The 576,716-nt window shown below is 37.7% G+C and overlaps 1 protein-coding gene and 1 long non-coding RNA gene across 2 annotated transcripts; one reads left to right on the top strand and one right to left on the bottom strand.

Annotated features, from left to right (window-relative positions):
• The first annotated feature begins 102,311 nt into the window (after nt 1–102,311).
• Nucleotides 102,312–378,010, top strand: MYO16 (myosin XVI). Its single transcript, XM_041472384.1, has 35 exons — nt 102,312–102,575; nt 122,164–122,427; nt 146,139–146,209; nt 149,859–150,002; nt 173,674–173,782; nt 187,547–187,671; nt 191,480–191,605; nt 205,236–205,311; nt 206,630–206,783; nt 212,433–212,583; nt 217,931–218,041; nt 221,052–221,117; nt 223,809–223,936; nt 228,705–228,810; nt 230,645–230,762; nt 236,907–237,054; nt 261,824–261,935; nt 265,261–265,378; nt 266,159–266,230; nt 266,844–266,985; nt 275,974–276,046; nt 285,594–285,746; nt 286,176–286,376; nt 294,782–294,857; nt 297,508–297,683; nt 301,905–301,985; nt 302,235–302,440; nt 319,458–319,560; nt 331,924–332,020; nt 337,402–337,648; nt 338,813–339,120; nt 340,965–342,167; nt 359,202–359,360; nt 362,595–362,686; nt 377,652–378,010. Exons 1-35 carry the CDS (start codon nt 102,548–102,550, stop codon nt 377,883–377,885), a joined length of 5,778 nt encoding a protein of 1,925 aa, XP_041328318.1. The 5' UTR covers nt 102,312–102,547; the 3' UTR covers nt 377,886–378,010.
• Nucleotides 378,011–555,328: 177,318 nt separating this feature from the next.
• LOC121356196 lies at nt 555,329–565,687 on the bottom strand. The gene is made up of 3 exons (XR_005955524.1): nt 565,256–565,687; nt 564,629–564,713; nt 555,329–557,806 (listed from the first exon to the last, which is right to left on the bottom strand). It is a non-coding gene; the product is annotated as an uncharacterized LOC121356196 (long non-coding RNA).
• Between the last annotated feature and the right edge of the window lie 11,029 nt (nt 565,688–576,716).

Below are 576,716 nucleotides of genomic sequence, written 5' to 3'. Positions count from 1 at the left end.
GCCTGGTGGCTACATTTTACTGTTTTCTGCTGGTAAGATTATGGAACACTGAACAGTCTGAATTATTTCAGGGGAATTTCATCTACTTTGTTAAATCCAGAATCAATTTCTATATGGTATTGTGATCGCATGTATGTGAAAGGTACTTTTAGTGTTTTTTTACTGCTGAGCTTTCCTTCTTTTTTGAAATGTAAAGTTCAATCCATGTAACTGACAGATCATTTTTTAATTAAGTCAAGTGGCTTACAATATTTTTTGTTTCACATCAGTCCTAATTCAGTGATTCTAGTCAGGCTTCTAGTCAGGCTTGATGACAGCCACCTGGCCTGTTCCTGAACACCAGTGACACTACATCTCTGCAAAGAGTAGGAATTTATAACACAAGGGAAAACAGTATAAGGAGGACTATGGATGTCTCCTATTACAATGGCAGACTTTCCAGGGTGACCTCAGACCTGTCTTGTCATTGTGACCTTGCCAGATACCTAGGGCTGGGGTGCTGGGGCTGCTCAGCACCTTCCAGACAGAATCCATGGTGATCCCATGCAGCTCCAGGTCCCACAGGAACCCCTACCCCTGACAGCACCCTGGCACTGTCCTTTCTGAAAGATCCTGCTGCATCTGTGTCTGGCAGCACTGCTGTGATGTTCCCTGTCCCAGCACAGCTCCACCAACCCCCAGATCATGGCCCTGTGTCTTGTGTAACCCCAGCCAGCAGCTCAGCTCACCCAGCTGCTCATTCCCTCCCACCTGCTGGGGTGGATGAGAGAATCAGAAGGGATGAAGTGAGGAAACCCAAGGGTTGAAATAAAGAGAGTTTAGTAGATACAGCAAAAGCCATGCAGGCAGCCAAAGAACAAGGAATTCATTCCAGGGTATTGCAGAAGTGCTTAGACATTGCCATTGCTAGTTTTATGTGGTAAAATTTTCTTATCGTGACCTGCATGACACTTTAGTTGTTCTGGCCTGCCCTGCCAAAAACTAAAAAAATTTATTAATTTCTTGTTTATATATAATCTAAAATCAAAGTTAGGGAGATTCAAAAACATTCAAAGAGCCTCTTACTCTCAGTGTTCCCTGTACAGAAGCACCCAGTAACAATGTTAGGAACTCAGAAAATTAGTTCATTGAAGTGAATTGAAATATCTTTCTTTTAAGAAACACATATTAACGAGTTCAATCTGTTGGAAATCTTACTTCCTCTTGGAAAGAAGACACAAACCCACTTTGGAAATTGATTTCCAAATTAGATGTGGTAGTTGCTATGACTTTTCCCAGCTACAAAACAGCAGCAAGATGAAAAGTACTTGTGGGCACGAAGCTGACATGCTGATTTTGCATTGTACAGATTGATTCAAAGGTTGAGGAGGAAGAAGAGACATTTGTCATCCTGGGGGCAGAACATAACATCTCATATTCGTGTGGTGATACTTTAATGAAACTTATCAAAGGGTCTTTTCACAGGCAAAACACCTGCCAAGACCACAAACAGATGAGTAACAAAATCCAGTGTCTCAAACAGAAAAATGCAAGCTTTAGTGTGCTCCTGTGTTACTGATTTGTCTTTGTTACACCAGTTATGTTCTTTCACTCCTTTCATGCCATGCTAAACCCTCCCTTTCTCTTCTTCATCCTGAGCTTTTCTTTATGAGCACAATATCACTTGGAATGGCATATGGTCAGTTTGGGTCTGCCGTCCTGGCAGGGTCCTCTATCAGCCTCTTGCCACTCCCACTTTTGGGGTAGAGGAGAGATGAAACTTTGATTCTCAGGGTGGGAAATGAAACCTGCTGGATTCTTTCCATTTCCCGCACCACCCACCCCCATCTAGAAGGCCTCAAGCTGGAGGTGCCAGAGGCTGGCAAGGAACACCACCTGTCTATGGACCCAACCTGACAAAAGGGGTGCTCCACACAGAGTGGTGTGCTTCAGCTAGAACAGCTCCAGTCAAGCAGGAGAAAGGGGGGATGTTTACTGTGATAGTGTTTGTGCAAGCAAGTGTTATTCATGCTGAGGGTCTGCTGGCCAAGAAGTGGCTGAACATCTCTCTGCCAAGGGGTAGTAATGAATGAATTCCTTATTTTGCCTGCCTTATGCATGCAGCTTTTGCTTTTCCTGTAAAAATGTCACAACAATGATCCACAAGTCTTTTTTTTTTTTTTTTTCCTTTCTTGTGTCTTCTTCCCATCTGCAAAAAAGGGAAAAAGTACAAGGCTGAGTGGGTGTCAGCTAGGGTGAACCCACCACAGATATAGATGACAATTCATCCCTGGTACACAATATTTATATGGTTTACTTTACTTTTAAGACATACAAAACTATGCTAAAAAATACTGGCATTTATTTAGTGATTTACCCATTTTCAACCAGAACTTAATGTTTCTAATCACACTGACAGATTTTGGCATTAGATCATATAAATCGTGATTCTTCACTGTGTCTATCCCTCTCACTAACATTTTGCACAGCTTTCAAGACAGTGCAGAGAGCACTGCTGGAGAAAGAAAAATGTGCAGTGCTTGAAGGTATGGGAGCAGAACACCTCAGGCAGTTTGCTGAGGGCAGTTCTCAAGGATTAGTGTGAACCCGTGATCACACTCACAAAAGATGTGAAATTTGCTGCCACACTTGAAAGACAAAAGTCACTCAAAATGAGACTCTTTTAGTGAACTCATTTACTGGAATATTATTTGTACTCCTTTTCTGATTAAGGAGAGAAGCTGGATTACAGGGGGAGGGATAATAACAGCTGTCTGACCAGAGAGTGGTAAAGCTATAGGGAAAAAAATACAATAAAGTTATAGTAAAAATCGTTCCTGCTGAAGTTCTATCACTCACAGGTCTATCACTCTTTTATATTAATAGCATATATTATTCTAAAGCACCTGTGTACTGATCATTTGTACACACTACTTCTAATATACACTTTTTTAGAGAGAAAAACACATAAATTCATGTTATCAAAAATATGTTGCCTTTTTGATTGCCAGCTAATGCCTGACTGCCAGTCCTCTTTTCCTTATTATCTCATCTGTTTTTTACAAGGGCAAAGGTGTTGAATAATTGCTTTAAACATTTCTCCCTCAATTTTTCTGTATTCTGTATTTTTTGAGTTTGGCAAAAAAAGGAGTAAGTGATAAAAAATAGTTTTTCCAGTATCCCAGTTGACATATTTCAGATTTATTTAATCTCTTAAAAAATATAAATGGGGGGAGGCAATTTTACCTGATTAATAATGTACAGTCTAAAATTAAAGACAGAAGAAGGAAGGTGAGGGAGAGAGGATGGAGCTGCTGCCCTGAGCAATAATTTGGCTTTATAAGTTGTAAACCAGTAAATGTAGGATTTGAAAAGCACCTTATCTTTATGTATTTTTGATACTTGAAAGATCTGTTGCGGATCAGGAGACACGCACTCTGTTTGCAAGCTGACAAAGTCTGCTCTACAGTCTGCTCCCAACTACGTGATCAGGTAACGTAAGAGAATTCTGAGGCACTTGGCAGCTGCACTATGTTTACAAATAAGGGCTTTGGTGGAGCTTATCTGCCTTACACAGGATCTTTTTCTTTGACAGCCAAAGGCTTGACGCTAGTGAGATTGTCTGAATGCTATAAATGCTCTTAATATAGAACCTAATATGCACAAAATGTATATTAATACAGCTTCTGGTGAGTTTTTCTCTACAGACAGTCTATAACTTATGTTTGAACTCTTGTAGGAATTTGAATTTAAGAATAAAGAGCTATAAACAGTGTACTTACTGGAAAGAGGTGAATTGTGCTCTGCAAAATAAATAAATTCAGATGATATTCGTTCTTGTAGTAGCTATGGGTAGCTCACTGTCAGGATGAACAGATTAGTGTGTAGAATATAGCAATCAAGGATAGAGTTTTCAGCAAAGTAAATTAATGTTCAGTTCATTAATTTGCCTTAATATTTAATAGGAAACCGATGCCGATAAACTTTTTTTTTTTTTAATATACTTTTCACAAGGTTTTATTAACTTAATAAAAAGAAAATGTGAAGGTGTGAAGGGGATGTGCTCTGAGCAACCTGGTCTAGTGAAAGGTGTCCATGGTGTCCCTGCCCCTGGCAGGGGTGTTGGAACTAGACGATATTTGAAATCCCTTCCAACCCAAACCATTCTGTGATTCTAAGATTTAATGTGGTATCTGTGCCATTCTGACTCTCTAGATTTTGAGGCTTAACTTCACCTTTTTCATCACCTCATTCTTTTTAGTGTCATGGATTAATGTATGTCATTTGCTGTTTTTTCCAGTAATTCGATCTCACTGAGGATTGTGCTGCATTTATGGTCTAAGAATGGTCAAACGTCCTATAATTTCCTCACTATATAAAATGTCTGTTTTTATTTTTACAGTCCATGAGAAATCTGTGTATTTGGAAAAAAAAAAAAAAAAGATTCAGCAGCAGTGTAAACCCTGTGCTCATGGAGTTCATATAAAACCTAAAATGTTAATCTTGCTCTTTCTCTATCCCAGCAGCTTCATGCTAAGAATATTTCATGGTGATTCTAGGACTCCTGTTTTAAAACACAGCAGGTTGAAACACAGATTATAGCACAACAGTACTGTGACTATTTTTAGGAAATGATAATTTAGAAAAGCCCTGAGGGATCTCCTGGAGCTATTTTGTGCTGGTCCTTAAAATAAACCAAAATACACATGCCATTTACTTTATATAGACTTTATCTTGTCCTCGGTTGGATCTTCTTTTCAGATGACAGTCTATGTGCTAATTGAAGCAATTAACTGAGATCAGACTTGTCCAAATATCTAGAAATAAAACAAAAGCTTTTAAAAAAAGTTAAAAACATCTGCAATTTGTTGTTTCTTTTTGTTGTTGTTGTTGTTCTTTCTCAGCTTATGCTGAGGATTAGTAGGTGTTTTCTCATTTTCTGAAACTGATGCTCAGGAACAAGGAAATTGTGGGTCTGTATTTGGGTTTGGTTTATTTTTTTAAAAAAATTGTAAAGTAATCTTATTCTTTGCCTTAGGTAGGATGTTGCTCATACATTCAGAGATAATTCAATTCCATTGTAAATAAAGTTTCTTGCCCCAGGGTGTCCAAGTTTGTTAGTAGGTGTCAATATGGTTTGAGCATCTGCTCTACTGAAATGATATTTTACAATGTTTATCTAGCTCCTTATTGAGACATGACTATGTGTGCTCTGCCTCCTTAGAAATATGGGGATGTTTTTGTTCCCATAGACAGGACTTGGCTTAGCAAACTTTTTTTGCTAAAAAAAAAAAACTTTGTTTGTGCTTGATGAATGATAGGATCCCTTAATGGATGCCAGTTGCTACAGGAAAATGTTGTTTTCTTCTATCATAGCAGGACAAGATAAAGGTCCTCATATTAGTATGAAGGGAAGCTTATTTATAATAGTACTTAGTCCAAATGAATCTTTCCTGACCTTACCAAAGGCTGTAGTGAGAAACACAAGTAATTGAAGACACACCAAGCATAAATTCCAAGGGAAAAAATATTGTTAAATATCTTCTGAACAAAATTCCACTTCAAAGAACTATTTACTGTCTTCAGCCTTGCCTTGAAGGAATAGACTTTTTTATATAACATGGCCTGCCCAAAGCAAAGTCAGTCATTGCATAAAATGAGTAGTGTCAGCAAAATCAAAGTAACCATCATTTGTGCATCATGTGCAACATTTAATTACATCTTCAAGCATTATAATATCTTTTAAAAATACTAAACTATATGCCAAGTGCCCTTTTCTTTATAAAGGATCCCAGTGACTTTTTTCTGGATTGTCCTCTGGGTTTTACTTCCCTTCCCATTTAGGTCTTCAGGCACACGTTGTCCTGCAGTTGTCCTGCAACCAGAGTTGCAACACCAGGATGCTGTTTTTCATGAACACTGTGAGAAATCTTCATTTTCTACACAGGAAATTATATAGAAGGACTAAGTCAAAAGCCTCTAGCTATGCAGGGACTTTCATGCAGGAGATTTAGAGCACCGTGCCTGGAAGAAGTTCATCAGCAGATTACTATGTGAAAAAGTGTTGCTCCTCTCCAGAAGTAGTAATTCAGTAAGAAGTTGCTTTTTACCAGCAGTGAGAAAGCAGGGGATGGGGCTGTCATACTGCTGGACAGATATCTGTTACCATACCATTTGATTCTCCTTCGTTAAGGGGAGCATCAGGCACAACATGGCCAGCTGGGCAAGGAAGGGGATTGTCCTGCTCTGCTCTGAGCTGGCATGGTCTCACCTCGAGTTTTGGGTGCCAAAATATAAAAAAGATATTGAACTATTAAAGAACGTCCAAAGAAGGGCCACGAGGATGGTGAAGGGTCTGAAGGGGAAGCCATGTGGACTGAGGTCACTTGGTCTGCTCAGCCTGGAGGAGGCTGCGGCGAGGTCTCATTACAGCTTCCTCATGAGGGGAAGAGGAGGGGCAGGCACTGATCTCTTCTCTGTGGTGACCAGTGACAGGGCACAAGAGAATGGCCTGAATTGTGTCAGGGAAGGTTTAGGTTGGATATCAGGAGAAAGGTTCTTCATCCAGAATGTAGGTGGACACTGGAAAGGGCTCCCCAGGGAAGTGGTCACAGAGCCAAGCCTGACAGAGTTCAAAAAGCATTTAAACAATGCTCTCAGGAACATTATGTGATTCTTGAGGCTGTCCTGTGCAGGGCCAGGAGTTGGACTTGATGATCCTTGTGGGTCCTTTCCAATTTAGGATAGTCTATGATTCTACATTCTTGCTACCTTTCAGTTCCATTTGCCCTGATTACTGTGCTCCCTCCATCCCTTGTACTACCTGGGTTGCTATGCAAATGCCTTTCTGCTCTCCTGCTACAGTTAAAACTCATTGCAGCCAAAACTGACTATTAGGCATCCTTGTAAGCCTGATTTTCTAAAGGTTGCATGATGACAGGACTCTGCTGCTGCCCCTTTTCATTGTAGATTAGAAAAATTATAACAGCAACTGAATGAAATTACCTGAATGTCTTCTTTTTTACTACTCTTCATTCTCACTGTTTTCTTTTGGATATAGTTTCTAAGTTAACCCAGTAGGGACAGGGGTAGGTTGATTTTCCTAGTATAAGCTGGGCTAGAAACATTCCTCAGAACTCCATGGAATTTTCCTCAGGAAGTCTTTTGTCTGCTATGGGAGAATGGATTACTTCATTTCTTCAAGGTCATTACTGTCCCAGGTAGCTAAAGTTTTCAAAGTGATTATAAAGTATAATTTTCTTTAAAAGAATAAAATTAGAAAAATAGGTTGATTTAAACATAGGTGATAATGAAGTCTTCTTTTCCACATAACTTTCTTCAGCTGGAAATCATAACTCACCAATAAATTGCTATTATTAATAAGACTTTTCCATTCCAAACTGTTGTTAGATCCTTAATTTGTGAATATAGCATTTTACACCATTTAAAAGTGCAAAATGCTTCCCTCTTTGGTTAATTAACACTAGCTAGATACCCACAAGAGCATAACATTGTAATGCATACAAATAACAAGATTTAATTGATTCTTCTATGGCCTATTAAAAATGCATTGAGGGCCTAAAGGATTTAAATGGGTAAAATAGAAGAACTCCCAGACTGGCCTCCATTTGACACTGAGACTGGCCTCCATTTGACACTGAGACTGCAATTCTAATAAATGGAAAACCATCCCATACGCAATTTTCTAACCAATGTCTAACTGCACAGAAAAAACTATATGGAAGTTAAAACAAGAAATTGTTACTTAATGCTAAGTGTAGTCCTTTATTTTATGGGGGTTTTAGACTGAATGCAAGATGAGGCAAATAAGTTGAATTCAGCCTCATACATTATTCACAGGGACTGAGCTAACATGATCATTCTTTTTCGTTAAAGCCCCTGCAAATAGCACAGCTATTCATTCTAGCACTGTTAATACAATGAAGACTTGCTAATATGGAATGTCAGTGTCTTAAATCTCTGTTACTATTCTATCAATTCTATGTATCTTTAAACTATTTTTTCTCTGTATTCTTATATTTTCCAATTTTGGTGCTTTCTGCTTAATTTTTATTGATTCAAAATACATGAAAATGCAGCACAAATTGAAATAGTTTACATTTATGCAATAAACTCATTAAACCATGTTAGCTGCTCTTTATTTCTTGCACCAGTCTTGTATTGAGAGGAAATAATTAATGGTGAAATCCCTGTTAATGGGTGGCCTGATGACGGGTCTTCTTAGTTCATGTTGACCTCTGTTTGCTTGCAGGCCAAAAACCTCCCATTTTTAATGTCTGTAGCCTTCCTGACCAATTTGGATACTATGGATCTGATTAATTGTTTGGAATGCAGTAGTCCCAGAGGATCTAATCAGACACTAATTTTCTCTAGGACAAGTGTATCCCTTTTTTACATGTGAACAGTCATGCCTGTATACATAGCAGGTACTGAGCAGTGTTACAATCAAATAAGCTCACTAATGGATATTCCATTTCCTAATTTTTACATGTCTCATGAAGACAAGAGGCAGAGTGGGGAAATGACAACATGACACAACACCTGTAGGAGACCTTAATACGTAGCCCAGACTTTGAGATTTATTCCATTGCCCTGCTTGCAAAGCCAGCATACAACACAAGCATGCAATTTTTTTCTGCTTTATTAAATTTTTTAAATTCTTTGTACAACTATGAAGCACAGTGTTTTACAACATCCTTGAAAACACAGCCATGTTGTTAGTTCTTCATATGCAGACTTCCATAATGTGGTTGAAATATTTCACACCTTCCTCTGTGAATGCCTATACCTCAAGAAGTGTGTGAAACCTGTGCAGAGTTTGGATTTTTGTAGCTAAACATGGAAACCTGTCTGTATGGTTTTGTGTAAATCTAGATCTTAGAATAACCCTATGCCAAATCTAAGAAATGGATTATCAGAATAAAAATATTGCACTACCCTTTTAAGATTCTTGCAAGCAATATCCCAGGGTATTCTGAAAGTAAAAGAATCTATTGAAATATCACCACAACAAACATTCTGTCTTAGTCACTTTTTTCCCCTCTCTGGGAGATGTTTCCCACCTTTCTTTCAATTGTGTTGTACGGCAGTTGTAACCGCTAGGAAATGCTTAATTCAGTTTTTTCAATTCACCTTTGATTTTAGCCCAGTGTTATTGCTGAGGTTCATCTGAATGAGGTGTAAATGTGCAAGGAATCGTTCCAGATGGGAACACATGGATGCCCTCTTGACATGAATGTAGGCAATCCTAACTGGCATGGACTTGGCAGCAGTTAGTTATGTGGCTGATTAACTTGTGGGGTTAGGTTGTATGATCTCGTGAGCCAGACTGTCAAGCTTAATCATCTTATAAAAAGGAAGGCCTCATTAACCCTTCCATATCTAACAAGAGCCACCATTCCTGGGGCAATCTTCAGTAGCCAGAGGTGATCAGCAGAACAACAGGATTTTGTGAGTTTGAAGCACCACTCTGAGGAAAAAAAAAAAAAAAAAAAAAACCAAACCAAAACTAAGAAGAGAAGTTTCAACCTATGAAGAATGGAAATTAGTCTAATGTCTTGGATCCTTAATAGCAGATATAAATTTAAATTCCCTCAGTCAAAAGAAGCATTGAAGCTGCATCTCCCAGAACATAGATGAAGCCACAAACCATAGAATTCTTGTTTTCATTTGAATGAGAGACATCACAGAAAATGAAATTTAAAAATCTCTTTAAGTCTAGAAAACCAAGGTGGTGGAAGGTCATGTCAATTTTTTTTTTTTCTCTCTAGTAATTTGCTTTATCTATTTAAGTAAAACTTTTTTTTTTTTTTTTTTTTAATTCCCATTGACAAGGTCAGGCAGCTAATGGGGATGGGGGGGGGGCTGTTATCTAGAGAAAGACAATAGCAGGGACATGCCCAGGTTGTCCTTCTGGACATTTTTACCATTTTTTGTCAATCCTTCTTCTTTTTCTTTGTCTCGCATACCTGCAGAGGAAGAATCACAGACTAGGCTTTCCTGTTACTGCTTGAGCTTAGATTCCAAATATTATACATAGCTTGAGACTGCTTTCCTACTTGTTTCATTATAACTGAAAGCTGGCAGATAATTCCTATTTAAAACTCAAACTAGGACATAGATGCAGTACAGTGTAGCAGCAAGCTCTTTGCCAGAGTTTTGAAGTCTGGCACTCAGTCAGCCATGTGAAATGTGGCTTCCAAGTCCTCTGTTACTTGCTTACTAAACCTACTTTTTATTCGTCACTGAAACATCTGACATTTTGCTACATCCCTAGTAAAAGCCATGCTTAAAAAAAATTCAGCGCCACACTATTCCTACTTTGTAGGTGATATTTGGCAGCCAAAGGCAATTCTACAAATAAAAGAGAAGGGTGCTCAAGAGTATCTCAAAATTCAGGTAGAGAGGAAAAAGACAAAAAAGACACAGCTCTCCTGAACATTTTGACTGGGAATAGCTACCTCCAGAAATGGTAAAAGGATAACAATATTAAAATTAATGAACCAGACTAAAGTCAGAATAGAAACACGGGGGCTTGCCTTCTGATTGTTCCAGAGAAGGGCAGGTCCACTTTTCCTTCCTAGCCATCTTTCTTTTCCAGCTCTTGTCTCACCACCAGTTTTTCACCAGTCAGTACTCTAGTACTCTATTTCTCTCTCTTGCCCAGCTTCTGCCTTTTCTTTAAATTCTACCCTGTTGAAACCCTGAGTGCCAGCTTTTCAGGATTAGTCTCTTCCTTCTCTGGACTCCATTCAAAGCTCTGCTCTCTGCCTAGCAGTTGCACAGCGGATCCACTTCATCCACTGCACACTGCTTATAAGATAAGTATCAGTCTCAAGACACATTCAGAGGCTGAATCCCACATTCATCTTTGCTTTCCTCTCTGACACTAATGCACGATGATTTGTCTTCTGCTGAAGGCACAAACTGTTTGAAATACTGTGGGATTTCACAGCCAGCCTCTGTTGCCTCTCTTTCTCCCCAGCTATTCACTTACATGACACCTTGTTCATCTAATGTCAAGTCATCTAATGTCATCTCATTTGCACGCTGCTTCAAAGAAGTGGATTCAGAAGACAACAATACCTGAGGTCGATATGCATTTCCGTGTATTGCTCAAATGTGCCATGCATTTGGGTTACGGTGGAAAGAGGAGACTGGGCAGAGCAAGGGAGATTTGAAGATAACACAACAGGAATGAGTGAAATTGTACATGAATGTGTTGAGATTTTGAGGCCTTTAATGCAATATCAGGGTTGCAAGCATGCAAACAGCAGATTTAAATCAGATGATTGCAGAAGGAAGAATAATGGCTAGAGCAGGTTAAGGGAACTTAAAATTACTCAAAAATTATCTCTGAAATTACCATTGAAATATAATCACTTCTTTAGTTAGCTTAGAGCACTGTCCAAGCTACAAAACTCTGTAGTCATCAAGAGACTGTTATAGTACACATGAGAGAGAGTTGAGGGATGAGAAAATTGTACTGTTCTCAACTCCATGAATTCAAAACTGTCCCAGGATTCCAAGCACTCAAAAAAATCTAGCAAGTCACCTTTCCAGATATTTTATGCTATGTAAATGAAACAACAGAAGAGTCAAAAATGCAGGTTCATAACCATAAGTAGTAGAAAAATAACTGAGGGCAATAGAAGATTACCATCATTATCACTGTTACATTTTGTCACCTGTGTGTAGCTGTGAATGAGACTGATTCTAGTTGCTCAGTCAGTATAAATAATTCATGCTGGTAAAGCTGATGAGGGAACAAGAAATAATGATGTGATATTTGATACTGTACCTTCCTCTGCACATTAATTTATATTCTGTCAGAGTAGAGGTAGAGTCACGCTGGTTTGAACTTGTCTTTTTAAATGCTATAAATTGTTTTGGTAGATCTTGGTGGTGTAATTACAACTGTCTATATATCAGACAGTATTTAATTATTTTTTTTTAATTTACAACTATCTATGTGTTTTTGTTTTGTTGTGGTTTTTATTTTTTAAAGTGTAACAGGCCTAAGCAAAGGGATGTAGAAAATCTGAAACATTTAAATTTTTTTGCCATAGAGGTGTACCTTTGATTTCAAATAAAGAAGAAAAAAATTGTTTTTGGACTTTAAGCCAGAAAAACAGTTATTGCAAACAGTGCCAATGATAAATAACCATCATGGCAGGGGAGAATGATGGAGTGTGAGGAGATCTTTTTTGTATTCATCATTAGAACTCTCTTTCAGCTTGAGTTATTGTTTTGGTCATTTTTGTTTCTTTCTATATAAATACAACACAGAAAACAAATTGCTGTCACATGAAACAAAAATTATTATCAGCATCCTTTGAAAAATAGGAAAAGGAAAAAATAACTTATTGTTCATAAAACTGTTTGGAAAGTGTGGGTGAGTAGCTATTTTCAGTGCCAGGTACTCTATTCATCATTATCTTGAATTTGTGCTTAACCTTCTGAAATTTGTGAAGAAGAGCATAAAGTTGTGTGGCATGATTCTGTTGAATATATAAAATGCCTATAAATGTAGCAGCTCAGCTGAGATCCCACTGAGATGGAAATCTGTGTGAAGAATTTGCAGATGCAAAATTGTAGTCAGCTTTCCTGCTCCAGCTTCCTAACATGATAACCAGGAGAACATGGGTGATGCAGAATGGGTGTCCAACACCTTGTCCCCAGGGCTGTGGGAGAGAATGGAAGAATTGCTGGCTCCAAACGTTTCTTTGGGTGCTTGTGTGGGGGAGGAAGCAGACCTGGCCTTGCCCACCCTCCATCCTCCCAACCCAGGCCTGTATTCCAGCCCTGTAGTAGCTTCCAATCCCTGTCACAGCAGAGGCAATGCTTCCCATCCCAACTCTGGAGCCCCTAACACAGTTCCTGAGTGCCCAAATTACTGGAGTCCAACCTTAGGGAAAGAGCCCAGGATGACCAAGCGATATTTAAGGCTGAACATGCAGCAAGCACACAACTTGACCCTGCCTCCTCTTGGACATTCCATCAGCTAAACACTGCTGGTACCCAGGAATGGTAGTTGTGAAATGTAGGTAGTTATGTAAGGTAGTTTGTGGTGATTGGCAGTGGGGCTGCAGGTGAGCCTCATCCCCAGTGGGCACAGCTGTGAGCAGCACTGACAGCAATGAGCCATGGAGTGCCCAGGGGCACTGACCAACCACCAAAGGGAACAGAGGGCACACAGGTACAGTGCATGAGCATGGGGGGTATAAAAGGTTGGGCTAAAGAACAAGGAGGGCACATGCTTGGAGCCTTCTGAAGTGGTGTTGTGTTACTCTGTAGGGGTTGAAGCTTTCTGCTATTGTATGATGGTACTCTGTGTATTGTGGCTGTCTCAACTGTGACAATGTAAGTACTTTCCTATATGTTTTCTCTCTTTTTCTATGTTCTTTGAAGTCCTTCTTCTTGAAATTTTTGAGTGAAGGAAGATCAAACAGGATTAGAGTTTGCTAAATTGAATGGACTGTGTTAAGTTTATGTTGATTGACTGCTGCTTGTAATTTTTGCCAAAATTTTTTGGTTTTCTAAAGTTGCTAGTAAAATTTCTTTTTGTTGTTTTGAGCACTTGGGAATATCTTGTCAGTATTTTTCCCATATGTGTAACTCAAAGAGTGTAAACAATTGTAAGGCCTCTCAGAACTCTTACTGACTGAGTTTTTTGTGGACTAATAGGCTGTCAGGTGCTGCTTTCCTATATGCCCAAGGGTAGGAAATACCCTCAGTGATGAATGCAGGTGGTGAGTAATTCAAAAGGTGTCTGAGTCTTCATAGTTAGTACAGTGCCTGTGGGGAGACAACTGAATATCAGTACTAAGGCCAATGTTCGTGTAAAAGATGGATATCTAACTGTCTTTAAGAGTACAGCTCTAACAAGCTTTGTTTCATAAAACAGCAGATCAGATCCTCTCAGGATTATGTGGTGGCAGTACTTGAAATAGTACTGGAGTTTGATTTTTTTTTTTCTTTAATGGAAGTTAGTGCTACCTCTGAGATGGTGTTGGAACATTAAATAATATGCTGCAAAGAAGAAACTCAGTTATGTTCCTCCTTGAGATGCAAAAACTATGACCAGAGAGGAAAAAACCAAGATTTTCAAAATACAGGTAAAGTTGTGTGAGCTGTATGGTAGAATACTGCCAAATACAGGTATTTCTGTACAGTGTACTATTGAGCTGTATGGAAGAGTTCTACCCAAAGGATCATCTCTGGTCTTTATTGCAGTACCTAAAAATACCAAGAAAAGGGAGAGCACTCCTGCAGTGGGAAGTGGGCTGTGTTCTGCCCCTAATGTCATGCTTGCCCAATAAGACTGGTCAGGCTGCAGGTCTCAGGCCAACATGCACAGTATGTGCTGCTGTCTCCTCTATTTCCAAAAACTGGGAATCTCTTCTTGGAACTGCTATATCTTTCAATTACAGAATCACAATTAAACATGAAATGTCTTAGAAATGATAAAGCAAAGCTGTGAAAAATATAGGAATGAATTTCACACAAAACACAGAAGTTTTTCCTATTTTTTTTGCATTTCTTGTTTACCGTTTTACTAGCATGTGAAACAAACAAAAAGCATTATCAACATATCAACTGGCATAGTAATACTTGAGACAACAGAGAAGAAGCTAAATTGTTGAGACACTATGAAGAAAAGATTTAAAATATTTAGTTCAAATGTCAAGAATGGAAAGTCGTTTAAATGCCATAGCTGAAAATATAGAGCCAGCAGGACAAAAATTTTAGAATACGGAACATTTTTCTGATTCTGATATTAGGAATACATTAATTTATACAATAAGTCATCCAGTGAAAGGTGTTTTAAATATAAAATCCATTTTAAAACCTCACTTGAAAGGTTGATAAGTGCAGAGGAGTGATTGGAAAAACCTCTAATGTCCGTGAAAAAAATGGCAGGTTGAATGACTGGATCATGATACACAGAAAGACTTGGAAAGTGAAGTTTAATTTTGGCAGCATTTTAAATGTACGTATTTGGCAGCATCCTCAGCCAAAATGTATTACACAGGTGGCAGAAGACAGAATCCAAGATCAGTTACTGCTTTTTGCTGGAATTGCATGAAAGTTCATTCACTATAACTCATTCCTTTGCTTTTTACTCCCTTCCTCATCCTTGGCAAGGGGAATGCAATGGAGAAGCAGAGAAAAAGTACTGTGAGGAAGGTATTGTCAGATGATACCTCAGTCTATTGGGATAAGGTTTACAATAATTTACATCAGTAGAAAATCCCAGACTTATCTGCCAGCAGACTCCTGTAATCAGTGATCTGTAACTGCTTTCAGATTTCTTCTTTTCTTCATCTCTCAATGTCCTGCAAGAAAGAATGGATTTGCTAGGACCCCATCCAAAATAAGTTACTGGGTTGGTTTTTTTTTTTTTTTTTTTTTTGGAAAGTGAAAGGAGTAAGGAAATAATATCTTGCCTCTGTTTAGAATTAGGGGATGCTTATGTGGTTTGATATGGTCTTGATCCATTACTGAAATAACCATCTATATATATGCATGGCTATGATTTGAAGGTTTCAGTATTTTTTGACTTTTGCATATTAGCAAATACATTGTATTGTTTTGTGGATTAAACTCTTACGGAAAAGGTGGTGAGCAAACAAAGAAAGCGCCACCTAACAAAGAAGCCATCTGTTCTTCTACCACAAATAAAAAAAATCTATTTTGAGTCACTTGCATGGTTTGTACATCTTGCTTTCTCAGTGTGCGTATACAGTACACTTAAGCTCAGATCAGAGACCTTCCTGGTTGGCATTGCCTAAAGACTCTGTGAATATGCTGAAGATATGGGCTCTGAGAAAGGAAAAAAAAAAAAAAAACAAGCTGCTGAAAACAAAATGTTAGCACTTTTGTAAATCTGCCAAGTTTTTCAATATAACTGCCAACAGTTTGATGTTCAGAGGAACTCAGCAGAATTGCTAACATGCATGCTGCATAAATGGCTATTCATTAGAAAAATGCTGTAGTTTATATGTGACTGCTTTCTTTGGCTGGCTAATATATCAAGTATGGTACTTGTTTTGTACTGTGAAAAACTTTCTCCATTACCATAGTAACCTCTTGCATGTTGGCGGAAGCTGATGTCATTCACGGTATTATTCCTTCTTAGTGAATTGGTCCTCCAAGTGCTAACAAGTTCCAGGGAGATAAAGAACACTAAGTATACATTCTGGTTAAACACAATTTAACCCTTTTACCTCACTGGTTTCCTGGAGACAAATAGGTACATATATTTGATATATATATTACTTCTTTGGTTCTGCTGAGGAAAAGGGTTAAAATGGCACATTTGCCTACCATAATACTGGACTAAAGTAAAAAGGCAGTAGTCCTATTTATTCTCAAACATCTCAGCATTGAAGGTCAATTTATTGAAGGAAAAATAATTTAGCAATCTTTTCTATTTAACTATTTGTCTCAAGTTACTTCATTCTTTATCATTACCAGCAGTAGGTGTTGTAAAATAGAAGCTGTTCTCTAAGTATCTTTAACACTGTTATTAAACAAATCTAAAATTTGAATAGGGTTTTCTTTGAGCATAGTCTTCAGATATTCTGTTATTGAAGTTCTAGCACAAAACTGGGTATTTAATTTTGATTGGAGTGGGAATAGGATCAAACTGTAGAAGAAGACAACCCATATCTGTACTTTTATATAACATATTACCTAGAAATCTTGATGTCTTCTATAAATCCTTCGTCTTTGAACTTCATGTCTCAGGTACAGTAGTGTGGGGAGGGGGGTGTGGTAGCAAAGGGCTCTTAATCACTTCCAGGCCAAGGACAGGGAGGCAGAAAGACTTATCCTCAAACTTTTTCATCTCTCTTTCTACAGTATCTACACACAAACATAGAGAGAAGGAGACTGTGTCAAAGCCTGAAGGGGCAGAAAAGAAGAAACAAGCCTCCCTTGCTGTGCTGAGTGCAGCTGTGTGACTGTAAGAAGGGGAGACAAGAGTGGCAAGGAAATAAACCTGTTATAGATTGGCTCCACTGGATTTATTGAAATCCCCTCCAGTAAGCCTTACTGAAAGAAGCATAAATTTTGCTGTACTTTTCTCTTTAGTTCTATAGAACATTTGCTGGTTCTTTACCAAGGTTCTTCTTAGATAAGGGAAATCTGATCTTCTGTGGGCAAAACTCATCAAAAACTTGAGCAAGGCACCACAACAAATTTCATAAAGGTCTAGAAATGAAGCAATGGCTCAGCACTTCTTCACTGAAATACTAATGATGGCATTGTGTGTTTGAAATGCTGACTGAGCTGAACAGAAGAGTTAATTATTTTTGGTATTCATGTGTACACACTGTCTAATCTCAGGTGGACACCCTCCACTCTACTGGTCCAAGGTGGAGTGCAACAGATCTCTGGGTGATTTTGTCAAGGCTGTCATAATAAGCTGAGGATAAGGAGCACAGTGCCAGAAGTGTTTGCCTTTTATTTCAAGGAAATTGAGATAATGGTGGACAAGACATGTAGACTCAGTCTAAACTCTGTATTTGTTGCCTACAAGTGAAGGAGTCTGTAGTTGAAGGGAGCATGAATACCTGAGTTGTAATATTCATATAACAATACCACTAGTAAAATGAGTTTTTCCTTGGTCCCTGTATGTAGTAGAGGTATCAATTTGTTGAGCTGAAATGGCAATGACCCTTCTTATTTTTTCAGTAATGTTTTCTTTGCTGTTTCAAATTTCTTTTAAATTTGTAAATTAAGGTCACCTGCTTTGAATCATACAATTTAAGTGAATATTGGTTTGCTGATTTTAAACTTCAGCACTATGTCACCGAAGTATCATATCCATCTTGATCTCTCTTAACTTAAAAATAAGTATTGAACTTTGTACATGTATAAAAGTTTAACTAAATCAGGGTCTGAATTTCCCAGCCTTGCCACTACTGTTTCAATTCCATTAGTAAGACATTTGAACAGGGTTTATTTTGGTTTGTGTGAGGTCAGAGATCTAGTAAAACCAATAGAAAGATATATATTTTTTTTATTATGGCTAATTGATTGATTAAGTGATCTGAGGAATTTGTCTGCTCCTTGCGTAAAAAATTTTCAGCACTGAAATGTTAAATCAAATACAAATGTGTTCTATTTGTATTATTAATGTAAAAAAATGAAATGAAAAGCATTCCCTTATCCAGGACAACAGATAAAATTCCATTTGTGCTAGTGATAACCAGAATTTCAGAAACCTGCCAGAAAAATGTGGAATTCACCTTCTTTTTCATTTTTTCTAATGAATGTAAAAGTGACTAGCAAATACTTTATTTTCTAAAGAGGCTTTAAATTCATATTAAAAAGTAATATTTAGCAGAAATTTAGGAAAATTGCTTTCATATCAGGATGACTCTGTTAAACAATATATATTTTTCTTTTCCCAAACAAAATGGACAGTGCTGGTGCAATTCATTTGACTAAATGATTACTGGCACTACTGAGAATCACTCAGTTTATTCAGATTGCCTAAGGTTATGACATTGGGTAGATTAAGAAGTTCAGACAAGAAACACTTTCACTCCCAGTTCTTCAGCCCAATTCAAAAGAAATTGGATGCAGATGGTCAAATTTTAGTTTTTTTCCTGGCTATATTAATTTCATCCATTACATTTGGGTAGCTTCACAAAACCTGTAAAGCCAGTTTCAGCCTATTACTAAAGTGTGAACACCCAGCAGATATTGAGCTATTGCTCGAACCATGGGAAAAGTTCAGGCAGTCTCTTGAGAGATGTTCATCAACAGCCAGTGGAGACTGGCAGGCTGATTTTCCTGTGGAGTGGAGGAATACCACTGCTGGCTGAAGGCACTGCCCTCAGCTGTGACCCTATACAATGTGGGTTACTGGCGGAAGAATAAGAATTTGTCAGGGTTTGTGCTGTGGCCCTGAACAATGAGATCCTTATCAGTTCATCTGAGATCATGAGGGTAGGCGTAAGGTTATGTAGAGATATTTGAGAGTTAAGCATTGTCATCTTCTCTGGAAAGGATAGGGACAGAAATGGAGACGTCTTCAAGGATGAAACTCTTTCTGTTGTCCAACTTCTCCCTTTTCTCCTCTTGCTCTCCTCTGCTCTCCTCTGGCTTCCTTTGTGATCATGCCCAAGCTGTCAAGCTCCTTTCAAATATCTCAGAGCAGCAACTCATACATTTCTTGCCAAGACTATCACAATTTTTTCCCACTACCACTAGAAAAACTCCCTTTTATCACCAGGATGTAAATAAAACCTTTGGAAATTGTGGAAACAGTGAAGTAAAAGATTAGCTGGCTGATCCACAGAAAACCCAAGAAGCATATAGGACATTGCTTGGTGTGTGAGAAACTCATTTTTTAGTTTGTGAGTCTGCCTTATTCAGGGTAGTGGCTAATCCTCATTGAAGTTATGAGAAACACAACCATTTTAACCAGCTACTCGGTCCATTTAGTAACTCTGATAGGCTATGGGCATACATATTATTATTTACTACATTTCACTGATTGCACTTTTGCATGCCCTTCTCTTGAGAAAGCTTTTCCTGGAAAAAATGTGGTTTTGAACCAGCAATATGAAGGAACTGATCCTGTGAATAAAAAGTTCCTCTCAAAATACCAGTTTCTAAAAATGATTCACAAAGGACTTAAAGTAACTGGAGCCACACTGTTACTGAACTAAAGCTAAATGCAGATATTCACTGCCTTGAATTCCTGTAATGGATGTGAAGTTCATGTGTTTTAACCTTGAACAACAAGGTTGAAGAAACAGTGTTTTAACCTTAGAAACAAAAAAATTTCTGCGCCTAACCCCAGCATGTAAATCACTCACACAATCATGAAAATGGTAAGAATCTGCAAAACAGTTATCTCAGATTAATATTTCAGCATGAGTCTGTAAAATGCCTAAATATAAGTTTTCTGAACAATTACTTCTGCCAATGTAACATATCTCCCTCTGTAAAAGCTAATGACACCTAATTCAATATTTTAAATGCAGCGATAACCAAGCAGCTGAAGCTCTTGGTAATCCAATTCTTCATTAACACATCAATGATTAGTAGTTTTATGGTTGTGATAGACCCGTATGGAGTCATAAATTCAGATCAGCAGTGGTGCTATTCAGAGGTTAGTGGCTGCTCCAGTATTTCAAATCTTGTACTTCCCCAAACTAATTGTCAAGAAGATATGTGCCATATTCAAATACTATGTACCTTGATTAATGCAAACCCATGAATAGAAATCAATGTCTATGTCAAGCTTAGCGTCTGATCCACTCTGCAGAATAGATCAAGATACAGGGAAAATCCACAACAAAAGTGTTGTGGTTTTGTGCTGTGCTTTGCACTACTATTCATTCAAAGTGAACCTTTCAATATGGAATGTGAGACAAACTTTGGCCCTTTCTTTTTAATTTTTCTTACCAACTTTAAAATGCTGTTCCCTCTACTGTAATTATCTCACTGGTAGAATAGAAAATGAGATATGACTCTCCAGGTTAAGATATAGAAATCTAAACTGAAAAACAAGTCCTTACTGATGAATTTAGATAGCAGAGCTGGAGCCAGAAAGCAATCTGATCAGGCTATTGTCTTATCTGAAAAAACAAACCCAGATGAGTATAATTTGAAATGACAGACACAAAAAATACTGTGAAATTCATACACACTTCAATGAGTACAAAATTTTTCTCCTTGACTAACTTTCATAATGTTTCATTAACCTTGGTAGAAGACTGCAGCAAAGAATTCAATAGAAGCAAGTCTGGCTTCTGTGTGTTGGTTATGTATAAATAAAGATCTCGGTTCTGAAAGGTTGACTCCTCATTTCCCTTGTTCCTTTTTCTGTTCCCTTTTCACTTTTCCTGATGTTTCTGTTACATTGCATGACCTCTTCTTTAAAAATAATGGTCTTTAGTGTGGATGTTCTGCAACAAGCAATAGATTTATCCTTTGATGTGTGTATTCTAGGTCACTTTCTTCTCTTCACTTCAAATTTTTGCATCACCTGCCATGTCTGTAGCCATAGTAGATTATTTACTTATCTGTCCATTTATTTTCTTTGACATAACCTGTCCATTTGTGTTCATGCAGCAAAACTGAAATGCATTCAAAGTTAGAAAATTAGGTATGTTTGACTTGATTAAAAATATGCCTTTTCTCTTTCCCTCACTCAAGTCTTCTTACTCACTTTTTCTTTGTGAGACCACTTTGGTTCTGGCTGCCTAGAAACCTTTTACTGTCCTCACTTCACCTCATGCAATTTGCATGAACAAGTGTCTCCCAGCTTTCAGGCAATGATTCACACCTCCTACCTAAGCTTTTAGCTGTCAAACTAGAGCTGTTTTTGTTCTACAACTGACTACTCCACTGAAATGCAACTAACACAGCTACAGAGCATGTGTTGTACCTTCATGGGACAAGCAGAGACAGTGTCCTGCCTCTGTTCTCTCCAAGGTACATAGTAGAAATTATATTTCTGGTGAAAATCATTAAGCCTAATAAAATCATAGAATGGCTTGTGTTGGAAGAGTCCTTAAAGATCTTCCAGTTCCAAGCCTCCTGCCATGGAATCCATTAAGGATACCTTCCATTAGAGCAGGTTGCTCAGAGCTCCACCCAGTGTGGCCTTGAATACTTGCAGGGGTGAGACATTCACAAGTTGAACGTATCCTGAGGAAAGTGAAGAGTTAGCATGAAAATATTATTTACTCAAAAAAACCCGTGGACATTGAAAGACAATCCACTTGAACATAAGAAGGCAGCTTTAGCATAACGACAGAGGGTCAGTTCCATTTCCTATTAAACAGGAATTTCTGAGCTGCAGAAGGAATGCTGCTCTTCATGCTGTTCCAATGGCATGCTTGGCATTTTGGTGAGGCTTATGCTGTGGGAATGACCATGTTTTCTTACGGAGTCTCTCTAGGCTTTTACTTGAATAAATACTGTGTGGACCCACGCTAGAATTTCCCACCAACAGTAGCTTACAGAAATGAACTGATTATTTCAAACTACTTCAAATTCCTTCTGATTCAGAATTTCATCCCTTGATGATATATAATGACAGTGCTCTGGGGGAGAAGCAAGGAGTGATGATTTGTTTGAAGATTAGTGTCAAATGTGACAGCAATTTAGATTCATAAGTATCAATACAAGAAGGAATGAATGAACTGCAATATCATTCTTTGTAGAATACACAAAGATTGGAAATTATACTTAAGTAACTTTCTGCTCATATTGAAGTTTGAATCAATGCAGTTAACATCAGTGGGTGGTTAGCTCACCATTACAAAGATTCTATGCAGATTTTGTTTTTTTTTTTTAATCTGCCAAATTATTTTTACAATGAACATCACTAACTACAGATATCTATGTGGGGAAATTTTTGTCGCCTTCCTTCAAATTTGTGGCTTTACAAAAAAAAAAGAATTGTGCATGTTTCTATGTCAGAAAACTAATGAAATCTAAAAAAGTGGGAAGTTTTATATGCATCAGATGATAAACTGACCTTTGAGGTCTTTTAATAGAAGAATCAGCTTTGGAAACAGAATCAGTATTGGTATTTTAATGAAATTTTGCCAGTTTAGTGGAATAATCCAATTTTTATTAACTGTTAGAATTATATTTTCCTGTTGTTTGCCTGCTGGAAAACAGTACATTTACCCAGCAGAATTCTGTGTCCTGCAGAGCCAGCAGTGGTAGCTTGGGTACAGGAACCCAGCAGAGCAACACTGCTGCTGGGGTTGTGTTGTGATGCTGATGCTATCAGTGCCAACAAGTGGAGAGCTGGGCATGCATTTCTGTGTGGCATGGAATTTGGAGCTGGATGATTTGATGCAGGAGGAATGACTAAGGACACTGGGGAAATAGGGAGACCTTGGTTTGATGCCTTATACGAGAATCTAGAATCCTTCAAGGAAGCACCAGAAGTGAGGTCTTCCCTCAGCCTGACAGTGTGCCCTAACCACAAAGGAACAGAATCTTTCTTTCTCTTTAGCAGCTCATTAAGCCAGAATTATGTAAAATAATAGCATAGGAAGAACAAATTTAATGTACAGTCTTTTCTGAGCTCTTCCTATGAAGGCGAATTTCACAAGACAGCTCAGTCAAACTGGGGGCTGCCGGCTGCAGTCCCAGGGCAATTCCCACCTCCTTTTGCTGGCACTACAGCTGCTTGCTCTCTGCTTCCTTCTCATCTACCCAGCAGTGACTCTCAGAGAACATCTTTAATCATCTAAACTAGCTATGAAGAAATGTTTAGCTTTCTTCAAATTTTGCTCCAACAGAGGAAGCATTAAGAGCAGGACTGCCACCTTTAGGACAACAAATAGCTCCCAAACCAGCTTAGCTTCATTGTAAATGTACACCTTCAGGGGAAATAGAAAACTAATTTAGTGATGGAGTCTCCTTCTGCGACATCTAAACATTTCTTCCTTTTAAGTGAAGTAGGCACCAGCAAACACTAAGATATAAACATTTTTTTCACACCAGTGCTCTCCTTTCTCTTCTTCCAAGAACAAAAAATGAATTGCTTGTTCATTTTTAGATAGATAGTTGTGATTATTTTGTCACTTCTTCAGCTGTCACTTTTTTTTTGAGAAAGTCTTTCAGCTTGCAGGGATTTTCCTCTATGTTTTGTCTCACATGACGCACCTCAATGAATTGAAACACAATTGGCCTCGTAAATAAACTTCTGGATGTCGGTGTTTGCAATAATGGGGCTTACCTCAGTACTACAGGCAACAATTTCACTTTGATGTGAAATACTGACTTCAAAGTACTTTGCTGAGGTACTTTACACAACTATTGTTTCATTTCCATTTTACATCTTTAGCCCCTAGTCCCTCAAACAGAGAAGGTGGCTCTAGAATAAATCTGCATTGCAGAAAAAGTCAAAGGAAAAAAATAGGCATCACAAATCTAGGAGATCCTTTCTACCTGAGACATCGGTCTTTCTGTACTGAGTTAAAATCAACAGGAAATGGCAGATCTTATACATGAAAGTTGCTTATGGAGCACAAGGAAGAAATTGCCTTCCTTTTGCATAACTGTTGATTATTTAGAGGGCTTGGTAATAAACAAAGAGCCATTGAAGGCTTTTCCTTAGCTCCAGAGGGTTTCAGTCCACTTTTGAAGAAAATGCTTCAGACAGAGGGCAGCCAGAATTCCAAGTCAAGGAACTAGAAGACAGCATTCAAGGATTTAACCTTGAAGAAGTCTGAATGGAGGTCTAAATTCACCTATATTGTGCCATACCAGAAAAAAATTTATTCTGGGAGGATATTTCCTAGTTGATTACACAATAACAAAGTTAAAGAATAGGCTCTCCTTTCTTTCAGTCCTCATAGCTTGTGTGCTGGTTCAGCTTCCAGAGGTAGGGAAGTGTGTGCTCTGCCCCCAGCACTGCACTCCACAGCCCCTGCTGCCTGTATCTAATCTGGCTGCACAGACACTGGCTGTTCAGTTGCATACCAGGTCCCTATAATGTCATATGAACAATTCTGTGATCAGATCCACGATTCATAGCTTGAGCTTCTCTGGGAAACTTTGAGTGTGGTTCAGATGTGGACCAGTTACATGTGGATTACAACTGAGCTTTAAATGAGTGACAGCTGCTTATACCCCATACAACTGAACTTGAATCAGCAGTGCAGGTGCCTTCATCAGGTGAGCAGGGACCATTCAAGACCAAGTGAAGAGTAAACTAATATTACTTATATTCTATAGCATTTCATAGTGTGTAGGTATCTGGATATTCTGTGTATCATTGGCATGCCCGCTAGGTCTAGAAAGGGTTGTGGGAGCAGGTAGTGCTTTCTTCTGTAAATACAACCCTGAAGTGAGTTTTGGCCCATGTGGGGTGCAGGCTATACCCTGCAAAGAGAGGAAATCAGTGGGTGAATCCTGCTAGCATAGCAATGATGGCTCCTATTGAGAGGATGTAGTGGAAGACTACATAGTGTGTGTTGTGTAGGGCAGTGTCTAGTGAGGACTTTGCTAGGATGCTTCCTGTTAAGCCTCCACTGAAAAACAATGCTCTGATGTGCACTTTAGCTAGAAGTTAGGCAGGGTTCTCATCTGTGGGCAAGTGATCTTAACAGCCAGTCTCCTTACTCTATAAGGTGGCAAAAGACCGTCACTGCGACTTGTAACTTCCCTGCCTTTATGAGTTTGCAAGATTCCTACCTACAGTGCCAGGAAACACAGTTCTAAAGCAGCAGGGCGTGAACAAGCTGCTTATAGTACCGGGACAGAAACAGATGAATCCAAGCTGCCATTTGTTTTGTGAGTACAACCTCGTAAGAAGTGTTGATTTTGCATCCATCTCACAGGATGATAATTATGACATTCCCAGCGATTCTCTTTTGTTGGGCATTAGGTGCCAGTAGGGAATCAAGTGGGTCTTTGTTGTGTTGAAGTACATGTAGACTGCTCCTACACACACAGCCTTCCCGGACCTTTTCCTTCGAGCAGTTTACCGAAGGAGAGGGGCGGACAAAGCATGTCAAGCCCCGAAGAAGCAGCAGCCCTTTGCGGCGGGGCCCAGTGAGCCCCGAGCACGGCAGGTGAGTACTGCAAAGGGAGGCAGAGGGATGTAAGAGGGGTTCGGCGGGGTGGCTGCTGGGCTGCGGGGTGTCTGCTCTGAACCGCCCCGTCGCCCCCGGGCCGCCCCGGCAGGTAGCGAGGCGGGGCGGTGCCGGGAGAGCCGCCCCCGGCCGGCCCGGCAGCTGGGCACCGCTTCGCATCCCTTCCTTCCTTCCTTCGCTTCGCGGGGAGGCGGCGGCGAGGGGCGGGCGGGGAGGAGTGCCGGGGGAGGCAGAGGCGGCGCGGCTCGGCACGGCACGGCAAAGAAAGACCCCCAGAGAAAGTGGAAGTGTGCCTCGCCCCGCCGCGCCGCCGCTGCCCGGCACCGGCAGAGAGGCGGCCCCTCAGCCTGGCCTCGTCCCCCCGAGGTGAGTGCCGCCCTGGGGAGGGAGGAGGAGGGCGGCGGGGCCCCGGCAGGCGCGCCCCGCAGCGGGGGGATGCCCCGCAGGTCTCCCGCGCCGGGAGCGGGCTGATGAGGAGGCGCCTTTTGCGGACGGATTTGGTTGGTGTTCGCTTGTGAGTACTGGGGGAGCGAGGAGGGTGGTGGTGTGTGCGCTTTTTCATCTGTTCTGTGTTCCTTTTTGTCCGTGTGTCCGCCCTGCCCGTGGCCGGCTGGCCCAGCCCCGGTGGGCTCTGCCAGGGGCGGTGGGACCCGCCCGCGCTGCCGGGGGCAGCGAGCCAGGGCAGCTCGGGGGTCAGTGCGGTGCGGGGCTCGGCCCGCCCTCATTGTGTGCTGGGGGCAGAAAACTAGCCCAGGCTCCGTCAGATGGGCACTTTTCTTTAAACCAGCCCCTTTGTGGGCACGCCGCTGCGTTTCCCGAGCCCCCGGTTGGGGCGGTGAGGCTGTCGCGATCCTGCCACCCCGCTGGTGGAAATCTGTGCTGACAGGCAGCTGGATGGCGATTTTCTGATAAACATTTTCTTTCATCGCTAGTGTCAGTCTGTTAAATCCCAATCTTCTGTGGGAGTGTGCCTCCCGAATGGGTGACAGAAGGACTTCAGATCATGTTAGCGCCAGGCTGGTTTCCAGCACCATTTCGCCTCAGGTGGCTCCTCACCCCCTGTGCCCAGCGCCGCCGTGCCGGGCTGCATCTCTTCCTGCTCCCGGGTTTCGCCATTGGAAACTTGCCGGTACGAGGCTGGATACCGGCAGCCCTGGCTTTACCCCAGGGCTGGGGTTGCTGGCAGTGAGATCCTGATCTGGAGGATCGCTCTGGGGAAAAATGACTTTTCCTTCTCTCTGTCAAGATAGCGAATAGTGCGTCAGGATAATCCCGTATGTTTCAGGAGGAGAGGTATGATGCAATTTAGGTGTTTACACAGTGAGTTTAGGAACTTTTGTCTCCTGCTGTGGGTTGTTCCTGGGCAGAATCTCAGGTAGATCCTGTTTTTTCTCGACTCCTGTTCCCACAACTTTATAAGACAGTATTCGCCTGTTGAGCTTTCTGTTCTCCTATGTATTCCACTTACAGTCCTGTTATCACTTGTATCAGTACTTTACACCAAAAATGAGGGGGCAGTGCTGAAGTAGTAGCCCTTTTAGGTGGTGTTTTGCTTTGGGAATGATTTTGAGTGTAAAAACATTCTAGATTCCATTGCCAGCATCTGAGATGTGCCTGAGGGTTAAAAAAAAAGGAATAAAAAAGCGTGTTATGTAAGTAGTACATGTATATATGTGTGTGTTTACAGTAGATTCAAAGCGATGGGACAAGTTCTCTTGAGTGGGCTATTGTTCTCTAACAGCAGGGGTGCCATTAAAAGTACCAATAAAGACTGGGATTAGGGTGATTGGTAGAGCAGAGCTCTGAACCGTTGCAGTAATTTTGTGTTGTAGCAGCATTCGGAAATCCCAGCTGCAAATCACATTACACAAAGAGAAAGCCAGTCCTTGGCCTGAAAAGATGACACAGGTACAGCAAGCAATTTGTAAGAGGAAGGAACAGAGGAAGCCAATTGTCTAATATTACATAGGTTAGCCAGAGCTCAGTTTCCAGACAGCAACTGGCTTTATATATTTTGTCTCTATTATAATAAATTTTCATTGTGAATTGAATATTTCCTGATTATGGAATAATCTTCTAAGTACTAGCAATAATGTTTGATATATAGTATGCAGAACCTGTATTTAATGTGTAACAAGAATAAACATCAAAATATTTTGAAGTGGGAGATCTAATTTCAGCTGGAAGTGTACAGAGTTATTTGAATATGTCTACACAGGGTATCATATATTCTGTAATTGTACAGTAGGAATTAAATGGAGCTTGATTTGCTTGGAATTTGTAGTGCTGGTTGAGGCAACTGACCATGGTTTATTGCACTGCTTTGAAAGAGCTCTTGCATTTTATGTTGTCATTATGTTACTTTTAAGTAGTACTGTTATTTCAAACTAGCATAATGAGATGAAAAGCATTTGGCATTCACCCCTGTAAAACAAGATCTTAGTGCTAAATTCAGATCCCTGCTTGAAGGTATCTATAAAATACCATGCTTATGCAAGGTGTCATATCAAGGAAAGTGGACATCTAGGTTAAAGCTGCCTTAAAATATTTTTGTCATGAAATGACAGAACAGCAGCTTCAACCACATTTTTACTCTTTTGGAAGGGAATGGTTTCTTACCTTAGACATGGGAGCTCTGACAAGGTAAACATAAGGTAAGTGGCCATTATAAATTTGACACTTCAATGAGATTAATTACAGATTTGAACATCAGCCTCTTCTGTTTTGCGCTATTTTCCTAACTAACAAGTTACTTCAGGCTGATTTCTTTAAGTATGGAGTTGCAATATACATCTACACAGGAAAGGGGTTTTTGTTCAGTTGTGAGATGCAACAGAAAAATATTCTTCCCATTTGAATACTGCTTTTATTCATATTTTCATGAACATGATTTCTTTGTCCATTTCTATAAAAAAGTGACAAAATAGCAAGTTTCTCATCTGACTTCACCCCAACAAAACATAACAAAAACTAAACAATACCAACAGTGAAAAAACTCAACCTCAAAAAAGCAGCCTAGTCTACTTTGTACAGTCTGTCAGTAACATCTCAATGCTCTGTGTTGACTTGTTAATGTCTTTCTGATCATAGTCTAGCAAACCTCACTTGCACATTCTTTGTGTTTCTTCCACCTCACCTTCTTTCTGCTACTGACTGTTATTAAAATAATTGTAGCTAGTGAATGTGGAAAAGTGTTATAATCCTGCACAAAATTAGGAATAGCTGGGGATGCAGCTGATGGTACCTGGCTATATTGTGTTGCCGCATGTTGGCAACAACAGCAGCTACTGGAGATACTTGCCATTTTTTGGGACAGACCTGCTGGTTTAAAACTCTGCCAGTTTCATGTGAATTACAATTTTTTTGCATCTTTCTGAAAAAGATGACAAATATTTCTTTGGCTCAATAAGATGAAAAAAACCATCCTGGTAGGCATCTAACTCTAACCTTTGCACTGAGATTTGTTAATCTTCCTTAAGGTGTGTGTTTCATGTGGTGCCAAGCATAGGTGTTAATTAATTTAGCTTTTTTGAGACATTTCACAACAATCAAATAAACATTAATATTTGTGTATATATAGAACTATTCACACAGCCTTTTTGTGGAGCAATTATTAATAAATCGTGTTCTGATTCATGGCTATAAGTGTGTGTATTCCTGGCATATCTTATTACACATGCAGAAGAGAAGGGTTGGATAATGCATAATTGTTCATTCTAAATGTTTCACTTTAAAATATTAGTCTCTAGTTCCTGGAAGTATTAATGCAAACAGTATATCAGTTTGGTCAGGGAAAGATTTTTCTCTTCCCTAAAATATTTGGGATCATAAAAGCAAGGCGTGTAACCTGAAGTGTTGGACCTGCCTTCACATCTTGATGGTGACATTGTAAAGACTCAGCTACTGAGTAATGTAGCTGAAATCTGTGATCATTACATTTTCCCCCAAAATTACCTATTAGATTTGCAACACCATTTGCAGAAAGGCTTTTGTTTCAGCAAAACTTTTTCTTTCTGAAAAAACACCCAACCTGCTTTCAGTCAGAACATCACTTAGTCTGAATGAATATCTTAATACAAAGGGTTGAATGTATCCACTGAAAAACAATTGATTTTATTGTAAGTTGAAATAGCAGAAAAATATTAAAAAAATAGTTTGCTGCCTTGTGCTGTAGGAAGAGATGACTGAGGTTTTTTTCTAAGGGATATAGCAAATATGTATCTTTTTAATGGCCTAGTTACTGCGGTGTTACATAAAAAGGGACACTTAAAGTTGGAGTAAAAATTGATTAAACAGTCCCAACAATAAAGGCTCACAGGCACTATGGTAGGCATGCTAATTTTTTGTGGTGCTTGTAGGCTTAAGTCCCTCTCGACTGAGTTGCTGAGAGAAAAAGTTCTGCAGCTGCACCACTTACAAACAGTAAAATCCAGGTAACTGAAAGATACTGCTTGTAGTTCAGAAAACATATTAGTTTTTATGATGGTCAGTGTCAAACTGGGGGTGAACTGTTTCTTGCAAATAGAAATTCTGTGTTCATGTGAAATGATATTCAGCAGACTTGAAATAAACTGGTGTAAACCTTTAAAAATAAATGTTCTGATACCTAAAAATCTGTGCATCTACTTTTCTGAGAAAATGGATTATTTTGTTTTGAAATTAGAACAAGGTACAAAATGTTTGGAAAGACTGCCTGCAAGATGTGTGGAATGTCAGTGTAATTGTGGGGTTTGTTTTGAAGCATTTAAGTAGCTTTGGTGTAAAGGGGCTGTAAAAAACTTGTAACTGTTGCTGTAGTTTATTGTGGATCAATTCTCAGTTGAGATGTGTTTGTGTCAGGTGGTGTTTTATTAGGTGTAATAAAACAAAAGCATCTCTCCAACTGCATTTATCTTAGAGTCTGAGAAATACCTTGTAGAAGGAAGGATTGTGTTGATTAGATTTACATTTTTATGCTATTAGCAGCTAAATTCCATCAGAGAAGCTTAATCTGAGCAGGTGCCCAGACTTCCTGTGTCATCAGAAGAGAGAGATGGATATCTTTCTGGTGGTAGGTGTCTGGATTTACAGCCATGACTCTCTCTACTAAGCCAGTCTGCTTTGGTATCAAAGTTGAGGAACAAGGGCATCCTTGCCTGTAATTGTGCAAGTCAAATGAGCCTTCCTGAAGGGAGTTCTGTGAATGCCTGGTATTTCCCTGGCAGTGTCCTGGATATCAGCTAGAAAAGGAAAGTTTTTGCTGTTTGTCAGATCTAGATTGTAGATAAATATGCAGTGTGTCCTAATTAGAGGTTTTATTTAAGGAACATTCATGATTGAACACCCCAATCTAATTACTTGTAAGCTTCTTGCTAATTTTGCAATTAGTGCTGGAGCAAGACTTTTTATGGAAAATTCACCCTTAAGGGTATCAGAACCACTAACTTCTAGTCTTTATAGAAAACTTTATTTCTATGACAGTGTTGTGTAGACAATGTCTATAAGGAAATAGTAGTACTTTTACGTGATGGCAAAAACAGAATGTGTCAAGTGCTTTCCAAAAAAAATTATAGTCAGGTTTTGAAACCCAAATGACTCTGGCTTTAGAATGTGCATCTGTAGGATCAACTTCTGCTCAGATGTTACCTAGTGGAGAAGGCATTCTTGGATCTTGTTATACCACAGTCATCTTTGGCCTTCAGAGGATGAAAAGGAGGACTCAGGGTGTAGCCAGGGTTTACTGGCTGTATGCTCTTGCAGTTTATAGTCAAGGCAGCTTTTTATAAACGTAGATGATAAGGTGCAACTTGGAGCAGCCACAAGGCTGCTCTGAAATGTAGCGTGGCCTTACAAGGATAAAGATGTTCTTGGTATCTTGTTTTCCAGGTAATCCATGTAGTGTTTCAATTGGGCAGAAAACCTGGTGAAGAATATCCTGGTCCATCAACCAGGTGTCCATAACAGTTTTCTCCTCAGAGAAAGTCTCTCAAGTGTTGTTTCAGTTTCGATGAGCAAACTTGTTCTTCCCAGAGATTGATAAATTTGTCTAATTCTTACTACTGGAAGGCAGTTCATGTTTTGCAGAATTAAAGCTTAATAATCTTCTCTCTTTAAATGATAGATTTTTAATGTTTTGAAAGACGGGGAGCTTTGTATCCACACTGGAATAATATAATATAAATAAGGTCTGGAGAGAGATCTGTTTATTAGTTAAATAGATGTAACTGGAAAAGAAACAGACAAGCTCTCAGGCTCAGAATACCTTATTCCCTGACTGAACTGATGAAGCAATTAAGCCTAAAAGCTTGTCACTTGTTTTTATTGTGCCACAGTTGTAGCAGGCTTTTAAACTAATCTTTTGCTTATTTGTCTTTGTAAAAGAAAATGGCTCATCCATAGGCAGAGCTGCTGTGTGTTTGGTAGTGTGGACATGTGCGTTTAATGCAAAACAGCCAGAGCGGCTTCAGCATGCAAGATCGTGCCCTGGGCTCACGATTCCTCAGTCCTGTCACATCCCTTCCTTTCCCAGCAGGACATACTCGTCTACATCCCTGTGTGCCAACACAGCCATATAAAGGAAAGGATATAAAAACACTGCAAGCTACTCTGCTCTGCTTCTACTTCCTACCACAGATACTGTTTTTGATGTCAAGTGGCCTGGTACTTCCTCGAGCCCTTTCACTATTCCTCACCGAGTGTGTTTTAGCATCAAACAATTTGGCTCTCACTTTAGTCCCAGGTTCAAGTCTCCTGATTGTTCACACCACATATATGCTAATGAATTCAGTATCCCTACCAGCGCTGGAGAAGTAGTTCCTTGTGAAGAGGGACAGGGAGGTAAATAAGGCATTGCTGGCTGGATAATTTGCTTCAGGCTCTGCCCTGGACCAACGGCATGGGCACAGACCCTGCCAAGTTTGGCTTCCTCTGCCTGGAACATTTATTCCTCTAGCACTCTCACAGGAGGTCATCTACCTCTGTCCCTGCCTTTGTCCCTGCCCTGCCCCTAACCCCTCCTTCCTGACAGAAATGGCTTGCAACCACTCCTGAATATCAGATCTAGCTGGGCTTTAATATAAGCACTACCAGTAAAGAGACCCTAGCTCTGAGGGTGACTATACCTTAATATGCAGAGGGGTAAGTGGATGGTGACAGCCATCAGTAGTTTAACTCCAGATCTGTATGAACTGAGATTTTGGTATCTAATCATCTTTTCTATGTTTCCAGACATGTACTTTCTCCCCCTGAGAGAGGAAATGTATGTACAAACAGCACACAGGACCTGCAGGGCAGTGTAATAGACAGCTGGTGCCTTGAGACCAAAATTGTTCATCAGGGTGGGGAAATCCTATCTCAAGGGTGGCTCATGGTAACTTTCACCCACAGGGTAAAATGTTTGTGTGTTTCATCTTTTGGTGTAACTACTAATCAGGCTTGCTGAATTTATGTGTGCATTAATACTCAGTTGCTGCAGCTATTTCCTTCCAGAATCCTGAGGGATTTTTTTTTTGTTTGTTTCCTCCAAAAAAAGTGATTTTTTTTTTCTGTGTTACAGGACTGGTACCTTTTGTATTGGTGATGCTCTCCATGTCCCACCATCATATTTCCTCAACTTCTAATCAAACAGAGAATGTCTGAGGTTGATGTTATATTTCCCTTACAAAGCTTTAAAGGCACTGGATTAGTGGATCTGTGCAGTTGTTGCAGAAAGAGGAATCCTGGGCACGCAAAGGGAGAGTCCACAGCAGCTGGGCATCGTCCTGCCGGCTGCAGCATTTGCTGCTGCTGCTTCTGAAGCTCTCCATGGGCCAGAGGGAAGTTGTGTTCCAGTGGACCTGAGTACCTGATCAGTAATTAATCTAGTTCCCAACAGTGCAAGAGGGCAGAGTGAGATGGTCTATGTTCTTTATGTACTTTTCCAAGAAAGAAAAACACTACTTTCAAACAGTCTTCTCATTATTAGTTTTAAATACAGCTACTGCAAATTGTGTCTGCTAGAGAGAGCAGTCAAAGATCCTCATTATTTGATGGGGACATTGAAATTCGGTAGCACTCCAAAACCTTTGGACTTTGGTGGCCTAGGTGCTTTACAGACATGCAATAAATGGCAGTCCCTGCTTCCCAAAAGCTTTCAGTCTATCAGAAGGTAAGACTGAGGGGAAACTAGATAGTGTCCACATGGACAAATAAGATAGAAAACAAAATTTAAGTCAGAGGAGTTTCATTAGCTAAGAATGCACTCAATTTCTGGTTTATATAGTAAGCCATCATTATACTGGCTAGATCTTATTATTTTAAATATTGTAATTCAAGAAAAATCCATAGGATTCAAAAAATTCAGTTCAGTTTCAGTGAGTAGGACTGAATTTGTCAGCAATTTAAGAGCATGTACCACAGAACAAACTGTGCTCTGGAAACAGGGTGAAAGGAAAATATTGGTCTATTTTGAAGGGACAAAGCCAGTTATTCAGTAGTTCAGGTTGTCTGCAGGTGTGTCAAGCCATGCATGGCCATACCCATTCATGTCATGTAGTGACTGCATGGCAGGTAAATTCTTCTGGCCTGGTTTGTGATGCACAATGAGGGTGATGGATTACAGCAGTGTGCTGTAGCTGTTTGCACCAGTTGTCTGGTCTAGAAATCCAAAAACTGTACACACAAAAACAAGCATAGGCACTTATGTCATCTCCCCTTGGCTCTTGACTCAGTGTGAGCATCCTCTTCCACACTGGAATGAGAATGTTTGAGAGGCCAGTGCCAGGTGGTGGAGTGTGGTGGCACTGGTAGGCTGGCTGTGTGCATTCCAAAAGATTTCAGTCAGTGCTGATTAAAGAGCTGGCACTTAGGAATGCCTAAGGGTGGGCCTGGGTGTCTTCCATGCTTAAATGTTAGCTCATCTTCTCAGAAAGGACAGCAGTGTATTCTCTTCTTTTTTAGGTCCTACTAGTGGGCAGGGTGTGCATATGTGAATTCCTTCTCATTTCAGGCACACACAGTTCTCACAGGAAGCCTGCTGCTGGGAAAGACACATCCATTTTACAAAAGTTACAATTTTGTATGTAAAGCATGAGATTGGACCCAAAGCCAGAAAATATTTGTGTAGTTTTGCTACACAATCAGCTACTTGGTGACTCCTCCATCTTTCCAGTATTGTTTCCACATGTTTGTCTTCTTTCATTGCTGGTAAGACATTGACAAGTCATGGATACCATTGAATGAATAAATACATTATTTAGTCTCCTCTTATTGATGATGTCTACTTTCACAAGACTTTGTAGCCATAAAGGAAAGGCATTCAGAGCATTTTAAGGGGGAGTGGATCAAGTGTGATTCAGAATGCTGTTTTGCTTTGGTGCTTAAGTACAGAACATGGGTGGGAGTTCTGCTAACCTAGGAACCAGTGAGACTGAACAACTTGCAATACTTTATGTATAACTATAATAATATAACAGCCTTCAAATTTCTCTCTGAAAAGCCTTCATTTTTTTCTTGCTAATTTTAAAAAAGCTACAGATTTTTAGATCATTTCATATTGGCACTTATTACATTTTAGCTAAAATTTGACAGATGAAAACTACAAGCCATTTCTAGCTCCCAGCTGGTGCTGCCACTGGCTAGTGTTGACCTTTCCTTTTCTCTTCCACAGACATAATGGTTCACAAGTGAGATAATAAGATATATTAAAGGAAAACAGGAAAAAGAAACCCCAAACACTCTCATCCCTTACCATCCAGTTTTTATTTTGTGGCTCCACTGGCTATTTTGTGTAAATTTGGGAAGCCATAAGTTGTGGTCCTTCTCTTTCATATGGTATTTAAATTCCTTTTCAATACTGTTCTTTTAAAGTACTATCATGACTACTGAAAATGAAGACCTGAATGAAGGTTAAAGTGCCTGTCAATAATTAGAAAAGACATGATTATTACTGAAACAAATGGTTAAAATGATTCCCTGTTAAATGTTATTTCTAGTATCATTTTTACTCTTATCACAGTAGCTAGCCTGGGATCAAGGACTTTCACAGAAGTGCTGCCTTTCTTCTTCCCCCACCCCCTTAAATAGTGTGACTTCTTCCTGCAGGGACTTGATGACAAATCATCTAAAGTCAATTTGTTAGCATCCTAAACAGTGCTGAGCAGAATATAGCTGTTCTCATTAGCTCTCTTATTGCCTAAGTGTCAGCACAAAACTCTTGAGGACCTGTTTGTAACATGAGTGTGTCTTGATTTGTTTAATACACATTTTTATCCAATCATGGAGATGGTATTTAGCTGTGCTGTGACTTCAGAATCCTTTGTGAATTAGTTTTAAGTGACCAAAATCAATTGAAAACGTCTAAAGACTTAGTGTGATTGATGGACAAACGGTTTGCAGAGTGGTTAGGTTTTAAAATAGTTGAAGGTTTGCTTAAACATCAGGCCTACAGAGTTATTTACTTTTAAGGGAAGAATTTCTGGTAGCTGTGTACTATCAGTACTACCTTCTTGTGAAGTGTACTTCTTTTTTTGTTTGTGGGGTTATTATGATGTGATGCTGTCATAGCAGTGCAAAATATTTTATGTGATCCAAGATTAATATTGTAGCTTTCTCTGATGCTGCTTTGGTTGCTGATTTCCTCTGGATTTTGTTTCAAAAGTGTTCTCATGCTGCCAGCTGATACTGAGATCTTACTTGCATGGACTGGTCATGCTGGAGGATATTAAAAAATGATTTGGTGTTTGGTGTAGATATGTAATCATAGGCATTGAAATTTGCAAGATATTGCTCATGACTCTCAACGAATCAGGAATTAGGCACACTAATATGCTGGAAAAAGGAGCATAATCCAAGGAATGAGAATCTCTGAAAAGGACTGACAGTCTTTGCTCAGAATACTATTTTATCTGTTTATTGTCCCTACCAAGAGGAATTATTTTTCTTTGCTTAAGTTTTAAGGTGTTAAAAAAAAAAAAACAAAAAACAAAAACCAAACAATTTAAGAGTTGAAAAATTGGATTAATATCCCAAGGTTATCTGGAAAATGTTTGCTCATGCAATGGTCAAAGATTGCTTTAAATATTTTATCAAGGTAGCACTGGTAGTTTCACTGTGAGTTGTGAGTGTCCTGGGAAGTTGAGAGGGCTGTGTTTTGAAATATTCACTGAATACTGCTTCATTAATGCACCGATAATGTGAAGATGTTATATTTTACTTTAAAATAAAGGCATTTATAATATTAATATGACTAATGTATTCTGGGATGCAGTTTGCCACCTTCTCTCAATTTTGGCATGGGAAGACAGCCTGTGAAAAATTGGTATCTGTGGCTTTTTTTTTTTTTTTTTTTTTTTTTAAATCACAAGATAGAACATGGCTCTTTGAGCCTTTGTGCTGCAGAAAATGAGAGCATAAGCAGTCTATATCTGTGACATGACAAATGGGGCCACCAAGTTTTCAATAGCATGTTAATAACTCAGTTAATGCTGGAATGCTCATACCCCATCACAAAATTTACAGTATTTTACAGTTGGATATGACTTCCTCCAATGCTGCCTGGCCTCTCTCCAGTTTGTGACTGTGGCAACATATTTACATTTTCTTCATTCTCAAACAATGAGAGGCCACAAAAGCCTGAGTATAATTCTCAAATGTGGCAATATATTCCTATTTTGTGTGTATCTGTGTGTGCACATACATATGCATGTTTGGTCATATGTATTTCTGATTAATATTTCCCAAGAAGCTGGAAGTCATCCTGTAATACAAATTAATTTTAAGGAAGGGGTGATTTCTGAAACTTAGTAAAAGTACTTTCAGCAATCAAACTTTATTAAGTTGATTCTTTTCTGACAAATTCAAAACTCGTGGCAGAAGGTGCTTGCTCATGAAGGATAGAAGATAGTGACCACCTTGCATAAATGTTACCAAGCCTGTATCCAGAGCTTCAGCATTCAGTTAGACATGCTGCTTTATTTAAAAATAAAATCCTGTGCATGCACTTTTGCAATTTGTCATTGCTTTTCAAGCTTGTTAAGTCATTAAGCAGCATTTAATGAGGATAAGCACAAAGCAATTAATTTATGCATTATGTTTATTGCTTCCCTAATGAATTTATGTATTAGAGTTCCTCAATGAATATGTTAATCTATTTCTATATTTTGTATACATTCTGTTCTCTAAATAAACAAAAACATTTCTTCATAATCTTTTATTCCAGTCTAAAAATCGTCTGTATAATATTATCTGGTTTAAGTAAGATGTAGTTTTCTTAGAATGGACCTTGCCAACATCAATGCTTGTGAACATTTTTGTCCTGCTTGATATGTTCAGTAGTGGCTTGTATCAGGGAAAAGCTGTCCTCAGTAACACTGGGAACTTAATTTATTGTTTTTCCTAGTAAATGTCGCTGTTGTACATTAACTTCTCGCTTTGGTAGAGTGAGGAATGGAGTAGACTGATGTGATATATGGAAATAACCTATTTGTCAGTACATAAGGGCACTGGGCAGTGGTGTTTGGTATTTGGGAAGGGAACAGGAGCTGCCCTGTGATAAACATTGCTCCAGCTCACTCCACAGACCCTCTGTAAACACATCTGAGCCCCTCAGCTGGGCACTGGTGGTGCCTTATGAAAATATATTTCAGAAAGGGGAATACAGAAAACAGCAGTGAGGGGGAAAAGGTGTGAAAAACAACCTTGCGAGCACCTGGGTCAGAGGAAAAAGGGCAGGAAGTGCACAGTGGCAGAGAAGGTATTTCCCTGCATCCTGTGGCAGGAGTGATGGTGGAGCAGGTGTTTCCCTGCAGCCCATGGAGAACCATGCCAGAGCAGCTAGCTGTCCATGGAGCCATGGAGCAACCCATACTGGAGTGGGCAGATAAGGCCTTAAGGAGCTTCAGCAGCCAGTGGAGCTTGGGCTTTCAGCCTCTGAGAAGGGCCCATGTTGGAGCGTTAATGAGAACTCAGGCTGGATCAGTGGAAAAGTTTCAGGAGGAAGGACTGACACAGAGAAACTGATTGTGGTCCATAGACTAATCACAAACCCCATTCCCCCATCTTCCTGCAGAGGTGGGGGAAGGAACCAGAAGAATCATAATGAAGGAGGGAAATGGAAGGCCTGGTAGGAAGCGTTAGGTTCATTTATGTCTTTGTTTCTCACCATTCTACTCTAATTTGCAAATATTTAAAATGTTCCCTAACTCAAGTCTGGTTTGTCCATTTTGATAATTGGTAAGTGATCTCCCTGTCTTTATCAGAATCCATGACCTTTTCCATCTTATTGTCTGTTTGTTGAGGAGGAAAGATGAGAGAGAGCTGGGTGGGTGCCTGAAATCTGGCCAACATCAACCTTCAGTAGCAACCTCTACAATTATTTGCATATGGACTACCAAACCATAAATATGAAATCCTGTAATCTGCAAAACTTTCAGATTATGAATCTCTAATAAATTTTATGGGTTGTGATCTACAATATTTATGAAAATAATGGACTTAAGCATATGCAGGTTTTTTCTTTTTCTCAGTTTTGGAGACTAAGTACTGAATCCATGCCATCATGCAACACTTGGGCTTACCTTTTAAAGCATTAATTGTAATAATTTGTGGGTATAAGTGACATAGTTAACCACAAGGCTCCTTCTGGCTTCCAGGTAACTCATCATACTTTTACATAATGCACATTTAGAACATTGAATGTGGAAATTACGGATTGATGTGTGGGCATCTGTCTTTTTTTATGATGCTGTGTTTGGGCAGTAAAAGAGAATAGCAATTTATTAAAGTACTTTTGGGGGAGGGGTGGCAAATTTATTTGAAAAAGGAATAAAAATATTATAAGAACATATAGCAAAACTAAATGCAATATGCATATTGTCATGTGGCAAAAATAACCATGCTAGAGTTTAAGGAGAAAAATGTATCAATTGGCAACACAAACTAATTAAGGGCTTGTTTTGAAATTGAAACAGTCCTCCAAATTGCAACCTCTGTAGGCAAAGTAGGAACTATAATCTCTGGCACTGAATGTAGTGCAGCTGAAATGCTCTTGCATCTTCATGGACATATATGTTTAATGCATCTTTTTCCCTTGAAATAATGAGTTACTCCATGTATAAATTGTGTGAGAGATTGGTGTGCAGCACTAAAACTGTTCTGGAAAAAAAGAATACTTTTTTTCTTGCTATAGTCTGAGATTTAAGGCTGCATGTGTAATGGTTTCAGAATAAATGGAAGCCCCAACTATGTGGTTAAGAAAAATTTTCTGTAAGCCTGTGTTTTTGTATATTGCAGCTAAAAATTACTCATTCTTTAATGGACATCACACTGATCTTGATTTAGTCTATTATATTGTCTGTGAATACAGGATATTAATTGAGTTTAGATTAATTTAATCTAAAAAAGCACATCGCTGGTATAATTTATTCAGTGTCTTTAACCCAGAAAATTGCATTTTTTAAAGTAATTCAAAAGAAGCAGACTTCTCCCTCATTAGATAAGATCTTGCTTCTTCTCTAAGTACAAAGAAGACTGCAGGTTATTGTTTAATACTTTATTTTGTAGCAGTGTGGAAATACTGCCTTGTTAATTGCAACAACTGTAACACAACAAATGCAGTTAATTTCTGCCAAAGGACTTTATGAACTGTTTCATGAACTATTATATGATAGAATGTAGCAAGCCAAATCCATTAAAATAAGATGAACTGCAGAGTTCTGTGACAAAACCTCTTAATTTCAGGGGAAAGCATCCCATTTATGTAAGTATTAATATTCTATAATGCCCATATTATTATTCTTATTGCATAATTTCCCCTTTTGCTGTCTTTCTTTCATGCACACATTCCCCTGTACTGCATCATGTCTACTAAAACCAGCGGAGTTGACAAAAATGCATGTGAACAATTGCAAACACCATGGAGTGAACTGGCTTTCACAGCCTTATGGCCTTGGCTTCTAGTGGCAGCTCTCTCTGTTTTGACCAGATTTTGAGCTGTAGAGGTTTACATTCTTGATTTTCTTGTGCTAGTGATGAGATTAAGGATTTCATTCTCTGTTTGGATGCAAGGTAAATGCTATTTATCTCTGCCCAGAGAAGGGCAGCAAAGGTTGTGAAGGGTCTGGAGTGCATATCCTATGAGGAGCAGCTGAGGGACCTGGGAGTGTTAAGCCTGGAGAAAAGGGGGCTCAGGGCTGGCCTTGTCATCCCTAGAAGAAGTACGTGAATGGAGGCTGTAGGCACATGGGGTCAGCCTCTTCTCCCAGGCAGCCAGTGACAGGACAAGAGGACACAGTCTCAAGCTGCACTAGGGGAGGTGTAGGTTGGACAGCAGAAGGAATTTCTTCACAGAAAGTGTGATTAGAGATTGGAATGGGCTGCCCAAGGAGGTGGTGAAGTCACATTCCCTGGAGGTGTTCCAGGAAAGACTTGGGTGTGGCACTGAGTACCATGGTCTAAGTGAGGTGGTGATGTTCAGTCACAGGTTGGAGTTCATGACCTCAGAGGTGTTTTCCAACCTACCTCAGAGGTGTTTTCCAACCTACCTGATGGTGTGATTCTGTGTATCAGCTCTGCAAATCTAGAGTGAATTACACTGTTCCTGGTGTAAGTCGGTTTAGCTCCAGGGTAAATCAGTGCTGTCCTACCAATTTGTAGACGCAAATTTGTAGATGCAAAGACAGCATCTTAAAAATGCATTTACTGTAATACTAATGTAATAAATAGTAATGTTTATTAGCAATAAATATAGTAGAAATATAATGCTCTATATCAGAAATCCTATAGGAGTGCACTGAAATTGAGTACATATTTTTTGTTAGAGACTCCCAAATTGTCTGTTTGGTTTAAACATGTAAGGAACCATTTGTAAGAAAAAGACCCTGTATCTTGTACCAAATAAACATGGGCTCCTTGCTTCTGCCTTCCACGTAGGTCACCATACCTTTACATAATTCTCATTTAGAGCATTAAATGTAGAAATTATGGATTGCTGGTTGGATTTTTTTTTTGGTGATGTGTTTTGGTAGTAAAAGAGAATAGACAACTTATTAAATAGGTTTGGGGGAGGGGTGGCAAAATAATCTTATTACTGAAGGAGCAGAAGTTGGGTTCATATGTACAATATCTAATCCTTCCATAGCTGTCATACCACAGGTATGACATACCAGGTCCTCAAAGACAGAATTTTGGTCAGACTCATTTTGTGGGTGAGAAATTTTGTCCTCAGAAGAGGAGGCAAAGTAAATCTTTTAGAATACCACAGGTTTGCTGTAAAATAAAGGTTTTGTTTATGTATAAACATGCACTAGAAAAGCACCACTGATCAATTACACTCCTTAGAAACAGTATGTACAAAAGAACTGTGTCTATTCTTTATTTGGTTTCTGCTTTGTTTCATAAGCTGCTATTTTCTAAAATTTCCTTTTCTGTATACTTAAAACACAAAATAGCGAAGTTCTCGTTAAGGATTTGTGAGAATGAATAAATGCACTTATTAAATGTGTATAAGATATTTCCTGTCTCTAGAACAGACCTCTTAGCAGCCATTCATCAGACTTCTATATGCATGTAAGAACCAGTCTTTGAATTAATTTACTATTCACAGTTATTAGCAATACATACTTGAAGTCTGATTAAGCATTAGCCAAAAAGACAATCTTGCACTTCCACAATGATGACTTTATCTGCTTAATGAAGCCAGAGTTGAATCTCGGCAGGTATTTTAGCAGTATTGCTACCTCAGCATTTCAAAGTGCTAGCCATTTAATCATCATGTGTTCAGTCTGGCAGTCCCTAAATTAATATTTTTAGATTTCAAAGGATGCTTCTGTTTGTGCATGTATATATAAAAGATGTACATGTATATCTAGAAAATAAGTGTTAGTGAATTTGATTACATGAGAGATTTTGCAGAAACTTTTTTAAAATAATCCCTTTTAGCTATCATTTTTCCGAGGGTTTCTCAAGTAGTTTTACCAGGAGTGCATGCCAGCTGTCTTTTGAAAGAACAAGGGTTGGCCATGGATGCCATACTTGAGGGAAAACAGGGATAGATTGTATCAGTGTTACTGATAAATCAAGAGTAAGACACTCACAGATTTTGCACTATATTGTACAATGCACATGTTCATATTGTAATATGCAATGTAAAAGGATTAAGGACAGATTAATTTGTTTGGGTTTCTTTTTGAATATATGAGGAAAAGTGATTTTTCCATTTCACATACACTGCAAGTGGCTAAAGAATGGAAAATGGGAAGAAGAAAGTCCTTCAACCAGTCATTTTGTGTGGTGCCCAATAATAAATGAGAAAACCTATTGCAGTAGGGTTTGAAAATCTGTTTGAAGGGTTTTTCTGTGTGCCCACTGGTTTATGGAAATTCTGATGTGAGATTTCTGGGAGACGTGCATCTGAGGCTTCTCTGTGGACACAGAGATAACATTTTCAAGCTGATGAAATTTATTCTTGTGGATAGCCTAAACGATGCGACCTGTCAAGGTAATGAATGAAATATTATAGTTAGGCAGGAATAATACAATGGCTGTTCTGTGACAAGATGATGTTACCTAAATTGAAAAACAGATTTATTAATGGTGCTCTTATAAAGGCAGGACTAATCTAGAATTCTGCTACCGTATTTAATTAACAAGTCAGCTACTAATGATTCATGCAGTTCAGATTGCAAAGTGAGTGATGATCAATTTTTTGCAGTGCTGTGTTCACAGCTGTGAAAAGGTGGTTGCACACCTCAGAAAGCTAATCCAGAAATATAGATCAATATTTGATTCTGTCTTTTGCTGATGTTAATCTGGTAGAAAGAAGTGTTCACATATTCTTAACTTTCTTTATGATTTAAGCTTTCTGCTTATTTATTTCTTTGAAAATACCATTTTTTTGTGTGAAAAAAGTTTAATCTGTTAATGTTGTATCAGGGGAATTTCTTGGGAGTAAACAGGCCATTCAAAATACAACATGCTGCTTCTCACGTCTTGAAATCTGTGTATTGCAAATAACTTGGTACAAACCACGGGATGAGTCTCCAGTTCTCCTGAGAAGAAGGGCGTGTGAACTTCTAGTGCTGGAAGACTAGAAGTTCACATGCCCCAGTTTTGGTGACTGGGAGCTGTCCCTGCAGAGGAACACGTGAAGACAAACAGCAGAAGTGCTGGACTGTGACAATCACAGCAGCAGACACGAGTGGCTGGAGTGGGGACTGTGACCCTGTGGTATTGTCTGCAAGCATATGTAGTGCTGTGGCAGCCAGCACAGATGGCAGGAGGGTGGAAGGGAAACCCGATGGGAAGTTGGGCTGATTTATCTGCAATTGCCTCCTCTCCTTTTGTTGTGTTATTAGTGGTACGCTGAGGAAATGGGGCAATAAAGACATGCTCTGGGAGGGTATAATGGTTCAGCAGTGAAAAATGTTAATGAAGTGTTGGAAAAAAAGCTTTTGGGAGTGGAGTGTTCACATGTCAATATATATTGCCTTTTTAATGGGAAAGGTTCCCTAATGTTAATGGCCTGGTCATGATTTAATGCAAAAGGTGCCGTCTTTCAGCTCTAAACAAGGAGAAAGCAGGCAGGGAAATGAGAAGAAAAACATGTGATTCTTCTGTATTTAAAGGATACATTAGTGGACTTTATGAGCTGTGAGTGGTGAACAAAAGGATGTATGAAGTGATACAAAATAGATCTCAAGAGAACAACTTAATGTTTGAATGCGAGGCAAAAAAAAAAAAAAAACCAACCTCAAATGCTTTAAAATTGCATAGATTGCAAATTTTCCAGTGAAGTGACACAAAGGATAAGCAGGGAGAAAACTTTGGAGTACAGTGTGAAGCTCTGTTTGTGCTGGAGCTCTTGTTCAAGGCTGGTGCCTGGCCAGTTTTAGTCAGAGCAAACTAAAAGCTCTGACATTTTGCCAGAGCTCATTGCTGGATGTAGCTGAGATTATCTGAACTACTTTATCACTAGGTTGCTGATCCAATGAGCTGCTTTAGGGTTCTAAATATTGGAGTAGCCTCTAAAAGGTCATCCTTTCCTCCAGACTGGCTACCCATAGCTTAATATGGCAGACACAGTTTCATTTGTGAGAGGTAAGAGGGAGACATTAAACCCATTCAGTTAGCTGATACTTTCTTATTCTGTGCCAGTCTGCACTGACTACCTCTGAAGAGGTAAAATTATAGACAGCATTGTTATTTCACTTTGCTGGGCCATAGATGCAAGAACAAATGCATGATAGTGCTGAAGAAATTAGTTACTTCATGTCCTGAAGTTACATATCTTACTTCAGTCTCCTTGTAAATTTGTCATGGTATATAAGGACAAATTATTTAAAAGGATTTTCCATAATAAAGGGCTCTTTCCCTTCAGTAGGCATTGAATTATTCTGTAGATCAGGTACTTTTTTATTTAATTCCTTCAAATACTAGTACAAATTTTCTTTTTTTAAGTGCATCATCATCATGTGGCTATAACTGTAACTAAAAGCAAGACCACACATTTTGCTTGGGGAAAGGATCTATAGCTGCTTTTCTTCTTTCCCTTCACATTATACAACATACCAAAGAACTTGTACCCTTCAGGCTGTATTCTCTTTTGCAGATATCTGTGAATGGACATGAGACTGTATCCTGGAGTAGATGTTTGAACCACCCTTAGGCTGCACAGAGGTGTCTAATAATGCAGAACTCAGCTGATGGCTGGAGCAGGCTGTCTGTTGTTTATTTTAGGAGATAATGGGCTGTAGCATCTAAAAGGTAGAATACTTGCTACATGGTGCATTCAAATGTAATCTTCTCCTTATTGTCATTCTGGGCATTGAATAGTTCAGCTAAGCATATGGAATTTGCAATGAAATGCTGCTCAGAATAGTCTGTAAATGTTTTATGGTGCCTAGGCTGGTAAGGGGTAAGAAGTCTTTAAAGCACAACATGTTGTTTTGTCTGTGCCTCCTGGCCAATTGGCAGGCAAATAGAAATGGGTACAGCTGCAGCAGCATGTATTCTTTATGGCTGTGAAGTTGTTGGATACAGATTCTGTCCAAAATAAAGCTGTCCTGGAGCAAGGTGCCACATAGAGTAACACAAGGTATGTGTAGTAGGCTTCAGTCAAACCTACCAGCTCATCATGCTGGAAAATCAATTGATTACTAGTTTTAAAACTAATTTTTCACTTTTGCTCTTCCCTGTGATGCTCTGGTGAGGGAGTGAGCAGCACTGTGTAGTGCTTAGCTTCTGGCTGGGGTTAAATCCTGACAGTGATTTGGTGCCTGAACTTGAACAGTTGGAGATGGTAAGAGACTGACCAGAGCATATTTGAAGGGATCTATATCTGTTAACATTTGCAAGTCATGGTATTTATTGATCTGCTATTGATATTAATTTTTGTGATCTGTGCCATGCTCTTTTTTATTGGCTGTATATGTTAAAGCTTGGTGTTGGCTTTTTCTGTTTGTTGTGTTCTGTAGCAATTAGCAATGTTTTACCTGGGAGATTTGTTACTAAGACACTGCCCTTACACTTAATCTGGCATTTGGGCTCTGTATAGAGCCATTACTGTTCATTGAGTACCATCTCATGGAGACAATTAACAAATATATTTCTTCCTTGGAGAGGTATTTTTTGGGGAGGAAATAGAGAATAGCAGTCTGAGAAAACTACAAAGGATGTAAATCTGAAGCTGTTAACACTTGTTAGCAGCAAGAAGGATGTAAGGTTAGCATCAGGCCTAATGCGGAAATGTGATAGGAGATGCTGTGGATTAGTTTCCAAATGGACATTCTGACTCAGAACTAGCCCTTTTTAGCACTTTTTCTTTAGGGGTTTCCTGCATCAAGTTGTTCAGGTGTCCCCAGCTTAGAGTCAGCATTGGCAGCAGGTGCCATCAGCTCGGCATCAGACTGGTGTGCTCTGGGACTGTCTCCATCCCAAGGGAAAACTCTCCCATGGGATTGGCAGTCCTGTCCTCTCTTGCTGCTCCTCTCATCCCCTCTTATCTCCTTCACAGAGGGAACCTGAGCCCATATAGATGCACTGCCTTACCTGCTTTTGACCCCATGCCAGAAGTGTGAACTTTGCCTAGGTTAGGTTCATGGGCCAGGTTCTGTGTGTGGGATAAACTTGGAGAATCTGGACCTATGATTTCTGGGAATCCACTGCAAAATCAGCCCATCAGCTCATCATCAGCATTTCTGAAGAAGATTATTTTTGCTGCTTAGTTAAGTATCTCCATATGTTCAGAGGGAAGTGTTGCTGCAGGTGCATGATGTTTTTGCGGAAATTAATTCCTGCATATTCTGTGAATGCTATGTCTTAGATATGAAAAATTATATTAATTTTGGGAGTTTCTTTTATTTTTCCAATCTCTTATGGTAGACCATGGAACCCTGTGCCATTTGCATTTTTAAATTTTTGCTCTCTTGGTTTAACAGAGATTTTCTTAGTTGTTGTTTGAATATGTAATCCTCTTTCTTGTTTCCCCAATATGTTCACATAACTGAACGTGTACATATTAGAGCTGGAGTAGATGTCACTAATGTAATGGTTATGTTTGTCTTGTTTTCCATTTTAAAATGCTTGTTTTTAACACTCAAAATTTTATCTCCTGGATTTGTAATGTGCTGCTCTTGCCTTAAAGTTTTTGGATGAGGAGGAAATGAGGAGAAATTAGTTTACAGTATGACTTCCATAAAGAAATTTTGAAAAGCAAAGGAGTAAAAAGAGGTCTTGAATATATTTTGGTCACTCCAGTGATACACAAAGCCAGAAATGCAGGCAGCAGTAGGCAGGACAAAACCTCACAAGAACTGTAATATATAGTCCTGTATCAGAGAACTGCAGTGTCTTCATAATAAAGGTTTTCTCATGGGACTCTGAATCCAATGGAGTGATGAACTGCCCTCAGTGCTAAGTAGCCTTCTTAGAAAATAATGGTGATATACAACTCATTTCATCATTGTTCTTCAGAACACCTTTTATAAGGTGTATACAGCAATATAGGAGAGCTCATAATTCCTGACATAATACTTCCCTAATCTACCTATTACCATATTTTCCACATGGGAAACCCTCCCACCTCCAACCTCAAAACCAACTGACTTTTCCATTAATCTTTGCTTAATGACTGCTCTATGTTTTACATTTGAACTTACTTCTTAGTATCTGACTGGTCTCTTACTGAATCTTGATCTAGTATTTTAGTATAATATTGCTTTCTTCCATTACCCTCAGATCTCAAAGCACCATGCCAGCTTCTTTTTCTTGGGGCATTGTAATTATACTTTTTTGCCAGAAACAAAGCAGCATTGCACTTTCATCTAACCGTGTTTAAAAAGATCTTTCAGTGAAGGTGTTGCTGTATTTTAAGAGTTACACAGAACCTCACACCAGGCCTAAGTTCATATGCTCTTAGCCTGAGGTAATCCTATAAAAGTCAACGTTAAACCTCTTACTGATTTCAGCACAACCAGGATAAGCTGATGTGCTGAAGAGTAATGAATGAAAATGCACAAAAATATCACAGTATTTTTGTTTGATCAGCTTAATAACCTACTAATGAAGGGTTTGCATACATGTCTTATTCCAAAAGGTCATATAACATACTTAATTTATGCCCAAGGGGATAAATGTTTATTAAGAAAACTCACCATTGTCCGTATTTTTCTTGAAAGCTATTTTGTTCAATTCTTGCAAGTATTTTCAATTAAATGTGCAGCTTAAAACTGGTTATAATCCTAGATGAATTTGGAATTGGCCTTTTCTCCACAGCCTTTAAAGTAATGTAATCATATTGAGTTCCACAGCAGCTTTTTTTCAAACAGATTTGCCACTTCCATGCCAAATCTATTAACAGTACTTGCTTATGCTGCTGTAATTTATAACCAAGCATAATGTGTTTACTCATAATTAAAGTTTCTCTATGCAATAAAGTCCATTTCTCATGACACCCTTGTTAGCAACTGTGTTGCTCTTGGTTCTCATACATTCAGAAAGGATAGGTGAGTGGAGATTAGGAAGGCTTACCGGGCCAGTATAGTGCTGGGCTGAGAGTGACTTGTTTCCTTGCTCAGTTCTGGTGCCCCATCACTGGGAAACAGCAAAGTCTACAAGAACCAGTGTTGCTCCATTCTTGAGGTCCTTTTGCTGGTGTGGATTTCTTCTGTGAGCTTCCTTTCTTCAAAGGAAGCAAACAGTCCTTGCTATTGATGTGTGGGCGCAGCTCTTCCACGCACTGTACCTTGCAGCTGAGCACACAGTAGAGCACATTGCTTATCCTGCTTCAAGTAAACATGTCATTCATATTCTTCTTTCTGTTTTCAGCCCTTTTAGCATTCTTGAACAGCTGTTTCAGGTCCCTTAGTGTGAAGCACTAACATGTGGCTGTAGTACAATACAAAGCTATACACGTTGCTAATGGGAGTCTGCTGTGCAGTGCCTGCCCACAGGATCTCTGCCTGAGCTTTGTGCTGTAGTGCTATGTAGTGCTGTTATGGCTAGACTGAGCAAACTTCAGAAGTTTTTTGAGTGACCTGAGGATATTCAGGCTCTTGCCTGGCCAGGCTATTTTTCTGAGTACTGGATGGATGCTCTGGCAAGAGAAAGGTTCAGATATGTAATGCATAAAGAAAAGGTGCAAAAACTGGAATGAAAGACTCTGCTTCAGCTAAGTTAATGAAAACCATGAAGATAAGTGGTACTAATAATGCATGAAGCAACTGAAAGTAAAGCCTGGAACCACAGCAGAATGTTCATTAACTGTCTAATATGGGTAAGTTTTTTTTAAATAGCATGAATTTATATTCTAGATAATTGAATGAAATTTGATCTGTCAGGATAAGGTTTTGTGAGCATGGTGATTTGTGATACATAGCCAGTTTGCTGTTCATTCAGTGTTTGGGCTGCAAAACCAGGAATTGCCTTGTTGTGGTCTCCAGAGATCTGAGTTTAACCTTGGCTGTACCCAGGGGTTCTGTTGCCACTGTCTGTAAGTTCTTGATTTTTCCCTTTCTTTTTTGAGTCAGAGAAATTATTATCTTGAGGGAGGTAGGATCTATGTAACAGAAACCCATGTACAGCTACAATGTGGGCAAGGGAAGCTGAAATGACATTTATGGAGCCATTTCCTCAACTCATTAAGCCCAGAATAGAATCATATGTTTAGGCTTCCCTGGTTTTTAGCAACTTAAAAGAAAGTGATCCATCAGCACACCCTGTTACATGATTACTATTTGTCCAAAATCAATCTTTTAGTAATGAGATCTAGATAATGATAAGCTGCATGAGTTGCCTTGGTAACCTACTGCCTCAAAAGTCTTATGTATAGCTTTAGGACTTGCAGGGGTGTGGGGTGGGAATGGAAAAAAAATCAGTATGCAGAGAAATTTCCATATTTGTCTGAGGGACAGATCTTACAGTTAACTTTTCTGTCTCATCAAATTCCAGGAGAATTTTTTTCATTAAAGTCGGCTGTATCAACTATGGTGATGCTGATCCAGCTCATGTGAAATTAGATGGTTTTTTTCCTTTCAGACAAACCCAGAATCTGTCCCTAATTAAAACAAAAAATGCAGCACAAGTGTGGTCTCTTTCAGTTACCATATAAAGGCCAGATCCAGAACCAAGATCTAGTCTTTCTTTTGTGTAAGCGAGGTGAAGAAGGGAAAATCATTAACTATATTTTTGAGAAGAGGAGCACTATATCTTTAAAACACAAGAACAAATGGTTTTATCAATAGCAAAAAATGCTAACTTTTTAGACAGTTAAATCGCTTAGTTTGTGATGACCAACCGTGTGCTGTGATTTAACAGCATTTCAGGGACTCTAGCACTTCATGGGACTTTGCCTGGAGGGCCTTGTGTGCATGGTTTCACAAAAAGTTTCTTTTTCATTGGTGATGAGTTTATAGGAAGAGAGAAATACAACACTTTTGTAGAGATTTCTCTGTCTCCTAAAGAAACTCAGCAGTTCATTAAGAGGCTGACTCCAAAACAGGTATTTCTCCACAATCTTTCCTGTAAATAATGATGTATTAAGGATCTACTTTTGCCTTGTGTAGCATTTGAAGCTTTTTTAAAGATTTACTCCTGTTGTAAGGTTAGGATATAAGGAGTTGGCTGGAGCTAACAGAGAGGGTAGAGTATCTAAATAAATGAAACTGTACACAAGAACAAAAGAAGGTAATTAAATCCAGGTTGTGCTTTAAATGAGACTTGTGCAATTATGGCAATGTGAATTCTGTTTCTTTTCTCACCATTCCCTTCTCAAGTTTAGAAGAAAAAACTAAAACTCTTCACTTAAATAGAAAATAGAAATGAGACAATGGAGCAAAACATCTTCCTTAATCAGTGTAATGGAAATACAATACACCAGCTGACAACAACATTTTAGTGACTGCACAAGTCACAACCAAGTCCCTGTGTTGTGAATTTTATATAGTTTCATGGTTTTATTCAGTACCTGACATTTCAGTCAAAATACTCTGATTTTTTGCTGCTCTTCATAAAGAACTTGAATCAATCTACCTAATGAATTTCAGGTATTTATAGGTTTATGTATAATATTTATATTATATAAATATATAGGTATCACTTAAGGAAGGCTGAAATCAGTAAAATGACAAAAGCTTCATTGATGCAAGGAATCAGACCTGGCAAGTCTTTCTGATTCTAGGGCTTTGTTCTGTGTAGACACCAAACAAATACAAAACCCCTGCATATGTTTAGTAAAGAATTGTGTAAGATTTAAACTACTCCTGTATGTGGTAAAGCAGTCACAAAGTTACCATCAAAATCAAACTGACAAAAACAGTGCATATGAAAAAGTGTCCTATTGCTTTTATTATTCTCTGTTAGAAAAAAAAAATCATAATTATAATGGTCTCTTATTTATTGACATCTTGCTCAAACAGCTAGAAAAACAGAGAATTGGCATAATTTCATATTTTACAGTGCCTCTCTTTTTATTAACAGATTTGTAGCTTCACTTCTGGAGAGAGTATAATAACTTTTGAGTCAGGAATTTATCGGATATCATTACTCTTATCAGTCCCTCCAATTGCTCAGCTGCTAGTGTGTATTTAATAATTTCTTCCTTGCCTGTTATTCACCTTATGTGTTTTCTGCCCAGCTTTGGTTGCCCTGTCTTTCCGCTGTCTGCCACTACAAGGGCATAATGTGTCTGTCTATTATGAAATGCAAATAATGATATACTCCTGTTCTCAAAGCAACTCCAATGAATATCTACTTTCAGTCTGGTATAACTATTTCCAAACAATGTTTATGTATTACTAGAATCTTCTTTTTGGGCTAAATTTATTTGTGGACTAAAGTTAAATTCAAGTCTTGCCACTATTGGATGTGTTCTCCAGAAGTAAATTCCTTGTTTTTCTGTAGTCATGCTTAGAGCAGATTCATTACTTGAAATAAGACAGGATATGAGGTGTGGTGATTTTTGCAAGTTGATTTCAGCATATTTAATCTGTAAATATTGATGAAGTCCTGGGTGGGTTTAAGAGATGCTGGGCACACTCAGTATGTTATGAGGGGCAGTCAAAATCTTGCAGTTTTAGCATGGTGAATGAAATTATATTAATTGTGCCAGAGCAAAGCTGGATAAGTTTGTATCATTTTATTGGAATCAAGGTAGCAATGTTGCTACATCAAAGCGCAAATAAAAATATATATTTGATAACACTAATAAATAGAGTCACTGAGAGAAACACAAATAATAAAGCTGTGGAAGACCCAGTAACAATATAAACCAGGGGTGTTGTTACATTATCTGTTTCATTTTCTTTTTGAATGCCTGAAGAAAATTGGGCTTTGTTTTAATGGCTCTTGCTTTTCATAGATGTTTTCATAATTGTAACAGCAACTAGTATCTCTTCTAATGTTTAGCCAGCACTAGATGACAAACATAATAATCTAATTATTCCTTTCAAGTTTGACTATGAGGAGGTATATTTTTTCAGACTCATTTTGCTTTAATTTAGCATATAAACAAATTATACAGTACTAAGTGATTTTTGGGGAAAAGTATTCTTATTTTAAAGGCCTATGTAATGTTGTGAATTGACAAACAAATGTGAAGCAGTACGACCTTTTGTTCATTTGTTTTCTTTATAACACTGTTCTACATGTTAGCATGTTAGCATGCATAGATAAGGGAATAAAGATATGAAAATAAAAATTTTGAAAGAACTGATATGGCAAGGAAGGATGAGTAGGATTTTAGTAATATCTAAAATTAATATGATTGCAATTTGAGACATGAAAGTAAGCAGTGGGCACTCCAATTCTGACTAATTAACTTGCTGATACAATGACTGTCCCAAACAGGCAATTATTATTTTATACTTACTGGTAGTAGTAGTAATATTAAACCACCTAAATGTGTTAATCTAATCATTAAAACTAACAACATGATGGGTATAGGACTTTCCCTATCTGAATAAAATGAAGTTGCTAAAACCCTTGTAAGAGTAGACAATATTTGTTTTGATTGAGCCTTTTAAAAAGTTCTCATTAAAAGTCTCTGTAAGGCTTTACCTAATCCTTGTGATGCAACAGGCTTCATTATAGGAGATGCATTTTTATTTCTTTCTTCCCTCTGAAATCAGTTTCCCCTAAGAGACTATATTAAAAAAAAAACCAAAACCCAAACTATGAGATATTAAACAAGACCACATTATGAAGTGATGGTAATTTTTGATGATACCATAAATACTTGTTTGCCATTAAAGACAGTCCATTGCATGTCAGTGTTGGTTCATCTTAATGAAAAGAGAAGGGTGCAATCAGTCAAAACCAATATAATGTCATAACGATACATGTCAGACCTAAAATAGCAACACTAATAAAAAACTCGAAATACAAATAAAGATATCACCAGTTTTTTTACTGTGTAGGGACTAACTTGCAGTCTCTTTGTTTTCTGCTTGCATCAGCTTATGTGACCTGATGATTGCTTATGTTGGAATCAGTTTGTTTGCTGACAACCGCTTTTGTCTCTTTGAATCACCCATTTTATCAAGATGATTTTCTGTTGTTGTGATACTGTCCACTGATTTAATAAAAAAATAAATCAGAAGAAAAGGCTGCTCAGTTTGTGAATGCTTTTCACCTAGGGCATTTTACAAGTCTCAAGGGTATATTTGCTGGTTTTTACAGACTGAATTCCTGAGAGTCTCAGCAAGTTAAAATTCCACTTGTATAGAGCTGCATCTCTTCTAGAAGAATATAGAGGTACCCATGGGTGCATTTTAAAGAAATTATATATAGGGATTGGAGATGTTATGTAAAATCAGAGTTGCCATTCCTTTCATTTGATCTAAATTAAGAAATAAGTGAAATTGAAGCCAAAATCATGTTGTATGACCTTTTGTTTTACTTCAAAACAGTCTGATTGGCAGCCCATGGGGGAGATGTGACTGGATATAAAATGGGTTTTGAGATGTGGCCTTGCTCAAAATCAACAAATAAGTGAAATTGAAGCCAAAATCATGTTGTATGACCTTTTGTTTTACTTCAGAACAGTCTGAGTGGCAACCCATGGGGCAGATGTGACTGGATAGAAAATGTTTTGTTTTGAGATGTGGCCTTGCTCAGAGGGTGGAGACAAAAAAAAAAAAAAATAGTATTCCTGGCATTTTATGAAGCCCAAAGGTGTCAAACCATTCTAGTGTGACCATGTAGCCCTTGACACTAAGGTCTGTGAAGCACCTACTACGTCTGTGGGTTTGTGGCCCTGGGAAATGCCAAGTCTGGAGAGGATCCCATGATAGCCCCCCCAAGGTGACATCTGCCCTTAGCAAAAGCAGGACTATGTTGTTGCAATTTAGTGACTGTGTGTGATGGTTCTTTGACTTGAAATAAGTGTTACAGTTTGGTAAGTAAAATGTTGCTTTTATTCTAGGAGCTGGATTCCGTTTGCATAGCAGGGAGACCACAGAGGCAGCTTCTGTGAGAACCTTCTCCAGAAGGCCGCCCCTTGTCCGACAGAGCTAATCCCAGCTGGCTCCGTGGTGGGCCTCTGCTGGCCCAGGCTGAGCCCGTCAGTGACGGCGGCAGCACTTCTGAGGTAACTTAGTTAAGAAGGGGAAAGGAAAAAAACAAGCTGCTGTGGAATGACAGCCAAAAGAGTGAGAATGCACAGCCCTTCAGACAACAAGGCCAGAGTAAAAGGGGGAGCAGGAGGTGCTTGAGGTGCTGTGCAGATTCCCCCGCAGCCCATGGTGCAGGCAGATTGTGGTGAGGCAGCTGTGCCCCTGCAGCACGTGCAGGTCCATGCTGAAGCAAATATCCACCTGTAGACCATGGAAGACCCCATGCTGGAGCAGGTGGATTCCCAAAGGAGGCTGTGAGCCCATGTGAAGCCTGGGGTGGGGCAGGCTCCTGGTGAGACCTGTTGCCCCATGAAGAGAGGATTCCACACTGGAGCAGGTTTGCTGGTAGGACCTGTGACCCTGTGGGAGACCCATGCTGGAGCAGTCCTCCTAAGGACTGCATGTACCCTGTGGAAGGGACCCCCGCTGGAGCAGTTCATGAAGAACTGCAGTCCATGGGAAGGACCCACCTTGAAGAAGATTGTGCTGTTGTTGAGACCTGGGAAGTGAAAGGGAAGTGAGGGTGGTGTTTATCAGTGTTCTTTCTGAACCTTCATACAGATTTAGAGTAGCTGCTAGTGATTTTTAGATTTGGTATTAATGAGTAGGATTTGGTTTTCTTTGCAGATTCCTAATTTCAGGATCATGTAAAGGCTGAGTATTCATATGGAAGCTGTACTACTGCTACTGTACTATTCCTTGTTTTCAAAAATGGGACACATGCCTGTGGGAATGATGCTGACAATCTCCATATATTCATGCCCTGTTTTTGGCCATGAGTTTGTAGTCCATGTGTGTAAAGATAGATCCCATCTGTCCCCTCCTTGAAGTCCTTCAGATGGAAGAAGATAACAGCTCTGAGGTCAAAGATTCAAACACGTAATAGAAAGGACAAAGGGGACAGCAGACACCAGACCAATTACTAATGTTTTATTTTACTTAGGTGCCTTTGCAGTGTAATACCTGTAAGAGTTCCAGCAAAGGTCATTATAAACTGAATGTGTACTTAGATGAAATAACATCTCATATTAAGCAGAATGAAATATTTCTTTAGAACACTTTTTCAGACCTCCTTATTTGTCAAAGAGAAAACTAAATATATTAAGATAATTAATATTCCAAATTGCCTAGAAATGTAGAGCATCACAAATTTTGTTAGGAGAGCAGAGCAATCACCTACCTTTTTGCACTAGTGTAAGGGTAGTCACTATGGTGAAAGGTGTTATTTCCTAGCACTGTGTTGATATGAATTAATATATTGACATATGAATTCAAGATATGAATTTTGATATATTGTTTTCCTGTTTGGTACCCCCCTGTCTCCCTATTTAACTTGATTCCCTCTCCACCTCACTTTCCCTCCCGCAAAGCTGGCCTCCTAGTGCTCTCAGTAGAAACACCAATTTTAGGATCATTACTGAGTGTATAGCACTTACCTCTCCTTGAACCTGCAATAACTTTTTTGGTTGAGAAAAAAAATCAAATCCAGGTAATAGAAAATAGTAATACTTTCCCATTCTGAACACATAATTCTTCTTTTTCTGTGCTGAGGCACAATGGAATTCATCTCACAGCAGTTTTGTAACTCTTGCTTGTTTGCTGGAAAGCATAGTCAGAAACTGAAGCAACTTTTACTCAAAAATACCTTCCTTCACCTTCCCTTTGTTCCACACCTTTTTCTTGAGCAAGCCTGCTTAAATCCCAGACTGAAATGCTGGTTTCAGTTCTGCTGGGGGAAGAAATTAATGTCCTTGGTTTCTAGTCCATACAGATTGCACAGTGTTGTGGTATGTCTCAGATCACAAACGTGGTGTGTTACAACAATGTGGCAGTAACTTGAATTTCAACTGTGAACCCCATACTGTCTCACAAACGTGTTTTACACTTAGTCTAAGGCCTCCCAATAATTTTAACTTTTGACTTAACCCAGTGAGATCTGAAACAGTCGTGATGTATTAAGTAGGCAGAAAGAAGTGTTCTGGTACGTAAGTGTGTTCAGAGATGTGTTGAGTCCTAAGATATTGCTGGTCTCCATGCAGCCTTTCTGTGCTAAGAGTGGTCAGAATCTCAGTATTTTATGCAGCTTATTAAGAGTGTCTGAGAGCAGATAAATCACTTTTCTTAAAAACCATTTGGGTCAAGTTGTGGTGCAACCTAGTTCAAACAGAAGTATGCTTCCTCTGTGAGTAAGCACAGTTGTGAAGCAGTTGCCAGCTTGTGAAGATGAAGACTCAGTCAATGAGACAGTTTCAGCTCCCACTCATACTATTGCCCTGGATGATTGCCTAGTCTCCTCACTATGAACCAAATCTGCGTTTAGGGATGCCCTGATTTACATAGTATTGATGCGTTAGACTTTGGAGCTTTAAAGGCTCTGTTGCTTGCTGCACCAGAGATCCTGCTTTTGTTCTCACATGTTGTTTTGTTTGGAGTTTCATTTTATATGAATGCAGAAGACATTTAGTCTTTACTCCATTTAGTGATGCAGAGCATGCTGCAAGCCCCCACTGATTGTGAGGAGGTTGTGGAAGCAGAAGCTGCTGGAGCATCCCTGCCTGCCTTTCTGAGGGGCTCGCCCAGTGCTGTATCTGTTCTCAAGACAAAGCACCATCCCTCTCACTAGCCACCATCCAGTTTGTTGGTGTGTTCCTGGGGAGGCATGGTGGGGGTGAGAGAGTCCCCACTCCCTCCAGGCCATATGCACCGAACAGAAAGCTTCTTAAATGGAGCATGTGTGCACAGCCATGCTAACACAGTCTTCTCTGTGATTTGCATACACTTGCTTACACAGGGCAAATATGCAAGAATGTTGGGGAAGCCCTGAATTTAGGGGTTGTGAACAGTGCTGTTTGTTTTTCTGGTTAAGTGTGTTCCAATGCAGTAGTTCAACTTGTAGTCAAAATATGTCCTGCTTTTAAATTTGAGGAAACAGATAATTTTTGTAATTAAAACCACTACAAGTCAAATACTGTGAAGGTCATGACCAAAGATTGCTAAATGCAGAGTTAAAATGGTGATGTTAAATAAGTAGCCTAATAATAAGAAGCAGAGATCAATATACATCAAAATACGCTGCATGTACCAGGCAGCAATTCACCATATAGTGTGAGGTGAGCAGCATTGCTTGGCTAACATGTTTCCATGTTGCCGAGTTGCTATGGCAATATCAAACCAATGAATAAACCACATCACAGAGACAGGGAGGTGAGTAAGTGTGAAATTGATTCAGTGGAACACAGGAATATATGGGAGCAAAACTGGTCAAGATAAAATTTCTGGTAGGAATATCTATTTCTTTTCACATTTTCAATAACATATTATAATTACTTTTTAAAACATTGAAATCTTGTAGATATTTTTTCTACCATAAACCCTTGTGTGTTTTTTATCTGATGTTGTGTGTGTGTTTCAACATATATAAGGCATTTAATCCATTAATAATGAATATAACTAAATATTAAAAGTACATATTTTTTAATAGAAATTAATTTAGTTGATAGTTGTATAAAGTTACTACAAGTTTTGTTACCAGCTGTAACCTAATATTGTAGTAGTCATATTTGAAAACATGCTTTTACATACACCAGGCTTAAACTTGTTCTTTATTTGTCAGTGTGCATTATAGTGATAGAGTCCACAGAAATGTCCTAGAAACACTGCATTTTACTGTTGATAGCACGTTGATATAACAAAAGACAATTATCTGTGCTTATAAATAGATTGGACAAATATTGATCATGCTTCATTGCCCCAATTTGTGATTTATGTGACCGGTGTTTGGAATGTCTTAGGAAGAAAATATTTTGGATTTCTTTTTCCATTTGGTTTAAAACATTCTGTGTAAAAAAAGAATTACACCAAAATGTGCTATCAGCAGTATTTTTTTGTTATCTATGGATAATAAAGTATGTATCACGCACGTTCTTAATTAGGATTTCAGTTTTACTAATTTGTCTCAGTTCAGTTGGATGATCAAATAATGATAAAGGCTTTATTCCTGGAAAAGATCCTGCTATAGAGGAATAGAAGGTTATTTTTTTGGATGTGAGTTATTAATATTAGAAATTTATATTTCTCTGAGACATAAATCTATTTTTAGAACATTTTTAGGCTTTCTGGCAGGAAGCATACATCCATGACTTTCAGTGCTTGTAGTTCATACGCTATTTATTTGATCTCAACTTGCTGCTTATTTGTAGCTTAAAGAAAAATCTTACATGTGCTTTTGTTTCATTCTGTCTCCCCCTGTGAGTGTATCTCTGTGTTGAAACCCTCTTTATTTTATTTGTTCCTGAAGAAAAATATGTACAATAACAATAGTAAGTTGAACAGCATTAAATCAGATTTTTTTCATTTTCTAAAAGGCCAAAATGGTCTTATCAGTTACAGTCAATAAAATGAAGACTGTAGTTTGTCTGAAGTCTTACTCTGTCACATAAAAGCCACTGTGATCCTACTTTGGTTCAAAGCAGAACTTTAGTTTATTTACAGAACAGAAACCAGTATTTGTTTGCATTTAACCTTTTGACTTAGTTTTTGGAAAACAGGATTTGCCAAATTATTGGCAAAGAAGTTGCTGACTGATACTTTTTATATTGGGATGGAATGATAAGACAAAGACAAACACAGAGGGGATGTCAGCTGAACACTGAAGCTTTTGTGATTTGAAGTTTTGAAGATAGGAATAAAACTCTTTTGTCATACAGCAACATCTTGATAAAGTCCTTCAGTTACATTTTCCTCCATTTCCCTGCAAGTGTTAAGTTCTGACTACATAATATTCCTAAACTCAGTTCATGTGCTGATAAGCAGCTGGATCTCAAGAGTGTTCATTTGTGTTGTTTTCATATGTGAACAAAATCCCTAAATTAATTGACTGAACCTAGATAGATCAAGGTTAAACAGATGCAAAAGGAAATAGTATAGACCAGGATCAAGATTTGTTGTGCACCGTTTGCATACGAAGTGTCTTTCTTCATTTGTCACTGACCATTTTAGCAGTGCACCTATACGAGACAGGTCCAGCCTGGTGATATCCAGCAGGGACCCGGCAAAGGCAGAGCTGATGCTGTTGAAGCTTCTGCCCCAGCCTACTGGTGAACTCTCCTTCAACTATGCTGATTATCAGGCTGGCCTGCATGAGGACAAGCACCCAACTGAAATAGGGCAAATGTTCTCTTTGAGGAGAGGTGCTTTCAGAAGGCATTCAGTTTTCCACTTGCTGCTTTGACTTCCTCACTTTTGGTGCATATAGTGCCAAAATTGCAGAGACTTGTTGCTCCTTTGAAAGCAAAGCAACAACTCTTTCAAGGGGTGTCTGAAAGTTTCCTTATCAGCAGAGATTGGTGAGGAGCCCCGTGTGTGCATAACCCCTGAACCATTGCTTGCAGAATCCTTGAAATCTTTTTTTGATGCCCAAGATCTTTGCCAGACAGATATGGCTAAGAAGCAAGACTTTGGGGTAGGGAAGGAAGAAGTGTGTCTTCAGCGACCCAGAAGAATCCTCCAGATCAAGGGCTTCTTTTTCCAGCAATGCATACTGCTACACCTTCAGCATTTTTTTCTCCTATAAAATGAAATCACTTAAGTTATCTTCCCTGAGTAGGTAAGCCAAGATAGCTTTCTGTCCCCCTCTGTGAGTGGACAAAACTCTGTCAAACTACTAGTTTGCCTCCTGTTCCTGCCCTCTGAAGCAGATGGTGACAAGGGTTCATTTTAACAGAAGCCAGTGTCCATTCTTGGGTCATCTGAAGTGCTCCTGATGGGATGAGTGCCCTATGGTCCCTCAGCAGCATCAGTGTGCCCTTGCTGGCAGCTCTCGTGGCTGCTGTGCACTGCCCAGAGGGACACCTGTAACAGCACCTGCAGAAATAAAAGGATGCATATTAGGAGAAATGTATCCAGCATTCACTTAAAGTAAGCAGTGGAGCTGGACACTATATGGCCCTGGAAATGTTCTCCTCTCTGAGCTGTTTTTGGGTGTGTGATGCTCTGCACTGTCAATTACCTTTGTGTCAGTCCATCCAATTAAAGTCATGGAAATGAGAATAATAAATGCATGGAAAAAAGTGCTGTCTTTACCCCAGTAGCTAACTACATATACAGTCCAGAAAATCCTGATCTGTACACTTTGCAAGACTCAATAGGATGGAAGTGGCATTTTGAGTAAATTTAGTTTCTTATACATTTTCTGTGTTTGGGGTTGGTTTCAGCTTTCTTCACATAATCCAATGTGTCAGCAGTAGCAGTGGGGCACTGGAAGCAGCAGCAGGAAGAGTCTCTGCCTCCACAGCACTCACAGTTTACCTCAGCCCAGGGGTGAAAAGGATGGAGGCATGTTCAGCACAAGCAGAATGTTATCAGGTGCTACTTCCTCTGAGTAATATGGTTGTATAAAGTCAAATTCTTTCATAGGATTTTAATGTCACTTGATATGTAGTTTTGTATAATAGCAAAACCACTTTATTCTGTGACATAATTCAACATCACACCTGCTAAAAGCCCTTCCTTATGTACAAGTCATTGTTATACAGTTAGTCTGTGTATTTTCAGTGGGTTTTATTTTTTGGTATACAGAGAAGGGAGGAAAAACCAGAGTATTTTTTTTTTTAATAGAGGGTATCCTTTGGATTAGTTTCTACTGACACATCAGCTTGCTGCTTCATAAGTTACTGAGGTAAATTTTCTGTGTTCTTTGATTTCTTTCTTTTTTTTTTTTTTTTTTTAAATGGGGATTAATTTATTTAGAAATATTTTAAAACAAATTATCTTATTTGAGCACCTCAGCAAACTTTTTTGTGTTAGAAAGATTCAAGAGCAGCTTTTCAGGATTAAAGAAAATACTCAAGTGAAGGCAATTTTCAGTTCACTTCAGTGCAGGATGACACCCAGCTGTGACCATGAATAAGGACTGTACCTGTGACCCAGACTCCACCTTTCTTTTTCTTGGAGCCATCTGATCACATCTGGTCAGAGCTGTCTGATGTGGGCAGGAGGCACAGGGCAGAAGTTAGAAGGCTTCTGAGGAAGGCTGAGAAGCTTTTTTCTTCTTCACTGGGGAATGCAGTATCTGGTATCTACTGGGCAATGCTGGTGGAGTCCTTAGTCACTAATCCCCTTTGTCAGCTTTGGGGCTGGTGACAGTCTCTTTCCAGCTCTTTTGGAATATATGGCTCCTCCTTGAGCAGAACAATTGCCTTGGGAATTTCTCAGTACATTTCTGGTTTTTCTGAAATGTGTTCATTTGGTAAATCATTTATTGTAGCCCTAGGTGCCATCCACCACTCCTTTGTGCATCATTGCCAGTGGTTTCTATGGTTTACCTTCAGTCCCGTGTGAGATGTCTGTTTTCCTCTGTCATTTTTCCATGCATCTCTTTGGTGGAGGCTGTAATTTTTGTAAATCTCAGACAATCTGCTTTGCCTTACTGTCTGTTCCTTGAGGGACCACATTAGCTGTAGATTTAATTAATTGATATAACTCTATTCTAAAATCCTTTGTGCCAATATGTATCACTTGAATCTATTAGTTGGATGTTCAGGCTAAATAGTTGTCTTTTTGCACTGCACTACTATAGAATGAATAAAGCAGAAGAGTTGCTCATGTGATAGGTTAGGTAGTGAAAATGGGAGCACAGAAACAGCAACAAGTTTGCCTCCTTCCCTGGCAGTTAAAAGATAATCAAAGCACACAGTCACTGACCTTGTGACTGAATCACTATTGTGAAACTACTTGGTTGTCTCCAAAGTCCATGATACAGCATGGTGAATCCTGCAGTCCTAGTTCTCTGCTTGTTGAGACAAAAGTATCCACAGGAGGTTTTTTTCTCCTGCTTTCTGCCCTTGTCTTTGAAGAACTGGATGACATGAAGACTATCAGCTCACCTGCTGATACTTCATTAATTGAGCTGCATTAATAATGGTTTCGTCATATGTTCCTAAAGAGACATGGGTTTACTGACCTTTCAGTACCTGTATTTTTGGTATTTAATCCTTAAATTTAAATGCACATGTTTGGGGTTTTGTTTTTTTTTTTTGTTTTTTTTTTTTTTTTTTTTTTTTTTTTTTTTTTTGTTGTTGTTTTTTTTTTTTTGTTTGTTTGTTTTTATATTATTCCTGTGGCAGAGAACTTCATGTATTGCAAACATACTGGAACACCTCTCCTATGAGGAAAGGCTGAGGGAGTTGGTGATGCTCAACCTGGTGAAGGCAAGACTCCAGGGCGACCTTATAGCAGCCTTTCAGCACTTAAAGGGGGCTTATAAGAAAGATGGGGACAATTTTAAACTTAAAGGAGTTGATTTGGATTAGGAAAATGTAAGGAAGAGGTTTTTACAGTGAGGATGATAAAACACTGAACCAGGTTGCTCAGAAGAGGTGGTGGATGCCCCATCTCTGGAAGCATTGGAGGTCAGGTTTCATGAAGCTCTAAGCAACCTGAAGCAGGTGAGAAATATCCCTGCTCATTGCAGGGGGTGTTGGACTAGTTGACTTTTGAAGGCCCCTTCTAACCTAGCATAGTCCGTGCTTCTGTGTAGGAGAATGGGTTCCAATGGATCAAAACCCAGAAGATAAATAAATGGGTCCCCATGTTCTGCAATAGACAAAACCACTGAATCAAATGTTGTGTCCTTTGGGGTATCTTCTTATGCATTTGCTATGCCTGTAGCTAGCAGTGAAGTTGAGGTTTTCATTTTCTTCCACTTGCATGTAAAAATTTAATGCCTGGTTATCTGGGGGAAAGTCAATTTTCTGTCAGGGCTGGTAAGAATAGATGCTACACTATCTTTTCCAATAGTGCGTAAGGGTCTAGGTGGAAAGGTCCCAGAGACAGTTTCAGCAGGGCAGAGTAATTGACCTGGTTTCCCAGTGTTCTTGACTCTTCACTGAACTCTGCATTAGGGTATTCTGTGTTATTGGTCAATGGTGTGGCAGGTGTGACCTGGATTACTTGGCATTAAAATATTGCAGGACATGATTTTGCCAACTCAGGACTCTTGACTGTAACCCTGTGTCTGCTCTAATTACATCCTGATTATATTCTTGCTTTACTATTTCTATTGGCTCTTGCAGACTTATGGTTATTAAAGCACTGTGAGCAACTGCCGTTGCTCATAAAACCCTGTCATGTTCCACGTTATTGCTTGGCTGATTCTCTCTCTCTAGTAAAAATCATACAGGACTTGGAGATTTCCATGTAAATTAGGTGTTTGCATGTGAATAAAGTTTCTCCTAGGAGATTGAGGTTGTCATGTATAGACCCTAATATTTACAAATATTAACACTCCAGTGTGTGAACATAGCTGTGTCAGCTGAAATGTATTATATTCAATAGGTCATTGTTTTTAATGTAGATTGTTGGTGAGAAGTTACTGTCACCACAGAATATGTATATATTTCTTAGAGGCATGTACTAATAACTAAGATGGTACTTATTTTCATTTGGATTAAATAGTTTATTTGTGAGATTTAGCAGAACTGATAGGGTTATTTCACTCTCACAGAGAAACTTTTGACTGCTTCTTCTCTACAGAAACTTCTGAACTTACAACTTCAGCATGGACTCATCCAAATAAAGTTTGTAAATGTCTGGAAGATAAAGCTTTACAATAAATTTATTCAGCTGAATGTTTCCCTGTAGTATCTAGCACTGTAGTTAAACCTTAGGCTAACTGAGATGTCCATGGGTGTTCATTGGCATACACACTTGACTGCTGGGACAGAAGTTATGGTTGCTTTGAGCATTCTGAATACATTGTAGTCCTTTCAGTTGCAGCTGGGTGATATAGTCCCATCCTTGTGTACCTAAATAGGATTTGGAAACCCAGAATAACTCCATACTAGAGTATTTATGGCAAGCATTGTTGCTGCTGTTTTTCAAATGGCACAAACATTTCCAAATTCTATTCATTCTTCACAGAATGAGCTGGCAATGAGCTGGTAGCCTAAAAAACCAATTGTATCCTGGACTGGATGAAAAAATGTGTCCAGCAGGTTGAGTGAAGTGATTCTCACCCTCTGCTAAGCTCTCATGAGATTTCATCTGGAGTACTGCATCCAGTTTGTGTGTTCCCAGTACAAGACAATCATGAGCTTGTTTTAATGGGTCTAGAGGGAGGCTACAGATATGATCAGAGGGATGGAAAACCTCTTTTGTGAGAATAGTTATTCAGCATGGAAAAGAGAACTCTCCAGGGAAACCTTCTAGCAGCTTTCCAGGACCTAAAGGGGACTAGAAAGAAAAGACTTTCCACCAGGGTTTGGAGGACAAGGGGGAATGTTTTTACACTGAAAGAGGGTTGATTTAGATTGGAGAGAAAGAGGACACTTTACAATGAGGTTGGTGAGGCTCTGGAACAGGGTGGTCACAGAAGTTGCAGAAACCTCATTCCTGTTTGAAGTCAGGTTGGATGGTGCTTTGAGCAGTCTGACTTAAAAATACCCCTGCCCATGGAAGTCCAGTTGCACTGGGTGATCTCTTGAGTTCCCTTCCAACCTAAACCCTTCCATGATTATGTGATCCCTGGTCCTGATTATTTTAGCTATGGATAAAGCAGAAAAGGTAATTCTAATTATTGTGAAAGATATTCAGAGTGTAGTTCAGAAACTGGGACAGCTGAATCATCCACTACATAAGTTGCTCAGTGTATCTGGAACGAAATGCTTCTCCAAAGAAGTGGCAATACCACAACAGGGCAGTTGCAGAGATCAAGTACCCACTGAGGCTATTTATCAATTCTTTATATTGCTCTGGAGGTATGAGAAGGATAAAATTCCTTTTCAAGATACATTGTTGTTGATATATTTTGTTGTTGTTGATAGTGAAGAACAACATTGTTTATTCTGTAAAAATTTATGTGTGCATTTTTAATTCTAATTCTCCCTCTTCCTTCTGTTTTCTTAGGGCATTGACTTTTTCTGCATAAACTGTTGATATTGTGAAAAATCAAACAATAAGTACTTATAGATGAAGAAGGTGGGCATTTTAGTTTTGAAGCTGAAATAATGTAGTAGAATACAACAATTATTTCTTTTTCCCCAAGGAGACAAATCAAAATTGATGCCAATTTTTCTCTCTGAAGATTTAATGAAAAAACACTCAGGAGATTTCTTCCTCCATCTTCCCTTTCTTCCACCAAAACCAGGCTCCCTATGAACCCCCCTCCCCCAGTCTTACATCCTGGGAGACCTAGTTTAAATAGGAAATTTTATTCAGAACTGAATAAAATATAAGATCCTAATCATATTTCCCTACAGCTTTTCCTTTTACCCAGAGGAGAGTAAGATTGTGCCTTCTTAAAATGAGAGAATTAATAATACTCCTCTTTCACAGACATGCTGTCAGGAGAGATCTGTTGTGACTTAGGAGTATAGGCTGGCAGGCTGCCCTCTGAGCTCAGGAAGGCATGGCACCATGCCCAGACTCTTTTTCTCTGGGCTTCAGATTTTTCACATGGCTGTGCAAAAACCAGACAAGACTTTCTCCTAACCTTGCCTCTCCTGCTGAAGACCCATCTGTACTACCCAGAGGTCTCTGTTCTGTTCACTTTGACTTGCAATTCACTTCTGCTCCTCGTTGTCAGCTTTCTGCCTGTAGCTGATGCATCTTAACTTTCTTACACAGACTGCCTTCATTCAGCTCAGCTGTTGGATGGCTTTTCCAACCTCATAATACTTTTTGATGAGCCTCAGGTAAGGGACAGCTAATCCTCTGGATATTGCTGTAATGATGATCTGACTTGCTTTGCTATGAGTTCAACCATTCTGGAGAAAGCTAAATTATTGGATGCTTTGTTAATGCATACTATATAAATACCTTGAATCAGATTTTTTTAAAAATGGATTCAATTTCCTGTTAAGTGATTGGACTGTCAGAAGTTGTAATAAGATTATAAACAATGACCTTTTAAAAACATGATTTTTCTTTTCACTCTAGTAAAAGGAATTAATTTTTCTTAGTGTTCTGTTCCTAATGAAGAAAAAGGAATAACTGCAAGCAAGGAGGTGACACTAAGGAGGGAGAACACCATCCCATTGACATTTTAGAGTGATCCAAAGTTAATACTCAGTCAACCTGAGTGAGAAAGCAGAAATTTTAAATGTAACTTCAGTTTTATTTATTTAATATTCAAAACAAAACACTGAAAATATTTTACAGTATTGAAATTTCAAATAGCATTATATCCTCAATCTCTACAGATGGTAACTTTAAAACTGTTATGATATATGCTGTGTGATATATTAATATATGAGTTGTGCTCAGTAATACGAAGAGGAAAATGCAGAAAGCTAATGAAAGGGCTATCACAGACTGTTAAGCCTGCATCATCTAGACCTGCATCATCAAGACCTTCCTGCCTGATGCTGCCAGTCCTGAAGAACTTTGTTTCAGCTTCCTGCACCTGTATGGTGTATCTTGCTAGCTCTAGGCAGGATACAAAGGCAGGTGACACTGCAGCTACCTCTCCTGACAACATCACTGTGTTAGGAATCACATTTTCATTTGAATTTATTTGTCTGGCAAGGAAAACCGGAGCCAAAGAGATACAGGCTACTGTTCCACTTACAGACTACTACAAACATGAACTATCTCATGCATGTCACCCTAGGAGAGTTCTACTAGGATTTTGACAGCTGCACTTTTAAAGGTCCTGGAGTCATCATCAACAATTCCCTAATATCATCAGCTTTGTTTGTAGCACCACCAGTCAAAAAAGTTGTTAAAATATTTGACGTCATTACAAAGGGTGTTGAGAACAAGGCAGAGAGTGTCTGCTCTGTGTTTTGCTGTACTATACAACATTAATGTGCCCAAATCTTGGCAGTTGTGTGCAGGTCCAGTTTCGGCTCCCCAGGAAGGGTAGTAGAGGATCAGAGAGAGGCCACTGAATTGATGAAGGGGAAGCAGCTGTCCTTAGGGACTAGAGTCACAGGGAGGAGATGAGTGAAGTTTAAGATCATAGGGCTATTAATGGAGCTGTATGGCATTTGAACTTTGGAGGAGATAGGCTTAAAACAGATGAAAAACTTTTATTTATTTCCCTACTTTAAGAGCTTGTGAATGCAGATAATGTAACATTATTAAAGAAGGAAACCAAAAGAAATGGAAAATCAACAAATTAATGGGCAGTAGGCCCACAGATACTAAAAGGAATAGAGAGAAGTACACTCTAGTAATCTGAGATATGTGATGGCCAGTGCAGGGGATTTTTTAGGGAATAAGCTAAAGTAGATGGGAGAAAAGAAGGCAGGAAGCCTAAACAACTCCTCAGTTGTCAGTGGCAGAGACAAAGTGGTGTGCTAAGTTGTCTGAACTGTTTTGATTTTTTTTTTTTTTTCATGTTTCCTCACAGTGTTCACAAGGGTTTTATGATAAATTTGTTTGGATGAAAAAAAGGGTTTGAAACTAAATACTGCTGAGAGAATATGGTAAGTGATCTTCCTCTTGACTGCCTAGGAAGATGCCAAGACCTGTTCTAGATGGCTCCTGTGGTGCTAACCTTTTACAATAGTTGAGGAGACAGGTTTTGAAAAATTCAGAACTTCCCAATTGCCACAGGAGACTGATATTCATTACAGGCATTTGGGGGGCTTTCACAGGAGTCATTATTAGTCTGTAAGGGAATCTCAGCCTAAAACCTTTCAGCTTAATTCACACTCTTTATGGATTCACAAAACCAAATAATGAACAATTAATATAACTTTTGACCAAAACAGCTATTGCCTTTTGTAGTGAAACACTAAGATTTGTAAACATCCTGTTTTCCAGACACTAAAGGAAATCACCTTAGATTCACAGGTTGCAGTCTACATACCTACCTCAAAATATCAAATCCTTCTGTTCCTGAGCAAGCTAGACAAAGAAATATGTTTTTATGTTAACTTATCAGCAGTTGTGAGCATGCAGTTTCAAGTGATTCAATTGCAGTAGTATAGAAAGCACCATCAGCCAAAATCAGTGTATGTGCTTGCAGGCTTTCTAAATGCAAAGTGAAATGCACTGGAAGTCAGTGTGAAGGGCTAAAACTGTGCACATACAGCTAACTAGGTGACAAGCATCAGGTTGGAGTAACTTAATAATTTTGACCACATGTTCATGTCAGAATAAGATACTAATTTATTATTTTGGGGCTTTTGATGGTTTTTTGCTTGTTTGTGAGGGGGTGAGATTTTGTTTTGCTTTGTTTCTGCTGTGTACCAGAGGCAGCTACCTCTGTCCTATAATGAATTGTGATGACAACTCACACTGCTGACCATGAAATGTCTACTTTTGTGTGTACTCTCATACACACTCTACTAAATGTGTGTGTGAGAGTATCGGGATCTAAACAAAATTCTGGTTAATGATGAACATCCTTCCCTGGAAGGGAATATAGAACAAAGAGCTGTGAATTCCTTCAGCTGTGGAACTGCTTAAGAATAGGTTTTCCCCTGGATACTTTTTAGCATCATTTGACAACACAGACTTCAGCAACACAAAATTCTAAACAAGGGTTCTTTGCTCTATGTGATATTGGTTAAACCAGTGTTGTTGGTGTCTCATTATTGATTAAAATAATTTCATAAGTGGAAGACAGTTGTTTGAAACTAAATTCACAGGTGTTTTTTCAGGGAGAAAAAAAAAAAAAAAGTGGTTTGCAGCATTTGAATTCATGGCCTATTCTTTCATGTGGAAGAAATATCCGAGAAATGTGACCAAGCATGGGTGGCTGAAGTGTATGCCTTTGTTAAAATAGGCTGTTACAAATGTCTCAGACCAGCACACACTCTCTTGGTATGCAGAGACTTCTTCAGTCATCCTAGGATATTTATGTTTAGGGTGCTTCTTTGTTTGGACTCAGTCCATCCAAGAGACTATTGAGTCTTTAGGATGAAGATGATAGCTGTGTGTACCCACTGTTTAACATAACTTTGTTCAATAAATTTGAAAATTATTGTCATCAAAGTATATGTATATGGGAAATCGAAGTCCCAGTGTGATGTGAAGTACCCAGAGATCTGAAAGCCATCACGAACTAGGGATCATCTTTCTTGATCCATGTTTGGGAGCTCCTCTACAGTAGAAAACACAGAGTACAGTCAAGAGCCAACCTCACCTCCCTTTCACTGACTTAAAAAGGCTCCGGAGGCTGCTGATGTTTTCTTTGTATCACTAAGGCAATTTTCTTATTACGCCTCCTATCTATATTCTTCTTCCCCACACAGCCTAAGTTTTGTTGTGAGATTACTGTTGAATGCAATATCTGCATATTCTCCCATTGTGATCATTTGAGTCTATTGAGGTCTGTGTTTTACTTCCAAGTTTTTATGAAAGACAATAAATACATTTTGAAAAAAACTAACCAAATAGAATTTTACTTATGAGACACAGAACTGCAATTCTATCCCTCATGATTTTGCTCTCTCCTTTGGGATATGTTTTGAGACATTAACCATCTACCTGGGTTCCACATATAGTAAAAGAATACAATCTATAGTGTCCACTGAACAGTGAGATTATAACTTTATCTACCTGCTTTAAACCAAGTGCAAAAAGAGCTAGTTTTGGTGATGACACTATTCACTGAGTGCACTGCTATCTCATTACAGAAAGACTAATGATGCATAAGGGTCTTCTTGCTAGTTTTGATGGAGGTTTGTATAATACTTTTGTTTTCTAACTTCCCCATGTCTTTTATTCACCAGTAGTTATTGGTGAAAAATAACAGTAGTAAGCAAGTTATTACTAGGTTGCTGTCTACAAAAAAAAAAAAAAAAAAAAAAAAAAAAAAAAAAAAAAAAAAAAAAAAATCCTCATTTCTGGTTTGGAAAGAGCAGTTTTGAGATTCTGCTTCTCTTCATGTCTGTGTTGTTTTAGGCTTAACTTGCTTGAAATAGAAGGAAGTGCATGACAAAAGGCTTGGGTTATGTAGGAACAAACCTGAAAGCTTATTGAGAGATGCAAAGAAAGAGCAGACAACTAAACCAGATTGTCACTTAAGAAAAGGGTACTTTTGAACTTTGAAGTCTCCATGCCAAGCCATAGGGTGTAGTTAGTACATTGCAGTGGTCTGTGACTGCCATTCTTGTAGGGAACTGGGAAAAGGAGAGATGTGTAAAAGTAACAAGATGCTGTTTTTAGTAGGGACTAAATAACTGATATAACTGAGGGGAAAATAAAGTTCATTTCAGTATTAGCATGAGCATTTTTCATCACAATCTTCATAGAGTTATGTTCAGGTACCATTACTTTTCATGTGTCTCTGCTGGGAGATGAAGGAGAGCCTACAGTGTCCTGTGTGGGAGCTTGAAACAAGATCAATAATGTTTATGAGGTTGTGGGGAAAAGGAGTTGGCCAAGACTGATGTAATACAGTTTGCAGAGGCATTTTGCTCCTGACTTTGCCCCTTCATGGGGGTAAATGAACTTTATCACAAAACCAGCTTTTCAAGGCTGGGGTCAAGCTGGTGGCCAAAGGAAGTGCTGGAAGCAGGACAGCCCCTAACTCCAGGTATTGTTCTCCCCTGCCCTGGTTTGCACAGGCTGCACACAGATGGCAGCATCCCCACTGGTGCTCCCACCAGTGAAAGCAGATGGCAGTGGGCAGCTCTGCCTGCTCCCAGCCTGATGGACCTGCTGTCCACTTCACTGAAGCTCTCTGCCATCATTCCTCTTTTTCCTTTCACCTGCATAAAATCTGTTTGCTCATTTATCATGGATGTGTATTTTATCCTGCAGAACAGGAAAATGACTGCGTGCACTCCTGCAGTTCATATAATTTGGGCTTTGCCAGTTACACCAGCCACTGCTCACTGCCAAAATGCCAGCTGACAGACATGTAGCCAGTTGTTTGCTGAATTTTGTCAAGGTGGTCTAGACCACTTTTGTAACTTTTTTTCAAAATCTTTATAAAATAGCCTGTCTGACTGCCTTGTATGACAGGCAGCAACCCCTGCAGTTATGTTGGTTAAGGGTATAATGGTGAAGATCTGGGAAAGAAGCCACCCCTTAAATCTGGGAATGCAGCAGTGGAAGCTGGGGATGATGCATGCACAGTCCACTTTTCCATATTCACAGCTTCTTTTTTAAAAATAACCATCTTACCCTGTTTTATTCTATCTCAGTATTGGATTTGCATTGTGTTTGGACTATACGTAACATTTTTTTTTAATATTGTATAGCTATGCTATGTTTGTGTGCTTGTAGCAATCCAGTTTCATGGAGTATACAAGATGTGCACAAAAATAATAAAAAACCCACAATTTGAACAGAGTGACTTAGGTGTAAGCCCAGAATACTAAGTTGAAATAATAGCATAAAACTTAAGTGCAAAAGCCTAAACAGGTGTGAATAAAGCTTCAGTCCTGTGATTATGCCCACATGGTCCTCAAGGTCTTTTAGCGTCTCAGTCAGTGGATGCCTGCAGCTGTAGCCAGCTGCCCTATGCACCAAAATGAGTTATGGCTCCTGAACCTGTTTGCATATCTGAACTTGGCCAGTTGCAAGACTAGACTTAGGGAAACATTTAGTAGTCTTGGATTTGCTATTCTCATGGGGGTCTGTTTCACAATGAATGAATATTGCATTGGGTGTATAATTCATGTTAGGTACATCATGCGTTAGTTTTTTTTTTTTAATGTATGCTTTAGAAACTGGGTTTGCTACGCAACTGTGGCCACCTTGTGGATTCTTCAAAAGAAAATTATATTATAAAAAAGCTAGGACAATTTTGATAATTAAAAACTGCTCTGTTGTGTTGTTAGTCCTTGTTAATAGCTTTCAGTCATCACTTTTTACTTGTTAGAAATTAATTGTTCTTAATAAATGTTAGTAGTTAATTATTGTTAGTAAATGTAAGCAGCAGTACTACTTCTACTAGGACTGTTAAATATATGCTTTCCACTATAAAGTTACCATTTTTCATAAAAACATTATTGAAATTGGTAAAGTTTAGCTGTGAAGGAGAAGAAAATAATAATTTCAGTCATGCTGTATGTCTCCCTTAGAACTGAAGTTCTTTAACATCTCCCTCACTTCTTAAAAATGGATTTCTGGGAAAGAACAGACTGAAGATGGGGTGAGTTGACCTTGTTTACCTGCTGGATGCCCACCCAGCTGCTCTCTCCCTTGCCTTTTTCAACAGGAAATGAAGAAAATAAGACAAATCTGGTGGGTCCAGATAAGGACAGGGTTATCAGTTACCATCATGGGTTAAAACAGAGCAGTAGCATGCCCAACTGATATCATCTTGCCATGCAAATCCAGTAAAGAAGGCAGATGAAGAAAAACAGGATATTGCCTTTCCAGTATTAGCCTGCTTTCCAGGCCTGCTCTGTTGCAACTTTTATTTCTATATGAAGAACATCACCAGCATGTGTGAAACTACTTGACCTGCCTAATGGAGCCTCAAGTGGCTCAGGCTGTGCAGCCAGAACAGGTTTCTCACGGTGTGAGAGACTCCCTGAGCTGTCAGAGCTCTGGGCACCTGCAGTCAAGATAATTAGAAGCTTCAGGATCTCTGGCACTGGTACAGGTTAAGCAAAGTGCCTCCTCATGGCCAGCTACTCCAACTTTGGACATGTTGGTTCAGAATTCCAGCCACCTACTGGGAAGTCAGGCAAGATTTCGTTTCAGTTCTTTGAAAGGTGGTTCATTAAATCAGGTTAGAATCAGCTGATGACTCGTTCTGGTGTGACTCTTGTTTTGCCAGAGAGCTTCTCAGTGGCTCCATTTCTGACCATAAAAGTGAGTATTCCTCAAGCTACTCTGAAGTGGCTGCCAAAATAAGAGTAGTGGAGGCAAAAAAGTTGGAAGTGACTTGAAGTGATAATAAAGCCTGTTCCAAAAGATATTGGACAAGGTGATACCTTGAATGTTATTCCCTTGTGTCATTACTTTTCTCAAGGTTGCACAACAGCAATGGGCTGTTATCATATGACACTGTAGGAATGTCTTGGCAAGGCCAGACAGATACAAAGCAACTCATCAGTAATTTAAATAGAGTGCTACAGTAGGGATACACCAGGAAAAGGCATTTAGGCTTTAAAAAATAGAAAAAAATGAAGTGTATTTCAACACTTCATTTCAACACCAACTCCAACATTTTTTTCTTCATTCACTCCTTTTATGATTATCTTGCAATATGGTGTTGTAAACTGTGTTTATTTTTTCTGTTTCTTCATTTTGCTTCTGTATGTTCTGCTCTAATTAATTTAGATTCTTATTAATTTTAGAAACACTTATGTTCCAGAGGCATTTCTGTAACTGCAAAACTCCTTTTTTCATTTTTAAATCAAAAGAACTTTTTTCCTACCTTTCACACATGAGCCCATCAGCCATAACTGCTACACACTGTATACAACTCCCCTAGAGGATCATTTTACATATTTTTGGATGCCCAAGATTCTTCATGTTTGCTGACATGTTAAAAAGTTCTTAATTGATTAGCTTTAATAAATTTTTTTAATGCATTATTATATTTCCTATAGCCTTTTATTGGTTTTGGTTCCTGAATTCTCTTTGAGTGAATAAAATTATTTCTTTTTCCTTCTATTGACATTTAGTTAACTCATGAAATATAAATCAAGCTTAAACATTTTCCTTGAGTCTTGGTTACAAGGAAGAGCTCAAGATGCAATGTGATGGCGTAGAGAGCATATCTGTAAGTTGCTTTCATAGAAAGAGAACTTATGTATCAGACTGACAATATACAAATGACAGTATTCCATGGAAATGCCCCTTTCTTGAGACTTGTTGACTTTCAATAAGAATATAAGTTCAATAAGAACTTTAATTAAGAAAAGAAAAAAGCTTTTATTGTTTTTTGATGCATTTGTGCTCTATACCCATTGATTTTTTAAAAAGGTTGAAAAGTTAACCTTACAATCATGCCTATACCCAGATCCTGCTGAATCAAGCAGATACCATTAACATTAGATTAACTGAATTTGAACATATATCATTGTAAGTAGAAAAATTATGAAGAGGATTCTTCTTAATCAGTACTTTCTTGTGGTAGATCAGTAGTGTGAGATGTGGGGTGCTTAACAAATATGCAAACATCCACTAATACCAAGAAAGTTTTCTGCTACAATTTGACCTTCGAGAAAATTTGTTATAAGCATAGTGCCAAGCAACCAGCAATGTTAGGAAGAACATTTGCAGAACGGTGTGAGATTGTAATTGTAAACAATATTGCAATCTGCTTCGTGAACAATCCATCATTGTCTGTGTGTTTTTGTTCCCACTCTTTAATACTGTGGGAGTGTTTTCTGTTGCTTTGTTCATTGTACTTTAACACTATGCCAACTTTTCTGTCGTAGCAGTAGTGAAGTGTTTCTAATGACTTACCATGGTCTTAACTATGGCATTATTATCTTTTGTTTAGGAGGTTTTTGAGTTTTGGGTCCAGCACTGAATACTTGGGGCTTTATTCTTCTCTCTAGAGCACTATGGTCAGCAGCATAAAGATATTGGCAATTAAGTGGAAAACCTCAGAACAGCCTGCTAGGCAGGACATGTGCTAGCACAATGTGTTTGAAATAACTTTTTTTTTTTTTTTTTTTTTTTTTTTTTTGAGGGGAGGAGGCAAGAGGAGTATATCCCTCCCACCTTTGAATTGCATGACTTTAAAGGGAGGCAGATCAAGTGCTCTGTGGAGGAATATCTAGAGGTTACTCAGTAGTAGTATGATAGATCATATAAGGTTCAGGAAATGCTTTGAAAACAGCAGGAGATGAGGTGAGTATCAGGTGAAGAATGAGTGCCTGCAATGTTTTTGTTTGCTTCTTAGACTAACAGCCCCAGCTGGAGCTAAATGGGCTAAATAGATCAATACAGTGACAGTGTTTTGGGGAAACCTGTGTTTCCCTAAAAGAAATAAGGACAATTATGAGAGGGTGGGGGGTAATGATTCTTCTCATATGTTAGAGCATACTTTGTCTTGTGTGGGTTGTTCAGAATACAAATTTTTGATTGAAATTACCCACTGAAGTTGTTCTTTGATAGAATTTTCTCAGAAGCATTATTAAAATTATCCCTGAAACTTCCTTAGAGCACTTAACTCTGAGCTTCTGCTGCATGTGTAACTCCTATGTAGAAGGCTTGTGTAAGTATTTCAATTTTGTGGAAGATGACTAAGGTACAGTGAAATGACTTGCCTGAAGTCATTCAAGGGGTTTGCAGCACTTTGAAGGAATTAGGGTATTTGAGGTGTAGAGAGTCCAAGACGAGTTGGAGCTCTGTTACACTTGTGCTGCACGTTGCTGGTAGTCTGTAATTCAGATGCTGGCTAAAGCAGGCTTCTGGGAATGAGTCCTGATTAATCAAACGAGGATGGCCAGTTTAGTCTCAGGCAAAATAGGAATTGCAATCAATAGCGCTAGATCTTTAGATGATGTTTCCTAGAAAACCAAGCACTGTGGAAAATACACTCCCAGTCCTGAAGTTAAAGGGGAGCTTTCAAACAAATAGGATCTCCTTTAGAAATTCCGAGGTGGCAATTTCTAAGATATTATCCAAAAGAACTGATCTTAGAGGGTGCATTTAAATGTACAGGAGTGTAAAAATGTCAAAACTTACTTTTTATGCTGGTCTTGAGAGAAGTCTTTTGCTCAGAATTTTAGGTGTATAATCTTTCCTCCAGAAGTACATGCTTTTTGGGTGTAAGGAAAATACCAGCCTAGGAGCAAAGTAGTTTTCTATGAAATTGTCAGTGGAGAATAAAATGTATGTAATTTATATAAACTGCTTAAATTCTTGTCCACTGAAATATGACTGAAAATAGGACATGAATCAGTTTGGACCTCAGGTGTACTTGTGCCACTTTGGATTCTTACTTTTATAGTAGAATTGATCAGTGGAAAACAGCATGACGAATAATGAGGGTATCAGTCAGACTGCAGAGTCAAATGTTGATTCTTATTTATCATTGTTAAATAACAGAACGGAAGCAGTGAAGCACAAATTCTCAGCAGAATACTTTTTTTTTGACAACTGAAAAGAAAGATGCCTATGCCATTAGAAATTGATGGTGCAGTCCCTAGAAACTTGATGGGTTTCTTTGTGAAAAAGGGAAGAGAAAAGGGAAAAAAATAAAAGATGACTCTGGCTTGGAATCCCAGGAGTTGTGACCATATGATCAAAATGATGCTCTCTGTAATTGCAAAACTGAGATTGAAAGAGCAGTGAGATGGCTTTAAGTCATTTTTTTGTCTCAGTACTCTCTACCTTTGTCTCACCTGGGTGATCCTACATACCTGTGGATATAGCTGTCTTCACAAACACTTCGGCTGTGAGGAAAGATTGGGTGGAAAGGAACAAAGGTGCAATGAGGCATGGCTTGTCCAGCTGTTGATGCCATGCTTAAGTGAATACTCTTGTGCTGTAATATGTCTACAGTCCTGCTCTCTTAATTTTTTTGTTTAGCGACTTGGTCACAATACGCTGTCATTCCCACGCAGGCAGTGGCCTTGAGTTTATTCCTGAGGGCAAGGATTATTGTACACTCAGGTTTTATCCCATTGCATAGTAATGATGTGGCTGAGGTGCTTGCCCAGACTTAAGTGCCATGACATGCTTCTATATTCTGCAGTTCTGACATAATCTATTTGCTTTGATAACTTAATAATTCCTTAATACTTGAATCCTCTGTTGCCTATGGTTAAGAAAGGAAGGGGCAATGGTAACTGTGGAAGAGAAGCACAGACAGTAAGACCCTTGTTCATTTGTTGGATTCTTTCTCTGGAGCTGTTGTGAGAAAGTTTTTCTTGGGAGTTTTGGATGATTGAACAATAGAAGCTAACGGGGGAGGGAGGAAGAGAGGGAGGGAGGAGAGCGAGGAGTGAGTTACACTGTGTACTGTTAAATTACAGTGGAAACTCTCAGGAAGGAAGATTTTTGAGTTGCTCCCTCCAGATTTCTTTTTATTATTTTCCCTGTAAAAGTGATACGCTGTTTCCTTACTAATCGGGCTAGGTCATATCCCAGGTCATCAACTTTACATAAGCTTTCTTTTGTCACCAACATTCATGTGCCCCAAGTTCTTCTGGCTAGTTAAATGCTTAATCAACTGTGTTTCATGAGTTTAATGATATTTAGGTTTCACTATTACAGTTTTGCAATCATCTTATCGAGATGTCCTGGACTAAGTAAACTTGAGACCCAGACCTCATCATGTCAGCATCCAAAAAGCAGTCAGTCTTTATTTTATATTCCATTTTCCTACTATGCAAGGTCAGTTTCTGTTTTCCCTATTTAAGACTAAACTGGTATATACTATTTGGATAGAAAGTAAGCAATTCTTCACATAATTTGTTTCCATTATCCATATTCTCCTCTGTTTGCTTGGAGCTAGGCATTGCATGAAGTTCAATTCTATCAGGTCTGCTGTCTTAGAGTAACTATTGGCACCTAAAAAAATTATAGTAAATACTCTTTTCTGTTGCATATAGTTTTCTTTTAAGCACCCATAGTAGACATTATAAAATGCAGGCTAAACTGTCCATGTGTATTTTCCTGCCCTTTTCCTTTCATTTTCCCTTTGTGTGTGACAATGAATGCTACTTCCATGATTTTTTCTTCCAAAGGTACAGTAGGATTCTTTCAGTCTTTGTTAGAAACCAACAGGGAGTGTTTCACTCCTAAGCAAAGCACTTGGGCTCATAGTTTTGAAAGAGGAAAAACAGATTTAAAGATGCTTCCCGTAAGCTTGCCTGCTGCCATTTTCCATGGCAATTCATTAGCTGCTAGGAAAATGTAAATGGGCCCTTTGGAGCTATTATTCTGACAGCCTTATGCTGGAATTTTGTCTTAAAAGTGCTACACAATGCAAAGTTATCTTACATGGATGTTGTTTGGCATATTTTAAGGCTTTGTGTTCGTATGTTAATAATACTTGTAGAAAAATAGCAGAGAAAAAGGACATTTGTCACATTTTTGGCAATCACTTTCCTCCATTTTCTTTGTTTTAGAGAGCAAGCTGAAAAGCTTGTGTTGTTACATTGGCTTATGATGTTCACTCAGTCGTTGTTATTTAATAAATTCACATCTAGATGAGTAATTTTGTATGTAACTAGATTTTTCAGTTCATAAAAGAATATTTTTTGGTAGTTATAAAATTGTAGACCAGTAATATAGTACATGAAAGTTTTACTACTGTGTAAACAGAAAGAGCTTTGAAGTAAGATGGTTTCTGCATGACTGTTTTTTAATGAGGGAAAAGATTTAGGTTTTCAGGTTATTTTATTTCCAAATCAAGAATCTCTTACCTTTTCTATTACTTCATCTTTCTGTGATGGCACTTCTCAAAGGAAATGTGATTACATGTGTATTTCAGTCACCTTAAAGAGTTAGTCCATCTCCTGGTCCTTTATATATATATATATATATATATATAATATATATATATATTTTTTTAGTAGACTTGTAATGCAGGTATAATTGTGTTAGCAGTGCTCATCATGCTATAGTTCAGTTTGGGACTCACAGCCATGTTTTCAAAGCCAAAACTTCTTTCTTTTCTTCTTTTGGCACAATTGAACAAAAAAAAATAGTATTTTCTCATTAATGAAAAGTGTTAGAACTGTGTGTCACAGTGTCACAGTGTGACTGTAGAATGCTGTGAAACTGAGCTGTCACTGGGGCAGTCTATGGGTCATGCTGGGTGTCTTTGTTTTGTTTTATTTTTAAGTTCTCTTTTCTTTTAAGTACTCTTGAATTTTGTCTTTTTTTTTTTTTTTTTTTCCTTTAACAACATTCAGACACTGGACTCTTTCAAGCTAAGCCAGGAAAGTGGTTCCCAATGGGAATATTTGTGTTCTGTTTTAGTCTACTCACCCAGAACACAGTAAGCAGGTCACTTCTAATCCAATATTTTTTTTTCAGAGTGCTGTGATGTTCATAGTAGGCTCATACCAGTGCTCCAACATTGTCTCAAACAGAAACAAACAAACTCAAAATAATAAAACACCCACAAACACATACAAGTGCATAATATATTTTTAAATGCATTAATATTTGTTATAGAAGGGAGAATTATTGAAGTGTGCCATTCTCAAACAACTCCATTCTGATTAGTGTCATACCTTATTGCTGAAGCTGTATTTAAGGAGAAATCACTCCCCTTGGTTGCTTAGCTGATGTGTTTCCTTCCTGCCAAGTACTTCTGCAACACCTAAATCATAAGCTGTTAATTCAGTATGGCCTTCCTGTTAATATTGGATCTTACCTGGAGAAAATTTTCTTAATTTGGAGGGTATCCCAAAGTGAGAGAAGAAAAAAGCACTGATTTTTATTTTTTGTTCCTCACCTTTTCTACTTTTCTACTCTTACTCTTCACTGTTGCTGTTTGCTGTGTGTGACACAGGAAGAGCTAGTAGGGTTAAATGATATTGCTGTACTTTGAAGTGCTGTAGGGATTTTTCTTCTTCGTTTCCAGAATAACCTTTCAGACCCTTAGGAGCGGCAGTCAGTCATCAGGAGTGCAGGAGACTGTGCTGTGTCGGGCAAGGGAAGGGAGGTGAGCACCAGGCTGCCCAGTGGGTGCAGGATGTCCCATGGGTGCTGGGCACTACCTTATGAGTGAGGTCTGGAAGGGTGAGTGGGGCAAGGTTGGCTTCTGGGCAAGTGGAGGGCAGTGATGCTGGAGCAGGTGCCAAAGCAGCTGCTAATGTTGCAGGGAGCTAAAGGCCCTGGCCTCCATATGTAGTCAGATACAAAGCATTTCAATGAGAGTCTTAAAAAATATGAGCCCTGAGAGGCCTGAATTTACTTTTACATGCATCTGGGTATTTCTTCTGCGGAATTCAGAACTGGTTAGGTATGGGTATGATCCCAAGTCTTCCTTCCACTGATTTGTACCACTGTCATGGTTTCTGCTTGGTCCAGCTGAACAGAAGGCCAAGTCTGGACATTTACACCCTACCTGTTTCTTTGTACAAATCTAGAGTAGATGAAGTTAGAAGTATACAGGGAAGTGAATTGAGGCATACAGTTACATTATACCATAGTCCCCTAGGGATTGAGATAATTGCACAACTTTTCCCCAAGAACTGAGGATTTTAGTGTTTATTTCTGTGCTGCTCTAAGGAGTGTTGCCTGGGGGTCCTTGAGGGCAGTCATCTGGATATGTAACCTGCCTCCTAGGAATTGCACTTAAGAATAATATTTAGCGCTTCTCACGGAAAATTTTCAGTGCACTTCTAGTTAACAACACCTTGCAGAGGACACATAGCAGAAGAAAGGACAGATTTTGTGTCCTGCAGCATCCAGTTACTCAGTGTGTCAGGATAGAGTTGGTGGTGATGGTGGTGAAAAGAAACAATTCACAGTCTTTTTTTGGGGGTTGTTGCAGTACAGGCTATAATGTCTTTTGCACTGGGGAATTGGGGATTTGTAAGAATGGCAGTGTAAGAGTGATATGATTACTGGGTACCAAGTGATCATATTATTACTGGGCACTGATGTGAAATAGGAAGCAATCTCAAGAGCACTCTAGAAGTAAATATAAAGCAGGTGATTCTAGGAATATTTTAATGTGGTAATACCATTGGGTTTTCTCCTGCTGGTCCCTTTTGGAGAGGAGGGATCAAGGAGACTGTTTCTCAGCATCCTAGATGTTTTGAACAGAATTTACCTGCTGTGAAGCCAAATATTCAATATATGCGATAATGATCCTTTAATTTGAGTGTGATGACTGTGTAATGCTGACAGTAGCTTAAGTAGGTAACCCAAAGGAACCTCTGTAAAGATTTCATCATGATTAACTCATTTGTCATTAACTGTGGTGTAGAATTAATGTGGATTGAGAATTACATTGCAATTTACCAAACACAAGATGGAAAATAGCTAGTAAACCATCTGACAAGGAATATCTATCACTGCATGAGAATTAAAATCAGCAAACGACATGACTTGTTATAGCTGCTGACCTAACGTTCCTTCGAGTGCCTCTGAAGCATGATAATTCCAGTGCAAACATAAGTGTGTGTGGTTCTGCATTATGTATAGTTTTAAATCATCCCTCCCACATTTTAAAAATACTTTAATAGTTAACTCACTAGCAGTAGAGTTTCGAATGCTGTTTGCCATGGCAGCTGTTTGGCAACTGGTTCTATAGCAGGGATGAAACAGCCTGCTTCTGGCAGGTTGGCAGTGGGTCCTGGCAAAGAAAATGAGCTAAAAAGGGTCGATGACCATGTCAGCTCAGAGGATCCCACATGCTAAACCCTCATAGCTGTGCAGTAGTTAACACTTGGTGTCTGCCAGCTGAAGGACTGAAAAATGCAGGTTAATTTTTTAGAAACGGGCAGAGGCCCAAAGTTGATTTGATTTTGGGCACGTAGCAGTTGGAAGCAGCTGCTCTGCTGTGGTTCAAGATTTTTATATTCAGTTTCACTGTTTTGCCCTTTGGACTTGGCTATATCTAGCACACTGTCATGTCTTTGGGCACCCAACACATCAGGATAAAAGAATGCTCTCCCATGTGTGCTTGCAGTCTTCCATACACTGTGGTTTTGATCACTTCTTGAGGCCCCATTTGAAATGGATATGATTACCAGTGTTTAATAATGATCAATTTTTGTGGTGCTGGAGTGTATTTTTCTCATTCTTCTGCTGCTTTTTGTTTGCTCTTTCTGAATATTCTTTCACTGAAAGCAGGAGGATCTTTTTATAACCTTGAACATACTTCTGGAGGACCATGTATGTGGGGACATCATTACCAGCCAAAAATAAAATTTTAATGAGTGTGCAAACAGACTGCAAACTTAAGCATCTGATGGGATACAGTGTGAAAAAAAGGCCTCAGGCAGCTTGCAGAAGGGATATGTACATGCTCCCAAGCTTCAGTTAAACCCTGTCTCTGATTTTGCAGTGATTTTCATTTGAATGTGTGAATTCACTTGAGTCTGAAAGTGATACAAATCTGAAAATAGGCTTGTCATCTTCTAGTTTGAAGAGACTTGAATGTTTTGTGTAAGAAAATGCTGTAAGGTTTCACATACTTATCCTGTTCAGGTAATGAGAAACAGCAGGAAAAATCAGCAGGCCAGAAATAATTTCTAAGAGCACAAAGTGGCTACCAAAGTTTTTTATTTCCTTGACAGGCATGAACGCTAAAAAGCTGGGCTTGGGATACTTTAACAAAAATGATCACTAAATTTTGAAAAGAAGAGAAACCCAAGCCATGTTACTGTGAAGATATGTCCATTTTGCAGCCATCCTACAGAAAAGGATCTTTTTCCTTTGACTGTGATGCTTGTATCCTAAATGGGAGAGGGGTGGTAGTGGTAGGCTGTAGTGAATTGTAGTGAAAAGGAAGAATCTGATTGTCAGACAGTTTTCTAAATCGTATTTGTGTATTGGTCTTGGCATAATTTCCTCTCGTTCCATTGAGCAAAGAATAAAAGTTTTATTCACACAAATAGAATTTCTTTGCTACTCTGTCGTGATCTTCCGTCCTTTTCACAATGGAAATTTTTCACTGGTGGAAAGCAGTGCCACAGAAAAGGACCTGAGGGTCCTGGTCCATGGCATGTTGAACATGAGCCAGCAGTGCCCTGGCAGCCAGGAGGGCCAACCCTGTCCTGGGGGCATCAGGCACAGCATGGCCAGCTGGGCAAGGGAGGGGATTGTCCTGCTCTGCTCTGAGCTGGGGCAGCCTCACCTCGAGTGCTGGGGGCAGTTTTGGGTGCCACAGTATAAAAAAGAGATTAAACTATTAGAGAGCATCCAGAGGAGGGCAAGAAAGTTGGTGAAAGGCCTTGAGGGGAAGCCATATGGGCTGAGGTCACTTGGTCTTTTCAGCCTGGAGGAGGCTGAGGGGAGATCTCATTGCAGCTACAGCTTCCTTGCGAGGGAAAGTGCAGGGGCAGGCACTGATCTCTTCTCTCTGGTGACCCGTGACATGACCCAAGGGAATGGCTTGGACTTGTGTCAAGGGGGATTTAGGTTGGATATTAGAAAAAGGTTCTTCACCCAGAGGGTATTTGGGCACTGGAACAATTTCCCCAGTGAAGTGGTCACAGCACCAAGCCTGACAGAGTTCAAAAAGCATTTAAACAATGCTCTTAGGCACAGGGTCTGATTCTTGGGGATGTGGCTGTACAGTCAGGAGTTGGACTTGATGATTCTTGAGGTTCCCCTCAAACTCAGCATATTCTGTGATTCAGTGATGCTGTTAGGGACACAGTATGGATGCTTAATAAAATATTTAGCTTGGACTAGATTTAATTAGAATAATTAATCCATTTGAACTTTTATTTTCCACAAAATTCTTCTAAAAAAGGGCACCTTTCAGAAGCAAGCCTTCCACAGAAGGGATAAAATTACTTAGGAATAAGATCATTTTTTCAGTTTATGTAGGAAGCTTCAAGTCCAAGACTAAGTTTTTTGGCTCAGCCCTTGTCTTCTTATTCTCCCAGGCCACTTGCTCATTGTCATCTCTAGTGGGAGTCAAACAGTCTTGGGAGCCAGGACGTCCAGCACAGGGAATTCTTGAAACAGTGACCTGCAAGATGCCTCTGTGGGAGGGCTTTCCTGGAACTGCAATCACTAGAGCCCTCAGGATTCATGATGTGGAGGCAGTCCAGATGGCAGGACTGCCTGGAGACACTGCAGGCTTTGTTCCCTTTCAGGTCACCAGCCAAGCTGGCAGGAAACCTGGCAGGCTTTTGATAGGACTTGCCCCTCTTGCAGCCAAGTCATATATTGATCATTGCCCTGTTGTCTGTTCTGGTGTTTTGTTGTGTTTTGACCAGGAAATCTATTTTGGGACCTGAAATCCTTTCCAAAAGAGAGGATCCTTTATATATGGAAGTTTCCACAAATTTTCCGGTTTTTGTGAATTGGCATTGTACCCAAAACCGTACCAGACTCCTTTTTATTCTCTTCCTAAAATGGATATCTAAATGACCATCAGCTACAGTTCTCAATAGGGAAAGGCCAGTTTTAAAGTTCTCTTTTGATCTATCTGGAAATTAGGCAGAAAGTAATCTCTGGGTCTGGATCTGTCTGTACAGATTTGTCTGTTTGACATCAAAATACTGACCTTTCCTGGTGAGGCTTCTTTCTTATGCTGCCTTAAATTTTCATACAAAAACTAGCCCTCAATTTTCTTAATTTAACTTTCACATATACTTTTCCCCCCACTTCTATGTATTTATGGTGTTACACATGGGCACACATTTTTTTTCTAAGACTTAACACTACTTCTGCTTGAAGTCAGAGGTCAGACATCTAGTTGTATAAACAGTCTCCAAGACATGAATTTCAGGAAAGCCATAGTCTTGGGGTTTTTAATTTGTTTGTTTTCACGAGTGCTAATGAAGTTTTAAAGGTGATATAGACGTCCAGTAACTTTGGGGTTTGCCCAAATATAAGAGTGCCATGGACTGATGTTTTCTTTTTGTGAAATTGTCTTTTTAGAGGTGGCTTCTAGCCCAAAAGCAAATCATACCTGATGCTTAGCAGTACTGTGATGGGTTGCCAGAATGGATGTTGGAAATGGATTTTGTTGATTGCCAGGAAAAAAACCCACCAAACTGACACTTAACTAAAACTTGTGCTGATGCAAAAAATCGTGATTGGCATTATGTTTTAAACAAACTCCAGAAAGATGGCATCAGTGATCAATATTTGACAATGAAAATTTATTTCTGTGAGCAAGTCCTTGCTATGCCAGAGAGATTAACATTAAGACATTATAATTATAATTTGTTTTGGCAGCTGTATTTAAATCCATTCTTACTTCTTAATCTTTACCTTATGTATACTTTGTGTTGAGGAATCAGGATTCTGGATTTTTTTTTTGTTACTGTATTTATAGAGAATGTCTATTTATATAGACATTGTTTCTGTCTTGATTTTTATATTCCCTTGAAATAATTTCTTGCTGTCTTTTAGACCACATACAAGTATTACCAAGATCAAGAGTCACTTTCTTGCCAACATAGCCAGCAAAGATTTGAATGTACAGTTTCATAAATTAGTTTATAAACTTCTTTCTACTTGGGCAGATGAACATTACTGTTTTACTTTGTTATACATATTTTTAGGTTTCTTCAGTGGTTTGCTTGTGTGCATCTTGAAATCTTTGCAGTACTTCTTTAACTGTAACTGAGCATATTCCTCTTGGATTTATTTTTTAATTACAATTTTCTGAGCAGCATAGTGGCATGAAAGAGCTTGTGCTGCAGATTTTCCTGTCAGACTTAAAGAAAGCATGTGACATATGCCTTGGAAAACTGACCAAATCCTGCAAATTCCCTCTATGCTGTTTCTATTCATATCTTTATTGCCCTTGAGCTCAGGAGAACATCCTTGTATGAGCCCACCTGCCAACAGCTTTAGTCTGCTAAAACAGTTTTGGGTGGTCTTGGGAATGCTAAAGTAATCTTCAGAGCACCCTGCCACAAATACTTAAGCCTAGTGCAGCAACTCTTACTGATTTGGCAAGTCGCAGGCTTTGAAGAGCAAAAGCACGCTCCTAGTCCCTGTTCCATTTTCCTTCTTGTGGTACCTGTATTTCAGATTTTAGTAGCATCAGTTTCCCTCTGTCCCAGGAATAGATTTCCTCTACCAGACTTTGCTGGTGCAATTTCATTTGCCAGATTTGCCTGGTGCACAGAATTCCAGAACTGAAGAAAGGCTATAGCTTTGGGCAGGTACCAGAAGGCAAAATACATTAAGTATGTCACAGCTACCATCACCCCCCTGATCACCACAGTGTCCAGGGCACACATTTTCATTTTCTTGATAAAATGAAGACTTTGGTCTTCCTTTTAAGATTATAACACCTTTAGGAACACATTTTCTATCATTTAGCACAATCATTTCTATCTCCCTCACTGAGACAATGTTACTGGTCAGGAAAGGTGATGGTAAAGGACTCAAGGAAAAAAGTACTAAATGCCAGTAAGATGACATCCAATAACCAAACCAGTAACCAACCTCATCATCCTGTCTTGCATCCTGGGTGTAAAACAATTTTAGGTGTCATTTGCAGAGACTCACATGGTCTGGAAAGGTTATTTCACAATGTGTTTCAGGTGGCTGTCATCTGTACCAAGCATACCAAGTGGAAGAATGTGACTGCTGTGAATACACATCATTTGTTCCATGAAGCATCAGGGTTGTGCCCTGTATGGATCTGGAGACCAAATTCTTCATCTAACCCCATAGATCTCTATGTTCTCAGACCAAGAGTAGGTTCTCCATCTCAGAAACTTTTCATCTACCTACTTAGGTACCAGTTTCCCAAGCCGAGTTTTGTCTCTCCCCAAACCCTTTAGTCCCTCTGTACTGTGTCAGATCTCAGCACCCTGCTCTTAACATAACTTTTAATTTTACATATCTCTAATGACAGTATCTGTGCTTGCTAAGCTTGCATAACATATTAGGAGTGGAACTTTCTTCAGTAAGACGTTTGAGAAACCTTGCAGTGGATCTAACACCCACTAGTCAGTGGAAACATTTTCATGACGCTTTACTTGACACTGATTCAGGCTTTTAGTAATTATGTTTTAAAATTAAATGTCTGTTTAAAAAATCAATAAGCCACAAGGTTATGTTGTAGGAGTTGCTGTTTGTTTAACCAAAAAGTTAAATGTTTTCATTTTAAGACCAATTATCTAATATAATTTGTACACTGCACAGCTGGTGTTCTGGTGATATCTCTGTCCTTTTGATTACACACCCTGACCTTGCTCCCTTCACAACCCCAGATCTCTCATTATTTCTGTGGGAATTTCACACTAGAGACTGAACACAATAAGGCCATTATTGAATATACATTCCATTGTAATTCTTTGGCTGTAAAAAGATTTTGATTTAAAAAACAAAGAAATAAATAAACTGTTTTTGTAAGAGCAAATAGTGAGGATTAATTTGATCTGTAAAACAACTTCTCAAGATTTTATATGTAATACAGGCTGTACCTAATCCCCTCAGCAGTACATGTTAGCATTCTTGCCTTATGTTTGCTGTTATGACTTATTTGACTTAATATTATCCTGACTCCAGTCTACTGTACATAACAATTCTAGGCATGCTTTCCAAGGTTATATACTCCAAATGAAATAACTGCCCATGTATTTTCAGTATATGATCTTTTCTTCACATTTTTTGCTGTTATTGCATATTCTAATAATAAGATAGTCCTACACAGAACAAGCTAAAAATAACTCCTTCACTTTTAAGAAAATGGCATCCTAGACAGTCTGAGTTTAATGATCTGAGGTAGAGAATCTTTTCCCGGTACATGGACCCACTATAGACAGGATTACTCAAAAGGCTTTTCTTTCCTGAAGGTCTCTTTCTAGTCCTTGCAGACACATCTCTTTCTCTTTAATGACCCGATCCCTGTTCTGATGAAATGTTTTGAAAACAAGTTTTCACTCCTGTGCTTTTTTCACCTTTATTCTCAGAATTTTGTACATCTTTCTTTCCTTCTTAAATCTCTTCTTATGCTCTCTGCGCACCGTTCATGATTCTTATCAAGGGTTGTTAATAATCTCCTAGTCAGGTAGAAAATTCTCTCTCTGACATCATTGCCTTGTCCTTTAGGTTATGAACATTTTCTTTGTTCATTTGGTGATGACTTCTATCCCATCAGATAAAACATTCTTTGTCAACACTGTAAACAACAATAATTCATTAAAGCAAATTAATTTATGCAGGTTTAAAGATATTGGCTATGTCAGATATGAGGTGAAAATAAATGAAATGCAAATGTACTGGTTTTTGTGGTGGTTTGTGGTTTTCTCCCAGTCTTTGTGAATTGAAGGAGCTAAGCACGTGTGGAATAAGCAGGGGATGCTGCATGAAAGAGTGTTGTTTCCAGAAGGAGGTGGCTTCAGCTCTTACGTTTAAGAACATACAAAGCAGGCCGAGGACAATTGAAGGGCAGAGCTGAAAGTGTCAAATAAGCTGAAGCAGTGCTGCTGCTGTTTCCAGTGGGACTGATGCCTGGTGCTTTCTGTATAAAATAGAATATAGCAAATAATATGAACTCTATGTTTTAAAATATTTTAATTTTTACAGCAATGAATAAAACATACATAATGTTGTAGATTTGTAGTAAATAAGTGATGATGGCAATCCACTGTTAGAGTTGTTTGTATATTTTATAGGAACAGATCATATGTTGGACTCATAAAATGACTTTTGAAATAGAAAATGATTTTTTTATTCATTTTAAAATAACAAAAATTAAAGGTAGAAAATCAAGTTACACAATTTACAGGTGTTTTCTTTGATTTCATACATAAGGGATTTTGCTTAAGAACACTTGAGTGTTTAACAAACCTGTGTGTTTTAAGAAAATTACAGCTTCTCCAAAGCTCTTCAAGTTGTTCAGATATTCAAAGATACTATTGAAACTCCATTTTTTCTGTAAATGTACGGGTAGTGTCCTTGTGTTATGATTTTCCTGTTTTGTGCCAAGGTTATTGTGGAATGAGATATTCTCAATGACAACATTACTGCAAGTGTTCATACCTGCACCAGGAGAAGCTGTACTAAATTCACAGCCATCATCACTATGCAGAAGTAAATAACTTTTTATTGGTCTGTGTTCTTCCTTCATGATCAAACAGATTAAAGGACTTGAAGATTAATTCATCTGGTGCCTCATCCTTATGTATGGTTGTTCATATGTCTCAGGTGATTTTTTATACAGCCTTTTCCATCTGAAACATGAAGGACAGGATGGGCTGGCCGCGGGGGTGGCTGCTCCCTTGGCCGGGTGCAGCCAGAGCACCTGCGTGCACAGTCAGAGGGGAGGCTGTGGTGCGGTACTGAAGGGCAGAGCTGTCCTGCTCTCTGATGGGGCTCGGAATTCAGCAGGCGCTCGGGACATCGGGATGGGGTGGGTTGCAACACTATGTTGTACTTTGAAGTCCATCAGTTTGGGAGTTCAGCTGAAGCTCTGGCAGCATGACAACAAAAACAATCCTCCCTTGCTCTTTGGAGGCTGTAGATACTCGAGTGCATGTGCCAGTGGTGTTGACAGGCAGGGGAGAAGGACTGTAGGGGAACAACATCCAGTATCATCCCCACATCAGTAAAATTTCTCTAAACATCTGCATTGTTCCTTAAGGATAGAAGCAAAAAATTTCATCATAAATTCTGTGGAAGACACATGAAGAGACACATAAGTTTCAGAGAAGAGGTGAGAAAGATTATACACCAAAAGTTTCAAGCTCAGTATGCTTTTCCTGTGGGTCAGATCATATCCATGAAATGAAAAATACCAATCATGGTAAGGGAGACAGAAAATAATTAAAATAATAATTTAAAATTCCACTTAAATTCAGGGTAACTATTTTTTTTTCTTCAGTCACGTGGCTAAAACAGTAAAGAGATTTTCAGTGGATTAGCAGCATCACAATATTTTTTGGTATACCTTTCTATTGCTTATGATTTATTTATTAATTTCTGTGACTACCAGTATGTCTTCTATATGTAGGTCTCTATTAATTATTTTGCTTTCAGCTTCCTGAAAATAATGTCCTGTTGATAATATTTGATCCCTGTAAAACGTGATTTAGTTCTTCAGTACTCCTCTTGAAATCTCCATATATTTTAACACAATTTTCATGTAAAACTTTGGTATCAGTTGTGTGTATAAGCCAACCCTTGATATGTACCATCTGTCCTTCATCTCTCAGTTATAGTTAAATCACAGATCATCTGAAAAAAACTAAGCTTTCCTTACCTAGTTTATCAACAGAGAAGCTGCAATGCCATAGAGAGTCTTTGTGCTGCCTTTCAAAACTTCAGTATTGTCATAGTTAAATTGTCTTCCTTGATGGGTTATTATTCCTTTCAGATGTAGATCTAAACAAAAACTGAAAGGAATATAGTCTAGCTCCCACACTGATTTTCTTTTTGAATACTTCATACTCTATAAAAATGAACACTGATGTTCTTTGTGGTGCTCCTACAGGGAAATAAGTACAATTGGGTCATCCAAGAGCAGTAGATGGACCATGACATTACCTATTCAAACAGTAGCCTGTGTGTATTTGCCAGCAAATCCTCTCTACACAACAAACCTACTGTCTGAGCAAGTTACACAAGAGATTTTGTCCTCAGGTTTTGTTTAAGATTTTCCTTGTAATTTATGTGTATGAATATTTGTAAAAAGGCCTAAAGAGATACAGGAAATGTGCTGTAGAGATGCTTATTTTTAGAAGAGCATGTTATTAACTTAACATTGTAATCTGCAGGAATAGTCCATGAATGACCTTGGTACGTAGCCACGCAGTGAGCAGCCAAAGCAGCTAAGCAGAAGGGTTGTGTTCCTTACCAGGGAGGAGCTGCCTCCTTCTTTGGCTAAGAGGGATACTAGGATGAAAATAAAACTAAAAACTCAGTGACACTAAACCACTGAAAGATCAGAGTGCAGGCATCAAGGTCAGGGATTCTGGAAGACTTTTTAAGAAACATTTTGGAAAATTAATGTTGGACAAGAAAATGCTATTAATGCGTAAGGCAATATCATGGAATGGCAAAGACTTTGTCTCAGGCTAATGCATGTCAAAACAGCAGTTTCTTCATCTCACTGCTGTCAAACCTCTGGTCTTTTCTCCCCCAGATTTTCACTGGAGAGAAAAAAAAAATCAATCAGGATAGAAACTGCTGCTGCAGCTCCCCAGCTGTGGCACTGCTGTGCTGTCCAGCTCTGATCTCATTTCAGTCAGGAACAGATCTGCCCCTCCTTATCCACCAAAGCATTTTTGTAATCACTCAGTCCTGCCTATTCCTAGGTTCAACCTCCCCCTGCCCTAGGAGGTGTCTGGTAGGGACAGGTGTCTGCTCCTCTGTCTTTCAGCAAGATTCCCATCAAAAGCATCGTCAAGGACTGAGCTACCGCCTGTCTGCAATACACAGAGCTGCCCCATGAGCCATGAGCCTGCAGATCTCTGTTGTACCTCTCTGCCCTCCCTGTGCTGCTGCTGTGTTGGGAGACCCTGTGTGTGGGCTGAGCCAGCACCTGAGGGCTGCTGTGTCTGACACTGCCGTCCTGGGGCAGCCCTCCCAGGTTGTGTCACAGGGACGGCCAGCTGGAGCTGGACTGATGGATGTGCATGTGAGAGCCCTACAGCTGACAGCAGCTGCTCACCCTTCTCTCTGGTTTCTCTACCCTTGATGTGTTTGGAGCAGCTGGTGGGAGGGCAGAGCGAGCAGCTGCAGATTTGCCTTTCTCTTCCATTGTGACTGACTGAGGGCATACTCACCAGGAGGACTGGAAGTAGTGCACCTTGAGTGCCCTCTCATTTTCTTGCCTTCAGTTCTCTGATAGTCATGCTCACTGCTGCAAGCATTCTCCTGTATCACCATTTTGTGGTATCCTGCTGATAAAAGAGAAAAAAAGAATTGTCAACTCTCCAGGACATGATCATATCAAAAAAAAGCCAGAGGAGTACAATACAAACTGCCTCAAAGCAGAGAAGAGCTAGAGCCCCCAGCACTGGTTGTTTAAAAGGTGGACTTTAAAAAGCCATAACTGGGGAGGAAAGCATTTATTTTTCCACTGTGCAGTGTGAGGAAAATCAAGAGAAAAAAAAGATCTGTGAAAAAGGTGGTAGCTTCCACCAGTTTATCATTGGCTTATTTGCTGGAGAGCAGTAGTAAGATCTCTGTGTTTAACAGCTGAGACAACCTGGGTGCACCTTGCCCCTTTCATGTGTCTATTTCAAGGAAAGCATTTTTGGATTCCTTGGTCTTTTCCCACTCATTGTTAAGGTTTGCAACATGTCAGACAGCATCTTGGGGAGCTGCAGGGCTCTCAGTGTACAGGTGGAGGATCACTGAGGAGCCAGGGGCTGCAGCTCCTCTGAGGAGCAGTGTGAGGTAGCCATCGTGGCTTGTAGTGGTGTGCTTGCCTGTGCTGGCAACTTAGGTGCTCTCAACAGAGACCTTTTACCTCCTGCATTAAAGTCATAATCGTGCTGATTAATGTGAAGTTCTTTGACGTTGGCTAACTACCATGAACTTGCTTTTAGTTTCAGATAATTGTAATCAGAAATATAACATGCAAAATAGCTTATAGTTTCAAATATTTATACCTCAAAAAAGTTTCAAATATTTATTCCTCAAAAAAGAGGAAACAACAAGCAATAAAAATTAGCTATTAATTCTTTTCTCAAAAAAATCTGAAAACCCTCCTTACTTCTATTCAGTTCATTTGCTGCAGGTTTCCTGAGCTGCATTGTTAACGGCACTACATTTTTAACCTAATGTCTCCGATTGCATTCATGAGATTGCACCAACTTTTAGCTTTTTGGTTGTTTTTTTTTTGTCTCTACAGGGGTCACAGTCAGATTTATAATTCTTTGGGGTATATTAATGTCACTTATCCAGGTTGTAGTTCCTCAATCCTCCTGAGATATGGTGTCCCTTTGGCATATCAGGAGCTGTTTTTCATATGTCCATCATCAGCACCTTAATGCAGTGAAGAAAATCTTCTCACCTGCCTTGTCACCCCGAGGCTCACTGTGAAATAATCTGTATCTACTGAATCATATTTTTCTATCATCCTTTATATGGATTATATGATCTCATTAGCTAGTCTCCGAAGGACCCTGTTAACTCGCTCTTTAGCTATGCCAGTTTTAAAGTATTCTAAATGTGGTTGTGCATTTTAGATTGAACCTCAAAAAATTGTCTATAACTCATCTTCGGTATTTTGTATAGTATTCAAATAAAAAGGAGAAAAAAAGTCAGAAACACACAATACAAAAAACTTGTTGATATCACAAAGTATTTGAACTTTCTGTCTTATTGTTGGTATGCATGTGTGCTAAACCTTTATAACTGTTTTCATATGTTCAAAGTCCATTTTTGAAATTTGCTTCTGATGATTTGAATGCATTCTAATTCAAAACTGTCCTTAGCAAATACTCTGAATGTATGTTACATTCAGACACTATAATTATATTTAGAAAATGTTGATTTTTTTAGCAGATGTAATTATTTTCTCCTTAAGACATACAGAACTTAATAAAATTATGCCAACTAAATATTTGATTTACGTAGAATATCCGTAAGGATTGGTAGTGAAAGGTGATGATCCTCTCTTGACATTGGCCAAGGCAATGAAAGGTTGAAACTAAATTTGGTGAAAAAAATCCCACTGATTTCTCTAAATCAGCATTACCTACTGCTATCTTGTCCTCAAATATGACAGAAGTATGTTGGTAATGATAAGGAAAAGTGGTTTTGAAGTGACAAAGACACTGAGAAATGGATAAATGCATGGTCTCCAGTTAACACCAGCTGTAACAGGAGCATTTGCGAGATGTTAAGCAAATTAGTCTTGGTGTGCTATGCATAACTGCTAATTATTTTTTCCAAGATAGCTCATTTATGTCATTTTCCAATAATCTTAGGTCATTCACTTTTAAGTGTTTCACTTTGCATCTTTTGAAGGCAGTGACAGAACCCCTGCTGATTTTGAGGTCAAAGTCTAAGAATCAAAGAATGGTTTATAGTCAACACCAACTTGTGTGGCTTTCTCTTCTAAGAATTTACTGCCCAGAAGTAGCAATCCATGGAGATTTTAGCATAAGGTATTTTGGCTAACGGGTGAAGGAAATGATTTCTTGTGCAGTTTTGCCCTCTGCCAGGATGGCAAGATGCTGAATACTTCTTTTTTTTCTGAAGGAAAACTCTGCTATAAATTAAAGAAAAAACCCAATCAAACAAAAAAGCCTTATAAATTGGTTGGGATGACATGATTTACCCTACTGGATAATTCTTTTTTATAGAAGTGTTTTACCCTATTATACTTGTACATTTCTTTTTCTTACTTTCTCATGTGCCTTTTGCTGTTTGAAATTAAAGGTAATTACTACTGTATTTTCAAGAAAACAAAATTAAAATAATAACTACTTTTGTAATACAGTGTTTGATTAAAAGAGTAAGTTCATTACCGAGCAAAGAAATAATTCTTCTGTTTGTTATGAACAGCCAGCCATTGGAGAAAAAAGTGAATGTACTCTAAGAATAAGTTCCACAGGTTTTCAGATCATAGGGAATGAAATATACAAAGAGTGTGTTATTATAAAATAAGAAAACTATATTTCAGCTATCTGAATTTTAACAAAATTCAGCTCATGTGCTGATGGTTGTTGATGCTCTAGGGATATGTGCAGTAACTGTAGAAAGGTGCCTTTCTCTTTACTGGGTCATGTGTAAAGCAGCTGTTTGATGACTTGTTGGCTTTTGCCTTTATTATTATGCTTGTACAAAACACAGAGATTTGAACTGAATATTTCATTTATTTCTGTTTGAAGGAACTGATTATCAAGCATCTTGTGTTTATTGATTAATCCTCAGTTCTCTTCACATCATTCTTAGTCTGTGTTTGGGGAATCCTCCTTTTATTGTTCTTGATCACTGGCATCTCAGCTGTCACATGTCCACTGCTCACATGGAAGAAGTTCTTTTCCACTATCTTTCTGACTGCCTTTGTTTGTGACTTGCCTCACTGAATGCCCTTTTTTTGACCTCAGATAATGTAATTAAAATTATATAGATTGACTTCTTTCTCACTGTTGCTTGGACGTCTCTATAAATCAGTGCCTTTAGTAATCATCTTACTACACTTTTGTTTCCTTGCTTCTTCATATATTTTTCTCATTACCCCTTTCTTTCCAAAGCAGCTGCCTAGTTCTTGTTAACTTCTTGTCCATTCTTTGCTAGTTTGAGAATGAGATGTAGTTCTATTATGTTCAAGCAGAGTGCAGTAGATTCTTCATCTCTCACTTGTGCAGAGTGCAGTAAATCCTGCATGCCTCTCTTGCTCAGTGAGCTCATGGACCTGTCCATATCATCTTTAAGCAATATCATGTTATCTTATGTCATGTCAAAAGTTCTTATCATCATACCCTTTGATTTGATTATTGTTCTTATCAAGTTGGACTCTCACCTGGTCTTTGTGGTCAGGATGATGAATTCTTTACATGTTGAGGCAGACAAAGAAAATAGAGGAAATAAGTAAATATGTGCATTAGAAACTGAAGAAGGTGGAGAAGCAGAGACCATCCCAGCTGCATGTTGCTACACTGTGCACATACAGCAGCACAGTCAAGTTAATAAAAGTTATGTGTAGTTTTCCATACCTTGCACCCCTTCTCTTCCATTTTCTTTGTGCTACATAAGAAAAAACTGTAAGACAAATATGCATTAACAACCTGTGCTGAGTTACATGAAGAATGAAGTGCAGAAAGGCTGGGGAAAAGAAGTGGTATTGTATTTAGTGAGATAAAATGTACAGTAGAAAAAAATCAGAAAATAAAATAAGCCTTGGGTAGCTTTTCTTGCCTAAGTTTAGTCTTTGTCTTTCAGATTTTTCTAATACAATTTAATAATGTTGCATTTTGTTTACAGTGTCTATATTGAAACTGTTACGTACATCATAATTTTCAGCACAATAATTGTCAGTTGTTCAATGTTCATGTTGTATCTACAGAACTCCCCTTAGTATCTTGTAATTTTGGTTTAAACTTAAATTCATTCTGGTCTTGGTCTACAGCACTTGGTACAGCATATGGCACATGTGGTTTTGTTTAGGTAGGTTTTTTGAATGACATGATTGACATATTTAAAATACTATCACTTCACCACCCCTTACAAATCTTCAATGTCAATTCTTTTTTTTTTTTTTTCCCTTTGGGACACCAAGTATTAGAGTAATTTCTAATTTTTTTGAAATTACCTGCCTGTCCTCTGTGCTGTCCTACAGTCCCAGAAGTGTCTTATTCTATCAGTTCTTTGGCTTTTGCCCAAGTTATTTTTTTTCCTAAATTAGGAATACCTTCTATCTCAAGGACTCCTTCTGCAGTCCTTTCAGGTTTTCCCTAATCAAACTTCAAGATTTATGTTGTAGTAATATTTGCTCTGATGAAGGATACACAATTCCTCTAGTCTACTCTTGACTTTTTATGCATCTAATAGTATTGTAATTATTTGTCTCCTGGTTTTAAAATTATCAAATTAGTTAGAAAAGAAAAAAATTAGGCATACAATACAGGGTCATCATATTTGGTAATTATCAAGAGGATAGCAGTACATTTCTCATGTTGAATTGTGTTTCCTGCCTATTTCTTTCCCAAAAATTCTAAACTTTAAAAAAATCTATCTGGCCACATAATAACTTTTTACATGGAAATTAATGGATTTTTTTTTCATTTTTTTCTTACTGGGCATTGTGATGGCTGTCTTATTTTTCTGCTTATCATTTTAACGTGTCTTAGTGGTTTCTTTTCAGTCTTGTAAGGGGCTTTGCATATAAAATGTCAGCAGCTTCTCTCTGTAGCAGTCTTTCATCAAATCTATTACAAATCTAATTTAAAAAAGCATATTCACACATTGTAATGAAGAAGTTAATTATTGAGTCAGTACCAGTGCCAAACATAAGCCTAGCCATATATGAGACTATTGGGATTTCTTCTTGTGTTTGGCCTTGTTATTACCTCTGTTCTAGGCTCTCCCACAACAAGAGAGAGCTACTTCATCTCGTCCAGTTAAGGAACTGCTAGACAGACACAGCCTGAAAAACTGTCATTTTGGGTGTGGCAGGAAGCAAGGAATACTTTCAAATGGCTTCTACTGGTAATTTTGCAAACTTCATCAGTAGTGGGTAATAATATCCTGTGATTTTAACCTCCTGTTTTCAATACATTAAAGAATAATTACAGATTAGTCCACCCATATAAATTCAGTTACAACAGTACACAGGGAAGAAGAAAAAGGATTTTTCTTTTTTCACTTTTCTCAATCTCTAAGTAGAAGAATGGGAGAAAGATTGCCAGCTTCCTGAAAAATCAATGCATTTCCAGTGAAATAGGTGAACAAGGAAAGGGTGCAAAAGCTGGAAGAGAAGAGGGTAAAGAAAACAAAAAGTGATCTGGTCCTCTAGAGGTCAACTGTGCTGAGTGATTGATTGAGTGATTAGATTTGATTTGTTGCTGCAATCTCTGTAGCAAACCTCACATCCATCTGAGATGCAAGTTCATAGAAAAAATTATTTGGAGAAGATGCTGTGTTTTGTTCTGCTGTGACTAATGTAGAGAAAATTAGTACAGAGTCCTTCTTGCTAAGTATTTACATCTGCTACGGCTCATCCCAGCTTCCTGATAAAGCATAGAGCTACCAGATGTTATCTGAAGAGTGGCTTGTTGGCAGCTGGATAGAATGGCCAAGGTTTGATTGCTAAGCAGTATCACTTGTCAAAACATATGAGCCGTGTCAATGTTACTCTGCATTCCACTTTTTTTTGTCTGCAGTCTTAAACCCATAAGTAGTGCAATGAAGTTGTAACATCTGAAGGAATATAACAAGCTTTGCTGCACTGAGCAAAAATGCCATAAATGGGGAGCATCTGTCATGTATTTAAAACCAATAGTCACGGTGCTTTTCTCATTATTCAAATTGCTTTTGGATAGTTCTGCATACCTCTATCAAATCTTTCAGTTATATGTGAATTGCGAAATACTAAGAAGATAAAATTATCAAATGTTCAATTGTTTGCGACACCAGGAGACACTGGAAGAGTAACAAGATATTTACATGGCCTGAGTACAATACAGTGTGTCAGTTCTTGACAGAAAAACCTTATTTTAAAGTGTTCTTGTTTGTTCAGTTGTTTTAGGAAGTGCTTCATAGGTGCATTTCTAAGTAAATGTCTGAGCATTGGAAACTGAGATATGAAAGCAGTGTCTGCTCTGAGATGGTGATCCCTAGATTGTTGTTTATCCTAAGAAATAGAACTATCCTAGTGATGGTTGATTTGTTCCAAGATTGTCTATAACTCTGTGATTTCATGGAATGCTAAATTTCTACAAAGAATGAAATTGTCTGTTTTCTCTCTATAGGGAGAGGTGGAATTTCTCTAGAAGAGCTAAATATATCTTGTTTTCTGACCTTGATTCTATCTTATCTATATTTTTTGCTGAGCTGGACAAAATCAAATACATTAGTGTTATCACTAGATTTAGTTTCAGCTCAGTCTTTGTCCCCAGCTCAAGAGCATTTGTGCCTTTATGTAGACTTAAACACTGGTGTAGTCTTCAGAGAACCACTGCAGCTGTGATTGAAAACCTGCCAGTGTTACCTTTACTTTAGAGAAAGTAGGTTTACAGTGCCCTCAGAGCCTACGTATAATTACATAGTTTATATGGTCGGATTGTAAGTGTTGTTCATGTCCTTTCTTTCTTTTTAATTTTTGCTGGAGGTCAGTCAGGAGATAATACCTAACATGGCTAATATCCCTTTCTTGTGAATGAACAAATTGTATGATCTCTTTTGTAAAATCACTGACAATGAAGTATTCTCTCCTTTGGAGTCATTCCAAAAAACAGTCTTTCTTTTTTTTCCTTACACTTGAAATCTTTGTTCGTGTAATGGACAATCCACCACCATTGTGGTTTCTTTTCTGTTCTTCCTCTCCTCTCGATGTAGCAAAAGATTGCACTGAAAATAATGTCTTTCCAGCAGGTGAAACAGATTTTGGCTTCTTAGGTATTCCTATTGTGGCTTCCTTTTACCTTAAGTTTAGCTGTCCCTTCTGTTGAAGGTTCATCCTGTCTCTGCACTTGCATTTATCTATTGTTCTTAATTCTCTTTGATGCTGCCCTTCAATATGTCAGAACTTCCTGGTGATAGTAATATACATTGCTTTCCATGTTTTCTTTCATTTATGCTTTCACTTCTTTTTCAAAACCCATTAATGATAATTACCCACATAATAAAACTAGATATGTTACAAAATTAAAAAAAAAAAAAAGAATTACAGTATTCTAAAATAAAAGGTCTGTTCAGGTTGTCGTCTGCCAGGTGCCACCTCTTGAAGAGTTTGTGCCTTTTTTCCATTTGTCTGGGGGCTGTTATTCATACTTGAGCAACTGGCCACGTACTTCTGGCATGTAGACTCCTGGAGAATAGGACAGTGCACAGTGCCCTGCTTCGGCTGGGTACATGCTGCTCATGGAATTGATTAGTCCAACAGTCCAGCTGAAGGGCACAGGGCCAAGCTATGGTGTAGCAGTGCAACCCTCCTTTGCCAAACAGTTCCACATCCTTCCCTGATAACATGGACCAGCACACATTAGGAGAGAAGAAATCAGAGCATATAGAGAACAGCACTGCTCCCAGTTTGTCTGATGCAAATATCAAGTCAACAGCTTGCTGCATTCAAGAGTCTGTCCTGTACTTAAATGCTCTCTGTAAAGGATGCAGAATCATAGAATATTTTGGATTGAAAGAGATCTTTAAATTCATCTAGCCCAACTTTCTTCTGCAACGAGCAGTGTCATCAACTTGATCAGGCTGCTCAGAGCCTTGTCCATCCTGACCTTGAATGTTTCCAGGGTTGGGGGACTAATAAGGGCAGAGGAGAGGGGCAGGATCACCTCCCTTGACCTGCCATACTTCTTTTGAAGCAGCCCGGGACACGGTTGGCTTTCTGGGTTGCAAGCGCACGTTGCTGGCTCATGTCCAGCTTTTCATGAATAACGCCCAGTCCTCCTCAGCAGGGCTGCTCCCAGTCCCTTCATCCCTCAGACTGTACTGATACTAGGGGCTGCCTCAACCCAGGTGCAGGATCTTGCACTTAGCGTTGTTGAATTCTCTCTCTCATTCCTTGCAGGGTGGAGGATGGAGTCTAGTCTGTCACATAAATAAAAATCACCATCCTAAATTTTTACTATGGCAATTCAATACATAATCACATATACTAAAATCTAAAATGAGACAGATCCAAATACTTTTTCTTCACATTCTGTTCAAGCCAAATCAGGTACTTTTTCTTCCTTTCATGTCTGTCTGCTGAAAAGTATAATTTGTACATTTCTCTCACTCACCATTGTTTACCAAGGTGCTCCTGGTTTTAACCAGTGTGGGATGGTGAAGCGTGATGTTATTAGACACAGCAGCCTGTTTGCCTGACAGTGCCACCAGAGACGAATCTGTCAGGAATGTCTTCACCAAAAAGTATTGCTCAAAGGCCTTTTTGTCAGATTGCTTGACACTTGCTCATGAACTATGACTAACATTGCCTCTTAAAGCACTCTGTATGTTTATTTTATAAGCCATATGGCCCAAACTGGCCTAGTGTTGTATAGGTGTGAAAGACAGTCTGGATAGATTTCATTACTTTGGACTTCTGAGCTTTACAGTAAAAAATATTCCCACAGTAATGTAATTACTGTATTGTGTTTTATATAGTTTATCCCTATGTCCCCCTGGTTATTTCTTGATATTTTTTTTCACTTTCTTCTGGAAAACTATGTTTTCCGGAAGAAAACCAAAACACCTACATAATTAGTTCTGCAAAAGAATTGCTGTGCATATTTGACTTTAAACCAGATGTGAAATATGTGGCTATCAGGAGCTGAGAGATTTCACCTAAGGGTTTTGCTAATGGATCACTGGAAGCCTGTGAATATATATCTTTCTGCTCTTTTGGGAACTTTGCAGATTAGTTAATAGAATCTGAATCAGTGATCCTCACTAATTAGTTAGACCCTATTTCCTTTGTAGTCCTTTTAACACTTTGTAGCTGTTAAAATGTTATGTATACAAAATAGTAGGTGAGAACCCTTTCAGACGAATAAAAGATTTAAATATGGTTGGGCTATCAGTTTTCCTTCACAAGAGCCCTCACTCAGTGAAGTGTTGGCTGTGGCAAGCGTGATGCATGGTAAGCAAATGGAGGTCTTCACTGAGTACAGTTTTCTTAAATTATTTTTTGATAGTATAAAAATATTTTACTGCAATTCAGTGGTAGGTTTCTTACAGAAGTAGCAGCCAAATTCATGGGCAACTGTTCCTGGCAAAGTAATGCAGAAATTGTTCTCAGAGGATGCTGCAGCCTGGGTGTTTAAAATACAATGCAGGTCTGCCTTTTGTGTGCCCTTAATCTGAAACCGGGTAATGCGTCAGTGTACATTGACTTGTTATTCTACAGTGTGATAAATAATTGTGTGGACTTGTTCCTAGTCATACATTTTCTTAGGCTTTTTGTCTTACAATCAGTGATTTAAATATGTCATTAGATAACATGCGCATAATCATGATATAAACCATGCAGAGCCTGCAGTTTTTGTTTCCTGACATAAATACTCCCTCTGTGAAAAAGATGCATTGCAATACAAAGAAAGGATAGAACAGGAACATATCAAGAAATGTACACACAAGCATATTTTTAGGTCAATGTAAATTAATACATGCATAAACCATGAGAGTCTGAAGATGGCTGTAAGCTCTATCCCAATTTTTACCTTATAATATACTGAAAAATTATCTGTGATGCTAAAAGATGGTTATTCTTGGAAACCTATATCAATTTCCTATTCACACAGCAACTGGTGGCAACTAAAAATAATCCTGGTTTCGTACTAGCTAAAAATCTGGTCGCATTTGGCACACGAACAACATGCACAAATAAAATTGAAGATCCCCTGTTCTGCTATTTCATTCGAGCCCACTCATCAAGCTTAGTTTGCTGCCATTTGAAAGCTATTGAAAAGCCATTAACTGGCAGGACTGTGAAAGCCGCAGTGCAGCAGCACACCTCAGTGCTGGAAGAATGTGGCTGCAAGTGCACACCAATTAAATCTTTCTATTCCTGGGGATGTGGGATTAGGAGCGGTGTCAATCAATTGTGCTACAATAGCACGTGCAGTAGTCATGGTTCAAGACGCACAGAGGCTAATCGTAACTCCAGCAGCCGGGTGAGGGTGACTTGGAAGCCTCTGCAAGATCCTGGAACAGCAACTACGCTAAATAATGTATTCTGAGGTGTACTGGATACCTGAGGAAGGGCTTTAAATAATGCATTTTCTGGGCATGACAGTTGTAGCAGAAGAGAATGCTGAAACCTGTAGCGAGACTACAGCCTGAGATGAAAGAATGTCTCATTACCATTTTATCAAATGCTGTAAGTAACAAAATGGTTATTTTGCTTTTAAAACTGTCTTTATTTTCTGAGGTGTGTCTTTTCATTACATATGCAAAAAGTCGAATGCAGATGCTGCATGATGTCAACATAGTAGTGGGGAAGGGGAGTTGTTACTTTGCATGTGAATATATAGGCAGAGCCCAGTGTTTCTTTCTCTTCTCTCTTCAGAGATAACTTCATTGTGTGTGTAATAATGCTCTCATTCTGAACTTCATAATGATCAGCTTTTAAAACTTTTGTTTAAATTAATCACCAAAGAATGTAATGTCCGAAAAGAAACGTCATTGACAGCATTATGTTAAGGACGCTTTTAAGGACAGCCTTGGAATATGGCTCTCACACTTTGCAAGGATATACAAATGAGAATAGCTTTATAATTGCAAGCCCAGCTCATCATCTACTGTAGATCAAATGCTTGTATCCCCTCTTTGTCAGAATATTTAGCTATTTGGTGTGACAGACTTAAAAAAATAACAATGAACTTTTAACCTTGAATCATGCAAGCTTGCCTCCTTAAGGACATCCTGAAAGTGGGTTCTATGCTAAATGTATTTGATTCATTGCAGGGGAAATTCCTAACAGTTTTTTTTTTTTTTTTTTTTTTTTTTTCAAGATTGCTTGTCTTCCTAGCTGCACATTTTTCTGTCTTATAGGATTTGCCTTTGAAAGCATCCAGGGTCTGAGTGGAAATTGCTGGGTTTACACCAGAGAAATGAATTATTCTTTAAATACTTGTTTTGGACAGCCAGCAGTAGTTCAATAGGTGTAGATATATTTTACTGAAGGACTTAGAAAACTTCAGACTTCAGTGATTATAGCACAGTTTTTACATGTCAAATAGCAGACTGCTGTAAAAGGTTTTTCTCTCTAGATCATGATCTTTGATGACTTAAGTGTACCAAGGACACTTTGAAACTATTTTTAAAACATTGTGTTATAGTTAATAAACAAGTAATGTGGTTCTTTGCTGTCTTAATATGAAATTAAGGTGCTCTGGAAGTATTTTAGTAATTCAAGTAAAAATTATTTATATAGGTTTCCTCTTGTCTGCATTCAGTGGGACTGGTGTATGGACTGCTTTTAATACTAGTGAGAGTTACAATTCCCTGTTCATGCGGAGAAGCAGAGATTGGTTTTACTGCACAGTTTTAGAGGTGCATTCTAGGAATAAATCTTTGAGCTTGTATTGAGATTTGATAAATGCAAATGAGGAATTTGCAATGTAACTGTCTTGAAGATGTCAAAAAAGTATTGTTTGGTTTTTATTCACTTTTAAATTACTCTTACAGAGAAATTGTAGCAAATCTAGACAGGCATGTGCAAGTCAATAGCATATTAAATAAGTAACTCTTCAGTGAAACTATAGGAAAGATATGAGGATGACCCTGAGGTTCTTCTGTTAAAAGGAAGCAAATGATGACTAATTGGGATGTTCATTGCATTGATTGCAGAGATGAAGGATTAAAACACAGTAGAGGGAAAGGTGAATGTACAGCATCAATTTTGTCAATAATATTTGTTTCCTGTTTTTCAGATTTGGAGTTTTGATTAGTGATTTTTCAGTAAATTGGGGTGGTTTACCACACAGCTTTCTTTCCAAATAGTGTCCTTTAGAAGACAACGGATGCTGGCTGGAGCCTGACAGGAGTTTTTTCACTGCCCGTGCTTCTCAGAATTGGCAGAAGTGCTTCCATTTCCACCTGTAATTAGTGAAGGAGAAGCACTTCCTCTGCGATGCTCCCCTGAGCATTATTATCTGACTTAACGTGCCAATGTGTTGCAGATATTTGTGTTTGGCAGACAGCTGGGACCAAAGATGGGCCAGGGCTGCATGCGCAGTTGCAGCACCAGCAGTGTTCTGAGATGTGCTGAGAACAGCTGAATCTCACAGCGCTTGGAACGTGACTCTTCACACCTCACTTTGCTTTTAACTCATTTCACTGATGATTTCTGGGTCAGAAATCAAAGACACTGATCCACAGGAAGCAATGGTGGCAGAGCACTGTATCTTGGACTACTTTGTGTAGAGAGGAAACACCTAAAAGGCACAAATTAATGGCACTTAAAAACTAGTGGTTTATGAACTACAGTGCTATGTACCTGGCTTTTGCATATGTTTGCATCTTGTTTTTTTTAATCTTTGCAGAAGTTGGATGTGGGAATCTGAGCTGAGAAGGGCTATAGCTATTCTTCGATGATGTTAGTACAATTTTAATAATATTCTTTTTTTCATGGCATTGCTCCCATGAAAAGGCTGTGAAAATCAGATATACGTCACCATGTAAGTCACCATCTAGTCACAAGCATTTTCTGTCTGGAAAGATTCAACTTTGAAAGCTCTTCAGTCCACCACAGACTCATAAAATCATTAATGTTGGAAAAGACCTCTAAGATCATGGAGTCCAGCCATTATACTAACACTGCCATATCCACCACTAAACCACAGCCCCAAGCACCATATCTACATGTTTTTTGAACACTTCCAGGGATTGCAATTTAACCAATTCCCTGGGTAGACTGTTCCAGTGTTGGCCACGCTTTCAGGGAAATAATTTTTCCTAATATCCAAGCTAAACCTCCTCTGGCACAACTTGAGGTCATCTCTTCTTGTCCTATCTCTTGTTACCTGGGAGAAGAGACTCATTACAGCCTCCCTTAAGACAATTGCAGAGTGTGATAAGGTGTGTCCTGAGCATCTTTTTCTCCAAGTTAGACAACCCCAGCTCCCTCAGCTGATCCTCGTTAGTCTTGTGCTCCTGACCCTTCTCCAGCTCTGTTGCCATTCTCTGGATTCTCCCTCCTACTTTGAGCAGGGGTAGCTGCATGGTCAAACCAGATTTTCTGGGACCATGCCCAGTGAGGTCTTTCATCCCAGTATTACCCTGGAACTGCGCCTGCTGCAGCCATCATGTTGTCTTTAGCTGGCACCTGCAGCATTTAACACTAAGCCAAATGTGTGTCTGCCTGCTGGAGCAGCTCTTGTTGTCACTACTCATGCCCATCTCCTTTTTGCAGCCAAGTATTGCTGCTGCTCAGAGCTGTCCCTGTCTGTGCTGGTAGCTTATCCTTGGCAATCTGTGAGTGTGAGTATTTGGAAGAGAGAACAGTGGTTTGTAGGAGAGTATCACATATTATCTGCCAGCTGCAGGGTACCATTTTATCTTGCTTATTTGTGTGACAGATTGTACAAATGAATGTAATTTTGCAAATTAACCAGCACCTTGCTGCTGTCTTCTGTCCCTTCTATATCTAGTTATTATATATATAAAATAATTTATACGTTATGGCAGTGGTTTTCTAATACCACTTTTCTACCTTTCCTCTGAGGGACCTGCAAAGGTAACTATGAAAAACAGTACTTTTGCAAGGAGGATTAAGTTTGTTACTCCAGAGTCTGATTTCCACTGTAAATGCTCTGGAGGTGCATAAGTGCAAACAAAATAAAAACCTTGCTAGAAGGAGTTATAATCATGCCCGGTGGAAGTCGAAGCCAGCTGAATTTATCCAAATATTAGGATCATAAAATCTGAACATCAGCTTCTACTTCTTTCTGGTTTATCTGTTTCAAATTCCTTTAAATGCTTTGTATGAATTAAAACCCACTGAATTGTGCATATGACAGACCAATACCTACACTGATCTGGGATGGAAATACTAATTAGATGTTTATTGATAAATTTAATTCAGGATTTGAAACAAGATAGAAAATAAACATAATAATTTTATTCAATATCTATCCCTTATTACCTTCAGGATCTGATTACATGGCAAGGATTGTCCATGAAGTGTCTACCTGAATCCTATGGAGTTTGGAAAGGGTGGGGGAAAGAGGTGATATGATACATTAGTTTCAGTTTTCAGAGGATGGAGACTTGAACCTGATTCTCCCATGGATGAAGTAATACTGGGGGTGAAACATGTGATACCTTCATATCAGCTTTCTTACTGTGAGACAGCCTGTGAAACTTTGATCTGTGCCTCAGTAGAGTGAGTTACTGTTTAGAACAAACAAGAGAAGAGGAGCCTGAAAAGAAAAATTGGAAACCCTTAGTTGGTCTGTGACACAGGAACCATTCACCTCCGTGGCAGCATGTGCAGGGTGTGTGGTGACCAAGTAACAGTGACACATGGGTGTTCTGTCACGCTGGACGGTTGGTGACATAAGAGAACTAGCAAATTTTTTGAAGTGTTTTCTCCTTCCCATGAACAGGATTTCTTCTATTCCACGATTAGGCAGGAGGTGGTAATAATATATTTATTGTATATTCTGGTGTCCCAGAGAATTCTCATATCTTCTTGGACATGTCTTCTGCCTCCAATTAGGAGCTTAAGGGACAAAATAGTAAAAATATGCAGGTGGTGGAAATGAGAGCTGTAAACGGAAGCAGGATGTCTGTGACAGTCCTTATTAACACCTAGCCCATTTATCTAAGTTGATAGTTCATGGTAGTGTCTGCTAACTCTTGTATCCTGGTTTATTTCTGCAATGACAGAGCTAGGTACACCATGGCTGCAGGGAAAAATTCCTTTTCCTTGTACGTGGTTATAACACTGTGACCTGTGGCATGAGGTTAAGATTGTTACTGAAATGAGATGCTTAGCATGGCTGAGTGATCCTGCCTGCTGGAAATGAAACTGGGAGGCAGAGTCAGGAGTCATTGGCCCTGGGAATCCTGAAAGAGCAGGAGGAGTGGCTCTGTGAAATGAACCACTGCTTGGGAGTTTTAAGGTCCTGTGAAGGCACATAAAGCAAGTCTGGGGGAGTAAAGAGATTCTGATGAAAGGTATTTGTTTGAGAAGCTTATACTGTAAAAATGTATAAGAGAATGCTAATGCAATACATGATATTTTGTATTCCGTTTTGACAGACTGAATGTGTCTGACGTATCAGTGATATGCAGTGCAAACTTTTAAGAAGTTATATGATAATTCGGGTGTCATGAAAGATATCTAAAAAACTAGGTTTTTAATTATTCCATTAAAAACAAATGGATTTTATCTTACTAACCTTAATAAAAATAGAGCCACAGCTAGAATATTTTTACTTCTATTACACTTTTTAGTTCCATGTCTCTCCCTGTCATCACAGGGTAAGTGCAAAACAACAGGAAAATAGGATATTATTTACCAGCTATGAATGACAGTATGTCTGTACCAGTTAGATGTGGTTCTCTACTTTTATTCTCCAGTTCCTGAGTTCATGACAGAAATGCAACCAGAATTTTTTAATTTGAACTAATTTTTTTACCTAATCTAAATATTAACAAGTCTGAGATTCATGACACTTGTGCAAGAAAAGAGATAAAAAATAAATTTTTATATCAGTATGTAGACATAGGAAGTTACACTTAGAGATATGTATTTTGAGCTGTCAGTAAGCCAATTAGCTTGGCATATTTGTGATAGTAGTCGAATAATTTGCTAAGTGTTTCCAGTAAATAAAACTTACCTCACACTAACAACTTTCCTAACAACATAGAATAGAAATTAATAATTTTATTAAGATGCATTTTTACATTAAATTTATATTCAATTTGGAAAAATACACTTTGAAATAATAGCAAAAGGGGCAGTATTAACTTGGACAACTGAAGACTATAATATTTCCAGCTTTGCATTCAGCTAAGAATAGGTTCTATTTATAGTAGTTTAGTGGAAATCACAGTCATCCACCAATTATTTTTTGTCATTATTTTGTTTGCTACTCTAAAAAATCTGTCAGTAAAGAGAAGAATCAGCACTTTCTGTGGAAAACTTTACTGAGGGCTTATAAGAAATTCATTATAATTTTGGTATTTGGAGAGCTTTTTTCTTCTAGTTATTCTGCAAAGAGTAAAGAAATCTATCCACCCAAAAATCAGATGAAAGAAGATTATAAAGGTCAAAGTACCATATTTTCTCACCATATTGGCACAGCATGTGTGAAGCTTCAGATTCCAATATTACATTTTTTGAGATGATTGCTGCAGGAGCAGAGCAGAAAAATACCCCACACCAACAACACAACCCTCCCAACCTCTTTATTTCCATTTATGAAATTGTAGCAATATAGCCATTTTTAATCCTGATGTAGCTAGCTTCTTGCTACAAATAATCACATTTATTTATTTTTCTTGTTTTATACAAATTAATGTACTGCAACATACTGAATTTTGCACAGTTTCTAAGTTATAAAACTAAACAGAAAATATTTTTAGATAATTCAATTAACACCTGAATCAAAATTGCAACAGTATAAACATGATTATTTTAAAGCAAGTGAAATCTGAGATGGAACTAATTCTAATTTGTTCTTAAACAAATGAAAAGAATTAATTCAGCAAAAGCTTAGTTTGATTTGGAGCAAATAGAGAGTTGTCCTAACGCAAGTTTTTTAATATATTATAAAAGAACACCAGCAATTAAAGAAAAAATGCTGTTTGTTTATTACAAGAGGTACTTTCCATTTGTTTGCTTTTGAGCGAATGCCTTCAGTGAAAACAACAGCAATATAAGACCTGCTAAGAGAAATCTGCAAGTTTTGACTACTGCACATCCCTTCAGCCCACAGATGGGTCAGTGTGGTATCACTTGCAGAAACACAAATGCAAGTAGCATGGCCAGAAGTGGTTTTCTTGCCAGTGCCATTCTTGTACACTGAAAGAAACAGGCCCTGACAACTTCCCCCCATCTATGAGATGATTCAGAGAGCCCTGACTTAGTCCACTTTAAACCTCTTTTTGATGTAAGGGTGGGACCTGGCAAGGAGTGTGGACAGGAAGGCACTACACACAGTGGAAGAGCACTTGGTTATTTATTACTAGCTTTTCATCCAGCTAGAATATGGACGTTCCTGTTGGAAGTGTACTTTACTCTCTTTCGTTTCATAGTGGATTTTAAAACAAAAAATCTTATTCTCAGAAAAAAAAAAGAAAGAGATAAAACCTGACATCTTTTCTTGTAAATCCTACTGTGAATGTCTCTCGTGCAGTATGACATTTCAGAGGAGATGGAAGCAGTATTCAGAGCACACAGACAGGCAGTAGATCTGGGCCATACCACCTCAGGTTGGTGGACTCCTGCTGTGGTCCCATTCGGTGCAAATCCTGTTATGAAGTGCAACACATAAAATATATATGGGACCTTGTAAAGGCATCTACAGAAAGTAGAGCAATGTATTAAGGTCATATTTTAAGGGTTAATTGATAGCTTCCAACTGTGATCCCTTTCCCATTAAAGGAATCAAAGCTTTCTTTTTTGAAAAGTTTTGTAAATGTTGACATCTAAACTGAGAAACAAGGGAAACAGGCATGTAGAAATTTCCTCTTTTTTTCTGTCTTTGTGGGAAGAATAGTATTTTTGTCTGTAGGTAGCTTATTGCAGGCAGCTCTAAAAAAATGTTAGAACAATATATTCCTTACTCAACAATCATTTTATGTGAAAGGAGAGACATTTTATATTCAGACTGCACATGAATTGAACAGCTTGTTTTTCAGTTGCTTTCCTTTCAGCACAATTATTTGATTCTGTTAGCTGCAGTACTAATGTTAGTTGCAGAAGTGGCGTGTGTAAATCATATAGACATAGCTGTGAAGAGTAAAGCTTTTAAGGCAAACTAAATTACTTAATTCCTCTTAATCAGCAATGAATATTTAGATTTATTATGTCTTGGAGTGACTTTTTTCTTTCTTGTGAGCAGTAATGTCTGAGTTGCAATAATAATTTCTGTTTGATTTCTACTTCAGTTTCTTCAACAGGTGTAAAACCCATTTATATTCATCCATTTTTTTTTTTTTTTTCAGTAAAGGTGCCTGAAGATTTGTGTAGACTAGGAGCCCATCCTTTGGTACTGCTTTTTTCAGTTGGTCAAGTGAGATCAAGCTGTTCACTTTCTTCTTCTTTCTCTTCCTCCTCTTCTTCTTCTTCCTCCTCTTTTTCGAATTATCAATCATATTTCCCTATTTTAATTTAACCCATAAAGGACATTGCTGCAGGTGTTAACAATCAGATGTTATAATGCTTATCTTCACTTCTGTTTCCAAGCCCCTACAGCTGTCCTATAGTAGTACATGGCCACAAGTGTAATGCTTGATGGTAGATGTGGAAGGTGACCTTAGAGACTGCAGTAAACACTGGTGTCAGGAAAGCCACTAAACCTGCTTTCATTTTTGCTTACCCATGAAGATCCAGCTCTCACTAGCAATCACCATTGCTCTTCTAGCCTCAGCCAGACTCACCTAGGACAGACCAAATAATTACCTTGCCAGTGCAAGGGAGAGAAGCTTTTCAGATGCCAGTGGTGTGGCTTTACATGTTAGAAATTCTCAGGGATTGGTTCTTCACTTTACTCAGGGGTTCTCTTTACAGAACTTTACAGGGTCATTTGGAAATTTCAGAACTGAGTGAAGAAGCTGACCTGAGTGTCAGAAACACAGAGCTGCTGTGCCCATGTTGTTGCTTTTGTGTGGCTGTCCACTCAGTACACCAAACAAGCAATTTTGTGATTTTATCTGTTAATCTCATACATATATGCTATTTTTGTCTTTGTACTCTGCCTAAATTTGCACTATATTCAATTCATTTTTTTTGTTCCATATTCTCTTCATTTTTATGGTATATAACCTTTCTTTTTCCCTTTCACTCTTTAAATTTCTGCTAACTTTTCTCTCCGTAGTCACTGCTTAGCTAAGCTATGCATATTTAATTCTTTTCATCTTTCCTCATAAATCAGTCCCTCGGGCCTCAAAACCATTTGTGGTAGTTTCTTTTGAACTGCACCAATTTGACTGTCTAGAATTGAATGCAATATTCCAGATAAGTTGCCTTTCTGCAGAATGGAGGAGGGCCAGTTTCCAATCCTCTTGCTATTTGAAAACTGAGATGGCAATCCCTTGATGTGCACAGAACAGTGACCAAAGGCCTGCATTTTAGCTCTGCTGCAGAATTTTTGTTAGCTCCACTGTGTGGTAAACTACTTTTCCATCTGCTTTTACTTTACAGTAATCTCTTTAAATTATTAGATTGTGTGTAGAACCACAGTTCACTTGGCATAGGATTTCCTTTTCTGTGTGCTTGCCAGTCCTTATGGCTAGGTTTCTGAACCACTGCTTCCTTTTTGACTTTTAACTCCCTGTGATGTATGATACTCAATATCCTCTTTGTCTTGATTCACATAATGCTTAACTAGCTTTTACATATGCAGGTTTTTACAAATTTTGATTTATGTGTTTTTCTCCTATGGTTTCTGTAATTCTCATATGCTGTATGACTCTTGAGCCCTGGCATATTTGCTGACTAAATAGTGATATCTGAGAATGTCTGTGATAAAAGAGTGGCCCCAGGTTTTGAAACAATCTGATTTTTTGTTTCTTTATTCAAGTAGTTGATTGTTGTTGCTGCTGTTCAACTTCTTCAGTACCCTTGAGGTATAGTGACTATAATTCCGTCTTCCTCTCACTATGCACTAATGTGTTAATTCACTTTTCCAAATTTCAGATTTACAAATATTAACAACAGTCTTAGTGTTTTTCACTGTGTATTTGTTAAGTACCTGTGTAACAAAACTTTTATATATACTGTGATGGCAGGAAGAATTTTCCAGTGTATCTCTTCCTGGGTGCACATGCTTCCCTTCTCTCTGTCCTATACCTGAAAGTGTGGGCTAGAGATCCATGTATTATTACATCTCCATTTAATGTACAGTAAGGAAATAACTGTTATTGTCAAAACTTAATTGTCACTTCATAAGTCTTGTATTGCAGTCAAAAAAAGACAGCTAGGTCTGTACAAGGACTAGAAGGAATTATGTTTTCTGGAGGACTTCTCATCTATTCATTCTTATCTTTCTTTATTGTCATTTGGCAAACCCAATTCTTCTTTGTTCTCATTCTACCTTCTGATTTAGAGCTTCTGGAGTTTTACTTGCTTTTGGTGGGATTTAGATCACAGCAATTTAGATTCTTCAATTATGACCAAATATTCTGATGCTATTTCCTCACAGGCTTTGCAAGTGACAAGCATTAATTAGTATATTATTCTAACAAGTATACATTGCTTGCTTCTGAAAATGCCAAATAAAAAGTGACATAAATTCATAGATCCAAAAGTTGTAAGGTTTAGTGCAAACAGCCAATTTATTTTCTCTTCTAAGTTGTCTATATATGGATATATATTAAAAATAAAAATGTGTTAGTGCAGACAGTTTAATCAGATGACTGTTGTTTTCTGATTGCTTTAAACTCTCTCTTCAGATCCTGACATAGGGACTTGGACTATTTCTTAAAAAAAGAAAAAAAAAATAGCTGCTATACCATTAAGCTTTGGGAAACACATAAGCATATTTTGCTTTGATCTTTCTAAGGAAACGAAATCTTTGTGATTACGTTACTTGTGTATATGCATCTTGTAGGTCTTCTCCCCATGATAATTTCCAAATCCCTTACCCACTTGCAGGAAAGTGTTTCAAAAGCAGGTTAATCATGACATGATTTATTAAAAAAAGTGAGTACTACATTGCCTAGTAGTGTTGTACAACTATTTAATTATGGTTAGAAATTATAATGTGACTTCTCTACCATATGGATGTCAGGTTTAGTTTGCAAGCCATTATCTCTTGTCACACAAGGTACCAAGTAATGTCAAGACTTTCAAGGAAATTTAAGCATGCTGCAAATAAGTTTCTTCTTCTTGTTGTGCTAGTTTCAGGTGGGGTAGAGTTAATTTTCTTCACAATGTCTAGTACAGGGCTTTGTTTTGGATTTGTGCTGGACACAAGGCTGATAATATAGAGATGTTTTTGTTATTGCTGAGGAGGGCTAACAGAGACAAGGGCTTTTCTGCTTTTTGTACGGCCACGGTGGGGAAGAAGTTGGTGGTGCATGGGAGGTTGTGAGGAGACACAGCCAGGACAGGTGACCACAACTGACCAAAGGGATATTCCAGACCACAGGACCTCATGCTTATAATAGAAAATAGGGAGGAAGAAAGAGGAAGGGAGTGCATTTGGAGTGATGGTGTTTGTCTTCCCAAGCAACCATTGCACTTGATGTGGTCCTGCTCTCCTGAAGATGGCTGAACACCTGCCAAACCATGGGAAGCAGTGAATTAATTATTTTTTTCAACTTTAGCTCTCCCTGTTAAACTGTATTTCAACCCGTGAGTTCTCTTTTACCCTTCCTATCCTCTCCCCAGTCCTGCGGGTGGGGCAGTGACTGAGCTGCTGTGTGGGGTTTGTTGGCTGGAGTCAAACCGCAGCGCTTGGGTGAAAAGCAGTGCCATGCACACTTTGTACCACTTACCTTGCTGCAAGCAAAAGATAAGGTGTTTGTGGGACAAGCTTCAGAGGGTGTGTCTATACTTCATAAACAATGAAAGGCATTGGAGTGCTGATGTTCAACAGCATTGTTATTTAGCTTGCTGGGTCATTTTTGAAGTGTCCCTACTAGTTCTCTCTATGGGAAAGGCTATGGATGATATCTAGAGACTCCTCCCAATAGACAGAGCAGATTAAACACCCCCATATTGTGTGTTCTATCTCTCTATTGTGTGCAATGTTTCATCTATTTAAAAAAATCCTCAAATACTGTTCCCTGCCTACTATACCCTCCTACTACTTACTAGAGCACATATATACACCTTTGGGGTTATGTTGTAAAATACCTTTCTCCTGTGTTGCAGTGAAGTCTTCATTTTAGACACTGTAGAATTTAGAAGCCACAAAAATAGATCATTATATCTTTGAGCACAAGAGCTCAGCAAAATCAAAGAACTAGGGCTATATGCTGTGCTGTCTAGATGTGTTTCATTTTTTCATGGACCTTCACTAGTGAACATAAGCTGGTGTACATTTTTTTTTTGGTGGGGGGCGGGTCTGGGAATACTTATATCATAAGCTTTGTGGCTGATTGCTCAAAAAACTTACTTAAATTCCAAAAGGGCAGTGTTTTAGCCTATTGTCTGAGTACTCATTATTTAAAGAGGTTACAATAAAGCCCTGAATTTACCTTGAAAACAGACTTTCATGTACAAAAAGCCCACCTGAGATATTCTATGAGATGAATGGGTTAATGTGTTTTACTGATATCCTAGACTGTGCAGTCTTTCTAGTTGGAAACTCCTGTGCTCCAGAGCAGACAATGCTGTCTTAGTTTGTTTCACAAAAGGTTCTGATGTTTGCAGGAGAAATTACTTGAAATATGCTGTGGTTTGTGGGAATCCAGACAGCACCTTTGTCTCATCCTCCAAGGGAGTACAGAAGGATAATGGCAGTAGAGAGAAGATGGAGATAGCAGCATTACAAAAATAAACAGTATGAGCTTGACCAGATCATGTATGTTCATTTTGCTTGCATTCCTGTAGTTTCTGGATGTGATCCACACATGAGGACTACTGCTCTGGGGCAAACAGACTTTCTTTCAGACCATTCATACTTGTGAATTCCCTGTACATCAAAAACAGACAAAAGAAAATTATTTTTTTTGTGTTTCTAAAAAATGAGAAGAACCCCATACATATGTATTTGAAACCTGTGTTTCATTACACTGAAGGCAATGTACAGGCAAGCAGTTTGACTACATTTTTGAATAAGCTGGCAAACAGTTAATGAATTTTACCTAGAACATAAAATCTCCATATGTCACAGATTGCTGCATGGCATAAATCACAAATGACAGTGCAGAGCCCTCTGTTAGATTTAATTAGGTATTATTCAGACTCTCTTCTATCACTACAATGGCAAGATCCCAAACTGGTTGATTCTTTGATTTAAATATAATAAATTTTTAGAAAATGCCAGTGTAACTTCACTGAATTGCTGATAGATAGATAATAGAGTCTATTAGGAAGCTTGTAGAGTTGATAAATAACATCTGATAAGTAACTTTTCCTGGGTATCAAGCTGGAAATTGATTGCCATTCCTACTTACCAGTCTAGTCACATCGAAAGGCTCTTGAAGAGCAGCATGCAGGAGTAGGGTTTTATAAGAGAGTGGCTGCTTGAATGTGCTCAGGATTGCTCTTCAGCAAAGACAGAATTGGGTGTTAAGCAGAAATTGAGGAAGCTTTGTGTATCATGTCATTTAAGAGCCCTAACTTTCTAATTACATCAAAAAGAAGCTCTGTGCAGCCAAGAATAGGAGAAGCACATCAGCTCCTTTACTGCAATGTAATTTATTCTCAGATGACATAGCTTTAATTGAATTCTTTACATTCTTTACAAGGTAAATAGTTATACTGCTCCCTCATGATTATCTGCTTTTGGGGTGGGAAGGGGAACCAAGAAAAGAGAAAAAGGATGAAGTCCATTGCTACAGTGAGCAGATCCATTCTGACCTGATGGAAGGGTTTCAGCTGTGGAAGTCAGGCTGAGTGGTTGCAAGCACCACACTTCACTCACAGCTTAATAAATGTAATGGAGAGGCTGTTCAAATGGTAAGTAATTTTCCCTGTGCTGAACAAAGGATTTTCAAATCCAAGTATTTTGATGCTGACCTTAATGTTTCAATTTGAGATAGATTAAATCTAATCCAGCCTTTCCTGTGGCTGTTCTTAGCCACATTTCTTTTGGAAACTGTAAGATCAGTAGAAAATGCATAATAACTTTTGATTTCTGAAGAGACCACCTGTAAAAAATGCATTGATCTGTGGTTCAGACACAATTACTTCAGTTATGACTTCAGTAATATAGTATTTATAACACTGATTTCATATAAAATTCATCTCAGCTTCATAAATACTCATAAATTGTTATTTCTAATTCAACGTAACAAATTTAAATAATATGCATTGTTAGCAGAAGAAAAAACCCACCTGCATAATGATATCATTATGTAGAACAGCAAAGTGCATTGCTGAAAGGGCCAGTGCTTAAATTTCTGGTCTGAATTCTGTTAGCAAACACGGAGTGCACATTAATGTAGCTTTTTGAACTGGATGAAGCTGGACTGATTTACACCATCCGTGTACCTGAATCTGTAAGTGCCAAAGCACTTGCTGCTCATTGCATGAATTTCCCACATATCTTTGTTAGTAGTGTGGTTATAGTTAGCTAGCCAGCTTTAGAAGTGTTGTACAATAGTGCTGTCTTTATTTATTTGTAGAAAAAATGTCTTTTTTAATTCGTTGCATGAATGCTAATCTATTTAAACATTTATTGAAGTTGTTGAAATTGTTATCTTTCTGCAATTCAGGACAATTTCAGTTATCTAAATTAGAATGTAGATGTTTAATTGCAGTTGTGAAAATGGGCTGATGACATATCTGTAGCAAGAATAGACCAAGATAGGGGCTAAGTGTCAGAGGACCCAAACTAAACACAGTATATATTTTGGATGCTTTTTTACTCTTTTTCTTTGAGTGAGGTTAACCTGCTTAAAGACTATTTTTTTGGTTGCAGTATACATTCTCAGAATCTCAGATTACCATTTTTCCAGCTACTTTAAACCTTCTATATTTTGTTTCAATTCTATAAAGACCGTAGTCTTTCAAATACCCAGAATGTTAATTATTCATTGTTTAAAATATCATAAAAATCAGCATGTTTGCATAAATAAAGATAAGAATGTCACTTATTATTTTGAAATTTGTAATTTTAAGCATTATGCACTCCCAGTCCATGTCACCTTATTTGAGAGGCTTGCTGCATTAAGCAACATCAACAGTTTGGTTGTGTGCTTGCCTTTAATGAAAAGTCACATGCAACATCAAAATACAATAGGTGTGAGCAGAGTGGTGAGCCTGTGTGTGCATGTATGTCAGCATTCAGCTTTACTTTCTGGAAATGCTTCTGACCTGTGACATAATCATAAACCCCCAGGGACATAGTCACCCCCATGTAACGTGAATTACCGTCTGAGGTGCATTTTTTAGGATGAGTAGTCTCTTAATTTAAATGCCAGACCAAGTGACTAAAGTTAATAGATGTAAAGCCATAACAAGTAGTATAAGGGAAACCTGTATCAGTATGATTTCTGAAAAGAGGTATGGCAAAAATGTCCTTACATACTGTAAAGTTACTTGAGCTCAATTCATCTTCAGAAGATGGAAGAATATTTCTGTAACAGTACCCATTCTTCCTCTCTGTTTAGGTCCCATCACCCTTCCTTTGCTCTTTGTTTTGTTTGGGAGCTGGTGCTTGTAATGTCACAAAATATTCCTTCTCTCATCTTCACAGTGAGAATCAGTGACAATTCAAAGCAAACCATTCCTCTTTACTCAGAAATCTTTTGTTTATACAGGCAGGATCAAAACTGTAATTTGTCTTGTGATATGGATGTCATACTCTCTGTGAGTAAATTGCTACAATTTTATGAAGCTGTTGTTTTAAAGCAGCGATTCTTCTTTTTCTTGGTGGTTCATGGTGTTACCAGTCAATGAAGCAGCTTTTTGCTAGCAAGCATCATTGGAACGTTTTTTTTCTTTCTTTTTTTTTTTTTTTCTGTTGGTTACAGTGGTAATGATTTCCTTTGTCCTGTACTAATTAGTAATCAATGTGATATAGTAAAAGTTTTTCTGGTTTTGATATTTCAGTGTTCTATAGAGGTTTCTATATTGTGTGCTTATACAGGAGATGCAGACCGTAAAACTTTATGCATACTGACAATCATGTTTAACGTAGTCGCTTTTGTCCAGAACATCCCATTAAATAAATAATAACCCAGTAAACCTTGCCAGCTTTTTCGTGGGTAACACTGCCAAGGTGTTCTCCGGTGCAGTCTGTCATGACCATTACAGTGGCCTTATTGAGTCCCTGCACATTAGTGTAATTTGTCATGCACTGAGCCAAGAACCTCATGAAATAATCTTCAAATCTGATATCTTACATCATGAGATACAAACTCTTAAGCAAATTAGATTCAGAAGACAACCTTTTTCCCTACCCACAAATCTTTACCATGCTGCCCTCTCAAAACCAGCTCTGTTTGGAATCATGTTTTCCATCTATCTTCTGCTGTTTAATGGGGGTCATACATTGTTCTTGTACCAAATCAGTATGGCAGTTTGTGCCAGTCTTCCTATATATGGGGAAGGAAAGGATGAACAGGCTTGCTGCACATGTTACCTTTTTAGGAGGTTCTAATAGTGGGTTTTTTTTGAGTCGAACTGTGGTTGGGTTGTCATTCTATAAGCAGTAACTGTTTATATCCACCTAATAAAGTTGTGGATTTTAGCAGCTATTTTTTTCCTGGAGGGTTTCTTTACAGCTGAAGCTGTTGCTGCTGTTGACAGTGCTCACTTAGGACAAAGTAGTTGGCATACTTCAAATGGGAGAGCTTAATCCTGGGAATTGAGTTGATAGAAACTTTGGGCAGTTCAAGAGGGGAAGTGCATATTTTCATGCCTGAGCAGACTAACCCTATACCTCAGTACAGGCTGGGAACTGACTGACTTGAGCTTCAGTCCTGCTGAAGGATGTGCAGGGGCTACAGTGGACACAGAGTTGAATGGGAGCCAGCTCTATGTGCTGATGATAAATCAGGCAAACCACACAGGGGGCAGTGTTCAGAGGAGTTTGGCCAGCAGACAGAGGGAACTTATTGTCTGCTGCTACTTGGAGCTACTGAAGCTGCACCTGCAAGTATGTGATCTTGGTCCCACCAGTCTAAGGTGGACACTGAGGCAATAGAATGCAGGCAATGGGAGGCAACCAGGATAACTAGCAGAAATGACAAGGCTGAAGTCTTCTCAATAGTGACAGTAGTAACAAGAGATAATGGCCACCAGAAGAACTCAAGGCATTTTTGATAGAAATCAGTGCAACACTTAACTAAACTAAACAGTTTACCAAGACAACTTGTAGAACCTGTTAACAGATATTTTCAAGATGGTAGACAAGACAAAGTTATCTGATCCAGTATTAGTGAATTACCCCATGCTTCATGTGTATTAAGCCATCCACAGAATTTCCTCCAGAAGCATGTCTATAATCTTCCTGTGTTTGATGTGAGCTCTCTTGAGGTGTGACAGAAGCTCTGCCTCTTGTGCCATCATCAGTTCCTCTGCTTAGTAGGACCACAGAGCAGAGCTCTGCCTGGTTCTAAAACTGGGACTCAGTGGTGCATGCCTTAGAGATAAGTACCTGAAAGATTGATTCAGGCAGTTTGCCTTGTTTGCATTTATACTATGTTTCTTAATCTAGGCTTAATCTAATGAGGTTGCTGACCTGCAGCTGTTACACCCACAGTCAGATACTGATCTCATCTGGGATGTATCAGGTTCCAGATTGGGTCAGAAAAGAAATTTCATCTTCAATTCATTAATTCTCAGCTGAGATGAGTGACCAAATGGATCAAGAGTCCTTTTCTCAATTGGCCTGAACTGCTTTGACTCTGGCCACACACTGGGACCTGCTATGTGAGGCCAGTTGTGGTAGTCAAGCACTGTTCCTCACAGGGCAAATAGACAAAGACTCATACAAGCTCAGAGTCATTCCATTGGAGAGGCAGAGGACATTAAGCCAGGAGCATCCTTCCTGAAACTGGAATCTGCCTGTGAGAGAGCATCTTTGCTGTGCTGTGTTTGACCAAGACACTGAGCTGATTTGTTTGATTTCTTGCCTTGGAAAAGGAGAGAAGTGTGATGGCGAAGGTGTCCTACAGCTTGCATCAGTCTCATTTGTTATATGACAGCAAACACTACGAGTTCCTCCTAAGAACAGAGACTGCCCATGAGCTAAGCTGAGGAAAAGCAAAGATACCATTAAAGTCTTTAGGTAGCAGACAGTGCAGATTTACAGCTATGACTAAGACAGTAGCCACAATTCTCAGCCTCAGGTGAGTTTTCAAAATGTAAACAGCAAGTTCAGTTGCAGCCTGTTGGAGCTCAATGCAGGTCTGCTCCTTCTTCCCTTCATAAAGGAGAAGGAATGAGCAGAGCAGGGGTGGGCTCCCAGCTGCAGGCAAACACCATTTAAAACAACGAGCTGGTTTTCCCTCTGTGGCTATGAGCCTATTATAGTGTTAGCATATAAATTTAGGGTGTTACAAGTCAAAAGGCCTGTGTAGGCTAAAGGCTTGGCTGCTGAAATATTTTATACATAGCAGAACAATTCTAATAGCAAATATTTGAAGTTTGCTTATTCTGCAGTCATATCATGAGAAAAAGAAGATACAGTTGAAAACTACCTCAGACTGAGGAGGATGGTCTGAGTATAGCTCTTCTATGGGATTGAGTGCTCTGAACGCTGGGATTGAAACCAGGAATAAAGTTACATCTTCTGCAGTGTTACAGTTACCCATTCATTTTGCTGTGTCTTCCAACAAGGAAATAAAAGAAATGAAACATATAATTTTTGCTATGAAATGAAACATATAATTTAAGGTCAAGTGGAAAATTTTGTTTTATACAGCAAGAGTTATTGGCGTTGACATGCAAGAAGAAAGGGTTTTGCCTTAACGCAAGCCAATATGTGTTTCCAGTTTTTAGTTTGACAACTCATTTTCTTCTAACTAGAAGGGCATGCTAAGAAAGGAACAAAAATTATAGGGAGAGAGTAGCCTATGTTAAAAATAATTGACTGAACTTGACTGGTAGAGTTGTATTCTATGTCTGTTTCTGTCATAGAATTTCCCAACAAGACACTCTGGGCACTTTTTGGATAAATGTGTGCTCCTCAGTTTGGAGAAGTCTGGTTTGAGACTATGGATTGTAATTTATAGTGAATACATGTAATAACATATAATAATATTCACATTCAAGGAGTTGGGCAATAAAATTATCTGACAATCCATTAGCTTCCTTTTGTAACATAAAAATAAAAGTAAGTAGCAGCACTCAAATCTGCTATGGTCTTTGGTCTTCGCTGTCAGTGGAAAAGAGAACATACTTGAAAAAAACAGTGTTATTGTAATATCAGCAAAAATACCATATTTAATGGTAAAACCAAAAAAGGAATCTAACTTAAAGGAAGTGCTGTGAATGTTAGGAATAACTGGTTCAAAGACACATTTATGATTGCTTCCACATTAAGATTTTAGTGTCTGATTGTTTCATTAGAAGAATCAATCTTGATTTCTATGCAATCAAAAAATTTAAAAAATTAGAAAAAAATTATACACATGTTTGGAAATCTGAAATTACTAAAGTTTTTAAGAGGTAGCTACCTGAGTGCCCGCTGCATGCTAATGAACTCATTAAAATTATGATATGATGCTTTTTCTTTTCACTTAATACAGGAATTTGCCAACCTACAGCAAGATGAAAATGCATAAAAATGAGGCATGGGCATCAAACTAGCATTAGTCTTCATAGTAGTTTCTTGTTTGTAAGCAAGTGCTAGCCACTTGAATTTTATTGATATATTTCGATATTTTGCCCATCTCACATTTGAACTTTCAAACTTCTTTCTATCACATTTGTTCATATGAACTGAGCCAGCTTTTAAAAAATGCATCAGTGATTTAGTGGAATGAGTTATGTGCTATTTTCAAAATGTAAATGATAATGACATAGACTGTATGTAGTCAGCCTTGGTCAAGTAGGAGGAGCTTACATGATGGACTTGCGCATGGTTAGAACAACAAAATATTTGGGGGAGGTTTCATGGCACATTTGAAAGCAAGATCTAAATTTGCTTGTGTTTAATTCCTTGCAGGCTGTTTCCAGCTATGTAATGTTTTTCGGACCCATGAGATGGAAATTGAGCAGTGCTTGCTGGAGTCCCTCCCCCTGGGCCAGCGGCAGCGGCTGGTCAAGCGCATGCGCTGTGACCAAATAAAGGCGTACTACGAGCGAGAAAAAGCTTTCCAGAAACGGGAGGGCTACGGGAAGAAGCTGAAACATGGAAAGAATCAACGAGTTTGTTTTCATCTTGCTGATATGATACAGGATGCCATCATACGTCACGATGATAAAGAAGGTACATATTCATGTTGTATGATATTTTCCTTTGTACAGTAAAAGTTTCAGAGGAAAAGCTTTCTTGTTCATCTATCTCTAAGTACAATACAAAATACTAATCATAAAGTGATTGTAGCAATGAAATATGCAGGCATGTATTGCATACAACACATTGCAGCTTCTCACTGAAATGAATGAGGTGTGGTGAGTAAACCTTCAGAAACATAATGAATTTATTTTGAGATTAATATAAGCTAATATATTTCAAAACAAGTAAGGACTATGAATCTATGGTTATGCCTGGCCTCTTGCATACCTACATGTGCCATAGAATTTGACACAAGTTACTTTGAAAATTAGGTTCTCATTTTTAGCCAAAATTTGGAGTAAGGGATGCTGCTGTTAGTGACATTGGCGTTTCTAGGGCAAGGAAATTGTGTTGACCCATAGTCACACCAGATAGAAGGTCATCTTTCTGCTTGTGAAATTGTTTATTTCCTTTTGAAATATGTAACCACACTTTAGTGTTTTGTTTTTATTTTCCTGGTATTGTGTGAATCTCTGGTGCAGCTGAGACTAACCTGAGGAATTTGTAATTTACTCCTCAGAAGTGAACCAAACCTTGCACTAAGAGTCTCCCAACTTTTAGAAGTCCCCAGAAATCTCCATACTGTTGTGTGGTTGGGAGGGATATAAGAAAAGAACTGATGCAGTGTCGTTGGCAAGTCCTTTGCAAACAGAGTTTAAGTCAGTTCTTTGTAATCACACTAGTGTAAAAAGGGGACACTCTGAGACAGACACATATCATGCAAAGAACTTTGCAAGATTCTCCTAAATTTTATCAGTTTGATTGGGTATGCCTTTTTTACTCACTCCTGAATCTTCATTTTATTGTGCATTTGGTCTACCATTGCTTATCACTCAGGTATAGTCCTACACATTTAGATCTTTAGAAGGAATGAATCAAAAAGCTCTTCTTTTAAAGTGAGTGCACAGGGCATCATTTATAACTTTTATGTCATTTATAAATAATAAATAAAATTCACAGTTTTTCACTCTTCTGCTTCTTCCTATCGGAAATATGAACAAAGATCTTCCTCCATGTTTCCATAGCTCCAGCTTTCTTTAAAAACCAAGCAAAACACTAGATATGACTCTTAACATTCTGTAAAATTCAGATACTTGAGGCTATTTTTGACATTCACACTGAAGAAACGTAGGTTGCTTATTGCAGTGGTGGAAGGGCATCAACAGTATTCTGTGTTACCCATACTTGGCCTTGAGCTACACCCGAATCAGAATATAAAGTTCAGCAGGTGCTGAGACTGAATAACATAAGCAGAAAGGGACGATATCTCAGACGGAGGGAAGTGGAGGAAAACCAGGAATGTTGTCCTGCACTTGAAACAGATAAAACAGGTCCCCAGAAGCAAGGAGATCAAAGAGCCCACAGATAACACAGTCCTGAATTTGCTGCCTGTGGTTCTTTCCCAGAACTATGAAAATGTGTGATTGTTGTCTTTAGGCAGTTTGGGGACCTGCAAGTGCCTGTCTGTTGTGTTTTCAGCCAAATGTTCCCAGGACCTGTTTGCTCTGGGGTGAAAAATGCTGTATTAAGAATTGTTATCATCAAAAAAAAACTCAAACCAGAACAACAAAAACAAAGTTTAAACTCACAGACATGAAAGCTGCTTTCCTACTATTGTTGCTGAATGGAACATACAACCATGACTCTAGTGAATATACCTACATTAGAATTTCTGTTCAAATTAGACATATTCTTTTGTAATTTATATCTCACTCATTTACTGTGTTTGGTTGTTTTTTACGGAGCTTGTAACATAGATTCCTTTCAGGCAAAACTGTACTGGAAGATGTGGTCTGGAAGTACAGCTAGTGCCCAAAACAGTAATGAGCTTTCAGTTTATAAGGCCCAGCTAGACAGAGCCTGAAGTATTCCCATGGAAGTAATGGGATAAAGCTGGGGAAGTTGGGCTTTTGCTACAACCTGTTTCTCTTCTCTATTTAATCATATTTTACAATGTGCTCAGAAATCAACAGCTTTGCATAGGTGTAAAAGACAGCTAAGAAAGGTGTTTTGCAATTCTATGAATGAAATGCAAAAAAACCTATAGTATAGAATGTGGAAAGAGGGCACAACAAGGGGTTAGAAGTAGTTGTCCAAGTGAAGCCCAGGGGTTCAGTTTTTCTGAAGTATCATAAATTATATAGACTGGACAGCACATTTTGAAGTGGTGAGTTGTAGTTCTGGTTTGGTACATGAGATAAATTGGATACCATTAATATAAATAGAAAGATGAATTTATAATGTGGCTGGTGCAGAGACATTTCACAATTGAATCTGCTTAGAATTTCACTCTTACAAATTTATTCTTTGTTATTAATGAAAAATCTTTTCCAAAATTACTATATCAGCTGCTACTGAGCACAAAAAGCATTGCTGTTACTGCATGCTAACAGGAGTGACCATTAGTTTGCTCTAAAATTAATTTTAGAACTGACTTTGAGAAATTTTTACTAGTGACCTGCTTTGTATCAAATTTATAAATTAAATATATGCTAATTTGATTTCTCAATAAGTTAAAAATTAGTGAAATTATGTATCTTTGCTCTTTTTTCTTATTTTTTTTTATTAGTAGTAGTAACTGTTCTTTAGTATTTTATCTGACCCAGGGAGACTGAAGGGGAATCCTCCTTCTCTGTCTCTTTGCAGCATCCCGTATTTCTCTGTTTTAAAGCAATATGTTTTTACTGCTGTTGATGGGCCACATCCACCCACACTACTAGCAGTGAGCATTTTGGGAGATTCTGCAACTATTATTCTCAGTGTTGACATGTACAGAAGCAGAAGCTGATGAGTAAGTGAGTGCCCTGGTTTTTGACACTGATTTTGTACATCTTTACTTCTGGCAAGGGAATACCTCCTGTTAATTTTCCTTTAAATACTATATATTTTTCTCCTGTGAGACATTAATTCCCTAATAAAAATGAACAGCAGGAAATTTGTCTTGCTGGCATCGGTCATATAAATGTACTGCAAAATGGGAGAGGTAGCCAAGGAGGCTTCTGCAACCCATTCCTTCCCTCTGTGAACTAGGCATGCTTGCACCTACATGTGGCATTACCGTGTGGACCCAGGCCTTTTCTAGTGCACACACAAATCATACATCGGTATTTGCTGAGCCTGCACATCAACTGAGACCCATCTACAAGCCATTAAGAAATTAACCCAGCACTCAGGAAATAAACTGAGCCAGTCTCAGTCTCAGTCTGAGTTTCTGCTTCAAGTACAAGGTAGTCAAACAGATCCTTAGCATTTGGGCCTCTTGAGAATAAGGGGTATGCATCCTTCCTGAGGCAAAGGTGCAGTTATTGGCACTGACAGCACTGAGAAACAGTGGCTGCTTTGAAAGATGTGCTTTTTGGAACGTGAGCTGATAGATAATCTTGCTACAATGAAAACAGTAGCTGAAAGTGGACGTGACAGCCCTGTACCTGAAATCTAACATAGGGGAAACTAAAGGACTGGCTTTAGTTTCTGTAATCTTTTGGTATATTCTGTAACCCACCTTCTCAGTCATCCTGCAGAATTACTCAATATGTAGGATTGTCAGAAAATCTTTGTACATAGTAAGTATCTTTGTTGTAAAATCTCTCAGTTGTGATGCAGTCATGATGTGTACCATAAAGTCTGCCGGGCTGGCAGGTGGTGCTAGGTCAGGGTACAAAGTGCAGAGAGCCATCAAATTCAGTCTGGAGACAAAAGAGGTACTTCTGTGAAAATCAGCATTACAAAAGGGAAATGCAGATTCCTTAAACCTATTTAAAGCCCATTTCATCCTTCTGATGAGCAATATGCTCATCAGCATTGTGATTCTAAATGTGACAGCATTGTGATTCTAAATAGCAGCAATACCAGAGTGAGTGTGTGTTAGCATAATGCTGAGTCTCTAGTAATCATTCTTTGTCCTTTTGTAGTGACTCTCTGTTTTAGTCAGTCCTCCTCAATTCTCCCAGAGCTTCTTCCTAACCCTGCAGTGTGACTTTGCCTTCAGAGATAGAATGCTGGGATTTGCTGGCTGGGGACAGCCTTACTCTCCCTTCTCTCACCAGGGTATGTCAGGAAAAGGTGATTTAAAAAGAAGAGAATACCAATATCCTACTTTTCCTGTAGTGTTCACTGCCAAGGCAGGCCTCCCGGGACTGGGTTCTAGCCCCAGCTGATTGACTGCAGAGCAGTTTCACAGTGTAGGAAAGAAAACAGAAATCCTATCTCGCTTCCCTTCCTCTGATGCCAGTATCTCTCTAGCTGTTTGAAAGATGTAATATTATTGTGAGATTGGTAGTATCATGATATTTGAAAGGCTTGGAATAATCAGTATATTGGAAAGGTTTAGTACCATTAGTTATTTTAATGAGCACTGTATAATGTACCATGTTATGATAAATTTCAGTTATGTTAATTAAAAGGGTGTGTAAGTGAGCATAGAAGGGGGTACAGGTGGGGCTGGTGCTGAACTGTAATTTACATCTGAACAACTTTGGGCTATAAAGAGGGCTCAGGGGAGGGAAACAAAACCTGTTCAAAAGAGGAATATATCTTTAATTTAAGATGGCAGATGAGTTGACCATTAGCTTTCGTTAGGAGAATGTGTCAGAGATGTTATACTAATCCTTCCTATTCATGGAAAAAAGATGATAGAAATAATCTGAAACAGAAAACTGAGGCTGAAACTGAGCAGAAATAAACCAATTTTTTATTATTTCCTTGCATTGTTTTCAAGTCTTCTAACCAATTTCTTATTTTTGCATTCTATCACATTAGGCTTGGTTATGCCTTACTGTCCTTTTTCCAGTAGAAACCGCTTGGCTGGTTACATACAAGATGTTCTGTAAAACAGTGGATTGCACTATGTCTGGCAAACATCTCGGGGCAAACTTACTGATCCCCAACAATCAGTTTTAACATTGCCAGCAGTATTTTTGAAAAGCTGGAAGAAGCAGGATGTGGGCAGTAGTGACAGGTTGGTGAGAGCAAGGCTCCATCATGTGAAACCTGCTGTCAGGCAACAGTGTGTAACATTGACTCTTCCTGGCAAACACCTTTATAATTAAGAATAATGGAAACATATTCAGGTAGCCTGTCTGCTGTTGGGATTCTGACTTTCAGAAAACCTTTTTTAGATGTTTGATGATACCTCCACTTGTCAAACTGATTTCAGGCAGCTTTTCTCATTTTTACTATTGCATGTTCAGGGATGAATGGTGAGAAAGCAAGGCTCTGAGCATGGCAATGCCTGGTTTTTAAATTCACTAAACCCCTGGATGAGGATTGCATTTTTGTGTGCCAGAATTTCAGAGGAATCTTTGCTACTAGAAGAGACTGAAAGATAAAAAAATATGTTTACTAAAGACAGAGAATTTTAGTAATAGAAGAGTTTTACAGAAATACAAAGTAATAAAACACATTTATGTGCTTAATGTTTAGGAAAGAGGTGAAAAACAGGTGTAACATTAAATCACTCATGTTAGGTCCTTATCATTAAGGCAGAGTTTCCTTAAATTAGGCAAAAATAACTCCATCTTGAGTTTAAAATAAAGGTGACTCTGGAAAAGAGACAGATCTCTGTGTGAAAGTGCAGATTAATCTTCTGTGCCATCAGAGATTACCATAATCCACTCTTATTTGCTTCCACCTTTAAAAATCTTCCTGCCTTGTTTCTTATGATTAATATTTAATATCACCTTCTTTCATTCCATTCTGCTCCCAAAGGTACTTTAATTAGCTTTTTTTTTTTGTATACTGGATGTTGCAGCTACAGCCTTCTGGAGAGGCAGGGCTAAAATCATACTGAATGATAATAAATAATAATAAATGAGGAAAATTAAATACATGAGATATTTATATAATATGCATACATACATACACACACACACACACTTTTTATACATGTATTATACCAAAGGGATAAAGACCAGAAATATAAACACAGTTGGCAAATCAGAATTTTGTTGTGTAATCTGAATAATTCTCCCCAGTTTTCCATGCACCCTGACTTTACACTCTCTTTTGGGAAACCTCACTTTTACCAGTTTTTCCAGCTGTGAGAAGGATAAAGTGACAAATTGTTGTAGTGGGTTTAACATGCACAGGTAACATTCATGACAAAAGAAAGCTCCCAGGTTTAAAAAAAAATTAAAATTAAATCTTGGGTCAAAATCTGAATTAATAGGAAATGAGACAAATAACACAAATTAATAAGGTCTTGCATAGTGACATCATGAAGAGGGAACCTGCCCAAAAAATCAATTTAATCTAATTTCAGTTTGAGGAATTTAAAACTCTGAATAGTCAAGAACATCCAGAACAGAACTAAAATGTATTATATACTCTGTATTACCTTATTTTAGCATGCTCAGTCCTTTTAAAAATTTAAATCAAGGATTTCTCAGTGATTTTATAGTGCTTTGTTTCAGATTTTTCTAGCATTATTTAATATACTTTAATTTCAGATTACTATTTACTCTCACTCTAAACTTAATTAAAGCCTGTTTTTTATCTTTCCAGAGAAGCAGATGGATTTCATTATGCATGTAATAATAGGGAGACTTCCCCACACAGAGCTATTTTGGATTTTACAGTGTTGAATCAGAGGAGGAAAATGTACATTAGACAGTAATCTGAAACTATTTACAAATGTTGATTTGCTGGGAACTATTATAGAAGAAATCACAACACACGTGTATGATAATTTATACAATGTAATATTTATTGTCCAATCCCTAAGAGACATGAGCACTAGACACTGAATAGTGGAGTCAGGAGCCTAATCAGAGCATATGAAATTAATGAAGCACACAGAAATTTTGTGAATTGGGGCTTTTGGAAAGAAGGAAAAGTATATACTGTAAATGAATGCATTCACAAGGCAAATTCCTGCATTCTGGAGTGGGAATCATGTCTGTGACTCTGGATGACACTAACACAGCTGACTGTCCAACACACTGCTGCTGATCTGTCCTCTGTACAGGAAAATGGAGCATCAATCAACCATCTCAATCCACCCATTGATGAAGAAGCTTTTCCAAAGGCCCAGAAGGCAGAGATGTTTCAAACCAGGGCAAGGCTTCAACCTTATAGATTCAGCATGGTTGCTAACTTTCTTTGGCTCCATATGTGGTGAATTCAGCAACACAGGGCATCTTTTTGTTATGATGCAGGGAAACATAATGCCTTTAGTTATTGGGTAACAGATGTTGGGTAATTAAAGCAGGCCATTGCAAAAGTAATCATAAAATTACAGGGAGATTAAATTTGAATACATCTGAATTCCTACAGGATTCCATATGTGCTTTTTGTCCATGTGTTTACATTTTTAGTAATTTGGTGAAGCTGAGAACTAAATATTAAATTATTTGCTGTTGATAAAAATATGTATGATTGCTAATATACAATGCTTATTTAATTGGAAAAAGTAAGACTCACCAAAAAAAGGTATGGCACATCAAAAAGTGAAGAATACACTTGAGGGTGTAGGTTTAATCTATCATTTTTTTCTCCATGTGGACTGTCTAACCACAGGAGTGCTCCTGCTCCATAACTACTTTTCTCTTAGCCGTGAAAATTTCCTGGTTTGTTTCAGCTCCAGTTTTTGTCTCTGCACATGCCCAGAATTACCTTGGTTTGAGCAACTATCTGCCTGTGCCAAGTGGGGAAATAAAGAAAAATCATCCCTCTATTTTGGGTCACCCTCAGTAGGGGGATTTACTCCAAGTGTAATTTATCTGTCTTTTGATCAAATGGAGTTATGATGTCGTCCTTCTGTCCATAAAAACTGAGCTTGGAGCTGTGAGCCACCCATTTTTGCTTTGAGAGCCATTTTTTGTCTGTGCATTTCTCTGTCCCACTGACTCTTCTGTGCCCTTCTGTCCACACACCTCAAGTATCTCGAGCAGTGTCCAGCCTAGCATGGCTTTCTCCTGGGGAAGGACCTGGGAGACAAATTTAATCTGGCTGGTCTTGCTTACATTGCAGTAAACTGTAGAAAGTTGAATGAATAGTAAATTGTTTTACAAAAATCTCAGTGCTATCATTATGGCTGCTACTAACTGTGTTTTTTTGCAGTCCTGTTTCACATGCTTAAGACCTGAATAAACAAAACCTGAGATATGTATTTGAACTTTGTGATTCCTTTTTGGTAGTTTAGGGTGTCTATAAGTTCACCCTGAAGGATTTGTTGAAAAACATGCCTTTTTCTTACTGGTATAGAGAGTTTCTAGAAACTCAGCTTTCAGATTTTTCTTTGAATCACAGATTACTAAAATGTAGGTACTGAGTTTCTTGTTTTCTATGCAGGTAAGTCCATTCTTGAACTTTAACCCTACATATCCAAACAAAACCACTCTTGATTAACTAGAAATCATAAATGTTGCTTCAATCGCGAGCATAAAACATATTTATGAGAGAACCTTTGTAAAAACACACATTTCCCCTATTTTTCTATTTTATTTACTTCTGAACACATTTTCAAAATTCTCAAATATTTATTTTGGTGGAATATGATATGAAGATTTTCTGCAGTTGGCAAACTTAGTATGTATATTACTCATGAATTCTAACCAGACTTATTAGAAGAGTAGAAGTGAACTTGTAAGCTGAGATAGAGAGTTTAATAGGGAAAGCAAATGCCACACACACAAGCAGTGAAAAGCAAAGAATTAATTCAGTATTTCCCATGTGCAGGCAGGTATTCAGCCATCTCCAGGAGAGCAGGTTGTCATCACATGTAACGGTGACTTGTGAAGACAAATCCCAGCACTCTAAATGTACATCCTTCCTCCTTCTTCCCCCCTTTTTATGTACTGAGCGTATGTCCTATGGTCTGGGACACCCCTTTGGTCAGTTGGGGTCCTGGCTGTGTTTCCTCCCAACCTCCCATGCACCAACAACTCCCTCCCCAGCGTGGTTGTAGGAGAGGCAGACCAGGCCTTGGCTCTGTGCAAGCTCTGCTCAGCAATAACAAAAATGTTATGTTATTGACCCTGTGTTCAGCACAAATCCAAAACATGGCCCCCTACCAGCCGCTGTGAAGGAAATTATCTCTACCCCAGCTGAAGCCAGCACAGCATGCTCCGGCATTCAAGTATGAAGTATGAAAAAACACAGGACTAATCACTCACAAATTCGCTGTCATGCCAATAAAGGTTCGTTAAGCCATTAGCAACCTACAAATTGGCACCTGGCAGTTCTTCCTGTTAGTTTGAAAGGGGATCCACAGTGGGATGCAAGACTCTAAATTGGCAGCCATCAGAAGCCTATTCTCTCTGTGAAAGATGGTGTCCACTGAGTACCAGGTACTGCTGACATTCTCTGGTTATTGTTATAAGTCACTGATTAAAAAAAATATTGCTGCAATGGCAAAAGATCCCAGTCTGTTCTTACGAAATAAAAAGAGAACAAGAATAGAATATTTTCTATGCAATTTGCTTTTGATTTAATCTCCAGTGTAATTATTGTGCTTCATATTGGTTTCCAATAATATTTCAGTAAAAAGGGAAAATTTTTCTATATCTGTCTTTCAATATCACTTACTTTAAAATGCTTTCATTTCAACCACAAATTACACTATGATAGAAATTAAGATGGGGAGCTACAGTTCAGAAACCAGTAGAGAAAACCCTTTTCTGTTGTTTTTTTTTTCTTTTTCTTTTTTTCCGAGCAAACCTTTATGGCAATAACACAGTTCTTTACAAATGTGAACTTAAATAAGTCTTTAAAAATGTTTTCAAATTTTGAATTGAACTTTAGTAACATTTTTCTACCAGGGCATATTCAAATTACTATACTGGAGGAGAAAATAAAATAAAATTGAATACTTAAGCATAAGACTGGGAAAAGACCTTATTCTGATATCTTGCAACATGCAGATTTTATTTTATGACTATCAAATTAGTTGCCAGTTTGAGAAGAGCATTCCTTCAAAATTTCTAAGAAGTGGAATTTGTTTGGAGGTTTTGTGGAGTATCTTTCTCTAGAACCATCAAAGGCATAACTAAATGAATATAACCAGAGCCACTAAATCGAGCAAATTTTTTTTTTTTAATTGCTAAATCTTTTAGGGCTTTTTTTGTTATTCTCCTCTTTTTTAACAAGATCATATGCCAAATTTTTCACTTGTGATTGGGCAACCCTGGTTGTAGTTATAGACTGGAGAGTGAGAGGCTGCAGAGCAGTGCCATGGAAGGGACCTGGGGGTCCTGGTCGATGGCAAGTTAAACATGAGCCAGCAGTGCCCTGGCAGCCAGGAGGGACAACCCTGTCCTGGGGGCATCAGGCACAGCATGGCCAGCTGGGCAAGGGAGGGGATTGTCCTGATCTGCTCTGAGCTGGGGTGGGCTCACCTTGAGTGCTGGGGGCAGTTTTGGGTGCCACAACAAAAGACATTGAACTGTTAGAGAGAGTCCAAAGAGGCCACAGAGATGGTGAAGGGCCTTGAGAGGAAGCCATGTGAGGAGCAGCTGAGGTCACTTGGTCTGTTCAGCCTGAAGGAGGCTGAAGACAGACCTCACTGCAGTTACATCTTCCTCATGAGGGGAAGAGGAGGGGCAGACACTGATCTCTTCTCTCTGGTGATCAATGACAGGACCCAAGGAACTGGCCTGAAGTTGTGTCAGGGGTAGTTTAGATTGGGTAGCAGGAAAAGATTTTTCACCCTGAGAGTGTTTGGTACTGGAACAGGCTCCCCAGGGCAGTGGTCACATCACCAGCCTGCCATATTTCAGGAAGTGTTTGAACCATGCTCTCAGGTACATGATGAGACTCTTGGGGTGTCCTGTGCAGGGCCAGGAGTTGGATTTGATGATCCTTATGGGCCCTTTCCAACTCAGCATATTCTATGATTCTTTCATTCTGTCTGAATTGTAGTACCTTTCCCAGTAAAATCACAAATATATCTGAGAATGAAATATATTTATTTATATAGTGCCTAGTGGTTTTTCTTCCTTAGTACAAATTCAAAACACAAGATACATATACTGCTTGTTATTTCAGTCATCTTTTTGTTCTCTGAGGCATGAGTTGGAGGATTCTTCTCAGTGCACTGAGGTATCATCTTAATGACTTGGACTTAGACTGAGGTCTGCAAGGCTTTTTACCTCTTAAAATCTTTTGCACTTCAAATTGCCAGTGAACAAACTCTATAGCTGTGATAGAAATCAGTAGAAAGTCCATATGGTGTAATGTATAGAAAAGTGATCCTTCTCGATTATCGTTAATTGCGGCCTTTACAGTAATAGCTTGCAATTCTGGAGGAATTGAAGGTTTCAAGAATACAGTCAATAAATGTAAGGAAATGGCTAACTTAGGTTGTGTTTCTGTGTGAATTACATCCAAGAATGGAGGTGTAAATGTGAGTAGTTAAGGTGAAATTCACAATATTTCTAGATGTCCTCCTTTGAACAAGCATATGCATATGCAAAAGGTTCAAGGTAGAATTCAGTCAGCCTGGAACCACATACTGCTTTCTTACTATTTTTCTTTCTGACAACTCTCTGTTACAATGTGGTGTAAAGGTGGCCTTGAAGCAGCAGAGATTTTACAATACAATGAGTTGGTTAGAGGAGGTAATTTCTCACACCATGCACTTTTTAGTGTTTTGATTACATTTGGGCTCAAAAGACAAATATGACAGCTGTAGCAGTAAATCCTTGTTAGGGTTGGTGCTCCAAATTTTAGCAATCACGACTTCTGCTGACATAAAATGGTAGTTTTTTCCAGACTTCCACATTTACCATTGACAGTACAGAAAATATGCCTTGAAGTGTTCTTAAAGCTGGAAGTATCTGTGTGAAATTTGAACTGCTGCTTTGTTTCTTAGTCTACTGAAAGAAAAATCATATAAGAAGGTACCAACTCTCCTTTTAATAATGGCCATCTGAACTTCACTGGCTTCTCAGTTCCTGTGTAACATTCACAGAGTGAATGTTAGATTTCTTTTGCTTTCAAGCCTCTCCCTAAAAATTCTGTGGCTCACATATTTAGCATTATACAAGTAGAAAAGAAAAGGACAAATGTAAAGTTGAAATACATATAGTTCTACAGATTCTTCTGGATTAGTCCTTATCTCTTTTTCTTAACTTAGGCAGTTCTGATATGGAGTTCTCTCTGGCTTCTCCCTGATTTACCAGATTTATGTACTAGCTATCTGTCAGATGTATTGTTTGTGCAAATGAGAGCATGTGGCATTGGGTATCACTGGGGACGTTTGAGCCTCTGTAGCTGTAGCTCATCACTGCATCCTAAACCTACCATGTGGCTCTATATGAACCTGGATTAATTGATATGACTCAGAACTGAGAGCCCCTCTTCTGTCAGATGATGATGATTGCTCCTTCCCCTTGCTGCCATCAAGATTAAAAAATTCAGAGTTAAAAGATCAGTCTGACTAGAAGGACCTCAGAAGGTCCAATAGTCCAATATCATGCTGACTTTGTAGAGGAATAAGACAACTCGGATATTGAACTAAGGCAGCTCTTATTATTATAGTGCAAGAGCAGACTAAGCAAAGCAGAGAAATTCCTGTGGAGAGCAACTGATTATTCTGCTTCAAAGCCAAATGAAACCATCATTTTATGTCAGACTTTTGCTTTCCACAAACTATAAAAAAGAAGTGATTATACCAGGTACTGTGTGAGTGTAATTTTCTCCTCTCCATGCTGGCCTATAACTCCAGTTCACGTTGTGGCAATCCATACCTGTAAAAAATTAAGTAAAACATAAATAAAGCAAAATTGGCTTTGTGTTGGTTGCTCCAGCTTTGGAACAATAATTTTGCTATTCTAGTGGCTGACTGGTATCAGAGAAGAGGAGACAGAGGGTCTGTCATGCATCACATTCTATGTTCCCTAGATCCTCCAATGTTTCCCTGGTGAACCAATATAGGTTCACCTTACATAAGATTGGTATGTAGGTTTAGCTGTCAGTAAGCTTGGTGATATTGAATGTAGAATAGTTTGTGCTTCAAGTTTGTCTCTTTGGTTGCATATTTCTTTCAGATGAACTGTTATAAATCTGTCGTTTCTATCCCATGTGTCCCGGTGTGGTTTTTGCATTTCATACTGAACTTTGAAATCAAGTGAAGTCTACATCACTGCAATCTTCCGCTGCCCAAGTCTGACAGCCTTAACTCAAAGCAGATACATGGAGATGTTTTCCTTTGCTTATTCTGAGGTGGTTTAAGAAAGTGTCAGCCACAGTTTTCAAGTTTCGTAGCTCTTTCCTTCCATGCTGGCTTTATGCACAAGATCTGTTGTTTTTGGGGTGATAATGTATTCATTGCTTATTTTTCAACTGGTTTTTGTTGTTGGCAGATTGGTAGCGGTGGTTGTTGCTGTTATGAAGGTGTTAGCCAGAATGCACTGGAGTTGGAAGCCTTCAGAAACAGCTGTAGGATGTGAGTGAGTGGAAGCAGGATGACTTCCAGGAGGCTGTGCTTGTGCAGTCAGAGCAGCCCTAACTGGAAGAGTTTATGTCTCCTGTCTGGACTTGTCTGTGGGCAATTTGCTCTCCTTGCTGGATCTCCAGGCCACCCATCAGTTATCAGGGAGACTAATAAAGATTCCAGGATGTATTACAACAAATTTAGTTAAAACATGACCCTTAGTCCCTTAGAACTCTTAACAGTTGTCTTTTGGTTTCACCTTTGTTGTAGTCACTACTGACAGAAGACTTCTAGACTGCACAAAGAATACACAGCAGTCAAGTGTGAAAGTTATTATTTGGGCCCCCTTGTCAGAAATTAACAAGGACTAAAAACATTGTTGTGTTATATTTTGAAATGATGCAAGTTTGCCCTTTGCCAAGTGTGAAAGAATTCCTTGCAAATTGGGGGTTTGGGAGACAAAATGTAAGAGAAGTTCTAGCTATAACTGTCAGACCCTTCATATCATAGAAAGAGGTGAAAAATTAGAACAGACTGAAGAAGACGTGGACATCAGCAGGTATATCAGCTTAAAATACCTTTAGGGAAAATATAATTAATTTCAAGAATGCAGCAATTCAGCCAAATCAAATTCTGGAATACAAGTAATGAGGAATGAAATCATCTTTGAGCTAGGTGCACAGGCATAGTTATTTTCTTTGAAGACTTGTGGCACAAGTCTTTCATGTAACCAATATGTGAAAATGTTCATATCTGTTTTATGTAGTGCACAGGTTAAGAGAAGGACTTAGTAACCATCATGTTGCAACCAATGCAGTAAGAGCTGAATAGAATTGTAAGGTAATACTTGATGAGTTTACCCAAACTGAAGCATTTATGCAGCATGCTTTTTATGTTCATGTTTATATGGGAGACTCATGTCAGGATCCCATATGCTTCTTTCCTGCAGTGGTCATGACTGAAGAGTACAGATAATCTCTCCAGACCTCTTGTACTAGTTTCATAGTCACAAATTCTTAGCAGAGTAGGAGAGGCTTCACACTGCCTTTCCAGAAGCTAAATTTTCTGGATGTGCTGATTCTATCTCTGAGTTCACAAAAAATGCAAATACTATTCCATCTCCTCCAACAGGAGGTGTCATTCTGTCCATATCTGCAAGGAGCCATAAGTCTTTGCAGACCTCATGAATTTTGTTAGGAAAAGACAAAGAAATTTGAGAGGTGAGCATGTGCATTGTGAAATAGAAAAGAACCATTAAGAAGTTTAATATGTTATTCTTGGTTGGTTTTGGCAAACCATAAAAGACTGTGACTGAGTGCTGATATTGTTGGAAAATGCGTGATATGAACACACCAAAATCCAATTGCTCTCTGTCTATCTTAAAATTCTGTAAAAGTGAAGAGGGGAATGATTTTATTTGTGCATGGGGTTTCTCCATTGCCCTTCACATCTCTTGACCATCTCTGAGGTGCCTAACAGAGGATGCTGGTATCAGTAGTTAGAAGTGTGTTGATAGTTCAGGGTTTACCATACAGCAGGATATGTCTCAACCAGAAAGTGTTTCACAGCACACCAGTTTCAATGTGCTGTAAAATGACATATATAGATAAATAGGATTTTAGTCAGAAAAACATAATTATATGGACATTCAAAGTGCCAAGGTAAAACAGCAGAGACTTGACTCTGCTCCCATGAAACCTATGGAAGTGTGGAAAGGACTTGAAATTCTGTTGGAAGAGATAGTTTGTTCAAAATTAATTAAATACAGGTAAATGCTGTAAGGGCACTGTGAGGGCCAGCTGCTCCCAGCTGCTGTGTGGACCACTGGGAGCATGGAGGCCGCCCCAGGGCAGCTGGACAGGGTCTGGCAGCTGGGGCCTGTCCCACTGCCCCAGCTGGATGTTATGTCAGTGTTATGTTTTCTAATTCAGAAAATTTCATTCATGATTTTATGATGCTGTTCCTACCACTATTTTTACTGCAGGCTCTTTGTATCAGATTTAGCAGTTGTGTGGCTGGAAAGTAAGTCAGTTCAGCAAACTGATCCAAAAGAAAGTGCATCACCCCCTAGAATTAACAGCTAAATTCTGTGTCACCTCTCTGAAACAGTTCACTTTCCTGGTGCACATTTGCTGAGGCTGATGCAGAGAAAGAAAGGAAATATTGGAAACACTGACTTGATTTTAATAGTTCCCTAAGGATATTTCTAATACCAAATGATTGGTATGGGTATGACCAAATGATACTTAAAAAGCGTGTTTCTAACACAGTTTGAAGCTAAGCTAAAATTGAGGCTGCCATTGGTTGCGTTCCTTTCTGTCTGGATGTGCTTCCGTCCCATCCTTTTGTCTTCCCATCTGTATGCTCATTTTGCAATGAGACAGGGAGATGAACCATCTGGAAACTGCCTTTCATAAGGTTGATCTTCAGTTGGTTTAACTCTCCATCCCAGCATCATGACATGTGGCACTGCTGTGCAAAGATGAGGGCAGGAGTGTGTGAATTAATGCATGAGCAAGAGGGAAGCAGCTCTGGTTTTGACAATGCAAACTGTCACAGATCACACGCTGTGCAAGGTGGTGCGTGAGCCACAGATGCCAAGTGGTGAGATATTCCTGGAGCTACACATTTTCTTCATAGTTTTGGTCACTCATATGCCACGCACACAACTATTCTGGATAAATGCATGGATTGGTAATGCCCCTAGTTTGTTCTATACTGTGTGGTTAAAGTTTGCTTTCTTGTGCAGTGCACAGCCTGGGAATCCCAGCAGACGCACAGCATCTAACAGCCAGTGGCCCACAGCTGGTAATTAGTACCATTAAGCAGCTGCTGAGCAGGATAGTAGTCTGTTATCCTTGAAGATCTCTAATACAAATCTTAATGAGTTGCTTACGAGGCTTCTAAGACAGCTGGCATAAACTTGCTCTGCATGTTGTGAGAGTTGAAGAGGGACTGACTTTTGGATCATAAGGAATATAAGTCAGCAGTAAGCTGATTTATGCCAATTAAGTAGTGTTGGCATAGGATCAACATAAATGTTGGTGAAGCAGAGGTGTACAGTCTGTTCAGATGAAAATTTGTATTGTATGCAAATTCTGTAACTGTTACAACTAAGGAAAAGTATGGGTATGACAATGGTTTTCAGATTAAGGTCCTGACCACAGAATGAGTTCTTTTGGTGATGTGTGTTTTAGTGTTTATCATTTAATGAGTATAGAATTGGAAATTTGCAAATTCTGAAATAAATTTAACTTTTTTAGTAAAATGCTGTAAGATCTGAGGTTTTTACTCAATTCTACAAACTTTTGAAAGTACAATCAGGCATTTGTGTAGCTGAAAAGATAGCCTAAAAATTATACTGATAATTTAAAGAACTTTCAAACATACCTCAAAGGTGAACCTAGTGGATTGTGAGCTTTTGCAATACTTGACTGTAGCCTGATGAAAAAGTTCTCATTAGTTTTAGTCACCTTTGTCATGAACTCCAGGAGAATCCATACATGGGAGACAGATAAAATATGTGTAAAAAATGAATTACATGACCTAAATGCTAAAATATTACAAATATTACTTTTTTTTTCTGTAACCTTGAAATAAATAAGTCTCATTAACCAGCTGGAAGTGAAAGTTTTAAGAAAAGTTATGTTTAAGTTTGCTCTATGATCAGCTGCTTTTACCTAAGGTTAATTTTAGACTGTTCAAATTCCAGTAAACAAAGCTTCGTTTTATTGTAATTTTATCTCACTAACAGACATTCTGGATTCAGTCAGGTCTCTGCTACCAGTTTTTGTTGACATAGCTATTTAGTCCTCAGAAGTAGCTGTCCTGGCAAAACCCTGACTGTGTTATTAGCTGTGATGATAGACTCAGTATCTTTAGCTAAGCATGTGTTATTTTGTAAAGTGGTGTTGAAGGATTCTAACATCACTTCTGCTGTATACAAAGGTTGTAGGTGCAGTGAGAGAAAATCACAGTTTTATTAGCAATTAAGACCTTGCCACAACAGTTCTCTTGCCTCTGGCCTGGCCAAAGCTCTAAATGGAGGCAAAACCACAGGTCACCACGACTGCTTTTTGATCCTGGGTGTGCCCCTTGCAGCAATGTCTTCGGGCCATACAACTGAATGGCTACTTCCAGTTTTCTCAAAATTACTGATTTACACCACTGTTCTGCCTTCCACATCACAACTCAACTCAAGCATGTTACATTTGACTGCTGCCCATTGTCACTTTTGTGTAAGGAGATAAGTTAGTTTGTCATTGCTTGGGCATTTTAAGTGGCACACACTAGGATTTTTTAAGCTATTGGGTTTGTGAACTTCATATTTTCCAGTGAAGACACAGACTGCGTTATACTTAATGTACACAGAAATTAAAGAGGGGGGATTTGCCTGAAGGAAAAGTTTTAAATGTAGCAGTTCTTGAATAACTGTAGTCCCTAACTCATAAATTATTCTGGCTGTGTCTACAATGATAGAAATGCCTGTCCCATGAGAGAACTGTGACTCTCCTCGTGGATCTCATTGGACTTTGTCTTGGCTGTCAGGGCTGGAGAGTGCCTGGGCGTGGACACACCAGAGCTGATGGCACAAGGCCTGGTAGGAAAGTGGCGCAAGACTAGGCACAAAAAAGGGACTTGTCACATGCTTACCTGTGCTGCTTGAATTTTGTTCCCACACTGAGTGATGAAGCCCCTGGCTATTTCCAAGGCTGAGGTCTGACTGATTTCTCCACAAAGAGAATATGGGAAAGAATTATCATGTGTTTTGATCTTCCAGCATTAAAGCTGGGAGAGATGCTGACGGGGCAGTAGGACTCCCTGGGTCAGTCTGTTTCATTGGCGATTTTGTTTGTTTCTTTTAAAGGTAATATTGTGTCCAACGGAGCACAGAAATCAGCCTGACATTTCACATCATGCTCTTAATTTCAGAAGACAATCAATGACCCATTTGCTTTGGCATCATAGTATTATGATTCCTGGCTACCTGAAAAAAAATTATAAACTATGAGAACTCTGACAGGGAGGATGGAAATGTCAGCCCTGTCCTTAGCAGTGGGCATTATGGCTTGGATATACAAGGCTAGTACTCCCAAATTCAACCAGTATGGAAAGAGTAATTTCCCTCTCTTCATTTCTGAAGTCTGTGAATGGCACGCTTATCTGTCCAAATGTGTGTATTTTGTTTATAGTTTGCTGCCTTTAATCTTTGTGCAGCAAAGATGGGAATTTATTTCCAAGAGTTCTCCTGAAAATGAGGAGATCTGAACAAGTCTGACAGATGCTGCCAATGAGCTCTGGAAATATTTAATGTAAAAAGCAGTAGGATTACAAATCAGTTGTTTGCAAAGCTCATTAAGGGCATGACTGCTCTGAATAAACACTGTCAACTGATGAGCTTGCTCTGAAGGAGAGCCTGAGACATTGCACTAGTGATAGTGATAGCAAATGTCTTTGTTAGGTAAACAAGACACCTTAATATAATTATTAAATTACCAACACAGGTATTTGGATTTAAAAATTTTAACTACTCTTAGCAAAGACATAACGTATATATTTTTTCTAAGACTACATTAACCAAACATTTATGACATCTTGCATTATTTCATTTGGTGTTATGATTAAGAAATTACCAGAGATTAGCATTCATCTGTTCTCACATGTAGCTGAATTGTGTAGCAGGTTTCTCATAAACACCTTTGGTACAAGCTGAAAAGTATGGAGTGACTGCTGAGGAATGAAAAAAGAGAACTAAAGATGTATGAATGTGGAGAGGATTCTAAGTGATTAATCTGTACAGAATTTAAGATACCAGCTGTGGACCAAACATCTGACTGTGGAGGAAATAATGGGAAAAACATGACTCTTAAGTGGTGGAAGTGGAAGGAGTGAAAGGATGCTATTACACATCTTTCAGTATCACTTCTGTTGTGATTCAATTTCATGGTCAGTTTATGCCCAAACTTCTCTCAGTTGGTGCAAAGTGGTGACTACACCATTCTCCCTCTTCATACCCATTATCCAGTGCCACATTCCCTGATCCTTGGTCTATAATAATATTTGCTGTGTGCCAAGTGACAAAAACGTGCAGCCTGAGGTAGGAGGAGCATGTGATAATCCATTCCAGAATCAGCAGCATTTTAGCTCTGCTTCTGCAGCAGTAAGTCATGTTTATGCACATCATGAGCATGTAAAGCCTTCCAGCTGGAGTTATTCCTGCTAAACTAAAGAGAACAAAAATAGATGTTAACAGGAATAAAGTTTCCACTTGGTGGCTGCTATTCCCCAGAAGAACAGTTAATAGGACCTTACACTGATACTCTATATACAGTACAGTAGATGACCAAATGTTAGGTTTTGCATATGTTAGGTGCCTTATTTTTGTCTGTTCTGTTACTACTAAAATTGAGTTTGCTGTGTTTGCAACAATGCCCAGTGCCTAAGTTTGTGTTGCCATCAGTAGCAGGTCCCTGGTGACAGGGTGATAGCCCTGGACCCTCTGAATTCACCTTTCAGGCTCTGAAATACTGATCCGTGACTTCAGATCAGTATTCCTTTCGTCTGGATAGGCCACAGATAGCTCTCTATGCCAGCATAGCTGGATTATAACCACAGTGCAGTGCAAATGCTAGTTGCTACTATGTATCTCAAAATCCTTAATGCATTATGCACCACAGTTGCACAAAGCTAAACAAAACTGTGTTAGGTAATTTTCACCTTGTCATCAGCCGGTTGCTATAACAACTAAAAGCTCAAAGCAAGACAAGACAAGCCCAGAAAAAGTAAAACCTTACAGCCCTAGTTCCATGGGCAAAGTTAGTATAAGACCTGTGCCTGGTAACAGGCACAGCAGTAATGACTGTACTCCTTTATAAGGCTATAATATAAGTCATAATCTAGTCAATAAAATCAATGGAAAGTTAAAAGGCATTCAGCTCTCTGGAATGATTTTGTTAAAATTACACCATCAAGGATGTGTAAAAAGCTCCATTGATTATTGGAGCTTTTCTGATGAGAGAAAAGCTTTTTCTCACATTTCTTTTCTGATGAGACTTCAGTGCATCCAGTGTTTTTAAAACACCTTTATTAGATAGGAAATTAGGTATGAAATTCTGTTCTAAGTTGCAAATAATTTTGTGTGTCAATTCTAAAAGATATCAAAGAATAGATGGACCTGTTTATACACATACAGGAAGTGCTTCAGAGTTTGCTGAAAGTTTTTTACTCTGGGTTTGCTGTTTTTTTTCCAGGCAAATGTCAGCTTCCTGCTTTTAAGCCAGTTTTTCCTGTAAACTTTCCTTACATGAAAGATTGCAAGTAAAACAAGTTTTAAAAGAAAGTCTTGTGAAAGCTTCCTTAAAATTGCATTAATTAAGAGATATTTAGCATTTCTTGAATAGAGTTTTGCATTACTTTCTGTTCTCATTAGGGCATTAAATTCCAAACTACTAGCAGTAGCTGGTATATTTACTTCTAGGTAGTAGTTCTATCAAAAGGACAATATGAACAAGTGAAATCTTAAGTAAATGATCTAAGTGACTTGTCTAGCAGGATGGTGGATTTGTTTCTGTGATCTTATTTTCTTGATTTTCTTTTTTAATTGTGTTTTGCAAAGGGGATAAATTCAAGGAAAGAATATTTTTTTATTTATTTTTAAATACAGAGGCATGTAGCACATAATCCTCATTCAGGACACAGACTTTTGCCCAGTTGAAAGGAGAGTTTTCATATCTTGCCTTGCTACTCTGTGTGATGGGAATTTCCTGAAGAACTGATCAAGCTGTGTGCAATAGTGAAGGAAAAGGCACCAGACCCAAAAAAACCCAAAAAAAGCTACTGATCTTTTATCCACATTCCCTCATGCTTTTGTATGTGACTCAGTAATTTGTTAATGGTCACAATTATTTAATATTCTACTTGAAGATTTGAGTTAACATATTAATTCTTTATGCTGTGATCTTGGTCTACATTTCTGCTGGTAGAAAAAGAAATCAAGGCAAATGAATTAATTCTAATGGATTTCAAACTCAGATCTAGAAATGGTCTGATATTCTTTTGGTTTCAACTGCAAGGAGTTGCAAAATGGATCTGGAAAGGCATTACCTTGTTTTGCATAGCTTCTCTATGGGAACCTTGTCTTTTGGGGGGCTGAGGGGAGGAAGATATCAGAAAAATTGCCATATTTTTTATACCTGAGTAGCTAGGGTTTCTTTCTCTCCCTTGGTTACTATTTTAGGCTCCAGATGAAATTCTTGTGTAATACTGTTGGAAATGCAGTTTCCCAACCCACTGACCTTTCCATGTGTCCTGCTTCTGTCAAAAGAGAGAAGTCTTCATCTTCTGTCTTTGGACTAATCCTAAAGCCTCTGTTGGTGGTCCCAAGGCTCAAAATGATGGAGTTCATCTCAGTAACCCAGCAAGAAATTCCACATTTGATTTTTGCTGGTGTTATTTAGCCAGAGGTAAAGGTGTGTAAGTCCCTTAGTGAATGGGGGAAGGGAACAGACTCCTTTGGTTAGCTCCTTACCTGTCTTATCCCATCTTGCAGTAGCACAGACTGAGGATACTGTTTCATATCAGTCCTAGTCAATATAAGACTTCTGCCACCAACCCACAGTGTGCTTGCTCTGCCCCCACATTATATATGATTTTTTTTTCCCCTGGAAAACAGAGGATGTAGGAAAGGGAATACTTTGGAGTGTTAATTTCTTCAGGTGAAATCCTGATGGGATTGGGAGAATGAAATTCTTTTCAGAGCCTTAAGAAATATTCTGTGATATGGAAATAATGTTTTGTGCCCTACTAAAGAAATGGCATAACATAGGAACATTGGAAATATTAACTTTTGAGGAGGATGTATTTGCATGCCTGTTGAAGGAAGGAGGATTTATAAGTCTTTACTCACTTTAATCCTGAGCTAGAGAGATCACCTCCATATTTGATCAGAAATTTAGGTATTAAAAGAAGAAAGGATCTTAGTTCTGAACCTCTATTTTTAATGGTCTCTGTCTGGATGAGGACAAGTGTGTGCTTTCAGTATGAGGTTTGTGGATCTGAGAGAGCAGAAAGGAATGGTTCAGTTTTTATTGTTCATCTGCTTTAAGTGAACACTGAAAATGGAGTTGCAATATATCCTTGGGAATAAGAAAGCAGATACAGAAAATCTATGTATAGGAAAGAGGTGGTGGTCATGAGACTGTTGACAGACTCACAGAAGAGCCTTGAGACAAATCTCTGTCCTTCCTGTAGGACAGACATCTCAGTGGAACCCATTCACAACTTAAAATTTCTTGGCAATTGTTTGCACAAGTCCATCCCGGATCTTAACTAAGAATTAAGCTCAAGATTCCAGATGATGAAGACAGAGCCACCTGTGCTCCTAGTCAGGAAATAATATTGACAGCTCATGGAGAGCGGCCTTTTAAAAGGGTTTTTCATGCCAGTTTAATGAAGACAGGGTTGCAATGCCAGTGTGGAGTCCCCAGGTACTGCCAGGCATTGCTGCTGCACAGGTCTGTTCAAGGAATGAGCACTGAGTTAGTCAGTGCTTTGATTCAGACTGAAATGGTTAAGAAAAGCAATAAAGACCATGGGGAAAAGTGCTGAATTTTCACACTTGAGTGAGCACCAGTGTGAAGGGCTGTGGGTTTGCTTGCACTTATAAGCCTGTTTTCATTTCAAAGGGGTTTGATACATGTAACTGGGAGTAGACTGTGGCTCCAAATATTGTTTTAAAGATTATGCTGCATCAGTGATCTGACAATGCACTGGAAAGGTTAAACTGAGTGCAGATCTTTTAGCTTTGCTATGATGATCAATTTCAAGTGATATCAGTTAGGAATACTAGTTTCAAGTATTTACTGAAAAAGCCAATATGTCGCATGGGAGCTTTGAAAAGTAAAATAACACCAGTTAACTGTGATTTTGCTCCCAAATGAACTAAGGTAATTATGACCTTGACATGGCTCTTTCCTCCAGCCCTCCCCTTTCATATGTACAAAACTGACACGCTCATCTGTACACTTGAGAAGTCCTTGATACTGTTGATATTTACTGTTCATTGTCAAAGGTCTTTTGCTTTACAGGCTTAGCTATTAAAACAGGTGAGATGGCAAATGCTGACATGATAGTTTTGTAGTTACATAAGAGGTTTGAATGTATTATTAAATCTCCTGATGAAGATGATTAAGAATCAGCCTATTAACAGTTAGGTGTACTGCTGTTATATTAGGTACATTAACTCTTGTTCCTCTTTTCTTTGATATTTCAGTGCTAAGGCTGTTGAAGGATGGTGCTGACCCTCATATGCTTCTTTCCTCAGGAGGCTCCTTGCTCCATCTGGTAAGAGTGATTGAAGATTATTGTTAGTGACTGTGGATAAACAAGGTGGGAAAGTGAGTAGAAGATTTGGCATATTAACAAAAAAGAAAGTCTGAGCAGATTTTTTTTAATTTGCACTGAGCTCCGCCATGGCTGTGATTGCATTCGGCTATTCATTTAAAATAAATGGTCATTTTCAAATTGCTTGTAAAAGAATGGATCATGTCATGGGAGTGGTAGCTAACAAAGGAGAATGAAGTAGTTTATTTATAAATTATCTGTGCAGCAAGAAAGAGCAAAGGAAAGACTTCTTGGTTCCAAATACAAAATTACATGATTCAAAGGTTCACAGATCCTATATGAAAAAAACCCCACGATTTAGCATTTTTCCTTTTGTTTTTGAGATACGTTCTTGCACCTGTTTCCTACATGTGGATATTTAACACATTATCTACATTAGTTTATCATTATTTGTAGCAATTCAGATTAAGTAACGAGAAAGTAAAAGAAAACCAATTTGTGTATAATAATGAAAGTAAAAACAAGAGGTAAGGACATGACAGGCAGACAGAAAATACTATAGGAGTAAAATTTTGGCATTGCTGAAGCCAGTAGCAAAACTCATAAAAATTCCTACATCTTATGATCCTGGTCTGTGATGCATCAGTTTCAGACATGCTGTCTGTGAAACTATTTTAAGACATTTGGGTCCAACTTTGTTGCACACTGTGGCTCAATGAAATGCAACTGAGCAAAGTAACAAAAATTCTGCTGGGAGAGTGTTTCATTTTAGAACAGCTGGATTACATTTCTCATAGTATGTGTACAAAATACAGTAATTTATTGATGAGAAAGAGCCCCTGTAATATTACTGGACTCCAGCACACCTGTGACCATGCTCTTGCAAGATACAGCATTTCCGTTATGTAATTAATCTTCGTTTTCTGTCCTCTATGGTCATGCTATTTAACCAAGGACTTTAGGAAACAGAGGCCAAAGTAAAGGGAAAGTACAGTACTGATTTGGAAGAGAGAAAATTTTAATTCTCTTTTCTCTTCTCCAACTATTTGTCTGCTGTAAAAATGCTCAACCACTTTTTAAAAAAGAAGTCCAAATGGAATGTCATTTTTGGGATGACCAAAACAGAGGCATCCGAAATCTTACCCTGTGCCAAAAGCCCTAGGAGACAATCTTTATCTTTAGTGTGTATGATTTGACACAAGTGTCAGGCATTTTAAAATAAAACAAAGAAAAATAATCTTCAGAGATTTTAAATTGCTTTATCTAGTTTAGCTGATGCACAATTTTTAACTGCAGATAAAATCTGCAGTTGAACTGTGCCATTTTAGGTTTCTTGATCTGCATCATGCCCCAATTCACTGTCACAATCATTATCTCTCAACTGGTGCCTGCTGCTTCACAGGCACACATATGCTTCCAAAGGAAGGAAAGTTTACTGCAGTAAGAAATTTGCAGCAGAGAGCCATGTGTAACCTACTGCCTCAGTTTAGTCAGAGGTGCTTGTAAGTACTCATAATTCATTTACAGGAAAATGTTCATCCCACTGGAGATAAAGGCAAACCTGAATTCAATGAAATTCAGATTTGACCCTGATTTGGGAGCAGTACAGACAGGAGAGGAGAATCATGATACAGGGAAACAAGATAAGCCAAATTTATTTTCCAGAAAGAACTGAAACTAGTAATTTAGCATGCACCTGTGTTAAATTCTTAAAGCCCACTCAGATCTAAGTGTTCTAAGTGTTACTTTTACAGCTGTGACCCTGCTTGGTCCAAAGGGGAGCTTAGTGTTTATTCTTTCCACTTGTAGGCTAAATGTTTTTGTGTCAGAATGAATGGAAAATATATATTTCTTGACATTCTTCTGAAAATCAGATTCATTATATAATTTCATTTTCCTTTTTTCATATCTGTTAACTTCCAAAATGTGATATAATTCTACAAAAAGAAACTGAATGTGACACTTGATAAAGATTCTGGGTTTGTCTCTGTAGAGAGTATCCCAACATGGTTGAATCTAGGCAAGCTATGGGAACTTCAGAAATATTCACTGAACTCTCTTTAGGTTCCATGAGAGGAGAAGTACAATAAAAAGTGAGTAGGTGCCTGAGCTGCCCATGCAGTACAAAGCACATGGTGTTAGTTCGATTCACACAGACAATAACCCACCCCTAGCCTTATAACAAAGTATATGTGTCACAGTTTTATTCTGGAACTTTGAGCTTGTCCAATTGTTTCACAAAGTCTATTAAACAAGAATCAAGGAGCTGCAACAAATCTAAGCTGCAACTAATCACAAAAGGCTCTGTGTCTATTATTAATACACAAAATGGCTCAGTGATACCTGTCATCTCTAGAATAGGTTGGTATTGGTTTTTGGTTTTGTTTTTTTTTTTTTTTTTTTTTTTTTTTTTTTTTTTTTGCTTACCGATGTCTTGAAAATATGGTTGGTGTTAGATTATGCCGATCTGTAATATAAAATGTCTTACCTCTGATTTGTTAAATTTCAGCACAGAACAGCTCAATTTAAGTTGTACTGATACAATGAATGATACCAATGCAATAAAACAATACTGTTTCTAAAGCTGCCAGATAAGTTACACAAGCTAAAAGAAATACATCAGAATTTAATTTCTGTTCTATAATTTAATGGTCAGTGTATTTAGAAATCATTTAGGGTGGGACTGTTTTTTATCTTTATAGAATTTAATATTAATCTTCTGGGTTATCTATATTTATGATTGCAATGGTACATGCAGCTGCTGCATTCTGCTGAAGATCTCAGCTATATCTTGACTTCACAATCAAATCCAGTTACACTTTTCCTTCTTCTGCACTTCCTTTTGTATCCTGGTTTCCATGCCGGATTAAAATTAGTCCCCCCATGGAGAAAGAGATAGGTTCCTTCTCTAATGAGTTACTGAGATCATGTGTGAGGCCAGAGTTAGAATCTAAACTTGAGGTGCCCTGGTTGTCTTTTAAGGCATCATCCATAACCTTATGCATAAAAAGTCACAAATGTGACAGAGGAATACGGTCAACACAATGCCCAGGCCATTTTCTTCTTCCCTACAAAAACTGTGGCCATGACCAAGGTGTAGAAACGTGCGCACACTCATGCATGTACACACACATGTGCATCCCTCCACCCCACAATAACACCCTCAGTGTGCACAATATTTATCTGGCAGAGAGACTCAAACAGAAATCAATATAGTTAGTGGATTGGAAATAGAAGTGGCGTATGAAGAGGGGTGTATTATTGCCCTGAACTGCATAAAAGGCAAAAATTCATGTATGCATGGACATATGTGTGTGTGGGTGTGCAAATACTTAGATACCACTACTCATGATGGGATCATCCTGCACTGATGCCTGTGCACAGATTTGGAATGGCAGTATTGAACAGGAAAAAGCCTCATCCTTATCCTAGATTCAGCAGATTTCATAAGGAAATAGGGGATTCTGTGAATCATGCACATGGAACTGGAAATCTCCACACAATTATTTCTATAGATTCCTCAGCTGTTGTTCCCTACAAACACAGCAGCTTAACTACAAGGTGTCATCTGCCCAATTTAAATTGTATGTAATAAATTTAGTTGTACGCTGAGGAAAACACCATCCCTAATCTGCTCTTTTTCTTCCAGTGTGCTCGCTACGATAATGCATTTGCTGCAGAAATTCTAATTGACAGAGGAGTAAATGTAAATCATCAAGATGAGGATTTTTGGACATCAATGCATGTAGCCTGTGCCTGTGATAATCCTGACATTGTCCTGCTACTGCTACTAGTAAGTAAAGCAAGCCAATGCATTGTATGCTTGAAAAGGAGACAGAATGGAGCACCCTAAGGTCTGAAACTGCTGTATGAATGCAACATATTGCTACTAATCATATCAGTAAAAACATGTACAGTGTTTGGTTTTTCTTGACATTGCTTTGGTGCTCAGGATTTTTAGAAGGTATTTTTAGGACTTTAGTGAGAATAAATTGCAGACATCAATGTCAAGTATATCCTATTTCTCCCCTGTGGTCCAGAGCTTATATCTCTGATAAGCACTCAGTCCCAAATGGGATATTCAGATAATTTCTTTTCTTTTCTCCTTGTCAGTTTCTGTTAAGGGTTCAGTTTTCAGACAATCTTATAAAAAGCCTCCTCTGAAAAGCAAGTATTGGCTCACTTACACTCAGTATTCATAAAAAGTATTTGTGGACATTAACAAATATGTTAATATTTATATCAACAATTTTGAGTTTTTAATGCTGAGTTTGCCCAATATAGTAATAGATATGGCATTTAGTCTTTTTAGAGAGCAGGAGTATGCCAGGTGGCCAAGAGGGCCAATGGCATCCTGGCCTGTACCAGCAATAGTGTGGCCAGCAGGAGCAGGGCAGGGATTGTCCCCCTGTACTCAGCACCAGTGAGGCCACACCTCAGATCCTGTGCTCAGTTTTGGGCCCCTCACTACAAGAAACACACAGAGGGGCTGAAGTGAATCCATGGAAGCGTAATGGAGCTGGGGAACGGTCTGGAGCACAAGTCCTATGAGGAGCAGCTGAGGGAGTTGGGGTTGTTTAGGATGGAGAAGAAAGGCCCAGAGAAAACCTGAAAGAAGGTTGTAGCAAGGTGGGTGTTGGCCTCTCCTGCCAGGTAGCAAGCAACAGGACAAGAAGAAATGGCCTCAGCTCACACCAGGGGAAGTTTAGATTGCATATTTGGAAAATCTTTCTGTGCTGAAAGAGTAGTCAACATTGGAATAGGCTCCCATGGCAGAGTTAACCCCCCTGGAAGTATTTAAAAGGTGTGTAGATGTGACGGATACGGACATGATTTAGTGGTGGACTTGGCAGTGCTGAGTTAATGGTTGGACTCAATGATCTTAAATGTCCTTTCCACTCTAAATGATTCTCTGGTTCTGTTTTGTGCTTCCATTCCTAGGACCACAAACTCTAGTTTTATGCAATGGTACTAATGCAGCTCTTTCTCCCAGTTCATGTGATCTTGTCTTTAAAACAGCAGTGCAGAAACAGTTCACAGTCTGACTTGAAGTTTTTTAGTATTTTTATATAATTTTAAAATGTTTATGTTTTAAATAGGTCATTGCAAGGTCAGAGTTTCTTGTCATGCTTATAATTGTATTTCAATGTTACAAGTACAGGGAAGGGAGATATATTTTTAGATTGTATACTTGATAATACATTTCATGAAATATCTTTAGGAGATTTTTTAGTCCATTCCCTCTGCTCAGACTAGAGCTAGGCACACCAGCTTGCCCAGGACCAAATCCAAAAAAACCACCAAAACAACAAAAAAGAGATCAGATTCATCTGGTTTTAAACATTGTCATTACTCCTGGCAAATAAAAGATAAAATTTCCAGGACATGTTTAATCTCTTGTATTACCTCAATCTGTCCAGTGTAGATACCTCTGAAGCCTGTGTATCCTTTGTATTCTGCATGTACTTCTAGAGTGATAAACAAATTAGAACAGAGCAGTTTATTTATAAAAAACTCTTGTACTGTGGGAAACTCTTATAATGGGGGGAATTTTCAGAAATTCTGAATACAGTGCTGTTGTCATTAATCGGAACAGTTTAGGTTATAGAGGGCATTTGTAAAATTTTCCTTGACCATTTTTTCAAGAAGCTCAATCTAATTGAGCTTCAAGTGTTGCTATAAGGGGTTATAGCCAAAATAATTTTCCTATGCTCATCATTTGAATGTTTTTGGACTTGGTCCCTGTTTGTTACAAGCTGCCTTCATCTGAAGGTTCTAATTAATAAATTAAAATTTCAATAAGCAGGGGTGCACACATGGATTTTTGCAGATAGAGTTTGAATTGTCCATATTATTTGTGATAACTTCTGATAAATCTGCCCACATTTAGGTGGTCAGGACATCTAAAAGCAGAGTTTCTTTGATTAGATAAATAATATCTTTATACTCTCCCTTCTAGATTCAAAATAAAGGTTTTAAAATTTTGAGATTTGAAGATTTTTAAAGAGATGTCAGAGGAAAGAAAATATTCTTAGGTAAACAGTAGGTTTTGAATAATCGCATTAATGTTCTCTTTGATAACATTTGACAATGTGAAGATGAAAATTGAGGTTGGAGAGACTTATTTTTCACAATTCTGAATTGCCTTTGTGTGAGCAATTCATATTAGAAATTACTTTGCCTTGAGGTTAGTGTTTCATGGACCATGTCTAATGTGTAGCATGAACCTCGATAATGCCAATATGAGCTACAGTCAGCTTCTATTATGCCACATTTTCATTGGAAGAAAAAATAATGCTTCTTGTAACCTCAGGAATTACTTTTAAATAAATATTTCTTCTGGACTGAATTCACAGCCCAGACAACACCATATTTTCTGTTTTAAAGATTGGACTTAAAATGTAACAGCATGATCCTCTAATTGTTCAATTCAGATTTCTGGAAAAGTGTCACAGAAGCCAATGGAGATTACCACATTAAGGACTTAAAACATTTCTTGAGGGGGAAGTAGGGAAAAAAAAAGTATACGTAGATCCCAGAAGGCTATCAATGAAGATTTGTTTAAGCACTCCCAGTTTCTGACTTCACCCCACTTTTGGTGGCCTTTCTCTGGCTGGGACAAGATAGTGACTTATCATTCATCACCTAAACTGTAGTGACTCACAATTTCTTTGCTCTGGTGGATAGCAACGACAAAATCAAAGCTCATTCACTGCAAACTAGGAGGGGCCATAACTGTTTGCAATGTGGTAATCTTCTGTCTTGTCCTATTGGAAGGCTATTGGGATTGTAAGTACTGGTTTTGGAATGGATGCAGAATGAAATGCTTGAAGCTATTTCTTTCCATAATTCCCAACACTTTACCCTAGTTGGCACAGCTTTCCAGGGACGTATTTATATCTTCTCAGTGTTGTAGCTGTCAGCACGGGGAGGGGGGCGCTGGACTGAGCAGCCACGAGAGACATCCCATGTGTGCTAAGCCGCCGGTCCGTGAGGAGCTTAGCCCAGGGCCGCTGGCGCGTGGGGAGGTGCAGAGATCAGAGGTGCTCCATGGGGCTCTGCCTGCCGTACACGCCGATGAGGTGGGAAAGGTCACACTCATCAGTCACTGCTCGACCCCAGCAGCGTTGTGCGTTCTCCCCATGGTATGGGAATAGCTCTTCATGGATTTTGGACGAAGGAGGCTCCTGTAGCAGATTGAAGAGAATACAAAGTGTCTTTCATTTAAGAACAAAGATATGTAGGCTTATATACATTTGTGCCGGCATGAAATCTCTTAAGAGTGTGAAGAGCAACCAGATTTATTGGAGGGATCTGCTCTGTCTTGCCTCACTGCCTTTTGAAGGCTCAGGACTGGATGTGCTTCAGCAGTTCTGCCAGTGAGACTGGCCGCAAACGGAGGCCATTTCCCATGGGAAAAAGAAGTAATTTCCCCAGGGTCTGGGTATCAGCTCAGAGGTGGCTTTTGGGACTCTAAGGACTTGCAGGGTCCTAGTTGCTGGTGGCTTTAGTTTTGGAGAAATCCAGTAAAGTTTGCATATTTCTCGCTTGGCACTCCACGATCTGCCAGGGCGAGTGGCCTCAAACGGAGGCCATTTTCCATGGGAAAAAGATGTCATTTCCCCAGGATTTGTGTATCAGATTAAAGGTGGGTTAAAATGTTCTCTGCCCTTTGAAGGCTCAGGACTGGATGTGCTGTCAGCAGTTCTGTCCGGTTAGGGTGTGGTCTTTTTCATCATTTGGGGTGCATTGCAACATTGTATTTTTTATTAATTCCCTACACTTGTTATATATCAAATTGAAACACTAACCAAGATTTGTACCATATTTGTCTCATGCTACCAGAGCTGCAGAATGTCCAAGCACCAACATATTAGGTACTACTCCTGCTTTGTTAGCTGTAGCCAGTGTTCAATCCTCTCACTGCCCTTTAAATGGCTACAGCTTTAAACTTGTACCCATCACTTGCAGTCTCATTGTTCCTCCACAAAAGACAATTTTTAGCTTCAAATACTTTTAATTGATACATAACAGTGGGTAACCTTCACTTGTGCACTGTTCAAACTATCTTCTTGTCACAGCAGCTCAGCCCCACACAGTTTCTCATTCACTCCCCCCAGGTCAGGATCACAAGGGGAAAAGTGAGAAAACTTGTGGGTTGAGATAAAGATAGTTTAATAGCGAAAGCAAAAGATGCACACATAAGCAAAGCAAAAGAAAAATTAACTCACCGTGTCCTATCAGCAGGCAGGTGTTCAGCCATCTCCAGGGAAGCTGGGCTCCACCACAGGTGACGGTGTAGTGGAAAGACAAATGCCATCACTCTGAACACCCTCCTCCTTCCTCCTCCTTTCCCCAGCTTTATATGCTGAGCATGAGGCCATATGGTGTGGGATATTCCTCTGAAGGGTTGGGGCCAGCTGTCCCTGCTGTCCCCTCCCAGCTCCTTTGCACCCCCAGCCTGCTGCGGTGGGGTGAGGAACAGAAATGGCCTTGGCTCTGTGCAAGTGCTGCTCAGCAATAGTTAAAACATCCAGGGGTTATCAACACCCTCTTCAACACAAAGCCAAAACACACACTGGCTATTGGGAGGAAAATTACTCAATCCCAGCCAGAACCTGCACACATGTGGTGGAATAAACATTGATACTGTTGCAGTTTTGCATATTAACTACTACTACTCAGGCAGTAGGGTAGATGGATAAAAATACCACTTTGTAGAACCTTATTTTTTTTTTTTAAATAAAAATTGTTCACTCTGACTGAATTATTTTTTATCATGAATTCTGTGTTTTAGAGGATCAGCACTGGTTCACAGTCGTATTGAGCTCCTATGTTCAGTTATTTTTAAAGATAATTATGTCTGTGTTGCAAACCACAGGTTTCTTTATGACTTGCTGTTTATTACACTAATTTCAGAGCATAGCACAGGTAATCATCATGGAGCTGAACAGTTTGGGTCACACATTACAAGTTGATAACTATGATTTTTCCTTTCTAATGGATCTTTGATTTTGGTTTTGGGGGTGGTTTTTTTTTCCCCCTCCTTGCACTCCCAAAGAATCATGAAATATTTTTATGTTGACTGACCTGAGATTGAGAGCAACAGAGAAAAAGAAAGCTGATGAGATTGTGTTCTTATAGTGTACTTCATTTTACTGTGGTCAGGAGGCACCTTTTAGTGGGCAACATGAATGTTAGAGTTTCACCATCTTCAATGCAGGTCTTGTCAAATGAAACTAGGAAGGTGGAGATGGTATTTTGGCGTTTGTACAGTATGTGGCACAGTAGAGATTTATTCTTTATTTATTCTTTCATAGAACTGAAAGCATTACTGTGATAAACCTGGCACTTAATTAACTAGAAAAGAAGGGATCAGTACTACATCCTTAGAACATTCTTAATACATTTTTTTAAACTGACCTTACTAGGAAAAAGTAAGTGTACCTCCTGTCTGCTAACTAATTAAATGTTTCATCATGCAATTTTTGGAACCTGGAATCGAAGCACAAAACACAAATCTGGCATAGAAGGCCAAAAGTACAAATTTTAAAAAATAAAATTGAGGCTGAGTATTTTTTCCCTTCCCTGTTTAAAAACTTAGGAAAATCTATGCTTGGCAGCATGCAGAAGGGAGCTACCATAAAATCATTCATTAGATCTACAGCTGAGCAGTGTCAGGTATGTAATTCTATCTACTGTATGGGTAATCCACTTCTGATTTTGGTGTGAAATCCCCTTTCCAAAACCAGATCTATTTTTACTGGAAAATAATTTATATGAACTGACTTCCTGGTGGGAGTAGAAAGGAAGTATTTATGGGACTGTAACTCTCTTTTCTGCTCCCCCATGCAGTTGAGAATGACACATATCTGAAGTCATGTAATCAGGCAGCATTGCATAGTTATTTTGCCCTCGTTCTTTGCAACTGCATCAGGCTGTGTTAGCAAGCAGAGATGAATTATCAAAATGCCATTATCTTTAAAACTTAAAGAAAGGTCTTTCTATTTCATAGTTCCAGAAACAATTATTTCCTCAGAGGAAGCAATTCTGCCCTCCCACTCAATCTAGCTCAGTATGACTTCCTCCTTTGAGTCAATATGAGAGGAAGCAGGGAAGGGGAAAGAACGAGGAGCAGTTAGAGGTCATGAGGAGACAGTGGCAAACAGTTTACAGTATATATGAGCACGTAATGCAAAAGAAAAATTATTCTTCTGTCTTTCTAGAGGCAGATAGCAATATTTGTAGTAAGGAAATTTAAATAGCATTTTTTTCTGTGAAAGCTGTGGGTGTCTATTTGAATTCATTCAGTTTGCAGAGGCTGGTGGATGTGTGAGAAGCGTAGGAGGGAACTTCCACAGAGTGTGTACTACTGGCTTATAGCCTTTCATCATTGCTGGCTGAGATAATGTAAAACTAACCTAGAGGAAGCCCGCTAATTAACTAATCTAGGTGATGCCTTTTAATGAGTTGCTGAACACCAGATGGCAACACTCATGGGAAACTTTAGAAATTAGTCCTTCTCCATAAAGACTGGCAAAAAGTGATGAAGCTAGCTAGCCATGCAGTACTAGAGGTGGTTTAAGGAGAGATAAGAACAGGAACTTAACTGGATACAGCAAAATGGTCAAAGCATTTAAATTTGAGCACTATCATGAAAATAATGACATAGCCTAGAGAAGAAATTAAGATAATATAAAGAGAAAAGACATAGCATTGAACTTCAATTGACAGGAGAAATAGCCATTGAAATGGAATCTGCAGTCCACTGTACAAAGAATGCTAAATCATGGCATAAATCAAAGTCTTTTTACATGGGAAGTAGACACAAAAAATAAGATGTAAAAGTCTGCAAATACTTCTTTGATGTCTAGCAATCTCACACACAAACAGATATGCTTTCCCTCTCTGCCTCCCTTTGTCCCTCCCCACCTTTCATCCTCCCTCCTCTGTCCAGGTGGAAAACATTTGGGGTTGGGGATGCAACTTAGGACACAGACCCTGGCTGTTAAGGAGCAGACCTGTATACTCTGGAGTGCTTAGCATCAGAGCATTTCCAGAAAAGTTCCTGGAGGTAAAAGAGAGTTAGACCTATTGGAAAAAATTTCAACGCCAGTTTTGGCTGGATCAGATCAGGAAAAGTATCCTGAGATGGACAACAGGCACAAAAATGGGGAATTTTGGATAAGCTTCACTCTAATTCTCTTTTTCTCCAGAGAAAGAGGATCAAGAAATGACAAGATAATGAAAATCAACATCTGGCTTTCATCTTCAGTAAACATAGTTTTGTGCTATGAAGAAGATGGTCTGGGGATGTTCCACCACTGGGGGATATTTGTAGAAGGTGAAATTCGTTCTTCATGCCAAGTGGCCTCTACTTGGATCACTAACATAATTATTCTGTGAGTTGCCCATGGAGTAGCTAGGGAATTGAGGAAAACTCTTAGTTAAATTGCAGAAGTGAAAAGCTGCTTGATAGTGAAGAACTTGGTAACAAGACAACAGCCTAGCTATAAATAGAGAAATGGGCCTGAGAGCTGCTGAGGTTTCATTAGGATTGGTCCTATGACATTATTTTATTTAGAGTTTTCAGTGATAACCTTCAGAGGAAAAATAGAGGTATGATAATTAAATATGTTGAAGACAATGCTGTGATGTCTTATCTATAGGGGTGAGGATTATAATGTCATGCAGAAGTCATAGGGTATCTTTGAAGACTTAAGTAATAAAAATGGCTTGACATTTCAGTGTACAAATGTGAGGTCATGCTCTGAGCAGCAGACATTTCTGTGATATGCTCAGGTACCATCAGCTGGAAATTTGCAAAAAGGCCTCAGAGCTTCAGTCAATTTTAAGACAATTGTGTGCTGCAAACATATAACTGCAGGTGGGGAAAAGCAGATTCTTGGATTTGTCAGAATGAAGATGTTGCCAAGAGAAAGGGAAGAGTGGTTTTAATACTGCCCAAGTAATGACAGCCTGCAGTTGGCTATCTACAGGCACATTCAGGAATGGGAAATTGTACCAAGGCAACCTGCAAGGATAAGCATGGGAGTAAAAAGCTTATCTTAAGTGAAGGGAGTAAAAATAATATGTTGTACTTTAAAAAATCAAATCAGGGAGATTAAAAAACTTTCAGTAAATATATCAGGATAGAGGAAGAGGTAAGAAAAAGCTTTTTAAAAACAGAAGTTCCTGCTAGCATGAAAGCAAATGATTGCAAAGGTGTCCAACAATGAAGTTAAGACAGAAATTAAACTAAGCTTTCTTAATGTTAGGAGTCATATGTTGGAATGTAGCATTTCATGCAGGAGTAATAGGGATTAAAAAACTCCAAACCTGATCCCTAATTGGCTTTAAAATTGATCTTGAAGTTGTGAATGAGATTATGTGTTATGTGTTACCTGCATTACCAAAGTCATGCTTCAGGAAATCCATTCTAGCATTATATTTCCACATGACAGCTGTTCAAAAGGCTGTGTGGATATAATTATTATGATTGTGTTCTTAAGACAATAAAGTAACATATAGAGGATATTAAAAACATAATATTGTGGAAAATAAATAGCAAGTAAAGTAATATCACAGATATTTGATGCCTGTCAGACTATGCTAAATTTCTATAGCCCAAAAACAGACAGGAGAAAACTTCATGGAAGAACACAGTTCAGAAAAAAAAGTTAAGTACTGTGCAAACATACCATTTTTCAAGCATTTCAAATATTTCTGCTGGTTTGTTTTTAATACTGTTTCCAGATATTCAAAAGCAAAATACATAATGGCCAAATAGCATGAAATGAAAAGAGAAAATAAAAAGGGCTTTTTTTTTTTTTTTTCTCAAAAAAAGAATCCCCAAGGCTACAAAAGCTAGATGTTTAGTCTCTGGAAATAGGTTAAGAATGGCATTTAGATCAGTAATTAATTGTGTTCCTCAGAAGTATTTATTATTAAAAAAAACCAAAAACTGGATTGTCAGTGGAAGAAGGATGTTTTATTATTTTTAAAATGTTAGGAAATTCTGCCATCAGGGAAGATGGACATTTCCTAGCGAAATTTAAATAAAAAGCATGTGTTTAATTTGTATATGGGATTGGAAAGTCAGTATAATTTAGTAATCACGACAACAATGCACTTTCATTTGGATCTGTATATCTTTTTGAGCAATATTTTCCAACTGTGACAGATTTTGACTTGATTTTGACATCAAGTATTGAAGTAAACAGAACCAGACCTTGAATCACCATATAATTAGGATTTAAACTTTTTTTTAACTGAAGTATTCAACCCAATTTTTCTCATTAAAAATGTAATAATAATATAATAAAAAAGTTTGTACCATTAATTAATTAAATAAAAATTATTTTATTATATTATTTAATATATTATTTATTTGGATAAGAGCTGTCTCTGAATGCTGAAAAAAATTCCCTAAACCACTCAAACCAACAGCCTCCTCCCAGTTGTATATGGCTTTTTATGTGTTTTCATTTCAGAAATACTGGAATGAAATAACACTGTGGCATAGTTTGTAATGCATAATTTAGAAGGGCTTGGGAGCTTGAACCTGTGAAAAAAGAACCATCAAATGAACGTCCATGAATTCTTGAATTTGTGAGTGAGCCAGTCGGGGAAATTGCAGCACTGATACAATTTATCAAAAGTTCAAGGACAGGGCTTACCTTGATATGCCACCATAAAGATTGATGTGTAAAGTCATTGGAAAGAAAACTGCTGCAGGAAAAACGGGCTTATATATTGAAAGCAGATGGTTTAAGTAAATTGTAACAGTGCAGGGTTAGTGGAGCTAATAAATGAGGTGGCACAAAGGTCATTAAAAGACTCAGGTTTGCACATGTGTTTGAAGACTTTCCAGTTAGAATAGGAAAGGTGGAGGAAAAGCATTGATTTTCCAAATCTAGAATAATTGGTGTGGACTATGTGTGGAAAAGGTAGATAATTCACTTCAGTGTAGAACAATATAAAATAATGAGACTGGGTTGGATAGTGAAGTGTAGGAGTTACAGTCATGAAAAGAAAAATAATGGAAAATTGGATGTACTTTATTTTTTCTGGTTTGATAATGAGTTTGACCAAGATGTGGTTGCTGCCTGCAAGGATCAAAGGTTAAAGAGATGTTGGAAAATGTATAAAAGCTGGCTTATGAAAGTACAGGAGAAAACTACCCTTTATAATATTTCTAAATAACAGCTGTATCTTCAGCTATTTGAAGTTGAAGTTTATGAAATCAGACTTGTCTTAAATATAAATTACTCCCATTAGAAATTATGATATTTTGTGAATTTTTAAAACACACTGAATAATATTTTTCCAAATGTTAAAAAATGGAAAATATTTTTTGAATTAGTGAATACTGCAAGATCACTGACTCGCATTTTTTGGGAAGAAAGATGTTCCTTAAAATTATGACAGTACTGGAAGGTGGAAAAATTCATTTTCTGGAATGAAGACCAGAGAATGGTAAGGGCTTGATTATGGACAGTTGCTTCTTTGCAAGGTGATAGGCAGTTGATAGATTAATTCCTATTTCTTCAACATTGACTGCTGAGATTGTGCTTTATGACAATGAGGGAAAAAAAAATTCTGATAAAGCACATAGACAAATCCTTGGATGGCACAGCATTATGTCTTTGAAATATTTATTTCAATTTTGTGTAAAATTTCATCACTTTCCCAATATATATATTAATCCACAGAGACCAATTATTGCAATTAGACCTGGAGTCTTATGTTTGATTAATATATGAATGTCAGCTGTGGTTATACTTGCATTGTTAGGATTTATTAGCATATGTTTTTCTTTTCATATGATCAATTTCAAACTTTTGCATGGAGTGTATATTTCCCCCACAGCTCTATCAGGGACTAACTTGCTGCAGTCCCACACAGCAAGTTACTAATGACTATGACTGGAAGATTTTCTTGTCTATTGCACTTTATTCATTACCCAAGCACCGGAAAATAATAGTTTTCTGCTCTTCTGGTGAGTTCTGTAATTATATGCTGATGTTCTGAGAAGCCAGGTTTGTGTTAAGGTGACTGGCATACCAAACTCCCTGAATAGGTTTGGTCTTTCACACGATGATTTGTTTCTAGAAGATCTAGATTTAATTACTAACCAGCAAGATGACAGCATCACCCTGAGTGCAGATTAAGCAACACTACAGTCCCTTCCCTGTACATTTGGGAACATGTTGATGTTGTCAATCAACACAATTAATCTGTCTCCTAACAAAAATGCAAATTAGCTGAGTTGAAGTAGCAGTTTTTTACTCTTACTTCCTTGCATGATACATTTATCTTTGCAGAAACTATATGCTGTACACAGCTATCATTTATTGCACACTGTTTAATCTCCTGCTTTTTATACCAGAGACATGTAATACAGATTTTCTTTCTTTTTACTGTGTGTGTATATCCATTAACATGGGCTCTGACTTTTTTCTCTGCATTAATAAAATGGCAAGATCTGGTGTCATACCTGAAGTAGTGCTATGTATTCATGTGTGCCATTTCAAGTGAATTTAATTTACACACACACACATACAAACATATATACACACACTATGCACACACACGCACACGTGTGTATATGTAATCTCAAAAAGGACTGGAGAACCAAAATTAAAACATTCAGCATCTGTATTTCCCAAGTAACATAAATACATAGACATGGATATGACAGTGTGCATAGACAGGAAGGGAAAATTCCCCCCAAACTGTGGGGATTAAGGAGAAGACCATCAGGTTAAACAGGGCCTTGATGTTTTCTCCTAGTTAGATTTTGTACATTTATGTTATTTACACTGAACCTGTAAACTACACGCTCTTCAAAAAACAACTTTAAATCTGTACTGAGCCATCAAAATCAACTTCCTTTCTTTGCAGCCATGTGGTTATTTTTGTTTGTTCTGCCCTCTTCTGTGGTGTGCCAGGGGTGGAAACTCTTTCAAGTGAAGCTGCCAGGCAGAACTTCCTCCTTCAGTTTTGTTTGGAGAGTGTGTGTGTGTATAAATATATATCTGTGTATATATATATATGTGTGTGTGTCTGACTACTTTCCCATATATATATGATATACATACAAACACAAAGAACTTTGTAAGGAAATTAGTATTAGTAAAACTTTAACCTCGATATCTTGTATTTTACTTGTACTTATCAGTACAGTAGTGGATCATCAGAGGATGCTCCTTATCTCCATTTTGCCTACAATAAAGCTGTGCCTTACTAACTGTCCAATTTTGTACACAAGTGACTGCTCTTGTTAACCCCAGGGAATGATTTTTTAATTCCTAGAGTATGAGATTTGTTTGACCTTATGTAATTACAGGCTTGCTTAATGGTTATAAAGTAACTGCTAACTCTAACTGTGGTGTCAGATTAAAATACTTTTTGACAGACAATTCCAAAGATTCATTCCTTGCTGTGTGAAGGAGATTTTCTTTCTATTTGTTCTAAAAATAAAAGGCAATAATTTCAAAAAGTGACCTTTTGTTGGAGTATTATATATGTATAGAAGACAGGGACTGATCATTTTTCTGTGTGTCTGTCATCATTTTTAATGATTACAATTAAAATAAAATTAGAAGAAAGTGTGCTTCAATACTGTTATCAGAGACATTCAGTGCTCAAATAATTTCTTTTTTTTCCATAAGCTCTGCTACTGATGGGAAGTTTGCAAGTCCCATGTGCAGAAACAGATGGGGTAGTTTTCGTCTTTAGTCATCAATGCTCTTTGAAGTTTCCTTTCTAATTCCATTTTCTTGCCAAATAATTTGAGTGCTGGCAATATCAAGTCAAATACTCCTCCTTCTGTACTTCAGCTATCCTTTTTTTGACCTCATTCTGATCCTTTGGATTTTTGCTGCAGTGTCTTAATAATAGAACAGAATGAGGATGCTATTCTAGGCAGAAAGAACTTTTTTTGTGCTATATAACATGCAAGTCGAATTTTCTATAATTTCTTCAATTCTTTAGTCTACCTTCACTTTCAATAAAAATACAACATTTCAGTGAGAAAACACATTCTGAATTTTTTTTCATGCTTTCAGATAAAATGGTTTTAAAAGAGTTAAAAGTATATCAACTTATTTTTGTGACATTCAAACAGATGCATCCAATTCATGTAATTTGTCCAAACAAAATTCTTTTTTTTTGTATACTAAGCTGAAAGGAGTGTCTTCATGCTCTTAGAGACCTTCTGATATCCTAATGCCCCATTTTTTTGTTTCTTTTCTGAGAAGCCCTCACTGAAAATGTGCAACATGTTTTTTGAACCAAGAGGTGCCTCCATAAAGAGGGAAAGTGAGAAAGAAACGCAGTTATTGTTTTCTTTTCTGTCGTACTTGGATTTGGAGATGAAAATCATAGATATATAATTCTTTATTGGCTGCTCTTTAATGTAACATCTTTTTTTTCAATGGAAGGAAAATTTTTGGCACATAAAATATTGAAATATTGATATTCTATTAAGACAAGTGCATATCTTGAGAGTAAGATTGGTTCCTGTAATTTCTTGTTGAATAAAACATAAGTGCAGAGTCTGGAGAATTGGATGTTTAACCTCTTAGTTTGAACTCATCCAATAATATGTGGGAGCCCTAGAACTGAATATGTTCTGCTCATGGCCTGTCCCACCAGAAACTCTAGATTCGTTTGCACTACAATATGGCTAGACTAAATTGTCGCATGCCTGAATGCACATCTAGCCAAAAAAAGCCAGAGAAAAAGTGTTGTTGTTAAGGCCTGTTTCCTCACAATTGTAAAACCAGTTATAAACTGAGGCAATTAGTGTTCAAATTGTATGGCAAAATTCAGTCGTGCATTTGAGGTAGAGATTTTCATGACATTAAAAATGATCAGTTAAAGTTGTTGAAAAACTTCAGAATGAAGCATGGAAGTTAAGAAACAGAAATTGATACAACAAAAATAATTCCATTCTTCCAGTTTCTAGTCAAACTAGCTGGATTATTCTCAGGGTTTCCAGATATTTATGTGGGAGAAGAGAGAAAATAAGAATAATTGCTTGAGGCAAAGCTAAGTCAAGGAAATCAGACAATATTTAGCTTAGAAATTAAGACCTTAAATTCCAAGAAACATTGGTGGTTTGTGTTAGGATTCAGAATTTGAAGAACTACCATAAAAGACAACTTGCTGTCTGATTAAGATCCAAGTACAAATCTGTATGCCTTTAGAATTAATAGAATGTTCCCCAATCCTCATGAATGTTGTGGTTCTAGGACATGGCAATAGTGATAACTTGAGAAATGTACATTAATTTTTAGTTGACCACTTCTGGATTAGTAGGTTTTAACTTTTTATTCTATAATTGCATACTTAGTTATATTTTACTTTTAAAGATGCTGTTGCAAACATGCTACACTTCTGGAGTGTTTTCAGAAGTGTTCAGTACTGGAACTGAGTGGGATTTTCTTTGCCTTTTTCATGCCTTCCAGCTGATGGGCGGAATTTAAGTCCCCATGGTGCACAAACAGATGGGAAAATGTTGGTCTTTCATTTTCAGTCATCAGTGCTAACTCTTTTATCTTCTGCATGCATTAGTCAAACAGACTATGCCTGTCAAGCGATCTGTAATATGTGCCATGACAGCCTTTTTTTTTTTTTTTTTTTTTTACTCTACTGAAAATCTTTTCTGTGAACTGACATTGCCCATGTTCTATTAGTTTAAGGAGAAAAATGCTTTATTCGTGAACAAAATGGTTGCCAAAATGGTTGTGGAACTTCGATAATTTTAAAGTACTAATGTTTTTACTATTTTGTGAAGTAATTCAACAACCAAGAAGGACATTTTCAAATACAATTGGGGATTGTTGTAGGCATTGGTGATCCTGTATATATATAACTATTCAGTGTTTTTTTTGAGCAGACACTGTATCGGCACATACTTTTATCCTTTTTTACCCAGCATGTCACAGAGAAACACGCCTGGGATTTTTGGAACACTATGATGTTCTTTATGCACACTGGCATGCGTCCATGAATCTTAATTTCTTGACTATAATAAAAAAGTAAGTCTGTTTTGATGAGCAGTTAAGTTGTGTATTCAGATTTTGGTGCCCATTTTGCAACATGGAACCCAGAAGAGCCATGAATTAAAGAACTTTTATCCACAGACCACCTGAAATACTTTACTTACGCAAGGATGAGTGAATATCAAACTACATTTTTATGATCATTCCTTGACTGCTTTAGCATGTACCTATGATAGAAATAAGTAATAGTGGCATAACATAAATTTGTATTAATAGAAATGCATCTATTTTAGCATTTACGTAAAAGTATTAGCATAAAATCTTCAGCACTGCATTCTCTCCTGATTTATTGAGTCCTTTTTGGAAATATGTGTTTTATCCTTTTCAGATTATTTTATGTGCCTGGAGGGCACTTATAAAGCTCTGAATTCAGCTTTGATTTTGTAGGCTGTGTTGTCACAGACATAAGGGATTGAGCTTTGTGTTTGTGTTTTTATGATGTGGGTGGGATCAGGCATGCTGAAAATGAATTCAGACCTTTATTATATCACAAGTAAAGCTCATCCAGATGGCAGACGGTTCCCACTCCTTGTGAAAGAAAAGTTTTGGTACTGTGACAGGCATGGGTTTATAGACAGTAGCAACTCTTACAGAGTTGAAAGCCCTGAAATAGAGCAGATATTGCAGACAGTAATATTGCAGCCTTTCCTGTGTGAGAGGTGGAAACTCCTGCTGCAGGTAACCATTGATTCAAGGTTATGGAAGGAGCCCTGTAAATGGTGTGCTGGGCCAGCCCCGTTTGCGGAGCTGTGCTCTCTGCAAGTCCATGTAAAAGAAAGTGAGAGGCTTTTCTATTTGTATTAAGAGAGAATACCTCAAGGAGTATACCTTAACATGATGCCCTACTATAAAGAAAATCAGCTGAGCAGGAGGATTTGTTCCCTGCATTTTCTCTATAGCTACACAAGCCCAAGTAAGGCATGCATGAAACACTTGTCAGTGTACCTAACAGTTGTTACTTTGATTTGTGATCCACAGATTTTAGTTCTGAATTTATATGTATAGATATGGAGTTTGGGTCCTTGTTGTTTTGCTAAGAAACACTCTGCAAAGAATGGAAGAAAATATTTTCAGACTTAATGAGACCCCTGTTCCCCTGTTTGCATTTCTTCAATACTTTTAGGAGATCTGGTTTCAATACATAAGAATTTATTGATGAAGACCTTTTATTTTGGAAAAGTTATGGCATCTATTATGGTTGAGGGATGGTGGTGTTTTGATGTGGAACTTGACTAAGTGCAAGTAACTTAACTGCCCAAGAGAAGATGTAGTTTATTATTTGTAAAACATAATACTTTGAAGCTCAAGTCATCAGTCTGATGACTTACTGTGTCCTCCACAGACTGCAGTGATGGAAATTGCTTGATAAAGGATGAAGAATGGGATTTTAAAGGATTGCTTTTGTACAGGTGAAATTTCCACTTGCTTGTTTTTCTTAAAAATGTGTGAAAGGAAAGAGGCTGCTAGGGTCAGCTGTGAAGCAGATATCCCTATTTGGAGAATGATTTTCCATCAGACACACTCTTATCTTCCTACAAGGGAAGTATGTTGTCTTTTTTTTTTTCCTTTTCTTTTGACAAGCTACATTAAGGGTCAATAAAACCAAAACTGCAGCTATAGTAGCTTTGAGGTGACTGTACTGTTTGTTGTGGGCTGTACTGAACTTCCATATCTTTGTAGATAGCTTATTAATGTTTGTGATTCCTTTCCATTTCTTTGTCACGCCTAGGGGGTGGAGGAGTAAAAGTAAATATTTAGAAATAGGTTTCCTTCATGGTAGATTTCTAGTCCTGAATCAGCCTTTTTCATTGGTTTCTTTTGGTGTTTTGTTCTGGAACAGGAATAATTTATTTACTCTGGAGTGTGTAGATATTGGTTATCTATCTCCCAAATATTTTAAGAGTCTGTGGTGTCATGGGGAAGGGTCTTCCTTTAAGGTTTATGTGGAAAAAAGTTAAAATGAAAGTATTGAGGCTGCAATCATTGTTCTGAGAGACAATATTCATATTTAGTAAAATATTTTCTAGATTGTTTTGTGTTCATGAAGAGAATACAAAAGAGGTTACTCACCTTGTGTCTGTCAGTTTTTTCTTCTTATTAAGCAAGCAAAACTCAATTATGATGGCAGCAAGTAGGGGAACTGTCAGTGGAGGATCTGTAATTGTAATCACTTTTTTCCCCAGCTCTTCGGTAGCTGTATTGTGATTTCTGTGAAATAATTTTCTGCCTGCGGAAAATCTGTTGTTGAAATGAGTTGGAAGGAAGACATGCTTTTGAACTGAGAGCAGCTGCTCAATCTCACTTAATTTTTTATTTCTTCTCTGTGGTTTCCTAATGTGGTGAAGTTTTCAGCTTTTTTTTTTTTTTTTGAGCTTTGCCTTGAGAACTGTTCCTCATCTGTTCAGCATTGTGAATTTGTGTAAAGTGGTATCCAGTGCTAATGACCTAAACCACAACACTGTGTAGAGCAACTTTATTCCTTTTGCTTTGTTAAGGAATGAGTTTCAAACAAGTCTAGTAGCAGCCACGAAGAGGAGCCAGCTAGATTTGTGGGATTTGGTATCTTGAATGAAAATTTATGCAAGCCATTGAGGTTAGAGAGCAAGATTGCATGGCACCATGGAGCCATGAGCACGTGGGATTTCCTGTATGTTTCCTTATTCTCAAACAAATAGACCTTCATATCCTGATTACTTTTGCTTTCTTTTTAACTGTTTGTGTAGTAAGGACTTTGGCAAGGATGTAGGATTAGCACAGCAATTGTGGCATACATGAGAACATGCAGGTATGTGTGTGTGTGTGTGTAAACCTTGGATATCCTTCAACCAGCAAAACCTTTTCATGGAATTGATGTGAAAAAGTAGGTCAATAAAGGGGGAAAAACTCAACTACACATACCACAGGAAGTGAAATGCTGCAAATGTTTTATGAAGAATTACATTTAATCTTGATTAATGACATTTAAAGAAATTGTGCTGTTTGTAAATCATGTGGTCATATTAAAAAAGAAAAAAATGAAAAAGTGAATTGTTCAAGCTGTTAATGAAAAAATACTAGCCTATCCCTGCAAGAAATTGATGAACATAAATGAAAGAATAGTATGTAAATGTTTCTACATTTGCATGTATATAAATGTATACTGTTATATACATATGGAATATGTGGAATTGAATAAAAATAGAATACTAATATATGAATATAAGTAGGTATAAAAAAATCAGATTTTGTGATGGGGTTGACAGGTGACTGCACAATTTGCACACAGCTAGCATATTGTAGAACAATTGAACCGTTGTAAGAACCGTGCAGAACACCTGCACAGAAGAATTCAGTTTTCTCCTATTAGGAGAAAATTTTGTTTGGTTTTTTTTTTCCATAACAACAGGTGTATTAATTTTTTTCTGCCTTTGTCCTTTTTCTTTTTTTCTTCTTTTTTGTAAATATCCACACATATTCACATATTCCTCAGGGTCTACTGTATTTCTGATTGCCTTCATAAAACCCCATGGAGCCAATGGTGGTAATCCTAGGTGGCAGAGGCAATTGCTGGGTCATAATTTCTGTATTAAAAATACCTTATAATGCACTTGGGATGTTCTACTATATGAATAAAGCTAAATTACTTAGTTATTTCAAATATTTAAATAACCTGCATGGCTCAAAGGTTTGAGAGAATAATTTAAGGTATGCAACAGAAGAAAGGATTTCAAGAATTTCATTAAATCATAGTCAGACTTTCAGGAATCTGCCCAATTTCCACCTAAAGTGGATTGATGCTGACTCTGGTTCAGAAAGTAATTCCACCAGGAAACCCTTCTGACCACAGTGTTGTCTGGGAGCAAAACCTGTGACATCCTAGCTGGGAAGGTGAGCAAGAGGTAGTGCCTAGGCAGAGAAATGCCCAAATCTCTCCCAGGTTCTTGGAGAACCTTGGTAAATTAGGAGTCCTCAAACAATGCCTAAATCTGATTACACTGCAGTCCATATTGTTGTGATGGCATTGAGTTTCTGGGCATACAACCCAGTGATTGTTGCCTGAATAATGGAGATGGCTGGAGAAGGTCTAAACCCACAGCTTTTACATATGGTTTACACCTATAAAGTTAGACTGCCGATACAAAAAATACTGTGTATTTCAGAGACATAGGAGGAAATAAATAATTTTAAATCTTTAAGTAAGGACACATTCCTCAGAATGGAGGTTCCTGGGCCCTTGTTCTTTTTTCATTTTTTTTTTTTTCTTTTATTTTTGAGTAATGGTAGGTCGATATATTTTACATTTGGTAATCATAAGTTGTATCGCAGCACTAGAAATAAGAAAGTAGGAAGGAATATTGGCCAGATAATAAATAATACAGAAGGAAGTTTTAAGACATTTAAAAAAATTAAATACTTAATGAAAAATTTGCCCCTGTGCATAGTAAATTGATTTTTAGAATCAGTTAAGTATTAAAAAAAAAAAGATCTTTTGGGAGATTGTTTATTGATTGCCTCTGAGTTTACAGTGTCACTAATTAGGCTTCCTAACTGTAGAATGTGGACTAAACTCAACTTTTAGCTTACCAGTGGGAATTTGGACATTGATCCACTGGATACAGCTACAGCAACATAGCCTTAAGAGTTTGTGACTGCATTCATACTTGGGTGCCTGTCCCAAGGGGGAAGAGGTAGCTTCTATAGGGACAGAGCACTGTAGAGGACTGTTCACATGTCATGATGTCATGCAGTTTCTAGTTCTTGTAAATTCTTGCGAATCGAAACTTCGAGTAGTGCTTAGACTTCAGAAATTATTTGGTTCTTTCCCAAACTTCTGGAACATGATTTGGGGAGGAAGAGTTCCGCTCCTCTGGCACCGTGTTAAGCAAAAGCAGTATTCTCTGTACTATCCTAAATTAGCTCCAAATTTAGCCAGACAAAGATGTAATCATGGGATAAGTTGCAGTGGAGATGTACATTGGATCATGCACTCTACACTGAATCTAAAGTTGCTCATCTCTCTTCTGCTGAGTGGGAAGCCATCTTAAACTGCATCATGTTGGTAAAAAATGTGGGCACGCACATAATTAGTACTGTGGAACTGTGCCCATCTAACCTATGTCAGCAATACTGCTCCTGAGCTCTCTAGCTAATCTTTAGGGTCACCACATTATTTGGAAATTAGCTATCCTACTCTGGTTTTCTGAAACGAAAACATTAAAAACATCACAGATTCTAGAGATAGGTAAATAGACAGAAATTAAAACAATTAAAAAATACAAACTAGTGTGATCCTAGTAAAAATGGAAGTATTTTGAATCATCATTGCTGGAGCTAGAAAGTAAATCTTTTATCCTTTCACTAGCCAAAGGTATTTTGTCTTTAGCAGAAGGCTCAGATTTCTGATTATGCGGGGATATTATGTAAATCTGGTAAAGTCTACTCAGTTATTATTTATCACCAGAGTTCAATTTCTTTTGCTGTATCTGCATATGGATGTCATTCTGCATAGCACAAATGCACTACAGTTGCATTTTGCATCTGATGTTATTTAACCTGGGGTCTTTAGAAACACTTTAAAGTAATATATTTAAAGATGTTCCCTCTGTAGTCTTACTAAAATAGAAACAATTTATCATTGCAGACAAATAATTATCTCAAAAATAATTTTTGTATTTATGGAATATAGTGCATAAAATTTTGCAAAATATTTATAATTTTTATTGACAAATGACTAGAGAATGAGGATGTGTTGAGAATAAGTAAGCCAGTAACTTTCCACATACACTGAGCACCGCATGCAGAATTCAAGTGGGTTGCATTGAAACAGAATAAATATGGAATAGCATTTAGAACATAAACAAGGTATGCATGTAAATTTGGAAACTAATATAATATTTTCTTCAAGAGCTGTGAACAGAAATCTAAGAAAAAAGTAGGACTATATTCAGAAATCTGAATTTGTCTCTAGTCAAATCTGGGTTTCTTATTGTCTGGCCTGCAAGGTTGTGTATGTAATAGAGCACTCAAGTTCATTAGTGCAGTTCTGGCCGTCAGAATCTAAACTGAGATACAATATCTGTGATGTTTGCAATGTGTTCCACACTAGCGGTACAGCCCCTGGTTAGTAGTGGTCTAGTCCTGTTCAGGGTCTTCATTCCTGATGTGGGCAGTGAGACACACCCTCAGTAAGCTCACAGATGGTGCAGAGCTGGGAGGCAGGGATGATACACCATATTAAAAATGCCTATTATTAAACCCATAAAATAAACTGTTTGGGAGCATTGCAAACACTTATCAATAAATTAATATAGAAATATCCAATAAAAATTACTTGGAGATGAGTAATTCCATATTATATCCTTCCTTCTGTGATATTGCATCTTAGAAATTAATTAAAAGTGTGCTGCTGACCAAAGCAATTATCTTACTTTTCCTGAATTTGATATGTCAAAGGTCTTTTGGTTTTTTAACTCAACAAGGAAGAAAATGGTCTTTTGACACTACCTGGAGATTATCTACATGCAAGGAAGAATAGATACCAGCAAGATTTTGTGCATTTTTTTATATGCAAAGTAATGAGATATGAAATTGTTTTGCTTTCATAATTCTACCTTATCACCAACAAACTCTCATGGGTCAGTGAGTAGAAAGCAACAAAAATCAAAGTTCCTAGTGGTGGAACAAGCGTAATAAATAGTTGTTAAACCATCCTTTAAAGATACCATAATCTTCAAATCCACCCTTTATTTGATTTCTTACCATCTTTTTGATTTTATCTGGCAGGACAGACAGTAGAAATTTATTTTCATATTCTCACTATAATGAATGTGAGATTTTACACTTGTAAGTCTCCTTCCATTCCTTTTCATTAAGTCAAATCCTCTCATCTACTTTCACTTAAAAATTCAGAAGAAATACATTTCATCTAAATTTGCTCTCTGGGCTCCCCTTATAATCAGTGCAACAAGATAAGGCTAGAAGAAAGTAATGTGTTTTGTAGGAGGACACATTATTTTGCTGCATAGGATGTGGTCTAATAGGATGTAAGAGATGCTTGAGACAGCTGAGGTGAGTAATTTTTGATGCCTGTCTGTCCCCTGATCATTGTGTTGGAAACTCAGATCACCTCAGATTAACAGTTCAGCTTCAAGTTTGATAACATAAAGCTTACATGAACTTGCTAATTTTTTGTGTCATATTCCAAGCTGAGCCAGAACCTGAGCCTATTGCAAATTTTTCTTTATACAATATTTACAGAGAAAGCCCCTGAAAAAAACAGTCCTGTCTTCTATTAATGATTTCATATTGCATTTGACCTCTGCTGCTGTGGTTTTAAGAAAGGCAGTCCTTGGCAATTCTCATTTTTATTAAACTCTTTATCATACAAGCTGTTAAGAAAAGTAATTAAATTTACCTGAGGTCACACTTATTTCATAATTCCTTGCCGTTAAAAGTCATAGAGAGAAATTTAAAATTAATTAATGTTACAACCTCTTAAAGAAGATACATGGCAATTCACTAGTAATGTAACTTCTAATGATGTAACACTAGTAATGTGACACTAGTAATGTAAGCTTATGTGCCCACCAGACATTTATGATATTTTCAAGGATGACAGCTTTATTACTTAAAAAAAAAAAATTCCTACAAATTCTTACATTAACAATCTTTAATATGGCAAATACAACCATGCTGGTGGTTTCTTTTCAAGCTTCTCATGAATCTGTTCATTTCACCACCCCTCAGCCCCAAGGGTGCTCCCTAGTTGTCACTCATTTATATTGAATTTTGAATGAAACTTAGAGAAATTTCAGCCTGGCTTCTTTAGAGACTACAGTTGAAATTATCAAGCTCATTTTCATTGTCTCCAGTTGGTGACAAAAGGCAATTTTATTTAGCAATGGATGGTTTTCTTTGAGGTTGGATTGATGGATGAGGCTTTAAGAGGTCAGGCCAGCTGACGAGGTTACCCAGGCCAGCTGTCTGCCCATCCCTGCTGCAGGGGTGTCTGTGCTGCTTGTCAGTCAGCTTTTGACCACGGCTGGTTACTGGTGGAGTGTTTTGAGGCAGACTGTAGTCAGTGACAGCTGACTTGAAGTGTTGTGCTGCAAATGGTGGTGGTTCCAAAACTCACCGATGAGCAACTCAGACATCTGTGTAGCAAAGCCAGACTGGACAGATAGTGTGGCAGCAGAGTCAGCTGTCTCAAACAAAGGCAGCCTCTTTGACATTCAGGAGTCCTTCATTTTGTCTCTGCCTTTTTGTGTGTTTGGTTTTGTTTCAGTTTATAATCAGCCTGCTGTCTAAGAACACCAGCTTTGAAATGTTTTTGAGTAGGATCATGTAAGAACCCCAGTTGTGTTTTGAGATTTCAGTACAAAAACCTAAAGTGCTTTTAATTCTTGTCTGTAGGCTGGAGCAAATGTACTTCTGCAAGATGTTAATGGAAATATTGCACTTGATTATGCTGTAGAAGGGACTGAATCTAGCAGCATCCTTCTGATGTACTTGGAAGAAAATGGTAAGTCAGCTCTTTAGATTTTGGAATGGTTTTATTGAACATGTCATAAAAATAATAAGGATGTGTATTGACCTGATGGAAGTCATGCCAAAGCCAATTGAACTATATCAGTTTGGGGATGAAGGGGAGGAAGATGATTTGGAACCACAAATGTTTCCAGTGTGTTTAAATTGGAACAACCAACAAAGGTTAATGGCAGTTGTCATTGTCAAAACTGCTTTTGACCTTTTTTATGGAGATGTTAGAATGTAAGTAAATGTAAAAAGTAGAGAAACTGCAGTGATATAGAGGCTTTTAAAGCAACTAATTTAACTATTCAAGGACTAGGTTTCACATTTTGTTTCATTTTCCATCTAAAGTCTCAGAGAATATTTTTTTCAAGTGACAGACTGCTAAATAAACAAATCTTTGCAAATAATTTGAATGAAAATGTGTATGATACTTTATTACTCATTCATAAATGCTAGTATTGGTTTAGGGGTTTTTTAAATTGTGAAAATACTGTAGCATAATTCTATTATGAATTATGCTCAATATGTTATAGATTATAGAACTGGTATTGAAAAACTGGGTTTGTTGTTCATCAGTTCCAAACTTAGATAAGAGTTCTGAAGTGAGATTTCTAGCATTACTTTTGAGACTATGAGAGGTTGTTTTAATAGTGTATGTGGCTCATCTTAACACTGAGGAAAATGCATTAAGCAAATACAATGAGCAATAATGTAAAAAATTCTATTTTCAACATTGCCTCCACATAAGGATTCTTTTTAACATAAACTAAGTTAAATTATGTTCTGTTAATGAACACTTAAGGAAAGCGTCAAGGAAATCAGTGTCAGGTCCTACACTCCACACGCCCAGTGTATTGTATGTTTTATGATTTTGTTTACTTGCGTGGCAGTGTCTACACAGCTTTGGTTTTCGATTTTTCTAATGGCAAAGCAGCTATTAGCTTCTAAAAGCTTGATTATCTTGACAAACACAGATATTTGTTGTCTAAATGTTCCAAATACTTTGACTTGTTTTTAACAGATAACATGCAAAACTCCTGTAACATACAAGATGTAGTCTGCTTATAGTGGCATCTCTTTTACAGTAGAAAGGAGAGGCACTATTCCTAATTAAACAGTGATTCTATGAATGTTGGAAGTTCCCAAATTAAAAAAAACTTAAATATTTTGACGGTGACATCTACCTCTACTAACTTTAGGTAGATAAGCTTAAGTTAATCCTCCAGACCTTTAGGTCAATAGAGAGAAAGAGGAAATGCATGCATTGCTTCATCTAGTTCTTACTTGGCTGGGTGAAGAGAATTGACTTACAGGACTGTTTTGTTCTGCTGACTAATAGGTCAACAGAAGTTGACAAGTCTTAGGGTTAGATTAGATAAGTCTTAGGGTCAGGATAGATCAATCCTACCCCTTAATTGCAGTAGTGCATGAAAACCTGGCCTTTGGGTAATCAGTGTCAAAATGCTCATCAGCTTTGCTTGGTCTGCTAGTATTATTCTTGTAACAACAGGCAGCTCAAAGTATCCTTATTTTGCACTTGACTTTTGAAATTTAGTTAGTACCTATGAAATATTTGTATAGCCTACCAAGATAAATAGTAACTGAGGAGGAGATTCTTGAAGGATATTAAGCTGTATAAGTATGAATTACTTTGAATTTCCCAGCCTCAGTGTTTCTCTGTGCATTGTTTTGGTGAAGTTCTCGTGGCAACAAACCCCATGCACACCTGCATATGAGTACCTCAACACAGAGCAAGGTCAGGACCAAGCCTCTTTATACAAGGTTACCTGATCCTGTAGTAAATGCCATCTTTGGCCTGTGGTGTTGAGAAACACCCAACCATAGTCTCAGCCTTTAAATACAATGTGTAAGGAATATTTCCCTATTCTCTGAACTTCCCTGCATTCCTAAAATATTTTCCTTTCATTTTCATGTTTCAATTCTCCATTCAATTGTGCATCCTGGTTTACAATATTAAGAAGAAATTTGTGTGTAGAGTAGACTGTACTCTAATCATTGCCTGTAATTGCAGAGATCATGGAGAAAAGTAAAATTAGGTGCTTATAGCTTAGCTAATGAGAAAATCAGAAGCTATCAATTTACTTTGATGAAAAAAGTAAGATTGGAACAAGTAGCTTTGAAGCCACAGAAAACATTGTTAATTAGAAACATTAGACTTCTTAGAAGTCTAGTATGTATACAACTTCTTACAGATTTTACTACTGTGGTGGTTCACTGTATCTGTTTAATTTCACTACAGATCTTACTGGCTGAACTGCTCTTCATTGTTTGAAGTAACTTAATTTACTCTGCGGAAGGCCTGGAGCCATAAGTGATAACAATGGCCTTGGATGCCTTTAATGATTTATATATTTTAAAACAGTTACTGGAGTTAGTTCTTTGAGTGCTGCTTGTAAATGATCTGTTAGGGCACATGAGTACCATGAGTACAAAATATTGCAATCATCTAGCAACTGCCAGAAAACTTCAATATATATTTTACTGTTAAGGAATATAACATGAGAATGTTTTGTGGAAATTTTATTACTGAAGTCTAATGAAATTATTACTATTTCATCAAAATATTCTCTTTTCCTGTACAGAAATTAGCTTTCTCTGCTGTTATATTACATTATATAAATAATGTTACATAGTATACTGAAAGTAATTATTGACTGAAGAAAGACATCAGCAGACTTCAGTTACCTAAGAGAACACAATTTGAGGTGTACATCCTCTGTATATTAAGAGCATTGTTTCTGCTGGGTAATAATTCTGGCGTATTGTAAGTTTCATTTAAGATATCTCTAATGGAGGATAGAAGGGAAAATACAGCATCCTGCTTTATGCTTAGGAAAGTGTGTGAAACTGTATCATATTAGGTTATGTCCAAGAGGCATTCAGAAGCCTAGTGGGCTCATGAGCTCAAGGACTCCATTTTGATTGATTTATCTAAATCTAATATGTGGTAGCCACTCTGTACCAAACCCTTCTTAGAGCAAAAGAGATCTTTGAAGGTAGGCATCTGTAATGAGGCACGTGAATTGGGATCTGAACTGCCTGCTTCTTTCCTTGTGCTATGGAGGGAGCCCAGAATGGCCAGCTGGGACATAGAAGTCTGCTGTGTAGGATGACTTTTAGGATGTTTAAATTTACAGGTCTGTGAGTAGGTGCCTATTCAGTAGTCTATACTCCTATCAACAACAGTTCATTTCTAGGAAATGCTGCCTGTAGAGAAGAGAAGGTTATTAATTTGACCAGATACAAGGAAAACACCAGTAAAAGCTGCTAAATTTGTTATGTGCCAAGATGTCATCAGTTTTTCATGTTACTGGTGTTCCTGTTTTGCTGTGAAACAAAAGTCATGACTTATTAAAGGATTTCAACATCTGCCAAGACAAGGCAAACTGAGAGTATGCCAGGTAGGACTGGAGATTCTACTTCTCCCCAGGCTTCCATTCCACTGCTAACGCATTTTTATGTAATTTCTTTTCATTTTGTTTTCATTTGAAATATTCTTTGTTGCCTCTTACACCTTCAGCTTCATATCCATTCACTGTTTACTTTCAGAAAGTGTCTCTCTTCAGAGGTGAAATGAAAATAATAATGTGTCCTGGTTTAGGGTAAATTTGGGAAACAAACTTCTAAAAGGGTCCCTCTAGAAAGCAGGTTCATCCAGCCCTTCCCCCAGCTGGTTTGGAAAAAAATTCCCTGAAGAAAAATGGAAAAAACCCTGTTTATTTAACAAGCAAAGTATTCAGAAGCATATAAAATGAGTAATATTGAACAATAAAACCTCTTGCTGTTCTGAAGAGATGGCAAATTCAGAAAGTCCTTGTCATGGGGTGTAGCTTGGCTCACTCAGTCTCCTATCAGTCCCTCCAGCACTGGAAAATTCCATGTCTCAAGCCCCAGTGGGCCACAGATGTGAGCTCCTGGTGTTCTTCTGGGTTTTCAGTCCAGAGCAGGCCCAATCAGTTCCAGAAAAAAACCAAAAAAAAAAACCAAAAAAAACCAAGCAAACAAAAAAAAAAAAGAAAACAAAAAAAACCCAACAACAACAACCAAAACAAAACAAAACAAAAAAATTAAAAAACACAAAAACAAAACAAAACAAAACAAAAAAATAAAAAACAAAACAGTCCAAAGAACTCATCTACCTCAGCTAGTTAAAAACCTAACTAAAAAGCAAAGGAGAGCTTCCTCCCACTGCACACAACACAGTCCAGAAGTAGGATGTGGGGGCACAAGCGCAGTTGCTGATAACAATTCCGTGCTTCTTCTCCCCTGCTTGTCTCTTGGAACCACTCTTAGGGTGCAGAACTTAATATGCAGCATTAACAGAACAGACAAGTGGGGATACCAGCATCATAAATCACCCAGGATATAATGTAAAAAAGTGATAGATTTTTCACTATTTGTCCTGCTTTATTCTAAACCTGAATGATAATTGAAATCATCAAGAAAGTCCACTCAGCACCTTCCATAACCTTTGTTTTGGCTAATAACAGCTTTATATTTTAAGACAAATCTTTTGAGTAATTAATGGTGTTTTAAAACAATCAAACTTCAAATGACTGCCAGTGTATGCCCTGTTTCTGGAGGCAGAATGGTCTATTGTAGAACTGTGTCAGTGGAGCTCTGACTATGGTATATGATCATTGTTTCCTTCTTTCCCATTAGTCTGTAATAAATATTTAATACTTTGAAGAATGCAACATTTTTGTTCATTTCATTACTTGGTGTTTACTTGTATAGTGGATTGCAAGACTCAGCTATGAACTAAAAATGACTGACAGTTATTGGTTATGTATTTGCCAAGTCATAGGAGTTGGCGCATTCACTGTAATTAATTTCCAAAATAATATTCTCTTTTTTCCTCCAAGATCTGAGGCTTCAGTTTTCGGTAGGATAACTGTGCACTCCAAGATCATCAGCCTTGTTGTTGAACCTGAGAAAAGAATATTTGGACATTTATATTTTTGTTTTAAAGAACTGTCTACATATCACATGGATCTGACAGCAAATGTAATGGCTTTCTTGTCTGTTGTGTAGTGAGAGTTTCATGCAGTAACAGATAATTACTAAAGCAAAAGAAAACCATCTGTTGTAATTTTATTTTTTGAAGACTGACTATTTTTAAATAACATATCTACCCAGAGGTATGGATGGTACTCCTTTTTCTACTGTGACACAGGTACTGGAGAAAAAATGGGTATTGCTTTTCTGCAAAGTATTTTACACAGTATTATTCACTTTCTGTGAGAGCAAATGAATTTAAAATAGCTGGTTAAATGTTATTGACCTTTGATGGTAACAGAGATTTCATGTACTTAAGCAAAATCTATTATGCTATTCCAAGCTGGGGGAATAATGGGTCTGTTTTGTTCCCTGAATACTAATAGGATCATATTCAGGTGCCTCAGAAAACTGCATATAGAGCAAAAATCATGTGCACGCCATATCCATTTAGGTGGCTTTGTATGGTTTAAATCAGCTAAAATATTTTGCAGATTTTGCAAATATAGACCATTGTTTGTTAAATTCTTACTAGCAAAGGAATTAAGCCTTACGCCTTACTCTTCAGCTGCAAAATAGAAGAAATAAATTTATTTTTCTGCCTTGCAGCAGTAGGTAGAATTAAAAAAAAAAAAAAAAAAAAAAAAAAAGAAGCTAAATGTTAGTACAGATTCCTACACAGAAGACAGCTTTTAACATTAGCCAGAAATAGCCAACTTGTCATTTACTACAATAAGGAGAATTTCCCTGAAGCCAACAGTTAACAACATATGGGGCATATGACATGTGCAGAAAAATCTAATTTAGAAAAGTAGTGGGCAAGGATTAAGGAAAAATTTACTGCAAACCTGACACCTTACAGTAATCTAGAATGTGATAGGAAGATATACCAAAATGAAACTGTAAGTTAATTTGAAGTTATCCATAAAATCTGGTGTGGTTGCAGTAAAAGCTCCCACAAAGATGCTTACCCATTCCCTTCCTGACAAGGACAGCAAGATTGCATACCAGTTAATGTCACAGGCTAAGCAGATTCAGCTTGGTGGAATTTGTCAACTGGAATAGGCTCAGGTAATGAGAAATAGAAAGACAAACATTAGAACAACACTTTTCCTCCCCTCTTTTCAGGCTTCACTTCTTCACTCCAAACTCTTCTACCATCACAAGCAGCACACGGAGGTGGGGGAGTTGGCACATGGCAGTCTCCCTCTCTGCCCCTTTTCTTGTTCACACTTTTTCTCTGCTCTGTTCTGGGGTTTTTTCAGGAGTGGAGCTCCTTTAGGAGTGTCTGTGTGCTTTGCCACGGGTCACATGTGGCTGCCAGGCTCAGCTGTGTGCTGCTGAGGGTCTGCTAGAGCTGATGGGACAGCCCCTGCCTCTCCCACATAACCCACCCCTACAGCCCACAACACCCGGACAGTACATGTCCGTGTGTGTTTCTCAATACTCTGGCACTTTTTGTGAGAATAAGGTCAAAATGAAGATCCTAGTTGTGTGTATTTTTCATTGGGATTATTTGTTGTTAGTTAAAAAAAGGATGAATGTGTACACCAAAATGTTTTAGTGTTGAGGTTGTGGTACAGAAACCCTTGAACAGATCTAGTAATGCAATGAGAGGAGAAAAACCCTTAGAGTTTCTTCAGTGCAGTCAAGAAAATAAAGGGATATAAATCAATATTATTTCAGAAAAATACTGGTCTAGACTTTAATATTTCAAACTATTTCACAGACATTAAGGAATTATTGCTAATATACTCCAGTAAGAACTGACTAAAATGCCAACACATACAGATTGTTAGCACTAAAGATCAGCAAGCTTCAGCTAAAACTAAATTCCCTAATGTATTTCCTGTTTTAGAACCATATGCACCATGATCTTGATTTATGCTCACGAATTTTCTTTCAGCAATATTGATGCAGTAGATTGACAGAAAAATAGGCAATCAAAACAAAACAGCCTCAGGGTGGCTCAAAGTTTTTTCCCTTTGATTCTTGTTGATTGGGAACCACCTACCCATATGATTGTCACACACAAAAAATATATTTTCTGAAGAGAGCCTGATTAATTGATGGTAGGGATTAGGTGTTGGTGTTGCTAGTGAGAACAGAGGAATAAATGAAATATTTCAGTAGGTCCTTTCAAATGAAGCACATGGAAAATGTGACACATTGGAAAATTTCATAGTTGAGAATGTTTATTTTCCTTCAGTCTTTGTGTTTTCTAAAATAAGTGTGAATGAGCTACCTTAATTTTTAATTTTTTCTAGTTCCTGGGGGCCTTTGAAGTCTTAGATTTTTCTTAATATTTTTGTGCTTGCAGCATGTCACCCATAAATTTCTATCAAAGGGAAAACCTTTAAATTCACTGTGCAGACTTTTAACACTGAAATTAACATTTAAAATTATAGCCAGTAGTTTATGATCTAGTTTTCTAACAGATGTTAGAAGGAAAACAGACTTGACTAATAGGCTTTGCTAAGATTTGAAAAAAGATTGTGAAGAACATCAGGAACTGGGGTTGCCCTTTCAGTATCCTTTTAAACAATCTATCAAGAAATAATCTGTTCCATTACCATCAGAAGCATATGATCACTTTTTTATAGAATTTATAAAACTATAACCTTAATCAAGATGGAAAAAAATGTCAGTGCCTGCAGTGCACCCACAGACCCAGTGACCTCTCCTCCACCCCTGCTCCCAGGGACTTGGCTGCCTGAGCTCAAGGCCAGCTGTGGTGGCCTTGTGACCTGGGAGCTGTCGGATGGGAAGGAGGTAAGCTGGGAGGCAAAGCTGGGAGCAGCATTGTCATGACTTTTCACCCATCCTTTGTCTCTGGAGCCACACTTAGTCTCAGGTCTTTGCTTGAGGCAGTCCTGTGCCCAGCCATGATCCTTGCTGACCCCAAACCTGGACCACTGACTTGACTCCTAGCTTCATCTAATTTACTTGGATTTGTCACTGGTGGCTGTTCTGGCAATCACAGAACTTCTGGTAGCCCTGATTCCCATCACCAGACCTGCTCAATTTTCTTTTTTGGGTATTGTGGGGCTGTTCCCTGGTCAGCAAGGATGGTGACCTGCCTGGCCTGTGTTCACCCACAGCTCCTGCCTCCTTTGCATTTGTTGAGTAGCCTGTTTTTACTGCTCTCTCACAAAAAGTTAACTATAGCCTATTAAAACCTTACAGTAAAATCTGTAGTGTAGAAATACCATCTGTGATGATCTCATTTCAGACATGATATTTACCACAAATAGCCACAGACAGTGGTATACTTATTTTGCTTCTGTGTTCTAGTATTAATATAACAAATAAAATAATAAACATGCATTACATATCCACAAATGAATGCATTAATATTAAGCCTTGAAAATGTGTCGGCCTTTTAAAATAAATTGCAAAAAATATTTTTGTTTCCATAAAAGTTAAGAGACAGTTCACTTAACTAATTTTAGCTGAAAGGATCATCAATGTCCTTATTGTAGAAGAGAGAGGAATAAAAGCATGTTCACTAGAGTGGGAGAATTGTCACTCTGATATCTGCATGAGGAGGAGGTGGGAACTTCACTTCTGATAGCATATTCAGACTAGAAGCAGATAAACCTAATCAGCCCAGAAAGCCAACTGTGCCTTGGACTGCATCCAAAGCAGTGTGGGCAGCAGGTCACTGGAGCTGGTTCTGCCCCTCTGCTCCACTCTGCAGAGTGCATCCTGCAGAGTTGCATCCAGCTCTTGGCTCCCCAGCACAGGAAGGACACGGAGCTCTTGCGATGAGTACAGAGGATGCCACCAAGATAATTGGAGGGATGGAGAATCTCTCCTATGAGGAAAGGCTGAGAGAATTGTGCTTGTTCAGCCTGGAAAAGAGGATTTGCTGTGACCTAGTTGCAGCTTTCCAGTACCTGAGGGGAGCCTGTAGGAATGATGGACAGAGACTGTTTACATGGGCATGTAGTGACAGGACAGGGACAGTTAGTTTTAAACTGAAAGAGAGTAAGTTTAATTTAGATATTAGAAGAAATTCCTTGCTGTGAGGATGGTGAGGCACAGGAATAGGTTACCCAGAGAAGCTGTGGATGCCCTATCCTTAGGAGTGCTCAAGGCCAGGTTGGATGAGACTGAGCAATGTGGTCTAGTGAAAGGTTTATTTTCTAGTTTAATCACCCTGCCTATTGCAGGGTATTGAACTAGATGATCTTTAAGGTTCCTTCCACCCCAAGCCAGTCTATGGAACTAAAGATGCTTCACTAAACATATGTAATGATATCTTTAAAGGCAGTCAGGCAAAACCCTCCAGCAACAATCAGTCAGTACTGCTGCAGTGAGTTAGAGCTATAGGCTTCAGTAGTTTTACAAGTATAGGTTCTTTTGCAGAATCTGAAAATACTGGCTTTCCTTCTCGCATAGCAAATGTTGCTGGCATGTGTTTGTTTATATGCTGACCTTTTGGAATCAGATTCACATAATGCCAAGTGATATGCACAAGGGCTATTGAACAATGTAATCTCGCAAAAAATAATGTTTTTTTTTTTCAAAGATATCTAGTAAGCAGCCAGAAAAATCTTTCTAAAACTTTAAGCAAATAAAATAGTAGATACATCCAGATATTTCAGTGTATTAAAATTAGTTGTACCATGATTAATTTTTTTAACATCCTATTCTATTCTGTGCAGAAGAAAAATACGAATTCTAAACTGTGGTATCCCCTGAATTATAGAAGAGTAAGAGAGGATCATCATGCATGGGGTGAAGAGCCTTGATGTAGCTACAGGTCTGTGCAGGAAGGGCAGATATATAGATAAGAGTGAGAGAAAACTCAAGTGTGAGAAGAGAGATTGGCTTCTCAAAGCCATTGCAAGTTTTTAATGTACATTTGTGTTTGCAAGACAAAATGCTGTTGACCTCTCCTTAAGAATGTAAAGCCTATTGGAGAATAAGACCTGCATACTACAGCAAGAGTGGCTGCTGGGGGTATGTGCAGTGGGTGTTTGCCAGAGTGCTTCAGTGCTTTCCTTTGTACTGGTCCCAGAAATGGGTGTTCTCCTTGCACACTTTGTACTGGAATTTGTGAGAAAAATGTGTCTAATAGCAACCCTCAGTTCTGTTTGCCTTGTATTTCTTTATCACTGAAATTTTTGGGAAGTTACTTTTGCATTATTTATCTGAGGTTTTTCTATTCCTTCTGGTTGTCGCTTCTATAACCATATGCCAGAGGAGGTGAGACAGCCAAAGCACATGAAACAGCCTTGTCAGGTGATTTTCTTAAACACTAAGAGGTAATTTATTTTGTAGCTTTTGGGTTGTGCTCCTGCCTGACATCAGTGCTGATACTCATCACCAAATGTGTGCCCTGCAGGGTCGCTGCTGTTTTAACTGTTCCTTCTCCATCTTATCTCCTGCAGAATTTGTGACCATGTAGCTCTTCTGATTTTACAGGATATTTGGAGTGTTTTTTCCATCATATGCCTTTTTTTTTTTTTTTTTTTTTTGACTTTCCAGTTTTTGAAATACGAATCCTTTCCCATAGTAGATGCCAATGTGTTTTTCTTCCTCTTTTTATTCATGCTGGCTGTCGTCCCATTTCAGCTGAATATCTAAACCACATTTCCCCTTTGAAAAGCAATGTGAAGGTCACTCTTTAATTCAGGCAGTGAGAGTTACTTACTGTATGAGTAGCATTTTTTGTTCCATCTAAATTCCTGGAAAGTATCACACCCCGGGGAGGGAGAGCGAACTCCCCAGAATTATGAACTTGATTAAGGGAAAGCAATTATTGACAAGGTCCTTGTTTGAGCCTCACAGAATGATACATGTGCATGCTTGATAAATCTGCTTCTCAGCTCCCCACCAGAGAAGTCTTTGCTTGAAGCCTAATACCTCCTGGGTTTTGGAATTCAACTATGCTTCTAAGACTGAAACAGATTGTTTTTGCATGTTTTCATTATATTTTTTGTAAAGGTAGAGAAATGGAAACTCTATTGTTTCTGTAGCATTTTCAGACTGACTCTGAATATTTTAAAATTGAAGTCTGTGGAAGCATGTCACTTTGGTACCTCTCTTGCTGGGCTGGTTTACTTCTGTTTATTTATTAAAATATGTTTCATTCATTTATACAACTATTAGGTTGAAGCCAGTAAAGCTGTCTTGAATAGGTTTCGCATTCACACAGACTGGGACTTTTGCTGCTCTGTGGCATGGTTTATGTGTTTTCTGTGAGCTCATGGCTGCATTACATTTATGACAGAAAATAATTATTAAGCAATTAATGCAACTGAATGCTTTTCTTGATTTTCCCTTGAACATGAGCAGAGTTAACTTTTCAATGGCTAGTTTTTTTGTGGCCCCAGATAAGTCACATCAGGGTTCTATAAAAGGCAATTTACAGGGAGTAAGGATCAATATTTCACTGTTAATATAACAGTGTACTGATATGTTAATTCTCTGACTGTGTTGGGTGTAAGTCAGTAGTAAATTGCTAGTGAACTCAGCTGGCCTCTGCTCTCAACTTGTAGGCATTACTGTAATTTATGTTAAACATGATGAAGGAAACAAACTCATAATAGCTGTGTTTCACTCTCAGTGTTTTTGATTTTTTTTTTCATTTTTCAGTTTTTCTTCCTGGGAAAATCAAACTGTATTTCTAATTTGTGGATTGTGAACTTAGTTTTCATTTTTTTAGTGTTTGTGGTATTCTCAGACAAAGAGGTAGTAAATTAATTTTCACCCTTTTCCTCTCTACTTGAAACCCAAAACTTTTTCTAATTGTTTACTGGACATATCAAGAGAAAGAAAAAATTGACATAAGTTCTGTCAGCAGTACTTTAAGCATGTCTGCCTTTATCAGGTATAAAATGCTTCATCTATTTTTAAACTTTAATCTTCCTTACCTGAAACCATTAGAAAAAACTTCATCTGGACCAGTGAAGTTTAATTTTGTCTACTCAGTCTTCAATGTTGAGTGTTTAAAATGTTAAGTCAACACTGAAAATGATAATTAATTTTGGGTGTATATTGCCCTTAGGTATTTGGGAGAGTTCTGTCACTGAGACAAAAGTGTTAAACCATTAATTTACTGTTGCAAAAAGCAGGAAATGGGTAGAAACAGAAAGGGAAAAAAAAATATTTACTTGACATCATGCAGCATTGGTAGTCTGTAAATGTCATCAGGTAGTTTCAAATCCTTACTCTGAAATGTGATGAAGGCATAAAAGCTTTAGTTCTGACAAAAAACATTGATTGTTAGGAGGCACTGAGAACATACTGTGAAATTGGCATTGTGTTCTGGTCTAGCAACTTTCAGGCAGTAGGATGTTAAACACATTCTCCTTTGGGGACATCGTCTACTTTAATCCATCAGTACCATATATATATACACACACACACATATATGTATATAAATGTATGTGTTTGTTTGTCTTAATTACATGCACATAAAAGATTTGATCTAGGTACAGAAAATGAAATTTTATTCATCTCATGTTGGTATTTGTGTTTTACATTTGGTGTTCTTAACTATCATTTAGGTGACAGGTCTAAAAATAAGAGAATAGGAAGACAGTGCTCAAGCTGAACATTTCACTTCAGAGCTGAAACTCTTACAAGTGTTGCAGGCAACAGAACATAAAGCTGTATATACAGTGGCATATTGGAAAAAAAATTGAATTCTTTGATGAACTACATATTGTGCACCCATTTACGCAAGGGTATAAATGTGCACCCATTTCTACAGGGCAGATTAAAACTAAGAAACTCAATATATGATTTTACCCTGAAACATGCTTCAGTTTTTTTAGTAATGTAAGGAACTTTAAGAACTGTTGAAGGTAAAACATTATTAAATACATATTCATTAAATTAATTTATAGTTTGTCATTTTTCAACTCAGTAACAAATGTAGAAAAGAAATAAAAAATCATTTCTTCATATGATTTTTTGCTATGTCATGACCAGAATAGAATTTTTATATTCAAATTTCATTTTCTGTATATGTATTTAAATAACCACATGGAACTAGAAGCAGAAGAATGAAGGCCCAAATTTAGGTTATTTGTTCCAATCAAACCACAGCCAGTTGCTGATTTAATCACTTCACACTATTGCTGTATCCTGGTTCTTATTTTAAACCTCTTCAGACTGGAGACCATGCTTTCTTTTGGTTATAAATTGCCTTACTTAACTTCTTTTTAATACTGTTCTTTGACAATTGTTCTTTCAGTAGCAATGCTGACACAAAAATAACTCAGGCACATAAAAAAGTGTTGAGTTTTAATGTCATTTTCTTGACTCACTCTCTCAAGCAGTTCAGCCACCAAATTTGAGGGACTGCTCTGGGTGCTGTGATGTATTTGGAGGGCTGAAAGAATGTAACAAGAACAACAAAAATTAAATAAGTCCCAAACACTTGAGTGGCATCCTTAGATTTTTAAATTATTTTCCCAATCACAGCTATTTCACGCTCCCAGTGGTTTCATGACATTGCAGCTCCTTTATCTGCAACTGCTCTTGTGGTCAGTAGGAGATCAGGGTGGTTTATTGGATGTTGCTCACTGACTTAAATCATCCATACATCAACTGATAAATATAGGAGTAGACTTTCTGGTAACTGCAGGTAAGTAAACACTCAAAAATATATACTAAATGTTGATTAAGCTTTTAAAAACCCAGAACCCACAATCGTATATCTGCTCTTTGATTGATGAATAAAATAGCAGAAGGTTTTGTCCTTTTCTTTTTCCAGGTGTAGAGCTGAATTCCTTACGCCAAATGAAGATCCAGAGGGCTATGACAATGCTTACAGATGTCCGACAGCTCATCTCGAGTGGAGGGAGTGTGAATCAAAAGAATGATGAAGGAGTTACCCTGGTGAGTGGCAGCATGTAATCATCACCCTGGGAATATGCATGTGTTGCAACAAGTTCAGCATGTTTGCATGGCAATTCTCTTAGGAGGGTTTTGGTTCTGCCTGGTGTTTTGAAAATAGATGTGTGTCAATTCCATGCATAGTATGGATTTTAAAATAGGGTAATGACACAACTCAATGACAATTCTCCTGGACCACAATATGCAAAGTAAAATTTAATACTAAAAATATTAACACCATAGTTTAAAGCTGCAGGAGATACATGTGATCTCTGACATTCTGTGTGAGAGAGGGGCTGAATCTTCACTCAGTGATCCCTGGTTTTGGCTCCCATGTTCTACCTGAGCTCTACTAAAACACTGTCTCTTGTGGCAATCCAATCTTGATTCAGTGTATTGAAGCATTCACTATATACATGGAAAAGTACTCCTACTCCTAAATTTGCGTGTTATTTATAGTCACTGGCTTTGTTTTTTTTATTCCCTGGTTTTTTTTTTTTTTTTTTTTTTTTTTTTTTTTTTTTTTTGCAAATAGATCTATCCATTTGTATTGTTAGAATTGTATTTCTTCAGCTGTCAAATTCTAATTTCACATGTATTTCCATAGCATGTCTGTGGAATGTTCCCTCTGCATATAAAATCTTCAACACCATTGTCAGTCAATCAATCATTCAATCAATAAATGCTAAATTAGCAGCATTAATATATTGAATACTTTTTGAAAAGTACCTTGGGTTTTTTTCTGCAAATATTGTACAAGTACAATTAGAGCACTAATAATTATTGCTATCATTTCTGCATTTGCATTGAATTACATTGCCTGATACTGAATTAATATACTAAATTATTCCATATTTTAATACCTGTAGAGTGTTTAAGCTATAACTGAAAAAGTGATCAGCCTCTTACCTGGATTGAATCCAGCCACTGGCTCTCTACAGAAACAGAACACTGACTTTTGGGGTGACAACGCCAAGGCAGTTAACTGTATCTAAAAACAGGAGGACAGCAGGGAAGGGGTGGGAAGAAACAGCAGAAGTTTTAGTTTATTTCATAAAAGCATTAATTTACCTTCCAGTTTCCTATATTTTTATTTAAGCTGCTAAATCACATAGCTATTGTACTTAACTTCTATTGCTGTTTTAATCAGAATGGTCTGAATTAAACTGGGTTATGAACTTAAATAAATCCAAATATATAAAACCTTTCCTGTAGTTATCTGGAATAGTTGAAATATGTTTCTGAAAGATGTTTAACAGAACTGCAAATACTGGGAGAAGAACATTGTAGCTACTTTGGGGATTTTGCTGTTTGCTTAGTAGAATGTTGACAAAAGAGATACTTTTTGCATGATAAACTTTTATGCTGGAATCTGATTTTTTAAAGAAATAGATACAAAGTAAGTAACTTTGGTTTTTTTTGAGATTTCTTTTCTTTGAGATTTGACAAACTGATGGAAAATCCAGAATTTCTTAAACAATTCTCTCTTTATTCATTCTTTATTTATTGAGTCAGCCAGTCTGTGAATGTTGTGTGGATATCAGAGGGTTCTGGAAATAGGGTTTTGTTCCTCTACATCTATCTGTACAAAAAAGACAAATATCTTTGTTTTAAGTCTCAAATCAGTTTTGTTTTCTCTTGACAAAATATATATATATATAAAGTCCATGTGTAAGTTAAGATGAATCAAGCAAAAAGTTGCTTTAAAAATATAAATACATACATTCTCATTGACGCATAACAACTACATTTGTGCACATGCAGTACCAACAGACACTGAAATTTTTCTGCTGTATTCTCCTGTAATTGTTTTTCTTTGAAATATTTAAACCATAAAATATTTCCTAGGAGCTTTTACACTGCTTGAAAATAGCACTTGTCAAGTTGCTGTCTGGATAGAAACCATAGTTTCTTCTGTTAAAACACACCCTCCCTCCACCATGAAGCTGTGCCAAATTACAGGAAAAATTTGAGGGTTTTGTACATTGGAGATCATAGCATTCAGAATCAAAGTTTGGCTCCCAGGGGAGTTTTGCACCCTTTTCAAGGGAAGATTTTGGATGAGTTGACTGTATTCTTTCCCTCTGCATCCATCGTGTTCATAGTGAAAACTTTATGCATGTTCTGTGTATGCAGTTGAACCAGAAACAGCAGGTAAGGGAAATTATATCTGAACTCTCATGTTAGTCTCTCCTGTTCTTACAGTGACTTTGGAACTGCACAGTTGTAGTAACAGGTTTATTGCAAGACCTTTTTATTGCCATTATCCATCCATTTAAATCACCAGAAAAATAATATCTTCTGCTAACAACGCTTGGAGGCGAAAAAGTCATGCAGTTGGGCTGTGCGGTTTGGGGATACAGGGACCAACTATAATCTGACTTCTCAATTTCTGCAATATTCCTATGCCCTATTCCTGTAGGAGTGTGAGTATTAAGTTCTTCTGACTGGGATGATCAGTTATATTTTACCAAATTCCAAATTCAGGCCTTGTCCCCCTTGTTCCCAGAAGTGAAGGGAATATTTGAAATCACAGTAGAGGACTATGAGAAAGTAAAGACCACTAAACTGTAACCTGGGTCAATCTCATCATATGAAATATGTGCCTCAACAGTTCTTCACCACATATAACATTTCTACCAAAACCTGCAAATTACATATTTTCCCTGATATAGGATTCCTTATTGCATTTTCTTCTTCTGCTTGATTATTATGAGAGAAAATAATTTTGTTGCCCTATTATGTCTTTCCCTTTTTCTCTGTTCACGTGACATGTTTGGTATTATATTGTTTTTTTTATTTATTTTGCGCACTTGCTATTTGTTTTAAATAAAACAACACATGGCTGCTGCGGTTTTTTGTATTAAAAAATCTCATCCTATAACTAACATATAGTGGAATTGATTGCTGATGTAAATTCCAAACACATACAGAGCCTTAAATAATAATACATTTCAAAAGATAGTGTCTAGCTCTTCAAATTGGCCATTAATAAAGTTATTTTTGAATTTCTTTTTTCCTTTTCTTGGCATTACAGTTTTCACACTTTATCATTCTTACAGTATTTTCTACTCAGAGTGACAAGCCCTGAGCAAACACAGCTACCTTTGAAGTTCTCCCTTTTTAGCAGCAAGTCGCACTACTTGACCTCCTGAGGTGACTGCTGACCTGAGTTTCTCTCACTCTGTTACTGCATTTTCCACCCTCCTTCTGTTCCACTTTGACTCTTAAATAAAGTATAGAGATACAGAAAATCAACTAAAATTGCTTAAACAATTACCAATTAAAATAATTAAGTATCTAGGGAAGCAATGCAAGTATAGAAAATAAAATCTTTATGGTTCAAAATTGAGGAAATATTTTTTGTCACTAATTTTGTGCTGCTGTGTCCATGCGCTTGGTTTGATTATATGCCAATTAATTAATTTTGGAGTAGTGTCAGCTTAAATCTGGGATACTTTAACTTCTACAAATGAAAGTTCTAGGCTCAAAGAGAGCTCAAGCTCTGTTCAAATCGATGATTCTACCTTGGCTCATTAAGTCTTTAAATGTGTTTGAAAGCATGTTGGCTTGAAGTTATATAAAAAGTGATAAGACTAGATTGTTTAGTAGCTCACAAAAAGCTAGAATTACTTTTTTTCAGGTGTATCTTGTTTATAAAAAAGATTCTACAGTGGTTTTCTAGCCTGTAGTAATCAAATGTACATTTTGTGTTTGCTATAACTGTGATTTAGTAAATATATAAAGTAGCACACCATTGATGAGTTCTTTAAGCTATTAATATATGCAAAATTTAACTTTTATATTGCAGCTGCATGTGGCCTGTGCTAATGGATACAAGAATGTTGCATCTCTGATACTAGATCATGGGGCTGACCTCAATGCAGTGGATAATCAGTACTGGACACCCCTACATTTGGCTGCAAAGTATGGACAGGTAAAACATGATTTTTCACCTGATTCTCTTTCCTTTGTGGTAGTCTTCTGTAGCAATAGCAAATGCTTTCAAGTCTGGGAGACTGTTCTTTAATGCAAAAAACTTCCTCATTCATGTCATACAGATTGGCATCTCATATATTAGAGACCATTTGAGAATGCAACTTGTAAAGCTACTTGTAAACTGGTAAAACCCAAAACAGCTCAATCTACCACCAGCAACAGTTTGTCTGCAGCAAAAACTAGGTTTGCATTGACATTTGAAAGGAAGACAAAATAAACATTTTTTATTTTTTTACAGTCTAATGTCAAAGTTTATTTATATTTTTGCTCTGTGTATTTCTGTGAATAAATATCCAAGGTTCATCTAGCAGCTGTGTTCAAGTCTTTCCAGTCGCTGAGTTGTGGAAGGGTGTCATGGGTTTGGGATTTAGAGGCCATGCCTAAACATGACTTGTCTCTCTTAATATTTTTTCAGTTTTCTTACCTTTTCAGTTCTCTTTTATCCTTAGTCTCCCCAGACACGTTCAGTGAGTCTTTGTTACAGTTTGACCATTTTAGGAGAGTTCTTCACGGCTCTCCACTCACCTCAGGGCTCACAAATCACCACTTACTCATAGGTGTCTTCTAAAAACCTCTGTGATACATGTTAGCTCAGACTTCAGAAAATAAATAATACACTTTATAACAAGAAAATAGTAAAAATGTAGCAAAAGTTATAGTAATAGAGTAAAAATAATGTGTTTATTTAGATTAGTTAGTTCTGATGGGTAATAGACTTCTCCTATTGAGATACTCTGTGCCTGCTCTTTCATAGAGCGTCAAAGATCTGCATATTTTCATAACAGATTAAGGTATTGGGATATATATATATTTAACACATATGTGGCCTGAAGTGTATCTTCAATAACTTCAGGTAGTGTAAATTTACAGAGAAAAATTTCACACAAAGATATATGGAACCAAAGTTTTGTTAGCAAGTAAGGTATCAGGGGTCTTTTGAATTTACTGTAGATTTAATTTTCTCATCGTATCTTACCCTGTGCTGTTCTATAATTCTGTTTCAGTTCTACTACCCTCACTGATCCCTCTGCACTCACTCTGCCTGTGTTCAGACTTCAGTAGGGCAGGAAAACTCTTACTCAGAAGTAAGGGATAGCCGTGATGCAGTCTTGAGCTTCTTATTCTCACATTTTAGGATGGCTTACAAGTTAGGGCTTTGTACTGCAACAATATGGTTATACTACAGCTGTACATTTCTTCTACTGTAAAGCTAAACCTGAGTTCAGTTGAAGAGGTCTTGAAAGAAATCACTTGAAAGGGCTGGGAAAGGACTTACCTTTCCTTATGTGTGTGTAGCATGCATATGTTTCCAACACTAACTCAGGATGACTTAAAATACTCTTTTTCTTGTAAAGGCAGCTATTTTTCTTTTAAAAACAGGCCTGTACATGTAAAGTTTGTAGTTGAAAGTGGCTAATGGAAAAAATGTCTTTCCTTTTGAGGAATTCTAAGAGCTCAGATTGCTATTTTTGAAATTATCCTTTTTGTTAGCACTTTTGTTGGGCTGCATCTCCCTTACATCCCAGATGATAATAGTGTTAATTCTTACTATTTCAGGAGTTTTCAGTGAGGAGTCAGGGACCAGCTGCTCTAGTCTCTATACAAACAGCATGGGTACACACAGACAAAGACCATGAAGGAGCATTGTACACTTCTTCACTAAAATTAGCTAAATACAGGCCAAATATCTTCCCTTTGTATTGTTAGTGAATAATAAAGTTTAGAAATATCTTGTTATCATTATATATAATTTGCCATTGTTATTAAGAAGATAAATACAGTTTTCATGTGATTCTGTTTGAAAGAAACAAGTAAATAATTTAAATTCCTTTATTAAAGGGATTTATTGCATATATTCTGCTTCTTTCAGTAACTACACCATCATTAAAATTTCCTTTCTTATGATGAAAATTTTAAAGATATCTTTTAGCCTTAGAATGAATTCACATGCATACCGTATTTATAATTCCATTTTGAGTAATTAACTGTAGACTAATATAAGCATTGTTCCTATTTTGGGTAAAAGTAGTTTGGCAGAAAGGAAATAACTTTAGATAAGACATGAATTGGATAGTCTCTTTTAAATTAAAATATATTTATTAGGAAATAGTTATTTTTTAGCAAAAAAATTTAATGTTCCCTGAAAAAGCATTTAATAGAAATTCTGGACTTGATCCCTTACAGTTTCGCACTCTTTTAACACTTATCTGTGGCATATTTTTTTTAAAAGTCACACTTGAAAAACTTGCTACAGTGATAAATATCTTGTACTAAAAGACTGTCATAAAGTATATTTTGTTTTAGTTTGCTGTCCTTTTAAGTTCTTGGGAGGATTTCTGTCCTTCCAGAAATGTATTTAAACAGCAAAATAACCTTTACTTGTCCTATGGCTTGTCTAATAAGCAATGATCCTTTAATGAGTGGTCACAGAAACTTCAGAAAACCTGTTGTAAACCATTGTCATTGGATAGTTTTCTAGCACTGGTGCTGCACTACCTGCAACCAAACCCCATCCAATACTGGAATAATATCATATTACAGGAGTCTTAAGAACTGATAGCTTTCTCTGTTTACAAAACAGCTGCAGATGCATTTTTCATGTGGAGAAGATTCTTACCTTAATAAAATGTTATTAAATTAGTTATACAAATTACAGATTTAGTTTTTGAGCTATTTTATGGTACATACATTGCATGTATATATTTTACATATTGTCTTGCAAAAAAAGATTGGGATACTAAGAAATTGTTACTCTATTTTAGAATAATATCCAGACTAAGTTGAAGCACTTCAGCTCTCTACCTAGACTGCTCTATATTTGTAAATACACAAAATGGGAAAAAGCCCACACATTTGGCTATTTGCAAGAGCATAGCAATAATGGAGATGGTACTGTTTACATTACCTGGAGAAAAAAAAAAAAAAACAAACAAAACACCCAAGAAACTGTGTAAATTTTAAATTTATAGTGAGAAAATTTAATTTGCATCTGCACAGGAGGAAATTTATAAAGAATAAAGGCACTGTAAACTTCTTGTTACAAATCTCAAGTTGTGAATGAAGTGGATTATAAGAATCTTACTGCTCAGTCTTCCACAGTAATTTATATGTAAAATTACTGGTGAAAGATACATCAATCTGAGTGAACTAATCATGTGAAAGACATTGCATCCACACCTTATAATAAACCTGGCTTGTAGAGATTCCTTCGTAACGGCAAATCCGTTTTTATTTTGGATGGAGTTCTTCTCAACTAAATTTAGCTGATTAAACTTAAAGAGAAAGTCAAAGTTTTTTCTTGTCTAATGGGAAGAATCACCTTTAGAAGACAACTCAGAAAATTCTAAAAATTTAAATTTTTAGATGCATTTAAAATAGGGATGGTGATTCATTGCTTATAGGTCTGACCCTCCTTGGTTATAGAAGTCATGGGCAGCTAGCATATGTCAGAGGTGTAATCTGAACATTTTTAAATCCTTCATGGGGAATCCAGATCAAAGTGTGGGGCTAAAGGATGGAGCAAATGCCCACGGGTGTTCTGGGTCTCCCCAGTCATCATGAAGGGGGCATGGAGCTGATACCTTATATTTGGAAAACATAAAGCTGTACAGAGGGAATCCTAGAGGAGGAGTAGAGTTAGATATTTAAATCAAAAATCTTACCACAAGCAAAGCATAGTAGAATGCTGTTGTATTGTTTCCAGAGAGGGAATAAGTAAGAGTTTTAAATGTCAGTATGTATTATCTGGTGTTGAAAAAAAATATTATCTGTGTCTATCTTTACAAATATTTGCATATAATGTAAATAATAAAAAATATAAATAGATAAATTTACCATGTAAAAACATTATTGATCTGAATATTAAAACAGAGCATGGGTGAATGATAAATTAATTGTCCTGTTAGTGACAGAATGTGTAGATCCAAAGCAGAATATTTTTCTTGTATAGGAGTACAGGATATTGCTGTTGAGTTTGAGGGTTGTGTACAGGATATGGCTACTGAGTACAGAATAGAGCATCTGAGGCTACTGCCTGAAGGTCAGTCTCTGTAGGACAAGAATCTGCTTTACAGAAACAGATTAGGTTAATAATGAGTGTAATAGACTGCTAATTGAAATCCTACTAGTCTGCAAACATTAAAAAATAGACCTATTTTTAAACAATGTCATTCTGATTTTCTAGGACTGCTATCATTTCCTCCCCCGCCCCCCTATAAGTATTAAGGGTAAAAGCAATTTTGTGTTTTTAATGCATGTTAACATTATAACCAAAACATTTGATATTATTTAGGTATTAAGGTCAGAGTTACTTACCTTAGTCATTCTACCCTAATAAAATGATGGAAAATAACAACCTTTACAACACACATCCAAATCTGTGCCTGTGACACACAAAAACCTCTTCAAAATAAGATTATTGAGGCAACAAAGATAGCCTCAAGAAATTAGACTGTGTTAGTGTTGCCTATGTAAATTTATCAGGGCCTTTTGGGCATAGACATGTTTAGCCCTGTTTTTGATGGCAGCTGGAGCTCTTTGTGTCCCTGTCCCACAGCAGGGGCAGTGCTGGTGCATTTGTGGTTGCTGTCTGTCACACCAGCGCAGGGCACACGTCGTGGTCGCCTGGGCACCGCCCTGCCCGTGCTGGCTCTGGTGCCAACTGCAGAAGGGCTACTTGTGTTTCTCAGGCTGGCCCCTTAATTTGAATTTACTTTGTGGACAGCTAGTAATCTGGCATTGGTAGTGCTGTCCCTGCTGGACATCTTCCAGCTCCTGTGATCAGGAGAGCGCACACTCGCCCTCCCCATGGTGGGAATAGGCTGCAGCTCTGACATTTGCCTTGGGTACTTTGGCACAATTCCCAGGCACAAGCTGTTTCTTTGCTGTTTATCACAGAAATGTCACCTTTCAAACAGATATCAGAGACATGCAGGTCAGAGCTGACTCTGCAGTAGCTTAAACACTACCTCTCCCAAAATTTTATCCTTGGGGGATGTGCTTATGTCTAAACTGTTAAATCACTAAATAAAAGAGGACTAGGGATTAAGCCAGGCAACAGCCTGGCTCACATTCATATTGTTTAAAGCTAGTTTCCTCTGTAGGAGATTAGTCATGTTTCTAGAGAGCTGCTTGGAGTGGTCCAAAGGAGAGTCAGGGGGAGAGCTAACAGTTAAGCAGTGTGGATTATAAGGGATACTTAAGCTTGCTCCATTGCACCCTCCTACTCAGTAAGACAGATTTAGCCTCTGGCTTTGAGGTTTAAAGGGTTTCATGATGTCAAAAAAAAACCGGATAAGACATTTGTTCAACTGCTGACTGAATCTCTGCAAGAGTAACTCCTGTACCAGCAAGGATTTCTTCCAAGATAAATTGGGAATATTCCACATAAATAAAAACAACTTATAGATGTCCTCAGGTCTACCTCATGTTTCTTAGCAAATTATATGCATCCTGTGTCATTTTCAAATGTGTGAAATTGTCATTCTGTAGGTATATTCTCCGTTATACACATTTGGTTTATCTGGATTATACCCCTCTGATTAGTCAGTTCATCGAAACACAACATTTATTTCAGATTGTAAAAGGGACCCTGCTCCTTGCTTAAATTCAGATTATATATCCTCTTATTATAGGAACTAATTTGCTCATCATTACCAAAACAGATTAGTAATTTCACTCAACTATGACCTGTAGATTGTTTTTTTTTTCTTTAAGAGCATGTGGCACTCAAAACAAAACAAAACAAAAAACCCACGTCTGTTGCTAGAATTTGCTTCAGTGTAGATGGATTATAAACTCATTGTGGGAAATGATACTTAATCTCATGAAGTTTGGCCATTGCCACAGGAGTTCCTTTGAATGCATTTTCTGAACTTCTGCAACCACACTCCACAAATGCTTTCAGTCAGAAGTGCCTAAAGAAGGGGGTGCTTGCTTAGTGTTTCAAAAAGAATAGATTATAGTCACACAGGGAATAAATATTTTCCTTGTCAAGTAGTTGGAGACTTTAATTTATGGTTATAAAATCCTCTAGAACATGTTTTATCCAGACATATCTCACTCTTTAGTCTTTTTGTTCATGTTTGGAATTTGTGATTGTACTCAGGTAGAAGAGCTGCATTTCTCTTCAGATCAAATTACATTCAGTTTCCTCAAACACAGAGCTCACTTTGGGATTTCTGCTTGTGATATCTTTTTTTTTTCACTCTCAATATGTTCACAAGATTTCTATAGATGATTCAAATGCTAATTGTGGGCAGAGAACATAAGGAATCCTATTGCAGCTATAAGAAAAGAGTTTGAATTTCATATACAGACTAGGAAAAATCTCAATCTACAAAATTACTATAAAATTCTCAGTGTTTACATGTGTGTTTTTAAACATGTGTGTGAGGTGTGCGTAGTCTACACTATATGCTTGGTTATTGCAGGATCTCTCTGATCAATATAAATTTTATTTTCCTTAAAATACCATTTATAGTGACTTTCTTATATGAGAGGCAAGTATGAAAAAAATGTCTAACAAGGCTTTTCAGGCACAAACTTTGAGAAGTGGAAGATTTCTGATCTCTTTAATAAAAATATAAAACTTGTAGGACCATAACTTACAAGCATCTTTTATCACAAGATCACATAATATTTTCCCTGATTTATTTCATTTTTCTCTGTCTAAATTTCTGGTGGATTGAAAAATAGAAATGTAAGTTATCAGTCTTCAAGTAAAGACTGGTGCAGTTTTTACATCAGCTGTAGAAAACCTTTTACATGACCTTTGTCACTTGCTTTAACAGCTGAAAACAGCATTAGGCTTCCCTTTTTTTGCTGGAACTGTTCCAGAGGTTAAAGAGGCATCCTCTTAGACCATATAGGTTAAACTTGCTGATTGCAGAAAGGTAGTGGTGACACTTGGGGAGCTTGGGTTCCATTCCAGGCTCTGTGCCTGACAGACGCAGTATTTACGGTTCATTCCTCCCACACATAGCCTGGTTTGTCCCATTGCCTCCAGTCTGTTCCATTCTTGTCCTTGTTCTATTGCCTTATTGTCCGATTCATTTGCCTGGCTTCATGCCCTTTCCTTACACGTTTTATCTGAATCCTGATTCCTTGCACAGTCAGCTTCTGCCCCTCCTCCATTCCCCAGTTCTCACCCAAGCTTTCATTTTTTTTCTCCTTTGACTTCATGCCAACCTTCCTGCCCTTCTGTCCCACTTGCTTACAGTCCTAATCTCCCTTGTTCAATCTCAGGGTTTTTTTCCTCACATGTCACTTTCTTCTTTCATTTTTCTGATTAGTCTCTCTCTACCTAGATCCTGGCTCCTTGCCACATTTCTCTTCTTCCCTTTCACTTCATTTGTTTCATGCTGTTAGTTCCAGATTCCAGCTTTTTATCTATGCCTTCTCCCATTCCCCACACTCCCCCTCAATGCTTTCTACCCTGCTGCTACTCTTATTCCCACAACCTACTTTTCCTGATCTGTTCCACTTTGCTGACCACAGTTGGTTATGGTCCCCTTTTCTCTGCACTCAAATAGAAAATAAAAAAAATATTTCTAATCTATCTTGTAGTAAGAATGGAGACCTGTAATGAGTTTCAGACATAATTTCCTGTATATAGAGCAGTACTGTGGATCAGATTTGCAATTGCAGAGGAAATGCTATTTAGCCTCTGAACACTTGCTCTTTTTCAGGGCTTTACCTATGAAATTTTGTCTGTAAGGGACACAGTTATTTAAGGCATACTATTATGTAATGGAGATCAAATACATGATCTTGGAAGCTCAGTTCACAGGAACTCTAATGGCTTAATAGCTACCTTACTTCTCAGTGTTGGGAGTCTCTGTCTTGGAATCTGTTTCACTCCCCAGGAGTAAGGTTCCTAACCTACATTTTTCTTTTTTATGTCCTGGATGCCTGGTAAAGTGCCTATTATCACCCCATTTAATTAGTTAAATAGTCTCCAGTGTTATTCTAAGGAGTTATATTGCTCCATGACTTATCTGATCTTATTTATTCGATCTATGGAATATATGGCTAGCATTAAACTACAGCACTTCTGTCACAGAAGCTTAGTAATTGTAATAATAACAGTACTAATAAAAATGGAAACTACTTCTCTGATTTTTTATTTTTTTATTGCAAATCTTTTGAACATCCAACTGTACATTTAAATAGAGCAGCTGTTACTGGTTCTGTTAACATGTAGGCCTGAAGTGGACTGTACTAGCAAAAGGGGGCTCCCTGATTTATCCATTATAATAAAAAACCAAACTGTCTTACAAGCATTGGGTAGCTGATTTTTTCAAAGTCATGAAACCTGGATAAGTTTTGATGGTTTTCCAAGCAGACAATAACAACAAAATATTCTCAGCCTATGGAATTCATCTCCTACCTAATAAAAATATTCAAATCATACAAACACAGGAGCTCACAAGGATAAGTAAAATATTTTTCCACACCTGACTACCAGAAGTCCAGAAGTGCTTCATTTTTAGTTGCTTTATTTTTCTGTCTAATTTATTAAAAAAAAAAAAAAATCTTAAGCAGTCACAGGCAGAAGTCCTAGCAAACTGCCTAACAAAAATCACACAGGTAAACATGCACTTTTCAACCCAGTAAGTTAAATTTTACTCGCATGAGCAATAGAAAATTAGTTTTTAAGAGTGCAGAGATAGGTAATCTTACTCAGTGGTGAAGACTGCAGATTACAGTGGTGTAACCACTGACATTTCTTGTGTTCTGTCTAGAGGTTTTGCTGTGATTTGTGAACATACACCTTAGATATATTTGGTGATTTTACTGTATTTCACACAATAGCGTGAGGTTGATGGTCAAAAATAATACTGATTGATTTAAGATTGTTGTTCCACTAGTTTCTTATTGTACATCTTTGCCTCACTGTGGATGAGCACATGATGGGGACCATATCCAGCAAAAATGATGGGGATCATATCTAGTGGTAAACTGAGAAGTCAGCAGGTAGAACAAAATTGCCAGAAGAAGGTGGTGAGGGCTTAGCCTGAGAGAACTGAGGAGTGGATATGAAGAAGTGCCTGGGGAATAAAAAATGGAGAAGGAGGTTAGGAACCAAAAGTTTGATGGTAAAGCAGGTCCCTTAGAGATTACAGAATATGTCCAATGTTGAAACTGACAGAGAGGAGTGGAGAAGTGGAGAGAAATTGTAGTGGTGGTAGGGAAAAAAATGAGAGACTGAAGGAATTTACTGTTGGGGGTTCATGCAAATTGGATAATGCATATTCATTGCTGTGCAAAACAGCACATGAGGACATTTGCATAAAACCTCCAGCTTTCTGAATTTAGGACTTAAGCAGGTATCCCTCTGATGATAAAGAAAAGAGAATAAATGATCTGAGTTAGTGGCTCTGGGACTGGGACTTGGATAATAAGAGCTGAAAGCTCAGGCAGAGCCAGCAGTTTATCCTTTGCAGGTGCTCATAGACATCTAATGTCCTGTTCATGGCTTCAGAGGAAAATATCTGAGCAGACAAGAGAGGAAGGAAGGCACTTTTCAGGAATACTGCTTCTGCTCTACAGCTAATTAATTACCAGTGAAAAATAGCATGGTTTGAGAGCAGTTTGGAGATGTCTTGGCAGCCTCAAGTGCATGGGGGGAGATTCTTGAGGAATCTCTGTTATTCCTTCATGCCTCATATTTCCTACTCTGTCACTTCAATTACTTCTCTGCAGCAAGAGGCCTTGCAGTCTTGCCAACAATGGTGCTCCTGAGCCTTTATTTTATGAAACTCAGCTGTTGGGTTTTTTTTTCAGATAGCATTTAAGGCGTGGTAAAACTTAGCCTCTCTTTCAGTACCGGGCAATTGTATTTGGAGGCTTTATAATGTATGTATTGCAGTAAATTTATTTATGCTGCCTTATGTCACAGAATCACAGAAGGGATAAGATTGGAAGGGACCACAATGGGTCATATGGTTCAACCCCACTGCTCAAGATGGATCATCCCAGAGCACAGGGCACAGGATTATGTCCAGACAGTTCTTTAATTAATATCTCCAATGAGGGAGACTCCACAGCCTCTGTGGGTGATTGCTTCCAGTGCATGGTCATCTGCATTTAAAGAAGTTATTCCTCATGTTCAGGTGAAACTTCTTTTGAATCATTTTCTGCCCATTACCTCTTGTCCTGTTGCTCAGAACCATGGAGCAGAGCCTGGCTCCATCCTCTTGACACCCTCCCTTCAGATACTAACAGAGATTGATGTGGTCCCCTCCCAGTCATCATCTTCAGACTGAACAGGCCCAACTCTTTCAATCCATCTGTGCAAGGGAGAAGCCACAGTACCCTTTTGGCCTGTCACTAGGCACCACTGAAAAGAGCTTGTCTCTGTCATCTTTATACCCTCCCTTCAGCTATTTACCCACACGGATGAGATTCCCCTAAACCTTTGTTTCTCCAGGTTGGATAATTCCAGCTCTCCCAGCTTTTCCTCATATGTTAGGTGCTCCAGTCTCTTAATTATCTTAGTACTCTTTTGCTAGACTCTTCCATGTCTCTTTTGTATTGAAAAGTTCAGAAATGGGCACAGCACTGCAGGTGTGACCTCATCTGTGCTGAGTAGTAACGAAGTTCACCATAGGTCAAGTATGGGCAGCACTCTTCCCAATTGCTGTTCAAGGAACCATTTGCTTTCTGCCCAGCCAAAGCACATTGCTCACTCACTCACCTGCAGGAAGGTATTTACCAGAACCCCCAGGTCCTTTTCTGCAAAGCTCCTTTCCAGTTGGGTAGCCCTCAGCATGTACTGGCGCCTGGGGCTGTTCTTTTGCACTTGGCCATGATGAGCTTCATGAGGTTCTTGTCTGCCCATTTCTCCAGCCTGCTGAGGTCCCTCAGGATCGAGCACAACCCTCTCACATATCAGTCACTCCTCACATTTAATGCCAACAGACAACTTTGCCCCACCAACCAGATCTTTAATGGGGATGTGAAACAGGCCCCATGACTGTTCCCTGGGGTGCAGTGCTGGTTACTGGCCTCCACCCAGTCTGCTGCCACTCATCAGCAGCCTCTGGCCCAGCCATCAGGCCACTTTTGAGTCCATCTGAGTGGTGGAATAGCCCATCACCTGTTTCTCTTCGGCAAGCATCACGTCAGAGCAGGCTGTGAATGGATGTTCACAATCCAGCTTCACCAATATTTTCAAGGCTTCCTCATTAGTATAAGGTGCAGCCTAAAAGAAGTACAAGAATAGGTATCTTAAAATGTATTAGTGATGGCCAAAGTCACAGCCCAATGTGCAGTGGGAACTGGAGCCAGAATGGTGCATGACTGGGAGTCCATAAATCGTGGAAAATCTCTGAAATCCTTTGAAAGTGAGGGCAAGGATCTTCTGGCTTGGCAAGAAAAGAAGAAGCCAGGGAACCTAAAATGTGGGACTTTCAAATTAAAGCATGAGACAGGAAAATATTCTTTGCAGTAGCATTCTCAACAGTCACAAGATAAGATATCCAGTAAGAGATGTCACAGACAGATAGAAATATTGCAATTTGAGCAGAATACCAGGAAAAGACAGGCAGCCATGATTTATGAATACAGAAAAGGTAGCTAATTTTGTATTTTGGGAAGAGGATATTCAGAGATAAGATCTGAAAGGAGAAAATTAAGGTCGGACATGTTTCCTGGTGTTCTTTCTAAAGGTACTGAATAAATAGTTAAGGCTATTTTCATTCATAGGTTCTACAATAATTCATTAGGTATTATGTTATTTCTTGACCTAGTCATATGTATTTTATTTGTAACTCTGCATTTGAAATACTTCTGCTTAGTAGTAATTTGCTGTAATTATTCTACAAATATTTCTTCTGTTAGACACAGTTCTGAAGATATGTATTTTTACATTACAATCTAAATTGTATTTTAAAATACAAATTAAAACATTGTTCCTTCTAAAACATTAGTGAATGACTTAAATTCCAACACAAGAGAGTTGTGTATCCAAAAGCAGGTTATTGAAATTGTCTGTGACCCAAATACCTTATTCTTGGTGACATGCATCAAGGAATCTCAGCAGGAGATATTTCATTGGCAGCAGGAAGCACTGATATTGGAGCATAGTATTTCTTGTGATATAAATCCAAATCTTTGATAACTCAAAAAGCTGTGTATTGTTACTAAAGTGAAAATGCATTCAAAGCCTCCTTTCTCTAATACAATTACTACCACTTTTCAGAGATTATTCAATAGCTCCATAACTAAGCATGTTCCTTTTTTTCCTAATAAAGAAAGACATATACATGTGTATATTTTTACATGAGTTGCAATTTCTCAGTGGAAAGCAGGGCTAATTGGATTTGGAAATAAACCTGTTATGGCTTCCCCACTTCTTGGAATTTGCTGAATTTTCTGCTGTAACTGCAAGAAAAGAAAGCCAGCATTAAAAATCTGAGGAGAGCAAGATCTTTTTATTTTGTAGAAATTTGCAACAATATTTTTCTGTTTTTTTTTTGATTTGAAGCTTGGGGTTTTCTTTGCATTTAATGAATTCCTCATTATCATGGTATTTTCTAGTAATTTTCCCCCTGTACACTGAATCCAAATTGTTAAATTTTTTTTATTGCAATGATTTCTTTCCTATTTATTTATTTATTTATTTATTGCATTTATGCCAAATGACTGTCCTTTCCTTTAGCTGACTTCCAGGTCTGGTCTCATTTATCTCCAGATATGTTCTTCTTCTCTGAAGAATCCTTCCTTTCCTTCGCAGCATTTTTCCCTCCTGTGCTCATCCTCGTCTCTCCTGTTGGTTACACTTGTATTATATATCCTATTTGCTCTAACATATATTCAAAAATGCATATTGTTCTGTCATTTAGTTGAGCTCTACATTCATATTCTAAAAGTATTTTTTGTTCCTTATGCAGCCTTTCACTCATTCCTGACCAGTTTATCAGGATAGACATTGCTACAGCCTTTGATGGGAAAGTATCTCTAGAGACATAGATACAGCCATAGGAGAGCTCACTAAAAACAGTTCCTTGCAGGAATTGAAAAATATGTTTTAGACTTTTTCCTTACATGATACTCTACCCTCCCCTACTATGCTATAATTTTTACCTTTACTAATAGATTAGATTATTTTGGTAAACATAAGATAAATGGGTCAATTTCTACTTCTGACTGAGAACAGATTTGCTTCTATGGTGGTGGCTGTGAGTCAGACCCCTTTATCAGCGCTGGCACACAGTTGTTGGATTAGTTAGGCACAAAGAAATATTTGTGATCTAAGTCTTAAAAGGTGGTGATGGGTGGTAGATTTTTTCCTTTGTAAATTTGCTTACACATGTGTGTGTGGAAGGTGATTTGGAGGTGGAGTTTTGCCAAGGATATCCTGAAATCATAAGAGAATTGAATTTTACTCTGGCTCTTGTGATTTATAGAAATATTTTTAGTAGCTGAAGAAGGTGAGGGTTGGGAGGTACTGGCTGTGGTTTATCATATGATTTCGGATAGTGGGGGAAGGAAGGAATAAGCTGAGTGACAGGCACCTGTCCTACTTCTCCCATTTCAAACACCTCTGGTTTTGCCCATTTTAGACCAATCTTGTGAAGCTGCTTTTGATGCACCAGGCAGACCCCAATCTTCTTAACTGCAATAATGAAAAGCCTTCAGGTAGGTGAAAATCCATGTACATAGTGTATGTATTAGCTATTGTGACACTGTTTTCTTTCCTTCCTGCTGTCTTAGCTGTAGTTCATTTAATGTGTAGAGTTATATACTCATACACGTGCGTACATTCTTGCACACATTGCTGAAAACTGCTGGTGATGGTAATACAGGATATCATATCAAATGACAGCATGTCCTTCCACTTGTTTCATCCCCTGTTTATTTTTAGCTATGTTTCTTACTTGAGAGTTCTTCTGTGCCTTGGTTGTAGCTGCATTTACACATTTTTGGTGACTTCTCACTGAGTTCCTTTCTGTCTCAACTGCTTATAGTACATGGCCTCTTGAGTTGGAAATTCTACAGCTATTGTCTAAAAACAAGTTAAACCCCTAATTTTGAAGTATAGCTGCCATTGTTTACTGCAGAAGGCACCTTCTTAAACCAGACAGCAACAGGGAGCTGGAGCACTGTCTCTAAAGGCAATAGAATTGTAGACTCTGTTAGGTTGGAAGGGACTTCAGATCAACTGGTCTAACACAGAGATCAAAGCAGAGCTAATGTCAGTAGTGCTAGCTAGCAGTGTTGAAAAGAAGGAACATATGGTTGTTCAACATTCTGTGCCTAGGATAAAATGAAGATGGAACTCAGTAATGTAGATAATAGAAACTTTCTGTCAGCTTATGGGTGAAACTTCCCTTGCGTAATAAAGCAAAATATGTTATGCTTCAAGTGCTGTACTGCCTACAAATACAGGGAACTTCATGACACTTAACACTAGAAGTGTTGTTTGTGGTTAGATAGGGTTTTTATTTGTAAAAAAGGCTGTGAACTAAACTCAGATAATCTAACAATGCAGTCAGCTAACCATATTTAGTAGGTATTTAACACAGTTGAGTTAGCTGTCTTTCTGGTCTGCAAACAGAACTGTTTTCAGCACTTCTGTATGTATAAAACATATAAATCTAGTTTGTAGAAATGTAAAACATTTTAAAAGGATTTAAGTGTGTGTTTTCACAGCAATAAAGTGTTGAAAAGGGTTGTATTGTTTTTCCTGAAGTCCTGTAAATTATCGAATACTTCAATTTGCTACACAGCAAGAACAGTTTTGAGGTATTGCATACGACAACTTAATTCTGTACTGAATTTACTTTGCCTTTGTTTTCCCAGTAATTTCAAGTATTATTTTATGATTGATATCTGAGCAATTCCTTTCATGTTGTCTAGCCACGTGTTTAGTCTTAATCTGATCTAGAGATTTTAATTCAAAGGAGCTTTTCTGCACCATTTTCTTGTCTGATATCTTGGCATTCCAATGTCTTAGATGTTGCAGCTTCTGATTTTATTGAGGAAATGCTTCTGAAGGCTGAAATTGTTTGGGAGCAAAAAATGAAAGACCCTTTAGCTGCTTCTACTCTGTCTCAAGAAGAGCCATATGAAGAAATCATCCATGATTTGCCCACAATTTCCAATAAACTGTAAGTAAGTGCTGGTGGTGTTACAGAGCAATTCCCTGCAGTCAGATTATCCTTTGAAAAATATCTGTTAGTCTGTGAATCCTAGCTGTGTGTTCTTGGAGATATTTAAATCCCATCTGGACATGGTCCTGGGTAACTGTCTTTACCTGTCCCTGCCTGGGCAGGATGAATGGATCAGGTGCCCTCTAAGAAGTCCCTTGCACCCCCAGCCATTCTGTGATTGTGTGATTTGATGGATCAAGTAACTCCTTTTTGAAATCTCCTAAATAATCGTTTGCATTTCTGTCTCTCATATCTTTTTGTCAACCTTGGGTTTATAATTATAGATTATTAATAATAAAATATATTGTTATAATTGCCAGCAGAAATTACCTGGGTTTGCCTTAGCAGAATTATTAGAAGTTAATACGGTAAACTTGAACATCCTTTGTTAAGGTAGATGGGTGTAGTGTAAGTAAAACTATCATTGCCTATGAGAGAAGCAAGAAAAAATCCTGAAAAGAGAAAAATCAATGTGATTGCAGATGAAATTATAATGGTCAAAATTATATTTACAAATTTATATTTAGTTGTGAATTTTTAAAATTCAAGTGGAATCAAGTAGCATTTAACGGTGATGACTTAAAACTCAATATTGAAGAGTCAATTTGTGCTTTAAATTGTAAATTTTGATACTTTTGTATTTCCTTGTGAATTTATAATATTAATATGATATTTACTATTAATATTAATATGATATTTAATATTTTTTTAAAGATTGCCATGGTAAGTGAAAAGCAATGTACAATAGGTATGAAGCACAACAGTCTGTTTTATGGCAGTACAAGACATACTGGTATTTCAAATTCTGATTTCCAGATACTGTGATCCAGGGAATTTTAAAAGTTACAAGCAGTGTTTTTGTACAGTGAGCAGTTGCCATATATTCAAAGTATATATTTGTTAGTTGCATAATTTTGCAAAATACTGACAATAATTTTTCTGTAGTAATCACCAAAGAGTGTGTGAAGAAAACAATAACCCCTTACAGAGAAACTGGTAAGGCATATATGCTTCCATTTCATAGTAGTTATGGCTGGCAGAATGTGTTTGGATATATTAAAATTTGGAAGAGGTGAGCAACTGTCATGAAATGATCAATCTGTTAAATTCATAACTCCATGGGATATACTGGTATTTAGTAAAGATTGAATATTTCATGGATGGTAAACACAGTGTGTTGTTTCTCTTCATGATTTGTATTCATTAATACATGTAGCTGGGTATATGATACTAATGTTTATGAAATTACTAATTTTTTATGCTTGGTAACTCCTTACAAAATAAGCAGTCCTCTAGTCTGACCCGCTGTTTCAATAACATAAATCATACTCCTCAAATTTATGTGGCCTTCAACTATCTTTTAAATGGAAAATTTTAATTTTGAGGCATGAAACGAAGCCTTTAGATTCTGAAGTGTAAAACTTTCATTTTTAATTAGTGATATATTGTAATACTAGACGTAGATGGTAGATCACACTTGTACCTATGTAATGATGCCTAGCAAAAATTATTCATAGAGGTTTTGGAGACTTTGAGAACTTAGTCACCATTCTTGTATTTAGATGATGCATTTCAAAGTGTTTTATATTCTAGAAGTTTATACTGTGGTGTACACATTGTACTGAATACTGGTTTTAATGATAACAGTCATTAACCTCTGGAAGACGTGACCTGCACATATTTTAAGTGGTCTGAAAATATTTTTTCTCTACTCTTTCCTTCCTATAATGCATAGATTAAGACAGCTAATTTTTGAGAGTTTTCCATATAGTGACTCTTTATATGACTGTAATGCATCCTGCCATGTGTAAAAGCCTTCACTGGAAGTTTTGAAAAAGCAAAGCCCACTGAAGAGAAAACCATAGAAAATTGATATATGTGTGGAATTGGATGAGTTTAACGTCTATTGCCAACGTATCTGAGTGTGGGACTGCATCTAGTTAGTGGTGCTTGCATGAGAATACAGCATCAGGTGAAGCCAAAGTCCTGTTCAGCTCTGTGCACTGACTTTGGCAGTGTTCCTTTGCCCATAGCCAGGGGGCCATTATTAGGATACAGTACGCTTGAAGTAATGCTACTTCAGCACGTTCTTAAGACTTTTAGCAGTCTTTGGTTTAGTGATTTCCATAGACAGAGCTTTGCAGTACCCACTTCTCAGTTCTGCTAGCAGTGCAGTGAAGTATCAGCTGGCCAACCAGCTATTCTGAGATGGGAGCATTCTTGGAAGGCAAAATTATGGATGTATTTTGCCCATGTGTGTCCCAGCTATCACTATTGAATATGGAAAACTGTTGGTAAGCTATACCACACAGAGTTCCATGTTATTTATAAATCTCCTAACCTTAATTTATAGTGGCTGAAAATCAGATGTCATCTCAAAATTAGCTATCTCAGCTCTACAGTATCATGCTTATAATTGTGAAACCCAAAGCCTCTGCAGAGAGGTGTTATTCCAAATGATAGTAGACATATTCTTAAGATATAGTGAATTATCCTCCAGAGTGGCTCCATGCTTCCTGTTAGAGAGGCAGCCTAGATGCCTGGTTTCAAAAAAAACTTTTTTTTTTCCCCATTGGCTAATGTTGAAAACAAAGTTTCATCCTTCATGCTCTGTAGAGAGATGTGTACTATGCTAGTTTGAAGATAAATATCTATGCTGTTCTTGTGTACCAAACCAATTTTTTAGTGCTGAGGAGGAGTGCACAATAATAATCCATATATACCTTTGCTTTATTATATATTGCATCCATTCTTCATCAACTCTCTAGATGTAAAAAAGTAATCTGAGGTGGAAAGTTTTACAATAGTTCCTAGTAACTCTATGTTGTCGCCATATTACTTTGTGGCCATTTCTCAGAAGAAAGTATTCAAAAGCAGACTCAAAAATGATGAACAAACAATTATAAATGGCAGGTACTCTGTCAGCAAATCTAGTTTTGCTGGTTGAAATTTAAATTACAGCATTGATTTCTGGAAGAACACTGTGAAGAGATGAATTCAAAGACAGGAGAGGAAGCAGAATTTAGTAGTCAGTATATTTGAAATATATTGTTACGAAGCAAACCTGGCTTTCTGCATTGCACTCAATCTCATCAGTGAGGTGTGGGTGGGACAGGGCAGGGTTGCAGTTATTTCTCTTTGTCACTCCTCTCATCTTGCTATTTTCTTGTGCTTTACACAGGGCCTCCAAAAGCTGCAGCACCTTTGAGGCCATACCTGCTCCAGCATAGTTCGTTGGTCATAATTGACGAAGTAAATTATCTGAAGGACAGAATTTTAGTAATGTCATGAAGTTATTTAAAGGTTGACCATTGCATCAAACCGCAGGTCTATGCTAGAAAGTTTTGCCAGTCTTAATTCTAATGGTACAGTCAAAAGAAAATTTGTTACTCCACTGGCAAAAATACCAGCACAGAATACATTAATTGACACAACCTACCAGTTCAGAACAGTAAATTTGCCATATCTGTTTAAAAGTGACTTTAGGCTGACGCTATGGTCACAATGATCACTGTACTTCTGCACTTGTACATCTGCCTGTAGAGCTCAGATAGTGCGCTCATCGAGGTAGTGATAAATACTAAAATATTAAGGACTTACTCTCAAAGTAATGCTAACTTAATCACATTGTATATTTTCTGCTGCATGTTTAAGTAAATATTAATTATAGTAATGATGTGTTTCAAAATCAGCACAAGAATGTGAAATAAAATTGAAATAGATGTGTTCAAGACAGCAAAACAGAAAAGAGATTCAATTTTTCTTACATTTCAGTTCTTCTTTTCTATGTAACCATTTATGTAGCACTTACCTTTTAATTATTTTAGTGTTTTCAAACACTCTTCTAATGTTTAATCTATTCTGAAGGTTCTTTTATGTAACTTTAAGAAGTTTTTTAGACTGAAATTTCAGAGAATATGCACTCCACAGGTGTCAGCTGGCTTAGAAATTGAAGCATCTCAGAATTGCCTGTGGAAGATTACAGAAATTTTCTCCAACAAAAGCTGTAAGCTTTTTGGGCCATGACAATATTACTGCAGATTCTGCCTTGATATAATTCTCTTATCAAATTAGAAGGTGGCCAAGTGCTTCCAATATTGATGATAAAACTTCCAGTTATTTGATTGTGAACTCTTATGTTTCTAATCACTGATATGTCTTATTCTAATTGCCAAGTTCTGCTCTGCAATTCAAGCTGAAAAAAAAAATGAGGATAGGTTGTCTGTCCATGTGACATTTGGCAAATTTGTCACAAAATTATCGATAGTGAATCTAAGCAGTAAATATAAATTTTTATTTTCACCAATGTTGCTCTGGATATTTTGCATTTAAATGTCTGAAGCAAAACATCTTGAGGCAAAAAATAATTTATGTTTCATTATAAAATGTCTAAACTAATTCTTTCAATATTTGCAGACTGACAGTTTCATGAAAACTTTTGTTTGCCTATTTTTTATTCCGTGGGAATTGACTTTATCTTGTTTTTCAATGAATTCTGTCTAGAAGGTGTTTTATACTTAATTTTTAAAATTATGTGTGCATTTCAGTTCTGTTTCCAAGAGCAGCTCTTATCCCAAGTTGCCATCAATGTTAGCTATGAGTATTCATTTCAGTTAACTGTATAATCATGGTTTTTTTTTTATAATCAGTGATTAAACTCAAGTAAATTAGAGTAAATATGAGATTTATTTTAACTAAGTTTGGGCTTTATTCCATAGTGGAATGCACTATTCCCACAGTACCATATTGAGTCCACATTTGCTTTCAATGAAATTATGTACGTATTTTGGCAAGGAGCTGATGTACACTCCATGAGATTGTCTCATTTGCACTGTCAGAATCCAGACTATTCTTTTTTAAGATACTTGTATTCTCAACTCCTGCAGCTGATTCCTTGCTAATTCCTTGGATGTACAACTCTGGAAAATCATCTAAGATTTTGGCATTGTTGTTTTTCAGAAGTGTCAAATTGTCTGAACTGCCAGTATTGAAAACAAATCCTTGTGTATAAGAATAGTTTTAACTCTTATGTGGATGAAGATTATTGCACATTGTTCAAGTATTTTCAGGAGTCTGCTTTCTTGTTTGCTTGGTTATTTTTACCTTAGCACAATTTCAGAGCAGCTTTCGGTCATAAAATGTATCTTAGATATTACCAGATTAAAAGTAAGCTAAAAAGTGATGGAATTTAATTTTAATAACTGCAATGGCAGCATATGTATCGTTACATTTAAACATACTATTTTTCAAAATAGTGTTGTGTAGTTTAACTGTGCTTTTTAAATTCAGTTGCAAAATTGGCTATTGATTTGCCAACCTAGTGCTGTCAAAAGCAGACTCATGCATATTCACTTTGGTTTGCTCAATTCTGCTTCAGAGAAGATGTGCATAAAGGTGAATTTTAAATCAAAGTATGTTGCTCTGTGTCTTTGGGAATAGACCAGCCTATGTGAACAGTTTATTTCTCACAAATTTCTTTTCAGTACTTGGACCAGGAGCTTGTGTTTCAGCCCTGAGCTGTATCTCAGTTCTGTGCTTGTGCCACCCACATTTGATTGTCTGTCACCTTCAGTGGGAGTCTAATTGCTTTATTGATTCTCTTTGTAGCAATCCCCTGGCTTTACCGATTGCCAAGCAAGACAGTTTGCTGGAGAAAGATACCATGTTCAAAGATGCAGCTAAAGGCTTGTGTAAGCAGCAATCTCAAGACAGTGCATCTGAAAATATCACTGTGACCACCACAACCAAACTTGAGCAGGTAACAGCATGCAGCGTCTTGAAATTTTCATTAGCACTTAGGTCTGGAAATTGCAAACTTAATGAACTGAAGAGCATAGTACTTTTTTCCCTCACCATACAGCACTATCATGTGCACTGCGGAGCCTTGTCACCTTGACTACTCCCTGCAGTCTCTCTGTTTCCTCTGCAAATTGAACAGCTGCTTCCTGCCAGCTACTGGAGGCAGGTCAGGGGCTGTGGGGAGGGCTCACAGCCCCTCAAATTCTATTCATGGGTGGCAACAGGGGAGGGAAAACTGTGGTGCTGCCCAGAGCGTGTGCGTGTCTCAAACTTTGAGTTACAAAATAAACACAACCTGGGAGACCTGAAAAACAAAAAGAATGTCTAAGGAATATCAAGTTGCAAAGTAAGTGACTGTAGAAACTAGGAATTACCAGATTTACAGCTGCAGTGTTAACTCCCTTTCTTGTGATAATGCATTAGAGTATCAGCACTGATTATTTGGGTACACTTTACAGTTTTCTCCACAGGAGGACAATCTCATTCAGTATATAGGATGGATGCAAAAGGAGACAATTATCTACTAGTTATAAATCTAGCACATGTCCCAGGTTTGAATGTTTAGGACTTAAATTTTTTAGGTTGTTCGGTTTCTTTTTTTTTTTTTTTTTTTGTGAAACAAAGGGGTTTATTTTCTGTTGCATGCTTTTGGGAAGCATATATTCCAGAAATATTTAGCCGTTAAAGAAAAAGCTAATTTAGAATCAAGAGATGGGGGAGGGTAGCATTTCCATTAAAAATAATTTACTGTGAATTTGAAGCATAACAAAGGAGCAAGATATTAGTTTGATTTAAGCCACATTTGGTTCAAAGAAACTGCATCTCTGTCTTGGCAGAAGAATGCATACTCCACTGTTTTTTATTTGGATGTGTTCCAGAGGAATGGCTTGATCATAGGAGATCAATCAGTGCATCCATATGTAAATGATATGAGTCAATCTGTGAAAGAGCTTCAGCTTTGGAATCCTGTGGAGTGCTCGGATCCCTCTCCAGTCAGCAGACACCACAACATGTTTTGCACTTGGCTTACATCTTGTTTTCATGTCATGCAGTTTCTGATGTTGCTGACTGATGTGATTTGATGGAAACTGCCATTCCAAGGGACAAGCACTGCTGGTCAGAAAAGTGAATGCTTGCAACCCTGTAGGGAGGAATCCTCCTATAATTGTAGGAAAAGAGAGGGGAGTATTTAGCTTACAGTCTTGCCAAGACTATTGCTTGCTTCTAGATGTTCAACAGAAGTGTGTACAGGAGCACAGATACCTCTTTCTGCCTGAATAATTTTGATGTAGCCAAAATTATTGAGATTTTCATTATCTCTAAGCTAAATTTTGCTTTATAGTTTGTGCACTAAAACATACACAGAAACTGATCAGATTAACAGATTTATTTTAATCTTCCACATGAAAATGAACAATCAGAAGTCTTTATGCTGATAATTTCATTGTCCACCATGACCTTGAGTCTCTTCAGGGTCCCAGGGCACATTTTCAAAAGCACTCCTGTTGTTTCACTGTTTACTACAGTGGAACTTCCCACAAAAGTTACAATTCAAAGACAAGAGAGCAGACTTAAAGGTGAATTTTTTAAGTCTTTTATTTGAGAAATTTCTGCAGGAAACAGTCTGAAATTCTGCTTTAAACTAGCTAGGAATGTGTATCCTATTTTTTTTTTTAGGAATAAGGAAAACTAGAAAATATCTGTAGTTGCTGAATTTGGAGTGATGCTCTCTAGCATGGAAGGATAGGAAGAGTCCTGTCTGAGAAATTATCATTAACAGGGATAGGTTAGAAATGGTGTTATTTTTGTGGGGTTTTAAATGACTGGTTGCATTAGAAAACAATTAATACAACTTTTAAGTTGGCAAGAGCTTAATGAGCTTTAGCTCTTATGAAGGAAAGAGAGTAAACTGCTTTATTTACTTCAAGAAACAGTTAAATTTTAGGAAAGTAAAGAGTCTCTAGATTTTGTCAAATTAAAATATGTAATATTTTTTTATTTTGATGTAATTGTGATCCTGGAAGTAGAGGGATTGTATTCTCTACTACTTGCCATGCATTATGAACTGTAGGTATATGTGTATCATATCTGTATTTGTCTTAATGATATTTAAAATTTAGTTTCCAAAGATGAAATTTATCAATTTAACACTTTTTTATTATTATTAGTTTTTAATTTCACAACTTGGGAAATAAAGTTTTGATTTAGTGCTGATACCAAAGGAAATCTTTTAACAACTCCTTCCTGCTGTTTCTGCCTTTTGGGTGTCCTAATCTAAGGAGTTTCTAATGAGTTGTCCTTTATTCTTACCAGTTGCATTCAAACTACACTCAAAGTTATCATGTTCTGTTTAATTTTTCAGTAGGATATGTGGAGTCATTACTTGAATTTTATGTTCATATATTATTGAAATATATCAGGATGATATTTTGTATGCTTTATGTCAGAAACACCATACATTCTTAGGCAATATGGCATGCAGATTAGGCCTTTACTGGGGAATCGAAAAGAAAAAAATCATCCTAACACATTGCAGACATGCATTTTTAATAGAAAAAGCCTGTAACTTTTGTAACTTTTTTGGTTTGGAAAGAAATAACTGTTCAAATTTATATATCACTTCAGATTTCTTTAATTGCAAAAATGCTGAAAAAGAGCCCTAAGAAAATATTATTTCCCAGGTAGATTTTTATTACTTGAAGTATATGAGATAGGTATGAAGTGAGTACTTCAATAAAGCCTTTTGGACCTTTCTTGGCTTGTATTAGCTTTTGGTTTTTTCCTAGTTAAAAGGTGTTCTTTGATCATCAGTACTGTCAAGATCTGTGCTGCCAAACAAAGAAAGCAGTATGAATAATTTTCTGAATTTTATCATATCTTCAATTTCTCTTCCTCTCATCTGGGAAAGATATTTTTTGAGAGGAGATTCAAATTAATGGCTTAGAATTGAATTACATGCTTCATGCTGCAAATAAATATAAATAAAATATTTTATTTTTCTTAATTGAGTCTTCTTTAAAAAAATAAAATTGTCCTTTTGTTCTCATTTGTGTATTATTGTGTTATGTATTGTTAGCTACATGAACTGTGTGATAGATTATCCTCTGATGCCCTTTTGATTGTCCCAGTATGAATTGTGGCACAGATAATACTCAGCTGTGCATAACATAGTATTACACATAAGAGCTGGGATGTATATATATTTCAGCAACACAAGTATGTAAAAATATATATATAACTAAATAATATGTATTATGAAATAAATGCAAACCAGTGCCTGTTTGCTGGCCTAGGGCTGTGTTGGATGAGTCGAGTCCACAGACATGTGTAAGGCAAAATTTTTCTCCCTCCAGAGATAGGCCATGCCCAAATGACCTGTGGGAAATGATTATTGTTATGTGGCCTGAATGATATCCAGGTTTCATCTGTATGAGTGCTAGCTGACAGGAACCAGGAATGTACAAGCAAGTGCGCTAAAAAGTTCTTGAAAATATGGAGAATCCCAGGGCAGTATTTTATCCAAACCTTGCTTTTATTTGCAAATACCTAGCAGAGGTTTAATCCTTGTAGAGATAGCTTAAAAGAAGCTCATTCTAGGGCACAGATGTTCTGAGTTTTGACAGCACACAAGGGGGTGCAGTGAAGGCCGATACCTGTTTTGTTCCTTCATGCCAGGTGAGCACACTATTAAGTACAGGACACCACAGACTTGTGGTGTCTCTGTTCTCTCTCTACAAGACACTTAAGAATATTCTGGGAATTCTTTGTTTAATTTATTTTCTATTCCGATGGACATTATCAAAGACAAATGCCAAAATGCCACTTAATTTTTTGTTTCGCCAAGTGGAATTCTTGTTTTCTAGTCAGCTGTATATCCAACTGCCACACTTAAAAACAAAAAGAGCAAGAAATTCCATTTTCTGTGTGATAGAGGAATCTTTATTCACTTTAGTGGGGTGAGGAACAAACCTCTCCAATAGGTAGACAATAGGTGCCTTATACCTGTAAGACACGGGTAGTGAAATCTGAGTATCAGGCTTTCTGAACTCGACCTTGAACCCATGGCAACTGAGCTGCAGCTTGGAAGTTCTGTGTCAGATCTCCAGTACTAAACAAAAGTATCCATAGTCTTTGAGCTCTTCCCCGTGGCAGAAGCATGCTCCATGTTCCCTCCAGTATCTCCCAGTCTGTTTCTGCCTCTGATCTCCTGTCACTGACAAAAGGTGAAGGTGTGGAGGTGTTCACCAAAAAAGGACAGTGTCTGCTTTTCTCCTGAGCCTTCATTTTAAGCAGAACAATAGAAGAAAGAAGTTTAATCTTGACTGTCCTTTCTCAAAATAGACCCTAAGTTATTATAGTAAACTCTGAACAAACCACTTAATTCTATTGCCGTTCATGTGAGAATTTTCTGTTTCTGAGTATTTTGCTGACATAGAAAATTAATCAAACTATATTTTAAGTGTAGACCGTTATTTATAAGCACACTTCTTAATGTGTCAGTGTTTATTTTGTCTTTAATCAAATTTCCATTATCGCTGATTCTTTTTTCTTCTGTCTCCCATTTTAAGTGTAGATTATTATTTATAAGCACACTGCTACATGTATCAGTGTTTATTTTGTCTTTAATCAAATTTCCATTATCACTGAATCTTTCTTCTTCTGTCTCCTGTCTCAGTCTTTTGGATCTTTTTTGTTTCATTAGGTTTTTACTCACCCTTGCAGAGTTTATATTATTCACCCCAATCTCAAAAATGTTAAACAATTTCACTTACCAGTTTTGGCTAAAGTGGGCTCTTCTGATTATCTTCTGGTTTCCATAACAACAGATTTCCAATTTCTCACTAACTTACTTCTATTCTGCAAGAAAAATTCAAGTACAATTTCAAATCCCATATGATAAAGAATGGTCTGAGAGCATCGTTAAATATTGCAAGAAATATGTTACAAGTCCAGTAACTAATGTCTTGATTTATTCTGCTATAAACATTTAATGAAGAGAGCAGGAAAATTGCATTTGATCCAAGAATCTTTACGAGTTTAAGGACTGCAAATTGCACTCTGGTATCTTCTTAAGAGCCCATCACACTCCTACAGTGATATACCATAACATTGATATTAATTTTTATATTCTTCCCTTGATGAAGATTAATGATGGGGATTTATTGGGAGTCACAACTTTCCAGTTTCCTAATGCATTTTTTCCCCATAAATTCTAGTGGTCTTGGTTTATACTGTAGAGTTAAAACATTATGATACAGAATGATTCACTGTGAAGTTACTTTATTTCTCGAATTTGTGTTTTCTAGATCAAGCTGATGCCTCCAGCTCCAAATGATGACCTGGCTTCTCTGAGTGAGCTAACAGACAGCAGCCTGCTTTATGAGATTCAGAAGCGTTTCAACAATAATCAGATATATGTGAGTTGCTATTCATCTATCAATAGTAAGCTCTCAAAAAAGACCAAAGAGAGAATAGGAGAAATAGGATTACTATCATAACTACTGGACAGTAACCTGCCCCAAATTCATGGCGAGTTTTAAATGGATGAGGGCATGTGTGTGTGTAAGCCCTGCAATTCCTCAAGTTTGTGTAGGAAAAGGAGGAATAAAAAATAGAATATCACTTCAGACCAGTTTGAATACAATTTATGTGTGTTTATTTCTTGGAGGAAGTAAGTTGGTAAACACTGATGAACACACTTGTCATGAATGAGTGTTTTAAGGTCGCTCAGATCACAGTGTGGTTGGGGTGGGGGTGCACCACCACGATTTGTAATCTTCCTTCTCAAACCACCAAAAGAGCCTTCCATTTTCAAAGCTATGTTAATTTAATAGAGCATGATTACTGGAAATGTAAAAGAAATTTAGATTTAAAAAGCTTAGAATTCTGCATGGGAGATTAAATTATTCATTTCTTCCAGCATCAGAGAAATAATTATATTGTAGTGTTAATCATCAAGATACCAAAAGAAATTTTTGTATCCCTGTCAATATCTTACCCATAACTTATTAATAACTTACTAAACAGCTGAGTGGAGTGTAAATGTGAAATATGCATATTATTTTAAAATTTATAAGTTGATTATACTATTTTGACTAAAGGAATATGGGGAACATTATGTTGCTGTGAATCCATTTGAAATTGTGGGAACTTCAGTTTTAGGTGTTATGACATTCAATGGTAAAAAAAATTCTGGGGTTTGGAATCATGGACCAAATGCTAAAAAATACTCATTATATGAGTATTTGTTTTCCTTTAGCTCACTTTCAAAGACACCAGATAACTTAAACTGAATTAATGAAGATCCACAGAGGAAGCCTTTTATTTTCAGATACTGAAGATTTCACCTGAAAGAATCTTCTCTGGAATTCTCTTAGCTGAATAGAATTTTTAGGCAGCGATCACTAGTATTCTGCTCAACAGCAGCCATTGTGCTTTTGTAGAGTGTCAGCATCAGTGCTGAAGAAGCTTTCATCTTGACTTAGAAGGAAAAGTCCTTGGGCTCCATTTCCAAGCCAAAGTCCTCATTACCACTAAACATTTCCTGCTTCATGTTCTTTTGAAGCTTTATAAAGTTTCATTCCACCGGAAAACCCAAGAGTGAAGTCAGGATGGGTGAGAGAAGGGAAATAATTTGATTCATTTTAGAAGAAAACCAGTACGTTTACTATGAAAGACAATATTTCCCACCTCACCAAATCACAATGCTTCATCTTGAAAAAGACAACACTACTGGAACTGTTCACATGATGCTTTGCTGTCTGACCTCTTCAGAGACAGAAGACTGGCAATTTTTGCATTCCAATAGCAGCAGCTATTTATGTAGAGTGAAAAGTGTAGCAGCAAGAGTAGCCTACAATCTTACACTTAAGTGCATAGAATTGTAGAATGGTTTGAGTTGGATAGGACCTTTAAGATCATCTAGTTCCAACCCTCCAGCCATGGCCAGAGACATCTTCCAGTAGATGTTGAACTCAGGGCCCCATCCAGCCTGTCCTTGCACATTTCCAGGCATGGGGCATCCTCTGGGCAACCTCTTCTAGTGCCTCAGCACTGTCACAGTAAAGATTTTTTTCCCCATTAACTATTCTAAATCTTTTTCCTTTCAGATTACAACCATTCTGTCACTACAATTCCTGATAGAGTCCCTCCCTATCTTTCTTGTAGGCCCCTTTAGATATTGGAAGGTTGCTATAACTTCTCCCTGGAGCCTTCTCCAGGCTTAACTGTCTCAACTTCCTCATCCTGTCTTCACAGCAGAGGTGCTTCACGTATCTGATCATCTTTGTGGCCCTCATTTTATCCTAACAGGTCCATGTTCTTCCTGTGCTGGGACCCCAGAGCTGGATGCAGTGCTCCAGGTGGGGTCTCACCTGTTACCAGTACTCTTCTGGGTGTTTAGTCTAGAGCAGGTTTAAACAGGTTTGAAGAAAAGGGTTAAAAAAAACCCCTATAGTCTAGGGAACTCCTTTGCTTCAGTTAGCTAAAACTAACTAAAACAAAGGAGAGCTCTGTCTTGCTGTTTATCTGCAGACAACAGTCTAGGAGTAGGAATGTGGAGAAGTTGACATGTGGGGGCAGGGGGTGAGTGCAGTGTCTGAAAACAAACTGTGCGCTTCTTCTCTCCCCCCTTCACTCTCTGGAACAAGTCTTAAAGGTGCAAAACTTATTATTCATACTTATATACTGTTTATACTTATGTATAAACAGAATAGACAACTGGGGATAAAAGCATCATATAGTCAACCCAGGGTAGCCCCAGATATGAAATAGTAAAGTCTTGCAGACATGCAATCATTATATGATTTACTCTTTCTGATATGGTCAGGAATGTTTTTCTAGATGCATGCTCATGTGTTCCTATACACATACACTTGCATAAAGACTTGTATGTGTATCAATTGCTCCATCTTACCCCACAAGCAACATATTTTAATGTATCGGCTCTGGATAACCAGTATAGCATGTCTAAATTATGTCATCTATTCCACAAAAAATCACTTGAGGAGCTTTTTTATGTGGCAGGCATGCCAGGAGTTAGACTTGATGATCCTTGAGGGTCCCTTCCAACTCAGCAGCTTCTGTGATACTGTGACATTTTTTATAATTTAGCAAGTGGTAAGTTGCAAATTATCTTTCAAATAATCTGCCTATAATATATGTAGTGCAATTTTTCTCTGCATAATTTTCAGTTATGAAGAATTCAATTTTATTACAAAAAATACTAATTAATTCTGTTCAAAATGTAAATTTAGATCTCAAATTCAAACTGTGGAGTTAAAAGCTCAGAATTCATTAATTATGTTTAGCATGTTGTTAGCTAGATTTAAGAGGCTTTGTTGAGATTTCTTTTTGGAAGAAAGCCATTAACCTCCTTAAAAATTTAATTTATTATTTAATAAAGCAATTATGTCTTCTTTTTTTCAGACCTACATTGGTGATATACTGTTACTTGTTAACCCATTTAAAGAACTTCCTATTTATTCTACCATGGTAAGCATTCTCTTTTTAAAAGTTTGCAGATATTTTTTTCACAACTCATGTAGTTCATTTGACTGGTCAAACCCCAAAAATTAATTAATGTATATTTTTAAATACTCAGTTTTAGTATTTTAGCAAAACTTTAAAAATTGCTTCCAAGATACAACTATTTTTTCTGTGTCTTTTTGGCAAGACAGCCATTTTGATAACACTTTAAATGAGCAGGACCTCTTTTGGTTGTTTAAAAATAGTTCCTGATGACCTTGGTGGTTTACCCTGTAGTCAAACTTACAGAAATAGATGCATATTTCAAACAGTGGTTGTTTGAGTTCACACCCCCTTGCCCAAAGCATGATTATGGAGATAACAACCTTGGATGGTGCACAAAGGCTCGAAATGTCGCCAGGCTCCTCATCTGAGGCACTGCAGAGAGCAACGTGCTGAGCACCAGCGGAGCACTGCCCTGGCTCGGGCACAGTGAGGGGGCTTGTGCCAGGCACAGGCAGCCTTTGGGCAAGGGGGACTGAGCCATGTGAAAACATTTAAGTGTTTTGATCTCTCCTTCATCTTTACCCAGCCATTTTAAAGATGCAGTGTTGGTATAACTTAATTTATCCCCCCTTCTTATCTTCTCATTGATGCATGGAGATCACAGAGCTTGGCCTCCCTGACAGGCAATGTCCAAATATGTCTATTTAACTTACAAGAATTATAAAGGGTTAAAAATTTGGTAAGCAAATTGTAATTTGTGACTGTTTGCTGCGTCATGCAGCTTGGTGTGTAACAGTAGTAAATCTGAGAGAAAGAAATGCTGTAATGTTCATGGTAGAAGCAGCAGATTCTAAGTTGGGAGTCTGAATTTATTTCTAGAAATGGAAATCATCCATCATCCCCAAGGTTTTAGATGATGGTATTTTTTCCTGTCACCGTGTATTTTATCTTAAATGCATGATTTTGTGCACTAAGAGAGAACTGTAAAGAGAAAGAGTTTACATATTAAAATGTTTCCTGAATGCTGCATCTTTAGTTCTCTGTGATAGATCTATTTAATTAAGTTCATCATGAGACAATTTTTGTCCTGTAATTGTTTGAGTCACCTTGGATAATAATTGCTTTCACTTCATCTTTGTAATCTGCACACTATTGTGCATAATGCAGGTATTTCCCAGATGATCAAGAAACCTTGGTTGTAAAACCACTTTGTTTTTGAAATGCTCCAGTTTACTGCAGCAGTTTAGCTGATGTTGTTTTAAAGTCTCTAAGTGTTAGATGGTCTATGTATTAAAGTAATAAAAGATGATGATGTCAATTCCTCACTAAATGCTGGCATGCTATATGATGTGGCTCATTAGTTAGCATTTTTGTTTCAGGTATGTAGTTTGTTAGCTGTCAAAAAGAAAAGGAATGCAAACATGTATTGAGCATGATACTATTTTTAAAGCAAGGATGAAGCAGTGAAAATATTATCATATATATCTTTTAATAACGTGACATTTTATGTTTTCTTCTTCTTTTAAAAAATGCTGTACAGAACTTCTTGACAGACAATTTTGTTATTGTGCAATGATTACCCACACTTTGTTTCAATAGAATACTACTAAAATAAATATTTTATGAGAAATTATTCAGTCTGAGATGACATAAAGAATCACATATTAATGGATACTGATGTAATTTGCTCCTTATGAAATTCCATGCAATTGCTAGATGATAATATTCTCTCATTTCTACATGGAAATACACTGTACAACTACACTGCACATTACAATAGCATTATACAAGGAACATGCAAGTACAACTTTGAAGGTATCTTAGTGACTGTAGAAGTGCTTGAGTTGTGGTCATCCTGCAGAATTTACTTGTGCCCCATTGGGACAAATATATTCTTGAAATTCATGTTAGAAAAATATGTAAACTTGCAGCATTTTGCATTGAGCATACTTGTTTGAAGGTTTTTCTTTGTACTTTGTGACATTCTGAAATGATTCCTGGAGAATTGGTGTGGATTTAATTTTATTTTTTTTTGTCTGGTAGCCCTTAAGGCCTGACTGAGAATATATCATGGCGGAATCATTCAGTTTCACTGTTGCACGTAACCCAGGATTTAATAGTTTAGAATCTAAATAAATAAGACAGGCATGGGACAGAAAGGGGTGATATATCAGGATATCCTCAGAAAAAAAATTAAAAAAAGAAGTGGTTTCTATAACAGATAATTGGATTTACTCAAGCTTTAAGGGTAGTATCTGTTGCCAGCTACATGTGTCAGAAGTTATTCTGTATTGCAGAGAGAGTATTTGTAGGAGAGTGCTCTGTCATGTAATAAATTAAGTGGTTTATAAATTATTCCTTTAACTTTTCATGGGATGTTCATATTTCATCTTGTAAATTTTCAAGTCAAGACATTAAAAAACTAGAAATGTATGGCATTAAAAAGTAGCTTACTAGGTTTTGTTTTACTTAATGCACAAAGCAGTACTATCAAGTCCTCCAGTTATGTTTTGTACTTTAATAGACCTTTTGTGTTTCAAGCTCTATTTTCTGTGATTAAGATCTTCAAAGCTGTTGTAAAGGTATCACTTCTATACATAGAAATATTCTGTTCATAATGCTTAGAAAACTTTACAAAAGGCCCAAGATAAAGGGGGTGAAACAAACTGTTTTGGAATGTATTTATCATTTCAATTTTCTACAATTTCTCAGGTCACCCAGCTTTATTTAAGTAACTCTGGAAAACTGTGTTCCTCACTTCCCCCACATATATTTTCCTGTGCTGAAAGAGCTTACCACATGCTATTCCAGGAGCAGCGTCCCCAATGCTTTATCCTCAGGTGAAAATTTATCTTTCTATTAATTAATTTGTACCTCCTGCCTTTCAGCTGTTTCCCTTGGGCCTCAGCAGTTGAGATTTCCATTTTTTTTTTCTCTAACTGATTTTTTTCTGTGTACTGATCTCTGTATCATACATTAGAGCAAAATAGAAATGAAAAAGGTTTAATTACATCTCAAGTTCATAAATTCTCTTGGGCAATTGCCACTCCATGTAGCTGCATCTAATTAGGAACAAGATTTAATGGTAAAGAATTCAAAACTGCTGTGTTTGTTTGGTGATATTACATGAATCAGGATTAGAAACAGAATCTATTGACAATAAAAATGATAAGTCCTTGACTAAATGATAAACCTCTGTGGTGAGGTGCCTGTATTGGAGCATGCACTCTGCCTCTGTTTGTGTGACCATGAGTTTGTTCTTTAGCTCTCCACTTCAAAATGGATTTTAAAATGGACTTTAACCTTTAACCCTTACTCACAGTGTTGCTTCAATGATACATAACTTCCAGATTGTGAGTATTACTAATCTGTATTAGTAATGTGGGTATTAGTAGTGTGAGTATTAGTGAGCTGTGAAAAAAATTTCATCGAAATATGCTAGTTTTATAATGGTGCAATTTGGCATTCATCTGGAACTTTTTAATCCTCAAATCTATTCATCCTTCTTTTCTCAAATCCATCTTTTCTTTGAGTTCATCAAGTCCAACCTTTGACTGAGCACCACCTTGTCAACTAGGCCATGGCACTGAGTGCTGTGTCCAGTAATTTCTTGAACACCTCCAGGAATGGTTACTCCATCACCTCCCTGAGCAGCCCATTCCAATGTCTAAACACCCTTTCTGCGAAGACCTGATGTCCAGCTGTCCCGGTTTAGGGTAAATTTGGGAGAAAACTTCTAAAGGGGTTCTTCTAAAAAGTAAATTCAAGTGGGCCCTCCCCCAGCTGCTTCGGGAAAAGATTTCTCTGGAGAAAAGTGGAAAAAAATTGTTTCTTTAAGAGGAATGGCACTGAGTGCTGTGTCCAGTAATTTCTTGAACACCTCCAGGAATGGTTACTCCATCACCTCCCTGAGCAGCCCATTCCAATGTCTAAACACCCTTTCTGCGAAGACCTGATGTCCAGCTGTCCCGGTTTAGGGTAAATTTGGGAGAAAACTTCTAAAGGCGTTCTTCTAGCAAAAAAACCAAAGAAGTATTAAACAATAAAACCTCTTGCCAATCTAAAGAGATGACAAACTCAAAGTCCCCTTGGTGGGCTGTAGCTCAGCTCACTCAGTTTGTTATCAGTCCCTCTGGTGCTGGAAATGCCGTGGCCCAGGCCTGGCCCCCTGGGCCACAGGTGTGAGCTGCCAGTGCTTCTCTAGATTTTGAGTCCAGAGCAGGTTTAACAGTCCTAAGAAAAAGAAAAAACTACAGTCCAGGAAACTTCTCTGCCTCAGCTAAAAAGCAAAGGAGAGCTGTGTCCCGCTGTCTGTCTGTGCTGCAGGCAGCACGGTTCAGGAGAGGATGCGGGGAGCAAGTGCAGTCCCTGACTACAAACTGCTCTTCTTCTCTCCCCCTGTTCGCTCTTGGAAGCAGTCTTAAAAGTGTAAAACTTATTTCTGGGCTAAACAGATGAATGGGGATACGAGCTTCATAAAGTCATTCTAGGGCACCAACCTAACCTTCCCCTGGTGCAGCTTGAGGTTATTTCCTCACTGTTTCGTCGCTGGTGGCCTGGGAGAAGATGTCGATCCCCACCTGGCTACAGGCTCCTTTCAGGCAGTTGTGGAGGGCAATCAGGTGCCCCCAGGGCCTCCTTTTCCCCAGGCTGAACAACCCCAGCTCCCTCAGCCATTCTTCACAGGACTTGGTGCTCCAAACCCTTGAGCAGCTCCGTTGCCCTTCTCTGGACTCCCTCCAGCACTTGAATATACTTCCTTGAAGTGAGGAGACCAGAGCTGGACACAGGACTTGAGGTGCAGCCAAATTTCTTACCATTTTATTTTTTTTTTCCCCCAGTCACTTCACATCTGATCAAAAGCTCACTCACTGAGCATTTTTGAGCATTTCAGCGCAAGTAAAGCATTTTTTTATAACAGGAAAGCCAAATCACTGAAGAACTTACTGCCAGTTATTCACAATTATTTTCAGTTTGTAGCAAGCCAGCTTTATTCATGTGTGCTTAACACCAAGAGCTGTCTTTGTATAAACTTCTAATGGAAGTTACAGAATAAAATGATATTATTAGTTATGCTCTTAAATAGCCAGCAGGTGGACTTTTCATTATTAGCTTCCTTCTGACTGCATTTTGCTCCTGCTTTTCAGGATATGAAAATACATTAAGCACTGACAAGATAAGTAAAGAGCTGTCTAGGGAGCCTAAATATAGTCCTGTTAAAAGCTCAGGATCCCTAGTAGATCAAACCAAAGATTTATGGCATGCTGATTGCTAATTTTGTGAGTCAAAAAGTCATAATGAATACATAAAATAAAATGGTCTAGCTTGTTAAAGCCAAAAGTGTCAATATCCAATGATACTGTTGTGACATAAATCACATTTTTAAGCCAAATAATCTGGAATGGAAAGAAGTCCTTGTGTTTTACAATGGAATTCATTGAAAGCTTTGGATTTTCTCACTTTAACATCCCCTAAAGCATTCTGTTCAATTTAATTTTTTTTTGAAAGCATAATTCTATGTAGTTTAAATGCAATGAGCTGCTGCAGTACAGTTACAGATTTGTATTAAAACGTTGTTTGGAAATACAGTGTCCAATTTAGCTTAATTTTAGAAATATAATTTCCAACTAACATGAAATATTGATCAGTTACAGATAACATTGCTGATAACACAAAATTCATTCTTTTGTATTTAACAGTTTTGCTTGCACATATTTGTTTCAAATCTAGAAACCTCAATCACTGGGAGCAAGACTCAGTGTCTCACTTACATACTCTGAAAATGGAGAAGAAATAAATTATTCTGACCCCCAAAAGTGTGCAAACAGTCACTCTTTCCTGGATATACCTTACTATATTAATGGGAATTTGGAGTAATAATGCTCCCTGTAGTACAATAAGAGATTTGTTTCAAAAGTTCATGCAGAACAGCATACCTGTCTTTGCTTTAAATTTCATGGAAATCTAATATGAACACATTCTGTCAGCAGTTTTCCATCACTTCAAGTACTGCAGGAATAAGTTTTTTTTGTTAAGTATGGTATGAGTGTAGTATCTTGGGTCAGAATTGAAAATGAAGTGCAAAAAATAAAACCCTGTCATTTATAATATCTGAAATGACAGATACATTGCTCCTTACATGTTTTGTATTTTGTCATATTGTCCCTAAATAGATGATTTATAGAATTTCTTTATAATGGGATTGTTGTTTACCAAACAGTAATGATCCAATAATGATCCACTGTTCTGAAATCATAAAGGTATAGATAAACCTGCCTAAGATGCAGAAAGTGGGGGTAAGCAAGTACTTCTCAGTACGTGCAGAAAGTAATTCTTAAAAATTGCCTGGGGTTGGCTATTTTCTGACTCTTTTACCTGGGCTTCCTTGATTAACTGTTTCCATGTAGTGGCTCTGTCTATCCCTAAATCTTCCTCCATGCAATCTGTATGATGATGGATGATAATCCAAATCCCGTGGATTTGACAGTTGTAGCTTCTTTATTTCCCCTGGGTATATTATGACTCATGTTCTTTGCTTCACGTGACTTTGTATTTTCACACTTTCCATTGGTCTTTTTCCTAAAAAATTTAGATTTTTTTTTTTTAATTTCTAAACAGAACTTTTTAAAAATTATTCATAGTATTTGAAGGTAGAAAGATTTGAGCTGTAATTAAGGTTGTATTAACAAAATATTTATAAAGCAATAGTAGGAAACAGGCCCTCCATCAGGTAGTTTTAAAGAAAAGGAAAGCCAAAAGAGGAAGAGTGGCAAAACTTCATGGACTTCCTAACTAAACTTCATGTTTCTTCCTAACATCTCACCTAAACTTCCTCTCTTTCAGTTTGCACCATTATTCCTTGTCCTGTCACTACAGTTCCTGACTAAGAGTTCCACATTGGCTTCCCTGTAGGGGATTTTGCTTCCTTCCTCCATCCCACCACTCTTCTGTTGTTTCTTTCCACCTTTGTCATTCTATTGCCTTTTACCTTATTTATTTTGATCACTTTCCCTGTCTGAAATTCTCATTCTTTTGAATATTTATTCCATATTACGAACAAGAAATCACAGTGATCTAGATAGAATCACTAAAGTCAGAGTGTATTACAGAAACTGGGCAGGTTGTAAAATCAGTCAGCTTTCTCTCTTCTTTTTGTATTTTCTTTCCATTCTTTCTATTGTATTCTTCACTTTCTGTTTCTTCTGATTACCACAGCAGTAATTTCCCATCTGCAAAGAGAACCAGAGAGCATTAGTGAGCTCCTTTACTGGACAAAAGATAAAGGAAAATATAAAATCTACGCTATGAGCACCTTCCAAAAGACTTGCAAGCATTAGATTTGACTGGTTTGACCTGTGGTACAAGACAGTTTATCTGAATGTACATGAATGCTCTGAAGCCTTCATGTACACAGACAGTCAGTCAGTCAGTCTGTCTGCTATGTTGTTTTCTTTATTTGTCATCCATAAACCTTCTGTTATTTGAAGTAAAGGTTTGATGGAGTTACCTTCAATCCATTCAAACAAAGCTAGCAGAGAATGTAAATAACATTTCAGTTGTGAAACTAACAATGATTCCTCCCTCTCTTCCTTGCCTGTCACCTTGCAGTGGAGAAAGTGGTTCTGGGAAGACTGAAGCCTGCAAACAGATAGTGAAACACCTCACTTGCAGAGCCAGCTGCAGCAGAAATACCTTTGACACAAAGATAAAACGTGTAAGTAGCATTCTGACCACTGAGTGAAATGAAGCAAAACCTTGGCCTCTTGGGTAGGCAGAGATATTTGAGTTCTGTGGAAAAAGGTGTCAGCTCTGTAGAAATTCATAAATGTCTTGTTTTCACCTTTGAAGTCAGAGGAAGTTTTGGGTTTTTTTTCTGTGAATGGAAATGGGATTAAGTTCACATTGATGTAATAAGAAGAATCTCCAAAGTGGGGACAGTTTTGTTTCTATGTTTTGGTGACTTTGAAAATCAGTGTTGCAATGAATAGGAAACATTTCTGTGATAAGGAACTCTTGCTTAAACATTATATTAATTGCCTTCAGTAAATAAATAAATTTGTGTAGTATTTACTGGACAGTATAAGAAATGTTGAGACATCTGAAGTAATAGTATGCAAGAAAGAGACTGTAAAATTGCAGAAAAACTACAAGGATTTAATCAAGTTATATGGATCAATATTTGTGTACGAAATATATTTAAGAAATAGGTAAGAGTTCTGAATATTTCTTCAGTCATATTTAATTTCCAAAATACATGTTTCCATATACCCCTATTTTATTGGCTAGAAAGGTTCACATTGACATTTTGAATTATGCTGAAGCCTGGGTTGCCAATTCAAGTTCTTTAAAGAAATTACATTTCCTGATGAAACTTCTCATCTGAAATACCTACTCAGAGGCAGCTATCAATGGCTCTTAATGGAGGTAGAAGAGCATTATCAAATTTTGATTATAGAAATATCCTTTAAAACTAGCTTGGATGGGGTGTCTGACTTTAGATGGTAAATGTATCAGATCTCATCCATAGAGAATAGAGATTTTAATTTAGCTACCTTTTAAGGTGCCTTAATTAACACAGTTGTCTGGATTCATTCCTGCTGCAGTTATGCATAGCACCATTAAATTAATAAAGTTGCACAGGTTAAAGCAATTGCTGAATTAGTCTAAAAGCAAATACATCCTAAACAACACTGCTGGAGTTGAACTGGAACCAAAATTTGGCTGGCTAGTTTTCTGCTGCCACCTACTGCACAGACATCTGGTTCAATTAATAATTGTGAATGGTTTACTTTTCAGAGCTTCTGTGCCACTCCACAGAGCTCTTCCCTCCCCAGCTAGGTCATCCACCTTCATGAAAAGAGTGATGTGAGAATTACAGTGTGTATGCACCACATTGCAATCAGTTTCAAGAATGCATAGAGGAAAGTTCTGAAGGGAATCTGTCAGGGTGTAAGCTACTAATTATACACAAAAAAAGCTAAATACAATGTCTGTGACCATGGAAACCTAACATGGAAATACATTAGTGAGGCATGCCATAAAAATGTCTGAATCTATTTTTCCCTTCACTTTTTCACTAGTATAATCCTGAAATAATTCTATTTGAAATCAATAATTTATTCTATTTCTGACATTTTATAAATCTTGTAAATTCCTTTGTCGGGTTATTAGTATTGACTGACTGTATCTTCATAAGCTGTCTTCAAAGATTTTAATACTTTTTTGCTAAGTATGACAGCTCCAGGGATATGACTCCAGTCACTCATGTCCAAACTACTGGTAGAGACACAGCTCACATATGAACATTTCACTTAAAACTTTCACTATTCTGACATTACTTTTTTTTGGAATATATTTATTTTGAGCTGTCTTCTATTTTGGAAAAAAACCTGCCAAGTATTTTTTTAAATTCCAAGATGAAAAATGCTCTTCTTTCCCGCACCCCCCCTCCCCGCCATTTATTAATCACAAGCAAACCTCACAGATGTTTCTTGAAATATCTTCCAGTTTATCTCCTCTATTTTTGCTTCTTTAATATTATTTCGCAGGTAAACTGTATCTTGGAGGCCTTTGGACATGCTAAGACACCCTTGAATGATTTTTCCAGCTGTTTTATTAAGTATTTTGAACTACAGTTTTGTGAGAGAAATAAAACATTAACTGCAGGTAAGTATCACTAAATCTGTAAATTTTGATGTCACACACAGAGTGTCAGATCAGAGATCCCAGTGTGCCATGCACAAAATTGGACAGCAAGGGATTCAAAGTACATGAAAGAGGCATGGGGGAGTCAGGGAGTGTCAGAGGAACAGATTTCACGGCCTGTGAATTCATCCCTTGTCAGGAGTGAGCAGTGCCCTGTTCTAAACAACCACAAGGTGGCAGAGAAAGACAAGAAACAAACTGACAACAGCAATTCCTCATATTTCCCAGGAGGTCACACTTCATTTTATTTCACAGATCAACAAACTGAGAGAGCTGACTAGTGCAACACTGTGAAGTAAGAGTGAAAAATGGATTAAGTTGTTAAGTTCTGCATGTGTACCAAGTATTGTATTGGGTGTTTTAAGTATCCCTTAAATTTTAAATTAGTGAGTAATATAATCTTTTTAGTAAAAAAAACAAAACAAACAACCAATCAACCAAACAAAAAAAGCCCAAAACACCAACAACAAGGATATTCTGTAATACTGAAATTAGAAATAATTTATTACAGCTTAGAGCTTCTTTTAAAACAGCTAGGAACCATATTGTTGTTTATTCTTCTTAGAGGCTAGATAGTATGAAATTCATTCCTGCTTTCATTACTTACTTTCAGTAAGCATGAGTTTTCTAATCCCTAGTAAGCATTCATTAGTTAAAACAAACAAACAAGCAAACAAACAGAAAAAAAAACAACAAAAAAATCAAAGAAATTGAGCAAACTTTCAGTTTGATTCTGCAAACTCTCTTCAAAAGAAGTCATCATAAAGCTACTCACTGTCAAAGCAAGGTATGTCTGCAATGTCTGCAGAACCAGCAACACACAGATAGATGCAGAAGCTGTATGGTAAGACACACATTTGTTCCAAATAATTAGATTCTGTTAGATAAGCATTTTTTTTTTTCTTTTTTTTTTTTTTTTGGTAATTTTAAATGTGTTTATGCTTTCTGAAGAGTTTCCTAAAAAAATTCTTTGGAAATATTTCCAATTACATTTTCTTGAGACATCTCTAGAAAATGTGATAGTTCCTTCATGGGAAATGTCACCCATGGGAAATTGCTAACACTTTTTTCTGGTTTGTTTTATAATGAATGTAGGATGGTTGCAAAGGAAATTCAAAACTGAAAATGTGTGATTTTGTTTTTCATTTATAAGCTCTTGTGGGAGGAATGCAAAATTAAATATACATTAGCATGGACTGAAGAGCATCTCAGTTCAGTTTATAAAAACAAACCTCAATCCCTAAAGCTAAAATTTTATAGATCCTTTGTATTGTACATATTTAATTTTAGTATATTGTGTCTGCAGGGTTTAAGAACAGCTTCACTCAGAAATGACAGTTTAATTCACAGCCATGACATTGCCTGTGACAGGATCAGTTAAACGGGTTCTTGTGTCAGTTTTCTGATACACTAATTCTGTGGTTTTATGATTCTCAAGCCATAGGCATCAAATGAGAAAATGTGAGGGTAGTCAGGTCAATTAACAAATACAAACAAATTACTTATCTACCCTGCTATTTCCCATTATTTAGGAATTGAATCAATTATTCTTGCCAACTCTACGGTAGCCTAAAGTTACATAATTTACTTTCAAGAGAGACATGCCTTGCTACAGCAGTAGAAATGTGTTTTATATTTCTGAAATTTGCAATTGTTCCTGATGTTTGATTTGCATAGTAAATGTTGCCATTTCTTGGCCACTGATAAGCATCACATCTGAGTGAAATTGTCCCACATTTAGACCACCATAAATGAGAAAAGAATAATGCATGTTGTCTTTGGCAGGTTTAAATTCCGCCCAGGCATGTTCTGTATTTATATGCAATATCATTTGCAGCAGTATTTACTTTCTTGCACTGTTTAAACATAAATGAATAATTTAAATATGCAGAGCGCCTGATTTTGCTGAGCCATGAATTTATAACTCATTGATACTAACGAGGCTAAATATGTCTGATTTGTAAACAAAAATCTAAGTGACACTAGGCTACCTCCATCAAAGGCTTTAGGTGATTTAAACTCCTCCTCCTCAGATAGATATTACAGGTGGAGATCTGGAACAATTTGCTAAGGCAGGGACATGCAAAGTACGAGTGTACACTTTTATTACAGAGGGCAAGCCCAAGGTGGCACTCCTTGCATTTTGAGTGGACACCAGTGAAGTTTGTGACAGCTTCTTGTTCATGCTAAAGTTCTTCTAGACCCTGGAAATGCTCTGACTTCTATCACAAGGTTTATTCTTCTAGCAGAAAATACAATATACCTAAATAACTGAAATATCCCCCATAATTTTCATCATTAGGTTTGATTCATTCTTTAGCATAAACTGTATTTCTGCCATGATGTTTTGAAACAAGTATGGAGAGTTTTAGTGTGGCTCTACTCAAAGCCAGTACAGATATCTGAAGAGGTCTTATGTAACAAAAAGTTTTATTTTGGAACAAACACTTAGAATAAGCTACAGGCCAGTGATTTCATAAAGTTTCTAAAATAAATTAAAAATTCAAAGATTGATCTTCTGGGAAAAAAAAAAAAATCATTCCTAGTGAATGACTAACTCCCACAACATAATAGTAGAAGAAGAGTAATTTTTTTTTTTTTTTCCCCCAGAATGGTCCTTCAGGTAAGTTGATATAATTCCTAAGATGAAAATGAATGCCTCTATAAACTTCCTCAAATGACTCAGAAAGAAACTTACGAAGAAAAAATGAAGTCTGAAAAACTTATTCTCCAGATTTTCTGCTTTGCTTTTCAGGCATTGGTTTTCTCAGTCTTCACTTTTTAAAAACCAAGGACAGATTTTTAATTTTTTTCTATTTATTATTTTTTAAGTTACATTGAAATGGACTAACAAATATTTTCTTGTCTTTACAAATAGCTGTGTTTAGGACAGGATGGTTTTTGAGAAGGAACAATGTAGTTTCTAAGAATGCATAGCTGAAAGACAGATTTCCCTGGCCACACCTTTAATACAGAATCTGCTTGCTGACTGTGTAGCTGCTGAGTAGATCAAGTGAGCTGTTAAAGGAAGTAAAAATTTGTTTGTGCCTAGAGGCACAATTACCATTGCACAAAAATCACAGACTTTGCTTTGGAACTTTATAAATTTTCTCCCTTTTATTTCACACTTAGATTAACAAACATATTTCACTTTGTAGAAAAGCATACTACCATGATAATTTTCTTTTTGACTCTTCGCACCATTAAGATGATGCTCTGTTTGATTCTTGCTGTTTGGAAGCTTGGCTTTTCTTAACAGCTCTTCTCACTGCTGGAGATGCTGGTTGAGATGGAATGTATTTAGCCTTATTAAAGTGCAGGTGACTTGAAGTACTTGGAAAAGGCTGAATTAATTTGTGTCATATGAATAAGTGATGTTACTCATCATTAAAGTTAAATGATAGATGACCTTTAGTAACATTTTTCCTGCTTGTATTAATCAATGAATGTTAAAAACACCTGAAGTGGTAGTTATAAAAGCTTTAGTGAAGAATATTGCACGCAAAAATGTGATTAAAGATTTGCAGTGAACTCTTTTCAAACTAATTGATGGTTAGATTAGTTTTACTGTGAAATAAGTTACAAGCACAATAAAAGATGGAAATCATCCTTCAGGTTCATCTATTCTGTTTTACCCTGTAGAAATGACAGCCAGGTAATGATTGATTCTGATGAAAGTGTGTGTCTGGGCCAGTCCTGCCATGATTGCATTGCTTCAATTTATAATGTGTTGCAAAGTTACTGGAGCCAGAAACATACATGATTTCCCAAGTGTGCCTTTCTACTTCCCATACAGGTTTGGGTTTTTCAGTTTTTTCTGTAGTGTAGCAGCAGAGGATTAGATGGATGATACACAATTTCTCATAATATTGATTTCATAATAGCAGCTCACTACTACATTTTGTAGGATGATTAAATGGGCCAGATCATGTTTCCTTGCTTCAGCAAGTCAGAGGTACAATTCCTCTCTGTCAGTCCTACTGTCTCTTAGCCAGAGTCCCAGGCATGGTTTTGGTTGCCAGCAAATGTCAGGACATGTCTGTGCTGTTGCATAAAGAAATGTAGAGGATGTCCCTGGCTAATGTACCACTGACCTTCTGCACTCCTTGACTGGGATGTGTCCAGGATGGTTTGGCCTGTGCAGAGTAGCTCTTTGAGACCCTGCATAGTTGTATTTAGTTCATTGACAGAAATTAGCTTCTGAGGCCTTTCTCAAAACAATATGTTCAAGATTCACTCATGTAATTTCTCTCCCATCTACACTGTATTTCAGCAGTATTCTCAAAGGCTGTGTTCCCTCATACACACTACTTCAAGTAACCTCAGGTTTGCTGTGTTTATTTCAACAGTATAAACAGAAACTTAAAGAATTTCAAAAGATAACTGGAATTTAAAATGAAATAACCAGACAAATACAGATGATACAGCAATAACCTAGCAGTGAACATTAGCAATTGTATGGTGACAGGAACTGACATTCTGCCTGCTGGCCTAATGCCTCATTGGGCTGATGCAACTACCTCTGATACACACTCTCATTCACCAAATTGTTTCACTTTGCATTAGGCAACATCTGTGAGTCCAGAACTGGTTCTGAAAATACTGCTTTAATCTTAGCCAGCTTTAAAAAGGTAAAAAATTAGAAAAATTCTAAAAACATGCTAGTGGTATGCATTTAGAGAGCATACTTCCTATGTTGCAGGGTGCATGCACCAATATTTACAATAACTATATATTCAAGAGCTAATTCCAGTTCACGAAGAAGAGTCCTGAATGAGTTGGTTGAAAGCCAGGCTATGGGAAGCTACAGTTTAATATTTTCATCTGCTTACTGGGTTCAAAAATATAGGTCCTCTGTTGCTGAGAAGTGCACCTTATGCTAAACTCAAGAGCCCTTTTCCAGGGTGAGGATGCTTGCAAAGTCTCTTGTGAAAGCTCTGCCATACTGCAGATATTGAAAAGCCTAGAGCTGCAGTAAAATGGACTGTGTCCATGTGGTAGAGGTGCTTAGTTGTGTGTGAAGAGAAGTGCTTCTGGTCTTGCCACCACAGCTAATATTTAAGTAATGAGATAATTTATGCCAGCAGCTGGGTAACTGGGAACTGGGATTAGGTTCCCACTTACCAGAAAAGGCCTGACCTCTAGCTGCAGTTGGACATTCCCTTGTTCTCTTAGTCTCTTGCATCTGGAGCCGTATGGTGGTGTACTCCTAGGGGAGAGCTCAAGAGAAGCCTGCCCAAAATAGTGAATATCCCTGTCTCTTCACTGGTATCTCTAAAATGCCTTTTGTCTTGCAAAAAGGTAAATCAACCTGAGGCTCAATATTTCCTTTGCTTCTGTGCTTTGCCTCTTTCAGAATCTTAGTGAGCCTGAGGTTATGTATGATCCTGTGAGCTGTTTTTCTGTAGGCAAATCTCACTCAGATTCCTCCTCCTTCACCTTCTTCCCCAGACTGCTGATTCACATGGCTTCTCATTTATTCAGGTCATCATAGCCCTTCTGAGATGCCCATGTTTCCCCAGGCTCAGGTCAGTGAGCCTGTTGATAACCTGTTCTGCAGAGGATTTGCCTCTTTGTAGCTATCTAAGAACCTAGGTGGTTAATCAAATACTCTTAATCTCTATGTTCTCGATTACCATCAGAGAATGAAGAAATGCTTCCAAGTGTGTTTTTTCAAGTGGTCTTGAATCTCTTTCCCATCTTTCTGTTTAGGAGGAGGATAAAATAGATTCCAGTACTTAGATGGCTACATTTTGGTGAGATGACTAATAGCTTGTCTCTTAGAAAATCTTGCCAAATACAGCAACTGATACAAATCAACATCTGTATCTTCAAAATTAAGTAGTTTTGATGGTAATTTCAAACAGTAAGTAAGTGTGGCAATATGTTTGTTCCACCAATTCTAATGGAATTGGGGTTGTGTATGTGATTTATATAGAAAACCATGGGAGTATAAATAGTAAGACTGTATTTTATATGCTCCCCTTAGATCATTTTATAAGAAACATTGTTTATTCTTAACTGTTGCAATGGTGAATGGTTTAAGACATTTAAGTTTAGAACAATCAGTGTAATTATGAATATATGTGTTTGTTTCTTAATCAGCTAGGATTTTTACATACATGTTGGAGAAGTCTCGTGTCGTTATGCAACCTCTCAACCAGAGTAATTTTCATATTTTTTACTTGATGATGGATGGATTGTCTGCAGAAGAAAAATACACCCTGTACCTCAGTAATTTATCTGCACACAGGTAGGAAAACAACTTTATATTTAGTATTAATAGTTTTCTTATATTAATTCATCTCTGCTGTTGAGGTCCTTCTTCTAATAGTTTTCTAACTTTTCAATGAGTTCTGAAATTATTTATTATGGAGTACCTGCTCGTGAGTATTTAGTTCTGAAGTACATATATAGTCTCTTAACAGGATCAGAGTTTTATATCCATTTATATTGTTGCCTCAAAGGAGAAAAAGAAATTTATTGGCTCTTTTTCTGTATTTTGTGGACTATAGACCTAATAGAGTAGGCCTATTTTGTTTTGTTTTGTTTTGTTTTTTTCCCCTGGTGAAAAGTTGTTTCTTAAGGTAAAACCTATTTGATTTATTTATAATTTTCTTATGGAATATGTTGATTTTGTAACTGATTATTTGTTGATAAATGTAACTGATATCTTCATTTTCTTTTTGATACTGACTTTATATCAAATTAGTAACAAAAACAGAAACAAAACTTTTGACTGCTTTGAACCCAAGGATAGGATTCAACACCCAGCACCTAAAATTATGTCTTTCTGTATGACTCCACATGAGCTGGTTGTCTTTGCTCCCATTTGCAATCAAAGGAGACTGAGTCCCTGCTCAGCTGTACATAGACTTACAAATGTGGTTCAGTTCATCCCAAGCACAGAGCTATATGTGTCCTCATAAACTGTGCTGATTACGTTGCCTGTAATAATAAGAGCTTCAAAATAAAGAGCTGAATATAGACACCCAAATGTAGCATGTCTAAGGCTTAATACACTCCAAATGTTTACTATAGGAGGAGGTTTTGGGGTTTATTTCAGTAAATTTTGTGATTATCTCAGAATTTATTCATTCTGACTATTTGATAATGAAAAAAAATTCCTTCACTTAGTAGTTAATTTGCATTTTACTCTTCAGTCTTTCCTAAGTGTCACTGAAATGAGAGTAGCCTATTTAGTATTAATGATCTTCTCTTAAACTGACTACCTTTAAAATGAGCATAGTGAGCCCCTGTAAAAAGACCAATAGTTATTGAAATTATATAAGAAGAATGTTTTCAGGTTTTCACATCTAAGCCTTTTTCCCACTGATTTTTTTTCTCAACTTTTTCATTTTCCACTCTGGCTAGTTACTTGAATAAAATAGCAGTGCTAGATACAGAACCTGTGAATAGAAAGACATCACATTATTTTTTTGCAGAAAAAGCTTCATTGAGTGTGATTTTTTTCTTAGACAGAAGTCTTCTGACTACCATTGTTTGGTAATGTTTTAAGCTGTTACTATTTCTGTATTATACAGAATATCATACAGCACTAACTCTGAAGAAACCTCAGGCTAAATTCCTTTGCTAAAAATATTCACTTCAAAGCAGGGAAAAGAAGAGTTAAATTATATATTTTAAATTGTTTGAGGGCTTTGAAGACCAAAATTATTCTAAGTTCCTGATGATTACTTTATGCCTCTTCTAGCATAACTTGTTTGGAAGCACTCAGTTTGTTCAGAAAGTTTGAAGTCCCCTTGCAAGAAGCTCAGACAGGAAAGAACTTAGTGTAAACCTGAATAATTAGATTCACATGAACAAAGCTTTATCTGATGAGGTATCTGATAATCACCCAAAAAGAACAAAGTAGTATTTCTAAATAGATGTCTGAACATTGCAGTACCAAAGCTTTAGAAGTAATTTATAGGTTAATATTTACATAAACCTGCTTTTATCAATAAAGCTTTGCTTTGCCTATGTAGAGTAGATTGTATCTTGCATTATTGAGGGTATTTTGGCCAAATTTTTCTTACCTTAAACTCCTGAGTGCAGTACTTCAGTGAGATAGATCTTTCTCAGCTGATAAAGTTAAATTAGGGATGAATTTCTACTGCATCAAACTCACTTATGAATCAGGAAGGCAGGATCTGGCGTCTTTTATAAGCTCATTATTTCTGGCTTAGTCAAATTTTTATGAGATCACATCATTCTGGTAGCATCCATAAGTGATTTTTTCATGTTTTCTTTAAACAAGTGTAATCTTGATTCAAACAGTAAAATTAACTAGATAACAGACCTCTAAAAACCTTTTGCAAGTTGTTTGAGCCCAGTTGGTTTTTTTATAATTTTCCTGTTCCTCTTTGCATTGTTTAATACTGCATTTTTATGTAGAAGATTCAACAATCTTAGTAAAAAATGGCTATTAAGATCACAAAGTACCCCTATTTTAACATTGTTTTCTTAAGGCATTGCAATGTAAGAAATAAGATGCAGCATGGATTTTTTAATTCTTGTTTTAGATAAAAGTGCCTCAAAGATTTAAAGTAATTTTATCAATATGATGCTGTAAAATATGAGATGTAGATCGTGTTTTATGTAATATATAATCCTGGACTGGGAGTTCATGTAAATTGCTTAAAATCCCTCCCTTTTGGAATCACTAAGAATCTCTGTAAGGCTGGGGTGTCGCCCCATCATGTAGGGGAAGTTGTTTGGCTCCAAATCTCTGCTGCTTGGTGCTGTTTTGAGAGGGAGCTTGAGCTCAGAAACTTAAATATGTGTTCTTGCAAGCATTGTAATTGCTAAGGAATCATGTGAAGACAAATAGCTGCACATTTTCTGTTGAGCCTACATATAACTAGGATCTTAAAGTAGCAAGAATTTAATCTACATAGGGAAGGATCTGAATGAATACATCTCCCATCGCATCTGCATGTGGATCATGATGGATAAAGACAGAAGTAATTGCTGTAAGGTAAGATCCTTTTTCAAGACTGAGCCAGGGAAGCATGTCAGAAATTATGAGAGAGTCTTGAAAGGGCAAATCAAAGCCTTTTGATTGACAACTACTCCCGTGTGTTTATTATATTCGGAATCTGGTTTTTATCAGCAAATCATTGATTGAAAAATTCCAAAATTTCTATTAATTTACTGTGTTTCAAATAACTCAAGAACTTCTTTATCTTTATGATGATAATTATGTGTAATACGGAGACATTAGCAATTTGAAATTATATTCTCAATTTGCTTTTGATTTGCTCTGTATTACTTTTTTTTTTTTTTTTTTTCCCCCCGGGTGAAGATCACAGTCCATGACTGTAAGGAGTACTTTTGTGGTCTCTGAAGTTTAGCCTCACAAAAAACCATGTGCTAGCTTTTCTAGCACATTTAGTTTTGCCTCATAGTTACAGTAGGTGCTAACTTAGTGATGAGTCTTGCCAAGGTGAAACAAACAGTAAGAGAAGTGACAGTGGTGATAGATTGATTTGTAAATGATCTTCAACGCTAATGAAGGAAGGATAGGAAAAAAAATAAAATATCATAGCAATAGGAAAGGAAGTATTTGGGGAAAATAGTCCAGAAAATAAGTATAAAGTCTTGCTTTTGTTGATTTGGTCCAATTGCTTCATATTAGTATTTCTATTTCAAAGCTGCGGCATATAGAATAATGTAAGAATGTCATTGTGTAATATGTATGTATAAGATATTCAAGCATATTGTTATTAAAAATCATGTCTTTACATGTGTCTATTTGTATTTAAAAATATAGCTTAAGGCCACTTAACTCTAGAAAATTATTTCAGAAAAGGTGGTAGGTTTGAGAGCTGTTCAATTTGATGTCACCATTTTCAGTTTAAACAAGATTCCTACTTCTCCTGATTCATTGTACTGCAAAAACAAGTGAATAACTTCAAGCTGAGGAAAATGTTATATATACATTCATCCAAGCTGAACTGTGGTCAGGGCATGCACTTTTTGTATTTGCATTATCAAACTGCTGTTCCCAGATGTGTAAAACTTTTCTTTCTCCCATAGAGCAGTGGTGTGCACTTCACTGTGTGTTTTCTCTGCCTGTGATGTTTCACACAGCCCTTAAAAAGCAGTGAAACTCTTTTGCACCAACAGATGTAGATCACTTCATGAAACTGATGTGCCTTGTTTTACAGTTTTTCAGTGTAGGTGCCCTCTTCACTCTCAGTAAGAAAACTTGAATTTAATACACAAAGGAGTAATTTCAGTAAAGTGATTGAATTTTTTGTTAAAGTCTAAACTAATCTGAATCTTGATCACTGAGGAAATAATGTCCCATTCTAAATTATAAGGCTGATTTTCAAAAAAAGGCTTAAAAATTAATGTGGTAAAGTGAATGAAGTAGAAAAGATCCCAGTAAAGAGAGCCTTATGTATGGGTGTTTTTTGTGTTTTCAGTCATCATCTTTTCTAAGAAGCCCTAATACAATGTGAATACAATGTGTTAAAAATAATGATTATTCTAGCAACATCTGTATGATCCCCACTCCTCCTTTCCCTCACATATAGGAACCCAAGCTGTGAATTTTCAAGACTGTGAGTAGCCTGTTACCACAGGTTTCCTCTTCTCAATACACTGAGGTGGCAGCCTGTCTATTTTCTAACTGTTGCTGATATGGACCATGAACACACTGCACATTTCCACATCTGTGGTAGTCTAACAGTAAATTAATAGAGAAAAGTTGTAGGGGTTTGGGAGTTTTTTTTTTCTGTTGTTGTTTGAGGTTGTTTGTTTTATTTTGGAGCTTGGTTTTTTGTTTGGGTGTTTTTGTTTGGTTTGTTTTGTCAGTGGTTGTTTGTTTTTATTTGTGTGTGTGGTTTGGGTTTTGTTATTTTTTAAATTTTCCCCACATAGTTAGAAAAATAGGCATTTTAGGAATATTCCATTCCTCTGATGTTTCTATGCTCTTTCCTTGTATTCAAGCCTAATAGATATATTTTTTTGTGCATATTGACTTTTTTTAAACTCTCTTTTTTTTAAACTCTACGGCGAAAAGCTCAGTTCACAGAGGTGATTGTACAGGACCATTCTGATGCCTTTGCTTCACAATTTGCTTGATGCTGATATTTGTGTATGATAGAGAACTAGAGGAAAATCCAAGCATTAGGCTTAAATTACAAAATTAGGTGGATTTAAGTGTTGTGAATGAAACAGCCAGATGTGTAAGAGTTACATCAGACTTTCCCACCCTGCTGGAATGATAATTTCTGTATGAAGTGCCAAGTTACATCACTTTATCAAACTGCTGTTAGACGTTGTGTGATGAAACTCAGCATGCGATAGTACCCAAATTTTAAGTCTAACCCAAACAAAGCCTGGTGTTGAGACTCCCTGAACTTCACTGCGGAGGGTCAACTTAAAGTCCTGCTGACAGAAACTAAACAGGAAATTGGAATTAATTGTATTTAATTTTAGGAGTAGAGTCAAGATCATACTCAGAGGTTCCTCTGCTGTATTCCACTTTTGCATTATGGGCAGTGTCAGCACAGGAGGAGAGGGAGGCTGTGGCAGGAGAGATTAGGATCACCATCCCTGCAGCTGAATGACCATGAAGGTCAAGTCCTTCTGCTTGGAAAGAGACCTCCTTCCAAAGATCTCTTAAATTTAAGACAAGCATTCAAGTTCTAATTGAACAAGTAAAGTTGTAATTTTTTGTTGTTTTGAGCAGGTTTTCCTGTCCTAACTTGATTACCTGCAGCACATTCCTTTTCTCCAAAAACTTTGCATTTTAAGTACATTAACATTTATAAAACAATGCAGTGATACTAGTAGATCAAGCTGTGTACAGTAGCATTGCAGTACAGTACAGTAGCACAGCAGTACCTTGAGAGCAAAGGGTATAAAGACTTTTGGAGCACACTTGACAATCTTTCTAAATAATGTGGTAGTATGAAAATACAGTTTTAAACACATGGAAGATTTCAAAAACAAGAGAGTTAGGTCTAAGTTATTTTTGCTGAAATTTGTTTCAGTACAATAAGTGGATATGGATAGGTGAAGCCCTAAATAAAATAGAAAATAGTTTGAGTTGGTTGTTTTTTGGTTGGTTTTGGGTTTTTTTTATCTGCGTGGTGCAATCCATCAGTTTGCATCTTCCTGATATGATTTACTTATATTTCAGCTGTCTAGTGAAAAGCTTTAACTGTGAACATTTGTTTCTTGACTGTCTTCATGCAATGCTACCATGAAAATCTGATTTACAATGAGTAGTACTGTTTGAAGGGCAAGATTTGTGCATTCTGAATGTAATGAAGCAATTCCATTTACTTAGGTTCCAGTGAGGTCTGACAGCTAAACTAAACCAGGGTAGATGTCAGGAAGGTAATGGGGAGAGATATAAAGCAGATGTATTTGTCTGAGATTCTGGAGCAGATTGAAACTCGCTTCAGTGAGCTTAATATCTATGTAATCTGGAATATTTTCAATGTCAAAAGAATTGTCTAAATTTTATCTGTTGTCTTTTGTGCTTTGCTTGTTTACTTTTGCTGCTTACCATTGTTCTTTTCCTATTTACACTGTATTTACTGATGTCTAAACTTTTAAAATTATTTCTTTTTTGAGATTGGATCACCTTTACTGCATGTAGGTCATATGCATATTCCAACAAACTGTGCTTTTGCATTGTTCTCTTTAATATTTTTCCCTATCGTCTTATAACTTCAGCCTCCAGTTCCTATTTATTTCAACAGATTATTTGTCTTTATCCCAATGATCTTACCTTTTTCAGTTTTCCTTTATTTTCCTCATTCATACAGGTTTTCTGAGCATATAGTTCTCATGAGTTTATTCAAGTTGGTTTATTCGTTATGTAAACAGGAATTTAACTAAAAGGAATGTTTATGTTTTTGTGTGTTTTTTTTCGTTAGCCTCTTTTTCTTCTCTTATTCTTACTTTGAAGGTCAGGCTCCATTAACCTCTTGGACCATGATCTTCAAGTGTTAGTGTTGATCTTTGCACTTCAGAGAGGAAGTCTGTAGAGACAACACCAGTAAATGACTGATGTTTGTGATTTGTTATAATAATCATGACTAACTCAGTTTTATTGAGGATGGGCATCAGAAACTATATTACATGTTGTATTAAGATACAGCTTCATGTTTCAAAGTGATATTGATTGACTGGAACTAATTTTATCTAACTAGTGTAACATTTCACAATATATGTTTTCAGATATATCTGAGATTAAAAAATAGAATGGGGTGTAAGTTTGGGGTTTTTTTTTTCCATTCAATATTGATTTCTAAAAAAGAATATTCAAAAATATTGATTTTTTTTACTCTGTGGTCTAATTCATCTTATTTTACTTATTTGTGTGATTCACTTCCGTTCAGCTAGTTTTTAGGCTTAGTCTCATATTTTAGGCTGTCTGCCACATTTTAATGAAAACTAGATGGAAACCAAAGGAGCCTATTACTTTACAGTGTCTAAGAGGTTTTTTTTGATGGTTTTTTAGCAGGAGAATTATGATGACCAGACCATGTAGATGAAATCTTCCTCCTTAAGATCATGACTGTGCATGTTAATATTCAGGAAATACCTGACAATAATGTCAGTGTTGAGCTTAATATACAGTGTGTTTCTGAAAATTGACTACATTTCCTCTATCTTAAACCCCCTTCCTGTGAGACATTTGTGGATAGTTGTGTCCTACAAGATACATTTCTAGGAGGTTGGCATTGCAATTACAGAATATATAATCAGGATCATGTCTTATGTTTTCAAAACAAAACTGAAATGCTATTTATCTGCTTTATTTTTCAAATTAAGTGGTTACTTTTCTATTTGCAGATACCTACACCTCATGCATAAGGTGTACCTCTACATTATTAATTTTATTTCACAATATTTGTTTTGAGTATCTAGCTGTGCAGTTGTTTTGAGTGGTTCATCCTGAATTCAGGGTTAGTTACATACACACCTACACACTTGCATTCTAATTACATGTCAAGATATCCAAAGCATTTTTCTTCTTGAAAGCAGAAGCAATTTAGCTTTGGATTCTAATGATTAATTTATTTATTCCAGTTTCGACATTAGCAGCTTTTAATATTACTGCTTTATTCCCAAAGGATGCTTTAAAAAATTATACCTCCAGTGATGTTTAACAATCATTAGCTTGCTTGAAATTCAAGAAGAATTTTTATTTAGTGAGGTGAAGGTAGTAAAATTGTTCTGAGACAGCTCAGGGTCTTTGTCTGAGGTCCCAAGTGTAATTGTTATTTGTCTGGCTTTCGGAATAAATGCTGCAGAAATTCTGCTTTATTCAGAGTGCAAATCTGAAACTCATATTCCTCTGGGTATTTTCTCTCATTTTATGTTAACAGTCCCCTCTTCATTGTATTATTCTTCATACATATTGATTGACTAGTGGCGGAGGATGTTCAGTCCTCCATTGGCAGACCCTGAGAGGCAAAGAAATCACTCATTTTGATTACTTCTCTTTTCAACAACTTTTTTTTCTCTCCATCATAACTCTAACAAGCTGAACCTGTAAAACTACGTGTAAATGAACACATCTTGTTTTCTCAGGAATAAATTTTACATTTATAGTGGTACAGTAAAGCCAAGGCACTCTTCTTTGTATTTCTGTGTTTTCCTAAAAGAACTCAGATATCTGATAATATTTGTTAAGTTACATTCCCTTGGTGTCAGTTTGGAATAGAGAAAATTGCATCAGACCATATAAAAGTGCTCTGGATTTTGCCTTTTTATTGCTTTAGTCAGTTTACTTTTGCATGTTTAGTTTTATTCCACAAACTTGCATTTACGTTGTTTCACTAGAATTGATACTATTTGATATTTATTTGGTTTAGAGAGCTTTGTCTTTCTTGTCTTCTTTGGTATGATATAGAAAGAGGTGTAAAAAAAGGAGAAGAATACTCTGTTTTTCATGTCCATGGCATGGCATGAAAGATGAAGAATTGGAAGCAAGAAAAAACTGAAATCTGTTTAATTCATAAGAAAGAAACAAACTTAAGAGCAGTGGGATCTTTAGAGTCTACTGAACACATCTGTTTTACTTTTAGCAGAAAACTATACATACAATAAAACACTGTTTAGAATAAATTGCTTTAAATGGGGAAAGCAAGTGCAAAACTAAAAACATGTACCAGATGATTCTCCAATTTCTTGTGAATTCTGTTGATGAGTGTCTTACACCTTAATGTTTCTGGGCCAAGTTCAAGCTTTTGTTAGAAAAAAAGGGAAATCTCCAGAGAGCTATGAAAATTATATATATATATATATATATATATGTGTGTGTGTGTGTGTGTGTGTGTGTATATACATACATACATGTATATATTCAGGTTATATTTGATCCTGTGTTGAAGAAATTAAGTCCTGACTGTTTAAGCAGCCTACCAGTGTTTCATGTCAGAAAGAAAATGGATGTAGCTCCAAGAGGTGAGATTGCCAAAGACCCTGGCTTGAAAGTAGATGTAATTACTCACATAAATGGTAGAAAACTTAATTTGGCTTTTACTTTAAGTACAAAATATGTCTCTGCCCTTTACTAGGTTGCTAATAATCTCATATGTGGAGGGAGATTCAGTGGATTCAGCTCCTGAAACCAGTTAGCTCTTACATTCCATAAATCTAGTGTGATAACACAGTTCTGCAATTTATGTTTCAAAAGTCACTCTAAGAATCACTTTGATACAATTACTGTAGATGAATTTCCAGTCAGGATTGGGTGTTGTAGAAATTGTTATTGACATACAGAACCCCAGTCACTGAACCCAGCTCATCTCAGTGTTAGATCTAGTGGAGCTGATACTCTTCACCGCTGTTTGAACTTGCTGCCTTCACTCAGCTCCCTGTGCTGCCATGTATTGTTCATTGCACTGGTAGCCAGCTCTCTCTAGGAAAGGCAGGCAAGGACAACCCAAAGTGTGGCATAGTTTTCTTCCTCTAGTTCTTTCATTAATCATAACTCAAAATTACCACTACTCTGAGGTTAAACCTGAATGTGTGAGATTAGTGTGAACTTTATTTCTATTTTCTGGATTTCCACAGTATTTTCTGAAGCTAGCTACTGAAACTGAGTTTTGTCTAAAGCCTACAAGTAACTAATTAATTTTTTCTGAATATTCTATTTGAGTGCTAATGAGCAGAGAATGTCAGGAGCTTAGTTTTATGCAGCTCCTCAGAATGGCAACTCTATCAGTCTGGCTTCTGCATTTATTTTATGCAAAATGATGTGGGACAGAATGGCGTGTGAATTTCTTTCAATGAATCACCCATCACCCAGATGATCTTTGGAACTTTTTAATTCTGTAAATAGGTCTTGTCTGTATCCAGTTAGATTATGACACATCTCTTGGAATCATGGCACAGAATGTGTGTGTCTGTGTATATATATATATATATATATATATAATATAAAATGCACACATATATTAGCCTATTGAACCAGAGAAAGCTGTATTTTTACCAGTCCTGAGTAAATGGAGCTCCAGATCAGAGAAGAAGACACGCTGGGGAGAGCTGAATAGCTCCAGTGTTTCAAGTTTGTGGATTTTGGACTCGATGATCTTAAAGACCTTTTCCAGCCTAATGATTCTATGATTTTCTGATCTGTGGCCTGTCTGTGATAATAAACCTTATGTTTTTCTGATTGTAAGTTTAAACATTTCTTGAACATTGTTAATATGGGTGAGAAAATTATTAGAACAGATGCAGTTTGCACAAAGAGAGATGCAAATCAAGAAAGCATTCTGAAATAAAAAAGTTACTACGAATTTTCTACTGACTGAAATGATAGGAAAAGGCACTGAAACAATGTAAAAATACCATTTGGCAAACAAACTGTATTTGTAATCATAATTGTAGAGAAGTGCAATGTATGGCTTCTGACAACTGCTGGCACCTTCTAATTTCTTCTTTAACCTTTGTGGAATTTTAACCAAATCAAATCATTAAATGGATAGAAATAAATTTACCAGTCTGGCATTACAGCTTAGTATTAAACCTACACGGTAATTTCAGTATTTATTTTGACGCTGGTACACTTACACCAGTTTTGTGTTTTGTTTTCAACCAAGAGGATTATGAAGACTAAGTACTAACTAACCACTGGTAAAAATAAGTCTGTGGCCTTTTACTGTAAATAATTGAAATAGGAAAATAAGTTATTTCATAGAATAATTTTGTTGAAAAACAACGGGACACTATCCTATGTCAATAGAATTTTCCAGCATTGAATAAAAACCAGAGAAATTCTGTATGACCCTTCTTTGTTATAAATATTGCCATTCTGATCCAGGGGATGGCATCCCTGCCCATAGCAGGGGAGTTGAAACCAGATGGTTTTTAAAGTCCCTGGCAGCCCAAGCCTTTCCATAGTGATGATGATTCTATGTATTTTTCTCTTTAAATAACTATTCACTTGAATTTATTTTTTAATCACTTTTCTGTCTCAAATAGAGATGTGTTAACATTGGCACTGCTAGAGATTGTCCTAGTATTATTCTGAGTATTTCTTTACATTTGCTTCTGTATAACTCATAACTCATGTCTTTGGGTTTAGAGAAATCAGATTCACTAGCAGAGAAGCATCTGTACTTCCTTGTGGCTGCAGGCCTTCCCCCATTTTCATCATGCTCTCTGACATTCCTTTCCCAGTATATTTTCAGCTCCATTATGTATATCTTCCACATTTCAGACCTAATCTTCTTTTTAAACAGGACTCCTAAATCAGGTAGCAATTAAGAGGAATGGAGCAGCATGTATTAAAATATGTCCTATGATGAGCGGAACTTCGGTGGGTATGTTACGGAATTAGGTTGGCCTCTAAGACAAAACTGGAACAAATGGGAACATCTCTAATTCTTTGGTGATGCAGTTTATCCTGGAGCCTGTTTAAACATGCAATTGCAATCCTCTCCAATCTATTCCCATTTCTGCTTCCCATATACCTTAGAAGAGAAAGGACTAGTTTAAAGCATAATTATTCTGTGATTATCTTTCTTCTCCATTTATTTTTGTTACCTTTTAAATTGTATTTGTTTTTATTTTTGTTAGAAAGCAATGTATTATAATAAAATCTAGCTTTACAATTCCTGTGTGGTTTGGATTTTAGCACTAAGACCCAGTACGGAGTCTCCTTGTCCAATTTTGACACGCAAACCATGAAAGTACTCTAAATATGTGCTTTTGGAAGTTTATACAGTATTTTATACAGTATAAGGTCAGTGTACCTTCAGCACCTAAATAACTTGCTTACATGCACCCCTTCAATTGAGATCTTGGTGTGCAGCCTCTGAGGTTTACTTCAGGTTTGCTGAGCTTCTGTGTCCTTGGTGCCTTGTGAGAGGCAAAGGAAGACACAGCAGGGGGTTTAATGTGAGAAGTATTTCATTTGTGACCTTTCATCCAGCATGATTTGATTGTGAGGGCTGAAAAGATATGAGAGAAACAGGCGCATACATCCGTCCTGTTCACATTTTGGACTGTCCTGGAATGTATTTGGGACAAAAATGGGTCCTGAGGCCGGGGGGCAAAGCTGGTCTTGCTGGGCATAGGAGAGCAGATGGCAGTTCTCCATTACTGAGCCCTGTGTCCAGCATCATGTAGCTTGGTGCCTGTGTGAAAAGCAGAAAACTCTTCTTACACTAAAGGAGTGGCAGCTGTTGATTGTGGATTGTTGATTTCTAAATAGATAAAATATACAAATACACATTAATTTGTTCCTTTTATAGTTTCAAGGAGAATATTCTTGCTTTGTAGAAAAAATAAGGTAGAATAAAATTTGGTACTGCACCAAATCACATTTGTGTAGTATATGATACTTTCTTAGCCCATTAAAGGTGAATAATCATTATTGATTAATTAATTAATTAATTATATTAATACTTCCAAAAGGAAATTACATTCTTAAGTAAATAATATATCTATTTCCCAGTATTTCAAAAGTTGTCTTGGGGGGGGGGCTTACCTTTTATTTTTAACCAAGTTAAAAGTGCTTTAAATGGATCTTACTCTTCAGAATTATTTGTTTAATGTACTCACCTGAATAGACATGGTCATACCTGCATACACATGAAGAAGAGTGCCTCTTTTAAGTCAGCTTATCTGAAACTGATTCATGAACTACAATCAGTGGTAATATAAAATCATTTTGAAGCATATTAACAGTATTTTAACTGGATAATGGTGAAAGTTATGAGCAGATTTCATAAGCACTTTTTATAGTTTAGATCAAATACTGTGGCTCTTAACACAGTAAACTTTATTTAATGAATCAGCATTTTAAAAGTAACAAGTGCTGGTGGAGAAATGTCTTTGAGGCTCATAAACTTCATGACATCTGCCAGGCAAACAATGCCAAAATCTGAACACAGAAATACAAAATTGCTTTTAGTTGTAGGAGCAAAGTTCAAACAATTTTTGAAGCGTTTCAGGAAATGGATTGGACCAGTTTGCACTTGCATGCAGACTGGCTTACTATTTTTACATCTTTAGCAATGCTTATTATTTGCTACTTTTTCATCACCATCAGCATTATGCTCCTTATTTCATGTATATTAAGTTTCAAAATTATACTTTTAGAGTGGTAGTGTACAGAATTATAATCTTGTGATTTTGTCCTGTAAAATATCTGAATCACGAGTCAGACAAACAGTTCAAGGTATAATGTCTGTATAAATTCTTGTATTACCATCAGATGTGTGAAAATTTCTATTTTGAGTCACTCCTGCAGCACATTCATTTTTCTTTTTAATGGAATAATTCTAAATTTATGTTTTTGTGTAGTTTGAGGAAAAGAATGCTTGAGCCTCTGATTTCCACCTATTCCACAGGATTGTCAATATAATTAGGAAAAAAACATATCTGATTGAAGCCTACCAACATTTAGCATTTTGAGGCTACAGACCAATATGTATTTCTTTGCTTTCCTTTTCAGTATATCCACTGTCTGTAAAACTTATGTATTTCATAGTACACACAGTCTTTCTTACAGAATTATTTGAAATTTCATTTTATAAAATATCAAGGCAAAACTACTTGCTGGATAACACATGGGCTAATATAAGCTTTCTGTGCTAAAACCAGTTTACAAAACACATACATAACTTGTAATTTTGTTAGTTTAGAAAACTAAAAATAAAAGCTGTGTTCTGGCTGTCATCAAATCTGTCTACAGTGTTTAGTTAATTAACATTATGCTGATACCTTACCCCTTGACATTAACAAAGCTATTCAGATTTGTTTTAAGTGCTATTTTGATACTTTATTGCACAAATTATGAGCAGAAATATGTGCAGTTAAATGATAAGCAGTAACTCCAGCTCAGTTCTACAAGGTAACAAGGTTCAAAGGGTATAAAATTTGTTCAGATTTGAATATATTTAAAAACTGGGAGCAACAGGAAAAAAGAGCAATAATGCATGCCCTTTTTCACTGAGAGAAAAAAAAAACAGAAGCTATTCATTACCATGTTCTGGAAATGTCGTTTACTTCATTGATGTCAACTGTTTTGCTTTGTCTTTATCTCGTTCCTGTTTACATATCAAACGGTGCTAAGTGCAAAGCAGCTTTTCCTCACTAAGCAGAATACTTTGTCCTCCCATATTCACATGAAATATTTAAAGAAATAAAAATGTTTGTTGAAATGTCTTACTCTGTGAGTTTGCAAGTATGGTAGAGATTAGTGGAATTTATTTTTGAACGGTAATAGCTTGCTTTTATAAACTCAATACCCTTCATTCCAGCAGTTCTGAAAGCATTTTTTAAAACATATGTAGAATTATGAAGTCATTAATTTTCAGTCAAGCCAAGGAATCCTAAAATTTAATTACACCTAAATTGCGTCTTGGGATTTAGTAAGTAGTCACTGCAATAGCTAAACTCTTACAAAAATTTAAAGTATTTCAGAGAAATACTTCACAAATATTTAATGTGAGGGCAGTAAACTGACCTATTTGTAGGAAAACTGGTTTTTAAATATATTTTGCTTATATTTTGTCTGTAACTAACCCATATCTGAGATGTTATGATTTCTATGTGAAGTTAAAGTAAAAATTAACTGATCTGGTAATGTTAAATTTTTACTGATGACCATTGTGCTTGACTGGGGCTACTACCCTGAAGTGGATGGGAAGGAGGAATGGGGACTGCAGAGGAAACAGCCATACGCCTTTCACATGATTGTGCAAGTGCATGGTCCATTGGGCAGCACTAATAAGGGGAAGGAAGGGATTTAGCTTGTTAATCCATGCTTCTTAATACAATGTCACATTAAATGACACCCACGGCATGCGTATTGATTGTGTTAGAGCTGGAACCTGATTATGAAATACCACTCCATCCTCCTGTGACATTGGCTCTCTTGAGAATTTTCAAGCAACAAAGCATCAACTAATGAAGATTTTGTAATAATGTTCTGGTTTAGACTTTATATAATGACAAGTAGAGCTGAAAGAGGAGTCTGTGTGGCTCATTGTGAAGTGTATCAGAGACTCCTCAGATGGTGTTGGGCAAAAAGTGCCATGGTTGTGTTGGGTCAGGTTCATCTAGGCTAAATAGCTAAATGTTGTCTTTTCTCCACTATGCCTAGGCCATACAGTTACAGTTCAGGAATGTTTGTGTATCTTTGGAATCTCCATTGCACAGAGTAGGAATAAGTGTAAGGTTACATAATATTAAGGCCTAAAAATTATGTAAGCAATGCTTGGGACAGCTTAAAGTCCAGGTTGCCAGTACTACTTATTTCCTCCAGATTCACACACCTCAGTCTGCCTTTCCTTCTTTCTCAGTGAACCAGAGCTCAACAGAGGGTGTTCACCTACAGCTTCCAGTTATTGATAGTTATTTGGATTCTAAGATCCAACTGAAATCAGTGGGACAAAGCACAGGTTTGAAGTTAGTTAGGCAGAAGTTTTTTGCTGAATTGGGACAATACACACTGGTGAAATAATTCATTATTCTACTTCACAGTACTTGTAATCCTGGCAAGAAGAGAAACCAACTTCTTGTTTTTCCAGTGGCATAAAATCACTGTATATGATGTCATGATGGGCATGGTCTGTGTCTGGTTTTGGAACAACCAATGCAGCATTTTATAGCAGTTGGCACTGAGAGCACACTTGTGTGTGCTTTTTAATGACACATTTTTAATTAAGGTCAAGCTGTCAGCAAAGCCTATACAGCATTAGAAGAAAATGAATGTTTCCAGTAGGCATTCCTGAATCCATTCCATCTGACTGATGTGCTCTTCTCTGAGCTATGGGCACAGTATTTCCTAGCAGTTGCCTATAAAGCTGACTTATGGAGAGGCTCATGCATAGCAAGTGACAAGTCAGTTCTATATCCTGCTTATCATCGTGATGAGAAAGAATTTGGACACCTCTGTGTGAGGGGAGATATATGCAGGAAATCATATCTAGGATGAAGGTGACGTTTTGAAAGTGCCTGGTTTCAATCATCTCCTCTGAATTTCTTTAACTGGACAGCACATAATGGTTTTGGAGAACAATTGCATGACAGGTTTCCATAGGCTTACAACATGATATTAAAAAACAACAACAACAACAAAACAAACAAACAAAAAAAACCCCAAAAAAACCAAAAAATAACCAAACAAACAAAAATACCAAAACAAAACAAACAACAGAAAAAATAAAAACCAAAACATGGGGGTTTTGTCTTAAAAGTTGGAACAAAAACCTTCCGCTTTGGATAAATAAATATTAAGTATCAGGATCTCAGTTTTATGATTTTTCTTTTTTTAATATTTAATATATGTTTAAAATATTTTTAATTGATGAAAGAATATCAACACTTTTATTTGTATGTCATTTTTATAAAAGAAATAAGGGCTTTATAGACAAAATCCAGAATTTGTGATTCACAACATGATCTGCAGAGGCTTGCACTGCCTAATTAAGTATTGATAGAGAGTCCTGTATTTAGTGATTAGTTTATCTAAGTATTTATTCTTTGCTCCTTCCATGTAAATTCTTTATCCAATATTTTTAACTCCTTTTTGCAAACAAAATATACCCTATTTTGTGTTCAGTTGTGCTAGAGTATGAGTTGGTACTATTCTATTTCTCTCTGGGTTAGTTATAGAGGTATCCTACTAACAGCAGAGAAATGACATGTGGGCAAGTGGATCAGCAGAAGAAAGCAAACCAGAGAAGTTTTAATTCCTCACAGGAACCAGTTGGCTGAGAGTCTCAAAAAAGAATAGATCATGACATTCAGCTCTTCTAATGTATTTATTTTCTTTCAATTTTTTTCTTTTAGCAACTAAGGAATATAAACAGGGAAAAATAATATTTTCCTTTGCTGTTGGTTTGAAAAGGCCTCCAGAGATCTGGTGCAAAAAGGTCCAAGCCTTTGTATCAAGACAGGGTCTACTGTGCAAACAGAGAGGTCCTTTGAAAATCTATTGCCTCAGCAGCACAAAAGAAAGAAAATATAACTGATTTGTGAGCCAGGGCAGTTTCATCTGGGTTCACATTCATGTTCCCAGTTCTTATCAGGACCATGATTCTATCATTCCCAGATCTTGAAACCTGTGATTTTCTGCCTCAGGATGGTATTTGGAATAAGCAGAGTTTCTGTTGTGGCTTCCAGCCCTATCTTTTTTTTTTTCACTTCATAAGTGAAAAAGCATAAGAACTAAAGTCTAAGTGAAGTAAGTTTGAGTTCATTTACTGTTCACCTTTATCCAGGAGCCCAGTAGAATAAAGATTTTATCCTCCCTGAGTGATTATGTGCAAGAAAGGATTCTTATTCAGCCATCCTGGTAGCATTATTAATAAATAATTTCATGTGGAAGGTACAAACCATTTAATGTTTAGATACAAAATCAAGCTAAGTTGTATTTCCTTGGAGATGTGGGGTCATAGGATGTGTCCTGACAATTATTTTGATCCAGCTTGCTTTGGATATTTTCATCAATTCCAAGAGTTTGATCCTGTGCCCCTGATTTTTTTAAAAAAATATTCAGGTATTTTGAAGGTATTTAAAAAAAATCTTAAAAGAGGTTTTATTTGGTTTATAGCTCATAAAAGGTAATTAAAGTGTCTGGAAATTTCCTGATGATAAATTTGGCTTATCATTTTTTCTTAAAATTTGAGGTTAATTTCTATAAAATTTGAGCTTTCTAAAATTTTAAAAAAGAAAGGTGATTTAGAAGTTGGTGTCAAAATATTTGTTTTTAAGGTCAGAAAAAATTTTCCTCCTCATACAATAATAATGCAGTGCTTTTTAAACTACTAGCTAGACCAGTGGAAGGGGTTGCTGACCTGAGCAGAAGAGGAGAAATATTATCTTCCTTTTTGACTCGTCCTTTTGTCGGAGTCTGGTGTTTAAGACTGTTCTGATTTTAGAAGCCTGTCATCCCTTCAGATATTAAACAATGTAAATTTCTGATGAAATTTTATCCATCCTTAGGTTTTTTATGGCTCTAACACCTGTATTCAATTTTTGCATTTTAGGGACTACTTTAAGGTTAAGGTAATGTCTACAACAATTCAAGACCTATCTTTGCTTGATGTGCCACCTTTCTGGGACCAAAGTTACTGGCATTAAATGAGACTGAAAAAAAAAACCAAAACAAAACACCAAACAAACCAAAACAAGAGATCCCAACTTATCTGAGAAATAAATTTAATGTCTTTCATAGGATCACAGAATAATTCATTTTGGTAATAATAATTCAGGAGGTCTCTACTGTACTGCCTGCTCCAAGCAGGACCAGCTGGCAGATCAGATCAGGTTGTTCAGAGCTTTGTTGAATCTTGAAAACCTCCAGGTATATTCTTCCAGACTGTGGGAATTTTTGTCTTTGTAGTATCTTTCTCGGTGTTCTGTAGGTGATATTTAACGACAACTGTTTTGCTCCTAAGCCTATTTTCTGATACATTTTTGCTGCTGCTTTCCTCTAGATTTTCTCTTAACTGGTCCTGATTTTCCTGAAATGGGATGCCCCAAATCACACAGAGTAGTCAAGTTCAAGCTTTAACCATGTTAAGTATTTTATGACTCCTGTGTTGTCCTATACAAATAAGGGTGTTATAGATGATGATTAATTTTTTGCATTGTCGAGGCATACTTGACTCTCATTTAGTTTGTACTAGATGCTGTTCTGGTGATCCACTGACTAATCAGCCTTACCTGCCTTGAATTTGTACTTTCAGATATCCTTTTGTCTTATTCCCTAATTGTTTGCTGTTGAATTATATCTTTTTAAGAGTCATTTCTGTTTGGCTTAATTCCTGAACAAAATTTGCTTTCCTCTTTTTCTGACCAATAAAGCAGAATACCTTTAGTCAGCCCCTTGCTTTTCTGTGAGGTTTTGTTTGTTTGGTTTCAGTTGGGTTGTTTTTCTGGGTGTTTTTTGGTACTAAAGATATGTCCTCTGTTTCTAATCTATTCAGATTGTTCTGAGTATAAACAATTAGAAAATGAAGGTTTTTGCCTGTAACCTGAGGAGGTTTTTTACTGACAGTCTTGACTGTGGTTGCTGAAATCCTTATTACCACAAGTAGCATTTACTTCACTGTCATCTGTAATAAAGTTTCAAGACTTTTTTGTACTGATTTTGTACTGTTTCCCTTATATCAAACCTGGCAGAGCCCAGAAAGCTGTATAGCAAAATGGAGATTTGTCAGCACTCATCCTCCATCAGGAAAGGAGTCAAGTGGGAAGCAGCTAGATGCTAGCTTAAAAAAACTCTAACCCCCTTTTTTAAATTGTAGGGCTTTATCCTAAAATTTTACAGTGACTTAGAGCCACTTAATGTTATAATCCTACCAAGAGTTCTTTTAATTATCCATGAAAAGAGGTATTTACTTCAGGAAAGCTCTCAGAAAAACAGTGTCCATCTGGCAAATCTACGGTTCATCTTCCGTTGAAAACCAATTCTAACAGTCCAGACAAAAGAGAATTTCTGGGAACTGGTTCCAACCTAGGAATCTCTTTCAGACAGTTTCCCTGTCAGATATGACTGGGACCACTGCAATGAAGTAGATATTTCTGTATCCTATAGAACACAATATTGCATTATTGTGCGTGGCATAAAAAGGCTGCTCTTACAGAATATGTGAACATTTCAGGTGTCACATTCTACAAATGCAAAGTGGTTCGGATAGTGTTTTGGTAATGTTTTACTTACTCTGTTAGTGAAATATCAAGGTTTATTATCAGATTTATTTTTTGTCTTTTCACAGATTTTGTATAAATGTAACAGTTCTAAGAATAAGCAGAAATTACATGAATTGTTTATGTTGAATGAGAGAGATCACTTTGATACTAAATGCTCTTGGGTTACCATTCAAAAGAAAATAAATTAATCTAAATCAGGTATTATTTTGCTGAGTTTCTGTCAGTGGCAAACTGATAGTCAAAACTTTTCTTTTGAATCTTTGCTTGTCTTAGCGAGTTGTAGCTTTAGTCTCATTATTTGCTCAATCAACTAAACAGAGGATTAATTACTTGAACAAAACTTTTAATTGTTGGAGTTATGTAGGAAATTTTGAAATACGCTTATGTCACAAAAATTCTGTATTGTTCAGGTAGGCTGAGATACATATTTCTTCTTCATATTTGATATCTGTGTACCAAATATGTGAGTTCAATAATTGTGATGATGTGTAACCATTATAATGAGAATGACAAGGCAAACAAGTAAAGTAATTATGGAATTATATGGGTCAATAATATTTAAGAATTGAATGTCACACTAAGTACTTTTTTACACTCTTAGTTGTACTAGCCACACCCATACCTGAAAATGTGATCTATGGTGTCATTCTAATGATGGTTCAAAAATTGTATATTATGATAAACAATATACTAAAATCTTATCACCATTGACTTTTTCTTTGACATAGTACATTTTTCTTTTAGAAACTAGAATAGATGAGATTGCTACAGTGCTGCAAATAAGAACTGTCAGGAAAAAAAATCAGAAAGAAAACATACATAGTCCCTTATATTTCTCAAGCAATTGTCTATCTAATGTACCATTGTGCTTTATTGAAAGTGACTATACTGCAATTCAATTAGTTTATCTTCTTTAAGAAAAGAAGTCTTGAGAATCAGTGAGTTTCTTCTTTTTTAAATTAAAATCACTGATCATGTCTTTAAAACTTTTTTGTGTGCTGATAAACTGTCTGTTAAAAGTACTACTCCAATGCCAGTGTCAGCATGGGGTAGCATTTAAACAGATAGTTGTGCAGTCAGCAAAGGGATTAATTACTAGAACTGCATAAACTCTGTGGTCTGTCGCTTCTGTGAGAGATATAAATATCATTTGTCTGAGTAGTTACCTTCAGTTAAGAGGCTCAACTTCATCCAAAATCTGAGAATCTCTTTCTAAAGCTACAGGAAACTAATTCGATGGATTCATTTTTCAGAATGAATTTGCACACACAGTTATGCCAGTAAGGCTAGTAAAATTGAACTAAGTAAGCATGAACTGGTGCACAGCCTGTGTGCATCAGATATTATGAAACATAAGCTCTGGATTGTATAGCAGTAGTACCTCCTTAACTAAAAATATCAGCAACAAAGAACTCAGGAGTCACCATTTCTGATTTACATTTGAACACAGACTATTTATAGGAACATTGCACACACTCAAATAATATCGTAGGTTTTCATGGGTATGGTTCACAATGGCAAAAATCTAAGTAAAAATAATAAATAAAATTTCCTTGGTAGTTTCAAAATATAAATTTTGAGCAGTATAGTTCCTCTTTATCACCAGCAATGCCATTCCGCTCAGGCCACTTGAATGTCAAAAGATGAAAATGCACTATAAATATGAGGAAAGATACACATCCTAGAAAAAAGTTTACATTTCATGGAAAAGTGATGTGTCTTCAACCAAGGAATGTTTATTATTATTAGGACTTTTACACTGTGACACATATCTTTTCCCTTTCCTTAATTTTGTAGAAGTGGGGACAATTTAAAATTTGTTCTGGACTCCAGTTCTTAAATATAAATAAGTTAGAGTAGTAATATTAACACAAATCATGTCCCAAACCCTTTTGGTCCTCAGCATCTTTAAGATGGAAAGAATGAGCTGCCAGGGAGCTGTTTTAAAAGAAAAATAAAATTCTATACAAATGTTACTATTTTTCTGAGGCAGAATGTACTTAATAATTAGGAAAATATGTTTCCTTGTATGGCTACATTATATTATGTTACACTGTATATTTCTTACATTTTGTGGGGGTTGTATGATACCCATTAGAAGTTCCCAGTGCTCTATACAATTAGTCCATCCTTATTGTAAGTATACTCTATATTATAAATGTATAACAGTCAAATGTGCAAATCTTCAAAGCAGTGTTTCATATTTCATTAGTCCTTAAATAGTTTGGAAAAATGAGTGGGCCTCATGAAATGTTGTAAAATAATTTAATTGCTTTTAGACTGGGGAAAATAAATTGAAGTGCACCTTAGAAAATGTCCAACTGCATCCCTTTCCAAGAACACCAGCACATCTGCTGATTAAGTCTTCAGGACTTGTATAGCTGGGAAAGTCAGATTCTCTTCCAAGAGGCAGGTCCCAGCAGATGCTGCAGTTTATGGATGGTTTGTAGAACCACAGGCACCTGGTTTGGCAGGTACCCAGTTTGCCCCCTGCTGAATCAGCAAGCGCTGTGCTGAAGGCAAAACTGGCTCATGTGGTTTAAGCTCAGCCCTTTCCTCTCAAGGAGTGAGGGTTCTGCACCACTTTGCTGTGCTGCAGCCTGCTTTCAGAGGGCTTGGTAGTACTCACACAGCTTTTTGCAACAGCACTGCCCACTATCACTTCAGCTGTGATAAAAATGTGCTGGTTAAATGGGGTGGCTTAAAAAGGAGAAGCGTGGAGTATTCTCTTCACAGAACAGGAAAGACTACTCCCTGCTCAGTACCGAGAGAGACAAAGAGTTATTTAGGGAGAAAACCATTGAGGAGGAGGCATTTTTTGCAGAAATGGCCATATGCTTCCAACTCCTACAACATTCAACAATAGAATATTTTGACAGCAGAGTGGCTGCTGCTGTAAATCTCCTAATTATGGAGCAAAAAGTGCCACCAACTCATGATGCATAACATGTTACTGGCATAAGCTCATGCAGCAGTTCAGAAGAGTGGAAATTTTTCTGATGGATTAACCTTTACACCAGAAGGTTCTATGCCAGATTCAGTATTAGATGTATTCTAGGCTCCTTTTGAACCTACAGGCAAAGTAAAAATCCCCAGGGAAAACAAAAAAAGGAAAAAAAAAAACCACAAAACAACATAAAGCCAGCTACACTTTGTATCATCTGCTCTAGCTGATTTGACAGCTGTGCTATCATTTGTATCTATCTCAGTCTGACAAAATTAATGTTTTAGTAACCTTGAGTGCTGAGCTCTGGCAGTGATGCTCACAGACACATGTTCTCAAAGGTTTGTGAAGCACCAGCTTTATCCACTGATGTGAGAGGCATGTTCATACTTGAGATAACTGCTGAGTTAGTCCTCCTGTGGGTGCAAAAGGTACTTATGCTCCCAGGCACACATTTTTAACCCCATCATTCTTCTTCTGCCCACCTGCTGGGGTAAATCATGCCATTATCTCTGCAAGGGGAATCCACACTGGTAAATCTGATATGGATTCACTAAAAAGGCACTTTATGTTTCATTGTGGGTACTATTTAAACCTCATCTCTTAGAAAAGTGGAAATACTAAAAAATGCTTCCTACACACATTCATGTAAAAGGGAATCCTTATAAGAACTACCACCCCTACTAGAGTGTTGCCAGACCTTCTGTGGTAATAGGAGTTTATTTTGAAACTTTGTCTCCTCTACTGTGGTATAAGAACATGATTGTAAACAAGAATTGTCAAAAATTAAACCAGTATTGTTTCCCATATTTAAGTGACAGATCATAGACTGAACATCAGTAGAGAGCAGAATAATTGTGGGGAATTTTTGTTGTAATTGTGGTGAAGGGTGAGGGCTGAAATGTGTGTAAACTGTCCACCTTTTCTGCTGTAGTGTAAATTGTCCACCTTTGTTGGTGTAGTGATGATGTTATTTGGACAAAGGTGTGGAGAGTTCTTTTGCTTATTTATGTGACATCTGTGAAGATTGCAAATTGTGTGATGAATGTGTATTTTAATGATTATGATAATTTAATGAAAGCAATAAAAGAAAATATCTTACATTCTCAGCATTATGTAATTAGAAATCAGATCCTGTAAGATAATCAGATACCTGATTCTTAGTGATTTCAGCTCTGTGAGGATACCCGAATACTTTTAAAAATACAGACTTCAAAAGGATCAAAAGAAATGGTTGTAAAGGCTACATTGCTGCATTTTTCAATAATCTGTTTTGCTATAGTTTGTGATTAATCTGTTTTGAATTATTACTCTTTGTGTTCCTTGAGATTTTTCCTTTCCTGAGTTAGCCGCTGCACAAGTGTCTCTCTTTCTCTCTGCTAATCATTATTTTTGGGAAGGTACATAAAATTTCCTTTTGCTTTGCAGTGTGCAAAGTAGTGCAGCTTAAGGGCTGTATACTTACTACTGTGTGTACTTGATTATTGCTTCAGTTTGAGAGATGTTGAATATCACCCATTCAGCTGCAGGGGGAAGGAATGAACATTGTGGCAGTTAAGGGCTGATCTATTCCCTTGTCAGCAAGAGGGGAATTTAGAGCAGTCAGAGCTGTCAGAGGTTTCCTCAAATCTGCCTCCTGAAGGGGGATCTCTGGTAGTGCAAGAATGGCAAAATTGGCAGTGGTATAAACCCAGTTTGAAATTTCAGCTGCCATGTGCGGCTGAAGTTGGGGTTGGGGGGAGTCTTAAGCAAAAGTTTAAGAATGAAATACAGAACATTCTGTCGCTGGTACTGCTCCCTCCAAAGGCTGAGAAAAATCTGCAATAAACCTCTGGTTAGAAATGTGAAACTGGACTTTAACTTCAAAAGTTTGATCATGCACCAGCCTTGTAAATACCTGATATGCTGTTTTTCTTCTGTACAGGTATCTAAGCCAGACTGGATCAGAAGAGACAATGTTAGCAGCCAACCCTCAAAACAGGGAGAAATTAACCATACTAAAACAAGCTCTAGGTGCTCTGGGATTCAATAGCCTGGTAAGTTACATAAGCTTATGTTATTTGTGGCTAAAATAATCATATTAGTTGAAAGCAGGCCATAAGTAACTCACACAGATAACCTTTTGTGAGTAAAAGAAGCACCTTTCTGTCCTTTTTTTTTTTCATTTTTTTCCCCTGTTAGTTAAGACATTGAAACAAATACAGCACTAGTTCACTTCAGGGAAATTACTGTAATCACTTTTAATTAGACACAGAACCAACAATGTGAATCTTTTTAGTTCTTAAAGATTCACAAAACAGCTTCAAGGTATAATACTCTGAACAATTAAATTACATAGATAAAAAGAAGCAATCAAATCCCATATGACACCTCATAAAAGCCATGGAAATTTTTTCCTCTTCCTTATTATCTCCCATCCTTTTTAATTTTATGAAACACACATATGCTAACAGCACCTGAAAAGAAGTAAATACCTATTTAGGAAAGAAAATTAGAGCCAGGTAACTTGAAAGAGCTGACTTAATTCCCCAAAAGCACCAAGACGATAGGCCTGCTGTTTGTCTTTAATACTATGAAACTAATGAAGGATATAATTTGGAAAATTAATCAAGAAGAGGTCCTAGAGGACAGAGGTGTGACAGAAATCAGAAGAAATAGAAGGATGAATATAAGAATTCATGTAAACTGTGCATCCCTTCAGGATACTCCAGTGCTTAACAAACTCCCCATATTTCTTACAAATGTGTATGCAACCTAGCACACTGCAGCTGGAACACCTCTGCAAGAGAAATACATAAGCACCAGTAGTTTTAGAAGGAGGTAAGAACTTACTCCTGTACAATATCATTAGAAAGAAGGGGACAAAAGTTAATGTAACTCTAAATTAAAACATCATCAAAAATGACAGACAGGCAGCAGTTCTAATAAAAAAGGATCAAGGGCTATCAGCAAAAATTTTGTGAACTGCTGAAGCTGTTATTTAGGTGGGAAGTTTAGACTTCTGTGGTGGTAGTGGTACACCATGGAGCTGTTTGGCATTCCCTAGTTAAGGCAGTAAAAAATGTCACCTTTCAATGTAATGAAGAGTAGGGTTTATTTTCATGAATGTTCATGAGGCCATGTACAAAACTGAACAGACATGGCTATATTTGACAATATTATTCTTACTCTTAGTGGCTCAAGCTCTGTACTAGTAGATTTCAATAACAAAAAGTGCAGACACTTCTGGATTTAACCCAGTGTTCACAGTTTGGTGGATCTGTGGATCTCTCTTGCTCTTTCATTAATGTTTCTGTTCTGTTGAGGAAGGGGTTCAACCCATAAGTAAATAACTGAATGCTAAATGGATCATGATTTATAAGCCTGCATTAACTGTCTGATAATGCTTCGTATACAGTATTCTTTTGAGTCTAGTACTTCATTTCACTCAGAATTCTTGAAAATACGTTACCTCTCAGAAAAGTGTCAACATCTTGAAAGCTGGTCTGTATTCAGGCAGCATTAGAATAATATTTAGGGGGCAAGAAATCTGCAAAACTCTCAAGTACTGCAGGCTGATCTCCCGTGTTAAATGTTAGAGGGCAATATGTAGATAAAACACATTCCTAAAATTTCTACCCATTAATTCTGAGATAGAGGGAGAGGTCTGTATGTATCATTCCTTGACTGCCTAGCCACATTTAATGACAGAATAGATAATCTTTTTGAAGTACATAAAAATTCCTTAGCAGCCATTAATGCTATCTTCCAAAGAAGTGTTTATTAAAACCAGCTACTGTTTTAAAGGTGGGGAAACATGCATCTTACACAATGATAAAGTGTTTGAGAATGTGGAATGTGAAATATACCTGAGGCCTTACCAAAATCACCAGAATCAAAAGCTATCCCAGCTCACAGTCATTCAGTGCTGCACAGCAATCCACCAACCAGTTCTGAAGGAGTTAACCTACAAGCAAGGAGTGTGCACTGCCAGTGTGCCATTTCATCTTGCCTGAGATACCATCCCAAGAAGCAGAGTATAGCACCCTAGTTTGAATGCTATATTAGCATAACTTCTTCTATTTTAAGAGTTATCTTGTTCAGACTTTCTCTGTATATATTGGATTTTTTGAATCTTCAGCTTTGGTACCCTGTAATGCTAAAATACACTGTTGCCCTATTGACACCTCTCTCATGCAGTAAGAGATTGACATTCTTGTCTTAAAGTGTAGCTCAGAGAAGCAAACTTGCTTAAACAGCACTGGAGGTGCTATAATCTATCCCAGAAAGACTTTAAGCTTTTCTAAAGTCCTTTGATGATTGGCATATTTATCAGGGAAATAACATGAAGAAATTATGAATAAAACTTAAAAAAAAAAAAGAGGATGTACTAGCTATGTATTTCATTAGCAGTGTATGTATAATCTTAGTCTGCAAATTCTGATAAGTGAAATTTCTCACTGTCACTTCTGCAGTTTCAGCAGAATCAGGCTCTAAGTATTATTTTAAAAAATATTTCAAGAATTATCAATTAATTTTTCTATAAATAATGCCATATAATGTTATAGTGGATATCAGGTTTCCTGTTTTACCATTTTAAGAAGCACCCTTGTTATATAACTGCTCTTAAATAAAGTAAAACTTCCAAAAATACACAATGATTTCCATATTTTAGGATTTAATATTTTAGGATTTGATATTCTACAGATCATATTTTTCCTTGAATTTAAAAATATTTTAAATATAATTAACCAACCAAAACAACCAAAGAAAGTTAGTTTTCTTCTGCTGTGATAAAAATGAGGACAGAAAAAATCTGCCCCTAAAGATAACTGCTTCACAATCTCAGACATCACAGAAGAGTATGCAATGTCAGAGGGACAGTGTGAGGGTAAGGAAAGTTGCTTTTGTTTCTTTTGGACCTTAATTACAGGACCTTAATTATTATTTTAATAGCAGGAACCTCTAGAGGTAGACACTGTGAATTCAGTTGGTTGAGGCAAAAAATGCCTTGCTCTTCCCAGATACAGAAATTGTCTCAATGGGAATTCTCTATGGACAAGATATGTTTTATTTCCTGCAGAAACCATGCATTCATTAAAGGTATTTCAGTATTTTTATCACGTTGGGAAAAACTATCTTAACCCAGTGGTAAATGTGACATGAAAACAAGGAAATAAAAAGTAATTTTGTTGGTTCATGTCCTAGCTAGGTTCCAGTTTGATTTCAAATTTTCTGTTAATAATTCAAATGCGAATGCTTTTCAACTTATCAAACGCTGATGATACAAACGATCAGAATTTATACTTTTATAAAGCATTGCCTTTCACTGGTGTGTCCAACAGATCTTTATCTTTAATTCTAAAAAAAAAAACTGTGCAGGAGGTGGAGAACCTGTTTGTGATTCTCTCAGCAATCCTGCATCTTGGAGACATTCGCTTTACGGCCCTGACAGATGCTGAGACAGCATTCGTGTCCGACCTGCAGCTACTGGAGCAAGGTCAGTAGGACACGACCTCGGAGCGGCGCCTGCCTGGTCCCACAGCAGGGAAGTTGCACTGTTCCACCAACAGTTGGAAACACAATTCCAGGGAGACAAAAAAAAAAAAAAAAAAGACTTCTGAAAATTCATAAGTTATGTGGGAAGACAATATCCAATTGACTTGGATGTTTTATAAATTACAGATTTTTAAGGGATGAAATAAAATGGCAGTATTGCAAATTAGCTAATTAAATGTCATATTTAATGCTATCGTTTGCCAAAAGAAATTGTACAGTGCACTTTGTGCAGTCTTGTTTTGAAATGCTTTTGCACTGCTTGTCAACAGCTGAGCAATTTGCCTTGAATTGAATTCCTCACATTCAAAATCTATGTCTGAAAAGGGACTCTTGTTTCTGTGCTTTGAAGTTTGCCCTCATGGTCACTAACAGATCTCCTGCAAGTGGCTTATGGATACAGAATGTCAATGAGTAGCATACCTTCACTCTAGTACCACAGAAAGTCTGCCAAACCCTGGGGAAAGTCCTGATCAGTCTTTGAAGAGGAAAGAAAGCTGTAATGTAATATACAGATACATTCATACTTCACAAAGTACTGATTATAGTAATCTAATTTTATGTGTTCATTAATTTTGATTACTCCTGTGACAGCACCCTTTTATTTCATGTTTGGAATCTTTCACAATTCACAAAGAAATGTACAGAAGAAAATCTGTTGTAAAAAATGAAATATGCAGTATTGCATAAATCAGTCTTTCTTTATATTCTCTTTTCCTTTCAGTGGCAGGGATGCTGCAGGTTTCACCAGATGAGCTTGCTTCAGCCTTAACAACTGATGTTCAGTATTTTAAAGGTAATTTTCTCCAAGCTTACACTCATAGATCAGACATCGTGGCATTTTGAGCTTTCTGATTTAAAAATTATAAAAGCTGTGAATTTTTTGTTTCTTATTTCTCATATGGTCCTGGAAATATTCCCTCTGAGGAATATGTAGGCTTATCTGCCATGCAGTAAATCAGATTGGACCACTAAATTAGAAATGCCTTTGTAATATGGAACAAAGCAGTTTCACACTGTGATGCTGATGGGCTCCTAACTTGACTAATGTTACAAAAGTGTGTAAAGATAACAGATTAGATATTAATATAAAATATTATTAAGAACTGTAATCAACAGGAGTGTCTTAGGGAAAAAATCTGAAAAAAATCTTTTCAGTAAAATATTAGTTCTGTGTAGTACTCACACATTTCTTTTGAACAAAGTATAAAGGCATGTATTTCCAAACTTAAAATCTTTTGAGTGTTGACAGTCTTCTCATCTTGCACTGGAGGCTTCAGAAAAAAAACTAACACCATGTAAATGTTTGGCAAAGGAGAAGTAACTGTAGCTAAATTTACTGTAACTAAAATTACTTAAGGCGAAGTTTACAGCACACTTTCATCTCCATTTTCTGCTTTTTCTCTTAGGAGACACAATTGTTCGGAGGCACACTATAGAGATTGCAGATTTTTACCGGGATCTCTTGGCAAAATCTCTATATGGTCGTTTATTTAGCTTTTTAGTCAACACTATCAACTGCTACCTTCAAAATCAAGATGAAAGTGACAGGTAGGAGTGCCGTTGGAAACTATTAGGTGTTCCATTATCTGTTCAAATTCAAAACTGTAAAAGAAACATGATTCTTTTAAATGGTGGAATTTAATGCACCCTGATAAAGTTTTAAAGAATTTTATAATAGCATGACAGTGATGCTTGGATCTTTAAAGCATTGGTTATTCCTTCTAGCTGTTTCTACTGTAAAATATTTGTTTATTTGTTTGTTTATATAGGGGGCCATGGTACCATGTGGTAATCTAGATTGGTGGTTACAATTAATAGCCTTTTAGGACTTGACAATACAGAATGAGCTAAGTCTTTCAACATGCAAAATGCCGCTTGTTACTTTTTTAATGCAGAACGTACTTGTTCTTTCTTCACAAAACAGTGACCTTAGCACAGGGTATTAAAACCAGAGTTTTATTTCAAAATACTTCAAATGAATGTTTAAATTTAACTAATTTAAATGTTCTAAGAATGTTCTCTAGGTTGCATCTTCTAAATTTGATGCTGTTGCTATCCAGCATGGCTTCTTGGAAAAATGAATTCTAATTAATGTACATCAGCAGAGCAGTCAAGAAACAAATTAAAGGAACAAAAAACCCGAAATCTCAGTGGAATCAAAGCAACAAACTAAGACAGTGGACCTAATGAGATGATCGTATGCATGTAACTTAACCAAAGTTCAACAGCTCATATGGTCAACTGAGCTTCCTTATGAACATGAAACACAAATGGCTTGGAATTATTGGTAAATGGTAATCCACTAGTGGCAGATGTGGAACTTTCATAAGTATGTTTTCTTTATATCATATCTCTATGGCTCTCTATGGCTAAAAGAGTCCTCTTTTAGAGTTTGAGGACTTCACAAGCTTATTTTTATTCCTATTCATAGACCAGTTAGTGAAAAATCTCTTCTCTTCTATGGGTGTAGCTAGGAGAAAAAGGTACCATGCCTGAGTAACAGCTTTCTGCACCTAAAATCTGTCTGTCATTATACATACACCACCAGTGTCTCACTTCCTGCTGAAGGCAAACAGAAGTAACATGGAATGATTTTACTTGTCTGTTTGTAACACTAAGATAGGGCAATTTTCCAGTCCATAGCCTAATCTTACATACTCTCTATATAATAAGGAAGGGCAGTAACATGAGGTCACAATTCTTCCTTATTCATTCCTGGGATTTATGGAACAGAGGCTTAACTCAGGGCATGTCTGCAACAATTCAGCTTAGGCATTTCTAATTACAGTGAGTTTTTTTGTAGTGATTGTTGAGAAAGAAATTTAGAATCGATATATTAAAAATATTAAAATTATTTGAAATCATTTTTCAGTGTGTAATTTTACAATGTGATATCTTACATTCTTTCAGAATAGGGTGTTGTGTACTTCTGTTGTTAATGTAAACTTATAATTTTTAGATATCATGGGATCTTCAAATAATGAAAGCCCAAATTATTTGTATATTGTCTACCTTGTATTCTCCGTTTAGTGCAATCCCTAGGTAAAAGAGGTGACCTCTATCTTGTGAAAATATTTCTCAATGAAACTATTTCTACCTTTGAGGTTACTTGAAGACTGTGTGAGGTTGTAAGTCCCAGCTAAAACAGGACAGCTGTCTGATGTATCAGAAATGAGGAATTTGCAATAGTCTCCTGTGGCCACATATTAGACCCCTTGAAAAGGGACAGTTCTTCATTTAGGCTGGTTATAGAAAGCTAACCAGCTCAGGATTAATTGGCAGTACTGACAAGATATACTACATTTTATCAGGCCAAAACCAGCTTCATTCCCTTTCTAAACCTGAAGCTAAGTAGCTTATTTTAAGTGGAAATAAGGTTGATCCTTATATCATCCTTCACTGATATTCAGCCTCAGTTGAAGTAGCCCACATACAGCTTTTTTTTTTTTTTTTTTTTTTTGGTGCAACCTAATAATATTGTTTAAACTGGAGGAGTAAATCAAGGCATAGAATAGTTTAGATGCAAGTTGGATTACTGTAATGAATTTGTGATTAGTGGGTCAGATTTACTTCAAATACATCTGAGCAACTATCTGTTAGCAGAGTTATGTCTCCAGTTTGGTGCAGTTTTAATAAACCTCTGCTGAAAGATCCACCAAAAACATTAATTTATGTGACTACATAAGTCTGATACATTCCAGGCCACACTTTGTTCCCCAGTTGGAAACTGACAGAATTACTACTTATCAGATGGGATGAAGCCTTCGTCAGAAACCTGGAATAAGGTTTCTAACTCAGTTCTCCTGTTCTGTTGTGCAGCAGCTTAGCTGTACTTCCATCACACTAGTGAGAGTTTATGAAGCAATAAAATTAGATTTCTTGGCTTAGTAACTCCAAAAGAAACATTTTTTCTTGGTTATTCATGTTTAACTTTTATGGTGGAAATACTTGATTTTGGTCTTTAATATTGATTTATATTTTCTAAGAAAAACCCTGTGACAGGTTTTAGGCAAAATAGAAGGAATGATTATCATTAGATCTAAGCAAAGGGGAGATGATTCTGTGAAAATCTTCAAAGACTAAACTCTAAAGGTATGAAGTACAGAAAATAAAAAGTGTTGCCAGAATCCAGCAAATTAATTACTTTGAAATACTATTCAGTAGGTATAACACAAGAATTTTAATGATGGTGTTAAGTAAGATAATGCACTTTTAGAAATGTTGTTCTCTTCCTTAAAACGTATAATTTTGCCTAGTTTTAACTAAATCATAATCCTACATGCTAGTTTAGACTGGTTGCAAGATCTGAAATTTGTTTACTTTATTCTGATAGAATTTTTAAAAATCAACTGTGGAGAAATTATTTTGCCATAATTGGCTCACAGAGTGGGATTAGAAGAAAGCTAATAACATTTCTCAGGTGCTTATAATTATTTTTTTAATTATTGATATTTATTTTCACTCATATATATAATGATTTCCCATTCTACTGATATTATTATTATCAAAATAGTCTAGGTTAATTTCTTTCTAAGACTCTTAACTCTTCAAAGTTTACTCAGATAAGTATCCTGATTTTCAGTTTTGTAGATTCATGGTTGCCTTAATGTGGCATTTCAATGTAATTGATTGTCCATTGGCAAAGTTGAATCTGGTGATCCAAATGAGTAATGAAATGATTTAAAGTAATATTTTAACAATTCCGACTCATCCTGTAAGAGGGCTTTTTCTTTATGGAGATTTAAGAATGTCTGTGAATATTGTTTATCATTTCTCATGGAAAACAAGCTAATTAGCTATATGTCTCTGAGAAAATCTTGATACTGTGTTCCTTGCCTGCTAGTAAGTTTAAGGCATGTTTTTTATCAGCTAGTTAGAAAAGATTTTCTCTATTTGTAGATAAAATCTGATAAAAAGCTGATAAATATTTTGTAGATAAAGTCTGGCTGAACAGCAGATCCCAGAGGGCCTGGGTCTGGCTGGAGACCTCTCACTTGCAGTCACCCTCAGGGCCCATTACTGGGCCCAGTACTGTTTAACTTGTTCATACATGACCTGGATGATGGGATAGATGCCTCCTCAGCAAGGTCAGTGACAACATAAAGCTGTGAGGATGGCCAATACCCCAGAGTGTGCAGCCCTTCAGAAGGACCATGACAGGGAAGAGATGGGCAGGGAAGAACTGCCTGAAATTCAGCAAAGGCAGGGTCCTGCACCTGGGGAAGAACAACCCTCTGTGCCAGGACAGGCTGGGGGCTGACCTGCTGGAAGGCAGCTCTGTGGAGAAGGACCTGGATGTCCTGGTGGACAACAAGCTGTCCATGAGCCAGCAGTGTCCTTGTGGCCAGGTGGGCTGATGGTGTCCTGGGGTGCAGTAGGAAGAGCATTGCCAGCAGGTCGAGGGAGGTGATCCTGCCCCTCTGCTCAGTCCTGGTGGGGATACATCAGGAGTGCTCTGGTTCCTCAGAAGAAGAGAGAGATGGAGCACCTGGAACAGGTCCAGTGGAGGGCTGCAGAGATGAGTCACAGACTGAAACATCTCTCTTATGAGGAAAGGCTGAGAGAGTTGGGCCTGTTTGGTCTTGGGAGGAGACGGCTGAGAGGGGAACCTCATCTCAGTCTATAAAATCTAAAGGGAGGCTGTCAAGAGGCTGGAGCCAGGCTCTGCTCAGTGGTGCTGAGCAATATTGCAAGAGGCAATGGGCAGAGCCTAATGCACAGGAAGTTCTACCTGACCATGAGGAACAACATTTTTACTGTGTGGGTGACCATGCACTGCAACAGGCTGCCCAGAGAGACTGTGGAATCTCCTTCACTGGAGATATTCAAAAGCCACCTGAATGCAGTTCTGTGCCATGTGCTCTGGATGACCCTGCTTGAGCAGGAAGCTGGCCAGATGGCCCACTGTGGTCACTTACAACCTGACCCATTCTGAGATTCTTATGTGACAGCATTACAGACAAACAAAGAAAGCTGGCATTCAGTCATGCTTTCTGTCTGTTCCACCAGGTCAGCCATAGATTTATGTTGCACACAGGGCATCCAGATTATTTCTAAAGAGGTAGTTTCTGAAAGCTTTTATATTCTGATTGTATACTCATACCCATCAAACTTCAAAAAGTGCCAAAAAGTAGCAGTAGGAACACATATTTGGGCAAAGGAAGGACCTCAGATGTCTCATTTACAAAGTTCTTAGTATATTGTCTGATTTATAGAACACAATACTCTGGAATAGAAATCTTCCTAACTTCAGAAAAAAAAATCAGAAAATAAACCCTAAAACTCAGTAGAATGGTGCTGGGAGTGCAGGAAGGAGGGAAAGGAACTTCCTGTTCAGAACCTGAACCCACAGCATAATGAGAATTGTTTCTATATTAGGAGGTAGAGAAGTCTTTAAAACAGACAAACTACAAAACACCTAATATAATTTGGTGCATAATATCATAATTTGAAATCTGCTTAATTCTGGATAATTTCCAGTGTTTCATTTCACTAGATAATGCCATTTTTTAAAGCACAGAACAAATTTCACTTGAAAGAGCTATAGATCTTGAGTCCACTGGCAAATATATTTCTTCTTTCCTGCCATAACTGTCAAGCCACCCAAAAAAATGTCTGTCAGATATGGAGCCAGTGTTTCCTTCCGTTGTGTCCAGCCACTATCTCTATATGCACCACTCACACCTGGGTAAGTTAATATTGAAAGAAAAATTACAGTTGTTGAGCAAGATACCTGAGACATGGTAATGACACCAAATCTCAGCAAAAATTTCAGACTATTGAAAAATCTCCCTCAAACATTTCAGAAACTAATTTTGTTTGATAATTGTTTGAGATGAAGAACATATCCAGCTGGAAGTATTCAGCCTATTCCCTTCAAGAACTGTGTTTGTGACAACAGGTATAATCTGTTCCCTTGGGAAAACTGAGGGCTTTTTAATTAGGATTCTGAAGGACCTCATTTGAAGACTAGGCCATATACTTCATCTAATCAGAGAAATATTTCCTCATTAATCAGTATCACTTCCAGTATATCCAGATCAGACATAAGCCTTCCTCATTACTGGCAGCAGTTGGAGGAAGAGCAAGAACTGTTGTGTCTTGAGCAGATGAAAAGATCACCCTCCCGCAACAGATTCATCTCACTGCTCTATGCTGGCAGATTGCAAAAGACAACAAAAGGAATGAACCCTATGGATTTTAGAGCTAGAACCATCTGCAATGAAATAAAAGTGAACAAATAACATTCTATAAGTTTGTCTGAAGCACTGGATCAGATGTACTGTAAAGGGAGTTTTGTTCACCTTGCCAGGAATGGCGAATGGTTTGAGAGCATCTCTTGATGAATGGCAAGATGTCTGCCAAGATGGTAGATTATCAGACAGGATGTCTTCTGTATGTATATTGTTTTTAGGAGTTGCCGGGAATTTTTGTGTAGTTTCTTTATTATATAATTGTTAAGTGTACAAGATTAAAAAGGTATTTCTAGTCTATAAGGATATCTTTACAGAGATGTTCTGAGGAAAAAAGGCAATGCTGGAGACATTGTAAAATATTGTAAGCTGAAATGCTGTTTTGTGTATCAGAAAACCAAAATGACCTATAGTGAACATCCATGGTTTTTTTTAAAGCATTTACACCTCTGTGCTGATATAAGAGATAAAAAAGTTCTTCAAGCATCAGCAAATTCTTTTTTTCTACTTTATATTCTTGGAAATATTTTCAAACTTGAAATCAAAGTCTCAGTCCCCATTAAAGCCACAGTTCTTTTAGTTATACATAGTAAATATTAAATATCTGAAATACAGTGAAGAAATATGTCAGTGATGATTAATAACCAGAAAATAAGAAAATAAGGAAATCATTCAGAACAAAAAGTGCCTTTTTCTAATATTTACTTTCTTAGACCCTGGTGGCATGTCCTTTCATTTGTTAACATGGAATCATTCATGCTTTATTTTGCCTTGGGAATCTCTGCTATGATTATTTAAGGAAACTAATTTTGCTGGAATTAGTATGATTGACAGCTAGCCAGTAGAAAGATATATGGACCCTCCTTCTGGCAAGAAAAGTGATATGAAAAAGAGGAAGAAAAGAAGAAAGATTAAAAGAACAAAGTAATTTGCAACCACATATAAAGCAACACTTTTAATTTGGATGTTGTATTGTCAGTTGTTATTTAGCTTCCAAAATCTGGGCAATAATTTAATACAGAAAATTACTATCATGGTTGAAGAGATTTTGCACATAAATAGCACAATGTAATAGTAAAATGTCACTGTTTTAGAGGATACAGAGCCTAGTGCTGTTATATTTGCCCCGTAGGCAAGCTATTAATTATGTAAAACCTCCAGCTCTTCTAATGCAGTGTGTGCATCTCCTAATAATATTAGACCAAAATTATCAAGAGTTCATAAAAACACTGAGACTACATGTTTTTCTGTAACAAATGCATCTCCAGTATATTTGCAAGCCAGTATATTTGTCACAAATATCACTGTTTTGATAAGGAATGCACTAAGGCTTTTACCCAGAGTTTTGGAAGCTAGGATCAGGTTTCTGTTTTGCCTGGCTTTTAATAATTCATTAAGTCAGTTTGTATTGGTCTTTTCCTAATGCAAATGATTACATATTCCTTAAGGGAAAGTAGGAGAGACTCATTTGACAAAATAGCAGTCACAGACTCAACAGGGATGTAAACAATCCAGCCTCAAATTATTAAATGAATCAGTCAGAGAAGTGATAAGCTGTTTTGTCTGTATTAAGTAGTTCTCAAAAATTGTGAAATATAATGCAATATTTCAGCTGTTGTACAATGCTACACAGCAGTTCATGTTTTGCCTTCCTATAAGGAAGGTTGCATACAAATTTACATACAAATGAAAAAAAAATAAAAGAAAAGAAAAAAAAGAGTGAAAACCTATAAAGCACTCTGAAATTTCAAGCTTCTCTTTTCTTCCCCAAAACAAACTTAAATAACAATTATTCTGGATTTTCAATATTAATTTCTCTGAGGTAGTTTGCTCTTAAAAATTCAATTTTTCTTTCTGTAAATGGACAGATTTTGTTGAAAACTTGTTCTGACAAGGAATGTATGCCTCCCATCTCTAATCAGGAGCAGTTGTGATTGAGACTTACATTTTAAAATCCAATTTAAATTGCATTCGTTGCTAAAGATAGATGTAGAGAAACAGCTTTATGCTTTTTCTTGTAGAAATTCCCTTGGAGGCTAATCGACCTCCCGATAACCTCCCTGCCCAACAAAGCCATTCTGGACTAGATTCATTATGTAACAATCCATGTCTGACATTTATGCACACAGCAAGTCCTGTGACAATCAGTAGTGCATTGAAGTAGCGTGCTTTTGAAATGAAGACAAACTTCTTGGGCATGATTTCTGATAAAGGCTCTTCTTGCCCCTGAGGATTGTCTTTCCCAGCTTCTTTTATGGTATGCATTTTTTTCAAATGATTTTATTTTGTTTGTTTGCTGTACAGGAGTTTATTTTGAGGGCTGGATCCTCGTCTAATGGCATGGTAGGGGGTTACAATGACTGCAATAGAACTATATTCATGTTCTTCAACAGTGTTCTTCTCCTTTTTCTCCTTTACATCTATAGCCTGATATGCACAGAGCTTTAGACATAGAGGAAACTTGGAATATGGAGAAATAAAATATGGAAGAATCTCAGAACAAGCACTCTGCAATATTATTGCAAATTAGGCGGCAGAATATCCCAAAATATTCATTTTGTCACTGCAGTGAATTTGGTTTCCTCTCCACATCAGGCTTACAATGACTCAGTCCCAAGTACAGAATAGTAATAACTCTGTCCTTTTCCCATTTCTTCTGTGCATATCCTAGGTGGCTGCTCTACCCTGATCCTTCCACTCCTTCCACCTGGCCACAATAAAATCCCTTCCCTGAATGCATGCAGTGACACACAACAAATTAGATGCAACATCAGCAAATACTCTTTTATTTATACAGAGAAGAAACATCTGCCTTCTTCAGACCTGACCCCGATTTTCTTTCCCCTGGGACATGTAACCTCTTGGGCAGCTTGAGCCAAGAAAGTCTACTTGATGCTGACACAGAGAGGGCTTGTGCTTAACAGGTTTCCCTTGAAGTACATTTTGTAGAAACAATTCTGGCTGCCAAAATGGGACAGGATAACTGAGTGCAACCAGGCATTTTTGAAACTTCCCTGAAATGGTTGTCCTTGATGTCAGAAAATGAGTACCATAGAAACTGGACTTCAGGAAGTTAAGATTTTTTTCTTTCTCTTACAAATTTAGTTTTTAGTATAGCTGCTAAAGCAAACTTGAACCCTGTTTTTCTATTTCTGTTCAGTATGTTCAGGTTGTGAGTAGAATTTTGATTCTATTCTGTACATGGTCTGCTTGTGTATTTCATCCATGTTTTTGAAATACAGCCTGCTTTTGTCCTAGAACAGAAATACTTCTGTCAGAAACAACAGATGTATTATTCACTTGCTTGAATTCTTATTATCTGTAATATCTTTTTTTTCCCCAGTGACCAGGTGTTTGAAATTGGAGTATTAGATATTTTTGGATTTGAAGAATTTCAAAAGAATACTTTTGAACAGGCAAGTGTGGATGCTTTGCTGAATTTAATGTACCTGTTGTTATTTCTCTAATTAACTAGTTTTGATCAGAATACAAATATACGTGAAGGTGAAAATTTTCTGTTAAAATATTTTTTTCCATTGTACCTATATGTGTATGCATTGTATGCTGTTTTTTTACATTTGTTGACAATTTAAAAATAATATAGTAAATGTATATCGTGATTTTGAAAAGGGGTAGTATTAGCACTGAAAGACAATCTGAGGGAATAGTGTTGTTTGTTTCCATTCTTGTGGTATTTATACTTCAACTAGGTCAATGAATAGAAGGACAATATACTAAATTGGAAGAAAGATCAAAAGGTCTTCAGATGCCTTCAAGAAAAAATAAAACGAAAATGCTGCATTATGATAAGTGCCATTAGTGGCAGATTCACCTGTGTGTGACTTTACATATGACATTTCAAAAGATTGAATTGCATCCATGGAAAATAAATTGAAATTTATGTCACTTAATTCTTTAAAATCCTTTTAAATATCAAACTTTCTTTAAGATGTTTGCCCACCTTCAATATTAATCACTGACCACCAGAGTTCTTGGATATTATGTATTTCAGAAAGCATTAGTGGCTCTACACACCACACTCAAAGAGGTGTTTAAGTTGTTGTTCTGTTGTTCATTCATTCTGTGATGCAGAGGAAGAAAATCAAAGCATAGAACAAAAAATCAAAGCAGAGAAAAGAATTGAGAAGGCATCATCAGCAACAAAGGACTTGTTATTGTTTGAAATTGGGATTTGCCCCTTTGTCCCAGTCAGTCCATTCTTTTATGGCTCAGCTTCCTCCCTGTGGTGAAACAGAAGTCATAGAGCCACATCAGTTCAGCTTGTATAACATGTTTACATTGCTACCCAATTTCCAAATTCTTGAAAGCACACGGTAGGTTTACCAGTACATCAAAGGAGCATGTAAGAAGGCAATAAAATAAATTCCAGTTTCCCTCTCACAAAATTATTTTTGCTGTTACAGTTCTACCTTGCTTGAACATTTGTTGGACTAAGGACTCTTCCTTTGTACCGATATTCCTAGTAATTTACTCATTGTGAATGCCACCTTCATGGGAAAATATAAAGTGAAAAATTAAAAACATTTTAACATATTCAGTGTATGAAATATAAAAAATACATAAGCCTCTTGATTAATAGGTATGAAGTATTCTATGCAGTTTAAATCCTTCTCAAAAGAGAGGGGTTCATCTTTGGACTTATTGGTTATTTTCCTTTGACCCTGCTCTGCATTGTTTTTTTGTCATGAAACTCATAAAAGATCTGCAATTGACATAATGAAATACCATTAATTCAATTTTCTGGGGTAAGTAATTTGCTGCTTAATAACTGCAAAGGATAATTGAAGAGAAAATACAAGATCTGAGAAAAATTCCAGTAAAAAGGAATTAATTTTATTATTTCTGTGTGACAAACATGATAATTTCAAAATCATATGTGCATTTCTATTTCATTCTTTCTAAATAAAGAAGAGACACTTTCCAGAGACACTTGCTGTCCCTCCACCTGGACTGAATTAATTTTGTTGAATAATATGAAGTAATAATCTGAGTAATCTCAGAATCTATTTAACTGCATTCCTGAAAATACTAAGCAGAAGTAAGAGGGCTTTTTTAGTATGAACTCTATAATGCAATTAACGTATCTGATTCCTGAGGTGGTGGGTTCTAGTATCAGTGAAGAGAAGCAGTTTGTATCTCCATGTGGTACATACTAATCATGCAGACTTATCCCAAACAGCCTGAATTTCAAAGCTGGAGGTCTCTAGCAATCTAGTCTAATTCAGAGTTCTGCCTGGCCTGGTTAACCCTAACAAAAAACAGTCTTGTTAGCCCAGATAGGGTCCTCATGCAAAACATTGCATCATGTCTGCAAACATGCCCAGTGTCAAGGCCTGTGATTGCACAATGTTAGCATTAAATGTTACAACCAGACAGTAGTGGAGCCATAAAAATTATTTTTTAATCATATTTAGATTAGCATACTCTAAAATGTCATCAGAAAAATAATTTTAGGGAATTGTTTTTTTCTCAAATTAGTGTATGATGAGGCATTCTTTGTGATATCTGTTTTCCTGGTTTCTTGGAAAATAAAAAAATATTACTGTTTTCAACAAAAATCAAAACCTCCTGATTGCCCGAAACTGGGGACATTTAAAGTAGCTGTGTGAATCTTTCTGGAGTTTTATATCAGCCTGCTAGATAGACAGTTTAATATCATAATTAAGAGAGTAATAAGATAGTAAATCACATGTCAGTTTTAATAAACTGTGTTTGAAGATGGTTCAGGCAAACAGAGATGGATAAACTGGATAGAATAACTTGTTTATTCCAGTGTATGTTTTGGAATGACAAGGCATTAGAGTATTGAAATATCAAAGTCAAATGAAGAATTGCTCTAGGAACAGCTCATGAGCAATGCAAAGGAAGACAGCTGTCAAAGGACTAGAAAAGTAAGATGAATTATGCCTACACCAAGAATCTGATAAATTCTGTGGGCAAAACTCTGTGGCTCACAGCTCATAGAGAAAATACTTCTATAGGCCATTGCAAACAAGAAGGCATTAGAAGTTAAAAAACATTATTAATTGTTTCCCTTGTACTGGGTGAGTATTGGTAAACCTTTATTGTATAGAACATATGTGATATGTTATTAGAGCAAAAATGGGACACGTAATTCTAAAATAAAAGTAAATAAGTGTGTGGAATAAGCAATAGTGAGGAGAGTTTCGATTTTTGGTATGAAATTTAAAAGCTGAAAGGCAGGGAACACTGTTTTTAGAAGGCACAATCTGAAGGAGTCATTGCTCAATAAAGACTGAAAGCTTCTGAATTACCAGGAATCAGTGAGTTACTGCTTTTACTGCTCATCAGCTGAGCTATGGTAAATGACTACAGTACACTGTTAGCTCACCCTAATAACAATTTACAATCACTTCCTAGCAGTGATCACTAGCTTGGCAACAGCATTTTCCTGGAGCAGCTGCATACCTGCTGTGCCAGAAGACCTTTGTATACAACCACACTGAAACATGGTCAGAAGTGAGCACAATTTCTCCTTCCTATTCTGTAGGGAAATGGCCTTCATTTTGTGGTCATTTCAGGAAATATGAGTGCTCTACCAAAAATATCAATGTCAGTTTCTAGTGTTAATTCTATGTTTTCTCAGGCTTCTCTGTTTGAGAGAGACTGTATATCTTTGAGAGAGACTGTTTCCAGTTTATTCCATACCCCTCTAAAACTAGAAGATGTCTGCTTCTCTTCTAGTAGAATTTACTACTAGGTGAGATCTTGTTCGTGGCTCCTTCACAGCATGACTCCAAATAGTACAGTCAAGGAACACTACAACCTTCATACTTATGATAGCATGTTTTTGACCACAAACTGGTGATCAATGAATATAAGAAGCAATAAGCAGCATGGATAGTTGGTTGTACCAATTTCCCCCAGCTGTATTTAAGAAAAATGTATTATAGAAGAAGAAACAGACAGTAAAGGAGAAAGAGTAGCTTTTCTTCCCCCTGCAGAAAGTCAGGTCTTTCTACAGAAATGGAAGTCTGTAGTTGTCGATTCAACATAAAGAACAATAATGCAATAAACATAAACGGACAATGCTAGCAATCTTTTCTGTCCAATACAAATTAGAATTCAAATTAGAAACTGAAGAAAGTATTTACCTCTTGCTAAATTCTGTGTTTAGCTTTTGCAAGGTATTTTATGTCTGTAAGCCTCAAGTTTTGCAGTATTATTCTTTTTATAGGAAATAAAAGTGATTTATCTAAATTAGTACTGCCGGTCACTGCAACAGTCAAGTGTCTCTTGACTCCCATTCAGCTCCATACCCATTAAAGTACATGCACACTGTCTGTGTGATGCAGTATAGCTCTGGGAGAGGTGCAGCTTCCATGGCAGCTCTGTGCAGCACATCTCCTGCAAGAGGAACCAGCGGGCTCTGAGAGCAGAAAGCATTGTCTGCCCCACCCAGGACTCTACTTCAGTCACTATGGTGAAACAAAAGTGGTCATAGAACCCAGCTGTGTTGGAATTTTCACCTATGTTTATTATTAGGTGTGGTAGATTTTAACTTAGCATGTTATTTCTATGGTTAAATCTGCTGACACTACATTTTTTGTCACATAACATTTCCTAGCCAAAACAATCATAACAGATTATTTTACATTAAATTGCATTGTCTCAACCATTATACTGCTTCTAGCTGTCTAAATGTAAGGTCATGTTGTCTGTTTTGAAGGTGGGTGGATATGAATAGACAAAAGTTATGTGATGTAACTTTTCTACAGTCATTGCTGCCTCAGTGATAGTAGATGGGAGGTCAAACACAGGCTTTTACATTTGGACAGTCAGAAAGAGAATTTACAGATTTTGTTTTATGCAGAAGGAATCAACCTTCTTTTGTTTTGCCTGTGCAGATCATATATGGAGGTTGCTGTGTGCTTTTGTGGAATAGGCACCTGCTGGTCTACATTGAGCTCTATTCCTATGTAGGGACTTAATGCAGAATCTTCCACGCAGTTCCCAGTGCTGGAGTATTCTTTATTCCCTACAGGCTGATGGAAAGTGCTTACTACGTTAATTCAGTTTTTGACCAGGAAATATGACATGGTATTTTTAAGTCAGGCTTTTACTAGCTTCCATACACAGGAAGGTTTTAACAACCTTGTGGAGCAGTGAGGACCAGGTGATCCTTGGCACCAGGGAGCCAGGCAACAGGAGGAGCCAGAGGATGGCCATACCCTCCCTGCTGGGCAGCATTCCTGGAGCATGGGGGTCAGAGCCAGGGCTGGTTACGTGCCCGTCAGCAGCCCTGACCTGGCAAGCAGCCAGACAGGGCTGGGACCCTGTCACAGGCAGCTGGAGAAAGAGCTGGAAGTTGGCACTGCCATGGCATCCCCTGGGGCTGGGCCCATCAACAAGGAGTGGGTGGGGGCCCCAGGAAAAGCTGAGCAGGGCTGTAAAAGCCTATTCCTTCCCTCAGGGGCCTGGCAATCCTGTGGTTTACTTTCCTCCTCAGTCCAGCTCCTGAGGGTCTTACACTCTTCATGGCCTTTGTCAGGGTGTACTCCCCCCTCTTCCCTCTTAGACTCTTTGGTCTTCTTCCCAGTGCACACATTTCTTTCTGTTTATTCAGGGCACTATCATCTTTCCAGTGTTCCAGTCAGCCACTGGAAAACTAGTGTTACTTGACTTTAAAGCTGGCATATCATGAACGTGACATTAAAATAATTTTTTTTTATTCTTTTATAGTAGATATTTTGTAGCTAAAAATAAAATAATTTATCTCAAATTGAAATTCCCAGTTCAGTTTATGATTGATTGGTGAAATACTGTACAATAACATTTAATTGGCATACATATTTACTTTTCTGCAGTAGCACCCATTTTTATCCCATAGTACTTTGTTTCTGGCCAGCATTATGAGTGAAAAAATAATTTAGAACTGTTTCAGTTTCAGAACAGTTCCAAACTCTTTCAGGAAAAGATTGTTGTTACCATGGTTTTTTTTTGTTGGCTTGGTTACATACTTTAATATCTACAAAAAGTCGGTTTGGCACTATTCCAATTTGTATGGAAATTGTCCCTTTTTTGAGGGGCGTTTCAGACCCTCCTTTGTGGAAGGCTTCTCAGGTGACATGTTCTTGTTGCAAAGTTTTAATATAGCACCAGGCTCTCTTTTACAATATTTGAAGAACATGAATCAGCTAATGGCAACTGATGCCAGAGATGACATGGAGTCCTAGTGAATTAAAGATCTTCTGACAGAGGTAGGACTATGACTGAACTTGTGTTGGAGCTGCATGGAGAACAAGAAATCTGTGTTAGATCCTATTAGCACTAAAAGGCAAAGGAAGAAATATTATGGTTCCGGTTTTGTTATTAATTAGAAATATTCTGATTGGTACTATACATACAGAAAAGGATGTTGAAAGGTTTGGGTAGCAGACACAAAGGGGAACAGCATTCAAGATGCTTCTAAAAAAATAAGTAAATGTCAAGCTTATGTTTAAAAATATTTTGTGAATCCAATCTCAGAAAAAAGATGATTCTGTGTTTCATTATCTTAGAAACTACGTTTTTGAGAAACACTAGGGCACTTCCTTGAAGGTTAAATTTGACACTGTAACTTCATCATCTCAGCCCATAAATTAGGGCCTGGTAGATGTGTTGAAATGACAGCTGTTAGCTCTACTCCATGCTCTGAATACACATCCCTTGGGAGAATTAATCCTTCTGCATGACCAAAGGATGTAAATGAGCTTTCCAAAGGGTCTTTGCATCCATCTTTCCTCACTGATTGACACTCCCCAAGTTTGCTTTCCACAAATTTCCTTCTTTGGTAATGCCTTTTTCAAATAAGCGTAAGAGCCTGAAAATTGAATAGAGAGCAGGAAAATTTCATTAGTCATGGGTGCTTTTCTGTCTTCAGAGCACAGCACAGTTTTGGTATTCTACCTAAATTTTAATTTGGAGAGTACTTAGACTAATGTGATGAATACTCATTGCTTTTATTAAATGCCACTGTACTGTTTTCCAAAATCTAAAATTTGGGTGGTGACGCAAGTTATGGTTGTTTTTGTTTGGATTTTTTGTTTGTTTGTTTTTTTAATACTTGAACAAGCATATTTTTTCTTCTAATAATATTCTGAAAGGACTTCTTAGAGAAGACAGACAAATATATGGTGTATTTATTTTCACTGAGATGTGATAGTGAGTTAATGTAAAAAAGATTGGTAGAAAGAGAGCTACATAGAAGACATAGTATGGAGTCCACGAGATGCATATCAAGAACAGTTTAACCGTGTTTAATGACAAAAAGTACCATAGGTAATGTTGAGTTATACTGCTAATTAAAGCAAATATAGTTCTTGAAGGCATTTCCCAAATATTTGTTTTAGGTAAAAATCTATTTGAGTGGTTTGTTTTTGGTTTTGGTTTGTTTTGTTTTTGTTTTGTTTTTTTTTTAATTACTGTTATATTTCAATCTAATTTACATGAGTACAGTTAAACACATGTTTAAAAATGTGATTCTATGAACTTTTCAAATCTTTGGACAGAAAGTATATAATTTTTTATGTAATACTTAGAAGATTTGAAGCAAGAGAATTTGGATTTGCAAAGCTAGTTTAGTTCATATTCATCCCATTTCTACATTTCAGCTGCTTTAACTATTAAGTCAACCTGGGCCAAGCTTTTAATTTGAAACATTCATTTCATTACCTTTTCCCAGCAGGTTGTATAAAACGCTGAAATGGAGAAAGAGCCGATCAGAATGCGTTGCTTTCCAGCAGCCCCTGGCTGGTCTCCTGGCTCTCGTTCTGCAGAGCTGTTCTCTCAGCCACTGCTCTGGAGAGCAGCTTTGGGGCAGTTTGCAGCTGGTACAAATGCTTGAGCTACTTTCTGCCCTGGCCTGCAGTACCTTAGTGGCATTGTGGAAAGTCTGCCAGTCTGGCAATGTTGCTTATGTTGCTAAGAGGCACCCCAGTGTATGCCATAACACACTGGTTGGTAGAATTTTAAAAATCAGGTTTTTTTCTTTATCATCTATGCATGTTTTAACAAAATACTATTCCTTTTATTTTGCTACTTAAAACCAATGCTGTTTATCAGATCTTTGTAAGATGTGTCTAAGACAATCTTTCCTTCATCTCAAATTGTGTAGTTCAATAATTTTGCTGCAGAGTCAGGCTCTCAAATACTTTTTTAAAAATACATTTTAAGAGATTGGCTCATGATACAAGTAAGTCTGACTTTATAGGAATTTTGACAGCTTTTCTTATTGTAGAATACACCTTTATAAAGTTGAATGACCTGGTTCTCTAAATAGGTCATCTGCAAATAAAGATATATACAGCATGCATCATTTTAAGGCTTAACCATATTCTGCAAAGTGTAAGCTTGCCTGCCTTATAAAATAATGTTAACAAGCTTCTGGAAAAATTTTGTAATTAGAATTCCAGAAGTGATCAGTAAAGCAGAGTTTGCCTGCCACAGAGTTAAAAAAGCTGTCTTTTCCCTAAAATGAGTAGACACTGGAAGTCAATGTAATACTTCTATTGTTAAGAAGATAACAATCTGAATGTTTATAAATCCCACTTTAGACAAATATTGGTTTTATTTGAGGCTGTCTTTTGTCTGCACTGTAATGCATTAGTAAAGACAGTTAATAGACATTTGGTTGTAAAATTAGCTTGTCTCATTTCTTCTTGCTATTTTTCACACTAGTCCTTTTTATTGTATAGCAAGTACAAGTTGAATATGCTAACAGGAGGTGTTAATGGAAAATTCAGGCAGCTCTTACACATTACTTGGGTTTTCTTCCCTCATCTGAATGTCAAGCCATGTAATATTAGGATTGATCTAAATATTTCATACCTTTTCATGTGAGTTGCTGGTAGAATTGCTTTACACACTTTATTCATGGAAGATAAAGTTAATGGCTGGCCAACACAAATATGTGACTAGTTTAGAGTGAAAAGAAAATGCATGCAGGCATTCCTTATAACATTCCTCATACGAAGTGTGCTTACACCCTTTTAGGATTTTCAGTTTTCTTAATTTCTTAGTCATAGTTAATGTAGCATTGGAGAAGGTTTTCAAATTTTCAACAAATATTTCCACTTTAATGTAAAAAAACCAATTAAAACATTTATTCCACCAGGTTATTAAACATTTACTTATTTTAGCAGGTGAGCTTTGAATAAAATACAAAAGCACATTAATAAGATGATACAATTCCCACCTGTTTTTAATTGAAAATCAAATTTCTGTGAATCTATTAGTTGTACATCCTATAAGGCAATAAAAAAAATATTTTAGAAGTTTCTATACTATTTATCTCCCCAAATGTTGAACTTTTCTATGGAACACCATTTTCTTCCCAACCTTCCCTTGTAATATGTATAAAATGGAGAGCAGCATCTAACAAAATGTCCCTAGGTGTTTTATATGTTTGGGTAAAACACAATGAGCTCTTCAGAGACTGCTTTAGACTTCAGTGGCATTGTATGTGGAAACAGAGTTCTGTTTTTGTTAGCACTGAACTGACTACAGACTCAGGATCTTAAACAAATATGTAGGGTTTTTGTTTTTGGTTTTTTTCTAAAAGCACATTGTATTTGCATGATCTTCCTGAATATAAAATGCAGAAGATTATTAAATATACCAATTAATATATACAGTTACCCTTCTTCATTCAATAGAATTAGTGTAAATTTCCACTGCATTTGATAATACTGACATTTGATAACTCTTATGTAGAATTCACAATGAACTGTGCAGGCAGAAAATTGTGAATTCCCAATTTAACAATAATGGTTGTTAAAATCTAAATTTCCCTAGGGTCTTCCTAAATTTGTGGTCTACCAAGAGATACCATATTGTGGATTGACATTTCTTCAAATTCAATATTAGACATGCAGTAAAACCTACATTGATGAATTATCCAGTAAACGTCTAAAATTCTTTTTTTTCTTCATTTTACAATAGCTGTGTGTCAACATGACCAATGAGAAGATACACCAGTACATCAATGAAGTGCTTTTCCTACAAGAGCAAGCAGAATGTGTACAGGAAGGAGTTGCCATGGAAACAATGTATTCTCCTGGTAACCATACTGCAGTCTTGGATTTTTTCTTTCAGGTAGTTTCCAGATCCATTTTAAACCATATATATTAATACAAACTCATTGCATGTTAGGCTAATACAAACTTTTGCTTGCATTTTCCAATTTATGGCAAGGTCGTGGGTCAGAGGCGACAGCTCAGAGGCTCACAGAGCTTACTAAGAGAGCAGGGCTGAGGAAGATGCAGCAGACTTTCCCTGCCTGTACTGATTCCCCTGTAGCCTCTGTGTGTCGTGGCACGGTGACTGTGCTGCCATTGGGCTCAGGAGGCTCTGTCCTCAGCCTGGCAGCTTCTTTAGTGCCTGAAGCTAGTTTCTGGGCAACTTCTAGGAAGCAAGCAGCGCAATCAGTTTCTAACAGATCATCAATAGATTAATTTCTCCTGTATAAAAGGAAAAATTCTATTTCTCCTGTATAAAATTAGAAAAATCTGTTTTTCATTTCAGAAACCATCAGGCTTTTTGTCAATGCTGGATGAAGAAAGCCAATCTGTTTGGTCAGTGGAACAGAGTCTTTCTAAACGCATTCAGTCTTACCTGGATACATCAGATACAAATACAGTCTATTCCTCCACAAAAGATGGAAACGGTAACCTTGCCCCAAAGGATCTGGGCTCCACCTTCACTGTTATGCATTATGCTGGGAGGGTAAGTTGTTTGAATGTAATTTACATGCAGTTAATGAAAAAAGTTAACAAAACAAAATTTTACATGGCTTCTCCGACTCCTGGCTATAAATAGGATTTCACTGTCAAGTGCTAAATTTTCAAAGGACAACTTAGAATCTCAATGCCATATCTAGCATATAAAATGTTTAGCTTACATCACAGCACGAAAGATATAGGCTACCTAGTTCTGGCTCCTAAATTTTGTCTTGCTTGTAAGCATTTAGTGTAGAAGGGGGTGATTCAGATCCCTCAGCACAGATGCTTAATGCCATTCTAGTTGGCTCCACTTTGCATACAGATGTGGTTTTGAACAGTACAGGTTCCCTGTAGCTGCTCTGCTGTATATGTAGATACCTGGGTTACCAGCATGAATCTGGTAAAAAAAAAATCAAAAACAAAACCCCCACTTTTTCTGTTAGTAGTCATAATATATTTTTTTTTCTACAAAATCCCAAAGCAAGCTAAATGTTTTTCAGCATGAGTATTAAATTACATTTATATTTTTTTATTCGCTTGCCTGCAGTGTTCACAGGAACAGTGTAGTCAGTTATTTTAGACTTCTTACCCTTTCCTTTCCAATACTTCATTTTCACATTGTCCCCACAATCACGTACAACTCAAAGCAAGCACATTAGAAATGTCTTTAAAGGGATAGTTTTTTGTTGTGTGTTTGTTTGTTTGTTTGTTTGTTTGAAATAATCTGACAGTGGTATAAATAGGGACAGATCTATTTTGTGGCTCCACATTTGGAAATGAAGATGATGGAAGCCTGGAGTTGTGTTTTGGCACAAGAAAATTTGTTCCTGCCCCAATGATAGAAATGTGGTCATTATGGAAAGGACTATTTGAGTACTGCTTAAGTTCCTAACCCAAATACTCTGAATAACTCCCTGTAGGTTCTTCTTTCATCATAAAGCCTTATACTTAGAATAAAATTATTTACCAAAGTTAAGTGGTTTGAATACCTCCACTATTGGGACTTGTCAGTAAGAATGTGGGTACACAGTGATTAGATAACAGTGCTACCAAGATTTTGTGGAGCTTACTAGGACTTCAAGTGATGGAATAAGGAATTGACCATGAACTTCAGATGTCTAATTTATAGACTTTTTTTTACTTGTCACACAAGTAGTGATGGAATAAGGAATTGACCATGAACTTCAGATGTCTACTTTAATTTATAGACTTTTTTTTACTTGTTACACAAGTATTTTTTTAATGCCTTTCTGCTTATACAATTTTATCACAAGAGCTCAAAAAGGTTCCATACCAAAACTTGACATGGCAGCAGCAGCAAGGCATCTACATTATAATCACAACCAGAATAATAAGCAAATTTCTTCAAAATGGAAGAAGTTTTTGTCTATTCTCTGAAAAAGCAATCAGAAGATTTGTAAACACCAGGTTTTCAGGTTCTGAAAGTTAAACCATGAGTGGTAAAGAGGACAGTTTTCAGTAACGTGTTTTAGTCTTGCATGCTTGTTTAGATTTTTTGTTTTATAACATAGACACTTGGTTTGACCTTTTCCTAATAATAGTAATGACATTTAATCTAAAAGCCTGAACAAATAGACAGCTCTCGAAGTAATGTAAATCCACACATTCTTTTGAAGTCAGTGGAGATCCTTTGATTTACATTGGCCAAGGAACTATTCCAGTCAGGTTGTTCTTTGCATCCTTACAACAGTAAAATGCTTTGCCCTGCCAAAGCAGAAAAGATCTCTTGCAACTGCTTAACTCTGCTTGCTTTAATAGTAATCGAGCTAAATTCTTAAAGACGCTTGCGTTTTGGTATTTTGTGGGACTGTTATCTAGCTATCATAGCTTGAAGTTGCCAGTGTTTCATGACATGCATTTCTATAAAACTCTGATGATAATGTGACTGTACTAAATGGCACAAATCGAGTTTATTCTGAGACTAGTGTGTCTTTATATGTTGAGAACCTGAATATGAAAAACTCAGGTTTTAAAACTGCTGATGCTGTTCTTTAGATTGCACTGTTACTACATTTAGTAGCTCTTTATAGAGATCATTGGTGATATATGCTTTATGAAAATTGTTAAAGGATGAGGCTTTTTAAGTATATCAGGATTTATTGGCACTCAAAAATAAGAATTTTATATATAAAGTATCAATATAGTTTGGCAGGTTTTGAGACCTACTTTTATAGTCTGATATCAATTAAATGGGTCTAACATAAGTGAAGTATAAGCAATCTTACCATCGATTGTTGCCTTCAGACATCTCCAAATTTAAAACAAGGGGGCTTAATTCTCACCACAATGTTCCACTGATTTTTGCTCCTTTAACTTGGTAAAGCTTCTCTGTATTTACATGAGTGTAACTGGAAATGAATCAGACCCAGAGGGTAGAGAAAGAATTACCAGTAAATTGTGACAGGTGATCAAACACAAAAGTCTTCATTTCTAGTGTTAATCATTTATGCTCAGGTGGTGTGTCTAGGCTGGCAGCTGGGGAGGAAGTCACACTGAATGCAGCAGGCTCTGTGTGAAGGCAGACATCCTGATTTCTCTAGGTAACAGTTGTAACTGCAATGTACTTCACAGCTAGTGTTAAATGTTTACTCTGAGTCATCAAAAAAAAACAAAAAAAAAAAAAAAAGCAGCCAATATTCTGTGTTGGCCCTGGTATGAACCACTTATGACCCTTGTAATTTGGGCTTCTTTTCATCAGTAGTGTATGGTTGTCGGTCAAAGTCCAGAATTAATTAGGTTCATTTCTTTACTCAGACACTTGCAGTAGCTATTTTAGCAAGTCAGAAATGCTGTTAAACTGGAAAATGCAGTTATTAAAAATACTTCAAAGACCTACTTTTGTGTATTTAACTGAGATTGACAGACAGCGTTTTGTGAACAAAAGTGATATATCCAGCTTTATATTCTGAGATAATTACAGCTGATACAGATGTGTCCAGAGCAGACAGAATGGATCAGAAGTAAAAGAAAGAAAGCACAATGCTGAATTGAGGCAAAGAACACACAGGAGGCTCAAAGTAACATGTAAAGGGGAAAAGAAATCCAAATAATTTGGAATTCATACTTAATTTTCTGGCTGAATCAATATTTCAAGGAAGTCTGTGTGTATGATACCATTCTGAGAAACCTTGGATTTTTTCTTATTTTCTTGTGTGTTTTGGAGGGAAGAAAGATGAACAATATGCACAAGTTAACTTCTGCACATGGAAGAAATCAGCACAGGCCTTAGATATTTTAGTGGAGTCTGAGAATGAATATGGTTTTACACAAATGTGACAGAATGATCCAGTGGAAGAGAGAAAATGGATTTTGCCTCATTTCTTTTAATTTTGCTGTTATTCCTGAACAGGATTAAATCTGTCTTTTTCTGCATGAGCAATATGATATATTCCTTGTGAACACATATGAACACATGCTTAGCAAAGGCCACTGTGAGCCTCAGTACTTTATCATATCACATATTTTACTTTATCTCCTAGTTTTAATTTTACAGCTGAACAGAATCCTACAATACCTTGACACATTATGAATCTTTTCTGAGACCTGTTTAATGTCTTGGTATCTGAGTGCTGTAAGACAAAAACCTTATCTGTTTTGTTCAGGCAGAAGGCAGAAGAGAATTTAGAGGTTTTATGGCTAAAAAAAAAAAAATAATCCTAGTGAAAGGCTTTATCTGGATGGTTGTTTAACACATTTCTCTGAATACTGGCAGTCTGATTTCTTCCAGAAAATTTCTGCTCATCTAGGACATTGCTTTGTTTCTGATGCCTGATATGACTGTGGGTATCCTGAGATGCTTCTCACAGAGACTGTCTGTGGGGGAAGAGGCACACACAAGGTTGCCTTCAGGTAGCAAAGCGTTTTATGGGTGCATCTGACCATCAGCTGAAACTATCCTAATAATACTGAATTTCTAGGTTCATTTATTGATAACATTAATATTTACATTGTGGGCTCTCACTTAAGGAAGGGTTTCTCATTAATTATATCTTATATATCTATCTATATCTCTATATATATTATATATATATATATATGTATTATATGTGTGTATATTTATATATCTTTGAACTTTCAGGCATATCAATAGCCATAATTTTTGAAGAATAACATATCCATCATTGAACTTTCTCAAGGACTCAAAGTTCTTTATTTTTTAAAATTTTGTGGAAGAGTTAACGTATCACTAAGTAAATCAGAAATATATTGTCTTAGCACAGTGCCGAGAGACACAGCTTTACCTAGTAGTTGTATTTAATATAATGGTGTTTGCATCATTATTCATGTGATCTGAATAATAAATTATCACAATTTAAGCTTTCTGCTGTTTAAATTAAACTTGAATTTGCAAATTAAATAAGCCCCCTGTACTGATTGCCTTGCCACTGTTTTGACTTTCTGTACTGTAATAAACTGACCAAACCTAAAGATCAACTTCTTTGCTGTATAAACCAGTGCACATAATGTTCCTTTAAGTGCAGATCAATGTCTTTCATTTCTCAGCTGCCTGCATATCAAAAATACCTCTCAGCTGTCAGCTCACCTTCACCAAGGCAGTCTTTTCTGAAATGCCTTGTATAGCCCAGGCAGACTCTGAAACTGAACCTTTAAATCAAAAGACAAAAGGAGGTGGATTAATCAATAAGGATGCTTTCATTTTCACTATTTTTTCCCCAGGCTGAATCAGACACAACAATCAAATCAATCTAATCTAAATGTACCAAGGCATATAAAGGCTACTTGACACAGATTCTGGTTTTCACATAGGCAAGACAGTCTTGCTTTTTCTCCCTTTCTCCTTCTCTTGCTTTCTTTAAGTAGTCTTGATTTGGGATTTTCGCTTACTGGAGAAAATGATAAAATGCTTTCCCCCACCCATCTATTTTGTTTCTAAATACTTCCTTCTTTCAAAATGCTATTCTATCACAGTGTTAGAATAAGACTTGACAGACTATAAAATTATTTAGCTCACTCATTGCTTAGCAAGATTTGTTTTGGGATGTTGATAAAACCATTGATACTTAAAAAATGGTACATGTAAGAATATCACTCAAATTCAAGTACTGGCAGAAAATTAGCAACTACAAGTGTCTCTCTGTGCACCAAATTGTCCTTGGACATGTTCTCAAAAATTTCTCCTTTGCTACATGAGCTAATTATTTTCCTATTACCTAAAATTTACAACACAGGCAAAACTGAGTTTCTCTGTTACATTTTGCTATTTAAATAATAAAATTTTCATTTTTAACTGGGAATGCAGCCAAATTGTTCTTAATATTCCAGGTGGTGTTTCCCTAGCTTGTTTTACGGTTCCTGCCAAATCTGCCATTAACCATGAGCTTTTTTGGCCTATCACAAAATATGAAAATTATTTACCAAAAAAATAAAGAAGAGTATTTTAAGGACTTGATGAAAACTATGTGTAAAAGTGGTCCTGTTGATAAAGTATATTGGGATAGCAAATAAACCTGGAGAAAATCCCTTAAGCAAGTGAGATGTTATGAGAGAGGATACTTTAGGTCAGAAGATTTTCTGGCATGAAGGTAATTAATGCAGGAAAGAGGCAAGACTATGTAAAAGATAAGAGGGATACACAGTTCCCAAAGTCAGCTCTGTGGTTATCTGGTGAGTCTCCTGTTTTCTGGGTATTTTAGCTCTTACTTGTACCTGGTAGTTCTTATGATGTTAAAACCAGCTATGCTAACTTAAACAAGCAGAAAATAGGTTCAAAACAAATAAACTTAAGTTGGTTTTTTTTCCTCAAACTTAGTAATTAGTGAAACTCCTTGACACAGTGTCTTATTAATGTGATCTGGAAATGCAGATTTGAGGAGGAAATGTGAGTCAAGAGATACTAAAGACAAAGGTGAGATACAGCCTGCAGGACAAGAGCACCTTCATGGGCAGAGCCCTGAAAGCTGAGAGGGGAACTGGTGGCTGGCAGAGTAGAAATACTCCTCAATATTTTTCCCAAAATATTCAGGACTAGATGAATATTTGGCCATACCCATTATGACTTATGTTAAGCACCCTTCCTTTATGAACTTAAATTTAGAAGGAATACAAATCCAACTCCATTTCATTTTAATCTCCTATAATGAAATAAAATGTAGTGTGGAACATATTTTTTTTAATAAAAATATTTCAGCTTTTCAAATACTATATAAATGTCTTGTTTCCTTTGGCTAACACAGACGTATAGGTTTGCACACTGTCTACCCTAAAAAGTCATCATATAAAGCAAGATAAAGCAAACTGTGATAAATAGAAGTGACTAGAAGGAGTGTGTTTTATAATACTGGACCCATTATCTAAGTGAGTGCACATTTCCTGTCTAAAGCATACAATATTTGCTTGCTTTTTGTCTCCCCAGAATAACTATCCACTGTGCTTGAGTGCCAGCCAGTGCAGAGTTTGGGTCAGGTTTATTTTACTAACACAATTGAAGAAAACTGAGGGAAATACATGTGCGTTAGGTGGCATATAGTTTTCCATCTCTGATGAGGGCAAGATGAAATCAACAAAATTGGCAGCTGGAAGAGGACTTATTTCTTTTTCTATTTTGTGGGACTGGCAATGACTATGGAACCCTAGAGTATCATTTCATTGAGTCAGTTTTCATGTCTTTAGGCAGTGAATTAATTTATCAAGTCTATGGGAAAATTGTTTAGAGCATTAGCAATTTCTTCATAAAAGGGAATCCCTTTTATCTGTTTTATGTGATATGAAATATGTCTTATGAATATAGTTCCAGAAGTTTGTGATGTATTATATCAGCATTAATACTGAAACTTCTCCCTGTTTTAATCTAGGTAGTTAATCATGATCTAGTATCTCCCACTGCTATATTTACCTACTCTTCCCACCAATACTAATTCTCTTCTTCTAATTTAGTGAAAGCCCAAGACACTCAATTAGGAATGGGCATTATGGATTTGTCATATAAGTTCTGTTAATTATCTTTAATGGAGCAAGATAGCACAACATTTATGTTGAGTACACTAAAAGCATTTAATATTATACTTAAAGAACTCTAACAATTTGCTAACTGTGTTGTATGTTCTTAGGAAATGCAATTAGAAAATACATAACATTGGATCTGTCATGGAAAAGAACCATAATTCTCTTGTTATACCTTGTTCATGTCAGATGCCATAGTAATTGCATCATTTGACAATTACTCACTCTAACAGATTATACACTTCCAAATCACATAATTTCTTTTGTGAGCAAGATAGCATTGCATAATTGTCAAGTGACCCCATGGAAAATTAATTAACTGATTAGTGTTACTAATCTTAATTATATATTTATGGCTTTATTAAATGTACAAGGATAAAATTTCCCCAAACACCTAAGGGCTTTAGGATATAGATCCAATACAAAAAAATTAAAGAAGGCTTTAGATAGAAACATGGTCCCAAGGTAAATAAAACTGAACTGTATTCTGAGTTCCCGTTAATACCTGCCTAATCATGCAAGTACTGAAATCTATAATTTTCTTTCTTTTTGACTTAAAAATTCCCTTTAGGTTCTACTACTATGCAAGCCAGAGCTTCTTATATCTAAAGTCTGTAAATGAACTAGTAGTTTTTCATCCATCCCCATACAATGTTAAAAAAAAAAAAAACCAAAAAAACAACTGCTTTCTTGTCTTAGTGCTCCTTTTCTATACAGTGTCTTCAGGGACAGGCTCAGTATTAAAAGAGACATTTGGTTGTATTCCTTCATTTTGTATTTACCCTCAGCACCTCTGGCTAGAACTCAGATTTTTGCTCAATTTTTAGAGGGTGTACCACATGTGTTAGAATTTATCTGCAGTCAGATGACAGATGCAGGGACAATCCAGCTGTCTGTTATTGAAATCAGGACATCAGGCAACTGAGGTGACCCAAAATCCTGTTGGAAATGTAAATGGGGTGTGTGTATAACCTATTGACTGAACTTATCTCCAAAGGATACATCAATGATTGGAATTTGTCCTGAGTGTGAGTTTGGACTCAGATTGTTTTGTCATGGTTACTGGGGACAGTTTCCCATTGACAGGGAGATCTGTGAGCTGGGAGTGACTTGTTCATCCTACAGGGAAAGCACTCTTTAGTTCAGTGTCTCCTGCTTTACAAGTATGTATTTGATTCAAGGCCTGGTATCACGGAAATCTTTTAAAACCAGTCCAATGAAATTTCTGTATAGTTGCAGAGTCACATAATGTTCAACAACCAGTTCTTCTGGTCAGCACTGTAGATGCTTAGAAAATGCCAAAAGATACTACGTTGTGCCAGCCTTTAACTGTTGAGTGGAGAAAAAACATAGCTTCATTTCTACTGCTGTAAGATTTTTAAAAGATGCATTGGTCATGACTAATGATGTCGCAATATTTTATTATAGGTTACATATGAAATTGCTGGTGCGATAGAAAAAAATAAAGATTCCCTTTCACAAAATCTCATATTTGTAATGAAAAGTAAGTAAATGCTTTTGTGTTTACTGTTGTTAGAAATCAAGACATTATGACTTGATTTTAATTTTAATTTTAGTTTTGAGACATTTATGTATATTTTATTTCCAGAAAAAAAAATCCCTATCTTTATGAAGTATTTACATACAGTATTGTTTGAAACTTGCTTTAATTTAAAAGCTTTTAGATTCATGAATGTAGAGCATCTTTATCATGTGATGTGGTGTAAAGCAAAAGAAGATGTAATATGATCACTGAGAATGACTTACAGAAGACAATGAATATGAACTACAGTGAAAATAAAACTCAGAATATAGGGGAAGTAAATTGGGCTCCCAAAATCATAAGGGCAGCAGTGGGATGTACTCCACTGCTTGAGTATCTTTCTAAAAGCAGTAACTTGTGGGCGTTCTTATGTTTTTTCAGTGAATAGATATAAATGTCCATTGAAATGCAAAATTAAATGCCTTTCAGTGTGCATATTGCACAATTATGCCTAATAATAATAATACAATCAAATAATTAGTTAATTAATCATAATTAATGATTCATAATTGGATTAATGAAAACCTGTATAATTTCCCCTTTCTGGAGAGGAAAAACAAAACGTTTTCCTCAGGGAAATGCCAGTGTCGTCCTGAGGTATCATTTGTCATCTCTCCAACCACTGTAGTGTTTTTCACTTAATAGATTACATACTTATATTTCTTTCCTTAGAAATAGAGGCCTGTTGTTAAAATTTATTTCATTTTAGCAATTTTACTGTAAAATTAGCCAAGCACCCTAACAAAATAATTGATGCATTTTAGATGCAAAAAGTGTACATTCCGAATGAAGAAAGAAATGAATGAAATTATCTTGAATATAAGCCTATTGATTGTAATTTTCGAGATATTAAAGTTCTCACTACTTGGTTCATATATGATAATCTGCCAAAGAGCAGGTATGACAATTCCCAGTATATTCGATGAGAGAGCATTCTTCCACTCTCTGACATAGTCCCTTTTCGCACTTTCATTGCTGTTTTGTGTAATCAGCTATGCAACTGTTAAAAAGCAAGAAGGGAGGATGAGATTGGATGTAGAAAGTTTAATATGATGAGTATGAATATATATACCACTGAGGAGTAATAATAATAATAATAATAATAATAATAATAATAATAAATTCTGTGAGAATATTTAAAAACACGTAAGTAATTTAAGGGCTGAGAGCCTTCTTTTTTAAGTGACTTAGGCTTAAAACCTGTTGACTGTCAGTGACATATTTCCTTTAGATTCTGTTTCACAAGTTGTGTAATGTATAACTTAAGTGCATGCATCCTTTGATTTTTCCTTGAATTTCGTTTCTTCAATCAAAACTTTTAGCTATAATAACATTAAAGTGATTTGTATGTATGTGTAGGAATGTGGAACATACCTGCTAAAAATTGTCAGAAGAGACTATTGACATAGGATGTATCTGTTTTAATTCAAAAGACAATATCTGTGCCGTCCTAATCTACTTATCACATTTTGAACATATGTGTATTGATGCTCACTGATTGTTCCAAAATAATTTCAATTATCTGCTTCCTTATCTACCTCATCATTTTATATGTTCCTGTTAAGTAAGGAATAACAATCTCCACAGAAAAAGGGAAACAAATCTATTGAATTTATCATATAGTAAGAAACCTGTAAACATTTATTAAAGAGCAAACTGAAGATTTTTACCTGCTAAGCTATTATTTATGATGCTTATCCTGTTCATCTTTCTGAGTTTTTTGTTTATTCATATGATGTGATTGTAATGCCAGTTTTCTAGTTCTTAAAAAAACATTAACCGGAATTTAGCATGGTTAAGGATGCATCACACAATGAGTTCTTAACACTTACTGGTGCTGTGGCAGTATAAGCAGCGTGTAATTACCATGCTCATCTTAAAAACCCTGTGACCATAAATTCATAAAGGATAATTAGACTGAAATTAGGATAAAGTATACTATCTGTCTTAAAATTCAGAATTTTTTTCTTTAAAATCACCTCCTGGAAGCATATGTACAAGTAATAATATATCTGTATGCGATTGTCTTTTTTTTCTGTAAATGTTTTTAAGTGTGATCTTGCTACAGAGAAATGAAATTTTCTACAGGTCTGTTCCTTGCATTGCCTTTTTTTTAAATACCTTCTCATGCTTTGTGTATATATAATTCTTCAGTACAATGAGTGTGTATAATTTATTTCTGTCAAGTGCCTTGATTGTTTCTATACACTACATGTAAGAAAATTGTGCAGAACTCATCTCTTACATTGCTTTAATTGGATAAATTGGGAATCTGTAATGGAACAAAATTCAGAGGTGATTATCCCATAAGTAATTATATATCCCATATATATCCCATAAGTTCAGACAGATCAGTCTGAAGGGTTTTGGTTTATGCCCTCTATTGGTTCAGCACAGGACCTGAATATGTTAAAAGTAGTGTTAATATTTTCAGACATTGAATTTTCTTTGATAACTTTGATGATGCTCTTTTTTGATTTTTCCATTTGTTTTAGGTATACTTATTTAATTCTCTCCTACTTTGTGTCTTTTTACTGACAAATACAATATAATTTTCTAACTTATATTTTATCTTCATGCATTTATTTCTTTTTTTTTTTTTTATTCCCAGCTAGTGAAAATGTGGTCGTCAATCAATTGTTCCAGTCCAAACTGACACAAACTGGATCACTTGTTCCTCCATATCATTCCCTTAAAATCAAAGGGTGTAAAGCAGCTTTGCTCAGTAAAAAAACATCTGTAACCTGTGCAAGTGGAGAAGCAAAGAAGTATATTGAACTCAGCAAGGTAAGAATTTAGGACTCTTTCCGCTCTTGGCTCCTTGAAGATTTTTCTGGTTTTTTGTCATTTCTGAAATCATCTTGTTCTCTGCTTCATTCTCTGTAGTCATCACATTATTAAAATAATTTAGTACTTAGGACTAACACTAAGCAACAAAAGTGAGAAAAGGTTCTAATTTACAAGCACGAATAATTCTGGTTCAGAAATCTCTTTCTTGGACTCTTTGAGCAGAAGGTCAAACAAGATGATGAGGTCCTTCAAGCCGGAATCATTCCAGGATTGCCCGGTTCCAGGGCTTATTAGCAGTCAATTCAGTCTTACCAATTTTTGGTTGTATAGGAACATTTCTTCATTTTTTCTCCTTGAAAGGCTTTATGGTGAATAGTTGAGTAAATTACGACATAGGAAGTATAAAAATAAAATCATAATCTTCTTCTTATGTCAACATGAGAAGATTTCTCGTTTGCTAAATACAGTTTTGTATGGTTTCATATGAAGATCAAATGTAAATTTTGGCCACCATTGTTATTTTAAACAGTGTCTTATAGTAAATCTTCCCAGTCAATTTGAAACCAAATCAAATATCCCTCATTTCTGAACTTACTTCTTTTCCTGCTAAGTCAGACAAAAAAGTTAAAAGAAAAACACAAACAAACACCATCCACAAACCATAAACTAAAGCAAAAAAAGAGAGGAGCAGGAGAGAAACTTTGAAGATTATCAGAAAATTGTTTATGTCACATGGAACATCTCTCTTGAAAAGAAATAATGTGATTTAGTGAGTTAATTCATGACAGAGCTTAGAAATTTATCCTTCTAGAAAAGAAGCATGCACTTCTCACAATACATCAGCTGCCTCACCAGGCTTCTTGAATCTTTCAACTCTATTTTTGGTTTCCAGCTGCATAAAATTGATTCTGTCATGGGATTAAGGAGACTTTCCTTACAGTCCCCCTGCTGATAAAAGCATAATTCCTGACTACTGTTCTTGTCAGTAATCTCAGTGGAAAAACTTAAGTTGAAGTGAATGGTGTTGGTTTAAGGCTATATTTAGCAAACAGCTGAGACCTTACAAGGTGTCTTTAGGTGCCTTTCCACTGTGGTAACAGCTTCCTAGAGGAATCTTCCTAAGGATGTGAAAAAGATCCTAGTCCCATACATGGGAGGAACTATGAAAATCATTTCTGAGTTAAAAAACAGGGCAAAACACTGCACAGTTGGGATCTCTGAATTTATGCTGGTTTTGACATGTCCAGAATTGCTTTTAACCTTTAGTTACTCTCTTGAGAGACAGAAGACGTTCAATTCCTTTGGGAAGCATGATACCAGAAATTTCAGATTCAGTGAGAATGCTGTAAACCTTTAGGCATTAGTTGGAAGGTGGGAAGAACTTCATCCTTCATCTGTCTGCAGAGACAAATATGGCTTTGCTTCTCAAACACAGGCTTTGAGAAGAGCTGTGCAGGTGAGACAGAACTTTGTTGATACTAAGCTGGCTTAATTTGAGCAAGGAAATTAGTTCTTAGTTCACTGCAGGAGTGCAGCAGAATTTTAGGAATCTAAGCTGTTCCATTGGCAAAAAGCAACACTTGTTTTTTTTGGAATAGGTACTCATTGCAGGAACTGGAAGTTGGTAAGTTCTTAAATTCTGTTGTGGATCAAGCCCACATCTGTAACTATCCAGTCCCAAATAATTCCTTTCCTTTTCAGTATAGCCTTGAAAATCTGCTGTGGTGGACTGAAATAATGTTGGGTTTGTTATTTTTTCCTGTAATTGCAAATGCAGTGTAAGGGGCTTTTTCTTGTCAGCTTAAAATTTAAATTATTATGACTTGGAAAATCATTACCACTGTATTTTTATTGGAGTTTATTCAGAGGCTAATGGCAACAAAGAGAAGAAAAAGAAATAGAATAGAGGAGGGAGAGAAGGAAGGACATTAAGGCAAAAATTATCAACCAGAGACTGACATTTCTTTTATATCTGAAGTCTGAGTCACAACATACATCATACTGTAGGCAGTAGGAATCATGAAATGAGAGGTACACATGGTGCTGTGTATGGGCAGTAACCTAAGCTCCACCATATCCAGGGAATGGAATCAGAGAAAGTTAAAGTCAAATAGGATTTTGTTGTGAGTCCCCTCCTCTTTCATCTTGTCACTGCAATCCTAGCTAAATGCTTGGTTATATAATTATAAATGTCTCTGCATATGGCTGTGTATCTGTTTACCTTTCCATAAATGACTCTTGATGCTGGGCATGCTGGCACAGGCAGGATACCTTTTTGAACTAATGCTGGCATGGTAGAATCCAAGACAGCAATGCATCCATTCTAAGGCAGACATGAACAGATCTTTTAACTGGCCAGAAGTCTGGAGCAATAAGGAGTAGTAGGAATTTGGAGATGTCAGCTCAATCCTCTGTGACTTATGAGGATCATGTGCCCTTTTCAAATGAAAGATATCTTCACTGACACTCTCACAACTCTTGCTCACAACAACTCTTGCTCCCTTGTTTATCTCTAATATTTTCCTGGTGCATATTTTGGCTCTGTTGTCTTCCCCTCACTTACTTTGGAAGAATTGGTATGTTTCAGAGTTTATACAGTAGAAGTCTTTAGATATTTTTTAGGAGGAGAGTTTTGGCTTCTTAACAGAGATTTCAAATATACATATATGTGGGTTTTTTTTTCTGTAGATCAGAGGTACAAGATATTCCAGTGTAAAGATGTATATTACAGGGCAACAGAGAGGTACAGCTTGAGTGATACAGCTTTTTCCTTAGCCCATAGCTGAAGATTAAAGATCTCCAAGTTTTGAGAGTTAGAATTAAATTAATTTTTTTGTCTTTGTCTTTTTTTTTTCATTTTTCGTTTGTTTTCTCTCTCTCATTCTGAAACAAATTTTTCTTTCCCATGGGAAGTCATATGTAACATGGGAGAGCAGGCAGAAATTTTAGCATCTGAAGTGTTGTTCCTAGATCTCCCGCTAAGTCAGGAAACAATCTTGAACTGTTGATTTGAATATTGAGAGGAAGGGGTGGCATTGTTATCTGTAAGGTGGAGAAAGTTCTATTTCAGTTATATTCCTCAGTTATTTTTAAACTTTAACTGAAAAGTGTCATTGGCATGCTAGTGGTTCTTTTTATGAGAAAAACTGGAACAAGCAGATCTCTTTTATTTTTTAGTTTTGAAGTTGAGGGTGAATTTGCCTTTAAAATCTTATTGCATCCTAGTAAGTGAAATAAAAAAGAGCTCCAAAGTTTAGCACAGTGAGTAGAAAATTGCTTGCACTACAATATTTTTAATGGCATTTGGCTTGAATGGGCCAAGCTGAGAAGATGTAAGCTTTTTTGATAAAACTGGAAAAAGGAGTAGGCCAGAATATGCTGACTCAATAAAAAGGGATTTTTATGGGGTATGTGGACTGAAGAAAGGCAACGGAGAGTCAGAGGTGAAAAGGTTGTCATTGATAAGGTGGTTTAAATCTCACAGCTTTGCCAAATCCTGGAATGCAATAATTTTGCCAGCCTTTCTCTAGAAAGTTTAACAAAAGATCCTAAATTCTGGGACTAATTTTAGTATGACTATTTCCATTTCAGTCTCAAAGATAGGAAGTAGAACAGTGAAAAATAAATTCATCTTCCTCTCCCAGTTCTCATGTAGGGGCTAACATTGGTTCTAAAGAGATAGGAAGTTGTTAATAATTTATGTCTCTAAAATGTATTAAAAAAGAGAAGTTTAACTGTGTTCACATGTGCAAGAAAAAATGAGAAGATTTTTTTAAAATATTTGTATTTTTGTTTTGCTGTTGAGATTTTTTAAATGAGCTGTACTCTTACATTTACTGACTTAAACACCTTCCAAAGGCATAAGGCACCTTGCAGAGTTACAGAATTATGATGCTTCTAGACTCTGTGGGATACTAACTGCACAAGTCCTGCTTCTGCCACAGAGTTCTGAAACATATTGATTTGCCCAGTTATTTGTAAAAGGTGTATTATTATAATGCATGTAGCTGCTTTTGAAATCAAAACTTACCAGTCATGGCTCTACAAATACTTAAGGATATTTATCCACTTCCCATTTCTTCCTGAAATTCAATCCTTGTCTATGGCACAGTGTTTGCACAAATTTTTGCCTTCATTAGTCAACTGCAGCAATGACAACAGAGGTCTACTGCCCATCTTGAGATAAAATTGCTGTGTGTGTGCTTTTCTCTTCCACAGCTGTTGAAAAAGAAAGGAACATCCTCATTTCTTCAGAGACTGGAACGAGGGGGCCCAACCACTGTGGCAGTACAGCTCAGGGTCAGTGAACATCTTATGGGCAGAAATTTGCAAAAGAATCTCCAGATGTTTCAAAGGCAGGATTACCCTCTAGAGATTGCAATGGAAAAAATCAAAGTCTTATGTTTGAGAAAGCTGCTTGCATGACCTGGTCAACCCTTTTGAGAAAATAATGTTAAAAAGTTAGGAAGAGTATATGTATTGAAGAATTGTCTTAGCTGCACAAGAATGATTGATAATTGCTGGTTTGTTTGTTTGTTTTTTCTCCAGAAATCACTTTCAGATATTATTGGGAAGCTGCAGAACTGCACACCGCAATTCATTCATTGTATAAAGCCTAATAACTCCAAGTTGCCAGATACCTTTGATCATTTTTATGTGTCTGCTCAACTGCAGTATATTGGTGTCCTAGACATGGTCAAAATTATCCGTCATGGGTATCCAATACGTCTCTCTTTCACAGACTTCTTGTCAAGGTAAATTCTTTCAAGTTTCATAAAACCTTTTTTCTTACCTACAGTACAAAGCCTTCTGTTGTGTTCTGGTAGTGCTTTCAATGTTGTTTTGCTTATGAGTCTTTCAGACTTTTTTCAGAGGAAATTTTGTCTTCCTGGAAGGGGTATAGGTCTGTTACTTTTTAATTGAACAAATAATGAACTTTGGAAATATATTTATAAATTGATACATTTATAACATTTATATTGATATGTTGAAATATATTTATAAAGGTCATCAGAAAAATTAAGTTTTAAAAGTATGACCTCATAAAGCAGCCCTTTTTTTACAATTTATCCTATTTGTATGATTTAAGATACATAAAATATTGTATATTTTCTGTAGATAATTAAAAAGGAGAAGGAGAGATAGTCTGATTTTCCAGCTTTCTATGCGTAGGTGTCATGGGTTCATTATTTGTATTTCATAGGCTAGGATTTGTTTATGTGTGGTCATCAGGTACTAATGATCATACCACAACTCCATTTTTATTATTGTTAGAAATCAGTGACATATTGAATTAATGTGACAAGAAAAAAAGGTCTGCTTCTGTCAGAAGGCAAACTCTTGTTCCTCATTCCCAGTTCAGTATTGGGGTTTTGGCTAATTTAATTCTTAAAAGATTCAGGAAAGAAAGAGGATTGTCTTGCCCAAGAAGTATTCGTTTAGCAGCCTCATGCACTCAAGACAAGTTCTATCTCTCTGCATGTTCTGCTCCTTGATTGATGTATATCAACCAGTCATGCATGATATGGCCTTTATTATATTACTTCTGAAAAACAGCATTAGCTGCTTACACATACGTTTGAGTTGTCTTCTTGGAAAAAGTTGTGGATGTTAAATTACTGCTTGGGCACAAAGTTTTTCTATCTGTAAATACTCACACAGTGAGGAGTGTAGGAGTTTATAATTCTATCTCTTTCTCAAATAAACCATCTGTGCCCTACCACAATATTCATCCTCCAGTGTGAATCAAGCTGGGCAGGCTGGTTGAGGAGAAGATGCACATAATGGGAGATTTGGGAAAGCTTTCATGTTCTGAGTTTGTATGGGCAATCTCTGCTGTATGTTTTTTCAGCCAATAGACTGCAGGTAAGAAAGAAATATTGAATTCAGAGATTATGAGTTACCTTTTCAAAAAGTTTCCTAAAAACCTGCATTTGTGCTGCATCTCTACATTGCCTTGGTAACTGAACACAATATTTTTAGAAACCAGATAATTAGTTTTGGTGATTTTTTTGTTAACAGTATTCATTTTGTTGGCTGTTCAGCCACACTCTGATCTTGTCTTACTATTCATTGATTGGAATGAGAAATGATTTTGTCATATTTCCTTATAGGCTTACACACCTGAACCTGATAAAGTTTTTCACCTTTCAAATTCTTATTTCCTTTGTTGTCAAACTAGTACTCTAAAGAGAATTTGTAGCCCTAATCCCAACCTGAATTCCCAAAAGATAGGAAATTACTATCCTCCCTCACGTCCCTGCAGTTTTTGTGCATTTACTTTTTGGATCTTCTTTATCATATAGGTAATGGGGTCAGAATTCAAAATAGCTATTAATTAAAGATTAAAATTTTTTTATGGCTTACAAGAAAGTATGTTTGAATTAGAAGACTTTGTGGCAAAGGGATGTAATGTTGGAAAACCTATATTCTGTCACCAATCAGACAGTACAGTTCATTCTTAATTGGATGAATTTCAGGAAATTTCTACTGCTATCTAATTAGGGATTAATATGACTTGTATTTAACCTATTTATGAGTTCCATTTGAACTCCTACAATGGCTTAAGAGAGAGGTAGTTAAAGAAATGTCATATTTTGCAAGAGTGTATCTTCCTGGACTACAAAGCTGAATCATTATTTCTGTTCCTATCCTTTTGGATTTACTGGTTCTACTTCTGTGTTATCAAAGTAAAAGTTGCCAGCTGTGAGGTGAACCCCTCAATCACCAAAGTTTGCTGATCAGAAGAGAAATCTTGTGGAAATTCTCATTATTAAATGGAAGCTGTGACACTTCTTCTCAATGAATATATAATAAAATGAGAAATCATAAGGTCGGATGCTATTAAATCCTGTTAAAGTAGGATAATTAAGAAATCATATATGTGATTTCAACAGATTTGCCAAGTCCAGATACAGCATTTCTGCTGAATTTACCTGCAGTGTTGGCTCAATTTCTGAAGCTCTGTGAGCAGAGAGACAGGGATCAGTTTTTACCTTACCTTAAAAACAGAAAACTTTGACTAACAGACATTTTACACTCCTGGAAAAGTTTATCCATATATTTTGCTTGTTATCTTCAGAATGGTTCTCAGTGGCTTATTTTTTTAAACTCTAGCTTTGCTTTTTAAGTCAAGGCAGTGGCACAAACAAATTTTTAAAGGGTTTAAAGTTTCCAATTTGCAGTCTAAATTGTACACGATTAAAGTATCCTCAAATATGTTTTCTTGGAAGAAAGAAAACAGTAAAATAGCCATGAAATAAACAACTGTCTGCAGATGGATGTTTCTTTCCAGTATTTAGTGTTTTGATATCTTATTTAAAATTATTTCTGATTTAAAATAATTCTAATTTAAAATATATCTAATTTAGAATAAGATATACAAAAAGCCCATTAGTATAAACAGTAATTTATTATGGTTTTGGTAGTCAGTGCCATGGAACAGGAAAAGTAAGTATCAGTTTCCAGTGCAGAACAATAGGTCTCGGAAACTCCCTGTGGCACAAACAGCACCTCATTATACAAACTTAATATCTAGAATCTAATCTCTTTGCATCAATTAATGAAATGGATCCTGGATGACTTTTGTGTCATTCACCACACATGGTGCTCAAGGAAGACATGCAAAAGCCATTTTGAATATAAATTTTTAAAAGTAATTATAGTGATCAAAGACCCATGAGGTGTCCTCAGCAAAATACAGGAATACAGCTGTTTGGGGGTGTTCCGGTAAAAATTAGGTAGTGAGGTGCTTTGTTTCACTCCCTCTGAAAAATTTTGTTTTGGTAGCATCCTCCTCTACAAACACTCCATGTTTTCTGCGTTGAAATAGAAAATAAAATAATTCCTTCTTTCTACATTAATGTTGCTCACCAAGTTTCTAAACTATACCCAGGGTTTTTTTTCTCTGTCTGTATTTCAGTTTCCTTGCCCAAGAAAGAATTTATTTATAATTTATTATCATTATTATAATTTATTATAATTTAACTGAGAAACTGAGGTTCACATGTCTTTTGTTTCTTGTGTCTGGGACACTGCTTAGCAGTGGAGACTGCAAGGTCCACTTACACAGGTCCTTAAATGAGGCATCTTGTTAGCCTGCCCTGCCAGGTTCCAGGAAACACTCAGAGCTGCTGAAGCTCAGGATAACTTCTGTGGATTATTGGAACTGATAAGCAATTTGAGCCTTTCACTTAGCAGATGAGAACGGCAGGATTTCTTTGGCAAAAATCATGTTGTTCAGAAAGCCCAAATTCTAGTGTCCTGTTCCTGGCATTTATTTCTGCACTTTTTGAACGTTCTTGGAATTTCATTACTGTCTCTCAGGTTCTAGATGGTCTTTCCTGGGTTTAATTCTATCAACTTACCATTGTGTTTCCCATCGTGGAGGTCCCATCCTGCCTTCTGTTTCTGCTCAAGGAAGAGCAGCAAAAATTTCGTGGTCTGAAGGAGAACATCAAGGCTGCATGTAGAGACATTCCTTACAGTATGGTGGCAAGAAGAGATAAGTCCCTAAAATGTTATGATTTACTATTTCTAATAATATTTTAAAATTTCTTAAATTGCACCAATCTAATCTTTAGTTTCACCTAGGCTACTGCAGCTATGAAGCCTTATAAGTAGTTATTTAACCTGTTAAGACAGTGTCAGATGCTGGTTTGGAGGTACAATGTCATGGCTTCTTCCTTCTCATCCTCCTTCTCCTTGTCCTCTTTCCCTTCCCCCTTCTTCCCCATCTTCTCCTCTTTTTCTCCTTCTTTTCACTCCTTTCATAATCTAACCTTGCACTCCTGTATGAATAAGGTCAAAATAGCGAAATCACCAACTTTAAGCTTTATTAAAAAAAGGAAATAAAGAGTTAACATTCTGATGCTTTTTTGTTTTAAGGTAACTTCAAAAGATGGTGAAACATCCATTTTAATAGGAAATATTAGGAAGGAAGAATATATAACACAATGATAATGGATTCTTATGGTAATCATAGCAGTGAGGGTGAAACAAGTATGTTCAAAGACTGTTTTAATTACAGGTTTTCCTCTGATTTTAATATGAAGTTCTTAATTTGTACTTCAAGCTGCACTGAACTGCAGATCCTGAATTCTGTACTTCTAGTCAGAGCAGCATTCATTGATAATGAAATGCTGGAATAGTTGTCTTTACATCAAAACTTTAGTGCTTCACAGTACTAAATTAGGATTAACTCTTTCAAATAATTGACTTTGCTAAGAGATCATTCGAAGAGATATCTTGTTTTCTCAGGAAAGATTATGTTAATGCTGATATCACTGCTATATCAAGTAATGTCTGTCCTTTTCCTATAAAGCCCTTTTTAATAGCTATTGTAATAATTTCACCAAATTCATGCTGTTAGCTGATGATGTATTGCACAGGTGTGTTGCTTATGTTTGTAAATCATGTGTGAGTCATCATTGTAAATCTATACTCCCTTCATCCGGAAGCATTTTGTTGTTGACTTTTTTTTTCTCTTTCCTTCCCCTATCCCTTTTTTCTCCTCTTGAAAGCAGGGAAGTTATAATATTTTATAATATATAAATTTTGAATTTAAAAAGTCAGCAGAACATTTCAGACTCTCATGAGTTAGGGCATTAGTGAGCATGATGTACAGAGCAGATTACAAAGTGATGGGTCATCATCACACTGGCCCTTTCAGCTTTATTGTCTGCAGCATCAGTAATCTCATGGAGCACTACAATGATGTGTGCCATGACAACTTAAATCTTTGCAAGGAGAGTAAGAGGCAATCTGACTGCTGCTACAAAAGCAGTATTTCATTAAAATAGACGTAATTATATCAATTTATATCAAATGGCAGTCTTGCCATTGTGGAGTTTGTTCCTTCAGACCTAGAGCTGGAAGTGATATTTCTGATTGAGGGCAATCATTTTTATTTGTCTTTCTTTCAGAATAAAAGTAAAGGTGAGTAAATGAAATATCTTAAAGTCATCAGTTTTGAGGGCACTTTGAATGCAAATTCATAAAACTGGTAATGACTAACTTCCTGTGAGGAGTGAAAGTCATCCTTGAAGTTTAAAACAGTGATTTTCAAAATGTCTGCGTCCTTGGCAATTTTGGTAATTACTATAGAATCATAGAATGGTTTGGATTGGAAGGGACCTTAAAGATCATGTTGCTCCAAATGACCGGCCATGGACACCTTCCACTATACAAGGCTGCTCAGAGCCACATCCAACCTAGCCTTGGACACTTCCAGGCATAAGGTATCCACAGCTTCTCTGAGCAGCCTGTTCCAGTGCATTTCCAGCAATTTAAGCCTGTCTTATTTCAGTTTAAAGCCTTTCTCCTTGTGCTATAATTTCCTGCCCTTTTCAAAAGTCCCCCTCTGGCTTTCCTGTAGGCCACCTTTAGATACTGGGAGGACACAGTGAGGTCCCTCCAGAGCCTTTTCCTCTCCAGGGTGAACAACCCCAGCACCCTCAGCATGTTTCCATAGAAGAGGTGCTCCAGCTCTCTGATTGTCTTCATGGCCCTCCTTGGGACTTACTCCAACAGGTCAATGTCCCTCTTGTTCTGAGGACCCCAGAGCTGGACACAGCACTCCAGAAGGGGAATCACAAGGACCAAGTAGAGGGGCAGGATCACCTCCATTGACCTGCTGGTCACACTTTTTTTGATGCAACCCAGGGTACTGTTGGCTTTCTGGACTACAAATGCACTTTGCCAGCTCATGTCCAGCCTCTCATCCACCCCGAATAAAGCACTTGGATAAAGAAGTGTCATTGGTTAATCCCAGCTGGCAGCTCAACCCCTCATGGCTACTAGTTCATTCCTTCCTCAGTGGGGTGGAGGAGACAATTCGGAGAGAAGTCAGAAAACTCACTGGTTGAAATAAATGGAGTTGAATAGAGAAGCCAATAAATTAAAAATAAGGAACTCATTTTCTACTTCCCATTGGCAGACAGGAAAGTATTTCATCATGAATACTGGTGACTTGGGAAGACAAACACGATAACTCTGGAAGTCCCTTCTTCCTTTTTCTACCCTTAGCTTTTATTTGTTCTTTTCCTTTCACCAACCTTTCAGATAGGGGGACCCAGTTCAGGATAATTTACAGCACTCAGAATTACTCTAAATTACTAATTCCTTATGAAACCTTACTGGTGGGGATTGATTATACTGTAGGAGATGACCAGAAGCCAGAGTGCTCTGGCATTCTCCCTGACAAGACTAGAATTGGAGTAAATCACACTGGGGAATTTCTGAGATGTAATTAGGTATTTGGGACTGTCTTAAAGGCTACAGACCATTTCAAATGTACTTGTGCAAGGTGACAGTGTAGCGAGAGTCACCAAGCTACTCATATTATGGAAAAACTAAATAGCTCTTTCCAGGCAGTCTGACTGTAGATGGACTCTTCTGTTCTGCTCCCTTTGGAGTTGTTTCTTTGTATCCATTTAGCTTGATCACCTGATTCTCCCCATTAGAACCTTTCTGATACTTTAGAAACAAGAAATGCACAAGATAATATGCCTTTGATGACTTGCTTAATTAAACTGGACTTAATTTGCAGGGTTTAAAGAATAGTGATCACTTTTAGGATGGGATTCAACTGATTAGTCTTAGGTTTATCCAGTTTTGCAGGTATTTCCCAGAATCTGTGTAGTTCCATTCTATGGCAAGGGAAAGAATTAATGCTTTGTAACAGGCTCTAAAAAAATCAGAAAACAACATTTTGGAGTCAAGACAGATGCAGTTTCTGATGCTATGCCATGGCATTATCAGTTCTTGCCCACAGAATTAGTCTTGTAAATACAAAGTATCAGTGCTCATGCTAAATGTCACAGAGTTTGGACTGTGAGGATGGCAAAGCTGCTGGTGTTTCTGGGGCTTAGTGAGAGTGCACAAATTACTGACTATAAGAGAAAAGAGTTTCTCTTTTTTTCTGTTTTCTGTGGAAGACTAGACACCTGACTTTATTTAGAAGGCATCTAGCTGTATTTTGAAGGCAAAAATAAATATCAGCATTGTTTTCTCAGGCATCTTCAGAAGCTTATAATGCAACCCTCATTTGCTAAAGCAATTACAAATGTGTAAATGTGTGTAAACAATTGAAGTCAGATGAATTATTCATATCTGTCGTACACTTAACGGTTCTACAAGATTGACAAGAAAAGGGGTCCCTTGAGCAGGAGGATGTAATTAGGTCATTTAATAGCCAGATACAGGGAAATAAAGATGACATGGCCAGTTAAGTCTGATGGTTCCTAACTTTCAAATGTTTGATGTGCAATCTGAATAATCTTCCAGCATTATGTATATTACATTTCGTATAGAATGCATAAAACTTAGTGAAGCTTCTTGCAGAGTCTATTGTTTTGTGCAATAGAGAATGTCCCAGTTTTTAGGCTGTTTCATTGAAAATCTCATAGTATTGTTCTCCCTCCACTATTAGGTGCATACAACTGCATTAATTTCCTTAGGCAACCATAAATCTATTGGGCACACACAAGCATAATTCTGGCTGAACTGTTTCAGCAATTCTTGTGGTTTTCTTTACTTAAACTTCTAGATCTGTGAAATTTTAAAATGGTTATTTAATTTCTAGATTAAAGTACCACCCTTGGTACCTCTGCTTTCCACCAGTACTTGACATTTCTTATGCCTCAGATTTAACAAAATGTTTGTTAGATCACTAAATAACCCTTATAATCTTTATAAAAATCTATGCATGTTTTACATCTGTTAATTTTAAAGCTTGTGCTATTTCTAAACATGGAGAAATGTTGTCACAACGTGCTAAAATACCTACCACAGCACTGGATTTCATCTAAAACCATGGATTGTAAAAATATATATAATTATATTTGTACACAAATAAGTATAATGAAAGTTCTTGACCTGTATCTCACAAACTGACTGAGTTCAATGTGCCTATAACAAGCAGCTAATAAATTTATTTCAGAACCTTAAGGTTCCAAGAAAAATCTTTATTGAGTACTTCATAATTTGCTGACATCACATAATGACCAAGATAATGGACATAGATTTATGTGTGGTAGTAAGAAATTCAGTTAAATGCCTGTCATATAAATAAACCCTTTAAAATATTATCAACCACTAATATTTTCACTAATCTTTATACATTTAAATTCTTATAAGGAAATGCTTGTTAGAATTATTGACCTCTTAAATTAATACAGGATATATTTAAAATATTTTAAAGAAGTAAGTATGTAACACATTTGTTTATGCCAGTGCCACTGTGCAGGAGCTTTGAATTATCAGATTAAGGTGCAGGTTGTCGCATATAATAATTTTATTTTACAATTTTAAAATAATTCCTTGTTATTTATTGCTTAATTAAATACATCTGTGTAATTTCACTGTTTAGAAAAATATTAGTTGATCTTGAGTGCTGCTTTTTTATGGTCATAGGACTTGTATAGGTCACAGGACTTGTATACATGCAGTCCAGCTGCCTCACACTCAAAACCAACTGTGACCCTCCTGCTGTTTCTTCTTTATGCGGCTCTGCAGCTGTTAAATTCTTTCCACTCTACTCAGATATTCATGGCACCCTTTTTCTTCTTATCCATATCTTGATATTCTTTACAACCATTTAATCTTCAGCAGGAGAACCTGGAATGACACTTCCTAAAGCTAGATTTCTTAGACAGGCTGAATAATAATATGCAGTTTATACTGGTGATATCTGAGAGCAAACACAAAATCCTATGCAAGCATGCACATAAAATCCTTTTATGCAATCAATGAGTCTTACTTTGCTTTCTTGTTTAGGCCAATGTGGCATTAATTTAGCATCATCTCTTTCAGCAGAATTACTCCAGCTGTATAGCACTCTCAATGAGAGCAGAATCTGGTCCACTCTTGGCACGTGACCTTAGTATATCTTGAAAAATGATGCTTTTGTATGGTTTGTCTAACCATTATACAATCCAGAGCCAGGAGAATCCCTGTTACCCAGACTGGTAGTACTCACAGGTTCAGAGGCACAAGGGAAGCTCCCACAGAAGAGAGCAGAAGTAGAGATGATCTCACAGAGAAGCTATTTTGCCATATGGTTTAAAAAGGCCCAAAAATCCTTCCCCATAATCTCAATAAATGTTGTCTAAGCTACTAGTGAGTATTGTGGGAAGGATTTTATGTGTTTCCATCCCACTTTGGCTGAGTACTGGTTACACAGGAGAAAAAAACACCAAAAGGAATGAAGAAATAAAGTATTATCTAGGTGGAACAGCAAATCTAATCCTATTTCTCTTTAATATCACAATTTCCATTTGACTCTGGTTTTACTTTCTGCTTCTGCAACATACATCCTTCTCAGTAGATTTCCCAATGAGCTGGGCAGTGCCTTCTTGGCAAACAGTGAGCCACTGAAGAGGTAATGTCACCAGGAGACCAAGCAGGAAAGTTGTACAAGCCCACTTCAGTGTTTCAATTGAAATTTTGATTTTGATGCCCTATTATCACATGGCTGTGTCTGCAGAGAAAGGAAAGGAGCTTCACTGGGCACCAGTCCTACAACGCCTTTGTGTTAAACAGAATCACATTAGCAGGCTAACAAAGAAATTTAAATTTATTACATAGCCCATATATTCTGTGTACAGTGAAGTATTTTATGGCCCTGTGTGCATGTTGGTGGGATGCCCAAGCATGGAGAGGTGGTTAGCTGTGGGGAAGACCTACCTAGCAAGAGTTAAAGGTAAACATTTGCTGAGTAGAGTCAGATTAATATGTTTATAGATGTAATAGACCTGTTTGTTTGCTCAATGCTAGCATGTTTCTGAGACAATGGGTGATTTTTGCCAGTTTTAAAAGTAAATATGTTTTACGTTGCTTTGTCAAGATGAAATGGGAAAGTCAGCTTTAAGTAAGATAGTGCAAAATTATTGTAAATATTTTGCAAATCTTTAGCAGATGTTGCGAATTCATATTTTGTATTCGCATAGTTGAATCCACTAATCCCAAGAGCTGGACTATAATTGATATTCTACTCACTATTCTGCTGCCACATTGTCTGAGATGGGGAAGCCTCTGCCTAATTACAGGAAGTATATGAATAAATAATCCAGGACTAAGACACACATATCTTCATTACTTCTTTTTTTTTTCAGAAACTGAAAATCAGATGTCTAGAAAAGATTAAGGGTTGCAAAGCCTAATGCAAAAAACACCATAAAACTCAGGAAAAAATAATTCTTCCAATCCATTTTTTTATCTTCTGGCATAAGGTAGTATCTTTATCTGAGAAACTTCTCTTACTTTTTATTCAGTTTAAATTAAAACATCCCAAATGGCCGCTTCTGCAAAGGTATTTTGATTCAGTGGATTTCATAGTCATGACCCTCTCTCAAAAGGCTGTACTGAGCTCTACATTGGCCCAATGGCTGACTCACATTTGAGCCACTGTAAGATTTTGTTCTGGAGATTTCCTGAGTATTCTTCCAGTTTTATTTCTTAGTCCTAAATTTTGCTCTTTTATCTCCGTTACATGTCATTTATTGTCACTCTTGAGTATATTTTCCTTTTTCTACAGACACATTAAAGCATGTCTTATATTTCCCTATTACCCCTTGTATAGGAAGTGAATTTTTAATTTTTGATGTAAAAAAAAATCAGTATATTTTACCAGAAAAAAATCCATAGGCATGTATAGAAACCAGGTAAAACTACAATAACTGGTCAGTTTGTTGTAAGATCACTTTCAGAATTATTAGTTTTCCAAAATTGCTGTACTTTTTTTTTTCTCTTAATTCTTATTGGTCTGCAGATCTAGTCACTTAAGACTGTGTTTCTTGATATCAATTAAGATATTAAAAAATTATATGGTAGGCAGGTACTTTGAAGTTTTGATTCATTGCCATTGTTCATTCATACTTACTAATTGTTACAGGTACATTGCACTTCATGGTCACATTTACAATAGTCTGAATTATTTCTGTAAGTCTATGAAGCAGCCTTGGTGCAAAGTTTTTCATAAAAAGGTGAACCTTATGATATTATACTGAATTTTTGAAGTCCTATAAAAGAAGCCCCAAATGCAGTCTGTCTGATGTAATCTGTTATTTCTAAAAACATCATTTTCTTCTTCACATCCAAAGATTTATTCTCAAAAATTTTGTGTATGTGCTTTGGTTCTTAATATTTATGCTCTATAATAAGATATTTATGTCATATATATTGTACAGAGATTGACAGAATCACTTTTTTTTTTCTTGGAAAATATAATAATCTATTTCCTCTTCTCTAATTATCTGGAATTTCCTATGTTCCTCATATTTCAAAAATAATTAGGTTATTCTTTCAAGAAAAAAAATATATAACAGAGGGAAGATGAATGAATGAATATTTATCCTTTATATAAAGGTAACATTAATCAAAATTCCATCCTATTTTTTGCTACTCACTGATTTTATAAGTTTTCTACTGAAAAATTTTCAGGCAATCTCTCTTCAGTAGATAGGCTCTCTGCATGTTTCAGCTTTCACTTGATAGACTTTTCAAATAAAACCTTACCTAACTCACTCTGCCCATCCTCCCCAAATCCAAACAAACAAAACTAAAAATCCGAGTTATAAGCACATAGTGACAAATTTGGCAAACAAAGTCAATTTCTCTCACATATTTCAGATGTCAGCAATTAATGATTGTCAAAGAAAGAGAAAAGGAAGTATAGAAAGGGGAAAAGAGACAATTTACTGAGACAGCACAACATGAACCTTTATGATGGCAATTTTTGCATTTCTTCTAACAGAAATATGGGACATCATTTCATTTTTATTGCTGCCTTTTATTCACTACCTTTTGAATAGATATTATTAAGTCATACCAGTTTGCCTTGGCAAACAGAGTATATTGTAGTAAGCAAAAAAGAGAAAATTAAGCTACAACATAATGAATTATACTGACAAGAGTGTCACTCATTTTTCCTTACATGTGTTTTGATATTTAAAACTTTAAAGTACATAACTTATCACTCTTTTAAAGCAGTTACCTGCCAGCCATATGTAATTTTTATTTTTTAAGCAACAAGACAAAGACATGGAAGGAAGTAGCTTCCTTCAGGAAAGATATGACTTGTGACAGTAGAAACTATCCTCTTAGTGAGGACATTGGATTGCAGTCAGTAGCTACCTCTAACTTCATTATTTTTGGTGTTTCTTTCTTAATTAAGCAAGAGAGAGACCTGAGAATAAGAGCAGCAAAACAACCAACCAACAAAAGTAGTTCTGTGGCTTCAGTTCAAAGGCATCTTTTATTAAGCTATTGATTTGGAGCTGCTTGTTTTTCTGCCCTTTGTACTTGCCGTGTTTTTTTCCTTTCTTCTGTCACGTTGTGCTATTGAAATTGAGTGAGTCGTGTTTATTCCAGTGCTTAAAGATTTGCTGTGCATACAGAACTGGGAGTACAGCCCTACAGCCCATTTGTGCACACTCTGTGTAAATCAAATAGCGTGCTGAGCCTTAGAATATTGCTGTGGGTTACTGTGCCATAACCTGAACTGCAGAATATTCTGTCTTGGGGAAAAACAGCCTGCTGGATCTTGTCAGCTGTGCACTTAGGGAGGTGAGGGAGAAAATGATTAGATAACATCCTTATCTGTGAAGACCCAAGAGAACCGAGTTTTCCCTATTCACAAGCTATTGGCAGCAGTATCTACTCCAAACTAACAAAAAATTTCCCTGATAGAGCACATCATTCAGAAGCAAAGGAAGAGAGGTCAGAGCACATTTCTGCAACACCAGAGAATCCTGGCCAGTCTGTACATGCTCACAGTGTGAGCCTGTCTAGCCAGAATGTCTTTCTCCTGTTTATGCTTCTGAAAATGACAAGTTAGGACAAGGAGGGTGCTAAAGGAAAGGTGCTGGGGAAAATGGTTCTCTCACACTGGTGTCATGTGCATGGGTGCTGGGGAGACCCTCCTTCACCCTGATAGTAGTGTTCACTGTCTCAACTTGTAACTAGCAAAGGTTTTGCATTTACTTCCTAATCAGCAGTACATTAGTCTTGGCATAGCCAGTGGAGTGGTGTTGATTCAAATTAATCCTTTAGATCTCCCTGTTTTGTATTTTATTTTGGAACCCTTAGTGAATGAGTTGCTAGCCATGAAATACTGGGGATTTTTAGCTTTCTGGCTATGAAGGAGATTCACTTTGTCTGATGTTAGATGTCTAGGCTGGAGGCAAGAGCATGTTTATACTCAGTGGAAAGACATGATGGTCTTACAGTGCACAGTTCATCTGAGCTATTGTAAACATCACTATTACAGTCAGAATATGACACCAGAATACTCTATTCTACTGAATCTTAAGAAAGTCTAGGCAAGTGACTTGTCAGTCCAAATTTAGCTGAAATGTATTTCACAGGTATAATGACCTTTTTTTAGCAAGGTAGCACTGAATATGCTTTCTGGATTCCTTAGGATCCTCTCTATACATTCTGCATTATCTACTGGGGGCAAAATGTGTGACCTGTCAGGTGGGAAGCAGCCTGGTACTTAATTGGGTGTGTTCATTCGCTTCAGAGTAAACTAAGGCTAGAGTGCTAGGGGAAGAATTCTCTGTAAGGGAAGTTTCAAAGACTTCCCAGTTTGCATTTCCCCAGAAGCAAGCCCCGTTGTTGCAAGTAATTCAAGTTTATTTATACAAGCCTGAACCATAATTTCAGTATTCTTATTACTAATTTCTGTGATAGAATAAATTCTTAAAAAAATAAATTTTGCTCATCCTGAGAATGATTAAATTTAAGATGATATTAAATTATTGTGTCTACATGGAAACACAAGGTCAATCCACAGTAAAAAGTATCTGACACCTAAAAAATATTTTTCACTTTGATAATAATAATGTCACACTTGTAAGATTTTATTTCTTTCTTTATATTTTAGCTCATTGTCAATTTAAAGAAAAAGGTTTTAATTTTTTCACTCATTTAAACTAAATTCAGAATAAATTTTGTAAGCTTATGGTTAAACCATCCCTTCTGTCCAGAACAATTTTGGGCTCCCACCAACAGGTATAGTCCTCCTATTCCATTCATTTAGGAACTTCCATTAATTCCCTGGTGTTGACATGGGTATATGCACAACCAGACTGAGAGCCAAATTGGGGCACCATTGTGGCTAAAAATAGCTGCAAACTTTGTTGTTTTTTAACTTTATACAAGATCAAAACGGTTGATACCAGATGGTAACACAGGACATAAAGGTATTTTTCATTTTGGGTGCTTAGCCAGTAGATTTGAACCAGTGATGGGACAAGTAAGGAATAATCCAGGAAGTTCTCTTAGACCCTCTGTTAGTTACTCTGCAGGATGAGTAGCTCAGTCAGACAAGTAGGCCTAAAGGTGAGCTTCCTCTCAGGCTCCCAAATGAAAGCATCCCATCTGGACTTCTCCTCTGAGTCCATCTGTGGCCATTGGAGAAAGGCACCTCCAGAGGGCAATGTCTTCTCATTTTTTCAAAAGTATCTAGAATGCATAGGACAAGTCACCCTGTGGAAAATACCTGTCTTCACAGACTGTTTTGAGAACAAGGTGACTAACTCAGGCTAGGAGCACAACTTTGCAGTGTCTAACATAGGGAAAGTAGATAATCTTCCAAATGCCCTGCTGTATTCACTGAGGATGTTTATGGCAGAGTTAAATTCCCATAGCTTCCACTTTCTCTACTACCATAACCCATTCTCCTTTTGTAAGATAGAGCTTGCTTTAACAGATAGAAGAGGATTGTGAACTGTGATTAGACTTCCAGGATAATGTGGTGGATTCCAGGTGAAATTTCAGAGACTTTAAATGCTGGAGAAAAATGGTGGATCATTTTTGTCCGGCATCCTGTATAATAAGGATTGTAAGGAATGTTTGGCTATCCTTGAATTCTATCATTTGCATGTCTTTAAAGAAAACTTGAGCCAAACGTGGAACTTCAACCTTTTAAATTTTAATTTGGCTTTTTTTTTTAGGAGAGAAATATGTCTCTTTGGGTTTCTGCTATAAGGGAGTTTCAGGCTGACCACTTTTGCAGTTACTTCATTGTGAGTCAATGCTTAGTCATGAATCTTCACTTCAGTCAGCAGTTGCTAAGCTTTCCAGCAGTTATTTCTCTAACACTTCTGGTTTCCCATGCCTTCTAAGAAAAAACTGTTGATACAAGTAAGGAAACAAGGTGACCCTGGCCTTAATAGAAACCTGCAAAATGAATGTCCTTGTGACCATGCAGCTAGTGGAGTACTGGGAAAGTGCTATCCCCAGTTTTCTAATGCTAATCTGGAGTATGAGACTAAATACAAGGATCTGTGGTGAAGGTTTGGACCCTTCTTACCAGCATTCCTCCAAATGGTTCCTGGACACAACTTGGGAACTAGGACAGGCTGGTGACCAGTCAAAGAAGGCAGCTTAGACATGGTTCACTCAGCTGGAAGGGGACAGAGCTTAATAGAACAGAACAGATTGCATAATATTAAATGCATAAATAAACCATCATGCTAGGGTTTTGCCAGATGGTTTCTATGCCAGAGAAGCAGTGCCTCTCACTTTTCATTTACTAGCGTAGACTTAGCCATGGGGCCCTCAGCAGGACGGCTACCAGACAAGAGAATATTTTCAGACTGTAGGAGCTGAGGTACCCTAGGGTCTATGCAGCTCCACGAAACTAGAAATCTAGGTGCAATTTGGTCCTATAGCAGTTTATCTGCAGATATTGTTCCAGATTTGCCACATCTTCTGGTACAATTGATGTCCCTGGAGTCATTCCAGCACTGCAGTTTTGCCTACCATGTGTGTGAAAGACAACAAGACAGCGCAGTTTTGGGTTGCAGGAGATATATAGGTGAATTCAGCTGTTAAATAAATAAATAAATAAAATGTCAGGAAACATAATTAGCTCACAAACTTCAAAACTTATCAATTGCACTGAGAGTTTAATCAAAAGTGATATGTTTGCAAAATGTATATACTTTTCAAAGCCTGTTTTTTTTTGTAATGAAAAAGCATTCTGCATTACATGCAGTTAGATCTAGACAAAGGAATACCTCCAAGAAAGTACAGTAATATTATGTAGCATTGAGATGTATAAAATTCCATTTCTTTAGTAACAAGTTACAATAAATTGAATAAGACCACAGTTAAAAATTGAATGTTATACTTTATTGGACTTTGTATTACTTAAGTTTCCTTCCTTGATATTTTTATCCTGATACATCAAAGAGCCCTTTAATATCCAGCATTTTCTGTCTTTGAAGGTACACAATGCTATAATCAAGTCTCCTCTTGAACTTCTTTCCAGTAGTGTGAACTGATCTAGGTCATGGAAGTCTCTTCGCTACATGACTTTCTGTTGAAAATGAAAATTTATCTCAGATTGATGAAAATCATTTTTGTCAATGTTACTTTCTTATTAATTACTCCTTAAGAGGCATAAATTTTATGACACATACTGAAAACATATTTTCCTCTTTTCAATGACCCAGTTCAGTCCCAATGGTCTTGTCTGGGGAGGCTTTTCATTCCTTTGGCATTGATTTCCAGTGAGGTATCCAAAGAACAGACAGGAAGCAAATCTGGGTTTTAGGCATCACTTGTTATTAACCAAGGTCATGTCTAACAATATACAAGATTTCAAGTGATTTACCTTTTTGTTTTCTTCATCCTGATCAGAATCCCATGCTTCCAGTTTGGATATCAAAGATTTGAGACTCAAAGGAAAACTTGACATTTTCTACAAAGACGTCAACCAGGCCAACACTACAGTAACTCTGTCTCTGCTGATTTTTCTAGGTATAAAGATTTGGCTGATACAGCAGCAGGAGAGAAGAAGAAGTTGAGTGCCAAGGAGAGATGTCGACTTGTTCTTCAGCAGTGTAAATTACAAGGCTGGCAGGTTTGTGATCTACAAAGCAATTAAAATATCATTCTTTAAACAAGCTAGCTGAGTCATTTCCATTGGTGGCAAGCCACCACAGCCTTTGCAGTGGTGTATTTTTTTGCCATTTTGCTTGGATAAATTATCAGACTGGTTTTCAGAGTTTCATGAGTAGCTGTGATCATTGTGTCAAAAAAACCTAGTGTATTCTTGTGGGAAGAAAAATATTCAATTAGCCATGCACACTATGTAAATTTTTGTCAAGATTTTTGAAGGTATTTGGTATATGCATTTTAGTGGTTGAATGGATCCTAAATAATCTTACATATTTTATTTCTTTAAAATCCTATGCTAAATGCTTTACTGTCATAGCAGGGCAGACTGAAAACAGCTAATTGGGATTTCCCAGGTAGTCAGTGCATTTGTAGGTGCCAGCATACTGATCCACAGATCCACCAGAGAACCTGAGGTTGCCATACATCAAGTGAAGTTTAGAAAAAAATGTACCAAACACTAAACAGGAAACTGTCAACTCCCTATCCTGTCTCCTTATCCTATTTATATCATATAATACTCAACAGTATGAAGACTGCAAGGTGGATGTCCCCATTTGTTCAGAGTACTCAGTTATGTGCTTTGGATAGCTTTGTGATTGAGTAGGACTGATTTCTTTAATATGTGTATTTTAAAAAGAAAAATGTGTTTCTTTGCATAGTATAGAAGCTATTGAATAAAAATGAAGCTTTCTGTGGCTTCACATACAGATCATTCCTGCAGGCAGTGTAAGCTTCAGATTCGGGCCTTTTTCCAGCTTAACAGGACTGAAATATGTTACACAAGAGAGCATCCAGACCAATTTCAGGGACGGCTGTGAAGTTAAGGGATTGGATAGTGGTTAGGTCACTCCTACAGGCTTCTTCAGTTTAAAGGATGAGGTCTTCTAATTAATGTATGACCTCTGAGTATTCAGATGCCCAGAAAAGTTTCTGCAAGCTGTTTATAAAGGCCAAGGACTAAGTCAGAATGTGTGCTATGGATATTTCTCAGTGGCCCAGATACCTTAGTAGCAACAGGAACAAAAATAGGCCCCCACTAGGCTGGAAGCACACATGCGTGATCACCTGCACTTAGACATATAAGAAAATTTTTCTTTAAACAAAATACCATTTAAAGCCTCAGTTTAGTCACCAAGCAAAGGAGAGGGCACATATAGCCACCCTCTGTCTCAATAGAAAAGACCAAAAGACTGAAAAAGATAACAATATTAAACTAGACTTGCTTTTCCTACACAGGTTTTGTAAGTTTGCTCTGATATATGTTCTGCATCATTGCCACAAGGTTCTCTATTAAAAAAAAAAACCTCAATCATTAACAACTAGAAACTGTACCTTCACTTACAAGTAGCTGGAGATGAGAGCACCCCTCATGTTTAGAGCTTATGTGGGGATACAAGCTTGACACTGGACAAAAGCTGTGTAGCAGTAATTGCATAGTGTACTGCAGTCACAAAACACAGAGCAGGATGCCTATTAAGTTTATTTCCCTGGAATAGAACCATTGTTACAGCACAGGAAAAAAGCAGTTGGTCATCAGTAAAAGCCGAGAGCTCAAGACTAGTGATTCTGTAGTGATAGGCATTTGAAAACGAGACTGAAACCTAGGAAGACAAAAATTTTAAAAGGAAATCATAAAACAGAATCCTTCCATCATGCAGAGGTCTGAAGCTTGTGATGTCAAAGAGATTTTAGAAGTTCTGACTCCAGAATCTCATTAACTCCAGGAGAAGTCAGATGTGCAAAACTACAGCAGTGCATAATGCATTATCACTTAGACCAGAAAGGCACAAAACTCTTCAGAGACACTGATAAGTTAAATGGAATAGGAGAGTTTGGGGGTGAGAGTTATACCATTGTCATTCAGTGACTAAGAAGCACATGGCAACAGACTAAGCTGCAAGGAACAAGGTTTGAAAAAATGAGTGACCTTCTCCATACACCTTTTTCAAGCCACAGAGAGGTATAAAAACAAATGGAAAGATGAAATGTGTAGAAGAAATTTTAAAAAGAAAATTCACTCCAAGTCAAATTTCTTAAATGTCCAGTGAATACCAGCTTAGTACCAACCTATTTTGTATAGGTGATACAAAACCACATACCCAACTATCAGCAGTAGTGACTAATGTCTGTGTCACATAATCTCTCTCTCAATTATCTTTTTGATTCATTTGACTAATCATGAAAGTTGAACTTTAAATAAAAATCTAAATGAAGAAGGTTACACAATCTGCATTTGTCATGGGTGCTCTCCTCTATGCCTTTACAGCAGAGGACTCTGAAAAAAGGAAAATATTTAAAAGGTAGAAAGAGGGAGGAGGAAAGGAAAGAAAAAAAGGAATTAGGAAGCAAGGATGATGTCAGCCAGCAAAGTCAGAAGAAAGGAGTCATCTGTAGTGCATTACTAAAAATCATCCAAAAAGCAGGAGGTTACACATATAACCAGTTTATTCAGCCACTGTTGCCAGCAGTAACTACTTCAAATGAGTCACTGCTGGAACTGAAAATCTATTTGTTGCAGGAGTTCATGAATAAATCAAAAATTGTCTTCCCTAAAATGTTACATGCACTTCCCTGAAGAGCTGATGCAAATTCAGGTAAAAAAAAATGAACGAAAAAGATAGCTAAAATACCCTCATCAAAGATGATGATATTTAGGAGAAAGCAACACAGATCTGAAATCAAACTCCAGCTTATATGTCATCATCAGAAGATGAAGTTGCCTAATAAGCTCAAGAGCAGAGGGAGAAAAATAAAGACCTGGACTTTTTAGCTGAGTGAATCTGGATGATACTTTAACCTTTCTTTTGATAATGTACCTCGCCATCCCATTTTGAGAAAGATGATATTAACCTGGGGGAGGGAAAAGTGTTCTAAATTAAAATCCCTGAAAATGAGTAAAGAAAATGATATCTTTGTATTTTTTTCCTGCTTGACAATTTCTCTGTTCCTCCTTACATAAGCTGTGTTTGAAGAGTGTTTTATTAACATACAAAAGCTCAGACCATACTCACAGAACATGTTCTTCTCTCATAAATACTGCAGTCTGTTTTGAAATAGACAGAAAGTGCAGAAGATCCATCCAATACTAAGGTCCAATTTTGGTTTATTTTCTACTGTTCAGCAGAGCATAAGAGAAAACACTATTACCTGGCCAATATCTTGTGCTTGATTCACCAGCTTACATGTTAGAAGCAAGTATTTATTATCATAGAATAATTAAGGCTGGAAAGGATCTCCAAAATCACTGAGTTCAACCTTTGACTGAACACCACCACATCAACTAGACCATAGCACCAATAGCGTGTGAAATTGTTCCTTGAACACTGCCAGGGATGGTGACTGCAATATCTCCCTAAGCAGCCTGTTCCAATACTTCATCACCCTTACAGTGAAAAAATTCTTCCTAATATCTATTTCAATCTGAACCTCCTCTAGCACAGCTTGAAGCCATTTCCTCTTGTCCTGTCACCAGTTGTCTGGGGGAGAGGCAGATCCCCACCTTCCTACAACCTCCTTTCACTGTAGCTGTAGAGTGATGAGGTCCTCCCTGAGCCTCCTTTTTTCAGGCTAAACAATGAAAGCTCCCTCATCTGCTCCTCACAGGAGTACTCCATATCCTTCACCAGCTCCATTGCCATTCTCTGGACGTGCTCCAGAACCTCAATTTCTCTGTTGGAGTCAGGGTCCCAGAACTGGACACACAATTCGAGGTATGGCTTCACCAGTGCTGAGTACAGGAGGACAATCACTTCACTGGCCTTGCTGGCCACACTATTCCTCATACTGGCCAGGCTGCCATTGGCCTTCTTGGCCATCTGGGCACATTGTCGGCTCATTTTCAGCCAGTTGTCAACCAGTATCCCCAGGCCCTTTTCTGCTGGGCCACTGTCCAGCCATTCTGACCCAAGCCTGAAAGGCTATCTGGGGTTTTTGTGGACAAAGTGTGGCCTGACATTTGGCTTTATTGAATGTCATACCATTGGTCTTGGCCCATTGAGCCATCCTGTCCAGATCCCTTTGCAGAGCATTCCAGCCTCCTAGCAGATCAACACTCCCATCCACTTTGGTGTTGTCTAAAAACTCACTGTGAGTAACTCAATCCAAACCATTAATAAAGATGTTAAACAGGACTGGTCCCATTACTGAGCCTTGGGGAACCCCACTAGTGACTGGCCACCAACTGGATGTGGAACCAGCCACATTCACCACCACACTTTCGACCCAGCCATCCAGCCAGTTTTTAACCCAACAAAAGGTTCACCTCTCCAAGCCATGACCTGACAGCTTTCCCAGGAGAATGGAATCAGTATCAAAGATTCTGATCTTTGATACTGATTGAGTATCAAAGGTTTTACTGAAGTCCAGGTGGACAAACAGCATTTCCCTCATCCACTAGACAGGTCACCTGGTCATGAAAGGAGATCAAGTTGGTCAGGCAGGACCTGCCTTTTCTAAATCCCTTCTGGCTACTTATCCCCTGATTGTCCTGTAACTGCTGCGTGGTGACACTCAAGATGATCAGTTCCATAATCTTCCTTGGCACTGAGGTCAGGCTGACAGGCCTGTAGTTTCCCAAATCATCCTTCAGGCCCTTCTTGCAGTTGGGCATCACATTGGCCAAGCTCCCATTGCCTGGGACCTCTCTGGTTAGCCAGGACTTACGATAAATAATGGAGAACACCTTAGCAAACTTTTCCACCAGCTCCTTCAGTACCCCCAGATGGACCACATCCAGTGCCCTCTGAGTGTCTGAGTGGGACAATAGGTCACTACTTTTTCTTGGGTTACAAGGAGTCTGTTATGTTCCTTGTCCCTGTCTACCAGCTCAGGAGGCTGGTTGCCTTGAAAATATCTAGTTTTTTCTGCTGAAGACTGAGGCAAGAAGAGCATTAAATACCCCTGTCTTTTCTTCTTTGCATCCAAAAAAGGATGGAGGTTTTCCTTGGGCCTGTTTTTTTGTTAATGTATTTATAGAAACGATTTTTACTATCTTTCCCAATGTGGCCAGATTGAGTTCCAGCTGAGTTTTTGCCTTTCTAAACCTTTTTTTACATGACCTAGTGACATCCTTGTATTCTTCTTAAGTTGACTGGCCCTTCCAAAGGTTGTAAACTCTCTTTTTTCCCCTGGGTTCCAGCAAAAGCTCACTATTCAGCCAGGCTGGTCTTCTTCCCTGCCGACTTGTCTTTCGTCACGTAGGGATGGAAGTGTTGATAGCTTTATGAAATGTTGCTGTTCCTTGGGTAAACTGAGCTGGAGATAACTAAACTAGGACAATAAAAGAGTGGTTTCATTGAAGCTGACATACCATACAGTTTCAGTCACGCACTTAAGTGTTGGAATTATGAAAGTGCAGAGCTACCAATGAAAGGCAATTTTTGCATCTTGACTCTGTGTGTAGTTTTGATAAGGTGTTTTTTCAGCTGTAATATATACTTGATCACTACAAGCTTAGCTACTTGTTTTGATTTTTAGCACATCTGATGTAAGAGAAAATTAGATTGCTAAATCAAAACAAACAATTTCTGCTCCCGACAGAAAGTAATAGACTTGTTTAGCCCCTGGAGAAGTCAGTGAGGTGATATTTAGTAACTTTAGAGTTAAATTGAGCAGAAGTACTGGCTGGTCCATGTAAAGCAGAATAATCTCCCATCCCCCCAAATATGTGAAGGTCTTTATATTAGGAAATCCCCATTTTCAGTGCTGTGTTCATTTATTGTAACACAGTGATGCATTAGCAAAGCAAACCTACCGTCCCAATGGCATGACTTAATTTGCAAACATTATCATGCTTTGGGAGAAGTATGGGCACAAACAGTCCTTGGCTCTTTTTACTGACATAAGGAAACTTTCATTTGTTTTGATTATCATTCCTCACACTGTTAAGCTTGCAAATATAAATTCAGTAAAAAAGAGTTAGCTACTAGCTCATAGCTTACTGAGCTTTCTTATCAAAACTTGTAGCTCTACATTTTGTTTATCTAAGGTCAGTAGTCTGCAATTAACCCTTCTGAGTTACTTCAGATGGAGCTTGCTGAAATACAAACTAGTACCACACCAGAAGAAAAAGAAAACATCAATTTAATTTGCTTTTACTATAAAGTGCATCTGTTAAATAAAAGCACTACAAAGGTCAGACTTCACTGAAACTGAATATTTTAGCCTTTGACTGCTAGAAATGCTTATCTGGTTAAAAGATACCAATCCTTAAGAACTTCTTTGTCTTTATCTTTCCAATATTTAGCCTGCTTCCTGTAACCCACAATGATTCCTTCTTATAAGTAGCTTTGAATTCTGAACACAAGAGACCACTAAGTCTTAAGTTTCAAATGGGGTGATCCAAAGACTCAACAGGTATGAAATAAGCAGTACAGGAGAGCCTGTTGGAATGAAGCTACAAATGAGGTAATTGCTTGAGATAGATGCTGTGCTAGTGCCAGTTCACACTTTCACAACTACAAACATTGCTGAAGCTGTTTCAGGAGCCAGCAGTGTTTGTGGAGAAATTATCTTTGCCAGTGAGGAGCTGTATTATCAAACTTGCTGTCATGAGTGTTAAAACAGAGAATAAGTCCTCAATATAGAGAAATCCCAGAAGTCCATTTAGAGGTTTTAAATTCTTCTAACACTTCTAGAACTGCAAAGGCAAAACAAAGTCTGATCCACAGTTCTTACCAGTCAGAGAAAAAAATCATATTTTCTTACTGTTCTATGGATGTTCCATTTATTGGATTTGATAGAGCTGTCCTTAAGTATTTTTAAATTTCAATGTACCAGTATATAATACTATGGTCCTTTTTTGGAAAAATATATATTTATGATTAAATAGTAGAATGTAGAACATAAGTGGCATATGATTAAATCAGAGGAGTGAGCAGAAGTGTATGAAATCATGCGTATGTAAATTTTATGCTTAGTTCAGAGAATCTTTTAAATTATTTTTTAAAGAGAACTGTTTATTTTGGCTTAAAATTAAAGTGGTCATGCTACATGAATTGCTTTGTAGCTGATTTGCTGAAGTACTGCAGTACTTTGCAAGCAATCTAATATATAAGGGATTCTTATCTTTTTTTTTCCCTCAAGTAGGAAAAATTTAGACCTCGTAAATTGTATGACAGTTCCTTCATTTGTTATTTGGTAGTTTTAACTCAAGTCAATTTCCTGTTTGTTTTGAATATCTTAGTTTAAAAGTCATGATTTTTTTAGTCAATTAAATAATAAAATTCCGGGAGTGGGGGATGGGAGGGGAGGGCGTGGGGTCATACTAACAAAAATTATTAAAACATAAACATATATTTTTCCCTCATACTTTGGATTTTATCAGTAAAGTGATATTGTCCCATTATATTTTTGTTTCATCTTGTCACTCCATTATATATTGGAAATAATTTGCTAGTTGCTCCAGAGAGTGACTTTCGACCTCACCAGTACTACCAAAATACTGGCCTGGGCCACACACTGCCCACAAATTTACTCAGTGACTTTGTGCCACACTAGACAAACCCATGATTCCCTTCAGCCAGAGAATAGGACAGATGGTTGACTTTGACCTCAAAATGCTCACAAGTTCTCACTCTTTGAACACAAAGCTCTATTTTTAGCTCATATTTCTATGAAAAATATTTTTTTCTCTGTAGAATATATTCTTCCCTCTGTTTATCCATCTTTCAGGTCTTGCTTAGGATTACTAGTCTTGCTAACTCAATTTTCTTTATATCCTTTGCATCTCAGATCTGGATTCCATGTCTTCTTCCTCTCTCCCCTCCCACCTCTCCCAGTTTTTGACACTTTTTGACACTTTTCTACATACTTTGCGTCATATTTGGTCCCAGTCTTCATCCCGTATTTGTCTGTGATTAGTTGTCCAGTCTCCTGCCTTAGGGTTTCCTCTCTGTGCCACTGCTCTCCCTGTCACCTGTAGCCTGTATTTCTCATTCATGCCAAGAGACCCTTTCCTATTGTTTCTTCTGAGTTGTAAATGAGTGATTTGGCTCAGGTTAGGAGTGAGATCATGGTGCAGGCCTGGGGAGGAGGTGGGGAGGATGAAATACCACCACATTTTAATGCTGAGTCTGTTTCTAGAATTCTGAAAACTAGAATGATAGTTCTGGTAAATACCAAGATCCCATGGGATAAAACTGAGGTAGGGCTTCCCCTACTGAGCATTTCTTATATGCATCTCACGTTTCCTAATCACTTTGTTTCCTTTTCTGCAAGGCAGTTCTTCATGTTGCCTCACAAGTACAAGGAGCTGTGAGGTTTGTACAGTTTAGGGAAAAGGAGAAAGGAAAGCCCTTTCCCAGAGACCTGAATGATATTTTTTTTCTCCCTAAACTCCAGCTCCTGACAAGAACGTATATAAATGTTTGATGTCACTAGCTTGAATACCAGACTACTCACATACTTTATATTAAAGCCATAAATAAAGTATGCTAAAATGTAGGTTTATTCAGTATGTACCACAGTGCATTGTTACTAGTTTATGAAGAAGGAATATTAAAATGTATGAAGCAAAGCAGAGAGAGTAAACCTTTTAAAATAAAATTTCAGTCCTTAAAAATCAGTGCCCTGTGTTTGTCATTATAATGTCTTTGTAGACATGTACAATGCAAGAAGACACATTTTACAATAGTATTAAGGCTTTTTTCTAAATTTCATTAATGCTCTGTGAAAATGTGTGTCATTGTGTAAAATATCATTAGACTATAGTTCTCTGTCTTTTGTAGGTAGCTATTTTGAAAGTACTGCCAGAAACACACAGCACTCCCACAAATTGCCTTTTTTAAACTAAAGAACAGCTTTACAGATTCCCTTGACACCTATTAAGTATGAGCTAATACTGCCTCCATGCCACCTACACACGATCTCAGCATCCATTCCATAGTTTTGAATGTCTGTACTTCTACATCCTACACCTTTTCTATAAAATTACAAAATAAGAAATTAAAAAATTTAAAAAATTAAAATAAATAAAGAAAAATAAGAAGAAAGAAAAAGAATATCCTCCTTCCCAAAAAAGCCCAGCTGGCCTGTATCAGCAATTGAAGCTTTGGTAGTCATCAACCACAATTTTACTTAGTCTTTAAAAAATGTGTCATTTTGAAAAATAACATTTTAAACCCTAATGCTTTCCTAATTAAAATAACTATGACTGTAATTCACAGATGGTTTACTTTTACAGGAGTCTGAATGACATCAAAATTTCAGACTCAGATGAGACCACTTCATAGTCCAGAAAAAATATTGAAGAGTGTTTTAGTGGAAGAACATTTGAACCTTTTTTCCCCTAGGCAAGCAGGAAACATTTTGTGATTAAACAAGAGAACAGAATGAAGACAGGTGGCAACCTCAAAAACTGTTTTGATATGTGACATGTAATTCCAACATTTTTCAGAATTTTTGCTTTCACTGAACACCAGAACTGTAAAGAGTGCAGTGGGACTATCTTGTTCTCTTGGTCAGCCTTAGAGGCTCTCGGATTTAATTCAAAGACTAAGCAACAGAGATTTCTATCTGTACTAACATAATCAAACATGTAATAGTAGTTTCTGCTATACATGCTTCTGTCTAGAGCTCTGCTCTCTGTAGACCTGTCATATGATGTAAAAATCTATAAATAGCTTTTATCTGAATGTAAAAGTGGATTTGTATTGACATTTTGTATTTCTTCATTCACTTAAAAATTGTAGCAGGCTCCTACTAATGAAGTTCATAGCATAAGTGATGCCACAATAACTCCATTTATATTGTTCCTAGGGTGTAGGATGAAAGAAAGGGGCAATAAGGCTTTGCATGTCCCCTAGATAGCTTTGTGACTGCAGTGTCAGACACGTGTAGCTAAACCAACATAAGCTTCAGCAATTGTCTTGACTGTGATTTTGTGACTGCACACTGCATAATAAATTGCAACTCATTTAGTTAAGTTATACATTTGAAATATAGCCTAAATGTGACCAACCAGTGTGTCAATAATGAGACTAATTGAGAATGGGGTTGTTAATTTTGCCATGGGCACTACTAGAGCTTTGTTAAGCTTAATAAGCTCTTAATAAGACCATTTTTAAGGTTTGAAAGTGTAACTTTTCATCTCCTTTTCTACCGTCAGAGTGTCAGTATTGCTGTAGTAAGGGGAGAAACCAGAACTCTGAGTAATTAAGGACAAAGGACAGAAATAAGGAAAAATTGGATGATTTGGCATAGGCCTGAGACAGGAGGGAAAAAAATGTGTGATGTAGAGGATTTTTGGAAAGGAAAGGTGGAGTATAAAGGGAAAATTTAATCAAATTAGAGGAATATAATTTTATTAAGTATTTGTTCTCAGGCTTTGTCTGAGAGCTGCTTAGATGGAATGGTAATTATAATAACCACATGATAATTTAATTACAGTTAACTATATGAATAATAATTCAGTTATTTTTTACAGAGAATTCTGTATTTAAGCAAGACGATGAAGATATTAGTAGCCAAAACTAGTAATAATGCAGGTTCAGAATGTGGTTTGACAAGATATGTTGGAAAAAAACTGCTCAATGAGCAAAGGGTTAAGATAACCAGGTGAATAGAGAATTTTGAAAGCTGAGAAAGAAAAGTAAAAAAAATAATTGTTGCAAGTCATCAGTCAGAAAATGAAGATGAGAGTATGGCCCTAAGAGCAGCGTGTGAGTGCACAATTGGATCTCAGGAAGATTGCCTCAGATTAACTACCACACAAAAAAAGCCTATTCCCTATTTCTGACTTTCTATAATGGCGAGACAAGTAAAACGTCATTTTTGTCACCTACTTGCACACACTTGGTGATAATTCAAAAGGGACTTTTTTCAAGGGAAAAGAGAGACTAATGGGAAAAAAATTAAAATGCATTCTAGTTTTTCCATTTGAGTGCATCTGATTTTAATTAAAAGACTAACAACTGCACCATCATTATTAGCTCAAACTTCAGGATTACAGACTTTTTAAAACATTTGATTCAAATCAGTTTCTCTCTACAGTAGAGAGAAGTGAAGCCAAGGGACAAAAATTTGTCACAATCATTTCTGAATTTAGTTAATGGAGTTTAGCTGTGAAATCTATATCCTGGCTTTCTGTCATCCAACCCTACAGGGATGTACATCTAACAGTGTTTGGGTTAAAAACAATTTGGAAGGGTGTGCAATTAACCCTCCAGATACCTGTCTCCCAGATCTAAAGTGAAAAACACTAGTGGAGCAGGATGGCTCAGTAATAAGAGAGTGAGCTTGTAAGCTGGAGACAAACAAGAGTTGGAATGAATTTCTGCAATTTTAGCCAGACTTGTATGAATTAATCAGTATGCCTATTAGCCATAAAAAAAAAAAAAAATATATAGTTAGGCAAAAGCTAGAATATTCTAGGGTAGCACAGTTTTCTGGCACGGCTCCTTTTATTTCTATGAAGTGAAGAAAGCTACTTCTACAAAATTCCTGAGAAAAATTATTGGTTTAATGACTGGGGTTTTTTTCCAGTTACTTGCTGATTTTAGAGTTGCTAAGCTGTGTGTGGTTTCTAAAGTCTATTAAAAAGGAATGCTTTTGAAGATGATACAAAGAATTTTATAGGACTGTTTCGGTTTGTTCAGAAGGTATCAAAAGAACGGTGTTTTCTTTTGGTCTAACTAGCTCAATTTGCCTCTAAAGGAGCGAGAACATCTAATGATTATTACTTCAAGAACTAGATGATTAAACCAAGATACTATGCAACACCAGAATCAATAATTAAGAGATTATTTTTCACAAATGAGTCCCTCTGTCTCTGATCCTGAAAGGAGACCCAAAGCACAGCTTCAGTGAGCAAGGACTAGGATTCATACCTTTACTGGATATTAGGAATCATTGTCACTATTGGCAGTGAGTTTCTCCCATCCTCCAGCTTAAGTTCTTCACTAGCTATCTCACCGTTTTCTGTTCTGCATGGGTTTGTCTTGTCACCTTTCCCCATGTACACACCCTTCTGCTTTATAAGACCTAAACCTTATTTTCTATTATGTTGTCTAACACTTTTGATTCAGAACAGAATGCTTTTTCCCCCAACTTGTATTTAACTTGAAGTTTGTACTATTTGTTCTGGATATTTTTGGAACTGAAGTGGAACTATCTGTCTGACAGCTTGTTCATCCTTTACAAATACATCTTTTATTCAACCAAGTGATCATGGAGACAACTGCATTTCTGTTACAGAATTGACATTGTACTGTTCCTAAATTGCAGATATTATTTCAACCCTTTGCTGGATTGTTAACGTGCAATCTCTATTTACCTGTCATTGTTTTGGCCTTATCTCTTGATGATTTTTCTGCTGTTTGTATTCTAGATAGGAGTTCGAAAAGTGTTTCTTAAGTACTGGCAAGCTGACCATCTCAACGATTTGTGCCTTCAGCTTCAGAAGAAAATTATAACCTGCCAAAAAGGTAATAGTTACAGAACAAGTATTCCTGAGCTGTTGCTTTGTATATGGAGCAAAATACTGCATAGCAAAAAGATTTTCTCCACCTTGAATAGTTGCTGTATTTTATACATTTCCCTACAGATATACACAGATTTTTAAGATTATAGTTTTGCACGTTCTGTCGGTCAAAAATAATTTTATGACAAAGTCTTGAATGTAATTAAAACTTAGAAGATCTTGAATATTTTCTTTTTAGAGTAACTTCAGTGATTTTTCAAGGCACTAATATCACCTTTACTTTCTTTTTGCATATAAAATATTGTAACAGTGATACAAAAATGGAATATATCAGCACTAAAAACAAAGCTAGTAAGTGAGTGTGCTTAGTTGTCCTTATTTTTCCCCTTTTCTTACTCCTTTCTTATTTGACTGCTAGTTTTTTTATGTTTTTATATTTTATGCTTATTTTTCCCCATTTTACACCTGCATTTTTCCTAAGATCACTGACATTTTTGGACATATTTTTAAAAGGAGGTACTATCCACTGCCTCCTGATTTCCTGTTACTCATGCATCATTTTCTATCAGTCTCAAATAACTGCTGAAAATATGAATATTGCTTTGCTTGAAGAAGCTTCCTTCACACTATTCATTACTTACCTAATTGGCTGATGTCTGCAACAATTCCCATTTTCACCTATTTCAAGGAAATTAAAATTACAAAATCGTATATTTTTTTTGTCAGACACATAATATTGCAGACTTAAGAAATATAAACCCCTTTCATTTTAATTATCTGTTCCCCCACTGTAAGAATGTAGAGAAAAAGAGGAAGTCAAAAGAAAACCTGAAGCAAGTGAAATATAAATGGTAACAGTTCAGAAATGAACATGGAGAATGACAGGTATCAGACACTGCAGTTTAGCTGACTTTATAACAGGGTGTGAGTTTTTACTGCAAATTACCCTATAGCATTTATGCATTTTGAAAAGCAGTAACAGTTTATCCTCTTTCCCTTGTTATGCTCACTTATAAAAGAAAGGAAATATTTGCTTTCAGAATCCAATTTGCAAACAGAATGCTTCAATATTATTCAATGTAAGAACCCTACACCAAATTTTAAAACATCCTCAGATATGTCCATGTTTTGCAAAAGTAAGAGAACAGATCACCAAAGCCTGCCTGCAGCATGAAGATAATAGGGCTTCTTGGCTCCTTACAAAATATTTTTCTTCGTTTTGCTTCTATCTTCCTTCATTGAAAAGCCACTTTTCCCAAAAGTGTGCATTTAAAGCTATGGCTCATTTGCATGCTTTGTAAAATTTGGGAAACCAGAGAAAATCAGGAACTTGGATGAGTAAGCAGTAGTTAGACATCAACCTCGTGTCATTAGCTCATGAAAGAAGTGCCTTTTGCAAACAGGTGCAATTGTGAACTTGTAGAATTAGCATGCCAAAGAGCTCTGGCAGATTTGGAATAGAATAGAGTACCAGTACACTGCTTTTATATTATCCTAAAATTGGTATCCCTATACTTTACACTGACATAGTGATGCTTGGTGAGTAAAGGTGTCACTCCCAATGCACTTCTGTCCCCTTGCCCTTTACATGCAGGGGACTTTGGAAGCTAGATCTGTCCTGAAAACATAATGAATAATAGCCAAACTAGTCAATAATCACAATATAACAAAAAATAAAGCTGTTAAAAAACATCCAGAGGAGGGCTATGAAAATGATGAAGGGTGAGGGGAAGCTGTATGAGAAGTGGCTGAAGTCACTTGGTCTGTTCAGTCTGGAGGAGACTGAGGGAAGACCACACAGCAGCCTACAACTTCTCATGAGGAGGAGAGGGGAAAGACTGGTGACCAGTGACAGGACCCAAGGAATCTTCAATGCAGCTTTGAGGTTTGTTGGAACAGGCTCCCCAGGGAAGTGGTCACAGCACCAAACCTGGCAGAGCTCAAGAACTGTTCAGACAATGCTCTCAGGCGCAGGGTGTGACACTTGGCATGTCCTGTGCAGGGCCAAGAGTTGGACTTTGATGATCCCTGTGGGTGCCTTCCAATTCAGAATATTCTGATTCTATGATTCTAATTTCTGTATCAGGCTTTAAATGTAACATCATACACCTAGATAAGAACTTAGATTTGAGGGGAAACAGGTCTTGCCCAAAATTCCTATCAACTCTTTTTACTTCAAATCTAACTAGCAATCCCTTCTTCTAGGTTTGGGCAAAAAAAACCCAAAACAAAGCAAACCACATAAGTCCTTCCTGGTATCCTGAAACTTGTCTTACACAAGCAAAGAAAGGGGTCAAACTAAAGCGAAAGCTTGTGTAGAACTACTTTTACTTAAAATTGTATCTGTGAGTTTAGAGACTTTGTCATAATTTTTTTTTTCTGCAGGTATGAGAACTACATATGATACATTTTGACCTGAATCACTGTGAAAATTGTTTGTACCCATAGGAAGGGCAATCATGCTGAAGTTCTTCCATCAGAGTTCATGCAGATGAGGAATTAACTTGAATACATTGTATACACAATAGTTAATAAATTTCTCACATAACCCAGATCCATGGTCTACTGGAATTTTGATTATTCCAATCCTCATCCTTAGATGAACTCTAAAGCACTAGATATTTTTCTGCCCTGTGGGTGCTAACCTCAATTATTTTAATTTGCATAATGAGAATTATTTTAGATCTACATAAGTGAGGAGCAAATTCACAAGGCAATCATAGTACCCAGTACCCAACAGAAGTAGATGAAACTGAGCAGTAAAAGTCTAGGACCTGGGAGTTTCATTTCACAACAGTTTTTTAGATTATAAAATTGTTCTTTTTTAACCAAAATCAAAATCTTTCAAATGTTCTCATAGAGAAGGAAGTGTGAAGAAACGTGTATCATTAAATGAAAAACCTGAACTACTCAGTTCATGAAAAATGTGTGCAAAGGAGGGATGTCTATCTGCCAATCCCTCCTAAGAAAGCTTCATTGAAAGTTTCTTCTTCATTTTGGTGAAAGTGCATAATTCAGAGTAGCTGTACAGTCTCTAAATGTTACAATTAGCTCTACTGGATCTCATTTTACTGGACCATTCTAGCAGGCTACTCTAAGCTGCTCATTCATGCTTACTAACAATCCTATCAGAGAGCTGATCTCTAAATTTTTTTATTTTAACCAACCTTGGTGGTGTTACCAATCTTTTTTTTTGTTTGATTTTTTGTCAAGTTGAAAGCACACACAGACCCTTGTAAAAATGTTATTTTAAAGTACAGATTTTTTTTCCAAAGTTACCCAGGATTTGATGCTTATTTTTGCTCTGCAGAAGATAGGTTCAAAGAGAATATTTTAGGAAAAAGCATTTTTTTATTATTAAGCTCTTTCAAAAATTTTATATTTGTGAGCAGTGAACTCTGGTAATATTCTATGCATGTATTCATTCTTTTTGCAACAGTAACCCTTAGATTCAGACTCAGTAACATCTTTGTTACTAATACTCTCATAAAATTGTCAACAATAACTGTACTATTAATTTCCTTTTCAAGTAAATTGGGTATGTGCATTAATGTTTCAGAGTTTAAAGAAGTCAGATTTTTATGGAATGTAATTAAAGGCATTGATTGGTTGTGATTATAAAAGTATAAACCTTCAAAGCTGTCTATCATAAATTATTATTAGAAATTATCTCAACTTATCTGAATTTGAAGGTTTCCAAACCCAGTGAATTTTGGAAAGAAGCAGTATTACATTATTATTTTTATTATTATTATTATTATTATTATTATTATTATTAACCTTTCTTACATTTTGTCATCTGGGCAATGAGCATCTCTATAAAAGAAATCTTTTTTTAGTTTCTAAATAAGGCATTAGAAGATGATAGAAAATACCTTACATTACCCTATGTTTTAGCTGTTTATTTTATTCAATAACATTTTATATTCACAGAAGACTAATTGTATTTTTCTCTGTTGACATTTTTCCTTTAGATTATTTCAGCTTGACTCTTCATCATTTAATGTTGTTCTGCACTAATCATAAATCTGAAATTTAACTGTGTTGTTAAAAATACCTAACACATTTAAACTATTTTGTCCTGCAATCAACACTCTCGGCATCTTCCCCCAAACTCAAACAAACATCTTACCCAGGCTATTTACTGCTAACTTCACTGATGAAGAACTTCCAATTGACCAGAAAGAGAGTAACCATAATAAGCAGTGATGAAGTCTGACTTGGTTTTGATACATTTAAATGGATGTAAACCAAGAGTATTTAAGGCAACAGACAAATAATTCTAAAACAGGTTCTTCCCTATGAGATACACAGCAGTGGTTCTACATCTGGAAGGAAACATGATCTTGTGGAACTTAAAAAAGAAAACAAACCACCCACACAAATACAGTACTTTCAGTTAGCATCTTTCTGCCTTCTAAGACAAAACATAGGTTCAAAGAATACTGACACTGCCTGTTGCAGGCACTGGGATTAAAATGGTGCCCAATTTATTATGGCCACAGAGACCCCTGTGCCTGGTGTTTCTGATCAACTGTACTTCAGAAAATCCAGGATACTGGGTGGTATTTGGGTAGGACTTGCTGTAATGAATGTACTTACATAGGAAAGTGCTACAGAAGGCTATTACAGGAGATGCACTAAAATCTTTTCCCAGCATGAAGCTGACAATGAGTGTGAAGAAAAAGTCTAATAGATAAATGAAGCTGATGCAATGTAGGTGAAAACTTTTAACTGAAAAATGCAGATATGATGTGACAGATACATTCGAGAAATTTGCATTACATTAATCTAATTGTTTTAGCTGAAAGGAAATGAGCAGTGAAAGGTCTTTAAGTCAAACAAAAAAAAAAACCCCTTGTATGGGGTATGATTTTGTTGGGGTATTAGGTACATTGAAACACTTACAGCATTTTTTTAAAGCTGAACAACAGCAATCATTTAATTTCTACTGCATTCACTGCAATTAATTTATCCAGGCTTTTATTTTGAAACAATCTTTTGACCATTGCAGTGTAAATATATGCTTTCACAACCCGTAGTACATATCTATATATACATCTTACATTATGCATATGTAAGATGTATGCCTTTTATTACATCTGTGTTGTAATGTAATAAAAATAGCATTCAATGAAAATAACCATTTTGAGTTCTTATAGCTCAAATTTATTAATTTACTGTCACTACATTTTTTTTAAGCACTGGCAGTAGAAAACAGAGTTGAATTTTACTATGTTATTTAGATGACATTAGATTTCTTTCCTAATTTGTATAAGATATTGACTGAACTTGGCTTGCTCATGTTTACAGAACACACAGTGATATTAATTCCCCAATTAGTTGTCTTTCACTGGTCCATATTTTCTCCTTCTACTGTGGTAGTTGTAAGAGGATTTCTAGCTCGCCAACGCTTGCTGCAGAAGATGAGCATCAAACAGCAAGAGGTCACCTCAATCAAAAGCTTCTTGCAGAATGCTGAGGATATGGGATTGAAAACATATGATAACTTGGTGATTCAAAATGCCTCTGACATTGCTCGGGAAAATGACCGGCTCCGCAACGAGATGAACACTGCTTACCCCAGGCAAACGGGAGAGGCTAGAAACAGGCCAGAAGAAGGCCAGAAAAGGTAAGATGAGAAACACCTGCTGTGAGGAATTAATGAGTCTCTTCAGTTTTTGTGAATTCCTTCCCTGCTTAGAAAACAATAGAAATGATGAAAGGATTGCGAGAGGATTCTCAAGTATATGCTCATCCCAAATCAATATTAGGTCATATTTTCTTCCTGTATATCAGGTAATTAAGTCTAGAAAGTTAAGGAGACCACTGTATCCTATTCAGGGGGCACTGACCTTAGAGGAACTTATTGAAGTCTTTGAGACACTTATTTTTTACAGAAATATTCTAATTCTATGATAAATAGATTATAGTTTAACTTCATCAGACCAAACAAGCAAAAGAAAAATTCTTCTGACTTAAAATACCAACATCAGGAAATTGGCAAGGTAATGAGAAACAGCTAGGAAAGTGTTAAAATACAGTAAGGTCCAGACTAATAAATCCTGATTTCTCACTGAAACAAGTAGATTGATTGTGAGGAAGATGCTTTTATTTAAAAATGGGCGAAAATTGTTTTTTTTGACTCACATCAGAATTTTGAGAGAAAAAGAAAGGGAAGAATTGAAAAACTGGATTATAATTGAAACAACTAAACATAACATCATAATAATAACAATTATTATTAAAATTAATAACTAATAATTAAGTTTAGACTGGGAGACGTAGGGATATTTGGGTGGAATTGCTCAAGCCAATGTAGCTGGTTAAAAAGGTCATCTAATATTTTAAAATTTGCATTATCTAAATAGAATTTATAGTTGTCTTTTTAGAAAATAATGATAAAGGCTCAGCATTTACTGCCTCAGTAACTTTCTATTAAAATGGATTTCCCAGAAATTATCATTCAGATTAAAAACCCAGCTCTTGATTGTGTGTAGCAATCAAAGTGTGAACAATTCATTCAGTGAATGTCTGGTCAACAATATGAGACTGCTTAAGCAAGGCTGCATTTGTGTGAAAAAGGGCCGGTGTCCTGATTTATCATGAAACAGGAAATGGAAGAAAGCTAGCAGCTTGATCTGGATTTGTTTGTCAGAAGATTACTACCCACATCCCCTCGACACAGCAGGGGAGTTGTGAGATTGTTTACCAAAAAGCTGTTGTTACATTTGCATGAACAGGTTCATTGTTATTGCTTGAATAATGCATCTGGGCCTCTTTTCTGTGTTTTCAGAGCTGAAGACAAGGGTGGGAAGGTCTCTGAGGACAGCTTTGCCGGCTGTCGAATGTCTAGGCACTTTCACTCCAGCTCTGTCCCTGTCCCCATGGCAGTGGATGGCTTGGTACATTCTGTGGCTGGGTCGTCGATCAGATCCCCCTCCCTGCACTCTGTTTTTAGCATGGACGACAGCAATAGCCTGCCATCACCAAGGAAACAGCCTCCTCCCAAGCCAAAGAGGGACCCCAACACACGACTGAGTGCCTCCTACGAGGCTGTTAGTGCTTGCTTGTCGGCAGCTTCTAAGGAAACCGCTAATGAAGGTTAGACATAAAGGCAGAGACAGTCACAAATGTTACTCTGGGTTATTGATTTATTCTTCTCACTTTGATCCTTTTAAACACAGTCAAATGCCTTTGAGAGGTCCTGCTTCCTTGAAATATTTCAGTGGCAGTAAATAAAATTAGCCAATTTGTCATTTGTTCCCAAATCAGCAAATAATACTCATGTGCTCTAATTGCCCTGTTTGACAACAATCAAAACCTATTCATAGAAATCTCTCTAGAAACTAGTAATGTGTCAAAATCAGCTGTTCTACCCCACTGACCATTTTATTTCACCTTTTAAAGTGTTAGAATATCTTGCATCACTAAAACAGAATGCTAGAATCTTGAATTTCACTGACTTAAAAACTTAAACATTAAACTTGCTCCTACATTGTCTCTATGCTCACATGAATAACTTGTGCATTCAGTGTTTGTTTGGTTTTTTTTGGGTTTTTTTTTTTTTTTTTTTTTTTTTTTGCCATAATTTGGTTATAGTGGTTTTTGTTTAGAAGGAACATGCTGCAAGTGTCCCAAAGTGTCTCAGTGCATTATGGTGCATATAGCATGGTGTTGAGTTCACTTGTTCTATTCTCCTTTGCCTTTGAAATGAATGGGTAAAAGATGAAGCAAAGGAATGCGTTCTGCTTTCCTTGATAAGCCTGCCTTGTCATGTTTTGTGTAAATGATATTCAAGTTTTATCAAGGAAGATCCTTCAGGTTGTGTTTAAAGCTCTCTATAACTCCCTAGTCCTGTATACAATGGATAGAAATTTTTGCAGCTCTCTCTCTCAAAATAATTACTGTTCTCATATCCAGTTCATTAAGTGAAAGTCCATTTTCCTTAACCTCTTCCTTCAAGCTCTTGTAAGGAGACATGAACTGTGCCCAACATACTTTTAAATAGTATGGTTTAAGGTCTGGAGTAATTTAATCTTTCTGTGTGCAAATCTTCAAGAGATTTAACCAAGAAGTTCTAGCAGACATGTTTTGAAAGAACAAAAATTTATATATGTATGTATGGTCTTAACAGTCATGCTTACATATACTCACAAAACAATTTTGGAGCTCTTATATATATGAAAAAACAGGGCAAGTTTCTCTGCCATATACTCATTTTCCATGAATTATGTCAGTTTTGTGTTTTTGTCCAAAACCAGCTCTGATTTATACCATCTAATTTTGATCTTAAAAGGCCAGTCATCTAGGTATCTAGTCTCTTCACTACATACATGCCTGGAGGCTATAAAGCGACATCTAGTTTAGTTAAATGTATACTCACTTGGGGATTTGCCCTTAGGCTATGGGATTCCCTAAAGTTATAAATTATTTCCACGCCTGCAGTACCAAAGAAGAGAGGGACATAATATCATGCTATAATTAGAGATTTATAGATATTACATAAAAGAGTGGTATTTCAGTTACTGGCAGTCACATATGTGTCAAAGTAACGCTGTGCTGACTCCTGGCTGAAAGCGCTCCCCTCTCCCTTGGAGCAACAGGAGAAACAAGCACATATTTCCATGTGTTACAGATCTTGCAGTGCACAAGTGTATTTTGGATTCAAAATATACTTCCTCAAGAGGGAGTTCTCATCTTTTAGTGGCAGTAGAGATTATCAAAACAGATTATATGCCCAGGTAGCAAAAGCCTGTGGTTGGGTAGCTGAAAATTCTGCATTTTATTCCTAGAAGTATTTACACTTTTGCTTGGAGTTGTGTGTTTGTGACTGGTGATCATTGTAGAACTAAATGGGCAACATTTGAGGGATTAAAGTACTAGACCAGTGTAAGAAAAAACTGTCTTTAGCTTGTCAATAACACAGACCTTTTTCTCTTTCCTAGTACTGACCCGTCCAAGACCACATAGTGATGACTATAGTACCATGAAAAAAATACCTCCCAGAAAACCAAAGCGAAGTCCAAATACAAAGCTTAGTGGGTCTTATGAAGAAATACCTGGACAAAAGCCTGGGGATGTAAAAAAAGCAAGCACAGTAGTTAAACCAGGTGTCTATGACACTGTGACAGTACAGAGAGCAGCTTCCACTGATGGACCACAACACGGCGTGTTGAATCTCTTTATGTCACAAGAAGAGGAGGAAAATGAGCCTGTCTACATTGAAATGGTAGGGAATGCAGTGAAAAGCAGTTCTGCTGAAGTGGAGAGTCCAGAACAAGGAGAGTCTGTATATGAAGAAATGAAGTATTTTCTACCAGAAGAAGGAAGCAATGGTAATGGAATAATTCCAGTAGTGACTGGATCTCCTCCTCTGTTGTTTGAAAGCAAAAAAAATATTAACATTGAAGATGGAACATTGGATGGAAACAGTCAAGCAGCTTTGATCTATAAAGACTCATGTGACATTCCAGCCCCTTTCCCTAACTTGCTCCCCCACAGGCCACCACTTCTTGTATTCCCTCCAACCCCTGTCACATGTTCACCGGCTTCTGATGAATCACCTTTAACACCACTGGAGGTCAAAAAGCTTCCTGTTTTGGAAACCAACCTAAAATACCCTGTGCAGTCAGAAGGTTCAAGTCCATTATCACCCCAGTACTCCAAAGGCCAGAAAGGGGAGAATGAAAGACCAGTATCTCCAGGCTTGATTGTGTTCAGTGTTTCCACCAAAGTGACTCCTCCTTCCACACCACCTCCTCCACTGCCACCACCCCCTCCTCCTGTACCACCTCCTGCTTCCTATCGGGCTTCCACACATTTTGCATCTCCTCCAGAGACTTGTGCTAGTTTTCTGATTAATGCAGGGAAAACAGGTACAAATTCAGATCTGCCAAAAGTACCTCAGAGAACCAATCCTGCCCAGCTTGGATGCTCATCTTCTCCATTTTCCAAACTGCCTTACTCCCCAAAGGTGGCAAGAGCAGAGCACAGGAAATTGAACTCAAATTCATTGTCTTCATTTTCATACAGCCCTACAAACTCAAGGTCATTGACCAGTCCCCTTGATGAGTTAACTAGCTTGTTCAACTCAGGAAGGAGTGTGCTACGAAAATCTGCAGCAGGACGTAAGATCAGGGAGCCAGAAGGTAAGACAGTTCTCTGTGCTTCTGTATTGTGCATTTTTTCTGCATCAAAACTTTCTTATCTTGGAATCTGATAAAGTGGGCAAAAATGCAGAATGAAAACCTTGATTGGTTTGGGGTTTTTTTAAAGGTCTGATGTAGTCATAAAAAACACATATAGAATATAAATGACATATAAAAGTTTCAGGTTGTGTCTGAGGTAAGACTTGTCTGATAAAAGTCTTCAGATTTTGTCTGAATACCTGTTTGTTGAGATACCAAGTTTTCTTCTACCAAAGTGTTTGTATGACATGAGTTTTAATATTCTTTTAACATTCCAGCTGTCTCAATGAAATAAACACAGATGTTACATTGCGTGAAAAATGAGTTTATGTTATCAAATTATAAAAATACTTTGAATTAAATATATGGCTGGTAGATGTGCTTTACTTTGAAGGCTGTCTCTGAAAGTTTGATTTCATGATTTCCATGAAATTCTGTATTTGGAGATACAGTCTTCATTAGTCCCCTAAATAATGCTTGGACAGAGAGTTATGTGGTGAGCAATATTTAAAAAATTAAACTAAATCCTGGTCTCAATAACAACACCGACTCCAATACTTTTGGAGTACTTTACTCCATTACTTTTCTGATTAAAAAAAAAAAATAGTTTCCTATTGAAAATATTCTGTACACTTTATATGGAAATTTTTTCCCATAGTAATATCTCCTAAACACAAAATTTTGTGAATTTAAAATTTGGAATAAGAAAATCTCTAGACTGTTTTCTCTGCTTCTTCACTTCTATCTGTCCAAACAGCTTGTCTTAATCAAGAACTGTGCGCAGCATATTCAAAATAAGCAATACATGAACATAGAATTACTTAGGTTTGAAAACAACATGAAGAACATTAAGATCATTGAGTCCAGCTGCAAAACTAACACTTTCCATGATGTCAGCTATCATAGTTTTCCAGCTGCACACTTTCTAGCTCCTCCTGTTTTTGCCCATGCTGCATACCTTGGTGCAGATGAACTTCTGTTGGCCTGTTGATGTGCCACCTCTTTGGGAAGAATCCCAAGTCGTACTTTTGAAATACAAAACAATCCTGTAGAGAACATGATGGATTCTCTTATTATTCATTGTCCATTTTCTTAAGTACCTACTGCTCCACACTGTATAAGTGTGTCTGTCTGCTACCCTATATCTCTATTCCTAACAACCTTGGCAGCCTTCAGCCAAAATTGCTTTCAACCAAATAAAGCAAGGAGATAAAGGTCGCAAAATTAACTGAGTTTCTACAAGATTCATGAAAGGTATCGTCTAGGTTGAGACAAGAAACATTCAGCTATCAGAGAAACTACAGTGGACAGAACGCTTGAGTCCTCCAGACCCCGAAAAAGCTTTAGCTGGACCTTGCTTGTTCTTGTATGCCAAATTCAATTCTGTATGTTGAATGAGCTATGAACTGAGACTTTATCAGTTCTCAACTTCAAGAGAATGGTTTTTTTCTTATGCTAAGTGTTCGAATTGATGAAATTGGTAAAGGAGTTGTTACAGTAGTTTTTCTTGCTTTGACAAAATTACTCAATAACATTCACTGTCTATAAATATATGTAGAATGTTTTCTGTGGGTTTTTTGATGGTTTTGTGGTTGATTTTGTTTGGTTGGTTGGTTTTTTAAGTTAGGAATGTTGTTTTATCATATAGTTTGTACATTTTTATCTGCTGTGAAGTAACTATCAAAGTTAGTTCTTTGGATGTATCTTCTCAAGCCTCTTTCAATGTACCTGGTGAGAAAGTGTTGTAAACCACTCCAACCAGGTCAAAAAAAAAAAAATCTTTACCTTAAAATAAAAGTTGCTTTGGAATGGAAGATTTTTGCAAATGCAATGATCAACTAAACATGACCAAGATAGAGTTCAGCTTGGGTCTCATGTGGGTTGAAGCTAGTGCATTAACAGAGGGTACCATAAAAAAACTCTAAATTTACTTTTCACATGGAAAATGTACTTCTAAATATTTCATCAAGGGAGCAGTAAGTATGAAAGATCAAAGTTCAAGAAAGATATACAATAAAAAACCTGAATCAATATTTTATGAGCTAGGAAGCTACTGTATACTAAGTGCAGTTACATATGAATAGTTCAATGATAAGTAGATGGATTGAAAGCAGCTAAGAAATACAAGTGAACATATGTGTGTGTTTTTGCAATTTGCCTTTTTTCATGTACTTCAAGTGTTCATCTATTTTCTAGGGTAACAGCTAGCAAAAATTTATTTAACCTTTCATACAAAGTAATAAGATGGCAGTCATCAGAGATGACTCCCTACAAGTTGTGTAAAACTAGAAGGTGTCATGTGCTACTTCTGATATTTTTATCACCTCTTGTCTAATGCATATTAAGTTCCTAGAAGATTCCTCCCTTTCTTTTTATCATTTTTAGTATTTTATTTATGTGCAATAATATGGTGAAAAAAAAAATTCAATAGAATTTCATGAAAGTAGAAGGCATGGCCTAGAACAGCACTCTATAATGTGCAGTTTCCTTTATTTTCAGAAGTTATAACCCGTCGACAATCTTAACTAAAACTAGAAAGTAAAACTGTGGGACATTTTGAAGTCAGGGAGAGTTACCTATGGGAATCATGGAGTTTCTGTATGGGATCATCAGCCTTGGAGATGAAAGCCTCCTTGCCAATACAAGAGCAATACAGACAGATCCCCCAGCATGCCTCCCTCTTGCCTGGAGGAGTAATTTCAGGGCCTGAGAACACTTATGTCCTTTTGGCTCCTGACCTCTTTGTGAGAAAAGCTCATCCAGAATTACAGTAGAACACATTTGTGATTTTCTGATGTGCTGAAGAGTTATTGTGAACTGAACTGAGGGCATTGTCTTTCAGAAGGGCAACAACCAAAAAAAAAAATCAAATGGCAACATTTCTTTTCTTAGTGGTTGAGCCTGGCCTTTTTTAAATACAACACTAGCCCCTGCTGGTTCAAACAATGATCCAGATCATATAGTATGCAATTTCATGCAAAATACTTCACATGTAACAGAAGTTTTTTGCTCTGCAAAGCTGTAACAGGTGAGAACCTAGATAAGGTGATTTCTCAAAGGTTGGGAAGAGTTGTCATTGAAACTGCAGCTGTATTGTTACGCAGGGATTTGTTTTTACCCTATATAAAATGAGACTTGAGAGCAGATAAGTGATAATACACAGACATACAAGTCTTTTTTGTTCTCTGTGATTTCTGGAAGTGAAAATTTTAGTTTGCAACACAGACTGAAACTGAATGGTCATGTGCAGAACCCCTACTCAAATAGACAGGACCTGAGATTTGAAAGTAGACCTCATGAAACCGAATTCAATCCTTTGATCACAAAACAGCACTCCTTAGCAGGATAACCAAATATTTTTGACTATTCAACATATAAGACATTCCTTATATAAGGAAGAGACAATTACACGTTTAAGCATTTCTTATTAAACATTTATGAGCAAGGACAGAATTTTCTGTTCCTCAGTGTGGAGGAATGATACTCAGATTTTGCTAGGTCGTGATGTTATTTCTCTTAATTGGTACAGTTGATATTAAATTATTCCATGCAAAGGGGAATCATTTCACCTTCAGAACAAAGGTAGAATAAATCCTAACCAATCACCCATGCTTAGATTGTCAGAGTGAGTATCCATGTGGATTTTGAAGGGGAAGGAGTAAAGTATGCTCCTTCCAAGGAGGTATGATTTTACCTTAACCTGGGTGAATTTCTTACCATTAGTCTGTTGAGATGAAGACACAATGTTTTCTCTTCTTCCCATTTGTTGAGAAAAAATTTACATAGATACTTAACTTCTGTGTCTGAGAAAAAGAAAATACTCAAGTTTGCAACCCCAAATCTAAGTACCTAAGAAGAAAAATTGCGAAGACATTTCCTTTATATATGTCACCAATGTAAAGGCATCAAGTTTTGTGAAATATTGTTAGTGTTTCAGTACAAGTGAATGTGTATGACTTAAATGTATATTCAAGTCTATCCATTCTTCAGTGACCTATTGCTTTCCAAAGGTTTTGGTAATAACAGCAGAGGTGTGGAAACTTTAGATTGTTAACAATTTATTTTTATCAACACTGTTATCGTTTGTCCAGTATCCTTGATATCCATTCACTATGTGAATCCTTTCTTCACTTACTTCCTAAGTGATATATTTTCAATATGATTTGTGAAGCAGGTAGCTTCACATATCAGTGACTTATTCCACATTCTCCAGTTCAAACATTGAAAGTCACAGGAAGATAGCTACAGCTGACAAATAATACAGATATTTAGATCTACATTGGGACTAAAGCTTGCCAAATACCCTCTGTTGAGATTGACTCAATCTCAACTTGGAGACAACAAAATGCAATGTATATGTATGAAAAGTACTGTCCTGTCAAAGGCAGGTATCCCTTTGATAGCTAGTAAATAATTTTCCCTTATCATCAGGTAGAGCAAGCTATGGCGCAGCTAACATCTGAACTGTGGATTGCAAATTAAATCCCTACTTGTGCTTCTGTGATGAAATCCCAGGCCTTTTCCCTCTAAGCAACTCAGCTTTTTGTTTTAAGCAACTTAATTAAGATAATGATCATATCTCCATCTCCTTCCTATTTGTACAATGAAATAGATATACTTTCTTTGTGGCAAAAGCTAAAAACTTACAAACCATGAGTAATACAAAAACCTGTGTTTTCACCTTTTATCTTTTACTTGTAAATGCTGAAGGAATGATTGTATAAGGCATCAAACTTCTACATCTTTAAAGTAAAATTCTCAAATCATTAAAACTTAGTCAATTAAGCTTCAGCACACTGGCTGCCAGGGCACTGCTGACTCATGGTCAACTTGCCATCCACCAGGACCCCCAGGTCCCTTCCTGTGGCACTGCTTTGCATCTTCTTGTTCCCCAGTGTGTCTCTACATCCAGGGTTGCACCATCCCAGGTGCAGAATACAGCACTTGTTTTAAACTTCACAGAGTAGTTGATTATCCCTCTCTGCAGGGCCTCTCTGCCCTCAAGGGATTCAACAGCTCTTGCCAGTTTAGCACCATTGGCAAACTTACACTTTCCCTATGGACTACCTGCAACTCTCAATCTGAATCTCTTGCTGTAGGTGCAGAAAAGTGGGAGGAAGCACTGCTAGTAAGAGTTCAATGCAACTTATTACAAAAATGTCCTTTCTTGGCTAGCCACAGGTGCCCTATACAGAAAATTACACAGGAGTAGACAGAACTGCTGGCAATACAGTTGCCATTCAGCCCATGCTAGGTGATTTTTCTGAGGAAATAATTGTGGTTTCTATTATTGCAGCAGAAAAAGGTTAGAAGAGTCTAGAGAAAGTACACTTGATTCCTATTTTCAGAATATCTATATAGCCTGTACAGCCTGAAAGATACTACCTTAGTCTGCAGTCTTCTCCTGATCTAGAAGTATGCCATTATCTGGATAATGTATCACAGAAAACACCTGCTGTTTCTGGATAAACACAATGTACCAAGAATAATTTTCCATTTCAGAATGTCTGAAAACGAGTGTATTTACTGCTGAAGACTGTTCTGGGTTTCTGTTATGACTTTTTTTTTCACTAAAGTATTTCTGGTTGACTTCACTGTTTGCTGTTACAGCCTAAAACCACATAATATGTAGTTTTTGTTATCTGTTCCAACATGTGAAAGAGGCTTTGTGAGTGATTACCATAAATAATTTTAACCCAAAGATTATTAGAAGAACAAATCAAGTCTAATTTTCAGGTGGAAAAAAATAGGTTATTATCATAAAAAGTCACATTTATTTTGCATTTTAAGTGCTTGTATTGATCACAAAGAAAAATATCACTCCATTTTTTGATTCCCCATGACCTTACACTGTAACTATCTATGGCTATTAGAAAGGGATCCTAGAGCAGACAGCACCTTGGTCTGACCCACTGCAGGCTCTCTCATATTCATACCAAGTCACTGCTGAAGAGGAGGAGCACTAAGGAAAAGTAATTGCACTGACTTTTCTGTTCCATTTTTATGGCCCATTTCTGAGAACTGCAGTCATTTCTTTTAAATTACTGACTCTATTTTGCATCCTCTCCATTGAGCTGGTTTTACTTTGTGCCCACTTCATCCTGTCTGATACTTGAGTACAACAGCTGCACCATACTGGTTCAGCTTAGTGCATTTCAAACCCAAAGTTTTTAATAATATCTCACTTTTAATTTGACTTGAATCATTCAGGTAGACATTTACAGGATTTTTATTTTCATAACAATGTCTTTTCTTCAATATCTGATGTGACATCATGGTTCCAAATTCAGTAATGGTTCAGAAAGCTGTCTCTTTACTAACAGTGTTATGGGCTTCTTTAAATAGTAAGAATCTTATTTGTAATTCACAATGCAGAACCACAAATTACTTTGTTTAGGAACCACTACAATATTAATTGTAAACCAATTGTGAGAAATTTGCCATATCTAAGGGAAAAAAAATTGATTTTTACCACACTTATGTCCCTGATACCAAAGAAGAATATGGATATTTGGCAGCAAATGTCATGTCATTTCATTTTAAAGGAATTCCAGCATTTGAAACATAATGAAGAATGAAATATGGACATATATTTTAGTGAAGGTCTCTAATTAAATTCTCAGCTTGAGTGAGAAATCTCTTCAGTTGTTTTTAACTTATTTACATCCATCCCAGCATTAAATTATCTTTTGTGAAGAACCTCAGTAGAGAACAATAATTCCATTTCACAGAAAATGTCAAGATTGTGACATTTATATTTGTTTTTGGCTGAAATGAAAATCAAGCTTTCCAAAATTCTGTGCAGAAGTAAATATTCTTTCACGTCCAGGCTTTCAAAAATGTTTGTAAAGTACAGAAACGGTCTGCCTCAAAGATGGCAAAAATGCTTCTTACTGAAGTAAAATGCTTCTTGCTGAAAATGCTTTAGCAACTAAATGTGTTGACCTTTTTTTAGACACAGATAATTTCAATAGTAGTCATTTCAAGATTGGTCATGTTGGCATTTAGGGGAATGATTGTCTTATAAACAAGCCAAGCTACTTCTAAACTCCTTGGCCCAGGTATCCCAGAGCTGTGCAAACTCCAACCCCTCAGTGATGACCCAAAGTTTTTGGCAGGACTCATGCAGCTCATGAAACTCTGCAACCCTATCGACCTGGATGTGTGGATTATGTTCTAGTTCCATCATTGGAACCTTGTGGGGCTGGATGGAGAAACAAGAGAAGACAATTCAAAAGAGACTGATAAAAAGACTTGATCATAAGTGTGAGGGTACCCTGACCCTCATGCTCTCTCCACACTGCTACACTCTGATGTGAGAGTAGTCAAGTGCTTTGGAGCACTGGAGATAGGAGTAGCATTTACAGGAGTTAGGGACATCGGCATTCTTCCTGGCCCCACTAGTATATTGAAAAATACAGAAACCTTAAGTTCAGTGCTCTTTTGGCTTGAGTTTTCACTCATTTTTTAAATGAAAGGCATGAAAATTAGTTTTATCTTTTGTCTGGTGAAAATTTTAAAACAAAAAAACTGTATTAAATTAGGCCTGAAGTTTTACGTTTCATTATTTCTCCTAGCTCTTTCCTTAGGGGCTGGTTGCAGAACAATACTGACATAATAGTAGCATTTAGTGACAGTTTTTAGCCATTGATTATCTGCATTTGTTCACAGTATGGATGTTTATCACACTGCATCTGCAATAGCCATATGTTCTTGCTTTGAAGTTAATGGCAGTGTCATTGACCATCACTCTATCATTTCAAAATGAACTTAAAAACAAACTAAATAGATATCTAAATTCATTTTTTGTTTTAGAAGCTGACTTGGAAAGCAAAATATGAATGTTGTCTGAGAATTTTTCCAGAACAGCTGTCCCTATTTGGTGGGCAGGATTACAGTACAGGTGAACCAAAAACGTTCCTTGGATTGCTCCTCAGGATATGCTCAAACAATTTATCTACTCAGTCCAGTGCAGTCACTTATACCAAGACTTCTGAATTGCAGTCACTGACAGAGTATGAGATATCCTGAAAAATATCTGTAGAAGCATTCTGGGAGCAGTAAATAGAACTGATGTGATGCTTCTAGAAGTAGCAAACCCTATCTGTTTGTTTGTGGATTTTTACGTTTATTTTTACAATATTTGAAATTGTGTTTGAAGGGAAGGAAGGTTGAGACAATGTCTTGTCACACATTTCTTTCAACAGCAGATAAACCCCAGCAGTAAAGGCTGTTCTATAACTGAGATACCATAGAGAAACTTAAACATACTTAAATGTTCAAGAACTGCTGTATACACACAAACTTGAAGAAAACAGCTTAAAAAAGGGAAGCTGTGTTTCTTAGCAAATTGTCTACTCCTTTTCCAGCACACCAGCAGGTTTTTAAACATGCAAATATAAAAAGTAGACCCATTGGTCAGCCAATCAACACACCTGGCAGTAAATAAAACTATTAACAGAATAAAATCAACTACTTCTTTTTCATATTAGACTTGAAAAGGTGGGGAACATGGGGACATGGAGGGAACAAAAGTTTCTTCTAACTTTTAGAATATTGTGCCAAGGATATTGTGCCAAGCAGTGGGACAAGGACTCCCCTCCTTCCTGCCCTGTGGTTTGGTATGGACTACAGAATGGCCTTCAGAGACCACTTCCCAGAGAAGATGCAATGAATGAAATCCTCAGTCTCTGAAACATGTACACTGACTGGAGTCCAGCTCACTTACTGCACTGAGAAGATTTTCCAAATTTTTGCTCAGATACTATCAGGCAGGAGAGATGGCAGCCTCTCCAGATATTCTTCATCCTTTACCAATGCTTGAGAAGGCTGTTTTCTCCACTTCAGAATGGTATTCTTAGTCTAATGCTGGGGAAAAAAAACAACAAACTAATTCAAATAATCCAGAGTCCTCCAGATGGGTAAAAAAAGGCATTTATGTTATCCCTGCCACACTGGCTCTGAGAGTTTATCTGATGCAGGGATGTCCCTGGCATTGCTTCTAGGAAAGAGGGAAAGGTTTGTAGCTTGTAATGATTGACACTGAAATAAATGTAAAATGAGAGTGCTGTCTTTCTATCAGTACAAATATATCAGAGAAGAAAGCAGAAGAAACCTTCTTGTTCTTGTTCTGTACTTTCCAGAGCTGTGATTTACAAAATTATAATTGAGGTGATGGCTCTTAAGGGCTGAAACAGACCTAGGAGTTCCTACAGCTGCTTCTGCAACCTCCTTCTTACTACCAGCCTCAGCCTCTGAAATTTGGCTGATTGGTATCAAACTAACACAAAATTCTTCAGAGTAGCTCTTTCCTCAAGCAGAGTGAGTTTTGTCACTTGATATTCTTCATGGCCTGTGTCTCCTCTCTTTGCTTTCCAGTGTTTACACAAAGCTTCCACAAATGCAGCTTCCCTGACAAAATAAGTGGCCTGTTTCTGTATTTACCTGCTTCATCAAAGAGTGTGGCCTCTGGAGTAGCTTGTAACACCATCTGATAGGTCCACTTGCACAGCTCAGAGAGAAAGGATGCTGGAAGTGACTGTACAAATTCACTGCTACCTTCCTAGGAGCATCACTGGTGGGGGGAGAATCCTAGACAATTGCTGCTGTAAGGGTAGGCTTTGTGAGGTGAAATAAACCAATGAATAATTATTGCCTCTGATGGCAGTGGCAGCCAGCAGCACAGCTAAAAGAGTGAGACAGGCAGCACATGCTAATAGGCTGGGGGAATCCTGTCTTGACAGTTTTCAGCCTGCTCCATTTCTTTCAGCAAATAAGATGCAGCTGTTTGCCTCCAGCTCTCAGCAGACAAAGTAAGCAGTCATGTTACAGGGGGTCACGGTGTGACTTCGTGTGAGTAAACTGAATTACTCTGAAGCAATATGCATTTATCCAGCAAAAGGACACCCAAGGCAGTCTGTGCTGAGGGTAGCTAGCAAATGCCACAGACAAAGAATGTCTCAACAGTAAGTCAGAGCAAAACAGGAAACACCAAGTGTAATAGAAAAGCTACAACAAAACATAGGGGTAAACATTTGAGCCAAAATAAATTGGCCTGTTCTTATTTAAATTTCTTCTCCCTTTCCTTCATCAAACAATATCTGCAAATTTTCTGAAATCGTCATATTTTATTTTTTCCCTACACTTCACAACATCCACTTGTCACAGTATATGTAAAAAAATATCCAGGGTCAGCCATTAGGATTCAGTGTATTCCTAACTTTCCCAAGAGTGACAGCACACTTAAGATTAGATTAGAAATCCTTTCTGCCTGCAAAGTCTTGACTTTCAGATGTTGGTCAATAGGATCCATCAGTTCTCTTTTATTAACATGTTTAATGACAAGCTGCTTGATTTGAATTTACATTTTGCTGGATACCTGCTGAAGGTTTTAAGGAAATTGAGTTATTTAGCTTTTACATTCCATGGTAGCACAGGTACAAAAAACTTCTGTACTAAATTAATTTATCTGCAAGAATTTATGTTTTCCTGTTTTCATAGTTGCTGATACAGAACATATAACTGTGGATCTTGATACCTAAAACTGTCTATTGATAATTAGTTACAGAAAGTCACTTTTTTCCATGAATGAGGAAATAATGTTTGATTTTATACTGAGATTGTTTCAGTTTTAGAACAGAGATACATTCTGCCTGGCTTGTGACCCTGAATTTCCTCAGCTGGAAACTCATCATTAGCTCCCTGTTTAATTAAGGAAAAGAAATGTGTGCCTTGAAAGAATGGTCATGTCAAATCATACTGAGAGAAATGCATGACTTCATTTATACCAGAGCAGACCTAGGGAGAATCTGCTCTCCCTGTACAGTCACAATGAAACCTTTAAATGTGGCTTCAGTAGAAGCTGTGCAACAGTTCAGTGCTCCACCAGCCCCATATGATTTTAAGGCAGATTTTTTCTTTTTTTTTTTTTTTTTCTTTTTTTTTTTTTTTTTTCTTTTCTTTTTTTTTTCCCTGAGATAGATACTGACCACTGATTTTTGATTGTGGTAACTAGTGCTGTCAAAGTGAAGCACTGTATCTGTTTTACTAAGTGAGCCAATGCCAGGGAATGTCCTTGGAATGGCATCTCACTCCTGTGCACAGTCAAGTGCAGAGCAATCCCCAGCATTTGCTGGGACCTGACAGGCTGGCTCCCTTCCAGACAGATCTGGGCGTGGTTCAGGAAAAGACACAGCCCCAGGGACTGTTCCCAGTGGATGATTTGGATTCCTGTCTGCTGTGGAGAGCAAGAAAAGTGCAGTAGTACTGATATAGGTCTCTTACCATTTGCCTCAGGGCCAGAGAACAGTTGTAATCACATTTGAATAACCAGGATAGACAAAGCAAGCAGTGCTGCACAAAGCATCCAAGGTAAGCATGAATGGGATCCAAAACCTGCTGAAAGCAGTGGAGCCTTCTGTTGTTAGTAATGAGCTTTCAGTTAGACTGTAAATGAGCACTAAATATTAAAAGAAGTATTTGAAAAAGAACATATGAGGATATGTTATACATATGGATATACCTACATTTAAAGAAAGGAGAGCAAAACAAGGGATTTGACAGAAAAGTAAAATACAACCCTATCAGGTAAGTTACTGCTGGGCCTTTAATAACATACTGGTTTACATATCTTGCTGTACAATGAGTCTATGATGATTCCACCTGAATTCTGATATTAGTCATTGATTTATATATTGTCTTTAGACTTTCTAAAATAGGCTAAGTATATGATTTCCTTAGAAAATGAATAGTCTCTCAAAATATTTCAGTTTTGTACTTTAATTTGTCATATGAATTGAGCTAATACTGGCTCATTTTCTAAATTGGTGATAAAGCATTAGTTCAGCCTAAATACTACTTATGAAATAACTATGATGCTTAGGATCATACTTTTTATGTTTAAGAAAAAAAAGTTTTATAATAGGATATTTGGAAGTCATAGCTCAAGTAAGAGTTTAAATAAATCTTTCTACAAAAAAAGTTCTAGCATGTAGACTTCCAGTATATTGGTTTCTTTTAAAAGTGAGATAGTGACTTAAAAATGGGGGGTGGGGGAAAGCAAATACATTGATTTATATCACTGCCATACTCTGATTTATTTTTTTTTTTACAAAATAAATGTCTGTCCATCCTGTACCTTACGACTTTATCTTGAGTTTTAAACTCAGTCTCTTCCAAGAGTACTAATAACAAGTAACTGAGGGCTTCATGCATACTGTTCCTCGTGCACTTTTCAAGTAATGCTGATGTAATTAATTGTGGATTTGTTGGAATATGGAGCTTGCTTTTAAGGAAATAACTGTTACACCTGGATTTGTCATCCTCTGATTAAAAGCACTGTACATGTGGTTGCTCCCAGCTAGTAAATTTGCTACAGCTGAGGGACAAATGATGCCCTCAATCCAAACATGCATACATCCTTTTTGTCCATACATCCTCATTAACTGCAAGATTAGTCAGAGTAGGACTTTACTGAGTCAGAGATCCCTTTTTGGCAAATAATAATCAAAATACTGTTCACTTTTGCAGACTCTAGATTTTCGCTTAAAGCTTGTATTCCTCTTATAATCATGAACTTCCACCATGCTCTACAGCTGATACCTCTTTGTAGCTAGCTTCTTCCAAGTAGGCATGGATGGCTCTTCAAATAAAATTTATTAGCAGCTGAAAACTGTTAAGGATGTCATTACTTTAAAAAAATCATATTGAAACCTGGTCCGTCTAGTGGGAACAGCAGAGCACAAGTTGAAACAAAAATCTAAGATTTGTCATGTTGCTGAAGATGTTCAAATGTAGGAACCATAAGAGTTTTTTTCCTGTGTCTTAATATATTTCTGATAGTTTCAGAATGTTGATAAGGGATGAGAGAGCACTACATACTTGTTTGATGTTTGCAAGTTTTGGTGGCAGAAGGAGCACGTCAACATTTATATGGAGAAAAGTCCGAACTTTTATCTTAAGTGACTACGAAAACATGAGGGGAAAGTGCTTTTCAGACCAATACTTGACAGTTAAAATAGGAATCAGTAGGAATTTTAAATAGAAATATTATGATAAAATGTCAGGAGACATGCTTGTTATGCTCAGGGATATTTTGAATAGTATGGAGGCAGGACAGAGAGAGACACCTCAGCACAGAAGATAAAGTCAGGACCTTCTGGAATGTTTAATGAAAAAGCAAATGCAAAGTGCTCCACCTTGAAAAGTATTATCTCGTACAATGATATAGGGACTGGGGGAGCAGCCCTGGGGAAAAGGTGCTGGGGGCCTGGGAGCTGAACAGGAGCTGGCAGTGAGCCTTGGCAGCAGAGACAGCCAACTGCATCCAGGGCTGTGTCAGTCATTCCTCCACCCAGCACTCATTGTTAGACCACATCCAGGTACTGTGGCCAGTTTGTGCCTCCCACTGCAGAAAGATGCTGATAACCTGGAGCAAGTTTACTCCAGCAATCACAGAATTACAGAATTGTTAGGGCTGGAATTGACCTTGGAGGTCACTCAGTCCAATCCCCTGCCAAAGCAGGGTCACCTACAACAGGTTACCCAGGTGGGTTTTGAATGTCTCTACAGATGGAGACTCCACAAGCTCCTGGGCAGCCTGTTCAGTGCTTTGCCATTCTCAGTGTAAAGAAGTTCTTCCTCAGAAGATGGAAGGTGAAAATTTTTGTGGGTTTTTTTTTTTTTTTTTTTTTTATGGCTACTGCTCCTTGTCCCGTTACTGATCACCACCAAAAAGATCCTGGCACCATCCTCTTGACATCCACCACTGAGATATTTATATGTATTGATAAGATCCCCTCTCAATCATCTCCAGACTAAACAGGCCCAGCTCCTGCAGTCTTTCCTCATAAGAGACATGCTCCTCATCATCTTTGCGACCCTCCACTGAGCCCTCTCCAGTAGCTTGTCTGTCTTGTATTGAGGAGCCCAGAACTGGACACAGTGCATGTTCGGGGCTGGAGCATGGTCCTGGGAGCAGAGGCTGGGGTAGGGGGAGCTTGTCCAGTGTGGGGCAGAGCTGATTTCAGGGGCTCTCTCCTGACATCTGGTTGAAGTTTGCTGATGTACACAGTTAAACTTGTTCTATAGGCTCACATGAATCTCCTCCAATGAGGAGCTGAAGATGCCTATATATAGGAAATTAGTTCAAGTACCTTTATATAACCCAGATTATTTTGAAATAAAATATAGGGTTCTTTCCCACCCTCAAGATAAGCTAAATAAGGCACTATGAAATATATTTTCTCTATATAGTTTTCTGTTCAGAAACTAAAGGGGTGCATTTCTTACAATGATTGAATATAGCAAATGGGATAACAAATTTCTGTCCAGATAGCTGTCCCCAAAGATATGCTGCATATATTCCACTACTTATTTCTGCCAATTTAGTATGATATTCTAGCTTCATAGGAGCTCTCCACAATTCTTTGTAGTATTTCATTTTTCAGATACAAAAAAGAAAATATTTTTTTTTTCCAAGAGTCTTTCGTGAATGCCCTGAAAAGATATCAATGTACCTATGAAACAAAAGGCTTCTGCAAACAGCAGTGCAAGAAAAATTCTTTCTACTTGTTCATTCTCAAATGAATTACACATGTCAGGCAAATCAATAGATCTTTCGAATATCAAGAAAAATAAGGCTCCCAGCCACTTCCCCAAGAAGCTTTATGTAAAAAGTGGCACAATAATTATGTAGGTGGATTGTGATCTATAGGCGAGTGCACTGACTAGTAACATCTAAAAGTGACATTTCCTTTTCAGACAAATTTAAAATGAGCTGCAAAGATGCATTTTGCAGTCAACTTGTTTGTACAAAAGCTAAATCAGGCATGCTCTTATAATTGTACTGTATGCATTTTCCATCTCAGACTTTCCATCTCAGCCTCTCTCAAGTCAGTTACTGTGGGTAGGGCTGGCCTAATTTTTTCAATACAAAGCACATTTGCCTAAAGATCCATTTTATGAAATGTTTTATTTTATGTTTCAGTTTGACTGAAACAATCCAATCAGATCTGACAAAATATAATGATCAAGGAATGAGGGCAAGTGAGAAAGGGACAAAAATCAAACCACCATGGAAATGTTTAATCTGACAATTTGAAAATGAACTTTTTGACTTTTCAAGACAGATTTTTTTAGACAAGGAAATATTAAGAACAATTCAAAGCTAGATAACTAAAAACTAAACAAAGATAGGAAAGACCTTTTCAATTAAATTAAATATTTCAAGGTAACCGGCATGGATTTATAGTTTCCATTTCATTAATTAAGTTTTTAATATTGGTGCTTTCCAAATCAGATGGATTTTTTTTAGTTCAGGCATAAAAATGAAAAATTGACAGAACAGACAACATTAGGCTGTAAAATCTTCAGGTTAAGCATCTATTACCTGGTGAAAAAAATGCTTTTCATTCCCCTTGAAACATTTTCATGTGCTTGAGGTTTATAAGGATATATCACATCTTTGGGAAAGCTGAAGATGCTATTGGAAGTATGGATGAATGCTTAAATGTTGGTTTTAATAGCTAGTCTTTTGACCTCTGTTGGTACTTGCTATCATTACGACAACCAAAATCAAGGAATAACTCTCTCAGAGTTGTCATAGAAGGAACATTTTTATTTTATAGTGTTATAGGAGGACCTTTGTATCAGGGTCAGCCATAATACATCAGCCCTGAAGCTAAGGCCAGGCCTCAGAGGGAGCAGAAATAGTTAAAAAGACTGAAATGGAAAAAGCACCAAATTCAGCTTTGTCTTCTATGAATCAAACCTGACTATGTCTAGGAAAGAATATGTATATATCACAAAAAAAAAAAAAAAAAAAAAAAAAAACCCCCCACCCAACAAAAAAAAAAAAAAAAAAAAACCAAAAAAACATAGAAAAGAGAGCTAAGTCCATAAGAAAATGCATAACCTTGCCACCAGTGCAGCATTTTTTCAGCCCCTGTCACACTGGAGTGGTGTGGGGATAGCCAGGGGTACAGGTATTGCAGTGGGGACCCTGCTAGTGTCCCCATCCATCTTGTCTTCCAGCTCTGAACGTGTCCCTGGCCCCTGAGCTCCAGAGGGGAGCACCACTTGGGCACAGCAAGGACTTGAGCCTGTTTCTTGTGGAGCACTGGGCTGACAGAGCCAGGCAAGCTCAGAGGCAGCTCCAGGCACTTTGCTGTGGGCTGTTCTGATTTCCTGGACGTGCAGTCAGTCAGAGGAAGAAGAAGAAGATATGGGCTTTGTTTTGCCCTTCTCTTTGAACAAATGCTAAAAAGCTTTGGAACTCCTACAGGATCAGACCTCCTCTTGATGTCTTGAAGAAATTTAACTGAAAAGCTCTGACTTGAAAAGCTGGCACTTGATGGAAAATGACAACTGATGGCTGGAGAGCCCTGAGGCTGGTAAACAATGGCCACAGGGAGGATCTGCTGGGAGGAATATTGCTACTATAGTTTAATCTCAAAAGCCCGTTTGTTTCTTCTGGTAGGTGGTAAAAGAAAAGGAGAAAATCATATTATATATCTGTTGCTAGTATAATTTAGTGCAATGATGAAAGGCATTGCAGTGATGGCAGTGCTATGCAAGCTCAGGTGAAATAGAATGTAAAATAGAGACAGTACAAACACTTGGTGGGCTATATCCACTGATTTGTGTGGGAAGAAACAATACAAATGAAATTTTGTAATGCCTTTTACTCCTCTAAACTTTAAAAAGCTTCAAGCAGAGTAGTAATACAAAAACAACAACAAGAACAACAAAAAACAAGAAAAAACAAAAAAAAACAAAAACAAAAAAACAACCCAACCAACCAAAAAAAAAAAAAAAAAGCCAAACCTGCAAAAATCACTGATTTAAACCTTTCGCTTTTATCACTGGACTTGTGAATTTAGTAATTAATTTAATAAAGTAGCTTGGTCTTTCTGTGTTAGTTTAGTTTTCATTTAATTACATGTGGAAGGCACTAGTTAAAAGGAAGCTGACAATCATTTTTTCTGTTTCTGTCAGGTGCTGAAACTAATCTGAACTTGAGGAGCAGGGAAGATCCAAATACATCAGATCCTGGATCAGAAACGCAGGATAAAAATGCAAATAATCATGGAAGTCAGTCATCTAATTCATTGTCCAGTTCTGTGACTGCTGAAAATGGAAATTCAGTATCAAATGGTAAGTAGTTTTTAATCCCAAAGCTCTTCTAACCTAAAATTGCTGAAGTGTTTCCTTGAATGAGCTTTGTAAGATATAGTCAGGCTGGAATCTTCTGAGTTGTGAAATATCTCTTTCTGAACTGGCTTAACTTTGTATGTGTGAACTGATAAGCCCTCTGCAATAAAAGCTGAATGTGAAGAACATAAAACAGCCTTTGTTAAGGAATTTGTAATTCCTTCAGCTCCAAGTCTATAAACAGCCTAAGGTATGGAGGACTGAGATTTGAGATTCTGATCCTATAATCAATAAGAATAGGACAGAAAATAGGAAATCAGGATCTCCCTTTACTGTAGGTGCCATACTAGTGAATGAAATATTGTTTATCATTGCAATACAAAATGGTACAAGAGCAGTAACAGAATATGTTTTAAGGTTCTAAAAGCATTAATTCTAAGGAAATAACACTTTTCTGAGATCAGATTTTTAATAGAAGTTGCTTTTTCATTTTGTGTAATGAATATAATTGCTCTTATTTTTTACTTTATTTTTGACAGAAGAAATAGCACCTTTCTATATCTCTGTGCTTTAAAACAGTGACTTCACCACAAATCATCCACACTTAGCAGTGTTCTTAGTCTGAAAGAAAGAGCTTTTTGCCAAATACACAAAGTAATCAGACAGCCTGAAATAACCTTTTGCATTGCAATGCTGAAAGTTGTGATCCTACATCACCCAAAACAGTGCCACATATAATTGCAGCAATAATGTATAGAATACTTAATTTTGCCCAAAAGAAAAAAATGCGAAATTCAACTTACCTTTGGTAACTTGAGAGTAGTTGCAGGAAAACCCAATCCAGATGGTGTCGTTTGTACTCCAGACTGAACCCCTGATTAACTTAGGTTCTTGTAATTTTGCCTCTGGCCCTGCTAAACTGATGCTTCTAACCTTGGGCTGCATTAAACAAGGTCTTGCTCAATGCACAACTGCGATATCCTAATATTTACTTAGGTGTACGTAAAGGAAAGCTCTTCGGACGTAATCAATAGCTCCATTTGTCTTTCCAAGCTCTACCAAGCCTCTGCTTGCCATGTCTGTGACAACGTGCTGTTGCTGTACATGGAAACTTTACCTATTTGATAAGGCCAATTATCAAAGTGCTTTTTACAGAAATAAACAGAAAATCATTGATAACCTGATTCTTAGCTCAAGGCTGTCCTGGGAAGTCAATCCTAAAGTGTATTAACATAGTAGAAAATCAATATATTTTTCAGAACTTACTGTTTGGCCTAGGAAAGTATTTTTATTCATTTGTGGTGGTCTAGAATTATGAAAATATTTTACATTCTACCTTTTATTTGAATTAAATGAATAGCACCTACTTTTAGAAGGTACTTTGCATTCAAATTTTGTTAATTTTTTTACTACTTTATTTGAGATGGATCCAAACTGAATCCATGTAAATAAATTTTCAGCTCAGGAAATTATTTTTAAAAGGAGGTAGTTTTGCATTCACAAAAACTGGGATTTTTTTAGAGGGAAATTTATTTCAAGCATTTAATTCAACCAAAAAACATGTGATCTTACAAAAGGAGAGTTTTTAGCTGGAGTACAGAGAATTTAATGCAGACAAGAATGCAATAGTGGTACCTGATATATCATATACAAGACTAGCAGTACACTAGAGACCTTGGATGTCACACCTTTCCCCTGTACATACCTAATTTATCATTTCCCATCTTCAAAAAGTGATAAACCTACCTCAAAGCAATACCTAGTTCCAATTACTGAGAGAACAGGGTCAGATTTCCTTTACAGCAAGCAGTAAAGAACAGAAATACTGGACTCTCTCAGATTTGATCTGGTTCCTCAGCTTCAAACAATGGATTCGCCTTCTTCACTATTTTTGTGTTCAGAGGAAGTCCAGATGATGTAGAAAAAGATCCATATTTCTGAATACTTTGCATGAGCTTTATTCAGAAGAACAAAGAAAATTTGAAAACTGTTTTCCCTAGTTACAAAGTTGTGGGAAGGGACTGTTATAAGGGGGAAACTAAAAGGAGGATAGAATGGCTTTAAGGGGTTTTAAGCTTTGTTTTAATTCTCATTCTTCTACTCTGATTTTGATTGGTAATAAATAAATTCAGTTCATTTCCCCATGCTGAGTCTGTTTTTCCCATGACAGCAGCCAGTGAGTGATCTCTGCTGTCCTTATCTCGACCCACAAGCCTCTTGTTACATTCTCTCCCCTCTGTCCAGCTGAGGAGGGGAGTGATGGAGCTGCTTGGGTGGGCACTTGGCATCCATCCAGGGTCAACCCACCACAAGCACAGCAATATGAGAGCTGATATGGGAAAAATGATCTCCAGCTCTGCTAGACCCAGTGGTGTCTGTGATTCTGGTCTGCGAGATGCTTAATAATGCCCTTTGTGGACTCCCTTTGTTTCTGCTTCTGCCTTTGCTTCCCCTCATCCCACCTTTCAGATCCCCTGTAGTGCTATGTGAATGGTATTCCCACTGCTGCAGAAGTGATGGGAAGCACAAGCTGTGAACCTCACTACAGGATCACTTTGCAGAGGTGTTTGTTTCTCTTGACTACAGAAGGAGATTACCTGGCTGCTTTACACTGGATTTTGCACAGCTAAATTTTGGACAGCTAATTCCCACATTGAGAGTGCACAATAAGACTTACGAAAAACATGTTTTATACCGAGGGGATAAAGTTTTGAATCCTGGACCTAATATTGGCTTCCTGTGTGACGCAGAGATATAATTTGACAGCAGAATTCTGCAGGCATTCAAAAAGGTTTTTGTTCCCTTTGCATTGCTTCTGCCATGAAAACAAGCCAAGGAAGAGGAGCCAGGGATTTCTGCATTACAGGAGGAATCCTTGGCCAATGTATATTTAAAGTGTTATTTGCAGGCTTTTTAGTTGCAATTGCTCTTTCTTCTCAACCAGCATGCATACCTATTATACTATCCCTACATGGTAAAAAATAATTTTTCTGTTTCAGTAAGCATGGAAATAATAAATATTCAGGAAATATGTGATTTGTTTTTTTTTTTTTTTTTTTTTTTTTTTTTTTTTTTTTTTTTTTTTTTTTTTTTTTTTTTTTTTTTTTTTTTTGTTTTTTTTTTTTTTTTTGTTTTTTGTTTCTTTTTTAATAAAACGTATCAAGGTCTTTTGAACCTCATTTTGAAATCAACCAGTGCATAAATCTCAGGTTATAATTTAGTATTCTTCTGCTTCAGGATTACCAGAGGAAAATGACTTTTCCAGACTGTCTGCCAGCACTACAGCAGGCTCATCAATTCAAAGGCACAGGGAGAGCCACACTAGTCAGGTAAATATTTAATTGATGGTCTGGTAAACCACTAAAAGAGAAAAAGATCACAGTAGGCACATGTTGAAAGCTTTCTCTTGATTCAATTTTGGGTGTTGGCATTGAAAAATGCAGACTTCTTTAACAGGTTTGTATTGAGCTAAAGACAATAATGAATTTACTACCAATTTTTTTTTTCTGGAAAAATAATCATCATGAAATGTTTTTATAGTGAGTTCAAAGTTTATGAAACATATTGTTGCTGGTTGTGAGGATGCTATTTCCAGGCAGGAAATATGTCTTTTAACCCCAAGAGGACCAAGATATTATCTCTTTCAAGATACTGATTCATTCATACTAGAAATACTTGCATGATTCTAGCAGAATTAAATGCCTAATTGTATCATACTTTTTTATTTTAAAGCAATGAAGACTTTAAAAATGCTGTTCACAATTTTTGTACAAATACCAATAAGTAATAAAATCAAAATATCTATCAGTTAAAACAGCAGCAAGTGCTAAGGTAATGTGAAGCTTACATTGGTTCTCTTAACATTTCTAATGAGTTAACGTAATTTGAAAATTGTGACATAAAACTAATTTTGATATGCATTAAATGAACAAAAAGGGATAAACTTTTTCATAAGATTTTTTCTTAATTCTTCCTTCAACATTTTGTATCTCATGTGAACCACTTTACTTTCTAAGTAGCCAATTCTGGCATGAGGGCATTCAAAAATTTTATCATTATATTACTTTACTTAAACGGCATTAGTGTATTCTCCTGTTGTCATTATGTCTTCAGTGCACTTTTCTAAAAGGGTAGGCCCAAGCCGGTTTTTTTGAGATGATTGTAAGTCTACAGTAAATCTACATATTGTCCAAATAGGAAACAAGTTGGAGCTAAGAGGACTTTTCTCAACAGAAACCTCTCATTAACCAATTTTACCATTTCCAAACTATTTTACCAGAAGTTAAGAGAAGTGCTTTATTACTTGTTGGCTGTGGGGGACAGCTGACATTTCATAACAACCAAACACTGGCCCTAGCCAAGTTAAAGGAATGTTTGGCCTTTGACTCCAGCAGGAGCGAGATTCAACCTTCGATATCATACTCAGTGTTAACGTGGCTCTGAAAAATATTAAGTTTCAACTGGATAAATATGTTAAACTGGATAAATATAAACTAGAGCAAACTAGTACAAAAGCATTCACTTTTTGGTTTTCTGCCTTACTGTCAGAAGCTTGTAACTAGAGGGCCTATTTTGAGCTGAAAAGTTGTGCCGAGACAGTGCTCAGCACTGCGCTTATCCCTTGAGTAAGGCCAGCTGGAGCTTACTGGAACATAGATGGGAACATAGATATTTCCAGCTTGCACACCGCACCTCACCATACCTCTCAGACTCTCAAAAATGGACTTTGACCCTATTGTGAAAAAAATGCTTTCTTCTGTCTCCAGAGGAGTATCCTGGATGAGGGTGTTTTCAATTGTCTCTGTTACATTTTTATTACATCAACCAAGTACTTGTTGCCTATGAGAGTGGCCAAAGAGACCTTTCTAGCAAATGAAAAGTCTCTGACTCTGCTTCAGTTACAGACTCACACAATGAGAAGCTTTTGTCTTCAAGGACCTCACACCTCTGTTGCTAATCAGCTTACCTGGATGAAGATGGTCATGTTTAAATTACTACATCAGTACAGTACAAAAAGTTAAATGAACTGGACGTAGAGGAGCCACTGTCCTCTTCTTCAATTCTTTGCAAATGGAAACAACATTTAAATGTTTTATTTTAGAAGCAAGTTGTTAACAATTTACAAATTTGTGCTTTTTATTTTTCCAAAACTACTTGCCAAAACCCGAACAGAATTTCTTTTCAGTATTTTGAAATGACACTTTTCAGTAAATTTTCAGATGTTTTGCCAAAGTGTTTCACAAATTTTTAAAATAAATTCCATGCAATGTACTCAGAATTACACGCAAGGACATTCCGTAAATTCAAGCTCAGTAAAAGCTGTGACAAGTTGAGAGAAGAAACCTGTAGTTCTGTGATTTTTGATACAGTTCCTTTGATGAATAAACATCTTCAAAAATGGTGTTGCCAAAAGAAAAAGAGAAAAATGGGTTTTTTCCCATAAAAAGAAAAAAAAATCTTAAAAAAATCTATGCTCACAGGGCTGAGAATTCTTGCTGTGAAAAGCATTCCTCAGCATTGCCAAAGCACGGCATATATTTGAAAATGACTGGGTTTAATTACTGTTGACATTTCTTAGCATGCTGCTAGTGACTCTAACAGCATACAAGCTGATTGTAAAAATCTTTGCCAGGCTTCACTGTAGTAACCTTATCACTTAAAATAATTCTTGCACAGCTGTATGAAGTGGGACATATTTTTTCACAGATCTGTGATTGACTAATTGCTCTAAAGGGAAAAATGTAGGTCCTTGGATATCTTGGCAGACACTGTCACTTCAACTAAAGGAAACTGGTTCATCAGCTTTCAGGGGCTTCCAACATTTATGGGGTTTTTAAATATCTCCCTGCTGGTTCCTTACTGAAGTGACAGTAAGGGTTAGTTCGTTTCATTTGTGTCACAGGATCTCAAGGTGAATATCCATTCCATTAAGCTGAGACTTTGTGGCTGCGGTACCATTTTGTTGTCACATCAGGTGCTAATTACCTGCATCACTGCCTGACATGTCCTGCACACTGCAAATCTACACACTCCAGAGACAATTCTTCAGGTCAGTGTCTGTCAATATGCAGCATATGGATCAATCTTTTAAAAAACTTTTTTGAAAGTAGTTACCAAGCGTAAAACATCATCCAGATGATCATCCTAAAATGAAGTCTGCTGAAAAAAAAAAAAAAATAATAAAAAGGTTTACTGTTGGCCATAAATGCTTATTTTCTAGGGCAGTGGTTACAAAAAAGGCATTTTTTCCTGAATGAAAAAGAATAAAAATTGGAAAATTCAAATACTAACAAAATATTTCTCATTGGAATGTTATGCAATAAAATTCTACTTTATTCTTTTAGAAAAAGTGGAGGAGTATTAAGGTTTAATTTTTGTCTCCTTGGGAATGAAAGAACATACATCAAAAGAAATAAGAGTTTTGCATGTCAAAAGAACAACAAACTATGGGGGTTTTAAACTACTACCTTTTCTTCATATTGTTTTGTGTCATTACAGCTATAGATTTCCAAGTGTTTTTTATCAATAGGTTGCAAAATATCACATAGAAACATAAAGAACCTAACATCTGATATAGCACTGTAACTTCATCTTTATTCTCTGTGAAGATGAAAGCTGAACCATGAATTTGGGGGTGAAATCAGTTATTGAAAATTTCATGTGCTTTCGTTTGTTCAGACAGTAGATGTTCCAGAAACTATTTGCTAGCAGAGCCACACATTTACTATTCCCCAGCCCAGCACACTAGCTTTCCTGTGTTTTGTGCTTTCCTTGTAAAACAAAACATTCTAGTCAAGGAAATATTCAAAACTGAAAACCAAAAATCTACAGTAGAATGGTACTGCACGAAGCAATATCCTAATCTACCCTTACAAGAAAACTTTACTCTTAGCAGCTATGCCTCTAACTCAACTTGTACAAAAATTGTTATAGTAGCCTCTTGCTCCCCAAACAGCAGAAAACTAGGAATCTTCCTTTACCAAGCTTGATTTTAAATTACAGATTTAAAATTATTTAAATAATGATTGTTTCAAATTGCTCCAGTGATTTGTCTAAACACTTTGGCAGTTCCAACTGTGCCTGGATCTGTAGTCTCAAATTCTTATCCCATAATTTCCTTCCAGAGGCAAAAACCTCACCAAAATAAAAAAATGGTACTTTCTTCTGGTCATTTTTGTCATAAACTTGCTTAGGTAGGAAATTCTGATATGCCTGAGAGTCATTCCTATTCAGTCACACTCTAGGAAGTGATCCCAAAGCATACTGGCTACTCCACAAATGTTGAAATTTCTTAGCAGGGTCTAAAACCCAAATCTTCCTCTAAAATAAAAAAGCTGCATAAAATATTGTTCCTGTGCTTTTTTTTCTTTTACACAAAGTATTTCTCAGCTCCTTAACCAGTCCAGTGGGTTCTCTCCAGACTGTTTTTAGTGATTCCTCTGTTCTCAACAGCTGCTATGAGTGTCTATGTTTAAAAGGGCATAAAGACCATTGAAATATATAAATTCCTTGTAATGTCAGCAATGGCAGCAAGATGAAGTAGAGTCAATAAAAGCAAGCCTGGACCTCACACAAAAGCTAAGTGGCCCTGTATTTTTTTCACAGATCCAAGACTGTGAGGTTTTTTGGTGGATTGGGTTTGGGTTTTTTTTTTTCAATGATATTTTAAAGTTGTTATTACCATTCACTATGAAGTGGGAAGTGGTGTGAGAAAGATACAGTAGAATCAAGAAAAGCCAGCCAGCTAAAAGATTCCTTTTTTTCTTATGTGGGCAGCAAGAAGCAACATGGTCTGTCTGTAAGAGGATGAGATGGACAACCTGAAGATAATGAACAGATGGGAAGTGAGGGACAGATTCAAGACTAGTGATAATAACTATGTGTGGGGGGCAAGAGTGGGGAGTAAACCAGGCACAGATAATGGATGATTCTAAGTAGTAAGTCTGGAAAAAGGAATAAAATAACAGAGAGAAGGTAAATAATGAAACAGAATAAGGGATTTGGAAAGACAAAATATAGAAGGGCCAGAGAGAAGGAATCAACCTGAAGAAGTAATGAAAAACAAAACCCTAAAATGAATATAAGAACATGAGGGAAAGAACCAAGAAAAGAGCAGAGTGTGGTACAGTAAAAAGGGAGGGACTAAGGAGGAAAAAAGTAGAAAGTCTATGGGATCTTCCAGATATGATATTCAAATCCATGCAAATATCAGTGTGATCTTTTATGTGTGATAAAATAAAAATAATTATAATGATTGCCTACATTTATAGGGTTGCATTCTGTGCAAGTTAGGTCTTAACCATAGTCTCCTAAAGATTTAGTTGTCCCAGAAGAAAAGTATAAAATTTTCTGTTGATAGATGCAAAGCCTCTGTCCAGTTTAGCTTTGAATGGCTGGATATTTGCTTGTTTGTAATCAGATGATGTCACGTGCGCTCAATCCTATGGAAAGAACAAGAACACAAATAAACCAGCACCTTGCCATCCTGGTATGTTAAGTAATATCAGACATATGACATACCCTGGTGTAGGATTTTGATTACCCACTTCTGAAATATGTTTTATCTGCCATGTGCTCAAAGAGGTGAGATAAAAAATCATGGTTATTTTTTTCACATATGGTTATATTAGAAAATTCACAGTCTTATCTCTTCTATTTTGTTTAAAGCCCATGGTGCAGATTGGCAGATTGCAGTAATATAGGAGCCAACATCTGACAATGTTAAATTGGAAGTGTCTTTTCATATTCGTGAAGTATGTATTTATTGTTTCATTGCAGCTTAAGCCATAGCTCTTATTTCATGAAATCTCATTGCTTTCAGCAGTCTCTTCCCTCAGAAAGAGCTGCATATTCATTATGGTTTCAAGGGTCTTCTTTGTTCCTTGATTTAATATTTGTTGCCAATCACTTCTTTTGTTGGCTGTTCAAAAGTTTAAAAAAATGAATAGTTAAGAATGTGTTGCAATGTGTTGCTATCCCTCAACTTTTTTCACAGCTCTAAACACTGGGCTCTGACATTCATTTTTGTTGTCCATCATGTTTGCCCATTAGCTGGAAGTAATCTTTAATCATCTTTGAAGCAAAAAGTGGCAATCAAACAGGTCTGGTGTAATAAAAAAAACCACTAACACCTTTGTAAACATGTAGCATCCAAGAAAAGACATGAATATGCTTATCATTGATCTGAATCAGTATATCCCCCTGCGCTGTGTTTTCTTCATTGCTTTGACAGTAGCACAAAGAATATTCTTTGTAATGTCACACTCAGCAATGAAAATCAGGCCCTATAACATATTGTGGTTTTATTTTTAGAAGACTTACAGACAAAAGCCTTATAGATCAAATGGTATGAGGTAATGCACAGTGTAAATTCATCAGTAAATACACTATCTTGTGTTTATGTTGAAGGGCTCTTGGAGGGCTGATGCCCCTCTGCTAAGCTGGTATATCCCAGATCTTCCCGCTATGACCTCCACAGGCGAGAGCACAGATCCTCCTCTGTGAACCAGTGGATGTCACAGCCAGTTCCCTACACACTCCAGGCCCCTTTTCTTCTCCAGTGTTTCATCCTCACTGCATTTGCCCCTGGTAAATGAGATGGTAGAAGACAAGGGAACAAAACCTCCTGAGTATCCCCATGCCCTCCCTAAGCTCTGCTGTTTGGCTAAAGGGTGTAATTATCCCTCTTGGGCTGCCACCATGGCCAGTGGCTCACCCTAAAAGGCTGCTTCCAACCTGAGCTCAAGGGGAGTGTGGTCCACCACCCCACTGTGGAGAGTGACTGCACTTTGCACTTAGAAGTGCTGGATGTGAGAGGGAATGAATTGGTTCCTCTGCCCTTCATTCTCTAGCTGTCACACGCTGCTGCATGCAGATAGCAGAGATTTCAATTGCTAACTGACCATAAATTAAATGATATTTTCTTCTGACATTGTTTGACCATAAGTATAGTGTTTTTATACAACAAAGGATGATACCCAACTGCAGCAAATATGAACTGATTGTTTTTGTAATTACTTTAAAAGCATTGTGGCAAACATAGTCTCTAGTCAAAATATATCCATTAATGTTATAAAAAGACAGAGATCAATTAAGTAGCAACATGAGTTTGTTTGTCAGATATTTTTCGTTAGATTAGGTGCAAAGCAGTATTAGCATTGTTAGGTGAGCTGTTCCAAAAACCTCTGTAACAAATTATTTGTTTTCAGAACTCATCTTGAAAAAGACAGTTTCTGTCTGAACATTATCTTTTTCTCAAGCATCAGAGGAAGTTAGGAGGATGTCTTGAAGGTTTTAGAGAGCATTGCAATTTGTTTATCTGGAGATAAATATTACCATAGAGAGAAAAAAAAAATTTCAATATTTATTGATGGTTGATGTTTTAGTCACTCTTGGAATGTGTTACCTTTTTGTTGACATCAGAAATCTAGAGTTGAAAAACACTCAACCAAAAAAAAAAAAAAAAATTGAAAGCCACAAGATCTAAATAAAGAAAGTACACTCCTGTTTTGAATGTATAGACTTGTCCAACTCTGCTCTCAGCTATTGAACATTGCATATCTTGTACTAATATTTTCTACCAGATTGCAAATTACAGTTGTACTCAAGATTGTTGTGCTGATTTTTTTCCACAAAGATATGTTGTCTTTGTTTGATTGCTGAGATACTTCCAGTCCGTATAGAAGATAGCTAAAAAAATTCATTGGAAACACTGTGATATAACTATTGATATATTTAAATAATATTGATATAACTGCTTCATTAAAAGATACAAGGTTATGGAAGACAGGTCCTGATTTGTGGCTAAAATCTATTATTTCAAAAAATAATAATAATAAAAAAGTCACCCCAAACCAAACAACCACCTCCCTCCTCCTCAAATAAAATGAAAACAAAACCACAAACCAAATAAAAAAATAAAACAAGAACAAACAAAAAACAAATCAAAACAAACAAAAAAACCCTACAGGAAACCACAATATTTCTGATGGTAGAAAATCAGACAACTTCCTCCCAAAACAGAATTGCAGTTAGATGATGAATGTAAAATACCCTGCCTGAGGCACAGTATAGGGGTGTGTAGCCCAAGATTCTCTTTCTAATAAAAACAAGAAGCCTCTGCTACCCAGAGTAAAGTCAAAGGTACGAGGTGTCCCTTTTGCAAGTGTGATCTCTCAGTTTTCAGCGGTCTGTGAGGAAGGGTTTCCAGAGGCACAGTTCATTTAGTAGATCATTATCCTTAGTATATTTTTCTTTCATTAATTCTTCAGGAAAATCCTATCAGAAAGTGAAACTAAGGCAAACAGTGGAATTAATTTTTTAAGGTTGACATTTGAGAGCTTTCTAAGTGCCATGTGATAGCAGAGGGCTGGACTGGGCAGTCAAAGATTCCTGTGTCTGCATGATGTCTGACATGAGACTCTCCCACTTCCAGCATCATTCCACAGCTGATGTTTGAAAGAAAATTGAATCTTTCCCTTGAAAAAAATATCCAACAGATAGCCATAAATTTCCTGAGAAGAGAAAACATTTCTGCCTGAATCATGTGGCAATACATTTTTGTTAATAAATGTTGTGCCTTTTAAATTTTATTTTAAGTACAAAGCTACTTTTAAGACTATCCCAAATTTTTATAGGTCAGCCCGGTAATTACTTCCTTTGGTATGTCATCTATATAGCAACATTTCACCTAAAAGAAGTTTATTCTTTTGATTTAATTATAATTTTTAACTGAGAGAGAAATAAGTATTTTCTTGTTTAGAAAAAAAGCAAATGTATTGCATTTTCAGTTATGGATCTCACTAATGTTTTGCTGGCATACTTCCTCCAGAGGAATTCTAGATTTGCACCAGACAGAGTACTTGTCTTTGCCATTTTCTCCTTTCCAATGAACCCATTTGACATTCATTTGGAGCTTTATTTTTTGGATATTGTAAAGCTGCTCCAACACAAAGAAAAATCATCAGCAGTTTAAAAGAACAATTAACTAAAATCACTTTATGTTTGCATATCACATATCAAGTTATTACATTCAGCTATTGCAAAAAAAAATGCCTGTCCCAGCACTCACATGACAATCACATGAATCAGTTTGGATCCCAGGGTTATGTTTCTATTTGAGGACTTTAATTGGAATATTGAAGCATGTAAGATCATTTATCTTAGCTGCTCTCTGCTCCATGCTGGGGTCACTCATGGTCAATGTAGGTTTCCCAATCAAACACAAATTTACAGATTGATTTGATTGATGTTGAACACGTGCCTAGGCTTCTTAACACACTTACTGTGTGCTTTCCCCTTATATATTTAAATTAATATTTTGTTGGTAAATAACATGTAGACTATCAAATTTTTAATTTTTCTTGATTCAGTAGTTTGTGGGAAAGCAATCCTTTCCTGTTTTCTGCTCTTTTTTTAACACAAAAAAAACCCCCAAACATATCTGTTGGTACCTGAAGGGTTAGGATTTTTGGAGAGGTTGCAGTGTGCCTGTTCTGTAGTGTGGAAATAAAGTGACATGTATGTTTGGAAAGAGTCAGTGTAGGGGCTTGTCTGATTTAAAAAAATAAATAAAGCCATTAAAATGAGTTGGAAACATTTTTGTAAGAATTGCATACAAGTTGAATCAAAATATCTTGCTCTTGCTAATAATTGCATGCAGTAAGAATTATTTTTTGAATTACTGAATGAAATGGTCTCTAATTTTGAAACAAGAGGTCCTTATCATTATTGTCTTTAAAACTGGGGAGCCACAGAAGATCCACTGGGGTCTGTGAACTGCTTTTGAGGGCTGTAATAAGGTTAACTTTGAGTCACTTAATGGCTGAAATTTATTTGGCTTTCATATTTAGGCAGCCTACAAACTGAAAGAGATTGTAAACGGGTTTTGTCAAGGCAGTTTCATTTCTAAAATAATTATGATATTCATCATCAACATTATACATTTATCACATAATTCACTTTAGATCCTGATAAAAGTTTAGAAAGGTAAAATCATTGCTCTCCTGGACTCAGTCTTCCCACGGATTCCGTGATGGGACCTCAGTTTCACTAATGGGAGAGAAAAATTAATGATGTAATAATTAACTGTGAACATTTACTCACAGTTACTTTAAAGCACCAACACTGATAAATCTATTGAAGAAAACAACCGACATTATTTCTCCGAGTAAAAAATATGAACCAGCCACAAAATGCAAATGTCTCAGGACAGCCACAAAATGCAAATGTCTCACAGGTTTATATGCTTTGCAGGTCCTTACGTTGCTTGGTGATTTTCTGTTGTGCTTATATGTCTATAAGCAAGAACCTTACTAGAACTTAAAGAAGCAACAGGTTTTAGTTGGTAGTTTAGTAATAAAACATGAAGTGCTACATTTCTTGCAAAGAAAATTATTTGTATGTTTTAAATAATATGTAATTATCATATGTAATTAAATACTTCATTTCTGGTGGATATTAGTAAAAACAATGCACTCACAAATGAAAAAAATACTGGAGTGGTATACACATATTTTTTAAAAGGTAAACCCTACATTTCATCTGTGAGGGAGCAAACTGAGGTGAAATACTGAAAAGAATTTACCAATAATAAATCTCTGTTTGTCAGAATGTGTAATGAGCCCTGTATTCATAGGCGGATGATTAAGACCCTGTTGCATTTGACACACAAACAGAGAATGTAAGTTCTTTGCTTCTGAGTGTTACAAAACATCCTCTGTAAAGTTATAGTGTTTGATCTTTTAATGCAGAATGAATTTCTCGAAATTCTAGAGCTAAATCTCTAAATAACTCAAAGTTAATTTTAAATGTGCCAGTTAATCACTTTATCTGGCATACTTTTTTTGTCACAAATTATTTAAGATATGAAACCTTTTACTTTCTGTAATTAAAAATTTGCTGAATTTTTAACTTGCATATGAATTAGACTGTAATTAAAATAATTTATTGACTTTCCTTATAGCAACTCATCTTGATTCTAGGACAAAGTTGAAATCCAGTAAGTCTTCTTTAGGCTGCAAAGTGAAATCTAGACAGATTTACAAGCCTAAATTCAAAAGGCAGTTCAGAGCCTCATTCTCCAATGACTATGCAATACTCAAATGTGTATAGGCAAAATTGTGCTCTAAGACTTTCATGACTGCCAGCATATAACCAAAGTTCTCTCTCTCCAGTGGCTTTTTGTGCATTAGAGCCACAAGGGTCTCTCTCTGAAGGATTTACTTTAGCACACTAATCTGACTGCACAAAGCACAGGAGACAGTCCCCCACCTTGTAGATTCAGTGTCCTCTCAGCATGTGTGAACTTGGTCTCTTCCTTGACCTGAAAGAACTGTGGTGGGTTGACCCTGGCTGAACACCAAGTGCCCACCGAGCTGCTCTGTCACTCCTCCCTGCAACAGGACAGCGGGAAAAACAAGACGGAAACAATTCATGGGTTAAGAAACAGGCAGTTTACTAAAGCAAAAGTGAAGGTTGTGCATGTGTAAGCAGCAAAGGGAAAAGAAAAGAAAACAAAAAGTTTTTATTCTCTACTTCTGTTCAGCAAGCAGTGTCTGGCCACTTCCTGAGAAGCAGGGCTTCAGCATACGTGGAGGTTGTTCTGGAAGGCAAACTATGTGAATAATTAATGTCCCCCCTTCCCCATCCTTTTTCTTATAGATGTGCAGGTCTCATATGGTATGGAATATCCCTTTGGCCATTTTGGGTAGGCTAGCCTAGTTGTGTCCCCTCCCAAAATGTTGCCCACCCCCAGACTACTAGTCAGGTGGGAATGTTGGAGAGACAGCACTGAGGCTGTGCCAGCGCTGCTCAGCAGCAGCCAAAACACTGCAGTGCTATCAGCTCTTTTCTAGCTCCCAATGCAAAGAGGAAAATTATTTTCATCTCAGCTAGGACTGACACAGAGAAGCTGAATCCATATCTTCTAATTTTCCAATATGCTCTAACTTCTAGAGAATGATGAAAGTCCTCCCATACATCTTGTGATGGAACTGAGTCATTGGTGTTCTGTCACCAACCAAAATCCCTGATGCCAGTAAGAGAGGATTTGATTTTACAGCCTGAGAGTTTGGGCTGTGAAGTGGAAAGAATGAATCCTCTAAGCTCCTCCCTGGGCTGCTCATTACAAATTTATTTTGTCCATCTTGCCATACTTTGCAGTGGAAAATACGGATCTGGTTTAATTCCTTCAATCCATTGCCATTTCCAGTTAATAGCTATGGTAACTCCACAGAAAAGTTCTTCTTTTGTGTGTGACTTTGGGACTTCAGCTTTTCTTGTTTGCTCATAAAGAACTCTGGATACTAAACACAGGGATGATGTTTCCCCCCAATAGCAGAGCTGTTAAATGCCACTGTATGTTTTGTGGGTCTAACCCAAATGCTGTGTTTACCACGTCTGACTGACCATTGACTTTCAGTACGAAAATCCTCATCTACAGTTCTTGTTGCTGATACAGGTGGTGGAAGTAGTTTGTTTAGTGTCCATTAAAAAGATCCATAGTCTTAAAGTAATTAATTCCTACACACGTCATTCACCCTTCACAAAATACCTGATCAGGATATGGAATAATAATGAAGAGACATAGCTTACTGTTTTACGTTGTGTTTCATGTAAAATTATTCAGTCAACCTTTTCTATAATGAATATGTATAATAGATATTTAGCTCGTCACATGTCTAATCATAAATGGAAAAGAGAAAATATACCATGTTATTCAAATAGATCTAATTAAATTAATTGGTTCATTTAGAGCTCTGCCACTTCTTATGCATTTTCCCCCATTTCATTTTGACTGCAGTTTCATCTCATGTCCTTCATCCAGGCTGTTTTCCAGTTTATTTACCAGATCAGCTTCACAGTGAATAAATGTTTGAGATATTTTTCTATCCTTGTCTTAGAAAATGAGATAAAATATGTACAATTATTTGTGAACTGGTCCAACTTTTTTTCCACTATGCACTGGAAAATGAGCTCTAACTGATAACCTAATGTTATTTTACAGCTTGCATAAGCAGGGCCAGTATAATAAAGCTTCTTCAATGCTTATAAACTATAAACAGGACACATTTGTCAATTCCATGCCCAGGCAAAATGTACTTACTTCTCACCTGCACCTATGTGCCTTTATGTTCCTTGGAATGGCACTAGCACTGTCTCTTTTCAAACACTCTGTCCATCTCTCAATCTGAAAATTCTTCCAGACTTCATTAGTCATGCCATCAAACTTTTGCCACCACAGCACATCCAATTACACGGTTTCAAAATATCTATTTTTTTATAACTATATTCATCCTCCAGTGTTCAGGCATGTCTTTGATTAATTATCTCTGACACTCTTTCACGTGAAACTCTTGCAATGACAGTCTAACAAAGCTTGGATTTTGTGTGTTCCAGCACCTCTCTGAGAAATATGCCTAGTGCAGATCCATGAAATGTCTAAAATTTAGGGACAAATAAGGTGTCCAAATTGAGAAGATTGTATTCCAATCTATGTGTATTCTAAAATGGATTATGCTCATAATTTAAACCCACAAAAAACTATGGGAAATGGCCAGGACTGGGTAAGCCGTGGTGACTCACAAACTACCCAACTGTTCTATAGGATAAAGACACCTGACCTGTCTTTCTTGATAAGTTGTTTCAAAGTGCAAATTTTTGTCTTCTAATCTTCTATAAACCACTGAAAAAAAAAAGGTAGTTTGTTTTGTCTGATGTCCCTCTAGCAATAGATGTGAAACATTTCATTTTTTTTCTGAGTTGCTGAGATGCCCTATTGCATTTTGTATAAATATAAAAGCAATGAGGTTTTTACTTTTATAGTGATATGCAATTGAGATACACTTTAATTAAGTCTTTCAAACATTTTCATTTTTTCTTCTTTTTTTAAAAAAATCAGAGCTTTAAACTGTTTTTTATTTTACCTGTTATTAAGACATATTATATGTTAATGCATTTCTCTTTGAAGTATCAACCAATCAGAAATTAAGCAAATTCCCTGTACCTATTCAGGCACATCCATGTAAGGACTCATTCCTTTTCTGACACCACATGCATGTGAATTGCACAGGACACATTTGAAATAGCAGTGTAAACTCTGTACCCAGCCACTTGCTATTCCATGAGGGAAGAGCAGGAGCCACAGGAATAGCCCACAGGTAGTTCTGCCCCAGGAACCCCACTGTCTATCAGTGACAAAAATGCCCTTTGTGTCACTCAGCTTTCCTTGCAACTGGAACTAATCATGTGTGGGGTGTCTCATGAGCACTGCACATCGTTTCCTTTTTCAGAACTAACATGCAGTCGTCTCTCATTATGACAAGTAGAAATGCAGCCTTAGTGTGAGGCCATTGTGTGAGGTGAAATGTGGACATTTTGGTCATGCCATAGGTGCCTCTTACAGGTGCTACTGTGGGGTTCTTAAGAAAGAAGGTAACAGGATAAGTGTTGTGGACTATTAGATGTTATGATGGGCTTGTTTCATATTTTCTAGTTAAGCTTCTCCTGCTACTGAATGCTCCCAAGCCAATAAATCTCAATCCTTGCTCTAGGGGCTGCTGTACTGCTTAGGTGGCAAGTCTTAAAGGATGGTGAGATGGACTTCATTGCTTCCTGCACTTGTGCTGCCATGAGGGCTTCAAACTGACTTGAACAAAATAAATAACCACTGTAACAGAAAATTAAATGGAAGGGAACAGTTTCTTCTAAGTGGATTATGAATTGAGTACAGAACTGTGACTACTTCAGAATGAATTTCTAAGTAGATTCAGGACAACTGAAATTACAGTTAAAGTTGTTCATGTATACTCTGGAGGAAGACAGGGACTGGCCTCTGGTGCTGAGGATAACACCTGTCTGTCTCTGACAAGTAGCTTTACTGATTCTAATATGCAACAAAGGCTATGTTTTCTTGGTTATGGCTATTTGGGTGTTTACATTTAGAAGAAAAACCTTGCTACTCCTGCAGCAGCTGTAGGCAGTCTGCTTGGTGTGTTTTAGAGAATTGTGTTTGTGTAACCTTTGATGACATAGGGTTTTTTTCTGTTTGTTTCATGTTTGGCAATTGCTTCATACAACTTCAGACATTGTGACTTCAGACTCTGTGACTTTCAGCCATGAGACTGCAATAAGGCAATTCTAAATCACTAATGTTCTTTATTTTCAGTGTAAAGAGTTTAAAACCTTTTTGGAGGACAAGTTTGCCTCAAATTATTCACAGGCTTACTTGATCTTGTTTTCTTTATCCAATTTTATTATTATTGTTACTGTTTCTATTATTATTTCTTCTCACAGGTTATTCATCAGCTTAGACTTTCCGAAAATGAGAGTGTGGCTCTACAAGAGCTTCTAGATTGGAGGAGAAAGCTGTGTGAAGAGAGAGAAGACTGGCAGCAAATATTGCACAATACTGAGCAAAGAATCTCAGCCCCACCTCCACCCCCTTGTAAGAAGCCGACGCTGCTGAAGAAGGTAGAAGATACCTCCTGCAACAGACTCTCTTCGGGCATATGGGATACCACCATATGATTCAGACATGTGTTTGCAGACTGTTAGGAATGGAACCACCTAATGACTTCAATCTGCACAATCAGCAAGTTCCCTTCCCTTCACAAAATGTGCAGGGATTTTTTACAAGCACTAATTCAATAGCACAGGATGGAGGAGTTGTTTAGATCTGTCGTGTGTGTGTGTACATGCATGTGTTTGTTCTTTTCATATATACACATGTATACATATATGTGTGCACCAGCAAGTATATATATGTATGCATGTGTGTATATATATATGGAGACAAACTGCACTATATGTACTTAGTTTAAAAGTACAAAACAGTCACTTAGAGTTCTCCCATGGACAATGAAGAAAATATGTTAAGCAAATGATAATGGGGAGAAGTGACTGACAGACATTTTGGAGAGATCGGGAAAGTCTGTGTGCACACTGTACAGCTGTTTTATACAGTACACAAATACATTTCTTGTTCCCTAATGAATGGATTTATTATCTTACATGTATACATATATATATATATTTCTTTGTAGATGTCTGTGTTCCATGGAGATTATTTACATGTTTATTTCTGGTGTTTTATAACTTCATGCAATTGGTGCTGTCGTTCTTTCTTCAAAATACAGGTAATAAATTCAGTACTTGCATTTTTCTTCTATAGATCATCTTTAACAACATACCAAACAGTTTCAACACTGTTTTATTTTTTTCAGAACTGGCAATATCCTTTCTAAAATCCAATCCTGAAATTCTTGCAAAGCTCCTATGTGCAGGAGTGATTTGGTGCTGTTCACAGTCATGAATTAGAGACCATTACTTCTTTTTGATGGACCTGCATTTCTGAGTGTGTGAACTGTGAATTTGAAATTACATCTCAAATCTTATTTCATTCTGGGTTATGTAAAATAATGAGGCATTCATTTAGATTATAAGTGTGGTTTGAAATTCATAACTGATTATGCATAAGGTCAGGTGTCAGTGGAAAGATACATAATGGTAATGAGGTATGAAAATAGGTCTGTGATTTACTGTTTCAGGCCAGAAGGCTTTGCAGAGATGGGTATATCAAAGTATTATGTCCTTATTATGGTAGCACAGTGATGCATTTATACCTCAAATTTCATGTAATGAAATGGTTTCAGAAATTGCAGCATTCTAGTTAGTGTAGATGAGTTCTGAGCAGTAATGTTAATTTATGAAAAACATGCTGCTGGGAACTTGTTAGTTATTGCCCAGCAGTCTTTGAAATGCTGCTTTGACACTAAAAGATGTAATTTATATATATTTAAAGGTACTTTTCTGGGGTTATTTATTTTAAGTTCTTGGAGTATGTAGAGCCAGTGTGGGACCCTTTTCTTGGTTGTTTGTCCTACTCCTATTGAGATGCAGGGAAAAATGTTACCTGTTACCAGTTATCCAGTGCAAGTTGATATAAAACAAATGTTTTCAAATATGAGCTAGGTCTAAAATGGTGTGCTCACACTTGGTTGGAAGTTATTGGAAAAGGAAAAAATCCATAGACGTGTAGGTTTTTCCATCATGTTTGATAGATATTTCAATCAGGCTGAATAGCAAAAGCAACCACATACTTGTTTGATTGTTTATACAGGGAAGCTGCAAAACTCAAATTGTTCCCTTAAGTATCATCAAGCTGTAGGCAGAATTAAGCAGCTTCTCTTGCTGGAGATTAAAATAGACATTTTGAGTGAACAAGGAAGGGGAGACACTAAATTAGCTCAGAATTATACCTTGTTACCATTGTTAGTTTCACAGAAGTCCTCCGTGTAAGATTATCCATTTCTATTTCATGGAGAATGAGGAACTCTAGACTCCAAATCTTACCTCTGACTGATGTAAATGGCCACAGGCAATGACTTTATCCAGGAGGGGCAGGTAACCCCTGTGAGTGAGGTTATGCAGAAAATAACTCTCACCTGCTAGACAATTATGTCAGAATGAGGCTGTGCCTGGAAGAACCGAGGTTTCTGGTTTTTGCTCAGATAACCAGGGACATACGGAGATCCCTCTGTGATTGCAAGATGCGACAGCTCCAGAACTGGATTCAGAAGAGCTAATTAACCTGACCTTGCAGCTATTTTGCTTCCAGCATGCAGGTTGTTATCCCTACATGGCACAGCATCCCCATCCGTAGTCACAACAACATCTACCCAGGCAGCCTAGCAGTGCTGAGCACCTCAGTGCACTGAGACGTGCAGACATGCCCTGAGGCTTATCGCTCCCCAAATGGGCCTGGCAAGCAGCCCTGCCATAAACTCTATCATATTGCTAACCCTAATGCTCTCTAGCTGGCTCAGCCACTGGTAGCAATCAATCCACAGCAGCCTGGAAGTTTAAGACAAGCTGTAAAAACTGACTGAGAAGCCAGTTTAGATCATGCCAAAATCCTTGCTGCTGCAGTGAGCTTGCTCCCAGTGACTGAGCTATTTGTAAGGTGAGCTTGTGTATCTCCAGATGACACTGTTGTCATTGCTGCACTTGGAATGCGGGAGTACCCAGAGGGGAGAAAAGGCATTTGTCAAATGGAGTTTAAAACGGGAAACAGTATAAATATACATTATCCTACTTGCAGTCCTTGCTAAAAGTTGTGTTAGAACTGTGAGCAGCCTCAGGAACTCAACTGCAGGAGTTCAAATGAGGTCTTAAGAAATTTTTTTGCTACTTGTTCAAAGTCCACATTGTGCCCTGTTACAGCAGTATGGACAAGCATGGCAAAAAAGGTGTAGATTTTCTAGCAGTTTCAGCAACGCAGTTACATGGGAGAAGCCGTAAATCCCTGATTCTGGCAGTCTGATTCTACAGACAATAAGCAAAGCAGATTATGATCCCCTGTGCAGAAGGCCTTCATGCTATTTTTTGCAAACTTGGGTAAGACGTACATTTTCTGGGGCTGTTCTTTAAAGCATGTCACCACAGTGCAATATGACAAACCTAGATTATTTTTTTTTGTTTGTTTCAATTTTATATTTTTTTTTTAATTCCAGATTACATAATGGCTAACTTTTTATTTGAAACGATTTTTCATGATATTCCATTAAAGTACAGTAGTATAGGAATAAAGTACTTGCTCTAAAACATGTTTTAAATATTTCTCTAATGGCAGTAAGACACTCTAGAGTGTGACTTATGAAGTCATAATTCACACCTAGTGTGTTCATTGGTCTCTTGGCCTTTGGCCTTAAGCCTAACAATGCAGTTGGTAGGGAATTATTATACCATAATTCACACCCCACTGTGTCTTATTGCTTAAATAACCATACCCCCAGAGGTGTCTTAAAACTACCATTAAAGTTTATATTGTGTATCAAAATGTGTTTACAGGGCTGGGAAAATATACTATTGACATTTTGAAAGGTTGAAAAGTAGTTTTAGCAGAACTGTACAGTGCTTGTAAATTAATCTCCCCAGTGGAGTATGCACCAGCCAATTGCAGTATTTCTTGATTATATGAAGTCCTGTCTTGCGCATTAAAAAACAGCTTAGAAATAAAAAAAGCCTTATGAATTTAATATTCTGAAGGGGAAGATTAAACTCTATGGGCATGCTAATGCCCTTAATATCCAGTGAAAAAATCTAAAATATATTTATATTTGCAATAAAGCAATTTCAGGATGCTGGGATTATCATCAGATAATCACTCCTCCACATTGTGCCTTATTGCTTAATTTTTAATATGTGAAAAAACCGAAATGCCTAACAAATCAATCTGTCCTTCAGCATAAGGTAAGAGGAATCAGATACATTTTACACTTTAAAAAGTCATTGGTCTTAAAGCCAAGGAAATTATGAAACCATATTAAACCACAATAAAGAAAAACATCTATTGGCAGGAGAAATTTTTAAAGCCTGTATACCTTACTTGTTACTCCTGAAATAGCACTTGGTGTTTTTTAGTTGCTGTAGTTACATTCCTGTTAAAGTTTTTAAGCAAAACTTTGTTTTTAAAGACTGATTTAGATGTTCAAAGAAATACATGCACCGATATTTTTCAAAAGATCTGTGTACAGCATGAAGTGATAAGCCTTTTAAAAATTTGTATTGTTTACAAAACAATAGTATGATTGTTGAATAAGTAAATTGCATTTACCTTTTTTTTTTTTTTTTTGCCAGTGATCCTTTTTTATTCTAACAGGTTTAATTACTTTCATTAATAACTTTATTATACTGCAGATCCTTTGTGTGTGGGACAAAGAATTTCATTAACTTGCTAAGAAAGCATAATAGATTGTAGCATAGTTCTAAAGTGATAGTAATAGCCATATTAGTTGTAGCTTTTAATTCTGCTGTATAGTATTAGCACCCTTAGTAATCCTGTTATTCTTATCTCTATAAAGCCTGCTATTATCTGAAATGCTTGGAGGAACTTTAAGTAAGTTTTGCCATTCGTTTGTTAAATAATAAATGTAACTAAACTCTGTACAAATCAATTTTCCAGAATGGTGTTAAACATTTCATGGCTTTGTGTTTTAAATATATAATTTTTAAAAAGAAAACACCACCTGAGCATAACTATTTGACAATAGCTGAACAAAATAGAAGAAAATGTTTTTCTTCCAGTTCTGCTGTTCTCTGTATACTCAGGACTTTCCTTTTGAAAAGAAATAAATAAATCCCAGTGTTGGCTTATGCTGTGGCTGTGAGATTTAGATCATTAGCAAAGACTGCGTGTTCTTCTCACTGTGGTTTGGCCCTGTCACCAACCCATGAATGTATGCTGGATCTGGTCAAATCATGCATATTGCTGTGAAGTGTCACAGGCAAAAGTTCTATCAAGACATGATTTGACTTTTTGAGGACTTTTGATTTATTACACTAAACAAAACAACCTCCTTTTAAATTAGTTAGACATATTTATTTCCATTTTAATTACCTTGGTTTGGTTCTCATCTACGTGAAAATTAAGTCCCCTCTTAGCACTTTCCTATTTCCTTTCTTGTCAACTTAGCCTAATTTTTAATCAGACTTTTATGATAAAAAACAAAATGTTAAATTAAATTACAGCATAACCTTTATGATTCTGTTTTGAAAAAAAAATCCTTTAAAATACTGAAATAGAATATTTCAGTGTTTCAACACGTTTTTCACCTTTTCTAGCCGAAATTATGTATTGGATACAGTCTGAATTTACACATAATTTCAATTCTTCACAAACATACATTTTCGTAAATACGCTCTTCTCTGAAAAAGACACACTAATGGATATTTGTTGTGAAATGCAGGAGAATTGCTGATGTCTTTTGAAGAATCAACAGGGAAAATTTGACAAGCACGGGTATATTGCTGTCATAGCAATGTTCATGTGACAGTTATTAGCTAATGCTTGTGCCCTCACTGTGTTTTATTTGGGCTCTAGCCCCTTCTCAGTCTACCTGGATATGTAGTCACCTGTCTCCTGATATACTTTAGAGAACAGAAAGTGCTGAATCTGTCATATACCCTCAGAGAAAGGGGAGAAATGTGTTGCAGACTTTCTAAGTAAAGCTTAATATAAATTACTTACATGTTTCCAAAAATGAGTATTGGAATGCAACTTTCTCACTGTCCAAGTGTTACCAAACCACTAGGCTAAAAATGAAATAGCCAGAGCTATTAAATTAATTTTTATGCAGATATAGCTCCTCTGTCTCATGACATAGTACAGCTTGGTGGCCAGAAAACTAGGGGACTATGTATCCTTTTGGGAAGGCAACTCCATGTGGTTTGTTTGAATTAAAATCATCTCTAGCTGATTTTAGTGCAGACCCTCTCTAAAAGAGTGGTCAGAGCCTTACAAATCAGATAGTCAGGCAAGAAGCTCCCTAATTTGACAAGACTAAGATAGGAAAACATTCTTTGGTGGATGGGTAAGTTTGGGTAAATGCTTTGGAATTTTCCAGATACCATGACCTTCCTCATGGTTCTGACCAGTAGCCTGAATATAGATTTGGTCTCAATTCTTGCCTAATGAATCTAGTTGTAATCAGTCAATGCAGTTAAAAATATCTTGAATAGAAATTACTTCTCTAGTCATCTAAATTTGTACTTTGGTAACATGATTACTGAAAGTATTTGTTCACATCTAGCTTTTACTAACATAGCTGCCATGTCTGTAATATGAATTTAGCAGTTAGAAGAGGGGAAAAAGTAAAACAAAGACAATGTGGAAATTAGTGCATTTGAAACATATCTTCTATGTTCATGCTGAGACTGGGGCTCCTTGAGCTTTAGCATTATCATAAGTAACATGGTAGATGTTATGTCATCTAAGATCAAGAAAATGTCCCAAAAGTAGCTCTCAAAGTTTAAAGACTTCTTTCTGCCTTAAGCTTCTGTCCTAGGTAACCCCTGAGTTCTCACCAGGCATGAGTAGTTACCAAAGTCAGACATCATGCAGCCTGGAAAGAGTGCATCTTTTGTCTCCTGGGGGAGACAAACACCCAGACCTCAGCTTCTCTGAGGTATGAAAGACATTTTATTTAGTTGATCAGGGGCACGATGATGGATGATTCCTATCAAATATCTTGTGTAAGTGTGCTTGCTTTTCTGGACAAGATATAACACTCTGTAGCAGACTTACTTGTTCAACAGAGAGGGTGACTTGTAGCTGGGGAATGTGGGTCTGATTTAAGTCCACGATTTTACAAAGATCTTCACTTAAGTTCGGGATTTGATTCCAGCTGATTTTTGTGGCCCAAAGATGATTTACTTATTTCTGTGTATGTACAAGAGTCCTGCCAAATATTCAAATAAAGATATATATATATATATAATTATCTAGTATTTTATATAATCCCTGTATAGGAATAAAAAGCCAGATCCTAGTGAGGATTCAGTTCCTATATTACACAAGACCTGCCTTTTAGGTGCCTCGTTTCTGGAGAGGTAGGCAGGACTAAACTGGGTTTCCATATTGGCTGTTCTAGGCTTCCAATTCCTGCCTCCATCTGACTCCAAATTTCCTATCATGAAGGAGGCACTGTACTCAGGAGAGAAAAGAAGAATCATATATTTGTTTAGGTTGCAAAAGACCTCTGACATCGAGTCTGACAGTAAACCAAACACTGCCAAATCCATCACTAAACCATGTCCCTAGATGTCACATCTACAAGTCTTTTAAATACCTCCAGTCTAAACTTCCATGGCACATCTTGAGGCCATTTCCTCTCATCCTAACACAACTTGTTACTTGTGAGAAGAGACCAGCCCACACCTCTCTACAACTTTCTTTCAGGGACTTGGAGAGGGTGATTAGGTTGGATTCCTTTACTGCCAAGGCAGGCTATTGAAACTTCTTGCCCCCATGGGTAAAGCTGCTTCCTGTCCAGTCGGCCCCAGTCTGTTCTGTTACATAGGGGTTTTCCACTGGGGATCCAAATTTTAATTTGTTTTTGAACAATGTTAATGTTCTGCCAGCTCATTCCTTCAGGCTTCCAGCATCCACTGACACATCAGCCCTATCCTCCAGAGATTAACTGAAGCATTGACTCCTCTTCATCTTGCTGCATACACAGAATTTGCTGTGTGTTATGCACAAATGTATTGATTGTACAGCTCATTAATAAACATACAGTGTTAATCCTGAAGTAAAGCTACAATGTGGCTGACAGCTGGGCTTTATGCTGTTGTAATACATTTTGAACCTGGTGGTCCAGCTAATTTGTGACCAAACAGTAAGTCCACCTACCTGAATCATATCTCATTAGTTAGTGTAGGCTGGTCTCCTAGACAGCAACCTTGCTTCACAATAAAGTAAATAAAGAGATGACTGAAAATAAGTTTCAAGAAAATAATCATTGGCAAACTGGCAGGAAGCAGAGATTCCACATTAGATCTCTTAAGAGTCATCTGAGACCCCAAATATTTATTATTTGAATAGAAGAAGAACTTGTATAAAACTAAGGATGGCACCAAACTCAAATAAGCTTATAAAAATGCTGGGCCAGAATTCAAAATTATGATGAAAAATTGCCAAACGTTCTCCCACAGTGTGGGAATGTAAGAGATGCTCATTTAGTCCTCAGTGGAAGAAAAGCATGCCCACAGTCTGAGACATGACAGGGCTTCAAGACTCAAAGCTCTCTAGAGAGAGAAAAAATCAGTTTTGGAAGACCAAACTGTCTAGGAACTGGGTATAGTCTGGTGGAGTTTGTGAGTACTGTGTTGAGACAGCTATCTACGGCACACAGCACTTGGTGTGAAACAAATTGTATTGTCATAGGTGTGGTATTGCATGGAGATACACTTAGTGGATGTGTGTGCACTTGTGTCTTATGCTGTCTGTAAACTTAACATGTTCTCCATAGCTGTTGCTACAAATAAAGCCCTTATAGGAACACTGGGATTCGCAACTCAGACTTCACAAAAGCTCTGCAAATTCTATTCTTGTATGTCTTCACATGTTAGAAATGTTATCCTTTCCTGTACAGTCCATGATAGCTCCAAATCTTTTTATTTGGACAAATAATACTTCCTATGTCTCCCTCTGCTTTTCATACATGGAAATAATTGGTGGGTGTGAGTTTGTAAGAAGATAAAGCAAGATTTAGCTCTGTTTGGGTGCAATCAGAGAACATATCGAAGGTACCACTGGACAGGAAAGTAGTGTCACAAGCTTATGACAGTTGAGAATTACGAAGCAAGTGATTTTATTTCTCTTCTTCTTGCTGGTTTTTTTCATACATTTTTTCATACATTTAACTTAAAAACAATGACTTAAAATATGACAAAGAATCTTAGAATCATAGAATTCTTTAGGCTGGAAAATACCTAAGAAAAAAGATCTTGAAACTGCCAAGAGCCAGGAGTCATCTTTTTATCCAGATACTGCTATTACAAGATCCATTTTGCTTTGTTGCAGCCTTGACATGAAAACACATGAAGATAAGATTGAGAGCAGCCCTGAGGAGAAGGACTCGGGGATGTTGGTTGACAAGAAACTCAATATGACCCTGCAATGTGCACTCAAAGCCCAGAAAGCCAGCCCTGTTCTGGGCTGCATCCAGAGCAGTGTGGGCAGCAGACTGATGGAAGTGCTCCTCCCCCTCTGCTCTGCTCTTGTGTCTCCACCTGCAGTGCTGCATCCAGCTCTGGGGTCCCCAGCACAGGAGGGACATGGACCTGCTGCAGTGAGTCCAGAGGAAGATGGTCAGATGGCTGGAGCTCCTCTCGTGTGTGAACAGGCTGACACAGTTAGGGTTGTTCAGCCGGAGAAGGGTGACCTTATAACACCTTACCATACCTAAAGGGGGCTACGAGAGAGCTGAAGGACTTTTATAAAGGCTGTAGTGACAGGACAAGGGATAATGGCTTTAAACTGATAGAGGGTAGGTTTAAATTAGATATTAGGAAAATGTCTACTGTGAGGATTGTTGAGATACTGGAACAGTTTTCCCAGAGCTGTTGTGGAGCCCCACCCCTGGAAGTATTCAAGGCCAGGTTGGATAAGTATTTGTACTCCCTTGTCTAGTGGAAGGGGTCCCTGCCTGTGACAGGGGGGTTGGAATTAGATGATCTTCCACACCAAACCATTGTATGATTCTAAGTAACCACCTTTCCAATATGATAAGGAAAATCTTTATAATCATTCACCATTCAAGGTTAATGAGACTGCTAGCTATGGGTGAGCTGTGATAGCTCTCTAGCAGGTGATGAAGCCATGAACTCATTTCCCCACAGGATTTCAAACCGCCAACAAGTTGCTGCAAAAGTGCTCACTTAGTTTAAACATTGAATGTTTTCCTATATATAGAAGACAAAAGATATGCTGCTGCTTTCATAAATGTTCTTCTGAATTATAAATCATTACTTAATAGATATGAGAATGTCTCTCACCTTTACTGAGATTAGTTGGTTTTGGAGAGGCTACTTCACTATCAGAAACAAGTGAGAACCACCATAGAAAATCTTTCCCACACCTTTTGGGGTCAAGTGGCTTGCTCTGAGAACTCATTATGGCTTCTAATAAAAGCACAGCTCCTTGTTTCTAATTGCAGAACCTAGTTCAGACAATTCCTAATTTAAACACATGTAAACACATAGACGGATATAAAACCCATGGGTTATGACCCAAGAGCATTTGCCCTTGGAAGGGGTCATTTAGACACATAGAAGTTTCTGATTTCAATCTGATCATTGACATCCATAGTAGTGAACTTTATGCAAAGTGTGCCCTGAAAACTTTTGTAGGCAAGGTGCTTGTGGTTTTGGAAGTTTTACTTTTTCCCATGATTACAAAGTAAGAGTCAGTAAAATAATCCAGTTTAAAACCTCAAACATGTAGTCAAGTGCAAATGTGAAGAGGTGAGCAATCATGTCCTGCACAGATAAAGATTTGGAAGTCATGAGTGTTTTTGCTGTAGATTGTACAAGTTATGGCTGAAAATTACTGCTGAAGGATAGCTTGGTTCTGAGAGCTGACAGGAATCCTTCTTGCTTCACAGATATGTTCATTCCATATATTTAGCTTTACCTGCTCTTATGAAGACAAAAAAAAACAGTTTAGCTACTTTTAGAACTCCTGAACAGGTAACAGGTAAACAAATATCTGTGCAATATTTTTTGTAGTTGTGCTTCATCATTCTACTTCAGCTCGGTTGGATCATTGAGACTTTTTGCAGTGCAAATCAGGATAACTACTGATCATCAATTTATTCTCAAAAATTGAAGTCTGCATTGTTCAGTAAGTCAGTCAGTGCTTGTGAAAAATACTCCTTTTGTTCATCAACAATCAGATGCAAGACAACTTTTGACCTCATTTGACTCTCACCTCCTACCCAGTCAGAAATAGTCATACTTCTACTGTGCTGCTTCTAGTGTACCATAAGACATGTAGTAATATGTTTGAGGTACATATTGAACACACTTGGTGCTTCAGATTCTTTTACAGTATAAGAGTCATAGCTTCTGTAACATCATTAGTAACGGTAGTAAATTCACAGCTCTGCGATTGACATAAGCTGTTAGTACACATTATGTTCTGAAGCACTGTGATTAGAATGAAACCTCTTTCCCAGCCATACAGAGCACTGTGCACTCATGCTCATCATGTTAAGAGGATAAGTTTCAAACCCATCATCTTGTGAATATGAAACAATATCTTCACTTTGAGCTTGTTCGTGATTTTTTTATAAGAAGCTTCACTGGCACCTGAAGGGAAATGTATACAATGAAATAAGGATTATTATAACATTAAGGATTATTATTATAACATTAACCAAAACGTTTATGAGAGGCAAAGAAATGGGTAAGCAAACAAATAAAAAAAAACTTGAAACATTTCTGCTTTCAAATTCTTATCACTTTTCATTCAAATTGAAGTTTTTGACTTTCAGTATCAGAATAAAATAGAATTGAAGACACATTTCTGCTTCATTATGTGCAGCAAAAAAGGATTGACAATAGAGAACTATTCTCCACCTCTCATGTGGATATGATCATTATTTATTGGAGGCTGTTTTGTAACACAATGACCATCTGTCAGTAAGCACTGAAAACACTCCATCATGCTGGCTGTTACTGTTAAAATGCCACAATCACTGACTGCTCTCAGGGATTAATAGATTTTTTTTTTTTTTTTTGGCTAAGAACAATTGCATATTTAGAAGGCCAAATTAGCTCACATTGAAGTTGGTATAAATCCTTAACTGCTCCGCTGGAATCTAGGTATCACCTCCAGATTTCTAGAAAGGTAGCAGATGTCAGTCATTGACCCCGACTTTTAAAGGAAGGATATCAGGGAAGGAACTCCTTTTCAATTTTTTATTTTTTAAATGCCCGTGATAAAAAAGAAAATGCTTAATTAATTTGCATAATGAAAATAACTGACACCATGTTTTTTTCCCACATTGAAGGGATAGCTCAGAATTTTGCTATTCTGCAGAAAGTTACATATAGCTGTTGTTTTACAGGTTCAGCTTACAGTTGTTCATTAAGCTGTTCATTTGATTGTTGCATCACACTTCTTTGTGCACTTGGTTTGGAGAATGGATGCTCAAATGAACAAGCAGCTGCAGTCAGAAACACAGAATTAAAACTGGGTGTAATTCTGCACAAACCAGAATAATTAAACCCTCCAGGGAAAGTCTGGAATGAGATTAGTTCAAATGCAGCCATGTGATTACGAGTGCACCATTAACAATTTTTTAAATATATATATAAAGGGAAGCAGTTCCCTCAGGGTGGCAGAATGAGTGAGAAATATGGCCTGTACATTGAAGGTCACATGCAACACAGAGGTGGGAAAATATATCTTAATTGAAACTCCCCCTCTCCATATCATTTATTATGACCATGGGCTATAATTACTCAGCCTATTAAAATGCTTGATTCAGTTAATGATTTAGTTAGTAAGTATCAGACATTTCAACTGAAGAAAGCAAAAAGAGGGGGTGATGGGGGAACTGTAGTCTTGAAAGAAATTTAGTATCTCAAATAAGTCTTTGGAAACTGACAAATACTTTTTGTTTCTTGGGTTACTGAGGAGCCTACAGATGCTCAGCACTTCCCACAGAATGATCTGATATGTAAGGGAGCTGGTTGGTTTTAAGGTTGCTACCTCATAAATCCTCATTCCCTTGTTGAATCCTATCTCTCATTTCCTGTTTCCAAAGCCCCTGTCACCCCATCACAAGGTGGTCAGCCCTTGCAACAGGCTGCCCAGAGAGGTGGTAGAGCCATCGTCCCTGGGAGTGTGCAAGAAACATCGGCACATGGCACTTAGTTGGCAAGGCTGTGTTTGGTCAAAGGCTGGACTCAATGGTCTTGGAGGTCTTTCCCAGCCTTGATGAGTCTATGATTCTCTGTGTGACACAGTTGGCAAGGCAAGGGCATAGAAAAAACAAGTACAGGGAATATCCTAGCACGCAGCCTGGCAGGAGGAGCACAATCCTGCATGCTCCTTCCCTCCTTCCTTACATGCCCAGCTTGGAGTGGGAGGAGAAGGAGAGAAAGAAATGAAGCTGTGTCATACAGCCTGACAAAATCACGGTTATTGTAATGACATTTGCCTGTACCCACAGGTAGCTAGGTGTGAGTAGTTAGATGAACAGTCACGAGCATTTACTTTAAACATGCTACGTCCAGATCTTCACAATTTATCAGCCCCCAGAAGAAAAGGTCTTCTGAAAGCAACTGCACCTGCCCAGCCCTGTGCCCTTGTCTTGAGAAAGCAAGACAATCACTCTCCCAAAAGGCCACCAGGTGTCATTTTGCAGCTGCATGCAACTACTTGTCCTTAGAGGATTAAGCCTTTACTTGACCACATGCAACCTTACATGACACACTAGCATTTCATGGGCTGTGTACACCTGGAGAGATTACTTAACCAGTTTGTAACATGAATGTATCCTTTGCCTGACTTCTTTCCCAGTATATGAGCTTCCCATAGGCTGATTATAATTTATCCAAACCTGTGTATCACTCAGTTTTTTGTCAGCCATTCATCTAAACAAACTATGTCCTGGCAGTCAAGCTCCACAGTCAGTCATTTTTGGAAGCATGTGATTGGTGCCCTAAGTTACAAAGGATTGCTTCTGTTTCATACTCAGATAAGCCTAGATTAAGTTACTAGGCTTTCAGTCATAGGCTGACAAAAGTAGGATCGTGATAAGACAGGCAATCCCCACAAGCAGAAGACAAGGACAGGTTTATTCGCCAGTTGCCCTCTCGTGCAACTTTCACCTTAAACATGGTAATAATTCAGGGAGTCCTAAGCAGCAGATTTCCAAGGGTATGTGGATCTGAGTATTGAGAAGAATTGTTCAAAAGATTTGTTAGCACACAGCAAAATTATTTATGGGAACAGAAAATAAGCCCCAAAAAATTTCCAAAGAAATTATCCTGTATCTTTCCATTTACATTAATATTGCTTTCAATTTCTTATGTGACTGATAACTGCTAAAATAATATACAGGATGTTGTATTTGCTGTGCTTTTGTTATATTGTACATGGCGTAACACCAGTGGGGCTGATGAGCTGCCTTAGCTTAAGATGTGACACTGTATGACATTTAGCTTTTGTGATATGATGAGCTAATGTGACATGACATGAGCATATGCCACGAACCAAAGGTCAAAATAGATTCAAATAGATACACCTGTTGTCAGCCTGACCAGTCACTGCCAATTTGTAAAAAGTCTTCCAGACCACGCACACATTTCTGACAACAATTGATGGTCATGACATAGATGTATTAATTCTCTGGCAGAGAAGCTTACCACCTACTTATCCATAACGTCTTTCTATGTAATGGAAATTGATTAGAAAACATTTCTTCTTTCTCCTCAGAAGCTTTACTTACTTGCATATATAATTTTGGACAGCTGCCTTTGCAAGATTCAGAGAGATCATGCCTACACCAAAGGGCAGAATATCCCTCTTTTGATATCCACTACTGTTTTGCACAGCAACAATGAATATATTGTCTTTGCTTTGTCATGGCCTGAGGGATCTCTTATTCTATGCTGCATGTTGATGGTACCCTATTTCACCCAGTCCTGAACCCCCCATTCATTTGGGGGATTTGTTGAAATTTGCTGTCACTGTCTTCTTGTATGTCTTAATATGCTTTGGCTGAAGACCACAGCCTGAGGAGGAAAGGCAGATGGTATGTGACTAGATTCAGTTTCAGGGATGCAGAAGCTGGCAGGCACTTTCACATCCCACAGCTTCAGCAGAGCCAAAGGGACTTACCAAAACTGGGACTTGCACAGAACACACAGACACCCAAGGCTAAAGCTGTGATCCTGCTCAGCTGTTCCAATTTTGCTAAATTCCGTTTCAATATTTCAGTTTAAAGTTTTCCAAATACATTGAGTAACACCTCAGTTCATGCACAGCCCTGCTCAAGTCTTGGCATATGGAAATAAGACAGTATCTATTCTGCAGTACTGACAGAGATTTATAAAATATGGCTGGACCTTTTCATATGTGTCCTACGTAAACTCAGAGTTCTTTCAAATGCAAAGACCTTTCATAATATTGCAAGAAATAGGATGTTGGAGGTCAGCAAGCCAAATCATCCTTTCATGTACTGAGTCAGAGCCAATAAGATCTACTCTCTGGAGGTTTTCACTGACAGGTCATAGAATCATGGAATCACAGAATCACAGAATATGCCTAATTGGGATGCACCTACAAAGATCATCCAGGTCAACTCCTGACCCTTCACAGGACAACACCAGGCATAACACCATGTGTCTGAAAGCATTTTACAAGCACTTCTTGAACTCTGTCAGGCTTGGTGCTGTGACCATTTCCCTGGGGAGTCAGTTCCAGTGCCCAACCACCCTCTAGGTGAAACACCTTTTGCTGCAATCCAACCAAAACCTCCCCTAACTCCACTTCCTGCCATTTCCCCAAGTCCTGTCACTGGTCGTGAGAGTGAAGAGATTGGTACCTGTCCTCCACTTTCCTCATGAGGATATTGAAGACCACAGTGAGGTCTCCCCTCTGTCTGCCACAGGTTGAACAAACCAAGTGACCTAAGCCTGAAACTGCGCACAATATTCAGAGTAAGGCCACACCAGTGCAGAGTAGAGCAGGACCTGCTGTTGCACACAGCTAGTATGTTATACACTGCTACAACTCCAGTTTCCTTTTCTATAGTTCCACCCTTCTAACAAGTAAGAATGTCTTTTTGGTGCCCAAAATAATTATTTTTTTGATAGCGAAGGTAATTTCTTCACTCTTTCCCTCGTGACTACACAGGTTAATTGGTTATTTTTGCCTGTATATGCATATGTTAACATGGGGAAGCCTTATTTGAGTGAGAGGATGGAGAGGAAAAAAAAGAAATAAACCCGAGAGAGGAGATATTTCAGGAATGTGTCTTGCAAGAAATGCTCATGGATTTGCATGTTTAATCACAGTGTCCAAAGCTACTGAGTTTATGAACTGTAGCATTCTGAAGTCAGATCTCTCAATGTAATATTTCTTACAGCAACAGATGCCTTTGTAGATTTGGATGTCAGGCTGTGATTCCTCTTATTTAAGTTTGACTGTCTAACAGGGAGATGAACACTTCAAGCTTTTTACACTGGCTGAGAAGCAGACACATTTAAAGGACAATTTATTTTACCTTCTTGGATGTGCAACTTAGCCATGCAATGTTTTCTGTTCACAACACAATCAAATTGGACAACAAGCTTAGATTATATTCAACTTTCAGCTTTTAGATGTGAGAAGAGATTAACCTCAGCCCAGTAAATTAATAGAAATAATATGTGAATAGATACTTCACAACTGATAAGAAACAAAAGAACAGCAATCTCAGAGCTCTCTCTGCTAAATATCACTGAGATTTAGGATGTACTACTGCACATCCTAAATTCACCCATTTTCTGATATTTACTTTTAGTACTGACATCAACTTCATTTGGCATAGAAAGTCAATGAATCTTCAAGACTAGTAACATAAGAAGTCAAAGGTAGAACAGATGTTTTCATCATGCTGGCCAATTGTCTGTCATTAGTTGTTTTTAATTATCTTGCTTATGAAATTTAAAGTCCTAAAAGGTCTGGACACTGCCTTATTTTTTAGTTTTTTACCCACTTGTCTGTTTTATATGGACCTTTTTGTTGATGTAAAAGTCTTACAGCAGCCAGAGCAATTTGATCATCCGGAAAAGTTTGGTAGCAAAGTAAGCAGTTAGGTGAATAAATAAAACTGCCTCTTCATACTCCGTGTTAGGCTCTAACCTCAAGAATTTTAACTGAAATATTGGCTAGGCCCTTAGCTGTGGTCTGAATTTGTCCCACACTCTGTTGAGAAGAAACATTCTTCTCATTGTCTCTTCTTCCTTAGCCCTGCTCTGACATATTGCTAAATCTGAAAGAGGCTTTAAGCTGCCATTTTTGTATTCATTGTTACTAATTATCTTTTCAGTTCCTTGATTGTGCTTTTTTTATTTTAGTTCTCAAAACAGAAACCGATTATACCAGCTTCTTGTTTTTATTTTTATTTTGTTCTGACATAAATGTCAAATGTGGTGTAATGCACACTGTCAGAGGAAAAAGCACAGTATAAAGGAAACTGATAATGAGAATGTTTTAAATAAGTGCACTGTTCTCAGGATCAAATATTAGAGAGAGGATTATAATTTGGTTTTGTTTTTCTCTCTATAATCAATTCAAAATTAATTGGATTCAGTATGTGTCCTTTTTCTTCCTATTGATTTTTTTGTTATTGCTCCTGTTTGATTGCTGGTTTTCTAGCATTCCCAGGCTTTCTGGATATTATTTTCTTCATATGTTTTTTTGGCTTCTTCCCATTTAGCTGCTCCTAAATTCTTTTTAATTAAAAAAATAGTAATCCCAAACAGAATATTTTATCTTACTTTATAAACACAATTAATTCTGCAGAGCACCAGACTGGTTACTGGACAGACAGTATCCCCTCTCCCTCAAAAGGACCATCTAAGGTCAAACAAGGTTATGTGGTGAATTCATATGCATGAACTGTACAGATGAAGGTCACTTTGGCCACAAAACCACCACAGAAGAGTCTTTAATGAACATTCCTTTTGCACGCAAAAAGAAGAAACACCATGTAAGCTGAGGTTTCTCCGGACTAAACAGATCTTTAAGTACTCAAAACCAGAGTGTTCCAGGAAGCAGAGTGATGTGCAGATACAAGACTGCATGCTCACTCTTCATGTGCCTGGACATCTGAGCTGTGGTCTCCTGTAGAGGCTGTGCATGCTCCGAGATACCCAAAGAGCTGTGCTGAGTGTGGAGGCACAGCGTGTATTGGTGTTCTGCTGTCTTGACCTCTTGCTGCCCACCTGCCTGCTGCCTTCTGTGGGTTGGCTTGCTGCCGTGTTCCCTGGTTTAGAATTTACATTCCAGTCACAGAGAGGACTGGGAACAAGAGAACAAGAGGAAACATAGCAAGGATATCCCCTCCTGTTGTTGTGCAAAACCTGATTCTTGTGATACTCCTGTGACAGCTTCTGAATGCTGGGGTCTGCACATTATTAGAATATTTAATATAATCCTAAATGACACTCCAGGAAAGTGAGTTAGTCCCCCTTATTTCCTTGACAATTCTCTAGATTAACACTTGCTGCAGCTGCTATTCCAAAAGTAACTTTCTGATGAGGTCACTGTGCAAGGGTGACCCTTCATCTTTATTTGCTGGAAGGTACCACAGCAAAATCTTGGAAGGTAGATAGATATTAGATATTAAATTAAATATTAGATATTAAATTAGATATTAGCTATTAAATTAAATATTAGATGTTAAAAATGTATTTTGACTACATTACTTCACTTAAAAATAAAGAGCCTCCAAAACAAACAAACTGAAAATACATACACTTCATTAAGTGGCTTTACAGTCCTGCATATATGCCACCTTATTTTCCTTGTTATCAGACACTGTGAAGAGTGGCAGAAGTAAAAAAGGCAATGAGCCTTATTGCACAATGCCATGAACAAACCTTGTATCATCATTTCACAAATCACAAATCTTCTTGATGACCTTCTTTGATTTATGAGGAAATTAAGTTCCTTTAATAGCTTCAAAGTCTGGCTTTTTGAGGTTGATCTTCTCAATGGGCACCTTCATCAGCAAGTTTTGGAACATATAAGAGCCTGGGAGTCCTTTGTCTGTTGCACATCAGCTCTATAGTCCCTGGCACTCTGAGACAGGCGTCATAAGGTGTTAAACCTGCACAGCAGTTGCTATTTTCCAAACTGCCCTGTAGCACCAAGCATCTGAATGGCTTCAGCAGCAATGCAGAACTCAGCTTCTGGTCTTGGACTAGCTTTTGCAAAGAAACCTGAAGCAGGATCCCTTGAGAAACTGCACTGGAGAGTTGGAATCCAATTGTCTTCAAGCATTTTTTCATTCAAGCAGAAAAGTAATGGGCTTATAACAGAACAATTTTAAAGGGAACACAGAAGCACTGTTTTATCACACAAATAATGAGTAGGACTCTCAAGGTGATTTCACACCAACAGAAAATGAAATATTAACAAGAAAAAATTGATTGCTTTCAGAAAGCAAAAGTTTTGCATTTGTAGTACTTTCTGGTAGAAACAAAAAATGAGCATCTTCAGTTTCTAAATCAAAATATAGAAGTATTTAAGAGCCAGTTAGACCAACATAGGCAATTTTTTTCTAGGCTTCTAATCTAGAATGGTGATGACAGGTCAGGGGGTGAGGGGTTAGGTTATGCCAAACACTGCCCCCACTAAGCTGTGTAAACACAACTGCATGAAATTTGGGTCTTACATGCTCTGCCAGCGTGCTACACAATTTGATTCTATCCATAGCAAAATCTGTCCATGGGAAACAACTTCTGTTAAACGGTGTGGGAAGACTTATCTTGTACCATCTGTCCCATGGTGAACAAGCCACACAGTCTTCAGAGAATAGGAGCTGCTGATTGCTCCCTATCTACATCAGAGAGAAATGAAAATCAAATGTTTGCATCTTTCCTGCCACCCCATTGCTAATTTATGGTGAGACAACATCTGCCCTTCAAAGTGTCACTGTCTTGTAACAGATAACATTGCCTGGGAAACTGAAAGGCACTATGTGGATTACTGAATGCATATTCCCAGAAATGCAGTGTTATTTCAACATTTAACAGTACTATTGCCTTAATCTGCAGATTCCTCTTGTAATCTGGAGACCAAGAGAAACAATCCTTCAGTTTGGGATAGAAATAAATTTATCAGCTATTACCATACACTTAAAATTTGTCAATGTTCTTTAACCCTTCCTCATTGCCTCTAGTTTGAAGTAATTTTACTTTAGCTTTAGCACATCCTCTAAGCTTGCACTGGCTACCAATCACAGAGAGCATATGTATCCTAAGCTTGTCTGTCTTGAGATACATGGATTTTTTTCCTAACCTGAGGAGCTAGGTGCATTAACTGGTAAAATTTGTCTTCTCCAGAAAAAAAATAGTTCTGCCAAGAAATGCAATCTTGACAATGTCCAAGCCTATATTTACAAAAATACTTTAAATGGCATAAAGCAGTAGTGCTGCAGGTAGATGCTGTTCTATCTTCCTCCCTTTCCTCACCCTCCTCACTTCCACCCTCTGCACCCAAGCAGTGCAAACTGGTATAGCTGAGTGGTGAAAAGCAGCAGGAAACAGGCTTGAGTTCTCTTAACAGCTAGTTTCAAATCTGATCAATTCCCTGATCTGCCTTTTCAAGACACCATGCAGATGATTGTTTTGGTGCCAGAGCCAGCATGGTGCAAAGGGCAGGGAAACATGGGAAAGCAAAGAAGGTGCAGAAAAGAGGAAGTTGCAACTTGCAGAAAAGAGGAAGTTGCAACTGGAAAAACCACAAATTTTAAAACCTAATCTTGGAAAATGAAGCTAGACACCATCCAGATTAAGGCAATTCAAGAGACAGGTGGGTTCCCATTTAGTGACAGAATGGCATGTTTTCAGGAAACGGACAGCCCTTGCTCTTACAATAATAAAAACTAAATGACTATTTTCTGCCTGGCTTCTTAAGCCTGTCTCTTTGCAGTATATGGCCCACTCTTAGCTGAGTCCTAGATCAATCTCTTGAAAGACAAAAATGTCATTGAATGGTTCAGTGAGACATGATAAAATGAAAGAACTTTTATTTGAAGGTGTAATGTTTATTTCTGTACAAATAGGATGAAAAATAATGATGTGTATAGATATTTTACCTGCTGACATGTATTGATCACTGCTGTAACTCAAGAGGGAAGTAAATTTAAGATCTTGCCTTCGTCTGACATCTTATTGACAGCTCAGGTCTATTCTGTTTCCAACAGATAGAGACAGAAACCAGGGTTAATATCCATCATCTGATCCAGAGTAGCAGTTCCAGTAATCTTCTTCCTGGGCAAAATGCTAATCCCTTTTCAAGTGACTGCGAAAGCCCCAAAGTTAGAAAGATCTAAGAAGGAGTAAATAAAGTAGAAGAGGGCAGCCAACTCACATAGTTTCCATGTCATATTCTCACAGTCTAACATTCTGTTCTCTCCAAGGAGGAAATAACAATATAATGTACAGCCCTGCCACTACTGCTATTAATATCTTGGAATGCATCCAGAAGCACATGGGTGCAGGAGAATACGCTGTTCCTGGTAATCACATAAATGTTTAGATGTTTTTCTTTACGAGGCTGAGTCTGGATCTCTTTTTTATGCTGCACTGCAGAAGTCCTTATTTTCCAGCTCCTCGAAGGCTGGGCCAGTCAAGCTTCCCTTTTTAAAGGCAAGTTGCTGCATAACAGAAGTACTACAAGTTCCAAAACAATGTATGAGCTATTTTAGCTAGTTTAGTGAGCTTAAAAAAAAATGCAGTGAGGGAGGATGGAAAGTAAAAGAAAAACAGAAAAGGAAACCAGGACAGAGTGAAAACAATTTTTCCTAATGTTTAGCAGAATATGCACAAGCAATTACCACAGAAAAAGTGTTAATGATATTATGATTACCTTAACAAGGCAAAGTTTCTTCTCAATACACAACTACACATACTTCACATACTTCAGATGTCTCTGAAAATTCTTTCCTCAGAGGTTTTCTCTGGGCAACTTCCCCAGTGTAGCCCTGAATGCCTCAATGGCCAGCCAGAGACCTCCCCTCCAGGTGCAATTGTCCATCCTTAGGTACACCTGAGCTCTAGAAGGACACAGGGCAAGACTGACTTCTTTAAGAGGTGAAAAGTGACCTCCAAGCATAGGCTATAAATAGGAGGCACTGCTTTACCCATACTGCCTGATTTTTTTTTTTTTTTTCACTAATTTAAAACTAAAACCTAATGGAAAAAGTAAGAGAAAACCAGGGGGACAAATTGCTACATCCAGTCCCCAGGTGACATCTGGGCTGACTGACAGCATACAGTTGAATGCCTTACAGTTGTGAGCCTTGACTTGCCTCCAAGAGCAGCCACACAAGTGATGTACCTGCTCAGCCTGGCTGTTCACTGGCTTGTCACAAATGGAGCCAGTCCTGCTCCAGTAGGACTGGATGTCTCAGATCCTCTTCACACAAATATTGGTTTGGGTCCTGAAGCAGCAGAGCTGTGTGTGAGTGTGGTCTCTGAGGCTTCAGCCCTGCCAAAGCTGTGCTGGAGGAGGCAGTGCAGCTCCTCCTGCACTCATCCACAGCCACACAGCCCTGCTATGGAGCCACAGGGTCATGCTGTGTGGCACCCCTCCCTAGGGAGCTCTCTGGGGACCTGGAACACTGCAACTGCAGCACAGGCATACTGTGCCAAGCTGTTTCCTGGAGGAATCTGAATTCCTCTGTCTTTGAGCCTGTGGTAGATGGATTCCACTACCTGAGCAAGCTGTTCTGAAGCTTCCTTAGACATTTTTAAAGCAGAAAAAAACACACTATTGAAAACAGCCCCCATAGCCTCACTCATTCTACTAGATAACCCCAAGGGTAGTTTGTTTTTTCATAAATTCTAGAAATGTATGGAAAGGATACAGCAAACACTTTTTTCCTGTTAATATTATTGTTATAACAAGATACTTGAAAACATAAGGTTTTATGTTCAGATATAAGCTTCCTCTGAGTGCTCTAGCTATAAAGATTTTTTTTTGTCAAACTGTTTTGACATTTTGGGCTAGATTTTTCACGAAATCATTTCCAGAGAGTGTCCAGAAATCTCATTTTGTAGTCCAATGAAGGTTGCATTGAGCATTAATGGGCTGCCAAGATGCTCAGGCATGATTTGTCTGAAGCATAGAAATATATTTGGTGCTGAGTAGGAGTCCATAAAGCAGAAGGTACTGTACTCCTGGTGCCTACCACAAGCAGGCAGAAAGGGGCTGAATTAAACATCTGAATATTCAGCCAGTTGTCAAGGATACTGGTTGGAATGTTCAATTGGACACGTTTTTTTTCTAGATAGATGTATTAGTTCATTTGTTCCTGACTTAGTTCAATTTACAGTGACTGGACTACTCAGTAAATGTGAAACTAGTATTCAACATATTCAAACAAGATGCAAATATATTAATAGATCCATGACCAGTTCATTGTAGTTCAGTAAGGAAGGAAAGGGAGGGAGAAAACCATGGCTGTGGAAAGAAACCTTCTGTATTTGCTATTCCTGACATCTTAATAATTAGAAAGGAATCCAAAAGCAATGCTGGTCAAAAAATATGGCCATGGAACACACCCTGCAGTTTCCTAGCCCTAGTATGTGTTGCACCATCTTAGGAAAATATTTCTTATAATTTGTTTATTGAATAAGTAAATTCTTATTATTTATGGATACTTTTAAGTAGGATGAAAATGTCACAGATTTCCTTATCACTCTCTTTCCCTTCATGTGAAAGCAAAGGGTCACCACGGACCTGGGCAGACACAGATGCATGAGGACAGCACAAGGTCAACATCCCTGACAGAAGTTAAGCAGATCACACAGAGGTGACAGACTGTGAAAGAATTATGTAGACTCCTAGAGTTCACACAGGAGCAGACATAACAAACATGTCAAATAAATGTAATTAAGCTTGAAAAGCGCAGTCCGAGGTATCAAAAATTTTACTTCCATTTAACAGACTTATTTCATATGCCCAGGAAACATACTTGAATCTTTTAGGTCATAGACACTGACATAAATGGAGGGAGAAAAACCTCCATTTATATCTTGTTTATAAACGCTACCCCACTTCAACAGTTCCCCCTCTATCAAGAGGAAAGGAGAGCTCAGAACACTCCCAAGGGCAGAGCAGAAAAGACTGAAACGGTAATCTCTCCCAAGCTGGCTTGATGAAGAAAAGAAAAAGGACAAAACAAAAGAAACATTCAAGTAGCAAAGCACTCTTCACACAAAACCCTGAGAACCTGTGCCTCTTTTGACCTGCTGCCATGATTTGGAGGTAGATAAAGCAGACACATGAGCAATTAAAGGAGAGCAGAAAATACTTGTGCCTTATTCAACATACCTGTTGCAAACACCCTCAAGTGGCTAGTGCCCCTAGGACCATCTGTTGTTGCTGTTGAAAACCTGTGGGCATTTTTGTCCACAAAATAACAATGCACACTCAGAGCAAGTCCACAGTCCTTAGTAAAGAGTAAATCTATCATTCTGTTCACCCAGTTTTGAATCCAGCTGGGCTGAAGATAGGAAACCTTTTACATTAATTGCTGTTCTAGGATCCTGGATACAGTTAGCTCATCAAGCTGGACTAAAGAATCTGGAAATGCAAGAAGCCAGAACTCCAGTCAATATCAGTGTAGCTAAAACACGCAAGGAGATAGGATTAAGTACAGTCACCTCATCAGCTACAGCACCCAGCAGATTGTACTTGGACCTAAGATAAGTCTCTTTCAGCTCTGTGACAACAAATGGCTGAAATTACCATCGGAAAGTGAAAGCAGTAGGAGCAGTACTTCTCACAGTGTTCTCAAAGTCCCCTTAAGAAGATCAAACCTCTAATAGAAAGCAGCTAGGGTCACTAGTGTGGGTAGGAGCTGGTATGAAGATGATCTATTTCTGACACCCATGGGTTCAGAAATTAATTATTTTCACTCTGCCAGAAGTGGCTACAAAAGCAGGTCCTTCAACGGAGGGGCAATATTTGTGATGAGCTTCTCATCTCCTCAGTGTTGTGAATGGGTCACTGTAGACCCCTTGAATATTTTTGTGGTGCGGCTACTGCTATCAGTGAAAAAGCATCAAAAAGTTGGAGCTACATTTCAAATAGGTACTCATGAAGGAAAATGTTCCAGTCAGAGCAATACAAAGTTCTTCAGAAGATAAAGAAAGAAGGACACATATCCAGGCCCAATATTCCTTAATTGTTGCAGGTATAGCATTCATAATTACTTACAACTATCAAATATCTCTGATTTTTTTTCCAGTTTAGATGTATCTTTACTTCACTGCCAGCTGTTGAAGGTCCTAAGGTATCATTTTGAGATAAACAGCTATCACTACAGTGTGCTTGTAACTTGTGTAAATGTTTAAATATGAATCTTACAAGTGTCACTTAAAGGAAATATAGAGCAATTGGATGTGAAGCCTTGGTTACTAATAGCAAACACTGAATTAAAATAAAAACCTCCTTGTCTATTTGTTTTTTCTAGGGATACTCTGAACAATTTGGAGAAAGCAAAACGTTATTAACTGAAAACTAATGATAAATTAAGTGTTCATGGCTGGTTTTCCTGATTAGGAATCAGCTGGGAGAAGGAGTATCTTTGAGGGGTCCTTTTCCTTCCCCAGACATAGAATGAGAGAATTTGCAGGACAAGCTGGAACTCTGCTTTTCCCCTCATACTCCATGCGCATATCTGTTTATACATCAGAAGGGTTCAAAGCTGTACATAGGCATTCCTATGACATAACATTGACTCACATTCTCTGTGGGAAAAAAATATACTTTGCTTTAAATTAGCTATCAGAGACTGACCACAAGTTTCCATTTACCCACAAATATGAATACTTTTCTCAGTGGTTCCTTCTATTACATTTTACTTTCAGAAGCTTGTGGGCAAGTTAACAGAAACTCCTAGATAAATGCATCCAGGTTAACAGGCTTATCTAAACTCTTCCTCATCATACAGCAGAGGTCATCAGTCAAAAAATCCTGTGCCATTTTGACATCTAGACACCAACAAAGGAAGACTCCATGCCATGGTGAAGAAGCTTTTGTAATTAGTTGCTTTGGAGGGGATTATGTTTGGTTACATGATCCTCCATGGAACAGCAGCAGGAAATAGGTTATTTTATGTAGATATTGACATAGAGCAGAAGGAAGCTGCCAACAAGTTTAAGATCTTAACTTTGACAGAAGTAATTGAGCAGCTTCATAGAGTGATTTATGTCAGCTGTGTATCTGATATTATCTTTGGTACTAGTACTAAATGTCCATTTGGTTCACAAAAGATGAAAAGAACCTCAGGATGAATAGCAGTAGCTGTGCCAGGTGAAATACAATTCAAATAAACATTCACATGAACACCAGTTCAGATACCTGTGCTGAAAGGTAAAGAACAACCTGTGCTTTCTAAAAGATCTCAAGATTCTGGATCAGAGTAAAAACCTATAAAAGCAAACTTATGGGTCCCTTTGTATGTACAGAAGGCAAAATTGGCTTACGATTTTCAGAGCACCATAGATGCCATTACAGAGCAAACACCAAAAGAAGAGTAAATTCTCTCAGTATTGCTTTCAGGTTCAGAAGAGGAATGAGCTGATGGATCTCAGAGCCCCTCACCACTCAATGCTATTTGACATTTTTTTGGCAGACTGATGAATTCCAGGCAAACTGTCAGGGTGGTTAAGTATGGATTTGATTATCAAAGCCAAAAATTCTTATGAACAGCTTATGTAGAGAGAATCACATCTTTTTGCTCAAGAGACAAAATTAATCTCTGAGTTTTGGAATCTGAGAAAATGAATACCCACATATACATCCAAAAAGGTAAATTTACACATCTCTAATTCCCCACTCCTGACAGTATAATTCTCTTACACAGAAAAAACAGGTACAGCATGGATGGACAGTAAGTAATAAGATTATTTGGCAAGACAAAAACAGCTAGTGGTTAATAATGAAAGGACTCAAGGGCACTGAGCTCTGATTGAGCTCAAGTTCAAACTTTTTTGCCATCTGCTACAACAAAAAGACCTTCTGACTGTGCATCATTACACAGCAAAATTCAGTCTTGCTTATGTGATGGCTTCCACTTTCTTTGTTGCATCTCAGTAGTCAATGATTAACTATGAGTGTACGTATTGTTAACACTAAGTCAGACAATATGCCATTACCTAGTAGAACAAAGGGGAAATTTAATTATCTTTTCTGGAATCTAAATGAATCATTTTATTCTGGTGAGACGCGCTTTGAGCATGTCAACTCTGAGTAAATATTGCTCTTATTTTCTAATTCATAACCATTTTGTCACTGGTATACTCGGTGTTCAATACAAAATGCCTTTGCATAAATATTCCAAAATCAGTTTTAAACAAATTACCTGAGGTACAGAAACAGCCATACTATGCTGATGAGAATTTTGGGGCAGGATGCCAACTCTGCCCTTGAACCCATGGGTGTCAGTGAACCAGATGGGAGGTTAGCCTGCCCTGACCTACTCCTAATGCAGATGCAATTCAGCTGTATGCTGAATTCTGTTAAGGATAGCTTTGATATTCCAAAGCCCAATAATCATAAAGCCAGGCTCAGTTTTGGATCAGCTGCAAAAAATAATTTTGCTAAGACCCGTATAACCAACCATACTTTTAATTAAAGGTGTTTTAGAAAAGACATGTTCATGTAAGCCTCTCATCTTTTCATATGGCAAAATTACATAGTAATGTGACTTGATAAATACTTTTTATTTTTCTCAGCTCAAAATAAGTCTTAAAGGATACCCATGTTTTGCAGCTAAAACAGGGGGTGATTCAAATGTTTGCTCTATATTTCTACTCCCTCAGAGTCTGTATAAAGTGTTGAAAATACTGTTGTGGTGGGTTGAGCCCAACCAAACACCCACCCAACTGCTTGCTCACCTCCTTCTCTCACAAGACAGGGCAAAAAATGAACAAAAGCAAGAGGATTCATGTATCTGGATAACAACCATTTAATACAGGAAGCAAAAGCTGTGGTCATAAGCCAAACAAAATATGGAATTCATTCACTACTTCTCATCAGCAGACAGATGTCCAGCCAATTCCTGGCAAGCACAGCCTCAGCACATGTAATGTTTGCTTGGGAAGATGAACTCCATCACCACAATTATCTTTCTTTCCTCCTCCTTGCCCTGAGCTTTTCTTCCTGAGAGTGGCATCACATGGTATGGATTACTTTTTGGTCACTTTGAGTCTGCTATGTGGGTCTGCTATGTTGTCCACTCTCTTTCCTATCCCTCAGCCTACTCACTTTTGGCTGTGTGTGGGAAGAGTGGAAACCCCGATGCTGTGCAAACACAGTTCAGCAGTAGCCAAAACTCTGGGGTGTTAACACTGTCACAAAATTCCTGAAAGGCAAAGCACAGCACCATACAGGCTGCTGTGAAGAAGGTTAAGTTCATCCCAGCCAGGCCCAGTACAACTCTTAAAGTTGGTAAAACTATTCAGAGATAAAATGAATGTAGATGAGATAAGCAAGTGCTCTAGAACATTTCTAGATGTATGCACTCTTGATACTACACAATCATTCTGAATTCACCCATGTGATCAATCTCATACCAGTTTTGAATACTTCTGTTAGTGGGATGTTGTGAGGCTTTTTTGGTCAGGCTGATTATTATTGTTGTAGTTGTTGTTGTCATCATTATATATATATATATATATATATATATATATTATTGTTATCATTATTATTATTTTCCTGCCCTTACTGCTACTGATATTTTCAAAAATCTGCACTTCTCCTTTATCCTGATTACTAAGCTGGACTTTGCAAGCAACTGCTTGAAATGCACAAAACAGTGGGGTTGTTCTGGGAAAACAGGCCCTGTTGCCACTGTGTGTTAATAATATCATAGGTATTTTACTCTTTTTTTTATTCAGCTCTCATGATTGATAATCATAGAGGTCATTCTGAAAGATGATGAAGCAGTTTTTATTTTCAGAAGAATGATTTTGGATTTGTTTATTTGCTATTTTAGCCATGTCAGCAGAAGTTGAAGACAGGTTTGTATGTGGCAAACTGCTCTGACTTTTCACTGTCAGATACTTTACGAGCTTGTTTGCATAAACACAGGAACATATGACTTTTCTGTGTAGATTACTCAGGTTTCCTCTTCAGCAGTTCTCCCTAAGTGTTTCTTCCTTTCTTGGAAAACAGCACCAAACCAAAACAACTGAAATAGATACCTAGGGAAAGACTGTTTTTCAGTGTCTTTAATACAAATACAAATTTATCTTGTGACAAGTGAGACATGCAACAGAAATCTGCTTCAGTGCCTCTGTATGGAAATTGGAGAATGCAAGATTGCTGCAGGTGTTATGTTTTACGCAGGTGAATTACAGATTAATTTCCTTTGCATGGAGGCTTTTTTGGTGAGGCTCTTAAAAAGACACATATTTTTACTGTGTACTTAAATGAGGTATCTTCCAAAATACTGTGCAGTTAATCTGAAAGTTTAATATAGACAAAACCACCAGAAAATTAATTTTTAAATCCCCAAATAAATAATCTCAAACTATTTAAAAGCAGCAATTCAAAATGAAGTTTCCTCATTGACTTGACCTCTCATTATTATCATTATATCCAAAGGTGGAAATGTTCTTGTACTGTGAAACCACGACCTTTAGAAATAATATCTACTTGTGGCTAATTGAATCTAAATGTTTTTATACAAGAAACTGAACTAAAAGTACCAGGATGGCTATGTAAGAAAGATGAATGCAACAAAAACAATAACAACAAAAACTTCATTTAATATTGCTGCAAAAAGAATGTCATCTACAACAGTCCTTGGCAAAAAACCCTCCTGAAGCAAATTTTGCCTCACCCAGCCCTAGCTAAAAAATAGATCACAAAATCTAAAGAAACCTTTTGAAAATATGTTTTTACAGCTAGTCAAAATTTAAATACATATATATGCTTACATGTAAACATGTAAGCAAATATTTTAATGAAAAAGTCCCAGCTAAGGGTGGCAGTGGAAAGAGCACATCTGCTGACTTGCCATTCAAGAATATTGCAGAGCCTGATGCTTAGAGCAATTTTGTGGATCTTTAAGTTGAAAGCTGATAAGTCAGCCTAAATAAGCAAAGTGATTTGTGCTTTCATCTCAGTGTGAGTGCTCACTGAGGTGGTATGCTGTTTCCTAAATGAGAATTGTCAAAAGGTTGTAGCTTTTATCCTGATGTGGAACGGAAAATATTTTGAAATTTCAAAGTTTTCATGAGAGACACAATATAATCTGCCACTCTGTGTGTGCCTAATTAAACAGTGAATCACATAGCTCAGGTAATAACTCATAGAGAAAGCTATAATAGCAATAACAAGTACTGCAACATTACTAGTGTTTGTCAAGTTTAGCTTCCTGGGGATTTTGTTTGTTTATCCTGCTATAGAACTTGAATTCATCTCCATGTTATTACTTCAGCTATTTTCAGAGAATGATTCTATAATGATTTCCATTTTTGTTATTCCATTCCAGAATGGAAAAGAAAAAAGGCTTTCAGAACTATTAAGTGTAGAAAGATGTTCTTTTTCACAGCATGGTAATATCCCAGCTAAGGCCTAACCTAACTAGAGAATAACCTTTTTCCATAGAGTTGTGTTCTATATGTTAATACATGCAGCATATCAATTCTGCTCCAGGCTTGCTACAGTTCAAACCAACAAATCAAGTTAAATACACACTGGGCCTTTGGCACTAACAACTACTACATCATGCCAAAATTAGTTAAAATATACTCAATGAAAATATCAAGATAAAGGCATATAGTTATCCTAAAGAGGAAAAAACAAAAAGACCAAGAGATAACAGTACAACAACTTGTATACATATATATATATAGTAAGCCAGTTTTACCATATATAGAACATTAAAGGACAAAATCTTTGTTCAAGAGCAGAAAAAAAAAATGTAGGCAGATTCTACACCCACAATCCATGCATAGAAACTCCCTTTTGGCTCTTCAAGAAGGTAATATCCTGCCCACTGCCAAGGGCTGAAAAGACTTTAAAACAGTTGATAGAGGAAGAGCCTCAGAGCAGCACCCTCAAAGGAAGTTGTATGCTTCGCTCCACATATCCAGACATTTGTGGCTGTAGGAAAACACAGCACTGCCATTAGGCCATAGGAGGGTGTTAAGACCGCAGCAGAGTGCTGACCAAACTAGACACATCTACATTTATAATGGCAACTAAGCAGGTGTTTTTGAAAGCTGAGGTTTGGACTTCATTAGATTGCAGCATCCGGGGACTGATACAAGCTTTCTGGGCAGGCAGAAAGCATTGTCTTGCAGGCAGTGGTAATTAGGCCCACAGAAATGTCAGTGCTGTGTAGATGGTTAGGAATGTCGTTGACTGAACAAGAGAAGTGTGGAGGGAATCGCAAAAGCCGAGCACACCAATCATGCTGAAAGACAGAAAGAAGGAATGGAAATTAGAGAGGAAAAAGAGATTGAGAGAAAAGGGGAATTGTCTTTCTCCCTTGCTTTTTTGCCAAGACCCTACTTTATCAAATGCCTTTGACTAAGTTGTGACTAACATCTCTTGCTCTTACCCAATTGGGGTTCAAAGCCTTTTTTTCTGAAACCTAAGTACACACCCTCTGGTGATGCCTGGGAATTTGTTCCTGGGCCCTCCTGCAAGGATTTAAACACTTTTGCTGATCTGGTATTAGAGATCCCAGTTTTCAGCTTATAGTACTCTCTTCATTGTAGAGCAGGGAAGAGGCTTACTAATGCTTAAAGCTATACCTTGTGTGTTTTTGTAGGTTTAGGTGTGGTTTAGGAATGCATGTTTGCTTTCAGTGATAATAATTTTTTCATCATGAAGTGCAAAACTTCTTGGCGCCTGAAGGAGAAACAAATACTGCTGCAATGTATTAGTGATGAGGCTGTTAGGCATCAGAAGCTTCTCTTTCCAACTGGAACACTTGCTCTCTTCCACCCAAGAGGCACAACAAGTGTGCACAGCTAAGTTCTCTTAAATAATGGACTAAATTAATTGCAGGAACAGTCAGCAAATATTTTCTACACTAGCATCTAAATGGATAAATTATATCACTATTTGTTTTTTACTTTTTTCTGGAGATAATAAGTGAACATAGTTGCATTCAACCAGTTTTTATAGGTGACACATATCTAGTGACATTAACAGCCCATTTCAAAATGTATTCAGTAAACTAAATTTTTTGTAAGCAAGCATTTAGAAATTATCCCTAGATCTAGTTGTTAAACACTACAAATAAATGTATCACGGTGCCCTTTATTCATTAATAATTTTCAAAGATGGATTGCCTACTAATTATTCTTTAGATGGGTATCTTTCAATGCATAGTATATTCTGTAAGTCAAGCTTGCTGTGAATGTCAAGCATTCACAAAGATGTTGTGATGCTTTCTTTAAAGTTGCTGAAGTCCTGTTCTGCTCTGACAGTGGGTATGCAAAAACAGCAACTCCTTGTACATCTGATCTCCTCAGGTCATTGAGAGTACAATATTAATACTGAACACACTTTTCCTGCTTTTTATTGCTTTAAGACTGTAGAATCAGGTCAGACAGGAAGAATAAGGTTATTTCAATTTGCTCAGGTAGCTTTGCCAGACATCCTACGAGCAAAATGTTTTGTCAAATTGAAACCAACGCTACTTGTGCTAAACCATTCAAATCACAAGAGTGAGTGGAAGCACCAGTGGGAATAAATTTTACAGTCAGTGTGATAATAAACCTTATATTTTTCTCTGTGAACTGTTTAAGAAATATCCATCTTACACCAGAGACAAGTGAAACTGTCTTGAACCAGTTCTGACAAAGGAAGCATAAATCAACATGCAAAATTCTGAAAATATGGGTTATTGTTCATATACTGATTCACTAGAAACAAATGTCTTTTTATAAGAAACCTTGAATAATTATCTCAAAAATTAATTCTTTACTTACTTTAGAATGGGGTTTTGATAACATTTCATTAACAGACATGTGCTTGAGATATATTTTATTTTACAGAACTCATTTGAGCTACAGCCAATATTAAAATTGATTAAAATTGGTTGAAATTGTCAGAGTTAAAACACTTTAGGTAAGTCACAAAAAGATATTTTAGGAAGAAGGCACATACCACAGCAATTTTCCCACATTTATGGTTTTCTTTTTAAATTACATCAATTAGTAGATCCAGATGTGGAAATGTGACCATAACAGCAGACCTTTAGCTTTATGTGCAAAGGTTGCAAAGGTTTGCTGGTTCTACCAGAGGACATAATGGCCTTTATGGTTGTGGCTGCATATGGTTGTCACTCTGTAGCATGGGGCTTATTGTAAATAGCAAGCAGAGGTATTGTTTACCTCTGACCAAAGCTTTCTAGTGAGGAGTGCCCTAATTAGTGTTTTATCAAAAATGTGGGGAAGTGAACGCTCTGCTTTTGGATCAAAGAACCTGTTTTAATTAGTCATGTTAGAATTGCTAAGCACCACCTGAGTTTGTCTATTGAACTAGGCACATGAGGAAACCCACATACAGGGATATCTAGATTTTGAATTCCAAGTAAATACACAGGGAAAGTTAAACAAGATGAGCACATTGGTAGCAGCCCAAAATGTAAATGCCAAAGACTTAGGTGAGCTCCAAATTGAAAATTTCAGCGTCTGGGTTTCTGTCCTCACAGACTCATGGTGATGGACAGAAGTATTGGCAGGCAACTTCTTTCACACTGGTTCCTGTCTACTGACTTTTCAGTCCCCATGATCTGGTTGTCAGCTTCCTTCATCTGTTGGAGATGCTCCAAAGGCTGAGTTATGTGTGCCTGAAAAGGTGCAATCTTCTCCCAAAAACCAGGAAATTGCAACTTGTCCAACTGGATTTGAGAGTACAAAGAAGCTGAATATGAGAGATGTGCTGCTGAAGGGGAAATTCAGCATCCTGTTACTGACAGGTCATATTAAATATATTTAATGATAATATGGTACTGACAGCTCCCTGGACTGCAAACAGCTCTGAATCAGCAATTATGTTTCTTTTTTGCTTGTAAAAAGTAACAGACACTTGAATTCTTGTCATGGTATTTTCACCCTGTCTTCGAAGACAATCAGGAGCACTGTAAAAATACTTCACACAGACCTTGAGGAAAGGTGGAAATAACAAGCACTTTCCTTGCTGAACAATGAACTCTAAGGCTGCAAAGCCCACAGAGGAAGGCTGTCTTCAGCCTGCCAAACATCTGCCCATGTTGTTTTCAAAACATAAGTCATCAGTAAATTATTCCCCAGATCCTAGATTAATAGAGGTGAGTAATTTACCTCACTACATATGTGGTCCTCAGTTCCCGAGCCACAGGTGATGCACCCAATTCAAAAAGGAAGAGAACTTGACAAGAGGGCAGTTTTGTTCTGAAGTGAATATCTGGTTCACAAGAGTTAGCTTTAGACTTCCTTTAGTGGAAAAATATGTGTCTGAGTACAATTTTCTTAGACATTTTTCCAATGGTTCAACTGATGCCAAGCATGAAGTAAATATTCAGCAAGTGAGGCCATGTTAAGAACAATCATTATAGCACAGTAATATCCAAACAGAAAGTCAATGCAAACCAAAGAAAAGAGAAAAGAAAATCCACAACTCATTAAAATAGCATTGTTTACCTTGTCACTCTTTCTCAGATATTCTTATCTTTGGTTTTCTATCCACACCTTTCACTGTCTCCAGGAGCAAGACTCGAAGAACTGTGGGGATTTTAGAGTACTTAGGAGAAACCACTTTTTCAAAAAGCAAACTCCCTGCACTGACTGGGCAAAGCTGTGGCTGTACTATATCATACCAAAACTGGTTTCCTCACTTACATGTATTGTGAATACACAGTTATGTGCACAAAAACAGAATGTGTGCAAGCTAAGGACTAGACTTACGAATTCAGCCAGGTGATCTTCAGAGCAAGGAATGTTTGATTTAATCAATATTAAATCAAAAGTTTAGCATGAAGCTTCTTTTAGAATTGTTACTTTTCTAATGGAGAAGACTTCATGAAGGAGGCAATTTTCCTTTAAGGGTACATGTGCTCAAAATCAAAGAAAACAGAAAGAAAGTAATTCTGTTTGTCATCACCTGAAGGCTCCTTCTTTGTAATACTGAACAATCTATGAGCTGATCATAAGTGCTTGTTTTGCAACACTATGTTGAGACCTCTTGTGAACAGTTTTCTGTATTTATGCAATGCCTGATATTTGTTTTTCTCATTGTGTTGATTAGTTGTGACTGGTCAGACGAGTCATATGGTGTTGTTTCTGTTCTCAGATTAGAAGAGTTCACAAATTCTCACGTGTCAAGTAGTTTTGCTAATAATTACTCTGGCAGCTTCAAGGCCAAGATGTATGGTAACAATCCATACTTCTTTTCAAAAATGAATACAAAAAAGAGAAAAAGTGAGGCTGAAAGGAAACAAACCCTGAGCAAACACTCAGATAAAGCTGTTTGCAATGCTTGCCTGTAGAACTATACACATTAATGTTCTTTTTGTTTCCTGTTGAACATGTCCATGTGCTAGGAACCCAGATCATTACTTTTGAAAAAGTATTTCAAAGGGATCTTTTGTGTTTGCTTTACTTTACAGTATTAATTGGTTTGATGGGCTTTTTTTAATTTTTATTTTAATGATTATAAATCTACACCATGTTTTGAGGCCAAGTATTACAGCAGGATTCTGGCCACTTCTCTCTGAAGTGCTAAGAGCTTCTATTGTGAGGGACAAAACACTCACTACAGAAGGGCTTGAGCCATAGAAAACATTGGGCTTGCTTTCTAATCACATCTGGATATTGAAATCTTTACATTTCAGCTCTGATAAGAAGTGCTGGCTTTCCAATAAAAACTGGGTTTTTAATCAAAATCTTCTGAATTTCAATTTTTTTTTTAAACTGACATTTCCCTCATTATTTTTATGAAGATTAGCTTTGTCCCTGAGCCACAACATCTGTAACAACAAAAAAACAGTTTGTAGGGTCTCAACAATTTTTAGAGAAGCTTATTTTTTGCATATAATTATCCAGATGACTAAAGATTTTGGGAAAACATTGCACCATGCAGGCTTCAAATAGCCTGTGTGGAAAGAAATAGAGAGGTTAGGGTGTGGATGAGTGCAGCTGACTTTGAACTGGTTAGCAAAAAAAGAGGGATAGGAAAGTGATCCATGTACTGTGCAATAAACCCTTCTCACATCAGCAGTAGAAAATAATATAACATTATACACCATGGGGAGCAGGCTGAAGAAAAGTGAGGTTCCCCTCACTCCTATCTCCGCCAATACTTCCAACAGCCTGGAATGATAATAATACCTTTCTAAGTGATTTTTTCCCAGGTTTTGATGTTTCCATGAGCATCACATTTTGTTGTTTCCATAAGCACTTCTATAGCCATTTGCTTCTCTGCATAGTGTTGGGAAAAACTCCCAAGCTCCAAGAGGGGAAGTGACCAAATGGCAAAGACAAGGAAAAGACAACAGACAAGAAAAGACAAGAAAAAGTTAAAGCTAAAACACTTCACAAGACATATTAAAACAGACCAGAGAGTTGGACTAGATAATCTGGGTTGAACCGAATTGTCTTTAAAGGTCCCTTCTGATGCAAACCATTTAATGACTCTATTATAAAAACTTATCAACTTATTTATACTTAAAAAAACAGGAACTAGAGAGGAAAAATACTACTGTGACAAGTACAGTCCAGAAACATGAAGATATTTAAACATTCTTTTATAGTCACAGTCTACTTAAAAACAACATAGATTTTTAACTATTTAGTGCGCAATTAGATCAAATTTTCTTGAAAATTCCCAGAATTGGTTTTTCCTATCCTAATAAATCTGTACTGAAAAGAGAAGGAAGTGAGTATCTTTAGGCAACAAAAAATCTAATGAAGGGTTTGCATACTTGTTTTTACCATCACAGGAAATAAATCCAAGAAGATATTTGTGATTTTTCTTTTTTTATCCTCTTATTTTAAAATTTTGATACCTAATGCTTAAAAGGCTAATTTTTGGAGGGGTATTATTATATTTGAACCATGGAACCATTCTTATCTATATACCATGATGTATATGACCAAATTCCTCCTGGTTGTGCTTCTACCAGTTGCTGTTGGACATTTGATGTCATGAGTTTCATGCACTGAAAATGGCTGTATTACTGATACTGAAGTCCAAAATCTGAATCATACATAGTTCCTCTGCCAGATTTGCAATATATTAATAATTCATAGGAAACATTGAAATGCTGGGTAGAAGGGACTTATGGAGATTCTACTCAAAAATCACAGTCAAAGTAGGAAGCAACAAGGTCAGGTCAGTCACAGCTTTTTTCAACCAAGTTATGAAGCTCTCTAGTAATGGCTACTTCACAAATTGTTTGGGTAACCTGAACCTCTCTTGTGGTTGCTCCTTCTGTATCACCTGACACTACAGAGTACCTCATCTCTCATCTTTGAAGCTACTTTACATTTATGTATAATGATTTCCTTTAGACCACATTTAGCTCATTTTCACCAGGATAAAGAAGCCAATTTCCCTCATCCTCTCTAAATCTTGTCCTACTTCCCAGCCTTTAGTTAGATCCTCTTCAGCTTTACCTTACCTCAACAGGGAGGTGCAAAACTAGACAAAATATTCCAGATGTAACCTCACCAACAGGAAGCAGAGGACAAGACCTACAGATCAGATTAATGTTCCTTGACCATACATCAGCTCAGCACATGATTTGCCTTTCTCATGATGAGAGTGCTCTGACTCGGCTCAGGTTCCTTTTCAGTGTGACTCTTTCTTGATCACCTGGCTGCCAGACCATAATCCTGCACAGGGCTGTATGACCTGGCATGCAAAACTTGATGCTTCTCCTTGCTGAATTTCATGAGTTTTGTGCTGGTCCTATTCTCCAGTTTATCAGCGCCTACTCTTTGTTATGATAATCTTACCCTCTGATTTAAATTTGCTGAGGGTACACTTCAAAATCATCCCAGTCTTTAATGACTATGGCCAAAAAATAAGGGCCCCAGTATCAACTTCTTGTCTACTCTACTAGTTGCTGACCACCAGCCAAACATCAAACCATTGATTATTACCCTCTGAACCTGACATATCTGCCATTTTAAACCCACCTAACAGTCTGTATTATTTCCTGTATTCTTCAGAGCTTGAAAGGGAAGATTATTTTGCTCTCAATTAAAGATGCTAGGGAAAGAAATTACATGTGGGTGCTTTTCTGTCATGCCTATTAAAAATAGCACCCTTTTAATGTAAGTCAGGTAGAACCAGGCCCTTCTTTGATGAAGTTAATGGAAAATGTATAAGGAAATGGCCGTAGAATGGAAGCTATCATGTTATTGTGGCTAAACAAGCGACTGCTTCTCTGCCAAGCTGTGATAAGTGAAACACATTAAATCAAACCACCAGTTAAACCACAGCTCCTTGATGGTGACTTTCTTACGCACAGTTTCTTAGTGGTTTAAGCTAATGGCTTTTACTCACCATGGATTCTACTAGGGTATGCACTTTGCCAGTTACCACAGCTCAGCTGTACAGTAGCAATTCAATAAGACAAGTAAATTAAATAGTTTATGACCTTGTAAGTATACCATATATAAGAACAGATACATTTTTTTGTTGATGCCTTGGCAGGCTGATTCAGACCTAGAAGGGGTTGGAAATAGAGAATGTTACAGGGTTTTAATAATAAGATTAATTGTTAGAAGTGCCATTCTACTGATTTAAATTAGAGACAGAATCAGTGCATGGCAGAATTAGTGTAATGGCAGAACTGGAACACAAGTGCATTAAAAATAAATGGTGTTACTTTCACTGTTATTATTTGCTACACACTTAGGGATATAGCTACTGTGATATATGCCTCTGCAAAAACAAAAATAAATTGTATGTCTATTCCCATGTTTGACCTATTTATCAGGTAATTTTAGGGATTTTAATCTTGATATATGATTCTTCTCTCTCTTTTTTCTTTTTAATTTTATTTTTGTATTATCTATACTTAACATGATGTAATGTTTGCTTTCCTTTACGTGAGATATATTTTTCATTATTTCAATACTGGAATATTCCAATAACATTTCTCTAATTATAACACTTAGCCTTGTTTTTGCTTTTCAGAAATATGATTAGGATATTCTAAAGGACAGTGGTATGATTTAACAATGCATTTTTAATATGACCTAAGATGAAGAGTGAAAACATATTCCAGCTTTGTGCAACCACTGAGTATAAAACCTCTCATGGAGGAGTACTGTAATTAAGCCTTAGGAGTGCAAGACTTTTTATATATTGTGACAATGCCACTGTACCATGAATGACATGATTGGCTTGCTTCCTAGAGATGGGGACCTGGAGAGAGAATGTCGGTCCAAAACATAATTATTGGATAGACTTGGCCAAGTAATTAATCTGTAGTTATCACAGCACACTTTTCTTGCTTATAGGGATCCATTTTCTCCAAGTAAGCAGCACATAAAATCACATACTTAACCTCCCACCCATCCCTTAGGACACAAAGATGGAAAGGAAGGTATAAAAGTATAACATGCATGCTGTGGTTTTGTTCCTGAACAAACTTTTGATCTTTTGTTGAAATAATTTTTTCTTGCTAGTTTGAAAGGATTTTTTGACTCTTACATAAGTATCTTTTTAAAATTTCTTTTATTTCTTAAAAATCTACCACTCTCTTTTTAAATAAATAGCTTTTAAAATGTTCTTGAGCTAACTCCTTCCTTTCTTTATATGATTGTTATTGATATTTTTATGTCTTAGAAGTTTCGCCAATAGAGTTCACAGAGTTCAAGTTAAAGTGATTCTTATGCAAAGGGTAGATTCAGGCAAGTTGGAATGAGTATCATAAGGCAAATATTTTGAGTCTGTAATGTTAATTTGAGAATCTCATGGGCAGGTTTCTACATGCACAATGTAAAATTGCTATTGAAGTAAAATGATCTGAGCAGTTGAATCCATTAGCTATTTTGCAGCATTTTAGTAAAAATTAAAAAAAAAAAAACCAAACAAAATAACTCTTCACATTCATTTGTTACTACATTAAATAGGAAGAAAAGATCATTGTCTGCAAGTCTTACTGCTTGTACTGTGCCATCTGTGCTTGTAAAAGTAATAATAAGCAATGAACTGCATATGCCATCTGTAGTCAGATCTTTAATAACAATTAGGTAATAATAATCCCCAAGAAGTCACTAGCTAACTGTGATAATTGATTAAATGTAATTATTTTTTATAATAAACTCTAATCAATGTTTTACAATGCTGATAATGTCTTTCTCCATCCCTTTTTTTTTTTTTTCCATAGTAAATTCCCCGGCATGTTTGAGCAGCTGTGCGGGAAAATTACTGATTTTCCTGGATTAATGACTGATTTTCTACCAATCAAATTCAAAACACAGTCTGCTAGATTTATAATCAACTTTTTGTTGTTTCTTATGAACAAGGTACAATGTAAATATAAAGTAACACTTGGCAAAATTAATTACTTCAGAGTAATTCCTTATAATTTTAAGGATGAACAAAGACTGACAATTCAAGCAAAAAGTTCATTGCAGTACACTCCAGTACCATTGGATTATTCTGTAGCAAAGGTGTTTCCCCACAAAACTGGAGGTATCAAATAACCCCAAGACATGAAAGGTGGTAGCTTGCTTTGGTTGCAGCTCCAATCCTAAGGCCCCAGTTCTGCAAAGATTTAGATCTTAAAACAGGTGAAGCAGTCCATCACTTAATTTGCAGTATGTGTCCAAATTCCAGTTCAAATTTAAGTATGAATTTCAGTGCCCTAGTAACCTGAATCTTTACACTGATTTCTGCACAGATGAGTGGGGTCTTATGGCATATTCATTTCTGTAAAGCCAAGCTCAAGCAACACTTGTGAGATGAAAAATTACATCTGAACAGCAATCTGTAGAACGTATGTCGCAATAAAAAATATCCTAAAAAGTGTTCAGACTTGCCTGTCCAAGAACAAGACCAAGTATTATATTAACATAATCTACTATGGCAGTAGAAGAGGGAAAAAAAGAATCTTGGTTTAGTTACTATGACAATATGAATCTCTTCTGTATGACTAATGTAATTAAATCACATAGACAGCTTTTTAAAATCTCTTGGATTTTTTTTTCATTTTAATTATTAGAGATGCATTACAGAAGAAAATGCAAGACTCAAAATCCATCTTACAGCAGTCAGCAAACATTTATTACATAGAAGTGGTCCTGATCCTCTGCAGTGAGTTCAAGCTGGTAGCTCAAAAGCAAACCAATAATCCAGAAGCATGGAGTGCTGTAGAATTAGAAGCTACATTAGAGACCTGCAGACAATCACAATGCTGTAATCTCATTGGGATCACAGAGAGCTAGTGGGATAACTCCACAGCTGAAGTGCTGCAGTCACAGGAATGTTTAGGAGGGGATCTCTCCAGGTGATTTAATCCAGCCCCACTGCCCAAGAAGCATTAGATGGAGCAGTTGTCCAGGACTGTGTGCAGCCAGGTTTGAAATATCTCCACATATGGAGGCTCCACTGCCTTTCTGGGCAACCTGTGCTTGTGTTTGACTACTCCCACGACAAAACATTCTAATCTTGTCTTCATACTGGATTTCATGGGGTTTAATTTGTGCCCTTTGCCTTTGTCCTGGCACTGAGCACTGCTGGAAAGAGCCTGGTTGCTCATTTTCATTTGCTCCATTAGGTATTTATATACTTTGCTAAGATACCCCTGAGCCCTTTGTTCTCCAGACTGAACAGTTTCAGCCTTTCCTTGCAAATCCAGAAAGATAAACAAAAGAATTTATAGAGAAACAGTGATCAGAAGTCACTAATTTTTAAAATTCTATTTCTATAGCGGAAATAAATAGAGTTTTGATTTTTTTTTTTAGATTTTTAAAGGAAAATACCTTAAAATCAGCCCAACTGAAATATGTCTCAAAACCAAAATTCTTAATTTCTTTTGCAGACCTTTGTTTTCAGGTTTTATTTGTTTGTTTGTTTTTTTTTTTTTAATGAGTTCATGAACTTGCAACTGGTCTCCCTGATTTTCATCAACTGGTCCTTGCACATAGACCAAGAATCATGGGAGTAGGAGGAAGATATTAATATTAATATGCTTAGAATAAGACCATTTATTCAGAAAAGCTTATGTTAGATTGTTCCCCATAATCTCCCAAAAGGATTTGTTGGCCAGCATATTTATTGTTTGTACAACATAAAATTCACGTGTCCTAAACAGTAAATATTGATTTTGCCAGTCAGGAAAAATATTTCTTAAATATGTAAATGAACTCTATGCGTTAATTGCCTGAAGTTCTACTGCAATGTAAGATCATTTATTTGTTCTTTTCACTAAGTAACCACTTGATCCTGGAGGGATTCTAAATTTTATTTATGTGTGTCCTTACTTTTTAAGTCCATTTCAGGTTGACTTTCTACTTCAGAAATAAATATGAGTTTTGCTGGAAGAGCTTGCTGTATATATATTTAAAAATTAGGAGACCTGAAATTCTTTAGATTGACTTCCCATGTTTTGCATTTTCCTAGTATGTCCTATGAGCTTTTTAAACACTTCCAGTAGGGATTTCAGTATTACCCTACATATGCCATTTTCAAGCAAGTACTTTTGGAATACATATATCATACAAATGCTAATAAAATTATACGATTTCCACTGCTTTTCAATTCATGCAATTATTTCCTACCTTGTATTTAATATTTTTTACAGGTAGTATTATTTATTAGTTATATTTTCATGAATGTGCAAAATAAATAGGGGAAAGTGAAAATGTATATCCAATGTTGATGTAGATTTCCACTTTTCTCAAAATGGTTATTTTTATTTTAAAATATACAGAGGGATTATTGGTTCAAATTCAGTCTCAGAAATTAACTACATTATAGGTTTGGTATTGGAGCTTATATTAAAATCTGTCTCAGCATCATTAAATAAGATAAACATAACAGTCAAAATAGAAAATGCTCAGAAAAATTATAACCCAAAACAAAGATAGTGGACCCACAATCAGTGTTCTTCTCTAGACAATACACAGAGTATCATATTGCAAGAAGATGAAGGTAGAGACAGAAATAGTTGAAGCAGCATGATGGGCTTTTCAAGAAAGTTTTGTCAGTTCAGCTGAAAGTGAAGATGCCAGACCACAGCACAGTTTTATACCAACTTGTTTAAAACAGATTGCCTATTTTCCTGCTGTAGCTACAATGAAATGCTGTATATACACTTCTACAAATGAAAGGAAACAATGAGTGCTTTCCCATACTGTAAAACATGCTGCTTCAGCAATCTGGCACCAGAATGCATGAGCCCTTTTTCCAACAGCATAAACCAGGATAATTAGTAGCATACCTGACAGGATTATGGGAGGATTATAACTGTATTTGTATGTTTCTGTGGAGCATCACCAGTATTATAAATAACAATACAGACAGTTTGTTCCCTTGCAGTTCCATCAGCAGCTATACAGTACTTAATGTTTAACAGATAGAAAGGAACCAATTTACACCATTTTCAGAACAGCCCTTTACCTATCACAGTGCCTGTTGATCACCTTACACAGAGACACAGCCATTTGATTGCAATATGAGGTGTGCATTTTCCCTGGCAGATCCACACTTTAGCTCAGTATGTGTTGAAAATTATGGCTTTACTTTGCAAGATGGGTAATTTCAGAAGGACCCAACTGCTTCCCACAAAGAATAATTCATCTGGATAATACCTTATGCCATTATTTACATACTCCAGAGCATAGACTAGCCATCAAGGAGTTTTCAAGTGGTGGCTCTCTGTTTTGATAGCTTTACTGATGTTTTACAATAACAGAGGTAACATAAGTACTTGAACACTAATGGCATTTTTAGACTATAAGAGAAGCGATACAAAGCATTGGTTAATAGTACTGTAGCTACCTATCTGTTTTTAATTTTGGAGACTTAAATCTTTATTTCATTAATAGGGAGCTTGCATTTACCTATTCTTTTCCCTTTAAGCCATTACAAATGTGCAGGAATGACTTAAAATGTCCCCCTGTGGGCTCCACAAGCAGGTTGCGAGCTAAGAGATGACAAGAGATTAACTGTTTTCAGCAAAGAGGGAAAGACAGGTGAGTAGACTGACCCAGACAGGGGTTTAGAAGAACAAATTGGAATAAACCAGGTAGTGGATGCCACTGGATAATGCTCAGTCCAGTAATAAACCTCTGGCCAGCAACAGGAGGCTACAGTAGAGGTTTTCACCTTACCCCTGCTTTGCATGGGAAAAAAACCAAACCAGACTTCTCTCTCGTAGCACTGAGACATTACTTGACATTCTCAAGCAGGTCAGTGCAAACATAAAAATCTCTGACACACTTTTTGGATGCCAGAATCCCAGCCCAGGCTCTTGGGAAGGGGCAGTACCTGCTGCCCTATACTGTTAGAGTGCACAGATGCTAATAAGGGTCTGTATCAGCTGGAAAGGATTTTCCACAGCCTTTGCAAAGTGATGAAGGGAGATGCTATGGCAAACAAGTTGGTGAAAGAAAGCAAAAGGGTCTTTGGAGAGAAAAATCTCTAACAGTTTCAGAAGGATCATGCCTTCCTTAAAATAAACACGAGTGATGACATGATTCCATAGAACTCGAAGAGAGAAACGAAAAGTGATTTTTGAGGCTAATTTTCCTGGGCTATTTTCTTTTTTCTATTCAGATTTCAAAACTAGTCTTGAAAATCAAGCAGAGATGCTGAAAAGCTTCCATAAAATTATGGTACTAAAATTACAGCATTGATCTGCCTCAGGGGAAAAATTCACAACCTTGTAGAGAAAAAGGTAAAACAACAAAGTTAAGAAGGAAATCACAGCTACTCGGGAGAACCAACTTTTTATAAAAAATTCATTGGTCAAAGGACTTTTTTTTTCATGTATCACTGTATAACATGCCACATATTCCCTGCCTGAGGCTTCTCAAAGGGAATGAAGACAGACTCACACTACACGCTTGCCATGAAACTACTCGTCTTCTGAAGCCTTAAAAGAAACACTTCTCCAAAATGCCACACATACTGAAGAATTTTTTCCTTTTCTCCTTCCCTTTTGGCAAAATCAGACTCTCAGATAGCACTCATCTCCTTCAAATTCACAGAAAAAATTATTTGTGTAATCCTGGATTTCTACACCTTCCTTAGGAGTTTTACTTTGTTCTTCCACCCTTCTTCCTTACAAAACTAGCTTATAACTTATTTGATTCTTACATATTTATTGGAAAAGAAGAGTTTGAGAATAATTTGCAGTTGTGAATGAGAACTTATACATCAATTCTGAGATGGTTTTTAAGGTAAGTAGCGCAAAAAGATACAGAAGTTTTGATTCAAAAACTTGAGGAAGATGAAAATCCCAAAGGCATAGAAATTAAAAGCATGAAATTAAGAGCAAAAGTTTCAGTGAAAGTCATGATTTGAAATGCTTTATAAATCTGGATAATGCCAGATCTCATCCATCTCCTTGCAGGAGAGCTAAACCTCTGCAATGGTTGCTTGTCATAGTTCTTCAGGGCTCTCTGTGTTAGGAGAATCTAATGGTGGAGTCAGACACCTGTTTTATGCAATCCTTTGTATGGGCAGAAAGAGTTCATATGGCCTAATCATATGAAAAGTTTATATGGCCCCAAACTCTGTAGCAAAGTCAGTAGGAAGCAAAACTTTGTCATCCAAGTCTTTCTCTATAAGAGTTTTATTATTTTCAAGAGCATTTTGAACTGCTTTTGCATTGTTTCTACACTCTTTGTGCTGATGTCTCACCAGCTTCCAGTCCTCCTTCTTTCTTTCCTCTTAGCATGCTTTTACTTCTCTGCCTGTGCTCAGCATGTTTCTGCTGTTGTCTTTCACATTCACATTCAACCAATCCCTCTTATTTCACAGCACCAAAGGGTATTTGTTAAACTGTATTAGCTACTCCCTGCCCACTCTTGCTCAGTAGCTTCCTTTGTTCAGGTTATTCTTAACCAAAGGGGAACAAAATTGCCATCTCATTTAGCCTGGAAGTATGAAATGGAAACATAACCACACAAAATAAATGCACTGGAAGATTTGGCATAAATTCTAGGTAAAAGCAGATTGTCCCAGAAACAAAGTATCTAGCTGCAGGGACAGAGTGGAAGGTTGAATTTCAAATTGAACCAACTGAAAATATATTAAAATCTACTGGATTTGCAAACGCCAGTGGAAATCTGCAGCTGTACCTCCACAAGAAGAAATGCATGGGCTTGTCTCAGATACAGACTTCACGTGTTTTATGACAAAATGTTGAACATAATCCAACATTTTGGTGAGAAAAATGTTGTGGCAAAAGATATGTCAACTACTCCTGTTGTATGAAAAGAGTAAAAATTTTTTGTTAATTTAGTCATGGTAGTCAGCTTCATGAAACACAGTATTTTTTCCCACCGCACTCAAGGTTTCTGTGGAAGAAAATCAGACTGCTGGTATGCAGTCTGTTGATCTAAATTTTCCTCTTGCTTTCCAAAATAGTCCTTCTTGCAGATAAATAGTTCTCTGTCTCTATGAAGGTTGCAAAGAACTTTCACAGCAGTATTAAAACAATGAATAACAATTCTTACAGAATGGTGATTGTCAGAAAGACCACAAAGATGAAAATCAGGGCATTGATTTCACTGATTTGGCAATTTAGGACACATTCCCTCTTCTATATTAGTGTTCTGATTTGAAGCAACAGTGCAGTTTTGAAGGACTATTTCCTTAATTGTCCCTTTGTATTAGTTTGATTGGAAAAGCATTTTTGTTGCACCAATGAGAAGCCCTTCAGAAGAATGAAAGCTTGTATTTCTGTTCTAGCTGTGTGTCTTCATATTAAACTCACAATGCAGGATGACATAGTCCTCACTGGAACTGACAACAGCAATAAGGGAGAAAAACAAATCTGGAGATGGAAAAGCCTGGAGACTGTCTAGGAACACACCTGCAGAATCTGACCCTATCTGGAGAGCCTGTGCTTCCAGGAGGACACCATCACATAAATCTTCTGCACAGCTGTTTCACAGATTCGTCCTCTGAACCCTGTCAGGTACCTCTGAGTCCCAGCAAAGAGGATTTCACTACCGGGTCTTACATTGTGGTTTTCTTCCCTCTCATGATTTGTGGCCTAATGTTCTGATTTTTGAAATTGCTTATTTTCTTAGCGTCAAGATGAGCTAAAAATCTCATGCAAAATTCAAACAAGATTGATTACAAGACTCATCAAGTTTAGGACATTCAGGCCAAGCTGCAAAATAAAATCAATTCCAGTTGCTGCCTTTCATAATCTGTTTACTTCCTGACTCTGTGATGCTATTAAAATGCTTCATCTCCAAGTAATCTTATTGGCCTTTGCATTTATGCTATGGCTGAAAGGATTAGCTCTGAAAAGCACTTACATATTACCTGTGATATAAACAAGGAGATTAGTGGATGGTCCTTTGGACTGAAGCTATTATTTTCTTTGTAATTTATATACTGGCTGCCAAAGGCAGAACATATCCCCTTGTATAGTTAAAATGCTTGTCACACAGGCTGCAAAGAACCTACTCCTCCTGTCAGAAGGCCTTTTAGAACTCTTTCTGTGAGAAAAATCCCTTTGTCCCTGAATTTTCTGCAAGAGAACATTAGAACACCTGGTGCCAGTGTAGCTTGTCCAGCAGCACACTCCAGAAGGTGCAAGGAAAAAAGCAGGTAACAAGGTGACATGGTTTTCACCTACACTATTTGTCTAGTTGGAATGTGGGGTTATTTTCACAGTCTAAATTTTATTTATCTGCTAAATAAATTTTTTGGGGGGCCCTGAAGAATACAATCCAGGGATTCAGGGAGCTACTGTTTCACTAAAGATCACAATGAATATTGGCTAAACTTGGGAGATAGCAAATATATATGTGAAGCTTGGGAGATAAAACACATTAAGTATGTGATATGTACATAATATTGTAAAAATACAGAGAACTATTTCTTATTGTTTTTGTTATGTTTACCAGCAGAGGCATATTCTTCAACTTAGGCTACTGCATGATGTATGAGTATTTGGTTCTTGTGACAAGGTCTGTTTTCTAAAAGAGGACATTTATTTTTTTTGTGCAGTGCTAAGCATTCATCCTTTTGTCGCTTCCTTGGCTTAGATTGCTGAGGTTATTTTGAGATCAATTTTCATCTCCTATTTAAATCATATGGCTGCTGGTTCAGATCCAGCTTGGGTCAGTAATTCTGCCATATACATGAAGCAAGTTCTTGGCCTGAGCCAATTATTCCTGCTGAAGAGGTTGTCATGCTACAGAGAAATAAAAGCAGCTCCCTTGGCATTTATCCCACCAGCTTCACTAGAGACACTACTGAAGAAGTGTACAGGATGATCTCTACAAGCTGGGACCAAAAATTGTGTTGCTTTTCTAGAAGCACTCTGGAAAAAAAATGAGTTGGCTACTCACTGTAAAAGTAAAAGAGATAATCTACTTCCTAATAACATCCCATTTGCTTACAGATGCAAATATTTTAAATCAAATTATGTAAGTAGCAATAGTGACTTGTCAGACATATAAGCCATTAGCGAAAATTAGAACTACACTAAAATAAAAAGAAGTACTTAAAAACTTCTAGCATTAACTGTGATGTTCTTCCTTAAATGTTTGCTTCCTTGGTTTAAAAAAAATAATCTTTGCTCTACACTGATGTTTTGGTTCCAACTAGGTAAAATGACAAGCGAGATCTGACTGATTTCTGTCCTGCAGGTGATTAGGTAGTTAATGCTGACAAGCTTTGTTGTGGGATTTTATTTAATCTGGAAGGGTCTCTACTCTCAGAGGAAATTTTAATCTTGATAGCACTTGCCTAGGCAGCAGAAAAGCCCTTTTTGTCAGATTCATGCTTCAAATTAAACCTGGAGACGTTTCTTCTTTCCAAACATTTATTTCCAAAACATATTTTAACTTTCCACCCAGGTGTGTAGGTTTGCCATTGTGACACCTGTTAATGGCAATGAAAAATTGCTTTCCAACTTTCCGAAGGCTATGACAATGTCAGGCTGTGAAAACAGCAGTGTGGGACTGTTGCGGTTCATTTGGGGGGGTGCCAATGGATTACAGATACATGATACTTCAGGGGAGGGTCACAGCTTGGAATAAACTGTGCATTTTCAAGAGGTTAGACAGAGCATACCATTTAACTAAAATGCAACACCACATAGGACAGGGGGACAGGCAGCACTTGCCACCCACCCCTCTCCTCCTTGGGAGCAGGGATACCCTTGTGGCAGCACATTAAAGCTCTGCTGAGCTGGGGACAGCCCCGCAGCCGGGTCCTACAGTGGCCAGCACGATGGGTTGCCACGCTGGCTTGGTGTCCCTGGGCCCGAGAGCCACCTGAGGGGCAGCAGCAAACAGCCTGGGTGTGAGCACTCTGCCCTGCCTGGGCTTGGTGTCCCTGGGCCCGAGAGCCACCTGAGGGGCAGCAGCAAACAGCCTGGGTGTGAGCACTCTGCCCTGCCTGGGAGGAAGGGCTGCCTGCCCAGAAAGCACTGCCAGGAGGTAACACTGCCGCAAAGCGCAGTCCAGTGGAGATGCTGGGGGTGGCAAAGGACAGAAGTTTCCCCACAGCCACTGACATTCCCAGCTGTCCCCACAGTTCAGGCTGGAGCAGCCCAAGGGCCGCTCAAAGATGCCTGCGCAGGCTGGATCTGCTGTGCTGCCAGGAAGGCACAGTCCCACTCTGCTCACTGGCAGAGCAGCTGGGGGTGTTCAGTGCAGAAGGACAAGAGCAATTCTTCCAGCATCCAGGGTTTCCTGCCAGCAGCCAGCCAGCAGCCTATACCCAAGAGAGGCTTTGATGCACTTCAGTGAAAACGGGGAGCTAAGTGGGGCTGATAATCTGCCCTTTTGCATCACACTCCAGGAATTACCTGGATACTCACTAACTCGAAAAACATGGGCTCTAAATAAATAAATAATGAAATAAGCCTTGTACCATTTATAAGTAATGAAAATGGAATGTGCCGGATAACATGAACCCATCAGTAAACAATAGTGCTTCAAAAGGACACTGCCAGAGTCAGTAGACCACAAATTTAGACTTTTATTCTTGCCTTTTTGTCAGGGCATGTAGACCTCCTAATATCAGCTTACATCTTTGGAGCAACCTAATCTTTCTGTAACAAATAAAGCAGCATTGGTTTTACAAAGAAATAAAGAAAAGAACATTAACATTGCTGCAGTCATGAGCTTTCTGTCAGAATATGAATAAGGCAGAAATCAGCAAACAATATAAAAAATTCATATCCAGATTTTTACTAGAACATTAAAAAACGTTCAAATAAAATGTCTTTTCATGTTTTGAAAAAGGACCTCAGGTTATTCACTGAGACTGTAATTTCATATTTCAAGCCATGTATGTGCACCCATTCTGAATCTGATTGATGAAAGAAGGGGTGGGGTTTTGTGTCTTCAAGAAAGAAAAACACTTCATTTGCTGTCGTCTTCTGAATCTAATTGTGCCCTGTGAAATGGAGTTGATATCCTGGCACTTTCTGAAGACTTCAGAATATGCAGATGAAATATAAAGACCAAAAATATAAATAAGGAGAAATTCAGGAATATGTGATCAATTATTTAACATCTGAAATAAATAACATAAATTTTATTTCTACTACCTCACAGCCTGAACTTCACTGTGAAGTTGAAATTTGAATCAGAAGTTTGGATAAATTTTGATTTTTTCTTTAAAAGGAATTACTAGATTAGTCTGTGGTGGGGGAAGAGGTGTTTCATTTAGGAAAAAAAGGAAGCATTTTATAACATTTTCTCAGAGGAAGTAAAAATAAACCAATTCTCCCTTCACACAACTTCTTTGTTAAAAATTAGTGCAAATATTTTGTATGCAAAGAATCTCTCAGTCATTCTGCTGAGAAGTAGAGATTTTTAATAGATATGCTTTGCTGGCTGTAGTGATAGCAGAGCTATTGTTCTGTTAAAAAAAATAAATAAAAATTACCACTACTCAATAAAGTTTTAAACAGGATCACTAATGACAAAAATGTCAAATAGCCATAAAATTTCTTAAAATGAAAAACATCTGTCCATTACCCTTTCACTGAATCTAGCTCAATGTGTCATTTTAAAGTGTTCTATCAAGCCACATCAGCCACTTTTCATTTCACTACTCCCACAGCATCCAGAGACATGGCAGGCACTTCCTGGAATTGGGCTTGCTCCAGCTCAGCGTTTCTACAGCTTTTTGAATGACCAACTTTCCCTCAGCACCTTTAGTGCATGATAAATTAGAGGCCTGATCCTGCAACTCTTATGAATATATTTCAGTTTTAAAGGCTTTAATAAACTCCTATTCTGTCAATTCCAAGGCAAACTACCACTGACTTCCAAGGAGGCTGCCTGACAACTGATTAAGCACAGAGTAAGTCTTCAGGGTTTAGTCCACTATTTTTGGTGTGACTAATAAGAACTATTTACCTGAATAAGGGAAAAAAATACACAGCATCAGGTCATGATACTGCAGGCATTTGTCATCACACCTGCAGCTTACAGCTGGAGCTGTAACTCCAGTGACAAGAGTCTCCAATCATTCTCCTTGCAAGTATTGTTTTCGTCTTAAAATCAGTCCTATTTAGGAAATTATTAAGAAAGTGACATATTTTTCTGTCCTCTTTTCAGAAGAAAAGGAGCTGTTGTGTCAGAAAGCCTGGAATGTCTTGCAAGGTAAAAAGGAAGCAATCTCCAATGAAAAATGTCTTGTTGCAGAGGTCTAATTGCTATGCAAGAAGTATTCTTGCTGCAATATTTGGTATCTATGCAATATTTCTGTGTTTTAAGCAGAGGATGAGGCATATTCTCCCTGCTTTTGTACAGCAAGAAGGCTTCCATGCTTCTGATAGACTTTGAATTAAATAAATTAATTAAGGAGAACAAAACTTTTAATCTATGCAAGATGAAGACTTGTTGTATTACAGCTATGTCATATACACCCCCAGCTTTTCTGGGAAATTTAAAAAAAGAAAAAGTTGATTTGGCATTGTTGTTTCTTTTGGCTAGTGCAGTCACATGTTTTTGCTATACATTTATTTTGGAGGAGAAACCTTACCATGAATATAAAAGATAAATAGTCTAAATGTAATTCATTTATCCACTGCTTGTAATTTTATATTAGATAATGGTGAGACAAAATTATCTTAAGAGAATATATGAGTAACTGCTATTAAACTGCGTGCCAGACTGTTCTGTCAATTTTAACAATTTCTCTTGAAGTTCATTAAAACTCAGGTTTCTTCACTTTTCACTGCCAGATTGGGCACCATTGAACAGCCCTGATTAGTCCAGAACATGCTGGATCATTTTGGGTAGTGGTACAATTTAGAAACTTTTGAGATTTTGTGTAAAATTTTTCTGTGTGAATTATTTTAGATGAGTCTAGTACAAGCTCCAGATAAGAAGTCATTGTGATCTTTCTAGTGAAAAAAAAAATTTAAAAATATGTAAATTTGAGTATGATATCTGATAATTGTATCGACTGAAAACTGGCTTTCATATTTCAAGTTTACAAAGAAAACTGTAGGAATTTAAGGATGATTGAAATAAGTTAGAAACGCTCCTTGGTACACATTATAGTGTCAGTTATATGGAAAAAAAAAATTCTAACAATTTACAGGAAAAACCTTCTTGTTCTTGAATTGGAGGCTGTGAAATGTCTTTTTATTGTTGCCTTTTTTTCTCTTTTCATTGTTTTGTTAATATATTTCAAGTCCTTGAATAAAAATTAGTTATTTCTATTATTGCTTCTTGCCAGCTGCAAGGATCTACTAGTTTAAATGCTTTGAATGTAATAAAAGTAATGTTAGACAATGGGACCTGGTGATGGTTATATAAGCCATAGTTTCTTTTTCTTTTTTTAACCCTGTCTTTTTTGCACACAGCTGTATTAATCCTAATTTTCATTATAAATCAAAGCACTATCAAGTTATGACTGGAAAATAAGTATTGTACATTTAGAAGACTCAAACAGCTCAATTCAGCAAATTAATAAGAATTACCTTCAGTTACAGACCAGCAGGCAGTAGTATTTGAGAAATCACCAAGAAAAAACCCAAACAAAAACAAAACAAACAAACAAAAAAAAAAAAAAAAAAAACCTTGCAAACCCGTTGTGTAGTGTCTTTTAAGTATCTGACTATTACAACCACTTTTTGAAAACATCTTTATATTCATGAAGTACACAGAGGCCATATCTTTATAAATGAGTGTAGGTCTGTAGTTAGAAAGTGAAATCTACTTTTTGGCAGGCTCATCTATTTGACAGGAAACAATTGTCTTTTGCACAAAAACACAAAGTCTGCAAAATAAAAAGACTGCAAAAATGGTAATTTACTCCTACCAAACATAAAAACCAGATTGGACAATTCATAATGATCTTAGTCAAACCTTCTGCTTGAACTATAGAATATATTGCTCATAAAAGAGGTCTGTCTGCAGCCAATTTGATAAAAAATCAACCAAAATGGACAAGCAGCAGTACCCACAGACAAGTTCAGGTCATCATTTATTATCCATGCTTATACAACCTGCATATTAACTCCAATTTGAAATCAAAAACTTGTATCTTTTAAATACAAATATCAAGACACTATACAGGCTCATTACTTTTGATTTCCTATCTGGACACTTCAGATTGCAGCTGACCAGACTATTCATTCTGAACTGTCAACAGGTATGCCTCCTTTCAGGATTTATATGTTAACATTGATCATGAATTTTATTATAATATCAGACAAAGCTATTTGTTGAAAGGAACCTTAAAGATCATCTAGTTCTAAACCCTCTTCCATGGGCAGGAACACTTTTTACTAGACCAGGTTGCTCAGGACCCCATCCAGCCTGGCCTTAAGGATCCCAGGAATGGGACATCCACAATCTGGGAAGTCTGTTCCAATGTCTCAGCATCCCTGTTGTGAAGTATTTCTTACTTATATCCAGCCTTAAATCTGACCTCTTTCAGTTCAAAATTCTTACCCCTCTTCCTATCACTACACTCCTTGATAAAGAGTTTCACTCCAGCTTTCCTGTTGCCCTCCCTCAGGTACTGGAAAACTACTCAAGGTCTCTCTTGGAGCTTTGTTTCCTCCATGCTGAACGACTCCAACTCTCTCATTCTGTCTTCATAGGAGAGCTGCTCCAGACCTCTGGCCATGTTTTGTGCCCCTTCTGTGGACTCACTCCAAGTCAATGTCTTCCTTACGCTGGGGGCCCTAGAGCTAGACACAGCACTTCAGGTGGGGTCTCATGAGAATGGAGTGGGAGAATCCCCTCCCTCAACCAGTTGGCTATGCTTCTTTTGATGCAGCAGAATGCAGCTGGCTTTCTGGGCTATGAGTACACATTTCTGGGTCACAGGTTTTCATCTATCAGTGCCCTCAAGCCTGTCTCTCAGGGGTGCCTTCAATCCACTTATCACACAGCTTGTACCCATGTTTGTGATTGCCCCAAGCCATGCGCAGGACCTTGCACTTGGCCCTGTTGAACTTCATCAGGTTTGTACAGGTCTACCTCAAAAGCCTGTCCAGGTCCCTCTGGATGTCATCCCTTCCTTCCAGCATGTTGACCACACCACAAAATTTGGTGTCACCAGCAAAATTCCTGAGGGTGCACACAATCCCACTGTGGATCAACAAAGCTGTCAAAAAGTGCTGATCCCTATACGAATCCCTGAAGAACACCACTTGTCACTGGTCTCACTCAGACCTCAAGCCACTGATCACAACTCTTTGAGTGTGACCAGCCAATTCCTTATCTACCAATATTCTTATTATTATGAATTTTTTGTGGATTTGTAGTAATCGCTTAATAAATGAGAACCCTGTAATTATTTGAACTGGATCTTATTGTGTAAATTAAGATCTCAAAGTGTTTTTCTTCACCAAGCAGTTGCAGCATCCTCATATCCTCATATAGTATTATATCCTCATATAATTATATCCTCATATAATCACTGTGTGATTGGTCACATCATTAGTTATTTTAACAAAGATGTGAGATGCTTAAATGCTGTAATTCCTGCCTCAGTGAGCAAATGAATGAGTCTCTAATGGGAATGTAGCTGTGGAGCTTGACAAAACAATACACCGGAGGAAAACCAGAACAGCACACAACAGGAGGGGTTATTTCTGTAGGTAAATTAAAATGAATGTGCCAAACGTGGGGCTGTTTCGGGATTTTACACACTGATTTACAAGAATAAAAATTAGGGGACTTAACATAGAGAAAACACTGTGATTTGGGGAGTGCACGAGAAAGCATAAAAATAATTTTTAAACCAGCCAAAAAAGAGACTGAATGAAAGCTACCACCTTCAGCATGGACTGTACAAGGGTGACATGGTAAGATGCTGTCCATCAAAAACACACAATCTACAGCAATGAAAATTGCATAGACAAATTGGCTACTGACAATAACTACATCTCTTAGTTAGAAAGGCCTGCAGAGAGAGTGTGAAGTGGCTACATTTCTAATTTAGGCACCCTTAATAATCCCATAATTATACAAGATGAATTCAGAACCTTGGTCCTTTCAATAATGCAGGGCTAGCCTCAATTTCACCCTGCAGGCAGAGAGACACAGAAGTGTGAAGATAATTTCAGACCTCGGCACACAACGTCTCCTTCAGCTGTTCTGAGAGGCTGATCCCTCTCCCTAGGTACTGTACCACACTGCAGGTATATCATGCTGCCTTTGGAGGTTGAAACACACTGAAAGTGTCACTGGGACAAAGAGTTTGCTACTACAGCATCATCGCCTTGTGTTATACACCTCTCATTGCTGCTCCTGCCTGAGTGGGGTGATGTACCTGAGGTTCTTTGAAAGCCACTGGCATTTGGTTTGCTCTTCTTCCCATCTCAGAATATCTACATCCTTACCTCATTCAAGGTAAAGATGCCACCTCAACCAAGTGGCTCCCAGTATCTAGGTGAGAACAGCCTGAGTGAGGCTTTGCATTGTTTAGGCAGATACTGTCTTCACACATGAATTTCCATCTCTGTTACGATAAATGCCCTCCTCTAGGTGAATTACCTTGCATGAATATTTGTAGGCAAAGAAAAACATTAATCTCCACATAACAGGATGGAACATACTTGTTTGCAAATGGGTTTCCCTAAATATTAATGAAGTTCCTCTTTAGAAGACAGAATCATCAGGTTTGCTGGGTTTTTTTCTCTAATTGCCTGGCATTCCCTGTGCATTTTCATGGATCTGTCCCTCATTACCATGGTGATCATTGTGCTATGCCATGCAACACTGGCAGTATGGAAATCATAAAATTGCTCTTATGTTCCTGTTTCATATAGAAATTTTTTGTCAAATAAATTGTTGAAGAATGTTGTGAATATTTGAAGCAGAACAAGGAATTAAACACAATTTTCCCACTTTCACTGCTGGTGACATCTCCTCAGCATTCTCCCTGCTGCTTTATTCTTCCAAAGGGAATTTTTAAAATTGCATTTTTAGGTTGCTTTCCTAACAAAGACCAAATTTTAAAGCACTATAGCCACAGTTATTGTCCCAGGCCATACAAAGAACCACTATGCAGATACTATAGTGTGCGCAGGAAACATCAAAAGTTGTATGTTTTGCAAGGAAGGGAAAAGGTGCTGAGATTTAAATGCCGGAGGTGACATGGAAACAGCCAGAGGCAACTGAAACAAAAGAGAAGAGGAGGTAACACTGTGCTGACAGTGCAGCCTTTGTATGGGAAACTAAAACTACAAGCAGGAATCACTGGAAATCAGGCTTTGTCCCTTGCAGTATACATGGAGTTATTTGCTAGGAAGTGAGGTGCTTGCACATTCTTCTAAAGTATTGATTAACTGGGGGTGCTGATCCAGTGCTTTTGCATTGGTTCTATGAAGGAGCATTGGTTCTATGAAGGAGAGTTAATGGTACACATTCTAAATGCAAATAAATGTGTTGGCTTGTCTCTTTCTTTTCTTTCTTTCTTTCTTTCTTTCTTTTTCTTTCTTTCTTTCTTTCTTTCTTTCTTTCTTTCTTTCTTTCTTTCTTTCTTTCTTTTTCTTTCTTTTTCCTTCTCTCTCTCTCTCTTTCTTCTCTTCCTCTTTATTTTTCTCTTTCATTTCTCCAAAGTTATTGCTGCTCAGATAAGGCAGGCTTTACCCTTAACCTGTAATTCACTGCATTTTTCTTGTCTTTTCCAGATCACTGGATAATAGCAAGGCCTGCTACCTCTCAGTAACTTGTTTCTGACACCTTACTAGCCTTTCCTGTGACTGAAAAAAAGGAGGTTTATTTTAAATGAAGGAGAAGGTGTTCTCCAGTACCCACAACATACTCACAGTATTAAATTGTATTAGGGCAAAATAGCAAGAAATAAATTTCTCAGTTATTTTAAGAGCAGATTTGAAGCCACATACATGCAAGGTAACAGTGGTAACCTGTACTGTCAATAATGACACACTCAGAACTATTTATATTATTAATAGAAAAATAACTATTTTAAAGTCACAACATAACTATGTGTGTAAAAGGTGTCATGTCATATTACACTATTTTTAATGCATATTTTCATAAGATTGCAGAAACACAATTCACCATTGTAAATAAATTAGTAGCTGAATCCTTGGTTCTTTTATAATGAGCTCATCAAATAACCCAAGAAGCTGTCTTGCCCTAAATGGAGTGCTCCTTAGGATCTCTGTGACAACAATTTGCAGATTGACACCTGACAGCTTTTATTTGCATCAGAATCCTTTTTTCCCATGAGCAGTTCCAGGAATAGTTTGTAGGACAGAAAAATCTCACAAAAATGGCAACGCTTAACCTAAAATAGAAAAATAGCAAGACTTTGTTTTGTTTCTCCTCACTTACAAATTCTTCAAATTATATAGAATCATTTAAATTGAAAAAAAAAATGAATGAATCACTATTGTTTCAGGTTTCATGAAAATATTTTAGAATTTTATAAATAAAAATATCTTATAAATCATAAAATCTTGCCTCCCTTGGTTCTTGCCTTCTTTGATCACTGATTTATTTTAAAAAAGATGGGCTCAATATTACATAGATTGTTTATACAAGCTAATATGAATTCAACTACATGTCCTCCGATGAACAGATGTTTTTTACTCTACGATGTTGATCAAAGTGCTTATCAATAAATGGATAGATTTATTCATGAAAAGTACATTCTGGCATTTGTTTTGTTTAAAATAAAGACATGTCCTTTAATTTGAGACTGGTGAGGCGGTTGTTTGCGTGGGGTTTAGATCTCATTTAAAAACCTGGTTCCCTATTTCTTGTACTAAGTGGAATCATTTCATGTAAAATATGAAATATGCCTGTCATACGATGACAGATTGTTCTATTATGTTCCTAATGAGGGATATAAATTAAATAACATTAAATAACTTCCTGATGGATTTTTGGTGGTGGTGGTCGTTGGACAGGTATTTGTTACTGTTTCTCATTTTTTTACCTATTCAGAGCAAATTGAAAAACAAATAAACAAACAAGCCCTGAGCCCATCAATACTAACCCCATGTGAAAAAACCTGCATAATGCAGGGGAAGGAAAAGACAAACAGTGCTTTTAAAGATAATTACAAGCAGTCACCTCGACATTTCTTCCCTACTTGACTGAAATAGTCTGTTTAGAATGTATTATGGAAAACGCCTGACCTGTGAACTAAACCGAGCATGCTGTAAAATGTAGTGGAATCTTTATTAATGTAAATTAGAGAGCCTGAATATTTTGTTGCATAGGGGTCAGTTGGAAACACTGTAATCTAATTACTCTTCAGTTTCATTTATGTGCACAGACATTTGCTCCTGTAACAGGGAAGACTGTTTCTTTTGGCAGCAGTGACTACGTGGAAGCCTCCAGTATTTGGAGGATGATAATAGGACTAATGTGCTGGCGCCCTGACAGAGGGCACAGGAGGGCATGCTATTAGATAAGTGTTTCTGCTACATTACCCAGACAGCATTGCCCTTCACAGAATGTTCCAGCCATTGTGCAGTTTGATATCACACAACCATAGAATGCTAATGCCAATGCAATTATGTATTTTGGCTTCCTTTTTGGCAATAGTCTGTACTTAAGCAAAATTTAGTACCATGTTATATATTCCTACAGCTGGATAATTAAAGGGCATTTCAGTTTCTTTTACACGGAACTAATGATATGAAGATCAGTGGCTATTTAAAGTGCTATTCACTGTGCTCAAAGAGTTCTGACAATTAGGTCTGTTTTCAGGCACAAAATGTATTTGCTAGCAAAACAATGACAGTTTGGTGCAATTTAGTCAAATTTATTTCTCCTGGGTTAATGTGTGTGCCACATAGGCTTCCTTATATTTTCCCTTGTTTAAGTAGAATTCGCAGGTGCAGAGCTTTAGCTTGAATGTGTGGCAAACATTATGTGATAGTGCTACAGGAAACTCAGAATCAGGACTACATTTTCACAAAATGACACAGACCGGTAGTGAAGGAACAATGAGACACTTGCTCCTGTCCCAAAGGAATATGATGTTCTCACCAATCAATTTAAGGAAGTCTTTCTGCAATACACGATATCTTAAAATGAGATAAATCTGCATAGAAGGGGAAAGTATTCCTTTGATTTATAGACTGTCTTTCTGACTTGTCCTCATGGGCACTCAGCTAGAAAGTTATTTTCAGTTCTTATCTGTTGGTGAATATCAGCACAGAGTTGTCCATGGGACACAGCTGAGAACAGCAGGCATCTTATCATGCTCTGAGCAAAACATGGTCACTAGAAACTAATTCAATCCTGATAGATGACTTGGCCATGAAAGTTTAAAAGAAAGCCTATGTAGGATTCTTGTGTCAACCTGAGTGGAAATGCAACGAGCAGGACTAGAGTGACCATCACACACTTAGAACAGTTTTAAAATTAATTTTTAAACATTCAATTACCATAAGTTTAGCGGCACGTTGTATTTCTGCATATGAATTGATGCATTCTGAAGGAGGAATAGGGGCCATATGTGTTTTGAGTCTGCTTTTCCCCACACAACAGCAAGGGCGAGATGTGTCGGCATCTTATTGCTTAGGAACATGTGGCATCCACGGCTGCTCTCAGCACCAAGGAGGAGCTGCCTGGCAGCTCCCCTCCAGCCTCACTCCTAAGCCTTGCAGTCTTCCTGGGGAGCCTCTCTGCAGCCTTAGAAGGTTCCGTGGCTTCAAATGAGCTAAGCTCTGTATGACAGCCCGTCACACAAAGCAGCTGCTCCTTCCCGCTCCCCTCAAAGGCTGGCTCCCGACCCCAAATTCCAGCAGCATTCCAACCCTGTGGTGTTTACACGGAGGGAGGGCTGGGAGTGCAGGGGCCAGGGTTCAGCCAGGCCCTACTCTGCCTCTTCACCACTATGGGCAGTGAGAGGGGTGGCATGGGTTTTGCACAAAATTGTTTGCCTGATTGCAAAATGAGTTATTACTCTCAGCTTCTCAGTGGCTCAGTATCTATTTAGAAAGCAAATAGCATATTCCCCCCTCCCACCCCTAAACTAGATTTGCAGCATATGGAGGTTCAAGTGACAAAGTATTCCCCGCAGCAGGGTTTGTATATCCTGGATTTGGATCTGTGTATTCACAGCTATATTTCACATGAGATTTGGTTGCAGAGAATCTTGAAGTAGCTCTTTCTCATGCAGAATTATTAGAATGTTATGGTATGTTATAGCTGGTGTCCTCAGATGTTCAGTGTTGGGGAGCAGCATCTAAAAAGATTGCACTTCTTCCTTCACCATTAAGCTACGTAACTTTTGATACATGTCTTATTTGAAACAGTAAAGGATAACTTAGCAAATAATCTACACCTAACCAAAGAGTCTTTATTTGTGATACCTAAAGGCTGTTAGTGCTATGAAGCTTAATTGGCACTGATAAATGGAGTAAAATCATGTGATTAGCTTTAAGAATCAACAGCAAAGTATTTTATAATCATATATTCTTAACAGGAAGCCATGTTTATTAAATCCATTAGAAAGGGGAAATCAGTGAGTGATTTCCTCACTCTGAGCAGTAAAAATTACTAGGAAAGCACAGAAGAAATGGTAACAATGACAGCATCCAGTAAACTCTAATGAAATACTGTTTCTAAATATTGCTATACCAGTGATCAATTTGTATCATGTTTAATAGCAGTCAGCATTAAAAATGCAAATAATAAATTCATGTATTTGTCCATTTACAAACCTATGCTTCTGAGAACATTAAAAAATGAAGGATACTTAATTTGGGACCAGAGAGTGACAAATTTTAAAAGCTTTTTCTTGTGATTTTCAAAAGAAGCTGCACTTCCCTGCATCTGCAGCCTGAAGAGGGAAAGGAGCTATGTGCAGTGACGAGGGCTTCTTCAGTCCTAGCAGACACAGGAGGGGCTCCTGTTTCCTTCTAACACCTCTCCCACTCCTGTTCTTCCCTGCTCCACTCCTCCAGTAAATCTGCTAGCAAGTATAACCGTCTGAGCAGATGGGTAGTAAATACAGAGCTGGAGATTATGTCTGACAATTAAAAGAAAAGTGTCTGACTCGTCATTATGAGTTGCATTAGCTAAAGACCTCATACCAAGCTTCTGTCTTAAATGCACACATTTTCTAAGGATATGCATTTTTTTCCTGACTAACCTTTTAAGAAAATGCAGTGTTTAGAGATACCTACATTTCAGAGTGCCAAACCTGACACCATATAAGGGTCTGTTTCACAGACAGTGCCAAGAGCTCTGCCTCTCAAGGCAGGCCCCTTGCCGCAGCCCCAGGGTGGGTATTGACTCCCCAGTTCCCAACCTGCATTCCAGCCCCGAGCTCACACTTTATCTGCTCCAGCAACTGGGTGTACACAAGTGCTAGACAGTACACTTGCAAAACCAACAGGTTCCTATAAATTTTACAAGTGAGAATTCTAACACTTGCCTGCCCCACTGATGCTGCTCCATGACCTGCAGTATTTGGTCTTGCAAATAGCAGGGAGGTTCAAATGCAAAAGTTTGCCTTAGCACATTTATGTGCCAAAAATCCTACCTTTATGCCATTATTAGAGCTCCACATCTTGCACCATTCTACAGGGATACTAATAGAGCTCATGCTGAATGGCTCTTAAGCAAGGGAGGCTTAAGAGGTGGAAGGTATCATCACTGATAAAGATTTTGTTTCTGTTTTATGGTTACTAAAAACAAGAAGTCTGTTAACCTTAGCAGAAATCAATAAGATTTATCCCCAAAACCAATGAAATGTGATGCACTTATCTCACAAGAACTCTTGGCAGTATTTCATAATGAGGTATATCACCACATTTTAGGTTTCTGAGATGTTTTGTCTTGTTTTCTTTACTGACTTGATGTTGTTCCAATTGTATTTGCAGATTACAATGTTAGATAAATTTAAAGGCTATGTGACTTGAAAGTTATATGATAGCTATGATATAGCTTTTCTGAACTGCCATAAACAGAACTGAGCACAGGAGTAAGCCTTTTATGAAAGTAGAATCCATACCTGCCAGTCATCTGAAACTGGGAGCAGTTTGTTCCCAGATTTAGTTTTTTAATTGGATACAGTTTGAGCAGATGCCTGGAAAGAGCTATTACAGACTAGCTGCATAGAAGGACCCTGTGAGTCATTGGAGTGCTGCTACAAACAGAAATTTAAAGGGCTGAAGTCACACTTTTAATAGACAAAATAGCTGTAAAAGATATAAATGCATTTCTTTGCATTTCTTTCCTTTTTTTTTTTTTTTAATAAACCATAGAAAATAAACTATCATAAATTTCAGCAGCGTTCAGCTCCCTTTTGTGCCAAATGCCTAGCCACTGAAACCATCTGGGAAAAGTTCAGCACTAGATAGCTTCTCTGCTATAAGTGTCTCTGCATGTCCTTTTCTGGCTTGTCATTAGTATTTCATCATTCAATCTACAACGGCAGTATCTAACCCCCATTGTTTGCCCCAGTCTCTGTAAGTTTCTTTGCCTTCTTCAGCCTTATGCTTAGCTCTGTCTCTCATAGAACATCAGAGAGGTTGAGAGGTTCAGCACAGACCTGCTGTCACTGCTTTTGTCCTCTTCAACTCCTTTTCTAGCTCTCTTGTGCCTGTGCATGCTCTGATATCCTGACTTCCCCTTGCTGTTCACAGTTACTGCCTCAGCTTTCTGTTCTTCACCTTCTAACAGGGTTCAGGTCACCTTGTCCTCTACCTGGACCAGTGCCTTCAATCATAACCATGTATCACAAGAAGTCTCCAGCTGAAGGAATAATTTGAAATGTTGTTTCGCTTCTCTTGGTACTCCATAGGGCTTATACTAGGAACCATCATCTAAATTTAGTCGTCTGACTATTGTTCCTTTCCTAATTATAAAGATGTTTAATTCATAATCTACCGCCATAGTAACATACCCCCAACATGGTTTTCTTATTTGTAAACCCAATTAGATTTGGGAAAAAGTATATTTTTTTTACAGCTGAAAAACCACATGGATAAACACTGTAACATGCTACTTATATAGTATGTTTACCGTTTGTCTATTACAGTAAATCAGAAATGTTCTGCCACCTGTCATAGGTACTATAGCCTTGACTTGCAAACAACAAAGGGTATCCACCTTATCTCAAATGGCAGAGGTGTGCTGTTTGTAATCTATTCCTGGTCTCTCCTCAAAACTCTCTCCTCTGCCAATAATACAGGCTAATATTTTACTCCTGATGGCTTTTGCACATTTGGATTTCTTATTTGGCCCAATCTTATCACTTCAAAATTAGGGCACATTCAGGCCCCATCTCAGCTGGGAGGCAGAAACCAATAAGAAGCAGCTTCTTAAACTATCTCCTATCTGCTCCTGAGTCTGCAAGCACTATTTCTCCATTCCGTCTTGAAGTCTAACTGCTTTAAAGAGCCAATTCTTTAAACTAATCTGTTTGCCTGTCCACTGGATCAGAAGGGACAGAAGGAGAGACTCACCCCTAGACTTAGCTCCCCTGTGCTCTATGGGGGTGGACAGCTGCCATCAAGAGCATGCCACCATTCCAAGCCAGCCTCACCCACAGGGTTTCATTTCCATTGACACACAGGAGCAGGCTGGAGAAAGCTGGTGTGCAGGTCTGGTGTTGGTGTAGAATTAGGAGCTAGGACATGGCCAGAGCACATACGCTGGCTCAGAAATGTGGAAATGCTCTCAGATATGGGAATGCAGGTGTAACTGTAGCCTTGAAATCATCTCAGCTGAGGCGCAGGAAATTTTGGCAACACCAGGATTTCAGAGATTATTTTCCATCTCTCCCACCAATTTTCTTCCACTGGTTCAAGGGGTTCCAGCTAGGCAACACCATGGAGAGGATTCCCCCTTGGTCAGGTTGCCAAGGCTTCCTTCTGATTGCCATCCTCGCAGATACAGAATTGAGAGAATAAATAGTCAGAAGGGCAGGACACAGACTGAAGGTCGTTCTGGGTATAACTGGCTACCTAAGCACCCAGGGAATAACAGGGTCACTTGAAGACCATCAACTTTTATAACATTTAAAGTGGGCCAGAAAAGCCCTGGAATATCTGCTTCACTGACTGAAACAGTCTGAAACACAACATATGATTATGAGAGGGCAGTCAGGGCTTGTGTGACTTTCACAGCTGAACCCTGCCAAAGTGAACCAGACAGCAGGTTAAATAAAAAGAGGAGACTAGAGAAATTCAAACATAATCTTCTTCTGGGAAACAATAAGCTTATTTTATTACATTTTGTGCGAGTGACCTTGCAGAACATTTCTACATTGTAGAGAGCAAGATTTCATGTCATAAAAACAGCCAAAAAAAAGGAAAAAAAGGAAAAAAGGAAAAGGAACTAAGCTTTGCCTGGGGTAAACCATTACTAATGAAGCTGTGCCATTTCATACTATGATTTTGGTCACTGTTTATCTTACAATTAAAAAAAAAAATTGGCACCAAAAGAAACTGAAAACTCTCCTCAGCAGGAGACAATGCATCAATGTAAAGCTGATCTACGGCCCTCTCAGATATATTCTGTAGGGAGCAACCTTTGCCGTCCAGGGCACGGATTGCATGACCTAAAATGCCTTTTCCTTCTATTTCGGTGATGCACAGTTATTTCAGCAACTTCGTTCCTTTTCTCCTGTCGGGTAATAGTATTAGCGGTGGATCTGCCAAGGGGAAACCAGGGCTCTCGGAGAGTAGTAAAAATAGACCGGCGCATCCAGAGGAGGCGGGCGAGCCCCCCGCAGCCGGAGCCGGGAGCAGGCCGGCCGGGGGGGCTGGGGAGGGCTGCGAGGTGCCGGGGGCCGGGGCTGCGGGCTGCGGCTCCCCCCGGCCGGCGAGGCAGCCCCGGGGCCGCGTGTGCCGCTGTTTGCTCCCGGGGGCCGCTGCCGCCCGCGCCAAGGACTCGCTGCTTTGCCTCCATTCAGTATTGCCTCTGTTTGTTTATTCTGCAGCATTTATGGGTATCCCCCTGGGTATCTGAGGAATTGCATTAAGGACTCGTCTATCTTATCACGGGAGACAAGCTCTGTGCTCCCGAGGCTCTCTCCGCCGGGTGCCCGCTGCCGGCCGGGGCCGCGGGGAGAGGCGCTCCGCGGCGGGCAGCGCAGCGAGCTGTGCGCTTTAACTCCTTCCTTGCGGGGGAGTTCTCGGCCAGACAAGAAACAGCAGCCGTTCTATCCCATCTCACCCATTCAATTACTGCAGAAGGAGCACTGGAAACCAGGCAGGACTGCTTTAAAGGCAGGTGAATCGGGGTGACTGTCAAAGGCGTAATCTTAAAAAATAGTGGAGTGCTTCAGCTGTGGATGGATGAGAAAAGCCCTTGCTTCAGACTCTGCCAACACTCCCAAGTCTCTCTCCAGCTTTGAAAAGAGACAGTCCTTCATGCTCTGATTGATTGCTGGTACAAAGCCAAAGGCAGTGAAAACCGCAAGCCTCCCTCAGCCCAATGCCACGCCTCAGACCAGAAAAAAATCAAGGCTGGACCTTTTCCTGTGGTAAATCTGCTTATCTCCCTTCAAGCACCTGACTTACACTTAACAGAAATATATATATGGGCTAGCGTGCAGACTGCACCATCTCATCCTTGTACACTGGTATTATCAGGATATGCAAGATTATGTGTGCAGTTTACATACACACGCAAACACAGCAATGCAATTACAAGCTAGAGTGTGTAATGCAAACAGATGAGCCATCAGCAGAACTGGCAGAAGGCAAATATCTGTTTTAGCTCTTGGCTCTTTTCTGAAGTACCAATAGCACAGCAGTCACTCAGCTGAAGCAATGGAAATAAGTGCGTGATCCACCTCGGTGCATTTCTCATGTGTCACAGATTCTTCTCTATCTGAAATCAGAGGGGCCAAAGTATCCCAGGAATCCTTCTGAAAGGGCTGCCCTTGCATAACAAAAATATCTCTGGACTATGAAACAAGCTCCCTGATTCTATTCTAATTTCCTTTGAATATACCCAGCCTAAACATGACTGAATTCTCTGCTACAGCTTGCAATGATTTTAAAGACATAAGAGAAAAAGACCCTTCAAAAATATTCTAATTTACCAGCTGTTTTAAAGAAAAAAATGGGGTTGAAGTATCAGGAGAGAGATCCATCATCGTAAAACAGTGCTCATCGCCTAGGGTATGATTTGCATAGAGCTAAAATTGTTGTTTGTTTACAAACATATGTTTGTAATGTGTAAATGTATGTAAACATTTTAAAACCCCCTAAAAAATAGGTTTACAAATGTATTTTATTTGACAACACAAATGACAAGGAACAGAAATCCTGATGCAGAAATCACCTCTGTCATGCAATAGTAGTGTGACCAAGACCCCCACAGCTCTAATGCTAGTGCAGGGAGAGCACTTATCTCTGTGCAGAACGTCTCCAGTGTCCAAGTCCTGTTTGGAACAAGAGCCCCGGAGATCTTTGTTCCAAAACTGTATTTTTACACAGCATAAAACATAAGAGAAACATACTTCAGTTTCAGCTATGCTGAAGGATATGCCAGTTCCCCAGCTGAGTGGACAAATACCCGTTACTATTGGAGAGATTGGGAAGACTGCTGATTTTACAGCCTTTCCCCAATGCAACCTTAAGCAAACAGAGTTTAATTAGATCAATAATGATCAAAGTTACTTTGGGCAGGGAGGACTTTCAGTTCCTTTAATGGTGATGAATCAAGTGCCTCAGAAAGGAAAAACAGAAACAAAGCAGAAAGAGAAAGCCAGGGGATTTTTTTGTCAGTCCTAATAATTTCAAATAATTTTGTTTTTTGCCTTAGTTCGGAAGTCTCTGTATCGTCACAATAGCTCTTTGATATCGGATACCGATATTGATCTGGGTGCATCTGTCTCACTCAGTAGCTGATAATGACAGCACACGTGATTTCCTGTTATTGAAGCCCCACAGACATTTCTGGATCCAGAGCTTGGCAGCTCCAGGGATCCCTTCCCATCAGCAGCCCAGTGGCCAGTGCTGTCATTGCCTTTCAGCCGATGTAAGGAGGATACACTGCAGCCTTGCCGAGTTGTAAACAACTTGTTTACCTCCTTCTCAGTGTAATCTGTCCCTGCTTCTATCGGCTCCTGTGGCATCAACAGAGCATTAAAACAACCCGAGCTCATAGGCTGCTCTGCAAAAAACAACCCAAGGAGCCTTTCCAGGCTCTTGCTTTGTAGGACACAGGAGGTTATTTATACCTGTTGTTTCCAACCAGCCGACACAGCCCCGCTCTTGCATGTGGTTACCTTTGAAGAAAACAAGGTTTTGACATTCTTTCTGTGGGAATGAAAATGTAAACAGTGTGGGCCTGATGCTGCTCTTCCTGCAAAGTTTCATTTCGGTCAGACAAAAAGAGACACCTAGCTTTTTCATATGTTGTTTTCATTTGAATAGAAAAAGTGAAAGATATGTGTGATTTATAGATCCCCAAATTCTGGGGAAGCACCAATCAATACTGCAGCAGAGGGCTGGATTGAAGGATAAAACCCTCATGGATTTTAACCAGCATGTGGAAGGAGGGAAAACAGAAAACATTTGGAAAGTCTGTAGTCTGTCCTCTCCATTCTCCTGACCTGGACTTTGGAACAACTGTGCAAGACACTGACCCAGAAAGAACTTCCCTGGGGTTTAGTGCATCGGGCAGTGAATGGGAGTGACAGGGCTCCTGGTATGAATGCAATCACTTTGTGCTGGAGGTGCAGAGCACTCTCAGAGAGCATGATCTTGCTCATGGTGAAATCAATGGCAAAACTCTGAGCAGATTTGGGGATTTTAAGAAGCAGATATTCATGCAACACAGTTTTGAGGCTGTCTGTAGTTCACATCACTCTGAGCCCTTGCATCTGAGACACCAACATAGCCGTGTACGGGGACACTTCCTGCCAGTCTCTGATCTGCAGAGCACACACCATCAATAGCAGGCAAATATTTTTGCTCATGCTCTTCATTAGTGATGTTTAATTATATTTGAAAACTTCTGGGAAGTATCTGCTCTTAATATAAAAATATATTTCCTTGTGTTTTACACTGCCTTCTTGTTCAGCTTGGTGAAAAACTTGAAATGTAAAAGAATAAAACAATTACTTTTAGGGCTTGTGTTTGAAAGAAGAAACTTCTGTCATTCTAAGTCACAATAGTGTTGAGACTTTTTGTTATTCAAATTGAACTGGAGCTGTTGAAAGATCAGGACAATGTATTTGGCAGAATCCAGGCAACCTCATTTAGGCATTGCCTTATCTCAGGCAAGTGTTCCAGGGTGAGGGTGGATGTTGAAGGGGAAGGAGAAGAGACATCTAGTCTGACTGAACAGAATTGCCCAAATTCTGCAATCTGTCAAAATGGAGACATGGAAACCAACAGAGAGAGTGCTAGTGCCTCTCTCTTTGGCACATCCCTGGTATTGTCTGTGCAGGCAGCTTATGGGGCTCAGGAGTGTAGTCCAGCCAGGTTTGGCTCTTCTGTTGATGAAGAACTTGTACTGAATGAATATTATTTTTATCTATTCTCTTGAAACTTAGCTGCTCTTTTGGCAGGTATGTAACTGAAAAGGAGAAACACAAAAGGGTCTTTTCCTGAGGGCTGGGAATAAAGTGTGAAAAAAATAGATGTAAATCCTTGCCTCCTCTTGGTTTTCATCCTGTGTTCAAGTAATAAGTGAAAAAGGTGGTACCTCTTATAAATTCCAGTCACCTGCAGTGCTCCTCAGGATAAAATGGATAATAAATCTGACCACCATTCTGCTCATTATAACTGGCATTGAAACACTGAGGTCTTCCTCAACTAAACTTATTGCCTGCAGTATGGCCTAAATTATACAGTTAATTTCTGTGTATTACCTGAGGAAGGAGGAAGTTATTGCCTGCCTCTGATTTCAGTTTATATAATAAACCAATCTATGAAGTTTAAGGCCAGGTTGGATAAGGCCTTGAGCAACCGCATCTAGTGGGAGGTGTCCCTGCCTATGGCAGTGGGCTTGGAACTAGATGATCTTTGAGGTCTCTTCCAAACCCTTAACATTCTATGGTTATATGACTGAAAATGCAGTGAGTTCATTTACTTTAAAATAGCTAAACATGGATGGAAAACTGTTTTCACATTACATTTTCCTCATTTTCAGTATGGTCATATACTCATGAAAATATCACAGTAAGCAGTGTCGGGCTAAACATGGAAGAGTACAGACAGTAATAACATTTTCAGAAAGCTCAGAGTCACATGTTTCCTGAATTTATTCTGCAGCTAATTTCTAGATAGTAAATCATTATTTAGTCAGATTATGAATTGTGCAAAAGATATTTTACCCTTTGTTGTAAATAATAACTTACTCCATGCTAAATCTGCTTCTTTAAAAGAAAGGAAACACATCCAGCTCTAAAGTTTTGTTTTTCATTGTGGTTTGGAGTGATATGGTTAGAAGAGGTACATAATAAATTAATGACTGGAAATTGCAGAATAGGTCAAGGTCACTTTGTGCATAAATTGGAGGTCTAGGAGTTGTACATTTTGTGCTATCTGGCTTATACTACTTTATTGATTTTTCACTCTGAGGAAAAAGGAGAGAGAAGGTCTTTAATAGATTTTTATATCCTCAGTCTATTCTAAATCCGCCTGTGTTCCGATCTTCCTGATGTTCCCACACTTTTATGGCGATAGCAGAGTCCTGCTAAACTGCAGTGCTGTCATAACACAATGACTTGAAAACCAATGGTGATTTTAATCTCTCATAAAACATTTGCCAGAAAATTCAGAAAGACCTGTAGCCCACGCAGCCAAGAAAGGATGGACAGGGAAATCTCCTTTAACCTTTTATCTGATTAAAGAGCAGAAATCCAGTATCACCTGCTTTCTCCACCTGTCAGTATCCTTATAAAGCAAACTGCAGTGCAGTGTTGAATTTTGATTACCACACCCACATGTAGAGCTTAGCAATAGTGCTGTATCATGAACAGTTTTAGATAGAATTTAAAATATTTCACCATGAGGTCAAGGCAGAAATGGTGAGTCCATTAAAACTTCCAAAAGGACAGAAAACAGCCCTGTCACTCACCATTACTGGATAAGAGTAAACCTTTATACCTCTACAGCAGTCTTTGACTCTTGAAGGGGACAATCCATATCAGGGAACTCATGCAAAATGAATTCCAGCACTGAATGGCTACCTGGGAATGAGAAGATACCGTCTAATGAAAATAGCTAGATAGGTTCCTAAAGGATCCCACCAAAAAAGAATTAATTGCTCTATATTTAAATAATATATCTATGAGAACATATTTTTGGTGCTAAATAGCTGGTAGGGAAGGTGTTAGTACCATTACTTGTCTGAAAGCACAGTATGAAACCCTAGACTATGCCAAAGGTCGAACAGCATTTTTACTTAGCTCATGCAAACAAGAAAATGGCTTTATTGGTCTACAGGAAAACAATGACAGCAGTTGAATGGAAATCTATTGCTAATAGACTGGAAGACTTTCTAAATTCTTTTAATATATTTTAAAGAAATGGAAGTAAAGTACATAGTGATCCTAGGCATCTTTCAAGCACTGGGTTTTTATTTCTGCCTGTTTACTATAAAATAGCAGTAACTTCTCTGACTGTTCTTAAATACTTTTGTTCAAGCTGGTTGAACAGTAGAATTGAATTATTCTTAAACTGAATGTAAGGAAAGCATGTGAGACCATTTTCTAACTCTATTATTAGTGAACCAAAACCATTCTAGTGCTGAGACCAAAAAAGGCATGCTCCAATACTGGAGTTCTGAGGTGAGCATGGGAGATAGCACCAGCTCCTCAGCCATGCCACTGTCACAACACAAGATGAAGGCTGAAGGATGGGACTGGGGATGAGCTGGGTCACACAGTACTTTAGCAATGCTAGTGAGAGCTGCCACTGCTGCCAGTGTTCTTCCTGGGAATGGGGAACAGGGGTTACCTGGAGTGGCAGCCCCACTGCTACTTGCAATACGAGGTATCAAGAAAGGAACAAAAGTCTGTGCATGCCCAGAAATCAAAGTTTGTCTGTCACAAACTCTCTGTGAGGAAAGTTCATTCAAGAGACTGGGTTGCAGTCCTTTCTGCAGTGTGCACTGTGATGTGATACATGGCTTTGAGTGAAAGCCAATATTTCTATCTCCTGTCAGGCACATAAACTCCTGTTATGTTTCCAATGAATTTTTGTTTATGAATGGAGAAACTGGTCAGTGGAGGACAGCCATACAGTATCATCCACAGACATCTGCATAGTTTCCAAAAGCCATGCAGATATATTGGCAGAGTACTGTGTTTTAGCTATGCAGACTGTCCTTCAGTCCCACTGGTGATGGTTGAAGGAACTCCATCTCACAGATTCACTGGAGGTTTATAGGCTATGCTGACTTCCTCAGATAAAATAGGAACAAGATTTTTCAGTTCCTGGAGACAAATACAAACATAGAAATAATAACTAAACATGTTTGGCTAATGGCTCCCTATCCTACAAAATATTATTATTTCAATGTCTTTACTAGTGACAAAAACACTGTCTGCCCCCTTCTGCAGACAAATTTCCTTCAGCAAAATGCCTCTAAAGCTATTTATTCTTGCTCTAAACCTTGTCCTACAGGCTGCTTATGCATTTTGCATTTTCAGCCCGCTGCTAAAATGTACGTAATATGTCCGGGTCTATCAAGTGAATATCTTGAGATCTAACCATGTTTCCTCCACTTGCTCTGTCCCTTTCTCAGAAAAACACTTTCAGTAGGAGTGGTGGAGCACTTGTGTACCCCAGCCTTGTTCACTGCTTCGTGGTTAGGACATGTCCATAAGGAAATTAAATCACAAAATTCCTTTCTTCTTATAGCCATAGAGCCATAAGGGACAGGCACAACCAGCTAACCTTTCTAAGGAGATCAGCTGCTGTTCTTTCTGCCAAAGACATTTCACATGGCAAGGGTATTATGATTTGGGCCCCTCTGGTGATATAGATGGGGGGCTGTGAACTTCAGACAGGCTTGGGCCAGTTCTGGGCAAAAGATACCCCATTCAGCTGAGCTGATATTTTGGGAAAGTCATAGTCATTTGGTCTGCAACCAAATTGCAGACAAAACAGTTGGCAAAAGGAGCAAAGGTTGTAGCCTGCAGAAGTCTTTTAGCCCCAAGAGAGTAAACTGACTAATCGACAGCTTACATCTACCACTCATAAATGCGTCTGCCCCAACAAATGACAACCCCTCCAAAACAAGGGCTGCAAAGAGACATGCACTCCCACTAGTGCAAGCATGCCCTTTTGTAGAGCAGATTGCTGCATTCTTCCTGCCTGGTGTTAGCCCTGGGCTGTCTCCTGTGTGCTCTTGTTCTAATGCTCAGTAGTGGGAGTATGAGGAAAACACAAACACAGCCTAGAGTTTATTTGTGAGAGAACTAACTTGGGTCTCTCCAAAAGAGAGAACACAGTGGAACTGGCATTTATACTGCGTAATCAGGCACCAGGGGATGAACTGAGCAGATAAATATTCTGATAACATAGACACAAGTTCAGTTTAGGATATTTTTTTTATTTGTTGTGGCAGGTCCATGAGCATATGTATATGCTTACATATACAGGTGACATTTCAAAAGAAAGCAGTATTTGTCTTTTCTGGACTAAGTTTTTTTGAGGTTATCCAAAAATTAGATTTTATCTGCATACTTTCTAGCTTCTCTTTCCTGCTGGGAAGGGTCAAAGTACACATGATTACTTTGAGAGCAACATTGTTTCAGACACTGATTTTTGGCTGATAAACAGGACTACAAAACTCTCACAGAGGAACAATGCCTTTGGTATCAAATTGTTTTTAAGACTGATGTAATGAACCAACTTATTTTAATTTGTCCAAGGCTTCATCCTATCCTGAGTTAAACCCAATAGCTCTCACATCATGAGTGTTTTATTTGGAAGAAGAGTCTAATCCTATTTTTATTTACTGAGTTAACTGTGTAGATTCCAGAAGTTGTAAAAGACTCCTAGTACAATTACATATTTTTTTAGATAGAAATTATTACCACTGGACCTTTTTTGCTTTTGTTTTTCTTTTTTTTTTTTTTAATCTCTTTAGACTGGAGAGTTTTTTTTTAAGAATAGCAGGACTTTGGCAAGCTACTGATTCTTGCTTAGACATATCTAGACTGCACATTTTAATTCTGATGCAAGACTACCTTAAGAAAAAGCACTTGGAATTTGGTGCTCTTCTATACAGTTAAAGGATTTCACCAGAGCTAATTTTGGGTGTAGATGATGCCTTGAGAGGCTTTTTAAAAAAAAATTTTTTCCTTTGGACCTTTTTTTTTTTTTTTTTTTTTTTTTTTTTTTTTTTTTAATCTCTTTAGACTGGAGAGGTTTTTTTTAAGAATAGCAGGACTTTGGCAAGCTACTGATTCTTGCTTAGACATATCTAGACTGCACATTTTAATTCTGATGCAAGACTACCTTAAGAAAAAGCACTTGGAATTTGGTGCTCTTCTATACAGTTAAAGGATTTCACCAGAGCTAATTTTGGGTGTAGATGATGCCTTGAGAGGCTACCTAGAGCAGAGGTTAGAGAGTGTTAAAGGAATAAAGTATGCATTTATTAAAAAGGCCTTCAAAGAATACACCTTGGGCAGTGTAAGAGCCTGGCTGAGGCTCCACCCAAGATGGACAATGAGTCACACATTTTCACACTTTTATAAGTTTTGTTCCATTTACATATTTGGATTAATTGTCCAATTACAGCTTCGGGTTATGAAGTCCCATCCTCCCAGATTGCTCTCCTCAATTCGCTGTTCTTTACATGTTTTGGTCGTGAAGCTTCAATGGTGTCCTTAGTTCTTGGGCTGGAAAAGGATTATTTTCTCTCACTAAACTGTGAAGAGAACTTGCTAACACTTCATATGAAGTTCAGAGTTATACACTAATGCAGTACAGAATCTGGATAATATGAAAGCTAAAACTGAAGGCAACAGAGATAGCAAAGAAGTTCCAGTATTTTTTCATGTGAAGCACTGACAAGGTGTAGCTCTGGGCTGAAATATGGCAGTCTACAATCAGAATTGTGCAATTACCTGTTTTTCTTTATTTATTGGTAAAAAATTTTTTTTCCACCATCTGATTTTTCAAATGAAATATGGGATGACTAAGTCCAATCTTCATGTTTTGATCTGCCTATAAAAGCACTCATATAATTGTGTAGTGAAAATTTTATTTAAATCCATGTACTGGAGTGTTTATTTGAAGCATGGGTGTTAGTTCTTGAAATTCCAGAAGGAGAAAAAAAAGGTCCACTGAGTACAAAGGATGGTTCTAAGGCTTTAATTCGAAATAGAGCCAACAGGAAAGTTTGTTTTTTTACTGTAATTTTTTAATCCTCTTGTACAATACAAGCACTAGAAATATGAAAGCTTGTTTGTTCTGCATTCTTCATCTTCTCTCTCATATTACCATGCTATTTTTACAATAGATACTGTAACTATAGCAACATTCTTTAATGGATAAATAGCACATTAGTAACTGGGCTGATATGCTTTTTGCAAAAACAAGCTCAAGTAGAACAGTTTGTCAATTTACCTTCTCCTTATATAAATATATATGCATGTATTATTAGTGGCAGAATTGTGGGCTCAAAGTCATTTTATGTCATTTTATGGCCATAATAAGTACATTTTATTTTTTTCAGGGTTTACAGCTTTATTTCTGTAACATTAATAAAGAGTGTATGCTGTACCATGGGAGCAGAGAAAAAATGCTTTATTTATTGAGTCTTCATTTACAGAATGTTTTTGTCCTATATTTTGTCCTATTTGAAAGTCACTTTTTTAAAAGCAGAAATAAATATGAACCAGTTTTTGCATGCACATTTTTATTAGCTACTTAAATATCACAGATAACAAGTGTTAAAATATTTACTTTCTGCAGATTATGCAAACTAAGTGGCTGGGTTTGTTGCCATTGAAGATAATGGGAGTTTTGCCACAGACACCAGTGGGAGCAAGATCTGGCCTTCAGGAATTCAAAAATGTAATCGAAGTAAATACGTGTTCTTCTTTTTCAAATAAAACTGTGATTAAGCTGTGGTTGTTTCCATGCTGATAGGAGTCTTCAAAGTAAGTCAGAGCAGCAATTTTTCAAGGGATTGGTGATACTATAATCATTTGGGGTTCAAATCTGCAGCAAGTTTTAAATGCTGAATGGACTGAGACTGCATCAGTGAAGGATTTCACTAAACAGGCACAGAAGAGCAGTGTCAGACCAATCTGCTTCAGACTCTGGAGGAAGGAGGAGAATATGACTTTTCAGGAAAGTGTGGTCTGCCATAGTATTATATCACTATTTCCTTGGGGAGGCATCCAAGTTGCAAGTAGCTAGGGGTTTATTTTTTGTCACATCACCCATAATTAAGTTTCTGAAGTTTTCTTACTAGGCAATGCTGCCTCTGGAAATCAGTGGTATGGTGATAAATAAAATAATGGGTAAGCCCATCCCTAATCTCCTGAGCTGGACAGGAAAATGCATAAATAATATTTTGCCAAAAAATTTAAAAATACAGATTTATTTGCACTTGACTTCATCATCAGTGAAAACAGCATGTCAGATTCTGAATCTAACACACACTTTGCCATTTTCCAGTAGAGGTATTTCCAGACATTGCATGGGAAAGCATACTTGTGGACTTTTAGCAGTTATAAATATCAAAATCTTTGTTTTCCGTTAAGAGGGTGTGATTTGGTTACAATGGAAACCTCTTTTTAATATAAAGTATCCCACAGTTGTCAATGTGTTTATGAGCATCAAGTACCCATGAATGAACCTTCCCTGAAAGTGCCTACATTTAATCAGACTGCCTATGCCAAATTGTTTCTCAGATTCTTTTGCAGACATGATGTCTGCATATAACATTTTTGTTACATATAACATGAGTAAAAAGGAGTTGATTTCTGTAAGTTTAGGCTGTGCCACAAAACCTCTAAGTAAAAAATGCAGTCCTAACAGCTTCTAACTCATTCCAGGAGGGAAGGAGCAGGGAGTGGCTTGGTGAGGAACACAGGCCAGGCAAGAAGTGAGAAATGGCATGGAGTTGGGCTGAGTCAGTATATTCCCACAGCAAATTAAAACTGATATTTTCCCTTTTCTCTTAGGGAGGTTCTGAGTCACAAAGAACCTACTCGCCTATTTCATCTATTGTGTATCATATTGCTTGGAGGAGGTTGAAAAGAAAAGAGGAAGACGAGAGGTAATTTGGAAGAGTGGAACCATATCAAAATATTTCCTCCACAAGCTTAACATCTAACCCATCTCTTTGTGCTACTCCAATTTTCTTAACTTCTTACAAGATGTTAAGATAGAAGAAAATGTTCTTGTGCAGAAGTACTTAGTGGGAGTAGAGGTGTCAAGAAGTTAGCATGGCAATCCTATAGCTCAAAAAACTGTTTAGATCCGGAGGTATCAATCCATCAGCCTTACCCAGGGATGTGGCTTCAAGTACACAGAGTAGATGGGAAGAAGAAGAAAAAATAATCTGTTCTCTGTTTGTTTGTATATTCTGAGGGAAAAGTTGTAGCCTAAAATTAAAAGCATCATTATAAGCTAGTATATGTGGTATTCATCACTACATGATATGCCTGCTATTGACAAGGTATTATTATTCATTGACAGTTTAGCCGGTACAGGTAATGGAATGGGAATAATGATTCTCTACTTTCTTGGGAGCTTAACTTAGTTAGACTTAGTATTACAGAATATTCTGATTAAAAATTAGCACTTCATAAAATATGCATGTGTGAAATGAATTAAAAAACAGTTGAGACATGAAAGAACAAAGAGAGAAAATATTAATAAGCATAATTGCTTATCTCTTGCTGGTCAGTTTTCAGCCTAGTTTCTCTTTTAATATTTTTACTGATGACTTGAAATTAGACATTCAGTTGCCACCAGTGGGGAAGAAAAAAAAAAAAAGCAGGTGGAATAATGATTGATTAAATACTCTTTTACAACAGGTTGCAGTTACAGAACAACTGTCATGGTTTAACCTCAGCTGTCAACCAAGCCCCATGCAGCTATTTCCTCACTCCCTACTGAGTGGGATGGAAGAGAGAATCAGAAGGGTAAAAGTGGGGAAAAGTTCATGGGTTGAGATAGACATACTTAAGCAGGTAAAGCAAAACTCATGTGCACAAGCAAAGCAGAACAAGGAATTCTTTCCCCTCTTAACCCATGGGTAGGCAGGTGTTCAGCCATGCCCAGAATAAATGGGGTTCATCATGTAATGGTGACTTAGCACAACAAATGCCATTACTCTGAATGTCTCCCTCTTCTTCCTCCTTCCTCCAGGTTTATATGGTGTGGTGTGGTGTGGGATATCCCTTGGGTCAGCCGGGGTCAGCTGTCCTGGCTGTTTCCTCTCCCAACTCCCTGTGTGCTCCCAGCTCTCTCGCTGGGGGTGGAGAGAGGCAGAAATGACCTTGACTTTGTGCAAGCCCTGCTCAGCGACAGCTGCTTCCAGCACAGATCCTAACCCCAGTCCTATATTAGCTACTGTGAGGAAAGTCTCTCTACCCCAGACAAAATCAGCACAAGATGGAGACAATGAGGACTTCAAGCCCACTCCATCACTACAGAACAACAAAGGGGCTAAGATCTTCCCCCTTCTTTGTGCTTACATTCATAAAGTTAGAAAGAACTCTAGGGAAGTATCCAGCCACTATTCCCAGTCACTCCCAACTCCAGGAAAGCATCCAGTTATCATTCCCAGTTTCTTGGTAGTAAAACGAATATGTGTAGTTGTAGTGGAGTAACAGAGCCGTTCCTAGGCTCCTGCCCAGCTTCCAGGCCTTCTGGGGTCTTTTGCATAGAGGTGTTCCTTGAGTGATCTCTTCCCCAGCCTTTATCTTTTCAATAGGCTCTTCCTTCCCAGGTGCACAATCTCTCCTTGCTGAATTGCATGAGTTTCCCGTGGTCCATCCCTCCAGTCAGTCTAGGTCCCCCTGAATTGTCAGTCCTACCATTGGACCCCTCAATTTCATGTCATTTGCAGGCTCAGCAAGGGTACCCTTGGGTATCTCCTTCAAGTCACTCATAAGGATGTCAAGAGCACAGGTCCAAGGAGAGACCCCTGCAGTACCTGTCTTGTTGCATCCTCCACACAGAGCACGACTCGTTGGCTGTGACCCTCTGAGCCAGGCCTGTACTTCTGTGGGTTTTCCTGGCAGCAGATCTGTGTCAGTGCTGGGTCAGCCAAGCTGCAGGGGCACTCTGCATGAGGGAGCATCAGCACGCATCCGGGATGGAGGAGGAGACCCGCGGGTCAACGAGCCCGTCTGTTCTGTCAGCTTATCCATCTGAACCTGCCCTTGTGCAGCATAACTCTGTGTTACACTGACCCAGACGTTTGGCTTCTCAGCATCAGTTGGCTGATTTTTCAAAAAAGACATTCGAGCTTACCTCCCTGCTGAATGTGGTGAAGGCCAGCCCTCAGCTGGTGTAAATACTGAGATAATCGTATCAGTTTGAGCAACTCACCCCACATTTGGGTCAAAGAGCCCAAATGAAGCAGGAGATGCAATCTGAAATATCATGAAAGGCCAAAATCAGAGAGTTTCCAAGTATCATTTGATATCCAGGGAAGCAAACAGTGTTTTGAGACAGCAACCACAAAAAAGGAAAAGCCCTTATATGTAAATTTGTACATAAACTTGTATAAACGCATATATAGATGCATATGAATTTGTGTGCATGTATTTATCATATACATTATTTAGTGGGATCATTTTGTTAGGTTCATTTGGTTTGCCAAGCAGTTTGATACTCTTCTTTCTGCAAAGCTTTTATTATGGTTGCATATGTAGGGTAATAATAGTTAGAGAGGCTTAAAGATTATAAAAGGTGAAAGATTTTAAAGACTAAGAAACCATCATAATGGTGTTTTAAACTACTGTTAGCACAGGAACTTTAAGCTGATCTCTTTATTTTCATTAACCAAGAGCAAAAATACAGTGTTCTGTAAAATGTGATGTAAAATAATGAAGGAGAGAACACAGTTGGGAAATCTGCATGACAGAAAAATCATGAATAGCAGAGTGTGAGGGGGTGGGGAGAAACAGGAAAATTATGATTGTTTTCCAGACTAGTATACAACTAAAATAATACAAATTAGAACTAAGGAGCAGCTTCTCATGAACATGATTTTTTCATGATAATAAAATTCTTTTTCCCTTGTTGAAAAAAAGATGTGCCTTTTCAAGGAACATGATACTAGGGTGATTACTAGCCATTCCTAGTCCCTTCTGCATGCAGATATATACCTTAATTATTCCTTCTGATTTTACTAGCAGTGATGTGCATAAAGCCCCATACATCACCCTGCTATGCTATCCTGAAACATTTGCTTTTATTACTGACACATGAGAATATTTTATTACTGACACATGAGAATATTCAGTGGGTTTACTTATCCTGCTCTCATCAGTGTTGTCCTCATTTATAGGGATTTTTAAATCTGGTACAATGAATCCTTTAGTTCAAAGAACCACATGTGATATGTTAGTCTTCATAAACTGTTTGGAGAACAGTTTAAAAAGGCATGAAAAAAGAGAAGGGTACTCAGGGACAGTCAGCCAGGGAACATTGCATACACTCAGTGAATTTATTCACACATTGATTTATCAGAATTATGAATATTTTCTAAACAATAAAGAACACTTTTATAATTTTATAAAACAGCTTGGGGAAAAGACTGATTTGCTGATGATATTTTTAGTCATTCATTTTGATGTCTTGAAATATTGCCTTATGTGATCCTAATCCTTTTTTTTTTTTTCTTTTCTTCTTTATTTGTATATTTTTAGCTCTTGTTTTCGCCCTTTTCTCTCTTCCTCCCTTTCTCCCTCTCTTCCTTCAGGACTTCCAGAAAAGCCAATATGTATCACACTAATTGCCACGCAGGCACTGCAGTTTCCCTGCTTTTGCTCCCCATCCCTGCCATAGCTGGGTATTCCCAGCAGCCTGGTGCTACATGAATAGCTTGGCCTATGGGGACCTTTCTGTCTGGGACAGTACCATTCTGCCCAGACAGGGAGAGACGAGGCTTTTTTGTTCTTTAGGAAGAACAAAACAAAAAAAGACAAAAAAAAAACCAAAAAAAAAAAAAAAAAAAAAAAAAAAGGAAAAAGACAGACCTTGCTGCAGCCCTTCACTTAGGATTCCTCCTCAGGAATTCTAATTCCAGCTGCATGCTCCAAAGGGGCTCATGACAGTGATTATTCTAGGCATAAATCATCATTCAGTAGCTTTGTGTTCACACACCAGTTCTTCAGGGATTTCTTTTTTTTTTTTTTTTTTACTTTCATATTTTGTGCTGTACTATTTGCTTGCAAATCATAATCTAACTCAGCTCAAAATTAATAAACACTTTGTTTTAAAATAATTGCTGATGTGAGAAGTACCTTTGAGATATTATGTGTAACACAGCTGTCAGTAGTAGCAATTATTTATGTATTGAATGAATGAGTTTGTCTTTTATCTATATGGAAGGGCATTTTACTCACCCATGCTTCCCTTTCTCCAGGCACATTCCCATCTGCAGTTTTACAGCTATATTGTGACCAGCTTTGTGAGAACAAGTATGTTTTAGAAGAAGCTTTTTCTTAAAAGTAATTGTCAAAATGGGTCCCCTAATTTCTGAAAGACAAAACCCAAAGGTGGCCTAGAACTCATTTGCTTTGCCCAATAAAAGGCTATCAGACAGCATGCCCAAAACTCTGAGCTTTCTTGCAGGTCCGGATCTAGATTCTCAGATCAGAATCTTCAGAGTTATTATTTCTTAGGCACCTACGCTTCCTTTCATCTATGCAAGATGGACACCATGAGCTTCATCATGTGGAGGTTTTTCTTAAACAGAATATTAAATCTGTAATTTTTTGCTATTAAAGACTATTTTTTTAATTAAAGTCTGTCCTCTCCATAATTAACATATATATATATATATATATCCTTGATCTACTGCATGGTCTTCATTTACCTATAATCCAATACCCATAAAACTAAAAATAAAAGACTGTGCTAAGCACTTCTGCCAACTGCATTTCACAGATTAAAATGCAAAAGGCAGATAATTCTTGTGTTGCTCTTTGATAAAATGAAGACTATCCCTGGACATTGAAGGATTCACTTTTGTGTATGTGTATCTATTGTAATAGAAGTAATAGGTTTTTTTCCTCAGTTGCAATGCAACATACCACACATCTGATAGAAAAATGTGCCCAATAAACCTAGTTAGCTCACTGTAAAGTAAGAACAAGTGCAGGGAGGTAAATATATTTCTCATCCTCACAGAGACAGTATTTTAAATCGTGTTAAACTGAGGTTGGCATTCCTGGAGTAGGCAGCAGATGTATCCTACCTTTCCCCCTCTTCTCCCAGTTTCTTTGGGATGTGCAGTCTGAGCGGAGTGGAGCAGGGGAGCTGTCCCACAGACCACGCCCAGTGTCCCTCCTCTTCAGGACTGCACCTAGCTCTCTACTAAAGTGCAGTCCCTTTAGTTACAGACACTCTCTGTTTCCCTATTGACTGGACAAGATCTTTTATTAGAGCCAAAACTACACATGCAAGCTGCCAGGCTTCCGAAATATCAACTCTATTTACCTGATGGGCCAGCCAAAACCGGAGGTCAGAGAAGGTAAAGTATATAAAAAACTTGGAGGGTTTTGGCCTTGAATGACCCCCCAGAGGTCATAGAGGTTGTCTGTGGCAGGATAAGTAAGGGCATGGAGATCTCCAAAGTTTGGGGCTCCCTAATTGTTAGGGCATTCTGCTTCCTATAGGGATAGTAAGTTTATTTTACCTAAAAGTCTGATGACTCTTTGCACCAAAGGGAATTATCTGCAGAGGCAGCTCATTACAGTCTGTCCTTTATTTACTCCTTCTCACTGCAGATGCCATTAAGCATTTGACTTTTTTTGCAACCTGTGTACCGGAAGGGATGAGCCTTGGGAGCCTAACCTGGGGAGAGAGGGCCCATGCCCAGGGAGATCCTCTGGCTAGTCTACAGTTGCTCACTTGACTTATGCACTGCTTTGTCTATGCATCAGAAGAAAAGTTTCACAGAGCAGAGAAACCTGCAGTCTAGTTCTATTTCTAGTGTAACAATGTGTGTGCAAAAATTAAATATTGCCTGAGAGAAGGCAGCATTGGGAATGCAGCCAAAGACCTGACTGTGTAGCACCTGATATTTGGTGCTGACAGTGCAAGAATTCACTGGTTGATAATGTTAGTTTACATGGCTGTTTAATTTTTCGTTTGACAGAATATTATAATGATCTTTTCATATAGTAGCTACCCCGTTGTAGGAGGATACTTATTTCTCCTGGTGCCTATTACAGTTCCTTGAAGATTCTTAGGAGCTACTGAGTTAACAATAGCTTTCCAGATTCCAAAGTGAGATATTGAAGTATAATAACACCTGAGATATCATTATTTTAGCTGTTTTTTGATATAGAGAAATTCCAGATAAAAAAACCAATCAAATGTTCGTTGCTCTTCTAACACTTCAATCCATTCCACATGCTCTGCCTAGATCATTATCTGCACATGGGCCCAAATTTGTGATGCAGTGTATTGGGGTGCCGCTGGCTGGATGCCAGGCACCCACCAAAGCTGCTCTCTCAGTCCCCTCTGCAGCTGGACAGAGAGAAAATATAAGTAAGGGTTCACAAGTTGAGATACGGATCGCGAGAAATCACTTGACAAATACTGTCACAGGCTAAGCAGGCTAGAATTAGAGATATTAATTGAATTTATTATGACCAAGTTCAGAGCAGGATAATGACAAGTAAAATAAAGCACACCCCCACCCCCCAACCCTGCTCCTTTCCTCCCAGCTCTATCTCCTTCCCCAGTGGCACAAGAAGATTGGGAATGGGAGTTACGGCCAGTTCATCACCTGTGGCTTCTCCCACTGCTCCAGGAGAGGAGTCCTTTCCCTACTCCACCATAGGGTTCCTCCCACAGGAAACAGTTCTCCATTACCTTCTCTAACCTGAGTCCTTTCCACAGGCAAGAGTCCTGCCCAAACTGCTGCAGTCACTCTTCCATGGGGTGCAGTCCTTCAAGGAGAGGCTGCTCCAGCAAGGGCTCCTCTCTCCTTGGGCCTCTGATGGGTTCTCTCAGGCATCCACCTGCTTTGGTGTGGGTCTCCTCCATGGGCTGCAGGTGGATCTCTGCATGCCCCTGAACCTCCATGGGCTGCAGGCACACCTGCCTCACCACGGTCTTCCCACAAACTGCAGGGGAGTCCTTGCTCTAGCACCTGGAGCATCTCCATCCCCTTCTTCTCCATTCACCTTGGTGTCTGCAGAGTTGTTCCTCACAACCCGCTTTTCTCTGGCCACAATTACATCTGTGCAATAATTTTTTTTACTTTCTTTCTTCTTAAATGTGTTATCACAGAGGTGTTACTACCATTTCTAACTGGCCCAGCCTTGGTCAGCAGCATATCTGTCTTTGGTGCTGCCAGGGATTGGCTCTGCTGGACATGGAAGAAGCTTCTGGCAGCATCTCACAGAAGCCACCCTTGTAGCTCCAGAAGAGCTACAAAAAACTGGCCATGCAAACTCAGGACACTAATAGTCTTTGGTGGCAAATCCAACCAGGTCTTGAGGCAATGTTCAGATCATCCCAGCTCAGGAATCTCAACACTTTTTTGTGCATTTAGTTGTGCACCTTAGCTAAGCACCTTTAAGCATGAACCTACTTGGCACATGGGCCAGAAGGAACTTCCTTTTCTAGTATCCCTTCATGCTCCTCCTGCTTTTGGAAGCTGTTATGATTTCAGAGTGTTGCCTAATGCAGCTCTCTGGCAGTGCATCTAGAAGCACACTGAACTCATATTCCTTTTCTAGCCCTGCAGATTATTAGCTATAGGTGTGACATGGTGACTGTCTCTGATATTTCTGGTTTTCTATTACACAGAGAGACAAAACATGAGAAAAAAAAGAAGTGATTGCTGCTGTGCTTGACTGCCTCTCCCACCAGCTACTGGCTCCGTCACACTCACTGTCATCTGCAACAGACTGCATCACACACTGGTGCCAGCTGTGAGACGAAGTCCTCACCCAGTCTGTGCCACAGATCTATTAATGACATTCCCAGTAAACAGAGTGGCTCATTTTTTCCATGTCTGCACTCAGAGTGATGCAGTGTGCAGAGAGTGAAATTTCGGACAGACAGGCAGCATGGAGTTCAGCAGCTCCCCATGGGAAGAGAGTGAAAAAAATAAAGCTTAGAAAAGAAAGCATTTTCACTACTACATACACAATGATACCTCAAAAACATGAAGTTGATAATAGCATTAGGGGGAAAAAAGGGTGCTGTTACCCACCTCTATCCCCATGTAAAACTAGACTTGGAGTGATTCTTTCAACTTGAATTTCATGAAGACAGTCAGTGGCAGGATGCTGAACATGATCCCCACAGACATAAATGAAAATGGCTGAAGCAGCTGAGTTAGGAAGAGCTCTTGGCTGATTTGGTGAGAGAATCACAAAACGCTTGAGGGTAAAAAGGACCTCTGGAAGTCACCTGATACAACTCCCTGCTCAAACAGGGCCCCCTCGAGCCCAGTACCATGTCCAAACAGATTCTGATTGTCTCCAAGGATGGACACTCCACAACTTCTTTGGACAGCCTGGGTGCTTGGTCATCCTTGCAGTGAAAAATAGTTTCTTCAACAGCTGTGCAAGATCCCGTGTGAACAACATCCAGCTGAGTTTTGAAGTACTCTACACACACCATAGTGGTGTATAAACACTACATGCCAGACCCCTCCTATTTCCTTATTCCCTTATTTCCTTACTTCCTTATTTCCTTGTTCCATTTCCACAAAAAACCCAGGCACCTTCACTTTAATTTGGAAGCTCCCTACCATGAATTCAATCTTCCTGCTTTCCTTTTGTGCCTCTGGCACTAGAAAACCCAGCTCTTCCCTTTCTTTAACCAATAGGAGATCTTCCACCAAACCTGCAAAGCATCTAGTTTTTTGGGGGGTTTTTTGGTATTTTTTGGTTTGTTTTTTTTTTGTTTGGTTTGTTTGGAGTTTTTTTGTTTGGGTTGTTTTTTTTTTTTTTGTCATTTCCTTGCTGCTGGAGAAAACAGGACAAAACTAATTCAAAACAATTCATGTTAAATGAGGATCTCACAGATTTTTGAGGGCAATTGAAAGGGAATCACAGTCTTTGAGAAATGTCCTGGATGCTGGTTTCTCCTGTTTTTCTTTTCCTTCTACGGGCTCAGGACAAAGGTACCAGTGGAGATGGTGGTGGCAATAAGAACAATAATAACAAGAATAACCTACCTTTTCTTTATGAAATGAAGAGTATTTTTTTTTTTTTTTGTCAAATTGCTGTCTTTAATCCTTTCTCTGGTCAGGTCTACTGTTTCTTATCACAATTACAGTAACATTCTGCTGGAGCAAGTGTAAAGTTGGCTTTCAAAAGAAGACAGAAAGTATGATTAATTTCACAGCCAGCTTTAGGAAGTTTTCTCAGGCTGCTAAACCTGAATTGAACTTTTCCAATGAAAGCTCTTAGAAATTCTAAATAAGGAAAATTCAGGAAAATGTTGTACAAATTGAATAGCTGTCTTAGCTCTAATAACTGCAAGTTTCTTTCAAAATTGTGAAAATTTATTTATCATCTGTCTTTAAAAAGTAAAAATAAATAATCATAATCTAGAAGTAAGATACAAGGTCAAAGTAGTTCTGGGTCATCTCTTTTGAAATCAATGTCTAATGTCATTTTTGCTTTAAATGATGAGTTTAAAAAAATCAGTTTACAGCATCTGCAAATGAGATGTTACACGTCTGTTTGTGAACTACCCCTGAGCCATGAATTCTCACACAGAGTTACAGTGCAGAATTGATGATTGTTTTGCATTCAAAAGTCCCATCTACTGGAGCAGAGGTATTCATGCCTTTAAGCTTTGCTGTCAACTACATCACATTGTCATAATGGCTAATGAAAATAACGAAATAGCACAAGAGGTTACTGACTAGTTCTGCTGCATTCTGCAGAGTGTTCTTTGGTGGCCACAGGCCAGCTTCAGTGCAAGGGATGCAGAGGTCTCCTCCCTGCAGTAATGAGCTCACCTAACCCCTCTGCATGGCAATTTGAAGACTCTAAATGTTGAATTCTGTCTACTATTTGCTGACTTTTCCCACTCCACTGGAATCACATAATGTCACAACAGTGTTTTCTTACAGCAAATAAAAATGCCTGTTGTGTACCTGCTTCCAGCTGAAGTTATCCACTATTTAAAAATGAGTTATGGGAAGGTATTTAAGAGCTCAAGCAGTGTTCCAACCATGCGTTCTCAAAGGACAATCCACTTTTTTATTTATTGCTGCAAAATAAACTCCCCAAATGAGACATTTCAACTGCAAGTTTAAAAATACATGCAATAAATAATGGGGAAAAGAGCAATTTGCAACAAAACCCAGAACAAGACCCCTACTATCTAGTAATTCCATAAAGGTGTTGCTAAACACATTTATTACTGTAACTTTCTTGCTAGAAATTAGAGCCTCATCTCTAACAGCTATGTAATTTTTTATTTTATTTTGACAAACACCTTACTGAGTTGGTACAATGGAAGAAATTGCCATTCTTGTTTTATATTTTAAGACAAGGAGAGAACTTTCAAGCACCAATTTTTCCTGTGGACAGCAAAAAGTTAAAGCCAAAGAAACCATGGACATGATGGATTGCTTTAAGACGAGGACAGTTTTCTCTTTTTGTTAAAAAAAAGAAATCTCTCTTTTCCCTTACCCCAAGGAAATTTGCATATTAAAAGTCTGCAGAAATTAGGTTTATATTTATTCTTTATGGCTATGAGGTGGATGAGAGGGCAGTTATTGTTCAGCATTGACATCAGACTTAAAACTGCAGACTGCAGACCTTTACAATAGAATTAGACTTTCGTGTTGCATAATGAGATTCATTATAATTGACATGCATAATTCCAATCTTGTTCTGTGTTGATTCAGCCTTTTGTTGTCAAGACAGCCTGTTATTACATACTGAACTAACCTTACTCATATACAATGATTAAAACAAAACGTCTTCAGAGGTTGTTGGTTTGGGGTTTTATTTTTTTTTAGGTGAATGCAAGGTACCCTTTCCCTCCCCATGCCCACCTCCCCTGCAGCATTTTCTCAGCAAAGCCAGAAAATCCAGTGTCTGGCACAGCACAATCTTTTCTCAGTGTGAAAAATTATTCTCAAAAGGTGATCCCCCGAGAGTTTGGTGAATGTTATCCCTACATTATAAGTGTAAGGAAAAACACTATAATAAATATATAAATTAATAAAGGAAGATGTGGGTCTGCGGTATTCCCAGAGTGGAGAAGCCTGGCAATTAGTAAAGACTATCAAGGCTTTTAATGTTCATAAAGTGTCAATCAAGGTCACTCAGGGGTACTAATTCACTAAAATAGGCAAAAAACCTTTTCAACTGCTTTTTTTTGTTGTTTTTTTTTTGGTTTTTTTTTCTTTCTTTTTCTTCTGAGAAGAAATAAGGGAAAGCTGGCTACACAATTTTGCAGGTTTTTGCTGCTGATTCATTCAAAACAATATTGGTGGTTTTACACTAGTTTTTCTTTCACGGTTCTCACCAGGAGAACTGAGAACCATTCATCCTTGATTTACAAAGGCAACTTGAGGTGCCTGAGCAGGCATTTCTCAGAATGGGCCAAGCTGAGGTTGGAAGGTTCTCTGGAGATCACCTTTCTAACCCAGCACTCGCTCAAGCAGGGCCATTGAGACCCCATCGCTGAGGACCATGTCCAGATGGCTTTTGGATATTTATAAGAACAGGGCAACCTGGGCCCATATTTGGTCATCGTCACAGTGAAAAAGGGTTTCCAAATGTTCAGCAGGAACCTCCTGAGTTTTAGGGAGAGGCCTCTGCCTCTAGTCCTGTTCCATATTTCATTAGCTACCAAGATACTCACAAAACACTCATTTATGTTTGTAAACCAATGGAGGGAGCATTTATCTGGCCAAAGACATCTGTGATGGAGACATCAATGTCTGAGTTAGTCAGCACCATTCACAGCTAATAGAGAAAAATAGGTATTTCTAATGACCCATTAATCTCATTTTTAAAAAGTATATCCAAAATGAGTCAAATTAATCACATCTGCAAAGCATCTATTTACTCCATTGACTTTCAGGGAAGTATAAGTTCGCTTCTTATAGGTGAAGACCTCTGTGTGGGGGCACTCTCTGACACACTTTCAAGACTAAATGTACACTTACAAGGTCATGCGGACATGTGAAAAACTAAGGCTGTTCAAATATTGCTACAAGGAGCCTATTTTTTCCTACTATTTGGCAGGACACAGAAATTAGATGTTCCCTCATTTGTCCCATTTCCCACATATGCAGACTGCTCTGGTCGCAGCAGAACACACACCTTGGAACAACAGTCTGTCTTAAAGCATAAATGTCCCCAAAACTGTCACTATACCTGTCACTTAGGAGACAGTAATGAAGGGAAATCAGGCTGGAAGCAGAAGGTCATATGCCAGTACTTGCTTTTCCCACAAAACAGTTGAAATAATTTCCTTTCACTTGGCAACAATTGAAAATTAGCTTGAAGGGAAATGCCAGTGTCACACAAAGTTCAGTCAACAGCTCTGGCAACTCTGGAGAGACACACCAGAGAGATTTCAGCGAGGTCCATATTGACTGCTCCTACGAAATTAAAATGCAGCTGCCAGTAAGGCAGTCTGCTTGATTGCCAATTAGGCAAATTAATCACCCACTACTTCCCCTTGCACTGGGTATTCTATCAAGAAATAGCACTCACATCTGAAGGAATGGCTGTGAGGAGGCAGATCAGGAGTAGGGCTTTCAGCTCAAAACCAAGGTGAGAATCAGGCCTGCAGAGGAGTAGAAGGTTAAAGCCAAGGCAGGCAGGAGGGGGCTGGTACCCACTGGAGGCAAGTCTCCATAAACCTCTAGCAAAAGGCACAGGATTGTACTTGCTACTGGGCAGTTCAATTTAATGGAGACAGACAGCCCTCTGCACAGCCCTGGAGCTGCTGGAGTTCCTGCTCAATAGCTGCTAAAAGAGTAACCCCACAGCTATTTGTAAGGGTTGGGGCCCTTACTTTGAAGGGCAAATTTAAATGGAAAGTCCCAGCCCAGAAGAATGTCATTGTCCATCACATGTTGATTGTTCTGACTGAATAATCTGAATGTGCACTTTAGCCAGTGAGTCTGGGGGGAAATTCAAGACTGAGACGCAAATAAATTAATCCTGAAGACAGGGTGATGGTCAAGACTATAATGAAATATTTCTTCATCCTAGCTAACTACCAACTTACTCTTTGTCTTTTTATTTTACTCCTGTTTTTTAAAAAAGGTATCACTTGGGGCATGCTGTGCCTTTCTGCAGTGGCTTTGCTCTGGCTTCAGAATCTCACCTGTCATGAGCAGAGCTGCTTGATGAGCTCTGGGTGCAAGTCCCAGCACCCTCTGCATGGGATCCTCACTTTTGATTAAAACCTTTTATTGGCACTTTCTTCAAAGCTGGGACATTTATAACTCTTCTTCCAGTTACAGATTTCAAAGTCCATGAAATTACATTGCAGCTTTCCTTTAGTCAAGAAGCCAAATGAAATGGAACAGAACCAGCAGACAGGATTTATAGGACTCACATCCTTCTAGAGCAGTAGTAAGTAGACAGTGTTTGCGATGTCATTGACAGTAGGCAATGGTATCCCCCATTTGGGCTGAGATTTAGTACAAATTCAGGCAGACTTAGCACTGAAGAGCCCACTGTAGGCAGTGAAGATCCAGGGCTTGATTTAGATGCTCTTTGTAATTCATAAAGTATTTGAACCATCCTCGTGGTAAGATAAGGGCTCAGTGGTCTTCTGAAGTGGCAGCTGAAGGCCAGGAGAAATGCATTAGGGCATCTCATGTAGCACAGGATGTCTATATTTAGGCAGGTGACTACCACTTCAGATTGTCATTGACTGTGGTCTGAGACAGTGACTGGTGGAAAAACACATCATATGTTGCAAGATCCTAAAGGAAAGTGTGTACTATTCGGTTAAACTCAGATTTCCGGTACTATCTTCAAACTGTTTTGGTTTTTTGTTTTGGTTTTGGTTTTGGTTTTTTTTTTTGTTTTTTTTTTTTTTGTTTTTTTTTTTTTAATGATATTTGTACAAAAACATTTCTCTTAGAGATCTTAATCTCTGTGCCAAACTTGATAAAATCAGCCAATGGATACTGAAGTTAACACAATGTGAAAAGGGTAAATACCACTAAACACTCAGTACTACAGTGACTCCTAACAGAGAACACATACATTTTTATCACCTTATTTCCAATTATTCCCCAAAACCCAATAAGTCCTGCCCCTTTCTAGCTCTATAAGACTGTTCAAAAAATCGGCAAACCTGTGTGGCCACCTCAATCTGAAAAATGCCACAGATATAAATTGTTTTCTCAAAAGCACAGGTACAGCTGTCACAAAGATGTTTGGAAGCCTGGAAGAAAACAAATAGCAGGACAAAAAATAAAAATAACTGCAAAGTTATGGTCAGCACAAAAAAAAAAACAAAAAAACCCCACTTTCATGAGGTTGGCAATATGCTGTCGATAAAACTGTGCCATCCAATGATTATATACCACAGAAAACCCAGGAATTTGTGGAAACCTAGGACTGCCAAAAGTGTGTCTGCAACAAGCAAACAAGGTGCTCCTCTTCTAGTTTCGTTTGTGTAGCAAAGAAGGTAGTTCAGATAGGCACTTTGTTTTCCAAAGCAGTGCCACACACTTCTGAATCAGACTGTATAGAACTTAATGGCTATCATTTAAGATATATAAAAAATTTTCCCCAAGCTTTCTTGTACATGTGTGTGTGAAATGGGGCAAACAGCTATAACTTTTTATTGTCACTTTTTTTAAAGATATTGAATTTTTTTTCCTCCAAAAAATACAAATCAATCGGGGGATGGCATGTGTAAGAGACATTAAAGAGGGTAAATTCCTCTTTAATTCCTGCGATAAGTTGATGTTCAGTAAACTAGCCATACCTCAGGGACACTCAGATTTGTATTCTGAAATGCTACATACAGAAAATTCAAACACCTTTGAAGGTTTATAGAACAAGAAATATGTAAAAACAGTTATTAAGAACAAAACTATCAGAAATTTCTTTATCAATATTTAAGACTGGTAAGACTAGAGAAATACTTAGGAGAAGAAAAGAGAACAACAGGAGGGAGAAAATAAGAAATTATGCACATTTTTTGTTATAACTAGCTGAGGTACTATGAGACCCGAAGGTGAATATTACATCATACCTATTTATAAAACTATTATACTTGCCAACTAATATTATCTATGGTCTGTATTAGCAAACATCTGCAAGTAATAACATCTATATTTTTATTAGATTAACAAATCAAGGTTTTAGACATCTCTGTTCATCCATTATTTCTCAGTTTCAACTCTCAGTAAAACAATTTTAAACTTCCATGTCCAACTTGTCATCTCAAATCCATTCCTGTGTTTATATTTTTCTGCTCTAATACAGATCTTGAAATTCAGTTTACTTCCTTATTGTGATTAAATCTTCTCAAATATTAGATTTTCAGCTAATGTGAGAACCTGCTGGCAGATTAATAGTGGAAAAGTGTGAACAAATGCCTTCACTGATGGAAGTTATCTTCTGCTGACTATGATATATATCGGCATGCATACATGTTCTCTGCTGACAACATTTTCTCCTTTACTTCCAGTGCTATCCTATAAATCAATGGCAGTTCTTTAGCAACAGTTTAAGTTAGGCTCATTAGCTGAATTATACGTATAATCATGCATATACAATAAATCTTTTAAAACCACTTTCATTTCCAGTGTACTAGTGAAATCTTATGCTATGGAGTCCCCTGTTGTGGCAGTATAAATGCTGTGAGACCTAGTGAAATAGGAAAAAGCCCTTACACAGAGAACTATTGAAAGAAATATTGTGGGTTTGTGTATTGTTTTTCTACTTGGTTTTGAGCAAAAAATCAAGACCTTTCCACAGGGACAGCTTACATCAATGAATGAGTCCAAACGTTTGTTTGAGTAGTCCTTTACGCCAGCTTGGCAGTGCAGCGACATCTTCTAGTGGAAGTACATGTACATTTACCCTAAGAGCTCTGTGTTCTTACAGCAGACAGTTGAGGATCTTGCTTTCAGTGAACCCCTCAGTTCTGCGAGGTTATGCATACCCTTAAAAGGAGCTAATGGAAACTGAGACTGCATAGTACCTTGCAGGATTTGCCTTCTTTTAAAAATATGCTATTTATGCAGATGTAGTTTAGGAACCCAGCAAAGTTTCTGACTGACAAGTGGCTTTCTGTAAGAGGTTGTATGCGTGACTTCAAACTAAAAATGTCTTTCTATGAACACATGAAACCATATATACACAAAAAGGTGCTATACATCCCTCCCCTGCTGAAGGCACAAATGGACTTTAAGGCCTTAGGATTGTCCTTTCCCTAATGACTCTCTAAAATATGAACAGCATTCATTGCTGCTTGATGATAGTAATGACCTTATAATAGTTTCCATGGAAAGAATTCTGAGATCATAAACAGTGACAAAGTGAGTTTGTTAGTTACCAAACATACACGTTCCAAAGGTACATGACATTTAATTCTAATCTATTTTTAGAAATCATAGGAAAATTAAAACAAATTAACTTTTTCCAGCAGAAGCACTTACATTGTATTTCCAAATACAAATACATAGGACTTCTAACTGACTATTATTAGAAATCAAGTCATTTCTATTACACCCTCAAAGCTCTTCTTCAAAACAGAATATTTTAAAGGCAGCATTTATGACAGACGTAGTGAACTGAGTATCTGAGTCAGACGACCTAAATTCCTCTAAGCCCGTGTGCCTAATATTTTGTGTTAAATGACACTAGGCTGATACTATTCAGCACCTTACTTAGGCTTCCTGATTCCACTTCATATTATGGTGCAATGTCTTCATATACAGAGGCTAGAAAGCATAGCATTCGTTCTGGGGCTATCATATTTCATGTAAACAGGTATTTACCATTTATTGCAGGGTCTCTGATCCCTATAGTGTGACTCTGTAGAGCAGTTTGCTCCCAGAGAGCACCTGGAGCAAAAGAACTGCTTCTGTTTTAGATGAAACTTTGGCACGAGCAAGAAGGATTTTTTTCACACACCTGTCCTTATAGGTGGTGGGAACATATTGAATTGATGTGTAACTCCCCCCTTTCCTGTCACTGTGGAGTTCTCCAGCTATTTATCAAAAAATTATCACATCTCCCAAGTTCCTGTCAGTAGCATCTGATAAAGGCTGACAGCAACAACTCAGCTGATCCAGTGCTTTGTTTTAGAACAAGCAAATATCAGTTGCACCTGAAGAAACAGCCCTCTGTTTTTTCATGCCCTTTCTTTACATCCACAGACAAGTCTCCCTGACTGCTGTTTGTACGCTTAGAAGTTTTGCCAGTTTACTGGTTTGAAACATAGAGTGACAAAGCTGGCTTCATTGGCATGGCTATTTAGCCAAATACTCTTATAGAGAAGCAATTATACCAGGAAAAACCTCTCTAGCAAAGATAGAGTGCCCCCCATTTGGAGGGGGCTGTTAAACTTATCCCTGCAGAAAAATCCTTTCACCTCTGTGAACCACTTCCTCTGAGAGTGGGAGAGGAAGGTAATGGTTAGGGGAGTTATGCCATGCAGATCTTAAGAAATACAGATAAACCTGCTGTGGCATTCCTTCTGGATTGGAGGTAATTATTTGCACCCTGATAGGCTATTGTAAGGCTAAATAAAGATAAGGAAAGGTGTCAGATAATGATCCACTCAAAATGCATGAGTGGATCCATGCAAAACCATGCAAAAAAGGTCATATAAGTATCTAGGGAACAGGAACTATCATGGAGAGGAATGTTTATTTGGCATAAGCTGAAAATAACTTTGTATACAGAGACAAATCTGCATTGGATATGCATCTATTTCAGTAACCATATATGACCTGCAGCCTCTATATAACATGCAAAATCTCTGAAACTCCAGTCAAACCAAAATTCCAAGCAACAAAGAATAAGTTTAAGAGGGAGGGCACACTCCCCATGAATTCTAGGACTGGGCACAGTGGGGGAAACTAGCCAATTTTACATTAGGATATAGTGGTAGAGAACGAAGACCCACTAAGGTCAGAGCAGTAGGAGACCTCTGCCACATTTTCTTTGTTCCACCTATATGTGCCATACGTAACCATATCACATATCCTCCCCCTCATGCCCAGGAATACCATATATGTTTCTCCCTACACACTGAGAAAATACCACCTGTGCAGCTGAATCCAAGCACTGCCTCAGGCTCATGTCCTGCTTCAAACAGTATTTAGTGGTAGCAACTTAAAGCGGTATCACTCCGTTAATGAAGAGATGGGGATCTCTTCATTCCAAGAGATGCTTCCTCCTAGTTTTTGCCAGATAGAGTCTGGTTTCTGCAGATTAGTATTTTGGTGTAGTCATATTTGTATAAGAGACAATGAAGACAGATTTCATTGAATTTCAGAGGGTATTCAGCTCACACAAGGATAGCTATTGTAGTGCATCCTAAAATGCTTTAAAGTAGGATGACATGCTAGGATTGCAGAAGGCTTTATTGTCAGCATTAATAAACACATTGTGTTTAATTTAATAAACACGTTGTATGTCATTTCCAAACATTTAATAAACTCATATTTCATTTCCATAAACCAGCTGTTTAAATTGACTGCTGGATTTTTCAGAGTGGGATTATTTCTCATCTGTAGATGCCTCTCTTACTACAGTGAAGTTCTTGATACATTCAAATGAGCTTTAAGTGCTCATTGGAAGAGCTCCTAAAGGGAAAGAATGTTGGGGGTTTTAAAGCTGTAGAAGTCCTACAATGTCTGGCTGGTAGCTTGTTTTATAAATAGTGCAGTAAACCTGATGCTCACTCTTCTCTGAAACATCTATAATTAAAGGGTAATGGGCCAGATCGTGAATGCTTTATTCAAAGTGAGACTGCTCATGGTACAAAGTACTCTCCAGGGTGAGTAAGTGCATCATAATTTGGGCTGCTGTTGTCAGAGTTTAGTAATAGACTGCTACATAAATAGGTCCTTGGAAAGTACCAAAGTGTTCAAACCATTGTAATTGCATTAATACAGCTGACAATAATCAGTGGGGAATATTCCGGCGTTTTCTGGTTAATTCTCATTGTATCTACGCAAAGGTAACCCTGTGAGTCTGTGTTCCACTGAGAAATGTGCATGGCTTGCATTAATGTTTCGACCCAGGGGTAGCTGTGCAGAAACACAAAAACTACTTATATTGTTAAGAAGCCTGAGATTCCCAAGTCTTAATTTATTGACATCCTTCTGATGAAGATGGGAGATAGTGACTTTTACAGCTCTTGTTGTTGTCAGACTTCTTCATTGCAAGTATGTTTACTAGGCATGACATTCTCAACAAGGTAGAGAGTTGCCTCACAAGATTTTCTTTATTTCTATTAAATCTGTGAGCTGTGGTCTACACAGAACCTTAAATTTGTCTCCATGTAATCTTGCAAGTTTGACATGACAAAGCTCTTTATCTCAAATTGCTTTATCTCTTCCTCATTAAGCACAAAAAGAATGTTGATACTGTCTTGCACTATGCAAATAATTTCAGTATTTCAAGTATATTGCAATAAATGGTAGAACTTCATAATTAACACTTAGCTTTCAAAAGCTAAGGATAGCTAATCTTTTTAAAATCCTAATAAAATAATGATCAACATTAGATATATTCATACTATTTCTCAGGCCTCCTCTGGCTTTGAATTATATGCTCTGAAGCATTTTGTTGCACGCCTCTCAGATCCATTGGTCTCACTGGCACATATTGTGGTACTTTTTTTTAGCCTTTCACGTAAATGGGATGCCCCAGCGCAGTTGCCCTAGATCATGGCAGTAGTTTTGATTGGGTGATTTACAAGTAGCTTAAGCCCATCTGCTTCCATACCTGTAAGATCAGACGTAAATAGTCTCTAAACATGCAAATATCCCCCAAATCTACCTTTAACTAAGTCTTTACTTAAGCTAGTACAAGAATTATCTACATATTGCAGTAAAATAACTGTATTTGCTTGTCCCAGTTTCATCAGTATTCTTAAAATTAATTTACACAAATACTCTGTTCAGTCAGGAGTTTATAATCCCTCTACCCTTCTGTGACTCCTTTCCTTAATTATGTTGTGCATCTGCCTCCACATTGCAATCTGTTTCCTTCTTCCTTGTCTAATGTAAAAAGTTTCCCTCTGTTATATCCCTTCCAACTTTGTGAATCTTTTCTTCACTTCTCTGCTCCCGATTTCTCATTCTCTCAGGTGCTATGTTTTGTGTTTCCCAGTGCTAGTATCTTGAAAGTTTGTTGTTTTGGCTGAACTGTGCATGTCACCAGGTAACAGATCTCCGGTCCCCAGACCCCAGTCTAACTGAAATGAACAGGCTCAGTTCTCTGCCAGGTAATATTATCTCATCCAGAGACAGCAGCCGTACCTACACTGTGTGGCTTATCCTTCCATTCTCCTTTGCCCCCCTGGCCTGTGATGCAATTGTTATCTTTTGCTATTAAGTGATAGGAGGTTCTTTTCAAACTCACTAAATTACTCCAAGTATTGTGCTGTAGACCACAGGAACAGCATTTATGTGATGAAAAAAACAAGAGTACATGCTCTGTCTTTGGGACATATGAGAGCACATGAGAAAACACAAAGCCCCCTGGTGTCAGAAGATGATGTAAAGCAAGGAAGACAAACCTGTGGCAGTTTTGTCCACACTCACTTGCAGGAGCTGTCTCAGGCATCAGCGAGGCTGAAGACCATATCCAGGTATTGTTATGTGCTGCTTGCTGGAGCCATTGAAAGCAAAATACAGGGAAAAAACCACAATGAATCTTCTTTGTGAAAGATCAGTGGCCCAATACTTGTATTCATTTCTATATATATTTTTAGCAACATAAATGTACCCAAACAACCTAAATCCTCACATTCTTTTTTCACAGTTGTGTAGCTTTATTAGCTTCAAATTAGCTTCCTCATTTAAAATCACAGAAATCACATGAGGTTAAAACATTAGAGGTTTCAGTCATCAGAATTACTTTAATATTTATATTTTATTTTAACAACAATAATTGTCAAATTGTCACTCACCCTGTAGCCAGATTTGGAGAAAAAAAATCAACAAACCACCACATTCCTTGTGTGTACTGTACTAGATGGAAGACATACTTGTTCTTAATGAAATTTTGGGTGGTTGAGTGTGACCAAAATCTGAATTTTGCTTCTGTCAGTAGCAGTGAATACTTTTTTTTATTTTAAGAAATATTTTCTGATATCTCACCTCTGAGTTTTCAATACAGTACAGCAGAGCACCCCCTGACTCATGTGTTAACAAAGTGTCTTTAGCACACCTAAAAATTACCATGCTGCCTCCTAATAATTATTCCAGGTCCATGCTAACACTGAGTTGTTCACAGAAATATTTTGGATTAATATTAGTTGGCTTACACAAAAACAATGCCAAGGGTTGTTCAAGTGACTTACAGTATAATGAATCACATTTTAATGTCTGTAAAAATTTGCTGATTTTTTTTTTATTTTGTATAAATATAGTCATTGTGAACTGGATAAGTGAGATCCAGCTGACTTACATTTACACTTAAAAAAAATAAATTAGAATCACAAGTGTAAGAAAGACTGTTAAATTCCATAAAGGTTCTGTATTATACACAGAATAGATGAATAATACTACCTGTGGACTCTGAATACCATATTGTATAGACTGTCTCTTGGCTCCCCATTAGTTCAAGTAGTAATTAATCCAAAGGAACTGCTTCCTAATAAAGATAAACCTAACCAGTTTGTCTTCCATAGTGAAAGTGAAATATCCATACTGTTCATATTTAGGTTTTCATAATTATTTTTATTCTAATCCCACACTATAAAGCACTTTTACATTCCAGAATTTGTCTTTTGTAAGGCATATCTTCTAGGCCAGTTGTCTCCTTGAAGATCATTTCACTTCACTTTGCCTTCCAAGAAAAAAAAAAATTTGTGTATAATGCAGGTAATAATGAAGTATAGGCTATTCTAATTAAACAATTAAAAGCTTTGGAGCATTGTAAATTCAACATTTTCATACCAAAAACTTTTGATGAGTAGGTCCTTTGAATGTTATGATTAAGTAGATTTTGAAAATAGCCTACCTGGCATGCGCAAGAAAGTCCCGTTCAGTTACATACTTACAGTTACAGATGTCTTCTCTACAGCATTTCCTGACTCTTGACTCCACAGAAGTTTATTCTTCCCATTCACATAACAGAGACTTCTTGAGATTCCAAGGTCTAATATGTTGCATAGCTGATCAACATCTTCAGTGTGCCAATTAAGTGCTCTGCTATAAATCACAGAATCAAATAATTATTTAGGTTGGAAAAGACTTCTGAGATCATTGAGTCCAACCTTGACTACACTGACAATTACACCATAGCACTAAGTGCCATGCCCAGTCATTTCTTCAACAGCTCCAGGGATGACCACACCAGCTCCCTGGGCAGCTCATTCCAATATCCAACAACCTTCTCTATGAAGTTCTTCCTGATGTCCAACCTGAACTTCCCCTGGCATAGCGCCAGTCTGTGTCCTCTCATCCTGTCATTAGTTCTCCAGGTTGATCCCCACTTGGCTACAATCCCTTCTCTGGCAGCTGCAGAAAGGGATAAGCTCTCACCGTCTTTCTTTTTCTCCAGCCTAAATAACCACAGCTCCCTCAGCTGCTCATCACAGAACTTGCCACCTAGATAATTCACCAGTTTTGTTGCCCTTCTCTGGACATGCTCCAGCAGCTCAATGTCTTTATTGTAGTGAGGGGCCCAACATGGAAAATGGTACTCAAGGTGCAACTTAACCAGTGCCAAGTACAGGGGCATTGCCACTGTCCTTGTCCTTCTTGCCACACTATTGCTGATACAGGCCAGAACGCCACTGGCCTTCTTGGCCACCTAGGCACACACTGGCTCATGTTCAACTGCTGTCAACCAGCACCCCCAGGTCCTTTTTCCTCTATGTCACTTTCCAGCCACTCTGCCCCCTGTCTGTAGCACTGCCTGGGTTGTTGGGACCCAAGGGCAGGACCTGGCACTTTGCCTTCTCAAACCTCATATCGCTGGCCCCAACCCATCTATCCAGCCTGTCAATATCCCTCTGCAAAACCTTCCTGCCCTCCTGCCAGTCAACTTACTGTCATCTGAGAATTTATTGAGAGTACATTTAATCCCCTCATCCAGATCATCAATAGAGATTTTAAACAGGACTGAATACAAACATGTGTTTGGCATACAACAAAGAGTCATGACATGCAACTACATCATTTGGTAAACAGGAATTGTAGAACACGTGATACATTTTAGAAAGGAACAGTGGCATTTTTGTCAGTTCTTGTATAAAATAGTGCTGGGTGGCTTGTGAAATGAAAAATACCTAAGCTAGCTTCCTTCCTTCCTTCCTTCCTTCCTTCCTTCCTTCCTTCCTTCCTTCCTTCCTTCCTTCCTTCCTTCCTTCCTATTGAAATCTCTAAGGATGACACTTACAGTCATAGAATCATACAACGGTTTGGGTTGGAAGTCACCTCAAAGCTCATCTTGTTCCAACACCCTTGCTGTGGATTAGGACACCTTTCACCAGACCAGGTTGCTCAGATCTCTATCCAGCCTGGCCTTTAACACCTCCAGGGATGGAGCATGCACACCTTCCTGGAGCAACCTGTTCCAGTGCCTCACCATTCTCACAGTGAAGAATTTTTTTCTAATATCTAATCTAAACCTACTCTCTTTCAGTTTTAAGCCATTCCCCTTGTCCCAACACCACATGCTCTTGAAAATAGACTCTCTCCACCTTTCTTGTAGGCTCCCTTCTGTTATAACCAATAGGAGACAGTGGATGAATCATCAATGTAGAAAGTCCCGTGTTTGGTTTTCTTCCAGACACAGCTTCTAAGCTAGCCATGTAAGCCTGTGCAAACACAAAGTAAATTTGGAAAATTTTTATGTGGATTACATGTTAATTACCATCTCCACTAACAAAAGCTCTTTTTTTGTCTGTTTTGAAAGATGAGTTGATATTGGATTACTTAAAACATCCTACATCCAGTGAAGCAAATCTATTCCAAAAATAAAAATAGCTTGAAGAAAATCTTGCCCAATTTTCAGGCTTGCTAAAATTGCAATAAGCTTGGTTCATGCTTTGACTAGCTGGCAAACATAGGTTATGAATTAGTAGGAGGACATGTGTATGCACTTTTAATGATAATGAGAACAGCTGAGAAACTCTTTCATTGTGAATCTGTGAGTGAATGAATGTAGAAATTCAAAGCCCCAGCAGCAGCTATCTCAGTTATTCTGGTCATTAAGGTATTAAAAATTTTAGCAAGCCAGATTCTGCTCATATTATATCACTTTTATTCTATTACCTTGTTGCATTGTTTGAAACTAGTCAGAGATGCAGAAAAGGCAAAGAGTTTACTGGAGAAAATGAAAAAAAAATAGGTATAGAAAAAAGTCTCTTTTCTTACAGTTGGGTTGAGATGAAGACTGAATTAGCAAAAAAATTAATTCCTCTTATAAGTGGCAAATAGTTCCCTTTTGTCTGCAGATCAAAACCAAACTGGAACAGGGAGGAAGCAAGAACGATTACTACAAATAAGAGCGTTCTAATCAGGGTTTTTCTGGGGGTTTGCCAATTTTATGTTTGGTTTTGGGTTTGGAGGTTTTTGGTATTTTGGGGTTTTTTTGTTTGTTTGTTTTTGTGGTTGGTTTTTGGTGGGCTTTTCTGTTTGTTTTTGTTTTATTTGGTTTTGTTTGGTTTATTGGCTTTTTGACTGGTTGAGGGGGTTTTTTGTTTCTTGGGTTTTTTGTGGGGGGGGTTGATTTTTTTGTTTTGGTTTGGTTTGGTTTTTTTTGTGGGGTTTGGTTTTGGGTTTTTTATTATATTTTATTTGTCATATTTTGGGGCTTTTTCAGAACAGAGTGATAAATTTGTCACCCTATTCATTATGCTGCAGTACTTAAAAGCAAACAAACAAAATGTGAAGAAAACCTTTAAACTAAACTGGATTTTTTTTTTCCCTCAGCATCTAGGACACAGTCCTTTCTACTTTTTATTTTTTTTTCTGGGACCTAATTTCATGGGCCACTTTTATATCATATTATATATTTTATCACTCAGTGTAATTATACATGAATGAAGTCTCTGTCACATTAAAAGGACAAGGTCAATACAGATGAAAAATAGACACAATAATAATCTTTTTAGAAAGGAATAATGGCATTTATATTCATAATGGTAAATTTTAATCAAATAGCATAAAAAGACCCAGGAACACAAAGGCTAGATAGCTACTGGAAAGCTCCTTACTCAGTTATTCTTGGTAATAATAATGACAGTATTCATCATGTGTTTTTAAATGTCAGAATTAAACAAGTTCACACAGCCATCTTCAGAGGAGGGGAAAAAAAAAAAAGTAAAAGAAATGGACTGAGCTTCCTTAAAGGCCCTTCCTTGAGGCCCTTAAATAGTGGGGAATTAGGGGGGCAGTGCAGGGGACGAGTACAAAGGCCTTTGGAAAGAGACAAGCCAGAGAATAGGAATTCATTGTCAAGAAAAGTGTTTTTAGTGGCACTTGGAAAGTCTGACATCCTCTGAAATGTACTGCATGTTTTGCAATGGTGAAATCCTGTTACATCCGTGTGGTGTCACTGGGTTTTCAGGTAGATGAATGGTGAAAATTGAAAGCAGATTTAACTGCTATGTAGCAGACTGCAGTTTTTAACATTTGCTTTCACTGGAACTAGTGTTCTTTCCCATAGTATTTATAGTGACCAGAAGAGAGTTTCAGTGAGAGCTGAGCTTTTACTATTGTTTTGGTTTTAGTTGCCAGGAAAAAGCTGACCTCTTAAAATCTTCAGCAAGTCTGGCTTGTATTTAGATGGATGATCAACTACATTTCAATTTAAGTTAAGATAGCTTTATATAAAAATAGGTTGGAGGCAGCATCCTGGACATGCAGGGAAGGAAGGACTAAATAGCTCCTTCTTCCTCCTATTACATGGTCAGCATAAAAAGGGGTATTGAGAGCAGTACTTTCTTTCAAGAGGGGAAAGATTGTTTCCCCTGTGAGTGCCTCATGAGAAAAGTGGTGTGGGGAGGGAGTGCAATTGAAAATGCAGTTGCAGTTTTGCTTCTGCTCTTTTGCTTCTGCGCCTGGTTTACTGAGGAGGGGAGATTATGCCACATTCATTAGGAGGCTCTAGAAAAGAAATGCCCAGCACTTAGGGGAAATCTGAATTGGTACTGGGGAAATCTGAATTGGTACTGCTCTTCCCTCATGAGCATCTTCTGATGATCCCTCAAGGACAGTGTCCATTCCACACCTTCTAACAAGGTGGCATCTTCCTGAAAGGCATGTCAGTTTGTTGTGAGGTGCTAAATGCATAAAACAGTACCTAAAACAAGACATACACCCAAGGCAATTTTATATAAGCCTGGGCAAAAGACTTAATTTGCCTTTCTTTATGAGTGCTGTCTAGTAATTTGCTGTGAGAGACACAAGTCTCTGTGCAAGAAACAAATCAAAATTGGAAAAGCTTTCAGAGGACCTCAAGAAGAAAAAAAAAATTAACCTATCAATATGTTTTCTAAGACTGATATATAAGCAAATGTTAGGAGAAAAGAAGCGTATTCTCTTCAAAAATGAATGGGAATATTAAGCCCATGCACTGACAGAAAGCTATTAGTGTTCTGGAGTGTCTAATCAGTGCTCAACTGTACAGTCCCAGCCACAGCTGAAACATCTTTGACGTAGTGTGGTTGCTCATTATCACATTTTTGTGGACAACAAGGTAAACTTGAATGTGAGACAGCGCAGTAAATAGATTCATGCACACAAACGTGCAGTGTCTAGAACACAGGAAAACTATTTTCACAACTTCATTTCAACTAGTTTCACAAACTGTTTCATGAGGAATTAAAACAGATTCTTCATGCAGGAAAATTTTCTTGCAAACAATCCTCTCAATTCTATTTAGACATTTGAAGGTGAAATGCTGCTACAGGACTCCAGAGTTAAAATCTAAGCTCTGGGTTCAGATAAAACATAGAAGAAAATAAAAAAAATAATATATTTCACCAAAAAAACAATTATTTCACCAGTTTTGTTACAAATTTAAACTTAATGAATAGTCAAACCTATTTATTTTCTATTTTGAAAAAAAAAAAACCCAAAAAAAAAAAAAAAACAACAAAAAAAAAAAACAACCTTAATTGTTTACCAAGGCCATATGATTTGTTGACAAGCTTTAGTCTCCAGTCAAGCTTTATGGCAAATTTATAAACCATGAAATGTTAGTTTTTAGAAGGCTGGCTGATACAGCCTTCTGCTATGGCACTCACAACCACAATAAATGAGAATTGCAATTTTGATTTATAGTATCGTAAGACCATCATCTACATTCCATCAAATTCAGTGGGAGTCTCTCCATGGGCTTGAATGAAAGCTGAATCAGACATGCAAAAAGATGGGAGAGAGCTTAAGTCTTAGAGAGCTTAAATCAGAGTTGAGATCAAGGATCCAAAGATCTAAATAGATGGAAAGATGTTTTACTTATTCTTCCCCCTTCTCATCTTCCAACTGGTCATCTTTAAACTAAGCATGAAAATCAGATGTATGTTTGAGGGTTCATGTTTTTGTGCATGGTGCATGAATCATCTCAGGCCTCTGTCTTTGTTCAGAAACACACACCGGCATTTTGTAGGTAAGAAGTAATTTTATTCCAAAAAATAGCAGCAAATGATTCCTTCCATCCTTTAAAGCATACAGGAATTATGGAGAAAGGGTAAAACTGAAAGAATCAACACAATGCTTCTGCAGTGTAGCTTCTCCATGAAATCCATGTAGAGGCCTAGAATCACATAATCTCAGAATTGTAGAATATCCTGAATTGGAAGTGACCCCTGAGAGTCTGCCTGAAAGCATTGTCCAAATGCTTTTTGAGCTCTATCAGGCTTGATGCTGTGACCACTTCGCTGGGGAGCGTGTTCCAGTGCCCAAACACCCTATGAGTGAAGAATCTTTTTCTAATATCTGACCTATTAGAAATGACTTCTCCTTACACAACTTCAGGCCATTGCCTCAAGTTGTGTCACTGGTCACCAGGAGGAAGAGATTGGTGCCTGCCCCTCAGCTTCCCCTTATAAGTAAGTTGGGAGGTGCAATGAGGTCTCCCCTCAGTCTCCTCCAGGCTGAACACTCCAAGTGTTCAGCCATTCCTTCTGTGGCTGCCCCTCAAGGTCCTTCACCCTTCACCTTTACTTCATCCAAAGGTGCTCCTTTGGATGGTCTCTAACAGCTTTCTTCCTAATAGTCTTTCTTATATTATGGCACCCACAACTGCACACAAGAATTGAGATGAGGCTGCCCCAGCTCAGAGCAGAGCAGGACAATCCCCTCCCTTGCCCAGCTGGCCATGCTGTGCCTGATACCCCCAGGACAGGGTTGACCCTCCTGGCTGCCAGGGCACTGCTGGCTCATGTTCAACTTGCCATTGACTACAACCCCCACATCTTTTTCCATGGCATTGCTTTCCAGCATCTCATTCCCCAGTCTGTGCATCCAGGGTAGTCCCGTCCCAGGTGCAAAATACAGACTCTTCCTTTGTTGAACTTCATACAGTTGGTGATTGTCCAATCATCTAATTTGTCAAGGTCACTCTGCAGGGTCTCTCTGCCCTGCAGGGAACAGACAGCTTCTCCCAGTTTTGTATCACCTGCAGACTTACTTAGTGTCCCTTCCAGTCCTGTGTGCAAGTCATTTATGAAGATGTTGAAGAGCACAGGGCCGAGGATGGAGCCCTGTGGGACCCCTCTAGTGACAGGTCACCCATCTGATGACACCATAGTCGCTATAACCCTTTTTGCCTGACCCATGAGTCAGTTGCCCATCACATTATGTGTTTATCCAGCTGTGTGCTGGACAGTTTTTCCTGAAGGATACTATGAGAGGCACTATGCAAAGCTTTACTGAAATCCAGAAGGGTTACATCAACTGGCTTCCCTTGGTCAGGTAGTTGGGGTATCCTCTCATAAAAGGAAATTAGGTTTGACAAACAGGACTTTCCTCTCATGAAGGGACCAATGACTGTGTGCTCGTTCTGGTGTTTTTCAATACCTCTCAGAATAATCTTCTCCATAACCTTACCAGGCACTGAAGTGTCACTGACAGGCCTATTGTCATGTCAGATCATAAAACCCCACTGCCTGATGTGAAGGAGACTTGTTGTCATATAAATAATGAAGAGGCCAAGAGCTGCAAATAGGTTGACCAGTTTATTCCATGCAGCCAAATTTCAGTTGGACATCTGCAAAGATAATGTTGCCTGCCACTGAAACTTCAAAACTGTGCTGATTAGTAAAAATCACAGAGAGAATTATTTCCTCCTTCTCCTAACATTTACATCCTAAACATAAGAAGAGTGGCTACTTAATTGATGTCCTAGGATAGAAATATCAATTCTTTGTTAAGCTGACCAGGAACCTCAAAGCACTTTTAAAAGCCTATACCTTCTATACATTCTTCCCACAAAATGCTACAATGGAATATGTTTGCTACCTTTTGCAGTTAGGCTCTTACAGTTAGATTTAATATCATATCCTATGAGTGTCATTAAATACCAGTTTCTTTGCTATTATTCACCTATACTTTTTTCAGAGAATTCTCACATTGTGTTGCTGCATTTGATTTTAGAAGTGTTGTTGTTCAAGCTTTGTGGTTAAGAAAAATACCTGGCATAAAATTTGTGTCATAAAGCTGCTGCCATTTAAAGGGTTATGCAATGACTGTAACCGCATGAATTTCTTGCTGACGAATAGGTTCCCCATCAAATTCACACCAACTGCAGATGAGGTTGTGCAAACAGAAGGTAACAGAATGCATGTAATGGGTAAGAATTTAAGACAGGCAACATGAAAGCCAAATGTATTTCATACCTGACCTCACAGAATCCAAGAATGGTTTGTATTGGAAGCAACCTTTGAAGACCATCTGTTTCAGTCACCGTGCCATGGGCAGGCACATCTTTCACCAGATCAGGTTGTTCAAAGACCTGCCCATTTCAGCACAAGGAAATACTGTGCAAAATTATATCAGACAGGATCTAACCCTTAGACTGGAAAAAAAATAGTCTGATTTCCAATTCATAAAGTCTCTAACCAGATCACTGGCCCTGTAGTTTTATTTGCCAAAGAAATTAATTGAAAAATACAACTGGGTGGAAGTCTGCCACAGAACACTCCATAAACTATCTAAAACAAAAAAGGTCATGCTATGAAAATAGCTGTTTAAAGATTTTTTTTCACAAATTCAATATAATCCTTTTTTTTATTAAAATATACACTTCTTTTTGCTAGTTATATAAATTTTTTCATCTGTATTTGGAGGTTATAATTTTAACAGATTTCCACTAACCAAACTTTTTATGACCAGATGAAAGGTATGTTTTCCTGTTCTATGAACGAGCACCTAGTTGATGTCTAAAAGCTACATGTCTATTAAAATCATGCAATAGCATGTGCTTTGGTAGATATAGTATCTTGGGAATAACTCCAGGAATGCAGAGTTTCACTCTCACCTTTTTTTCTTGTTCTGGAACAATGTACTTGTTTACCTGTAAGAGTCTCATAGGAATGTAAATTACTGTACCATCACTTTGCTTCCACCATTACTTTTCTTCAATCTGATATATGCCTAATAAAATATTAATGTAGTTTGTGCCTAGGGTAAAATATACAATAGGCACATGACAGTGATCTGTGTAATCAACCTAAGGTTTCTGTTCTTATGCCAGGAAGAGTGCAGATGAAGTAATTCTCAGGCTTGTCTTCAGATGACTGATGAAGAATTGGTTTTGTCATGAATGCTGTCCATTGTTATTGATATTCGACTGTTTCCAAATAAAAATAATAGAAAAAAGTATATGACATCTTAATCCAGTATAAACGAAATGATCATATTTATTGTTTAGTGAGATTACAATTAGCTATCAACGTTTCCATTATTCACATTAAGAAGCCATGTCTTTATGCTTGACTGATTTCCAGTTGTGTTCAAAAAGCAAAACTTCTCCTGTAGGTAACAGAAGCTAAGAGTTCTCTGTACTTCTAGAAATATCAAGATGATACTTTTTCTGAGAGTCTCAAGCTGCATTTAACTTCCACCTTTCAAAATGTGAATATTATGCCTAGCAACTACGAGATGTTACCCAGCTGGAAAGAACCATTTTATATTTACTAATCAATACCTTTTATTATCCTTGCCCACACTCATCTTGTGGCAAAAAAACACTAGAATTTGGGCATTCTTGGTTTGTGCTCCTGAACTCAGACTAGTAGGAAATACCTTTTTAGAGAAGAAATCTCTGGACTTAAGAACTCGATTAGAAGGCAATTATGAATCAAGGTACAGATTTCTTCATTTCCATTTCTTGATCCAGTTCTGGCTGTAGGCATACACTCAGAACTAAATCAGAATTTGCTGATTTATTTGTTATAGCTGGATTCACTTCCACCCATACAAAAAATTCCCTCAACTTCCAGAACACTTTTTAGGTCCATTTTCATTATGGGTTCAGTAAGTGAATCAAAACTGGGGCCTAGCTTTTCTCAGCCTGATCACACCCAGTCCCTCTAACTTTTGTAGCCTCATGCTTCCTCTAGCTTCATTCATATGCTTAGGAGACAGTGCGATCCACTGGCACAGACCACAGAGAGAGTGAGCGCATGTCCAGCAAGACATGACCTCCATCATCCCCTGGCCCACTGCGCCAATGAGGCAGTAACACTTCACATGTGCTCCTTCCCCTGGGCTGGGCTCAAGGAAGTGCCACTCTTCAGCTGCCATGGTAGGACATGATGAGGGTCTGAACCTCATTCCTTCATGGTTCTGATTCTCCCAGAGAATCAGAAGCAACTCATGAGAAGCAACTCATTCTCACCTCCCTCCGGTCTTTGCTTCCTGTTGTATTGACGTGTTCCATCAGGTAGAACTTTATGTGTACTCTTGGAAAAAGAAGGGCATTTTAATGTGTCCATACAGAACAAGGCAGCACATAGCTATGAACTTTTCTATATTTATATCTGAGAAGGAAGTACTATAGGAGGCTGCAAAACAGCCTTGGAATTTAGCCATATGTTCATTCATATAATTTTTGTCCCAGACTCAAATTCATCTCTTGCAGAGATGGAAACCAGTAGCTGCAGACAGCATCCAGTATCTTATTCCAACAGTTCATTCTAGGAAGTGTAGAAAATTAAATCAAGTTATAACTCCACAGGGCATTTAAAGTAGAAATGTATAGTAATCTAATTAAAAAGCTCCAAACTACAATTTTGACATGATTAACAGATCCTACTTCTGCAAAAGTATGAGCGGACTATGCAGCCAATCCCTCAGCTTTACATCAACTATCAATATTCTTAATAGTACTTTTTATCACACTTGTATTCCATTCATACAAACCACCACCACCACCCTTACCAGTCTATTCTGAATGTTTAGTAAGGCACTCAGCAGAGTAGATTCCTTTGGGAGTGAAAAACTTGTTAATACAGGCTAATACTGTTTTAAATGAAGACAGACATGTTAATCTCCAACGACATGACTGTGTCATGGAACAAATTAAGTGAATGAATGTATTCAAATTTGCCCCAGAAGAAGACGCCAGCTTTTGTTTAGCCAGAGGAGGAGTGTGCCAATCAGTCCCTCCAGGCCAGTAGTGAACTCTTTACTGTAATCATTGAGCAATTGTTCACCTTAGTAATCCTGTTACTATATAATCATTTGCTACACCCACATTTGAACTACAGCAATAGTCTTCTTCAAAAAATTGTTTATGGGTGTGAGCGGGATTTTCACGCTCTGGTCCTTTGACATCTATATTTCATGTATAGGAAAGGAATCCTTTCTGTTAAGCAGCCTACACATATTAGTGCCTGTGTATGCAATGCCCATGGGTGGGTCAATCACAACTCCCTTTGAAGTACAGTCATCATCTATTTTATGAAACTGTCTTTCTCGTGGATCATAAGACACCAAATAATTTTCTTAAAATGCTACAGCACAGTAGAAACCCTCAGTATTCTCTACCACCTACATTTTTTACATTCCTGGATGACTGTCACAAATCTTGTGAGCAAAATATACCACTGAGTATATATTTCAATGTATCTAAACAAATATATATATATATATATATACATTTAAATAGTCAGCAACAGTACGGACTGATCCTGTTTAAACCTGCATATTGCTAATATGTGCTAGAAAGACACAGCGTAAGGACCAAGGATGAAATAGAGAATGAACTTGATATACTTTTGTGTGGATTATTTGCACCTGAAAATGTTTTCTGTCTGGGAATATTCCAACTATTCATTTATTTATGAAACCTCCTGCCTACGCAGTTCTGTTTTACACATGCACGTGTGTGTGTCAATATGCAGAGCAGTAAGGAGATGTTTTTGTATCAAGTCTGCACCCAATGCTGTGTTTGTGATATGGCCAGCTCAGATGCTTTCCTCCTCCAGTCTCAGTGTGGGTGTCCTCTCTGCTGGGCTCTTTTTCAGATATTCCTCCTCTACTTCCCTTCCCACAGCCTCTCATGATCGCAGCTGAGCATTGTCATGACTGTGACTGTGAGTCTGTGTACGAAACAGACTTGGAGCTGCACATACTGACAGTAAGAGGGTAGCTTAGCTGGTGGCTGGGAATTGTGCTAGATCTCTGCAAAGGAGTGGCCTTTTTCCACACAGAAGTGCTGGATTTGGTAACACTCCAGTCTCACACGGGAAGTAATCGTAGCATGGATAAAAATGTTAATGGCTGTCCTTGGAAACAATTCCTTGCATTTGGTTTCATACTGTTCTTTCAGAAATTGTAAGTTCTTGAAACAGAAAACAAAGAAACTGTGATAAAAATAATAGACACATAAAGGATTGTTTTTGAAGTTATACTGAGTACATAATGGTACTCAGAGGTACTATTATTATTACAAGTTGCTCAAAGTTTCCACTCACAGTCACTTTTTACAGAATGTAATGTCCTGGACATTTCAAAACATATTTTGGTCAGACTTGATATACAAGGCACCTATAATCACAGCAGGGCACTTTTAACATATCTGCTTATACCCAAAAATTTCTTGACCCTGACATTCTTTGTAAAGCAAAATACTCTACTCATCAAGAGGGACCTGACATAAACAGGTACAGAGAAAATAAATCCTTTGTGGCGTATTTTCAGCTTTTACATTGACAGGTTTGTTTACCAGTGATGAAGAACAGTTCACAGGGAGTTGAAGAAAATGCTGTGAAAGGTTTGGGATCTGAAAGGCAGTACTCAATATAATCAAATGATTACTGTGTTGGAGGAGCTGCACCCTCCTACCAAGAAACAAGCAGCACCAGATCATTAGTCTGCCTGAAGGAGGTGTGTGGAAAGCATAAGGTAAAGCGGTTTGATTTTTGGCTGGTAGGAGGTTTGGGGTGGATTGCAGAATGAAGTAGATGAGACACATGAAGCTTTAGAAACCCACTCCATAGATGGAGATGGCAAGCCACATATTAATTGCCTGCCCACACAGCACTGGTGGCAAAGCAGAAACGTGGGTGCTGCAAGTGGGGGTGGCTGAAAATACCGAAGGATGCGAGATCTTCCCCAGGCTCTGCACACTGGCAAGAAGGGGTTGAAACTGACATGGTTTTGAGGACAGGTGGAAAGAATAGATTGCAGTTAACATATTCTTTAGTCCTGAAGTCATCCCATAAAATGATGTTCTGTGGCTTAATAAACCAGTGTGGATTTAACAAAAAAATACATGGTGAGGGGTAGCAAACTGGATATCCAATAACAAGACATTCTTCGCATTTGGTTTATATGCTGTGGATGATGCAGAAGCATTCTATATTTCTACAGTCCTTTGTTATGAAATTTACTCTTAAAAAATACCACCAACCTCTCAGCAAGAGGTACAGGAATTGAGGAACCATAATAGGACCTCTGGATTTTAATCTATGAATGTTTATTTTTGAGTGGCATAAGATAAAAGAACAAGTTGAAGGAAACAATACTGCAATCAGTGGCACTTGAACCCTTGCAATAAGCTTTTGAGAGATGGCCAAGACCAAGACATGTCTAAGGGTTCCATTTAAAGAATCATCTGTGCATTCAGTTTCTCTAAGATTGTACAAATACTTGCATACTGCTTCCTATCACTTTGAGGTCTTCTAAATAACAACATTATAAAGGAGTAGATTTTTTTTCCTGCAGCATTATTTTCAAGGTGGCAGAAGGGCAACTTCAAAAGCACTCTTTCATCCACCGCTGTCATAATTTCTGTTGTTTACAACTGCAATAATGATGAATCTAAAACCTTTATTTTTTATGTCGCTGGAATTTTAGTTATTAACAGTCTGACCTATTTTTTTACAAGGTCTTTTGAACCTTGTCTATTCTCCACTGCCACAAAATTGAAGTACTTTATAATAATTTGTAATTTTCATCCTAAAAAACTCTCTCTCGTGTTAGTATAAAAACCCCTCTGATTTACACATAAGGAATTGAGGTACAAGAAGACTAAAAGTAACATAATATTTAGAAAGATGACAATTAAAACCACCTTTTTGAGCTAACACACTGAAACACCTGTACATTTATGCAGTTCTCTAGAAGTCTTGTTTTCAGGACATGCACATACTGAAACAAGCAATTATTTTTTTCTTCCTTTAAATTTGAGGGGTACAACTGGTTTACCTAATTGTGCAAAAAGCACAAAAAATTCAAAATTTAGCAGTAAGCTGAGCTGTTTATCTTGATCGTGATTTCTTCAGAGTGTGACAGGGCTGCAGGCCACGTCAGGTATCCTTGGCATCTTACATCCACTCGGTAACAGACTTTCTGGAAAGCTGATCCTCCTTGTATTAAGTGCTATTTCACTGATGGTGTTAGTATCCCCCATTTTGCTGAAGGCTGTTCTGAACATTCAGTGTCCTTGAGGATTGAAGGAAAAACACTCATGTGTTTTTCTGCCAATATTTGGGGCTTCATCCATGTCCATTGGATCACACCCCAATCCACATTTTTGTGTATCCTCGTAGAAAGCTTTTATCTGTTAATTGCTGCCACATCTGTCTCTCTAAAATTTATTGTAATAGTTGTTGGGTCCCTAATAAAATAAAGCACTTATTGTATTTGTTTCTTTTTTTGTTAAGCTCTAATGACTTACATATTAACAATATGTTTGGTTTTTTTATTTTGGGAAAGACTTTTTCCTTTTTTTTTTGTTTTCATGTCGACAAAAACCCATCTTCTGGAAAGGCACATGAAAAATCATGCCACCTTTGTGTTTTACACACACTTATGCATTTTAAATATTAAAATCTTAATCCATAATGATATCCTTCTGCATTTGGCCAGCTTGATAATGTCTGCTTCCTTTAGCTCTGTGTTAGACTGCTTCCTTTTTTTAGCTGTATTTTTTTTTATTATGACATTTACCTAGTGAAATTAGCCTCAGGGCTTTACTTTTGGGCACTTCAAAATCTCTTCTTTTTTCTTTTTAACTAGCCTAAAATAGACCATGTTCTGCTAGTTGCAGAGGTATTCTCACTTCTTTCATTACCAGAAAGAGGCATTTTAAAATTCTTTCACTATTTACAACCTACAGTTGGAACTTCACTCAGGAAGATGAAGACTCTTCTCTGGAGTCAAATGTTCTCAGCACCAAAAGCCAAATCAATTCATTTTTAGACCCTTGTCTTTTGACAGATACTTATTCCTATGGCATTCTTCTTATGAAGTCTCTTGGAAATGTGCCCAGGATTATTTTTGTTTATTTGTTCCAAATTCCATTCCACTCGTACTAACACAGAATTTTAATCTGTGCCTGCTGGCAGTGAGGGGGTTTATTATAATGCTGGAGAAATATGTTAAAGGAATATTTTCTTTTTATCCCATCCTTGGAATGTCTGGTCTGCACCAGTAGTTTGAAGAGACATTGTCTTTGCAATTTGTGCCAGCCTGACCAAGACAGACAATGTTTTGCTCCCTTGAAGATTAAGTCAGAGAGACTGGAGGAGGGTAGGTTTCCCCTCCCCCTTGATACAGTCAAGCTCCAAAGCACAAGGAGATCTCAAGCTGTGCAGTGCCCACTTTTTTGTTGAGATGTATACAACAGCTGGGATGTTTCTCTTTGCAATCAAAGCTTGGTTGTATAGCTAATCTAAATCAGGTTAGCATTCATAAAAGTATTTTGTGCAGCACCACATGTAAGAACTCAGGCAGTCTGTGCCTTCCACTCCCTCACTTGTTTATGCCAGTTTGTGTCTTGGATTACTTCTGGGCAAAATGGTGCCAAGCTGCTCTGTAAACAAACACAGCTATTACAAGGCTCTTGCACAAAGAAATGAACCCATCGTTTTGCTTGAGTGGTGGCAAACTGCAAATGTGCCTTCAGATCAGGGATTAAGTCATGCCCCAGATGAGGGTGCTGTGCCGTGTATGGCAGAGCTTCCCCTGGGGGCTCCCTCAGCTGCAGCATCCCCATTAATCCCAGCTGCCTTGAGGGGCACGGGAAAGGATTCATTAAAGTTTTAGAACCAACATCTTGAAGCAATTTTGAGCTACCAGCAGGAGCCAGAGAAAGGGGCAGAGCTCTGGTGTGGTGTTCTGTCTGCCATCTAATCCTTTTAGGAGGCAAGTTGCTGCAGGTTGAACCAGTTACTGCTTTCATGTGGCTTTCCACTTCATCTCACATAAAAAACAATTATATTGGGGTTTGATTCTTCACCTGACCTTACCTGACACCTCTCTTGCATCTACCCTTTTTGATGATGAGACATCTGTTATTCAGATGCTTCACTGTGTTATTACTATTAGACTAGGTAGACGTATCCCCCTCCCCCTTTACAAATTACGGTAAAAGTATTTTTCCATCCAATGAAAAATCTGGTTCTTATTGCTAAGATTAGGCTCTTCTTGATGGATCACACAATTAATGTATTGGACTTCCATAAAGTCCTTTAGCAAGGGCTGTCCACCTGCTAATCTAAGTCAGAGCACCAAAGGACCCTACCAGTATCCAGAGAGGTGCAGAAAGGGTCTGGGTGTTACAGTTCACCCCATGTAGGTTTCTGATCTGCTGGTTTAATTAATGTGATGTTGATACTTGGTGACAATCTTTATATTTACAGACATATACAGAAAGAATTTATCAAATATCTTTTTCTCTATCATTATCTGTCTTATCTTGTGCCTCTAAGAGAGACTTACACCTACTTCTTCGTGTTTTATTGACCTGAAGAGATGTGTAGGCACTTTCTCACTAGTGGTATTGAATTCTGGCCCTTCTCCTAATGTGTTCCAGGAAGTGTGCATTCCTCACTGTCAGAAATGTTCAATGAGCATGATTCCTGCCACCTTCACTCAAAGAGGAAGCATTAAGTAGAAATGTTTGTCTTTGTATAAGGAGGGATTATTTCTTTCCATCAGCAAGAACACCTTGTTCTCCTGGAAAGTTCAACATGTTAAGGAAACTCAGTCCTTTAAAGGATCTGGATTATGCATAATATAATTAGTCTGCTAAAGAATGGGCCTAGGTAGCATTATTAGCATTTTCCTCTGCTAAGTGGAACAAAATACATAAACTGAGTTTAGCTGTGCCTTGGTTTAATATACAACATGATAAAGGACAAAGTGTCTTTATGGTAACTGTTTATTGGATCACTTTCTTATTATTTTCACTTTTTCTTTAGTATTAAAAGATTTTAATTTGCCTTGAAGAGTCTTACAAAAGCTATGACATTTACATAAATGTAAATGCTGCCTTCTCCCTAAAAATGCAGAAAAGGTGGGAGGGCTTTTTTTAAAATTTAGACCATGTCCTGGTTCACAATATATATGCCTCAGGTCAGACTCATGAACTACCAAAATCATCTACCTGGAGAACCTTTATTTTTATTACTCAGTGGGTGGTTACCAGGATTCCTTGTATGGGCAATCTTAGAGATGCATGAAACCTTATTTTGTATGTTGTCTTAGAAATTAGATGCTACCTAAAACTGAGGTGGAAATTCAAAAATTATGTGTAAATGTAAAAGGTACAATTGGGTGCTGAGAATGACACGTCCTTGATTTTGAGAGTATAGCTCTTTGATTTTCAGAGTATATGATCTTTTGTTCATTGCTCATGGCTCATTTTATCTCAAAACAATTATTTGGTTTAGAGCTGTAGAACCTTGGGTAACCTTGGGTAACCTTGTACCTTGATCCTGAACTGTTTCACTTCAATGTCTGTGGCTTTTTCTAGTTTGTTTGTTGCTTAAGAGATGTGGGGGTTTTTTGTTGTTTTTTTTGTTTTTGTTTTTGTTTTTTTGTTGTTGTTGTTGTTTTCTTTGGGTTTGGTTTTTTTTGTTTTTGTTTGTTTGTTTGTTTGTTTTTTTGTTGTTTTTTTTTTAATTGAACTAGCCCTGAATAAGCAAACAAACATACTCTGTAAGTTGCTTTCTTGCTTTCTTTGTTGTCAAAAACTGGTGTCCAATTTTTTGGGCAGTAGTTTCATAGAATATCGTTGGGTTTTTTTCAGGCAATCCTGCAACATATTCAATATATACCTATCACTCTGGTTTGTACTTAACTTACAATGAACGCATTTTCCATCTGTAGAGAAGGATACAAGATGTCTCTAGGGAAAATAGGATTTTTCCATGGATGAGGTAAGTCAGACTGTGAGCAGCAGTGCAGACCATTTCTTTACTATTTTGTTTACCCTTTTTTACTGTCTCCCATAAGCCTGGAGTAAAGGATATTTGCAGGGCCAGGAGTTGGACTCAATGGTCCTTGTGTATCCCTTCTAGCTCAATATGTTCTGTGATTCTGTGATATGTAGATGAAAAATTACTAAAATTATCACTTATTCATGAAATGGTGCATAATTGTGTCCGGCAAAGAGAAGAACTCCCCTGGCTGGGATGCCTCACTTTTACTTCAAGTACCTCAACCAGGACATGTCAGTTTATTTCAATGGAGGTGCCTTCAACAAAAACAACAAAAGGCGGACTAAGGAGAATCTCCATCCTTTATTGGATGCAGGGAAAACAGTGGAGGAAGAAAGGGCTGAAGTATTTAATACCTTCTTTGCCTCTGTCTTTAACAGTAAGAACAGTTGTGCTCCAATACTCAACCCCCTGAGCTGGAAGACAGAAACAAGGAGCAGAATGAAGCCCCATAATACAAGTGGAAATAGTCAGCAACCTGCTCCATCACTCAGACCCACAGAAGTCTGTGGGGATGGATGGGATTCACCCAAGGCTACTGAGGGAGATGGCAGAAGATCTCACCAAACCACTTTCAATCATTTACCGTCAGTCCTGGTCAAATTACACATTAGCAAATGTGGCGCCCATCTACAGGAATGGCTGGAAGGAGGGTCCAGGGAGCTATGGTCCTGTTAGCCTGACCTCAGTGCTGATGGCCAAAGAAGGACAATGAATCTGGTGAAGCACAAGTCCTGCCAGATGCAGCTCAGGGAGCCGTGGTTGTTCAGCCTGGAGAAAAGGAGGCTCAGGAGAGACCATCACTCTCTAACACTCCCTGGAGTTTACAACTTCCCTGGAAGTTGTAACCAGGTGGGGGTCAGCCTCCTCTCACAGGTACAAGAGCACAAGAGGAAATGCCCTCAATTCACACTAGGGGAGGTTTAGACTGGATATTAGAAACCTTTTTTAATTGAAAGGGATGTCAAATATTGGCTAATCAAGGAAGTGCTGAACTCACTATTCCTGGAGGTAGTTAAAAAGTACACGATTTAGGGCTGGACTTAGCAGTGCTGAGTCAACTGTTGGACTTGATGATCTTAGAGGTCTTTTCCAACCTAAATAATTCTATGATTCTATGATTCAGCTGCATCCGGAGGAATATCTTATTCACCTAACACAAATTTGCATCTAACTTTGGGAAGATATCTTTCACTAGCTTCCACCTTTGACTTTAGTTTTAATTAATCAGTTAAAGAAGAACATTTCTATCTCTGCTACCAGCATTGTGAACTTTGTCACTTTAGGCAATTTTACCACTTAAGCTAAACCAAGTATCCCCAGATCTGTTTCCCCAGAAGGACTCCTAAGAAACTAGTATTTCTTTACTTTCAGTTTAGGTTTTGGAAATAGTATTTTCAAAAGGAAAACAAACAAACCCTAAACAAAAAAAAAAAAAAACCCTAAACAAAAAAAACCAAAAACAAACAAACAAAAACAAAACAAAAAATAAACAAAAAAAAAAAAAAAAAAAAAAACGAACCCACATTTCCTCCTGGAAAGCAACAGTTACTCATTGCATCATCACTAAGAATGTTGAAAGCATTATTCAAGACACAAAAATATCCCTCCATTTGTTCACAATTAACACAAGAAAATAATTTCCAAAAGTTTTTCAGCTTTTATTCACAGTTGACTCTTGTTCTTGTCTGTTTTCTTTACTTTTTCAGTTTTACTATGATATGCTAATTGATGACTCCTGGGTGTATCAAGTTTTAAAAGAATGAATAGAAGATAACAGTTGAGTATGTGATAGAAGACACAAAAAAGGAATCTAGTGAAAGAAAAGACACAAAATGGTGTTAGTAGAGTGAAAGAGGTAAGGGAAGAGTGATTGGAAGTGAAGAAATGGCACATTTGCCTCTGAAAGGAAAACAGAACCCTACAGCTGTATTTGATCATACAGATTGGAAGTTGCTACCCTTGAACTGTGATTTTCTGTCTGGTGAGATCTTATTGTAAAATCTATGAACACAGAAGCTTTTTTTTATTTCTAGGATATGCTCTTTAAAGATAGCAATCACAATTCATTAATCAAGTAATCACTATTGATTAATTATAAAATAAATAAATCAAATATCTATATTTCATACAAGATAAAGACGTATAAAAATTCAGGAATCTCAGATTAATTTCACTATATTCTTTGCTTGGCTGTCAATATATCAGGAAAAAATCATTGCTGTTGTATTTAAGCGTCACACTGCATAGACGTTGTATTTCTAAGATAAGTTCTTTATTGGAAAGGTAGGGGAAAATTGTGATGCAACTAGTTCAAGTACAGTACCATGTAGAAAGTAAAGTGTTTTCTTAGTTTGGTTGGAAAATCACTGCTATGACTTAATAATAAAATATAACAAATCTCATATTAAAAGTCAGATTTCAGATTTAGCTGCTCTTCAAATTATTTAACATAAAGCCACATGGCCATCCTCAAGTTTTAAAAATGGTTTTTTTCCACTATGAATTCTTCCACCATGATTCTCCCTGACTTTTATTATCTAATACAGCAGGAACACAACCTTTAAGCTCCCAAACTCACTTGATTAACCTGTTCCAGGTAAGAAAGAGAAACATTAATTCAAAGGGAGTGAATTTCAGAGGGGGTACAGGGCACCGGACAGTGGTGATGGTGCATCTTTTCACAGCTGTCCTTGCTTCTGTGAGAACAGACTCACTCCACACAATTTAACAGCCAGCACAGCCAGCCCACAGCCTGCAAGTCTCTGCTTTCTCATTGAAATAACTATTTATTAAAAACATATTTGAATACTGTATCAGAAAGGACATTGTATCTCCATATATATGTTGTAGTACAGAGAAAGAGGTAATAGATTGCTTGGAAAATATCTGTAAAACAAGCTGTGAAGTGAAAATAACAAATAATACTCCCTAAAATCCTGTCTCTCTAATACCATCTAACTTCCCAATTGGTGATGCCTCTTTTACAGAAATATAGATTTTGGAGTATTTTAAAATATAGACACACTAGCCATGCTGATCTGATCTAGCAAAGCAGGAACTCTCATGCATTCCTAAGCTTCACCAAGTTTTCTTTTGTACTTAAGTTGCACTCTTTATCACTTGCTTGATTCGTACCAGAGCTTTCAGCACACACAAGAGCAGATCGAGTGAACTTAGAAGTGGCTCCTCCTACATCTGACAGAACACAGAACAATAGCCAGTTTTGAAACCTTCATACTGCCTTGAACATATTTCTAGTAAAGGTGTGAAAATAGAGATGCCATCTACCATTTGGAAACACGGAATTGATGGCTGGCTGATCTTTCCTTCTTAAATATTCTGCCTGATCATTTTGTGGAAAATGTAGATGAAAACTCAGACTCATCAGCTCTTAAGCAGCCTTGTGCTGTCGAGATGACAGGCCTCTTTCCACTTCTATGTCTGGCTTTGCCCCCAGTGAAAACAATGGCAGAAGGAATGATGAGGATAATGTAGTTGACATTTTTGCCAGGATATACCAAGAAGCCATATGAGACTCCAGAACTATTAAGGACCCTTGATTTCCATTTTTTAGCAATGGGCATAAAGTCAACATAATTTGTCATTGACTTAACACCAGTTGAGAATTCACCCTGTTTCATCTGTATGTGACTAAGCATGAAATGCTACTTTAAACTTGAGTTAACTTTTAAAATTGCAGGGGTGAAGTAAATTTGTTTTTTCCTATTATGAAATGTGAAATAATTAAGCTCACAGTGAAAATGACGCATTACAAAAATCCCTGAAGGAAAATATCCAACTAGACTAGTAGGAGAGAGAAGAGAGGGGAAGCAGGCAGTATCTCAAAATGCTGAACAGCTGTTCAGGGTTATAGCAGGATGTATGGTGGCAGGGTGGGCCTGGAAGCACAGGGAGGATGCCTAGCTAAGGACAGAGAGGAGAAGAAAGGTGGAGGGAGGGCAACACAGCCATCTGTCAGACTCAAGCTGTGGTGGGCACTCCTCAGTGGGTAAAAAGGCTCCTCTCCGCCTCCTCCTGCCCCACCCCATCAGTCCCAGGACGCTCAACTTTGTGGGCACTTGCCCCTCAGGCCCAAGTGCAGAGTCACCATTTTGGGTTGAGCTCAAGGACTGGGCATGCTGAGGGCTGCAGTAACCTGAAAGAACATGACTCTGACTGAGAAGTCCACAGCAAGGTGGAACTATCTGGAATTTTCACACTGACTTGAAGTGACAAAGAAGTATGCTGGAAGCACTGTTTTTTTAAGGATACCTTATGAACATGTTGAGTATAATGCCTAGAAATTTTTGCAGTTAATCCAGAGCACCATTGATGAAGTTAGTGTATTCACTCTAATGTAACTAATAGCAAAATTTGGTTCCCTGTGGACACGTCTCACATCCATTCATCCTGTTTGCTACTGCTTCACCCCATCTCCCCTGAAATGATGGATTTTCATTAAATTGAAAACATCTCTCCTCATGGTGTCATCACAAGCACCATAATGTGCGTGTGTTGTATCGCCAAGCATTGCTTAGCAACGGGACCGTGTGTTCTGCCAACTTTCTTTTCATGCTGTCAGTCTGAATTTAAGTGAACTTGCTGTGTTGTGTTTCAGAGGACTGACTACATGTCAGTAACGTGACTGATGAATGCTCCAAATATACAAACAAAAACTGGCACTGACCTGCTGTATTTAATAAATAGTGTGAATTTCAAGAAGTCACTTTACATTCACGTTATTCAAAGACAAATTGTTTACAATCATGATAATTAATCTTGATAAATCCTCATAAAACACTAACCAATTGGAAAGTATAATTAGACACTTTCGGTTTTGAAACTACATTCAATAGGACTCTATGGCTCAGCCCTCTAGAACATCTACCAGTCAAGAGCCACTGTTGTACTAAAAATCACCAGTCATTTATCACTTAGTTAAATAAAGTGTTGAAAATTTGGAAGGTTTGCATTTGCAAAATCACCTAATCACTTAAAATATTGTCTCTTAAATAAGTTATACAGAGCTGGAATGAATGGCTCTGGAAAATCTGATTATGTGTTCCCATGCCACCATGAGCAGAAGACTTCTCTAGGCAATGCTCAGAACACTGTAAAATTGGATGGAGGTGCAGATATCCTGGAGGACACCAGCTTTCGCAAAACTGAGTTAACTGCTCACTGCTTCAGTCTGGTTGAACCAGAGCTCCAGCTCTAGCTCATTACCTTTCAGGTTAAATACATTTGAGAAGCCCAACTGCTCCTACTTTAAAATCATATGGCTGAATCTTCTGCTCATAAATTGACCTGGTTCAACTTATTCTTAGCCCAATTTCATTAGCTGGAGATCTGAAAGTTTGATTGTGAAAGGTTTCATCACAGACATCAAATTAGCATTTATATATTTCTATATATTATATCTTTAAATAAGATTTTTTTTTTGTGTGTTTGTCTATACACCTTTACCTATTCATGGTTATCTACATGCAACCCAGAGCCTTCCAACAATACTAAAGGAATATGGAGAGTGAGGCTTAGTTGCCCAAAGGTAGTTCCTCTGATGCAACATGGATCTTTATCACAGCCTCTATCATCTAGCTCTGTGCAACTGTCTTGGATACCCTCAAATGTCAAAAATGGAACTATGTACCTGTGTTTTGTAAAAGGAATCCTGTCTTTTGTATCTCAGATGTATTAGTCCACCCATAATGTTTTCCTGCTGGAAGGCTTTTCCATTAGTCAGTAAGTATTCTCTGTTAGAAACACACTTTGTGATGTAACAGTGCCACTCCTATGCCTCCTTAGAAAGTGGAGGGGAAAAAAATAATGTTGATGTTTTCTAGGCTTTGGAAGGTTCCAGCTAAAGGCTTGGGTAAATCATGAATGGAAATGGTTCTGCTGTGTTTTGGAAAACACTTGTGCTGTTTCTCATTGCCTGTAGTAGAGGCTCCTTATTCAATTATTTAATTCATCAGTTACTGAGAGCTCCAGGGGACAAAATTCTAGAAACATAATATTGCTGCTGGTGCAGGATTAAAACAGAAATTCACCAAGGAATCAGGAGCTAATGGGAAGATTTTGAGCATACAAGGAATTTGTTCTTGCCAGGTAGATAATTTCTCCCAAAATACCCTTCCAGAGCCTGTATTACTGAAGATTGAAATATCACCCCTATCATATAAGAAATGAATTTGTGCTTTCTTGGGAACCTACCTAGACACAAAATAGGAATATGTATAAAGAACTTCTGAGAAATAATGGCTAGAAACTATCTGCTAGGCTTATTTTACTTTCCAGCAGGCATGAAACAGTCTGCAAGGAACAAGTTAGGCATGTGTACTATAAACCTTGAAAATTACAATGGAGCTTTGGTAAATTCACAAAAAATTATGCTAAAGTGTTCCTGCATAGTTTCATTGTTCCTACATCCTACATTGTTTCAAAATGTGGTAGTTTATCATTTTGATAAGAAGACCTTTTTCATCAAACATTCCTTGTTCACTCTTACATTCCTGGAGCTTTTTCCGCAAATATTACTACTGATAAGATTTTCTCCATTCTCAGTTGTCTTATATTTCCCCAAGAGTAATATTTCTGTGGGTTCTGTTTTACTGCAACAAGTTACTGTGCTATCAAGTGTAATAATTATAATTATAATTGTGTATCTGTAGAAAGTCTACTTGTACATGGAACACATGAGTTGCAACACTTATGAGGGTACAGGGTGTTCAGAGGCAGAAATTGTGATCTCATAACATTTCTGACTTCTTGTACAGCCTTACAACTTTCTGAGAATCTAGTATATTATAAACTCATACCTGTGTTTCTTCTAAGACTTTTATTCAACTCTTAATATACATGTGTAATTCGCTTGTTGGTTTCTTTATTTTTCTAATTCTTTGCTACAAAAATTTGAACTATATTCACTGAACTTCATTAGACTTCTATTCAAGAGCAACTTCAGTTTAAAGCTTAATTTAGTTCCTGTTATGCTGCGATCGCATTCTATTTGCACTCACACTTCCAGTCATGTAGGACTTTGGCAGAACGATTCTCTAAGCCCCTGAATGCCCTAAATTGCTTAATGTATGTAGCTAGGCTCCTAGGTCTCCTGACACTTTAAGAAAGGGAGAATATCCATTTAATGCGAAGAGTGTTGGGAATGTTCCATGGAGCATCCATCGCCCACAGTGCTTGTAGTCATTGCATTACATTGCAATACATTGCATTCCTGAGGTGCCTACCACTCTTTCCAGACTGATTGCAATTGGCCATTTCGTTCAGTATTATTAGGCAGGTACTAAGAGGTAGTGTGATCAGTTAAGTTTGTGGTCCTTAAGAAATCAGATCAGATATTTAATAAATCTAGATGTGAACCTGAAGACAACCCCTATATCCCAGGGTTTAACATTCCCAGAGCCTTGTAAAATCTGGATTTGCTTCTGACATTCACAGCCAGCTCACAGCTTTATAAGCTGAAACAAAAACTCAGAGTTTGAATATTTCCTAATTTGGAAACATTTTTGCTTATGCCAAATGTGTGACTCAGACCATTTCTAGTTAATTCTAGGAGTGGAGAATCTTATCATTTCTTTCACATGGCTGTGTAATGTCCAGAGAGAAGCACAGAGGCTCTGCTTTTCCTGTAATTGATACATACAGAAATACTTTAAAGTCCAAAAGTAATATAAATGGAATCTAAAGAACAGATAAAACTCAATCAATATTCTCAATATTCTTAAATGTTGCTTATGACTGCTGACCCAGGCATATGCCAGCAGGCTAAGAAACCACTTGCTAATCTGTCAAAAAGTGAATTAAAGAAACATTTTGATTTCATGGTAAGCTCTCAGAAAATTTAAAAAAGAAAAAAAAATCGTGTCTGAAAATTTCAGCCTTTCTTTGATACAAATGTATCAGACAAATAATGACTTATTTCAACAGTCTCTTACACATACATGCAAATATCCCTTCCTTTTTCACTCTTTGCTAATTTGAATTTAAGGTGAGACCCCTAAACATCTACACTGCAGTGATGGAAGCACTATCTCAGATAGCTGCAATAAACTAGTTTTTGTACCTACATCCATCTTCTAGCCATACCACTGAGCTTTGAACTAGCTAATTTACTCAATTTTTCAATGGCAAACAGAAGGTTAGGCTCCTGAAGTAAGACTGACTGGAATTTAAAACCTCTGTCAAAACCTTGGGAACTCAGGCTGGAACAGGGAGGCTGCACTTTGGGTCATAGACTCAGCAGATATCTGGGAACAAACATCCGTACACACATCAGACCTTCATAAAATTGTAGAATCATGGAGTCATAGAAATCATAATATCACAGAACCATAGAACGCCAGGAGCTGGAAGGGACCTTAAAGATCATTCAGTTCCAAACCCACCACCAGGGACAGGGATGCCTTCCACTTTCTCCCTACATGGCACTGGAACATAATTTGTCTTGCATGTTGTGCCTTGATGTGTACATTTATTGAGGTACTCATTTGTCCTGCCACTACTCACTCCTTAAGGGAGGAGAGGAGTGGAGAGGAGAGGAGAGGAGAGGAGAGAGACTTGGGTTTTGAAAGCAACTCTTTGGATGTGGTCTTCTGATCTTTGTACACAGGTAGAGAACATTGAAAAGACAATATTCCAAACTCATTTCTAACCTATTGGGAAGTGTTTACACAGCTTTCTAAGCACAGGTTGCCCTTAGCTCCACAAATTCTCCCTGATATATTCTTCAGGGCTTAGACAACACTTATTTTAATCCAAAACTTAAAAGTCATTAAACTTTATTATGTCTTTCTCTGAAATTCTTTTCCTAGCCTGAAAAGCTATTGCTTTTACAAGAATTTTTATGGAGCCATGATGCATCATCTGTGGGACAAATTGGAGTGAGCAATTTTGTTTTTAAAGCACAGACTAGTTGGTAGAGAAAGTCTTCTTTACTGACCCAATTGCATGAACTGAGCCTGTAGGATGGCAGTGGCAGGAAATACATAGAGGATTTTTGTTCTGCTCAATGGGAATAAACTAACAGTTTTCTGTGTAAAAGCACTATTCATATTTGTTGCTGGTCATCTTCTAATGAATGGCATTCAGATATATGCATAAAATAGCTTACTGGCAATTCAACAATATCAACCACTCCTAAACACTGGATGACTTGAACAGCTCAAATAGTCATCATACACATCCTCAACTGTGTCAGTTTATAAAGGAAAACCACAAAATGTGATGATGTAAGAGCATTTTGCCTTGACTGGCTTTATACAATCCATGAGAGAGGCACTGCTTAAACTTTTTTCACAGCTAAATATTTTACTAAGTGTTTAAAATGAAGTTGTTTGGGAGGAAAAATACTACTATTTAAGAATATCCATATAAGCTGTTTTGGTGTTTGTAGGCTTTGCCATACAGTTATATTAAAGCATACATTTACCTGAAAACATGGAAGATAGCCAACCTTTTAAAGGAATACATAGTTAAGTAATTGGTTTTTTACTGTAAATAAGCTTAGAGGACTTTAATAGCTCCTTTAGCAACTCTTACAGGTGTTAGTAGCTTCGCAAACTTTTCTCCAGTGATTAGACTGCTTCAGCAATCTTGTTCATGTGATAATTTTTCTGAATCCTGCTTTATTTGATCCTAAATAGATTCTGATGGCTAAAGTGTTTGTGTATTTCCCATGCCTTTTCTCTTTAACATGGTTTTTAGCTGCTGACTGAAGTACAGTGGTCACTTTAAGCTGTTAAGTGTTCAAAGCCCTTTTCCAAAAAAGATTATTTCTACTCTGAAATGCCCAGGCCCCCATGTGTAACCATTAGCAGAAGCCTCTGATTCAGAGCATACTTCTATCATCATGCAGCAGAGAGACACACCTGTCTCAGATGAGATAAATTATATGTCTGCTGACTGTCAGAAAACGTATTTTTCAACTGGCTTTTTGTCTTTTCATTCTTGTGAGCAAGAGATAAATTTTTTGAGGTCAACTGAAATTATACCTAAATGTAGAAAAGGTAACGTTTCTACTGGACATCTCAAAATAAAAAGAAGATTTCAACAAGCTCTTGTAGTATCCCTATGGACAGCATCACATGGATGCTGTTCTGTAGCTTTTTATAGCATGAAGCGTAGGAGTTATGGAATATGTATGCTTTTAGTAGCCCATTGCCAGGAAGAAGCACTGTACAGTAGAGCTTGGAATAAACCCAAATTAAATTTCTTCAAGAAGTCACCCATAAAAATAAATTTATGCCATTACTCTCTTCAAAATTTTCATGTATTGATTCGTAGCATAAATGCAATTTTCTACATGCACATATAAGCTCAGAATAAAAGTCCAGGGTGCAAGTTTACCATGTTACCAATTGGTCTCTTTTGGACTGGTACAATAAACTAGACCTCACAGAAATTTGACTCATTCCAGTTGAAAATTCTGAAAAAAATTGAGTTTTTTATTTTTTAATTTGCACACAAGAGAAATTTTACCTAGTGTAATAAAATGTAAAGGACACATAGGACCACATCAGTGCTGAGCTACTGAACCTGTTCCATACGCACACTATTAACAAAATTAAAGGCATCTAAAGTTCTTGAATTCAGTATAAGAAAAAACCCACTCTATTTAAAAAATATTTGCAAAATGTATTAGCTTCTAAAGTTTGTGCTAAATCCACTGGATCACCTCATCTTTTCATCGCTTTCTCAAAGTCTCATACTTTAACTGCTTATATGAGCCTGGATCATTTTTCTTTAAGACAATGACTGGTGCTGATTTCTGACCTCACTGACATTGGAATAGCTCCGTTTCTTCAAGTTACTTTTGATCCACAGAGCTCATCCTTTAATATATTCCAGAAAGCTCTCACAAAACTGCACTGACTGAATGACTGTTTTCATAACCATGTTCTTTTTTTTTTTTTTTTTTTTTAGGTAACGTTGGAGCCTTTTTTTTTTTTTTTTTTTTTTTTTTTTTTTTTAAGTAACGTTGGGGTTTTTATTAACCTGTACTCTCCTATACTTGACTTCAGCTCAGATCATATGTTTAGGGCCATTTTATAATCGCCTGATCAGTGACAGATTGGTACTGGCACACATCAGTACTGTCTGAAAAGAACGTGGTAGCAGAAGCTTCAACAATGCTTCTGCATTCTGCTCGTAGTCAGGAGCTCAGCCTCACTCTGAGCCCCAGTCATAATCCCAGTCAGTACAAAACCCTCCATAAATATGGAGATCAAACAAGGAGCAACATCCTTCCTTGAGAAAAAAGGCATTCTTCTCTGGATGGGCAGCAACAGCAACACTGAATGACGAAAGTGAACTGAGCAGGGATGAAGCACCGGATGATTGTGTCACAGGAAGGAGAGTCAGAGCGCTGCGTCAGCTCCTGTGTGTAGGTGTCGTAGGTGTTGTTACAGAGAGAGAAGTGAGGTCAGAGATGGCTGTGTCGTAGCAGAGGATGACTAAGATGAGTAGGGGAGGAGCTCCCCGTTGCAGATGGCTCAGCAGAGAATAAGGACAGCAAGTTTTGGTGTTTCTGTGGGGTGTTGCATTTTCTGCAGAAGAAAAAGCCTAGCAACTCGTCGCAGAGGTCTGTAGGAAATGAATGGAGGGAGGTGTCTTTGGCGCGTGGGAGGTTATGTGAGGAGCTGTGGGGGAACAAGGAGAAAGGAGTCTGAGGCAAGCAACGTGAGTCACAGCACCCACCACGAAGAACGTGAAAAGGCAGTAAGCAAGCCTAAGACTACACATGAATATTCACAGGGAGGAGGTGGGATAGAGAAGCTGAATGACTAAACTACAAGTGTTTAAGATTTGCCAAATGCAGCGTGCCGTGCCTCAGCCCGAGAATTTTATTTTTTGTCATGAGCTTCAACACCCAGTATCTTAATCTGCCAGCAACTTTCACAGCTGCACGACATTCTCAGAAGGGCTGCCTGGAGCATCCCCATGGAAGCATTTCCACATTTTTTTCAATGCAGAGCTCCTTTTGAGTGTTCTCCAACATTGTTCCCATCTGGTGTGTCTGAGAACAGGCTTACTTACAACAGAAATGCAGTGGTTGGATGGCAAAATGATCATGTGAGAAAATACATCCCTTTTGGTAACACGGTCAGTGGACTGTGATTACCAGGTATGTCGTCACTCACCTGGCAGGAGGCCCTTAGTGGTCCAAACAGTTTAGAGGATCAGAAGTGGTTTTTATTAAAGTTTTGGGGGCTTTTACCATCCTGGTGCTTATTAATCATCTCAGCCAGATGGATGGAAGGTGAAAGCTGCTACAATCTGAATGTTACTGTTGAAGAGGGTTTTGTGAAATGAGCCAGGGCACTCAGCCAAGCTCCAAGTGAAAATGTGTCAGCAGTGCAATTGACACCTGAGCTGTTAATCTTAGTTGCCAGTGACTGCAGTGTATTTTGCATCATGGTGTTTCTGCTGTAAAGAAATTTCTACTGCAAAAAAAGCTCTGTGTACAGAGTCTTCACTGGCTTTATTTAAAATCAGAATTTAAATAATAAACATCTCTATAGGAATTACTTTTGTTGTAATATGCAGAACAAAAACTCAACATACCATTTGTTTTTACCAGCAAGTAGAGAGAATCATGCCTCCATATTGAGTAACTTTGCTGAAGCATGCAATCATTATTCTTAAATCATTTATTTAAAAACTGGTACACTAATCTTTAACAGAATTAAGCTTAATGCTACAGTCCCAGAATCAGGCAGCTGAAGGTTCTTCTTTGTACAGTAGTCAGATGCACTCCACTGAGTTTACTATGTGAATTGTTAATTAGAGCAGGAATGCGTCACAAGTAATTCGACAGATACCATCCAGCACCAAAACCATGATGCACTGAAGAATCAGGCCAAATATTTCTGGACAAACCAATTTTGCACAATTATGTTTAAATCTCCAGAAAGAAAAAAAATGTTTGGGACCAAAACCTGATAGGAGTGAAAGTAAGAGATGTTAGAACACAAAATTCTGTTCATTAAGCTAACTTATTTCTGTGAGGTTGTATATCATATGTTCTATGCTGACACAATTTTGGCCAATTTTTAAAGTATATTAGCCTGCCCAGTCATAATTTACGAATTATCTCAAAACTATTAGGCATTCATATTTATTTCATCTTATTTGTCTAGACCATTATTGGTTGGTTAAATTTACAAGCCTAATCAGTACACAAAAATCAAATATCTCTGACAAATGTAACTAGTATACAATGGAAATGTTTTCATCAAGACCGCCAAGAGTATATCAGTCCTTTATTGATATCTTGCTATTAATAGCTCTGTTAACAGCTCCAGCTGTCAGAGACATTGAGGTTTCCATAGAGTGAATCCATTTGTGGAGATTTGCAGCATTTATCTCAAATGCCATTCAATTGGATCAAGGCTACAGGGCAGCGAGTCCCATACCTCTGCTCCCCTTTTCCTTCTGACTCTGCTGTGCGTATCCTTGACTGCCCTCACACAAGGGCTTCCCTCTCATGGAAGATAGAATGTTGGGAAGGACTGATATGCACTCAAATCTTACTCTGGCATGAATTTGGGATGCAGCCAAAGTGACCTCGGAGCTGGGGCTCATTTACAGTTTCTCAGTACAGGCACAGTCCCTGTTAGTTTTCCCTTTGATTCTTTGGTTTAATCTTATTTTTCTCATTCTTCCACAGGTTTCCTGCTTCATTAAGACATTTTCCTAAATTGTTTCCAGCATATTCATTGTCCCTTGTGGAAATCTTTAACACTTTATTTATTCATCTGTTTGGACTTGACTTCATGCTGCCATTTGATATGAAAAGGGACATAGATGAGTCCTTTTCCTATATGTGTGAGTTTAATAGTTTTTCTTTCATATGGATTCCTCTGAGAGTCACTCTGCTTTTTCAAGATTAAATCATACATAACAATCATAGCTGTCTATCTGGAGAATTTCTGCATGATTGAAAAATGCATGCATTTCTGAGTTGTCAGTCCTGCCATTCACATCCTTACCCTTATTTCTCCCCCCTCCAAGGGTCCTTCCTCTCCTGGAGCCATCCCATTTTTTCACCTCACATTGCAGAACTTTCAAAATGCTTATCATGGGAGGAAATTTGGGAGTTGAGAGTGTATTACTCTGTAGCATGTGCAAAATACACACTGGTTTGTTCACCATGGGAACTAATTTGGAAAGAGCTTCATACCAGGAGGGATCTTAGAACAGCATTTTCTTTTCAGTAGAAATCTCACTGGTGCATATTACAGTGAAATCTTAGCCACTCTCTTTACCAAAATTTTAGTGAGGTTCCTTTTTATTTTTAGTGAAACCTGTGTCAGTATGATTTTCACATTCTCCAAGAAGTGTATTGCAGGAATATGCAAGGTAGAAGTTAGGCAACATAGGTCCCAGTGTAATTTACAAGGCACAAACACTGCAATTATGCACACACATACTCATATAGACATACACACATGCACACAGCCTATAAATACAAACCAACAATATTGACTCCCTAAACTCTGCACTGAGAATAGTTGACACAGAAGGAAACAAGGCATAAAAAGTTCTCTGATAGTACTCCAGTATTGCAAAGAGGGCTACTGCTGTCTCCCCTCTGATTCCCCAAAAGGTGCCTGCATTTTTCCAGATTATTTTAGTGAGCAGCAATAGCACACACCTTGCTGGATTGTTCTTAGGCATTAGCTTTGTCACACAGGTTACTGTCCAGCATCAGGACTTCTTGAGGAAGTCTCTTGTCAGGATCTCTCAGAACTCCCTCTACAGCTCCAGCTCTTCAAGGACGACACTATTTACAGATGTGGAGTCACAGGGCCTCAGACCTCACTGAAAAAAATTAGGCACAGCAGCAAACCACTTGTAACACTGATATTCTCATAGGTAATTCAGATTGCAATGTAGAGACATAAGGAATACAAGGTGCACGTCTGGTTGGGTAAGACTCTGCTATCTTCAGGGTATTTCAGGACTGCGAAAATATGAAGACACTCCTGAGCCCTCAAATAAAGATATTATGTTTGCTAACATGAAAACAATACAGATAAGAATAAATTTCTATTGGTTTTCCTATGTAACAAGTTCTATACTTGTAATTTTCAATCCATTCAAACAACACAATCAGTCTTAGTCTAATACCTGTAAAAGAGGTTTTGCATATCAAGGCCACGTCGGACAGGGAATTAAGCAACCTGGTCTACTGGAAGGTGTTCCTGCACATAAGGAGTTGGAACTGGGTGATCTTTAAGGTTCATTTTAACCCAAACCATTCTATGAGTCTATGAGCCCACAAAATTACAAAAAAAAAAAAAAAAGAAAAATAGAAAAACAGGAAAATTTTGTGCACTTTCTAAAGAGTCCTGGAAAACATGACTGATTTTACTCAGGTAAAATTTCTCTCCCAAGGATTAAGAGAAAGAGGTTTTCATTAAAAGAGAGAACAAATAAAAAGAAATATGAAAATGACCTTCCAGGACATGAAGAAAAAAAAAAAATAGACGGTGAATGGAGTCTTGAATTTTTCACTCCTTTCCTGCTTCCTCCAGTAACATTTTACATACACAGTAGGAAAATTGCCTGGCTAGAGCAAAATAGTTTCCAAGAAGATCCTTGGGACAGCTCTTAGGACCCTGCAGATCTCATTGCTGACAATGTTTTACCATCCTGGTGTTCAAGTAGCCTAACGGGGAAATATATTTGTTCACTGCAGCTTTGTACCATTTCTTGGCTGCAAGTTATTGAGTTAAATCTCCCTCATCCTTTAATTTAAACCCTTATTGTTTGCAGTTCTCACTGTTCTAAATGTTCTAAATGTTCTCAGTGCTTGCAGCTTTGGCACTGCTTGTACCAATTGCACCATAAGGACAATAAAGTCATGTTTTGTGAAATTACAAGGCATTTTTATTTTTGCCTATCAGCAAGAGTCCTGCTTTAGTATCCAGAAACCTCACAGAGCAGATACCTCCCTGATGGCAAACCTTTCACTCCTGCAAACCCAGGTGCTGAAATAATCTGTGCCTTTCAATCTAAAGATTCACAACTTTCAGAATTTGTGAGAGCACACAGGTAAAATGCCCACTATAGACCTATACCTCTTCTACAGCCAAAAATATCTTCAGAGCACAGCAAAAACCAAAATTCAGACTCTTCCTCAAAACAGGTGTAAAATACATTCTTCATGCTGAGTCCTGGCAGCAAAAACAGTGTTCAGGATATCTTGATATCTCCTATTCCCCTGCCTGCAGATTTTTGGCATACTTTCCTTCCCTTACTCTCACAGCTGTTGTGTAGAAAACAAACAGTAGTCATTTGAAAATGGTGTTATTCGGCTCTCTCAAGGCTAATGTCTGCCATCTACTTCTAAATTTCTCAAAGGTACACTTCAGCCTCATGCCACTTCTGCCTAGACTAGGGAGCAATTCTTTCCTAGAAAAGCATCCCCAGTACAAAGTTTTTCTCCTACAGTTATAGATGGTAAGGAGGGTTTCCCAGATAAAAAATGAAGGAATGATTGTAGCAATTATGTTCACATCCTTAACCACACAAAGCAAATAATTTTGTTCTCACTGGATTCCTAGAAAGTCTGCTTTCCCATTATTAGCAACTTTTCTTGTTCATCCAGTGTTCACATCAGTAAGTCTACCTATCTGGTCATACAGAACAACAGGGAATAAACCTCTTATTCCATACTCTGTGGAAAGCAGAAATTAAGCCCTTGCATTTCCTTTCACACAGGGAAAAATACTAGTCATGGAAAGCCATCAAGAATTCCCTGAGGACATGTAAACTTCAGAGCCTTTCTGATAATGCTGCACATGCTCACCCAAATAGGACCTTGATTCCTATGGTGGGTTGCAAGTTTCCACGTGGAGAATTAGTCTCTTAATGGTGAATGGAGATACTATTACCTGGTGACAAAGTTGAGAATGACTAACTAATGACTGTTGATTGTTTAGGGATATTAAATAAAATAAATAAACAAATAAATAAACAAACTTGCTGCAGAAATTAACCACGAGAGTGTGGGAGAACAATTATGCAACTTTCTAAAGAGTATTTCCATCCCATTTTTGGCTAATTTCCCCTAATTTCTAATAGACCATGTACCTTGGAAGCAATTCCACAGGACTGAGGGTGAGAAGTATAGAATATATATACTCCTAATGCTGAAATCATACTTTGGAAGAATTCGTAATATGAGGAAACAGTGCCCTAAAGTGAACAAGAGCCAGGTACTTCTCTAAAACAGCCGATTCATGATAAAATTTTTACTTTAAAGAATCTCTGTAAGAGATTCCTATGTTTAGAACCTTGCCAGACTGTCAGGTTTAGAAAAAGAAGGTACAGAACACAAAAAGTCACATATTTTTATTTAGTCTTCTATTTGTAATTTAAATATAAATAGCTACATAAGGAAATAGGGTGGAGAAGAAACATGGTCAGAATCTGTATTGTATTTAATTTTTTTTTAAAGCACTAATATCCTTCTTTCTTACCATTAAATAAAGAGCTGATAACAACAGGAATTATTATGCCAGTAGGGTATCATCAAGCCTGAAGGCTATTTCTGGTGCTACTAAAGTGGCAAGAACCACCTTTGACCTGAAAGGCCACCCGCTTTCAATTTTAGATTGTTTTAATGCTTCTGGAACATGCCAGCATAGTACTCCATGGGAATAAAACATTTGCTTCATTTCTGCCTAAAGGTGAGATTGAAACCATTTGTTTTTAAACCTCATGCTGTCATTTATAATTAATGGTATGACCCTGACTACAGAGCTTGAAAGGAGTATATAAATTTTCAACTGCAGTTCTCGTTTTGTTGTTTGGCAACTATCCAGTTTCTTAAGCTTTTATCTTTGAATACAAAAGGTTATTTCTAGAGATTGAGTGCTTCATTTATTTTCAGTACTTTTCTTATTTTCATCTGCTGGATACAGCAGTGGATAGACTTTTGCTATTTCAAACTGCTTGTTGAGAAAGTGTCCCCCAAATCAGAGTAGGTAGATCCATTTCCTTTCAAGAAAATATGCACCAGCAGCTTTTCTGCCATCTTACATTTTTTCTTTTAAATAATTGGCCTGGTAAAGCATTGCCATTTTGCCAGAAACGCAAAGGGCCATTTCTTTCATGGTAGATGTACCAGCACATGAAAACAATAGCCTTGTCACTCTAAAAGTCACAGATCTAAAGGAAATTAAGGCCCTGTACCCACACGGTAAATATGAGCTATGCAATTAAAGTAACACTTGGTGGTTGAAAGGAATTGCCCTGTAATTAGATTATTGTAATATGTGTTTGAACATGCTGAACTGAGCTGAAAAAAAATTCACATGGGGCACAAACCTATGCTCCTGGAAATCACTGGAAGTTTAGCTATCCAATTCCCTGGAAGGCAGAATTGATTCTTGCTTTTTAAGTTTTGTTTACAAGCATTATATTGTCCACAAATTATTGCATATATTTCTCAACATCAGCATTCTTTCAAATGGAACAGGATTCTTCAATATTCCCAGATGGTAAGCTATTAACACAAGAAACTATTTTTTCCTGTATGGTTCATTCCTTTCTCTCCATAAATGTAGATGTCGCAAAGGAGAAATGCATGGACTTGTAGTTTTAGAGCTGCACTGTTGTTACCTGTGCCCAGCTGGTAGACCTGTATTTTAAAAGAATATGATTTCTAATCAGTTACCTGACTAAAGCAACAGCATGTACAGTGAGGATCACATTGCCCTGAACACAGCCCTTTCCCCCAACTCACAAACAATGGCACCACCAGCTACAACTGCTAGAAAACATGACAAATGTTATGGGCAAAATTAATATCATCTATTCATTTTCTTTTGGAGGACTCCATTAAAATTTTAAGGTACAATTCATTTCTAAGGAATATAAAATTACTGAAGACACCAGAATAGATCTTATTTTCCATGTGGAAAAAACACATGGGAGATGAGTAGTTTGAACTAGACACTTGTATTAAGCCCTTAGAATTGTAGATTAAGGCAAAATGCTGAAGCCTTAGTGAAATTGAAAGATCTGTTTATCTTTAGACTCATCTTGCAACTTGCATGCAAAAAGATGAAACAGACTACAGAGCGGAAGGAACAGTTTTGTTTTTTCCATCTCTATGCATGCCAGTCACTGCATTTGTACAAGACACCACACAGATCACAATAAGATAGCAGAAATACTTCCATAGACCCCCTGATTTTGCCATGTTGGCTTTTCTTCCCTAAGGCCTTCCAAACCAGCAGTTTCTCTTTTCATTCTGGAAACAAGGAACAATGGGATAATTGTTTCCTTCCATAAAGAAGGATGTGATTGCTGTCCTGTCTTCACCAGCAAGGAAGGTCTTGTCCCTGTTTCAGCAAGAATTCAATTGAGAATCATGAGCCTTCACAGACATATCCCAGGAAACATAAGACAAAAGTATAAACTTTTTTAATTAATTTCATGAGAGGGGGAAAAACTACCCCCTCATTTTTCAAGATAAAGATACAGTGAGGGTGATCTTAAATGTCATGCTTAGGTATTTTCAAATGTTTTTAATTTGACAGAAATAAATTAATGTTATTCTCTAATTTTCACATAGCCCAGGACCTTCCAACTCACTACTAAGCTTGAAAAAATATACAGAAAATTTGCTATTATTATCTTGGTTGCCTTGGGGGAAAAAAAAAGTAAATGGGAGGTAATTAGTTATTATACATGTGTGCATGTCATTAGATGTTTAGTGTGATATGTAAACTCTGTCTGCTAATTCCATTGGAGTGCGCAAAGATAAACATGTAGGGCCAGAAGTTACACATAATTTCTTTCTCTCTTAGAGATCAAAATTTCAATATGTCTTGAAAGTAAAGACTCCACATATTTTCCTAGAGTTTTATGCATATTAGCCCAAAATATCTCTTTAATCAGTAGAGTCATATTTTCACAGGCTTATTAGCTATTTGCTCATGGACTCATGTCTTTTTATGCTTAGCATCACAACAAGGTAGGAAAAAAATCAAATGTTTTGGCCTATGAAACAGAAAACAAATTATGTGGAATTTATTTTATCAATCTTACGTGGAAACCCAGCAATTAAATAGTGAAAGTCAAGCATGAAGTATGATCCAAACACTAGCATTATTTAGTTACTTATAGACTCTTTTAAATGCAAAAGTTGGGACAGGACTCTTTTAATTTCCATACTGGGGCAAAAAATTATGTAAGGTTGAAACTCACATCTGGAGAAAAAGAAAGAAAATAAAACATGTTACAAACATCTTTTCAAAACACTAGGATTTAGATTTCTGTTTATTAAATCACTGTCACAGGTTCATTTTGAGGAGCCCTTACAACACATTCATTATTTCTACTTGCAGAAATCATATAATGATTTCCCAGGTCTGTACAAATTGTTGCAGAGAGGAACATTGAGTCAATGAAATTACTTCATTTTGCCAAGTATTTGGTAGTTAACCTTGAAAATAAGGTGTTTAGTTTGATGCTTCCTTTGTAAGATGTCTTCTGTTGGATTCATTCTCAAGTCAGGGCACACTTTGGTGGTCAAGGCTAACTTTCTCTTCACTTTCAATTCATTGGCTTTGGCAGTTGTTAGTGTTCATTAAAGCCTTTCTTTACAACACAAGAAAGGGACTCATACGCAGTGTTGTCCAAACTGAAGTCCTATCTCCCTTTCCAAGAACTGATGCTCCTGCTTTCTAAGCAATGGGAGCCTTTTGCAGGTTTAAACACCCCAGAGTCAAGCTCAGGGTCACTCTATTCAGAATATCCCTAGCTTGCTCATGCTCTTCTCAGGATGATATTTCCTGCTTTTTCTGCAGATGCGAAGGGGGAACAAACAGGCAAGAGAAAGCTGTACATCAAAGAGAAGGGCTAGCACAGGACACTGAGGGAAGACTAAAAGATAGGGGAGAAGATATGGAGAGAAAAAAATAGCCTAAATTTAAAGTAATAAATATGTTTTTCATTAGGCTAACTGTACATTTGTGGGATTCACATTCTCTGAACAGAGAGAGAGACAATTCTCTCTCTCAGGGTTTTTCCTGGAGAAGCAGAGAAAAGAATGATCAAAACAATTTGCTGCTCCTGTGCTCCTGCTCCAGAATACATTCTACTTGTGTTTGCACACAAGTGGAATGTATTCTGGAGATTTTTTTACCCAAGGTGACCAGTTGCATCCAGGTGTGTGTGTCAGGACTGTCAGCTGGCAGTCACGAGTTTTAAGTAGTTAGAGAAGTTAGAAGTTAGAAGGGAGTATGATATAGTGTAGTATGTATCTCTATAATATAATATAATATAATATAATATAATATAATATAATATAATATAATAATTAATTAGCCTTCTGATGTCATGGAGTCAGATGTGCATCATTCTTCCTGCTCGGGGTTACCTTGTAAATCCAGTATACATTGACTTACTACTGTCAATTGAATAAGCAGTTGGCAAAACTGTGTATCCTAAAAAAGTTTAAAACTCTTGAATCTTCTTCTGACACACCCTAGTTATATTTCCTCTTTTTTTTTTTTTTTTTTTTTTTTTCCTTCTAATTAGGCTGGAGGATAGGGTTTAGGAAAGCAGGTTGTAATTACTTCACCAGATTAATTTTCTTAAGATCAAGCCTTTTCTCAGCAGAATGAAATATAGTCATGATATTTCATCACAGTCTCTATCCTATCACAGTGAATAATCTCATTTCCTTTCATGACAGATCCTCATCTTATGCTGCTTGGTTTAATTCTGTGGAAGGATCAGACCTATGTCTATATTAGTTTCTAAGTGTCCTATAGAATAAATAGCTACAGATTTATAACATCTTGAAGTAGATATTATGAATTCAAAGGTTAAAAAATGTATCACATTTAATTGTAGTTTCACATATATCACAACAATGTAACTTCTGTCACATCATGTAATTATTTTGATTAACATCAATACAAATTAAATGAAAATCAGATCAACACTTGTAGGTATGTGGGACTTCAGCTGCATTGGTCATTTTACTGCTGTGTTCAAACACGTTTTCACACACACCATGTTGTACATTTATACTTGAGGATCTCAGTGCACTTTATGAAGACTAATGGATGATACTTCACAACAAGTGTATCAAGTAAGGATTACTGCTACTGTTATTTCTCATCTATTGAAGGTTACAGTGGATTTGGGTTTGTTGATTGATGTTATATATGGCTTTTTGTGTTGAGCTCAGAAATGGAATGGGTGCCTTTGTTGCCAGTTGAGGTGGTTTAAGGAACAGCAAAAAGGCACTCTGTATTTTCATTTCTCTTTTCTATATTTAAACAAGAAATATTGGTGACATGCTCCTTTGCTGTGTACATGAGAATACCATATAAATACTATGAATATTTTTTTTAATACCTTTCTTTTATACCTAATTTCTACCATCCCTCCCATGACATCTGCATTCTTCTTTTGTTTTTCTGTTACATCCCACACAGTATCCACAGCATCTGAACATGCCTCAGCAGCAGCACATGGCTGTACCTCTCTCTGGCTACCAACAGCATCATGCACGTAAGAGTTACAGTCCTTGTCAGCCTGAAGACATGAAGAAATAGAAATTTTTTAGCCCAGCTCCTGTATGGATTTTGTAGTGGTTTGACAATGAGCATAAGTTTAGTAACATATCTGTATTAAATGGGCACTGACAGAAGTGCAGGACCAAAGCTTACCATAATGGTAGTTATGGAAACATCATCTGTCAGCTGTGAGCACAGTTCCAAATTTCCTCTTAAGCACAATGATTTCAGCTGGCCCGATGCACATGTCAAAGCCAGCAGCTTTTGAAAATGTGACACTATTTCCTTCACAGCACTTTCCTTTGCAAATGAACAGGTTCAGCATGTCATAAAAAGCTATTGCTTCCATCAGGGAAGGGATGACAAGTCAGATCAGGTGGTATCATAGCTTTAGCTATGTTGCACAAGTGTTAGCCTGACCCTCTGCTCAGTCATCTTAAGGCATCAGCCAACACCCGAGCACACACACTGTGACTGATGATGCAACACATGCATGGTATGATCAGACTTCACATGGCAATTTCTTGCAACTTTTTTTTTTTATGGAGAGTGACTTCGGAGAGTGACTTCTCATATCTGCATGGAGTTTGAAACAAATCCAGCACCCCATGCATTTGAAAATGCAAAACCAGCACAGAAATTAATAGGAGACTTCTCTCCATGCAGGATCAAGTTTCTTTTGTAAACTTGGTGTTGCATTGACCATAGCTGGCAGTAAAGCCCTACACAGCCACTTGTTTTCTCCTCCTCTTTCCCAGTGGGATGAGGAAGAGAACTGGAAAAACAAAAGCAGGAAAACTTGTGGGTGATGAAATAAATGCAGGAAAGAGGGGAAGAAATAAGTGATGCAAAGGAAATTGCTCACAGTCTTCACCAATCAGATTAATGCTCAGCCAGCTCTGAGCAGTGACTACATCCCATACCAACCACTCTCCTCTCCACAATTTTTATGACTGAACACAAGGTTTTATAGCATGGAGTATCCCTTCAGTTAATTCAGATCAGCTGTCCTGGCTGCCTTTCTTCCCAGTTTGTGCACATCCCCAGCTTCCTGTGGGGGAAAAGTGGGAAAAAGACAAGTTTTGATGCCATGAAGTACTGCTCAGCAACAGCTAAAATGTTGGTGTGTTAGTTGTTTGGGATTTAGTCACAATTCCCAAACACAGCACCTTATGGGCTGATGTGAAGAAAGCTAGGTCTACCCCAGACAGACCCAACACACTAGGCTATTGAAATAAAAAAATCATGTGTGCAATTAATTATTGCTAACAAAGAAAGATAATAGCCTGAAATGTCTTTGCTCTTGCCCAAAGTAACAGCCACCTACCTAACCACCACCTGCACTAGATCTCACAGTAGTTTTTTTCTGTAATAATACTAGCACCCACCTAAACTGTTGATTCTCTCTTAATTTTCTGCCATGTTTCCCTTGTACTTTCATTGTCTTTTGAGAAACAACCTGAAAATCTCTTCATCCTTGTTTTAGTGGATATCTCAGTCCCACTACTACAATGATGCGAGAATAAATTGAACGTTAAGAAGAATGTGTAGTAAGCCAAACCCCATTTACTTCAGTAGAATTTTGCTCACTCTAATGCACTGCTATTAGTTAGACATGACCCTCACCTTATATCATTAGCTTTTCTGGAATTTTATAATAGAAGAAATTGCTTACTGGTAATCAGGAATCCAATTTTTTTAAGAAAATAGGGAATAAATATACTACTTCTAGTAACAAATACATGGGAGCAACACTTAACTTCTGATAATTTAATCACATATATTAGAATAGCATTCCAGTTTAGAGAATGAAGCTTTAAATATTTTGACCATATAACAGATATTCATTAGTGTCTGCAAACAGTGGCTTGGGACATTGGGGTAATTTACCAGGTGATCCAACAGTGTTCCTCAACATCTCAAAATAATTTATCTGTATGATCCCACTGCCAATATGTGGACTTTTTAGGTTAAGGGCTTTCTGAACATAGTAATGCACTTCTGTCTTGTAGTGTGGCTATTTGTAAGTCAAGCTTGATGCATTATAGGACAGAAGCACTGAAAATTTGACTTACCTCTCCAGAGTATTAGTTTGTCTTCAGATAAATAGGAAACTAAATTCCACAGAACTGCTAAATTGGTAAATTCTGCACTAAAATAACTGAATACTTCCTGAATCCATTTAAGTTTGACTATGATTCATTAATTCTTTTCCCAAGTCCTTCCATTTGCCATTTCCTTAGTTTTGTGGGAGTTTGAGGAGAAAAAACAAATGCTGTGCTTGCAGTTCTATTATCCTTTCTATATATTCCCTCAAAAGAAGTGCCCTTTGTGAATTCACCAACGGCTTCATGACCCCATGGAAGGATGGATAGTATCTTATTTACAGAAGCCTAGAGAATTCATTAGTCAATGTCATTTTCATGAGGTCTAACTCAAATGTTCCTTTTCACAATGACAGGAATTCAGAGAGCTGCCAAGCAGCAGAAGACTTCTAAAAGTTCATGTTTTCAAGGGGAAGAGACAATCTCAGGGAGTGGTCACTGGCATAATTCTTTGTGCCAAGAACTCCAATGTTCACACAGCCAAGAGCAATGGAAAGCAATGAGACTTGAAACAAGGAACTGCTCGTTTGAAAACGGAAGTTGGCTTCTGGATAGTCACCACCATCTTCACAAAATTTAATGTGACATTCCGGGAAAGGGTGTTTGCTAGTGCTTCCCATACCTAGACAATATATCTGATGACAGTGACTTTTGTTTGACTGTAGGATTGTTTCTACCACCCTAATTCAAGCCTCTACAAGGTAGTAGAGACAGTTTTCTTAACAGTTCCACATCATATTGCTGTTATAGTTTAATTCGTACAATGCAGCGACAGTCCAACCAATGGTGCTCTGGACACATAGCCAGGTTCTCAAAATCTCATTAAAAAGCTTGGTATTCTGACTTTTAGACCATTTGCAAGACTAAAATTATTCTTGTACTTTATATATTGGTGAGGATCCATGTTTGAATCATTTGAGCGAGATTCTTGAATAACCGAGTAGTCTAGTGTACTTTTAACTCTCCTGTTGACTATTATGGGCTTTTTGTGGCCATAAAAAATTCACCTCGGGAATCCTTATGGAAAGAACTTTTGCTTTTTTTTTTTTGAGGGACATGGTTTCTTCACAGTTTTTTACAATATGTAAGTAATATAGTCTTAGAAGGGAGTGATGGATTTTGGGTGCAATTTTCCAAGCAGAGTAGTTCCCAGGATATTCTATTGCAAGACTCACAATAAATAACATTTTTCCAAAGTTGCAGCTGCTGGAAAGGAGGCCTATAGAACTGCATAAGAATCTCAGCTTTTATTTTAAATAAGTGACTTCCTAGAAATCATGACTACTGAAAAAATGTGAAACTGGAACCATTTTACTTCTCATTACTTACAGAAACAGAAGAAAATACAAAGAATAAGGCATGCATTTGTTTAAATTTTCAGCTCTTTAATCCTCCCTGTTACTTTTTTTCAAGAGTGACTCATGATTTTGAACTTGCACAATGAGTAACACTTATTTTCAAAACTAGAGTTTTGAATATCAGAAGTTATTTAGGCACCATGCTTATACACATTCTGTATCAACCTTTTTTTGTATCTGGGTTACCTTGGCAAAATTCCTCTTTTTGCTATTAATTTACATGGAAGATTTCAGGCTAGTTTGAAAACACTGAAACCTTAGGACACTCCTGTGCTCTTTTGCTACTTTATTCATTTTTAACCCCTGAATCCTCCATCCAAGTCCTTACCTATGGGAAGAGTCACAGATCAAAGGGTCATTGTACTCCGAGAAAATTGACACCCTTTGATCATTTGGCAGTTGTTTTTCTCAGGCAGTGGGGGCCATCCTCCCCCTCTCCTACATTCCTCCTCACACACATGCTGCTTATTCCAAGCAGATGTTAGCTAGTCCATCTGCCACTTTGATTCTCAAATGACTTTCAGAACCATAGCTGCTCTGTATGAGCCAGCCACCTTTGAGGCTTTCTTCATGTTCACTTCTTTCTACTGTATGTTTTCATCCTTGTCCACTTCCGACAATCCACACGTCTCCATCTCATCCTTTTGCTTTCCTTCTTTATCTTCCTGTCGTCTGTATCTTTTTTAAAATGCTGTCTTTTTTTTCCACTCCCTATTTATTCTCATTTAAGAAAATGCTGAGCAAGAAGGCAGCTTAACATTTGGTAATTGTAGATAAGGACAGGGAGATTAAGTGATTTGCCCAAGGCCACACAGAAATTCTGTGTGGCGGAAAGGTGAATTGATTTTAAGTCTCTATGACTCAACAGACTCATAAAAGAAGTCTTATTTGAAGGATATATTTTAAACATCAAATCAAAGTTTGAGTCCAAATAAAAACAGCTCCAATTACAGGGCTGTTTTTATCTGCAGTTTCATCTTAGCACACGGGCTGTGTCTAGACTTCCCAGGTGGGGCATGCTGCAGTGCCTGTCTGACTCACAGGCCAGGCTTTTCTTTCCTTTGGTCTCATTTACAGCATGGCTGAGCTGCACACCCAACCCCACCAGCTGAGGGCTGCAATATAAATGTACACATATAAGGTGAGTGTCAAAGCTCACATTGTTCAAGAGCTGTCTCTGAAAAGTACAAAGTTCTCAAGGATTTGGTCCCTGTCAATCTAATTATTGAAACAAAACTTTTTCCTTTTTTAACAAAGAAATTATTTTTTGGACTATAATCATTAGTTGTTGTTGGAAACTAACCACCAGTTTACCCAAGGCTTCATTGGTATGGCTTCCAGGTAGAGAGTAGGTGTTTGCTTGTATCAAATTTCTTAATGGAGTGATAAACAAAGCTGTTTACTTACACACTTCAAACCAGAGTATAAGGTTACTTTCTGCTCTACTCCAAGCTGTAATGTCATTATCCTTGGCATAGAGCTACTAGATAATTTTGTCAGCCTCCCTGCAAGAATTAGCTCTGGAATAGTATTGAATTCTGGGGGCTAAGCCAGTGCTTTGGCCTGCCACAGAGTAACTCTGTTTTGCAGCCAGAGAAAGTTCCTTTAGAAAAACAACAACAACACAAGTTTATGATTCACTTTCAGACTTTGTTCGCATAAATGACTTGTTTGTGCACTATAGAGGGAAAACAAGAGATTCCAGAAACTCGCACACACAGCATGTCCTTGTTTATGCCTTTTAATTATATAATATATGCACACATAAATATGTAAGGAAGGGCCAGGTGATCTTTCAGTGAGGCTTTTCAAGTTAACTGTCTTTACACTGAAGAAGCACAGCCTGCTGTAAATTAAGATTTACTATCTAAATGCAGTTTTTTTCAGTTTTCTTTTCATTTTTAAATCCTGACACCTGATCCGAACTGGAAACATGATTACAAATACGAGTTGTTCAGGGGAAAGAATAAGAAAGGCTGGGAATTCAAGACATTATTTTTTCCTCTGAGGTGTCTAGTACAATGAAACTGTAGAGCTTACCAATGTTTAAAAAAATAGTTTAAACATCTGTTTATCTCCTAATTCTTACCTAATATGTCAAGAAAGCCTCAGGTTTGCATGAAGGAGTCCTAGAAATCTGTATATCCTTTTTAAAATCAGATCAGTCTTTTGTTGTATTCATTCTCCCTCTGTCATGTCTGTTCTCTTCCCTGCTGTATGAGGTTTGAATGAGCAATATCAACTTGCTCACAGAGACTGGGTACAGGAAAAGATAATTGATGTAGAAAAGACTGAAACGCAGACTAGGAAATAGGAAATTTTGAACCCTGCCAAATTGCAAATTCATTATGATATTTCCAGAGAAATCAAAGAAATTTTGACTGGAAAAAGAACAATAGACTTTTCTTGGCAATGTTCCAGCTAGGGTGGATAAAATTCATGCAGTTGTTTATATCATGGTAATACCCAAAAGTTCCAAATCACAAAGGAAATTGTTTCCTATCCTCAAACACTGATAATCTGAGATGAAGTATAGTCTTAGAACATGTTAAGGATGTATTAAGAGTTTTTCAGGTGCTTTTACAGAAATAAAATATAAGTGAAAAAGAAGATGCTATTGAAGATCAGTATGAAGGGATAGTAGAAATACAAATATACAAAGCCTTTCATGGAAGGCTTTACAGAAGCTGAGGGCACAACAAGCAACAGGAAACATGAGAGGCAAGGAAAAGAGTTCAGGTAGGACCTTGAGTAGACAGAGGAACACATCACTCCATTAATGGAACGAGTAACCGCTAGTTTCATCCCTTTTCACAAAAAAACAAACAATAAAAAAAAAACACACACACAAAACAAAACAATAACAACACAAAAGGAAATTGTAAACAAGTAATAAAAATATTGACTTTTAATGTAGGGATAGGAGCAGTGACTGGAACAGAGAAATAAAAGGTTACTAAATATACTGAATGTACTCATGTGGACAAACCCTGTTCAAATGCACTCAAGAATGCAGAAGAAATGAGGCAAAGTGATTTCTGATCTGTTAGAAAAGTCCTGAAGAACTCATAAGAGTCAGAAGACACTCCAAAGAAGTGAAGAAGGGAAGGAAAAGAATGCATTGTTGAGGAGAAGTGAAAGGAATTTTGAGGGAAATGAATCAGTTACAGTACTTTACGATATCTGAAATATCAAAATACATTATTGAACAGCTTATTTGTATAGATTGAAAAATAATCAAGTGGTAAGCCATCATCATTTGTCAGTAATGCACTAGCATAATTTTCTTAACCAGGACAACTGGCCTATTGAATAAGGAAGATATTCAGAATTAATTAAAGAAGGCATTATTTTTGATTTATCTTGTATTGAACTTCCAAATATGCTACATGGAGAAAACTGGGAAATTTGGCTTTTATGAAATCCATGTCACACGATTGGCACACACTGCTTGGGAAGAAAACAGATTTTAGGCAGTTGCAAATTGTTTCCTAGATAAATAATTGTCTGGAGGGTCTAGAAATAGTTCCCTGCTCTACATGTTCTGATCTTAGTTGCAGTCAATATTTTTAAAGTTCTGCTTTGGGCAGGTGTCTGAGTTTCTTCTGTCACCGTTTTTACTGTCTAGGAAAGTAGTTCTAATATATACTCTGTCTTATCAGAAAAAAACTCAGCTTCTTGAAAGATCTGAAGAACAAGATCATGGACAGGCACAGAGGGTCTTCTTCCAGGCACTTTCAAAGGCAGCTATTTTTCATCAGTGGTTAATGAAAACATAGGCACTTAAGAGAATGACTCTTCTAAGCATCTAAATTGCAGATGTTTAATTCAGGAAAGCTGGACTCAATCCCTTGATAATGAAATTGAATACACTTCTAGATGTCTTGTTTATTCTCAAAAGTAATAGTTACTAAGCAGTTGGAGGAATAGAAGTTGAATGATCTAAATTAATTACCAAAATGACTTCAAATTGGTAGATGATATGCAATAAATACAAGTGTACAGATTGCTCTGAGGAAACAAAACTTGATTCTGCAAATAAAAAATAATAAATATGTTTCATTGCCATGCTGCAAGTAGGAAAAAAAAAAAAAAGAAAGAGAATAATAAATTGAATTTATTACTCCTGCAGAAAAAGACAGCCCTTATTCTGATTTTAATGACTATAAGCATTTAATAACTACTTAGACAAACATCTTTCAGGGAGTGTTTGGGTATTTGCTGCTCCATAGGGGGATGCTAAAAGACTTGTTGAGATCATTTTGACTACTCCTTTGATACAGTAAATACTCTGGAAGAAATAGAGGACATAAATCAAAAGCTTTATTATTCACATTTGATAGATGGAAAATCAAGCTATATAAATGGAAAGTAACCTACACGTGGCAATGTAGAATGTCTATGGCAGCAAGCCAGGGATGGGATGCAAATCTGTTAAGCCACAGTCTGGAATTTAACCACAAAGCTATTTTTTCTCTGGCCTTTGTATTCTGTTTAGACAAATTCAAATGTCTGGATGTTTATCCAAAGCCTATCAGGGGTGTTCTTCCCCCTCAGACTGCATCCCTTTGCACAACAGGCCTGGCTCCCCCTCCTGAGCAAAGACCTAGCAAGTCCTGTCTCCTCTCCCACAGCCACCATGTCATTTTTAACATTGGTGAGGACTCTCACTGCCCTGCCAGGTCTGTCTCTCTCACAGGTTCCTGCGTGATGATGGAGAAATCTCTTTGGTTTCGGACGGCATCAGCCCCAAGGTGCATTTCAGGTCAGCTGGGAGGGTTGAGGGGGCAGCTCAGGGCACTGGCACGGGCAGCAGAGACCCCAGTGTTCAGAACAGGCTCTGCTCATGTTACAAAAAGGCTCTGTGAGATTTAAAATCTGTGTCTGTCAGAAACTTCCCGTTCAAACAAAAGCTAACCCAGTTAAGTAAGAAGGTGTTAAATGTACATGGAAAAATGATGCTTTTCCAAGAAGCCAGGCAGTGATTACATTTTCTAAATCTGCAGTCATTTTCCAGTAACAAATAAATAATCAAAGACAGAACATTCTGTGAAAAAATAATAATGTTGAACTAAAGGAAGCAATTGCCATTTCAAATCAATAAAATGTAGTTCCTTGTATTTTCATGTTAAATAAAAACAAACACTTGCCCAAGGAAAGCAACAGCTAAGCTGTTTGTTTTTATATTCACTTGGATCCTCAGATCTCTTCCAGGCAGACTTGTGGATAAACAGGTTTGTTTATGAAAAATCTGCTCATTACTGCATCAGTTCTATCTATGGCGTCTTGGTTTCAGATGAAGCTGCTCTAAAGATATTTGTTTGCTTAAAATTAGGGGGTACACAGCCTAACAGATAAAACCAGAGGGCTACAGTGTCACAAGTGGGGTTATGGAATAATTGTTTCAAAGCTGTAGACTCATCTCGAAGCAATTCAACTTTAAAATCAACCCGACAAGAAAAGTCAATAAACATTAAATATGTAAACCCTTTTTGTCTTTCTATTTCCTGTTGTATTTGACACTATTCCAAATGAAGGTTGCTAACATTGTTTACACAGGGTTCCTGAGTACTGGTGATGACTACCTCTAAATAACATTCTGCCTCCCACCTGTTTTCAAAAAAAATTCATCTGTTCCAGGGCACACAATTCCTCTGTAATTCTGGCTTTCCTCTGTCTCACTTTTGTGTGAGACAGTGCTTAATTTAACTAGTTTAATTAGTTTCTAGGACTGCATTCATCTCTGAGAACATGCTGCCCCAATGCTTCCAGGTAAATACTAAAACGTGTTTTGCATAATGATTCTGTATTTTTATTTCCGTCATTTCAATAAGGAAGTTAATTGGGCGGGAGGGGAGAGACTTGGCAGACAATAGTACACAGCCATCTTCACCCAACTGACAACTGTGTTAATAGGCTTTTTAAAAAATGTGTTACACATCACCAACTTGACATAGAACAGCTGTGTCCAGACAGAGAACACTAAAAAATACCACCTGGTAAATGATATATCCTTTATGGATAGCAGCTAGTCTTTGGAAGACCAGAGATGTTACTTTTTCTGCTTTGTTGAAGATTGATGGCCACCTATTGAATGAGAATGTACTTTTAAATTGGAAAGCATCTTATTCAGCTAATTAATACCTTTATCCTCATGTACAGTGTAGGCAGAATTAGAAGTCAGAGGGTGTTCTTCAGCTACTGCAGTTCTCTGCACTGCCAGTACAATTGGGGGGATTGTTTTGGGGTATTTTTCTTCAGTGGACTCATTTTTGCCCCTTCTGATAAGGTAACATTTCCTTTTTCCAAGTGGACTAACGCAAATTATCCTTTCTCTGTGGGGTATTTGTCATCAGTCACAGTGACAAGGAACAAAATGGTCAAAATATTGCTGAAAGGGAATGTGAAGTTGATCTGAAACACAAAGAAATCATCACATTGATGATTTCCAATTAATGTCCTTTCTTCATGACAGGACGCGTACAGGTTTTAATTCATGACAACTTGCTTTGGTAGACTGCAGTGAACAACCTCGATGCAAAAAGAGATTAAGCTGAAGCCCCATTTATGAAACCAGCAGTCATGTGCTGACACTGAGCTGCAGCTAATCACAGCCAAATGTCCTTTGGTTGTGCAGCCTACACAAAATTCTCTTTTCTTATGCATAATATGGATCCTATTATTATGTCCCTCTTTCCTCTTGCACTCATATTTCCCCAGTCTAGGGCAGCACACTATTATTTCCCCCTTTTGCCATTGTCTGTACAGTTTCTATTGTATTGACTGCCTGGAGCGTCTTTCTTCTTACCTTCCTTCAAGTTGGGCTGCAAAGCAGCATGCTGCTTGGGCCTTCTTTTCACTATTCATTTGTGAATTTGCATGCTTTGTAGTGCAAACTTTAATTGGAAAGCACTGTCCTTTTTTTAAATGGCAAGTGTGAAAGAGAATCCGTTTTCAATGCACTAGTTCTCCCTGTTTGAGAACCGTGAGTGTTTTTCTAGTGACAGCACATGGTCCATTAAGCAGCGCATAAATGCTCTCCTATTTACTTCTCATTCTGAAAATGGAGGAAGGAAATAATACTCAGAAGAATAATTTTGCTTCCTAGAATTCTGAGATTTGCCAGTTTCCCTAGGGCTACTTTTTTATGTTGGGAATAAATATATTGCATGTTACAGAGCCCAGGCCCTTAATAACTATAATTAACAATTCTTTTAATTAATTTTCTAGTAAAATCACATTTATAAATATCCAGCCTGTAAAGGACAAGGCTGATACTGAACTTACTTTAGAGCCATGCTATTAGCTAGTATAATGTCACAATGAAGTCACCACAGGCCTTGAAAATATATTTCTATGTTTGCATGTGAGAGAGCACAAAAATGGAACGCCTTTAACATCTAAGTTTGCAAAGACATCCATTCCAGCACTTATACTGACTTTGCATTTTCTAGTGAAATATCACGGCCTTCTCTTAGGATGCACTGTATTTTCTGGTCTATATTAAAAGGGCCTTTTTGTCAGTCTGCTGATTAAGAGAACTGTAGTGCATAAAGGCTCCAGGTAGCAAACACAGCCTTGCTTTTCAAAGCAACCAGAATGATTTAGATCTAATAAAGACCAATCCAAGAATGACTAGGCCCATGTTGCACTGGAAAATAGCAAAAAATAGGGTGGGAAACGTGGTTTTATGTGCAAAAGTGGGCATACCCATAGATAATGGAATATTTCTCCACCTGGACTCAAAAACTTTCTTTTGCTATAAAATAAGAACAAACAAAGCAAAACTTTATTCTAACCACATGTTAAGGTGGTTAGAGGTTAAGGAGGTTAAGTACAATGACCACCTTCACTGTGCCAGGCATAAACAAGTTGTCATTATAAATTAGTAAGTTCTAAAGAAACTTTTGAATCTTTGAATCAAAGTATTAGGGATCTTTATAAAGTTTATAGGGGCATCTAGGGGAAGCTGCCTGGAGATGTGAGCCAGTCAGGAAACTTTTGGTACCAGATATGGAGGTACACACACAGAATCTCACCTGTGCCATGGTAGATACCCGTGTGTCTGCGTGGTGTGGTTTGGAGGAGATACAATAGCAGTGTCTTCTTGATGAATGCAAGAGTGGTCTTTGCTCCTGTGTTTGCTCCCCAGCGTGTGCTTGAGCCAAGATCACAACAGATTCTGGCACCATCTTGGTGTTCAGAAGTTGGGCAAAAGTGGGAAAGGAATGGTGTCTTGAGGGATAAGGAAGCTCATGACATAGTTGAATAAATGGTGCTGAGTTGCTCATTCTTATGAGCTTCTTGGAGGCTGAGGGCTTAGTTTTAGAGGTGGGCAGGTACAGAGGAAGCTGATGACCCAAGGCCAAGTATCTGGTTGCGGGTGAGAGAGTATGAAGAGAGATCATGATCCGAGATTGGTGGCAGCCTAGGTGTGGGCACAACCTGTGCCAAGAGATGAAGTTGCCACAGTGATCCCCAGACACTGCCCCTGGCAGCAGCACATTCTCCAGCAGCCATTCCCAATGACAGCCCCCATCCCACTGCCACTGCTCCTGAGCTTGCTGGAATTCAGTCATGAGGCTTGCCCAGACCATGATTGGCAGGGCTACATCATACAATAATAGGAAATTTCTCTTGTAGTTTATTAAGGACAATCTGGGATCTGCGATGTCTACTCTAGTCCACCAATACACCTGTGTATAATAGTTGAGGTACATCATCTTTCAATTCTAACTGTTTCCTTTTCAAAAATTAAAAAAATAATAATTTTTTTGGCTCTTTAACTTCACTCAGCACAGGCCACTAAAGGTGGTTTCCAAGTGGCACTACTGCAGCTGTCTCCTACCATTGCAGTGGTTCATTTTCCTGCCCAGCTGTGCTCTCTAGAGAAAAGACTGGATGCCATATGGGCTCCCATCAGCCATAGGCACACCTCTGGACAGCCACTTCTCCCCTGTCTGTACTCACCAGGCCTACTCGGAAGCAAAGATCGTTCTTCTTGTGCAAACAAACCTACAGGAGTAAACACCATCTCCTTGGCTCACCGTGCTTGTGAGTCACTCCTTGGTGATGGGTGGTGGTTTCAAGTGTGGGATTGTAGCAACTGCTTTGTTTCTGCTTTGCTTTTATTCCATGAAAAGAAAATAACTACCATATTTAGCATTCTCAAAGCTCTGTACAAGCTAATCCTTGCAACTTTTCCACATGGTAAGCAAGTATAATTAAACATATTTCAAAATATGTGGAAGCCAGGACACAAAAGGGTAAATCATCTACTCAAGACCTAAAGATAAGTAAGGATTTGAATTCAGAAGTAGTACTTATGTCAGATAAATTGGCAATGGACTAGGCAAACTTCTTAAGGCCTTTCTCAATCACCCAGTTAGAAATAAGACAGTTAAAACAGTAAGAGTAGTAAAGGCTGTCGATCCAATTAAAGCTGCAAAAACAGTGACTGCCCTCACTTTAGGGGATGTTTGAGTCCAGAGCATAGAGCACAGTATAGAGCCCAGCTTCATGTCTTGCTCTGATTTTATGGTAAGATGCTGTTAAAATTTACAGAGAACTTAATGTAAGGAAACTGCATCAAATATCTGACAATATTTTTCATTCTGCTCTTGCTTCACTTGTCATACTGGTTCAATAGGACCACCATTGTCCTCCAGTTCTTGCCTCAGATGTCCTTCCCTGTTATTTCCTCCACTGTTAAAAATTTCTCCCAGCTACTTAACCTTTTCCCTTCTCTAAGAAACCCTTTCTCAACATCACCCACTTCCTTTAAGTCCCTTAACTGATCCCATATGTGCCTATTTGCTCTTCTCACCATGTTGCCACTAGGGAAACATTCAGCTTCTTCACTGCCTGAGGCATCTTGTCAGGGTATCTTTCCACTTGTATTCCTACAAGTAAGGTGAAATTGTCTAGGGAAAGAAGGGGAGGGGACTGTCAGTTTTGTCTGAAATTGTTGTAAGAGGGAGTTGGGAAATGCAAAGCAGACCCTACTGCCTCCTAGGACAAACTGGTGTGGCTTTACTTTTGCCAGAGAAAAGGCAGGTGAAGCAGACAAAAAGAAACACTTGGCAATCTTGACTCATTTTAAATTAAAACTGATCATACCCGGTTTTGCAGCATGATTCATTCCATTTTAGAATCAGAGGAGATTGTTTTGACCTTACAACTGTTTTGTGCAGTTTTGTTTATATATTTAATGCCAAAGTAAATTCACTTAAATTTAGTATATGCATGCACAGTAATCTTGAGAAATCGTAATACAGAGGAAGCACCAGGCAAATGTTAAAAGCCATTTTAAGATTACACAGCATTTCACTGAATGTTTTGGAGTTTCTCCCTTTTATTATGTACTTAAGAATGACCACCTCATTCTTTGGAGGGCCAAAATATGTGCTATATAAGTTGTTTTTTGCAGAAAGCATGTACATATGTGCTTGCCTGCATGATTGTGCATCTGCATCTACATGCGTCTTTTTCTGTGGGGGAGATGGATGGACAAGACATATATGGAAATCATCCTGTTTTCAAAGTCAACATTGTTAGTATTGAATAATTCATTCTAGAAACTCTTCTTCAAAAAGAGTGAGTAATCTATCTTTCAGTAAAGCTTTTTCAGTTTTCTCCTTTGATTATGAAATTGAAACATCTCTCTTCCCAGATATTATCCTGGCAAGAAATATCTTTTCCATAGTTCCCAGGCAAGCACCCTAAGCCTGAATCAACAAATGGGTTTGGAAGGAATGATGCTAAGGAAAGGTTGATGTATCTTTGACAGCTGAATTACTGGTTTAGACCCAGCTGAGTGTGTCAGCCACTGACTGACACACCTGATTGCCAAAGCAGCAGTTTCTATTGGCACTAAATTTAATTTTCTTGAAACATCACTAAGAAAAAACAAGATTCTGAGCAGTGTCATAATTTACACTGTTTCAAGGAAACAGTACTAATGATCTTCACTTTCATTCTTTTCTGTGTTTTCTCTCTGTTCCAGTAATCTCCTAATTAATAGTTAATTTGACCTAGGTTTGCAAGGCCTTTGCAAATGGAAAACCAAACAGGTTGAAGAAAATACTTCCTAGAAGTTATAATTCAGAAAAAAATAACCTCACAACTCCATCTGTGAACTGTTTCTCATTAAAGAAAAAAAAATTACATTCTAAATGTGAAAATCTCAGATTTCAGATACACATATCTGAACCTCAATAATGGACAACTGCTCCATTGGAAGCAGGAAGAGAGGAACAGGAAGAGATCTAGGGCTGCCTATGAATAGGTCAATGGGAATATCTTGAACACATCAATCTAAACATCCAACACACAGCTGAGCTGAACTGCAGAGTGCCTGGTTATTGACACCACAGTGCAAGCCAGGGGGATGCCCATGGCTCAGGCACCTGTGGCAGCAGAAACAGGCAACGCTGAGAGATAGGAGACTGAGACAGAGCAGAAAGTTGCAGACAGATGATGGTTAGACACACACAGGCCCCACAAGTGCTGCCACAGTCAATGGTCTGAGTACAACCCACTGGTCTGAATACAGCTCACTGTGGGTGCTCCAGTAACCTGAGGAACAACAGAAGATTCCCTTTGAAGGAATCAACATGGAGAGAGAAAGAAACATGGGGGACCGGGGGGTGGGAAGGGAGGGTATCAGGAATGCTGCAGTGATAAGCAGAAGGAGCAGGAAACTATAGCAATGAACCAGCTGTGAGAGCATGGAAGGGAGCTGGGAGCAAGTGAGACTGTTTTTATTTAAGTAATTAAAACTCAGAAAAGTTTAAAAAAAATAACAAACAAACGACTGGCCAAGTTTCAAGGCATTATTTTCAGCTCACTATCAGATGTAGGTTATTCAAATAGTTCAAAGTTTCTTGCTCTGCCCTCGAGGTCATTCCCTGAATCTGCAGGCTGTTCCATTCAGAGGGCCAATTTTAATTCTCCAGATATCAAGTTTGTAGTGAACAGAAAAACCTTTTGCATAGCTAGGGCTATTTAATTGCAACATATCAGTAACAGATAAGCACCTACACAGATATTGCCACGTTTACAACTCTGTGCAAGAGTTAACTAATTGTGTTAAGTATTATTACCTCCATTTTGCACATGAGGGCATTGGGCAGAGACAGGAAATACCACACCCAAGATGACAAAGTTCAAAGGGTTCAGAAGCCTTTTGACCATACTACCTTTGCATTTTACAGATCTGTTTACTAAAAATACGGAACATTTTTATTTATGAAAGATGAGGATTAATAATTTACCTGGGCCATAGACCCTTTGTACCTGGCGTACAATAACATGCATTGTGAGTGTTTGAATGCTTTGCAGAGAATTTACAAAGTTGGAATTGGCATGTGATGCCTCAGAGTAGGGACTCCCAACTGGCAAAGGCACAGAGATGTTGGGGATACCTCAGGGGGTGTTAAAGGCAGACAGAAAACTTCAGTTAAAGTGCGGCTCCTGTCCCAGGCAGCAATGGTGATGGCAGACTACGTCACTCGTCTCTCGGTGATCTGTACCCTAGGAGGCTTAGCTGGGCCTGTCTGCTGGGTAAAGAGGATTATGAGCTTAAATGTGTAACACCCTTTTGCTTTCTTCTTCCACCTTTTTACCGAAATGCATGCAGAAGCCAGTAAAAGTATCTATTTCCTATAACCTGTGTTAAAAGTGCACTTGCACTGTGCATTGGCTATATTGAAACAAACTCCTTTATTTCATTACCACATGCTTCTCCATCAATAAATTACATCTTAGATCAAAAGAGCAGGATTGTCTTCTGTTTTCTAATTTATCTAGTTTGCTCAGGCATTTGCTTTCCTGAAGTCTTAAAGAACTTCAATACTGTAAATGACTTGAATATTATTCACTTTTCAAGAGGCCAATATATTCTAGTCACACAAGGACTTCTGATGTATATATATATATATTAGTTTGTCAACATATGACTGCAAATGATAATTTTATTATGGAAAGTAAAACTCACAAGGACTTCTGATGTATATATATATATATTAGTTTGTCAACATATGACTCTGCAAATGATAATTTTATTATGAAAAGTAAAACTTTAGCTTTTTTCTTCATTACTTCCTTTTTTCATCACACTGAAAGCCTGACTTCAGTAAATGTTTCACTACTTCTCTTCAGAAATTCCAGCTTCCTACAGCCTGAAATTTGCCAGCTCACCTGAATTCAGCTCCTCCAAATCTCGCTATTTGAAGTCATTCTTAAGTCCTAGGTACTTTCTAAAATCACTAGCTTTTAATAGACCTTCTTGAATATTCAAGGTTATGTTCCTTGCCCTCCAAACCCCAAAGAAAAGATGTGGCAGAAATTTTTATTATATTGCATGTGGGCATTTTCATCAAGCTCATTCTTTCTCTATTCTCTATGTAAATTTTCTCCCCTCCTGTTTATTTCTAAGGCTTATAAACATGGAGGTGAATGCTGACTCTTTGTATTCTAGCTTTAGTAAGCCAGCACTGACACGTTGCTAAATCTACCTTGCGATGAGTCTGATACCACGATGGTGAGATAACCATTCAAATCATGATTTATACATCACAAAATGGAAAGAGGTCCTAGTGTATAGTGTAAGAAAATGGGTGGGAAGGAAAGAAAACATCTTCCAGGCTCCAAAGTGTCTCAGCTAGGACTTTGAAGAAGCACATGAGACTGAACTTAACCTCTAGTAATGGCCCTTCTGCAGCAGCACTTGTCTGACAGGTCTCTGTATTTCATCCTACACAGTAAATGGTAAGTTTGTGACTACAACTTACGAACACGTTGTGAGCTGCTGTGGGATTCTGGAGCTCTAAGCAGACCAGCCTCAGATGGAAGTGAAGTTCATACTGTCCTTTGGAATTTATAGGTGCTGGCCAGTACTAAGTTTAGGAGGCTGGTTCTCATGGGAGGTTTTTGATGTTTACATGCCTGCACATCCACACAAAGGGCCCCTCTCAGTATAAAACCAGACTATTACTGGTTACAAACCAGAGATTTGCAAGTAGAACTGGATGAATATTGAAGCAAATATTTGTTTGTAGATGGTGATAAGTTGGAAAAAGAAAAAAAGAGTGCAAAATTGTTATCTAAATCTTTACAAAAAGGTCAAATAACACCTACACTAAGAAAACTGTGGTGCATGACCACCTCTGATGATAGACTGCCACAGTCACCTGAACTTTTTAGTTTTACAGATTATTTCAGTGGAAACAATGGAAATGGATCCATGTTCATAAAAATTTTCTTCTATGCTTGATTTTTAAAACTTAATTCATAGTGGCAGGAAATATGCCTCATAAACAAACAAAAAAAATCATGCAATTAGTATCTCTTTTATTATAAAGCAAATTTATTGAGGCAATTATATCTTTTCCACCAGATACTCCTAGTTACTTAATGCTCTGTATTTTAAAAATGAAACCCAGCCTCTTCACCAGGTTTCTGCTTATGATACAACAGCAAATATGAAAATATGTAAACGTCAGCTGTTCAGCGGGTATAAGAAGTGAGTAAACTCTCTAATACCCAGACAGAGAAGTCGCTCTGGTTTTAATAACCTATGTACATGATGGAAGGATGCTGTCTGAAAACAGTTAAATTCTTAAGCATTAGCAACAGCTTTTTGATGTCCTGTACTAGTTACATATGCTTGCTGTTGTAGATGATAGTCTCCTTTCACTCTGGAAAAAAGTGATCTTGAATTGAGGGGATTTACATGCAAAAGGAAAAGCAGGTTAGCTTTTAGTTTTTCCACCTACATGTGTAGATATTTTGCACTGATGTTTGTGCAAATGTTTGTCTTCCAAAAGCAGCTGAAGAAGTGAGTAATCTTTGCTCAAGAAATTGGTCTGAAAGAGATAGGGTTTTAAAGAAGAGCATTAATGAAACACTATCAAAATTTTAAAATTAATGGAGAGTGCCAAAAGATTTGGCTCCTAATTTTGACTTTTCAATTCAAGCAGATCAGATAAAAGTTAATTTTAGGCCTTTAAAATAAAATAATTTTTTATCATCAAGTAGTTTCTTGAAATACTTGAACAGCTTGAACATACCATAATTTCTATTTGATGTCTCTGCAGACAATTTAAATGTTAGCAAAAAATATTTCCTGCTCTCAAGTAAGGTGGCTCAGGAGAGTATGTGAAAACAGAAATTAAACAAGATTTAGGTGATTCTGATGAATGCAGATGTCCTTGCACATGAACATAGAAAACATGAAGAAATGCTCTGAATGAACCCTATTATGACTCTCTATGAATGGTATACATGATGCAATTACTGTTACATATTTTCATCTGAACTATTAATATTTAATTCATTCAAATTGGTCTATTTTCATGCACAGATTATCAGTGTCAAATGTCCTTTTCATTTCAGAGAGGTTTGGCTCAGACAAATCTATCCAAATGTAAAACCAGATTTTCAATACTAAGGCAACCTTTATCACATTCAGAGAACATCCTCTCTACCAACACTTACGGAGATTTAAAACATAAAACAAGAACCCTTCAAGTCTCTTGAATGTATATTTCAAGGCTTGGGCTGAAGGTCCCCAACCTCTTGTGTAACAGAGGATCTCAAGTGAGGAAAAGGTTGGAAACAAATGCAATTAGCTTTTGCTCTTCAGATGGAAGTGTAGCTAAGTGAATGCAGGTTGTGGATGCTGAATTCTTGAGGAGCAGCAGAGACAGCACAGGACTCTGAGGCCACAGAAGGAAATTAATTCCTCTGCTTTATTTGGATACTTGCAAATGAGAGAAAAAAAATCCACCTAGTAGACCACTATAGTCCAGCAAAGCAAGACTTACTAAATACAATGTAAGGGTCCAGATAAATAGCAGCCATAAGAAATGAAGGATTAGTATAAAATATGCAAGACATTATCCTGCTGCAGGTATTCTCCTGTTCCCACATGTCTGCTGCATACCATAGCTACAAAATATGTCTCTCTATTTCCATGAACCCACTCATAAAGGTTTTTGCTTTGCTGATTTTTCAAGTTAATGATAGTCAAGGCACTTGGGAGAAAGATTTATGTCAGTGATGCACAGGTTCAGCAAATTGTCAAAGAGTTCTGCTGTGCAATTAATCATCTTTTCTCCATTACAATTTGTAAGTGCCAAGCATATACACAAAACCATTTTTATAATATAGTTATCATGGGTACGTAAGTAGTATATGAATCATGTATAAAAAAAATACAGAGTGCTAGCTACCGCATGGATTTGTAAATCTTTCTTTGCATAAGACAGTCCCCCAAAAATTGTGGAGGCTGTCACATTTAACAGTCATCATTTTTATGACACTACTTTAAGCAGATCTGCATCTCTGTAATATCTGCTCTTCCCAGGCAGCTTCATCTACAGTTATGTACATTAAGTTTTTGGGGTGTTTTAGAGGGAAGCATTCCTAGTTAAAAGACCAAAAAAAAAAAACCCAAAAACAAACCAAACCAAACAAAAAAAAAGCCCACAAACCGCAAGACCAAACCAAAATGCTGGGGCTACTGCATTGCCAGGAGTAGCTCTGAAAGATTCTGTGATAGAGAAGGAGCTGAGCACGACCTTTCCTCAGTGGTTTCTTTGAGGTGCTTTGGCAATTAAAACTTGTTCTTTGAGAACCAAAATAAGCTTTTCTCCTCTTTTAGGGAGAGGTATTCTTATGGTCCAAGCCCCAAAAGCAGACTTCTGAGTGATGTAGATTCTTGGGTCAACCTAAGCCACCTGCTTATTTCTCTCTCTTTTAAATATCCTGAGAGTCAAGCTTCGTATTGCTCTGCATCAGTATTGGCTCCTGAATGCAGGAGAATGCAGTTTCCTATGAAGTGTATAAATAAGCAAAACTGCAGACTGGATATCCCAACAGTCACAGAGGAATTCCAGGGGAAGCAGACTCATCTCCAAAGGTGTTGGTGCTGTGAATGTTCACATCTTACTCTCTTCCCATCTGTTTCCCTCTTGAAGGGTTTCTGTGAGAATTATGCTCATTTTAGAAGTCACACCCTCAATAACCTGTTGCAATTCTTACATGCAGTTTCTTTTTTGGAACTCAAGAAAAAATATCTGGATTATTAGTGTTTATTATGCCAATAACTTCTGGAAGTCAGTTTTATAATGTGTATACTACAACATTCCACTCAGATCAAAGAAAACAAACCACTCTAATTGGGTTTTGAGATCAAATACTCCAAGCTTTACATTCACTGAGCTACATGTGGCTTAAATTATCTATATTGGACAATCCTGGACTGCATATTTTGTGCTATACAGTAAATAGAGAACATGTGGTTTGGAATGTGCCTACCGTATGTGCTAGTGCTCATAGTAACCAACAGGATCACCAAAATGCACTGCCAAGAGCCTAATAAAAATTGATTGTGATTTCCAGACTCAGACCTCATGGGGACAGACAACAATTCATTGGGGCCTGTGGGTGCTAAAACCAATGTTAAACTTTTCATGTGAGGCTTCAAACACAGGTAGACAAAGAATCAACATAGCACAGGGAAAATTCTTGCCTCTATCCTTAATGTATTAAATTACTCTGAAGTACATGAGCAGAACAGGTATGTTGTATGTGTCTGTGTGCATGCATGGATAAATTCAAAAAGTGAAACTGAACTGACTAAAGCAACTCACAGAACTGACCAAAGCAAACAATCAACCACTTTGAATAGTTAGGGATGTGCTGCAGTGTTAGCTTTGCTTTAAAATGCAGAATTTCACACCTCTTTGCTTTAGTCTTTTTTTTTTTTTTTTGGTGCAAGAAATAGAGTGTTCACACCCAGATATAGGTTTTATATTAATGCTTATATAATAAATTGATAGCATTCGTTTTTCAATTATTCTTTTTAGCTGTTTCTGTTCCTTCAGAAACATATCAATTTGGCCACAATTTTGCAAAGTCATTTTGAAATCCTCAAAATGAGTGATATTTCAAATACTGCAGGAAATTGTTGATTATTCAAGTAAGACAGAATGTAAAGCCTGGCACAGAGGGAATATATGAGTGCATTTAACTGGTTTTCTCACTTTCTAACACTTTTGACACCAATAAACCTGAAGGCACACTTGCTAGAGAGCTGTCACTAGCTTGTCTCACAGTAACAACCTTCACAGCTGACTACAGTGAAATCTTTTCTCAAAGCTTCTACTGACATGTGTTCCTTGATGCTGCACTGTTTAGAAAGAAGTGTAACAGCAACAGAAAGATTGGGATGTTTTTGAAGAGGGAATAGAGAGGGGGATACACAGCTGTAACTGGACATCTGCTAGTGCAGCAGGGTAACATTAATGTGAGAGATGAAGTCCTCATTTTCATGGTATATTATGCAGGAATTTACCATACAACCAGAAATGCAAAAGGACAAAATAATATCCTGGGTCATGCTATCCATTTTGTGACATTAAAATTAAAAGAAAAAAAAAAGAAAAAACAAAAAAATGAAAAAAAAAAAGGCAAACAAAAGGCCACAAAAACAAAGAATGACCAGAAAATTGGTGAAATCTTTCCTGGAAAGAGCTTATTTTTAATGTATTCTTATTTCTGAGCTAGCAAAAACCTGGCAAATAGCAATTTTCCAGTACTTTCTGCTTTCTGCAATTTGAGTTGGAGGAGGATATTGTGTAGGAGGTTGGTATGTTTAAAGGAACTGCAGATACACTCACTAGCAAGCAGGCTTGATTTTTCAGAGTGATCACTCCGAATATCTGCTGGTTTCAGGAGTGATGAAGGTGAAATATCTGAGCATCCTACAAACAGCTTAACAGTTTAGGCCTTGGACCTGAACCAAGACAGCACTTCAGGATTCCAGCAGAGCCTAAGGGATTCACCTAGAGAGGTGAAAAAGGGATTCACCTGGAGAGAACAGAACTGACCAAAGCAAACACTCAACACTTTCAGTAGTTAGGGATGTGCTGCTTGGCTGCAGGGTTAGTTTCACTTAATTCAGCCTGCTGATGGCTTGTCCCCTCAGCTGACAGGACTCAGATAAATCACCCTTTCACGCCATGTGGGCACACAAGAGTCAATAAAGGACTTGAGGAATGAAAGGAAATGGTAGTTGTTTTCTGTGACTGTGTCAGTAGTGCCAAATGGAGAGATCCACAGCACTAACATCACACGGCATGGGCTGACTCGTGCCCTTGCTGTGTAAGGCTCTCTCTCTGCGTGTCAGACTGACCCTTCACACAGCACAGGAGCTGGCTCAGCACACCTTCTGACTCCTGACTTGTGGCTTTGGGACCCAAAGGCATAAATGTGTCCGTTAATTCCAAGGTTTCTAAAATGGTGTGAGGGCTCTGCCCCAGGGTGGCTGTTAGTTGACTCAGGGTGTGATGGGAGAGCACATAGTTGCTAGAGACTTTTGGGGTGGCATTGAAGGACAGACTGGTCCATAAAGCTTTTTTTGAGAAGCCTTAGAAGCACACTCTGACTATTGTCTTGAGGCAGTTTTCTGGAGTGGTCCAAACCAGAGCCAGAGGGTGAGTTGACAGCTACCTGAATGCTCACAAGGCCTATGCTCACACACTGCTTCACCTGCTTTTACTCTGTAAATTTACTCCGTTCAGTAAAGAGCTGAACTATAGCCCAAGTATCCTTTAATGACTATAATACTAAATGAGGAAGGCAGAAAGGCTCTTCAGTGGCAGGCAGGTGGAAGCATTTGTAACTCAAGAATGCAAGCTATGACAGATATGGCTAAATGATGTAGCCTTTTTCCTGCCATTGCTCACAAGGGATTTATTCTCTCTCTGGAAATGCTTACATTAATGCATTCTTTTGTAATTCATCATTGTATGTATTTTCTGTACTTTCTGTCCTATTTTATTTTGTTACCAAAGGTTACTTACATGGAAACAGAAATATTTTGAGGGTTTCTATTTAATTTTTTCTTTCTATGTCACTTTTTTTTGCTTAAACTCTTTGGTTATCCAAACTGGATTGCATCTGAGCAAGAGCGTTCCTCACAGGCAACTGTCCGACAAAAAACAGGATAGCTCAGCTGTGACAGGAACATTTACAAAGGAGAAGCTGAGTGCTTGGCAAGAGCAGCATCCATCCCCCTATCTGCCTGGCATTTCCTGCATGTGTCTGAAGCCTTAGAGCTCAAGGAGCACTTGAAATTCAGAGGAATTTGTCCAACTAATTTCAGCAGATATGAACTTACCAGGCAGTCCAGACCCATTTGGGAGTCCTTTGTTTCTTCTCCCTTCTGCTGCAGCTGGAGAGAGGCCAAAGCAACACCCAGTCAGGTGGGGAATGTGGGGGGAAGGAGACGAGAGAGAGAATCCACATGAGTGTCTGCATGTACCTGGTTCTGCTCTCCAGAAAATTAATTTTGTTTCACAATATTAGGCTTTTCCAACCTTGTTTCCTGCTCAGGTAGAACTGCACCTTTAGCAAAGGTAGAAGTGTCCTTTAGCAAAAGACAAGAGAAATGGCAATGGTCTTTCCCTGATGCCTGCCCCTTGGCTTGTATTGTGTTACAACCCCATATTAATATATGCATCTACTTTTCTTTGCTCTTTTCTACAGTGAGGATTGAAAAGCACAAAGTGTGCTAGGTCAAATGCAGTTGGGAGCAAACAGCAGTGCAGATATGGATGGCATCCAGAAAAGCTGCAGGAGTCACACTCAGACCACCTACCTACCGTATGCGTCAAAGCTGCTGCAGCACATAAATTCAAGGCAACAGTGTGCAGCTCCCACTGCTGCCATCCAGAGCTGCCTACTGCAGGTCACTCTGGGCTAGGCTTCGTACAGCAAGGTTGCATACTCCCCTCTGAATTTTTACTGGCATTGAATTTGTCTTAGCTTTTATAAAAGATAAAGTACACTGAGTGTCCCTTTCTTTTCTCCAGTTTATCTTTTGACTTATTGCTTTATTTCTTCTAAAAGTGAAGAAATGAAAACACCCCTTAGCTTCACTTGCTACAAAGAAAGCAATGATTTTTTTATTCTTATTTTTTATTTTATTCTTTATTCTTTATTCTTATTTAAATAATTTTATTCTTTATTCTTATTTTTTTCTTATTTTCTTATTTTCTATTCCTTATTTTTTCTTTTATATATTATTGGGTTTACTCTGTTAGCTAAAGTTTAAGGGTCTCTATAAATGTTTTAAATATTAAGCTTTTAATTTTTTTTTTAACTTGTAGAGGCTTACTGCTTCAGTTTTAGAAATGTGACTGTTTCTATGAGTAGTTTATTTTAGGAACTCTGAAGCATGGGAATGCTTCAGTGAATCCTGCTACCTTTGGAGCCAAATGGCTTAGAAAAGCTTGATTTTAGCTGTACAAAATCTCCCTTTACAATCCATGGGAGGGGAAAAAAAAGAAAAAAAAATGCATGTCCGAAAAAAAATTAAGAAAATTCACACCTCTTTCAATTACAGAAATAGAAGAATGGCTGTTAGACTATAAACCAAAATTTTATTTGGCTAAAAGAGACCCATCACATTAAAGAAATTGGGCAATGCAGCAGTTTTGAAAACAAAGATTTGGAAAAAAGGAGGTTTGTTACTCAAGAAAGGCTTTGATTTTTGCACAGGATCTGATTGCAGCTTTTAGATTCATGCATATAAATTTCATTAGAAATAAGTGATTTTGTAGAAAGAAGGAGCTCCAGGAAAGAGATATGTGCAAAAGTACCATGAAGCTCTCTGGTATTTCTGAGATACTTGACCACACACAGAGTAATTCCTCATCAAACATGTCCTTCATCTTTTGTTTCCTCTCAAACTACCAGGTAACAGTGCTAAAGAAGATATGGCTGTTGTGATGATAGGAAAATTGACATGGGGTGTTTCATGCAGCAGTTATCCTGAGATGTGGAGGTCATACCAGATGAACAGTTTCTGTCTGTCCCTACCAAAAACATTTCAGATTTTCTGAAGCAGTTAATTTCTCCCATGTGCAGTACAACCCGACCAATACAGACTTTCCACAAAGTAAAAGGCTGTGCAGCAAGTGCAGGGGTTTGTTTACTGTTGTTATTATTGGCTATTGTCCGTCTGGTTTTCACCCTACCTTCCTTCATACTCTTCCCCTCCAATCTTCCCACAGATATTGGCTTGCTGGCTGTACACATCTGTGCCTGGCCCTTGAGCTCTGTGGTGAGAAGACACCTCTGTGCCACATTCTGGCCCTTGCTGTATCTGTTATATCTATGCTGTATCTTTCTATCCCTTTGAGCAGGGAAGTGTGAAGTAGAAATGACAAATTATGCTTCAGGAAAAACTCAGGTGCCTGATTGTGTGTACTCATTCTGGAGTTAATTCTTCAGCTATTCTTGCCTACCCCACCATGGTGTCTTCTGACCTCAGAAGCCCAAGCATAGTGAAATACAGTTAATCCTTTCTAAACTCAAATCTACCCAGCAGCAACATGAGCTGTTCACGACATGTTATGGGTTCAACCTCATCCACAATACTTTGCTTCATGTACCACTTAAGCATAAATAAAGGGACTGTGTGTTTGAACACCAGCTAGTGAACATTCTAGAGTCAAATAAACACAAGCTGACAAAAGAAAATGTATAAATATAAATATAAATATAAATATAAATATAAATATAAATATAAATATGTACTTTCATATTTGTATGCTAATGGCTTCATTTCTAGTAGAAGAATTGATTATGCAGATTTGATTTATTGTTAGCTCAGCTCAATAGTATTGATTTAGGTATTGAGCATGATATGTGCCACTGCAGCTATTGTTTCCCTGAAATAATTTGTTTTGAGATGTATCCATTGATTACATGTTTACGGTTTTAATGATACCAGTCATTATGGTACTGGCATAACACATGCAAGCACATAGTGTATATATACACTATATATATTATTTATATAGTATAATATATGCTATAATATACTGGTCTTTATTTCCTGAGCCAGTGACATGTCATGACTCAGGGTTACCAGATGCCATGCTTCGTATTGTTCTCTACCCTGCAAGTCAGCAGTGAGCATGCGCCGTTGCACCAACTTATTATTTTTGGAAACCAAATGGAAATGACACATTCATTACCAGCTGATACAGCCAGTTAATACAACCTGACAGAGCAGGGAAAACAATACACAAATGTCAAAAAAGACAATGTTCTCCCCCTCTTGTGGGACACACCTGGTAAATAACACTTCAAAATCCCAGGTCTCCTTTGGTCTTCTGAAAATGTTCCCCTCCCCGACCTGTCCCCTGCACATGTTGGTTGTTCATGTCCCTTGCCTTCTCAGAGGCTGGGATGGAAATGTGATTTTTACAGACACGTGCACAGTGTTCTGGAGAGTAACAACAAACAAATTGTGAACTTTGGTATCTTTCCACTGTTCTCTCGCTATCATATCTTGAAATGAGAGTACACAGCAGCTATGCCCATATTTGTGGGACAACTGAGGGAGGTATTATCTTAACAGATTGCCAGTTACTCTGTCTTTGAAAACCAGAATTGTTTGTACACGACCCAGAACTATTAGTTTTATCATGAAGGGCAACCAGCTTGACCAGATATTCCTTACCTTCTGATAGCCTCACATCACCAGCTTTTGCAGACACTTTCCTCACAAGGCAGAGTCCTCAGATACTTTTTCTTTTGAGACAAGTCTCTGAACTGATGATCTTTGTGATAGTCTGCACATGGCTTTTTGGTAATTAGCTATGTCTTCTCCTTATTTAGATCAAGAGTACAAGGTTTGCTTAGGATTTGCTGGTTTTTTCTTGGCAAAATTTCAGATTTTTTTTCAAAACGGAATCACTTCCTCCTGATTGTATTATGCACCTGCCCTCAAATTTATTGCAAGCAGGTATTTGCCCTGGTTTTCTGACTCTCTGTGTGTTTTATCAGCTGCACCTTGACTGTTCTTAAGCACTTTTACTTTAAGGAATACAGTCTTCACTGCAAACCTTCACTTCTCCCTGTTCTGAGCAACATCGTGTGCATTTCTTGCAGGGAATGCTTTGCTTTGATCTTTTTGCCAGTTCTAATGCTTTTAATTTGATCTGTAATTATTCCCTATAATAACTGTTTCAGTTCATGTGTCTCAGCTTTAATATAAGGGTGATTAAGTGCTCAGTGATCCTGCTTGGCAGCCACCTTCTAGTAAAGAAACTTACCATTCCCTGACAACATTTTTACAGGAGTCCAAGTGCTCTTAAAGACTACAATGATTTTAGGGGTATATATCCTTCTTTGTGTTCCCAGAGTCTGAAGTACAGCCCACCACTGTGCTGATCCCACCACAAATGCCATGTGAAACACTTCTGAGCTTTACAACTGTGCTGGCATCTGCTTTTCTTAGTTTGTTTCTAAACACTAAGGGAGTGGTTGTGTAACACATGAGAGCTCATTTAAAGAGAACTATATGTCCTGGTTTTCCCAGCTTTTGATGGACCAAGATTGCTGAAGGTTATGGCCCTCTCACATGACATGAAAAACTCTACTTCCTTCTGTAACACTGTGAAATGCTATGGATGGAATATCATAATGAATTGAATTAATTATAGTTTTCTGACTTTGCCAGAGTATGTTTCCTGAGTTGTGGTTAATACTTTACTTTTGACATAGAATAAATGTTCGTAAATTACAAATGGGAATTGAATTTACACAGCTTTTAGAAGGCGCAGAGATATAGTTTAAAGACAAAAATTATTCTTATTTTTCTTCTTTTCTGAAAAGGGTTTAATCTTTCAAAAACAGAGAGAGAAACACACATGTTTTAGGGGGTTTTCCCTTTCAAGATTTGAGAAAATATTAAATTATTTTACTTTAAATTATAAATGAGAAACACATTTCAATCAAACATATATTTAAGCAAATCATAAATACCTTTATGCAGAGCTATGCTGAATGTATTGATAAAGGTATTGATATGCATGCATATTTTTTAAAAACTCATTTTGTATTTATAATCATTCTAAAGCAGATCTCACTGGATGTACATTGACTCTATACTCTTCACAGAGAAATAATTTTTCCAAAATCTGCAAATCTTTTTGTAAACATTTTCAAACACCATCAAATGAAAAAGCTACATATTCTAACTTTAATACAGTCTTCTGGTTTTTTCTTCCTCCTCAGCTGCATCTACTGATTCCCTCTGTTGATAAACCCTTTTTTCAAACATGTTCAATAGAAATTAAAACAGACACATTTTAATATAGGTTTATGAGAGTGTGATAGGTCAAGACAAATAGATGTTAACAAGAAATAATATTGGATTAATGGTACCTGTTCTCATAGATTAGTTCCATGTTTGCCTCTCAGCAATCAAGAAAAAATAATCACCTCGTATACATTCTAGACATTTCTACTTGTTCTTTTCAAAGAAAGACAAGTTAGCATTTCTTGTTATTGAATTTTTTCACTGATGCTGAATTTTTCCCTCAGTTAAGACTGTACGGTGGGAGAGCTGTAAGTACAGAAATAAGCAGATGCACCTGCTGCTTTGCCAAAATTCTTTATTACCTTTATTATTGGACTCAAGGACAACAGACACTGCTTTTGTGGGGCTTCTCTCTATCATCCTTTTCCACAGCCAGATGATCTTCTCCATGTAAGGTAGGAAATCCTTTCCCATACCCTGCTGCACCCAGGAGATGGCCAGAGGTGTTGGAGTTGGCTGTGTATGTACCCTTGACTCAAAGACATGGGGGGATTTGCAGGTTGTAGTAAATCAGAGGGAAGAGGGAAGCTACAACCCAAAGAACAAATATAGGTTTCAGTCTTGTTATGGAAAGCAAAACACTGAAACTCGGAATCAAAGCCAACTTCAGCAACAGAGAAGAGATCACTGAGAGGGGATCTTGTCACTGCATTCAAATGTCTTAAGGGCAAGTGTAAAGAGGATGTGGCCAAACTGGTTCCAGTGGAAGGGACAGGACAAGGTGCAACAGGCACAAAATGAAACACAGCAAGTTCCATTTGTAGATGAGGGAAAGCTTTACTGTGAGGATAGCAGAGCACTGGAACAGGCTGCCCAGAGACGTTGTGGAGTCTCCCTCTCTGGAGAGATTCTAGAACTCACGTGGACACAATCCTGTGCAGCCTGCTCTAGGTGGACCCACTCTAGCAGTGGGCATTGGACTGGGTGGCACTAGAGGTGCCTTCTTCTACCATTCTGTGATTCTGTGTGTAATTGATGAAATGCTGGAACACACATTATTTCCTAAAAAGGCAATCAGATGGTAACTGCTGTGCCCCAAGGCCATCTCTTTGTGTGTTCATATGGCTGTCAGCAGAGCAAGGTCCCATTACAGGAGCCTGTAGATGTACAGTCCGCTGTGATGGACAGGTAATTATTCTCTGAATAAGTGCCTAAATTGTCCCACTGATCTGCCTCTGAGTAAACACACAGATAATGTGCTGCTCCAGCCTTTCAGAGGTATGGTATCAAGGATAGTTAGCTCTTGAGAAAGGATTGCAAAATGTCCAAGAGGAAAAACGGTGTGTTAAAGGAGGCACATGGGCCAATTAAAAGAGCAGGTAAAGATCACGTCTTGTTGGTCTTGGTTTTTGCAAGCTCCACGTAAGAGCAGGCATGATGACCACAGAGTTAGCACAGTATTGTAAAATAGTGGCACATATGTAAATGGTTCCTGAGAAGAGCTCAAAGACCCATCACTGGCTGATGTTTAGAGGAATCTTAAGTTAATCTTCAAATCTTACTGTTGCAGTAGCTGACTGGAAATCTCGTACCCATCTTTTTGGTGAAGATCTGGATTTACAAAAGCAAACTTTCCCACTTTCTTGGGAACTTTCTGGTTGGGTAAACTTTCAGACACATCAAAGATGGATATGTCTAGTACTTTGACTAGTTTTGTCCTTTGTGAAATTCTATCTCCTACCTTCAGCATTTTATAATCTTTATAAAGCATATCTTCTCTTCAATGGAAAAAAAGAAAAAGGAATTCCAGTTCTCTTTCTCTTTCACAACTTTTGTGCTTCTGCAATCATTTTGTCCCGAACTCCTGCACCTCACCTTCCCATTTATGGCCTGTAGTTAAGAGTCACAAAAGAACCTACTCACCTTGTTTCCTCACTTTTTTATGACCTTCCTTCTTTCCACATCAGATTCAGGTTTCTTGCTTCTGTCTTTGAGGTCATACGATTCTGTCCTGAGGCCAACCTGGTTTTAATTTTTTTTCTCCGTGTCCCACTTTTTCACTTTCATAGCCTCCTTCCAATCTGCTCTTCAGCTTGTTCATGTTATTTTCTCATGTGTTTCAAAATATTTAATATTCAGATGGATAGGAATTGTGTCTTCCTGCAATTGTAAACTGCTATTTATAGATGAAGATATAAGAAATGTAAGTATTTATTAATACTGTTACCCGTTCATCACCTGTATAACCAAAATCTTCTGTATTACCAATATCAGTAAGTTTTGATCCTCTTCTAAGCAGCAAATAAACGTAGAAGATGAAAATGTTTTTTGTTCTACAAGCCTTGCAGATTTTAACTTTTGAATTTGTCCTAAAGTGACACCCTACATTTTGATATCAGCTTTGCCAAGCTGAAACTGTAATTGTATTCATCTACAGCCTGCATCCAGTTTCACTTGTCATGAATATTTTTATGTTCTAGAGTCATCCAAAGAATATTACCTTTCTGAGCAACCCAGCCACAGGTATCTTTCAAGTGATCCTTAATTGCTATTCAAATAAAAATTCCCAATTCCTTTTTTACAGTAGCTGCTTAATATCAACGCATTATATTTAAAAGGGAGATGGATATGGGAAAGAGCTACTTCTGTATAAAAAGACAGTAATTTGCTTGTCTGCAGTGGCTGGTTTTAGAAGTTTTTCCCAAGTTCAAGACAGTTTCTCAGAGAAAACTGAGTATGTAGACACTTTCCAGTAAATAACACTTGCTTGCCTTTTTATATATGTGCATAAACAGGAAACTTTGAGGTGAGCTTACAGTGTGCCTGCAAGCATTCCTCTGAAACGTATGGACCCAGTCTGGGATTGCCTAACAACAAGAGAAATAGTCTTGCAGCTAAAATGACATCCCTGGCATTTTACTACCTGTCTTTCTAAATCTATATTTGGTTAATACCTATGCCCTCTTGAAACTGGCAGAGAGTTTTTTGAGTGGGCATAGTGCCACCCCAACAGATGGTCCCAGGCGAAGGCATGCCAGAGAACCAGTATGTGCCTCATGTTTGAGTATTAAGTGATGGATTTCCATCCAAGAATATCAAAATAGCAGTCAATGCAGAACATCTGAGCCTATGGCTAAGGGGATATGCTGACTATTCTTGCTCAGAGCTGGATTACCTTTCAAAATCATGATTTCAAAAAAAAAGAGAAACAACCTTCTCCAGCTGTGAAATTTTGGCACTAACAAATGAGGAGTAGAAGGAAAGAGAAGTATTTAATGAAATATTTTAACAGCTTACTACACATTTAGCACCTGAAATGTCTCCAAAATAAAAGCAGCCTTCTAAGGCACAGCTCAGTTTCCAGGGAATAGTCTGACTGTTTCCAGAAGCTGGACCTACCAATACCCATCCTGGTAGCCCATGTCTGCTCTTGGTTAAACAGCCCAGTCCTATCCAGGGTATACCACATATCATGTAAATTTAAATTGGTACAAACTGGTGAATAATATTGTGCTTGTGCCAAGAAGGTTCTGTTAATTTCTTACACTGATCTATAATGGAAGGTAAAGGCCTGAAAGGAAAGAAAAAGAGAGGAACATATTGAGTAGTCTCAGCTGCATTGGGGTTAACATTTATTTCACAGAATCATAGAACACACTGTGCAGGGATGGATCAATGAGAATCATTGAGTCTACTCCTGGCCCTATGCAGGACACCCCCAAGACTGACACCATGTGCATGAGAGCATGGGCCAAACTGTCCAAGGATCTTTTCTTGAACTCTCTCAGGCTTCATGCCATGACTTCATGCTGTGTCCTGGGGAGCCTCTTCAATGACTGATCATGCTCTGTGTGAAGAACAATTTTCCAGTAAATAAAGACATTGCTAATAAACAAATTGTATGGTTCTAAAGATTATATCATGAAGGTAAAATCTTATGCCATTTAAGGATAGAAATTCGAAGTTTTAAATAAATTCAAAAATAACTTTTTTTTTATTAAGTCCCAGAAGAAGAATATTCAAAGTCAAGTTAATTTTGTGGGTAAGAGAAGATGCTGAGTACCAGAATGAGAAGAAGCTGGCATTACCTACTACAGAGACCTTAAGTCACTGGGGAAGGGTGAGTAACATTTATCCAATCAAGCTATCAACACAACATCTTTCCTGGCCCATTTTGCCTGGTATCTCTGACATTTTAGTCTACATCTACACAGAAATGTCATGCTGATCTATTTATTTCAATCCAATTGTGGCAGCTCAACTCTAATAAACTGTTCATTTCTCTTTCCTGCCTAACTTTTTCTAATTTCCTTACACAGTGTCAATGAAGCTTTGTGATAAAGCTTCTTAAATGCAAGTTCCTTTCCTAAAAGACAACAGTAATACTATCTGGTTCTCACAAAAATCACTGGTTTGATTTTTCTTGCCCTTAGCTGTACCATAGGTACCTAAGATCATGCAAAATCTCAGGTAAAAACTTCAATTAACAAACAGCCTGGTTTCCATTATTTTTGCCAGTTTAATTTCTGAACTCTTGAATCATAGTGAAAAATAACACTGCCAAATGTCATCACCAGCATAATCATTGTTAAGACCTGGATAGAGAATTTAGGGCTTTTGAGATAATTTTTTAAATTATAAAATGCAGAGGTAAAGTGTCACTTTTTCAGCACTAGCCTAAACAATTAAGCAAGAATATGATTCAAGGTTTAAAACAGAAGAGGAATATGGGGGGAAAGACAAAAGATCTCTTGGAAGCATCTGTCTTTAATATATCTTTCTTAATATCCACAAGGTTAATGTTTAGGGCTGATACTAAACTGAATATCCCACGGGACAATTCTATAAGGGGTGCTCTCTGTACCATGCAGGTTAAAGTAAAATATACAGTAGGGTTTTTCTCATGCACAAAAAGGTGCTTCAAACCAACAGTTTGAGACATATAAGTCTCTTCTCCCTCCAGAGTGATGCAGGCATTTTTCACCTTTTCCAGATTCACTGGAAAGGCACCTCTTCACAACTCTGCTTTCACAGTTGTCTGCAAACATGGACACCTAATTTTCTGAAAAAAGCTCTTCAGTTGCTTTTCTTCCACACATCTTTCTCTCCCCTACAGTTTATGATGTTTTAGATGCTCTCTACATGATGATGCTCCTCTTGCACTGGCTGAGATATGGCAAATAAAATGGCAACGTAAAAACAAGCACCCCTCCTAACTCCTGTTCCTCAGGAATATTTGCATGGCAGGTTAAAAACTCATTTAGAGATATAGATGAAAGCAGTTAATATAGGTACCAATTTCATGGAAACATTTCATCCCAGCAGTCACTTCTAGCCAGGGTGCAAAGAGATTTTCCTGCCACAGAGCACACAGGGCTGTGCCTGTGTTAGCCAGGTTGCACAAACTGCTGCAGGGCACACATCTCCCTTCCCCATTTGCTGTGACAACAGTTTTCATTTCTATAGACTCCAGATGTGGCAATTTCCATATTAATTCTCCCAGGACAGATTAAGCACTTGGGAAATTCTGTAGATGAAATAACTGGGAAGCAGCAAGGCAGTAACTGCATACATAGACATGTAAGCAGTCTTTGTGCAGGGAGATACTTGTTGCCAAGAAAACGTAAAAAGATTCAAACAAGGCTTTCAGCTCTCCCCAAAATAGTCTGAATGCTTAACAGAAGTAGTTTTCCTTGCAGTTATACTGTGAAACAGCACATTAAAAATGTTCAAATGTTTCCTTTGCAGCAGTTTTTAGAGATATTTGAATTTTCATATTCACACTATATGAAAAATAGGGACCAGGTAGCCTTGTCCAGTGGTTTCCTGTTGAAGAGAAAGGTGAGAACTGCTATGTTATGAATGTCTTCTAGAAGAAGAGAACAAAAGGAGATGACTAAGAAGCCATGGGAACTGAGCTGCAAGAAGTCTATTCTGGGTTGTGTGTGATTGCCTGTATGCAATATTTCTGCATCTTTGTAGTTGCCGGGGATGTGGTTTTTAACTGTTGTGATAAATTCTCTCCTGTTAGCTCCCCATATTGAATAAACAACATTGAGAAAGCTGAGGGCAGCTTTTTGAAGCCAGGTATTTTGCACGGGGTGTTGACGCCAGTCCCCATGTCCCTATTATAGCACTCTGCTTTGCAGATGGCAGCACCTGCTAAAAAAGTCTCCATTTCCTCATAACAGGCATGTCATCTGAGCTCCTGGTCTTTCCTAATACTCATTTTGTCTTTCCTTCCTTTACAAGCTGTACATAAATGCAGGGGTGCTTTCATACCTAAATTTCCTTTAATATACTGACATCCACAGCCTACAGACTCCGGCCCAGACAGGACTGAAGGAACAATTCTCAGAAGTCTGGGACTTTCAAAATATACTAGGTCAAAGCACATAGGAATTGATTAATGCATTAAATTTAAAAAAAATTAAGGGTTTCTGGGAAGTAGGGGAAGCAGTTGGCATCTCTACATTGTTACCTGTGAGTCCTGAGTTCCTTTCTTTTTTACCAGTTAGTACTTTGTACTTTTTAAATTTTTTTTAACATCTCTATTCAAAACTGAGCATTTTGCTGTAAAAAGGCCCTTGAAAGAGCAAATTCTGAAGGTTCAAGAACTGGTATTTTCCTTATGAAGCTCTTCCTAGAGATCTGACTTTTGATAAGGACATTGTCATCAAATCAGGTACCACTCTTCATTTTCCTAGTGTCCTAATGTGTAATAAACAAGTACTACTCCAGAGAAGTGTCTCTTTCTGGAGAAAAAGTCGGAAAGAAGAAAATGGAAAATGGAAGAGTACACTGAGCTGCAAAAGGGTGATTTCAGAATGTGTGTTTATGTTCCTGGGGAGGTCAGAAAACTAGGGAATGGGGTAACTGTGTAAATGCAAGTGCATATTCCAGTTTTAACTGGAATAATGGTGGTTCATTTTTCCATAAAGAATAATAAGGTCTGATATCATAACAGACATCTGTATACCTTACTTTCATATGTTAAACCAAAAGTGAGCCTAACTTCCTACCGCAGAGCTCCAGTTTCACAATAATATATCTCCACTAATTTTTCTAGATTTGATAACACCCTTGACTAAGACAGGAGCAGAACAGATCCAGAATATGTATTGTTCATTATTCAGAAGAGACTGAAAATATCAGTGTATATATCCTTGAGGAGAGTGGGGCTGTGTAAATATTTGAACAGTTTTTGTAACATTTTCCCAGACCTGTTTTCCACCTTTCGGGACTTTAATATTTGAGCAAACATTCACAAAACACCGAACTGCCCAGAAAAGATCAGTTAGGATTTAACTTGAGAGCTGACCTCCCTTCACTGGAAATTATTCACCTTTTGGATGCAAACTGTACAAAAATAAAATTCATTTGCAATTTTAGACAAATGCCAGCATTCTCGAGAGGTTTGAAACTGAATCTAAGGAAGCACTTGCCAGAAAAATAAGGTTTTTCACTGATCACACTGTTTACATGATTGTCCTACTCCTATATTGCACCTATTAACACCTTTTTTTACCACAAAAATAAAGAAAAACATTGTACCCACCCTTTTTTTCTAGAAGAAGAATATAAACACAGTTGCGCATCTCTACTGGCTGCATTTTTTTCCCCCAAGACTTTTGTTTGCTGACTTCTGAGCCATTTCTAATGCAACCTTTTCACAGCACAGAATCACAATATCTAAATCCTGAGAAGTGGAAAAAACCCCACTTCTAAAGACTTAAAGTACTTCTCAAGACTTTAAGTAAAGACTTAAAGGCTTGAGAGTGAGTACAACAGTATGGGCCCAGTGATTTAAGGGATAAGAGAGTTTTTCTGGATTAATATGTAGTGTATATTTTTGTTTCCAGCATTATATGCCACTTGCCAGAACTGTTTGATGCTGTAAATTCGTTTGGAATTTTAATTTCATGAATAATTCACAAACACTGCAGTGATTCCAGAAAGTCATAACACCTTATCATACATTGTGTTTCTAGAAAGTGTTGTGATGTCTTGGAGGGTAAGTGCAGTTCACCTAAACATTAATAAAAATTTCTGCGTGCTTACGTGCATTTTCTTCCTCCTGATCTTCTGCATAACCCACAGGTAACATTTTTTTTAATCCTGACACCCAATCTGAAGCTACTACGTGGCCTGTACCCAGGATTTTGGCACTTGTCATGTATTTTGGTGGCATTTCCTCCATTTTTTGTGAGTTATTGGAATTTTGCCTTCAGGGTACCAAATAGTTAGGTACTGTTGTTACTTAAAGTAGATATTGCAGATCCCATCTGAAAATGAGCTGAACTTCAAAAAATATTGCTGTCATCTTTCTTTGCAGGCACCAACAGAGAACAGACCTATTAAGAAGGCAGCACAAATCGGGAGAGAAAATAATCCTTAAGTGGAAGTTTTATCACTCAGATGGTCAGCATTTTATCTCTTACAATAATGGCTTGACTTAGTATGGGACAAGTCTTCAAATACTCCAACAACAATTCTAAGCCTTCCTCTGTGAGATACAGAAAATCCATGCTCTTCCCAAGCAGCAGAAGATAAGGGTAGTGCAGGACATCATCAGAGAGGACATGTGAAATTCTAACTTGCTAGATATAGTCACAAATCAGAGGGAGAACCATAAGAATGTGCATTCCCCCCTGCCCCAACAGTTATTTGTACAGTGTCCTGGATAAGTCCCAGAGTAGGGAAGCAGCCTGACTTAGAGCAGCTCCCAAAGAGATGGCTTCAGGGAGCACAGATGGGGCTTATCCTGATGTGTTGTGACAGATCAGCTCCCCACCACAGCTTGCTAAGCTCACAGGAGGTCTCAGCAGTCGGAAAGGGACAGAGTCAGCTTTCAGCATTCAAAGAAAGATTTGTTTTCAGCTGCACAGAGGAAGAAACACTGATCTGTCCTGCCACAGTACCTGCAAATTAGGGTCAATTGGAAAAGTACAGAGGCCAGATTATCTGCATTTTGCTGAATCATGTACAACTCAGCAAAAGACGGCTAAAATGCAGCTAAATTGGAATGGAAGCATTTCAGGCTTTTTTTGCACTGGTGCCAAAACAAAGTTAATAAAATAAACATTTTGCTCCAAAATATATAGCTAAATACCTGAAATCTTTAGTACAGAGTCTCAGAAATTCTTAGTAATTCTTTACTCAATGTTATGCATAGGCTTTTGACTGTTTTCCGAAAAGTCCTCTGTGTTCAACGGTCTTTGAGGAGCTAAAACAGTTTCCAAGTAGTACGATGTAAACAGAATAAAATATGGAAAGTTTGTGGAATTAAATTCTTTGCTATCAATGGCTATGAATAAATTAGGTGCTATTTGGAGCAATAAATTACATACTGGTGTGCAAATATTAGTGAGTTTCAGAGTCCATGTAAATTATTCAATGAATAATCAGGAGTTGGATCATGTTTATAGTCAAATCAGATGCAGATTTGCTTAAGTAATTCAGAAATCCTAAAAGAAATCTTCCTATAGGACTGCAAAACTGCTTGTTTGAACTGACAAAATTGACTCAAACCAGCAGATAATTGAAGCATTATTTCTTTGAAAATAAAGGATTAGAAACTTGAGCACCCAGATGTGGTTTTGGATGAAGCAGAGAGACAGAGCCTGGTTTGATAGACAGGGAAGGGAGTGCCTCTCTGTTCCTGACTCTAAGAAGTTAAATAAGCCCCTAGAATAGCATTCACAGCAGGTTTTCTCCGTGTCTGAGACAGTGATAATGATGAGAATAATACATTTCCCTGGTAGGGTTCCACTTAGAACACAGCGTTCTGTTCTTGTCTATTCAGATTAAACAAGACATTTCAGGATTTGAAAAGTACAGAGGGAAAGTGCAGCGAGCTATGAAGGCAGAATTGTACAAAAAACCCAAGTAAACATGTGTGTCTTAAAGGTTCAAGGAAAACAGACAACATCTTGAACATGTGTACAATAAATCTGACAGGTGCAATGATACAGCTCCTGTAGCCATGTGCAAACCATACCCATCCATAGCAGTGTTCTTTAAACATTATAGACAGAAACTGAACACTAATTAAGTCTAAGGTTGCCAAAATACCCATTACAAGATAACATTTACAGTGAATTACTAAATGAGTCATTCAGATATAGAGTATTATGATTTTATTTTTCAGATATATATTATACATTTGTACCATGTATTGGGGCACATTTCTGCTGAGGATTTGACAGTTTCCAAGAACAAAATCATGGAAGCACACACTTTTCCTTACTTAGAAAATATTTTTAAGTCATTTTACTGTCAATCTCTATTCTCTTTCATGTACTTCAGGGTGAAGGCTTCAAACACATTGGAGTTGAGTTGTTCTGCTTTTTCTATCCCCCAGAAAACTTTCAGTGTCATAAAAAAATGGGGAAATTTTGATTTTATGAGGACAGCAGTGAGCTGTCAAGAATTCTGATAGAGTTCAGCAGATTTGGATGGACTGAAGAGTCCATTCTCATTGACTTTTTCACTACAGGTCTTCCTCATGATCGAATTGTTTGAACTTTTTCACAGAGCAATCTGGGATCACTACGAGACTTCCACCCACAAGTGTTTCTACACTGAGCTGCAAGAGGCAGTCCCTGATTCAGAGTGAGCTCCCATTCCTCCCTCTCTGGGTGTCCTGCAAGCTTGGGGAACGCGGTCCTAGATAAGAGGCAGATGAGTAGCAAGAGGGAGTCTCAGACCAGGCAAAGATCTGCACCTGGAGAAGTGAGCCAGGGCTGGCAAGAGAGGCAGGGAGGAAAAGTGGAAGAAGGAAAGTGGGGTGGAGAATGGGAGCCATGTTAAATGATCACTGGATAGGAGGCCAGGGACAGAGACATTCTGTTTGCATGGAGAGGATTGCCTATAAACTGCTCATTTTCAAAATGGGAAGCTGAGCCCAGGGGACATGTCTGTGCAATGGATGGCAAAGCACACTGCCCCACTCCGTGCTGGTCTAAACAGCTGCCTAAACAGCCATTAAGCTCTCACAGCTGCTGCAGGCTCTTTTATTAAATGATACAACCTAGAGAGCCAGCAGTCTGGATCCAGCTTAACAGATCACAGATCAGAATCCAATATTATTCTGGGAAGGGGTCTGCTTTTTCCTGTGGGTACTTCATCTCCTTATTTTTAGGTTTTTACAAAAACAACTAACCCAAATGTTAAACTTTTTAAAGAATATCTTGCTAAGCCTATTCAAAGGTTGAGAAAGACCAGAACATTACTTTTGCAGCCTGATTTTTTGCAATATCTTTAATCACAGGATCACATATCATCTTCTACAGGGCCCTTGTCTCAGCCAGGAGGGACATGATATGTGGAGGAACGGGGCCCTGTGGGGATTGAGTTATGATGCCATTAGTGTCTGAGGGTGGATTCAGGCTACCCTGATTGCAAAGCAAAGGACATGCATTTAAGACACTTGCTCTGGGACCTTAAACATCCTCAGTGATGAAGGCTAAAGGGTGAAGATTAACCCAGCGATGTATACTAGAAACCATTACTTAACAGCAAGCATTTCCATATTTGAATTAAATTAACAGTGTATGTTTCTGTTTTATCTACAGGCTGTCTTCCTGACCATCATTAACCACTTCATTTCCAGAACCACTCCAGCAGCAGTTCCTGTGCAGAATTTTTAAGAAGATATCCCATTTTACAAAGTAACAAATGTCATTAAGTCACTAATCAAGAAGCACTCAATCCAAATTGCTCATTTCTCTTAAAGTAACTGTTTTGCCTAACAAATCTAGAAACATTTACAGAAGATTTGTGTGTACAAAACACATTTTCTTTTCATTTGAAATGGAATACTGAACTCCAGTAGTTAAGTTCAGGTCTCAGTTATATTTTTTAAATTAAAAACAAAAAATCACAGATTAGAAGACTCAGCAAGAAGAAATTAATTTTGTTTTTCTATCCCTTTCTCTCCACCCAGCTGTACTCACAGCTACAGCTGGTATAGAGTCCAAATAAAAGTTGCTGCAGAGAAATGTATCCATTTTAGTGGAGTAGCTTGTGTGATTTCTCATAAATGCTTTACAGTAATGACAGTCACAGCTCGGAAGCTATCATGGTCTTTTTCCCTGGAGAGCAATATGTGAGCCATTCTTGGTGTTTAACCTTTTCTGAGAGGGCAAATGAAGTAGAAGTCAGGCATAATCAGGAACTAGAGGGGGGAAACTGTATAATAAAACTTTTTTTTCAAAAATGTCATTGAAATATTTTCTTCTGGTCCTTTCCTTTGTTTTGATGGGGGATGGGAAGTCAGAGAGATGAACGCTCTTGGTAAAAGCACGTCACGACAGATCAAAGCAATCAAAGCTTTTCCATGTTAATTTTCTGTTGTCCAGACATTTAATTCACTTGATTGAATCGCAGACCTTCCTTTTGGAGGTTTTCCCCCCAGGTGGGGCAAACTGAGGATATCAGTGTTGTACACTCCCATGTCCTCCCCCTGCACGTGTCCGGGGTGCCGCAGCACGCTGGGGATCTGCTTTCGGCTTTGACCTTGCAACAGTGGAATCCTCAGCAGCTCCTGCACCTCATCTCAGTGCACACAAGGTGAAACCATTCCTAAGTATGCAAAACACCCGTGGACATCTCCAAACTTGAAAGAAACAGCTCAGCCCCTGAAAAAAAAGCGATCCTAGGTTCATTTGTAGTATACTATAGGATATTACATTAATGGTAGTCTGTCTTTAAAGTTCAGAGCACACACACAGGCTTCTAATCAGAATACAGACCCTTCATTAACTCACTAGTGAGCAGGAGCCTTTGCATCTGGAACAAAGTGTTGCTGCAGCAGCCAAATACATACGAAAGACCTTTGTGCCATAATGGCCGCTGCAAGTGTATTTTACCCTCTCAAAAAAAAAAAAAAATCTGAGAAATTGCTTTAGATTTAGCATGTTACAAATACCTATCTCACAATTAATTTGACATTAAAATCGTTGCAGTCTTTGTACTGGGAGGGGATTTTTTTTTTTTCTTAAGTGCTAGGGAGGTAAATGAGAACATAATTACATTGTCAAAGTCAATAATAGCAAGCAGCCTCTGTCAGGTCTTGCTGTGCTCAGCACTGTTTCACAGGAACTGCTGGGGAGTTCTTCCGCCACCAATCCATTTGGCTCCATTTAAGAACTGACTACAGGAAGGTAGTTATTGTACAAGATTAGTTTCCTGTATGCTGCAAACTGGCAGTAGCAGAAAAATACAGGATGAATTTATTAGCTTGCAAGGTCAGCTAATAAAAACAAAAATGATGTAACTCAGACCATTGTTTACTTTAAGTCGGATGGCTTATTAGGCTTCATTCAAAATTCAAACTAGTTAACTCCTGCATTTCCAGCCTGCAAAACTGTCATTCATGTTGCAAACTTTCTACCTGCTAGGCATGTCTGTAGGTAACCATAAAAAAAACCAAAACAAAAAAAACCCACACAAAAAAAAACCACCTTAAAAAAACCGAAAACAACAACAACAACAAAATAAACCACAATAAAAAAACCCAACCAAACAAAACAAAAAAAAGTCTGGATGTTTGTTTTCAAGGAATTTTGTAGGACTACTATGCCCTGCTCTTAATAAAAAACAAAACCCCTGTATTAAATATACTGACCTTGATACCACAGGTAACTGTACCAGTTATATTTTGTCACTATTACAGAAAAAAATATGATGATAAAGATGATCCTAGAATATTTAATTTGTGCAATGAGCACTAGCATCAAGTTTTAAACTTGGGAGAGGTGGTTACTAAATGAGATTGTGCTTTTGGTCTAAATACTGTTTTCAATAGAAATTCAAAGAAAAAATCTCAAAAATTTCAGAAAAATTATAGTATTTGAAGATAATAATGGCATTGTGATGTCCCTCAGAAACAATATATGATGCAAATTTAATTTATTGTTGCCTTTTCTTGCTGTAGACTGTAAAGGGACTGTGATAAAAATATAAGACTGTTTCAAAAATTAGTAACTCTCTGCTTCAAAGAGCACATAATTGGGGTCAGTTCAGCTTGAGTTTTCTCTGGAGCCTGAACATGCATAGACACAAGAGAAAAACTGGATAAAAAGAGAGATTTTGAACTCTGTTGTAGTACTTGTACAACAACCTTGCTCCAGATTAGCACTTAGAAATTCTGAGTACTTAAATTATCTAACTGGATTTTTTTTTAAGTGCCTAAATAAGTTGCAGGTACAGTACCCAACTTACTTTCAAGTACTTTGAAGTAGGAGTCATCCATTCACATCCTTCCTTTCCTAGGGAAATGTCTTGGGCTGAAGCCTTTAACAGGGGCACACCTTGGCAGCTCCTCAAGCCTGACTGTGCTCCTCACCCAGGCACTGCTTCACCTCCTCTTTGGATAGCAGGACACCAGGATCTTAAACTTTCCACACAGCCAAGGAAGGATCAGCAAGTGCTTCTGAGGAGCACCAGAGAGAGATTCAAACTCTCATTTTTAAGAGAGCTTCTTGCTGCTGGTTGTAAGGTGGAACAATGGGACTTTTGAGTCCTTCTCAGAGTAGCACTCAGATCTGTTCCCTTTAAATAAGTAGGTCAGTGTCTCTGCCTCCTCCCTAGTACAGGGATATCTCTCTGGATGTCATTCGTGCACCCGTAAGAAGAGCTGTGGTTAGAGTTTTGACAGGAAGAAATTTTTTTTTCACTAGGATTTAATGTAATACCCAAGATGTAAAGTCATTTAATTCTTGTATATTTAATATACAGTTTAAATATACATGTAATGGAAAGGTAGAATCAGGATCATGAAGACCACTCACTACAAACTCAACATCTGATAACAAGAGTTGTTAGAGATGCTGGTTTGTGATGACCAGTTTTGCAATGGCCAGAGGCACTGACTGCTTTTTAAATGAAAGGACCAGGAATGAGCACTTGCAGGCCTAACATTTTGACTGGCAGAAGTCTCAACAGCATAAAGTCTGATTTTACCATGCCCTGGCGACGTTGCTCAACTGATCTTACATCAGATGGTTATTTGAGACGTCTCCTGAGCCACTGCACCTGTAACACCAAACACCCCAAGCCAAACTTCAAGAGCAATATTTTCTCTGCCTCTTTCTAAACAGAATGTTCCAAACAGTCCACCATGTGCCTCAGAAGGTCACTGCTCATCAGATTTAATCAAGTCAGTGAAGGATGTAGGAGGGAAAAATTGGGTCATGATGACAATTAGCAGGTCAGAGTAGTAAATAAAAGCAGAAGATGGTATGGGTTATTGTACTAGGTGTGCTCTTCAGCACTGGAGCAGACTGAGCTTTTCCCTTCCTGGATGCCCAGGTTCCAGCAGGGTGTTAGAACAGGACTCAGAGCACATTGATCCTTCTTGGGAATGGAAATCTGAGCTATATTGTAGCCAAGAAAGCAAGATCCAAGGCAGAATAGACAAAGATGAGGCTGACTTCCAGCAGGAAAAAAAAAAAAAAAAAAAAAAAAAAAAAACAAAAAAAAAAAACACTTTTTTTAAAAAAAAAAAAAAAAAAGTAAACCCAGACCATAAACCTCTGCTTTCTAGACACTAACATCAAAATAATTCAGAAAAACAAAATCTGATATTGTCCTGAGAGTAGGAAACCTCTCCCTTTCTTGCTGCAGAAAGCAGAGATTTCACTTGCTTACACAGCTGTCTCCTGTTCTGTAGGGTGCCTGCCCCTAGGAAATAAAAGAGTGTCATGAAATACAGGAAGATGATGGCACAAATTCCTCTGTCCTGCTTAAACACTTCTAGGCTAACACTTTTTTACAGTGAGGGTGGTGAAAGACTGGAACAGGTTTCCCAGAGGGATGATACACGCTCCATTCCTGGAAACATTCAAGGTCAGGATGGATGGTGCTCTGAGCAACCTGATCCAGCTGAAGATGCTCTGGCTCATTGTAGGGGCTTAGAGTAGATAGTCTTTAAAGGTCCCTTCCAACCTAAACTATTCTATGATTCTATGACTTCCCACAGCTGAGGAAGGCATATAGTCTTCCTCCAAGGTAAATGAGTGCTACCGTTGTGAGGGTCCCAGGACAAGCAAAGAGATTAATCTGACTCCATGTTTGAGAACATTGATTTATTATATTAAAATAAATTATATACTAAAATGATACTAAACTATAGAGAAAAGGATATATCAGAAGGCTAAAAAAGAATGAATAATAAAAACCTGTGACTCCTCAGAGCCTCGACACAGCTGTATCATGATTTGTCATTAAATTAAAACAATTCACATGGAACCAATCAAACATGCACCTGCCGCATTCCAAAGCAGCAAAACAGGAGGAGTACATCAGATAATATTGTTTTTCTTTTCCTCTGAGGCTTATCAGCTTCTCAGGAGAAAAAGTCCTGGGCAAAGAGTATTTTTCAGAAAATATCATGGTGACAAATGAGCAGCTTCATTTCCCAGGCAGCCTTACTCAGCTTTATTGTCCAGACGCAGACAGAGGAGCCTCTGTGTCCCCAAATGTAGGGACAAGTCTTGGCTGTGCCCTGACCTTGCAACTGAGTAATACCCACCCCACAGTGACACCAGTTTGCACTCAAGTGAAGGAAACCCAGGTGGGAGCCGCCTCATCAGGGAAACAGGATTTTGATGTGCATTGTGGCAGGATCAAACAAGTACAAAACTTGCTTTCAGGAACCTCACTAAGCCTCCAGACATGCTCCTTACTCACTACCACTGAGGTTCAGTGGTGAGACCTCCCTGCCTTACTTAGAGGTGCTCTGAGTCACCTTCACACTTGAGCCGGGTCTGGGATGGGATCTAAACCTCTTAAACTGGGATCTGGAACTGATTGTATCTTATTTCTGGCACTGCCCTGTGTCCCACAGATGACCCAGTCCCATGGAGGCAGGGCAAGGGACAGTTATCTTCCATCCAGCTAGTCTAAGCCTGGGTATCCAGCAAAGAGAAGGGAAGGGCCAATTGAGAAAGCAAAGGCACCACTGCCTTTCCCAACATTGCTTGTGCATTTCTTAATTAAATGTCATCAGCTAAAAAGCATCAGGAGCAGCAGTAAGGATGCAGGCCATCCCTTTTCCCAGAGAAGCAGCTTCGTGGCTACAGTCTCAGATGCCTTCTTGTTTATTAGTCTCTCCCTAAGCTCCTAAAGTCCAGAGTCTCTTCAACCCTGAATCCCCAGTCATACCGAGCACTTTGTTTGCCCACCCTGTACAATTTTGTCATGAAGACTTGGCTAGGCACTTTCAGATTTGCTGACATCCTGTAGCAAATAAATCAGAGCCAGAGTGGAATGTGAATCTGTGGAGATAAGCCACATAAAATGCAATTTTCTAGAAGGTCTCAAGCCACCTCTAAAAAAAGGCAAGTAAGATGAATGCAAACTCTTTTGAGACTAGGGAGTGTAATGTATAGCATCAGATAGCGGGGCTAGAGCAATTTGCAGCACATATGACTGCTGTGCTGAGCCTGTATTAACTGTAGTCAGCAGAGGCAAATACTGTGCCCTTAGCACTAGTATGCTCTGAAAACAGAGATTAAATGCAACGGTGTTAGAACTAAGCACTGACCTAGAGTTTCAAACTGTTCAGCAGACCAAGAGCACCAGCCAGCCAGGGCTCCTCATGGGGAATCAGCAACTGCCTTAATTCAGGGTCCAAAGATTACAGTGTTGAACAAAATGCAGCTTTTCCTCGTCCAAGTCATGTTTAGGAAAGACAAAAAAAGAAAGAAAAAGGGGAGGGAAATGCAGTTTGGTGGCCATTGGCTATCATGGATCAGATGACATAATAAGATTATTCACTGATGCTAGTCCAAAATACATGATTCTACTCCGAGAAACCTGGTCTGAAAGTTTCCTGATCCAGGAAGGCCTTGGATTGTCTTGAAGGCCCTCCCAACCCAGACCATTCTGTGATTCTATGATCTGGACTGAGTTGCTGGCATGTCCTATGCCTTCTGGAAGTTCTTGAGGGAATGTGTCAAGAAGATTTCATCTAAAGGGATTTTGAGGGTTACTCTTTTAATGTAAACTAAGCAGATTTAGTGGCTTTGGCAAGTGAAAGCAGTCATGAATTCAGAGATAATTTTCATGAGTGTCACACGGAAATCTGAAACATGCCACATGAAACACTGAAGCATGTTTTGAAAGTGGTGGTTCTGGGACAGAGAGCTTTTACTTATATCATAACCCTGCTCACTGAGGCTACCCACCAAAATAGCTGAAAACATTCATTTGAGAGTTACCTCTCAGAATGAGAGTTGCCCAGAGCCTCCTGTCTGCCAGGGTGGTGTGCAAGGCAGAAGGCTCTGGAAGGCTGGAGGGCAGGTGTTTCTGCCTGCTTCTTGCCATCCCACAAAGGAAGAGCCTTGGAGCAGGAAAGGGGAGAACAAGGATGCCCTTCCTCGCCCCATTGTCTACCACAGGGAAGTGAGGTTGCATCTTGAAACCCTGCCTTAGTGGCCCACTAAGACATTCAGCATTTTAATCTGTCATTAATCTGTGTAGGGTTTAGCAATGTAGCCAGGCTGGTCTATGGCAGGAAGTAGGGTGGATCTGCCTTGAGCCATGATGTGCAACAAAGCAGTTCCTGGTTTGGGTGAGAGGAGTTGTTTTTATGACTGCCTCCATCAGATAGAAGAAAGAAATGGTCTTGCCTGGTCTCTGGGATGGCCAAGTAATTGTGAGCAAGCCATAAGCAAATAAGTAGGAACAGGTTTGTGTTCACCTAAGTAAATATTGCACAAAGCTTCCTTTCTCCTGTTCAGTTATCTTGGTCCTTGCAATTAAAGGAAGTGGAAGTACAAAGTCTGAGGGAGCATGAACTTGGTTCAGTTTTTAATCCTAACAGAACCTGCCTTTTAAATTACAAACTAAATCCATGTTTTATCAATCTCTGCCTCACAGTCTTGCTGAGATTTTTCACATTCCTTTGCTAGCCAGTTTAATTAGAACTTTAAGGCTTTCATGTTCAAGGTGTCAACTTTGAACCGACGGGGTCAGCAGAGTCCAAAGGAAAGGATGAAAAATCTCCAAAGTCTCAAACAGAAACAAACCCCAAGCCTTATCCCAGCTTCACAAATGTTGAGAAAGTTTGGATTTGGAGGCAGAGATTGCAGTTCAAGTTTGTAGACAGAAGGGAGGGTTATGCCACCATGGGGCATCCCCACATGTTATGAAGCTGATCAACCTTCCCACAAATCCTGAGTCAAAAGGGCTACTCCAGAGATGCACAGAGGAAAAAAGAATATAACCACTTCTCTTGCTTAGGCCACCACTAGCCTGAAGACTTACACCTGGAGAACTATTATAACTACTGAGGTACAAAGATTTATGAGGTCACATCAGGCATCATATGTGAGAAATGTTAGTGCTACCTCTTTTTTGGAATTATAACTTACCATAATTCCCAACAGCAACAATTTTAAAAAAAATAAAAGTCTAAGAAATCGTTGATAAATAGAATACAATTTAAAAATTACCTTCTCCAGTGTAGTGCATGTTCAGTGACCCATCTTCACATACATATCCAAATTGTTCCAAGTTGCATGTCTGGTTTTGAAATTTCTAATGAGTAACAAGGGACATGATAAAATTGGGTGACAAGATTTCTAGTATTATTCAAAGAATAGAATATAAAAAATTATTCCTACCCACTAGTGCAGAAAGACAGAGCTAAATGAATAAAAGAATGAATACACACTGTAAAATCATTCTTCCCTCCAGGCCAGATTAGATGTCTGGTTAAGCTGTTCTCCATGAAGCCATCATGCATAGCCATGCACATTCTGCATACAAGTACAGCAGTCTTCCTGTCCCAGCAAAGATGGGGCTGAGCCCTACCAACAGGGTCATCACACAAGACAGTCAGGTTGGGGAGATTTTACCCGTTCCAAATTTACAATTCCCTGCCAGTTAGAAGGGGATGTACCTTGTAATTACCCTGAACCACGGTAGTAGCAGATGTTACAGTGGAAGAGTACACCTCAGGCCTGGGGTCAGAGCAAGTCCAGCCAGGATCATTGTGCAGATGCTCAGTCTTTTTGACATTTTCTGGTACAGCTGTATCTGTCAGATATTGCTGTCACAGGTAGGTTTATGGCAGTTACCTTGCTTAAAACAGGAGAGCAGCTGTATTAATGCCTTCTGTCTGGAGGTGGAGTGCACCCAGCAAGCTTCAGTACAATTACTGTCATTCCAGGTTTCCTGATCAAAGGCTGTATAAACTATTCTGGTTAGTGAGAAGGAGGACATTCAAAGGAATGCATCTCTTGGCTCTGAAAACATACACAGCAGCCAAAGCCCAAGGAAAGCAATCAAAACATTAAGGAAAGATGCTGATTGAAAGAGATATTGAGGAATATTTGGAACAGTGCAACACTGGCAGAAGGGAAAGTAGAAAAACTCTTGTCACAATCAAGACTATGGAATCACAGAATGAAAGAATCATTTAGGTCAGAAAAGAACTTTAGGAACAAGTCCAGCCACTAACCCACTACTGCTAAGGTCCCAATAAGCCATGTCCCTAACTGATATCTACATTATTTAAATAACTCCAGGAATGGTGACTCCACCACTTCTCTGGGCAGCCTGTTCCAGAGGTTTTGACAAACCTTTCAGTGGAGAAAAAAAATTAAAAAAATCTAATCTAATCTAAACCTCCCCTGGTGCAAATTTCTTTTTTTCCTCAATTGTTTGTTTCATGTGAGAAAACACCAACCCTCACATTGCTATAGCCTCCTTTCAGGAACTTGTAAAGGGTGATAAGGTCTCCCCTGAGCCCTCTTTTGTCCAGACTAGGCAACCTCAGCTCCCTCAGTTGCTCCTCATAGGACTTGTGCCCCAGACCCTTCCTCAGCTCTGTTGCCCTTCTCTGGACATGCTCCAGCCCCTCAGTGTCTTTCCTGCAGTGGGGCCCAGAACTGAACACAGGATTTGAGGTGATCTCATCAGTGCTGAGTACAGGGGGACAATCACTGTCCTGCTCCTGCTGCCACACTATTGGTGGTACAGGCCAGGATGCCACTGGCCTTCTTGGCCACCCAGCCTTCTTGGCCACACTGCCAGCTCATGCTCACCCCCAGGTCCTTTTCTGCCAGTCAGCTTTCCAGCCACTTTTCCCTAAGGCTGTAGTGATGTATGAGATTGATGTGACCCAAATTCAGGAGCCAGAATTTGGTCACCAGTAAAAGGAACAGATGTAAATTATATGGGGGAAAGAACTGCAGTTTTCTTCCTTGGAATCTATTATTCTCCTCCTCCTTCCTATGTCCCTTTTTTTTTTTTTTTTTAACGTTTTTTCAACAGAGTAATGTTAGGATGCAATGACACAGATGTAAATTTAAATAAAATGTCAAAACAAGGTTTCAGTAACTGTAGAGCTGATCTATTCTATTCTGTGGAGAAGGTCACTGTAAGCTGCCCGCTAAAAATATTACCAAGAGATATTTCACTCTCACAAGCACTGGCTGATCAGTGATGGAAACTTTGAGGAGCCTTTTGTAGGTATTTGTGTATGAGAATATGCACATAAGGGAGGCAGAGCAGGAATGTGTTGCTATAAAATACCTCACTGTGTCCTGATAAATCCAACATGTGAAGGTTGCACTTACTTGGCACTTTAGAAGTCATGACATGTTATTCTCCTGGTGCAATTGTTTCGGTCCTCTTATCAGAGTACACATTAATAGCTTTATGCTACTTACATTGAGAGCTGGAAATTGCTAAGGAGTTCAAAGCTCTATCAAGGAGGAAATCATAATGGTAGAAGCCCCAGAAACACCCTACAGAGAGATTTAGCTCCTGGCTTCATTTTCGCCTTTAGTCTGTTTTTTCTGGCACTGACTATTTTGCTTCATCCTGCAGAGACACCTATTTTCAGCAACTTCTCTCAGTGCAGGAAAAAAAATGCTATTCATGTTCACCTACATTAATTAACTGAGAATTAAATCTGCTTCTGAAATCACATCAAATTTGTAGAGTAGAATAGCTTATTAGCCTGAACACATCAAAGTGCTGAATGAAGCTGCTCAGCTTCTGTAGTAAAGCAACTCATGTGTTTGCTTTGTAAATCACAATAAAGAAAAAAAGTTATTTGTTCGGTTCTTTTGGCAGCTTTTGTCTTTTCTCTTATATATTTCACCTCTTGATTCCTTAGTCATAGAATACTCTATTCATATTATTGAAGCCTTTAGAATAATGAAGTATGCATCAGGAAACATCAGTAAATATAATTAAAAACTACACAGTTGAATTAGATCACTTTTTTTGAGAATTAATGCAATAGTGGGATCTGCAATGGCATATTTATTTCTGCCTTTTTAGTATTTCATGCTTCTTGATTCACTGCAAAAATCCAGAAGGAAAAGAAAAAGCTCCTTCCAAAACTGGTGACTTTGTGAGACTCAGAGATTTCACAGACACATGTTTAGAAATACAGTTCCACCTAACAATGTCAGAAGATGTGATTTGGTAAAAAAAAAAATTAAAAAAAAAAAACAGTTAATGATCCCAATTCTGCCAGGTTTTTCAAAAAACTGGGATGAATATGAATTATCTGCACTTGTGACTGCATTGGATAAAACCACTTCACATGCACCTTCCTTGCACGGATTACCTCTACTGAGTGCAGGGCAGACTCTGTTATATCAGGACCAAGTAGCCCGAAGTCTCTGTTCCCTTAGTTGTCCTTCATAAGTTACTGCTTTGGCTTTGTTTTTGAGGGCATGGGGGAGAAAAAAATCCATCCTGTTGGAAGGCAAAAAATGGGATGAATTGCCATGTCAGCTGAGTAAATGTTATTTTACCAGAGATCTTTGACCAGGGTCAGCAACAAGAGCAGTTTGTCCTCCTTTAGGAAATGTCAACACAGACAATCAAATGAACCCTACTGGGGCCAGATCCAGCCAGCCGTGTCTTTGATTCGTTGTCCACATTATTTGACATGAAAAAAAAAAGGCCACATAAGAAAGTGCTACAGCAGATGAATGGGTAATGAGTGAAAAGAAAGGGGTTGCAGACATGTCATCAGGTAAATCTGCACCTGAATATTAATCTCCACCTATGAAAAATCCTTCCATTGAGTCTTCCATACGCAATAGCATAAATCCATGACTTCACTACATTTTGGAAGTTCCATGCAATTCCAAGTCATCTTTCTGAAAGATGAAGAAGTACCCCAAGAAAAGCTGGCAGAATGAAGACAGGGACTGGCAAGTGTTGTGGAAAGGCTGCTCTGCAACAGGGAAATAAGTTGTCTGTGGTCTCTCATTCTGGGAAGGGAGCAGAAGAGTATGACAGGAGCCTTAGGAGACAAGAGTGTCAGGGAGGATTGAAGAGTTGTTGCGTGAGTTGCCATATTGTTGTAATACAGAATCTACTTTTTTTCCAAACAAGTGAGGGCTTTTTTGGTTTCTTTGGATTTCTTTCATGTGGTACATAATTAAATTATGGGCCTTTTGCCTGTGGCAGGATGGTAGAAAGCCAAAAATATACATATCTTTAACGCTAACTTTGCAGCCTTGCAGAAGGAAAATCTTTTGTGAGCCACCAAGAGGCAAGCCAGCACCTTTGGGCCCGTTAGACCTTATCCCATTGCCATAAGAAGGCATAAAGGTAAGGAGCATTCACCCTGCCTGTTCTTACACTCTCCCCTCATCACCAGGTACTGGCCCATGCCAGAGACAGGGTAGGGAACCTCTCAGACCCCAAGGCCTCTCCCAGCACAGCTTGTTCCTTACATCCTTACATGAGATATCTTTACAGTGCATGAGCTAAGACCCAGCAGGAACCTGTATCAGTAAACATGGTAAGTGACCAAGAGACATGGCTATATTTAAAAAAACAGTTCTTTGGCTCCCACAGACGGTGTGTGGAGCAGTCACAGCAAAGCACGTGGAAGGATATATTATGTAGGAGCTATCAAACTCCATTTTGAGGAGGGCAGATTTCAATGAGAGGTTAAAGTAGGTGGAGCTACAGCTTGGAATTTGTAAATAATTTCTTTAACTACTCCCTTTTTGTGAGTTGGAGAGTTTAGTTTGTTCAATTGCTATATTTTCAATCAGTATTGATTGAAAACACTAAGAAAAACAGGAACCAGACCCTGAGAACATGGAATACATCACCAACACATTGGCTAATTTAAGTCCACTTAACACCTATCTTCATCAATTACCCCACCTGCAAAAATGAAAGAATTTTTATACCTCACTGTGACACTCCTAACTGGTTTAAGTAATTGTGAGGTTTGTTGTGTTTATCAGCATTGAAAAAGCTTCATATAAGTGTAAAACAACTAAGAAAGATGAGAGTTCAGAACTGTAGAAAAGAATATATACTTTATTTTGTCCTAATAAATACCTCGATAGATTTCACATAAAAAATACCTTAGTAATCTCTCTGTTCAGTTCAATATTCTCCAAAATTAAAAAGCACCAGAATACAGCTGAGAAAATAAGCTCTGGCTAGTTGTACTTTGTTTACATTTTATTTATGTGGATCAGCTGCAAAACAGTGTTAATGCTATCCCTCTTTAATGAACCTTTGTACTAAGGACAGGAAGTTTATGAAGACTAAACCCTGTGAATAATATTCAGCTTCATAACTAAGTCAGCACAGTAGGACTAAAATGCTTTATTGGATCTTATTCACAAGAGGTTTATACTATACTGCTGATATCTTCCATTCCACTTAATCACTTTTATGAACACAAGCCAAGCCCCTACTGCAAATTGCCACCTGAGAGCTTAGGAGTCTAAACGATACTCCACTGAAGCTCCAGAAACTCTCTTTGTTCTGGAGAAAACATACTTAATCATAGCAACCTAACCCTCTTGGTTTCTTATTTGCTTTAGAAGGTGTTTGTCTCCACTCTTCTTTGGTGGGATCATATGCATGAACAAAGTCATTACTGAAATGCATCTGCTGTTTGTCTGTATTGCCACAGCCTGCGCTGCCTGCAGGTAACTCAGTAAGCAGAAGGACATTTATTTGCATTTCCTCAGGGCAGGAAATTTAGTAACAAGGTTTTGTAGCCTAGGTGACTTTGTATTAGCAATTTTATTACATTGCTTTTATATTCTGTAGACACCATCATGGTACTAGTGGTTGTCACAAGCATCAGTAGTTATCCCCCAATTTATGACAGCAGTTACACCTTCAAACTAGTTTTTACTTACCCAAGCTCTCCTTTAGATCAGAAGCAACATGAATCCTTGTGTGAGCAGAGAGAGGTCTGAGGGATGTGAGAGGACACCATGTCTGTGGTAAGGAATTAAACAAGCCATGAACTGTACTCTGGCATCCCAATCAAGTGGCTATGACTGATTGTGTTCACAAAGCTCCCAAGCTGTTCCCAGCGGTTGGAGGAGTGCCGGCTGGTTTAGGCCAGAACCGGGGCAGGAAGCACCCTAGCAAGGTGCAGGACAAGCACCCTTACAAGCACATGCACCTTGGCTGTCACAGCTTGTGCTTCAGTTCTCTGTCAGGGATAGAGGCACTTTGCTGGAGAGTTTAGAACCTCCAAATACTGAAAATCGTAAGATGCTCAGATACAAAATCATTGGGAAGAGGCAGTAGTGGCATAGAGGTACCCAAAAGTAAGATGTTTTTCCATACTGACAATAGATGCACTAAGCACAGTAAAAGTAATTGAGAATATCAATACTGCCAGCTTAGAGCTTCTTGGTAGCACAATGAAAATATCAGCAGGTTTTCACTTGCATGAGGATGCAGGAATGCATTTCTAAGAAGCTACAATGCATTCAGATCACAAAGGGAATGCCCCATGCAGTGCACCACTAAAGAGATTTGATTCCCTGTGGAAAGGCAAGGAGGAAAAAAAGTCTACACTCTCATGAAGAGAACTTTCTTCACAAAAGTACACATTTTAATTGGCTTTTTTGTAGTCATCATCTTCAAACAACACTGAAAGTGTCTTCTGACAGTAGCAAAACTGCTCCTGCCTTTATTAATTGATGAGAGTAAAACAGAAAGTAATTAAAAATTCCATGAAGCCATTCATTCTGACTGTCCCATGTGTAGTAAGACATTCTGTCCCACTGTGCTAAAATTAACTGTTTCAGAGAAACATATAAACAATATGAACTGCAATCAATAACATCTGTCAGCAGCATTGCAGAGTGACAATGAATCTTGTCAGCACTGGGACTGACTGCCCAGATTATTTTCAGTTCTGGTGATCAATACAAATATTTAACACATACCTCCTGCTTTGTTCAAGCACTAAAAGGGCAGACTGAAACCAGTTTGCTGCACAGGACTCTCTCATCACGGGATTTATGTGGTCATGAGCATACATTAATAACAAGAGCTTCCCAAGTTTGATCCCCACATTCCTCAGATTTTACAGGGAAATAGTTAGTGAATTGTCTAAAAAAATAATCTGTGGTGAGTGTTATTATCCTATATTCCCAAAGGCTGTTGTCTTCTTTTATGGGCCATGTGAGTAACTTTCTTTATCTTTTATCTTTCTTTCTTTCATTTTTTCTTTCTTTCATTACTTATTTATTTATTTATTTAAAGAGCAATCCCATTACCTTTTCTGCTGATCAGGTCAGTCTGAGTCTGCCCAGCTGATTAGCTATTATTATGTCAAAATACTTCGTAATCCTCTCTGATCTCTTCTTAGCAGTGCTGCCAGGACTGCAACACTCTCATTTGAATATGCTCAAACATGCAGAACAACACAGCATGCTTATCATTTTTTAATTTTTTTATTTCTTTATGTCCAGAAGAATTCTAGAAGATATTATTTGCTGCTTCTGACCTTCCACAGGGCAAGGCAGACAGTGAGGCTGCTCCAGAGCTACCTGGAGCAGGAGGAGAAGAGACTCAATGCTCCCTAAACCTCTGGTCCTCAGCTGCCCACAGCTGCCCACAGCATTTTTCCTAGCTCTTTTCCCTGGTAGGGAGATGCTACTCATTCATGTGTTCCCCTGGGGTAGAACTGGGATCCTGGTCTTGGATCTCGGATGTGGGAGGCAATCTCTGATTCCTTAATCCTCAGCGTTTACTTTCCTTGTGCTCCTGTGCCTCACACTAAGTATAATAGCAGCTGCCCTCCTGGAAGTTACTGATGGGTAGCTGCTTCCTGGGTTTCAGCCACAACAGAAGTTCTAAGAAAAGGGGAAGAAAACAAACAAAAATTAATATTAAATCTAGGAAGACAAAAACACTGCAGTGCCAAATTCTCCTTTGGTAACCCAGTACAGAATCATTGTTTACATCAGCTAAGCAGAAGAATGGAAACTGCTGACAGAATGGGAGCTCAGGGGCATGTGAGTCACCACTCACTGAATTTCCATACTCTCCTGACCTAGTAATGTTGTTGGGGCATTCAACACAAGATGCTGCTTAAGATGCTTTTTCGACCCAAAAAATGAAATTTTTGCATTCAGGCTGCATACAGGAGATTTCCAGAAAGCTTTTTAATAGTGAAAATACAATTCAGAGTACCAGCTTGAAATCAGCAAGCTCAGATCTCAGGCAAAAACCACTTTCCAGGGAGAGCAGCTGGGATAAAACAGTCTCCTAAGGAAGCAATGGAAATTCCATATCTTGACACATCACAAGCTACCCTGGATAAAGCACTGGTACGTGCATAAGAAGAAGCAATCCTGCTTTTCACAGAGAGATAAGTTCAAAGATTGAGCTGCTGAGATGCTTTAGAGACAAGTGTGATGTGAGGTCTGAAATAAACAGAGCACTTCATTGCACTATCAGTAATGAACTGTAGAGAACTATCCTGATTGTTGTATTTTGCCAAGAGGGCTCTATCCTGTAAAACACTAAACACCATAAATTCTTGTTGGAGAGAGCATACAGTTTTTCCTAGGGGAAAAGGTGAAGTAACTCTGCAATTAAATAAATTTTTAAAAAAAAGATAACAAAGAAAAACAAAGCCAAAAAAAAACCCCAAAAACAAACAAAAAATCTATTTACCTATGTATTCCCACTTGGGAAATATAACTAAAGAGCAAATAGGTGAATGGAAAATCCACCACCTAAACAGTGTGTTATTCCAAAATACAATTTTTAGTGTACATTTCAGTTGCCTCCACATATGCATTGCAGTTACCCTTGGTTTCAGCATGTTACTTCAAATGTGAATTGTGGAGAGTATGACTTTATTTCAATAGCTCCCTTTAACTGATTCATAAAAATGCTTTCTGTGTGAAAATATTTGGTCCACATTTGGCTCAGCATTCACCATTTTTAGTAGGTCTAAATCTAAACACCTCAATAAAAACTTTTTCTGATGTAGAAGTTGGAATAAACATTCCAGCCATTTCAAAAAATTAAGTGAATAGAATTTGTAGGTAGAATATTGGACTGGTTCCTGAAGTACTTACCCATAGTTTGCAAAATTTGTGAATGTAAAATATTTATCCTAAAATCCAGAAATCCATACCAAGTCATCTTATTTTCTAATCCTTCAGTAATACTTGTGGTTGCCTGAAATACCTTTCAAGGGACATGGGAAAGACAAAACAACATAACTTTTGATGTAATTAAATGGGAAATCAGGAAATTTTGGGAAGTCATGTTCTAATATAACTATGGGAAAGAAATCCCTTTCCATTTGTTCTGCTTAGTCAAGATTTTTCTTCATATAAGTGCAACATTTCTTAGCAAAAATCTATCAACAGATCTTTATTGAAACTTATACTTCATCTCTTAGACTTGGGCACATACAAAGCATATTTTTTCACTTTAAAGTTACAATAACTTTGGGCTAAATCTCATTACTCCCCTGGTTGTGTCTGCACAACTTTTTATGTGATGACATGGTGCTCCACATGCATCAGTAGCATATGGACAAGAACCACCAGTAACAGTCCTGTATTTGGCTTTAGGCATCCTGGGCTACAGAAAAGGAAAAAAAAAACAAAAAAAAAAAAAAAAAAAAACCAAAAAAAAACAACAAACCATCTAAATAAACAAACCAAAAAGAAACCCCAAATAAACAACAACAATAAAAAAAATCCCAACATAAAAACCAGAATAACAAACTTTCAAGGAAGTTTTCAGTTAACTTTTTTAATCAAGAGAACACTAATATAGTGTTTGCAGTACCTAAAGCCTAGTGTCAGAAATATGCATAATTCTAGCTATACACAAAACTGGAAAGCTAGTTCTTATTTCCCATCACAATCGAGTGATCTATTGTCATGACAATGTATGAAAATATTTTTGTTGTCTTTGCAGGAATAAAAATAGTATTTACTGTATTTTCATATTTCTTACTATAAATGTTTTCCTCAATATTTTTTTTTTTGGAATCACGTTAATCTTACTTTTATAATCTGCTCCATTTGTATGCAGGCCTTGAACTGACAGAGACACCTCTATATATGTCGTGATATGTTTTATGGTAATCACTACTATCTGATCCATGCAAAATCATTTCTCTCCACCTTCCCCCAAGTCCCATCTTCTGCCTTTTAGTGGGTGTACCCCCACCTCTCATCAGAATATGGCCACTGAGTCTGTGGTCAGTCACAGTCCACAGGGAATGTGATAAATCAGCCAGCTGAAAATGCAGAAATGGTGCCTCTGTCCAGCCTCAGATCCCTGACACTTTTATCTGTTTTGCATTGCACAGGACCAGTTTGTCTCAGATAATGCAGATACAGCCTGCAGTGAGTGCTGCTCCCATACAGCAAGTTTTAGCCTGTGTTAGACACATGGACAGTGGCAAACTTCACACACCAAAAGCTGAGCTTACAGGGGAATCTAGTCACAATTCTCCCGGCATTAAATTTCTAGTTTAGCTTTTCATACTTCAGCAATGGTTTGATCATTCTGTAAAGAAATATAACAGGTTTTGGTTTTAGAGGAGTTATGTAAGATCCAAACTGCTTCTGGCTGTTATCAAGGTATAGACCTTGATTTCGAGCCGTAATGTGGCTTTGATAAATGAAATGTCATTCAGCAAAGGCAACTGAGATTGAATCACTCGAATGTTTCTCAGAGTGAGCAATCCTGGTGTCTCCCTGACTTACTCTCTGTTCCCCACCCTGCTGTAGCCAGACCCTTCAGCCTCTGAACAGCATGTCAGCCTGGAAAGTTGGAGACCTCGACCACATAATTTTATGCCTGTCCTCTGTCAGCCTCCCTATGACACTGCCTGGAGCTGCAGCAGAGCCTGCTTCTCTCGCCAGAGCTCCAGACTCAGCAAGGAGCTGCAGTTCTGCTCTAGCCATAAACTACTGAGCCAGCTGAAGATTTCCAGAGAGCTCCAGCAAAGATCCATTCTTAAAATATATCAGCTCTGACAGAAGAATCTGTCTGGACTGCACATGTCAAAATTTTACCTTCTTCCCAGTACTCACTGACCCTCACCTACCTGGAAGCATCACACATTTGCTCTTTTTATAGCAATCAACTTTTTTCCATATGCTTCCTTTTTTGCATTAAATTTTTTTGTATGGATTGCAAGGCAGAACTGTGAAGAAATATGTGTTTTAGGCAGCAATCTCAAACAGGAAGCCAAATCCATGATTTTTTTTTTCAAAGCATTCAATTTAGTGTAATCTTCAGACCCACAAAAAGAAGAGCCTTATTTCTCCCAGGCTCAGCAGTTACTTTCTGTTAAAGGATTTATCGAGGCTGAATTTTGCGCTTAAAGCACCATTTAATCAACACTTACAATGCTTAACATTGCACTGTGGATGTCTGATCATTTGACTGACTAATCCAATGTTCCCTTTCCCTGTGCAACACTGAAATGTGGGGTTTCTTGTAGAATGAGGGACATCTTGTCACCCAAAGGGCCGGGTTTAGGAGAAAGGGCCAGACTCTTACAGACAAGACCAGTGGCCATATAGGTGACTCAGCTGGAGCTCTGGAGGGCATTGCACATGAAGAAGGCACAATGTCCCTGTGTCACAAGCAGGCACCTCCAGAAGCAGCCCACATGTGCTGTCTGTGTTCCTTGGCAGCCTACAAGCCCCTGCAGGAGGCTGGGAGGAAAGGAAGCAGGAGAGATCTGTTACCTCCTTCTCTTTCATCCTTCAGAGATGCAAGCACACACTGCAGTAAAAGACCCTGTCATGGCTTGCAGGTTGCACAGAGTCACTTCAGAAAAGCTTCTGCCGCTTCCTCCTGCTCTCTCTCTTCCCTGCTGACCCGCCCTAATCTGCCTGCTTCTGCAGCCCTATCTTGGCCATGCATCCACATGGTGCTTGTCTTTACCTGCTGTCACTGTAAACAGGACTCTTCCTGCCCCCGCAGGATGTCTGTGACACTCATTTAATGTCTGCAAATCATTTTGAGTTCATGAGGAGCAAGGTATAGTTCAACATCTACACAAATCTCTATCTAACACTGTATATCAACTTATTTAAGATATTCCATTTAATGCTAGTGTTCATGTAATTTACAATTAGACAATTCAACTTGTCTGCCTGTAGAATTTTTTTACCCAGGCAATGAATCAGAGGAGGACTATGAAGTGTTTTGAAAAGCTGACAGACTCCCTCAGTCACACCTCTGTACAGGGACACAACTACGGAATCCCAGACATAGGAAGGGATTCCTGCAGAT

The sequence above is a fragment of the Pyrgilauda ruficollis genome, unplaced genomic scaffold (assembly GCF_017590135.1).
Source record: "Pyrgilauda ruficollis isolate IOZ18807 unplaced genomic scaffold, ASM1759013v1 scaffold29, whole genome shotgun sequence".
Lineage (NCBI taxonomy): Eukaryota > Metazoa > Chordata > Aves > Passeriformes > Passeridae > Pyrgilauda > Pyrgilauda ruficollis.
This window is presented reverse-complemented; position numbering and strand designations above follow the sequence as displayed.

Bases quoted from the DNA above. Each gene is read 5' to 3' on its own strand.
- MYO16 (XM_041472384.1), top strand. From the start codon at position 102,548: ATGTCTCATTACCATTTTATCAAATGCT. The intron at 266,231-266,843 runs GTAATTTTCTCC...TTTTTCTCTTAG, and splicing joins TGATGTTCAGTATTTTAAAG to GAGACACAATTGTTCGGAGG. The intron at 359,361-362,594 runs GTAAGTAGTTTT...CTTCTGCTTCAG, and splicing joins TGGAAATTCAGTATCAAATG to GATTACCAGAGGAAAATGAC.